The sequence below is a fragment of the Leopardus geoffroyi genome, chromosome C1 (assembly GCF_018350155.1).
Source record: "Leopardus geoffroyi isolate Oge1 chromosome C1, O.geoffroyi_Oge1_pat1.0, whole genome shotgun sequence".
Lineage (NCBI taxonomy): Eukaryota > Metazoa > Chordata > Mammalia > Carnivora > Felidae > Leopardus > Leopardus geoffroyi.
In genome coordinates this window covers 208,890,466-209,467,181 of record NC_059328.1, presented here as the reverse complement: position 1 = coordinate 209,467,181, position 576,716 = coordinate 208,890,466, and the positions used below count along the sequence as shown (strand labels likewise).

Below are 576,716 nucleotides of genomic sequence, written 5' to 3'. Positions count from 1 at the left end.
AATCATAATCGTGCTGGGCCACTCTACTGAGAACTGGAGCCACAGCGAAAGCACAGCAGCTTCCAGAAACCCTGCCCTGGGAAAACATCAGAAACTCTTACCTGGAGAAAACTCTTTGGTCATACACATCCATGAACTAGATGAAAGAGGGAGAAAATAATTCTGGCCTGCAAGGAAATGTGGGGAAAGAATATAAAAACAAAGAAATCCGTGCGTATGTGTATGCATGCATGTGGTCAAGTACAAATACATATATATATATATATATACACATATATATATATATATATATATATGCACACACAAATATATCATGCAACCAAATGGAATCAACATGCACACGTTTCGTAATTTAGTTTAATTCTTAAAATGACATGGCTATTCTCCCATGACACTAAACAGAAACATAAAGCCACATATCTAGTTTCATGGCTGCATTATGAGCCTATTACTTATAGCCACAAATTTATTTATATGGTCCCATGTTGCTCTTTGACGTTGTTTTAAGGTTTTTTTTTTTTTCTATTGAGGAAAATAGAATGCACAAAATACTTTTAAATTCTTCCGAGCTTGGGTGTTGGAAAGTGTGTATAATATGCTTGCAAATGTGGCCTTATAAAAATTGAAACCTTATTGCTACATTGCTTTTTTTCATCAAAATCTCTGAAAAAACAGATTGTGTAATGTGTGTCAATAGCTTCTAAACAAATAATTAACATCAGAGTGGGGATTTCATCACTTAGCATCCATCATAGGCATCCAGTACCCTGATTTCTTTGAAGTTTTCTGTTGACAATGATATATGTCATCATGTTAAGTCGGGGCTGGTTAGTAAGCAGAGCATGGCCAAGGTCACTTGAAGGTTTCTTTGATGCAGACATTCCTCAATTTAGAGCTGAAATAATCATGACCTTCCTAAGTGTGCTTTACCTTTCTGACAAGTGGAGGAAGCTGCATAATTGACTTCGTTAGGTTCACAGAATCTTTTGCATATATAGAACATTTAGACACTAAATACACTTGCCAAATGCAAGCGTAGCATATCAAAGTGTGATATCGGCCTTTGCATAACAGTTTTAAGTTGTATCTCTTTATTTCTCTTTTTTCTTTGTATTTTGTTTGGTTTCATTTAAAAAAAAATCAATATTTATTTACTTTCAAGACACAGAGACAGAGTACAGGAGGGGGAGGGGCAGAGAGAGAGGGAGACACAGAATCCAAAGCAGGCTCCAGGCTCCAAGCTGTCGGCACAGAGCCCGACGCGGGGCTTGAACTCACGAACTGTGAGATCATGACCTGAGCTGAAGTCAGACGCTTAACCAACTGAGCCACCCAGGCGCCCATGTGTGGTTTCATTTTTAAATTATTTTCTTAAAAATTAAAAGGACAGAAGAAGATTGAATTATTTATTATTATTATTATTATTATTGTTATTATTAGCGACAGAGTGCACAAGCAGGGGAGGGGAGTAGAGGGAGTGAGAGAATCTTAAGTAGGTTCCATGCTCCGCACAGAGCCTAATGCTGGGCTCGATGTCACAACCTGAGGATCATGACCTGAGCAGAAATCAAGAGTCAGATGCTCAACTACTGAGCACCCAAGTGCCCCAAAATGGACAGATTTTTATAATCTTTTCATACTCTTGATTTCAAAGATATAGAACTGCAAGGCATTTAGAGGAGCTAAGGTTCAGGCATGACAAACCAAGGGGCCCATTTTACAAATGGATATTATCTCTTGGAGTTGAACTTAACTAACTCATTTAGATATTCAGTATCCCACACTAGCGTATACATTGCTACTATTGATAAAGCTTGACCCATCTCAATTACCCAAAGTCTACAGATTACAGTAGCACTTACTCTTGGCGTTATATATTATATGGGTTTGCACAAAAGTATAATGACAGGTACCCATAATTATAATATGGTGTAAAATACAGTGTATTTTCACTGTCCTAAAAATTCTCTGTGCTCTGCCCATTCATCCTTCCCCCTGACTCCAGCCCCAGGCAATGACTGACTTTTTTATTGTCTCCATAGTTTGCATTTTCCAGAAATTCACATAGTTGGAATCATGCAGTATTTATTGCATTTTCAGATTGGTTTCCTTCACTTACTAATATGCATTTAAGTTTTCTTCTTGTCTTTTCATGCCTTGATAGCTCATTTATTTTTAGCACCAAACAATATTACATTGTCTGAATATACAAGTTTATTTAACCATTCACCCACTGAAGAAAATCTTGTTGTTTTCAATTTTGGCAATTGTAAATAAAGCTGCTGTATATATCCATATGCACAGTTCTATGTGTAGAACTTGGTCTATGTGTAGATCAAGATTTTGAACTCTTTTGGGTGAATACAAAGGAGCAGGATTGCTGGATCATAAGTTAAGACTGGTTTGTAGAAACTGTGAAACTGTCCCCAGCAGCAATGAATGAGAGTTCCCGTTGCTTCATATTCTCACTGCCATTTCGTGTTGTCAGTGTTTTAGATTTTGGCCATTCTAATAGGTATGCAGTGGTATCTCATTTTTGTTGGCATTTCCCTGATGACATACGTTGTGGAGTTTCTTTTCATATGCTTATTTGTCATTTGTGTATCTCCTCTGTGAAATGTCTGTTCAGGTCTTTGGCCCATTTTTTCATTGGGTTGTTTGTTTCCTTTTTGTTGAGTTTCAAGAATTCTTTGTATATTTTGGATACTAGTCCTTTATCTGATGTGTTTTTTGCAAGCAATTTCTCCCAGTCTGTGGCCTGTTTTCTCATTTTCTTGATATTGTTTTTCTTAGAGCAGATTTCTTTTTTTTAATTTTAGTAAAGTCCACCTTATCAATCCTTTCTAGCATGGATCATGGCTATGATATTGTATCTAAAAAGTGACTGACATATCAAAGGTCATCTAGGTTTTGTTTTATTTTTTAGGCATTTTATAGTTTGCTCTTTTGCATTTAGATCTATAAATAGATTTTGTGAATGGTATAAGGTATATAGATTAATTTTTAGCATGTCTAGTTGTTCTAGAACCACCTATAAAAGAGATAATCTTTGGGGAGCCTGGGTGGCTCAGTTGATTGAGTGTCTGACTCTTAATTTTGGCTCAGGTCATGATCCCAGGGTTGTGGGATCAAGCCCTACATTGGGCATTGGGCTGAGCATCGAGCCTGCTTATTGTCTCTCTCTCTGCCCTTCTCCCTGGCTTGTGCTCTCATTCTCTCTCTCTCTTTCTAAAATAAAATATACTAAAAGAGGTTATCTTTCCTCCATTGTATTGTCCTTGCCCTGTGTCAAATATCAGTTGACCATATCTATGTGGTCTATTTCTGGGCTCTCTATTCTGTTCCATTGATCTATTAATCCATTTTTTTTTTTTTTTTTTGCCAACACTACACTGTCCTGATTACTGTAGTTATGTAATATAATCTCCAGATTTTTGACAAATTTCTGTGTATAATAATATGTAAGATTGATAAAATTGATACATAATGTTCATTACCAAATGGCACACTGTGTTGACCAGTTTGGGCTGCTATAACACAAATATCATAGAATGGGTGGCTTAAGCAATAATCATTTATTTCCCACAGTTCTAGAGGCTGAAGTCCAAGGTCAAGGGATCAACAGATTCAAAGTCCAATGAAAGCCCTCTTCCTGGTTTGCAGATGGCTACCTTCTTGCCATCCTCACATGGCTAAAAGAGAGATTGTTTTGCTAGCGTCTCTTATATGGACACTAATAACATTCATGAGAGCTTCATTTTCATGACTTAATTACCTCCTAAGGCCTCTCCTCCAAATATCACCACCCTGGGAATTAGGGTTTCAATAAATGCATTGGGGAGGGGGTACAAAACATTCAGTCCATAGCATTTACTTAAAAAGTATTTCTAAGGGGCGCCTGGGTGGCTCAGTCGGTTAAGCGTCTGACTTCGGCTCAGGTCATGATCTCCCAGTCCGTGGGTTCGAGCCCCATGTCGGGCTCTGTGCTGACAGCTCAGAGCCTGGAGCCTGTTTCAGATCCTGCATCTCCCTCTTTCTCTGACCCTCCCCTGTTCATGCTCTCTCTCTCTCTCTCTCTCTCTCTCTCTCTCTCTTTCTGTCTCAAAAATAAATAAATGTTAAAAAAAATTAAAAAAAAAAAAGTATTTCTAAGACATAATTTCCCCAAGACATAACATGGGTACATTTGAAATCTAGCACTAAGAAAAATGTCTAGGAAACTTTCTCTTTCTTTCTTTTTCTCTTTCCTTTGTCTTTCTTCTTTTCTTTCTTCCTCCCTCCTTTCTTTCTTTCTTTCTTTCTTTCTTTCTTTCTTTCTTTCTTTTTTTTTCCTTCTTATTAAAGAGAAGGGACTAAGGAAGTGAATTCTACAATTAGCTTTATAGATTCTATAAATTTTCACCTATCATCTCATAACAGAACCTCTTTAGTAAGAAAATCTAGCTACCTTTTTCTTACTTTAAGGAAGATAAGTAGTTGCTCATGATGGTCTAGGGAAAAGTTATGAAAACATACATACCGGAAATATAACATTGATTAATTTAGGGGTGTGAGTAATAAAAGAAAAATAATTGGATTTTCTTTTTTTTTCTTTCTTGTTTTTTTTGTTTGTTTCTTTTTCTTTCTTTTTTTTTTTTTTTTTTTTTGGTGTCTGTGCACTATTTCATTTGTTAAAAAACACATATTGATTTAGCAAATTTAAAAACATCACATCTAGAGAGTTTGAAACAAATGAAACAGCTCAACTAAAATATTGTGGACAAAATTATGAGAAAAATTCATGTGAGCAGGTATCACAGGTAATGTACATGTATTGAAACTTTGGTTTAATTGGCTTTATTGAACACTTTTCAGTATGAACTTTTAGAAAACAGGGCATTAACAAAAAATACAGGTATGCACAACTCTCTCCTAGAATGAGATATGCTATAGAAAATTTTTTTAAATATAATTTTGTAGAAATATCGATCTTTGTCCCCAATAGATTCTTATTCCTAAGAGAAAGAGATTTTTGCAAATATCCATGAGTATTACAAAAATTGGCCAAGGTCTTAGGCTACAAAGAAAATTTTAAGCAATTCCTTAAATTACACATTCTACAGAGTACATTATAAGGAGAGTTAAAAATATACTGTTACATAACTTTTGGGTTAAAGCAAAAGTTAAAACCAAAATTAGAGATTATTTATAAATAAACGACAATGAAAACATAATGCTATGAAACCAATGGAATGTGGATAGGATGATACTAAGTGGAACATTTATAGCCTTAAATACATTTGCTTTTATAAATTGATAAAATATAAAATGCAGAAATGAAGCCAAAGAATAAGTAACAAAGTAAACTTCAAGTTAGTAGAAGAACTAATAAAGATGGAAGAAGAAATTAATCAATACAAATATGAACATAAGAACTTATTAATGAATCCAAAAGTAGTTCTTTGAAAAGTTCAGTGACTTAGGCAAATCTTTGAAAAGTCTGATCAAATAATAAAGGGAAAAAAATAACATTATGAATGAGAAAGGAGTCTTAACTAAAGCAATGGAAAAGATGCACAAAAATTACAAGACATCAATTCTACAATGTTATGTAGACCCGTTTGGACATCTAAGGTTAAACTGAAAATTCCAGGTAAATATAAATTATCAATTAAAAACAATTTTAATGTTTATTTATTTCTTAGGGAGAAAGAGAGAGAGAGAGAGAGAGAGAGAACATGAGCAGGGGAGGGTCAGAGAGAGAGAGGGAGACACAGAATCCAAAGCAGACTCCAGGCTTTGCACTGTCAGCACAGAGCCCAATGCAGAGCTTGAACCCATGAACTGTGAGACATGACCTGAGCTAAAGTCAGACACTTAATCAATTGAGTCACCAAGGCACCCATAAATTATCAAAATTTTGATCAAAAGATATTTAAACAAAAAAGAAGAAATTAAAAAGCTGGTTTAAGTCAACCTTCATCAAAGAGGCCCTGGATACAATGAAAGATAATTAAAGGAAGGACACACTAAATATAGAGATTTGTAGAAATGTTTTGAAGAAGGTATAGGCTTATAGCTTTGAGGCAGGTGGAAGTCTCCAAAGTGAGTGTATTACATGTGTGTTTATGGATATGTGTGTGTTTTATTGATGTTTATGCACATGTAAAGGAGGCACTAATAATTAAGTAGTGCATGGTGTCTGAAAAGGTGAGAGAAGCAACCCAAAGCACAGTTATTGGATTGACCTTAAAAGGGAGGTGGTTCTATTCCTCATTCTAATAGCAGGGGAGAAAGAAACGATTTGTATGAATGTAGGTAAAATTGTATGCATTCCAGTGGAAAGAAGAGGCATTCCCTCTGGATTTCCTTCATGTTCTCTACAGAAAGCAAGAGATGGGGAGTCCGAGATCTGACTGCAATAGAGAAAATTAGAAAAAATCACGGTGGAGTTTTGGAAACTGAGTGGAATGAAAAAAAATCCAATGTTTTGTAGGCAGTGTGGAGGGCCTGTTTGAGGTTAGTAATCCTAAATTCAGCAAACATCTGGGGACATCGTCCACCAGAATTCAGCAGCATGGGTGCAAACACAGAAATGTAGTTAAAGTTCATCTAGAGCTGTGATTTCATCATGCAAAGAAGAAGAAGAAAAAACAGAGAAACAAGGGACTTTAGAACATTGGTAAATGGCAAGCCAAAATTCTGGAATAATTCATGAATTCCATGTTGGCTGAGGAGCAAAGCAATGAAAAGAAAAGATTGAGGGATTGGAAGAACTGGAAGTTCCAGTGAAGTCAAAGCATAGGGCTGTAGTGGCACTGTTGGCCCAAGCAGCACATTCCCTCTTTGCAGGCAAATCTCCATTGGAAGCCAAACTTTAATCAGATAATTGTTCTGTAAGTGGAGAGTCAGACTCAGAGGAGATAATTGAATGACTCAAAAAGCATAATCCTCCCCAAAGACCAGTGTTCAGAGGTTGAGTGCCAGGACATCCTTTCCTTAGACTGTGTTTGAATGGGCTCTACTGATTTCTTGTTCTGGAGATTTCTTTTTCCTGTGTTCTAGATTATCCTCTGCCTAAGTATATTCCACATCATATTAGTCTCCTTAAATGCTCCGTAGAAAAGGATTTCTATAGGGGCACCTGAGTAGTTCAGTTGGTTAAGCATCCAGCTCTTGATCTCGGCTCAGATCATGATCTCCTGGTTTGTGAGATCAAGCACCACGTTGGGCTCTGCACTGCCAGCACAGAGCCTGCTTGGGATTCTCTTTCTCTCTCTCTCTCTCTTTCTCTGCCTCTCTCTCTCTCCCTCTCTCTCTCAAAATAAATAAATAAAACATTAAAAAAGAAAAAGATTTCTATAAAATAATTTTTGGAAAGACTACACACTATCCTTCTCTAACAGTACATTTTTTGGATTTTTCTTCAAGCATAATATAGTTGTAATTGAGGGGTGGGTGGCTGGAGGCAAGAGTTTGTCCTCTAAAGGGCATATTTTTATTGAGCTATTATATGATCATGGTAACACAAGCAAGCAAATCAATTTGTCTTTAGGTGAATTATTCACCTGACAAAATAATTCTTAAAATTTGAACGTTTATTTATTTTTAAGACAGAGAGAGACACAGCATGAATGGGGGAGGGTCCGAGAGAGAGGGAGACACAAAATCTGAAACAGGCTCCAGGCTCCAAGCTGTCAGCACAGAGCCCGACGCGGGGCTTGAACTCACGGAGTGTGAGATCATGACCTGAGCCGAAGTCGGACACTTAACCGACTGAGCCACTCAGGCGCCCCGACAAAATAATTTTTGAGTTGACTTTCATCATATTGGTCTGATTTTGACAGAGGTTCGAGGCAGGCCTGTGATTCTCCAAAGAACTGGCTGGAAGGTGAATAAATCAATTTTTCAGAATCAGCTCTCCTCACAGTTTTAAAGTTTTGGGAAGAGAAGTCTACTCGAAGATACATTCTCACCTCAGGCTTTATAAATGAGACACATACTTCAGGGTCTTATGGTCCATTGTCTGATCCACTCTGTAAGCTGTAAACTGGCCTCCGGCTGTCTGAAACTCCCTTCCACAGTTTAGAGCCCTGATATGGAGAACAAGCATGTGGTTGTTATCACAAATCTCAGTAGAACCATGTTATCATATAACCTGGCCCATAACTGATTTTTAAGTCACACATTTACAAGCAACTCCTTGAATTACTTCCACACATGGCTAATGATACATTATATCAAATGACAAAAGATATGTTCATTAATTTGAAGGTTTCTGGGCAGGAGTGTTTCACCTACGAACGAAAAAGAAAGAAAAAGTCGAATTTCAATAGTAGACTCTCATGTCTATTTTATTCTGTATCCAAGAATATAAGTTTTTTTTTTTTTTTTTTTTTTTAAAGCTCACACTACTACTTTTCTCCAAATATTCTACTCAGAAGTCCCTCTGGTGACTCAGATTACAACACATTTTTCTGAGGAACTCGTCCTGAAATTCTGTGTTGTACAAATTTTGCAAGCATTTTAACATTCTCTTGTCTGGCCTTTAGATAAGGGGAAAGATGACCAAACTGTATCCCTAATTATTACCAAAATACCTATTTGTCAAGATTAAAATAAAGTAAAACAATAATTATATCTATAATGACATTTATCTTAAATAAAATTAAGGGATAAATAAATAAAATGCAATGTAGCAAATACTATAAAGTCATTATAATATATGTATATGTGTCCATGTATATATATACATATATACATAATATATATGTAGACACATTTTTTTTTAATTTTGTTAAAGCTGCAATTCTAAGCATAGGAGTTCCATTTGAAATGTAGAAACATATTGTTTCCAAATGATATTTCTATAGGCAACCTTTTAGCTCGTGTTCTTCCTAAAATTCACACATTTAGTGACTTATGTGGCAAATGTAGAAATGATCCCACAAAACCAGTTTGTGGGCAAAGTGTTGATGCAGAGCACAATAGGCCCCTAAGTAATTTACTTAGCCAAAGAGCCTTTGTTCTCTGAGACTTCATCCATCTGGTTTCTGGAAGTCAAACTGCTTATAGTAACTTCTGACATGACTGAAGGAACCAGAAATGGGAAACTACAGAGAACATCCGGGAAGCCTCTAGAGGCCATTAAGTCCCAGAAATTGTGGTGATAGTGTGGCCGAGATGACTGATGCTCTTTGGAATATTTCATAAGGGGTCCTAGATATCCGGAATGTATTTTACTGAAAGAGGAGAAAAAAAGAAATGGAGAAGCTTTTGCTCTGGCCTACAATGGGAAATGTTATTTTCCATTTAGGGATCAGTAAAGAGAAGTAAATATTTCGTGCGTTCTTTTCAACCAGCAAATCTAAACGCAACCCTCCTCAATTATTTTAATGCCCAGATACTCTTTCCCTGATTATCAGGAGAATGTCCTATGTGGAGTCATGAAACCCACCATCAGTTTTAGCCCTCTGTCTCTGTCCCATGGCTGTGCTCAGCATTACTGCCCGGTGCATGTACTCTGTCCAAGAAGGCTCACCTGTGTCGATAGGGTCCTCCATGGAAACACCAGGTCTGGTAATATGACAAGGAATGATTCTCCAAAATGAGCTGATTCATTCCCAATAATAATTTAATATGATTTCTTACTTCTACAACATTTGCTTTTTCATGCACTGTCTCTAGTCAAAGATGTGAGGAGCTTGAGGATTTTAAGAGGAAATCATCAAGACAGCTGAGCTTATGCCCTCCTTTCTGGCCCGGACTAATTCTTTTCCGTTCAGCTCAGGCTCTTGCCCACTACTCTGGACCAAGGGTTTCCCTCCCTACGTCTATGTTACCACCAACACTTGGTTTCAATCGCTTTGATGACAGGGAGCCCATTTTATGCTTCTTTGGAATCCTTTATGATTCCACAAACATTTGTCAAGAAAGGGTTGGGAACTGAGAGCGATTTGGGCAAGAATGCTACCCTGACTGGAGCACCACACCCAACAGGACACCTTCAAAGCTGCCTGTCATGTTGGTGTTGCTTTTGTTGTTGTCTTTCCTCTCAACAGTAATGCAGCAGTAATGTAGCAAATGACTCAGTGTCTGAATTCCAGAGCCAGATTGTTTTTATTCGAAAGCCATTTTGTGCCTCTTATCGACTGTACGATCATGAGAAAAGTTACTGAACCTCTCTTCCTCAGTTCTATCATCTATAAGATATGGAAAACAATAGTATCTTTCTCAAAGTTGTGTTGTGAGCATTAAATGAATTAAATGAGTTAAGTCATTTGAAGTCCTTAGAACAGGAACAGCCCTTACCAGAAGGGCTACGTATTGTTAGCTCTAATTACTGTTGTCATTTATTTATTATGGTTTTTGAGGTCTATGGTATTTTTAGACTATGCCCTTGTCCTAGTGTTTTAAAACACACTCTCTTGATGAAACCTCAGTATTATAATTCAAAATTAGATTTGGATCCTGGATAAACTGGACACTTATTTGGCTAACTGGTTTTTGCTTATTCTAGCCAAGTCGAAGGTACTCAAATTGAAAATTAAGTCCATGGAAAGCCTTTTTTTTTCAAGCGCTATGCTTAGGTTTAGGGATGATGACAGTCATATGTGGTGGAGTTAGAATTACTGGTGGATTTATTGCTTTCTTCATTCTTTGGTAGAAGTCTATACTTAGATGCCTGTTAAAAGTAAAGCCAGGGGGCACCTGGGTGTCTCAGTCGGTTGAGCTTCTAGACTAGAAAGGCCCAGAAGCTGTTTGTGAAAGTTTATGCCTTTCATTTAGTGGGAGAACCAGGTCCAGAGTGGAGTTGGCTGACTACCTAGTCAATATCGATTCTATTATTTTATACTATCCTTCAAATTATCACCAAAGAGAGTCTCACTGTTGTAAATATTTGTACATAATTTGCATAATTATGCATTAATTAAAATGCATTAGAAATTTATGATCTCAGAATCAATCATCAGATAATCCATATATAAATGGCTGGAAATTACTTAGGACTTCTATTAAGGTGCAATGCCTTCAAATTGAGCTACATATATACATACATATATGTATTATATACATATATATGTATATATGTGTATATATATAAGTATATATATAATATATATATGTATGTATGTACGTATATATATAATACATATATATAATATATAAGTCACTAGCATATATGAATTCAGTGACAGCATTAAGCAAAGTGTTTTCTCATACAAAGTCCTCAATAAATTTTTATAGAGGAATAATTAAAATTTGAATGTTATCTTAGTGTCCTAATATAAAATAAGATAAAGTTAGTATAACTCAACAACATATAGATTGTTAATTATGTTAATCTTCTCTCTTTATTATAATAGTTCAAATTTTAAAGAGATTTTGAAAATGTTTCAGAGAGCATAAAATGGCATATTACACTAGCTTTAAACACACTAATTAAATATTTTACTTTGCCTTGAAATATTTTCTGAATCTCCAGATAAATTTAATTATCATACTCTGATTCATGATTGTTGAAAAGTCTCAGATTCTCTGAACCTTGCTATTAAAAAAAATTTATTACTGACACCCTTGTGTCCACCAGCTTTGTGTTCTTGCTTCCAATTAATATCTTGTTTATGACTGCAAACTCTTGGCCTCTGCTTATCTGATACTCTCCCCTTTAAGTTGCTTACCAACGCTTACCTTGACTGACTTATTCCTGGAGGTGCCCTGGATTATTAATTATTGGTTAATGTATCCATATCTTTACCTCCACCTAGATTGCTGGGCTTTTATTTTGCACTTAATTGCCTTGTTCAATGCATGGCCAAATGAGATACAACTTAGCTATTGTGAAATTTGCCAAGGTTTTTACGTCCTTGGTTTATTTTATAACTAACGCATTTTGGCTTGAAAACATCAAGTCCCACTCTTTTAACATATCAACCTGGTGTATATTTGAATGTCTTTATTTCCTGCTACCAGGATGCTGGTTTCTGTCAATTAGGTCTCGCTAGGGAGTCCAGTGATCAATATTGACTCTGTAGCATAAATCAAAGATATTGTTTATAAGAACATTGTCTTCTCTGGAGGTGATTTTGCCTGTTAAGGAAAACAGTCTGACTGCAGGCCAGGCTTTGTTTATTGTGTAAAAAGTAACCATAGTCCACAGCTTTTGCAGTTCAGCAGGCTGAGGAAATATCTCCTGTAAGTTATCTGCTGTTATATTGCATCATGCCCACTTTTGCTCTGAGGCTACTCTAAAAATTTTTCAGTTATAACCCGATGCTAAAACAGGAGGGGGCATATTTCACTATAAGAGGGCTTTAAAAGTCAACAAATTAATTTGCTTTTCCCTTCCAGCTGTGCAATTCACCCCCCCCCACTCCAGCTCTGAGCTGTAATTAAGTACATGCTTTTATAATAAAACTAATCTTTTCCTGGTGCTTCCCCAGCTGCAAATTCTGACCCAGATTCCTATTATGAATCATGACTGTCACATGGGCTTGAAATAGGCTTCCTTTCCCTCTGCCCTCCCCCAGCTGCTGGAGATTCTCACCCCTGGATTTAGCGCCAACCTTATTACACAACTGGAGAGAGGATTTAACTTATATGAGCTCTTTGAAATCCTTGGGTTGTTTTTGTTTACATAAGGGGACATCATCTAAGCATCCGGTAATGACAACTAGGGAAAAAGCCGCACTCATTTAACATTATAGAATAAGACTAACACCAGCCACCGAGGTTACCTGGGTACAGAACTGATTAAATATTTTTTTTGATTAAATATTTTTGAAGTGCAAGTAGATATCTCTGATAAGAAATAAGCTAAGGAGAAGAAACATCTAAGAAGAAATGTGGAGAAGACCTATATTCATGAATTGTGCCTAATTTTGAAGAGTTTCAAGCTCATCCTGAATGTATCCGCGTTATCCCTCCATCCCCATTAGAATTGTCCCTTACTTTCAAGTCATCATGAAGTCCCCATCATCTCACTGTAACAGCCTTCTAACTGGCCTCTATGCTCCCAATCCTGACCTTCTCTGAGCCATTATTCATAGTCCGAGGGCTCTTTGAAGCATGCAAATCAAATCAAATCAAATCAAATCAAATCAAATACAATCCTAATTCTATCCCTAAGGCTCTCTGCTGGTTTCTCATCATAGTCTATGTGATCTCACAATTTGTAAGAGGACTATAGCTCTCCATCAAAAATCTGGTTTTCTGGGGCACCTGGGTAGCTCAGTCAGTTGAACGTCCTACTTCAGCTCAGATCATGATCTCATGATTTGTGAGTTTGAACCCCACATGGGGCTCTATTTTGACAGCTCGTAGCCTGGAGCCTGCTTCGGTTTCTGTGCCTCCCGCTGTCTCTGCCCTTCCCCTGCTCACACTCTCTCTGTCTGTCTGTCTCCAAAATAAATCAACATTAAAAAAATTTTTTTAAATTGGTTTTCCATTCTTCATGGCAAATACATAGGCTAGTTTCCAGTCTCTCTTCTGGTCATGGAGACTGAGGGTAACCGTGCGACAGAGTATGAACCAATAGCATACCAGAAGAAGTGATGTATGTGACTCCCAGGCCAGGAATGCAAAAGATCTAGTCTGCCATTCTCCGTGTTCTTTTCCTTCTGCAGAGCAGAAGGATCATGCAGAGCAAGCTTGGAAGCCAAGTGTTGAATATGGCAGAATTGGCATCAGTCCATGTCTCTGAATGACTTCATGGAGACCTTTCTCTATACTATAACCCCGCTGGATTGTTACATAACTGCAAAGCCACTAAATCTGTGTTTATTTTTAACAATCATTAGCACTACCCTAACCAACTAACTCTTCATGTAATGTATCCACCTACTTACTCTCATAGCACAAATTCTATTCCTCTGCATAGTAGTCATCACTCTGATGTGTGCCCTACTTACTTAACCCATCTGTTTCCTTTTTGTACTCCCCCAAACAAAATGTGAGCTCCACGACAAGAGCATCATTTTTTTGTATCCTTTTAACAGATATGTCTATTTGTGTTTTTTACTATTTTTTTTATTTGGGTCATTTGTCTTTTTATTGTTGGGTTTTAAGAGTTCTTTATATATTCTGGACACTAGACCATTACAAGACTTAAGGCTTGCAAATATTTTCTCACCTTCCATGATTTGTCTCCCTACTTATGCGATAATGTCCTCTGATTCACAAAGGGTTTTAATGAGGTGAAGCCCGATTCGTTTTTCCTTGTTTGCGTGATTTTGGTGTCATATTTAAGAAACCGTTGTCTAATCCATGTCATGAAGATATGCACCTATGTTTTCTTCTCAGAACTTGGAGTTTTAAATCTTACACTTAAGCATTGGATCAATTTTGGGTTGATTTTGTTTATAGGTGAGGTAGTGGACGCAAATTCATTCTTAAGCTTGTAGACAGCTAGTTGCCCTAGTCCTATTTGTTGAAAAAAACTATTCTTTTTCCATAGAATTGTCTTCGTATCTGTTATAGGTTGACTTGTGTCTCCTTCATAAAGGATGTATTGAAATCCCGATCCCAGTACCTCAGCATGTGATCTTATGTAAATATAGGGTTGCATATGTAATTAACATGAGGTCAGATTGGGATAGGGTGGGTCCTGAATCCTACCTAATGGATGTCCTTATAAGAGGATGGCCCTCTGTGTGAAGACAGAGACACACAGGGAAAATGTCATGTGATGATGAAAGCAGAGATTGGAGTCAGGAAACTGCAACCCAAGGAACACCAAAGATGGCAAGAAAAACCAACAAAAGCTAAGAAGAAGAGGCAGAGAAGCTTTCAGAAAGATCATGGCCCTGCTGATACCTTGATTTCAGACTTCTAGCCCCTAAACCTGAGACAATGAGCTTAATTGTTTTGAGCCACCCAGTTTGTGGTACTTTGTAATGGAAGCTCTAAAAAACTGATACAGCACCCTTACAAAAGTTAATTGACTATAAATGAAGGGATTCGTTTCTGAAGTTTCAATTCTGCTGTATTGACCTATATGTCAGTCCTTTTGTAAGTGTCACATTGTTTTGATTACTGTAGTTTTGTAATAGGTTCTGAAATCAGGAAGCATGTGTTCTCTAAATTTGTTCATCTTTTTCAAGATTATTTTTTTATTTTTTTTATTTTTTTTATTTTTTTATTATTTTTATTTTTTTTTTTAACGTTTATTTATTTTTGAGACAGAGAGAGACAGAACATGAACGGGGGAGGGGCAGAGAGAGAGGGAGGCACAGAATCGGAAGCAGGCTCCAGGCTCTGAGCCATCAGCCCAGAGCCCGATGCGGGGCTCGAACTCGCGGACCGCGAGATCATGACCTGAGCTGAAGTCGGACACTTAACCCACTGAGCCACCCAGGCGCCCCTTTCAAGATTATTTTGACCATTCTTTGTCTGTTGCTATTTCAGTAAAATTTAGGATAAGCTTGTTTATTTCTTTTAAAAAGGCAGTTAGAATTTTATTTCATTTTATTTTATTTTATTTTATTTTATTTTATTTATTTTTAAGGCACTGAGGATTTTATTGAATCTGCAGATCAATTTGAAGAGTATTGCCATTATAACAATTATGCCTTCCAATCCATGAAGATTAATGTCTTCTCTCTTATTTCCTTTCATTTAATTTTTTTAATTACTTTCCACAATATTTTGTAGTTTGCAGTGTACAAGTCCTGTACTTCCTGGTTAAATTTATTCCTAAGTGGTTTATTTTGCTTGATGCTGTTATAAATGGAATTAATTTGATTTTACATTTAGATTGTTCAATGGTAATGTGTAGAAATACAACTGATTTTTACATATTGATCTTGTATTCTGCAACACTGCTGAACTCATTTACTAATTCTAACATCTTTGAGTGTGGATTCTTTAGGATACACACACACACACACACACACACACACACACACAATATGATTTTCAAATGTTAAGCCAGTCATGCATACCTGAGATAAATGCCATTTGGTCATGATACAAAATCCTTTTTTCTTTTTTTTTATAATTCTTTTTATATGTCGCTGGATTTAATTTGCTGATATTTCACTGAGGTTTTTTGCATTTATATTCAAAGATGTTGGTCAGCAGTTTTCTTCTTTTGTTATGTGTTTGGATTTGGTATCAAGGTAATACTGACCTCATAAAATCACTTAGGAAAATTTCACTTCTTTTCCAGTTTTTAAAAGAATTTTTAAAAATTTTAGAAATTCCTTATGAGGGATTCACATTAATTCTCCTTTCAACATTTGATATAATACGTCTGTAAAGCCAACCTGGTTTTGAGTGTTTCTTTGTGAGAGGTTGATTGTTATCATCATTATCATCATTTCAATTTCTTTGTTATAAGCTTATTTATTCAGTTTTAATTTTTTTTTTTGCTTTTAGAAATCAGTTTTGATCATTTGAGTCTCCTAAGAATTTGTGCAATACATCTAGGTTATCTAGATTCTTAACCTATTATTACTCATAATATTCCCTTAAAGCCTTTCTTATCTGTATAATGTCAGCTGTAACATCTCCTATCGCATTTCTGATTTTAGCAATTTGAGTCTTCTTCCTTTCTTTCCTTGGCAAATATCAGTAAAAGATTGTCAATTTTGTTGATCTTTTCATAGAGCCAACTTTTGGTTGTATTGATTTTTTTTATTGTTTTTCTATTTCTAATTTCTTTATTTTCACTATAATCTCTAGCATTTTCTTCCTTCTGCTTGTTTTGGTGTTGTTTTCTTCTCCTTTTTTTAGTTTTTTTAAGGTGGAAGTTTTAAGTTATTGATTTGAGACTTTCTCCCTTTTTAGTGTACACGTTTAGAGCTATTAATATCTTTTTGAGCACCATTTGGCTGTACCCCATTAAGTTTTGGTATGTTTTATTTTTAGTTTTACTTATTGCAAAATACTTTCTCATTTCTCTTGTGTTTTCTTCATTGATCAATTAGTTATTTAGCAATGTGTTATTTAATTTCTACATTTTTACACATTTCCTAAATACCCTTCTGTTATTGATTTCTAATTGCATTTCATTATGGTTGGAGAACATGCTCTGTATAATTTCAATTCTTTCAAATTTGTCTAACTGATTTTACAGTCTAACCTAAGATCTATCCCAGAGAATGTTCCATGTGCAATTGAAATGTATAAAAATTATGGTTTTATTGGGTAAAGTGTCCTGTAGATATCTGTTATGTCTACTGTTGTATAGTATTGTTCAAGTTTTCTACTTCTTTGTTGATCTTCTGTCTTGTTCTATCCATTACTGAAGTCAACTGATACTGTTGAAAATCTATTTTTCCCTTTAATTCATTCAATTTTGCTTCAAATATTTTTGGGTTTTGTTGTCATGTGCATATGTTTATAATAGTTATATCTTCTTGATAGATTCGCCTTTCATCATTATAAAATGTCCTTCTTTGTCTCTGGTAACAATTTATGTCTTAAAGTCCATTTTTGTATAATATTGCTATATCCATCCCAGCTCTTTTGGTTATTATTTACATGGTGTATCTATTAATATTTTTACATTCAACCTATCTGTGTACTTGAATCTAAAGTGCATCTCTTGTATATAACACATAATTGAATATTTTTTATCCATTCTGCCTTTTACTTTAATAATTAATTTAATAACTTCTACCTTTTAATTGAAGAAATTAAGCCATTTACATTTAATGTAATTATTGATAAAATGTAATTTACTTCAAACATTTTGTTATTTTCTATGTGTTTCGGGTCACAATTACTCCATTACTACCTTACTTTGTGTTAAATATATATTTTCTAGGGTGCCATTTTATTTTTCTTATAGTTTCTTTTACTATATATTTTTGAGTTATTAGTGGTTGTCCTGGGGATTATCATTAACATCTGGATTAATACCAATTTACTTTTAATAGCATACAAGAATTTTGGTCCTGTATAGCTCTATCCCCCCACCTTTATGCTATGATTATCACAACTAAATCCTTACATGTTGTGTGCCCAGTAACTTAGATTTACAATTATTGCATTATGCAACTGTCATTTAAATCAAATAGTGGACAAAAAACACAATAGTAGAGCTACAAACACAAGTACATTTTATACTGCCTTTATATTTACTTGTATTTACCAGCACTTCTGATTTCTTTATGTGTACTTGTGTTACTGTCTAGTGTCCTTTTATTTGAACCTCAAGGTCAGTCAGAGGTGACATCTTGGGGCCTCTCCTGTCTTTTGTGAGCATGCACACAACAGCATGCAGCCTGTGAAAGTGGACTGCTTTCTAGGTTTCCAGACACAAGCATTTTAAATCCCCTATGGACATCTCGTTTGACAGCTTTTTATTTTAAGCTTTTTGGCTAATCTATTATTTGCCCCAACTTTTATCCATAGTCTCAGACAACTTTGATGTTAAAGCATTAGACAAATGCCTTGTCCATCAAGGCACTTAGAGCTGGGAGAGATCAAGTGAATTTGAATTAAGACAAGCCTTTTGAGTGAGGGTTTCCAGGGAACCACCAGACAGGTCCAATAATGACAACTGTTTAGGAATGAGGTCCATTCTATCTCAAGTACCAGGAGTATGGGATGTTATTTTTCAAGGCTTCGGCTGAGCTGGTGAGAAGGGGATGGGACTAAGGTAGATTAAAATACTATAGGTCTTGCTGTTCTGACTGAGATTCAGCAGTTTATCTTGACTAAATGCTTCCCTGGTTGCTAGAAGTCTTTGGTTAATTCCCAGAGCTCTGGGGGGAGAAAAACAATGTAGCAAATTTTGTCAGGTATTTGCTTTTATGTAGAGATGAATTCTTGGAAGTCCTTACTTCCCCACTTCTGATGACATTCTATGTTTTATGGCACATAATCATATTATATTGGTTGTAATCACTAATAATGTAAGGGATCATCAACGTGATAAAAATAGGTGTTTTCATTATATGTATAAAGGTAGCTGTCCCAAATTATTGTATTTGATCAAAAGTTATATATGTATATATATATATATATATATATATATATATACACATATATCTATATCTATATCTATATCTATATCTATCGGTTTCTAAGGCTCAACTTCAGTGTTTATATGCAACCAGTTTTTTTTGTTTGCAAACAATTTTTTTACATAAATATTGAAAATTGTTTAGCACTGCTTACTAGTTTATGAGTTAAGATACAAATTAGGGATATCTATTTGAAAATATTTTGAAAATATCAAAAGGACATTAGGAAGGCTTTAGCTACAAGTAATTTGGACCTCAAAGCTCATGTTATGACAATGATTGAAAAGTTTTAGGATTTTAATCACAATTAAGCACTTTTCCTTTAAACCAAACTCACATTGTCAAGAAAGCATCATAGAATAGAAACTATCGCTAATACTTTATTTAGGGACAAAATAAGGTTAGAAGTAACTGGGGAATGAGGAGGAAAAGAACATAAACCTAAAATTATATGCAACTATGTTACTTATCTTTACCTAATCTTTTAATTTTGTTATTTGAGTAGTAAATTGTATCTTTCAGCAGCTCTTAATTTTTCTCAGAGAAGAGTGTTCTGAATGGCTAACCACAAAACAGATTGCTTGCTCTGAGAAAGACATAATATGAGCTGAGCTGCTAATGGAAAGCAATGTTTAGATATGTGGACACAAAAGGGAACTAACGGGTCTACATGCAGAGGTTATAACCTATCATGATTTTCTCTCATCTCCATTGTCCTAGTATCCCCTATGACTTCATGGTCTTAGGACAATGCATCAGGTCCATTTCTTCTCTATGTAAATATCCATTTGCAAAATAATATATCTTTTTGGGTGCCTGGGTGGCTCAGTCGATTGAGTGTCCAGCTTCGGCTCATGTCACGATATGCAGTTTGTGAGTTCAAGCCCTGCGTCCAGCTCTGTGCTGACAGCTCAGAGCCTGCTTCGGATTCTGTGTCTCCCTCTCTCTCTGCCCCTCCCCTGCTCATGCTGTCTCTCTCTGTCTCTCAATAATAAATAAACATTAAAAAATTAAAAGAAAAATAATATATCTTTTATCTGATGATAAAGGAGAATAATGGCTCTCTGTTCCAGAGGGAAGAAGAGGCTTGCAATTTTCAAGTGACATTTTTTTTTTCAAATATCAAAATCTCTCTCTCAGATGGATTCAGTCACTCAGCAACTAAACTGTCATACTGTGAGGCTTCTCCTTCCCATCCCACTAAAAGCTAAATTAATATATCCTGTCCCTGTCTTGTCATGGAACTGTGGAAATACCACTATTAAAGCTTTGTCTACATTGTATTCTGGCGCATGTATGTGTATCTCCTCAGTTAAATATTAAGTTCCTACAAAGTAGGAATAAACCATTATTTATCTCTTGTTTCTAACTCTAAGTGAATTTTCATGAATACCATGAAATGAATGGAATTTGGTTAAAGAAAGTACTATAGATACTTATATAAAACTATGTAGTAGAAGAAGGTCCTTCTAAGGAAAATATATTCGAGCTGATTCCAGAAGCATACGATTAAATCAGACAGATAAAGCTTAAGTAAGAAAGCAGGGTCTGGATAAGAAATTGCAGGATGAAGAAACTGCCTATAGAGTAGACTTGAAAGGAGGTAAATGAGTTAGTTGCATGACCAATGTGAGTGTGGCTTTGCTCACAAAAAGAGTAGGAAAAATTGTACAGGTTCAGCAGTGTAACCATGCAGGACTCTAAAACCATGATAAGTCGTTTTATTCCAGGTACTTGATTCAAAGTGGTGATTGAAGGCTGTAAGCAAGGGGTGCAATAGTCTGATTTTCCCTTTAAAACAATCATCAGGATGTGAAGTGAAAAGATATTAGAAAGTTTTACATCCCTCACAATCAAGGAGACCTGTCAGGAGGCTCAGGCAGAAGTCCTAGTATGGATGTATGAATGTTCAGACTAGGAAGGGCAATGGACTTGGAGGAAGGTGGATATACGTGGGATGGATTCATAGGTAGACTGAGTAAGCTAAACCTGTTAATCAGTGAATGGATGTTTCAGGTAAGAGAATGGATGTGTTAAAGTTGACTCTTGGATGTTGGGTTTGAACACCTGAGCAGCAATACATAATGAGATGAGGAAGGACAGGCAAGGAACAAAAATTGAGAAATAGAGCAATTCTTCGCTCTAGACAACGTGAAGTCTGAGATGGAAAGGAAATGTACAACATTCAAATTTGGATGTTCAGAAAGGAGGATTACATTTGGGAAGCATCAGAATATGGATGTTATTAAAATCTATGCAGCTGGAATGAGATTAAAGTGAGACTAGAAGAAGGCCCATTTGCAAGACCTGAGGCACTTCAACATTTAGAAAGTAGGTTAGAGGAAAAGGCCAATGAGGTGGAGAAAACCTCAAAGGAGGATAATGTTATAGCAGCCAAAAGAAGAGAGGTTTTCAAGACACCATTTTATTTATTCACTAATTCACAGTGTAGAACTAAGCTTTGGGTCTGGTGCCAGCCTGCCTAGGTTCGCTCCACTTGTCATCTCTTTGTGCCTCAATACCTTTCCCACAGAGTTTTGTCAAGGTGAAATTAATCAATGCACTGGGAGTACCTAGGACAACATTAAATGAATGTTTGTTGCCATTTTTACTGTTTTTCTTTCACTGAAAAAGTCTACTGTAATAGAGGTTTGGAAAATAGAAATTGAGACCATTAGGTGATGGGAATTATCCAGTAAATTTGAGAAGAGAAGTAGCTGTAGAAGACAAAAGTGACTGGCTAATAAGCCATTGCCAACCATTATCTCCCCCACTATTTTTTTCTACTGAGTCTGGGAAGCTCTGTTTTTAGTTACCAAGCCTCTATTGCAACCAGAGATATCTACAGGTGACATTTTGGTATGGTTGAATTTAGGTGTTACCTAATGTAAAGTCTGGCTCATGCCCAATCATTGTAAAGTAAAGCATGTCAGACAACAATCCTGCTTATACATATACTAGTCTTAAGTAATATTTTTATGGCCATATCTTTACATAGTAAAAGACAGTCAATGACTACCAGACTGTCAAAGGATACCAACAATATGAAAAAGAAGGACAAAATAAATGGCAAAGTAAATAGTGATACATCAAGGAACAGAAAATAAATTACAAAAATTTCTCACTTGTGTTGCCAGATTCAAGGAGATATTGTATTGATTGATAACACAGGAAGGGTGAACTATGAAAAATAAGCAAAGAACAAAAATAAGTTCTTTGAAGTGATACTGACATTTTCATTAAAAAAAAAATCAAAGAAGCAGAAAATAATGCCAAAAGTATCTCCCAGAGTACAGAACAAAAACATAAAGGATTAAAACGTATATTTCTGAGATATACAACATCTCAAAAATTTTGTTCTTTCTTTCTGCCTTCTTTAGGCAGAAAGGATATAAGGATATACTCTAAAAGCAAGAGGATATTAAGAAAGAAGACATGAGAGCCATGAAATAGTGCTTCAGGGAAGCAGCGAAGTGCCCTCCATATGAAAATGGAATAGGAAATTTGGAAAGCAACAAGTCAACATAGGAGTGTGAGAGTAGAACATTCTAGGAGGGAGAAATTGGGGAAATATGGGAAGTCGATGGCAGATGGATTATGGAGCTCTTAGGAGAAATCTGAGAGTATTATCAAAATGATTGACGGTGTATAAAAATTATGAATCCATTCTGTCGACTCTAATAATGCACTGTTTTAAATAGCATGAGGTTGTGACCTTGGATCTTCTTGGCTCTACAATAAACACTATGAATAATCTCAATAATTATGGAATGGTTCTCAACTTTTAGAATCAACTTACAGATATATCACATAAAATCTAATTATGTTTACTGAACATAATGTAATAATGTAAACATTATCAGCCTTATAAGAGTAAAGATGTTGTTGCAGCAATTAAAAGATGGAGGATGAGAAGAAATGGAAGATATGTTAAAGGCTTCATCTTATAAAAAAACTGAATAATTCTGGTTCAACAAGAAAGAGAGAATTAATTTTACGCTTTAGTAAGAGAAGTGACAAATGGAAAAACCAACAATAATGTTTATACCTATACCAGAAAGGAAAGAGAGTCTAGTGGTATAAATTTCTAAATCTTAATCTATCATATGAGAAAGCAAGAGAGTACGTACTCACTTTAACAAAAAATAAATGGAGCTCTAATTTTGTCATTTATAGCTCTAAAAAGGAAGGAAATGATAATAACCATTGAAAGTGTTTCCAGCCTCCTCTCCTCAGCACCCTAGAATAGCTGAGATAGATACAATGTTTCTTTTTATTGTATGTTCTACTACCTTTTGAATTTTAATTATAAGCTTGCAGTCATGTAATATTTTTTTTAAATCCAAAAAGGTACTATTTTGTACTTATAGGTAATTATGAGCGGGGGACATTTCATCGTACATACGTTCCCTGGATGGTCAGCCTGTCCTCATCATTTGAGAACTTGTTTTTATATTTACTAAAATTATCTCTAAAATAGTGAAGTCAATAGTTAATCTTATATTAATTTAAATGTCATAGGTGAATGTTATGCCCCTGTATATCCAGAAAGTTGACATTTTTCTTTTCCGTATTTTCAAGCTTGAAATATATATTGTTATTATTAAGTATAATGGTAATGTTTTTAACAATTTCATCCTTTTTAGCATGAACTCAACTTGACATTTGTATAACATGGTGAAAATTTTCTGCTATCATTTAAAACTCATCCTGGGTGTATTACACTGTTTGGGGGAATGCAAGCTGATGTAGCCACTCTGGAAAACCATATGGAGGTTCTTCAAAAAGTTAACAATAGGGCTATCCTATGATCCAACAATTAGATATTTACCCAAAGATATAAAAATACTGATTCAAAGGGACACATCCATTCCAATGTTTACAGCAGCATTATCAACAACAGCCAAATTATGGAAAGAACCCAGATATCCAACAACTGATGAATGGATAAAGACATTGTGGTATATACATATGATGGAATATTACTCAGCCACAAAAAGAGAATGAATCCTTTCTATTGTAATGATGTGGATGGAGTTAAGGTGTATTATGCTAAGTGAAATAAGTCAGTGAAAGACAAATACCATATAATTTCACTTATATGTGGAACTTAAGAAATGAAATTGATGAACATGGGGGAAAGAGAGAGAGAGAGAGAGAGAGAGAGAAAATATTTTTGTCCATTCACAAAAACTATTTTTCTATTACACATTTCTATACACATGGTTGATGCTCCTATATTTTTACTTCTAGTTTCTTCTTTATGAACAGCAATGAACTATTGCTTAAATCCTGTTGTCTGTACTTCATTGTTATCTTTTTGTTCATTATTTTTATTTCTTTGTTCTTTCCTCTGAATGTGGAGAAATATTAAGTCTTCCTCTGTTAACTCAATTCACTGACTGCATTGTTTTATTCTACTTACTGTTTCTTATGCTCATTGTAAGAACCTTTGTTTATTTTTTCTTTATAGTTTTTCTTTGATGAAAGTTTCACTTTTTAAATTTCCCTCCCTATATCCTTTTCATTTTAGAAAAGAGACAAACTAAGGCTCCTTGTACATAAAGTGTAACATTTAGCATTTATCTCGCTTAATGCGAATTTTGTTGTATTCTTTAAAATTGAAATATCCAATTCCTTTAAGCAGGTTACACTATTTTGTGTGTGCGTGTGTGTGTGTGACTCCACCAATAACGATTTGTTCATGAAACACTGGAATCACTGATTCTGCTTGTATAAATTGGGCAATTGCCAATGAGAACTTCACCTCCACACAAGTACCCAAACAAAGACTCATGGATTAATTGATTATAATCAGGCAACCATATTACAATGGAAAGATTGAGGGTGTTAGTAGGAAGAACTGACCACCCACTTTGTGTTTATATTTTCAATATAACATTCCATTTTTAGAGTTATATCAAAATTTAAATGGTGACATTAAAAGGGTGGATACCATGTATCTATACCATGTAAACAATACAAGAAGAACCCGCCAAATGAATGTCTGACAAATACTTTAAGGCAAGAATAATTAATAGAAATAAAAGGTATATTTTATAATAGTAAACGGTTATCCAGCAAAATGTTTAGCGATTAAATGTATACACACATATAATCTAGACCAAAATACAGAAAGAAAAAAATTGACAAGCCTAAAAGTATAGAATCATCAAATTTTTAAAAATTGAGAGATTTTAATAATCTTTCTTTAGTAATTGCTAGAATAAGCAGATGGAAAAGGTAGTAAGCGTGTAGATGATATGAACAACAGAGTTCCAGACTTGGCTTAATTAACATATAAAAGTACTGAACCCAATAGTTGCAAAATAATTTTTAAAAGAGGTGAAAATTAAATATTTAGCAGAATTGAACACTCCTAGCAACACAGCTGGTCTCAACATGACATAGGATTTAAATAATGCATCGTCAATTCCTATATCAGAGCAGAATTAATCTGAAAATCAAAACAAAAAAATAACTTAAAAATCTCCATATCTTGGGAAATTAAGGAGCATATTTCTAAACAGAGAAATGTACTTCATAAAATCAATTCCACCAAAAATTAGAAAATACATTAAACTTAATATGAATAAAACTATTATATATGTCAACAGGTGAGATGCAGCACAGTTGTGCTTATAGAGAAATTTTTGCCTTAAATTGGCTTATTAGATAAAAAGGAAGGCAAAAAATAATTGTCTAAAAATCCTTTTCAAGAAATTATACTATTAACATTAAATTAAGTCCAAATAAAGTAGAAGGGAATGTAATATAAAGTGGAAAATAATGAAATAGAGAATAGGTACAATATAGTGAATCAACAAAACTAAAACTTAGCACTTCAGGAAGACTAATATTGAACATCAGAGAGAGAAGAGAGACACCTTAAGTAACCAAGACTAAAAAGAATAACATCACTACTAACACCACAGGCATTTAAAAGATATACAAAGTTATCATGATCAACTTTAAAGCAATAAAAATTAAAATCTAGACAAAATGGCCGATTTCTAGAAAAACACAAATTACCAAGATTGGAAAGAATTCACCAGAATATTCTTCCAAACGCACCAAACAGAAAAAACAACAAACACATACAAATTCTTCCAAAGAATAGAAATAGATGGAATACTTTTTAATTCATTTTGTAAAGTCAGTACAAACTTGATAACAGTATTTAACATCTGAAGAATTTTCAAAAAAAATTTTTTTTCAACGTTTATTTATTTTTGGGACAGAGAGAGACAGAGCATGAACAGGGGAGGGGCAGAGAGAGAGGGAGACACAGAATCGGAAACAGGCTCCAGGCTCTGAGCCATCAGCCCAGAGCCTGACGCGGGGCTCGAACTCACGGACCGCGAGATCGTGACCTGGCTGAAGTCGGACGCTTAACCGACTGCGCCACCCAGGCGCCCCAAGAATTTTCAAAACAGAAAATTACAGGAAAATCTCACTCAAAAGTATAGGTATAGTATTCCATAATACAACATTATCAAAACAAATTCAACAAAAATTACAGTATAGCACGACCACAGTGAGTTTATAATTCATTACAATGATAGACAATTTTTTATTTTTTTTTAATAATATATGAAATTTATTGTCAAATTGGTTTCCATAAAACACTCAGTGCTCATCCCAAAAGGTGCCCTCCTCAATACCCATCACCCACCCTCTCCTCCCTCCCACCCCCCATCAACCCTCAGTTTGTTCTCAGTTTTTAACAGTCTCTTATGCTTTGGCTCTCTCCCACTCTAACCTCTTTTTTTTTCTTTTTTCCTCCCCCTCCCCCATGGGTTCCTGTTAAGTTTCTCAGGATCCACATAAGAGTGAAACCATATGGTATCTGTCTTTCTCTGTATGGCTTATTTCACTTAGCATCACACTCTCCAGTTCCATCCACGTTGCTACAAAAGGCCATATTTCATTTTTTCTCATTGCCACGTAGTATTCCATTGTGTATATAAACCACAATTTCTTTATCCATTCATCAGTTGATGGACATTTAGGCTCTTTCCATAATTTGGCTATTGTTGAGAGTGCTGCTATGAACATTGGGGTACAAGTGCCCCTATGCATCAGTACTCCTGTATCCCTTGGATAAATTCCTAGCAGTGCTATTGCTGGGTCATAGGGTAGGTCTATTTTTAATTTTCTGAGGAACCTCCACACTGCTTTCCAGAGCGGCTGCACCAATTTGCATTCCCACCAACAGTGCAAGAGGGTTCCCGTTTCTCCACATCCTCGCCAGCATCTATAGTCTCCTGATTTGTTCATTTTGGCCACTCTGACTGGCGTGAGGTGATATCTGAGTGTGGTTTTGATTTGTATTTCCCTGATAAGGAGCGACGCTGAACATCTTTTCATGTGCCTGTTGGCCATCCGGATGTCTTCTTTAGAGAAGTGTCTATTCATGTTTTCTGCCCATTTCTTCACTGGGTTATTTGTTTTTCGGGTGTGGAGTTTGGTGAGCTCTTTATAGATTCTGGATACTAGCCCTTTGGATAGACAATTTTTTAAATGATATCACCACAGTAGATAGTTTATCCCAAATCTTGTTCAATATTAATAAAGCAACCAGTAATTAACTAATAAACTACTAATAGGCTCTGAAGAAGACAAATCACATGATCATATCAGCTGATGCATAAAAAACAATTGAGAAATTTCAAAAGTCCATAAATGATTAAAAACACTTGGAAATCTAGGAATAGATAGGAACTTACTCAATTTGATAAAAGAGAACCCATAAGAATCTATAGCTATCAATGTAACGGTGATAGACTAAATTCTTTTCCCTTCAGACTGGGAAAAAGGCAAGAATGATTACTTTTGTTATTCTTATTTGACATATTGCTAGAAGTTCTATCCAACACATTAAGGTAGAAAAGGAAATAAAATGCATACAGAACATAAAAGAAGAAAAAAAAATTCATATTTTAAATGACATAATTGTCTAATAATTTGCAAAACAAATAGGCAAATAGAAAATATTCTTAGAATAAGTGACTTCAGCAACAGTACAAGATACAAAAGAAACATACAAAAATCAAATTGTATTTCCAAAGCAATGAACACATTGACACCAAAACTGAAAATTCCATACCATTTATAGTTGCATAAAAATGTGATAATGTAAACCTATACAACTGCAAAACACTGATAATAATATCAAAGGAGATATAAATTAGTGGAGAGTCATATTGTGCCCACATATTGGAGGACTCCACATTGTACGGATGTCAATTCTCACCTGATATTTTGCTTCATCTTTCTCTGTTTTCCCTTTATTCGAATGCTACAATTACACATATGTTAGAATATTTTATACTGATCCACAGGTCCCTGACTGTATGTAAATTTTGCTTCATTATTTTTCTTTTTTTTATGGGATAGTTTTTGTTGATATTTCTACAAGTTTGCTGATTATTTCCTTCATTATCTCCTTCTGTGATTGTAAAAGTTCAGTGATTTAATTTTTTTTTAATATTATATCCTTTTCCTGGGGAATCCATTTGATTTTAAAATTGCTTTCACCTTGCTGATGAAATTTTATATGTGTTTATTTATTGTGAGAACGCTTTTCTTTATGATCTTTTATAGAATTAGAAGGATTTAAAATTTTTTTTCTACATCCGACATCTACATCATCTCAGTAGTCTTTTATTTTTTAATTGGTCACATTTTCTGGTTCTTCATACATCTAGTAGCATTAGATTTTATCATGGACATTGTGAACGTTATATTAGGTATGTTCTGGATGCAATTATATACATGTGATTTGTTTGTTTTCTTTTCTTTTTTTTTTTAATTTTTTTTTCAACGTTTATTTATTTTGGGGACAGAGAGAGACAGAGCATGAACGGGGGAGGGGCAGAGAGAGAGGGAGACACAGAATCGGAAACAGGCTCCAGGCTCTGAGCCATCAGCCCAGAGCCCGACGCAGGGCTCGAACTCACGGACCGCGAGATCGTGACCTGGCTGAAGTCGGACGCTTAACCGACTGTGCCACCCAGGCGCCCCTGTTTTCTTTTCTTTAACATGCAATTAACCTGGTTGGATTCAAACTGTAAATTCTTTTCTTGGCTGGCAACTCAGCCTCCGTGTTATTGTACATTTTAGAATATGTCCCATATCTGAGGGTTTAGAGGTCAGCCTGAAATTGGGAATAGTTTATATACAACATTTGGAGTTCTTCTTTTCTTCAGTCCTTTCCGGACCTCTTCCTAACAGCTTACCAATGGCTATAGTTTGCCAAATCTTTTTCTACAGTTCTTCAGACTAGAAAGTCTGGGTTTTCTATCAGTGTTTTAGATGACCCATGTGTAGGTTTTACCTGCCCCTGGGTTAAAAGCCATAAAACTAGTAATTCAATTATGCCGCTTGCTTCTTTCAAATGTCAACTTCCATCCAGAAATAGTGTGCTTCGTTTCACTCTCCAATGCCTTTGGGTCATTGTTTATGTTTGTTCATAATTTTTCAAAATTTGTAGTCATTATATGCATCATGGGTAGGATCTCGAAGATATGTCACCCCAGAGGCAAAAATCTTTTGTCAGACTATTCTACCCAGCTCTTTTTAAAAAACAAAAAAAAAAACAACTCCAAAAAAACAAAAACCACAAAAAAACTTGAAATAGCAATGGTGCCCATATGACCCACTAACCTCAATACAATATATAAAATACTTTAAAATCAATTTCTATCATTTTATCTTTAAGTAAATTATTCGTTAGAATAAAGGTTAAATCAAATTGGCCGGTGCTAATAACTGAATCCTTTCTGGTGTGTTACCTCTAATTTTTTCATTCACTAAGAGTATGTGTCCAGTTATGATTTCTCCACCACTGTTTATAAGTACAAATAGTTTTGCTACTTACTCAAAATCAGTCGTTGGAGATCTTGCAATTAAATCGAATGCTATAAGCTTTTCTTTGTTTGCTTTCTTTTGTTTCATTTTGTTTAATGAACTGTACATTAATATGTGGCCAGTAGATTGTTTACCAAAAAAAAAAAAAAAAAAAAAAAAGGAAGAGAAAAAGAAAAAAAAGTCATGCACAGTATTTTTAGGAAATCTCTATTAAGAAATTGTAAATGTATATTTATTGGCTTAATATGTCATAAACAGCATGGGCTCTGCAATTAGAGAGTCCTCCCACTCCTTACTTCCCTTTATCTTCCTCTTTATACCTATCACCTCACCAGCTAACACAGGACATATCTTATCATCTGCTCCCCCAACACCAACTAAAATGTTTGACAGGAATTATGATCTGTTCTGTTTATTGCTATTTCTATTGCTTCTACAAGAAGTTCTGGCACATATTAGCGATTTTATTTGTTGAATCATAAATCCCGCCTCCCTTACTGATGAGCTATGTCACCTTGGGCAAGTAACTGAACCTTCCCAAACCTCAATTCCTACAGCTCAAGGATGGGTAAAATAATAGTAACTATCACATCCTGTTTTATTGAATATGACATGAAATCATTCATCTAAAGAATTTCACACAAAGCCCAGTGCCTTGTCCAATTCTCCCTCTCTCTCTATATATAAATATAAATATAAATATAAATATAAATATAAATATAAATATACATATACATATACATATATTTATTTATATATATATATAATTTTTCATTTGATAGCAATTGGCTTATAGCAATATTGTTTGTAATAGCCCAAAATGGGAAATCAACTCAAATGCCCATCTACGGTAGATGAATAAATACATTTTACTATATTAATACATTCATTTAATATGATATCATTACTTAAATGACTATAATTCACACAACATAAATAAAAAAGTAGAATTATTTCAATGAACATTTAATCACAACTTATAAAATAAGCATATGTTGTTAATGATTTCAGAAATGAGTAGAGTGTGTATCCTTCAGAAAAGCAGAAGTGCCATGGAGGCTATTAGGGGACTTTATGGGGTGCTAGCAATATTCTGCTTTTTGATCTGGGTTTTGACTTCACAGTTGGGTTGAATTTCTAAAAATTTATGGAACTCTACACTTATGATTTATGTACTTTCTGTAAGCATGTTGTATTTGAATGAGAAGTTTACCTGGAAAAAAAAAAAAGTACAAACTGAAATGGCCTGATTATTCTCTCACCTAAAGATGACCTCTCATGTGGGCATAAATCCCACATGTTATTTGGTTCAGTTTTCTCAAGAATATCATATAGTTTACTTTCACGTAGATCAAATAATCTCTATTTCATTGTCACGTTGCTATTGATTATTTTTCCATGTGGTTTTTATTATATTTAAATAATAATATATTCATTTTTTATAGACTGTCAAGATAGCTTCTAGTAACAAAACAAAGCAAATAGGTATGGCAAACAATAAAATTGCAAACAGGAAATAAGGAAGAAAGAAAAGTGACTGCCTTACAAAAAGTCTCTCAAATATTTTTATTTTATTTTAATATGTAAATAGATAGGCTTTCTACATAAAATCAATCTTCCATTAAATATTGACACAGTTAAATCACTCTTATTATTTAATGCTACACATTAAGAGTATCTCCATCATATAATGACTCTTCACTTACCCTTTTATGTGACTAATTGTGCATTTTTATTTTTTTAAAGCCAGTCAGGTTGTGAAATTCATTAGGGTAGAGATAATGTGTATAAGTGCATGTTTAATTTATTTTTAATTTACTCAGAACTTAACACTATGTTGTTAACAACAACAAAAAAATAGTGGGCTGATTCTTAGATACAGTGATTTTTATTTATCTCACTTCTGCCCTAGATTTATGAAGCTTAATTTTATATACTTCAGTGATCAAATAGTATGTCAGTAGGTTGAACGATAGGAAACATGAGCATTTGGAATTCATTTTCATGATTGTCCTTCTTTCTGCAAATACTGCTCTTGGCATGTGACACTGTATACTTCTAATAGCCACTTTTCCCTATAGATTTCTAGCTCTTCCAGCTACAGATGGACAACAGGTGCACGTACGGACAGATGGAGAGTAGTGGAACACAGAATGGATAGAGAATTCCTAGTTCAGTTACTCCATAGTGGACTAGAAGAAATGATAGCTCAATCAATCATTTGTAGTGACAGTCCTACAGATCTGGCATTCTGAGCACAGCTTGGTTACCTGTGACTTTCTGAGCGACCTGTTCTTGTCTCTGGGTGTCTTCTATGCCTCCTGCTCTCCCTCTAGTCTGTGTTCACATGTCTTCACATGTGGATTAGAGCTGACCTCTATGGCAGCAGTTGTTCTCTCTATATTCCAAGGTACAGACGTCCTCTCAAATCACTTTCCGTAAACATTGTTTTCAGCACGCCACTTCTGACTTTAAAATCCTCCAGAGATTCCTGACGCCTCGTAAGGCACACTATGCCCATTTATTTCTCACTCAAAAAATGTTTTTTTGACTATTTTATCACAGGCACGATTTTAGGCACTTTGAAAAGAGAGCATTAAGGCAGAATCTTATGCTGCTATCAAATATCTAATAAGCCTAGTGAAAAAGTCTGTATTCTAGCTCCCTTGACATTTTTTCTACATCCATCTAATTAAACATACTTCAATCCTCCTATTTTAATCTTATTTATGCTTTTCTCAATGATTCTTAGATACTCAGTATTCTCTTGTTCATGCTTTAGCCCATGTTATTCTGTCACTTTACATGACCCTACTCTCTGTGGTCACCTCTTATGTCTATCCCACTCCTACCTGTCTTTCAAAGTCCGTACTCTTCAGAAGACATTCCAGGGACACAGTATCCCTTTGAGTATGTCTTACTAATGGTGGTGACTGTATAAGTTATCTCTTGCTGCATCAGAATTGACCTGAAAATCTAATGGCTTAAAACAAAAGACGTTTATTATATCATAGTTTCTGTGGATCAGAAATGCAGGCACGGTTCGCAACCAAACTGTCAGCCGAGCTTGCATTCTCTTCTAAAGGCTTGACTGGGGAGAACTTTGCTTCCAAGCTCACCCACGTAGTTATTGCTAGAATTTGCTTCCTCACAGGCTGCAGTCAGAGGCTGCATTTGTCCCTTGCTGCCTCTCTACCTCTCTACCTTATCTTAACACCTGGTCGCTGTTTTCTTCATAGCAAGCAAGTGGGAGGGAAGAAAGTAGCAGCAGCAAAAGAGAGAAAACGCTAGCCAGATAGAAGCCATGGTCTTGTGTATCCCATCATATTCTATCACTTTTTTCTGTTTTCTATTTATTGGAAGCAAGCCACTAGATACAGTCAATACTCAAGAGGAGGAAGTTATACAAAGACAGGAATATCAAGATGGGGGAATCATTAGAAGCCATGTCACAAGCTGCCTACCACAGGGATAATGGTAATAATGACAACAACAGCTGCAACAACAACAATGACAATTGTAGTTTCAACCTTATTGAACACTAATTATTTGCCAGCATGGTGTCATAAGCTTTATATATTATTCAGTTAAACTGTGAGCGATTCTGTAAGATAGATGCTGTCATATCTCTCATTTCATTGGTAAGAAAACTGAAAAACAGGAGATTATGTAACATATCAAAGGCACTACTTATAAGAGCATGTAAGAGGTTGTTTTTAATGGGCTACTGCATATATTACTGGGCACAAAACACATGTTATAAGCCATCAGTTTGGTCATTAATTACATGCTGCCCCATCATCTTGTTTATTTTTCATGGAAATTAGTTATGTTTTCCTGAGTGTACTGCAATCTTTTGGAAAGAAGTAAATTGCACATGTTTATTCTCTATCTATTGCATATAGGCACCATCCTGTGTTAATCAGGTCATATTTGTTTGCCAGTAACAAAAATAAGATTCAAAATGACTCAAGTAAGAAGAGAATTTAAGGACTCATGTAACATACTCTTTCCACACTCTGAATCACTCTTTTTTTCAATATTTGCTTTATTCTCAGACACTCTCTCTCTCCATATTGGGGCCTTTGGAATTTCTAAGGTTCTGTCTCCCTAGTTCAGCAACTCTAAAGGAAAGAGAGCTCAGTTCAAATAACTATCCTGGAGTTGAGTCTTTTTTTTTTTTTTTGCATGGCTTGGGTATAGTGCCCATCTCTGAATCAACCACTGTCATTTGGAGGGCATGATAATCTGATTGATCCTATACCCGTAAGTGCCATGCCCATCTCTGAGGCTGTGAGATGGAGTTGAGTTGCATTTTGTACTTATTCAAAGTAGGTATACTTAGAATTTTGTTTATTTGCTTGTTTTGTTTTTTTGTTTGTTTGTTTTTCTTAAATACCAACAAGATGCCATTTCTAAAAGTTGGAGGGAAGGTTTTCTAGGCCTGCAAAAAAATAAATATCCATTGAGGAATCCATGCCATCTCTGGCCAACATGGTACTTCCTCAGTTTGAAATAAAATCTGTCTCCCAGGTACACTTACAAACTCTTAAACCCATAAAAAATTCTGGAGATCTCATCAGTATTTAAAAACTATTTAATTTTTGTTAATGCTTCATATTCTCTTGGCCAAAGAGTTAGGTTTCCTTCAGTGGTTCCTCTGGTGGATGATTTCAACTTCTGTGTCATTCTATCTGCCCTTTTGTTTAAAAAAATTTTATTGTTTATTATTTCTGAGAGAGAGAGAGAGAGAGAGACTGAGAGCAAGCAGGGAAGGGGCAGAGAGAGAGGGAGACACAGAATCAGAAGCAGAGTCCAGGCTCTGAGTGCTCAGGACAGAGCCCAATGTAGGACTTGAACTCACAGACCACAAAATCATGACCTGAGCTGTAGTCAGCTGCCCAACCGATTGAGCCACCTAGGCACCCCTCTATCTACTCTTTTCTGATTATTCTTTCATGTATCTGTATCCCAATAAAAATTAACTTTAACACTAACAGGAATGGAATATTTGATGAGAAGTGAGACAGATACATATTGTAGCAGAATAATTACCTTTGTGAGTCTAGGTACTCTGCTGCTCTTGATAGAGGAACATCACATAAACAGATGTGACATACCAGGAGCTCTGCCTTTGGGACAGTAACTATGCAGAGGAATTTGGAATTATTGGTTACATGTTGGTGAACTGACTCAACTGAAGATTTTTCAGAATACATTATGGCCATAAATTCTATTCTATGCTTCCCAATAGACAAGAATCTATATGGTATATTTTCAGTTGACACGGGTGGAGGAATAGGGTATTAAGAGTCATAACAATCTCCATCCTTTAATCTAAGCCCGAACATTGGGTTCTGATGGACCTTAAAGTTTAGATGAGAATCCCAAACATTAGCTGATGGAAACAGGAGGCTGGAATCCACTTTGGAATGAAGGAGAGCTCACAGTAACAAAGCAGTTTGAAGGTTTCCCTTACTGACAAATTGTGTCCGCAATCTTTTATCTGGACTACTGCAACATCTCTCCGCTAGTTACCTTGCTTTTGCCTCTGTCCATTTCTCTTAGAGTTCATTCTCTACAATGCAAGCTAAGTCATCTTGTAAAATGCAAATAAGATCGTGTGCATACCATAAAAATGTTTAAAATTCTCTAATGCTTGCATTTTATGTCAACAATCTTTATCTTGGCCTCTGAAGCCCTCCAGAATCTGCGACCCGCCCCCCCTCCATCTACTTCTCTAGTTTTATTCCCACCTCTGTCATTTCATGCTCTTTGGCTTCTTTTTGTCCTTTGATCATGCCAACCTCATGTCTAAATAAGAAATTGTCACTTGCTATACACTCTGCCTAAAATGTTCTTCTCTTGTATTTCTATATGGCTGGGTATTTATCACCTTGAAGTATCAACTAAAATGTTGCTTCATCTTTTTGGATCACCTTATCTAAAGTATATTATCCCACTCACTAACTATCACTCTTTGCTTCGTTATTTTATTCAACTTAACTTCAATTTTTTAATGTTTGTTTTTGAGAGACAGTGTGAGTGGGGGATGAGCAGAGAGAGAGAGGACAGAATCTGAAGCAGGCTCCAGGCTCTGAGCTGTCAGCACAAAGCCCAACATCGGGCTTGAACCCACGAACCATGAGATCATGACCTGATCTGAAATGGACACTCAATTGACTGAGCCACCCAGGTGGCCCTCAACTTAACTTCATCAAACCAGAGTTGGTTCTTTGGAAAAAATCAATACATTTGATAAACATCTAGATAGATTTATCAAGGAAAAAAGAGAAAGGAGTGAAATAAATAAATCACAAGTGAGAGAGGAAAAATAACAACGAGCTCCACAGAAATACAAACTTAACAGAAAATTATGAAAAACTATATGCCAAAAAATTGGACAAACTGGAAGAAATGTGTAAATTCCTAGAACTATCAACAAATTAGGTTTAGAGAGAATACACCTCAACATAACAAAAGCCTTATATGGGGGTGCCTGGGTGACTCATTTGGTTAAGTGTCCAACTCTTGATTTAGGCTCAGGTCATGATCTCATAGTTCATGGGTTCTAGCCCTCATTGGGCTCTACACTGACAGTGCATAGTCTGCTTGAGATTCTCTCTCTCCCTCTCTCTCTGCCCTTCCCTCCCCCCCTCTCTCTTTCTCTCAAAAATATTATAATTGATAGAGAAAATACTTGTACCTTAAAGTCAGGAACAAGAAAAGGATGTCCACTCTCACCACTTTTATTCAAAATACTACTGTAAGTTCTAACCACAGTAATTCAACAACAAAAAGAGATAAGAGGCATCCAAAGTAGTAAGAAAGAAATAAACCTTTCTCTATTTGCAAATGACATGATACTATATATAGAAAACCCAAAGATCCCACCAAAAAGTCGCTAAAACAGATAAACAATTTCAGTAAATTCAGAGGATAAAATCATTGTACAGAAATCTGTTGCATTTCTATACACCAATAATGAAGCACCAGAGGGGGAAATTTAAAAATCAATCCCATTTATAATTGTACCCAAAATAATAAGGTACCTAGCAATAAACCTAGTCAAAGAGGTGAAAGACTTGTATGTACTCTGAAAACTATAAAACAGTGATGAAAAAAATTGAACATGACACAAATAAATGGAAAAAAAACATTCCATGCTCATGGATAAGAAGAACAAATATTATTAAAATGTCTAAACGACCCCAAAGTTATATACACATTTAACGCAATCCCTATCAAAATACGAACAGCATTTTTCACAGAACTGAATAAACAATCCTGAAATTTGAATGGGATCACAAAAGACCCCCAAAATCCAAATAAATCTTGAAAAAGGAAAAACAAAACTAAAATCATCACATTCCAGACTTAAAGTTATATTACGAAGCTGTAGTAACTAAAACAGTATGGTACTGGCACCAAAACAGGCATATAGATCAACAGTACACAATAGAAAATCCAGAAACAAATCCAAAATTATGTGGTCAATTAATCTTCAACAAAGCAGGAAAGAATATCAATGGGAAAAAGACAGTTTCTTCAACAAATGGTGTTGGGAAAACTGGACAGCAACATGCAAAAGAATGAAACTGGACCACTTTCTTACATCATACACAAAAATAAATTCAAAATTGGCTCAGTCAGTAAAGCGTCCGACTTTGGTTCAAATCATAATCTCACGGCTTGTGAGTTCGAGCCCCGCATCAGGCTGTGTACTGACAACTCAGAGCCTGGAGCCTGCTTCCAATTCTGTGTACCTGTCTCACTCTGCCCCTCTGCTCCTCATGCTCTCTCTCTCTCTCTCTTTCTCAAGAATAAAAAAAAAAATTTAAAAATAAATAAATAAATTCAAAATTATTTAAAGATGTAAATGTTAGACCTGAAACCATAAAAATCCTAGAACAAACGCGGGCAGTAATTTCTTTGACATTGGACATAGCAACCTCTTTCTAGATATATCTCCTGGGGTAAGGGAAACAAAAGCAAAAATAAATTACTGGGATTACAAGAAAATAAAAACTTCTGTACAGCAAAGGAAATAATCAACAAAACTAAAAGGCAACCTACAGAGTGGGAGAAGATATTTGCAAATGACATCCAATAAAAGGTTAGTATCCAAAATATATAAAGAACATATACAACTCAACACCCAAAAAACAAATAATCCAATTAAAAAATGGGCAGAAGATGTGAACAGACATTTCTCCAGAGAGGACATACAGATGGTCAACAGATCTATGAAAAGGTGTTCATCATCATTTATCATCAGGGAAATGCAAGTCAAAAATACAAAGAGATAGCATCTCACACCTATCAGAATGACTAAAATCAACAACACAAGAAACACCTGGTGTTAGTGAGGATGTGGAGAAAAAGGAACACTCATGCACTGTTGGTGGGAATGAAGACTGGTGCAGCCACTGTGGAAAAAAGTATGGAGGTCCCTCAAAAAGTTAAAAATAGAACTACCATATGATCCAGCAATCACACTAAGAGGTATTCACCCCAAAAATACAAGAACACTAATTCAAAGGGATACATGCACCCCTACGTTTATAGCAACATTATTTGCAATAACCAAGATACAGAAGCAGTCCCAAGTGTCCATCAATTGACGAATAAAGAAGATAGATAGATAGATAGATAGATAGATAGATAGATATAGATGTAGATATAGAATAAATAAGATGTTATACACATACACACACACACACACACACACACACACACATATATATATATATATAAATCAGCCATAAAAAAGAATGAAATCTTGTCATTTGCAATGATATTGATGGAGCTTGAGAGTATAGTGCTTAATGAAATAAGTCAATCAAAGAAAGACAAATACCATATGATTTCACTCATATGTGGAATTTAAGAAACAAAACATACAAGCAAAGAGAAAAAAACAAGAGAGCTAAGGATAGGGAGAGAGAGAGAGAGAGAGAGAGAAACCAAGACACAGACTCTTAACTACAGAGAACAAATGGTTACACATTTGTATGGTTACACAGAGTGGAGTGGGGGATGGGTAAATAGGTGATGGGGATTAAGGAGTGCACCCACATCACTGGGTGATGTATGGAACTGTTGAATTACTATATTGTAAATTTGAAGCTGATAACGCTGTCTGTTAGCTAACTGGAATTGAAATAAAAACTTAATTTTTTAAATAATTTAACAAAATAACTTTGAGACTGAAAACGTATCTTTTTTTTTTTAATGTCTCCCTGTCCTTAGTAGTAAGACTGTGAGGGTCTGACTCATCTGTGGATTTTATTGTTGTTTATAGCTGCATATTGGTTCCACAACAGTTATCTGGACATATCAGAGGCTCAACATATGTTTGGTAATTGAATAAACAATAATTTCAAGTGCAAATAGTAATTTCTAATCATATTAAAACCATTTAGTAAATCTAACAATTCTATAGAGCTCTGTGACTCATGACCTTGAACTGTTTTTCTGTACCTCAGTTTCCCTAAATGTAAAGCATAGGTGATTATTGTACCTGCCTCGGAGAACTATTATGGGCATTAAAAACTTGATATATTTAAGATCTGACAATAAGATATTATGTGACCTCCCTAAGGATGATCTTAGAACCTATAAAGATTCTACAACCATGCTTGAAATAAAACAATACATGGAACGCTCGCTCCCATTTTTTGATATCTTTCTAAATGATAATTTGTAAATGAATTAGCTGAGATGCTAGTTTGTGCTCTAGCCTCATGTATGCTGCGTTAGTAATTTACAGCCTGTATTTCGAGGTACTGTTTTGGGCCTGTGATATAATCACACAGCTGAAGGATCGCATAAATAGACACTAAGGGGAAAGGCTAGATCACATTTTAAACGTTGAACCGAATTAACCAGGATGAGTAAGTCAAACCTTATCTCTGTTATGATTGGATGCTATTATTGACGCTTAGGTCAGTCTTTAACAGTAGTCATGCCACTGATTTCCTGGTATTAATCTTGACCTTTCACATTAGGTATTTGCATTCACTTGTATTAGGTTGTGTTGATTGAATATAGTTGGAGGTTTTACAATTGTTGCACCATTCGGAATGTGAGACAAGATCAATTTAAGGGCTGCACCTGCTATGAAATATTTAGTCACCACTGACCGCTAATTTGGTTTCAGTTTCACAGCTACATTTCTATTTGTGAATATGTAAATACTAAAATTCAGCTAAGTTTTTGACAAGGCTTACGTGAGATGAACCACGTAGGGACTTTTAATTTACTACCTGGATTATTACATTTCCCTGATATTAGTGTGCTAATCTGTAAAATAATTGGGTATGACTTGATTCTTCCGTCTTTCCCATCTGAAATTCTCTGCTCTATTGAGATGGGGGAAGGCTTTTGCTACAAGCATAAGTGACAGATTGGTGACAGTAATGTTGTATACAGAGGACATTCGAATTTTCTCTTCTTTTTAAAATTAGACACACATATATTGCAAAATTATTACCACAGGAGGGTTAGTTAACACTTTCATCACCTCAAATAATTACCATTTCTTTTTGTGGTCAAAACATTTCAGTTTACTCTCTTAGAAACATTCCAGTATAGGAGCATTTTTAGCAATAATCATCATGTTGTACATTAGATCCCCAAAACTTACTCATCTCATAACTGGAAATTTGTACTCTTTGACTAATAGCTCCACACTCTCCCACACCTCTACTGCCTGTAACCATGATTCTATCCCATTTGTATGAATTCTGCTTTTCTAGATCCCATATATAAGTTCTGTCATACAGTATTCATGTTTCTCCATTGACATTCCTTTTAGCATCGTGCCCTCTAGTTTCCCTCATATTGTCACAAAAGGCCCGATTTCTTCTTTCTCCTGGCTGAATTATATTCTATTGTCTATATATACCATATCTTCTTTATCCATTCATCCATAAACTGACGCTAAGGCAGTTTCCTTATCTCTGGTCTAGGTGATGGTGGCCATTCTAGCAGGTGTGAGGTGATAGATCATTGTGGATTTATTTGCATTTACCTGATGATTAGCGATATTGAGCACCTTTTTGTGTCTCAGTTCATGATTTGTACGTCTTCTTGGGGAAAATGTCTAATCAGTTCCTCTATTTTTTTAATCAGATTGTTTTTTGCAATGGAGTTGTGTTTCTTATGTATTTGGGATATTAACCCCTTATCAGATGTGTGGTTTGCAAATATTTCCTCCTTATTTCATAGGCTGACTTTTTATGTTGTTGGTGGTTTCTTTTTCTGTGCAAAAGCTTGTTAGTTTCTACATGTAATCTCACTTGTTAATTTTTACTTGTGTTGCTTGTGCTTTTGTCATATCCCAAAACTTATTGTCCAGATGATATCGAGGAGCTTTGTCCTTGCTTTGTTTCAGGAGTTTTAGAGTTTGAGATCTTATGATTAAGTGTTTAATCTATTTTAAAGTTAACTTTTGTGGTAGTGTAGTATAGGGGTTCAATTTCATTCTTCTACAAATGTTTGTCTATTTTTCTCAGTTCCATTTATGGAGGAAACTATCTTTTCCACCCTGAGTACTCTTAACTCCCTTGCCAAATATTAACCAATCATATTTATGAGAGTTCATTTCTGGGCTCTTGATTCTCTGCCATTGGTATGTATGGGGTTTTTTGTTTGTGTGTGTGTTTGTTTTTAATACCAGTACTATATTGATTGATTACTATAGCTTTTTAATATACTTTATTTGATAGGGATTACATGACATTTATAGATGTGTTTGGGTAGTATGGGCATTTCAATAATATTAATTTTCCAATCCATGAACAAGGGCATCTTTCCATTCACTGTATCTTCTTCAATTTCTTTCATCAAAATCTGATAGCTTTAAGTGTAAAGATCTCTCACCTCTTTGGTTAAATTTATTCCTATGCGTTTTATTGGTTTTGATGCTATTGTGAATGGGATTTGCTTTCTTTATTTTTCTGATATTCTGTTCTTAGTGTATATAAATGCAAATAATTTCTCTATGTTGATGTTCTTTACTGAAACTTAATTTGTTGATGAGTTCCAACAATTTTTTGGTGAAGTTTTAGGATTTTCTATATCTGCAAACAGAGACCATTTTACTTCTTCCTTTCTGATCAAGATGCCTTTTCTTTTTTTTTCCTTCTTTTCATTTCTCCTTCCCACCCCCACCCCCCCCCCCCCCCGCCTTCTTGGCATAATTGCTCTGGCTACAACTTCCAGTACTAAGTTGAACAGAAGTGATGAGAGTGGGTACCATTGTCTTCTTCCTGATCTTAAAGGAAAAGTTTCAACCTTTCACTGTTGAGTATGATGTTTGCTATAGGCTTGTCCTATTTGGTCTTTATTATGTTGAGGTATGTTCTTCTATACTCAATTTGTTGAGAATTTTCAATCATGAATAGGTATTTTGTTTTGTCAAATGCTTTTCATCTATTGAGATGATCATACTAGTTTTATCCTTCATTCTATTAATGTGGTGTATCATATTTGCGTGTTTGTGTATGTTGAACCGCTCTTGCATCCAAAGAATAAATCTTACTTGATCTTGGTGTGTGAGCCTCTTAGTGTACTGTTGAACTTAGTTTACAAATGTATTTGGTTGAACAACTTTCGCATCTATATTTATCAGGAATACTGGCCAGTATTTTCCTTTGCTTATAGTGTCCTTATCTGACTTTACTAATAAGGCAATGCTGGCCTTATAAAATGAGTTTAGAAGTGTTTACCCCTCCTCAATCTTTTGGAAAACTTTAAGAAAGGTTAGTATTAGTTCTTTTTTTTCTATTTTTATTTAAATCCAAGTTAGTTAGTATATAGTATAATAACGACTTCAGGAATAGAATTTAGTGGTCTATCACATATAATACCCAGCGCTCATCCCAACAATGCCCTCCTTAATGCCCATAACCCATTTAACTCACACACCCGAACGCTCCTACAGCAAACCTCAATTTCTTCTCTGTATTTAAGAGTTTCTTATGGTTTGCCTCCCTCTGTGTTTTTATTTTCCTCCCTTCCCCTATGTTCATCTGTTTAGTTTCTTAAATTCCACATATGAGTGAAATCATATGATATTTATCTTTCTCTGATGACTTATTTTGCTTAGAGTAACACACTCTAGTTCCATCTACATTGTTGCAAATGGCAAGAATTCATTCTTTTTGATCACCGAGCAATATTCCATTATACACACACACACACACACACACACACACACACACACGCCACATCTTTTTATCCATTTGGGCTCTTTCCATAATTTGGCCGTTGTTGACAGTGCAGCTGTTGGGGTGCATGTGCCCCTTCGAATTAGCATTTTTGTATCCTTTGGATAAATACTTGGTAGTGCAATTGCTGAATCATAGGTTAGGTAGTTCTATTTTTGATTTTTTGTCGGCTCTGTTTTTCAGAGCCTTCAACTTGGAAGCACCCAAATATATAAACCACATAAATTAAATACAAACACGAAGAAACACACCAATAATAATATCATAAAAGTACGGGACTCAAAACCCCCCTTTCAGCAATGGACAGATAATCTAAGTGAAAATCAACAAGGAAACAATGGCTTTGAATGACACACTGGACCAGATGGACTTAACAGATATATTCATCCTAAAGCAGCAGAATACACATTCTTCTCGAGTGCACATGGAACATTCTCCAGAATAGATCACATACTGGGTCACAAATCAGCCCTCAGCAAGTACAAAAAGATCTAGGTCATACCATGAATATTTTCATACCACAACGCTCTGAAACTTGAAATCAACCACAAGAAAAAAAAATTGGAAAGACTGTGAATACTTGGAGATTAAAGTATTAGTTCTTATTTAAAAGTTTGGTAGAATTTACCAGTGAAACCATTTGGCTTTTCTATGTTGGGAGGCTTTTGATTACTGATTCATTTTCTTGCCTGTTTTTGCTCTGTTTAAATTTTCTAATTCTTCATAATTCAGTCTTAGTGGGTTGCATTTTACAGGAATTCATCCATTCCTTCTAGCTTATTCCATTTGTTGGTGTACAATTGTTCATAATAGATTCTTACAATCCTTTGCATAAGTTGTAATATTTCCTTTTCATTTCTGATTTTATTTATTTGAATCATCTCTTTTATTCTTAGTCCAGCTAAAAGTTTGTTAATTTTGTTTATCTTTTTGAAAAAAAAATGGCTCTTAGTTTTGTTGATTTGTTCTGTTTTTTCCACTCTCTATTTCATTAATTTCTGTTTTGTTTTTTGTTATTTCCTTCTTTCTGCTAACTTTGGGTTGAGTTTGTTCTTTTTCTAGTTTTTGGAGAGGTAGGGTTAGGTTGTTTATCTGAGATCCTTCTTTTTTCTTACCGTAAGGTGTTTATCACTATAAACTTGCCTCTTACGTCTGCTTTTGTTGCATCCCATAAGTTTTGATATGGGTTCCCATTTTCATTTGTTTCCTGATGTTATTTTTCATTTCTTTGGCTTCTTCTTTGCCCCATTGATTGTTCAGGAGTGTGTTGTTTAATTTCCATGAAATAGTCAATTTTCCATTATTCCTCCTGTTATTAATTTCTAGTTTCATACCACTGTGGTTGGAAAACACACTTGGTGTGATCTCAATCTTCTTAAATTTGTTAGATTTGTTTTATGACTTAACATCTGATCTATTCTGGAGAATATTCCATGTGGGCTTGAAAAGAATGTGTGTTCTCTTGCTGATGCGTGGAATGTTCTGTACATGTCAGTTAGGTCCATTTGGCCTAAAGCTATTAAAAGTCCAACAGTTTTCTTGATTTTATGTTTGGATGATATATCTATTGCTGTAAGTAGGGTATTGAAGTACCCTACTATTATTGTATCCTTGTCTATCTCTCCCTGTAGATGTGTTAGTATTTGCTTGATACATTTAGCTATACCAATGCTGAGGGTATATATATTTACTACTGTTTTTTTCTTGCTCATGAATTGGCCCTTGTATCCTTATATAATGACCTTGCCTCTTGTGACCGGTTTTGAGTTAAAGTATATTTTGTTTGATAGAAGGACACCTTCTCCTGCTCTCTTTTGATTTATACTTTCTTTTTTGGCGTCCCTTCACTTTAAGCCTATGTTTGTCCTTAGAGCTGAAGTGAACCTCTTGTAAGCTAGCATGTAGCTGGGTCTTGTTTCTTATCCATGTAGCCATTCTATGTCTTTTGATTAGAGAATGCAATTCATTTTCATGGAGAGTAATTATTGATAGGTAAGGACTTACAAATGCCATCTTATCAATGGCTTTCCAGTTGTTTTCTAGTTTCCTTGTTCCTTTCTTCTTCTCTTACTGCATTTCATTTTTTTTAATTTTGTTTGTTTGTTTACTTATTTATTTATTTTTGAGAGAGAGAGTGCGAACTGGGGAGGGGCAGAGAGAGAGGGAGCCACAGAATCGGAAGTTGGCTGCAGGATCCGAGCTGTCAGCACAGAGCCCGGCATGGGGCTTGAACCCAGAAACCAGGGGATCATGATGTGAACCAAAGTCAGACACTTAACCGACTGAGCCACCCAGGTGCCCCATGCATTCCTTTTTAAAAGTAATGATTTTCCATGAGGCTATGATTTGATTCCCTTCTCTTTATTTTTTTGTGTATCTACTGTAGATTTTTGCTTTATAGTAACTCTTAAGACTTACATCAAATATCTTACAGATATTACAATCTATTTTATGCTAATAATGGCTTAATTTTGATCACATATAAGAACTGCTCTTTTATTTTCCCTCCTTTTAAGTTTTTGATGTCACAAAAACTTTGATGCCTATTTTCGTGGATCTGTTAACAAATTATTGTTGTTATAGTTATTTTTGACGATTTTTATTTTTAACCTTTATACTAGAGTTAAGTGGTTCATACCCCACCATAGTACAATGTTGGAGTATTCTGAATTTGACTATATACTTATTTCCACCAGTGTGCTGTATATTTTAATGTTACTAACTAGCATTCTCTCCTTTCAGCTTGAAGAACTCATTTCACCATTTCTTATAAGTCAGATCAAGGAGTGATGAACTCCTTCAGGTTTTCTCGGGGTAGGCAAGTCTTTATCTCTCCTTCATTCCTGAAGAACAGCTTTTCTGGATAGGGTATGCTTGTTTGGCAGGTTTGGTTTGGGTTTCCTTTCAGCAACTAGAATATATCATCTCACTCTCTCCTGGGCTGTCAGGTGTCTGCTGAGGACTCTGTTCAGACCCATATGGAGGTTCCCTTATAAGTTACAAACTTGTTTTCTCTTGTTGCTTTTAAGATTCTCTCTCTGTCTTGATTTGTGACAGTTGTATTATATGTCTTGGAGAGGATCTCTTTACGTTGACTTTGTTTGGTGCCCTATGAGTTTCATGAACTTGCATATCTAAATTCTTTCCCAGATTTGGGAAGTTCCTAGACATTAATTTTTTAAACAAGATTTCTGCATCTTTTCCCCCTCTCTTCTTCTGGGACCTCAATACTTTTCAGGTTGTTTCTTTTGATGGTGTCTCATAGATCATGTAGGCTTTCATTGCTCTTTTTCATTTATTTTTCTGAATGGATTATTTCAAAGGTCCTGTCTTCTGATTCACAAATCCTTTGTTCTGCTTGATCCATTCTCTTATTGATGCCATATGTTGCATTTTTCATTTCATTTATTGTATTCTTCAGCTCTGGAATTTCCAGTTGATTCTCTTATGATTTCTATCTCCCTTTTTTTAAGCTCATTTTTTTGTTCATGTACTGTTTTCTCGATTTCACTTAAATATCTTTCTGTGTTTTCTTGTAACTCATTGAAGTTTTTAAAAATAACTATTTTTGAACTTTTATTGGGTAAATCATAGATCCTCATGTCTTTGGCATTGATCACTGGATGATTATTGTTATCCCATAGCGGTGTCATTTTTTTCTAGGTTTTTCATGCTTTTTCAAGTCTTACATTGCTGTCTTCACATTTCAAGTAGCAGTTACATAAAGCAGTCTTTATTGACTTTGGAAGACAGATACCTTCCATTAGCCCTGCTAGGGATTCTGAGGCCTTCTCAGACCTCCTATGGTTATGCCTGCTCCATGCTGCTTGCTCCCTCTTGTGGTCAAATTCTTAAGTTTTTATGCCTTTTCTTTTTTTTTTTTTTTTTTTTTTTATAAATTTTTTTTTCCAACCTTTATTTATTTTTGGGACAGAGAGAGACAGAGCATGAACGGGGGAGGGGCAGAGAGAGAGGGAGACACAGAATCGGAAACAGGCTCCAGGCTCCCAGCCATCAGCCCAGAGCCCGACACGGGGCTCGAACTCACGGACCGTGAGATCGTGACCTGGCTGAAGTCGGACGCTTAACCGACTGCGCCACCCAGGCGCCCCTTATGCCTTTTCTTCATCCTGCAACGTACTGGGAAGGGTGCTGACAGCCTCCCTTTTGCTTTCCCAAGGGAGGGGTAATGCTCTAGTGTGGTCTTTCCCTGACCCACAGAATCAGGCTACTTTTCTGTGTATTCTTACTGGTTGTCTGCCAAAAATCACCCTCACCACCATGGAGAGTGCACACTGAGAGACAGCCACAGGAAGGACAGGGTGTATGGGTGAGGTGTGCAGAGCCCTGAGAGTGCCTGTGGTCCAGTTGGTGAATCTGTATGCGAGGCATTCTTAGTGGTTCATAAGTGGGCTTTTTTAAAATTATTGAAGTATAGTTGTAATGTTGACATGTAATGTTACATTAATTTCAGGTCTACAACTAATAATTGGATAAGTCTATTTGTTATGCCATGCTCACCACAAGGGTAGCTACCATCTGTCACCATACAGTCCTATTACAATACCATTGAATATATTTTTTCCCTGTATTTCCTACTCCCCTTCACCCATTTTCCCCAACCCTCTATTCTCTTGCCCTCTGATAATTATCAGTTTGTTCTGTTTTCATGGTTCTGTTTCTGTCTTTTATTTCTTTGTTTATTTATTTATTTGTTTTGTTGTTTAGATTTCACATATAAATGAAATCATTTGGTACTTGTCTTTCTGACTTACTTCATGTCAAGTTTCTTAATTGTGTCCGTAACACAGCTAGTAGGATCCTTGTCTCTTTCACCCTCCATGAGTCCTATCTGCCATTCCCCACCCTCCCTCTTCTTGATCCTCATTCATGCAGCTCATGACTCAGCACTCTGGAGAAATTGAGACACAAAATGGACCGCCTTGATGGTATCCCACAGAGCTGGGAAAGCTGGGCACTCACTCACACACTCTCACTTTTACCCTTAGGAGAAATCATAGGCTGAGAAAGTCTCACCACCCTGAGCTGTGCCACTTTGTGGGAAGGGTGTTGTGAGTAAGGTTCCTCTTACTCTTCTGTGCATACAAACTCATGTTCTTTACTCCCAACATTGTGTCAAAACCTCTCCACTAGAAATCTGGATTTCCATAAAGGCTCTCATCTGTGGTTGCTTGTCTAAGATAGCGTTTTCCAGAGGCTCTCATATTGTGGCCAAGAGGGGATAGAGCTGGTTCATGGGCCACTGCTGCCATAGTCAGGAATGAGGTCTGTATGCATATTACCGGATGTGTGAGTGAGAAATTCTCCTCCTAGGTCCATTGGCAAGTAGTGCTGGATCCCACAACTCCCAGAAAGATACCTTTGTCCATAGATGGCTGCTAAATTGTTGATGAGAGGGGGACATGAGTGAGGGCATCTTATTTGGTCATGTTGTGATGTCACCTCAAATTTTCAAGTCATTACTAATGATTCAGTTGATCCATCATTAAATGATACTATAATTCACATACACTAAAACAGCAATATGGTATCATATTCTAAATTAGCAAAATGTATAAAATTTGTAAAAAATTGTAGTAACAAAACATCAACATACTTATCAATTTCTGATTGCACTGCAGGCCCTAAATCTCTTTTGGAAAGAAATATCAGGGAACTTCCAAATTATTTCAACTTCAGAAAAAAAGAAAACCAGCTCCAACTGCTATAAAGGTTACTAAAGTCAACATGCCGCTCATCATATCTATGTTGGATTATTGCTCAGGCTGACCTCTTCATGGGTCTCGTTTTGATCTGTGTTATTTTTCCTGTAGTGACATAGATTTACTGTGAATATGTATCATTCATTTGATATAAGTCTCATGGCCACTCCTGAAGAATAACGCTGGCCAGGAGATAAAATATTCTGACCAGATAAACCTAGGTCATGAACTTACATTTGTATCTGACCTATGGGACCATTTAGTCATTCTTTCTCCCTTCAGGAATTTACTTAGCAAATATTAATCGTGTACCAACAATGTGTCAGGTCACTGTCCTGGGTCCTGAAATATAGCAAAGAACAAATCAACCTGTCTTGTCAAGTAACTCACATATCAGTAGGTAAAGAGGAAATAAACAAACAGAAATATAATGTGTAGATACAATATGCAACGTTGGTGTACAAATAATATGTTTGGTAAAAAGTACTATGAAAAAAATTGAAGACACTAATGGGAGAGGGCTTTTCTATTTGCTTTAGGTAGACCGCTCACTGCAGTAGTCCCTGAGATGGAGATATCTGAAAAAAGATATTCATTATGTGAGGAAGAAGTGAGCCGTGTGATTATGGGGAGGATAGTGTTCAGAAACAAAGACACAGTAGGTGTAAAGGGCCTCAGGTGGGTGTGTGTTTAATGTGCATGAGGAACTGCAAGGGGGGCCAGTTTGTAGTACAGCGTGTGGATTAGTGTGAGAGAACAGAAGATTAGAGAGCACTGAGGCAAGAGTCAGTAAGTCTTGTAGGTTATTCTTAAGGGTTTTGAATGTTATTGGGGCAGGGACTGCTACAACTTAAGGTTTTAGGCTGCAAACAATAAAAAATAGTATTTTAAGTGGGAATTCAAGTACTAGAAGAGGAAGAATGAAGGTTGGGAAGGAAAACGAAAACAAAAACATAAAACTCCTAACTTTGGATCCATTAATACATGTGAACCTATTCTTGTTCACATGTGACATAAAAACAATGTAACAATTTCAGTCTAAGGATTTAACAGAGCCACTTGAATCCAGACATATCCCAAATGTATTAAATTAATTGTGCAATCTAGAACTACCTTTGCTATTTGTTGAAATTTAACTGGTCCTCTGGAATCTTCTGATATCTGCATATCTTACTTGTTCCGGAGTTTATAAGGTTATTCCCCAGAATTGTATTATTTTGGAAGAGTCCCTGTAGATTGGACTAGGCTAAATATAGTTTTTGTCCACTTCAAGTTATTTCTCATCTTTCTTTGGGAATACTTCCTCCATTTTCAGGTAGTTTTGATAGTAATTTTAATCAAGGAGCCATGCCATAATCTCCATCCCTCCCACTTTTACCACTAAAGGGGTATTAGTATTATTTGAACTGGGCCACACAGAGTACCATTGTTTCCATGATCTTTTAGAAGAATGGCATAAGCCTGAGGGAGGCTTTCTGTCTTCCAATTTCTGTTGAAGCTGGAAAAGACTAACTTTTGGAGTTTAAGTTTGTAGAATATTGTCTTGGAATTATGACCCTACAGAAATCTATTCTATGTAACGAGGGGCAGGTAATTAGACCAACACATAAAAGATACAGAACTGTATCTTTTAAGGAGAAAAGAGAGAGAGGAAACATGATTACGTCATCGATGCTTTAGCTCAAACTGAACCTGAAGATAATATTGCTGTGAACTGCTGACTATTTGAGGCAACAGTTTTCCTTCCTTATGGTTTAACTTGTCTGAGTCTGGATTTCTCACTTTTCATGGAAAAGTCTTCAGTAAAACAGAACAACAGAATACAAACTGAAGAATTTATGAGAGACAATTTCCAAAGCTGGGGGAAATATGTTGTTTGTTACTTACAGAAAGGGCCAAAGAGTAAAAGTGTATTTCTCAACCAGTTTCTATTGGTGGTTTGGAAATAGTCAAAACTATACTCACGTCAACTCTAGAGACATTAACAAGGAAGACCCAACATTCTGAGTTGGGACAAGACACTTTGGAAATGTGACATGGGACTGATGGATTATTCCTTTCAAGTGTAAGCAATTAAGATCTGATGATGGCTTTAAATAAAAGAAAATAGTGACAATTTGAAGGTGAAAGAAGATGACTGACAACTTAACAGTCAAGAAGAGAGTAGGAGGAACCATGAGCATCTCATCAAGATTCTTGTGACTGTTATCCAGGAGGAGCAGAATGGAATATTCTCTTTTGTGGCTGGGGCTATGTGGAGTCTTAAGACAGAAAAAAATGACTAAATAACTAAGAAAAGTGGCAGTATAGGGTGATGGGATAGAGAATGAGTGAGAGAAGGGGCCATACAAAAGGAAAGAGGCTTTGAAGGGAGAATATGGAGTAGAAAAAAATACAAAATAATATGTATAGAAAAAAGGGTAAGGAAACAGCTAAAAGATGAAGTGGTGGGTGAGAGGAGAAGAGAAAGAGAAAGAGGATGAGAACGAAACAAAAGTTGTTCTGACAAACCAAAATTTACACATTTTTTGACAAATTCTTGACTCCAAACACCTGGGGAACTTGCAAAACTACTGTCTCTGCTCAGCTGTCATCCAGCTGTTAGTACAGTTTGCTATATACCAGCAGTTACGCCAGAGAAAACCACAACAAAACATTTCAGATCAATCAACACTTTTCAAAATGAGTCTCCTTTTGCTTCAAACCTTGTCTCAGAAACTCGAAGTTCCATGCAAATAGCTAGACTCCACTATAAAAAGTGGCTTGGCAGTCCTGTTCACAAGCCATTAACTTAAGAAGTCAATTGTACATCATTATTTTTGCAACACTGGATGTTTTTTATGATTTATGTGGACTTAGTTTTAATTTTTTTAAAACCTTTCTCACAGTTTACACACAATGTTACATTAGTTTCAGGTGTCGATCTGCTAAAGAGATTTTTGATATTTTCACATTACAACGGCTTCTTAAAACTTGTAATCAGCTGTATGTTGTTTTAAAAATGAGTTCAGATTTTTTTTTTTATCATAGTAACTTTAATGGTGAAATCTGAAAAACCCTGTATTTGTAGGAACAGGGCACATGATTGCCAATATCAAACTGACTTAACTTTCGGTTGTAATGATTTGCAGCTGACAGATTAATGCTACTAATGCAGGAAGGAAAATCAGATTATAAATTCTGTGCATTTACTCTGATTGAGCATGTATCCCAGTTTCCTATCCTAGGGGCCGCAGAAGACTTTTCCCACCTTCAGTTAGAAAATTCTTACTACTCCACAAAATAACGTTTTTAAATGTGCACGTCCTCTCTGTGACTGCTTGTCATACTTGGAAATGTTGAAGGCCCCATAAGCCTCAGTGACTGAGACTGTTATTCTTAACACAGAGTTAGAATGTTGTAAACATGAAATTTTATACAATAATGGGGTTAAAATTGGAACCAAGTGATGGTGGAGGCTTACAGATTGGCTAGATTAATATGTTACTTAAGCAGCATGCAGAAGAACCAATTTTAAGAATTATGTAAGTAGGAAGAAAGGAAAATATATGTGAAATAAACATAAACTGCCATAAAAGAGAGCTTACAAAGCAAAAGCATGACATCAACGTAGAGTCTGATTGGACTGGCGAGTTTACAATCTGCCTCAGTATTAAATAACATTCACAGCTTGTGACCCAGTCCAACTCAGTGGCAAACTTTAGCCTGACCTTTCAAGATGCTGGCTTGTGATTTATTCTTCATAGACTTGTGGGTGTAGAAGGACTTCACAGGAGAATCTAGTTTATGTCTCTGTCTCCCTGGAAAACTGCATCAGATCAGGGCCCAAGAACAGAGAGCATTGAGCCTCTTCTATTTCTTTTAGGAATTAGATCCTGTTTCCCCCAAACCCTTCCATTCTAGAGAATGAAGGTCATTTTCAATAAAACTCCAACTTGCTTTGATCCAAATTTGTCTGTAGCCTTTGTGTGTCTGTTTTGAGTCGTTGGTTGAAATCAAGAACGGTTGATTATGGTGCTTCTTGTAGTGCTTTCTCATAGACGTAAAACGCAGCGCTTTTCAGAGTTTTTATTTCTAACACAGCATTACAGATACATTAACTAGTTTCCTCTGCTGGCTGTAGGAAATGACCACTAACACACTAGCTTAAAACACAAATTTGTTATAGTCTCTACGTGAGAAGCCTGACTTGGGTGTCACTATACAAAATCTTGGGACAAGACTGTAATCTGCCCTGGAGCCTCCAACAGTGAAATCCATTGCCTTCCCTTTTTCAGCTTCTAGAGATCACTCTCATTCCTTGGCTTATGGTCTCTGTCTTCTATCTTCAAAGTCATCAGGGTCCAGTCTTTCTCACATTGTTGCACTCTGGCACTATCTCCTGGACCCCTTCTCTACATTTAAGGCCCTTTGTGAATGCCTTTGGGTCATCTGGAAAATCCGGGATGAACTTGCCTATTTTAAGGTCACTGGATTAGCAACCTCAAATCCATGAACAACCTTCATTCCCCTTTGCCATGCAACTTAATATTTCCATGGTTCCTAAGGTTTAGGATGTGGACTCGTTTGAAAGGAGCATTATTCTGCTTACTACAACAAACGACTTTAAAAAAATATTTTTTTTTTCCATTTTGTTGATTTGCAACCTCCTTGGGAGTTTCTCTGGTATAATCTGATACTGGCTCCCGTACACAAAGGGTAGGGAGGGATTGAAGAAAGAGATTACCACGGATCAGTAGCTGGCAAGTTTAATGAACAAGGGAACTTACATACAAGGCTTGTCTTGGATGGTCTCAGATGAGTAGATCTCTGCACCCATCCCCCAAATCTTAAAAGTTTATAGACAGGCCTTAACTGGACAACATATACCATCCAGATGGTCTCAGTACCACGTCACCATCTCAAGGCTACGTCCTTGTGGCAGCCTCTGAGAGTAAGTGAAATACATGTTCCAAGGTCAGGGGAGAAAGTGAGGAGCCTCTAATTGCCAGTGTCCAGCTCATGGGTGGTCACATCCTCTCAATGACCTCCCCCGAAACTCTGTTTTTATCCTTGAAGTTCTAGAGATAAACACACACACACACACACACATACACACACACACACCCATAATTGTAAGGAAAAAATAGATAAAATAAGGTCCTAACTATTCCCCATGCTTGTATTTAGTAAATTTCAGAATGTCAGTATCCTCACTTAACAAGAGTTGATGAAGGGACATAAGACCAAGATGAGAAGGTAGTGAGAATACATATATGATGTTCTACAGGGATATTAAATTATGTCATCACCACAGAATTTTCCAACACATAAGTTTTCACAAGATATTATGAGGACCATACAAATTTTTTCTTCTTCAGGTGAAATATCCCAAAGCAACAAGCACGTTTAGTGTTCAAAATTTGTCTCTTACGGCTTCTGTAACTTTCCAAATTTCCCTATAGTTCTCAATAAGTATAAATGCTCCCAAATGAAGAAAAACCACAACAACTCTTGTCTGAAAAATACATCATTCTCAGGAAAGAAAAAATAGTTTCCAAAATCTGTTATTTTCAATGCACTAAAAAAGTAACATTAATTAAAAAAAATTGAATTTCATTAAAGCACCCAGGGATAGCTGGCATGGGGTGGGTTTCCCTTGGCTGTATTTGTCACTTCCTGCCTTCCAGAAATAAGATAACCAAACATTACCCTCCGGGTTTCTCTTTATATCTCTCTGCCAACTATAATATCCTGTAAATCAGAGATGCTGGCTGCTATAGAATATTGACTTAGTAAAGTGTAATGCTCACAAAAGTTCTGTTTATATGGGTAAGAGATGCTTTTCTAAGAGAAAGACAGTTGCCAACACAATATTTGACATATTACCTCCATGGAACCATCCTTTTAATTCTAAATTATGGCATGAAGGTGAGTTTCTTATATTTGACTAACTTGGTCATGTTGTTCGTCTTTAGTATTTAGTTTTGTTTCAGCTTCTAATAAGCTCTGGTGAATCAAATCTGAAACCATATCACACCATGAACACTTTTACGTTAGGCTCTACACGGAAATAGCATGAAGCAAAACATGTGTAAAGCTGTATTTGCTACAACTTGTACCCCTAACGCATCCAAGTAACTCTGTTAAGTAACTTTTCTCCAACTAGGAATTTGTTGCTCCGTGATGCTTCAAACTGTGGTTCTACCATTAGAATACGAGTCTTCCGCCATGATTGTCAGAGGAGAGGGATAGAGTGCTGGGGAAGTCATACCAGCAATTAAATGCTTTAGTCTCGAAGTGATCCGGGTAACTTCTGCTCACCACTCTCTGACCAGAACCAGTTGCATAGTGATGCATAGTGCAAAGGCAACAAATGCTAACCTTTCCGGAGACCTGAAAAGAAAGACAAAATACACATGTGTGAGCACTGGACATCTCTACCTCAGCTGTCAGAGGACAAATAAAAATAATTTATCTGTGTTTTAGTTTCTTTAAATTTTATCTTTTTTCACCTATAATAGAATTACTGTATTGAAGACAAATTTTCAGTAGGCCCATTGAATATAATATTTTTTTCCTAAAAAAGGCGTGAACTGCCCTTATGCCTTGCAGAAGTGTAGCTCAATGTCATTTATAACCAATAAAAAAAGTCTTTTGATTTACTGAGACAAAAATTGTCTATTCATCTCCCATTTAATCTGTCAAAATAAGAGCTGGCAGTGATAAGGAGATATATATATATATATATATATATATATATATATATAATGATTCCTCCAAATTCATGACTCTAGTAGCCAGTATAGGCAAACAAGCATAACCTTCTGCTGAATACGATCTTTGATAAAAGCTCTAAAGGATTTGAACTTCCCAGAGAAGGTTCATGTTAAAATCAAAACCTGTGTATGTGTCACGAAAATAATTTGTAGCAAAACATTTGGTATGAGACATCTCTTAAATTTACGTTTAAAATCGCACATATAAAGAAGAAAAAAATCCTGGATGGAGGAACTCAAAACCATCGTTATTTTATAATGCAAGTACATTTTTTCTACTATTAAACTTAAATACCTCATACAAGAAGCTTAGTGAAATTAATTTATTTGGTTTTGCTTTCAGAGATTGCGATGCATTGCTTATCGACCACTGCTCTAAACTGCCACCCACAGAGGGCACGTCACACACGCTGTATTGCTCAAGTGCACGGGTCATTTACAACCTGAGTTCTGAGTTTAAAATATTCTAGGCAATTTATTCTTCTTTCTCTTGAGATGTTTTCTCCAAAAACTTAAAAAAAAATTTTTACTGTTTATTTTTGAGAGAGGGAGAGAGAGAGAGAGGGGCAAAGAGAGAGGGAGACACAGAATCCGAAGTAGGCTCCAGGCTCTGAGCTGTCAGCACAGAGCCCGACGCGGGTCTCGAATCCACAGACTGGGAAACCATCACCTGAGCCATCATCTGATGCTCAACGCACTGAGCCACCCAGGCATCCCAATAGAAATTGTTTTAAAGCTTATTTCCTGGATTCTAGCTTGTGGGCCCTTTTTCAGTTTATCAACTAATTGAGCTTATTCCTTCTGTCTCTGTTTTCATCTACTGTAGAGGAGCTGATGGGCACCAGGGAGCATCTTCCTAGCGAACAGAAAGGGAGACCCTGACGGAGACTGTATTGTAGTATTTCTTCAGCTTATCCCCTCCGGTGTCCCTTCCTGGCTCACCCCAGGCCCCACACCCATGTCTGTAGAGTAACAAGGTTACACTCACACTCTCTGGCTGGTGTTCGTTATTCGTCTCCTCATCTCACTGAATATTAGCTCTCCTGAGTTACATGAAAGCACTTTTTTCCTAATACCAGGTAGAGACTGGGGCTTAGAAAAACACTATGAGTTCTGCCTCCTCCCTCTGTTATACCCTCTTGTCTAGTTAAAACAACCATAGCAACTAAGGTGTACCCATTAAGGCACCACCACAGAAGCCTTGGTAGTGGTGCTACACATGTTCTGTAAACATTTTCAATCATCCACACCATAAAAAAAAAAAAAAAAAGAAGAGGACTTATGGTAACAAAATACTTATTCGTCTCCTTAAGTGCTTGTCTGTAATTTAGTTTAATGATGCTACACTTTCTTGTGGTCTCGCTGGGCCTCAAGGGCCATTTATATTGATTTCGCCATTTGGTTTGTCTCAGTAACAAACAGCCACATAAAACACAGACTGGAAAAAAAGGAACTTTCCTGAAGTGGAAAGTCACATTTATCAGCGTAATAGAACTTTTGACTCTGGGCTGCATTTAGTAAAGCAGTCTGATTCTTGAAATATAAACCCAGATCGTGCCCATGAAAGGCCACCCTAACATTTATGATTGCTAATTTTCTGTTGTTGAAGTCACCAAAAAAAATGTTCATAAAGCTTTTTGAGTTATTTTCTCCTAGCAATCCAGATTTGTCCAAAGGATTATATTATTATTATTATTATTATTATTATTATTTTGGTTAATAGGTAAAGGAGTAGATGAAAAGCTAAATGAACACCAAGCAAAGCAAGGAGGCTGAGAAAAGGAAATGAGATGTCTAATGGACTTCAGATTATACCTCACGGTGTCTGGTGTGAAAGTTTTGTAAAATTATTTTCATATTTTTACAGAAAACAGAGTGATGTCTTTTGTTGTTGACGCCAACTGTGATCTCTCTGAAGATTATTACATTGTTCTTAACACACACCCCCCCCTAGCTTAGTTAACTACACATAACTCAAATCCAGGGCAACTGGAGTCTGAAATCACAGAGAGCCTGTCACTTAATAAGGTGCTCAGACACTTCATTGCAACTTATTACCCATGACAGGTTTTTCATTACATTTTTAAGGGGTTGAAATATTAAAGCATTCATTTGGATCCAGGTATCTAGTTGGAAAATGAATCCATCTATCAATCGTGAACAATCCTCACCAGACTATCGCACTGCAGGAGAGGATGGGGTCAGAGGACAGTATTCTGTCAAAATTTATAGCACATTATGCAAATATATTATATATGGAAACGGCACGCACACATGAGGGGGAAAAAAAGTCACCTCATGCTTGTTTGCAAATGGCCAGAGAACCATTTTGGATCCTTTCATATCATTAGGACCATTAACCATGACTTTAATTAACCATGACTCTTGCCCACGTGGGAACTGCCAGAGCTCACCTTTAGTTGACCAGATCAAGGTCCTGAATGTCTCACCAACACAGCCAGCTGCTGTCACTTGCCATCGTCAAGACTCCTTCAAGGAGCATGTTGTGGATTCTGGACATCTTTCCAAAAATGAGTTCCAAAAGTTTCTTCACATTAGCAGCAAAATTGGATACACAGACAAACAAGATTGCTTACAGCAAATATAGTTCATTTTGATGCGTACATTCTGTTTTTATTTTTGTTTTGTTTTGTTTTTTAATGACCAGTCCTATTGCTAGAAGTAGCCTGCTTAGGGGCGCCTGGGTGGCTCAGTCGGTTAAGCGTCCGACTTCGGCTCAGGTCATGATCTCACGGTTCGTGGGTTCGAGCCCCATGTCAGGCTCTGTGCTGACGGCTCAGAGCCTGGAGCCTGTTTCGGATTCTGTGTCTCCCTCTCTCTCTGCCCGTCCCCGACTCACACTCTGTCTCTCTCTGTCTCAAAATAAATAAACATTAAAAAAAAAAAGAAGTAGCCTGCTTAAAAAAAATTGTTAAAATCCAATAAGTAGATCTGGGTCACATTTTTACTCTAATAATGGCTGTCTGTGTAATACGGAATATACTTAATATTTTCCCTTTTCATAGCCAAGAGATAGTGCTTTATCTCTCTCTATTTTTTAAGGTTAATCTAAATATAGCAAGTTCACTGAAATAAATGTTTTAAAAAGTTAGTAATATTCTTCAAGTTGGACCCCGGAAAGAAATACAGTAGAGTCTCATGTAACCCGAAGTTAGGTTCTAAAGACAGAGTATAACGCAAACGTTGAGTGTTGGTCACATCACTATTGAAAATTATTCATGATTGTTCTTTGTTTCAGACAATCACAAAGTCTCTACAAGTTTGCAGTTCTTTTCTTTTCTTTTTTTTTTGAACCCAGAAATAGAATACATAGGTATTTTATTAGATGAGAAGAGATTAAGCAGTTGGTTTGCAGTTCTGGATGTTGGTGTATAAAAATATATATCTTTAAACATTCATATTGCACTAATGGTGGTGACTTTGAGAACGCCTTGTCCAAAACAAAGCAAAACAAAACATTTCCACTAATTTGTATTATCCCATTTTACCTGCCTACACATACAGGTAGGTTGTGCACCCGGCTAAATTTAGTGAGACGAGCTGACAGTTAACATTAAATATCTATGCATTTCCCCTGGTTTATATTGAGCTGTGAGAACAATTCTGAGGGCATTCAAAACACTACCAGTGTGGACCAGCTACTCTCCTCTTGCCTTTTCTTTTCCATAAATTGGTTTCATGCTGTCTTCCTTCGAACTCAAAGCTGCATGATGGAAGGCATCATATTTTCTCTTGTTCCCTGCTGCATTTTAAGTATCTCGCATGGAGTCTGGTATCTCAGAAACACTGAATAGTTGAAAAAATAAAGGTATGTCCTTTGAAACTGTTATCACTATGCCTTCAACAAGAAATATAGTGCTTGGGGTGCCTGGGTGGCGCAGTCGGTTAAGCGTCCGACTTCAGCCAGGTCACGATCTTGCGGTCCGTGAGTTCGAGCCCCGCGTCGGGCTCTGGGCTGATGGCTCAGAGCCTGGAGCCTGTTTCCGATTCTGTGTCTCCCTCTCTCTCTGCCCCTCCCCTGTTCATGCTCTGTCTCTCTCTGTCCCAAAAATAAATAAACGTTGGAAAAAAATTAAAAAAAGAAATATAGTGCTTTGGAGGTTGGGATAGTGGTTAGAGAAAGTCAAAGTTCAATAGTGACTTTTAAGATACTAACCATGTATTACTTAAACTGTTTGCTGTCGATGAACTCAGAAATCACAGACCATTTTCAGGAGTTTAGCTCATATCTTGGGAGAAAAGAAATACAGTGATACCAAACTAATATGATTAAAGTCATGGGTTCAAGTTCACAACTGACTGTAGTGGACATTGTTCAGTTCACCAGTTTTATGGGCTGTGGCCACAGAATTATTATAGCCTGTGTTTCGTAAGTTTGTATTGCTGAAGATTTCTCTGACTATGCATTTAATAACAGATAGCTTGATAAAAACGTCTATAAAAACATAAGTAACGGGGAAAAACATTTTCTTCCCAAAGAGATATAATATTGAAGGGATGTAAAAGCAAGTTGCCTTGGACATGTTAGCCTTTTCCTAAAACGTGCAACTAGACAACTGCGTAAGTCAAACACATACATACACATAAGCAAAAAGACAAAACAGAACTGAACAAAAAAACTAAACATGAAATGATCTTAGACTAATGTATTGAAAGCAGAGTTAACGAATGATTTATTGCACCTGGGATCTATATTTCAGGGATAAAACCCCACGTTCTATAACAAAGTGTCCACTTTCTACAGACATGCACTTCGTTACCTGTATCAGGTAACATCTCTTACACCAAACATCTCTTATATCAAGTCGAGGCAACTTTTAAAAAGTGGAGATAAAATGTTTGATAGCACTATAACATACTTACAGAGAGTATAACAGTTTATGGGGACTGCAATGTTGCTTACAGAAATTTACCTCTATTGAATAGGGACTTCTATCAAACAGAAAATGATTCATAGAGAACTGAACTGCACAAATCTTCCCAAAATCAAAGGTAACAGAACCCAAATAAGAAAATATTTCTTAAGAATAAAATATGAGAGCATAATATAAACATTAATGTAAATAGAATATAAGGATAAAATTTAAATTCCACTTTTCTGACACTCAAAGTGCATCACTTCTTTGCCACGTTTTCTATTTCACATCATCAAACATGCTGTGGAACAATGACCAAACCCTACAGGCCGCAGGTAAGTTCTTACACCTGGAAAATAAAGTAGATCATGTTGGGTAAGAAAAAACTATCGTGGGTCTTAATTTTACACACAATTTACACACAAAATTTTTTAATGAAATGTACAATATTATGGGCACCTGGGGGGCTTAGGAGGTTAAGCATTCAACTTATGATTTCGGCTCAGGTCATGATCTCATGGTCGTGAGAATGAACCCTTCTTTGGGTTCTGTGCTAGGTGTGGAGCCTGCTTGGGATTCTCTCTCTCTCTCTCTCTCTCTCTCTCTCTCTCTCTCCCTGCCTTGATCTCTTTCCCCCATGGTCTCTATCTCTTCTTCAATAAATAAATACATAAATGGATTAAAATTAAAAAAATATATATTAGTATTTTGTTGTTAGAAATAGGTAAGTTTTTAGAGCTACTGAGAAAAAGAAATGCCTTTTGTTTGCTTTTCAAGCCTCTAAAAGCAGGTTTTTTTGTGTGGTCCACTGGATCTAAGAAATTTGCCTTTATAGGACTTCATCGTCAGACTGCAATGACCTTGGAAGGAAGGGACATGATCTTAGTTTGGCTGTTGTTAAATCTCTCAAAATGTTTTTTGATAAAAATAAGTCCTCAGTATACATGTGTAGATTGAATGGAATTGTATTTTAAATGCGTTTTATTTACTCATATGATTAATAAGAACTTAATTCACATGACCTTGTATGTTATTATATGTATGACTAGAACAAATATTAATAGTAACTCCAAGTTATATGGGAGACACGCTCCAGTCCTTAACAAGTTATGTAGTAACAGCGTTCATTTTTTAAATGAGGCAATCATCTTTCCCATAAGAACGTTCTCAGAATGGCACTGATAACTCAGAGCTTCAGTGCTGGATTTCTTTCCCTTGTACTCGTGGCCTATAGCACCGAATGGAAAAGACACCAGATAATAATTTCCTGTGAGATTTACAAGTAACAATTTCTAGAAGAATTTTATGAATGAATTTTCTGGAGTAGGTAAATAAATATGCCAAAATCTGCACAATCAAGATGCTGAGATTTAATTTCAAGGTCATTTTGTTTCCTGACTAGTTCATGTTCACACACATAAACAACTCAACTGCTTTGACTCACTTAACTGTCAACAACTCCTTTTCCTGGAACTTCGCTTTGACCAGTTCAGCTATTTAACTGAACAAACCTCTTCAGTCAGCCCAGCTGGCTGAACCATATCTGCATGTTGCCCGAGACACAATTCTACGATTCTGTATTTAACGAGACTTCCATACATGATAATATGGCTCTTATGGAGGGGGTATACTTAAAATTTGGAAGAACTATGCATTTGGTTTTTGAAAGCATCCAAAATCATTTATTTGAATACACAATCTGTGTACAGATCGACCTTAGTAACTGTGCTTTTTTTCCCCTCAAATAAAATTATAAAACCTCTTTCAGAATTATATGTAGAAAAGTTGTGCCGAGTAGTGTAGGTAAACTCCACCCAGAGATTGCGGCCTCGCTTGGAATCAGAGGTGGGGTTAAGAGACTGCTGGAAGAGAAAAGGATCATTTATTTGCCTGCATAAACATATATTCATTTGGTGTATTTGTGTGTAGACTCCCTCTCCCACCCCCGCCCCCCAAAGAGGAGATCAAACACAACAGATTGCACGTTGTACAAAAACCGCACACATCCAACTCCATTTTTACCAGCGGTAGGTTAAATTTACTTTGCCTTAATGTGTAACGCATTATCTGATTCATTCCAGTGACTGATCCATTCAAACAGTCTCCGTATCAGATTTATAGGAATAGAGAGGAAATTCTTAGAATGAATCAATTTAAATGCAACGTTTAAGAAAAAGCGACCTTTGTGCAAAATCCGAATTTTATGAATGTGCCTTGTTTTGTGGGAGCAGAAACACCAGTGATCAATATAACGTTAGCATAAGGAGTCACATTGAACATTAAAAGCTTTAACAGGAAGAACGCTTGAAATAATTTAGTGCTGATAAACAGCACTGCAGGCAAGTTTTTGGCAATTTGTGATAAACCACACATTTTCAAAGACTCACAGAAATCCCTCTAAATGTGCATTATACTGGAGTCGTGGTGAGTTCATGGGGGTTCTCAGAAGAGTATTTTCAGAGCCGGACATTTTGCCATGGTTAACAAGAAAGTTGTTTCAGTAAACAGTGGGAAGTCCTACACACTTCAGCAGTGTTCGGATCCTGCATGGTGGCAAACCAAGGCAGGTATCCACTGCTCGGCCAAACAACGTTCCGATTCTTGATCATGGCAAACTATCACGAGAAGCAATGCCACTTAAAAATAAAAAGTGGGAAGGTAAATTTTAGTTATAAATAAATAAATAAATAAATAAATAAATAAATACAGAATCTTAAATGCTAGCTGTAATTAAGTTGATGGTGTTGATTAAGTTTTTGCTCACCATTCTTGTTCTCTTGTATTCATGTACTGCAGACACATTTGGAATGCATGGTGGTTTATAAGTAAAATCATTCTTTTTTTTTTTTGAGAGAGAGAGAGAGCATGACTGGGGGAGAGAGGTGAGGGGGAGGGAGAGAGAGAGAGAGAGAGGGAGAATCCCAAGCAACTCAATCTTATGACCCTGGGACCATGACCCCATCCAAAACCAAGAGTCAGACATTCAACTGATTGGGCCACACTAGGCACCCCAAGAGAAGGAAGAGAAGGAGGAAACGCTTCCAGCTCCACACATGCTAAAACTACTTTTCCTCCTTCTCTTCACACACATTTCCAGCACTGGATCCCATGAGGCTCATTCATAATGCATTGCAACCTTGGATAGATACACCTTTATGTTATGTCAACAGGCGTGCGAGTATTGTGAACAGCAGGAGCATTCCTGTAAGGTGTTCCCAGCTAGTGCCCAAAAGTGACTGGGTACCATATAAAAATACCACCTTATGCAGAAATTGAGAGAATCCCTAACCCATCTTCCCCTTAGCCAGGTCCCCAAAATACCATGATGCAACCAAAGACAGAGGGACTTCAGAGTGGATTAGGTTAGAGTTGCATTACCGCAACATGAATTGCATTACGTTCGCAAAGAATATAAACATATGACCATGTGAACACATTGCTAGGGCCTTCCCTAGAGACTTGGAAAAGGTTATGCAAATGAGGGACCCCAAAACTTACTCTTTACTCATTTCACTCTAAACCTGACCAGGGGGCAGAATTCTAAGATGGTCCCTCCAAGAATTCCTGTGGCTCCATGTACACACCTTCTTACAGTTAATTAGCCCACTAACCCAGCTACCACAGTGAAGGGATTTTAGAGATGTAGTTAAAATCCTCAATCAGGGGGCGCCTGGGTGGCTCAGTCGGTTAAGCATCCGACTTCAGCTCAGGTCACGATCTCACGGTCCGTGAGTTCGAGCCCCACGTCAGGCTCTGGGCTGATGGCTCAGAGCCTGGAGCCTGCTTCCGATTCTGTGTCTCCCTCTCTCTCTGCCCCTCCCCCATTCACACTCTGTCTCTCTCTGTCTCAAAAATAAATAAAAATGTTAAAAAAAAAAATCCTCAATCAGTAGAGCCTGAGATAGGGAAACTATCTGGATGGGCCTGACCTCATGACATGTGTTCTTTAAAAGCGGAGAGTTTTCTCCGGCAGATCATACAAGAGAAAGTCGGAGAGATTCGCACTAACCGTCCTGGAAGAAAGTGACGTACGTTGCAAACTACCAATGGAAGCCATGTGGCAAGGAACCTCAGGCAGCCTCTAGTTGCTGGGAGCTGTCTCTGGCCATCAACTAGAAGGAGAATGGGGTCTCCAACCTGCCACTTCAGTGAAATAAATTCTACTCTGGTCAACATCAGTGATCCTGGAACAGGACCATGAAGCCAGATAAGACTGAAGCCTCCACTTATACCTTAATTTCATCCCAGTCAGACTCTGAATGGAGAATCCAGTCACACCGTGCCCAAATTTATAGAAACAGTGAGGTAATAAATTTGTATTATTTTGTGGTGCCAGATTTGTGGCAATTTGTCATGCAACAATAGAAAGCTATTAACATGCATTTCTTGGTAGGAGTTACATAGGAGGTAGATTATAAATTGGAGGTGCCCCAAGTCATAGACGCAAAACTAGAGAGACAGAACACATAGCGAAATAAGACAAAGGGGGGTTTATTCACTACAAGGACATTTGGTCTATGGAACACTGACCTGATGGGCCCGAAAGGAGACGCAGGGGAAGCAGAGGACTGGAATCACCTTCCCAGAGACGTGAGAGCAGCTGAAGTGGACATCTGAGGGGTGCGAGAATAATGAACAAGTCAAAAGGAAGTGTTCTTTCTAAGGGACGTTTCATGGCAACAGGGAAGAATACTGACTGTGCTTCCAGGGTTGAGATGGGACCAGCACAGAGAGATGTGAGGAGCCATTTGAACCAGGAAAGAACTGTTCTTAGACAAGGATGCTCTAGGAGTCAGCTAACTTTAATCACATCCCCGAACTGAGAGTGTAAAAGAACTATGAGTGGGGCGCCTGGGTGGCTCAGTCGGTTAGGCGATCAACTTGGGCTCAGGTCATGACCTTGCGGTTCGTGGGTTCGAGCCCCGCGTCACGCTCTGTGCTGCCGGCTTGGAACCTAGAGGCTGCTTCAGATTCTGTGTCTCCCTCTGTCTCTGCCCCTCCCCTGCTCCTGCTCTGTCTCTCTCTGTCCCAAAAATAAATAAACAAAAAAAAAATAAATAAACAAGCATTAAAAAAAACCGTGAGTAAAATATTAATGATGATCACATGTAACCATAAATATCTGAAAGAGAAGGACGTGCTGAGGGACCAGAGGTGTCATCAGGGAAACAAAGTGGTCTTGGCTTTGATGATTTCTCCAAGGTTCGGGCCCTGAAACTCTTTCATCTTGGAAGCTTAATTTGTTGATCACATGAAGATGAAGTGTACCTTCCGGAAGGAGCAGAAGAGGGATATACCAGCAATCAAACTCTCTGGAAACACATTACGCAAGAAAGCAAATTTTATAACGAGAAATATAATGCCAGGATCCCTGGGATATATCTGTTGTGCAGCCAGCACCCTTCTCTTCCTCTTCTCTTCTGCTTACAAACTGTAAAGGAAAGGTGCCTTGTTAGCTTGGAAATAGTGCAAAGGAGGCGGGTTTAATAGCATCAGACCGTAAGGGCTACGTAGGACCATCTTCCCATCCAGGGTACACCTGAAACCCCACCTGGAGTCATACATTTGTGTCTCAAATAGCTCTCATGCTATATTTTCTGGCAAGACAGATAATATGCTGGCATTGAGTATCCCTCCAATATGATGTACTTCTTCATAGAGGACATAGGAACCCCCCCCCCCGTAGCCTCCTTTATGCTGTATTGAGTGCTGGCCATGTCATGTCTTATATATTTTTTATTTTTATTTTTTATTTATTTTTCAAGGGAGGGGCAGAGAAGGAGGGAGAGAGAGAATCCTGCTCTGCGCTGTCAGCACAAGGGGCTTGAACCCACGAACTATGAGATCATGACCTGAACTGAAGGCAAGAGTCAGACATTTAACCGACTGAGCCAGCCAGGGGCCCCTGTGATGTCTTGCTGATTGGATTCGTGGAGTTGTCCCTTGAGAGCTTGCTTTTGGCCTTGTGGCTGAGTCAGAGTGAAAAGTAGCCAGGCAAGTAAGATCCATGTTGGCTTTTGCGGTAGATGTGTGGCCGAGAATGTCATACGTTGCATCAACACGGTCTACGTAAAACCTCTCCTGAGTTATCTCTTTTAGATTTAGGAAAGTTCTCTCCATGGAAGAACTGGCAGGACTCCTTGTTTCTAATAATGAGAGTTGTGCCATTTATCATGTTCTTTTTTTTAACCTGGGTGCCAGGAATTTCGAAGCTCATTCTGAAACTTAACCACAGTGACAATGTTATCATTCACTAAGGTTAGCTTACTAGGCCTTTCTATTTTTCAATACTCACAATTTTGTATTTCTGTTTTCTTAGCGTTGCTGTCTAACAGTATAAGCCACATCAAAGCCTTTAGGTGTATAGATAAGTTCAGTATGCAAATAAGCCTAGATGGGAACATTACTCAGCAATAAAAAAGAAGAAACCTACAACAACGTGGATGAATCCGAAGGGCATTATGTTGAGTCAGAAAAATCGGTCTCAAAAGGTCACGTTCTGTCTGCTTCCATTTATGGAACATTCTGGAAATGACAAAACTACGGAGGAAAACAACAGATGAGTGATTGTCAGGGATTAGGGTGGTTGAAGGAAAGTAACGATTGTAACTGCAAAGGGGTAACTTGGGCGAAATCTTTGTGGTGATGGAGTAGTTTTGTATCTTGACTATAGTGGTGCCTACACCAATCTACACGTGATAAAATGACATACACTTTATGCTAACATCACTTTGTTGGTCTTAGAATTATACTGGAACTCTGTTAAGATGTAAGTATTGAACAAATCTGGGTGGAAGGTATAGGGGACCCTCTGTACTATCTTTGCAACTTCCTGTGTATCTACAATTATTTCAAAATAAAAGAAAGGTTTAAAAAAGTCTCCAACTTGTGCATTTTACATGGGGATTTTATCGTATATAAATTATACCCCAAATAATGTTGATTACAAAAAGTAAGCATCAGCGTCATAAACTAAGTAATGAATTGTTTACACTGACAAGCTTATTGGAGTGATCCCAAGTTGGGTTTCCTAAAAAGAAAAATAACAGGTTCCTGGGGCGCTGGAGTGGCTCAGTCAGTTAAGCATCTGACTTCAGCTCAGGTCACGTTCTCACAGTTTGTGAGTTCGAGCCCCACTTTGGGTGAGCCCTGCTTCTCTCTCTCTCTCTCTCTCTGCCTCTCTCTTTCTCACTCTCCCTTTCTCCACCCACCCCTGCCCCTCGTGGGATTCTCTCTCTCTCTCTCTCTCCATCTTTCCCTTGCTCGCTTGCACACCCCCCAAAAAAAGAAGAAGAAAAAGAAGAAGAAAAAAAGAAGGATGCCTGGGTGGCTCAGTCGGCTGAGCATCTGACTTCAGCTCAGGTCATGATCTCACATTCGTGGGTTTGAGCCCCACATCGGGCTTTGTGCTGACAGCACAGATCCCCTCCTTGGATCCTGTGTCTCCCTCTCTCTCTGCCCCTTCCCTGCTCGTGCTCTGTCTCTCTGTGCCTCTCAAAAAATAAAATAAAATGTTTTTAAAAAAATTTAAAAAGAAGAAAAAAGGAAATAACAGACTCCCGGAAATATCGCGCAATTTGGTTGGTCAAACAACCTCACAAAAACACCTAAGAATATTTACACTCAGCCCTAGTGCTGACCGAGTAGAGCGTAAGCGGTTAGTCTGAATCAGATGGGGTTTATCACCAGAATACAGAATGACAGAAGTGCAAATAGAGCAGAAAGGAAAGCTCTCAGAGGGAAAACAAATGTTTTATCTGCCCAGCCAGCAACATCAAGGCCGAGAGCCAAGCAGAAATGCGGGGGGACGCAGGTCATGGGAGACCCACAGACCACGCGGGCATGCATACACCTCTGAACTAAGAGAGGGGCTGTGGGAACCCGGTCCCAGTTCTCACCCCCCTCCAAATACCTACTGTTCCAAAGGCATGAGACCATAGCACGAAGTCTGTGACTTACCCAGGTCCCAGGGTGGGGGCAGGGGATGCTGCTAATCAGGATTTCATCTACACTGGAGCCATGAAGCCAGCTGAATGAGGAGGCAATACTGATATGTCACGTTTAAGCTACCCCCAACCACCCTCTTCAGATCACTACTGGCTAATGCGTTTTTAGAGAGAGTGTCTGGAATTTTTGAGGGCCAGGACTATCCCTGCCACTTTAATGGGTCTAAATCACCAGCTTCTGAGAAGCAGGGAAATGATTCTTGCAGAAATTGCTCAGCGTACATGAAAATCTATTGGCCTGATTTGATTTCTAAAAATCAGTCTTCTGACCCAAAACCATGTAGTGCTCAGGGCCCAGAAATTCCCAATAAAAAAATACAGACTCCAGGACTACCACCGCTGGATCTCAGGAGGTGGGGCCTAGGAATCTACATTTTAACAGGCACCACGGTGCTGTGTAAGCTTCAGCTCACTGGTAGAGTGTAGTTGAAAGCAGCGGATGGGTTCAAAAACCTTTTCACCTGTCGTGTCCTATCACCCCCTGTACAAAGCTGTAGATGTCGGGTAGAACAGACCAGACGGGATGGTTGCTCCCCAGCCCCCACATTGCAGCATCCAAACATCGTGAAATTACGAGAAGGTACAGGGATGTCCAGAGAGCAAGGACAGAACCTGGAGCTTCCACCCACAGCATGGAGCTCAGCATTACTAATTTTTGAAAAATCTTTGAAGCGCACATGGCTCGAAAGAAATTAATAATGTAATTCTAGACGTCCGCATTTGTTTCCGTAGATACATAACACTGCACAAACAATTTGGTTGCAATTTCAAGGCAGTGGGTTCATGGTCACTTGATCAAACTACGGTGGTTTTCGTAAGAAGGGGACGGGCAGATCGCCCTTCGACGTTTTTGCAAGTGTGACAACTTACAATTGTAAATTAGCCTGCTTGTCATGATATTTTTAGCTGATTCCTTCTACGTATAAACACATCTCTAGATATTATTCCCATTACGTTCTCCTCACGATCACAGAGGCTTCTTTTTCAACCAACACAATAGCACAGCTCTGAGACAGCTCTGAGACCAAAAAAAAAAAAAAAAAAAAAAAAAAAAAGTAAAGAAACAAGTGTAACATTTAGCTCTTGAGAAAAGTCTGTCGTCAGCAAAGACAGTGCCTCTAAATTACTGACACCAAATATACTTCCACAAACCCTGGGCTTCTTGGAAGTTTCACCCTCCTTCTCAAACCCCCAGCACCTTCAATTCAGTTATCTAACCTTGGGGGCGAAAGGGAAAGGGGCGGAGTTGTAAATTCAAAGCAAGCAGGGCAAGAAAGCTGGAAAATGCTGATGAATCACAGTGTATTCTGAAAGAGTGAGGTCATGCATTTTTTCCCATGAATAGTTAACTCCCTTTTTACTAAGGGCTACATCATCCATTTTATTTGGGATTATTTTGTTTGGGTGTCAGGGATATTTGCTCCTATGACCACCCTCCCCCCCCCATAGAAACCAACATTTAATCTATAAACACAAGACACTGTATCCTTTGAAGCAGGTAGCCGCAGAGCTGCTCAGCTGTTGCCCTTGACCTTAAGAGAACTTTTATTTTTCTCTCCACTTCTCAGCCCAGATTCTATTTTCATGCCAACGTGACATTGCGGCCTTTCTTATGAAGGGTTTGCTAGCTGTGCTGCACTGGCCAAGCTGTAGCAAAATATTTGATATATATTTAAAATATATGATGTGGGAACTGCAAGGAATTAATTGCTTTGCTAAAATACGCTGCTCCTGATAGAGCCAGCAGTTTGATCGAAACCAGATTATGTATGAAGTATGTATTGTCAATTACGAAACATGAATCGAAGCAAAGTAAAACAAAGTGATTTATTCCACAAAAAATAGGAGGTAGTCATCAGCTTGTATATCCTAAAAATAGGATACCTTAAAGTATCTGTTTATTTCTAGGACTTAAAATGAACCAGTTCAAAATACTTCTGATGACTGGTGCATGTGAATATACCTTTTTGCTTCTTTCATGCTTTTTACTCAATTACTTATTTTTTTTTTAATTTTTTTTTTCAATGTTTATTTATTTTTGGGACAGAGAGAGACAGAGCATGAACAGGGGAGGGTCAGAGAGAGAGGGAGACACAGAATCGGAAACAGGCTCCAGGCTCTGAGCCATCAACCCAGAGCCTGACGCGGGGCTCGAACTCACGGACCGCGAGATCGTGACCTGGCTGAAGTCGGACGCTTAACCGACTGCGCCACCCAGGCGCCCCTCAATTACTTATTTTTGAGAGAGAAGGAGACAGACTGTGAGCTGGGCAGGGACAGACAAAGAGAGGGAGACGCAGAAGCTGAAGCAGGCTCCAGGCTCTGAGCTGTCAGCACAGAGCCCGATGTGGGGCTCAAACCCACGAACTGTGAGATCATGACCTGAGCCTAAGTCAGATGCCTAACCCACTGAGCCACCCGGGCTCCCCTATTCAATTAATTTTGAAGGGCCAACTGTATGCCAGACAGCAATACAAAAATTGAGAAATACTTCCATTATTATTAAATAATCTAAAGATGAACTTTTTCACTAATATTTGAGAAAATACTGTCCTCCCTGTGATATATAAATAACATCTAGAAATATGGGTTCAGATGTTTTCGTAGTCTACTGAAGTGAACGATGAAAAGATAACAATTTGAATTTTGAAAATCATTTTCAAAATAAAATAGAAATTCAGGGGCGCCTGGGTGGCTCAGTAGGTTAAGCCTCCGACTCCTGGTTTCGGCTCAGGTCATGATCGCACTATTCATGAGTTCAAGCCCTGCATCCGACTCGGTGCTCACAGCACAGCGAAGCCTGCTTCAGAGCCTCTCTTTCCCTCTCTCTGCCTCTCCCCTTTCCCCAAAAATAATTAAAGGTTACACATTTTTTAATAAAAAAAATAAAACAAAAGAGAAATTCATATACTTTTCTGTCATGAAAGCCATTTTTTCAATGTTAAACTAAAAACATCAAGACATAATTTTACTGACTTCTAATTAATACTGTTCTGATGTTCTCCATACTCTTTTTTTTTTTTTTTTTTTATTATTTATTTTTGGGACAGAGAGAGACAGAGCATGAACGGGGGAGGGGCAGAGAGAGAGGGAGACACAGAATCGGAAACAGGCTCCAGGCTCTGAGCCATCAGCCCAGAGCCTGACGCGGGGCTCGAACTCCCGGACCGGGAGATCGTGACCTGGCTGAAGTCGGACGCTTAACCGACTGCGCCACCCAGGCGCCCCATGTTCTCCATACTCTTATCCAGATTCCCTACACCAGCCTTTTCCATTCTCGTCTAAGCTGTAGAAGCTTGACTGTTATGAATCTCATCGGTGAGCTACCTTGCTCTCTGGCTTCCTGTGGGTTGGGCCGATGGGAAGGACTGACGGTAGACTGAGTTGGAGGAGGAGAATGTGGCCAGAGTATCTATTTTACCATGACTCCCCTTGCCAAGTGGCCACAGGTTGGCTGCATCACTCTGCCAAAGGCCATAGTGTCCCCAGGCAGTCCTGTCCATACACATTCCCCATGTTCTCCTAACCCATTTCTCTACTCAGGGGAAGAGGTGATAACAACTCCTCAGAGCTCTTTGCCCCTGTGTGATGACCCATCCTTTGTTTCTTTAAATCCTGTCCACACCACTTGAAAAAAAAAAAGGGAATATCTTTATTAAAAACTCATCAATTACATCGTTTGAAAGAACCATCTGTTTTTGTCAACATCCTAACACGGCACCTGCATGGACTATTAGAATTAAATTCAAGCAGGCTCCCTACACAGTTCTAAAAATACGTCATAAACTTTGCATCAGCTCAACTTATGTTTTCTGTATTCTCAACGAGCCACCTATATTTCGCAAAACTTAGCTGCATTTATAAGTGAAATGGTTAATGTGCTAAGGAAAATATATTTGTCATTGTTAACATCCTTATAAGGGTCTTAAAAACAGATTGTTTTGCTGTAATTAAAGAAAAAGTTGGGGCTCCTGGGTGGTTCAGTCCGTTGAGCATCCGACTTCGACACAGTTCATGATCTCGCGGTTCGTGAGTTCGAGCCCCGCATCGGGCTCTGTGCTGACAGCTCGGAGCCTGGAGCCTGCTTCGGATTCAGTGTCTCCCTCTCTCTCTGCCCCTCCCCCACTCCTGCTCTGTCTCTCTCTGTCTCTCAAAAATAAATAAATGTTAGAAAAAATATTTTTAAATGCTGAATGGTTGTGGATCAGATTTATACGAGCACTGGTGTCCCAACTCTTTCCAAAATACATGATTTAATTAGACCTGCTAGCCTTTAGGTCCATTCAAGCATCTGCTTCAGGTGGCGGGCAAAGAATGTCGGCTTCATTGCTCCAATTCAAGCACCTAGCAAGGGTTGGCTCCTGGTAGATTTGCAGTAAATTTTTACTTGTTGAATTCATGAAGAAATCAAAGCTTACTTCCTTTTCTGATATTACTGAAAAGAAGAATCTAAAAGTTTAAAGTCTGGTAACTACTTCAAATACTTTAAAGTTTCTTTTAAAATTAAATTATACCTGGAAGATATAAATAAATAAATAAATAAATAAATAAATATAGAAAAAATATAAACATATTATATTATATATATAATAGAAACATATATAAACATTATATTAGATGTAAACATTATATTATATATATTATTTATGTAAACATATATACACACATGTAAATTATATATGTGTAAATTATATATAAACATATATATACATATTATATACACATATACACATTATATACACACATATAAATTATATATGTGTACATTATATATATAAGCATATATATACACATAACTAATTATTATTACATTAGTAACAGACAAAAATTTAATTGAGCTGTTATGATTAGGGGATTGGATTTCACACCCCTAATTTAATTTCCAGAATAGAATAATAGAATCTCATACCTGGAAGAGTTCTGTGAGAATTCTAGCCTAAGAGGCATCCTTTAGAATTTGAAATTTGCCACCAAGGCAATCTAAGTGAATCATCCACAACTGATATACAACTGTTTTGAAATTTAAATACTTCCCAGTTTTATAGGCAAGCGTAGGTCTCCCAGAAAATTCCAGCTGCTCCACAGACAAAGCACTCAGAATATGCTCTGGAAAGTAGGTACTACTCTGGTCAAAAGAAACTGAGGCTATTCGAATATGATCTTCTGCAGAGAAAGGGAGAAGGGAGCAGGGAGTTGGGTTGACATTCACACTTCTCAGACCCTGGTGGATTGTTGTCTGATCCCTAGCTTGATTCCCAAATTTTAAAGGCTGGTCAAATCCCAGTGAACTGCTATCAAATAAGTTGGGGTTTCTTTTTCTTTTTCGTTTTTTTTTAATTAATGTATTTATTTTGAGAGATAGCAAGATTATGGGAGGGGCCTAGAGAGAGGGAGAGAGAGAACCCCAAATGGGTTCGACCTGAGCCAAAACCAGGAGTGGGGCGCTTAACCCACTGAGCCACCCAGTTGCCCCTAAGTTGGGGTTTCAAGATAAGGTGGAGCTAAGACAGAAGATCCCAGAAATAATGTCATTCAGAGGAAAAAAAAAAAAGCTTACCTTTCTTGCTGCTCATTATATTTAACTTCTACTTCTTCCTCCTCATTTTTATTTATATTCTTCAGTCTCTGTCTTTTTTTACTAACTTCTCTCAGTCTTTCTCTTATCTTCTTCTTACTGGTGTCTTACGTCCCACTAGTAACTCACCAGAGCTATACCAATCTTCCTCCCGTGGATAATGTTGTCTGCATCAATTCCTTTAGCTGGTAAATTAACAAGTATAATTCAACTTTTTTCAACCAACTTTTGTTGAAGGTCAAGCAACTCTCTTAGTAATAGGCTACAGTTGTTGACCTCACTGACTCAAAATCTGGCTTATGTTGGAGGAGGTCATCAGGAGAATGTGACTGCCAGTTGACTTGAGAGGTAGACTCAGGTAACAGAAGGCTCCTTGCCATCTTCCTTGTCTTTGAAATGAATGTCCCGCCTACAGTTCTTACACTAGCAGGACAGTGTACCTGTCTCAATGACGTAGTCTGGGGAGAGAAAGGTGTTGTTAGGGCCATCTGGACTGTGTACAAGACTGAACCCATTAAGGCTCTTACATAAATTTTTAAGATTCGGATGGGCAGGTAAAGAAATTTACTTGTCTTACAGTTTCCCAAGGCAAGCCTCAGATGTCAATTCCCTTGTATGTGGAAACTGCCACTTACCAATCTGGAGTGGTCTGCCTATTTCTTCAGTCTCTCCCTGCCCTCCATGTAAAGGGACCAGATTCAGATTTCATCAGGAACTCCTGAGGTTGTGAGCCAACAGCTTGAGACAAGGAAGCAAATAATTGTTCTTCTATTTTTGAGAGTGGGTTTGGATTTGATCACAACTACCTGAGTAAACCAGAATAGACATCATGAAGTAGGCAATATTTGAGTTAAATAACAATTTATCACAATAAGTAAATATAGGAGGAGATCTTAGATTGTTTTGGAATTATTAGAGGAAGAAGAAGCTGGAAAAGGAGGATGGGACTAGCCTGGGGAGAGCCCTATAAAAGTTTACAGACGATCATGTAGTTTGTGATGATTCTTCGAAAATACTTATACATTTATTTTTTTATATATAGAGAGAGAGCACACGTGTGCAAGCGGGGGAGGGGTGGAGAGAGAGAAAGGATCTTAAGCAGAGTCCATGCTCAGAGCAGAGCCTGATGTGAGGCTCGATCCTGCGACTGTGAGGCCATGACCAGAGCCAAAATCAAGAGTCAGACGCTTACCCATCTGAGCCACCTAGGCACCCCTGAAGATACTTTCAACTATGGAAGTGAAATATTGTACATATGACTTACATGATCCAAACTGAGCTGAACTGACTAAAAAGAAATGTTGATTTATCAAAATGAAACAGAAGCACAGGGAACATAGGGCACACTGGGATTATTACTATTTTCGGTTTTGTCAAAATAGTTGTGCCGGAAATCTAGAGAATCATACATTGGCTAGTTTCATTGGTGTCTGATTTGAACCCAAGTCAAAATGATTGGAAAAGTCAATGTAAACTTTTCTTTAGACCTGCAAGGCCCCAAATAAAACAAGAAAAAAAAAACAAATTTAAGCCACAGAAATTTAAGCCTAGTACAATGAAAGGCTACGAGAGAGAGAGAGAGAGAGAGAGAGAAAGAGAGACAGAGAGAACAAAACATTTCTTAAGTAAATAATGAAGAAAATAATCAGATTGTACTGATCTTTTATTAGTTCACTTTTTTGTAACAAACAAATGTTGATTATCTGCTTTTGCCAGGCAGTTGCAGGGACAAAAAGACTGTCCCTCTCTCACTTTGGGGAAATCTCGATTTTGTGGTAGAAACTCAGTGTAGATAAATATACCCAAGTGATTAGCTTCGATTACTACTTTGCTAAACTACTTGGAGGTAGTCTGAATATCATCTTAAATGGAATATTATTTCTAAAGCATTTAATGTCGTCTGTCTTTTCACATTTCCCTTACCAAATGTTATCATAGGATTTGCAAATATAGTATACATTGATCTGTGTAACATATGGTCCTGGGAAAGCTCTTTTACTAATAGGAATATTTGCAGGAGAACTATTTCTCATTAGTTATGTTCAAAAATCCTAACAAATAAACTCTTTTGGCCTATTACAAAAATGTTTCTTATCCTCTCAAGGAGTAAAACTGTTACTTTTGCTTCCGGTTTAACTTGTAGACTCAATTTTCTTATGCTACAGTCATCATTATTTTTCTATAAGTCATATCCTAAAGACATATATTAATACTTTGAATTCCATACCTCGCCTACGGAGATGTAAGCGGCATGAATTATTTTTGAAGTAGGAAAAAAGCTGCTAAGATGGGCTGATGACCATTGTCTTAAATATCACTTTCTCAACATCAAGGGTTACACCTGGAAACTGTTCATCATAGCCAAAAAGGCAAGGCCTCCTTGGGATGTGGCTCATCAGAATGACTAATACAAAGTCATTTTTCTCATAAATCTGCCTATTCTCCCACCATCTGTTATTTGCATTTTTCCAGAAAGTTAAAAAAAAAGTACTGATGGAATGTTTTGACCCAACTGCAGTTAACTTCACATGGTTTACTGTTTTACTTCCCAAGATGACATTTCAGCCAAGTGTGTAGTGGAATATTGCATCAGAATATCTTCTATCATCAGAATTCCAGGTGAGACATCTAGAGGCAAAAGGGGGAATTGCTTAAAAATTTAACCATCATTAGTATTTTGCTTCAAATCAACGTTGAGTTAAAAAGAAGAGAGAAGAAGAAGAAGAAGAAGAAGAAGAAGAAGAAGAAGAAGAAGAAGGAGAAGGAGAAGAGGAAGGAGAAGAGGAAGGAATGAAGGAAGGAAGGAAGGAAGGAAGGAAGGAAGGAAGGAAAATAAATCTAACAGTCTGTGTACCTATCACTGAATATTAACCCATAAACTCTCACATGCTTTAATTTCCAACAGGCCAAGCCTATGAGGTTAACAGTTTTCTTTGATTTGCAATGATTTATAGTTTTTTTGTTATTTTTTACTGTCAACACCAAAGAAGATGTATATTTCTGATTTCATGAAGATGCATATTTATAGAATAAATGCTGTGTATTATGTCTGGACATAAGATATTTATAACATTTGGCATAGACAAATATGAGATAATGCCCACTCAAAGCTATTCACCTAAAGAATGTTCTATTTAAGCCAAAAGATCCATATAACACTTGTAACAACAAATAACAACATGATTCATTCTGCTATATATGAGTCACTCTGCTAGGCACTGGGTGTGCAATGGTAAAAAGGGCAGAAATAGTCCCTGGCCTCCTGGAGCTTATAGTCTAGTGTGGAGAAATCAAGAGTTTAAAAATCAACAAGAGGATGCATAATTACGAACTGTATTAAGTGTTATAAAGGAATGAAAAATATGAACTCATGGCACCATAGATACTCATTGACAGAGGTGGCTTTGGACCTCATCTAGTGATTGAACACAGTATTTCAGAGCTAAAGAATATAATGTCTAATGGATAAAAAAAATGGGCCCAAGGTCATACAGTCATGTGTGATATTTCAGATTAGACACAGAGAAAACTTAAAATGGTGAATTTCACCAAACCCCCAAAATTATGACAAATTAAAATAATTTCCCTAGCTCTTCTGGGGGGCAATACGATTAGAAAAGAGCAGTAGAATAGAAGATTCTTCTTGGTCTACACATGCCAAACAGGAAGCGACTCTGGTGATTGTTTCTCAGATGTTGTATCAGTCAGGCTAAGTTATGTTCTGATGTCCTAAGTGCTAGTATATTACAAGGAAAACCCATTTCTTTCTCACGTTCTATGTACTTTATATGTTGCCAATGAACCTGCACCAATTCATCTTCACTTCTGGGACCAGGCTCATGGAGAAGACTTCCAGCCAAAGTACCACAGGTTGTAATGGCAGAAGGAAGACCAAATTTGTTAACGAGGTGCTGGCTCTGGAAGCTTCCACTCAGAAATGTTGCATGTTGTCTCTGCTCACAGGAGAATCCAGGTTTCATTGGAGTACAGTCTTCCCACAAGAAGGAGCACCAAATGCAAATGAATAATAATTACAACCTACCACATACATGGACTATATGCTTTTTATATAAAGACGCTGAGAGATGCAATATTTTAGTGACAGTCCTGACCGTTCCTCTGAATTAAATCTTGATTTAACACTTGCTTCCCCCCTCAGCTTGTATCTGCTTTCTCTTGGAAATGTCTCATTTCTTTTGTCGTGGGGGACCCTCCTCTTCTAGTTTCAGTCCATGGCATCTGAGTCCCACGTCCATCTTTAAGGATGAAATGCCCACCCCATGTCAGATTTAAGCCAATCATTGCTTCATATCTTCCTGGCCACAATGATTAAGTCACAATAGGGACTAATTCTATAGTTGGTCTAATTAAAGCAAAGTACCATGCTTCTGTGGGGGCCACAGGTGGATGGCCACGTGGAAGGAAAATTTATTTCCTGCTAGACTCAGCCTTCAAAGGAGTGAGGCAGACCTGTTATCGCCTTGTTCATACTTAGAGCCTCTTCATGCTTGGAGCCTCAACCCTGGAGAGGAGGAGTTGACTGATCTGAGATAGGCAAGGCAGTCAAGTCCCCTGTGACAACGATTGAGCTCCTGAACAAAGCTGCTCATGAAGACAGCCCTCCTCTGGGTTTTCAAACGTAGAGATAATTTTAATTGTTACAATTAAATTGTTTTGGGGTTCTCAATACTTGCGACTTGAAATACGTAATAAATATTTTGAGCAACTTACTCCGTCTGAATTTATGCTTCCTCCTCTGTTTAAAGAAAATAATTTAAAAAAAAATAAAGGAGGGGCGCCTGGATGCCTCAGTCGGTTAAGTGTCCGACTTCCGCTCGGGTCATGATCTCGTGGTCCGGGAGTTCGAACCCCACGTCAGGCTCTGTGCTGACAGCTCAGAGCCTGGAGCCTGCTTCGGATTCTATGTCTCGCTCTCTCTCTGACCCTCCCCCGTTCATGCTCTGTCTCTCTCTGTCTCAAAAATAAATAACAAAAACATTAAAAAATTCTTAAAAAAAGGAGGTAGTTGGATTAGATGGTATCCAGATTTGCATTCTCTGATTCCATAATCTAAGCTACTGGGTGCCATGGTTAAGACCCTAGCACAAGAACAATAATGTTCGTATCTAATTGAGATTACACACTTGGCACTTCTCTTAGTGTTTTAACCAGAACAGCTTTCTTTCTGGGGCAGCTAGGTGGCTGTCACTTAAGCATCAGACTCTTGGTGTCAGCTCATGTCATGATCTCGTGGTTTGTGGGTTCAAGCATCTGGCTCTGTGCTGATGGTGCAGAGCCTAGTTGGGATTCTCTCTCGGCTCTCTGCTTCTGTCCCATTCACACGTGCACACGAGCTCCCTCTCCCTCTCCCTCTCTCTCTCTCAAAATACACTTAAAAAAAAAAAGAAAAAAAAACTGCTCTCTTTTCATGTCATTGCAGCTTTATCCTATGACATAGACACTCTACAGATGCCCCTTTAGGACTCACAAAATAAGTTTGCCGGTATAGTTTTAACTGTCTTTGAAGCATGATTTTAAAAGGTCCCAGGATCCAGACCTTTCAGAGTTTGTCTCTTCCCCTAGTAGGAACCATGTGGCTCTCTGTCCTCTGTCAACAATTGTGCTTGGATTATTCTCTAGTTTCCCACTTCCTGGTTTCAATCAACAAATGCTCAGAACTCTTTCTGATATTCTCAACATTGATTTTGCTTTAAGTATCCAAGGGGTCATCTACTTGAGTCTTTCATTTTCCATCAAATTCATTTTTTTTTTTCAACTGTTTGGCCTAATTCTGGAAAACTTCAGAACATGTGGTAAAAATAAAGAATTAACTTACCAATTTTCATTCCAAATTGGAAATCAAAATCAATCCAGATGGGTCCCACAGGTCATGATTGAACCTTGAGAGTTGCTTGATTCTTTGTGAAGTCATGTCAAGACCCTCCAAATCCTTGAAAACAGGATCATGAACAAAGAAACAAAGGTTCCTAGCGCCTCCATCATTCAGAGTATCAAATAGATTCCTGTGTTATCAGAGGTTGGCCCAATAGAAGCATTTATTTTTGCTCATAGAATGTCTAAAAAATTGCCCTGTGATGTCTCTCCAAGCATATTTTATCAAGAACGTATTTTCAACTTCATAATAACCTAATTCGCAACTTGCAGAGGAAAGTTCTCAGTTTTCTAGGAGAAAAGCTAGATTTAGGGATTCTGAGATTCCACAAGGCAGAAGCTTGGTCATCTTGATTCAAAAAAAATCTAAGTCATAATGACACATTTATGGGTCCATAAACAATATTATAAAGTTGTAATGAAAGATTCAAATTTCAAGTAGTGGTTTTGCAACTACATGAGGGAACACTAAAGTTCTATAACAGATTATGCAGAAATCTGGTACCAATCCAATTCCACAAGCAATACTGAGCTCTTAATACATATAAAGTACTATGCTATATATGATAGGGACACGTAAACAGATGAAGACTGATTTTTTTTTTAAGTTTATGTATTTATTTTGAGAAAGAGGGAGTATGAGCAGGGGAGGGGCAGAGAAGGGAAGGAGAGAATCCCAAGCAGGCTCCGTGCTGACAGGCAGAACCCAACGTGGGGCTTAATCTCAAGAACCATCAGATCGTGACCTGAGCTGAAATCAAGAGTCCGAGGCTTAACTGGCTGAGCCAGCAGGCACCTGGAAATCTCATCTATACACTCCTGAGTTGGTGCTGTCTCAGGTAAGGCAAGCATAGGTACATATGGAAGGGCTTTAGGGTAGAATCGATCTCACATGATACAGGAAAGAGATGAGAAACTATTTCCTAGAGGAAATAAAAGTTGAAGCAGATTTTGTGGAGTTTAAAGCCATAAAATTAAAAATAATAATAGTTACGATGGTGATCAATAGGACACAAGCAGGAACAACCAAAACAATAAGAAATGTTTATTAAGGTATTACAAATTCTGCTCGCAATCCTCTAAAGATCATGTGATTTAAACCTCAGTTATATTAAGAGAAGGAAGGGTCTCCTCTGTTCAGCGACAAACACTTCTGCAGCTTAGAGTGTTCAAATGATGTGTCTATAACCATACAGCTGGTAGTGAAGTCAGCATTCAAACGCAGATTTATCTTACTCCAGGACTTGAGCATTAAATGGTGTCCTGTATCCTCCTCTTGGTCTCATGCTTCTTCTTTCTCTGTGTGCCCCACACTCCTCCTGTTCTGCGTTCTAGGATCGCTAAAGGAAGGAACCCAGCCTGGCTTACTCTGTTCAACGCTACCACCCCAATAGTCAAAGCAGAGTTGTATTAATGCCACCAGTGCTAACAAAGTGGTAGTGCCCCAACAAGTGAATTAAGAGCCCAAGAGTGGTGAGCATCCCACCCAATGGTGCTGAGGCCATTGGTTTCAAAACTCAAGTTACAAGAGAAGATTTAGGGATGGCGCACCTGGGTGGCTCAGTCAGTTAAGCGTCTGACTCTTGATTTCAGCTCAAGTCATGATCTCATGGCTTGTGGGATTGAGCCCCACCTCAGGCTCTGCGCTGCTCTCTCTGCCCCTCCCCCTCCCCTCTCTCAGAATGAATGAATGAATTAATTAATTAATTAATTAATTAAAATAAAGGGAAGAATCTGGAAATAGTCACCATATTCTCTGAGGTGATACGACTCATATTAGAACATGAATTCCATGGAAACTGTGATGTCTTGAAGTTCTGCCCAGAGTTTTGATGTGTTAACACTAAAGCCCTTAAAGAATAGAGATTACACTTTGTGGCTATGATTTAGGTATTTCTTTGGAGAAATTTCATTTTAAGGAATATCCTTGCAATAATCCTGTTGCAATATGGCATTCTGATTGGAATTTTAAAAGAACACTATATCTATTAGCTTGAGAATTTCGTCGAAATAGAATCTAGAGGCCATCATGAAGAATCACAGAGTTTGATTTTTGTTCTTTGAAGGTACTAAGGGTAAATAAATCTCCATTTCTCCTTTGATGGATGCTTCCCCGTGGGGACTCACCTTGTTTATTGATTGCTGAAACTTGAATGTCTTTTGGTATTTGGTGTTATTTTTATGTGATTCTATTTCTTTATCATTTAATTGTTTCAGCATAGAATTTGCCCGCGGGCCCTTTGAGTTGTGACAAAACAGCTGGTACATGACAAGTTGCCAGAGTTAACAGCCGCCTGTCACACTTCATTTCCAACTGTGACACCAATGATGAACACAACCCCAGTTTTAAATGGGCCCATTTTTTTTTTTAGCCTCGGAAAATTGTCTTCATGCCTTTGAGCTTTTAAGAGGCAAAGAACATATCCACACTAGCCTATACCTAATTCGTCATCTCGTTAATGCTTGTCTTGTACTGCCATTTAGCAATTATCAAAAGGTCATATAAATTAAAAATACTGAGGAGCATATAAAGGAGGTCTGAGGAGCATATAAAGAATAAAACACATTTGTAAAGAACTGCATGAAAAGTAAGGCCGATTTTAAGGGTAAAAAGATGGACACTTCATCTAAGAATTCCCAGCACAATAAAAAGTTGTAATAAATAGAGAATAATATGTGTGCGTTATAAAGGACAGAGTGCATAAGGAGCTATAGAAGAAGCTGCAACATTTTAATGGGAATTTATATCATCATATTCATTTTCATATTTAAATCCAAGATTATCACACCTGACGTCCTAAAAGTAACCAAATACATAATATACCTCACTCATCTTTAAAGATGAAAGTTCAAAATTTCTAATATTATACTTCGATTTTCTGGGACTAAAACAACATCTAAACATATTCTGCGTGTGTGCGCGCGTGTGTGTGTGTTTAGTATGAAGTAAAGCTTCCACAAGAATGCAACCGGAAAATAATGTATTTCATATAAAAAATTATATGACCTTCACTACATAAAGATAAAAATATGGGGGCACCTGGGTAGCTCAGTTGGTTGGGCATTCGACTCTTGATTTTAACTCAAGTCGTGACCTCTGAGTTGGAACCCCACATTGGAACTCCCCTGCTTGCTCTCTTTCTCTGAAAAAAATAAAAAATAAACCTTTTTTTTTTAAAAAAGGATAAAAAGATAGATTACATTGGAGCATCAGAATAATGAAGCAAATTTAGAAATTGAGTGATCCAGAAACAGACATAGAGGTAAGGAAAATAGACAAATCACAAGAGAACAAAAGAAAAATTGAGATGAAAACATGTGAATAAGCATATCAGTGATTTTATTTTTATTTATTTGTTTTTAATTTTTTTAATGTTTATGTATTTTTTGAGAGAGAGAGAGAGAGAGAGAGAGAGAGCAAGCTGGGGAGGAGCAGAAAAGGAGGGAGACACAGAATCCAAAGCAGGCTCCAGGCTCTGAGCTGTCAGCACAGAGCGGGATACGGGGCTCGAATTCACAAACCACGAGATCATGACCCGAGCCAAAGTGGGTCGCTTAACCGACTGAGCCACCCAGGTGCCCCAGCATAGCAGTGATCTTAAAAAATTGCAACAATTTGGCTTGAACTTCATATTAAAAGTTTAGGACACACAAATTCAAACATAAAGCAAAATCCCCTAATTCTCTTTGTAAGAAATATGGCTAATCCAAAGTGGCCCCCCCAAAAAAACAATGATGAAATAAATAAAACCTAACAGGCACAGAAAGGCAGGCAAAAATAAAGGAGCCACGACAGAAATTAGAGAAAATGTTCAATCACCAAGAGCGTTGGTCTTTTCTCACGAAAAAGTGCATAGCCAAGAACTTTTAATTCTGGTAATATAAAATCGAAATGAGAGGCTGATGTGACTGGTCCTAGATCACAGAGTGCATAAGCTATGGGGCAAGAAATGAAACCATATTTGCTGTAGGTAAAACTTAGTGCTGTTTTCCATGCTAACAGTGTGTGCCCGCGTGTGCACCTAGAAGTGAGAAACATATCGTGCCCGTGAATTCACAGATGCACCATGCTAAGGCTTCGTGTTAGTGGGTCCAGCCACCCGTGATAATTTTCAGATGTTGGAAAGACTATCGTCACTGGTGGGCCCCAGTGCCAAGTATGAAAAGCTGGCTTTTTGGGGTCTTTCACCTTTCTTTCCTGAGCCTTCCCATGACCTCTCCAAATGTCCTCCCCTCCTCTCCCTGTCACCAGGCACTCCTGCGGCTCTCATGGGGCACCTGCATCCTCCCCCTCTGCCTTTATTCCACAAAGACACTCCTAACGGTTTGCTCTGCTCCCGAACATCCAGTCCCCCAGGGACCATTAGTACTACGTTGACAGATGGCACTGCTCTGCTTTCGGTCCTCTACAGATTGGAGACTTCTTACCCTCATGAGAAGGTGCAAAGGAAAACCTGAAAAGCCGGGATTAGCAAAGACAACAGCCCTGGTGTAGCCCAGAGACGGACCTTACCTCTCCTAGTTCAGTATAATAGAAAACAAAACAAAACAAAACAAAACGGAAGTGCCCTTCACTTTGCTCCCCGAGATGTGCCAATGGGTCATGTTTTTGGTATCTAAAAAAGCAACCCCCACCATCCCCAAGCCCTCAACTCCTTAAGTTCATATTATTTATTTACAACTTTATATTATATATTTATTGTTTTCAATTGTCCATCTTTCTCCCATAGAGTAAACTCTACATAAGTGCAGGGATTATGTCTGTTTTGTTCACTATTTCCCCAGTGCACCAGCAGAGTAGAAGCTCAATAAGTACTTGGAACCAGGAAGGAAGGAAGGAAGGAAGGGAGGAAGGAAGGAAGGAAGGAAGGGAGAAAGGGAGGAAGAGGGGAAGCGGGGAATGGAGGAAGGGAAGAAGGAGGGAAGGAGGGAGGGAGGGAGGAAAATGAAATGAAATAAAATAAAAGAATATGATAATTCTTATTTTTACATGTCTTTCTGGAATAAGAGAAAATTCCATGCTTCCATACAAAATGATCCCTATATGTATTTCCATAGTATTTTACCATGCCTTTTTAATTTTTACAGTTAAATTTGTTTTGCCTTTGAATATCTTTCTGAATACTCACCTAAAAAGAAATCGAAAGTAAATTACTTCCATAGTTGAGGTACATCTGCCCTTACTAGCCAATCGGTTTCTGTTTATGTAGTTCATATATAATGCCAAAGAATATTCAAAAAGTAAATTAACTTGAAACATTATAATCAATGGTATGTTTCTCTCCGATGTGTAAGCAGGCACTAAGACATCCTTTTCTCACAGATTCCTTTGTCCTCATATACTCCAGGTTAGCTATGTTCATGGCATATGAGTTTATATTAAAACACATTGCGTCTGTATAGAAGACCAATGAAGCATGACATTAGGTAGGTAGCCTTTAATTTAGTTTTTCGGCTATCTGTAAAAATATGGTAAATTTGAATTTTTATCTAGAGAGAAATTAAATTATTGAGACACAATTATGTGTCAGAATGTCTTCCAGATAATACTAAATATATTTAGCTAGTTCTTTTTACCAAGAGAAATTCAGATACTTTCAGAAATGATCCAATTAGCTTTCTCAAAGTCTTTTTTAAACACCCAATGTCAATAAATAACAAATAACTAATTTCTAAAGGAACACTTCTTTTTTTTTTTTTTTAAATTTTTTTTTTTTTTCAACGTTTATTCACTTTTGGGACAGAGAGAGACAGAGCATGAACGGGGGAGGGGCAGAGAGAGAGGGAGACACAGAATCGGAAACAGGCTCCAGGCTCTGAGCCATCAGCCCAGAGCCCGACGCGGGGCTCGAACTCACGGACCGCGAGATCGTGACCTGGCTGAAGTCAGACGCTTAACCGACTGCGCCACCCAGGCGCCCCATAAAGGAACACTTCTTAAGGCATCTTTCACTAAGGGATGCTATTTACTTTGCCTATGTAGGCTAAATAATATATCACCTATTATAATCAGATAAAGTCCTCTCAATTCACGCATCTGGTTCTTTAAGCTAACATGTAATGAAGAAAGTAAAGTGGTAGAAATCTCTGGGATGGTAATCATATATAGATTCAGGGGAGACAGAAGACAGCCCTGAGCGCCAGGTAAAGAACGCAGGTCCCTTAATATCCGGACGTCAGCCTGTAGGACTCTGAGCACAGAACCCATGTAGGCTGTTCCTTGACTTCCGACCTATGCAAACTCAGAGATTGAAAACGGGTGCCTAAGCCACTTCATGGTAATCTGTTATGCAGCAACAAATAACTAATACAGAGCACCAACCATATAATTTACAATGCATTGTGTATACAAGGTGAACCCTATAAAATGTCTGATGCTCGACCATTTTTGACACATATGTCTTCCCAGAGGTGGTTCACGTGGTAGTTTGTGTCTGTAGAACTAACAGGAGAATCTCTGACTTCTTCCATGCCCAACCCCAAGTCCTCTCTTATTTATTTATTTATTTATTTATGTATTTATGTATTTATGTATTTATAATTTTTTTAATTTATTTACAGAGAGAGAGAGAGAGAGAGAGTTTATGAGCAGGATAGGGATAGAGAGAGAGAGAGAGAGAGAGAGAGAGAGAGAGAATCCCAAGCAGGGCCCATGCTCAGCACGGAGTCCGACATGAGGCTTTATCTCATGACCATAAGATCATGACCTGAGCTGAAATCAAGAGTGGGACACTTAACTGGCTGAGCCACCCAGGTGTCCCTCAAAATCCTCTTTGAAAAGAATTACATGATCGGATCAGGGCTACCTAAGGGAATCTCCCTTTGGATAAACTAAAAGTTAACTAGCTAGAGACCTGAATTAAATCTGCAAAATCTCTTCACTTTTGCTATGTTGTATTGGTTACAGGCAAATTACAGGTCCACACTCAAGGAGAGGGAATTAAGGAGTGTGTGTCATGATTTTAAATTATTTTCACATATGAACTGGTGAATCTGTGAATAAGATGTGCCTAAGAAAATGGTCTGTAATCCATTCTCCAGAAAGTCAATTTCTCTCTATCTCTGTTTCTATTTCTGTCTCTTTCAGTCTAGCTACTATTTATCTTGGTTTGTAAGCTCCAAGCAGCAGATTTTTCTTTAAGCAATTTTGTTAATTGTAAATAATTTTCAATCTTTACCTATTCACTATTCACCGTCATAAAGTCTGCATCAGTTTTATTGCTGAGATATGTTACTTTTGCTGATATACCTTCTGCTAAATATCTAGGGCTACTTACTTATGCCCAAAGAGTTTTTGCCTATTTATATATCTACAGAGCTTTTCATTTGGTTCAAATTGCTTTGGTATTCTATTTTTCTTGATTCATTTATTTATTCAATAATATTTCTTTTTTTTTTTTAAAGTAATCTCTGATGTGGGGCTTGAACTTGAGTTCGGGCTCTGTGCTGACAGTGTGGAGTGGGCTTGGAATTCTCTCTCTCTCTCTCTCTCTCTCTCTCACACACACACACAGATACACAGGCACACACACACACACACACACACACACACAGTAAATAACTACACTTAAAAAAAAAAAGGGAAATGAAGGATTATTATATCAGCTTCTCAGTGAGTCTATCCATTTTGGTAGAGGGAATAATCCCCTTGGGGGAGAGAATGGACAATTGGGTGATTTCCTGAGTTAAACTGATAAACATCTTCTAAGCTTATAACTTCTCATGATTCTAAGCTTATAACTTCTCATGATTTTCCTCTTCAACTATTTAGTATTCTTTTATATGGGAACAACCATCCATTCATTTATTTCATCAGTATTTTTTTTATTTTTTCATATTTTTAAGCGTATTTATTTTGAGAGAGAGAGAGAGTGCAAGCGGGACAGGAGAAGAGAGAAGGGGAGGGAGAGAGAATCACAAGCACGCTCCATCCTACCAACTCAGAGCCCAACATGGGCCTTGACTGTGAGATCATGACTCAAGCGGAAATAAAGAGTCAGACGCTCAATAGACTGAGACACCCGGTTGCCACGCCTCATTATTTCAGGGATCATCTACTGAATGACATTTTAGTTGGAGTTGAGAAGACGGTATAGGCCTATAGATAAGTAGTATGTCAGATTGCAATAAGAATTATGGGAAACTACTTCCCATGATGAGGATTTCCAAAAGTGATAATGGTTGGAAGTGCCCTGTGATTTAGCAGGTTCAGGAAAAGCCTAGCTGGGAAGAGAGCGTTTAAGCAAGGACCTGAAGCAGGTGAGGGACTATATTGGTTTTACCACATGGGGACGGGGGTTCAGTTAGGGAGAAGAAAGCAATGTAAATTCCTGAGCCAAGCATCTGTCTGGAAAGTCTGAGGAGCTGGGAGGAAGACCCAGAGTGTGGCTAGACCAAGGGAGCGAAGGAAGATTCCCCGGACCTGACCAGGGCGATGGAGGTGGTGTATGTTGAGTCTGAGTACTTAATTCCTGATGAACTGTCTTGATGGAGGGCAACAGCAGTACAAATTAATCTAGATAGTTCTCTTTGTATCAGTGCCATCACTGCCTGTCTAAATTTGTTCTACACCTGTTTCTCGAGGATATGGTGATTTACTTCTGCTTTTGCAGTTTTGTTCCCAAAACATATTTAACTTGTAAGATCATTCTTTTCTTCCTCTCCTCTTCCTCCTCCTCCTTCCTCTCTCTCTCTCTCTGTCTCTCCGAGTGTGGGTGTTTGTGTTTAAGATGACAGAAAGGAGATACATTTTTACTGAGGACTTCCACAGGCAAGACACCTTACTAGGTATTTTCAAGAATTAAGATAATTAACTAGAAAACGAGACAAAAACGAGAAAAGAAGTTTCTCTTTGCAACACCGGCAGGCCGTCTGAAATACAGGCAGCTCCCTAACTGTGGAGGAGGGGGGTGAAGCGAATGGGGGTGGAGAGCGTGGAACCGGGTTACCTCTGGAAGACAGAAGTGTCCTTTCGGGACTCAGCAGGGCAGCCGAGGTGCTTAAGGTGGATGTGGGGAAAGAAAGGGACAAGGACACAGAGCTGTTTAGACGCCACGAAACCAGTCACCAAAACAGGCTCCACGCAGCCTCCAGAGAACCTTCCCCGCAGAGGGAAGCCACGGAAGTCTGCTCGGACTGTGTCTGTTGGCATATTGGGAACATTGCGGCCTTGCTAAGCCAAGGGCAGGGGCAGGTGACATTTCTTCCAGCCCAGCACCACATCTGGATTTGAGCATTAACAGGCCATTGTCGGTCAGGCTCTGGAGCGGTGGGTACTACCTGGTCTTTGTCACTTGTAGCCTTCGCTTGGGGTTTTAAAATACCACGGGGTGTGGGGGGGGGTATGGATTTTTGTCTTCAGCTTGACACATAGCACGTCGAGGCAGAGAGAGTTTATCTCTCGTCTGTCTGTTCGCTTAGGAATCTGACAGGCCAACCAAAATGGAAGGGGCCCGGCATCGCGGGGGCAGGGGACATGTTCACGGAGTGTACTTTCCTGGCTTGTTCAAGGAGAATGAAGCTGTCTGCCTTTGGTGATCCTGAGATTGCGGTGGCGACTGGGGCTTCAGACAACCGAGATCACGCGGTCACCACGATGCGGGAACCAGCAAGCCTGAGAAGAAAGGGCTACCATGCCGTGAGGAAAAGGAAAAAAAAAATAAAAAAAAGATCCTGGCAATGAAAGTTGTTAACGCTGGAACCAGATTTGATCTGATTTGATTTGTAAATGTTGAATTTTTGAGGGCGGGGAGAGGGGCAGAGAGAGAGAGAGAGAGAGGATCCGAAGCAGGCTCTGTGCTGACAGCAGAGAGCCCAAGGCGGGGCTCGAACTCACAGACCAAACCAGGAGATCATGGCCTGAGCCGAAGTCAGAGGCTTAACTGATTGAGCCACCCAGGCGCCCTCGGAACCAGATTTTAGAGGACATGGTATAATACGTGTCACTGGAGGCCTTTATAAACAAATCAGGGTTTACTATGCCTGGGAGACGAGAGGCGTGATTCTGCAGAACATAAACTATAAATAAGTTGACTATCGTAGGTTTTTCCCATGGCCAATTTATATTTAATTACCGATTCATAAAAACGCAAATTAACGTATACGAGGAGTCCCTTTGGCTCACTGCATTCATGGTGCGTATGGCTCCCACGCGTTTCCGATGTACATGTCCTCAGCATGGACTCACACCCTAACCCATTTTTTGCAAAACCCCGCTACACCCTTCCAGTCTATACTAGTGTTCCTAGTTACTTATGAGCCATTCTTTATGTTTGTATATTCCTATGGGAGTGTTGGTAGCATCAGCTGCTTGCTTTAGACTTCACAATATTGTGGCAGCTTCTGTCCTCCCTCCTTCGTATTTCAAGTCCCAGATTCCAGGTGACCTCCCTGGGGTAATTCCCAATTCCACAAAGTCTGTAGGGTTTCATAATCCTTCGCTGCATCACTTAGATTCATTGTGTATTTGCAGATATCTGTGCACCACTCCTGACAGTGAATCGCACGAAGGCAAAGATTATTTTACTCATCTCCCAACCACTGTGATAGTCACAATGCATAAACAAAAGCATGTAACGTCATGAGTATTTCGAAATTAGGTACTTAATCATATATGTGCATTCGATACGTTTACTGCAAAATCCTTTCGGACCTACCCCTGGATGACCTGCGTCAATTGGCTGCTGAGTCACGGATCCCACCGTGGAAGTGTCTCCCAACTTTTATTTCTCTGATCTCAATGTCTAGGCCAAGATTACCGTCATTTTACCTACATTTTTGAAATAGCCTCCTAACTCCTTTCCATGCCTTCAGAGCTTCAGCTTTCCAGCATATCTTTCTCAAGGTAACCACAGCTATTTTTAATGATCTAGATATATCGCTCTGTTGCTCAAAAACAACACCGGTGAACAATAACGGCAGCGGGTGACAACTTGACGTGTCCTCGGCAGGTATTTAACCAAGAATGAAGAACACGAGTGGCCGGGGACACCATGAAAACCAGCCGTGCGGACAATCAGCGAGAATAAGGATGGGCCTCCTGACGACCAGACTGCACCATTCCCATCAGAGCACCAACAACACTCGATCCAGAACACTGATGAGGCCATGCCGGCGCCACAGGCATGACGAAACCTTCCCCTCCACTGATCAACAGGAATGGCTACGGCTTCTTTCCCATCACAACTCTGACCCCGCTTCAAGCCTCCCACCTCAGGGATACGCTTAGTAAGGTACCAAGTCACAAACTGGCCCCTGCTACTTAGAGCGCCCAGTGCGGGGCTGACTCCGGCTACCCTAATTCCTCCTTAAACTCACCAGACACAAGTCCACGTCCCGTAAATGTCCACCCTTAACCCCCATCATAGTCACCCCCAAGTTTCCTCTCTGAAGTGCTCCGCACTTCTGCAGCACAATTAATAAATCCCACCTTGTTTGGATCTAGGATGGCTCCCGGTGGACATCGTTCATTGAACTGTAATGGGATGCACTAAGAACCTTTCGGTGACAGGTTATAATCCCAGTACGCTTTTCTTTCCCGCAATGAAGATCACCGTCAATAATGAGAGACAGATAATATTGATGAGAGAATGTGACTCATGGCTTTTATTTGGAGGGAAAAGGGTGGTAGATGAGTAGATTTACAGAAATAGTAAGCAAGGTATTTACACCACTTCTTCCTCTATCTAAAAATCAGCTGCCGGGGCCCCAGGGTGGCTCAGCCGGTCGGGCATCCGACTCAGCTCTTGATTTCAGCTCAGGTCATGTTCTCACAGTTCATGAGATTGAGCCCCGCTTTGGGCTCTGCATTAACAGTGCGGTATCTGCTTGGGATCTTCTCTCTCCCTCTCTCTCTGCCTCTCCCCTGCTCACACATGCTCTCTCTTGCGCGCTCTCTCTCTCATGCTGATAAATAAACTTCCAAAAATAAAATATATATATAAAAAATACAAAAATAAAAGTCAGCTTCCTATCCTCTAGTCATAGGTCCCGGGACATCCTCACACCAAAAATATTTCCTCCCCTAAACACGTCATGTACTTTCTGGTTATATGATCCTGCTATGTCCATTCTCTAGTTTACCAATTACATTAGCAACTCTCTACGTGGTAAATCTCTGTGTGTTTCAAGTGTAGCCCAGCTCTCATTTCTTCTGGGAAATGGTCTCCAGTTCCAACATTTTGAATTAATCACCTTCTCTTCTAGGCTCCCATAATGCTTGAACTTGGATTAAACCTGATTGTGTACATATTTATCTCCCTCTCTGGCTTACGAGCCCTTTGAATTTTATGAGTCAACATTTTTTTTTTTTTTTTATTCTTCATGCCCAACACAGTTCCTTGAAAACAGGGCAGCTCAATACATAGACAATTGATTAGTTTTAGATGCATCGACTCATGTGAACAAAGTCTCAAGAAACTTGTTAATAATCCTGGATCCCAAATTAACATTTTAACATGGCAGTCACATCTGGTTTGAAAACTAGAGGTGGTAACTTCTCATGTCATTTTTAAAGGGCACGTTTCCTGAGGAGGCCAAGTTATAGATCCAAATATTACCACTGAGCGCCAGAGATGGAATTTTCTAGAAGAATAGTTCCAAGAGGTTGTATGGCATCCTAATTCACAGTCTTCTCTCATTCGGGACTATTGCTACAGAAATACCTGCTAGAGTCAGCAAAAACCAGAGTATCTGTTTTCCTAAGAAAATTAGTTATAATGTTCTTACTCTTTGGTCCCCCCACCACTCTTGAAGTCTGAATACTTTCGGTTACACTACCTAAATATTCCTTTTATTTTTGCCAAAAATTGACAAATATCATCAATACCACATGGTCCAAAAAAGTTCATACCTTCTAACTCCACACTGCACTGTGACAGGTGAGTGGACTAGGTTGTACCTCCCTCCCGTTTCATTCTACTGTGCGTGACATGCTATCATCATGAAAATCAGAGCTGGTTGTCCCCACTCTCCTTAGCAACAGATAATACACATCACTGCTTGAGGAGAACTCTTCCTGCAGATGGTGAATCCCAACCATGTGCTATTTATTTTTACTGGTTTCAAACACAGAGGGATGTTTTCTTGACCTTGGCCTTCACGGCATTAAGAACAGTAAAACAACCAGACTGACCAGAGGGCAGTTACCATGTTTAGAGACTTGTCGTAGAGCTTCTGATATGAATATATCATTAAAGCTTAGGAATTGGATCACACTAGGATACACACTGAACTTTGTTGCAGTGAATCCATCTTCAAGCTGCCAGCATAAAATAGTCTTTTTCTAAAATACCAAATGAGGGTTGTTCTGATTAATAATCACTTTACAAGTTCCGCACTCACAGCATGGGTGCTGAAACAGACTTGAAGACAGCTTTCATTGTATTAATCTAACGTGGTTGATAGCATCCATATTTTAAAAATCCTTTAGACTAATATTTTTATCATTAAGCAGTAAAATTTAACTGTTTTCTGCTTTATTTCCAAGTTTTACCACCTGGGAAATATTACTACCTCAGGAATCAATTACCATTAAGGAAATTGATTACAGTCTGGTATCCTAACATTTACAGTGTTTTTTTCCTCTTTCCTTTCCTCCTAGAAATTTTTGGCTCAAGCATTTCAGTTTATGTTTCCATTAGTTATTACTACAAGTTGAAGGTAACAGTACAAGTTTGCTTAAGCCAGTGAGCTGGTTGAAAGAAGAGTGAGTTCTAGTGAAGTGTTGGTGGAAAATATATGAATATATAATGCAAAGATAAAAGGTGAGGTTGTTGGGGTGTCTGGGTGGCTCATTTGGTTGAGCATCCAACTCTTGATTTTTGCTCAGGTCATGATCTCCCAGTTGTGAGATCGAGCCTGACCTTGGGCTCTGCATTGTCAGCACAGAGCCTGATTAGGATTCTTTCTTTCTCTCTCTCTCTCTCTCTCTCTCTCTCTCTCTCCCTCACTCTCTCAAAGTAACTAAATAAATAAACTTTTAAAGAAAAGGTGAGATTCTTAATCATTGTGTCTTAAATAATATATCAGCTGCCTGTAAGATATATAAGTACTTTTTTAGCCTCCTATATTTATGATTTTTGGAAGAGAATGCTGGTTTTTTTAATAACATTTTTTAAATAATAGTTTTAGATTTACATGAAGCTTGCAAAGATAGTAGAGTTCCTATATACTTCACACCCAGTTTTCCCATACTTAACACATTACATTAGTGGTAGACATTGGCTATAAGTTACAAATACTGATGCATTGCTACTCACGAAAATCTATGCTTTATTCAGATTTACCTAGTATTTGTGTCTTCTTCTGTTATGTAGTATCATCCAGGGTACCACAATACATTTACTCATCATGATCATGTTTCCTCATGATTTCCTTCACTATATCAGCTTCCAGGACTTACCTTTTTTTTAAAAATTTAACTTACATTAATTTTTATTTTTTTCAACGTATATTTGATACACAATGTTACATTAGTTTCGGGTGCACAACATAGTGATTCAACTTCTCTACACATTATGCCCTGCTCCCCACAGTTACTGTCTGTCATTATACAATGCTAGGCTTTTTCTTATTTTTGATAACCTTGGCAGTTTTGAAAAACACTGGTAGGATATTTTATAGAAAGTCCTGCCAATGAGATTTGTCTGTTGTTGTTCTCATGATCAGGCTGCTGTGTTTTGGGGGGATAAGACCGCAAAGGTAAAGTGCCATGCCCATCATGTCATATCAAAGGTATGTACTATCAACTTGACTTATCCTTGTTGAGTAAACCTTGATCTCCTGACTGAGGTACAGTTTGTCAGATCTCTCTGCAGTAAAGTTACTCTTGTGTCCCTTTCTATACTGTACTCTTTAGGGAAAAGTCACTATGTGCAGTCTACACTTAAGGATTAGGGAGTGAGTGCAGGAGTCTCCTTCAGGGTGAGTATCTACATAAATTATTGAAAATTCTCCTCCACTGGGGGTTTATTTTCTCCCCTTTATTTATTTCTCCCATATAAGTAATTGGCCTAGACTCATGGCTATTTATTTTTACATTGGCTATAATCCAACACTAATTTGTTCATTTCCTTGCTAAAATTGTTCCAGCTTTCCATTACCTCCTACATCCCTTTGACATACCCCCATTCAAGTACTTTTAAGCACCTCACTTTTTGGCCCTGCAACATAATCCAGGCTCCTCTTGTAGATTCTCTGACTTAGCCCTCGAATCAGCCATTTCTCAAAATTCTTAGGTTCCTTTTGTTGAGAATGGCAGTAGAGACAAAGACATGGGCACCAGGTAAACTCATTGCTACTGGGATAGAGTTGTTTCAAGGCCCTTTTAGCTGAAAAGAGCAAGAAAATATATGCATTTATACTATTTCATGTACTTTGCAAATCTATATCTGCATATGTATGTATTTATATTAAGCTAAACATATTTATGCTGGAATCTCCACTCTAACTCATTATTACATGGTTTATTCTAGCTTTCTTTCCTTGCTTAGCTGTAGTTTCCACACCAGCATGAGAAAATTAACTCCCACCGTTCAACTTCCATTTAATTGTTCACTTCTAAAATATACGTATAGTGGTTTCAAAAATGTTAACTGATACCCCCATCGGAAACAACTTTACCAAATCAAGTACAGTGCTTATATGTATTTTCTTTAGTCTTTGTGTTATAGTCTCTATTCATTTCCAAAATTACTTAGTATCTTTCCCTCTAATCTCTTGAGAGAAGTTATTTGATGCATTTGTAACATAGTCCCATATTTTTGTCACAGTGAGTGACTCCCATCCTGGAATCTCCCAATCTGTCAAGAGGTATTTTAAATATGCACACATTAAGGTTCATTTTTTTTTTCTGTAAAGTTCTGTGGGTTTTGACAAATGCTTAGTTTCATGCGCCTGGTGGTATGTTATCACACAGAATAGTTTCACTACCTGAGAAAATCCCCTATTTCACCCGTTCAACTCTTTCTCCTTCCCAAACCCCTGGCAACAACTGGCATGTTTATGGTTTCTATAATTTTATTTTTCTCAGAATGTCACATAAATAGAATTGTACAGTACATGGTATGTATTACATACTATATTATATACAGTATATATTGTTCATCCTTTCTTTCTGATTTATTTAGATTAGCAATATGCTTTTATGATTCAACCATGTTTGCGTATGGCTTGGTATCTCATTTCTTTTTCTTGCTAAAATGTGTTCTATAGCATGGATGTATCCAAGTGTGTTTATCCGTTCACTTACTGAAAACTGTTTTGAATAAAATTGCTATAAACATTTGTGTGTAGGATTTTGTATGAGTGTAAATTAGGTAGATACCTAGGATCATAACTATGCTTCATCATGTAAGAAAGTGTCACAGTGTCTTCCAAAGTGGCTGTGACACTTGGCATTTTACCAGAAATGAGAGTTCTTGCTGTTCTATATCTTTGACAGCAATTATTGTCAAGTTTGGGATTTAAGCCATCCCAATAGGTATGTTATGGTGTATCGTTGTTCTTTTAATGCGAATTTCCCTAACGACAAATAATATTGAGCATTTTTCACATGTTTGGCGTCTGTATATCGCCTTTAGAGAAGTGTCTGTTCAGATATTTTGCCCATTTCTTAAAATGGATTGTGTGTTTTCCTATTGTTGGGTTTAAGAGGTCTTTATATATTTTAGTTATTGTTCCAAGAACATATTTTGCTAATATTGTGTCCTGTGTTGTGACTTACCTTATTCTCATAACAGCATCTTGCATGAATGTGAATCTTTAAGTCTAATAAAGTCTAAATTACCTGTTCCTTATTTAATGAATGGGGATTTTTGGTTGTATCTAACAACTCATTACCACGACCATCTAGATTATGTCCTATTTTGTTTTCTAAAAAGTTATTTGTACATTTACATCTGTGATCTGTTTTCAGTAATTTTTGTATAATGTGCAAAAGCTGTGTCTGACTTCTTTTCTTCTCCTCCTCCTCCTCTTCCTCCTCCTCCTCTTCTTCCTCCTCCTCTTCCTCCTCCTCCTCTTCCTCCTCCTTCTCTTCCTCCCCATTCTCCTCCTTCTCCTCTTCCCCCTCTTCCTCCTCCTCCTCCCACTTCTCCTTCTCCTTCTCCTTCTTCTTCTCCTCCTCCTCCTCCTCCTCTTCCTCCTCCTCCTTTTCCTCCTCCTCCTCTTCCTCCTCCTCCTTTTCCTCCTCCTTCTCTTCCTCCCCATTCTCCTCCTTCTCCTCTTCCCCCTCTTCCTTCTCCTCCTCCCACTTCTTCTTCTTCTTCTTCTTCTTCTCCTCCTCCTCCTTCTCCTTCTTTTATGGCATGTGAACCACCAGTAGTTCTATCACCATTTGAAAATAACTATCCTTTTTCCAGTAAATTGCTTTTGCTGCCTTTGTAAAAAATCATTTGAATATAATTGTTTGGGTCTATTTGTTGGGTTTCATTGATTTAAGTGTGTATTGTGTCAATAATATTACTCTGTCTTGATTACTGTAGTTGTATAGTATGTCTTGAAATTGAGCACTGTAAGTTCTCTAACTTTGTTCTTTCTTTTCTCCAATATTGTGTTTGTTATTTCAGTTATTTACCTTTCCATATAAATTTCAGAATCAGTTTGTTTATATCCACAAAATAACTTGCAAGGGTTTTGTTTGAGACTCCACTTATTTTATGGATCATGGTGGGAAGAATTAACATTTTAACAATATTGAGTCTACTGATCCATGAACATGGAATATTTCTCCATGTATAGAGATTATCTATGATTGCTTTCATCAGTGTTTTGTATTTTTATGCAAACATATTATATGCAAATTTTGATATATTTATACCTAATTATTTCATATATGGTATTACTCTAAATGGTATTTGTTTTTCAATTCAAATTTCATTTGCTCAATACCTGTATACAGGTAAGCAATGCACTTTTATATAATGTCCTTTATCTTAATCACTTATTAATTGAAGGAATATTTTTGTATATTCTTTAGAGTTTTTTACATATCCATTTTTTTTCCCTTGGTGAATAAAAGCAATTTTATTTCTTCCTTTCAAACTGTTTGTTTTCTTTTCAATTCAGTACAGATTTTTAACCCAGGGCTTCCAGTATTATACTGAGTAGTGTAATAACTCAACTTGATAAAAACACCTCCAAAAATACCCACAGATTATACCATACTTAATTTCTAATTACTGAATGCTCTCCCCATAAAATCAGGAACAGGGGAAGTATATCTGCTCTCACCAGTGCCATCACTATTATACCAGAAGTTCTAGCCAGCAAACTAAAAGACCAAAATGACAACAACACAGCATGCAAAACAGGCAAGTTGGAAATAAATAAATAAATAAATAAATAAATAAATAAGGTTCTCTCTCGGGATGCCTCAGTGGCTCAGTCAATTAGGTGTCGGACTTCAGTTCAGGTCATGATCTCACAGTTCATGGGTTTGAGCCCCATATCGGGCTCTGTGCTGACAGCTCGGAGCCTGGAACCTGCTTCAGATTCTGGGTCTCTCTCTCTCTCTCTCTCTGCCCCTCAGCTGCTCACACTCTGTCTCTCTCTCTCTCTCTCTCTCTCTCAAAAATAAATAAACATTAACAAATTAAAAAAAAATAAAGTTCTCTCTCTCTCTATGCAAATAATTTGATAGTCTATGTAGAAAACCCTAAGGGATCTATAAAAAATTTCCAGGACTAAGTCCAGAAACAGAAAGTTCACAAGAAACAATGTAAACAGAAAAGTCAACTACATTTCTATATTATAGCAACAAGTATATAGAAACACAAATTAAAAACCCAATACACTTTACAATAGCTCTAAAACTGAAACACTTAGGTGTAAACCTAACAAAAACAGAAAATTTTTCTGCTACAAACAACAAAATACTGATGGAAAAAATCAAATAAAATCCAAATAAATGAGAGACATTTCATTTCCTTGGTTTAGAAGACTGATCAGAGCCAATTCTCCCCAAATTGATATGCATGTTTGATGCAATCTTATCAAATCTCCACAAGAGTTTTTGGAAATATAAATGAGATTATTCTAAAACTGTATGGAAAGGCAAAGTAACTACAAGAGCTAAAATAATTCTGTTAAAAGAAGAATAAAGTGGGAGGAAATATTCTATTTGAATTCAAGACATAATATATAGCTATAATTATCATGACTATGTGGTATTTGTGGAGGGAAGGACATATAGATCAATAGAACAGAAGGACGAATCCAGGAATAGATTCATAAAATCATGCCCATTAAATTTTTCATGATGGAGCAAAGGCAGTTCATCAGAGGACGTATAGCCTTTCCAACAAGTGGTGCTGGAGAAACTGAGCTTCTATAAACAAACAAACAAGGGGCACCTGGGTGGCTCAATCATCCAACTTGGGTTCAGGTCATTATCTTGCTGCTGTCAGGACAGAGCCTGCTTCAGACTCTCTTTCCCCCTCTCTCTCTACTCCTCCCCAGCTCATTCTCTCTCTCTCTCTCTCTCTCTCAAAATAAATAAATAAACTAATTTTACAAATGTTTATAAAAAGGAAAGAAGAAAATGGACCTCACACCTTAAAAAGCCCAACTTCACATCTCATAGAAAATTAACTTAGAATGTATAATAGATTTAAATGGAAAATATGAAACTATAAAACTTTAAGAAGATAACATAAAAGGAAATTTTCAGGCCTCAGGGCATGATAAAATGTTCTTAGAACTGTCACCAAAAACACAATCCATAAAAGAAAAAAATATATATCAATTAATTAGATGTTATCATAACTGTGAATGACCCTGTTATGTCAATTAAAAGACAAGCTGGGAAGAAAGCCTTTGTCAACCACATAGCTGGCAAAGGACTCAGATCTAAAATATGTAAAGAACTCCCCAAATTCAACTGTTAGATAGAAAACAATAACAAAAGGAATCCAATTAGAAAATGGGTAACTAGCACAATAACAAATAATTGTATGAAAATATGTGTAATATCACTAATCACTAGGGAAAAGAAATATTACTACACACTTATTAAAAGACAATGTATTCTGGTGACAACACACAATTTTTCACCAGACAAATTCTGATGACAATACAGAAAAACTGGATCTATATTCATTCATTGCCAGTGAGAATGTAAAATGGCATAGTCACTCTAGAAGATATTTTGATATTTTTTTTAAATGAAAATACAATTACAATAAACCCAGCAATTACACTCCTGGATATTTATCCAAAAAAACCAAAAGCTTATGTCCACACAAATACCTGTACTCTCTTTTACAAAAATAACTTTTTTTGGTAATCGCCCAAACCTGAAACAGCCAAAATGTCCCTTAATAGGTGAATGGTTTAACTGTGGTGCGTCCATATCATGGACTATTACTCAGCAAAAAAAAAAAAAAAAAAAAAATGAACTATTGATACAACAATTGGATGGATCTCATGGACATTATGCCGAATGAAAAAGACCAATCTCAAAGGTCACATGATCTCTGATTTTATATCCATAATAGTCTCTAAATTATTTTTAAAAATATGGAGATGCCAAGCAGATTAGTGATTGTCAGGGGTTAGGAATAAAGACACATGGGGGGATGTGTGTAACTACTAAGGGGTAGCACAAGGAAGTTCTTGGTGATGATGGAATAACCTCATGTATTGATTACAATGATCGGATGAATACACGCATTTGATAAAATGTTTCAGAACTATGCACACATATTATATCAATGTCAATACCCTCGTTTTTCATCTTGTTCTATAATCAATTAAGATGCAGTGTTTGATAGGGACAGAATGAGCGAGAGAGCATCTGTGATCTCTCTGTACTACCTTTGCCACTTTTGTATAAAATAATTTTTAAATGAGAATTTTAAGGGGCGCCTGGATGGTGCAGTCGTTAAGCGTCTGACTTCAGCCAGGTCACGATCTCGCGGTCCGTGAGTTCGAGCCCCGCGTCCGGGCTCTGGGCTGATGGCTCAGAGCCTGGAGCCTGTTCCCGATTCTGTGTCTCCCTCTCTCTCTGCCCCTCCCCCGTTCATGCTCTGTCTCTCTGTGTCCCAAAAATAAATAAACGTTGAAAAAAAAATTTAAATGAGAAGTTTAAGAAGTTGTAAAATATTTTCATATGGCTTAAACTTTATCAAAGTATTTATTCACTAATTCAACAAATATTATCAAATGCTTCATCTGCCAGTACTATTTTAAGTGATAAAAATTCACCAGAATAAAGCAGTTTCCGATTCTGTGGGGCTTCCTTTCTCGTTGGGTGGGGGGAGGATACATAAAATAAGCAATTCAACCTGCATGTGATGTGTCAGGTGGTGACAGCAGGGCAAGGGTTCGTGAATGATGAGGAATGGGAAGCAGTGTTTCTATCCAATGTGATAAGGGAAAGATTCTAATGGGGTGCCAGGACCTGAAATATACGAGGGCATGGAGACGATCTGGAGAGAGAGTGTTCTAGGCAGAGAGGACAGCAAGACCCTGAGATTAGACAGGGATTGGCATGTTCAGCAAAGAGCAAGGAGTTTATATGACTGAACTATGAGCAGGACTAGGTTGGAAGGAACTGGAATCAGAATAATGAGTAGCCAGATTGTATATAACTGGTAAGAACTTTGGGTTTTATGCTAACTTAGAAACCCCTTGAAAATGTTCGAGAAACGTGAAATAAAGATTAAGATTAAAGAAAATTAAGACAATTAAAGAATATTACTATGATTTTATTTACTATATTTTAAAAGCTTGGATGGATGGCATAACCCAAGGATAAAAACCTGCCTCCCACAAATATACCTCATTTTTTTATGATGAAAATACAGAAATTTGATTTTTCAGAGTCTTCAAAACACCAGTATTATTAAAGTTGTTTATCTCTTGTCAAATGTCAAGATATACCTGTATTTAAGATATTTGGTAGAAAGTTTCTTCACAAAGATATTACAGTGCATAAATAGTTGTAATCTCTATAGATTCATCCATTCGCACAACATCTTCCATTTATATTGCATCTATCTCCCTTTCACTAAATCCTTTTATTTATTCATTCATTATTTATTTTATTTTGCAGAAACTGATTTTTATCTGTAAATACAGGTAAATAAGGTAAGATTTCAGTCTTCTGCTGCCTCACTATGTTGTATAGGTGACTGATGTATAGACTGTCACAGTGCAAGCATGTGGGAGGAGACTCTATAATAGAAATAGATGTGTGTTACGCTGGAAGGAAAAAAGATCATATCCCTCATGAGTTCAAAGGTGGCACCTGACGAATGTTGAAGGGTAAGTAGGTATCTGCCCAGTGGCCAAAGAAGAACATTCCAGAGGCACACCTAAATAACAGCCAGTAGCCAGGCAAGAAAGTGTGAAAGATGATCAGTGGTTGTAGTATCGGATGCTTGATTTGCACGATGCATAGTTGTGCAAATAAGAGCTCAGAACTATAGCTCCATGTTACACTTCTTGTGGGTATTTTAATCTTAATATGTCTATATTCTTGGAACAAAAAGTCACTGAGCGTGGTTTGGGGTCAGGACACTGAAATCTCCAAATGAGGCTTCGGAGATGAACAGAAAACTGATCATTGCCTCATAAAAAGCATGCACTTCATTTCGTAAGAGATGAGGAATTGAGATAACTTTACTGGAAAATATCATGATCATATTTACTTCGGAAGTTCTGTTTTAGGAGCAGAATGGAAAACTGTTTGGAGGGTATGGACTCTAAGTCCGAGAAAACCACCTTGCAAGCTATTTCAATACTTTTGTCTAGAAATGTTCATTGGTGGACCCAAAAGATTATTAAAGAAGGAAGGGTGTACATGGGGAGTGGATAAAGAACGCAACTGGATAGAAATTGAGGGAAAAGGAGTTGAGGATATAGAACGGTTTAGCTGTAGCAGGAGAATGAAGGGACAGAAGTGTCTAGGCAGCTGCAAGATGGCAGACGTGACATTATCTTTGATGAAGACAACAAAAGAAAACTTGAGGAGAAGGCAGTGATTGTGGGAAAAGCCCAGTGCAAACTCAGTTTGAACATCTTGGGTATGGAATACCCATCAACGAGTTAGGGACTGGAAACATAGAAATGAAAAAAATCACCCTTATGTAACAAAATACATATTAGCAGTTTCCAACTCCACTTTTTTTTAGTCACTGTTGATCTTTAGGGTCCTGGGTTAGGTTAAGTTGTTATGGAGTTCGGTCTGTCCATAACAAAGTTGGTTTTTATTTTGCCACGTTGGGCCTCGTGGGAGGTAGGCTCTAGAACTGCCTTTGATAATTACTTACAAGAGGAAGGAGGAGAAAGAAAAAGAAAAGGAGAAGGACAGGAAATGGGAGAAGAGGGAGGAGAAGGATGAGGTGGAGGAGGGAGAGGGAAGCAGCATTAGCAGCTTCCATACAAAGAAATCAGATTCTTTTCTCCATGACATTTTTTGGTGCCTTCCGGATATCAGCTCACATCTCCGGAGAAGAGGAGTTTTGTCCTTTGTCTTTTGAGATGCCTTCGTGTCTTGACTAGATTTTGACATCTAGGTGCTGGGGTCCCAACCCCATGTCTTTTCTCAAGGGCAGCAGATAACTATCATGGATTGGAATGATCCTCTACACCAGTGACAGGAACGATGGCATGTGCAAAGCAAAAGTCGCACATGTTGTCACCAGCTAGCTCTATTGAGACACTATGGAAATATGAGAGAGAGCCTGTAGCATTGTTAAATTATGGATCAGTGCTTATGTCAAACGATGTCAACTCCAGGACAGGTTCTCCAATTCCAATTACAGCCTTTCTGAACAGAGACTGTAATTCTTTAATAAATGAACAAACTCAAGCATTTCATTTGATTTCAACATGTAGGTGAGCTCTAGTGATCTCTGATCTATATATCAGAATGAAGTATGTATATGTGCTGAAAATATAGCTCAAATATGACAGCGGTACAACTGATGACGGCAAAGAGATAATGGTAATAATATCCCAAAAGGTGAAAACGTAAAGGTTATCATCAGTGGCAGCATAGGGTCTTGGTTTACAGACACGTCATTAAGTGCCCTCAGGAGAATATGCTAATATGCTAGGACTTCTCAATGCCATAGGATAAGCAATACACTTGTCCTAGAGCAGAAACATTTTCCAAAGTCATGTAGAAATGGTAAGAACAATGACAACAAAAAACAAACATGGATATTTTCGAGAGATGAATGCAAAAATCTATATTAATTTAAAAATTAGAATACAAGGCCCAGAGGTTTTATGCTAACAAAAAAATCTGCTTAGATTTGGCCCCCAAGACCTGCTGAGAATGTATGTGCCTTTCCTGTCTTCCTTAGCTCAGAATATTTATATTATGAACAAGATTGAACAAGATTGCCTTGTGAACTTTAAGAGTCTGAAAGCTCAATGAAGTTTGGAATGAATTTTGCCTCCAGAAAGAGTTTAATTCATTAGTTAGATGACAGACAGACAGCAAGTGATGGACAACAAGTCATTAACTATATGCACTTCTCTTTGGCGACTGGGTCACTGGGGCTGATAAAAAAGTCACTTTGAACAACAACCAGATGTTGTAGTAACTGGGCATATGTCAAAAAATCATGCTGTATTATCCTTAATTAAATACAAAGACCTTCCCAATCATTTCACTCACTCTTGTCTCTCTCTTCAACAATGGTGAGATGGATATCTTTTCCTTGGGGAAGAGAAACCCATAATTTGTTGCATTCGCCAAAAGTGAAAATGTTGGAGGGCTGGGTTGCAAAGCTGGTGCCATCCTATCTTTCACATTAACATATCCAAAGAACCAGAATGTCTCTCTCTGTTGATAACCACACCAGTTCTTCCTCAGTTAGCCCCTCCAGTCCCCATACACACAGATTACCAGTGTCAAACGTGATGAAATTGGCAATCCGGCCAATCTCAAAATCAATCCGAATAGTGAATCAGTCACCAGTTAAGGGATTCCGTGTGTGCCCACAAAGATCTTCCTCACCTTACACATCTCGTGCTTAGCTTTCTCGGGTGTAAAATGATGAACAACAAAGTAAAACTTGGTGTCCTCGGTCAGATGGAACTTTTCTCCAGTCTTGTCAATGTTGATGGCATCCATTAAGCCGGCAGGGTAGGTAGCATCATTTCAGACCGTGACATCAATCTTGAGGAACCACAGCACTCAGGTCTTCTTTACATCAGTTCCTGACAAGGCACACTCGACTCTGTTCCTTGGGAGAATGTTGAGGGGGAGACGTTCTCTCGGTTTGGAGACTGGCAGATAAGCGAGGAGCAAACACGCTGTTCACTTGATCCAGCATCTGGTGCTTTAGAGCTGCTACACATTTCAGCTGCTTCTTGGGCTCACAAGCCAGGGCTGTGCTAGGCACGGAAAAGCCAAACTTGATTGTTTTTTTTTTTTCAACGTTTATTTTTTTTGGGGGGGGGGGACAGAGAGAGACAGAGCATGAACAGGGGAGGGGCAGAGAGAGAGGGAGACACAGAATCGGAAACAGGCTCCAGGCTCTGAGCCATCAGCCCAGAGCCTGACGCGGGGCTCGAACTCACGGACCGCGAGATCGTGACCTGGCTGAAGTCGGACGCTTAACCGACTGCGCCACCCAGGCGCCCCTGATTGGTTTTTGATAAAAGAACAGTTTTAGCTCTCTTACACTTTATTCCCTGGGTGACCAAACTGACTTAAAATTCTATTTTTTAGGTTTATTTATTTTGAGAGAGAGAGAGAGAGAATGAGAATGAGCCGGGGAGGGGCAGAGATAGAAGGAGAGAGAGAATCCCAAGAAGGCTCTGGGCTGTCAGCGCCAAAGCCCAACACAGGGCTCCCTCCATCTCACAAACTGTGAGATCATGACCCGAGCCAAAATCGAGAGTCAGAGGCTTAACCAACTGAGCCAATGAGGCACCCCTTAAAATTCATAAACGGTTTACTTTCTAATTGCTGTTGAGGCTAGCGATACAATAAAATAATACCCTGGTGATACATATGATATTTTTTGCTACTGTTCTAACTTGAACACAACAAAAATGGTAGCAAAATTATTCAAAAGAGAAACTTGTTGAAAATATGGCTCACAAAGTCAAAGGAATAGCTCAAAGTCAACTTGGCCTCAGAGAGGACAAGAGCTTGGATCTTACCCAGATCCAGGTAGCACAAATTAATGGATAATCTCTTAAGGACTTCAGTTTTTACAAGAATCCATTTTACCCATCTTTTCTTCATCCCTGAATTGCTTAGGTAAAGATTCAGACGCTCAGAGAAGAGACTGTGGTGAGCTGGGCTATTCACAGCGTGTTGGACTCTCGGGTGCCTTTCCTGGTGGTCCGTCAAGCCTGCCTACAGTTCAGGAAAGGCACTGTGTGTAGGTCTGGATATATGCCGCCTTTCATTCAGCTACACCAGGTTGTCATTTCATTGCCTTTGATTGTCAGTCAGTTTAGACTTGCCAAATACAGCCATTATCCAACCAAGACTCCTTTGACTATTTAGTTTCATCATGTGCTTAATTTTTATGTATCTGGCTACTGAAAACCTACAAGGATTTAACCAGCTGCCAAATAAAATGAAAGTTTACTTGGAGGCGCGCCTGGGTGGCTTGGTCATTAAGTGTCTGACTCTTGGTTTCAGCTCAGGCCATGATCTCACAGTTCATGAGTTCAAGCCCTGCGTCTGGCTCTGTGCTGGCAGTGTGGAGCCTGCTTGGGATTCGCTCTGCCTCTCTCTCTGCCCCTCCCCTATTCATGCTCACTCTCTCTCTCTTAATAAATAAGTAAAGTCAAAAAATAAAAATAAATACAAGTCTCAAAGTGTTTTTTTTTTTTTTGAGTTTACTTGAAAAATGTTTAATCAAACTTTTTTTTTTTTTTTAAGAGAGAGGGCACGAGTGAGCCAGGGGCAGAGGGAGAGAGAGAGAGAATCACACAAGGGGCAGAGACAGAGAGAGAGGGAGAGAAAAGTGGGGCTCACCCAAGGCAGGGCTCGTGCTCACCCAGAGCAGAGATCAAGCTCATCTAATGTGGGACTCGAACTCATGAACTGTGAGATCATGACCTGAGCTGAAGTCAGATGTTTAACCAATTTTATCAAACTATTTATTGAACATCTATTACATACAAACTGGGTGTTATATCAAGAAGCATAGACTTTTTAAAATATATACATCTTTTTAATTTAAATTCAAGTTAGTTAATATACAGTGTAGTATTGGTTTCAGGGGTAGAACACAGTGATTCATCGCTTACACGTAACACCCAGTGCTCATCACAGCAAGTGCCCTCCTTAATACCCGTCTCCCATTTAGCCCATCCTCCCACCTGCTTCCCTCCAGCAACACTCAGTTTGTTCTCTGTATTTAAGAGTTATCTTATGGGGCGCCTGGGTGGCTCAGTTGGTTGAGCGACCAGCTTCGGCTCAGGTCATGATCTCACAGTCTGTGAGTTGGAGCCTCGAGTCAGGCTCTGTGCTGACAGCTCAGAGCCTGGAGCCTGCTTCTGATTCTGTGTCTCCCTCTCTCTCTGTTCCCTGCCCCACACCCCGGCTTGTACCCTGTCTCTCTCTCTCTCTCTCTGTCAAAAATAAATAAACACTAAAACAAATTTTAAAAAAGAGTTATCTTATGGTTTGCCTTCCTCTCTTTTTCTTATTTTATTTTTCATTTCCTTTCCCTATGTTCATCTGTTCACATATGAGTGAAATCATATTTGTCTCTGACTGACTTCTTTTGTTAGCATAATACACTCTAGTTCCATCCACATTGTTGTTGCAAATGGCAAGATTTCATTTTTTGATCACCAAGTAACATTTCATTGTATGCATATATATATATATATATATATATATGCCACATCTTCTTTATCAATTCATCAGTCAATGGACATTGGAGCTCTTTCCATAACAGACTTTGTCCAGCACATAAATACAGAATATAAAAGATTTATTCAGGTAATAAACTAAGCTATTCACAAATCAAGACCATGAAAAAGACATGCCTTATTGTCCCTCATATGCTAGAGCTGAAACTTAACAAAGCCTTAGTTTCCTTAGCAGAACAGTAGAATCCATACTTGTTCTGTGGTTGAGACTGACTAGCTACTCACCAAATCTGCTAGTTCCCCATTCCTCTTGGGCACAGAGCTAGTCAACATTTCCCAGCCTTCTTTAAAGTAACATGGGACCATATGGTGGAATTCTTTGTATGCTACTTCCAAACCTGGCCAATAAAATTATCCCATGTTATCTTCCAACCATTCCTTTCCTCCATGTGATTGGTGGATTTTGTTGTCCATAGTGATTATTGGAAATCATGTGTTTTGTATATGGTATTGCCTCCTTCAGTCTGAGTCCTTGAATGGCTGTGTGAAAAAGGTACCTTCCCCTGCTCCAAACTATGATTAATTGGATGTTATGAGTGAGAAAAAAATGGATTTTAATAAAGAGACAAATTACGGGGTTTTATTGTTATAGCAGTCGGCTTTCTTATAATTAATACAAACGCACACTACGTAGGGTTGTTGAGGAGCTTAAATAAAATAATGCATATAAAGAGCTTACCAGAGTTCCCAACACAAACTAAGACCTGCAGTAAATGTTCATCATTATGACTAGGTGAACTAGGTTTAGCTGAATAGGAAGGAAATGAATCCTATTCAGTTATTTTCCAAAACACCATTAGAATTTGTTTGTCTAATTAAATTTGTGTCTAATTTTCTTTTTAATTTTGCATTTATGGTCAGTGCTTGAGTTTATAGGTTGGTTATCTTCTCCATGTTGAAAAGTTGAAAGGTTCTTCTGCAAGTTGAAAAGTATCAAACTCAACTCAAAAGTATGCTTTTTTTTCTCAAATATATCCAAGAATTACATGTCATCTATAAAATTTAATGTTTCCAAAAGCTCTTTTAGACCTAGATTATTTTTTCTATATCTCTATCTAATTTTAAACACTCAGATAGAGATTAATAATGTAGCTATTAAGGGACACGGATGTGAAAATTAAACATAAGTTATATTGCCTTTGGTTCTTTAAACTCATGCCATGAGTGTTGAATTAAAAAAAAAAAACAAAAAGATGAAACAAAAATAAACTAAATGGGTCTCAAGTCAACAACTGTAATAATTTCTTGAGAAGCTTGCTAAGAAAATCTACAAGCCAAAATTCTTTGTCAAGTAGTCCTTGCAAGACTCAGGCTATTTGCTTACAATCTGAGGAAATATTTAATTGCCTTTATTTTTTGCCATCGAATTTCAGAATGTTCCATAAAAAGGTGCCCGATCAGAATTTTGGCTTGGGGTGAATGATCCATTTTCATACATGGACCAGGAATTAGACTCCAAAGTGACACGTACTATGCCGAGGTGAACAGATCCAAATTCTTAATCCAGCTTCCACGTCTGCAAAATAGAAGTTTATTTCTTTCTAAAAATAATACAGGCCCTGATACAATTCTATTTGAGGTGTAGAAATTTGAATAACAACATGACCCAGTCTTGCTGCACTCATATGAGTTTGGCAGCTCAAAAATCTCAAAGACCTTGGAAGTGGTCTTATGACATGGACTTTAAGTATTTAATTAAAGCAATGTGTGGCAAAACCCTATTGCAGAGATTGAAAATGAAGCTCTTCATTTTTTTTAACTTTTTAAAAAAGTTTGTTTGTTTATTTATTTATTTAGTTTTGAGAGTGAGAGAGAGGGAGGGGCAGAGAGAGGGAGGGGCAGAGAGAGAAGGCAAGAGAGAACCCCAAGCGGGCTCCATGCTGTCAGCACAGAGCCCCACGCAGAGCTCGAACTCACGCACCATGAGATCATGAGCCAAAATCAGGAGTTGGATGCTTAAATGACTGAACCTCCCAGGCGCCCTGAAAATGAAGCTCTTTATAGAAATCAATTTTTGTTTTTCTTTGTTAGAAAGAATTCAGCACTACCCATTCACTAAGGTAGACATGGAATTGAAAGGTTGTATTTGCCAAACATCCTTTTTGATTTGCTATATTGTCTCTCTGCCTAAAATTAAAAGACTCAACTCAAAAATATTTAACCCTTCCTATTTATTTGTAGTAAGTTGCTGATGTTACGAATCCAGTAATGTAGATGCAAGCAATAGACTCCCTAAATCCCAACATGTCTCTTAATCCAGAAAACAAAGCAAAACAAAACAAGACGCTTTTTCTTTTGTTAGGAAATTCACAATATTTTACACGGGTAGGATTATAGCTTTCATGTACTTTATGAGGTTCACCTAGAACATGATTTTAGAGTCTCCAAGGATACTGTGTTCTCTGAAAGGTCACAGTGACATGAACAAAGCAGCCGGAATGACTAATGGAGAAATCTATTGTGCCTCCGTGCAGATTCCTCAATGCAGACTGCTGGCTTTGACATTGGAATTCAAAACAAAATCTGTTTCTGATTAGATATAATTAAAATGTTTGCTTTGTGTCAGGTACAAACTATCACCCCCAACCTCGCCCCAGCTCTGCTTTCTTCGAACTAGTAGAGGCTTAGCTTTTGTGTTTATAAAGCTTACAGTCAAAATCTAAGTCATTTGTGTGAGAATTTCCTGGATAACTAAACACATAAGCAAACAAACCGGGAAATGAGGAAGTCAAAATGATTGGAACTCTCTGTTAACCATTTGATTATGTTCATTCTAAAGAAAATGAGGTTGAAAATTTGTCTTCATTCTGAATACTAATTTGCACTGCAGTGGTGTGTAAGTATCCTGGATATGCATTCATATTGCACTAAATGAATCTGTTTTCTCCACTTGCTAGGTAAGCAGGTGGTGGGATCCCCCTGATGAAGGGAACCTTGGATTTTAGGGGCACGTATGAGTTCATCAGCTCTCTTCCTACCCTGGTCTGTCAGTGCAGCCTTTCACATTGGATTTCAGATCCTTAAATCTTCACACGGTATGGAGCTCCAAAATCCGGATTCCAAAATTTCAGCTTAAAAGTACAGAAATTTGGGGAGGGGGGTACCCAGGTGGGTCAGTCGGCTAAGCGTCCAAATTCAGCTCAGGTCATGATCTCATGGTCTGTGGGTTTGAGCCCCGCCTTGGGCTCTGCACTGACAGCTCAGAGCCTCTTTGGATTCTCTGTCTCCCTCTCTGTCTCTCTCTTCCCCTCCTCTGCTTGCAATCTCTGTCTCTTAAAAATAAATAAATATTAAAACAAATTCTTTTTACATTTATTTACTTTTAAGAGACAGAGAGAGACAAAGCACAAGTGGAGGAGGGGCAGAGAGAGAGGGAGACACAGAATCCGAGGCAGGCTCCAGGCTCTGAGCTGTCAGCACAGAGCCCCGCGCCGGGTTCAAACCCACAAGCCGTGAGATCATGACCTGAGCCCAAGTAGGACGCCCAATCGACTGAGCCACCCAGGTGCCCCATAAATAAATATTTAAAAAAAATTTTTTTTAAGTGTGAAACATTAGGGCGCCTGGGTGGTTCAGTCAGTTGAGTGTCCGATTCTTGGTTTCAGCTCTCCCATCATGATTTAAACGTCCTGGGATCAAGCCCCACATGGGGTCTGCTTGGAATTCTCTCATGCACGCTGTTTTTGCCCCTCCGCCCTCTTACTCTCTTGCTCTCTCTCCTCTCTCGAAATAGAAAACTAAGCATAAAAAGAAGGCATGACGATTTGTTATTTTCTGCTTGTTTTTTTTTTTCATTTTATTTTTTAACATTTATTCATTTTTGAGAGACAGAGAGAGACAGTGTGAGCGTGGGAGGGGCAGAGAGTGAGGGCGACACAGAACCTGAAGCAGGCTCCAGGCTCTGAGCTGTCAGCACAGAGCCTGACGTGGGGCTCAAATCCACAAACCGCGGGATCATGACCTGAGCCGAAGTCAGATGCTTAACCGACTGAGCCACCTAGGTGCCCCCCTATATACATTTTTAATGCAGCAGTTGAAACTTTAGTTTTTGCTTATCCTGCCTTCTCTTTTCCTTCCTCTCCACTGCTGTCTCCCAGTCCCCCGGAGCCCATGTTCACGGTCTAGTAGGTGGCCTTCAATCTTTCTTCTAATGCTCAGATAATCCTTTTAATCATGTATGAATATCTCTGCAATGCATTACATGTGTGATGTATCCTCACATACATTTGGGTATAGGTACAGGATTTTTGACCTTTATTTAAAAAAAAATAGCATACATGATATACAAATTTTGCATTTTTCTTTTGCCACTCAACACAGAACTTTATGGAAAGGTTCCCAAGTTAACTGGAACATAATGGGATACCAAGAGCAAGGCAGTGGGATACCAAGAACACAATGGGATACCAGTCAATAGGAGAAGGATATTGACTGGTGGAGAGGAATGTACCACTAATGTTATTGGAATCACCAGCATACAAAAGTACTAAACAGCCAGGTGACTTCTAATTGAGCGTATGGATGACAGACAATGAACCACCTTCTTGCTTTTATCCAGGTAATTTCTCCCCACCATCTCCTCCCACACCTGTTTCGTACACCACAGTGGGCATACAGCTCTAATTCATTATCTTCAATAACTGTAACATATTCCAGGATATGTGTACATGTCTCATAATCGATCAAATCATTTTCTTACTGAAGAACATTCCCTTTTCTTTTCTTTCTTCTTTTTTTTTGGCCATAGTTGCTTTACTACTCTAGATTCTTATGTTCCAAGGTTCTGGTACCTTTTATCTGTCAAGAAAAGTTTCAAGATAAAATTTCTTGTTCCAAACGTATGTGTATTTTTAATTCTAGACATGTTATGAGAGTATTCTTGGAAAAACTCTAACAGTTCCAAGTTTTCACCAGCAATAGATGTATTTTTTTCTCTTTTTTTTATTTCTTTGTTTAAATTACCGTAATGGATGTAAAAATATAATTTCATTAGGAATTACATTTCCTTGAATTTTATTGAGCTTTAACATTTTTTCCCCGTATGTCTGTGATATGTCTACATTTGCTTCTTTGCTTTCCCACATTTACACATTTTTCTGTCGGGTTGTTTCCTTTTAGTCAAAATTGAGGAGCTATTGAATATTATAAATTGAGGTCTGAATCAAAAATACTTTTTTTTTCTAAAATCAAATGTTTATCTTTAGAATTTATTTTGCTATTTTTTTGCTATTTATTCATTAATGCAACACATATTTATCAAGTACTTAAAAATATATGATGTGGCAAAATCCCATTTGGAACAGATTTTTAAAAGAATGAAAGGAAGAAAAGGAGTAACCAAAAATATCTGTCATACAGAAGAATTTTAATCGTATTAATATATGTCCATCTTTTTTTTTTAATGCCTTGGGTTTCTAGTCCTGATTAAGAAAGTTTCTCCCGTAGGTAAACATAGTCTTCTAGATTTTCTGACCATATTTTTATTTGTATTGTTTATTTAATTTTACATACGGAATTGATAAATTCAGATTAAGACTGGAGTCTGACACAGGTTGGTTCCCTGGGACACTGACTCTAAAATGAAGATTTACTGAGCACACAGTGTATCATGGCATGCTCTTGGGATTATAACCTGTGGAAGTAAGATTAGGCTGAGGGAGTAGCTGGATGGCCATAACATCTCAGTGAGGGCTCTAGTCAAGTCCGTGAAGCCTCCGAAACTGGAATAGAGTGAGGAGGCTGGTCCAATTATTGGTCACGGCTGCCCTTGGGTAGGTGCTATAACTTGGGTTAAGCAGTTTTTTTTCAGCTGGGCAATTCCAAAGAAGATTGACAAGACTGTCTATAAGGAACCCTCTCAGCCGCTGGGAGAGAGGAGGAATCTGGAAGCACATCATAGCATCCGCTATAGGATCCAATCTTATATTTTTACCAGATAGGCAGCCCATCTTACCTGCACCATTATGAAATAATATCACCAAATAAAAGACCTCGTTTATGATATATTAAATTATATTGACACATCTATTAAATTATGTAGGCACCCAGTCATATCTGCAACCCTATAGAATAATTTCACCAAGTAAACTATCACATTTATAATATATTAAATTATATTGACATGTGTAACAGGTATTCCGGGACCTACTTCCATATTCTCTACTCTTTACTCATTATCTATTTGCCATATAAACAGAAAGGTAGATTTTTAGATAAAGGAAGAGGTGTCTTAAGTACATGGCTTACTATTTTTATAAATCTACTTATCTACTAACTCTTAAGGATTTGTGGATCAGGCATCTTCCTTTCACTGTAGATCTCTCCCCACCTCCCCACCCCCGATTTTAAGGAAATATGAGTTGCTTTTTCTATTTCTTTGAACTTTGAAAACATTAGGATGTATAGAACTTTAAATGTAATTAGACACTATGAAGAACTAAGCCTGGGGGGAAAATAATTCTCTTTTGTTACTTGCCTCTGAGTCAATAATCTTGAAAGTTGATACCGTATAACTAAACGTGTTGATGTTTCCTGGTCTGTAACAGAGGCTGGGCAGGAATGATACACCAGAAAATGTGAATTAGAAAATATAAAGAAGTAAAATATCTTTTTTTATTATTTTTGGTTGTTTGTTTGTTTGAGAAACAGTGTGTGTGTGTGTGTGTGTGTGTGTGTGTGTGTGTGTGCATGGGCACCAGCAGGGGAGGGGCAGAAGGAGGGGGAGCCCGACACAGGGCTTGATCTCAGGAACCATGTGATCATGACCTGAGCCAAAATCAAGAGTTGGACACTTAATTGGCAGAGCTCCCCAGGCACCCCAAAGAAGTAAAATTTCTATATTGTCTAGCAAATGTAATCCTTGACATTGGTAGGGAAAAAAGTAGTCAAAATGACTGAAAATTCTGTTCTCATAAAAATGAACTTTTGTTTTACTGTCTTTGTCTTTACAAAAAAAAAAACAACTAAGTTCAGCTGTCACTGGATGCTTCTGAATATACATTTTTAGAAAAATAGCAGGCATAGTTATTCTGATCTGCTTTATGATTTTAGAAAATTATGCAATATTGAACAGACTACACAAGTTTGGAGGCTTGGTTTCTTCATATTTGTAATTAAATATAAACAGAGGGATTTTAACCTGAGGTTAGCGAACTCAGCTTAGAGAGCTTGGAGGCAGCTTGTATTTTTCTAGGGAGGGAGAACTGATAGCTTTCGACAAGTGTTCTCATACACCCAGGGCTGGAAAATGTTTCAGAAATACTCTCAGGATATTTGAAACAGTATGTCAGATTTTCCCACCACTGGGCTTGGTATGTTTCAACTAGCTTTAATGGAGAAAACATATTGAATCTGTGCTATTGTCTTCGAAGGGTTAATATTTATTGGGGATGTGCCATGTTCTAAGCATTCCACAGAACTCTCTACCTGCATTATCTCATTCAGTCTTCACAGTAGGATAATGTAGGAGTTAATACCATCCTTTTTTAATGAATGAGAAATTCAAGGGTTAGAGAATTCATATCAGTTTCCATAGCCTTAAGGTTTAGACGCTGTGGCATCAGAATCTGAGGCCAGGTCTTCCGCCAAATGAGCGCTCTTAATGATCCTTGTGCCTTATGTGTTTGAGGAGGAGATGTTGCAACAATAATGCTTTCCTGAACCAGAGGGTCTGCACAAAATCACAAGTAATCATGGATTTATAAATAATTTATCGAAAAGATAAAATACTAGATTAGATTCTAACATCCTGGGAGGCCAGGGAAACCTAGTTGGCTCAACAAATACTGAGTGTCACTGATTCTGTCTTAATCCATTATTCTTCCCTCTGCAAAGTCTTTTCAAAAATTTCTCTCAATGAGGCAGAAGTCCCAATTATCCTCTGCCTATCGTAAGGAAAATCCTAGATGATAGTGATTCTGCAGGGGGCCATAAATGGGAACAGGAGATTCCTCACGGTATTAAAGCAACAGAAGAAGACATGATTATCTTTGGGAGAATAGAGATGAAATAAGAATAATCCACCTGATCCTCAGCTTGGATACTCATAGACGATGCTGTAATGGATAGCATGGGATAGTAAGTGAGTGAAAATACACGCATTATTATCAGGAGAGGCACCTGGGGTATTATAAATTGATGTAGTAAAATCCTTTCGGAAAGCAATTTGGCAACCTGTCTGAAAAGCTATAAAAACCTTTATACCTTTGACCCAGTAATATCTCTCCCGAGAGTGTATCCTAAAGAAATAATTCGAAAAAGGAACACGACTGGATGCATACAATTATTAATTACAGCATTAACTCTACTGGTAAAATAAAAAAGAGGAAACCACCTAAGTATCCAACAATGGAAAGACAGTAAATTATAAGACATTAAGTCAAAAAAAATCAGATAACCGTTACAACTGTAATGATAATTACCGAAGCAACAAGATAAATATATGCAATGGAGTTGGTGAAAATAAAGACTGCAAAATTGCAGGTATTTAATGACGAAGACTTTTTGAAAAGAGCTTTTCACAGGGTAAAGACTAAGGGAAATGGAAAAAATAAAAACAGTTGCATATTATAATAGTAAGACTTGGGGCAAAATCAGTGCCTTATTGACATATTGTCTTAATACTATTAGCGAACTGTATGTAGAGAAGTAAAAATCCGAACCTAAGGACGGGTGCTCCCAGGTCTTAGGTGCTCCTCCTTCCACGGTACTCACCTGAGATCTGAGACAAAGGACCAGTGGTTACCTGATTTCAATTCACTGAGGCTTTGAAACCTGTCCTCTGTAACTTTGCCATTTTAAATTACTGCAGTCTATTAGAATAAAGCTACTGAGTATGACTTTTTCAACTCTGTACACAGGAAGTACTTTTAGTTGTCTCTTGCTGGTTTATTAGCTCAATCCCTAACTGGGTCTCTAGTTTAGCACCTCCTGTTTTCAAAATGCACTTTGTGAGGGCACGAATACAAGCAGGTTCACATTCTTTTATTTTGAATTATTTATTAATTACCTAATATGTAGAGGGGACTATAACCCTCTCCTATTCCTCCAAGAGATGATTGCCTTACATTGTAATCAAGGAACCTCAGAATCCACGGGCTGTCTCTTGAATCTCCCACAAAGCTTTCGTGTAGCCAAAAAGCAGCACCGGCCAGCCCAGGGCTTTCCACTTGCATTTTTTCGTATCGGTACCTGGGCGAGCCTAAAAACTTGACACAAGCCTAGAAAGATCTCCTTTCTATAGTCTCTAGGTACTTCAGTCCTATCTATATACCAAAAACCAGTTAAAGCCCTTTCTTCCACCAGACAGCCTTTTTTGAAGAAAATTCGACCCTGATTGACTTCTCCCTCCTTCGAGGTGGTTTGTCGCTGCAATTTGACGTTACTTATATTGCTGATTTGTATTATTACTACACTCTCGACACTATATACTTTTACTATTTGATTATGTTGTGAGAACTACAAAGGCAAGGAACAAAAATCCCAATCTTTATATGAGTAGATGTAAGTAAGCAACCAATACTCAGATATTGGTAACGTGCTTAACAAACATTGGTCATTAGCTTTAAAACTTAGTAAGTTCTGGGTTCTACCAAACTTCTCTAACACTCCCATTATAACACTTTACCCACGAATGGCAAAATTGTAAAAACCATTTTGCACCTTATCTCCCTTTCAGTGGTGAGGTGCTTGGACTAAGAGGTATAGTGCATTCATTATCCTTTTTGTTTATTCTGAACATGAGTATAGTCTGTCACAGAGAGGTTCACTGGTATATTTGCTGAATGTATGTATCAATTAATCAACTTCATTTCCTTTAAAGGTCTTACATTTATGTGTTGAAAATTTTTTTAACAAAAACATGATACCCTCTTGGAAATAGAGATTAAAAATTTTTTAAAAATTACTTTATCTTACCTAGTAATAATAATAATAATGGAAAGGAAGAGAAAACATTTCTCAAAGTCTCACTTTGTGCCTGGGCAGGCGCATGAATGTACATTTTTAATTTTATATTAACAGTAGTGTCTTTTTATTGAGTGCTTAATATTTGCCAAGTACTTTTTCCAAGAGCTTTCCATGTAGAAGTTTAGTTAATTCTCACAAGACCATAAAAGAGGTAAAATTATTCTCCACTGCAGAGAGGATTAAACTGCGATTCAAAGAGTTGCAGTTGTTGGATTTGGTATTCTCAGCCAGAAGTTGGACAGTGTAAGGGCTAGAGAAATTAAGCTTTTCCAGAAGATGACAAATAAAAGAAAAATAATGAAACTTAAAATCGATTTAGCTCATTTATAAAGGTGAAGCCAGACACCCGAGTTGTTCCCTGAGAAGCACATGCTGGTGTATCTTTCAAAATTTTTCATTAAACTTGTTATGGATTTATTGAGGCCGGCACGTGGATAAATTTTAGAAAACAATTTAATACAAAACTCAAATTATTGGATTTACAGTGGTAACTCTACCTTAATAAGGTGTTACACTCTTAAAAGGCTTCCAATAGAATGCACACAGTCTAAGTTACTTTTCCAGTTCTTAAATATTTAGCATCATTTGATAAAACATCAACCTGTTATGGCAGAGCAGACATTTTTACAGTTTGATTTACTCTGCGCCCGGGGAATGTTATGAATCAGACTATTTGTGGAGAATTAATCATAAGATTTATTTGTTCTATGGAGTGTTGATAGGTAACTTTTTTTAAAATCTAGAAAACAACATTTCTGGACTTCAAGGAGATACTGGCTAACCTGATTTATCTATTTTATTAGAGGTTATAAATAACTAAGCAGATCAAAGTGATATTTATTTCAAGTCCCTTTGTCTCGTTGATAAAACGAGACTATTTTCCACCAGAATTTTTGTAACCAAATATATAACTGCGCCCTATGGTGTAAAATAATCCTAGATACATCCAAAGCTATCACAGCAACATTACTTTGCCCTCAATGGCTAGAAATTTTGTACCAGTTAAAAATAAATAAATAGTTTTATTTTAAATTAAATACATATTTTAAAATAAAATAAATAGCCATTCGTTTATTCATTTCTTGTCTAAAAGTTGCTAGATGATGGGGCGCCTGGGTGGCTCAGTCGATTAAGCATCCGACTTCTACTCAGGTCATGATCTCGCGGTTCATGAGTTCGAGCCCCGCGTTGGGCTCTGTGCTGACAGGTCAGAGCCTGGAACCTGCTTCAGATTCTGTGTCTCCCTCTCCCTCTGTCCCTCCCCTTCTCTCTCTCTCTCTCTCTCTCTGTCAATAATAAATAACATTAAAATTTTTTTTAAGTTGCTAGATGATTCAACTTCTACCCAGCTACAATACCTAGGTTAATACACCCTCTGGGAGGAGGCATGGAATTGTTTATATGAACTTAACTGTTTTGTCTAAAAACATCAATTGGAGGATGGAAGAAATCTTCCCTCCAAATGAAATGTCATGCATGAAAACAAAGGAAAGGTTTTTGTTCCTTCTTGGTTTTATTTTCTTTCCATGAAGGCCCTAGAGAAACAATAAGTTTGTTTAACCTGTCCTGCCAAACAAACCCAATTTAGTCCTTTTTTTGAAAAACTAAGCGTGATGGTCATAATGCCAGAATGGAGAATTCATGTTTCCTTACTTCCACCCTATCTCTGAGTCTCTTCTTCTGACCTCACAAGGCTGCAGCTGGTGGGAAAGAGAAGGAAAGAGGGATAAACTTAGTACCAGTAGCTGCGCCCCAAGAGATAGCACAGGGCAGAGTATAAAAGCAACAGGTTCTGGAGTCAGACAGACCTGGTACGCATATTTTAAATTAATTTTATTTAGCAAATGTTTAGGTTGATCTAGTTGTATGCCAGTCCCGTTCTAAACTCTTGGCTAATATTACCTATTTAATCTTCGCAGTAATTTAAATGAGGGAGGGATTCTTCATACACCCATCCTCTAGATAAAGAAACTGAGTCACACAGAGGTTAAGCAACATGCCAAGGTCACAAAGCCGGCAAATGGCAGAGGTTCCACTTACGTGCGTGTTCACCAACATGTGCACGAGGCTGTCTCTCCAAATCCTGGCCAGAGCACTCAGTGCCAAACCCTCCTGGGCACTTCACCTCTCTGAACTTCAACTTCTTCAGTTGAAAAACTGGGACGGTACCCCAGTTCATAACTGAGCTGGGTATTCATAAAACATTTTCTGATGGTCCTATTCCTTATCAGTATCTACTCAGCCCAGATCTACCCATCAACTTTTCCTTCTCCAGGTACTGCCACACTCAGTCACCTATGTATTTGGGGAGGGCAGGACACTGAGCACTATTAGAGTTGGTATTTAATGACATTTTCACACACCACATTATATTCTAAAACATAACCCAATATTACTTATTTTGTACCTCCCTTATTAGATCGGTGACTGCATCAGGTTTGGGAAATGTGTTTGACCTATTTTAAACTGTATCCTCAGCATCCACAGAGGGTTTAACGTGTGGGAGAAATTCAGTCAGTATAATGTCGTAAAAGGATGAGTGGTTGGTTTTCCTACTGTCTGTAACATTTCCATCAACATGTGTTAGTAAATGCTTCTTTGTTGATAGACATGCTAGAACAATGATAACATTTCTTAGGAATAATAGCAACATAAGAAACTCAGTAGAAATGCATCAAACGAAATAAAAATTTTGCAAAGAGGAAAACAAAATAAAGGCCCAAGACATTTGACAAGTTCTTAAGTTGTTAATGTGCCAAACTTGTGCCTTTATTCTTTGAGATTAAAAAAAAATGTGAATTACATTTAGTGGGGTAATGCTGAGGTTATGAAATGAGAGCGACCAAGCAACAAAACAAAAAGAAACTAAAAAATAACGATAGCAAACAGCAAACAAGATCACAAAGCAAGGTATTTAAATAACATTCTTCCAACAGTCTTGATCCTGTCCAGATGGACATGAGAACTAACTCCCAGGGCCACATGATTTGGATATTGACCCCTGAAAGAAATCTCCAGACATTCTAAGTGCCTAAACTTTACCTTAAATTGCATTCAGGAGACCAAGGCTTGCCCAGTACAGTCATAGCTCACAAGTACTCATAAATGGCTCCTTATGGCTGTGTCTAGAAGTCAGTGGGTTCCTACAACGGAAATTCAGAACTGAATTACAATGAAATATTAAAGGCAGAATTATCTACCTTATACTTTTAATAAGAGATTTTATAGGATTCAGTCTTTTTCTCCCCCCTTAGTTTGAAGACCTGGGTGTGTGTGTGTGTGTGTGTGTGTGTGTAATGTAAAACAGCTCACTAAGCTGAGTATTTGACAATATATTGACTTTCCACGTTAAAAAAAAGAAAAAAATATGAAACCTTTCTAAAATGAAGAGTGAACCTACAGAAGGAAACTGAAATGCTTTTACAAAAATGGACTTGAAGGCAAAACCAGAAGATAAATGTGTGTGTTTAAAATTATTTGTGGGCAAGCTTCCCATCTTAAATATTTGAAGAATTCAGGCCTCCAGGCACCTGTTCAACATTGTACTGATTCTCCCCCAGGCAGCTGCCTCACTTGCCGCTGCCTCAGGCTGGTCCTGAACTTGGTCCAGGATGAATCACTGATGAGCAAATCCAACTGGTGCTAAATGACAGGTGTCGGTTCCTGATTGCCTTTGGTGGCCTGGGATAATTCTTAAAGGGGGAAGAAAAGAGCTACCAAACACTTGTCCTAAAATGTATCTTTTTAATGTTTGTGTTAAAAGAAACATACGTTAGAAAAATTAACAGGCATTATCAGGCTAAAGAATATGTTTTCTTAATGAATGCAAAATTATAAACAATGGTAGCACAGCAAAGAGGTGACAGATACCGTTGGCCGGATTTGAGGCAGGCATTCTATGATGTCGTCACAGAACATACCCTGGTGACAACTGAAGACTTGAATCCACGTAAATGGGTTGACCCAATGGTCCAAGAGTCATTAAGAGCCGAAAAAGTCCTGGAGAACCTCTAGACTGTGCATCCCTGACAACGTGGTTATCGAGAGCACTTTCCATAGGGTATGAAGCTAAGAGTGGTGCCTTCACAACCAGTTGGTTGTGAAGAAATTCCCCTACTTCCATCCTAGAATCCAGTGAGACTTTTCTGGGTGGCAATATGGTGTACTTCAGGAATCAGCAAAGTATGATCCACAGGCCAAACCCAGCGTACTGCCTCTTTTAATGTCATGATCGAAGAATCTTTCAATCTCATGATCGAAGAATGGTTTTGGCACTTTTATGTGGTTAAAAAGAATCAAAAGAAAAAGCGTATTTCATGACACGTGAAAATTATATGATATTCAAATCGTAGTGGGTATGAATAGTTTTATTGGAGCAAGCCACATGCCCATTTGTTTACATATAGTTCATGGCTGCTTTTGTGACAGAGTAGTTGTGACAGACGCTATCCTAGAACCTAGAATATTAACTATCTGTCCCTTCACAGAAAAACATTTGCTGACTCCTGACATAGCCTCCTACCAGCTGTGTCAACACGAAATTTACTAACACATTATGAGCTTCAGTTTCCTTATCTGAGGGGGGATGTTAACAATGACTGCAGAATTATTAGGAATATTACATGAGATAAAGTGCCTAATGTAATGGCGATAAATGATTGCCATTTTTTTTTCTTAATGGAATTGGAGGAAGAGAAGTATTTCTTGGTCTCTGTGTTGTGATTCTACATAACGGAAGTGGCCACCAGTCTCGCTGAGGTTTCTGGCTGCCTGACAATGTATTGGATGCTGTCTTAGTCATGTCTGGCCACCATAACAAAATACGATAGACTGGGTGGCTTAAACAACAGAAACTTATTTCTCACACGTCTAGAGGCTGGAAGTCCCATGATTTGAGTGAATGGCCAGGTTCTGGGGAAAGCTCCCTTCCTGGTTTGCAGATGTCCTCCTTTTCATTATATTCTCACATGGTAGAGCGAGAGTGAGAGTGAGAGAGAGGGAGAGAGAGAAATGATGCAAGAGTGCATGCGCTATGGTGTTTCTTTCTTCCTCCTCCTTCCCCTCTCCCTTCTCCCCCACCTTAATCCTCCTCCTCCCCCACCTCTCTCTCCTTCCCTTCTCCTTCTTCTTCTTCTTCTTCTTCTTCTTCTTCTTCTTCTTCTTTTCTTCATCTAAGGGCACTTACCCATCATGGCACTCCACCCTCATGACTTCATCTAACTCTAATACCTCCCAAAGTTCTCACCTCAAAGCACCATCACTTTGGAGATTAGGATATCAATATATGACTTTGGGCAGAAGTGGGGCTGAGGGACATTCAGTGCATTACAGACATTCTAGTTGAATCCCCGACAGATATTCCACAATTTCTTCAATGCGCAGCAGCATTGATTCCACGCCAGCTTTAGGAAAGAACTCTCATTAGTTTTAACCAATGAGGCACCCCAAGTGAAGTCAGTCAGAGGGGGACATTTTCAGTTATCTCAGTTCCTACAAGGTGCCACTACACTGAGTGGCAGCAAGAAAAAATATGCATGTGTCCACATAAAAAAGAAATGTTACACCCGAAAAAGTCAATAACACCCCTTATGAGTATGAGTATCATCCAAAGTCACGCAGCCCATCTTGTCATATTTCCAGGTAACCTACTCCTTCGCGAAACCCTATGTGTCCAATGAACATGGATACCAGGATATTCGCTAGGAGTTCTGGGACACAAATGCCGTCCCTTCTATATAGTGTTGTGAGCAGATATGAAACCTAAAATTGCTACAGCATTTTATGCCTGTGATTTCACAACTAGGCAATCCAGTTTCAAGTAAAACAAGAAATACAGAGAAAAAGCCAAGGCATAAGAATCAGAGAAGAACAAATAGTACTCAATCAAGCCACATCTGGACCATTTCCAACCTGTGAGCTTCTCAGTCTTTCAGAGCTTCAGTCACTTTGAGTTGGATTTCTTGAAATTTGCCAACACGATCAACTCACGGCTACAGTCAGGCTCTGCCTGTAGATTCGGGTTGACGGTGGACCTCCCCATATCGCTCAGGTGATCCCATTACAGGCCGGTAGTCAGAGAAGCAAGATGTGGATTCAGGAACGTGCTAAACTTTTATATGTTTGGATCCGCTCACAGTTTATAAAACATCTCCTATACACTGCTTACCAAACTTAAATTGTTACTTAGCATCACTGTGTTTGAAGCTCTCTGCTCAACAAGGAGAGATGCAAAGATGCATCGAGCGCATTACTAGTCCTCAAGGACTTAGTGACCTCGTGGTCACGAACTACGTACAAACTACATGAGGAATTAAAATGGGAGGCAGAATAAAGTGAGAGGCAGACTCTGCATGGTACGAAAGCCAGAGAAGGAGAGTTATTGCCCCCATTAGATCCTCACAGCAGCTCTGTGGGGAGGTGGAACAGATGTTTCTATCCTCACTGTTACCGATTAGGAGATTCTGAAAGGTCCAGTGTAACTGGAGTAATTAGTGACACATTAATTGTGCTCCGAGATTTTGGCTCAAAGCCCGATATTCTTTCCATTCTTCCACGAAACCTCTTAACAATAATAACGGCATCATAGAAAAAAAGAGTATTGTTTATTAAACACTCAATAAAAGGCTGACATAGAGGAACCAGACGTGTATTGTCAAGGAAGAAAATGGGAAATGTATAAGATAATAAGGACCAATGGAGACTGGGAAAAACCACAGGCCACCTGTTCCAATTAAGGGGAAGCAACTACTCAGCTCATCATTGACCAATATTGTCAGAACCTTACATTTTTCAAGATTCAGAAATCTAAAAATGGATATTTAAAAAGTATTTTAACATTTTAGCAAGGCCTACTAATTCTTTCCAAACACCAGAGTGATCCATTTAAAGCACAGGTTATTGTTCCTCCATCCACCCCACATATTATGAGTCAAAAGTTAACCTGGAATCCCACCCATCCTAGGTATTATAAGAATCATTAGGGGCGCCTGGGTGGCTCAGTCGGGTGAGCGTCTGACTTTGGCTCAGGTCATGATCTCATGTCTTGTGAGTTCGAGCCCCGCGTCGGGCTCTGTGCTGACAGCTCAGAGCCTAGAGCCTGCTTCCGATTCTGTGTCTCCTCCTCTCTCTGCCCCTCCCATGCTCGTTCTCTCTCTCTCTCTCTCTCTCAAAAATAAATAAACTTATTTTTTTAAATCATTAACTTATTATAAGGGTTAGATTTTAATTATGTGGGAGGAGGTGTTGGAGTCTAAAAACTGAAGTCAAAAAACACAGGATAAGAGTCACTGATCCATCACTTAATGCAATGGTCTGGGAGAATACCTAAATCCCAGTGTAAATACACACAGACACACAGACAAACACACACACACACACACACACACACACACTTTTTTTTTCTTTTCTTTTAAAAAAATTTTTTTTTTAATTTTTTTTTCAACGTTTATTTATTTTTGGGACAGAGAGAGACACAGCATGAACGGGGGAGAGGCAGAGAGAGAGGGAGACACAGAATCGGAAACAGGCTCCAGGCTCTGAGCCATCAGCCCAGAGCCCGATGCGGGGCTCGAACTCACGGACCGCGAGATCGTGACCTGGCTGAAGTCGGACGCTTAACCGACTGCGCCACCCAGGCGCCCCCTTTTTTTTTTTTTTTTAATTTTTTTTTTCAACGTTTATTTATTTTTGGGACAGAGAGAGACAGAGCATGAACGGGGGAGGGGCAGAGAGAGAGGGAGACACAGAATCGGAAACATTAAAAATTTTTTAACATTTATTTATGTTTGAGAGATACAGAGAGACAGGGAGTGAGTAGGGGAGGGGCAGAAAAGGGGTGGGGAGGACTCAGAATCGAAAGCAGGCTCCAGGCTCTGAGCTGTCAGTACTGAGCCTGACGCGGGGCTCAAAGCCACAAACCCCGAGATCATGACCTGAGCCAAAGTCAGACGCTTAACCGACTGAGCCACCCGAGTGCCTCCCCCCACACACATTTTTTTAATACGTGCTTTTTAAAAAAATGTTTATTTATTTGTTTTGAAAGAGAGAGAGCCAGGGAGGGGCTGAAAGAGAAGAATCCCAAGTAGGCTTTGGCTGTCAGCACAGAGCCCAAAGCAGGGCTCGATCCCATGAACCATGAGATCATGACCTGAGCTGAAATCAAGAGTCAGACACTTAACTGACTGAGCCACCCAGGGGCCTCTAAATAAACACTTTTTATATGAAGTCCAAAGTTTATAATTCATCCCACGGGGCATATATGTACAGTTACGAAACTGATAAATAGACATAGCTGTAGTTATGGGCATATCACTATTCACGCGAGAAAGTTCAACTCTGAATATCAGATGAAATTCTGACTCTGGTACATTAGGTAGATAGCATCTCCTATAGAGGCTTGTCTCTAAGCAGCTCATTTCTAGATGTAAATCCTGCATGTTTTACACTTAAAAACAAGTGGCCAGACCACCCATTATTTTCTGAGGCATATTCACAGATTCCTTATTCAAAGACTGTTCTTTCCAACTAGGAAATCCACATCAAACAGCGAACAAATCAAAATTGTCCTATGGACCAAAGCACCTTGTCAGGAACGTGCCCAGGCTTTTCTACTTATTCAGTGCCTAAAGTTTTCTTGTTCACAAACTAGAGACAGGCACAGCATCTAACTGCAGGTATTCAGGCTTCATAGATGATTTGGTCTCATGAGCTTTTGGACATTTTATTTCCTGATATTATGAGAAGTGAGGAATCCCACTCAGCCCTCCCATGAGATCGCTACGATATGATGCCATTAAAGATCTGAAATAACACTGGGGCAGCCGCTGGAACAGGCTGATTTGATGTAGCACCATACTGCACAGAGGGGCTCTTAGGGAATTCGACATTCCATTCCCTCTCACATTGCCTGGTACAAAACATGTGCATAATAAATCTTCGTCGAATAAGCAATTGAATGGAAGGGATGAAAAAGAAATGGGTGCTAACGCAGACATGAGACTCTCGTGGATTTGGAGCTTCACTTTCTAGGGTAGCCAAGCAATAGTAGAATTTAACACCAAGTGCTTTCCATTGTTAAGTCAACATGAAGTGCTCCTTCCAGAAGGCAGTCTGGTTGCTGGCGATGACCATGGGAGAGCACCAGGTATGTACGAGGCACGGGGATACATTAGCCCTTCTGTTCATACAAATGGCATCCATGAGGGCAAGCAGTCCTGTCCTAATTCTTTACATGCTGGACACTTGATCTAAGATGTTAAACTCTTTTTAAGCAGCCCAGCCATTGACAAGCCCAGTGACTCTTGGCCAGATGTATTTCGTATGTGTTCTTATGCCCATTGTGCTGGGTGCTGCTTCCGTCTGATATTCCGTCTGCTAAACCAAACACGAAACACACAACGAAGTCGTAGGCCAGATTTTTTCATATCTCTCCACATAGAAATTTAAGAAAGAAGAACAAAGGTTGCACCTTTCATCTGGGTGAGAAGTAGCAAATTAAATCCTCATCTTGTCCCTATCACCACCACAAATAGAAAACATATCCGGGAGCTCTAATGTCTTTGGACATTACATTACATGCATGTCAAATTTTATAACTGATTATAACTCATTTCAAAACAACACAGGAATTTCTCCACAACTGAATAATTGGTACTGTACATTGTGAATGCCAAGTGGAAAGACAAAAAGAATGACAATCTTACAGAATATGTGGGTAGCAGAGCAAAACCTGTTTGTGCCTGTCAAGCTGTATAACTGCTTCAATTTTTTTCTTTTGCACACGTTTGAAATTAAGTCAACACAAGAACATGGGAAATCTGTCTCCTGGGATTACTAAAGTATAAGTAAAATATAGTACAGGAGACTGGAATTTTTTTAACAGATTTTGTAGGACTGTCTGTCCATACTTGTCTCCATAAGGACGACTGAATAAGCGTGGCTTTCAAATCCCAGTAAAGCAGAATACATGCACGTAGGTGGTTCAGTCAGTAAAGTGTTAGACTCTTGATCTCGGCTCAGGTCATGATCTCACAGCTCCTGGGACTGAGTCCTGTGTAGGGCTCTGCACTGATAGCACAGAGCCTGCTTGGACTCTCTCTGCCCCTCCCGACTTATTTTCTCTCTCTAAATAAACATGAGAAAAACAAATAAACAAACATGAGAAAACATTTAAAAGCTCAGTAAATCAGAATAAACACCTCCTACCTCTTCATCAGTTTCCCTTCCAGATTAAAGTTCTTTACGTATCTGAAAGTATATTTATTATACCTTCTAAGGTTTTTAGGGTATTCCCTTCTCAACGTTTATTTACTTTTGGGACAGAGAGAGACAGAGCATGAACGGGGGAGGTGCAGAGAGAGAGGGAGACACAGAATCGGAAACAGGCTCCAGGCTCTGAGCCATCAGCCCAGAGCCTGACGCGGGGCTCGAACTCACGGACCGCGAGATCGTGACCTGAGTCCGACGCTTAACCAACTGCGCCACCCAGGCGCCCCTAGGGTATTCCCTTCTCTAAGATAGCGATGAGTTCTACCATTTTTGTTTTCTGCATCTTGATCATTTCTCCTAAATCACTGGGCTCTTCGATTTTATCCCTCAACGGTATTACCACTCTTTGGTTCTTTGGTTCTATCTGGTTTAATTTTCTCCTCCTTTTCTATTTCCTCCTCTTCTTCTTTCTCGCCATCTTTTTCTTATTTCCTTTTTTTCTCTTTTCCCATCTTCTTCATACCCCCCTTCTCATGGTCAACAAGATTCTGTATAATCGACTCTTGTCTGTTTCTTTTAACCACTTTCTCCCTATTTTTTCCCGCACATATTCATCTCCAAAATTAAACTTGTAATTTCCCAACTAAGAGCATTTATGTTTGCTCTTTGTTTGGCCTAGAAAGCTCCTTTCCAAATCTTCTTTCCCATCAATGCTATCACATATGACTATGCATTGTGCACAACACAACTCCAAGGACAACACTCATTTGTTAAGAGCATGAGCAGGGGAGGGGCAGAGAGAGAGGCAGACACAAAATCTGAAGCAGGCTCCAGGGTCTGAGCTGTCAGCACAGAGCCCGACGCGAGGCTCAAACTCACAAACCGCGAGATCATGACTTGAGCCAAAGTCGGACACTTAACCGACTAAGCCACCCAGGCGCCCCGTCTGACAGCATTCATTTGGACTGTGATAGGACTGGTTTTCCGGGTGTTTTTGAAAATGGTGGACTGTTTTTCCACTCTAAGGAAATTCGCGTATATATGGTCAAAGAGGGCTTTACTCCCAACCATATGTAAAGCTCTTCTACCCATTATTTCCTATTCAGTAATTCTTTATTTTATCACTGTGTTGGTTTCCTTCATAACACTTACTGGAATAAGCAATTGTCCCATTAATTTATTTGTTACATATTCATCATATCTCTTCTCTAAGCCAAAGTCACTTGAGTTTTGTGACCTGTGACTTTTTCCACCTTGTTCTAAGCTGTATTTTGTAGTGTCTGTAATATCCCACACCATGTCTGTGACATATGAGGCCCTTTATAAAGCAGTGTTGAATAATTACAAACACAAATGAGTGAATTGGTGAACACATTTTCCCTGAACATATTTATTTTTCTTTCTCATTTCCAGCGTCCCTGTTTTAATTAGGTAGAATAAAACCCAGCCTTAAAATGATGGTCTCACGATCCAGCTGTCGTGTAATACATTTCTTTGTTCCATGAATCTTCCCCTTCTTTGAAGGCAGGTGATTAAAATTTAATTGTGACTGTGAAATATAGCTTATCAATTAACACCACTTTAGTATTTTTGTTGATGCACATAATGTGTTTCATGATGGCAAGATGCAAGTAGGGCTTGTGTGAAGGTTGGTGTAGGATGGTGGATGGGGAAGAATAAGAAGAGAGTTTATCAATGAAGAGATGGACAGGCCAACAGAGATTTTTTTCCATCTAGTGTAAAACCAGGGCCTGCCTATTCACTGCTTAACAGAATAAGACTGGAGCTGATATTTGTGGTGCCCTATACCATATTCTTTCCGCCCATTTGATTTCAGCACAGTGGTGGTGGATAGTTCCCTGCACTTTGTGGCTTTCTGCTAAGGCATTCTCTGTTTTGCTCTCTGCCTTGAAAGACCATGTAGCCAAAAACAGACACAACCTGGAATTGGAGGACTAAACAGAGGAATTAACACCCCCCTGCGACAATTTCCAACTGTAGGGGTATAGGACTTGGTGGCTATATATTTTAGACTCTCTCCATCTTTGGTAGGATGCTTGTGAAGCAGTTTCTACGTTATTACTCAAAGGTTCAACTGAAGGATAGAGCCACAGTTATGCAGAAACCATTGATGCACTGGATATTGGGTTCATTTTTTCTTGGTTTCACCTTCCACACTTCCTTACCAGTGCCTTTTGGAATTACTTCCCCAGTAACTACCGGGCTCCAATTATTTGCTTTAGCACCTACCTCTGGGCAAAACACAAAAGATGAACACTCTAACTCTTCTCCCCTCTTGTTTCATTTGTACCCACCCAGCCTCTTTGCAATAACCTCTGTCACATTTCTGTATTGCTCAATAATAAATTCATAACTTTTTCTAGTAAAAAATACCAGAAAAAAACCCAAGTTGATCCAAATAAGGCTGTTTAAAAGCTATACACCCCAAATTTGAGCATTCTTATTTAAGCAATATTATTTATTTTTACCAAGTCCACCTCGTCTTACAAATGCACAAATTATCTTTATATCTTCTGACTTTATAAATGAGATATTGAATAAAATTTAAGAAGCAAAAAAAAAAATAAAGCAAGGTACAAAAAGATTTAAATTCATATACAGACCTCAGTAATTACTGCTTTCAGAGATGGGGAATTGTTCTTCATCTTTTAGCTTTATTTCCTCTTTTACAAATTGGTGATTAAGACATCCATCTTATAGGTGAATACTAAGGATTAGCTTTAAAACACACCTCCCTGCATTAGTCTCCCATGCTTCAATTAAAAAAAGAAAGTACCAAAAACAAAAAAGAAACCACAGTTGATTCTGGAATAATATGGGTTTAAACAGCATGGATCCACTTATACAGGGATTTTTTTTGTTTTTTGATACATACAATACAGTACTATAAATGTATTTCTCTTCTGGGTATTATGTTAAAGTCAGACTGAGAAAGACAAATATCATATGATTTAACTCTTATATGGAAAGTAAAAAACAAAGATGAATAAACAAAAAGAGGAAACTTCTTTACTATTTTCTTAATAAAATTTTTCTTTCTCATTTTCTTTATTGTAAGTAGACAGTATATAATACATATGACATGCAATATATGTGTTAATCAACTATTTATCCTATTGGGAGGGTTTATACACATGAACCAGAATGAGACCCTAGACAAAACTCATGATTATATAGTCAATTAATCTATGCCAAAGAAAGCAAGAATATGCAATGGGGAAAAGACAGTCTTTTCAAGAAATAGTGCTGGGAAAACTGGACAGCTACATGCAAAAGAATGAAACTGGACCACTTTGTCACACGATATACAAAAATATACTCAGAATGGATAAAAACCTGAATGTGAGATCTATAGCCATAAAAATCCTGGAAAAGAGCATAGGCAATAATTCCTCTGATATCAGCCATAACAACATGTTTCTAGATATGTCTTCTAAGGCAGGTAAACAAAAGCAAAACAATGTTGGGACTGCATCAGCATAAAAAGTTTCTGCATAGCAAAGGAAACTAACAACAAAACTAAAAGACAATCTACTGAATGGAAAAAGATATTTGCAAATGATGGACCCAATAAAGAGTTAGTATCCACAATATATAAAGAACGTATACAGCTCAACACCAACAAAGCAAAACAAACAAACAAACAAAACCAACTGATTAAAAACTGGGAAGAGTACCTGAATAGACGTCCTTCCAAAAAACATATACAGATGGCCATCAAACACATGAAAAGATGCTCAACATTACTCATCATCAAGGAAATTCAAATCAAAAGCACAATGGGATATCATCTTATGTCTGTTACAATGGCTAAGGTTGAGAAGGCAAGAAACAAAATGTTGTCAAGGATGTGGAGAGAAAAAAGAATCTGCATGCACTGTTGGTGGGAATGAAAATTGGTACTGCAATTGTGGAAAACAGTACAGAGTTTCCTCAAAAAATTAAAAATAGAACTATCATATAATTCCACTATTGGGCATTGACCCAGGTAAATGAAAACACTAACTTGAAAATATATATGCACCTCATGTTTATTGCAGCACTAATCACAATAACCAAGACATGGAAAAAACTTAAGTATCCATCAATACACGAATGAATAAGGAAAATGCTATATACACACACGCACACACACGTGTGTGCATACACATATGTACACACACACACACACACACACACTGGAATATTACACAGCTATAAAAATGGATGAAATCGTTCCATTTGGGACAACATGGATGGATCTAAAGAGTATTATGCTAAATCAGACTGAGAAAATCAGACTGAGAAAGACAAAGACCTTATGATTCTGCTCATAAGTGGCATCTTAAAAAATGAATCAATAAAGAAAATGCAGAATCAGAGAACAAATTGATGGTGACCAGAGGAGAGGGAGGTGAGGCTTTGGACAAAATGGATGAAGGGGAAAGGAAGATATAAGCTTCCAGTTATGGAATGGGTAAGTCATGAGAATAAAACACTGACCATAAACAATACAATCAATGATATTTTAATAGCAGTGTAATGGGACAGATGGTAGCTATTTAGTGGTGACCATGGCATCATGTAGAAGCTTGTCAAATCACTAAGTTGTACACCTGAAACTAATTAACATTTTGTGTCAACTATACTCAAAAAATACAAATAAATAAAATAAAAAAATTGTGCACAGATTTTGACTGTGTAGGGGCTAGTGCCCCTAATCCCACATTTTTCAACAGTCAACTGTACAGCTAAATATACCAATACGGGAAAATCTCCAAAATATAGATATAAAGAAAACAAATTTTAGAATTCTAGCACAAACTGATTTATGTTTAAAACAAACCTATAATCCTTTAAAACAACATATATATATATATATATATATATATATATATTAAAACAACACATATATATATCTTATATTTTATTTGGGAATATAATGGGAATTTTATATGGGAATATATACATATATATGCTTATATTTTATATGGGAATGTGAGAGTACATGTAAATATACCACAAAAATCTGAAGTATGTATATCAATTGTAGATGGAACATTGATGGAAGGTGTCATTGAAAAGGTATATATATTTCCCCAACTTTTGTATTTTGTGGTAGGTTCTAAGAACATCTACTCACATATTTCTTGTATAAGTATTCCCCATTTCTGTTTTATACATAGAACTCATGCAAAATTTTCCAGTCTAGACTTGCTGCACAAAGAGCTTTATTTTACTGTGGAAACAAACAAAAAGCAGAATCTGTTTGTTTGTTTGCTTGCTTGCTTGCTTTCACAGACATAATGTGGTGCCTTGGCCATATAACAATTCAATAAATGTTAAGTGATTAAATCAATGATCAAATAAACAAGCGACTGATCAAGTAGAGATAGGAAAGCTCCAATTTCTGTAAGATGAGCCTATCATTCTTATAGTTGTCCAGCAGCATGACATCTAGTATAACCTGAAAGCTGCAGGTAAGTGGCCCAAATGAGGTTCCTCAAAACTCACTTTTGCTTTCTATTTAATTTCCAACAGTATTTTTTCAGGATCACTGCTATGGCAGGAGATGGTGGTGGTATGGGACATATTCAGTCAAAGTTGGAAAGATGAATTTGTTTTCCAAAATCATCTTAAAGAAAAGTTAAATGTCAATATCATTTTCATTGATACTCTCATGAAAAATATTTGGAATAACAAATCTGTTTCAGGTTTTATGAAGCCTTTGTAATCTGTATCACTCTAAGGTGATGGTTGTGATTGGAAACTCTGCTCAAGCATGTCTAGTTCAATAAGACTTGGCTTTATACATCCAAGCATTCAGATTCCTGGCTCAATGTTACATTAACAATACTGTTTGTCTATCATTCCTTCTTGTCTCATTTTTGCATACCTAATCTTTCTGGGAAAGAGAAATGGCAAATTTTGATATACATTGGCAAGAAAATCTTGTAAGGCTTTTTAGAAATTCCTGAGAGAAACCTATCATCAGATATCTCTCTGGAGTCATCTATCTTTTGAATAAAATTCTCAGAATTATGAAATATCGATTTGTAGAGCCAAGATCTGAATCCAGGCTACCTGACTGCAGATCCAGTAAATAACAAGTAATATTTAAGCAGATATTATTCAAATCAGATAGAGCTTAAAATAGTAAGATAAAAGTAACTGGTCTCGGTATACCTTTCTTGTATAATGGATGGTGTGGATAGCAGTGATGCTATCACCACTGATACCATAGGATGTTACAGAAATCTGAAAAAGCTGGTTTCAGACAAGGAAGTACCACCCTCTGAAATAGTATGCTTAACATCTCTTTTCACATGATAAAACTAAGATTTAGGGAAGTGACATAAAGTGCCCAAATTCACACACCTGTTAGGTAATGGAGCCATAATTTGAACGTAGGCGATCTATCCATTCTTCCAATCAAATTGATTGTATCTCTCCTATATCCAAATTACGGTGCTAGAAATAACTGATATGGGTTAATCTTATCCTCTTTTTATTTTTTTAGCCACTTACTAAATCTCTAACTAGACTAATGAACATGAAATTGCATTTGATCAAATAAGCATTTAATTTGAGGGCCAGAACTATGCTTTGTAGGAATTATAAGATTGGATTTAAACAGGATTGCAAAATGGGAGTGGACCTGGGGAAGCGGAAAGTCACTGGAGATATTTCTAGGCAAAGAGAACTATACACCCAGCCTTAAATATGGAGGAAGCGTGCTTGGCAGCTAAATAACAATAATGCCATTATCATGATAATAGGTAAACATTACTAGATGCTTACTCCGTGCTAGGCATATACTTATCATATGTTACCTAATGTTCATTTACACGTGAACAATCAATAGTGTAGATAAGTTATCCAAGTAACACAGCTAGTAAATTCATAGGGGGTGAACCAAAGTATGTCTAATTCCAAACCTTATTTTGTCAAGCTTTTGTAAAACTGTCAACAGTTAGGAACAAAAGAAGATTTTATTTTTAAGGGTTTTTTTTTTTCTCCCAATTCTGAAAAGATGGCAGTCAGTGGAAGTTGCAGACCACAGACTTATGGGCTCAGGTAACACAAGAGGGCTCACCTTTCAGGATGTGAACTGACTCACCCAAAGGAGCCTGTAACAGGACCAGCCTGCTTGTCACCTAACAACCTTGTAACTGTGTTAAGGTGATTTCATGATGGCATCTTAATTGAGGACAGCCTGTTCCCATTAAGGACCTGGTGATGACTCTTTGTGGAAAGAACTTAACAGGACGTATTCCCAATGTCTCTGAAGAAAATGGAGCTGGACACTTTTCCTTGGCAGTTTGACCTTGCTGTTTGGATGAACTTCTTGGCAAAACTCACCCTGAAGCCCTAAACTCAGGTCATATTTCCAGATTCCATATTTTTCTTAGATTTCTGCTACGGTTCATAATACAGTCTACCTTATGTTATTAATTCCTATTCACTTGGTATCTTTCTACTCCTGAACTATCAATACTCACAGGCAAATACCTAATGTTCATTATCTGTGTGATTTTACTCTCCATGAGCAGCACCTTGGATCATCATCATGTCTTGCAGATAGAAGTTCAGGTCCAGGATTATTTATTGAATGAATCAGCTAATTAGTTACCAATGAAAGGTAAAGAACTGTCACCATGACTAGCCCCTTCACTTGTGTCAATAATCTTATGATTTTTATCTACTTTCAAAATGTCCAGAAATGGCATCAATATATGACTGGGCCAGGTTAATGCTTGTGAATCTTCATGGTAACAAGACCCAAAGGATGACACTGACAGTCTTTTTATAGTTTCTGTATTGTTCATGTTATTTGGCCTCTCAGACTGTAGCATTCAGGAAAAATATGCTCAAATGTCTGAAAATATTCATAACAGGAAAAGTTGATTAATAAGCATTGGGGTTTATCTTTGAAAAGTGTCATCCCCAGCCATGTATAGTTGACCTCATGTGGCACACATATGACTAGGCTATCAGACTTAAACAAAAGAAACAGCCATGCTCATATCTCACCACACTGGAGTCCTTTGATCCTTTATTTGGATGGATGTATTTTCCCCAAGGAATTAAGGGAAAAAAATTTACAAGAGCTTAAAACATTTAATGGAAACCACTTCCTTTTAACCTGAATAAATAAAATCAATGGCAAAACAACCTTAAGAATAATCATATATCATATGTATTGTGTTTGTGCATATGTACGTGTGTGTGTGCGTACTGTGTTGACATAACAGGGTGGGTGCACACACAGGAGCAAAGGACTTATTAAATGCATTAAGACTAATTTTATCATGAAAATTATTAATATTTTTTTTTAATTTTTTTTTTCAACGTTTATTTATTTTTGGGACAGAGAGAGACAGAGCATGAACGGGGGAGGGGCAGAGAGAGAGGGAGACACAGAATCAGAAACAGGCTCCAGGCTCTGAGCCATCAGCCCAGAGCCTGATGCGGGGCTCGAACTCACGGACAGCGAGATCGTGACCTGGCTGAAGTCGGACGCTTAACCGACTGCGCCACCCAGGCGCCCCTGAAAATTATTAATATTTTAAATGGAGTTTGAAGAGCATCTATATTTTTACTAAAAGCTATCTAGACCTTTATACCTCCATTATTCTATTCAATTCTAGTTTTATTTTTTTTAATGTTTTTTAAATTTATTTTTAAGGGGGAGAGAGGCAGAAGAGGGGAGGGGCAGAGAGAGAGGGAGACAGAGAATCCCAAGCAGGCTCCACGCTATCAACATAGAGCCCGACACGGGGCTCCATCTCACAACCTCAAGTCATGAGGTCATGACTTGAGCTGAAATCAAGAGTTGGAGGCTTAATTGACTGAACTATGCAGACGCCCCCCAAATTCTAGTTTTAATATTAATGAATCAACTTGAGTAAATGATAGATGCACAGAATTAAAAAAAGAAAAGCTAAAGGGTATAAAAGGTTAAGAGTGAAAAGAACTGTTATCAACAGTAATTAAACATCTCCCTTCTCCTTTTTATTTAGTCTCCATTCTTGGAAGGAAACCATTGCCACCAATTCTGGACTTGGGTGTAGGAGATTTTCCATGCTGTACCATTGGCTTCTGTCAGTACAATAGAGACCCAACTCTTTTACATATGTAAGAGGTCCATAATGTACCATGGTATTGAGGTTATATTTTACTTTAACTATTTGTTTGCTTGATGGATTCTCTACTGGAATGAAATTCAGAACCTGTGTATTACTGGTTTATGTCTCACTCACCAGTGCTGCCTTCAATGTGGACTGAGTCTTTGAATTTCCATAATTACTAATCTGCAACAACATTATGGAAATTGAGCATCAGCATTTATAAACCTTACCAGCATATTGATAATGGTGCAATACCTAAGCATATATTCATACATTCAGCTATTTTACACAAGCATAAGTCTACAAAAGATTTTAGGGAAAAATACTCCACTGGCTACAGTTTGAGAAATACAGTGCTTGGTTCTGACCCAATGTCAGATAATAACAATGATAATACAGTGTAGACACTAAATAAATATCTGGGGAAGGAATAAATAATGAGTTTGTATTCTTTTTTCCAGCTTTATTGAGGTATGATGGAAAAAGGTTTTAAAATGTTTAGACATTTATTTCCAGCTAAGTAATACCAGTTTCGGCTTTATGTGTAGTAAAAGCTACTGAAGAAAGAATCTAGTGCATCATGGGAGAGTCTATGAATTAAATCGTGTTCCCTACTCCCAAATTCATATGTTGAAGCCCTAACCCTGCAATGTGACTATTAAAAGGAGGGTCTCTAAAGAGGTCAATGCAATTAAATGAGGGCATGAGATTGAGGTCCTCATCCAATAGGATTGGTTTCCTCATAAGAAGACAGAGATAGCAGAAATGTGTTGCACACAGAAGAAAGGTCATATGAGGACACAGCAAGAAGGAAGCCATCTACATGCCAAGGAGAGAGGCCTCAGGAGAAACCAAACTATCCAACACCCTGATTTTGGGTTTCCAGCTTCCAAAACGATGATAAAATCAATTTGTATTATTTAGGCCCACCCAGTCTGTGGTACTCTGCTATGGCAGCCCTAGCAAAGCAACGTACAGAGATGGGATGTTAACTGAGGCTTGGATGTTAGAAGGCTAGACAGGCAGGGGGAGACACCCTTCACTCCAGAAATGATGGCCCTCCATTATTTCTTCTATTAGGAAATTATATCTTCTACCTAGATGCTCAGCCAAGATCCTCCCCATGTCCTCCATTTTTCTTACTCAGGAATCTACCAGTATATCTTTGTATTTTACCTCCTAAATGCCTTTAGAATTCTTTTACTTCTCCCCATCCTCACCATCACAGGCCAGTTAACACCACTGTGTCCCCAGCCTGGGCCACTGCCTTCATTCTGACTCCCTCCTATCTATCCATTTTGCACTCCTACCTCCTGACGGAAACTCTCTTAAATGTAACTGTGTGAAACATCTCTATAGTAAAATTTACAGTCTTTAAATGGCCTGATGAAAATCGGGCCCCCTCCTCTTTTTTAAGAGCCATTTTTATCACCTTTACCCTTGTTCATTTCACCAATCATGCGATTCTTCTCTTCTGTAAAGATACCACAATCTCTCTCCTTCAGACGTCTAAGCTCGCTGTTCTCTCTGCCCCTCTAAAGCTCTCATGTCTTCACTTTCAAGTCTGTCATACATCCCTTTCCTCCTCCACCATGAGGCCCCCTCACCTGCCCCTAGTTTCTTACTTACTCAGAAAAAATGAAGTTTCCAGTTATTAATCAGAAGGCACCTTCTAATTTCTCTTCCTTAGCACTTATTTCATGTAAAAAAATAATTTTAAGAGTACATCCTCTACCTCACTGAAAATTCTATAGGGGTGCACAACTACTCTGTACGCTCACTGCTTTACTCCTGCTTCTCTGGTAAACTGCATAGCACAGTAAATGTTAATTAAGTAAATGAACAGTGACTTTAAAAAGAAAAAAAAAAAAGGACGCCTGTGTGGTTCAGTTGGTTAAGTGTCCAACTTCACCTCAGGTCGTGATATCACAGCTTGTGAGTTCAAGCCCCGCAATGGGCTCTCTGCTCTCAGCCCACAGCCCACTTCGGATCCTGTCTCCTTCTCTCTCTGCCCATCCCCCATGTGTGCACACACTTGTTCTCTCTCCCTCTCTCTCCCTCTCCCTCTCTCTCAAAAATAAAATAATTTTCTTTTTTAGGGGCGCCTGCGTGGTTCAGTTGGTTGGGCATCCAAATTCAGCTCAGGTCATGATCTCATGGTTCCTGAGTTCAAGCCCCTGTGTCGGGCTCTATGCTGACAGCTAGGAGCCTGCTTTGGATTCTCTGTCTCCCTCTCTCTATGTACCTTCCCCTCTTTGGCTCTGTCTCTCAAAATAAATAAATAAATATATATATAGATATAGGTGTATATCTATATATATCCATATCTATATCTATATCTACATTATATCTACATCTGTATCTAATCTGCCTCCCAATATTAGATCACACAAACTGATACAGCATTTTTTTGAGTAGAGTTAAATTATTATAACTCATTCCATATATTTCCCAGGAAGGCAATCCACTTTTTCCTTTTTATTTACTTTAATATATATATACACACATATATAATATATTATATGTTATATTATATGTTATATATAATATAATATCATATTATGTTGTATTATATTATATGGTATATATATTATATATTTTATATAATATATATTATTATAATCATATTATATATTATATATTACATATCATATATATCATATATCATATATATCATAAGTATAATTATATTATATTATATATCATATATTATATGGTATATATATTATATATTATATTATATATTATATAAAATAAAATTATATATTATATTAATTATATACATATAATATTATATACATATATTATATATATGGTATATATATAATATTATATACATATATTATATATATGGTATATATATTATAATATATATGGTATATATATTAATTATATATTAATTATGTATATAATATATATAATTATATATATTAATTATATACATATAATTAATATTATATATAAATATATATTAATATTATATATTATATTATATATTATATAAAATATATATAATATATATACCATATAATATGATATGATATGATATAATATATAAAATATAATATGTTATATATTATACATATAATATTAGCATATAATATATAATATAATATAATATAATATAATATATTTAACATATAATATATATATATTATATGTATATATTATATATATGTATTGTATTATATTATATATTATATACTTGTATATAATTATAATATAATTATAAATATATTATATATTTATAATATTTATAAATATAAATATTATATATATTTATATATTTAATTTAAATATATATAATTTAATATATACATAATTTAAATTTAATTTAAATATAAAATATATATTTATAGTATTATATATGATATACAAATAATATATATAATTATATAATATAATATAATATACATAATATGTAATAATATAATATAATATATTATATGTTATATTATATGTTATATGTATTATATATTATATTATATTATATTATATTATATTATATATATTATATTATCTATTATATAAAACATATAATACATATAATATATATAATATAATACATGTAATACATATAATATATAATATAATACATATATATTATATGATATATATTTTATATTTTATTATATGTTATATGAAAATATAACATATATATTTAAAGTAAATAAAAAGGAAAAAATTGGATTTCCTTCCTATGAAATATATGCAATGAGCTCTAATAATTTAACTCTACTCAAAAGCATGCTATATCAGTTCGTGTGAACTATAATATTGGGAAGCAGGTTAGATACAGACGTAGATATAAATTTAGATATAGATACAGATATAGATATAGATATGGATACAGATACAAATATAGATATAGATACAGATAGACACAAATATAGATAGATATAGATATAGATATAGATATAGATATAGATATAGATGATATAGATAGACATGGATATGGATACAGATATAGATGATATAGATATAGATAGATATAGATAAATAGATACAGATATGGATACTGATATAGATATGGAAATGGATATTATAGATACTGATAAAGATATGGATATGGATACATATATGGACATGGAGAGATACAGATTCAGATATGGAAACGCATATAGATAAGGATATGGATATGGATATGGATATAGAGACATATAAATACAGATTTAGATGTAGATACCGGCACAGATATAGACTTTCATGACCATGACAGCTCCTGCCTGAAGCCTGGTGTTGAAGCGTGACCGCGTGGACTCCTGATTTCCTGAACAAGCACCTGGTTCAGAGTCATGTTCATCGTGTTAGCCTGTCAGTGTTCTTCTCACATCACCTAAAATGTGATGCTGCCTCCATTATTTCTACTTCTCCTCTTCATTTGTTAAGCAATTTACCTATTAAAATTTAGTCTGCTGATCTCTGCTCTTGGAGGTAAAAGTGGCTCCTGATTTCCAGATCCAGAGATTTTTCTCAAGTATGCTTAAAAACATATTCAACTTGTCATTCTCATATTTTTACTTTCTCTTTCTCATCTTTGTTTCTCCTCCTCCCTTACTTGCTGCCACTTTATTTCCACTTTCCCTCACATCTTGAAAAATCAGTCTACACTCTATCTCTACAGGATCATAAGATAAATGGAAAAGTAAAAATTATATCTCAGGAGAAGAAAATAAATTTGGGGTCTGATTTTGAAGGTCTTGTAACACACCAAAGAAGCTCTTATCTAGCATATTTTAACCAACTTACTGGTAAGCCCGTAAACATAAGCATTCTCTCTAGGTACATGGAGCTCAACAATTGAAAAATGTATGAATCGTGGTGTATTGGATGGGCTTGAGTGAGGTTTTGATGTGAGACTAAATTGGGGGCTTTCAGTTACCTCCCAAAGAGTTCTAGACATTGGGACATGCTTATGTTCCAAACACCTTGCCAGCCACAAGAGGGGTTGCAATGTGGTGCACAAAGCCAGCTATAAACAAAGAACATTATAGAGCATGGCTTCCCTGACTGCTGGTGAAAACCAGGTTCTCAGCCTTGACTCATGTAGGTCATTGGAGATGAGGGAGCCAAAGGGCCTTCCAACCTGGCTGTGAGACAAGCAGCTCCAGAAAAAGTAATAGAGGTTGACCCAGTGTTGCCTTGCAGACCGTCACGAATAAGCCAATCTACCTCTTCTGGGTGAGTAAGGATGAAAGGTTTTCTCCAGAATTTCTGCAAAAGCTGAGGTGGTGACAAAATGATTTTCTTTTATAGGCTGACACTGGAATATGAGGAGAATAGGAAAGAGTTTCCGCTTGTATAGGAGAAAAGCAAGTTCAGTTCTGGATCTTACAATGAGTGGAAAAGGATATTAACTTAAATGGTTGTAGAGGGGTGCCTGGGTGGCTCAGTCGGTTAAGCGTCCGACTTCAGCTCAGGTCATGATCTCGCGGTCTGTGAGTTCCAGCCGGCGTCGGGCTCTGTGCTGACCACTCTGAGCCCAGAGCCTGTTTCAGATTCTATGTCTCCCTCTCTCTCTGACCCTCCCCCGTTCATGTTCTGACTCTCTCTGTCTCAAAAATAAATAAACGTTAAAAAAATTAAAAATTAAAAAAATAAAAATAAAAAATGGAATTAAAAAATGGTGATATAGAGGGAGGTAGGAAGGTGACTGCAGTCACAATCTGGAAAAAAGCCAACACTTAAAGGTTGGGGTGGGAAAGACACCTTAGTAAAGGGGTGAAAACTGATCATGTCTAATCTTATCTCTCCAGTTAGATTTTTATTAAAATTAAATACTTCAGTATAAAAGATTGATATTGGTAAGAATGGCATGATAAAAAAAATTATTACTTAAGAAAAGAAAAAATTAGATCAAGTGCTGTTTTTAGAGAATGTGAAAATATGTTTATTGAGAGTTAAAAGCTACTGATCTTGCTAAGTGCAGTGCATGATGTTATTAAATAAAACAAACAGGTGTTAAACACACAGTTGTCCCTGTGGCCTCAGGAAATCTCACACCCACCATTGAAAATGTCAAACTCAAGTTTGAGCCTATAATTCATATTTGCAAAATTATTATTTGAACTTCTTTGGTTTTCTGTTAGCCTTGCTTAAGAAAAATAATTACTAGGTGCCTGAATAAACACAGAGATATTAAGGAATCATTAAGCAGTATGCTGGAAAATAATGGGACAAATATTCTATTTTTTTTAAACAGACAATTATGCAGGCAAATCAATCTCTCAGTGTGACTGGAATCCCAAGTAATGCTGTTGTTTTCAAACTCCGTTTGCCAGACAGTTGAGAGTTTCTAAATGTGGAACACCTGAGATTCTTAGGCTGCTATAGTATTTAGGGTATAGTTGTGGCTACTATAATTGAGTCCCCAAATAATGGTTTAAACAAGACAGTGTATTTCTCTCCCACAGGAATCTGGAGCTCATCTGGGGACATTATCACATCGAGAAACAACTCTTTGCCATGTAGTTGCTTTGCAGTCCTTGGGTATTGCCCACATCCTCATGGTCCAAAGTGACTCACAAACATCCCAGCCAGAGTGTAGGGGAGGGAGGAAGAGGTGGGAAGTAAGAAGTGGTGGTAGGTCAGAGGAGGCCATGCACCTTTTTTTCAAGGCATGACTTCATTCTGCTCACATTCCATATAACAGAGTTGAATAACATGGACATCCCAGACCATAAGGACGTTGGTCAAGTGCACTTTGTCTGGGAAGCCATCGACACAACAGTCCAGGGGTTCAATTAGTAAAAGAAAGAAGCATGGCAGGGGTATTGAAGCTAGTCACATTGTCCACAACGACTGCTTTAAGGAATGAAGGGATCAGCTGCTCCTGGAGAAAGTGTCGCGACAAAAATGGTCAACCCAGAACTCCTAAAAGGAAAGAGAGTTCATACCTGACTGGATAAGATGATAAAATCTTGCATGGCAAATCAATTAGCAAATGACAGACTTTGTGAAAGATACTATTGTGTGAAGAAAGGAAGACGCAGAAACTACTTGTGTATGGATGTATACACATGCTGTAAACGTGTGGTGGGTTGAATTGTGTCCCACAAAAAGATACATTGAAGTCCTAACCCCCAGTACCTTTATACATAATATTACTTGAAAATAGGGCCTTTAATGTAATCAAGTTAAGATGAGGCCATACTAGATTAGGGTGAACCCTTAATCCAATATGGCTGATGTCCTTAGAAGAAGAGGAGAAGAGACACAGACATGCAAAGGGAAGAATGTTACATGAAGACAGAAACTGAGGTTGCCGTGATGTGTCTGCAAACCAACAAAACTAAGGATTGCCAGCAATCACCATAAGCTAGGGGAGGTGCATAGAACAAATGCTCTCTCATAGCTTTCAAAAGGAAGCAATCCTGCCAACATTTGGATTAAGATCTTTTAGCTTCCATAACTATGAGAGAATAAATTTCTTATGGTCACCCTAAGAAACCAACACGTACCTAAACATTCAACCCTTTGCTTCTCTGAATGAACATGAAAGAGAGCACACAGGGAAGAACAAAGGACAAATTTGGCCAAAACCAAAATGAATTTAAAGAGAATTTTAGAAAATGAATACCAAGTCATTTTATATAAATGTGTATAGGCATAAACATTTTAAGTTAGTAACTTAAAAACACAAACACATACAAACACATACTCCTTCACCTCAACCACAAAATTTTGATTAGGATGACACTGTCTTTGAGGGAGAAGGCTGATCTTTTTTTCTCCCATCCATTTTTCTTTAAAGTTTGCTTACTTATTTGGAGAGGGATAGGGAGAGCACGAGCCGGGGAGGGGCAGAGAGGGAAGGAGAGAGGGAGAATCCTAAGCAGGCTCCCTCAGTGTGCAGACAGATCCCCATGCAGGTCTCAAACTCATGAAACTGTGAGATCATGATCTGAGCCAAAATCAAGAGTCAGACCCTCAACTAACTGAGCCACCCAGGCATCCTTCCCATCCATTTTGAGTAATACAAAGATGAACTTTCTTTCTCATAGAAAGAAGATACAGAACCAGTTCATCTGTTGTCTGTTCATATTAACTTCATCTTTTTATTACACAATATACCTAGGGGATACAACGTTTTTGGTAAGATTTTGGTCTGATTTGAGATAATATTGACTTAGGAAAGATCAAAAGTTCTCCATAAACATTAAGCCTCTTAATTTTTTTTTTACATTTTTAATGTTTATTTATTCTTTAGAGAGAGGGGGTGGGAGAGAGGCAGACACACACACACACACACACACACACACACACGCACACACACACAGAATCCGAAGCAGGCTCTAGGCTCCAGGTTGTAAGCACAGAGCCCAACATGGGGCTCGAACTCATGAACTGTGAGATCATGGCCTGAGCCAAAGTTAGATGTTTAACCGACTGAGCCACCCAGGAGCTCCACCTCTTGTTAATTTTTAATGCAATATTGGTTAAAAGGCTTCAGAAATTGTTTAAATTAAACGAACATTTAATAACCTACATCAAGCTGAAGATATACAGAAAAACAAATTGTTATGAATTCAAATACTAAATTTTTATTAAAAAATATGACGATGCTGGTACATCAAGTTGAATAATTCTTCTTCAGGCATTATTTAGTTTTTTTAGTGATTAGTAATGGTGGTTAGCTTGGGTTGAAACCTATATTTCCCCTCTTTTGATTTTACCCTTAGAATGTCATGAATATCTTTTTTTTTTTTTTCAACGTTTATTTATTTTTGGGACAGAGAGAGACAGAGCATGAACGGGGAGGGGCAGAGAGAGAGGGAGACACAGAATCGGAAACAGGCTCCAGGCTCTGAGCCATCAGCCCAGAGCCCGACGCGGGGCTCAAACTCACGGACCGTGAGATCGTGACCTGGCTGAAGTCGGACGCTTAACCGACTGCGCCACCCAGGCGCCCCTAGAATGTCATGAATATCTAATCTCTTATCACTACCATTCTCCTCAATTATGTAACATTTTTATTATAGTTACTGTCTATTGAGTATATTTGATGCTATTAAAAAATGGAATGCAAGTATACATAAAATTTGACTCCTGTGACTGACTGACCAAATCTATACCAACTAACTGCACAGTGATTGACTCATAAAATTTTTCTCCAAGAATGGGATGTTAGTACGTTGCTAACTTTCAAGACAAAGATATTAGCCTGATATTTATATATTAGGGTGCACTTCACTAACGACTTCTGAGCAAATGAATAAAAATTGACAGGAATCCAAAGTTGTTTCAAGAATTGAATATCAAAGCCTATATAGAATGCTACCAAAAAATTTAAAAAAGAGCTAGAAATTAGAAATAAAGGTGAATACACAGAGTAACAGTAAGAACTTTCATTTAATAATCACTAAATGTACTACTATTAAAGTAATACTACATATATAATATATGTTTTATATATATATATATATAATCTATATAGTTAAGGTATAGTAATGCTACATATATATATGTATATATATATATACATATATATATATATATATATATCAGATTTCAGGAGATCAAAATACTTCAAAATTTTCTAATTAATTCATAATTTTCCTTTAATGCAGATAAGGAGCAAGCATTCATTTCATTGCATGATGTAACTTTTTAATAACTGGTCCAGTAAATACTTGAAGAAAAGATATTTGCCACCTACAGTTAACTTGCTTTTTTTTGTTTCTTTTTTTTTTTTTTTTTGGTAGTCATTAGCCATTATTCAAGCAGACAATTCACTTTAAAATAGAAATACAAAGAGTACAAAGTCACTATACACAATATACTATTACAACATATATTAAGCACCTCTATTATTATAAAAGGTTGTCAATGTGGCTGAGCCATCAAAGCTACTATTGATGTTGCTCTATCAGCCAAATTGTTAAGAGGACTGTCCGTGAATTCCACTAGGGTGTTTTATGATAAAACATCTTTCACTACTAGGCAAAGTCAATTCCTAGTTCAGCAGGGAAGATTTAATCAGTTCCATGTTGGACCCCTTAAACATTGGACTCATTTACAGAGAGGAGTGATAACCTTTAAAAGTAAAAGACTTAGATGATCTGACAGCTGTAGCAAGATGCAGAGTGATCAAGATGCCCCCACAGTGAAGTTAAAATTTTTAATGGAAGTACAATAATTGATCAAAGAGACACTCAGGCCTCCTGGGTCTGGAGTGAGGCTATTCCAAGTCCTTAAATCTGCCATAAAGCTCTAATGGACACCCAAGAGGACACTTCCAACAATTTATTTTAGTTTAAGTGAATTCCAGGACGTTAAATTACCAAAGAGAGCCTAGTCACTTGCTGCATTTGCTTGCATTCTCTGTTTCTGATTACTTTCTGAATTAAATTAGACTTTCTCATTATTACTAATCTCATGATAAGACAAATGGCTAAAATTATATCATTAAATAGCTCCACCTGTAAGTAAAGTTCATTTGCTATAATTTTTATTATCTACACACATGTATAATCTTTGGTTCAAATTCTTAAAATACTCTCTCATTGCTTGCTTGCACAAGTTTCATCTCTTTTTAAAAAAAATTATATTACTTATATGATAGTGATACTAACACGCAATATTAACCAACCACAGATGGAGACTAACATTACCAGGATCAGAATAGAATCTGATGATTATGAGAAATCTTTGTGAAATTTCTCTAGCAATAGCCAAAACGACTGTGGAAAGAAAGAAGTTTATTGCCTTGTATAATATAGAGGGTCCTTTCCTTTTCCAAATAGCCTGTTCAAGTATGCAATGGTTTTGAATCTCACTGTGGCCAGTTTCTAGAATGGAACTGCCATTGGTTTTATTCTGACAGCTAAACAGGAGGGAATATAATTTTGAAAAAATAAAATTGGGATTCTAAAGGCCAAATGTGAAAACATTTTATGTTTAAAGATACATCTTGATACTGACTAACCACCTACCTTAAATTTGCCTTTTTTGAGTACCCAACTTATTAAGAATAATTTAATGAATACATGCATAACGTAGATACTTTGATAATTCCCTCCTCCTCTGCAAAACCCATTACTAAATATAAAATCCAAAAACCAAAAGAATCTAACAGAAATAAAGGTTCCTTGAAAACCACTTCTGATTTCCAAATATAAATGCTCATAAAAGTTGTAAAATTCATTTTTATTTAGCTATAAATTTTATATAATAAAAGTTGCCCATTTTAAATGCTCAGTTTGTAAATTTTAACAAACAGAAGTAGCTTTGTAATCACTCCCACAATCAAGATTTACATCAAGCCCAAAATCCCCCCAAACCCACTGGAAATTAATTTTCTCCCCTCACTAAAATTTTGCCATTTTATAACTTCATGTAAGTTAAATCATAGGTTATGTAGTATTTTGCATCTAGCTTCTTTCATTTAACATAAAATTTTGTATCTTGATACTTTATCCAATGTGAACAACCTCTGCCTTTTCATTGGGGTATTTAAGCTATTTACATTTATTGTACTTATCAATATGATATCTATGTTTTCTATTTGTTCCATTCATTCCTTGTTATTTTTCCCTCTACCTTTTATATGAATTGATTGTGATTTTATCTTTACTTTAGCTTGATCATCAGTACTTTTTTATTTTATTATTTTGTAGTTGCTCTAGGTTTACCATATGTGTTTAACTTATAAGTTTATAATTAAATAATACAATGTCACTTAATGTATAACACCTTATGACAATATCTCCATTTCCTCCTTCCCATCAACATGTTACAAAATTCATAACACATTTCTATTATATTTGCTTTAAGCATTTATCTTTTCAAAAGATGAAAAAAATGACAAGCAAACATGAATGGATCTAGAGAGTACTATGCTAAGTGAAATAAGTCAAATTAAAAAAGACAAATATATTATTTCACTCATCTGTGGAACCTAAAAACAAAACAAAACAATGAATAAACAAACAAAAAACAGAATCAGACCTATAAATAAAGAGAATAAACTGATGGTTTGCCAGAAGGGAGGTAAGTCAGATAGATGGGCAAAGTGGGTGAAGGGGAATGAGATACAGGCTTCGAGTTATGGAATGAGTAACTCATAGGAATAAAAGGCACAGAATAAGGAATAGAGTCAATGATATTGTAAGTGTGGTATGGTGACAAACGGTAGCTAGCTACATTTGTGGTGGAGCATAGAATAACGTACAGAAATGTTGAATCACTATGTTGCACACCTTAAACAAATATAACATGGTGTGTCAACTATACTCAAATGAAAAAATAATAAATAATTTAAAAGTAATAAAGCTACAATGAGTACAAAGAAAAATATAACACTGGTATACTCATTGCCCCAAATTGGCTACTATTACCTCATCATACTTTTCTCAAAAATATTTTCAATAAAAAAATCAGAAATAAAAACCTGTTATTTTTATCCATGCCATTACTGCCATTCTTTATTCTCTTTGTAGATCTAAAGAACCTAGGGAATCTTAAATATTTCCTGTAGTACAGATCTGCTGGCGATGAATTATCTCAGCTGTTTGTGTTCTGCAATGATTTTTCTCCTTTATTTTTGTGATACGTATTTTTCTAGGTATAGATTCCAGTTGATAGTTTTTTAATGCCCTTTATAAACTTTGTTAATTTGTCCTAGCCTCTGTAATGTCTGATTAAAGATCAGCCATCATTCTTATCTTTTTTTTCTTAATATAATGTGTCTTATTTCTCTGACAGTCGTTAATGGTTTTTTACAATTCAATTATTATAGACCTTGCTATAATTTTCTTTGTGTTTATTTTGCTTGGTGTTTATTGAGCTTATTGTTATCACAGGTATTTTAACTTTTTGTAAAATGGAAAACTTTCAGCCATTCTATTTTCAATTTTTTTTCCTGACAAATCCTTCTTACCCCTGTTTTGGGAACTCAAATTACATGTGTTTGACTACTTGATATTTTCCTACAGATTTTGGAGGCTCTATCCGTTTTGTTTCTATTGTCGTTTCTGTGTTTTTAAGTACTTTTTCTTTTTGTGCTTCATCTGTAAGTTTTTATTTCTGTATTTTTTAAGTTCACTGAGTTTTTTACTATGCAATGCCTAATCTTCAATCAATGATATTCAGTGTATTTTTAATTTCAGATATGATATCATTCATCTTTAGGTATTCCATTTGGATCTTTTGAAAATATATTCCATTTATCCTCATCAAATTCATTTTTCTTTATATTCCAATGCATACTTATAACATTTAAAATAACTTTTAAAATTCCTTAGCTACTAAGTCTCAGTCACTTTAGTATCTATTTCTTTTAACCGAATTTCCCCTACCTGTGGACCATGTTGCTTCTTGGATGTCATTTAATTTCATTGTTGATTGCTGAGGGTTTTTTAAATTATTCTTTTGAAGGATGTTGGATTTTGTTGTAGGGCTTCATTAAATAACTATGAATCAGTTTGATTCTTTTGAGATTAGTTTTTATTGGAGTCCTAGAGAAAACTTTGTTTTGGGACTAATTGAGCTCCACTGCTAGGGCAAGGTGCTTCTGAGCACTCTGCCCAATATCCTGTATATTCTGAGTAGTTTCCACTTTGTCTGGAAGGAACACCAAATACTCCCAGGTCTGTGTGAGCTGTGGGAGAGTTTGGGGGCTACGTCTCTTTACTATTTCTTTCCCTAGACTATAGCGGTTCTCTTCTCCCATGGGCACAGATTACTTCCCAAAGAGCCAGAGCTGTCTTTTTCTGCGGACAGTTCCTTGTTACATATTCTGCCTCATACCGTCTAGCCACTTTTTCCCTTGAAAACTCTGTTCTCTCTCTTCTCAGCACATCAAGACTACTAGGGCCTGTTTGGTTAGCCCATCCTGCACTGTGGCCTGGAAACTGTCTTCGGTTGTAAACTGAGACAATTACAGGCTATTTTTTATCCATTTTTCTTCTCTTAGTTATTACAATTCTACACCACCTTTCTTTTTTCTTTTTTTTGGGGGGGGGGGTTCAAGTTTTTATTTAAATTCTAGTTAGTTAACATATATTGTAAAATGGTAACATTGGTATCAGGTATAGAATTTAATGATTCATCACTCACATGTAACACCCAGTGCTCATCACACTAAGTGCCCTCCTTAGTGCCCATCACGCATTTAGCCCATCCCTTACCTACCTCCTCCCATCAACTCTCAACTTGTTCTCTACAGTTAAGAGTGTTTTATGGTTTGCTTCCCTCTCTCTCTCTTTTTTTGTCCCTTCCCGTATATTCATTTGTTTTGTTTCTTAAATTCCACATATGTACACTACACTTTTTATAATGTCTGAAACTTTTCTTGTATTTTGTTTAGTTTTATATCTGTGTAGAAGGTCAATTCCCCTCAGTTATTCCTTCATGAGAAAAAGTGGAAGTGCTATGTCAGCCTTTAAAATACAGATTCCTGGGGCGCCTGGGTGGCTTAGTCGGTTAAGCGTCTGACTTCAGTTCATGTCATGATCTCTCAGTCTGTGGGTTCGAGCCCCGCATCGGGCTCTGTGCTGGCAGATCAGAGCCTGGAGCCTGCTTCAGATTCTGTGTCTCCCCCTCTCTCTGCCCCAATCCTGCTCATGCTCTGTCTCTCTCTGTCTCTCAATAGTAAATGAATGTTAAAAAAAATTAAAATACAGATTCCTGAGATCTCGAGGTGGAGAGCATAATAAATGAAAATAAACAAAAATAGAAAATGTGACCTAGACCCAGAGACAGGGCACGTTTGGAAGTCACATCTCTATGCCGTTGTCACCACCGCAAATGCTTAGTTCCATCTCAACATTTACTACAAAATAGCTCACCTACAGGAAAGTCAGATGCCTGACAAACAGCTTGTTACAGAACTTGGTCAAGAAGCAAAATGTTTTTTACAAGTCTCCAAATACCAGGTCATACATAGCAGGAGACACACAATTCCCATGGAATAGTCCATGTATTTGGCTTAGAGTTTTTCAGTTTTGTGTCTTTTGTGTTTTTTTGTGTTTATTTTTGTGGGTTTTTTTTTTACTAATTTATAACATGTTTAGTTTTGTACTGAAATGTACTTGACATACAATATTATATCAGTTTCAGGTGCACAACATAGCGATTCAATTATATGTAATATGAAATGTTCGCCATGATAAATGTAGTCACCATCAGTCATCACACAAAGTTATTAAAATACGATTAACTATATTCCCTATACTGTACTTTTTATCTCTATGACATTTACTTAATAGCTGGAGACTTGTACCTCATAACCCCTTTTACCTGTTTTTACCCATCCCTCAGCTCTCGTTCCCTCTGGCAACCACCAATTTTCTATCTGTATTTATGAGTCCATTTCTGCTCTGTTGTTGTTTGTTCATTTGTTTTATTTATTTATTTATTTATTTATTTATTTATTTATCTCACACATAAGCAAAATCATATGGTATTTGTCTTTTCTCGTCTGACTTATTTCAGTTAGCATAACACCATCCAGGTCTCTCCATGTTGTCACAAATGGCAAGATTTCATCTCCTTTCATGACTGAGTAATATTCCCTTATATTATACTATTCATCTATCAGTGGACACTGGTATTTCATTTTCTAGCTCATGGCAAGTCAAAGAATAGGATTTCCAGAGAGATGTTAGTGAGAGAGAACTTAAATGTAAAGAAAGAAACAGAAAAATATAAAAGGCCAAGATAACCTCAAAAAGCATATTAACCCTGATCATTTCTAATTCGAGAATTAAGAATAACTTTTATGATTTATTTAGGAACTATAATGTGTTAAGCACCTTTTAGGCACCTTCTATTTAAATTTTATTAATAAATGTAGCATAAAATTTGTTTAATTTTCAAAAAAACATCACTGTAACTAAATTATAATTTAACAGATGAGAAAATAGACTCAGTGAAATTAACTGAACCTATTTTACATAGTTAATAAATGGTAAAGTATGGTCAAGAAACTACTTCCAAGTCTATAGTTTATGTTTTTGAGTCCTATATTAGTTGAACTGATATTTGCAATTCAAAGAGTTTACATAATGTACCCATAGTCCTATAGCTGGTATTTAGCACAGTAAGAATTTGAAACTTGGCCCTCTTGATTACAAACCTGTTGCTAATACTCATTAAATTATACTAACATCTGATCAGTTATAAAGATATCTGATCATCTGCAGTAGGAAACAATTAATGAAATTATGCACTCTAGTTAAATTTCTAATACAGCGTCAGAAGAAGTATTTCAATAAATTCTTTTAATTTGATGTCAGCTAGAAGCGGTTACAATTCTGATTTTACCCCTAAGTATCCTTGGAATCACATTAAAAACTAATTGTAAGAAATCAAATACTATGTAAAGAATTAAAATGAACATCAGGCAATATAAATTTGAATTATAAAAGATCAAAGGGTCTTTAAGCACTTAAAATATATTCTAATAACCAAAGTAATTCTTTTCTGATGTTTGACTACAATGACTCTTCATTAAGTATTATTTTAGAAGGTGAAAATTGGTATTAGTTTAAATGTTGCTAAACTGTTTTAAAATTTATTTATGTATTTTTTAATGTTCTTATTTAGTTTTGAGAGAGCATGAATAGGGGAGAGGCAGAAAGTGAGGGGGACAGAGGATCTAAAGTGGGCTCCGTGCTGATAGCAGTAAGCCCATATGGGGCTTGAACTCAGGAACCATGAGATCATGACTTGAGCCAAAGTCAGAAATTCAACGCACTGAGCCACCCAGGTGCCCCAATTGTTTAAAAATTTTAAAAATTCTCTGAAAATTAATTAACAAGACACAATATGTTCTTACTAATAAACCCATTCTAATTATAAAGATTCAGATAGGCTAAAAGTAAAAGAATAGAGATATAGCATGATAAACTAATGAAAACAAAGCTGGAATTGTTATGTTAACTTTAAACAAAGGAAACTTCTGAAAGAGAAATTATCAGGAATAAAGAGATACCTAACATAATAATAAAGGGCTCAATTCTCCAATAAGATATATAATCCTAAATGTGTATGTACTCAACCAAAGAGGATCAAAATACATGGGGTAAAACCTGAAAAAAAAATCTATCATATCATAACCAAATAAATTATAAGAAATGAACACTAAAGACCTTTATATCTTATGAATGCAGATGCAAAATCCTCAGTACAATTTTAACAAATAAAGCAAAAATAATTGTTATACACCACAAATAAGTGGTGTAGAGGTATGCAAGCCTGGTTTAACATTCAAAAACTTTTCCATGTCATCCATTACATCAACATGCTAAAAAATAAAAATGACATGATCATACTAGTAGATGCAGAGAAAGGATTTTATAAAATCCAATCCTCACTCATGGCAATCAACAACAGCAAAAACCATCTTAGCAAACTAGGAATAGAGGAGAATTTTCTCAGATGATAAAGAACATCTACAAAAAGGTAAAACTGACATCATACTATAGATGACATCATACTTAATGATATGACTGGCCACTTTGTCCCCAAGATGGGGGACAAAACAAAGATATTCTCTCACACATGTATTCATCATTGTGTTGAGAAGTTCTGATAGTACAATAAGATAGGAAAAGGAAGTAATTTCATGTGTTAACTTTACTGAGCCAGAGAGGGTCCAGATATTTGATCAAACATTATTTTTGCTTGTTTCTGGGTGTTTATGATTAGGTTAAGATTTAAATTGGTAGACTAAGTTAAACAGAACCCTTCTATGATGTGAATGGGCTTTATACAAGGGGTTGAAATCCTGAATAGAAGAAAAATGCTGACCTTCCCCTGAGTGTATTCTTGCCTGATAGCTTTCAAATGGGGACACTGGCTTTTTCCTGCTTTCATATTTGAACTGGAACATCTGTCCTTCCTGTGTCTTGATCCTACCAGGTTTCAAATGGGAGCTGAATCTTTGGCTTTTTGATTCTCAAGTCTTGAGACTCAAATTGGAACCAGACCATTGGGGGAGGTTCTAGCTTGCCTACTCACCGTATAGATCTTGGGACTTGACAACTGCTTCTCTCTCTCTCTCTCTCTCTCTCTCTCTCTCTCTTTCTCATAAGACTATTAAGCTCTCTCAAGAGGTTTAGTACAGGTGATAAAATAGAAACATATTTCAATGAAACACAATAGAGAGCCCAGAAATAGACTTATACTGTCAAATGATCTTGACAAAGATTCAAAGTCAATTTGAGAAAGGATGCTCTTTTCAACAAACTGTGCTGGAAATTTTGGACATCCATTGATAAAAAGAAAAAAGAAGAAGGTGGAAGGAAGAAGGGATGAAACCATCATAGGCAGAGTCCTTACATAAAAATTAATTCAAAATGGACCATGGATCTAAATGTAAAATGCAAAACTACAAAACTTTTGAAAAAATACTTATGAAAAACTATATGTCACCTTGATTTTGGTCATTAAAACAAGAAATGGTGAATGCACCTGGGTGGCTCATTTGGTTAAATGTCCAACTTGGGCTCAGGTCATGATCATGAGGTTCATAGGTTTTGAGCCCCACATCGGGCTCTGCTGACAGCTCAGAGCTTGGATCCCGCTTCGGATTCTGTGTTTCCCTCTCTCTCTGTTCCTCCCCCCACTGTGTCTCGCTGTCTCTCTCTCAAAAATAAATAAAGAATAAGGGCACCTGGGTGGCTCGGTCGGTTAAGCATCTGACTTCAGCTCAGGTCACGATCTCGCGGTCGGTGAGTTCGAGCCCCGCGTCAGGCTCTGGGCTGATGGCTCAGAGCCTGGAGCCTGCTTCCGGTTCTGTGTCTCTGTCTCTCTCTATCCCTCCCCCGTTCATGCTCTGTCTCTGTCTCAAAAATAAATAAGCATTAAAAAAATTTTTTTAAAAGAATAAAAAATATTTTCAAACAAGAAATGGTCACAGCCAAAAAGAGTTTAAGGAGCCATGACTACTGTAAGTAATGTGGTATCCTAGATGGACTCCTGAAACAGAAAAAGATATTAGATGGAAAGCAAAGAAATTCGAATAAACTGGATTAGTTAATAATAATATAGTAAGGTGCCTCATGGCTCAGTTGGTTAAGCATCTGACTATGGATCAGGTCATGATCTCATGGCTTGTGAGTTTCAGCCCCACATCAGGCTCTGCTGATATCTCAGAGTCTGGAGCCTGCTTCATTCAGATTTTGTGTCTCTGTCTCTGTCTCTGTCTCTGTCTCTCTCTCTCTCTCTTTCTGCTCTTCCCCTGCTTGGGCTATGTCTCTCTCTCAAAAATAAACATTAAAAAATTTTAATAAAAATAATATATTAATATTTGTTCAGTTCTTGTGATGCCTGTATATGATACAGTAAAATGTTGATAGAAGGTACTGGAAGTCAGGGGTACAGGAGCTCTCTATATCTTCACAATTCTCCTGTGAATCTAAAACTGATATAAAATTAAAAGTTTAGTTTTTAAAAAGTCAAAAATGGAGCTTTCAAGGAAATGATCACATCCATTTTACTAGATACAGAAACAGTACTAAAGGGTACTTGTCCCCTTGTAAGAAAGAGAAAGCCCTGAGGATCTGCTTCCCATGGAGACAAATCTTGGAGCTTGTTTTCTGTCCAAGCCAATGTTGATGAGTGTTTACGCTTCTCTTCACAGCACTTTCATTTATGAATCCTTCAGGAGAAAGACATAATCGCATGTTATTTTGACTTTAACTGGATATTTTGGCATCTACTAATTTCTGTTTAAGGAAATGTGCTAAGTTCAGGGACAACTGCAGAAGGGGAAAATGGACTGGTTTTGCTCTGATGAAGAAAGGAACCAACTCTTTATAGGCTGTCTAAATAAAAAATTCCATATTCAAATCACACACACACACACACACACACACACACACACACACAAATTCTATGTTTACAAACCCGGGAGATGCCTGTGATCCATATAAAGCCTGTGCCTATTTCATTTAAAATTTCACCTTTTGGGGGTGCCTGGGTGACTCAGTCAGTTAAGCATCTGACTTCAGGCAGGTCACGAACTCACATTTCTTTAGTTCGAGCCCCACATCAGGATCTATGCTGACAACTAAGAGACTGAAGCCTGCTTCAGATTCTGTCTCCCTCTCTCTCTGCCCCTCCCCCACTCATGCTCTGTTTTTCTCCCTCTCTCAAAAAAAATGAATAAACATTAAAAAATAAAATAAAATAAAATAAAATAAAATAAATTAAAATAAAATAAAATTTTACTTATTTAGGGGTGCCTGGGTGGCTCAGTTGGTCAAGCATCTGACTTTGGCTCCAGTCCATATCTCACAGTTTGTGAGTTTATTTCCCTCTCAGGCTCTGTACTGGCAGCTAGGAGCCTGGACCCTGCTTTTGATTCTGTGTCTGACTCTCTCTCTCTCTCTGCCCCTCCCCTCCTTGCACTCTGTCTCTGTCTGTCTCTCTCAAAAGTAAATAAACATTAAAATTTCACTTATTTAAAGCTTAGAGATTTTAAAGGAAAAATTATAAATTGAGTCCTAAAGCAACAAATGTGGGTGTATTTTTTTTTCTGTTTTCTTTTTTTATTTTGAGGTGTATTTCTTTATGGATGAATAAGTCATGGGAATAAAAGGTACAGCACAGGGAATATAGTCAATGATATCGTAATAGTGTTGTATGGTAACAAATAGTAGCTACACTTGAGGTGAGAATTAACTATAGAGTTGTTGAATCACTATGTTGTACACCTGAAACTAATGTAACCTTGTGTGTCGGGGTGCTTGGATGGCTCAGTCCGTTAAGTGTCCTCTTGATTTTGACTTAGTGAATAGAAGCCTGCATCAGGCTCTGCAGTGACATTGTAGAGTCTGCTTTGTATTATTTCTCTCTCCCTCTCTCTCTGTTCCTCCCCCACTTGTGCTCTCTCTCTCTCTCTCTCAAGATAAACTTAAAAACATAAAGAATGTAACATTGTGTGTCAATTATACTCAAATAAAAATAATGACGGGAAGGAAGGAAGGAAGGAAGGAAGAAAGAATACTACAAGAGTGCTCTTTTAAAAAATGGACCTTAGATTCACATATGAAAAGAATTTGTATCTTAAAAACTTACCCACATTTTGAAACACATCCAATTGCTAAAAAAGACTCACACCTATAATTTCAACATGATAGATATTACTATTAAGACTCTTTCACCTATAGGGGCGCCTGGGTGGCGCAGTCGGTTAAGCATCTGACTTCAGCCAGGTCACAATCTCGCGGTCCGTGAGTTCGAGCCCCGCGTCAGGCTCTGGGCTGATGGCTCAGAGCCTGGAGCCTGTTTCCGATTCTGTGTCTCCCTCTCTCTCTGCCCCTCCCCCGTTCATGCTCTGTCTCTCTCTGTCCCAAAAATAAATAAACGTTGAAAAAAAAATTAAAAAAAAAAGACTCTTTCACCTATAAAGAGAATCCATTCCTACTAAACTTTCATAAATTATATTATTATGGGCCATAGAGATTTATGGCCAAGCCCAAAGATTCAGAACATACATATGTGTATCTGTCTAGTTTGGCTTCATCCATTCCTTTTCAAAGAGAGAGAAAAAGAAGAGAAAGAAATCATACACAAAGCTGAATATTTGTATATTGTAGAATACATGTAGTGTCTTTTGTCTCAAAGTGCTAACTGGTATTATGCTAATAAGAAAGTATGTACCTCAGAATAGCCACAATAGCTGCTTAAAATGAGTCATTGTAAACTGTTCACATTAGGAGCATTTAAAGTACTTTTTTCAGCTGCCATTAAAAACAAAAAAAAATCATTTTATATTATTTGGAAAAAAGATAAGGAGGTACTAAAATAGCTCCACAAGCGAAAAAATGTATATATTGTGGGAGATTCAAATAAAACTTTCTTTCCTGTTTTTTAAGGAAAACAATTTTTTTCTGGGAATCACTAAGAATGGAAAGAGAGGGTCCAATAATTTTGATGGATATATTTCAGAAATGGGTAGGAAACTGCTGATCTCACTTAAGGGAGTACATTCTAGAATTCAGCTCTGCTATAAGGAAATGTCATTTCTATTGTCAGAAGAGTTGAGTAAGAAAAACATCATAAATTAGAAGTGGCTGACAGTGCTCTTTTTAGATCATAATGGACGAATTATAAACATTAATTTGAAAATCAAACTGGGTCCTCCACTGCTTTTTTCTTAGCAGGGTTTCCCCTCTGTGTTACCTGGTATCTTTTTCTTTTTGAACCCAGGAAATCCCTCATATCTTCCTTGTCTTTTATATTAAAAGTATCACCTTTGTTCATGTTCTATGTACTTTGATGTTCCACCTAAGCAGAGTACTTAGTTCTTTGTCTTTTCGATGAGACAATGTGTCTGTGGTAAAAGAATTAGGAAGGTAACTTTTGGATAGGCTAATGAATTTCCTAGTCAAACTTACTCGAGTATATTACCTATATATCATCATCAATATAAATATACCCTTTTAATGCTGCTCTAGACAAACATTGCTTTGTAATGTCTTTGAAAGTTTTTCTTAAAAATGTTTATATTCCATCATACTATATACTTTCATATATACATGTATATGTACGTATGTATGTTTTTCTTTATGTGTGGATATATAAGAACATATATGTGGATATGTGTTTCCCATCTTAAGCTTTCAGCCATTGAAAGCTGTCAGAGCCATGCATATTATATATCCTATGTGACTTCTTATATCTGAATATAGCACTTTAATATTTGAATAGAGCACATGCTCTCAGCTGATGAGTTCTCAACTACTATCTCAACTGAATTGTGGTGATTATTTATTTATTAATTTTGACATATATTCTAAAACATAACCAATTACATGCTTTAAGTATAGTAGCTTAATGTATGTTGACTGAACCTTGATAAGTTTAAACACAAGTGATTGTGGATGGATTTAGAAGGATGGTTAGCAGAAAAAGAAAAAGTATCTGCTATTTTGCTTTGAGTGACAGTTATAAAACTCCTTTCCCAATACATTTAAGATCTGAGTATAAAAGAAATAACAAATAAAAACAAAAGAATGTAGAGATCATTGGGAAATTCAAGATTTACAGAATTGGGCATTATTAAGGGTTCCATAAGTATCATGGTAGCCTGGGGTTATTAAAGAAAAATTGAAGGGAAATTAATTGAACGAAACTATGGACAAGGCCTATTAGTACCATTGAGAATCTGAACAGAATGAAAGAGCAATGATTGATGGAAAAATGACTGGGAATACACTTATATAAAAAATATGTAATATGTTCTACATGGCCAGGAGCCCACCAAACAATCATCTAAAGACATTATGGTTTCCTGAGGTTTGATTTGGCAGTCAGTTTATATAACCCAGTAATAAAGTACTCGGTGATGTCAGGTTAAGGCTCTAGATATTCTTTGAGGTTTCACAGTGAATATTCACTAATGTTAGAGTCAGTGAGCTTACAAAGGAACAATTCCACTGGATGTATGGGATAAACAACCAGAAAATGGACACCATAGTTTAAGTTATAAATTATGCTCTAAGTACTACGAAGGAAAATCAAAGAAGACCACTGATTATGAGATCAGTTTTGGTTTTCAACAATCCAACATTCTTGCTTGGTTAATGATGATGGTAAGTTGGTCGACTGTACCAAGTACTGGGCAAAGAAATTTCTGCCTTGTTCTTTCTTATAGCTAAGTACAAATGATCCATTTATAATGGGAACAGAGTTTTCTTTCTGTAAGAAATTGTTACCTATGATTGCATATTATAAGTGCCTTAGAAAAAACACCAGCAATTAAAATATATGTCATTGCATATATCATTGATTAGCAAAGTGACCATGACTAAGATCTTATACCTATGTGGCATGAGTGTCACAGACTACAGTCAAATTTGGAGAAGAGAGACAATTTTAGCCATGTCGGAATGTAGGCTGAGTACTCCCTTCTCTAATATTTTCAAAAGGAGCTGAGGGGCCCCTGGGTGGCTCAGGTCATGATCTCACACTTCATGGATTCAAGCTCCCCATTGAGCTCTGTGCTGACAGCTTGGAGCCTGGAGTCTGCTTCAGATTCTGTGTCTCCCTTTCTCTGCCCCTCTCCTGCTTATACTCTCTCTCTCTCTCTCTCTCTCTCTCTCTCTCTCTCTCTCTCAGAAATAAATACACATTAAAGAAAAAAAAGGAGTTGTGGGAAGAATTCTCCTCAAAAGAAATTCTAGGAAGAAATGACAGCCAGAGAATTGTTCAAAACAGATATAAACAAAATATATAAACAAGAATTTAGAATAACAGTCATAAGACTCATAGTTGGGCTTGAAAAAAGCATAGAAGATAGCATCAAATCTATTGATGCAGATATCAAGGACCTAATACATAGTCACAATGAATTAAGACATGTTGTAAATGAGAAGCAAAATTAACTAGGTGTAGTGACAGCAAGGATGGGAGAAGCAGAGGAGAGAATAGGTGAAACAGAAGATAAAATTATGGAAAATGATGAACCTGAGAAAAAGAGGGAAAGGAAATTACTAAACCACAAGGGGAGAATTAGAGACCTAAGTGATTCAATGAAATGAAATATTTATATCATAGGAGTTCCAGAAGAAGAAGAAGACAAAAGGGCAGAAGGTTTATTTGAAAAAAGTTATTGCTGAGAACTTCCCTAATCTGCAGAAGGAAGCAGACATCCAAATCCAAGAGGCACAGAGAATTCCCTTCAAAATCAACAAGAACATGTCAACACCATGACATATCATAGTCAAACTGGAAAAAATATGAAGATAAAGAGAGAATTCTGAAAGCAGCTAGGGACAAATGGGCCTTAAACTACAAGGGTAGACACATAAGAGTAGTAGCAGATCTGTCCATTGAAACATGGCAGGCCAGAAAGGAGTGGCAGGAAATATTCAATGTGATGAATAGGAAAATATGCAGCCAAGTATCCTTTATCCAGCAAGGCTGTAAGTCAGAATAGAAGGAGAGATAAAGTCTTTCCCAGACAAACAAAAACTAAAGGATCTCATGACCACTAAACCAGCCCTGTAGGAGATCCTAAGCCGGACTCTGTGAGTGGAAAGCAGCAAAAGCTACAAAGGACCAGAGACATCAGTACAAGCCTGAAACCTACAACACAATGACACTAAATCCCCATCTTTCAATAATCATTCTCAATGTAAAAGGACTAAATTCCCCAATCAAAAGACGCAGGGTATCAGAATGGATAAAAACAAAAACAAAAACAAAAACAAGATCCATCCATATGCTGCCCACAAGAGACTCGTTTTAGACCTGAGGACACCTTCAGATTGAAAGTGAGGGGATGGAGAACCATCTATCTTGCTACCAGATGTCAAAGAAAGCTGGAGTAGCCATACTTATATCAGACAAACTAGATTTGAAAATAAAGCCTGTAACAAGAGATGAAGAAAGGCATTATATCATAATTAAGGGGTCTATCCATCAAGAAGAGGTAACAACTGTAAATGTTTATACCTCCAACATGGAACACCCAAACATATAAATCAATTAATCACAAACATGTACAGATAACAATACTGTGATTGTAGGGGGCTTTAATCCTCCACTTACAGTAATGGACAGATCATCTAGGTAGAAAATCAATAAGGAAGCAATGGCTCTGAATGACACATTGGACCAGATGGACTTAACGGATATTTTCAGAACTTTTCATCCCAAGGAAACAGAATACACATTTTTCTTGAGTGCACATGGAACATTCTCCAAAATAGATCACATACTGTGTCAAAAAACAGCCCTTTAATAAATATAAAAGGATTGAGGTCCTACCATGCATGTTTTTCGATCACAATGCTATGAAATTTGAAATCAACCACGAGAAAAAATTGGAAAACCCGCAAATACATAGTAGTTAAAGAACATCTTACTAAAGAATGAATAGGTCAACCAGAAAATTAAAGAAGAAATTAAAAAATATATGGAAATAAAAAATATATGGAAACAAATGAAAATGAAAACATGACAGCTGAAACCCTTTGGGATGCAGCGAGGCAGTCCAAAGAGGAAAATACATTGCAATCCAGGCCTATCTCAAGAAGCAAGAAAGGTCCCAAGTACACAAAAACAACCTCACACCTAAAGGAACTAAAAACATAAGAGCAAAGAAAGCCCAAATCCAGCAGAAGAAGAGAAATAATAAAGATTAGAGCAGATATAAACAATATAGAATAAAAAAAATAGTAGAACAGATCAATGACTCTAAAAGCTGGTTTTTGAAAGAATAAACAAGATTGATAAACCCCTAGCCAGACTTCTCAAAAAGATAGAGAACCCAAATAGATAAAATCACAAATGAAAAAGGAGACATCACAACCAACACCACAAAAAAAACCCAAAAATTATTAGAGAATACTATGAAAACTTATATGCCAACAAACTGGACAATCTGGAAGAAATGGACAATATCGTAGACATTCACACACTACCAAAATTCAAAAGGGAAGAAATAGAAAATTTGAACAGACCCATAACCAGCAAAGAAATTTAATCAGTTATTAAAAATCTCCCAACAAATAAAATTCCTGGGCCAGATGGTTTCCCAGGGGAATTCTACGAGACATTTAAAGTAGAGTTAATACCTATTCTTCTCAAGCTATTCCAAAAAATAGACACAGAGGGAAAGCTTCCAGACTCATTCTACGAAGCCATCATTACCTTGATTCCCAAGCCAGACAGAGACCCCTACTAAAAAGGAGGATTACAAGCCAATCTCCCTGATGAACATAGATGCAAAAATTCTCAACAAGATACTAGCAAATCAAGTTCAATGGTATATTAAAAGAATTATTCACCATAATCAAGTGGGATTTATTCCTGGGCTGCAGGGCTTGTTCAGTATTCACAAATCAATCAACATGATATATCACATTAATAGAATAAAGGTTAAGAACAATATGATCCTGTCAATGGATGCAGAAAAAGCACTTGACAAAATACAGCGATGTTTCTTAATAAAAACCCTCAAGAAAGTCAGGATAGAAGGAACATACCTTAGCATCATAAAAGCCATATATGAAAGGCCCACAGCTAATATTGTCCCCAATGGGGAAAAACTGAGAGCTTCCCCCTGAGATTAGGAACACGACAGGGATGTCCACTCTCACCGCTATTGTTTAACATAATGTTGGAAGTCCTAGCATCAGCGATCAGAGAACAAAATTAAATAAAAAGCATACAAATTGGTAAAGAAGAAGTCAAACTTTCACTTTTCACAGATGATATGATACTCTATATGTAAATCCGAAAGATTCCACCAAAAAGCTGCTAGAGTTGATACATGAATTCAGCAAAGTCACAGGATAGAAAGTCAGTATACAGAAATCGGTTGTGTTTCTATACACCAGTAATAAAATAACAGAAAGAGATATCAAGTAATTGATCCCATTTACAATTGCATCAAGAACCAAAAAATACCTAGGAATAAAACTAACTAAAGAGGTAAAATGTCTGTATGCTGAAAATTATAGAAAGCTAATGAAAGAAATTGAAGAAGACACAAAGAAATGGAAAAACATTCCATGCTCATGGATTGGAAGAAGATATATTGTTAAAATATCAATGCTACGCAAAGCAATCTAGACATTCAATGCAACACCAATCAAGATACCACCACCATTCTTCACAGAGCTAGAACAAACAATCCTAAAATTTGCATGGAACCAGAAAAGACCCCAAATAGCCAAAGTAATGTTGAAAAAGAAAACCAAAGCTGGAGGCATCACGATCCCAGACTTTAGCCGGTACTACAAAGCTGTAATCATGAAGACAGTATGGTATTGGCACAAAAACAGACACATAGACCAATGGAATAGAATAGAGAACCCAGAAATGGACCCACAAATGTATGGCCAAATAATCTTTGACAAAGCAGGAAAGAGTCTCCAATGGAAAAAAGACAGTCTCTTTAGCACATGGTTCTGGGAGAACTGGATAGCACATGCAACAGAATTAAATTGGACCACTTTCTTACACCATACACAAAAAATAAATTCAAAATGGATGAAAGACCTAAATATATGACAGGAAACCATCAAAATCCTAGAGGAGAAAACTGGCAACCACCTCTTTGCTTCGGCCACAGCAACTTCTTGCTTGACATGTCTCTGAATACAAGGGGAATAAAAGCAAAAATGAACTACTGGGACCTCATCAAGTTAAAAAGCTTCTGCACAGCAAAGGAAACAATCAACAAAACTAAAAAAGCAACCAACAGAATGGGAGAAGATATTTGCAAATGACGTATCTGATAAAGGGTTAGTATCCAAAATCTATAAAGAACTTATCAAACTCAACAGCCAAAAAACAAATAATCCAGTGAAGAAATGGGCAGAAGACATGAATAGACACTTTTCCAAAAAAAAAGACATGCAGATGGCCAACTGACACATGAAAAGATCCTCAACATCACTCATCATCAGGGAAATACAAATCAAAACCACATTGAGATACCACCTCAGACTGGTCTGAGTGGCTAAAAGGAACAACTCAGGAAATAACTGATGTTGGCAAGGATATGGAGAAAGGGGAACCCTCTTGCACTGTCTGTGGGAATGAAAACTGGTGCAGCTGCTCTGGAAAACAGTGTGAAGCTTCCTCAAAAAGTTAAAAATAGAATTGCCCTACAACCCAGCAATAGCAGTACTAGGAATTTATCCAAAGGACCCAGGAGTGCTGATTCATAGGGGCGCACGCACCCCAATGTTTATAGCAGTACTATCAACAATAGCCAAATTATGGAAAGAGCCCAAATGTCCATCGACTGATAGATGAATAGAGAAGATGTGTTATATACACACAATGGAATGCTACTTGGTGATGAAAAATAACAAAATCTTCCTATTTGAAATAATGTGGATGGAACTGGAGGATATTATGTTAAGTGAAATAAGGTGGTCAGAGAAAGACAGATATCATATGTTTTCACTCATATGTGGAATCTGAAAAACTTAACAGACGACCATATGGGAAGGGATGGAAAAATAAGTTACAGAGAGGGAGGGAAACCACAAAAGATTTTTTTATTTAAAAAAAATTTAATGTTTATTCATTTCTGAGAGACAGAGAGAGACAGAGCATGAGTGGGGAAGGGGCAGAGAGAGAGGGAGACACAGAATCTGAAGCAGGCTCCAGGCTCTGAGCTGTCAGCACAGAGCCCGACGCAGGGCTCGAACTCATGAACTGCGAGATCATGACCTGAGCCGAAGTCGGATGCTCAACTGACTGAGCCACCCAGGCGCCTTGAACCACAAAAGACTCTTAAATACAGAGAACAAACTGAAGACTAATGGGGGTGGAGGGGTTGGAGTGATGGGCATTGAGTGCACTGGGTGTTGTATGTAAGTGATGTATGACAGGAATCTGCTGAAACAAAGACTACACTGTATGTCAGCTAACTTGACAATAAATTAAAATAAAAAGGAGCTGAAATATTTTATTTGAACATTTAACCTCTAAATTTTGAAGTTGTACTTCAAATTTATAAAACCCCATAAAGCACAAATTGAAGTATGTCTTCTGCTCAAATTTGCTCCTGAATCTGTCATTTTTCAGACTCCACTATAATATTGGCATTGACTGAATTCACACAATTATTTACGATGTTGTTTTTTATTGTGCACAATCCATCCCCCAGAAAAATCCTTCTGCTGTCATATAAGTAAAATTGCTTTCTTGCATAGGAATTTATTTTTGTCATTTAAGAAAATTAAGAATATAAGTCCTGGTTATCCTAAACAGAGTAGAAATACTAGACAGTGAGCATAGTGTGTGTCACTTATTCTTCTGGGATGAAGGAAGGAAGGAAGGAAGGAAGGAAGGAAGGAAGGAAGGAGAAGAGGGAAGGAAGGAAGAAACGGGAGGAGGGAAGGAGGAAAGGAGGACAGGAAGAAGGGTCACTGTGACAGAGAATCTTAATATTCCGAAACCTCTCAAAGATACTCAAAAGCAGGAAGGCCCTTGGTGTGTTGTATACAACAAATTTCTCTGAAAGACTGAGCAGTGGGTATCCTGGGATTGCAGATTACTTAGCCCTGGGACACAAGCCAAGGGTGATCCTATTTTTCCCAGTAAGAGTGACCTTTGTGATCGTTAATTTCCGCCACACATGGGCAGGTAATCACATTCACAAGATTACTTTTATTCCTTTTCATTTTTTTCAGAATGGCCTTAAATTTAACAAGCCTCAGGGTACAAACACAATAAAGTCATTCATTAAAACATTTAGTCAAACTGATGGCAACATAATACAGTATATTTCATACAGCCTTTTCATCTTGGCATGGCAATTAATAAGGCAGGTTTTGTTTTATGTCCCAAAGATTAATAAGCTGGAGCTATAACAGCCTCATACTCAGACATGGTTCACATTAGAAATTATTTTGCTTTGATTTCCCCGAAAGTATATATTAGCGACCTCAAATCCATTTCCAAGAAGTAGGTAGAGTAAAAAAAAAAAACACAAATAGACAATCAAAGTAGGTAGAGTATAGAAATATCCAAACTAAACAGCAAATATTTGTAAACAGCATCAACACAGCATGACTGTGAGGATACAAGTCAACTGTCTTGAAAAAGCAAAGGGAATGAATGTCTGTTTTGGAAGCCACGTATGAAACCACACTGGAGCCTTCGTGATATCTTCCCTTCAAGAGCAATTATGGGTACGCGGGGACTAAGTGATGAAAGGTGGAAGTAAAAGGCACAGAACAATATAGAAGCCTAGTACCATCGTCTGGTACGTTAATCTGGTTTGGATTCTTGTACCATGGCTGATGGAAGTCTGCATTACTTGAAGAGATACAAGCCGTCCTCACGTACAGATGGCTCATCAGCCTGTCAAAGCAGACTCTGCTCCAACACAAAATTATGATCAAAGACAGAATTTATTAACCCAAAGTGGTGCTTGGAATACAGAGAGAAATGGCTGACACTTCTCTGCCACCTTACAATATTTTAATGTTTTTCACGCCCGCGGTCTCAAAGCTGCATGTGTTGCTAGTATTATTATTCTAGAAATGAGAGGTCAAGCATCTGAGAGTCAAAGGGGCTTGTCCACAAAAGCAGAGACAGCAGGGAAGAGAGTTAGATCTGGAATTTGAGTTTTCTCACTTTACGTTCTATGGGCTTACACCTGCCCAAATAGGTCTGTCCCCAGAAGGAGACAGCACAAACAACACTGTTCCTCAAACCGTGGTTCTCCAGCTCTTCAGGGACTCCAATGCCCTGCCCTTACTTTATCACTCAGGGTCGTTGCCCTGCAACACACAGGAGAATGTCGCTGTGTGAGCAGAGCAGCTGCCTCGATCAGAAAGAAAGTATTCTCTGAGAAAAAGGAATGCAAATTGCCCAAAGTAAAAATACATGAAGGGAAGGTGCAAAAGAAAGGAACATGGAAATGGCTGGGGCGGTAGATGACCAGAAAATAAGATGGCGTCTGGGGCTCAGAAGGGAAGTAAAGAAATCTCCGTGCCTGTAACGATGGAGGAAGGAAGACCTTGTGGTACATACCAGAGTTGATGTGGAGGACCCCGAGAGGGTGAGGGTATAAATGGTGAATACAGGAGGATGGGTCTTGAACCACATCCCCTGAGTTAGAATCCCTCTCAACCATTCCCCAGCTGTGTGGCTTCAGGCAAATCGCTTACCTTCCCTGACCCTCAGCTTCCCCATCTATATAACGGAGGTAATGACATTTGATTCACTTAACACATGACTCCTGTGAGAATCAAATACAAAATGATTTTCATCAAGCACAGTCTGTTTGACAAATGTGAGCTGCCATTACTGATGGATATGTATGACGTTAGTGACCTAACATTATTTCAGATGAAAGCAATACACTTTTGTTACCAAAGGGCAGCCAGAATATACTTTTCAGGGTCCCCCTGCCAAACTTTAATAGGAGCTTATTAAGGAATCAGACACACAGATAAGTAAATAAAACTTTTTATACAAATGCTCCACTCATGAAGCAACCAAATCCTTAGAGAACATATGCCGAGTATAAATCCTCATTCTAATCATTTTCTGTTAAACGTACATGTTTTTGTATTACTCTCCAGGTGCCCATTTGTAATTTTCTTTCTTAAACTTAAATCAGAATTATTATAATTCCATGCACACATGGAATAACTAGAATACTAGAATTCTAGAATACTTCTAGAGTAACTAGAAGATGTACAAATGGCTACCAAGTACGAGAAAAAATGCTCAACATCACTAACCTTCAGGATAATCCAAATCAAAACCACCATGAGATATAATCACACTTCCCAGAATAGCTGTTAGGAGAAGGACAACAAGTAACACGTGGTGAAGATGTGGAGAAAAGGGAACCTTTGTACCTTATTGGCAGGAATGTAACTGGATGCAGTCATTATGTACAGTCATTAGAGTAGGGTGGTTTCTCAAAAAATTAAAGATAGAATTACCATAGCTTTTACCACCAATACCACATCTGGGCACATATCCAGAGGCAATGAAAACAAGATATCAGAGAGATACCTTCACTCTCATGTTCATTGGAGCATGATTTACAATAACCAAGATGTGAAAAAAACTTAAACGCCCATCTTCAAATTAATGGATAAAGATGTGATAAATGATATATATGATATACATATGGTGTATGCTATATATAAAAGATGTATGTGATATATATAATATGTATAGAAAATGTCATTCAGTTTTGAGAAAGAAGGAAATCCTACTGTTTGTGACAATACGGATGGACCCCAAGAACATTACGCTAAGTGAAATACATCAGAAAAAGATACTGCGTGGTATCACTTACATGTATAATCTTTAAAGGAAAAAAAAAGTCAAAATCATAATATAGAGAGTAGAAAAGTGGTTACCACGGGCTGGGAGGTGGGGAAAATCAGGAGAGGTGAGTGAAAGGGTACAATTTTTCAGCTATAAGATAAATAAGGTCTGAGGCACTAACACGGTAACTGTAGTTGATACTACTGTAGTATATAATTGATATTTGCTAAGAGACTAGAAGTCCAATGGCCCTCTCTACACACACACACACACACACATTTATACACATATAGTGACAGATTTGTTAATTAACTAGATGAAGATAAGCCTTTCACTAAATATACGTATATTAAATCATCACAATGTACATTTTCAATATCTTAAAACTTTATTTGTCAATTAGACCTCAATAAAGTTAAAAAAAGAATTCCCTATCTAACCTGAAGAGGAAAAGAAACAACTAGGAATTAATAGAAGTTGGGGAGCTTGCCTAGTCGTGGGCAATTAGGCAGATAAGAACACTCAAGTATAGCATCTAATGTAGATGTTGAGAGACCGGTCTTCAATTAAATTAAATCTTTTATTCTGAGTTGTTGTCTAAGTTGATGGATTCGCCACTACTGATTCCAGGTAGAAGGACACTGCTATGGCCAACATTCTTTCATTCACACCACGAACCTGCCTTTAAATGCACAACACCGAATACTTCCAGGTCTGTGATAGACACTGACGATAGAGAACTGACAAAGACAAGGAATTCACAATATGAAGAACAAGAAACATTTTCACAGACAGGAATATCAAATGTTTTAGAATGTCAAACTTCCAGTGCATTCACCCTGTACAATTGAATGCCCCATTCCTCAAGGGCAGAAGCCATATTTAATGTATCTTTATTCATCAACACCTAGCATGGGATTACTGTCAGACAAAACAGGGGAAGTTAATCTAACTATAATTCACATTATGTTGCAATCTAAGGACTTACTGACTCCTGCAAATCAGGTATGCTCAGTATGATGCTATGTGCATACATTCAGATCTAACTGACATTCCTTCACAATTAACACTTTTCCTGGGTTTGGGGTTAAGGTGAAGGAGAGGTTTGTAATGCCAGCACCTTCACCAGGAGAACTTCCCCAGAGATGATACCCCTTGGCTGATCTTGGTTTGTTTTTGGTTTTGGTTTTTAATGTTTATTCATTTATCTTGAGAGAGAGAGTGAATGGAGGAGGGGCAGAGAGAGAGAGAGAGGTAGAGACAGAGAATCCCAGGCGGGCTCCCCACTGTCAGTGCTGTCAGGGAAGAACTTGACACAGGGCTCAGTCCCACAAACTGTGAGGTTATGACTTGCGCTGAAATCAAGAGTCAGGCACTTAACCAGCGGGGCCACCCAGGCCTCCCTGGCTGCTTTTGTTTTCACTTGGGTGCAGTGGATTGAATGGTGGTCCCCCAAAAGAGCTGCCCACATCCTAATTCCAGGAACCTGTCAATATGATCCTATTAGGAGAAAAAGGATTTTGCAGGTATATTTGAGTTAAGGATCTTGAGATGAAGAGATAATCCTAGATTATCCGGGGAGTCTTAAAACAAATTATAAGTGTCCTTAAAAGAGAAAGACAGAGGGAGATTTGAGTCAGACACAAAAGAGAAGATATAGGCAGAGGGAAGGAGGCAATGTGACCACAGAGAGAGAACAGAGTGATTCAGCTGCAAGTCAAGGAGTGCCAATAACCACCAAAAACTGGAAGAGGCAAAGGATGGATTCCCCCCTAGAGACTCCAGAGGGAACGTGGCCTTGCCAACACCATGAATGTGGCCTCTGGCCTCCAGAACTGTGAGAACAAATTTCTCTTGTTCTCAGCCACCCAGTTTGTGGTCATTGGTTAGAGCAGCCACAAGAAACTAATACACTTGGTTTTGTTCTCTGGTTTCACCTCATGGTGATGCCAATGTGCTTCTGTCCTTACAGAGCAAGGACTCTAGGGTCCATGAGTTCTGTCTTTGTCTGTTCGGGTTGCCATAACCAAGCACCATAGACTGGGTGGCATAAACAATAGACATTTCTTTCACACAGTTTTGGAGACTGGGAAGTCCAAGATCCAAGTGCTGGTCAATTAGATTCCCAGTGAGGGTCCTCCTCCTGGTTTGGGGACGGCCACCTTGTCAGAATCCTCACACAGCAGACAGTGGAAGCTCTGTTGTCTCTTTCTCTTTTTATAAAGGCACTAACAGCATGGAGACCACTCTCCTGATCTCCTCAAAACCTAATTACTTTTCAATGGCTGTATCTTAATACCATCACATTGGGGGTTAGGATTTCAATATATGCAACTGGAGTGGGGGGCAGGGAGGCACAGACAGTCTATAATGGGTCCTCTATTCCAGCTCAACACACATGGGAACTATATTCACCAAAGCTTTTCATTCTTAGAGTGTTCCAAATTGGCATTGCTTTTTTCTTTAGGAAACATGTGTTTAGCTTACAAGAACCTTGCAAAATGCTTGGGAGACTGCCACTGTGGAAAAAAAAAGAGCTTGCTTTTTGCTGATTTGGGGGCTACTCTAGTACTTCCTATTTGACACCCACATCCATGTGGACAATTATGAGCAATCATGTACGTTTTCACTTGAACGGATCTTTGCCATAGTTTTTGTTTGTTTCTTTTATTTAAGGGGCATATATTGTAGAAATATTCATAGAAATATTTCATATTCAGTTTATTATGAACAGAACAAATGGCGTGATATAATACATGAATGAAAATTTATACACAAGTAATGTCTAGTCCATGGAGAGCATACTTTTTCAACACTTCCCTATGAAACGTAACTTTGCTGAGATGCTAAGAGAGTAATCGCCAAAGCCCAGGTAGCAGGATTGAAGCCCTGCTCCACCACCCACCCTCTTCAAGAAAATGGGGATCCTAATAAGAGTCTCTATAATAAGAGTAGCAACACTGGGAGGATTAAATGTGTTAGCAAATGTTAAGAGCTTAGAAACGTATCTGGCACAAAAAAAATACAACACATGAGAATGGGTTGCAATTATCATTATGGACATTTTATTTCACCCAGTCTCTGATTTTAGATGACTACCTCTATGGGCTCCCTATACTAGATGTGGAATCATATGGCATTGCATCCCCCAAGAACGGAAACACTTCCTTTTGCCATCTGTACAAAGAGTTCTCACTCTCAGGTTCTGGTTTCCTTGACTCTCACACTACTTTGAGAAGTTGAAGAGTCGGAGAAAGGTCACCTCTTCTTCATTTGCATCTCCCTTTCAAGTATAGGACAACGTCACCAACTGCTTTTTAAAGACAGATATCAAAACAAATGGATTGATTAGATTCATTCTTCTTAGAAGACGTTTTTAGTCATTGTTCAGAGGACTTGCTGGAGCGTCCTGGGCTTTTTTTAAAAAGCGTAACCAGGGTGGTGAGTGGTAATGATGGCTGCTTTTGACAGGCACATTCCTTGTCTGTGCACCAAAAATGTGACTTGGGGGCGGCGCAAAAGGACTTTGAAGTGAGACAGAATAGCTTAGAAAGCTGTGATTAAAGAGGGCTTGTTTACAAAATAAACTTCAAGATTATAGGAAAACTTCCTCCGTGACTTTTTTAGGTCTTTGATTCAATGAACCAGATCCTGCTTTTCTCCCATGGGGTGAAGCTGACCTAGACCACAATAGAGAAAGTCTGCAGATAATCTTGCCAACTCCACGCCAGAGACAATTAGTGGGAAACAAACTGGCCTTTAAAGAGCAGGTGGAGGAATGATAAACTAAAGCAACATCAGCCTCTGGCTCTATCTCCTTTCTCACTGACCATTCACAATTTTTGCAAGCATCTAATTAAAGAGAAGACTTTCTGTTTTTCATCCTGGAGCTATAAATATGACACTATCAATCATAGAGATTGTTGGGGCAGGTGATGAAACAGAAATTTCTAACCAAAAGGGTAAAGCCTTTGAGTGTCATATAATTTTAAGACTTCTCCTCTGTCACTTTTGTTATTTTTGTGTTTGTTTGTTTTTAACCTCTGACCTTTTTTTTTTTTTTTTTTTTTTTTTTTTTTTTGCAAAGATGGTACTCATCATTGAACCATGCTCTCCATTCCTGAGGGCCAGTAATCCACAAAGCCTGGTCTGAGGTACCATCGAAGGCTGTTTTGCTTAGAATTGTGTTTCCAGCGACTAGCCCACAGCATGAAATATCATAAGCATTTGACAAATAATTGTGGAATAAACGAAATAAAAGACATTAGGATCTTGTCCTCAGTTGTGACCTATTTTCTTTAATAGGTTACTTTTCATCTGCCAGATAGAGTGACATTTGGATAAAGCTATGAATAGGCATACTTTAAAATCAGTACGGGTAACATGCTTTCTGAAGGTGTCTTACGCTAGCTTCTTCCATCTGAAATCTCGTCAATCAACAGAAAGTTCTCTGACTACTCTGGATTCTGCCATCTCCATTTGCTCCATGTACTTTCTATTGTATTATTTCCTTGCCTTCATCCCACTTATTAATTGATTTACATATTTATTGCCTGTTTACCCCCTTAGAGAATGAGTCACAAAGTCTGTGTGGGCAGGGACCTGGCCTCCCTCATTCATGGCCCTGCCCATTGATAGCTAGCATAGAGCCAAGACCATCTAAGAACTTAATAAATATTTATTTAAAATGAATTACTAAGCTAAAAAACAACATAAGTGTTTATAGTGAATAGAATTCAGAATTCATTTTTTCAAAAAATTTGGACAAGGTTTTAAAGAGTTTTCAGTCGTCTTATATCCACATGATATCAATCATGATATTTAAGCTATATGGGTTATTACAGAACAGGAAAAAGACATTGTGATTTCATCACAGCCAATATATTTGATTTTGAATTTAGGTTTGCTTCATTTAATAAAACTTTGCTCTGTTACATGCATTATGTTCATATTGCTACCTAAGTTAATACATTTTGGTGTATTAACAGAGACTATTATCCTTAGCTATTATTTATTACTTAAATGTAATAAGGCCTATATAAATGAAAGCTTTCCCAAGTCATCCAGATTTAGCATTGTGTAAGTTCAAATTTTTCTAGGATTGAATTGAAAATGTACTAATTTAGGTACATTTGTTCCATAATGTTCCATACGAACATTTACATTAGTTCTACATGAATATACCTATTTGGGATAAACTGTCAGTCACATTTGCCTTAGTACTCATTCTGACAAAATTCCTCAAATACGTGTTATTAGAAGTTTTGGTGTGGTGAAAATGAACTGAGGAAAGATAAATTCCTAGAAGTTACACATAAAATAATAAATGGAGATAGGAATCATATCTGTGTACTTTTGGCTTTTTTGGGGAAGTCTTGTGCATTTTGTAATGAGACTATTATCCTTAACTATTATTGACCATTTAAATATAATAACGCTTATACAAATGAATGCTTTTCTAAGTCATCCAGAGTTAGCATTCTGTAATTTTAAAGCTTTCTAGAATTGAATTGAAAATGTATGATTTTTCATTAATCTTGGGACAAAAGATATGTCAAAGTCATAGCAAGAAGTGAGTTAAAGTCGTCTTAGCATAAACCGAGATGGTAGTCATAAGAAAACTTTCTTTTCTTTCCATAGAGTTCCACAGTTCTTTTTCCCACCCAAAATTTCCTTTTCCCAAATTACTACCCCATTAGCCACACCCCTTCATTGTATCCTCTTTGCCAAGTAAACATGTTATAGCCACGCTGAATATAATGTTAATCTTATGACACATTTTAATCGGCGATCGTAAAGGTTGGTGTTATCCACAGAACTTTCTGCAATAATAAAAATGTTTTGCTTCAAATTCTTTCGTGCCCAGTGTGGTCACCAATATCCACGTGTGCTTACTGAACACTTGAAATGTGGCTGTTTTGACTTAATTTTATTGATTTATATTTAAATAGACACACATGGGTAGTGGTGGGCATATTGGGCAGCACAGGTACAGATTATGCATTTGAAACACTCTACCTGCTTTCCTTTCTCAAACACACAGAAGGGTAAGTTTCAGAAGGGACAAATCTGGTGGCAGTTCTCAGTATTTCTGCAGTTCATCTGGCTTGAGGAATAAGTGATCTACCACCCAGTTACAAACCAAATGATATTTCCCACTAAAGGTTGTCCAAGCTCTTCTCTTTATTTTTCACTCTAAAGGCTGGTTTCTCAGGATTCCCAGCTGAGAGAGGGAAATGATGGTGTGAGTGCCAGATAGCTCACGGAGTAGCCATCTCCCATGAGACCACAGCCAAATTTACCCGATGAGAAAGGAGAGAGAATGACAAAGAGTATCAGACAAAATAATACTAATAAATGTTTTCTTTAGCTGGCTCTGAGAGTTATTTTTTTCTATATTGATCTGAGGTTCAAACTGGGTAGTAATCTCACTCTATAGCAAATAGATATTCTTGGAGTTTGGGAGTTGGGAATTTATATGAATAAGAAATAGGATGAGAAAGTCAAAGATTTTCAAAGATCTGGAATTTTTTTTTTCTTTCCAGAAGACATAAATGTTATTTTAGTTTCCTGTAAGTCATAAGGCTTGGAACGTAACACATTATATTCCACATAAATTTTAAATCGCTTATTTTCTTAAGTATCATTACCTACTTATTGTGCCCCTGAAACAAAAACAGAGATTAAACGTGTGGATTTCCCATAACTGTAAAACCTGTATGTTTCGAAAAAGGTTTAACTCATCAAAGGGGTATGAAATACCTACCCTTAGGAACCATTAGCATTTATTAATCCTGATCCATCATGTTTTAGCAGATACACAGATATACAGCTGTGAGCTATGAACAGCAGGTTTGTTTTGCCACAAAGAAACCTATTTTCCAATAAAGAAACATCTTCTGAAGCCACTTTCACTTTTTTTCTAATGAACACCGTTTTCTTCAAGCATATTTTTGGAGTTTGGGACTCCAAGTAATGGAAATGGAGCTGTTTGCTGTCATGTAATATAACGAATCCATAGGGGAAAATAGAGTGAAATCAGAACCACAGAAACCAGCTTCCTCCGCTATATCTCCCTCCAAAGGAAACAGGTTATATATAATGCATGTAATGGAGTCTTGTGGGCCAGAGACAAACAGCATGTGCTATTCGATTTTCACTCCAAAAGTTATATTAGAAATGCCACGACATGAGCAAACTTTTAAAATGCCTGAAACAGAAACCAAGAAAAGGTAGGCATCTTCGAATAGAGACATATTAATAGAGCTCTCTAGTAGATGTATTAATGGCATGTTCATTGAAAGGGATTATAGAGAAGTCCCTCAAAAGTCAGTGACCACCTAATTTCTCATCCAAACAGAGGCACATTGGAGAGCAAAAGTTGGTACTATTAATAATTAAGTCACAACTTCCAGACCAACCAAGGCATGTGGCTGTCCTAACAGGAGTCTTTTTCTTAGCCCGTTATTCACCCCTTCGGATACCCCTCGGCTACTGAAATACAACCCATATTTTAAGACGTTACTTCATTCCCATTGTCTCCACAATACTTTCACAACCTCTCCAGTCCCCTTCTATTTCCCTTTCCCTCTACACTTCTGCATCATTTGTAATCTGTGCCCCACATTTATATCACATCTACCATCCACTAATGTTTCTCATGTGTTAGTTCTATTTCTATAATTACATTGTCAGTTCCTGAAATCAAGGACTTTGTTCTATTTTTTATTTATTTTATTTTTTTTTTTAATTTTTTTTTTTCAACGTTTATTTATTTTTGGGACAGAGAGAGACAGAGCATGAACGGGGGAGGGGCAGAGAGAGAGGGAGACACAGAATCGGAAACAGGCTCCAGGCTCTGAGCCATCAGCCCAGAGCCCGACGCGGGGCTCGAACTCACGCACCGCGAGATCGTGACCGGGCTGAAATCGGACGCCCAACCGACTGCGCCACCCAGGCGCCCCTGTTCTATTTTTTAAATCTCCCCAAAGCCCAAACTATCCCCTGGAAGCCACTGCTCAAAAATAGTCCTGTCACATGGAGCTCACTGTTTGTTTTCTACGCTTTCAAGGCCAAATTCAGGGTTTTCCTATAGGGAAAACAGGGGAGTGTGAACCCTTTCCCACAGGGGAGAGTGAACCCTTCTTCTGATTGCGGATGTTATTGGCTACGATATTCAACCTCATAATAATGCTTTCTTCTATCAACACAGATCACTGTATGTAATGAACTACCTTTCCAGCTAGATCAAAAGGCTACTGAGGATAGGCACGGACTTCCTCCTCTTTGTATTTTTAGCGTCCTGCACTCTGCTTACAAGCAGCAATGGTAGCAAAATGTCCAGTGCTGGATCCCCCACCGATATCAGAGTGTCTTACTACTTGCCACCTCTTTAGACATCATGATGCAGCTGTACTAGCAAGTCCAGATTAGATAAAAATGGCTCAGGGGGTGCCTGGGTGGCTCAGTCCGTTGAGCGTCCGACGTCGACTCAGGTCATGGTCCTGCGCTTTGTGGATTCGAGCCCCACGTCGGGCTCTGTGCTGACAGTTCGGAGCCTGGAGCCTGCTTCAGATTCCGTGTCTCCCTCTCTCTCTGCCCCTCCCCTGCTTGCACTCTGTCTCTCTGTCTCCCCAAAATAAATAAACATTTAAAAAATAAATAAATAAATGGCTCAGGTGTCATAAAAATGACCTCATCTCGAATCATACATCTAGCTCCTGTAGTAAGGGGAAGAAGCCCCAGTCTGAGGCATGCTGGGACAAACAGAAAGTAGTGCTGAAAGGGACAAAAGGAAGCTGGAAGTGATTCTAGCTAAAGGTACAGTTCCTTTAGATGCACTGATCCTGTTTTGGCAGAAGGTTACTGGAAATCCATACGGTTGTCTAATCTGCTCCTAAAGAGGGGATCTAGGTGCTCCAGAGTAAGTCAAACACGGCTCAAGGAAGTGCAATACAATGTGGTCTTGTAGCGTGATCAAGGTAAGGCTCCACGAGGGACCAGAAGGAAAACAACTGTAGGGACTGAACTACAGGAGAGAAGTTGGTCCATATAAGCTGCTGGTTCTGGTTTCCCAAAGGAGACAGGAAGGGGATAGGTGAGCAGTCATGGAAGTAAGTAAGCAAAGTTAGGTTTCAGGGAGGGCAGTGGAATAGGTATGTGGGCATCATAGGGCCCAAGGATCAAAGAAGAATTCCAGAACTCTGAGATGACACCATGAGAGACTGAGAGACGGGAAGGAGTGAGCAAAGATGCCATCAACATCACCGAACGGGCTCTTCATGGCACATCAGATCATGAGGAGGGTTTAGCATGCTACATGAGTCCAGGCTGTCATATACCTGTAGCTGCTGGGTTCTTCTGAAACTGTAATGATAGATGGTAGAAACTAGAATGGGCCTGGACACAGAGATGGAACCTGTCACTATCCCCCACCAGGAGACACTAAGAGACAAAACAAAACAGGAATGGAGAAGGGCCCACGTAGAAGGTGAGCAGAGAGTAGAATTTCCCTGCATGCATTCTTTAGGATGTTGATCTAAGAAACCATGAAATGGTAATTAAGTCCCAGAAAACTTGGGTTAAATGAAATTAGCAAGATTCTTTATCAAATACTGTGAGGTTCAGTGTCAATCTCCAAACTTGACTCTCTTATGCAATGCGATACTCAAGTTTTTGATCCCTAGAGCCTGTGCAGAAGTGCTTCCTCAGGCACAGTGGGGCTATAGGAACAACAGAAGACAATGCGGTGACACACACACAGGTTCCTAGTCCCTGGCTCAGTGCTGTCCATCCCCGTACATCACCTCTAAGAACTTACTTGCTGAAATCTTTGGTGATACATAGGTAAACACTAATGGTTTATTTACCTTAGACTTGACTTATGGTACAGATAATCAAGAGTTGACTTGGAAAAGAATAAAACATGATGGAGTGTCTGGACGGTTCAGTCAGTTAAGGGTCTGGCTGTTGATTTCCTCTCAGGTCATGATCTCACAGTTTGTGAGTTCAAGCTCCGTGTCAGATCCTGCACTGACAATATGGAACCTGCTTGGAATTCTCTCTCCCTCTCTCTCTGCCCCTACCCCACTCATGCTTTCTCGCTCTCTCTAAAAATAAATAAATGAACTTTAAAACAATTTTTTAAAAAACATGAAACATCTATCAGGAGTTACACAATTAATTAATTAATTGTCCCATTCATTTCCATAGCTCTTCTTATACGTCTTCCTTTATTCCTCTACATCTCCAGAGAACACAGTCTAACATTGAAGCTCCATCCAGAAGAGAGGAGAAAGAAGTCAAATAATGCCAACGATGACCTAAGTTGTATTAATTTTTTCTGCTACATTCTAGGGGAGCTGTTTCATGTGGGTTCCCTCCAATGTCAATCCGTGGTTACTTCTCGACATTAAGTTGTTCTTCCCTAAGATGTATGAAAGGGTTTACAACACAGCCCAAAGAGGCAGCAGGCAGGCTGTACAGATGTGGCTTTGCATGCACCTCCTTCATTTATGACGTGGAGACTTTGTGTGGATGCACTGGGCACAGTTTGGTGCTGTGCAGATGCAACCCCCCAGGACGAACTCAAGACTGATGGGCTGCTAGAGGCTGTCCCATGAGATCTCCCTGGGAAATCACCCTCCAGCAGAGGGCACTGCCTCACCCTGTGCTCTGCCTTGTTACTGGAGCCCTTCCCATCCCGACGGGTCAAAGGGCAGGTACAGATACCTAAACCCATCTCAATTACAGACAGTTCTAAAGGGTTTTAGAACTAAACTCAGTTCTAAAACCAGTTCTAGAACCAGCCAGTTCTGGGACATCAGCAGAGGAAAATGGTAGGACTGTATTTGCATCACAGATTAACATTTCTCTCTGCTCACACCTGCCCTCCTCACTCTCCTCCGTCTCCAGGTGTTACTATTGACAGAACTGTCTGATATAATTTCTTCAACTAACCTCTGTCTGTTTCCAAGACAGCTGGTCCACAAGAGCTGGTTCACCATCTTATCTGGGTCTCAGGTCTCTCATCTGTAATAAGAGAGGCATATTAATGAATAGCTCAATTGCATGGAGTGATTACTATGCACCAGGCTCTTTTCTAAGCACTTTTTAGGAGTTAACTATTTTAAGTCCTAAAAATCTTATAATGCAATCACTATTATCCTCCCCCTTCATACAGATGAGGAAACTGAGGTACAGAAAATATCTAATTTGTAAAACGTCACAAACCTAGTAAGTAGGAGTCCTGGGGTCAGTGACTATGTCTGTAAAAATTATACTTTTAACTCTTATGCTTTATATGTTTCCCCACAGAACAACGGTTCAAATTGAATGAGAATATCGATCATACGTTTATCACAGTTCTGGGAAATAGCAATTAATCAATAAGCGTTTATTTTATCTGGTCTGCATGTATATTTAAGCGTCACGGGTGTTGTGAAGACGGCAGGAGACTATGGGGTGACGTGATGTGCGTGGGCAGTCTGACCACAACTAGAAAGTGACCAGTACTGACATTTCAAGGGTAACATATAGCCCAGGGGTAGGAAGCAATGCTCTAGAGTCAGATTACCTACTTTGGAGCCTGGATTCTCTGCCTGCCACTTCAATCCTCAATTTCTCATCTATTCAAAAGGAAATAATAATTATCTATCTTATAAGGTTGTTGTGGAGATCAAATTAATTAATACGAGGTATTTAGCATAGTGTCTGACATAGTAAAAACTGAATAAATGTTAGCTATTCCCATAACTACCATTACTCATTGTAGAGAGATGATTTTTTTTCCCAGTCAGAATTAGGTTTGTGTTCATACAACTTTAAAAAGAGAAATTACTATCTTAAATGAGATGAACTTTATTTCCCTCTCTTATAAAAGAAGTCCAGAGGTTGGTTACCTAATGTTAGTATAGCCTGGGCACCTTCCAACATGGCAGACAACCAGCTTGTTCTTGCTTCACCATCCAAAACACCTATTAGAGCTCCAGCTATCACATTTGCATTCCAAACCATAGGATGGAAGAAAAGGAACAAAGAAGAGGATTGTACCTCTGTTTGAAAAAAGTCCCACCGAAAAGTTACCTTTGTATCTTATGGCCATAAATTAGTCACATGTCACATCTAGCACGTATGGAAAGCTGAGATATGTGGACACTCATTTCAGGCAGCGATGGTTCAACCAATATCAGGACTCTGTTAAGGACGATATAAAATAGGCCTAGATTCTAGAAGGCATCAAACCGTCTCCACCACAGAGATGAGCCCCCCAGACACCCATTTAATAATAAGTTATGACATTGTCTAGGTGCAGTCATCGAGAAAGACAAATTGTTATTGCAACATCCAATATCAATTAATTTAAAGGTTGAGAGCTTTAATTATAGACTTAGGCGTTTTAACCCATGTTTTGTAAGTAGTTCTATTTCTGACATTTCTAATTTGTACAGCAAAACCTTCAGTAAGAAATATATTATCAGATCATGAAGTAGAGAACAGTAACCCACGCTAATTCTTGCAAGTGTCTCATAAATAAAACGCAAAGCAAAAGGAAGTTAAATATTGATTAAAGAAATCCAAAGTATAAGATGTTTACGTTTGTTATATACATTGTCATGAAGTTCTTTGGAAGCTGACCATATGGAAAATAGATAAGTAGGACCTTTGCACGTCAGAACTAGGCCTTATGGCATCCAATAGTAGGAGATCAAGGCATGAGAGATTGCCAGCAACATTCTCATTACATACAATGGATAAGAGATAACGACCTTGAAATCACTTAGAAAATTTACAGTTAAAAAAAAAATCCCTCCTCTACTCGTTCAATTTACTCTCTCTCTCCTAAATTCACATATTATAAAACACAGAAGATTTCAACCAATACAAAAGCAATGTGCAAAGGCCCTCAAATCAAACTCTGGATTTGTAATAGGAAGAAATCACCACATGAAAAGGAGCATGTCCCTGTCATGGGAGGAACTGAACAGTTTCTCCAATTCTAAGAAAGTGTTAGAGACAAACCACCCACAGTTTTCCATAGTTTTTTTAACCTGACTTCACCATGAAGCCAGCCAGTCAAAATAGAAAATTACGGGAACGTGATTTTCAGTTACACCACAAACCTGGAGAAGTCCATGGTGTTCGAAAAGTATTATCTCACTAGAGGCAAGGATTAGCTACCAGGAAACAGCCCCATTATCTGGTCTGTTGTCGAAGAGGCTCTAATACTGACAGGGATGCTGTTTACTAACTAAACATTCAGCGAAGTATCCAAATGTGTTCTGGGTCACTCCGTTGGAATCCAAAGAAAACAGTTTGAGCAGAGAAATCCCTCTGATTCACAGTTGCAGACTTTTCAAATTAAAAAAATAATAATAACAATAATAATAAAAACTAGGAAGAACAAATGGGAGCATTTGATTTACTGAGGAACTGTAGGCCTTAAATCTAGGGTAAAATGAAAATGACAAGAGCTGATCATCTGAACTTTGGGTTAAGAGACCAAACAACTAGACACAGTGTGGTGCCCCTGATTCCTTTATGTGTTTCGCAAGTAGTTTGGGGCGGGGTTGGTTGTGAGTCTACAAGCCTTACCTTGGTTCACAAGGTAATCAGCTGAAGAAAAGGCAATTTGTTTTTCTGACATCCTCAGGTATGTGTAACTTTTAATCGCTTTAGCTTCAGTTAAGACTTGATGGGTAGAAAAAGCAGAATAATATTCTAGTAACTCTTCCAACTAAAAAAAAATGTTATAAAAAATTCTAAACCAGAAAGATGCCAAGACGCAAATGTTCCCTTCTTTTCTTCTGTCTCTGTCTCTCTCTCACACACGTACACATGTATCCTAGACTGAAGTAAAAGTGAATGTAGGGTACAGACCAATTTGGGGAATATTGGAATATAAAAAGGAAACTCCAGGTTGAAAATCGGGCACCCACCGTTAGATTCTTCAACTGATAAGTGGGCATAATCACACCTATTTATTTGTTTTTTTTTTTTTTTTTTTATGTTTATTTCTGAGAGAGACAGAGAGAGCGAGGGAGCTGGGGAGCCGAAAGAGGGAGACAGAATCCAAAGCAGGCACCAGGCTCTGAGCTGTCAGCACAGAGCTTGACATGGGGCTTGAACCCAAGAACCGTGAGATGATGACCTGAACCGAGGATGCACGCTCAACCGACTGAGGCACCCTGGCGCCCCTAATCACACCTCTTTCAAAATGATCTTGGAAAATAAAGAACACAAGCTTTGCAATCAGGAAGGCTCTACTGAATCCTGGTGCTGGCCTCTTTTGGCCTTATTCTCCCAAGGACTTCCTAGGGTCGTGATGAGATAAACTAAAGCATCTAGCACGAGGTCTGGCATGCAAAGATTACCCCTCACCTCCACGTGGTCTGTTGACGCAATGTTGACATTACTAATGTCTCAGCAATACCAACAGGCCTCCTGAAACGGTATTCTTGTTGAAATCTAGCATTAGCAGACTTAGATGCTGGGCACCCCACAATCTTCATGACATTTCCGCAATCTGCTTGGTTACAGAGCTCTCCACCCACGTGACTGTACCAAAGCTTCTGATCCCTTGCCCTGGTTTGCCTTCTCAGGGCCTCGGCTTGCAGATTGAACACCCTGGGTAGTAGTCCTATGTTTCTGTATAAAAAGATGCTTGGGGATGGCAATCTCATTCAAAGAAAGGATTTACATTGAAGTTTGAGTTGTCACTTAGTTGTATAAGACTTTTTTTTCCATTGCTCTGCACTGTCTTAGGTCTTGTACTTAGCACTTCTGGTCTCTAAATTTAGAGACCGTGAAAATGCTCACCCACTCCCACTCCCAAATGTATACAGTGCATGGAGTAAAGTCCACCCCAAGTTAAGATTGTAACTCAAATTCTTAGCCCTTGCAAGACAGTGCTATTTTGGAGTCTACTTCAGAAAAAGCAACCCTAGGACCCATGATCAGCAGAAACTGAAACTTGTCAAATTTTCTTAGGCAACCCCTTTTCTTATTAGTCCTCAATACTGCCCTCTAGGTTGAAAAAGTATTTCATAACTACTGTCAGAACACATATAAATAATGTGCATATTAGTTCTGATTTATACATTCTGTATCGTATTTAGTAAATCTTTTTCCACATTGTGTGGAAAGGTAAAGGGCAGCACCTTAAAATCTTCAAGAATTTCTTTGAGGAGACATCAATTTGAACAGGGCAGTGCCATACCAAAGGTAGTTAGAAGTGATCCTCCAAAGGAGCTTCACTCCTCTGGGGAGAGTTTTTTGTAAAGACATGAGAGCAAACTAGGAAATCATTTGATTGGCTATACCTTCAGCAGTTGCCTTATTTGGGAAAGACTAGTCGGCGTTTGGGATTCGTTGTTCATAAGTCTCATTTTCTCAGATTCAAGTCCATTGATTCTGGCCCAGGTTTTGGTCTGCCTGTATCAGCTTCTGAGGATTTAGAGCCCCTCAGTCTGATGGCTTTATTTAATTACTTCAGTCGTTATCTTAAAAGAATATTATCTACATTTTCTATCATTTAAACATTCTACTTTTAATACTTAGGCCATTAATCCATCTTGAATGTATGTATCCATATGGGGTGGCAATCACATTTTGTTTCCAATGGAAACAGTTGATGGGTGCTATACACTGGAGGTTTGTGTCCCCACAAAATTCATGGGTTAAAACCTAATGACCAAGATGAGAGTGTTTGGAGGTGGAGTCTTTGGGAGGTGATTAGGTCATGAGGCTGGAGCCCTCATGAAGGAGATTAGTGCCCTCATAAAAGAAGCCCATGTGAGGACACAGCAAGAAGATAGCTGGCCACGAACCAGAAAGGGGATCCTCATCAGACGTCGAATCCGCTGACGCCTTGATCTTGGATTTCCCAGCTTCCAGCACTGTCAGAAATAAATTTCTGTTGTTTAAAAACCATCCAGTCTATAGTATTTTTGTTTATGTGGACTAAGAAAAGGGGTTCTTTGAAGTTTTCTATGTAATTTTTTTAGTTACTTACAGTAAAAGTATTTTTCTGTCAAATTTCTTCATGTTAGTTAAAGTTTCAAATTTATTATACAAGTCCATAGTGTTCCATATTTATGTATCACTATCCCCACTTGTTTCTGTGCCTTCTCTATGGTGCTGAACCAATACGGGCAAAAGAGTGCCTCGTTTATTAGTCTTTAATACCTATTAGGTTCCTTTGTTTTCTGTTCCACTGGTTAGTTTTTTTTATTATTATTATTATTGTTTCTCCTACTTTCTTTGGATTAGTCTGTGTTCTTTTCCCAACTTTTTAAAGGTAATTTTAAATCTTTTTTTCAATCATATAGATTTAATTGGTCTTATTTCCCCATAAGCCCCACTCTTTGCTATGTCTTATATTCTGAAAAGGTAGTTCAATGTCACTCAGCTCTGATTACTTTATTATTATTATTTTTTCTTTTCTGATTCACATTAATTATTTTACATTTCTTAAAAGGTTTTTTTTTAATTTTTAATTTTTTTTGGTTGTTTTCTTATTAGTGTCTAATCTTACTACATTTTTTTAGAGATCATGGTCATTATATTCAGTACTTCTTTTTTTCAATTTAATTTTTAAGGTTTAATTATTTTTGAGAGACAGAGAGAAATAGAGCATGAGTGGGGAAGGAGCAGAGAGAGAAGGAGACACAGAATCTGAAGCAGGCTCCAGGCTCTGAGCTGTTAGCACAGAGCCCGACGCTGGGCTCGAACCCATGAAATGTAAGATCATGACCTGGGCCAAAGTCAGACACTTAACCGACTAAACTACCCAGGCGTTCCTAGTACTTCTTTTGAAGTACAGAATAATACAGTTAATTTCTTAAAATGTGCCATGTTTCTTTGAAAGTAATACGTATTACCTAATTATCCCTAATTTTCTATATATTACCTAATTTCCCTTATTACATGTGTGTGTGTATGTGTGTGCACTAGATCAAGCATATTAAGATTTTTGTTCAAGTCTTCTTAATTCTTTGTCTAATAGGTCTCTCAGTTCCTGAAACAAATATCTTTAAATCCCTTAATATTATCTAATACATTTATAAATCTGCCAATTTCATATCCCAGTGAATTACTGTTTTATAAATTTTGCTACGTATCAGTGAAAGAGTGAAGCTTAGGGTTGCTGTCACTTCCTGGAAAATCGTTCCTTTTATTTCATACATTGATCCTCTTTGTCCCTCATAGGACTTTTGGCCTTGAAGGATGCCTTTTCTGACAGCAACATTTCCGTGACAACTTGCTTTTTGTTAGGACATGGTGTAGCTTGCTTTTTCCTTACAGGCTCCCCTACTGTTTTGCTTTTTAATTTTATAATTAAGTTACTCTCTGGCCCCACCTAAGGTGATGAAAATCATTATCTGTCTACTTGTCAGTTTTTTACACTTAAGTCAGTCTTTTCCTTTGGTAACCTTAAAGAATCTTTTCCTGTGGATTTAGGGCTTTGCTGTGACACTGTGACGTAGCCTTATTTTACTATGTTCAAGAATCACCGTGGTTCTGCGTTCTAAGCAAACAAGTCTCCCGTTGATTCGATTCTAAACGTTCTTGTTCCATATATTTCCAAATTTAGCTTTCTCTTCATGCTCTTTCTTCCTCTAGATATCCCTGGATGCTAGGTTCAAGTCTTTTTAATCATCTTTTTTTTTCTCCGTCCTGCATCTGTTTACAAGGTCACAGATACGCACATAAACCAAGCCTTGAACGGTCAAACTTGTCCTCTGAAATTTTAAGTTAATTACTTTCTTTTTCATTTGCTTAAGGTCTATTTGGTTCTTTTCTCTTTTTTCAAGATTTTATTTTTAAGTAGTCTCTACACCCAACGTGGGGCTCAAATTTATAACCCCAAGATCAAGAGTTGCTTGTACCACCGACTGAGCCAGCTAGGTGTCCTAATTTTGTTCTTTTTAAGTGTCCTTTCGTTTTATCATAGAATGTTGATAAAATTTCTATTCCTTTATTTTTTACATCTTTAATAGCTGTAAACATTTTATTTTATAAATTTTCATGTGATTTTTTTATCTTTACACTTTGTAGTTGTTCTATATATTTTGTGTGCTAGCTTTTTCTCACGGTGGATAGTTGCCTTGTCATTTGTGTTAGTGAAATTATTTTAGGAGTAACTGATTTATCTATGGCAGTCCCACAGAATCTGGATTGTGCAATTATCCCTAACAAATGGTATTGTGTTTGTGAGGAACATCCATGGATTTCAGCAGCCCAACACATATTTGACAATTCCTAAGACGAAGAATTAAAACAGGCCCTTCATGTAAATTTAATCTCCATGGCAACTCATGGTGCAGGCTTAGCTGCTCAGTAGGAGCTGTCCTTCTAAGATTCTATTTCAAGAAGAGTTCTTAGTTCTGGTTCCTCACCTTCCTCAAGCTCAAGGTTATATCTTTTCTCCTTTCATACAGGTAAAAATTTCAGGTCCCAGCAGTAAGAGAGTCTAACATTTCAATTCCTCGATAAGTCACCTCGGTATCTACCAACTCATGAAATTATACTATCTTCTCCATATGTGTGCATTTGGAATTGTCAACACCATCTTTCCTGTCTTTTTCCAACACTTTCATGTGCTTTTTAGTAGAATTAGGGGTTTGTCTTTGCCAATACCACCATTTTGTCCAACCTGGATCTCTTTATTCAATCCTTACGGCAGAATTCTTATTGCTGTCTACGAAGCATGGCACACTAAATAAAAGTTGGATGCTGTCCTCCTAATCTGCAGGAGAGAGATAGATGTGCCCCGAATTGTGATATATTGGTGAAGCTTTGTGGAAAGGACCAAGACCACACAGAGAAAGAAGCCATTAGTCGGGCTTGAGAGGGTGAGTGAGAGCCTCACCAGAGGCAGTTTTGAGATGACCTCTTCTGGGTGATAGGGACCCCTGAGGGTAGGATAAAACAAGAAGAGAAGATTCTCTAAGGGAATCAAATTTGTAGGCTCAGGATGCAGCGTCAGCCTAGAGATGAGAGTCGAAGCCATAGGAACGGTGACCATGAGGATACAGAACTTATGGAACAAAAATAAGGCTTGAGAACTGTGAGTTCTCTCAATCAAGAGCCTGGAGTGTAGGCAGAACTGTGAGCAAAGATTTCAAGTGGTAGAATAACTAACAATGGCATGAAATGTGGGAGAAGCACAGTTGAGCAAAAACCATCAAAAAGCCTCATGTTCTGTGGTGGGAAAGAAAACAAAGACAAAAACAAAAACAGGTGGTTTCTCTGTTGAAATTCAAGCTTCATTTATGAATGAAGTTACAAGGAGAAAAGATCTTTGCGGGCCCTAACCGTGAAATGAACTTTCCTTTAAGGAAAACCACTTTTCATCTTCTATTTGCCATATGTTTTGTTTTGACCCTCTTACGCCACTAGTTGTGATGTTTCACTAAGTTAATGCCTCTTGAGATCTTCTGGCTAAAGAAATAAACAAATCATAATGAAAACATGAAAACTATTTACTACAAGTCTCATTACTGGATGAAGATTCGTAAATTGTGCCTTTTACTATTCTGCTCTTTAGAAACATACTTACCTTTATTTCATGGCATACAAACCCCTTCATGACATTCCATGATCATCCAAAATGTCACTGTGGGCAGTTGACCCTGAAAGGAAGAAACTAAATATTTATTTACTAAAACAAGAAAATGTCTACAAGGTCCCTGAAAATCCTAATGTACAATCTTCTACCTTACCTTCAGAATTCCACAGGCTTCTATTATAATATATTTTCTTTGATTCCCTGAAGGTTTACTATCTGTCCAAACGTTTGTCATTCTATGTCCCAAAAGGGAATTTTGCTTTTTAACCACCTGCGCTATACTAAAAATTAATTCAAGGAATTGACCGCTTGTGCCCTCAAGAATTGAGTAATAAACCCTCTTGTATCCATTAAGACTCTTGCAGAGTAAGAGTTCCCCCAAAGCACCAAAGGGCAATTATTGTAAATCTGCCTAGACAGAGCTTTCAGCATAGAGAAAATTTAATTCTCAAAGCTTACTCAGGGAAGAAAAATAGCCTCATTGAGAAGAATAGTCTTTCTGAGAGTTGCAGCCCAATATAGAGCACCCACGTTATAGTACCTTTCATCTGATAACTGAGCACAGTGTTTGAAGCAAGATTCTCCCAGAAAATGTTTTGTTTACGGTCCTCATATAGCAGTGCTTAACACACAGAAGGTACTAGAGAAATATGTATTGTCTGGATGAAAACATGGATAATCGAGTGATTTAAAAGCCATCGAGTTCAGTGGTTAAGGAATAGATTTGAAGAAAATAACCTGGAGGTCCAGAGACGTTTAGTGGTAATGCTAAGACCCCTATATCAGGCTTATCTTTACCTTAGTCTGTTTCAAAGGAAAGGCAAAGCTTCCAAAGGTGAAGTAGCATTGAATTCATCATGCCTAAAATTCATCTCATTCCATTGCAAACGTTAACAGGCAAGAGAACCATCTGGAAAGATGCTTAAAGTTCAGATGCACTGTTCTTATGCCCAGGGGTTCTGATGCCGTGAATCTTGTTAGTGGCCTAGGGAATCGGTTTGTATTTAAATGTGCTAGGTGATGCTGATGCTGACGTACATGATCGTGGTCTTGGACTGCACTCTGAGTAACTGTCAGAGACGTATATGCTGAGCCAAACAAGTCACTGCACTATACGTCCACGTTGAAAAGTTTCACCCCATCATGCTATTAGAGAAATCGTGTGTGGTTATCTTCATTCCTGGGTTATCTTCATTCCTAGGGACTCATTTGCCATCAGTCATTGCCTATAGAATCTTCTTGCTGAACTAGCTGCCTCTTTTTAAAAAAAAAATTTTAATGTTTATTTATTTTTGAAAGAGAGAGACAGAGTGTGAGCAGGGGAGGGGCAGGGAGAGAGAGGGAGACACAGAATCCGAAGCAGGGTCCAGGCTCTGAGCTGTCAGCACAGAGCCCGACGCGGGGCTCGAACTCACGAGCGGTGAGATCATGACCTGAGGTGAAGTCGGACGCTTAAAGGGCTGAGCCACCCAGGCGCCCCTGAACTAGCTGACCGTTAAAGCTTAAGCAGTTCATCCAGGTAGCAATGGTAGATTTGTACTAAGCAGTGATTCTTCTGTCTCCCATGCTCCTGAAGGACATAATGTTCTTCCACCCCTTGAGATCACTCTTTTTTGTAACGAATCTTGAACAGGGATTGTCAGGCCTAAAATAATCTTGGAGTGATGAGCGATGAGGAAGAGGGGTAAATGCCATTTGAAACAATCTCATAGAGGATTCTAATGTCCATTAAAATTTTACTTGGATTATTTTTCTAAATTAAGAATTAGCCTGTGCCCATAGTATTTATAAGGATTCTCTTCCTTTTAAGTTTGTCTAATCTTCCTTCAATGCCCTACACAAATTACGTCTCCTCTGTAAAGTTACTTCTAATTCTTACCTCTAAAATTATTCTATCCTGGGGAGCCTGGGTGGATCAGTCGTTTAAGCATCTGACTTGATTTCGGCTTAGGTCATGATCTCACAGTTCTGTGCTGACAGCATGGGGCCCGCTTGGGATATTCTCTCCCTCTCTCTCTCTCTCTGCCACTCCCCTGCTCTCTCTCTCTCTTTCTCAAAATAAATAAACATTAAAAAACTAAAAATAAAAACTAAAATTAGTCTATTAATGTTCTGCTGCACTTTGATTAAAACTCTGCATCACATAACCTATACTGGAATTTTTTGTTTACATATTGCTATAGACTGAGTGTATGTATCCTCTCTAAAATTCATATGTGAAGACCTAATTCCCAATGTGATGGTATTTGGAGATGGGACTTTTAGGGGGTTATTAGGTCATGAGGACTCTGCTCTTACAAAAGAGGCCCAGAGAGTTCCTTCACCCCTTCCTGTATGTAGTAAGGGCACAGTGAGAAGAAGCTGTCTATGAACCAGGAAACAAGACCTCACGAGACACTGAATCCCACCAGTTTCTTGACCTTTGCTTCCCTAAGAATTGTGAGAAATACATTGTGTTGTTTATAAGCAGCCTGAACGAAGACAAATGCACGGTGTCTCACCTTTATATCAACAGCTTTTAGCAAATTGTCTGAAGTAGGATAGACTGTCAATAAATATATAATAGGAGAAAGACAAGCAGGTAGGTAGGCATATACAAACGTCCTGGTATTGATGTTAAACCTTCTTGCACATGTTCTATGGTCAGTAGACCTAGGTAAGGATAACTGGAAGAAAGATTATTCATCATCTAGTTGTCAAGAACATTGTATTCTGCTAAACCTAAATACTTGCACGTCTTTTTATGTTTTGTTTTATTTTAGTCTTTGTATGTTTTAATTTAAAACACTACATTTTATAAAAGTAAGGCAACTTTGGATTACAGTAATGAAAAACACTTTGGATATATTATATGTGTGTATATATATATATAAATTATATGTATATATATACATATAATGCTTTTGATCATATATATATATATATATATATATATATATGATCAAAAGCATCCAGCATGTAATGTTATTTGGTAAAGGAATGTAGTCTCGCAGAGTTTTACTTTAAAAATTCAAGATCTGGGAACGTTTTAAAATGGTATTTCAGAACAACAAAAAGTCTTCACAAACTCATGTACTCTTCTCCCCACCATGTAAGAACTCTGCAAATTTGTTTGTATTGATTCAAGACTGCAAAGCAAACACATTTATTTAGACTGATTCGTGAAACCGGCTGTAGTAATGGAATACTGAACTATTTACTCCAGTATTGGGCCCTGAAAATCAATTACAGGACACCGAGGCCATTATTTGCCTCTTGTAAACAAAGGTTGTTTGTATTCCAGAACATGTCTGCCATGTTAGAGATGAGGAACCAAGCATTTCATTTCAAGAGGGTATAACACATTTGCCTGTATAGATGAGCTGAATGCCATGAAATTAATATTGGCTCATTCTGAGTTTTCCAGTTATGCTCAAATGGATACATCATTTTTGGAGAAAAAACAACACCAGTCCTATGTTTATAATGGCACTAACTTGCATGCCAATTCTTAAAATAAGAGTTTTGCTAAAATCATTTAAAAGAAAACCAAAATTCTATGAAATATCTTAGTCCAAATGGTTTAGAACTAGAAAGGATTCTTCCCTTGGTGCACACTGCTTGGCTACAATTAAAGAATGTTATGGTCTTGGGGAATTTCCGGTTTTAGCCATTTAGAGTCTGACCAACCTTCCATCACATAGGTTTCAGTAGTACTTACTAGGTTCTTTCAAAACAGAGTTGTTCTTTTTCTGGAAAGATCACTTGCAATTAGATCCAAGAAACAATGCTTAGAGTTTATTTTTAAAAAGCAGAGGAAGTTTAGGTCAAGATTAAAGCTACAACCACCACAGAGTCTCCACCCAAAAAGGCCCTTAAATCCAACTAAGTTCTAGGGTTTTTTGTTTTTTTTTTTTAAATATGCTTCCACGGAGGATGATTTGGAGTCCTTGGTTTCTTCCTCTAAAAAGGCTGGAGGGAACTTCATGGCAAATTTAGGCTGAAAACCCAAACATTAACTCCTCAAAGTCATTGGGGAAGTAAACCATGGAAATGGTTAATTTCTAATTTGACTTGAACATTCTCAAAAATTCTCACCAATTAAATGTTTGGAAAAAGAGTTATCAGTAAGGAGTTGTGCCTTTACATATTAAAGTTAACTCCAAAAGCAGTGATATTGGTAATGAGAGTTACAGTTTTAAACAGTACCTGAGCTATTTTTTTTTGAGAAGTCTTTGTGAGTGTACCATACAACATTCATATGAACAAAGCCTACAATTTTACAAAATACCCTCACAATGTTGTTCCATTTAATGTTGACACTGACCTTACAACATAGGCAGGCAGGATTTACACCCCTCAGAGAAGTCTCTGAATCTGCTTTTGTCATTTGTAAGATGGCAATAACAAATAACACTTGACATGTCTAACCCTTTGCATTGTGGAGAATGAAATGATCTTATGTCTGTCTCTTATGACAGACACCAGAAAGAATTAAATTAGAAACTAATGCATATTTTATTGCACTAAAGGTAAAGAGAGAGTTGGGGATATCAATTAAAAAAAAACAGAAGCAATATATTCAGAACTATTAAGGAAATTGAGTCAAATTATTCATGAAATATATATGCATATACATACAAATACAGCACAAATATATCAAATTATTTGTGAGATACACACACACACACACACACACACACACACACACACATGGCCTCATCCTGCTTATCCTCATGTTTCACACTCTGGGGAACTTTAAAATGATATTTGCTTTATGCTTAACATTGCATTGTTAGTCCCTGGAGAAATTGTTGAATAATTGAATGAGGAAATGAATGTAACAATCTATCTTGAATGAAGATCGAGCAGATCTAGGAAAAGGCAATATACTGAACCATAAAGTAAGTCAACAAAATTGAAAGGATTGAAATCATGCAGAGTACATTCTCTGATCCCAATAGACATTAGCTTAGAAATAAAACAAAATAGTTATCAAGTAATCAAATGTTTGGAAATTAAGTAATGTGTTTTTAATTAATCCATGAGGAAAAAAGAGAACTTAAAATAGAAATCAGAAATATTTGAACTAAGTTGCAGTGAAAACACAACTTATCAAAACTTGTGAGACATAGCTAACGGTTTAACAAAAGCTTCTAGCCTTAAGTGTACATTTAAAAACAAGAAAGGTTGAAAATGAATTATCTGGAACTCCTTATCAAGAAATAAGGAAAAAAAGAGCAGGGAGATGCTTGTATCTGAAATATATAAAGAACATTTAAAGTCAATTAGAACAAGAGAGACATACCAATAAATAATATTTTTTAAAGATAAATAAGCACTTAGCCAAAGAAGATAGCCACATCACCCAGATGTATGTGAAAAGGTTTCGAACTGATCGTAAGTGTAGGAAATGAAAATGGAGACCATGATGGATACTGACACATGAGCACCAGAAAAAAACTGATTAAAAGACTGATAACAACAAGTGTTCACGAGGGTAGGGAAGAACTGAAACCCTCGCAGATTGCTGGTAAGAAAAAAAATTCACACAACCACTTTAGAAAGGTATTTTTGGTAGTAACTGCTACTGGAGAACCTTTGCATACACTTTTCAGGGCCCCGTATTGTTTCATAATTATTTTATTTATTGTATTTATATAATTTTATTTTATTTATTTATTTTTATTTTTTAATGCAGGCAGGTATTCCCAAACATTTACATATCATAGCATACAGAAACTAATGTTTGTTTAACACACAAAGGTAAACCAAGGAGGCTTTTGTGACATGAGGTCATCAAATTCACGACCAATGAACCACCCAGTGACACCGAGCACTGATGTGTTCAATACATGGGACGTTTTTACCTACACATACCAGTGTGTTAGATTCGCATGTTTTGGGAAGCTCAGTTCTTGGTAATTAACTTATGAGAGGAAACAGAAAATTCCTAGAAATATATCTATTGTTATATATTTTAAATTATTCATGCAATAACAAATACTAAATTCCCCAAGTGATGTGTTCTGTTAAAATAGGGAATATTCCCTAAGGGTAGGAACAGAGGAAAAGAGGTCATGGAAGTAGTGAGACTTGAGTTATCTTCTCTTTTTATTTTTAACTTTATTTAAATCCAAATTAGTTAACATATAGTGTGATAATGGTTTCAGGAATAGAACCCAGTGATTCATCACTTACATACATACAACAGCCAGCGCTCATCCCAACAAGTGGCCTCCTTAATACCCATCCCCCATTTAACCCATCCCCCCCACAAACACACCTCCAGCAACCCTAAGTTTGTTCTCTGTATTTCAGAGTCTCTTATGGTTTGCCTCCCTTTCTCTTTTTCTTGTCTTTCTTTCCCTTTCCCTATGTTCATCTGTTTTGTTTCTTAAATTCCACAAATGAGTGAAATTATATGATATTTATCGTTCTCTGACTGACTTCTTTTGCTTAGCTATCATACATTCTAGTTCCATCCTTGTTGTTGAAAATGGCAAGATTTCATTGTTTTGATCACCAGCGAACATTCCATTGTATATGTATACCACATCTTCTTTATCCATTCATCTGGTGATGGACATTTGGTCTCTTTCCATAATTTGGATATTTTTGATAGTGGTGCTATAAACATTGGGGTGCATGTGCCCCTTCGAATCAGCACTTCTATGTCCTTTAGATAAATATGTAGTAGTGCAATTGCTGGGTCATAAGGAAGCTTTATTTTTAATTTTTTGAGGAACCTCCATACTGTTTTCCAGAATGGCTGCACCAGTTTGCATTCTCACCAGCAGTGAAGAAGTGTTCTCCTTTCTCTGCAACCTTGTCAACATCTGTTGTTTCCTGAGTTGTTCATTTTAGCCATTCTGAGAGGTGTGAGGTGGTATCTCATTATGGTTTTGTTTTGTATTTCCCTGATGATGAGTGATTTGAGCATCTTTTCATGTCTCTGTTAGCCTTCTGGGTGTCTTCTTTGGAAAAGTGTCTGTTCATGTCTTTTGCCCATTTCTTCACTGGATTTCTTTATAGATTTTGGACACTAACCATTTATCAGTTATGTAATTTGCAAATATCTTCTCCCATTCCATCGGTTGCCTTTTAGTTTTGTTGATTTTTTCCTTTGCTGTGCAAAAGCTTTTTATCTTGATGAGGTCCCAATAGCTTATTTTTGCTTTTGTTTCCCTTGCCTCTGGAAACGTCTAGTAAGAAGTTCCTGCAGCCATGGTCAAAGAGGTTGCTGCCTGTGTTCTCCTTTAGGATTTTGATGGTTTACTGTCTTACATTTAGGTCTTTCATCCATTTTGAGTTTGTTTTTGTGTATAGTGTGAGAAATTGGTCTAGTTCATTCTTTTGCGTGTCACTGTTAATTTTTCCCAACACCATTTGCTGAAGAGACTGTCTTTTTTCCATTGGATATTCTTTCCTGCTTTGTCAAAGGTTAGTTAGCCATACATTTGTGAGTCCGTTTCTGGGTTCTCTATTCTGTTCCATTGATCTGAGTGTCTTTTCTTGTGCCAGTACCATACTGTCTTTATGATTACAACTTTGTAATACAACTTGAAGTCTGGAATTGTGATGCGTCATGTTTTGGTTTTCTTTTTCAACATCACTTTGGCTATTCGGGGTCTTTTGTGGTTCCATACATATTTTAGAATTGTTTGTTCTAGCTCTGTGAAGAATGCTAGTGTGATTTTGATGGGTATTGCATTAAATGTGTAGATCGCTTTGGGTTGTATCGATATTTTGATGATAGTTGTTCTTCCAATCCATGAGCATGGAATGTTTTTCCATTTCTTTATGTCTTCTTCAATTTCTTTCATAAGCTTTCTATAGTTTTCAACATAGATATCTTTTACCCCTTTGGTGGGGTTTATCCCTAGGTATTTTATGGTTTTTCAGTGCAATTATATCTACTTACATCTATGCTGTCAAAAATGTCAGTCTGGCTATCAGTATTCTGTAATGTGTCTCAAATTCTTGGACATAAATTCCTATTTTAAAAAGATACTTCCAGGAAAATGGAGTAGATCTAATTTTCTACTAAGTACAGCTATAAACCCTGTGTATTACATATAGAATAAGCATAAGGAAACTCAAAAAGGCAGAGAGAAGGCAGACTACCTAGAGACCTTTGAACCAGAGAAATAACGTGGTGGCAAAAGTCCCTGGATTTTCTTTTAGTCTAATCCAAGTGGAACATGAGCAAAAAACATGAAGAGCTATTTCACTGAGGAGCATATAAGATGGCAAATAAGCTCATAAAGTTATTCAACATCTTAGTCATTGGAGAAATACACATGAAAACTAAGCCATCTCTCAGAATCACTAAAAAAAAAAAAGAAAGAAATTAGGTCTTAAATCAAATGCTGGTGAGAATGTGAAGAAACTGTACTGCTTTTACACTGAAGGTAAGAATGTGAGGTCGCTCAGCCACTATAGAAAAAAAAAAAAGGCAGTTTCTTAAAACCTAAACATACAGACACCAAAAAACTCATGAATTGCTCTCCTATGCAGTTTCCCAAAGAGATGAAGATTTAGAGGCCCCAGGGTGGCTCAGTCGGTTAAGCTTCTGACTTGGGCTCAGATCACGATCTTGAGGTTCATGAGTTCGAGCCCTGCATCAGGCTCTCTGCTGTCAGTGCAGAGCCAGTTTCGGGTCTTCTGTCCCCTTCTCTCTCTGCCCCTCCCCCATCTGTGCTCGCTCACCCTCTCTCTCTGTCTCTCTCTCTCTTAAAATAAATAAACTTCAAAAAAATAAAGATTTATATTCACACAAAAACCTTTATGCAAATGATTGTAACAGCTTCATTAAAAATACCCCCAAATTCAGAGTTCCTTCAGTGAGTGAATGAAGACATTCACTGGAGACACATGGTAGATGAACACCATGGAATACTACTCAGAAATAAAAAGGAAAAACTACAGATAAATGTTGCAACATAAACAAATAGCCCAAGAATTCTGCTAGTGATAAAAGCCCAAACAGCTACATACCTATATGATTCCATTCCTATTAACCTTCTCGAAATGACCAAATTATAAAAATGGACAACACATTAGTGGTTGCCGGAAGTTAAGGAGCAAGTGGTGGCAGGAAGGAAGTGGGTGTGGTTTTAAAGGGACAATTTCCAGAATCTTTGTGATAATGGAAACGTTCTGTATCTTGACCGTATCAATGTCAAATATCCTGGTCGTGACATTGTAGTACAGTTTTGCAAGATATCATCATAGGGAGAAACTGAATAAAGTGTGTATAAGCTCTCTCTGTATTCTCATGCTTACAAGTACATGGGTATCTGCAAGTGTATAAAAGTAAGAAGTTCAATTAAAAATAAAAATAGGGGCGCCTGGGTGGCGCAGTCGGTTAAGCGTCCGACTTCAGCCAGGTCACGATCTCGCGGTCCGTGAGTTCGAGCCCCGCGTCGGGCTCTGGGCTGATGGCTCAGAGCCTGGAGCCTGTTTCCGATTCTGTGTCTCCCTCTCTCTCTGCCCCTCCCCCGTTCATGCTCTGTCTCTCTCTGTCCCAAAAATAAACTTTAAAAAAATAAATAAATAAATAATAAAAAAATAAAAAAATAAAAATAAAATCATCTGATGGCACCTTAAAGTTATGCAGATGACCTGTCTCCTCTCTTAGTGAATTCTAAGCCATTTCGGCATAAGCTTCACCTTAATTCCGAGGTTCTGCTTCCTTTGACTTGGTGTTATTTTCTTTCCCCTCCCCCTTCTTTTCCTCACTCCATCAGACCCTTGTGTGCTTGATGGGTTTCGCCCACCCTCCTAGTCTAACTCCACCTCATGCTTAAAAGATCTTCCTTTATAAAATATTTGTTATTTTCACAATTGTATTTAGGTTACTACCTATTCAATATTTGATTGATTTGTATTTAAAAGAGATTTATGAGATTTTTTAAGTTTATTTATTTTGAGAGAGAGGGAGTACACACAAGCAGGGGCAGAGCACACAGAGGGAGAGAGAGAATCCCAAGCAGGCTCTGCACTGTTAGTATGGATCCAGATACAAGGCTCAATCTCATGGACCATGAGGTCATGACCTAAGCTGAAATCCAGAGTTGGATACATAACCGATGGAGCCACCCAGGTGTCCCAAAGAGATTTTGTACTCCAACTTTACCAAAATTCAAATTAAAAAAACTGAGGCTCAGAATGCCTAGGCCACTCCATAAATTGCTCAAAGGAAAATAAGAAATCAGAGCTTAGATTCTCAAACTCTTTGCAAAATGGGTTTTTTGTTTTGCAAAAGTCATTACTTCTGCTTTAGGTTTCCAAATAGCCATAAAACACCATAAATTTAAACAATTAACTCTTTTGGAGCACCTGGGTAGCTTAGTTGGTTAAGTATCTGACTCTTGATCAGGTTCACGATCCCAGGGTTGTGGCATTAAGCCCTGTCTCAGGCTCTCTGCTGGGCATGTCACCTGCTTAAGATTCTCTCTCTCTCTCTCTCTCTCGCTCTCGCTCTCGCTCTCGCTCTCTGTATCTCCACTCCTCACCCACTCTCTTCCTTTCTGAAAAGAAAAAAAAAAGTAAAGCAAAGCAAAGAAAAAACTCTTTTATTAACACAGTATATATACATATATATATACATATATATGTATATATATACACATATATATGCACATATATATGTATATATGTATATATACTGTGTTATATACATATATATATGTATATACTGCATGCAAATTGCAACATTAAAAAAAAAAAGACAGAAATTGACTTGTTAATCCTCTTTCCACTCTAAATAGTTTTCCCCCATTGTTTGTCTTCAGAGGCAAAAACAAGTACCTGCCTATGTGTGCACACATACATAGGTATACAATATAAATAACTTTTTTTCCTTCTCAGTAACACATATTAGAAATCATCCCCTATCAGCACATAGACTTCCTGGTAGACAGACCTTAGGGTGGTCCCTCCTTGCACCCTACTTCCTGATGTTTACATCTGTATATAATCCTCTCACTCTGAGTATGGGCCAGACCCATGACTTGCTTCTTATCAATAGTGACAAAGGCGATGGAACATAACTCCCGTGATTATTTTACGCTAGTAACACATAAGATTTTGTCTTCCTAGCAGGTGTTTTTCAGAGACTCTCCTTAGCAACTTGATGAAGTAAGCAACCTTGTGGAAAGAAACTGCGGCAGCCTCTAGGAATTATGGCCTCTGGGAACAGAGGGTGACCCTCAGCCAACAACCAGAGCAAGCCAGACCCCTCAATCCTACAACCACAAGGAAATGAATCTTCCGACAACCCGTGTAACTGTGGATGCAGATTCTTCCCCACATGAGATTCAATATGAGAACACAGCCCAGAAACAACTTTAGCCTTATGAAACCCTCAGTAGAAGCCCTAAATAAGCAGCACCTAACTCCCAACTCACAGGAACTGAGATAACAAATCTCTATTCTTATAAACTACTGAGTTTGTGGTAATCCATTATACAACACAGAAAACTAATATAAAGATCTACCTTATTTTTTCCTACTACATAGCATTGCCTTCTATATATATACCATATAGAATTTTATAATTTTTCTATTAATAGATGTCAATTATCCATGCCTCCTTGCCCATAGATAGAAATGTATTTTTAGGGTTAATTCTCAATATTAAGATTCTATATTAAATATATATCATTAATATTTTCATTGGTATTGTCAATGAACTATATACAAAAAGTATTTCATTTTTGCCTTCTCCAGGAATCTGTGAAAGTTCCAATCCCCTAAATTGTATTTTATTGCTATTGTTTCTATTTTCCAAAATACTAATAATGTATTTGACAATTTTACTCCTTTTTACAATAGTAATATTTAATGTATCTTAAAGTTACACTTAGGTGGAGGATTATCTTACACACAACATATCAATAAACAGATGTTCCAAATCATCTGCCTAAGGCAATGGTTACATCTAATCAAAAGCTCTAAAACTTAGCAAAATTCCTTGACTCATGTAAGTGTTCTGTTCTTTTAAGATATGGTTAAATCTATCTGGTATTGAACTACACTGGCTTCAGAGAAAGAGTCATATTATTTTATTAAACTATTGTCATCTTCCATAATACTGTAAGTAGAAATATACAACAGTGATGAGACATATAACTCAAGACCACAATTTCATAGAGCATTTTTACCAAAGAGTACAAAAACCGAATATTTTCAATGATCCTGTCTTTTATTGTTTTTATCCAACCTTCCAGAGCAAGAGAGGGCAAAAAAGTGTTGGATAAGTGCCCAGAATCATTAAGATGAAGAGTCATGAGTGTCAGAATAACACGACGCAATATACCAATGTGCACAAAGAATTTATCCCTCTTTACAGGGTGTGAGCCATAGATCTTTGCATAGAGATATCCAGGTCCCTAGAAATTATGAAGACTTGTCTCTCAATGAGAACTACAAAACTTCACTCTCAGGAAATGGCATATATCAGACACTTGATAGTCTGCTTTCCTCAAACATAGGCGTTCCTGTCCCTTCTCCTACTGTCCATTGGGTGTGAGAAGAGACAGAACCTATGGGATCTCTTGGGCACGGAGGCACTTTAGGTCATCTCCTTTGGGTGAGTAGGTGAGCGCTGGTATGGGAACAAGAGGCATATGGATTTTTGTGTACTTTTGTAGGAGCTGTTACTATTCTCCTCTCCTCCATATCATTCCCCCCTCCTCCATATTATTTTGACAATAGTATTTGCATACCTCTAGGTTTTAGTGATGCACATAATTTCAAGCTAGAGACACATTTTGCAGCTGTACTTGTAGCTACGTGTAGCTACTGCCCATGTGACTCCATTTCAGACAAGGAATTGAAGTTTTATCCTCTCCGTGCTATGGTTCTCTTTTCATTTGGGCTGAAATGCTGGTCAGAGAAATATTTGGAAACCTCTAGTGAACCTGAAGATGCCATATGCTCTGTGATTTATAAAGTAAGTTGTTTTCTGTTTTGTTTTTTTTATCTTCTAGAAAATCTCTCACAGCATATGTAAGGAGACATACACTAAAATGTTTGCAGAAGCATCACTTATAATAGAAATCGTTTTCAAAAATCTAAGTGTTCCTCAAAAAAAGAAATGGATACATTGTGTTACATCAACGCTATTGAATGGCATGCAGCTGTGGATTTTGGAAAAGAATATATGTGTATTAAAAACTTAACAGATGATCATTGAGAACGGGAAGAGAAAATAAGATAAAAACAGAGAGGGAAGCAAACCACAAGAGACTCTTAAATCCAGAGAACAAACTGAAGGTTGATACTGAAGGGGGTAAAGGGGTGAGGGGTGAGGGGTGAGGGGTGATGGGTTGGGGAAAATGGATGACGGACATTAAGGAAGGCCCTTGTTGGGATGAACACTGGGTGTTATATGTTAACAGTAAACCACTGGGTTCTACTTCTGAAGCCAAGACTACACTGTATGTTAACTAACTTAAGAATAAAAAAAATTTTTTAAAAGAAAGAAAGGCAAATGAGCAAAGGGAGAAAATAGGTGGAGGAAAACCAAGAAATGGACTCTTAACTCTAGAACACAAACTGATGGTCACCAGAGGGGAGGTGGGTAAGGCTACGGATGAAACAGGTGATGGGGATTAAGGAAGGCACTTGTGATGAGCAGTAGGTGATGTATGGACATGTTGAATCACTATATTGTACACCTGAGACTAACATTACAGTGTATGTTAACTAGAATTTAAATAAACACTTAAAAAAGATTAAAAAAAACTATTTTGCTGTATTTAAAAGTAATTAAAAAATAAAGTATAATAAACACAGGAGATTGACAAATATCAAAGTTAGCATAGCAATTATTTTATTGGTTGTGGGGTCAGGAGAAAAAGGGAACTATAAATATGTGGTAGGTAAGGTGCCTATTTTTAAAATATTTCATATGTATAAATAAAAAAGAATGAAAATATCACATATTAAAACTTGTGAGATATACTTAAGTATGGCTAAAAGTGGAAAAATATATGATAGCCTTAAAAAAAACTTAAAAGACTGAAAATAAATTGGATAAATTAATCACTTCATAAAAGAAATTAAGAAAAGATCAGCATATAACAAAATCCGTGGAAAGTAAAATAATGAAAAGAAATAAGACGGGGAGGGGCCAAGATGGCAGAACAGCATGGAAGCTTTTTCTGTGCCTCGCGTCCATGAAGTACAGCCAGACCAACACTAAACCATCCTACACACCTAGAAAACTGATGGGAGGATTAACACAACAATCTGCGCAACCTGAACCACAGAATTCGGCAGGTACGTGGCACGGAGAGGTGACCTTGGGGAGAGAGAAGCTGGTAGTGGGCAGGGAGCCACTTTTGCTGGTGGAGAGAGGATGGAGACTGGGGGAGGGGAGAATACAGGAAAAGCACCCCTTCCCCAAAAGCAGCTGGAGAGAAAGTGGAAAATTGGAAACAGCCGCAGGGACTAAATTAAAAAGGGAGAAAGGGAAAGGAGAGGTTTAAATTCCATTAAGACTATAAACAAGGGGAGTGCAAAGGCTGCAACTCCGCAGCTCCATACCTGGCGGTGCTCTGGTGGGAAGGGCGAATCCCCAGGAGCAGAGTGGGGTCCGGGAGGTTCTCGGGCCACACAGGGAAAAGCGGTTCCACTGCTGGAAGGACCTTTGGTGGAGACGGTTGAAGCCACCTGGTCCCAGCAGAACCCAGAAGGCGGCCACACTCGCTGGTGCTGGAACAAGGTCGTTAAGGGTGAAGCCTGGTGCCAGATGTGTGTGGTGATTTTCCATAATCCCTGAAAGTGTAGCTGCTACACTATCTCACAAACTTTTTCCGGGGCAGGCTGGCATCTGGTGGCATTCTTGGGGCACCGGCAGAAGGGTCCCACAAGCATTCCTGGGTGCAGCCAACATTTGGCCACTGCTCGGTGAGACCTTCCCGCAGAGGGGAGGAACAGGTCAAAGCCACAGTCCTTCGGAAGGGGCTGGGGAAAACAAAAACAAAACTCGGGAGAGAGGTACTGCCTGGGGCTTGGTCACAGACAGTGAAGAAGCAGGGAGTGGATGAAAGCTGAAGACAGGACGGGTGCAAGATTGCTGATGGGGGAGAACAGACTGGGTAGCTGGGTGGCGCCATTTTCACCGCTCCCGCGCCTGTGCATACGCACCAACGAGTGCTGCAACAATCCACCCCAGTAGTCTAGCAGCGCCATCTAGTGGAGAACAGAGCCAATACACTGAGCCCTGCCGAACTGAGCCAACCTCGCTCTTCAAGAACACAAGTCTCACCGCCAACTTAGTTTATGGACTGTAAAGCATACATGTGTGACTTCTAGGGGAAAACGAAGTAATTTCAGTCCTATTTCAATCTGTTAGTAGGTCCATCTATTCAATTTTCTTTCTTTCTTTTTTTTTCTCTTTTACACTACTTTTCTTTTTCTTGAATACAGAAAGAGAAAAAAATTCATTTTTATTTTCAATTGTTATTAAAACTATTTTTCTTTAAATTTTTAATATATTTTTTACTTTTGTGTAAATTTATTCAAATTCTTTCTTACTTCCATCATTGTAATTTAGTCTACTTCAGTGTATTCACTTTTTCAAATTTCAAACGATTTCCTTTTTTTCTTTTTCTTTTTTCTCATTTGCATTTCTTTTCTTTCTCTTGAATGCAGAAAGAGAAAAACTTCATTTTTACTTTCAATTTCTATTAAAAATATTTTTCTTTAATTTTTTACTATATTTTTTGCTTGTATGTAAATTTTTTCAAATTCTATTTTACTTCCATCATTTTATTTTAGTCCACTACAGTGTATTCACTTTTTCAAATTTTCAAACTATTTCTTTCTTTTTTCTATGTTTTGTTTCTTTTTCTTGAATTCAGAAAGAGAAAAAATTCATTTTTATTTTGAATTTTTATTAAAAATACTTTAATTTTTTTCCACTATATTCTTTACTTTTGTGTAAATTTTTTCAAATTCAATTTTACTCCCATCATCTCATTTTAGTCTACTTCAGTGTATTTATTCAAATTCCCAAACGATTTCCTGTTTTTCCCCTTTTTTATCCCCTTTTTTTTCTCTAATCTGTCAAACGACTTTCAACACCCAGACCAAAACACCCCTAGGATCTAACATCATTTATTAGATTTGTGTGTGTGTGTGTGTGTGTGTGTGTTTAATTTTAATTTTTAATTTTAATTTTTTAAATTTTAATTTTTCTACCTAATTAATTCCTTTTCTGCCTTCAAAATGACGAAACAAAGGAATTCACCCCAAAAGAAAGAGCACAAAGAAACGACAGCCAGGGATTTAACCAACACAGATACAAGCAAGATGTCTGAACCAGAATTTAGAATCACGATAATAAGAATACTAGCTGGAGATTAGAATCCCTTTCTGCAGAGATAAAAGAAGTAAAAAATAGAATGAAATTAAAAATGCTATAACTGAGCTGCAATCACGGATGGATGCAGTGGCAGCAAGGATGGAAAAGGCAGAACAGAAAATCAGCGACATAGAGGACAAACTTACAGAGAATAATGAAGCAGAAAAAAATGGAGATTAAGGCAAAAGAGCATGATTTAAGAATTAGAGAAATCAGTGACTCATTAAAAAGGAACAACATCAGAATCATAGGGGTCCCAAAAAAGGAAGAGAGAGAAATTGGGGTAGAAGGGTTATGTGAGCAAGTCATAGCAGAAAACTTTCCTAACCTGGGGAAAGACACAGACATCAAAATCCAGGAAGCACAGAGGACTCCATTCAGATTCAACCAAAACCAACCATCAACAAAACATATCGTAGTCAAATTCACAAAATACTCAGGCAAGGAGAGAATCATAAAAGCAGCAAGGGAAAAAAAGTCCTTCACCTACCAAGGAAGACAGATCAGGTTTGCAACAGACCTATCCACAGAAACTTGGTAGGCCAGAAAGGAGTGGCAGGATATATTCAATGTGCTGAATCAGAAAAATATGCATCCAAGAATTCTTTATCCAGCAAGACTGTCATTCAAAATAGAAGGATAGATAAAAAGTTTCCCAGACAAACAAAAATTAAAGGAGTTTGTGACCACTAAACCAGCCCTGCAAGAAATTTTAAGGGGCACTCTCTGAGGGGAGAAAAGATGAATATATATATATACCAAAAGCAACAAAGATTAGAAAGGAGAGAACACCACCAGAAACTCCAACTCTCAATACTCTAAACGTCAATGGACTCAATGCTCCTATCAAAACACATAGGGTAACAGAATGGATAAGAAAACAAGATCCATCTATATGCTGTTTACAAGAGACCCACTTTAGACCTAAAGACACCTTCAGATTGAAAATAAGGAAATGGAGAACCATCTATCATGTTAATGGTCGACAAAAGAAAGCCTGGGTAGCCATACTTATATCAGACAATTTAGACTTTAAAATAAAGACTGTATCAAGAGATGCAGAAGGGCATTATATCATAATCAAGGGGTCTATAGCCCAAGAAGACCTAACAATTGTAAACATTTATATGCCAAATGTGGAGTACCCAAATATATAAATCAATTAATCACAAACAAAGAAACTCATCAATAGTAATACCATAATAGTAGGAGACTTCAACACCCCACTCACAGCAATGGACAGATAATCTAATTAAAAAATCAACAAGGAAACAATGGCTTTGAATGACACACTGGACCAGATGGACTTAACAGATATATTCAGAACATTCCATCCTAAAGCAGCAGAATATACATTCTTCTCCAGTGTACGTGGAACGTTCTCCAGAATAGACCATATACTGGTACACAAATCAGCCCTAAGTAAGTACAAAAAGATCAAGATCATACCGTGCATATTTTCAGACCACAACACTATGAAACTCAAAATCAACCACAAGAAAAAATTTGGAAATGTAACAAATACTTGGAGACTGAGGAACATCCTACTAAAGAATGAGTGGGCTAACCAAGCAGTTAAAGAGGAAATTAAAAAGTATATGGAAGGGGCGCCTGGGTGGCTCAGTCGGTTTGGCGTCTGACTTCAGCTCAGGATACGATCTCGCGGTTCATGAGTTCGAGCCCCGCGTCAGGCTCTGGGCTGTTGGCTCGGAGCCTGGAGCCTGCTTCCGATTCTGTGTCTCCCTCTCTCTCTGCCCCTCCCCCATTCATGCTCTGTCTCTCTCTGTCCCAAAAATAAATAAACGTTTAAAAAAAATCATTAAAAAGTATATGGAAGTCAATGAAAATGATAACACCACAACCCAAAACCTCTGGGATGCAGCAAAGGTGGTCATAAGAGGAAAGTATATAGTAATCCAGGCTTTCCTAAAGAAGGAAGAAAGATCTCAGATGCACAACCTAACCTTATGCCTTAAGGAGCTGGAAAAAGAACAGCAAATAAAACCCCAAACCAACAGAAGACAGGAAATAATAAATATTAGAGTGAAAATTAATGCTATCAAAACCAAAAAAACAGAAGAGATCAATGAAACCAGAAGCTGGTTCTTTGAAAGAATTAACAAAATTGATAAACCACCAGCCAGTTTGATCAAAAAGAAAAAGGAAAGGACCCAAATAAATAAAATCAAGAATGAAAGATGAGAGATCACAACCAACACAGCAGAAATAAAAACAATAATAAGAGAATATGATGAGCAATTATATGCCAATAAAATGGGCAATCTGGAAGAAATGGACAAATTCCTAGAAACATAGACACTACCAAAACTGAAACAGGAAGAAATAGAAAATTTTAACAGACCCATAACCAGTAAGGAAATCGAATTAGTAATCAAAATTCTGCCAAAAAACAAGAGTCCAGGGCCAGATGGCTTTCCAGGGGAATTCTACCAAACATTTAAGGAAGAGTTAACACCTATTCTCTTGAAACTGTTCCAAAAAATAGAAATGGAAGGAAAACTTCTAAAGTCTTTCAATGAAGTGAGCATTACCTTGATTCCAAAACCAGACAGAGACCCCACTAAAAAGGAGAACTATAGACCAATTTCCCTGATGAACATGGACACAAAAATCCTCAACAAGATATTAGCCAACCGGATCCAACAATACATTAAAAAATTATTCACCACGACCAAGTGGGATTTATACCTGGGATGCAGGGCTGGTTCAATATCTGCAAAACAATTAACATGATTCATCACATCAATAAAAGAATGGACAAGAACCATATGATCCTCTCAATAGATGCAGAGAAAGCATTTGACAAAATACAGCATCCTTTCTTGATAAAAACCCTCAAGAAAGTAGGGATAGAAGGAGCATACCTCGAGATCATAAAAGCCATATATGAATGACCCAACGCTAATATCATCCTCAATGGGGAAAAACTGAGAGCTTTCTCCCTAAGGTCAGGAACAAGACAGGGATGTCCACAATCGCCACTGTTATTCAACACAGTATTGGAAGTCTCAGCCTCTGCAATCAGACAACACAAAGAAATAAAAGTCATCCAAATCAGCCAGGAGGAGGCCAAACTTTCACTCTTCACAGATGACATGATAGTGTATAGGGAAAACCCAAAAGATTCCACCAAAAAACTGCTAGAACTGATTCATGAATTCAGCAAAGTTGCAGGATATAAAATCAATGCACAGAGGGGCGCCTGGGTGGCTCCGTCGGTTAAGTGTCTGACTTCAGTTCAGGTCATGATCTCGCGGTCCGTGAGTTTGAGCCCCGCATCGGGCTCTGTGCTGACAGCTCAGAGCCTGGAGCCTGCTTCCAATTCTGTGTCTCCCTCTCTCTCTGCCCCTCCCCGTTCATGCTCTATTAATTGTTATTTAATGTTATTAATAAATACATTAATACATTAATAAAAACATTAATAAATAAATGTTATTTAATGTTATTAATAAATAAACATTAAAAAAATAAAAAAAATCGATGCACAGAAATCGGTTGCATTCCTATACACCAACAATGAAGTGACAGAGAAATCAAGGAATTGATCCAATTTACAGTTGCACAAAAACCCATAAAATACCTAGGAATAAATCTAACCAAAGAAGTAAAAAATCTATACACCAAAAACTATAGAAAGCTTATGAAAGAAATTGAAGACGATACAAAAAAATGAAAAAAGATTCCATGTCCTGAATAGGAAGAACAAATATTGTTCAAATGTCGATACTGCCCAAAGCAATCTACATATTCAATGCAATCCCCATCAAAATAACACCAGCATTCTTCACCAAGCTAGAACAAATAATCCTAAAATTTGCATGGAACCAGAAAAGACCCCAAATAGCCAAAGCGATCTTGAAAAAGAAAACCAAAGCAGGAGGCACCACAATCCCAGACTTAAAGCTATACTACAAAGCTGTAATCATCAAGACAGTATGGTACTGGCACAAGAACAGACACTCAGATCAATGGAACAGAATAGAGAACCCAGAAATGGACCCAAAAACGTATGGCCAATTAATCTTTGACAAAGCAGAAAAGAATGTCCAATGGAATAAAGACAGTCTCTTCAGCAAGTGGTGCTGGGACACCTGGACAGCGACATGTAAAAGAACGAACCTGGACCACTTTCTTATACCATACACAAAAATAAACTCAAAATGGACGAAAGACCTCAATGTAAGACAGGAAGCCACCAAAATCCTAGAGAAGAAAGCAAGCAAAAACCTCTTTGTTCTTGGCCACAGCAACTTCTTAACACATCTCCGGAGGCAAGGGAAACAAAAGCAAAAATGGACTACTGGGACTTCATCAAAATAAAAAAGCTTCTGCACAGCGGAGGAAGCAATCAGCAAAACTAAAAGGCAACCAATGGAATGGAAGAACATATTTGCAAATGACATATCAGATAAAGGGCTAGTATCCAAAGTCTACAAAGAACTTATCAAATTCACTAACCAAAAAACAAATAATCCAGGGAAGAAATGGGCAAAAGATATGAATAGACATTTCTCCAAAGAAGACATCCAGATGGCCAGCTGACACATGAAAAAATGCTCAACATCACTCATCATCAGGGTAATATATATCAAAACCACGATGAGATACCACCTCACACCTGTCAGAATGGCTAACATTAGCAACTTAGGCAACAACAGATGTTGGCGAGGATGCGGAGAAAGAGGATCTCTTTTGCATTGCTGGTGGGAATGCAAACTGGTGCAGCTACTCTGGAAAACAGTATGGAGGTTTCTCAAAAAACTAAAAATAGAACTACCCTACGACCCAGCAATTGCACTACTAGGCATTTATCCATGGAAGACAGATGTGCTGTTTTGAAGGGACACATGCACCCCCATGTTTATAACTGCACTATCAGCAATAGCCAAACTATAGAAAGAGCCCAAATGTCCATCGATGGATGAATGGATCAAGAAGATGTGGTATATATATACAATGGAGTATTACTCAGCAATCAAAAAGAATGGAACCTTGCCATTTACAACCATGTGTATGGAACTTGAGGGTATTGTGCTAAGTGAAATTAGTCAGATAAAGACAAAAATCATATGACTTCACTCCTATGAGGACTTTAAGAGACAAAACAGATGAACATAAGGGAAGGGAAACAAAAATAATAAAAACATGGAGGGGGACAAAACATAAGAGACTCATAAATATGGAGAACAAACTGAGGCTTACTGGAGGGCTTGTGGGAGGGGGGGATGGGCTAAATGGGTCAGGGGCACTAAGGAATCTACTCCTGAAATCATTGTTTCACTATATGCTAACTAATTTGGATGTAAATTTAAAAAAATAAATAAAACAAGTTAAAAATAAATAAATAAATAAAAACGAAACAAATGGTATAGAAATAATAAAATCAAGAACTGGCTATTTGAAAAGTGTTAAAAATATAAATCTTTTGTCATATTTTTCAAAAAATAATAAAGAGAACAAGCACAAATAAAAGCATCTTGGCGGGGGGGGTGGTGTGACTGGATGCCTTGGTTGAGCATCTGACTCTTAATCTTGGCTCAGATCATGATCCTACAGTAATGGGACTGAGTCCTGTATTGAGCTCTGAACTGAGTGTGGAGCCTGCTTAAGATTCTCTCTCTCTCTCTGCCCCTCCACTTCCAGCTTGCACACTCTCCCTCTCTTAAAAAAAAAAAGGAAGAAGAAGAAGAAAAAGAAGCAGCAGCAGCATACTTGGAGCCAAAAAAAAAAAATCAAGTGACAAATAAAAGATTTAAGTAAGATTAATGGATTCAGTCAACATGGGCACCTGGGTGGCTCAGTTGGTTAAGTGTCCAACTCTTGATTTCTGCTTAGGTCATGATCTCACTGTTCATGAGTTCGAGCCCCACATTGGGGTCTGTGCTGACAGTGTTGAGCCTACTTGGGATTCTCTCTCTTCTTCTCTGCCTGCCCCTGCCCTGCTCATGGTCTCGCTCTCTCTCTCTCTCTCTCTCTCTCTCTCTCAAAACAAATAAATGAACTTTAAAAAAAATAGATTCAGTCAACAAACTTATCAACCCATTTTAAAACATTAAAGAAATATTGGAGAAAATAGAGATTTCAAAGCAAATTCATGAAAAATAGATAGTAAATACTAAAATAAAAGAGAAATGAATCAACTACTGATACCTGCTACAATAGAGGAAACTCAAAAACAATATGTTCAGTGGAAGAAAAGACAAGTGCTAAAGATTACATTTGTATGATTCCTTTTACATGAAATGCCCAGAATATGCAAATCTGTCAGAAAATAAATCAGTGGTTGCTAAAGTCAGGAATGGGATTAGGAGATGGCCACACACAGGCACCACGGAGTTTCTGGTGGCATAAAGATGTTTTAAAGGTGGATTGTGATAATGGCTAAACAAGTCTGCCAATTTACTAAAAGTCATTGAATTTTACAGGGAACTTTACAGTATGGAAATTGTACTTTAACAAAGCTGTTAGAAATAAGAAATGGAATGCTCTAATGGACTCATAACAATTAAAGTGAATGAATTGCTTATTAAAGAAATAAACCTACCTCCCAAACTATCTCATCACAACCCCAAAAGAAAATAGGCTTAGAGGATTTTATAGGCAAACTTACGTTAAAACTTTAAGAAGTAGATAATCTTTGTCCTCTAAAATCATGTCAAGGAAAACAAAAGACAGAAGTCCACCCATTTCGATGTACATGTGGTAATGTCCTTTGATGGTAACACTTTGTAAGGATTATTATAAGAAAAATAATAAAATAATCAGGGATGCCTGGGTGGCTCAGTTGGTTGAGCATCCGACTTCAGCTCAGGTAATGATCTCACAATTTGTTGGTTCAAGCCCCGCGTCGGGCTCTGTGCTGACAGCTCAGAGCCTGGAGTCTGCTTCGAATTCTGTGTCTCCCTCTCTCTCTGCCCCTTCCCTGCTCACTCTCTGTCTCTCTCTGTCTCAAAAATAAATAAACCTTAAAAAAAATTTAAAAAGGATAATAATAAAATAATCACACTGTGACTGTAAGTGAAAACATTCTATATGAATTCCCAATATATAAATGAATATTATAATTAAGTAAAACTTATTATACAGAAGTACAGGAATGTTCAAGGTCAGGATTTGAGCAACTTTGTAGGTTGTGGTACAAAAATTGTGTGATGATCTCAACAGATGCAGGAAACGTATTATAAATACCCATTTATGATAAAACTCTAGCATGCCAGAAATAAAGGGAAATATGTGTAACCTGATAAAATCTTTTTATGAAAATGTTATGTTTAACTTTTTAATGCTCAAAAACAAAAGCTATGTTTTTATACATTACTAAAACATGCTATGTTGTTTTACCATTTTTCCCCTGTGTTTGGAAAAGACAAATACTGTAATTTGAAAGTATTCATTAATTCCTTTTTTCTTTTTCATACAGTAAAGTTTATTTCATGTTTTAATTACTTTTACTTGCATGGTTATTACAGGAAATTCAGAAAAAGAAAACACTATGTTTCTTTTGTTGCCATAGTTATTATACATTTAATTTTATCATTATCAGATGAATTATTCATTTTGTATATTGCAAAAAATGATTTCTGTGTGTCAATTATGTCCAGAGTCCACTGTCTGAAGAGATAGTTCAGGTCATTGACAAGGATATGTTATGACCAATATTTCTATATAAAGAATAGCTGTGAGTTATAACTTTCTCTCCCGTAAAGTGTTGGCTTTTTTTTTCCTATCAAGCTTTTCGAAGCTCTGTCAATATCGTTCTCCTATTGGCTTCGCTCTGAAGATATGTATAACAGCAATTTACTAGAAGAATGGCTCATTTCTAATCATCACTATGCTTACTTTTATAGCATCAGAAATATTCCTATTAATGTCAGGAACAGTATACCTCTACCATATCCTGACATCATAACTCTTTCCCAGAGATCCCCAAGTCATTCAATAGGCGATACAAATAAAAGATAAGGAAAACTTTTTTTTTTAATGTTTATTTATTTATCTTGAGAGAGAGTGAGTGAGCGAGCAGGGGAAGTGCAGAGAGAGGGAAAGAGAATTCCAAGTGGTTTCCATGCTGTCAGTGCAGAGCTCTACATGGGGCTCAAACCTACAAAGAGATCATGACCTGAGCTGAAACCAAGCCAACTAGGCACCGTGATTTTTTTTTTTTTTTAATAAGCTTCGCACTCAGGGTAGAGCCCAGTGCAAGGCTTGAACGCTTGACCCTGAAATCAAGACTTGAGCTGAGGTCAAGAGTTGGATGCTTCACTGACTAAACCATCAAGATGCCCCAAGAAAGAACATTTTTATATGCAGGTGATATGATTACTTAAATAAAAAGTCTTTCAAAAAACAAACAAACAAACACAATTAACACTAGTAAGAGCAAGGTTACATACAATCAAGAAGACTACCATCTGAAAATCAGTAATGTCCTTATACCAACGATGCCAGTTATAAAATATAAAAAAAAAACCAGATATCATTTGTGATATTTAAAAAATTATGATACCTCAATATCGTGAATACTTAGGAAGAAATAATCCATGATTTGGGAAATATCTAAAAGAAACTGTTTTGTATCCAAATAATAGAGTATACTGTTTACCAGTTGAGTTGAATAAAACCAAATATATTTACATATGCATATATACAACCATGGAGATATAAGTGGCAGGGAGAGAGAAGGCCGACCATAGGGAGATGAGACAGCACTTCCTTCTATAGAAGTGAAAGAATGGTCCCAAGAAGCAGATAAAGAAGTGTAGCAGTAAATCACACACAAAGAGTTGGGACCGAGGTTTTTCTTTCCAGGAAGCAGCTTTCTTCGTGTCAGCACGGGCTCAGTGGGCTAAGACCCAAAAGACTGAGCCCTGAGCGCAGTGGGGGGAAGGGAGGAAGAGGTTGTCTTTTTTGCAATTTTTGCTCCTTTGTCTCCCATATATTGTAACATACAGTCTGAATGGGCGGCCTGTGTTACAGAGTTGTGAGAAAATGTCACGCGCACACACACAGAGCCAGGTTGCCTTCCCTTGTCTTGAGGTTTTCACCACATTCCTTAGGGAGAAGCTCTATCCCAGACGGTCTACAGTTTGGTCTATAATTCCCTATGTATCTTGTTCATAATCACATTACAGAGAAATATTATAAAGTTTGTTAAAATTGGGGAGTAGCTGCGTAAGTAATCGTTACATTATTCTCTTGTCTTTTCCACACTTTTAAAACTTTTCAAAATCCAACGTTTGTAAAAGGAAATCAGAGAAAAGCTTGTCATTACAATCACAAATGTCTATATTTAAAGGAAGCAAACATGAGTTATCTCACTTGTATAATTCATACACGTACTGCACAAATATAAGGATCCTGATAGTCTCAAATAAAAAAGGAGAGATTTAGAATTTCAATTTCAAATCCTTTAGCCAATTATTTGCCTCATTTACTTCATATAAATGTAATTTCAGATTTATGTTCTTCAAAAGCTCTTGTGAAGTGGAATTTCCCTTCCAGAAGAGTTTTTTTTTTTTCTTTGTAAATTTCGTCTTAGTAGTGTAGTTCTCACTAGTAGGGTAGTGATTTTTAATTTATCTTGAAGGCATGTGATTTTTACTTTTATCAAAACGTTAAAGAAGAAAACCATACAGGTAGCAAGTTCTACATTTGGTGGTTTCCATATTTCTCCTTCATCCTTTCCAAGTTCCAGCTGCCATGGTTTTGGCATAAAGTAAGACGGCCAAGTACTTGTCCCATTATTTGCTATAGAAATTGGGCGAGTGGGAAGAAAATGAAGAGTTACCTGCTCATGTGCTGTTGGGAAGTTCCTTGTCCTCTTAAGACACTGTGTGGAACTTGTTGGGTCCCTGATTCTGTCCAGTGTTTGGATTTCACATGGTCCCATGTACAGTTTTGAGGACAAGACTGAGCCTTTGTTGACCTTAACGGATCAGTGGGTGTTTGTCTAATTATCTCTCAAAGGTGGTGATAGATTAAGACTCTGTATGGAAATAATTCAAAATTCTAGCATTCGTGAGAAAGATATAAAGAACTTAGTAAAATGCAGATCCCTTGGCTCTAACCAAAAATACTTCCAGCCAACAGGCTTGTTGAGAACCTCAGGTGATCCTGATACTGTTAGCTCAGAGATTACAACATATGGCATGGTGAGGAAGTCATAGATGAGCAGAAGTGAAGAGATGCTCTCTTTGTTTCTTTGTTTGTTTTCCTAAAGTTTCCTGACTCCTCCTAGACCACAAGTCTTTGGAATGGTAAGCCTCAAACTCTCACTTTGGGCAAAATTCCAGTGGCAAGTTGTATTAGTTGCCTAGGACTCCCATCACAAGGTACCAGAAAATGAGTGGCTTAGAACAACAGAAATGTATTCTCTGACAGTTCTGGAGGGTTGAAGTCCAAAATCTAGGTGTTGCCAGAACCACATTCCCTCCTAAGCCCCAAGGGGAAAATTCTTCCCTGGATCCCAGCTTCGGGGAGCCCCAGGCGGTGCTTGGCCTATGGTTGCATCCTGTCATATATGGTCAGTATTCACAAGGCTGTCTTCCTTCTGTGTCTGTGTCTCTGTGCCCCTTCTCCTCTTATAAGGACACAAATCATGTTGGATTACAGACCCACCTATTCCATTGTGACCTTATCTTAACTAATGATGTTGGCAATGACTCTATTTCCAAATAAGGTCACGTTCTGAAGTCCTAGGAAGGACATGAATTTTGGGGAGGACACTATTCAACCCACCACACAGTCTTCAAACTACTTAATTAGATATTACCTTGAAATAATGTTAAGTTCTTTGTAAGCAAATGAGAAAATACATACTCTCTCCCAATTTTATTTCACTTCGTTAAGATTCTTGCTTGATTCCTGGGGTGATTCTCTTTTGAGCATTTCCCCCTGTTTGTCAGAGGCCACAAGTATCACTGACTTTAGAATTACCTCATTGCTATCTTTGCAAGATTTGGCACATTCTCAGAAACCAGGAATTCCTTCAAAAATATATCTGTGTGTGCATGTATGTAGGAGAACAGAATAAGAGTCTCTCAGGAAATCAATGCTGCATTTTCCTTTGGTTGCCAAAAGAAAGAATTTTTCAGTGAATTGAATAAAATATGCCAAACAAAATGAAGAATAAATCTCCTTAACTTTTGTTAGCCATTCCAGCGTAATGAGTATCACCCCATCAACTTCTAAAAAGTACAGGAGTTGATGCATAACAATTCTGAAAGGGGATTATTATTATTATTAATATTATTAGTATTATTTCTTAAATAGGCAGACAAAAGAGACATCAGAAATTCTAGGTAATACTTTTATTTCCTGAGGCCAAGAGATTGCAATCATCATGGAGCGTGTCAGACCCAAAGAGCTCAGTTCTCAACGGTAGCATTTTCAGGGTGGAGAGAGGTCATAATATTTAAGAACATCAGTTAAATTTACTCAAATTCAGGTTGTGCTTGATCTTACCTCATCAGCACAGGACCTTGTGCACTTCATTCTTTTTAAAAAGTATAAAGTTCAAGTTTGATTTAACTCAGAAATACTCCCTCAAATGGTGTTTTACTCTCTGGAAGCCAAATTCAACCCTTTGTTCTCAAGCAGCTGATCTTTTGTGAAAGTCTCTGTGGAGGCTTCAGGGCCCCCAGCCATCTCATTATGATTCAGTTGCATGATGTATCCAACATCAAACAGTCTATTAAATCACAGCAATTTAAAAACTACCCTAGAAATCCATTTAAAAAAAAATGCACTGACAAATATACTTTTTCATTGCGATGTTGAAGTTTCCAGAATATTCCTGATCACGTTGCTTCGAAGTGTTGCCTTTAAAGGCGGAGAGGCCCAGACTAACTGTCACAACCAAGCATTTAGGAAGGAAATGGCTGTGTCCTTATAAATTGTTCTTCATCATAATTTGTAGACTTGGATACTGAAATACTCTCATAATGCTTTCCAAGTGGTCAGAAATATGTACAGGCTAGTTTAATAATCTTGCATCCTAAAACCAGTCTTTCTCTACAGAGGCAAGAATTTTCCATTTATGGGTAAGAGAAAATGATTTGAAATGTGAATGATTTGTTTCTCTTCAACCTGCCACCAGCGTATCAGACTTTATCGATAACGGATAGTTGGATGTGCGGGGTACTCATTCACTATGTCTTTGAAAAGCACATATATTTTTAGGTAATTATTTTTAGGTAATGCAAAGGAGGAAGTAATTATTAGGCAGACATGACCCAGAGTTTCCATGTGCATCAGACAGTGTGGCCTGCAAAACAGCTGTGGCAATTCTAACTTCTTCCACATATATCAAGTTAAATCAATGAGCACAAGTATGATAACTGAGACACGGTGAGAGCGTTTTGGTCACATAAAATAATATGCATATTTAAGGTTCTCTATACTCGTGGTTCTCAACCTTTGTTACGCTTTACAGATCAACTGGGAGGCTTTTAAAAAGATCAGGTGTCCCCATGAACTAATGGATGGAGAAATAAATTGTGGTATAGCCATACTCTGGAATACCCCTCAGTATTCTCTCTACAGCATAAAGGAATGCTCTACCATCACACTTAACACTAGGATGAGTCTCAAACATAGCATGCTGTGTGAAAGACACCAGGTACAAAAGACTAAATACTTTGACTACATTTACATGACATTCTGGAAAAGACCCAACTATAGGTGATGTTGGAAACAAAGGCAGAAGGAAATGTAGATAAAATTAAATTTCCTTATGACCTGCAGCCCCAAATGACAAGTCTTTAGGCAGGCAAATGTAACATTCCTTCAGGAACTCCCTAATCTCTTAATGTTAATGCTTTGCTAGAGGGAAAAACAGCCTTAGCTTGACAATAGCTAGGCCTCCACCTAAGTCTTTAGTATGTGAAAGTCTCTTTGGAAACTCCTTCGCCCCCAACTCCATAAAGTGGTCACCCCCCCCACACACACACAGTGCAGTTGCCCCTACCCATGGGTCCTGCCCGTGTTTTAATAAAATCACCTTTTTGCACCAAAGATATCTTCAAGAACTCCTTCTTGGTCATCGGCTCTGGGCCCCACGAACCCCACCATCACCCCCAGAACTTCATCAATACCACCTTTGTGCACCAAAGACTTCTCAAGAATTCTTTCTTCGCCTTCAGCTCCGGACCTACCACCATTCCAAAACCGCATCGTAGGGATGGAAATCCCTTTAAATGGGTGCATTTTAGTGCGTGTAAATTGTAACTCAACAAAAATCAGACACCCAAGTTTCACTCCCAGAGATTCTAAATCAGTTGTGGTGGAAGGCAGGCAAGGGTAATTTTTAAAAAGCTCCAGGTCGGGTCTAAAGGAAGGGTTGAAATCTGCTCCACTGGTCCATTCATATTAAGAGTTCCAATCCCTTTTGACTGTGATATCGAAATCCTAGGCAATAAAGGAGAGCTGCCTAAAGTATCACCTCTTCTCTGCAAATAGAACTATAATTTCCCTTATCAACGAATATCAGTTGATTGATCTGTGACTTTAAGACAATACAGTGGTGCATTTATATTTTTCTCCGGGAAGATGACTCTCACTCGGGTATTTAACTTCATTCAAGAGCATTGGTGAACACTGCTATATACAGCTGTGCTTCAAAAATCCATTTGCCTACGCTCGGGTATTTTTCAGGTAAAATTTTTCAGGTAAAATTGAGACTAAGATCTCTATGTGAGTCACGATTTTGATGTGATTCCTCAGATAGCTAGGAAAGCCTCAGGCAATATATATTAAGCATCTACTACGGACAAGGCACCCCCCAATCCCGAGGAATTTTCTCCCTAGTGGGAGAAATTAGGGCAGGCACACTCAGAACTAGATCATTCCCCAGGTATCCCCTGGTGCCTTAATCTCTACAGGCAGGGGAGGTCAACGATTCCCCCCACCTGTAACGCTCAGATCTGGTTCCCTACCTCCTGTTTCTCCACATCAAATCCATCTGCCTCTTTAACACCAAACTGAATTTCTTAGTCTACAAATCTGATGTGTAGTATCTGAAATCATTCAGCAGCCAACGTGCTGTGAAAGGTTTGCAGGATCTGGGCCCTGCCTCTGGCCCCAGCTTCAAGCCACTGTTGCTGGCTTCCCCCTCCAGACTTCCCCAAAGTGTTTGAGTTCCAAGCCCAGGTAACACTAAATCTGAGAGAAAATAGAAAGGAAACAATGTTTGTTGACCATACCCTATGTTACCCGGGGATGAGAATTGAGCTAAGCCTGAGCTGGCTTCTTAGCCTGAAATCTGCAGGATAGCAAAGGGCCCCCACTGAGGGCTCAGAGAGGCTCCAAGCTTGGTTTAATGTTCTGTTCTTGCCATCCTGAAATTCCTGTTAATACTAATTTTATCTTTGACCTAGTGATTTGGAAAGGATATGCCACAAAACAATGGAGCGTGCAGGAGGGTACAAGTTTGGAACCTGGGGGCAGTGTGCATCCGCAGGGGGAGCAAGTGTCCCTGAGCCTGTGTGCCCCCCAGGCCTCCTGGCAGTCATGGGGAGCTCTCATCATTTTTGCAATGATGTTTTCTTCGCCTGGAGCACACATTTGTAACTCCCTTTGATGTGGAAAATATTGGGGTCCAGGGCTGATGACCAAGAAAGAACTCTTGGGACACCTTTGGTGCAAAAAGGTGGTTTTTTTTTTTGTTTTTTTTTTTTTTTTAATTTTTTTTTTTTTCAACGTTTATTTATTTTTGGGACAGAGAGAGACAGAGCATGAACGGGGGAGGGTCAGAGAGAGAGGGAGACACAGAATCGGAAACAGGCTCCAGGCTCTGAGCCATCAGCCCAGAGCCTGACGCGGGGCTCGAACTCACGGACCGCGAGATCGTGACCTGGCTGAAGTCGGACGCTTAACCGACTGCGCCACCCAGGAGCCCCCAAAAAGGTGGTTTTATTGAAGTACAGAGACAGGACCCATGGGCAGAAAGAGCTGCCCAGGGATTATGAGGAGTGACTGATTATGTACTTGGGAGTTGGGGGAGGTAAAAGCAAGGAGAAGTTTCCAAAGGACTTTCATATGCTAAAGGGGATCCACAGAACCCTAGAGGTTTAGCTATTGTCAAGCTAAGGCTGTTTTTCCCTCTAGCAAAGCATTAACATTAAGAGATTAGGGAGTTCCTGAAGGAATGTTACCTCTGCCTGCCCAAAGATTTGTCAATGGGCTGCAGGTCATAAGGAAATTTAATTTTATCTACATTTCCTTCTGCCTTTGTTTCCAACATCACCTTCACACTTGCCAACTCATCTTCCATTACCTAAATTTTGGAGAAACTCCTACACATACTCCAAGACTCAAATGAACCATCATTTCTCCTATGGAGGCTTCCCTGAGCCTTGCAAGACTTCATTATTTCCTCCTCGGAGAGACCACTGGTTCAGCCCTAACCTCCATTCCAGCACGAATCACGAATATTACACAATGATTCACGGGTATTTCAGACCTCACGGAATTGTAGATCCCTAAAGGAAAGAAGTCCTTTTATTCATCTCTGTGTTCCTGACACTTAGTACAGTGCTCAGCACGTCATTGGCTCTGAGTAAGTGTTTAACTGAATTAAGCTCCTGGCACAGACTTAGCAAATGGGCTTCCTGCTGATGGAAAATGAATGTGTCGTCAAATTATCCTCTTTATAGGCTGTAAAGGGTGTAGGCAGAGGAGGAGCTCAGTATATTTGGGGTGCTCTGAACTTTCCAACAATCCATCAAAATCCACTCTGATGAGACACAGCTGCCCCCCACCACCACCACAGCGAGCCTCCCGTTTTGTCTGCTCTCTTCTCTCTGCTTGCCACTCACTCTCTTTTATGTAAAATTAAACAATATCTCAGATACGCTTGGGAGTAGATTTCCCCCCCCCCAGATGAATGAGTTTAATATTGTGGTGTTTACTTTCCGGCTTTTGGTTGAGGATTGAAATGCAGGTGTTTACAATATGGGGGTTCTTCTGTAATTTTGCAGTTTTTTCCAAGTGGATTTTCTGAAGCAGCTGGTGGCACATATGTAAACAAAATCAAAATATTTGTTTATGTTTCCAGGGTTTTGCATCTAGTGGACCCAGTGACGGAAGATGTTTATTTTATAGTTGAAGGTGAATGATGTCATTGAGATTGTATTGTAGGGAAATGTAAAACCATTAAGTGGGGGATTCATACACTATTTTGGCGTATTGATGTAAAACAGAGGATGATTATTGGTGAACATAGCTGAAGAAAGGCATATACAGAGACTGATAGATGGTACGTTATACTGAGAACCTATCATGAATCAGATGCTAAGTTCAAGCCCAGACAATAGAATATGTGTTTTGAGCGGTTAGGAAAGCAGACATACATACCCTGGGGGCCAGACTGTTAATTTATCAATGGATTTGCTCAGCTAGTATATCCCCTAACTAATTGATCTTAAATAATACTTTGTCATCATAATCGATTTTCTTAAAAATGTAAAAAAAAAATCCTCCTCTAAGAGAGAAGTTGTGGCTTAGGAGAAAGAAACGGGAGCAGCCAAAGACACAGGAAAAGGGTATGTGGAGGCAGGGGCCTTTGGCTGATCAGACCCGGTCAAGTCGATCCGGCTGCAAAGGGGGGAAAGATTGAAGAAAGGGAGTGAGAGAAGCCTCTCCACCATCCCTTGCTCTTCTCCGTGGCCCTCCCCTGAACTCAGAGTCCAAACATAATCGATAGCTAAAGTGTCACAAAATGGATGCTGTCCCACACATGCACTATTATTATCATCATTGTTGTTATTGATCATGCAGCCTTCCCTTCTCAACATCCACAATCATTCGCCGGTGGTGAAAAATAGCCACCCCTCGGATCTTACAGCGACTCCAGGGACAGCAGGGCCAGGGCTTGGCGATGGCACACAGCTGCTCAGAGGAATGGCTCCATCCTCTAGGCCGAGCCCCCCACCCCCCGCCGGTGTAAGAAACAAAAACAACTCTGAGCATTCCTCAGTTAGCCTCGCAGAGTCTGGAGGCCGAGCACAACGAGAGGCCAGCCAGGTTCAGGATACATCTGCGTGTGTCCAGGAACGTACGGGAATGGAAGCCAGCTGGGCAACGGGTTAGCTTCTGTGGGCTCTGATTGGGGGGGGAGAGGGGGGTGTCTGTGGGACTGAATAGTTGTGATTCTCACTAATCAAAGGCACCTGAGCAGGAGAAACACAGAAGTCATTTCCTAATTGAAAACAGTTTGAGAATCGAAACACGGGACTTGGTTCCCCCTCACCCTCCCTAGTGAACTACTTTGGCCAACACCCTGAAAGAATGATCCTTCTTTAGGGATACATTTTCAGCATACCAACACATACATTTCACACAGCACACCTGAAGGAGGGGGTAAAGAGGAACCCATCTGACTCTTTTACAGGGTGAGAATTAAGGGGAATGCCGCACGCGTCCACTTGAGTGTGTGAGTTTGCACGTATACATAGGAAAAGGTGGCATGAGGGGTGGGGCTCAGAAGTGGGCTAGTTCTCTTAACCAGCCTTCTTCTCCATCCACAGGCCATCCGCTGTCCTAGTAGAGATTAGTTGACCTCTATGGGAGGTGGGTGACCACTGTCTTTCGAATCAAGCGAACAGTAAGGTGGCTAATGCCTCGGTGATGTTGATGCTTGAAACAACAAAGCAAAAAGACGTAGGGAAGGTACAACTTGAATTTGCCAACTGCCATTTAACTTGCATTTACTTTAAATCTGGCTTGCTCCCAGCCATGGAGGAAAACATTTTCCTAAGAGCAGAGGATTGATTAAAAATAACTCATTGCCACTGCCTCTGTGATGCAATCCTGGATTCCAGTTCATAATTGATTTCTAGGAATCGTAAAATAACATTCATGGCACACTTTCTACTGTGTCACATATATTGTTTCCTGTTTGACTTTTCAGTGCTACGTGATATTTTGAAATTTAAAAACTAAGGCCAAAAGGCCAAGGGATGTCAAAAGAAGTGTCCAGGGTCACATTACTAGGAAAGGAAAGACTTAACGTGAGTTTTCTAACACCAAAGGCTAAAAGTCATCTAACGCAAGGTGGAGAATAATTAAGAAAGAGTTGACTTTCTCTAAAATATTGTATATTCAAATAAGACCATCAGCAATCCACTGATAATGAAAGTAGCAAGAAATTTCTTTCTAGGAAAAGAGATAATTCATTCAGCAAATATTTATTGAGCCCTTATCATGTGCCCCATTTTTTTTTCTGCTGCCCAATAAACCTCGAACTGACAACGTTGACAGCTTTTTTTGTACAGTTTGCAGCACTTGTCCAGAAATACCTTTAGAGCATGTGAAAAATGCCTGTTGAGTCAGAATTCATGGGGGTGGGTGGGGAATATGCATTTTCTTTTTAATTTTTTTAATGTTTATTTATTTTCGAAAGAGAGAGAGAGTGCGAGCAGAGGAGGGACAGAGAGACAGGGAGACACAGAATCTGAAGCAGGTTCCAGGCTCTCAGTTGTGAGCACAGATCCGGAGGCGGGGCTCAACCCCATGAACCGTGAGATCAGGACCTGAGCCAGTCAGACACTTAACTGACTGAGCCACCTAGGCACCCCAGGAATATGCACTTTTAACATGTATTTTGGGCAACTCTTATGGATGGCAAAGCTTGCCATCCTGGCTCACAATCTTGACTCAGATTTCCAAATAGCTTGAATTTATCTTTTTTTTTTTTTTTTTTTTTAATTTCCAGGAACACAAGGTAAATACTGCCAGACAAATGAGTGCCACTTTCTTTCTCTTTCCATTATTAGCTTTGAAATGACATTTTCTCTCAAATGATCATTCTCTGAAGCAGTGAAGTGACAGATGCTGATAACGCAAGACTGCAGAATCAAGTCACCAAGTACAGGACTATTCCAAGGTGTTTGTTGAGGAAATCTATGAGGGTGGCCCAACCGCGAAGGTTTTTTGTTTTGTTTCGTTTCGTTTTATGTTTTGTTTTCATTCTTGATTCGGCAGCAATCTCATCAGTTTGTCTGACTAACGTTTCTGCCTGTATTTTAATGATTTATTCTGCCCTGTCCTATGAATTACTTGGCAGAGTTTCTGTTACCTTGGAACATCCCATGTCCAGGGGCAGGTATTGGATTACGTGTACGTATATTTCAAGATGAACAGATGCAAACATCTGAAATATTTGCTCTTTTATGGATCTCTCAGGATGACCTAATTTCCCTAACATCTTAAATTTAAAATCATAACTCAGATTTCACATTCTTTTTTTAAAGTTTATTTATTTATTTTGAGAGAGAGAGAGAGAAAGAGAGAGGAGAGGGACACAGAGAGAGGGAAGGAGAGAATCCCAAGCAGGCTTCGTGCTGTCAGCGCAGAGCCGGAAGCGGGGCTTGAACTCACAAACCGCGAGCTCATGACCTGAGCTGAAATCAAGAGTCAGATGTTCAACCGACTAAGCCACCCAGGAGCTCACAGACTTTGCATTCTTTAATATCAACTTTAATCCTTAAGACCTCTGAAGAATTAAATGGTATATAACAAATATTGACAGAGAGTCAGAGTGACAAAATTCTGTGTACATCAAGAAGGAAAGACAGGGCCTACTTACAAAAAAGGCCTTAACTGTTTAGTTTGCAGCCACTGCCAGTATCTGATCTGTGAGTTCTGCCTTCTAGGCATCCTTTTTCTCCTGGGGTGTAAATCCTTCTTCAAGGTCCATGAAGGGAAAGCAAGGCAACAAGAACCTGGATCAAGAAGTCGGGAAGTATGCAAAAAGGCCAAACTTTTACAATCAATATGAGACAGAACTACCAGACTATTTAACAGTGGTTCATTACTGTCAATAATCCTCAAGTGTCTTTTTTTGCAGTCTGAAATATGGCTTCTTTTCCACGTCACAGTATTACTTATACATCAACCAGTCTCATCGGTATTTGAGGCGGGAGGCAAAGTTTAGAAGGAAAGACTGGGCGAGAGAAATACCTAAGAATTTCTCAGACCACAGAACCCAGGATATTTTCGGGTATGGAGAAGGAACATTCCTTTCTTTCTTTTTTTAAATTAAAGTTTATTTATGTTGAGACAGAGAGCGAGAGAGCGAGCGTGCACGTGCCCAGGGAGGGGCAGAGAAAGGGACAGAATCCCAAGCAGGCTCCACACTGTCCGTGCACAGCCTGATGCATGGCTCTATTCCACAAACCATGAGATCATGACCTCAACTGAAACCAAGAGTCGATGTTCAACCAACTGACCCACCCAGGCACCCCAAAGATGAAACCTCTCTAAAGTTCGACATTAAATGCCAGAAACTTGCACTCTATCCTGCTGTAATTGAAACGGAGTATGTCTAATCTGGGTCTTTTAACCACAGCACTATTGACATTGGAACCAAGTAATTCTCTGTTGTAGGGGCTGTCCTGTGTAGGATGCTTTGCAGCAGTTTTGGTCTCTACCCACTAGAAGTCAATGCACCTCTTCCCCATTATGACAATCAAAATCGCTCTGCATGTCTCACGGAGGAGAAGTTCCCCCGTGTTAAGGACCACTGAGCTAACTAGACTAAGCCTGCTATGTGGGCCACCCTCTGTGTGTGAGGCAGTTCCCAGCCTCCACCTAGGCCCCAACCCTACTGCAAAGGTAACCATTGGATTTGTCACTGTTGGTTCAGTTTTCATTGCTGTTGGGTTCCAGCTGGCATCCTCTTTCCACCGTCTTAGAGGTGAAAACTTTCTACTGAAAGGTTGAAGTGTCTGCCTTTGTGTGAAATGTCCCATGTTTCCCCGCCCTGCACGGTACTGGGAAACCCAACTCCTCTTTGAACCCAGCTGACAGGAATACTCATTTCATATTTTCTCTCAGGTTGCGTTCTGTGTTCTACAGTAACCATGTCTCAGTAAGGGCACGTGTGGTAATATATTATAATTGCAGATAGATATATTTATCCCATCCCCTAAGTTATGAGTTGCTCCAACAACTGTATCCAGTTGACCCTCCTCAAGTTTCCTAAGTTTGACTTTTATGGTGTCTTAGCAGGGAAAGTTTTTCTAGCACTGCCAAAATTCCACCATGACACAAATCCATCGATGATTAGGCTAGCTCAGAAACTTCGAGTCCGCTTCCCGTGACACCAGTTCTTTATCTGAGGCCAGGGAATCCTGACATGCTCGTGTGCCTGTTGGATATCTGCCAGAATGACACCCCAAACTGGATTTTTGCCATACCTGCTTCATCTGGCTTCTGGGGTATGACTTAAATCTTCTGATTTACCAGAAGTCGAGTATAAATGACATTATAAACTGTGCATCTGGGTGACTTCAAGGAAGCCTTTCTTGCCAAACATCTATAGGCAATATCTTTGCTCTGACAACTACAAATCACAGGACAACCAAATTATTACTTATGGGAAAAGTTAAATTTCCAGTCTTTAGGAATAGTGATTATTACCTCGGTCTCTTTATAGAAAAAGATGTATCTTTCAACTTTCTTAAAACTGAGTCCTGAAACTCAAAATGGTTCTAATTTATATCATGAGCCCACGCCTAGTTATTAAATATCTATCTAAATAGCAAATATATTTGATTATGGTTTTTTGCACATCTTTGGTGAACATTGTCTATGATATTAAAGTTACTCAATCCAATCCTATGATAAACCATCAGTTGCCCAATTGTAGGATGAAGAATGAGATAGTGAATCCATGACCAGAGCCAAGTACCCATATAATCTGTATTCGTGTAATTTGCATATTTATAAATTGAGAAATAGATACCCAGTTTAAAACAGCAGAAAGGAACCTAAAGGGAGAATTCCCCGAATGAAATTCAGCAGTGGTAACAGGGTAAAAGGAAAACAAAGTTGATCACCCACTCAGCACTGATTCTCGAATGCCAGCTTTGATAGTTGTTCTGAAAGGCCTCGGTGGCATTAGGATTTACGCCTGACCCACTTATTCATCAAGCCTACGGCGCAGGCACTTTCGGAGGAACTGTGAATGTAGCAATGAACGAGACAGACCAGGTCCGTCCTCCCATGACGTTTGAATTCTAACATGGGGAGTCAGAGAAATCAATGAAGAATGTTGCTGACGAGTGCATTTAAGAAAACAAACGCAGTGATAACATAGGGTGTTACTTGGAGCACAAGGGAAGAACCACCTATCAGATGAGATTCTCAGAGAAGGCCATGAGGGTGACTTCTGGGCTCAGACCCGAAAGACGAAAGCAAACAATATTTGCTCAAAAGCAGTTGCAGGGGAGGAAACAGTAAGTAGAAATCCAGTGAAGGAGACATAAATGGGACAGAAACAGGGTCAGGGAGACTTGAATCTCAGTGATCAGGAACAGACAGGCAAAAGGGCCAGGACACATGGGGATTTAGAGATTAAGAAAGGAAATCAGAGGGGCGCCTGGGTGGCTCAGTCGGTTAAGCGTCCGACTTCAGCTCAGGTCACGCTCTCACACTCCGTGAGTTTGAGCCCCGCGTCAGGCTCTGGGCTGATGGCTCAGAGCCTGGAGCCTGCTTTCAGTTCTGTGTCTCCCTCTCTCTCTGCCCCTCCCCCGTTCATGCTCTGTCTCTCTCTGTCTCAAAAATAAATAAACGTTAAAAAAAAAAAAATTAAAAAAAAAAAAAGAAAGGAAATCAGATGTTATGCCAAAGGCCAGAAGCCGTTGGTAACTTTTAAGCCATAGAACGACATGATCTTACGAATTTTGAGCCCTGTCTCTTCCTGCCAGTGTTCCCAAACAGAACACCCATAGCAATAATAGTGTCTACTTCTGGCTGGCTAATCCGCTAACCTGTGGCACATTAAGTGTAATTAGCGGCTTCAACTGGGGCTTCATTTTTAACGACTATCTTTGCATTTTAGTTTTATTTTCAGTCATCACCATGATCATTAATGTCATCTATAATAATTAGGATATTCCTCTGTGCTGCCAAAACGCAGCTTCTAAATAACTGAGGCTTTAATGTAGTTTTGTCTCCCAGAACATAGGCCTTAATATCCTTAACGTTTTAATTCTGTATGTGTCACTTTTTTCCCTATCAATGGACGTTGATGTTTTGTACAAACGCAGCTGTATTCAAGCTAATATAAAACATTTGCAGTTTTACAAACTCTTTTAATAAGGGCCGACCACTGAAGATACAGGGTCAACTTCACAAATCTCCAAAGCTCGTACAAGCAATAAATTCAGGTCAATAAAAAGTAATTGGCCAGACAATAGGTTATATACTGATATGAAAAATGTTATTAAATATTGGTTCTTTTTTGTTGAAAAATGCACGTAAAGTTCAGAAGTAAAAGATACTCTTCTTTCTCTGCAGTTGTCTGTTTTTAATTTAAAAAAAATACTTCAAACTTGTTATTAAAAGTCAGGTCGAGCTAGAAAATGATACAGGTATGGAAAGGAAAGGAAAATACCACGAAGAAATCAAAGATGTTTATCTTAAGACCTCAGTCACCCAGATGACTGTATCTTATAATACAAAAGAAAATATCAGAAGACGTCGAAAGTTAAAGAGAAAAATGTTCTAGGTTATTTTGTTTTGACTAACAAGTAATACATTAATCAGCATTCTCCAAAGGGATAAAACCAATAAGATATACAAATATATAAACAGAGATTTATTGGAAGGAATCAGATCACATGATTATAGAAGGTGACAAGTTCCAAGATACACAGTTAGTAAGCTAAAGACCCAGAAGAGCCAAGGTTTCAGCTCAAGTCCGAAGACAGAAAAAAAACTGATGTCCCAATGCAAAGGCAGACAGGAAGGATTCTCTCTTACCTGAAAGAGGGTCAGCCCTTTTGTCCCATTCAGGCCTTCAACTGATTGGATGAGGTCCACCCATACTAGGGAAGATAATCTGCTTTACTCAGTCTATCCAATTTGAATGTTCATTCATCTCCTCCAAAAATACCCTCACAGAAACACCCAGAATAACGTTTGCCCAAATCTCTGGGCAACCCAGTGGTCCAGTTAAGTTGAGGAATAAAACTAACCATTGCAAGTAGTAGGGTAATTTTTAAAGCTTAAGCCGGGATTAATTTATCCATTCATCCTACTAACATTTATTGATCCATTCTGGGTGCTAGGGATCCAGTGAGTGTAAGAAATAATCTCTGACTTCAGTGACTCTTGTGAAACAGCATACATACATAATCCAAATGCTGTGAGACAGTGACAAAAGGGAATGCATTGGACAGATGAGTAGTAAGAGTCTTAACTCTAAAATTTAGAGAATGGTGGGGTCCCTGGGCGGCTTAGTCAGTTAAGCGTCTGACTCTTGATTTCAGCTCAGGTCATGATCTCACCGTTTGTGAGATCGAGCCCTCAGTCCGGCTCTGTGCTGACAGCTCTGTCCCTGCTTGGGATTCTCTCTCTTCTTCTCTCTCTGCCCCTCCCCCACTCATGTGTGTGCATGTTCTCCCTCCCTCCCTCTCTTTCTCATCTCTCAAAATAAATAAATAAACATTTAAAAAAATCTTTAAAATTCAGAGAATGGTAATGAAATGACCTGTGAAGAAGAGATAACCTTCCCATGGAGAAGGAGTGCCCTGTCCAAAGAAATGCCTTGTATCAGAAAGGGAAGTGGGGAAGGCAAGTGGACTGAGGAACCAGCAGAACCCTGGGCGGTGGAGAGAAGCGCGAGTGCCAGTGGAAGATTATGTCACAAAAGGCTTTGTAGACACTGAGCATTGCTGTTTGATCGTTACCATGATCCAAGTGCGCAGTTTTTACTGGATGAAAGAGTACTCAACAGTTCACAAGGAATTATATTCCATTTTTGAAACATCGTAGCTCGTTTCTGCTCGAATTTATCCAAAATATTTTCTTGGCAGATACTGACCACGAATACTTGTTCTGCCCTCTAATGACTTGTTCTGTCAAATGTTTAGCCTTCAAAATTACATCCTGACTCTTTTATTCAATGCCCATTAATCAGGACAGGAACTGTGCTGTGAACCGGTGCACAGGACCCATGTGGCCCTTTCCTCATAAAGCTGAAAGTCTCCTAGAGAGGGAAGTGAATAGACAACCATAAACAGAAATAAACGTGATTACCGCAGCAAATGTAATATATAACCATGACTTGGTTGTCAACGCTAAACACAGGATCATCCCCAAACAAAAGAATCCCAGAGAGATGTATGGAATCCTTAGGCCGTTTCGTCTTGGAGAATCAGTGACACAATTGCCAAAGTCTCTAAACCAACTTGTAGGATGGCTCTAAAGTCCACATAAACCCTTGGTCTTGCTCAGGCATAGACCCATTATTTTAACTGTCATCTCCACGTGGGAACAAGAAATAATTTTTTTTTCAACGTTTATTTATTTTTGGGACAGAGAGAGACAGAGCATGAACGGTGGAGGGGCAGAGAGAGAGGGAGACACAGAATCGGAAACAGGCTCCAGGCTCTGAGCCATCAGCCCAGAGCCCGACGCGGGGCTCGAACTCACGGACCACGAGATCGTGACCTGGCTGACGTCGGACGCTTAACCGACTGCGCCACCCAGGCGCCCCAAGAAATAAATTTTAACTTCTTTCTTACTTCATGGTCTGATTCAGCCATACATTGTTTCTATTGGTTATCACTGATGAGTTTAACCACTGCCTTTTCAACATCGTCGTTCATTTGACAGAAAATTATACTTTGAGCATCTGCCGTCAAAATCCAAGAAATGACATAGAGGATAAGAATCAAGTTTGTCACAGTTTTCTGCCTCTAGGCAATTAGAGTTTTATGGCATCTTCTTATAACTAAATGGGAAACATAAATCCTATAATTGAAATGAGATGAACTCATTTGCTTACCTGAGGACCAAGCTGTTTTTCATCATGCCGGCTCCCAATACCCTGAGCCTCAAACGGAAAGCAAAGGATGTGCACCTCTGGTCTTTGGTGAATTATCACCAAAACGGTTTTGATATTGAGAGGCAGAGGGGGAATAAGGGAAACCCAGAAGCTGAGAACTGGTTCATACCCACCAAGCTCTGGTCTGATTCTCCTGGTTGCTATGAAAAATATTTGCAAGCTGCAATAATTACAGCCTAAACAATTTATTGAGGTCTTTCTTTATCTGCCTTGTACACACGTTCAGGTCTTCCCACTGAGTTCCACTACTCAGCTTGCTGTTGCCCTTGGATGGCAGCCATTACCATTCACCATCCTGCATTAATCACATACCTGCCTCAAACTGCCTGGACCCAGCCCACTCTTCTTTGGAAAGATCTTCCCCTCACAGCATCCACGCTCACAGGGGATGAGACTAAGGTGATTTTCAACTCCTGGGGGGCTGGGATCCTCTGTATCATTACTGTAGCAAGAACAAATAGAGACTGACAAGGAGACTAATGCTGGGGCGGGTGGGGGATACTTTTAATAGAGAAGAAGCTTTTACAGTGAATTAGCATAGACAAATATTGAATAGCCCAGTTTTGGATCTAGTTTTGCATTTACATATCCCCTATTTTAAGAATACCTAGACATTTAACTATATTAGGGATTGAACTTTTTAATTCTAAAATGAGGAAACTCAAATACAGCCAGTAGTAAAATTCAATTAACTGTGTTAAATAGGAGTTCTTGAACTTGGAATGAATGCATATTAATGCATTCATCCATTTAGCCATTCATGTATTAACTCCTTCAACAAATATGTATTCAGAATCAACTGTCAGTAAGACTCTATTCTAATCAGAGCCCTAAACATGGAGGAAAAGATTGGGTTGTGTTTTTATCATATTGGATTTATATGGCACAGAAAAAGATCGCATAGTGGTTTTTGTTTTGTTCTTTTTTCCTGAGCTCTTTAGAAGTAGAATAAATATAATCTATTTCTGGAATCAAACAACAGGGTTATTATGGTTTTATAATCTCATTTATTCATTTATTTATTAATTCATTCATTCATTTATTCATTCGGTAAACATGTGTTAAAATCCTACTATCTATATTGGATGAAGCTCCTTTCCTACAGAGAGGAATAATTATCTCAATAGATTATTTCAGGAAATATAAGTGTTCAGCATGGCCTGCTCACAAGATGTTTAACAGGGAAATGGAATAGGTTTGTTTCTTTGTCTAAAAGTAGAAACTGTCTCCTTAGGCAGTTGGAAAACACTGAAGACTTTTTTTTTAAGATATATATTTTTTTAAGTTTATTTATTTATTTTGAGAGAGAGAGAGAGAGAGCAGTCAGGAGGGGCAGAGAGAGAGAGAGGGAGAGAGAGAATCCCAAGCAGGCTCCATGATGTCAGTGCAGAGCCCTACTTGGGGCTCTGTCTCATGATGGCAAGATCATGACCTGAGCCAAAATCAAGAGTTGGATGTTCAACCAACTGAGGCATTCAGAGAAACACTGAAGACTTTTAAGGAGGACAGCGATTTGGCCAGGTTAAAAATATCTTCCTGAAGGAGTGTGGATGGTAAATAGAGGGCTAGAAATCTGGGATGAGGGGGAGAAGTCCACGAAGGCTACCACAAAGGGCCATATGACAGAAGATGGAAACTCAACCAGCCACCCTGAGGCTGGGGGATGAAAAGGAAGTAATGCATTCAGAAGAGGTCTTATCCCCCTAGCAACATGTAAATGAAAAGCGTAAATAACACTTAGTCATATAGATTTTAGAGTCACCATTTTATAGGCAAATATAAATCTGCTAAGGGTCAGAAGTGCTAAATCGTTAAATCCAACATTCATAATGTACTTCCCACGTGTCTGAATACACAGATTAATACTTAGAGATTAAATTCACAGATTAGGTCCTTGCAATAATCCTATAACTCTCTCCCATTTTACAGATGAAGAAACTAAGACAGGAAAGGTTAAAGAAAATTTCTCAAGCCTCCAGCCACTAAGTAGTAAATGATAGGCTTAAAATCCGGGTATTTAACCATGACCGCCAGTGGCATTATCATGACAGTCATGGAATCTTTATTGTAATAATTCTTGCTCACAATAACATCAAATTGTACAGAAGAATTGTACACTTCTGGAATTCTTTCTTTCCTAATCCCATACTCTGCAGTTCCCTTTTAATTTGTTTTTGTTTTTGTTTTTTTTTTAATTTTTTAACGTTTATTTATTTTTGAGACAGAGAGAGACAGAGCATGAGCAGGGGAGGGTCAGAGAGAGAGGGAGACATAGAATCAGAAGCAGGCTCCAGGCTCCGAGCTGTCAGCACAGAGCCCGACACGGGGCTCAAACTCACGGACCGCGAGATCATGACCTGAGCCGAAGTCGGACGCTTAACCGACTGAGCCACCCAGGCGCCCCAAATTTGTTTTTTTTTTATATCTTAAGGTTTCTCTTAATCGAAGTTGTCACTACCCTTACGAGCCCCACAAGAATTCCTTCCCTCTGTCATCTCCCACCAGTGAATGTTTTCCTTTTGTAAGTGATTAGCTTGGTGAACTTTCACAGGCTGTTCTGCACCTATACCCAAGCTGGCCTTGCTTCTTTTCCATATCCTCACTCCCAAGCTCTCTAGAGCACACACACGGCCACATGATTAGGACAGTGCAGGTGATTTTATGGCCACTGTGTTAGAATCCTGTCTTTATCTCCGATTTAATGTTAGGACCTTTGTGAAAGCTGAAAGAGATGTCCCAAGTATCAAGATCAAGTTGGGTTTATTTCATTTTACTGAATCACACCGCAGTGTGAGTTGCTTCTACGTGGGCTGTGACTTGTTCGTGCATTTCAGTTTTATCATTTCCCATTGCCTATTTATTTCGTTTCCTTTTCCATTTCTATTCCGTTCCTTCTCCTTCCTTCCATTTGTTCCTTTTATTCCTCTTTCTTCTTTCTTTTCCCTTCCTCCCTCTTTTCCCCCTCCCCCACCCTGTCTCCTCAAACTATGTGTTTTGCCACCATCCTGTGTTTTTCCAAACGTCTCCTTCAGAGAAATAGCGGTCCCTTCAGGACTTTCCTGGGAAGTTTGGGTTTCCCCCGCCCCTCCTTTTCTGAGAAAGCGTCAACAATCTGGGAGCTTCAGGATGGTGAAAGCATAAGAAGGAGGAGGTGTGCTGGTCCTCGACCCACATCTGCCCACGCTGACCTCTGCTGAGATGACACAGAGCTGTCCAGTTTTCTTCCCAGTCTCTCCTCGGCTGGTCTTCATCCTGAGGAGCATCAACAGTCAGCCCCTCCCCTGCTCCACTCTGTGGTCAGGAAAACTTGGCAGTGCGATTGAAGTCTGTCTTGAAATATCTTCACAACTCCATCATACTCTTCTATTTCTGGGTCATGCATGAGGGACTCTGTGAGGCTTGCCAGATTCCAGGGATTTAGATAGAAATACTATAAAAATCTCTCCTGCTTCTGAGTTCACCAAACTATGGAAAATCTATTCTAACCCCTGTCCCCATTACCAGGCAGGCATTGACTTTTAGGGGAGAGTAGAGGGCACAAGTCTTTCATCGGAGACCAGGATCAGTGACTTATTGTATGCTGCTGCTGCTGCTTTTTTTTTTTTTTTAATGTTTATTTATTTTAGGATAGAGAGCATGCGAACGTGGATGTGAGCAGGAGGGGGGCAGAGAGAGAGGGAGAGAGAGAATCCCAAGCAGGCTCCATGATGTCAGTGCAGAGCCTGACATGGAGCTCAATCCCATGAACGCTGAGATCATGACCTAAGCGGAAATCAAGAGTTGGATGCTTAACCAACTGAACCACTCAGGCACTCCCCCTGCTTTTTTTTTTTTTTTTTAATAAACAAATGAACTTTCAGACTTTTCACCCAGTCCAAAGCATTTCGATGCCCCCCACAACTGGAAAGCCCCATTCTCAGGGCTTCTTCTCAATCTCTTTTGGGCCGGTACTTGAATAAATAACTCCTTTTGTTTCCTCTTGCTTTGCTCTTTTAATCCTACCCTGTGTGCAAAATATCCTTTAAATTGTTGTGTTTTGTTTGTTTGTTTGTTTGTTTGTTTTGGAGACAGAGAGAGTGGCAGAGGGACAGTGAGAGAGACATAGAATCTGAAGCAGACTCTGGGCTCTGAGCTGTCAGCACAGAGCCTGATGAAGAGCTCCACCCCAGGAACGGCAAGATCATGACCTGAGCTGAAGTCAGCCACTTAACCCACTGATCCACCCAGGCGCCCCTTCTGGCAGCTGATTCTTCCAGTGACTTCCTGATGATCTATGTACTACACTCTAAGAATCGCAATTCAGACTCAAGCTGGAAAGTAGTTATATGGATCAGCCTTCACCAGTAAGTGAGTTTTACCAAACAGTAAACGTACACAACTTCCTAAAACAAAAGTGGTCAATTAAAACCATTTTCAATATTGAACCTGACCCAAACTGCTAAATCCTCCTGGTTCAGTCCCAGAAATAAAATTGTTTTGAATTTCAGCCTCAGGTCAAGATCATTACTAATTCTAAATTCAGGTCTCCAGCACACCCACTCTGGGTACCCAGAGGCCTGCTGTGTGCCTGCCTCTGGGATCTGCTAGAGAAAAAAAGCTCCTAGCAGATGACAAAGGATCAGTTTCTGCCACCTGGATGGGTGGGTTCCTGTGACCTGCTCACCCCATCGTCCAGTGGCTCTTAAAAACCATTCAGATTGGGGCGCCTGGGTGGCGCAGTCGGTTAAGCGTCCGACTTCAGCCAGGTCACGATCTCGCGGTCCGTGAGTTCGAGCCCCGCGTCGGGCTCTGGGCTGATGGCTCAGAGCCTGGAGCCTGTTTCCGATTCTGTGTCTCCCTCTCTCTCTGCCCCTCCCCCGTTCATGCTCTGTCTCTCTCTGTCCCAAAAATAAATAAACATTGAAAAAAAAAATTAAAAAAAAAAAAAAAACATTCAGATTAACGCTGAACCTTCAGGGGCCTGTAAACATCAGGCATTGTTTTGTTTTCTCCCATTTGCCCTCTTCTGTCATTGGAAGACCATTTAAAAGGGTTGAGTGGGAGCTGTGGTTGTATTTAAACTGATGTTCTAACAGTTCTCGTTAAAGTTTAAAGAATTTTCTCAAAATAAGAAAGTATGAGGGGCGCCCGGGTGGCTCAGTCGGCTAAGCGTCCGACTTCGGCTCAGGTCGTGATCTTGCAGTTTGTGAGTTCAAGCCCTGCACTGGTCAGGTCAGACAGCTCAGAGCCTGGAGTTTGCTTTGGATTCTGTGTCTCCCTCTCTATCTGCCCTTTGCCTGCTCACACTCTCTCAAAAATAAAATAAAACATTAAAAAAATGTTTTAAATACCAAATGTGAAGAAAAGAAAGGATGCATTATCAGGTATTATCTAAGTTTTGTAAGTGAAGAGAAAGATGAATCTTCAAAGCACCTCAGTTTTATGCTTAAAAACATCAAGAACATATTTTATTACTGCTACACATTGCCACACAATAACCCTTTTCATGATAAATCCTTAGGGAATCCTGAGGGATTTTAAAATAGAATACATTCTTACAACCTGGAATCATTAAGATCTAAATACAGGAAGGGTGCTGGCTACATAATCTTGCAAAAGCCTCTAACCTTTTAAAGCTTTGATTGATGAGTCTGATATCACTTTGCTTCAAGCTTCATGGGTCCATTGACTACTAATCAGGTTTAATAAATGTAATTCCATTTGAAAATATTAAGTACCATAAAATTATTACCTTGATGATTTTTAACTAAGTGCACTCATAAAAAATTCTGACAGTTTTCATGAGCAGTGATCATCGAACAAAAGTGTTTTCTGCACATAATATACCACATCCAATATACTTAGAATTATATTTTTAGAGGTTTCTCCATTTAATCTGTAATATAGGATAAAAAATTAACTAGGGAATGAGCCGTTTCTTAGTATGACTTATAAAATAGAAACTTACAAAGAAAAATCAATAGAGATCATTTATCCTCTAAAAAATGAGAATAAAGTTTAAAAGGTAAGAGGACAGATCTATTTTGATAAATAGACATTTGATAACTAGATAGCCTGTGGGTAAAAATAACCTGACTTAAATGAAAATTTAAGGATTCAATTAACATCCTTAGTGCTTAATGCCACCCAAAGGAATTTCAAAAAAAGCTTCTTGAAGATTTTCACAATTTATTTAAGAATCAGGTTAATCACTGCACAGAGAACAAGATAAATGAAATTCAGCACAAACAGATTTGTCATAATGTAAAGAAATATAGTTCCTGAAAAATACACATATAATACGTTCCTGAGAAGACGAGAAAGGTGGTTTATTATGTTATTCCACAATCTAATTTTTAGAAAGTTAATATCTAGGAAAGCTCACAGTCCCAGAAGCAAGCTTGTTATACTATGAGGTTTCTATGATGATGAATTTTATGTATCAACTTGACTGGGCCACAGGGTGCCTGGAAATTTGATCAAACATTGTTCTGGATATTCCTGTGAACATGTTTTTAGGTAAGATTAACATTTGAATCAGTAGACCGACTAAAGGAGGCCGACCTCTCTAATGTGGGTGGGCCTCATCAATCAGTTGAAGGCCTAAATGTAACAAAAAGACTGACAAGAATACCCCTCCCCCCCTCCCCCCACCACACACACACACACACACACACACACACACACACACACATCTGCCCTGCACGGGTAAGAGAGAATACCTCTTGCCTGATAGCTTTCAGACTGGGACATCAGCTTTATTCCTGCCTTTGGACTTACGTTAAAACATCAACTTGGTGCACCTAGGTGGCTCAGCTGGTTGAGCATCTGACTCTTGAGTTTGGCTCAGGTCATATTCTCACAGTTGTGAGATCAAGTCCCATGTCAGGCTCTGCATTGGGTGTGCTTAAGATTCTCTGTCTCCCCTCTGCCCCTCCCCACTCAAACTCTCTCTCTCTTTCTGTCTCTCTCTGTCTCTCTGTCTCTCTCTGTCTCTCTGTCTCTCTCTCTCTCTCTCAAAAACTAAAAACAAAACAAAACAAAAACACCGTGGGTCTCAAGCTTCCTAGCTTTAGGACTGGAACTACACCATCCATTGGCTCTCCTGGTTCTCAGGTCCTTCAACTTGAACTAGAACTACCACATTGGCTTTCCTGGGTCTCCAGTAGAACAATTCTCCCTGCAGATCTCAGGACTTGTCAGCCTCCATGATCACGTGAGCTAAATCCTTATAATGAATCCTTACTGGGGAACCCTGGCTAATATTGTCTCAATTCCTGAGTATTTATCCTGTGAAAATTTATTTTCTCATGATTTTAAAATAATGTTCACTGCTCTTCAGCATTTGCTAAATTAATATCCACTATGGATAAGAGCAAAGTGGTAGAAAGCGAGTGGGTTTTAAAAACCAGATTTAAAGTCAAATCCTTGGTCTGCCACTAAGCAGATGACTGGTCCTGGGCAGATTATTATAGCACTCTGAAAAGTGTGCTTCCTTATTTATGAAATAGACATACAAAATTAAATTAAAAAAAAAAAAAAAAGACACCCCCCCCCCCCAGGGTTGTGTGGCTTACGTGGACAGTATACATATACGGGGCAGCAAAAGTCACTTTCATGCTGCATCAGAAGAGGAAAAGTATGATAGCTCCCTGAGTCCTGCTCATGCCTAGCACCTGACCAAAAGTCCAGCTTCAGCCACCAACAGGAAGAGATGGCAAAGATTTCTGGTATTTCATTTGGCCCCAAATATACTGCCTTTCTACATTTGTTACTACCGTAATGCTGAGGAACCCCAAGTTGGAGGCAGATTAGACAATATCAAAGGGCTCTGTTTAAGAGCATATCCTTATAGGGTTCTGTATGTTCTTTTCTTGGTGAAAACGGAAAGACTGAACTAAAGAAAAGATAAAGTTTTCCATATCTGTCACACGGGAGAACCCCATGGGCTTACTTGTCTTCTGTCCCCTTTTCTCTGCAGGCTGGTCCCTCAGATAAGGGGAGAATGTTTAAAGGAAGTCTTGGGAAAGGTCCCAGGAGCAGTGGGCTGTATGCTATTGAGCTCCTTTGTTGGCAGTTAAGCTTGAAGGGCAGAGAAATATCCAGAATGCTAAATGAGTTGGATGTGTGTGTTATAACCAGTACCTAATGTATTTTTTTTGTCTCTGTGGTAAATCGCTTTTTAATCCCCCCTCCTCTATAGGAAAAAATTGCTTTTAGTAGTAATTATGAAACCAAACGAATTAAAAATAATAGCCAGAAAAGAGGAGCAGACAGTAAAAAGTTTCTCTGGTTGAATTTTGCATACATAATTAAATTAGTAAAAGTGAAGTAAAACAAAATAAAATAATTGTTCAGTATAAAAATAAAAAAGCTGGGGGTGGGGGTGAAGGTCTGGGAAAAACGTGTGAAGGGAAGGAGAAGGTACAGAATTCCCCTTATAGAATGAATAAGTCACGGGGATGAAAGGTATAACATAGGGCATATAGTCAATGATGTTGTGTGGCAACACATGGTAACTATACTTATAGTGAGCATAGCATAATGTATAGAGTTGTGGAACCACTACGTGTATACCTAAAACCATTGTAACATTGTGGGTCAACTCCACCGCAATATTAAAAGGAAAAACACCATTTTTAATCAGTTTTTACATCCCACTAAGCAGTTTGAACTTTGATCTTTAGGGGACAGTTCTATACAAGCTATATAAATAATTGCCTATTAACTTTAGTAGATATGATAGCGAAAAATACACACTGATGTACATTTGGTGACATGTACACCTACTTAATTACCCAAATGTAATGTTAACGAAATGTACTCTAACTTTTTTGGCAATGTTAGCAAAACAAATACAGTTCAGGCGATTACCAAGCCGTGCCGCTGTCGTGACATTTTATTTCAGTTTTGGAAAAAAAAAATAATAATAATCAAGAAAGAAGAACAAAGTTTTGATTTTATTTTTATGTACCTAAAATTCATACACATTTCGCCGTACAAATGTAACGAATCATCTTCATTCAGTAAAACATTTCGCGTGCAAATTAAAACTTGCTGTGCCATACAAAAATATTACACCTTACAATTCACGCTGTTTCACTGTTTTACATTTGAAACACAGCATAAACCAACTGCAATAACTCAACTTCTCTTTATGTGTCTTCACAATCACTGTGCAAGAATTATTTATTTTGGGTCGACTGTTGAAACTCAAGACTGAGTGGTACCATAGGAGTTCAAGATACAAGTATCCCCCAAATGAACTCCGATGACTCCGAACCGCCATGAACGTATTCTCCAAAAATACATTGGTAGCTTTGTCTCTGTATGTTGCGAGCTGTATAATTGGGGGGAGGGTCCTCTAAATGAACTTGCATGTAAAATAAAACATGTATTGAAAGTAAGAATAACAATGACTAATTTGATGTTTACCCACATATTACTTATAACCAAAAATAGCCGTAAGGGTGGTTTCGAATTTAAGCCAACAAAAGATATTTTCAGGAAAGAAGTGGTTTTTCACTCGTGTTTATTAGCCCCCACATCCCACCCCGGAGCACATGGTTCTCAAAAGTAGGGCGATTTGTTGGTTATGTTATTATTCAGAAGGCAGTTTCAGGTAGGATACACCTCCTCGTTGCTTGCTTCGGTCATCTCTGCCACTGTACCTTCGACACGCCAAAGGTGATAGTGTATGTAATTTACTTGCAAATACTTTGGCATAGGAAGTGGTATCTGTGTTCGTGCTGGTTTAAACGCATATTCCAGAAGTGATGCCACAAGCGTATCTGGCAGCTTTATCTCTAATTAGCAACCGAGGGCTGTTCGTGTGGCAGAATGGTTTCTAGAAACGTGTTTCACTGGAGAAGGGAGTAATGTGCAAATTGTGAGCATCTCCCAGCAGCCCCACCCTTGCATGAACTCAATTTCAGGATCCACACTTCTCAGCGTGAGCCCTCGGCTTCGGATGACTTAAGCCCTGCCCCGAGCCATCTTCACTGGATTGTGTCACCTGAGCCGACTGGGAGTAGCCGACACTTGTCCTTTAACATTGTCTCACCTCCCTCTAGCAGACCTGTGTGTAAGCAGCTCTTCAGAGAGCCGACCTTCAGTGAGCTGGTCGGACTGCATGCGTGACCATATTTGAGTCCCCCTGCTAAGAGCGGTTTCCAAGTGTGGCCGAATTCTACACTTGCTTTATCACTAGCAGATCGCTTTGTAGCAAGGTGAGGGCAAGGGGCTCCCATCTGCCTCTAACTGCAGGAAGGTACTGACGCCTGTGAAAACAACCTAATAATTGAGAGAGGCCACGGTTAACAGCACTGTGTGGACGCGTGTTTGTATGTTTAGAAAGTGATGACCACTGAGGAAAATGGGCCAGAACTTTTCCCTTCAATAACCCTTTCTTGAGAAACAGCGAGCCACAGGGAAGAGACTAGGGGCTGATATTCCCTAGTGACATGCATTGCCGTCTGATGAAACCAAAAGTTAACGACTCCTGCATCTGGGAACAGCTAACAGAACCTTGACGTCTTCACCAATTCTCACAGATATTGCTTGGGACATACAAGATGCAGTTGCTAAATCCACACAAATATTTCTTGGGATATTCAAGATACAGATAACAACTCCGCACACAAGCTGTAGAGAGTCGTTATTTATTGTTCCCGTCACCTCTTGGCATTTTTCCCCCTTCTGGAGAAGCGGAAGAAGTCTCAAGACCACGCGGGGCCTTTCTTTTCACCTGTTTTTAGATCAAACAAATAATGTATCGATGCATGACTACAATTACCTTTGGAAAAGTAGATTGCAATATATAAAGCAAAGATACAAGTACCCCCTCACTGCTCTTGACCGAGGACGTACCACTTCCTCTTGTTAATGGTTTATGACTTCAAAACTGTCTATCCATTTACATAAATACATATGTACGTATGCAAATATATGTGGTTTCCAAATGGCAATGGAATTTAAATATCCCCTAGAGCTGGATGACTTTGCAACTAAAATATGAACATGCTTATCCGCCTCATGAGAGTTGCAATATCTTTCACTCCACAGTGCCGTAGTACCTTAGTTCCTAGTATCCCTCATAGGCATAAGTATAATTTGTGGCACCCGTGGGGTTAGGTGTGGCCCTGTGAATAAAATGTAAGCGGCAGAGACTTGAATCACTTTCAGGCGGAAGCTTTACATGCTGTCTGTAAGGCACCATGACCTCTCCTCAGCTACGGGGTCTGGTGAAATACCCCAGACTGATGACGGCTCCATCTGCCCGGACCCTGGGTGAGAAGATACAGGACAGAGTCCCCAGTTGACCTGAGAGGGCCATGTCTGAGCAAGAAATAACCTCGTATTTTAGGCCAATGAGATTCTGGAGGGGTACTCCCGCATCAGGGAGATATAGAGCATCAGCAGAGATAGAGAGAGAGCGCAAGTAGGGGAGGCGCAGAGAGAGGGGTCCTAGAAGATCGGAAGCAGGCTCTGGGCTGAAAGCAGAGTCCGATGGATACAGGTCTAGAACTCATGAACCATGAATACGTGACCTGAGTCAAAGTCTGACGCTTAACCGACTGAGCCACCCAGGCGACCCCGTATGTACGATTTTTAAACGCAGTTGTTTTCCTAATAACAGAACTGGTATCACTTGCAATTGTTAACGTATATAAAATAGTGGCAATAGACAATCTTAAATTTATCTCTTATATTGTTGTACTCAAGGCAGATTTTCCATAGAGTCAGTCAGATATTATCATCCTCTAAACTGTTGTAACTGTTTACACTATTAGAATTAGTCATGAGGATACATATTGACTTACGCTATAGTCAATATTGGTTCATTAATATTGATCTATCAACCATGAAATATTTGTAGGATCTGAAGATCTAGAAATATGGACCAATGTCATTTAATTTGTAGTTTCTGTTTATTAATTTGACTATGTTTTTGTGTGTGTGAGTTCTTTCTATCTACTCTGACTTGCCTACCCATATCTTTTGTCTGTATTTCTACTATTTTGTTGTGCCGTTTAGATTTTTAGGAACACTTTTTTTTTCTAAAATTTGATTTTTAAGTAATTTCTATATGCAATGTGGAGTGTAAACCCAAGGTCAAGAGTCACATGCTCCACAGACTAAGCCAGCCAGGTGCCCCTAGATTTTTAGGGAATCTTATATGTTAGGCTTCCTTATACTGGATACATTGTACATGTTGCAAATACTCTCTCCTAGTCTATCTTTTGCTTTTAAATTTCATTTCTCATGTGTTTTATGACACAGAGCTCTGACTTTCATATAGTAAAATCTCTGCCTTGATAGACATGGAATCTAGAATATGTTGGGCTTAGGAAGTTTTTCCCCAGTCAGCAAAGCACTATAAAATGAATTATATTTTTATTACAACTTAAATTATTTATAAAATTCCATTATAGCTTTAAGGGTTGTTTTATGTTTAACTCTTAAATCCAACTAGAATTTATTTCAGTGAATGGTGCAAGGTAGTGACTGCAATGTATTACGTTTTGTTCAAATGAATAATTGTGCCCACATGATTTGTTGAATAATCTGCTTTTTTTGGTGGATTTATAACAAACATCTTGCATCAGCATCTGCTTCTAGTGGGGCTGAACCTGTGAACATTTGGAAAGAACTGATATGTAGACCCTATTGGCCCTGCTGATTGCTGGTGAATGAATGCTGTTCTTGAGGATGGTGGACCATTATTGTCATAAACACAAGTCCCACAAGATGACTTGGTGGTCACAGTGTTTCTTCATTTGAAGAATGCACATCATCCGGGGCACCTGGCTGGCTCAGTTAGTTAAGTTTTTGACTTTGGCTCAGGTCGTGACCTCAAGGCTCGTGAGTTGAAGTCCCGTGTCAGGCTCTGTGCTGACAGCTCAGAGCCTGGAGCCTGCTTCGGATTCTGCATCTCCCTCTCTCTCTCTCTCTCTCTCTCTGCTCTCCCCGGCTCACACTCTGCCTCTCTCTGTCTCTCAAAAATAAATAAAAACATTACAAATTTGTTTTTTAAAAGAATGCACATCATCATAAAGAAAGACCACCCAAGTATCTGAAGTAGAGAGTTCAAATAGGCGTCACTCTATCAACACGAATGGGAAGAAATGGGGCTGGGGCAGGTGACAGGGAGAGGAAAAGAGTAGATCAGATGGGAGGTGATCTGCCTTATGTATCGATGGCTGCTCGGCTCCAGCCCATCCCAGCCATGGGGACACATGGGGCCAGGTTTTTTCCCCAACAGAACTTTTGGTTCCATTTATATACGTATAATTTCCTGCTGCCTGATTGAGCAGGTGCACGAGTATGTTTCCAACCATTTTTTTTCTCTAGAAGGAAAAAGGTTTCTGAAGCAGAGAAGAAAAGATTTCCTGATTTTAATATGTATTAAAACCTTAATTTACCTTTAGCCATATGCCTGGTTTTATAGTCATGAGACATGAGATGGCAGTATATTAAAGCCAAAGGTCTGCTGTTAGGTTCGTGAAGTTTCAAATGGTAACAGGTCAGAATGCACATCTTGACATGGAGAGCAGTTATGCCAGGTTTTCACCCCAAACTAAAACCGTGTCATTCTCCCTTCCTGGGGGAATGGGTGAGTGAGGTAAATGAGAGAGAGGCCAAAGAGAGAGGCCCAGATGCTCTCAAGGGTCCCACACCCAGAGGGAGACATTACAATCAGGGATAAGTTGTATGCATCACATTAGTGTCATTATATGATCTGATGTTTTAGAAAATCATGATATATCCTCAAATCTACAAGGTATCAGAACAGGAAATTTTCACGTTCTGTATTTAAGAATTGGGAAAATAAAATATTTACCTTCACTCATTTTATAAGAATGAGTGATAATCTTGTAGTTCTTGGTGTCCTCATAAAGTTTTGTTTTCTCCAGAAGGATACAAGCTCTATTAGATTTTTTACTACCTATTTATCGATGAATTTTCATCTTCCAATATACATACCATGTACAATAAAAGATAGCAACTTTATTTTCCTGTAGAATGGTAGATTACATAGGTAATCCCTTTATCATTTCACTCATCATTTCACTGTCCCTCAGGAAGGCCTTTAACTCCTAAACCAATTATATGCATTAGAGCAAGTTAGAATTTAGAATTTTTGCTTTGTACTGAACATTTGAAAGTCATTCTTTTTTTTTTTTTTTTTTTTTTTTTGCAAGAGAGAGAGAGAGAGAGAGAGAGAGGGAGAGAGAGATCAAGGGAGGGGCAGAGAGAGAGAGAGAGAGAGAGAGAGGGAGAATCCAAAGCAGACTCCACACACAGCGCAGAGCCTGACTCAGGGTTCAATCCTACTACCCTGGAATCATGACCTGAGCTGAAATCAAGAGCTCAACCAACTGAGCCACCCAGGTACCCCTGAAAGTCATTCTTCTACTTCAAGACCAAGCCTTCCACCCGCATCCAATTTTTGTTTTCAAACATCAAATGTGCTACGTTTAATTTCAGTTAACATTAGCAAAAGAATAACAAACCTGGAAGGAATGAAATCAGAGGGCATGCTAAATTTCAAATGAGTGTCTTCTTTTAGCAACAAAAGATTAAGAGTATGAGAATAAACTATAGAAAGAATGTATTGGGATGCCTGGGTGGCTCAGTGGGTTAAGCGTCCAACTCTGGATTTTGGCTCAGGTCATGATCTCACGCTGTGTGAGATCAAGCCCCACATTGGGTTCTGTGCTGAGCATGGAGACTGCTTGGGATATTCTCTATTCCTCTGTCTCTGGCCTCCCCCTTCCCAAAAAATAAATAAGTAAACTTTAAAAAAAAAGAATTTTTTTAAACTTTCTAAAACAAGTAAGTAGGACCAAAACTGACTAATAATGCATTTGGCTCCAAAAGTCAATCACCAGTTTGACTGTGTCGCCGTCAGTGTTAAGTGTTGCTATACGGTATAAGAAGCCCGCATTTATCTTAATGAACTGGGGAATAGTTCAGAGAAGTATCTGTGAAAAGGACAAACATCATAATATTAGTGAACCTGAATAAAAAGCTGTTCCGAAATGTGACATCAGTCAAAATCCAATCGGAAGATGGAAACCACATAATAATTTGAACAATGAAAGTTTGATGTCGAGAATTGTCGACTACGGCGGGGAAACCTCTATACAGCAGGAAAGAGGATTCTAAAAACTACCCTCGGGCTGAGGGAGATGACTCAAGGAAGGAACAAATATGGAAGATGGGAATCCCTTCCTCAAGAAATTCAGACCTTGTTAGAGTATGGTTGTGGCTCCTTGGATGTCGAAGAAGCTTGCCGAGTTGCCTTGGGCGAGAACTGCAGCATGGTCCCCAGGTAAGCCAGAAACATCCCTCTGGGGTACCATTCCAACTGGATTGGGGGAAGCATCACTTGGGTAGCCCTTGGCACACCCTGTGGGCAGCAGCAAATTAGGAGCAGGAAGTAGATGAGAAAAAAAGGACTTGGAGAGAAGTCTTTTCCTCCGGTAGTGTCTCTCTATCGCCTCCTGTTGACAAATCTTTACATGATGCAAGTTGCAAAGCAAAACTCTACAGGACCCAAACGCATCCTCATAGAGCAGGTAATGAGAGGGTAGATTTGGAGCTTAAAGGATATAAATGGGTTACTTTTACAGTTATATTTAACTTTCTACTATCTAGTCATTTCTATGTGGATACAAGTGCTTAAGTTGCCAAAAAGCTTAATATTCAATTCATAATATCATTCAGTATCTATGAAAATCTGTGAAAGTCAGCGCAGCTCCAAATTCTGTGAGGACCGACGCTTATACAAATTGGGGAAAAAAGAAACAAAATTATGAATTCCGTAATTCATGTGAAAAGGTACTAAGTCTAAAGTAAATGTATATCCAACCTAACTTCTTAGCCAGATCCCCAAATTCCCACAGCCACTCCAGTCATCCCAAATTAAGGCCAAATAGGATGGAAAATAAATTAAAATAGAAAAAAGTGGGTCCCACTTTTTCAAATTTCACAAAATCATATGACCATGCAAACATATTACTAAGGTCTGTCCTGGCATCCTAGAGTAGCTTTTACACGTGTGTAGCACAAAATTCAAGCTTCATTAGTTTCACATCAAACCTACCTCTGATGCTCAATCTAACCATAATTTATTACGATCTTAATAAATTCTATTGGATTTCCATTCCTTTGTGTTGTTAGTTTTCATTAAATGTTTGGTGCTTTTTGTTTTTTTCGCACACATTTTTTGAGAGGTAGGTTAATTCGTTTAGGGAAGTGTCCAGGATATCCTTTTTAGTAGATCTATATACTCTTAAACTCTACCCATGCCTCTGGGTTTTAGATACTGCAGGTGATATCCTTTGCACAGCTTGGCAGATAAATTCCACCGTGCCTGTGTAACCTGGCCCCTGCCTCTCTCCCTGACTTCATCTTTACTATATCTGTGGCCAGTGGGGTTCCTCAACACATCAGACCCATTCTATCTCAGAGTTTTTACAGTCCCTCAAATATCTGAAAACCTCCTCCAGGTCTTTGCATAGTAACCATTCATTGCTTCCATCTCTACTCACCTCTTCGGATTTAGTGAATAATACATTTTACAAACCAGAAAGAGAAAGCTCTGAGGAGTCATCAGAAAATATCGAGGCCAATGATTTTTGCCTCACTTGCTTCTCTGTAATGACCTTATTCATTTTTATGCCGCGAGTTGCTGTCTTGCTTGGCTTTCTAAATTGCTCTGATCAAGTTCCCCACTGGGTTCTTCTGCAGAATCCTGATATTAATTTGAAACAAGGCCACACATTTAAATAAAAATGAGGTCAACTTCTTTCAAAGTTTCCACCCAGCAGCCTTTGAAATGAATGGTCCCTCTCCCAAAACTACATAGTCCGGAACTTATTTTTTAGCTTTATAATATCCTTACCCTTGTGTCTTTACCAGCAAACTTCTTACCTCCGTCCAAGTTTACGTTGTGATCTATCATCCCCTTCATCCTCCATTTGTTTCCATCTTTACCTTGTTTATTGCCTTTTTCAATATTTGAAGGGAGGGACTTGTCTCTCTCTTTTTGTTTTTAAGTTCATTTATTTATTTTGTCAGAGAGAGAGAGAGAGAGCACACATAAGCAGGGAGAGGCAGAGAGAGAGGGGGAGAGAGAATCCCCAGCAAGCTCCGCACGGTCAGCACAGAGCCTGACACGGGGCTCAAAATCACAAACCGTGAGATCATGACCTGAGCCGGAACCGAATTGGATGTTTCACCAGCTGAGCCACCCAGGAGCCCCTAGTGACTCTTTTCTCTTATCCAATGCATATAGTCATTTGAGTTTGAGATCTCTGATCTATGACAGGAGAAGGCAGGGACTTGTAGTCCGATACTGAGTCAGTGGGTTACTGGAACCACGTGGAACTGTTTGGAACTTGGACAATGTAGTTGATACTGTAAACTATGTGAAGTTTCTAGAACAGGATAAGCAGTTAGTCTCAGATAAAATCTAGAGAATCCTCAGGCACGTAGATTATTTTGATACTATCAGGGATGTCTAAATATTTACCAAGTGGTTTCAGTGGTTTGCATGACTTTTTTCAGAAATTTTCCATTATAAAAGGAGAAGCGTATCCATATTAATTACTAGCAAATCAATATGTCCATATACGTGATCTCTGACATGAAGATGTCAAATCCCAAGGGAATGAATAAGGTGGACATATGAATAAAGCTTCTTCTGGCAGAGGCAATGAATAATCTTTCTGGTCTCAGATCAAGCTCCCTTTAGCCATTCGAATACTTCTCAATTTTGCCACATTTGAGAATTACCTGAACGCCAGGTGATACATCCTTGAGGTTTGTATGGGGGGGTTAACTTGGTGATACTATCTTCAACCTCGACATGATTGATCGTACCAGTTGTGTGAACTCTAAAAGGAGTAAGGTCGTCATCATTTCATTTATTCACAGCCATATCCCTGTCATGGATAATAATGGCTGACATATAAGCACTCAAGAAATATTTATTCAGTGAATCAAATCAAGTACTTTAACACGCTAACTTTATATTTTAAATACACAAAAAATTCTTAGCTATTTAGCTAAGCTAAAATAATATTAGCTATAAATAATATTATAAATATAATAATAAATATAATAATAAATACACATATAATAAAAATAATAATATAAATAATAAAATAATATTAGCTATAAAATAATAACAAATGCTTTTTTTTTTTCCTACCCCAGTGTCATGAGTAATACCTTTCAAGGACCGTTGTGAAGAAATATTGCTGAGGAAGATAGTATTGAGGTGTTAATGCCCTGTGGAATGGTACACTTTTACTTAATAACAGATATTGTTCTATTATCTCTCTTTCTAGTTCTCTCTCATTCTCTCTCTCTCCCTCTCTCTCTCCTTGTCTCTTCTCTTCCCTTCTCTTTCCTTTATAAATATGATATCATTCAGTATGTTCCCTAAAGAAAGACTAACAAAAGTTGGATAGATGTACTGCCTAAAACAAAGTACCTCCTTAAGCCAATATGTCTTTTTTTTTTTAATTTTTTAACATTTATTCATTTTTGAGAGACAGAGGGAGCATGAGCGGAGATGGGGCAGAGAGAGGGAGACACAGAATCCAAAACAGGCTCCAGGCTCTGAGCTGTCAGCACAGAGCCCGCCGTGGGGCTTGAACTCCTGAACCATGAGATCATGACCTGAGCCGAAGTCCGACGCTCAACCGACTGAGCCACCCAGGCGCCCCAATATGTCTTTTTTTTTTTAATGCAGCTGAGAAGGTACTTTGAAACATATCAAGAAACTGAATACAACATAGTGTGGCAATGATAGTTGCTCTAAGGAAAATGTACCAGAAAAATCAATTCGAAAGCCAATTTACCCTTTGACTTTAGTGAATTCATTTGACCTTAGTGAATTCATTTGATCTTCTATGCAACCAGTTAGAAGATTAATAAGAAATGATCAATAAAGACAAATATTTCTGAAAAACTAAAATCCCTTACACTGAGCTGTAGTTGTAAAATTTTTCTCTTGTTGAGAACATACTGTCTCTTTGGTCTTAAGTCTCTAAATGGATTAATTCCATTTGTGGTATGTGAATACAGCATAGTGTTTGCATAGTGTCAAAATGTCTTTGAATTTCTGTATACAGCAAATACCAAATTGACAAAAAGTAATTTAAATAAGAGGCTGTGTTGCATTGGTTTTTGTTTTAGAACCAGGTAATCCTCGTTTGAGTTTCCAGGATCTGTAACTACTATTTGTAGAAGTTTGGACAACGTCTGTAAACTTCAATTACTTTATGTAGAAAATGAAGATAATCATAGAGTTGAGGTAAGAATTAAGTGGAACATATTAAAAACAGATCAGTATCTGGCATGGAGTAAGCAATAAATCATAGCAGTCATTTTATTATCATTATCGGTGGTATTCCTCTGATGATAAATTCTAAACTTATAGTTAGTAATTACATAGGTATCACGGTGTGCATTTTTGTGAGCTAACCTCATTCCTGGATGCTTTTATTTCATGCTTTAATCTTTTTTTTTTTTTAATTTCCTTCTTCTAGTTCTCACACATTGCTAACACATGTTACCTTGCTATATTTTATGCATCAATAAATGTAGTTTTAATTTATTTTACAACGGAGTGGAGTTTAAATAAATATGTAGATGGATAGATATAAACCATAACGATATAAATAATATATGTATTTACAGTAATCTTGGGCTATGAATTAATATATGTCACAAGACCTCAGACAATTCTTGTTTCATGGTGATGAAACAGAGAAAGGAAAAGAATGTGTCGATAAAGTGCGAGGACTTTGCATGACCTGTCACTGTCCAGAACAGTACTGGGTGTAGGAGGACTTTGATAAATATTTGTTGAATAAATCCACAAAGGAAGTCCATGAATATTATTTAAGATTTTCATGTGCAGAGCAATGGGCCAGACACCTTGGAGAATAAAAGATTTACAACTAGTAAGCCCAGTTAGCCCCTTTCTGAAAATTACTATATAGTATTAGATGACCAACTAATAATAACTATTATGAACAGGTGGCATTGCAATGGAGATCCAAACACCACACCATGTGTTTTTATGTGCTTGGGGTACAAATCGGTCTTTGACTGGTGGACATCAGTTCCAACCTGGGGGACATTGGTAGACTCCTAATACTATTACCAACAACAAAGATTTCTTAGTAACACCTGGACACCAATTTCTAAGCAATACCCAGAATAATTTTTAAAGGGTACCTTAAAAAAGGGGGTTGGCTCAGTTGGTTGAGCATCCAACTCTTGGTTTCAGCTCAGACTTCCATCTCCTATTTTGTGGAATTGAGCCCCTCGTTGGACTCCGTGCCGATAGCTTGGAGACTGCTTGGGATTCTCTCTCTCTTTTCTCTCTCTCTGCCTCCCCCGCCCCCCAGCTGCATGCTCGCTCTCTCTCAAAATAAATGAACAAACATTAAAAATAACATCCCTGTCCTCATAGAATATTGACTTCTTCAGAGGGCAGATGGGCACCTAATCACAAAGAATTGATTTAACCGAAAGCTGGAAGTTTCTCCCCACAGCAGTACTGTTTGCCATGAGGTGCCTCTAATTAACAGTAGGGCTATGAATGGACACATTTTTTGCATTTGGTGCTGTGGACAAAATATTGTTTCTGGTGAACGTGACACAATTTCCAATATACGGAACAGAGGTGATTCTTTAACATAGCTTTCTCAGTAACAGCTTCATATTCTAATCATCTGGGAGGTTGTGGGGAAGAAAGCAGAAAGGATACGAAGGAAGAGATGGGGGGGGGTGTGTGAAGGAAAAGAAGGAAAAATTGTCTAGCCCTGAAACCTAGCCTGATAAACCCAGAATCAATAGAAGTGGGCCCAGCCATCAGTAATAAATAAAATATCCCGAGAGGAATGTAATGAGCTGCCGTGGTCGAAAACCACACCTGGGCAATGATCCAGGGCACTGTTTCTCAAGCCTTACTGGGAATAAGAATCATCTGGATAGCTTGCTAAAACAGATCAATGAAGCCCAGCCCCGAAGATTCATGCATCTCAGCTCCAGAGATCCATCTAGGATGGAGCTTAAGATTTTGCATTTTTTTTTTTTAATTTATTTTTGAGACAGAGAGAGACCGAGCATGAGCAGGGGAGGGACAGAGAGAGGGGGAGACACAGAATCCGAAGCGGGCTCCAGGCTCTGAGCTGTCAGCACAGAGCCGGACGCAGGGCACGAACTCAGGAAGTGTGAGATCGTGACCTGAGCTGAAGTCGGATGCTCAACCGACTGAGCCACCCAGGCACCCCAAGATTTTGCATTTCTAACCCGTCCCAAGACAATTCTGTGGTGTCCATCCGTGAAGTACACTTTGAGTACCAGTGCTCTAGAGTGTGGTACCAAAGGCTACCTGATAATTGGCAGAGAAGTGAGTCATCTGGGAGTCGTTGCTTAGTAAATAGTCTATGGACGGACAGCATCAGCATCTCCTGGGATCTTCTAGAAATGCCAAATCTCAGACTCTGATGAATCAGAACGTGTATGTTAATACAATCGGCAGGCGATAGGCATGTTTGTTAAAGTTGGAGAAGTACTGATCTAATCCTCAATTTTGGCCACACACTGGAGTCTCTTGAGTACTTTCAAAATTTAACAAGGTTGGGACTCCCCGCAGGATGCTTTGTGGACAATAGATTTTAGAAATTGCCAGCATGACTCTTCTATGTAGCAAAGTATGAGAAGCACAATTCTAGGGGACATGATTTGAGGTGATGTTGTGCAAATTTATCCATAAACCTTTTTTTAATGTTTATTTTTGAGAGAGAGAGAGAGAGAGAGAAAGCATGAGTGGGGATAGGCAGAGAGAGAAGGAGACACAGAATCCAAAGCAGACTTCGGACTCTGAGCTGTCAGCACAGAGACCGATGCGGGGCTCGAACTCACAGGCCGTGAGATCATGACCTGAGCCGACGTCAGATGCTCAACAGACTGAGCCACCCAGGTGCCCCCTGCATAAACTTCCTCCTCTTCCAATTTCCTAGTCTGCCACATTGCCTGACATTCTACTAATAGGTATTCACTTACACATGTTAATAAGAATCCTCTCCTATGCAAATGGCCAGAGGAGAATGGACATTGTTTTATCATGCATTCTACTATCAACATAATTAATCAGACTCTGAGATCATAAAGTTGGAAACAAATAAGTCTAGTGGCAGTTGGGAAAATAGAAGAGACGATATAGAATATGGGGGTACTTCTTGTTGTGAGCTGAGATGGATGGAAACTTGCAGCATTGACGATGTGGAGCATGATTATTTCTGGTTCAACCCTCAAGTACAGTGCCCACAGAACACGGAGTGGCTGGACGAGGGGCTAAATGGTGGGGATAGACTTGATTTCTTTTAAGAAATGAACATGAAAAGAATTTGAGGAATTATAAAATTGTAATAAATCACACTGCAATTGGACCTGTGGCAGAAGATGTAAGTGATTGATGAAGCAGCCATGAGAAACTATTACAGGAGACTATATTATCACAAGTACACTTTTTTGGTGTAAGCTTGCCGAGTTCCAGTACCTTGTTTTACATATGTCAAGTGCCCAATGACATTTTAGCTATTGGTAACCCCAGTAAGTGTTAACCACAAACACTTGTTCCCTATTTAAACTAGATTAATTTCAGAGGTATGATTGAATGCATGAACGCGGCAAACACCCATGCCATAAACGTTTTATATACGCAGGTCTAAGACAGCTGGATTTTTTCTTAATGCCTCCAGCATATTTCAGACCCATGCTGAGTCATTTAATTGGAATTAGGTGCATATTGAAGGAAGAAAAGTGTCGTTTCTTCTTATTTAGTGACTCATCTGTATGAGGCAGAAGCCAAGTGGTGATTGAGGACCACTGGGGGTCACATAGCTAAACTGAAGAGTCTAGGGTCTCACTTTTCACCCCTGCCGCTCGTCCACGATACATACAATGTCAGGGATCACTCCTGAAGTTGAAAACTGTATGGGCTTTTCTTCGAAAGATTCTCACAAATCGTGTTTCTTGGTGAATGAATACCAACAGCAACAAAGTCAACTAATTTAAACTATTGCTTTTATTATAATTACACGGGAGCACAAATAAATAAGCACAAAAGTATTGTAAAATATTGCCAATGCACTAAAGAAAACAAATTGTTTCCCAACAACATCTGGTTACTTCAGTAGTATCAAAGTACATTTATAATTACATGTTACCTAAAAAAATCAAGTACAAAAATTAAGAGAAATTAAAACATCAGTGTTTATATTAATATGCATATAGAAATGGCTAACAACACATGAATAGAGAAATCTGTTAGCTAATGCTTATTTGCACAATTTTTCAGGCACATACCTGACATTTTTAATGAGTTATGAAAATGTAATATGACATTCAGCTTCTTCGATACGGTAAACACGTTATGTCGAAATGGATGTTTAATGGTTTCTTTTAAAAACCCTGTCTTTTAAAAATGTCGTGCCATTATCCACTAAAAAACAATATTTTATATCATCTCTCAATAGCTATTTGTTTTAGTTTCTTGAAAAGAGCAAAAAAGGAAACATACAAGTGCTAAATACGTAAACACATTTTTAGTGCAAGATAACAAGACCTGTGACTTTACTGTGCTTTGCTTTTTATAATCACAGTGCACTTTATGCCAATTGCTACACTATCAATGTTAACTCAAGGAGTTCCAAACAAAAGAAGTGCATACTAAACATTTTCATATATATTATATACAGTATGTATACTGTATGTGGGTGTATACATGTGTAAATGTAGATGTTTTTAGGGTGGGTGAACCCAGTCACATTTGGGGACAATTGAACACTTCGAAAAGATCTTCATACGTACTTGGTTGCGATAAATCCAGCAATGTTTCTGTAAAGGTGTTTCCCCTTAAATTTGAAACTGTGTAATATTTAAAGGGAAATGTAATCAGATGGTTTTTTTTCTTCCAGATTACACACACTTTGCTGCAATGTAATTGACCCAAATATCAAAGGGTTTTAAATCAATCCAAACAACAAGCCACAATGTTCAAGTCCAACATGGCAAACGTGTTATCCTTTTACTGAGATACACAGACAGCAGTACATATCCTATGTGTACATATAGAGTTTTATACATAAACATTTTATACTTAGACATTAACTTTAATATGTTTTAGTATTTTTTTCGACTGTACACTTGATCTGGAAAAAAAGAGAGAATACCATATATAAACACAAAGGAGATGTCAAACATGTGATATTGTATACCTTCTTAGAAATAATTGGCTTTGTTTTGAAACTTTAAGGATTGCATAATTAAGTTCCTTGAAGGCAGGGATCATATCTTTTTGAATATTTAATTCCAAGTGCTTCACAGAATTTTTTAAAATAACTAATACGTTTCTCAACCATGAACTGCTAATAATAAATTAATAAATTGTCCACATTCTACAATTAGCTATCAATGTTCCCATGGAGGGAAGATGTAGTAAGTTAATCTTACATATTATAGGTACCATTTTTCTTCAGTTCCATTTAAGTTTGGGATACAATGCCCTATGAATTGTTATTCCATCCTACTTGTATTCCTTTAAAAGGGTAAATTGTATCTTGTCTCAGATCACCTACTGCTTAAATCAGAGGAAAGTTTTTTTTTTTTTTTAATTTTATAGGTAGCCATAATGAACTTACAATCTCTTTTCTGCTTTAGTGAAGTGATTCACTTTAACATATAGGTGATATTTAAATTGTATCGTTAATGTGCATTGTTTTGATGCCTTCTATATAGTTCATTAAAACAATAACCCAAAAAGGTTGCTTAGTTCTTTTCTTTTTCTTTCTTTCTTTACTTGATTACTAAACGTGCCCAAAGAGTCAAACCAAATGATATGTGAGGATGAGGCCAAAGCCAGAGTGTAGTAAGAAAAATGTTTCTCTGTTCTCTGGAAGCATTCAACAAAACTATATGGAACCTCCGTGTCCCAAGTCCCAACATCCTGTTTTGAAAAGGGAAGTTGTATCTTCTGGTATCCAGACCATTTCTGGATATTTGAATGTGTATATTCTTTAAAACTACAAACGTTAACCTCTTAATTTTTGCTTTCTTTCACTTTCCCGAATATTTTGTATGGGTGGACATTAACCTTCACTTAACGCAAATCAATCACCTTCATCTGAACTTAATGTCTGCAGCATAAATATGGGGGAAAGGGTAGTAGTGTTCCTGTGAGGAACTGCCATAAAACCTCAGAAGATGCTAGTTTCTGGCATTGCACAGAAATGCAGAATTTGATTTTTCCCTTACATCGACTCTAAAGAAATTGGTCTCTTGTGTGCTAACAAGTTCTTCCTATAGAAAAGCATCTTGCTGACAGCCAATAAAGTTCTGTTTCTGTAAAATTTGCTGTGAAAAGACCATTTCTCATAGGTATGAGCTCTTCCCACCCGATAACCATGCCAGGATACCGTTTGCTCTTTGGCACTGCTAAAAAGATGAGCTATACCTTCCCATTGTGTTCTGTATGTGGAATGTTGATCATCTGACCAAGTTCACAGACTGAAGCATCCTGGTTGCCTGCCACGAGAGAATACACTGATTTTTCTTTGTATCCTAATGACTTCTTTTTCTCCATACAAAGAAACGCTACACAAAGAGAAAATTAATTATAGAATGGTTATGGCCCTATCAGCTAAGCTGCAATGGACAGTGGTTTGGGCACTGAATAAAAGTTACGGAGTCAAATATCAGCGAAGCCACTTTTCCAGATCGTTCAGTTACTTCCCATGGAAAGGAAGATTTGGAGATATTAAATAGAAATAGTTGCCCAAGGTCAGATTTTCAAACAAGCTGCCTTCTCAGAAAATAACTTGCTTGAAAAAAGGGTCCATGAAACCTGGCAACATCATGAGTTTGGCAGAACAAATGGGAATGTCTGAATCCAACACACATCATTTCAGTACCTCTGTTTCCTTCTTGACAAGTGGCCAGCAGTGAGAAATATCTTCTCCCTTATTCAGAAAGATAGGGGGAAAGATTGGCATCTGAAAAACACACTTGGATATGTTACCGAAATATAAATTTCAAAGGAATTATCCAGCCATTACCATACTGAGCCTGAATATACATATACATACACCAAAATCATCATTAAGATGCTGAGAATTGATGTCTTATGCCTCATTGATTGGCTTGAGTACCTGTGGTCAGAATGACCTGAATCAGGCTAACCTGGGTCCTCAGCACATTTTATGTCTATGCTGATTTTATCTTAACACATTTCCATCCCTCTTAGATTGGTACTCCATTGATTGTTGGGTTTGAAATATAATCTCTAACTGGTGAAACACAGCAGTAGGATTTATTGAAGCCACTTAAGATCTCTCCATGATTTCCTGTACTTGTGATCCTGCTTTCTTGTTTGTTTTTTAACCACTTCAGTGATACAAGCAAAACCTAAAACCTCAGTAAGCACTGTACGTATACAGTTCTCCTGCTGAGAACTCATTCACGCAAAAACAACAGATACACATGCTCCCACTTACCCTTTTCCCTTATTCTTTCAGAATTCTAGTTGGACATCAAAATATCCATTACTTATAAAATATTAAAAAATTATCTTATAGCATTTCAAAGGCTTGAAAGGAACGATTACTGGTAAAGCATCACTAGGTTGTTAGCAATATAGATTACAAAAATTCCCTAACTCCTGTTATTTGGTTTCATTGAACAGCAGTGACTCTTGCTGTCAACACCCTTACGAGGAAAACCACTATGACAATAACTTCAAACACGTACCTTTTTCTCTCAGAAATATAATACTAAATTGATTGTTAAAGAAGAATCACATACTGTCAATTTTAGGAAGCATAAATAGTAATTTGAATATTACAAAATATACGCGATAGTTTCCTTTTTATTCATCCGTGGCAATATTTATATTCAACTAACAAGTTATTCTTAAAAGATATATATGATTTGTTTAACTTAAATTTTACCACCACATAAAATTGAATCCACCCCCTTCCACCCCCTCTCCCCTGCATTTCCCGCTTCTTCCTTGAAACAAAATAAAAGAAACAAGGGGTCAAAACTCTTTGGTCATGGTGTCCTAAGCAGTAAGAACGGGTGTGATGGTCATGCACAGAAGATTGCGACCCCAAAATGTGGTGAGAACTCGTTTGAAAAAACTTAAGAAACACTAGTTTGTTAATGGGCCTTAATTTTGAGACAGATTGGCATTTAATGTGCTAAAATATGTAAATGCGTCCGTCTGAATGTTTATTTCTCATTTTCTAGGGGAAACAAACATACACGTGAAAAGTTACTTAAAAATAGTGATTGCAGTGGCTGTGAGGCCCCTGGTCCTGCTTTCTTGAAAGCAGTCTTGCTATTTAGCTATTGATTCCTTATTCCTTCCATTGTCACAGTGAACCCTGGTCTCCTCCAATCAGATCAATGATGCAAGGACACATGTCCCTAAAGTCATTTCTGAAGGAAATGTTTTCTGCTGGGAAATCCAAATATATCCTAATAACTTTCTCTGGAGTCTAATGATTGCTTAGTACAAACAAGACAATATCGAAGAGAAATTCTTATAAAGCCAATGTAGCAAAAATATTGGTATTGATGTAATGTGGACGTCCAAATTAAGCATCGTATTTGCATTCATTTCCTGTCAAATCCTTAGAAACTTACAAAGCAACAGATGTTCTTGACGAATATGATACTCGATTTCTACATTACTAGCACCAGATCTTATATTATGTGATTGAACATGATTTTTATAGCTGTGAGCTCTCATACAGAAGCCAAATGTGGACAGAAAAAAAATAATAACGTCTTAAATGCAAAAATTAATAATAAAAGGCATCAAGGGATTACATATAAAAGAGATAACAAACCAGTTAATACCGAAATTATATCATATAGTAAAACTCTCGATATTTCTGTAATTTATATCCGTATAATGTGTATTATTTCAGGTGTCACCCATAAACTAGTAAAATATTTACATCTTAATATCTTTTGGATTCAAAATAATCCGGGATAAATAAGTGTCTTAATTGCAAGGATACAATTAATATACATTTTATGTTGAAGTTGCCTGTGAGTAGACACAGCTTCCCATGGTTTTTCCGGGGAAGCACTGGCATTCCATCCCGACAGAGAAGACACGTAACAGTTCTTTATCTCAAGACTGAGTCGACCTCCCTCTCTGTGTGGACCTCACGCCATCCTGCGCACAGTCATATGGCGGTGTCCCAGAACACCGTCTGCTGCTTAGAGTAGGGTGGAGGGCTGTACGTCTTTGCCCCCGCATTCTTCTTCCAGCTGGGTAGGATAGGCATGCTATCCTGTTTGCAAAGGCCTTTTTCCGTTTTCTGTCTAGCTTTTATTTCCTTGCACAAGCAACGCTTTTTCTCAATCATCTCAAGCATTGTATGGTCTCCATGAAACCACTGCATGCATGCCACCTAGCAAAAAAGAAAGAGTGAATACAGAAGCAACAAAAAATGGAACGAAAGCAATCGTGTTGTTGTCGTCATTTTTTTTTTTTTTTTTTTTTTTTTTGCACCGTGCTAGTCGTGGTTTTGAAAAAAATGTCAGCTGTTTCTTTACCTTTGTAATTCTTACAAAGCAAAATTGAGGTATGGGGACTATAGATAAGTTTTGTGCTTGACTTTGTGATATAATTAAACAACTATTTGGGTGAGAAGATTTTTCTGATAAGTTTCAGGAGCTCACAGTGTAGAGATAACCCTTTCTTTTTTAAAGCTATTTGCCTTGTATTTACCCATGATTTTTATGTTGACTCCATTGTCTTCTAGGTGTCTAAGTTCAATTATTGGAACTGCTTTTCAGTGAGATCTAATATGAATATGAGATGTTTTGAAGATTTTAAAGAACATTTTTGTTCTTGAAATAAAACTTTTTTTTTTATAAAAAACAAACAGAATTAAGATTTTTCATAATTCTACCAAAACGACTTTGCTTATGCATCAAATGCTTGGAATTTAAATGCCCAAATAATTTTTTGCAAAGAATTTTTTCCATGCTTTTGATGCTTCAGCAAATGTCCAATTAGAATCATTGACCTCTGCCTTCACGCTGACCCAGGCAATTTAGAGAAACAGATTCCTGGGGTCAGTTATGTGCCAGGAGATGGTTCAGAGCTGACTGTGTACTGATAGACATCACATGTTTCTTGAAAGATGAACATTGCACCCTGGTAGGTATATGTGGCCATGTCCTCTGGTAAATCTTCTTTAGAACAGAACTACCGAGTTGCATCTGCCATACAAGGAGAGGAATGTGATCGGGCCACCAATCCAGCATAAGGAAGCTGTGTCGAAGCACGTCTACTCTTTGACTTTAAGGGCTAAAATAGCTCCGCTGGAGTCACTGTATTAGATGTTACAATTTTAGCATAAATATCAGCACCAATACTTATATAACGCTTACTCTGTGCCAGGTCCCATTCTACATACTCTGCGTAATTTCATTCATTCATTCCTCACAATGATGATGCTTTGAAGTAAGTGCTATTCATTAATCCATAAAGATGGCTAAAATGAGACTTAGAGAGATCTAATGACGTGCCGAAGCTTACAGAGCCAGCAGATGTCAGAGTCGGGATTGGATCCCAGGAGTTCATTCCTAACACCTTGCCTTTAACAACTACACTATACTGACTTTCAGCATACATGTCCAACTGGGAAGGATGGGGAAGATAAATGAGCACAATGTCCAGGTGAGGAAGCCACGGCTTCAAGAAACTGCACACGTTGCCCAAAGCCAGGCAGGTAAGTTTCTGGTGCGAACAAGGCAAGACTGAATTCTCATGATTCGCAATCCTTCGCAGAGACAGCAGGATCTAGAGCTAGAAGACAAGAAATCAAAGCCTGGATGTCTCAAACTCCTCCCTGCAATTGTACTTCCTGGTGTCTTTATCTGAATAGCTGAATTGATCCTATTTCAATTCCAGAAGTCGATATAAGGGTTAACTTGGATAATGAAGGTGAAGTCATTTTTCAAAACACTAAACCATTGCCTAAGTACTGTCACTGCCGCACTGACAAACACATGGGAGTTTTTCATGCCTGCTCTCTGCCAAGCGTGTGTGAAGAGCTCTGTGTATGTTACCCTGAATCCTCCCAGCTACCCCGAAAGCTAGGATTTATCTACTCAGTACAAGTGAAAAAACAGAGTCTCAGAAAGTAGATCGAGAAAGTAGGTCTAGGTCTCAGATTACTACATGGGAGACAGACCTCTACCAAACTTAGATCTGTCTGACTCCACAGTGAGTAGTCTTTCTACTACAGCAGGCTCAATCTACTGAATATTATCTAGAAATTATAATAATAGTTACTGGCATAGGTACTGCCATATCCGGGTGCTACTCAAAAAAATACAAACATATTTATGGCTTTAAGGAGGGAATAAAAAATGTTTATCAAATAAATCCAAATCAACGGCTTGGATTTGGAGTCCGGAAGATGGTACTCGTAGATAAATACGTCGTATATTTGTACCTAATTCGATACAAAGTTCCTTGAAAGAATGAGCCATGTTTCACAGCCACGGGTATTTTCCTTTTAAATGAAATTCTAGATGCTTATTAAATAGGTTTAACCAGATAATAGGTTTTAATCTAACCAATAGGTTTTTGCACCAACAGAACATTGCCCAAAATGGCTTGGAATTTTTTCAAAAGATTTCTAATATTTTAGAACTTGATAACCCATGCAATAAAAATACAGTAACTCTATTTGGGTGGAAATACAAGCAAAATTTATTGAGTGACTATAAACTCTTAAAATGGAATTTATAACATAGAATTCCCAGAGGGGAAGCCCCAAATTTTATCCATTAGCAGACCCAACATGCAGAACAGAGTCATTAAGCTCTCGATAAAAGTTTTATGAACGAATAGAAGCCACCATCATTGAACAGTGTTTGTTCACCCTTGGAAAGCTCTCCAGATAATTTTCTTCTCAGTAAAATCTCACTGGGTCTTACACATTCCAATAAAACCGCAAAACCTCCAACTTCTTTGAGGTAGGATATTTACATCACTTCAACATTTGCATTGTATTTACTTCTCCCCACAAATTGGATAATATCTAATCTCCTTTAATATTTAAGAGTGTGAATCAGTACATGTCACTGAAAAATAATATTTTTCCTAAATTGCTCTAACAACAGTATCTCTAATATATTTCAGAGTTATCGTTACATTTTACGCATGTATAACTGCATTACATTACCTATAAGTGTGTGTTTTCTGCCAATTAGAAGTTTATACTATATAAGTGTGTCAATTTAAGAATAATCCATTCTTTAAAAATCTAAAAAATAAGTTTAAGAGTAAAGGGTTACAAAGCATGATTTTCATGTTCTTTACATTTTTATTTTAAAATAGTTAAGTGTCCACTTGACTGATCTAATGGTTTCAAATATTAATAGAAGAAAATCAACTCCTTTTTTTCAGACTGGCTTTTTAATATTAAACTATTTTCTTTTGGTGGCCAGATGTATAGTCAATACAAATTCTGTGAGAAAGCACTTGTCAGTACAGGAATGAAGGCTAGATATTTTAAAGAGAATTTAAATACACGGTATTAGAAAATAGCCAATTCAAAATTTTTTAATTTCAATATTTTAATAAGTCTGGCAAAGAATGCTATAGAATCATCTCATATTAAGTTGTTGTCAAATATTTTTTTTCTCATTTAAAATACCCAAGAAAATTATTACTATGTTAAGATGAAATAAATATTTGTTAAATGTGATTCATTTGGTGGAAGACAAATCTATTTTCCGTGTTTATGTTTAAATAGCATCTGTTTTTTCAATATTTCTTTCTGGAGGGTGCACATTCTTTTTAATTCCCGACATTAAACTCCAATGTTACCACTAGGGCAATTTACATGGCAGAAAACATGTCTAAAAATTACATTTCACTCTGATAGTAAGATGCTTCAATTTATTAGTTTGTACATAGCAAATAACATGTTAAGTATTTATAGGAGGTGTGTTAAGAATACTACCCATAAAATATTTCATGATTTGTCACAAAATTCTTCAAGACCGGTTTCAATTTAGCTTTAAAATTCCATTTCACTTCAACCTGGAGTTAAAAGAACTCTTGGGTTTGATTTACAACAAGCATACATTAGGAGACAATTGTAAGACAATTGCTCAATTAATACGAATCTCGTTACATCTCTCGGACAACATGATCCGGCAGAGGTAATATTCTTGGCTAATAAGTTGAGGCAGATAAAATCCAGTGAAGTCCCTCCTCAAGGAAGGGAAACATAAATCCTCATCCCTTAAGAGCAGGCTACATACAGTGACTTCTTTCCCAAGGATACGGTATGGAAAGAAAGAGGAGGGTAACTTAACCATGGGAAGCTCTGGCAAACATTATACACAGCACACCAGTCATCTACAATGGGAAGTCATGTGGTCTGTATGGACCCTTGGTATGATGTGATGAGAAAGGCACATTGCCTCTGAGCTCCTCCTCTCCGAAACCCATTAATCCCAACCTAACCATAAGAAAAACATCAAACACAAAATGAGAAATACCCTATAAAATGCCAGTCCAGAAATCCTGAAAACTGTTAAGATCAGCCAAAATAAGGGAAGTCTGAGAAACTGTCGCAATCTAGAGAAGGCAAAGAGACATGATAACTGAAATTGACTAGTGCGGTATCCTGGAAAGGATCCTGAAACAGATACGTAAAAACTAAGAAAATCCAAGTAATGTGTGGGCTTTAAAAATATGGTTTCAATACTGATACACAGCAGCAATATAAGATATTTTAAAAAGGGGGAAACTCGGTGTGGGGCATACAGGAACCCTCTGTGCCCTCTTTGCAGCTTCTCTGTAAATGTAAAACTATTATGAAGTTCAAAAGATATATTTTTTTAAAAATCACCTGAAGAAACCACATTCATTCCAAATGCTAACTGCAGCTTACCTTGCAATGTTTTTAGACGGAAGCAACACGGTATAATGGAAAAAGTTAACTAACTTGATTGGGATCTTGATTGTTTTATCATACTGAAAAGTCATGTATTTCTCTGAAGTTGTATGCCCTTCCTATATACATTGTATGTATATTGGTACATAATTCATATACACATAGTATATATATTTGTATATGCTTTATATATATTATGTATATTGGACATACTTTATATACACATTTCATGTATTGCCACATACATCATACTTCACATGGTTATAGGAGGCAATGAACAGAGGCAATTGGATTGGGAAATTGTAAAGCCCCAGACACTGTTAATGATCTTATCTACTGATCCTTCAACGCATGCAGAATAACATAAATGTCAAGGAATCTTTAATTTACTTCAATCATTACTTTCTCTAGGAAATAAACTAAGCACTTCCTGATATTGAGTATATTTTATCCAAAGACCAGAAGAATGATAATATGTTCAATAATAAATCTCCATATATTTATTTAAAATTATTCAATTTCCAAAATATGAAAACCATGAAGAGATTTAAAAAAATCTGAAATAAGCATTTCAACGTTAGCACTTCAACACTAAAATGGATACTGGAATCAAATTGATACAGGTAGGCATAGCTCCATTGACTTGATTTTTTTGTGCCTCATGAGTTAACATGTAAAACAAGCAGTAATTTACCAAAGACTTAAAGGACCAAGCAGTGTCGAGCAAGTGTCTCGTTGGCCTTGGAATTAAATGTAACCGTGACTTGTGAATAAAATTTAATTTCTTTTTTTTTAAATTTTTTTTTCAACATTTATTTATTTTTGGGACAGAGAGAGAGCATGAATGGGGGATGGGCAGAGAGAGAGGGAGACACAGAATCGGAAACAGGCTCCAGGCTCTGAGCCGTCAGCCCAGAGCCTGACGCGGGGCTCGAACTCACGGACCGCGAGATCGTGACCTGGCTGAAGTCGGACGCTTAACCGACTGCGCCACCCAGGCGCCCCTAAAGTTTAATTTCTTAAAACAATAGACCCCACACCAGCACTAATTTTCAGATGCTCTCAGGAAAATAAAAAATCAGTTCCATGTTACTCTCTCTGTGCCAATTTCTCCACCTCCCGTAACCCCTCTTATGGAAAATCACCATTTCCAACACGGGGGCTGTGAACTTTAATCTGACTGAAAAAGAAGCTTAGAGTCACAAAATTTCTTTGCATGTTCTCTTTACCCTGCAGAAAATTTCCCTAGGAGAGCATGGATGGCATTGGCGGGGCAACAAGGAAGGGAAAGTGTGACTGGAGAAAGGAAAGCTAATTTTTCAGGAATTATGGGAGGTAGTGAGTCTGCTGCCTCCATGCATTCCCTTATCCATAGGTGTCCTGAGGTCAGCCAGAGCTGTTAGTGCTGTCATTGAAAGTGTTCTTCCTATCCTTTGGAGTGAGCAAAGAGATGGAAACTCTATTAACAAAACATACATAAAAAAATAAACATGTAAGTAACTGTGGCTTTCTTACATCTAACTTCGAGGTAACCGTCAGTGGTTGGCAAAATACAACCCACTTCCCAAATACAGCCCACTGCCTATTTTTGTACAGTTTGTACAGCTCATAAGCAAGAATTTCTGTTTTGTGTGTTTAAACAGTTGAACAAAACCAAACAAAACCAAAAAAAAAAAAAAAAAAAGAATGTTTTTTGACACATGAAAATTATATCAAATTCAAGTGGCAGTGTCTATGAACTTCTAATGGGCACCCGGAATGTCCATTTGTGGACGTATCATCCGTGGCTGTGTTCACATTATAAAGCAGAATTACACAGTGGTGACAGAGACCATTCGTGAGGCTCCACAAGGAAGTTATATTGCTTTCTTTCTGATATTACGAGAATTAAACATATGTATAAAATTCTCCTAACTTTAGATTTTGATGACATTATTTGTAACAATAGTATCTTTGGCCTATCTTAAGCTTTTTTAATAGTTTTTTTGCTTCTATTTTTTTTCCCCATCTTTAATTCTGATCTATTGATTGGGTGCTTCTTAAATTATTCCCTTGTCCTCCTCTCTCATTTATCAACAACTTTGACTCAGAACCTCTGCTTTATGAAAGAATTATTAGACAAGTGTATACCTAAGGCTTCTATGGGAACTGCAGATTTCACTTCGGATGCCAAAATTTCACTTAATTTTTTTTTTTAATCTTTATTTTTGAAAGAGAGAGACAGAGTGTGAGTGGGGGAGGGGCACAGAGAGAGGGAGACACAGAGTTCGAAGTAGGCTCCAGGCTCTGAGCTGTCAGCACAGAGCCCCACGCGGGGCTCGAACTCACAAACCGTCAGATCATGACCTGAGCTAGAGTCGGATGCCCAACCGACTGCACCACTCAGGCGCCCCACCAAATTTCACTTTAAAATGCAGATATATTGATAAAATGAGAGCCACATCTTGGTTTTAGACCTGCTTTTGAATGCAACATCATGGGCATACACCAACCCCACCTTCTTTTTCTAGATCTGCAGATCCCCTTTATGTATAATCTCTGATCAACTACTAGGCATATGAGAAACATCACATGTTGTTATTTCAAGCCATGTAAGCTATTTGGTTTTACGTATTTGTGCTTGCTTACATGATCAATTATGTAAAACTCACTAATCAAAAAACAGCCTTACGATTCCATGGCTTTAAAGACAAAATAGAGGGGTGCCTGGGTGGCTCAGTCCGCTGGGAGTCCAGCTTTGGCTCAGGTCGTGATCTCACGGTTCGTGGGATCAATCCCTGCATCAGGCTCTGTACTGACAGCTTGCTCAGAGCCTGCAGCCTGCTTCAGACTCTGTGTCTCCCTCTCTCTCTGCCCCTCCCCTGCTCATGCTCTGTCTCTCAAAAATAAATGCTAAAAATTTTTTTTTAAATAAATAAATGATTTTATTCCACTTCGGTTCAGCTGAACTCAGCAATATGCCAAGTGTACAAGGTTAAAAAAAAATATTTCCTACAGTTTTGAACCTTAAGAGCCCTCCGACCTTAAACTCAGCCCTTGATTCCATGGGAGTCACATCCTGGATATTCTGCAGTTGAGAGCATCTTTCTCAGACTCTAAGGTCTTTGAATCCTTGGGGTCTCAAGGATTCATATCCTTTGAATGGTGAGGTCTCAGCATCCTTGGCCCTTTGGCTCAGGTTAGGTGACCAACCCATGCCCCCCAAACATCGGTACGCATTTGGCATCCCCTGAGAGCTTGTTAAAATGCACATTCTTAGTTAACATCCACAGAGTCTGACTCTAGGTTCTGCGTGAAGCGGGGCTCAGGTAACGGCACTCAAATGATCCAAAAAGTGTTTAATTCTACTTCAGAAATGCTTCTTGAATCTGTCACCTATATTCACATTTCCAGTGTCAGTTTCTTGATTCAGTTCCTGAACTATCGATATGGCCTCTACTGTTGCACGTACAGGCCACTTGTAATCCCACAGCCACACTTCTGCCCAAGTACTCTCGGTGAGGCCCCCACAAAATCATATTACGGCTCCCCACTTCCTCCAGAAAACAGTCAATGCCCCAGACACACCACAGTGAACTTCAACATTGTCTTTCCTGGCTAATTATTTCATTCCATTGTTTACTTTATACTCCCGTCATACAGGCTATCATAACTCACCCAACACCACAGGCACAAGATTTGCTTCCATTCTTTAAATCAAGGTATTTCCCCATTCCGGAATTCTCTGCCTCTTTGAACCTTTATCTTTCATGTGAAATCTGATTTATGCTTTTAAAGTCCAGCTAAATGCAGCAAGAATCCAATCCATTCTGAGATCCACTATGAACTCTGATAGCCATGCTTGCTTACTGCTGGCACAGCATTCATTCACTCATTCATTCATTCATTCTTGAAGTCAGTAGATCTCCTAATGCTATGAATATCGTATTACTTACGAGTTTTGCACAGGATTCCGAAATTCTGGAAAACAGAAATCCTGTTTATGTTATTTTGGTAGCCCTAGAATCTTAAGTCAGTACTCTCAAAGAAGTATCATAATAAATAGTTAAAGTTTCTTTGAAATAAATTTTAAAGCGACTAACCTGAGAAGTAGATTTTCCACTTGTTTTTTCTGGTTATAAAAGTAATTTATGCCTATTTTACCAAATATGGATTATAGTAATTTAAGGGAAAAATCAATTGTGATACCACCACACAAAATGTTAAATATATTTCCTTACATATAAATCATATATACATAATTATAATCATGTATATATGTAACCACTGTGTATGAACCTAAACATACAAATTATTTTTAACTTATGATTACACTATATATAAAACTTCATATCCTTGTGTTTTCCTCATTATTATAGTTAGAGTTTTAGATGCTTTTTTCAAGACATGATAACAAAAACAAATTATTCATTATGAATACCTTTACTTTGGTTGGATTTCATTTTTTAAATGCTGTAAGTCACGTTTCAATACTTTATGACATTTTCTTACAGAAATCCTCTCAAAAAGTAACTCCCAAGTCAAGCATCAGACCATTTTAAGGCTTTTGATGCAGATATAGCCTCCTGGTCTTCCAGAAAAAATTAAACCATTTTCCATTCCCATAAGCAGTGTGGGATTCATACCCTACTAGCACGGGCTGTGTTACCAAAGACACAAGCAAGCAACAACCCAAAAACCCTATAAATGTTCTGTGTCAAGAAGAACCCTTTGATTTCAACATTTGCTATTATTAATAGTGAGTTCAATGAGATTGCATATTTCCAAAACTTTTAATAACAGAAAAGTTGATTCATACCCTTAGTTTACTTTTTTTTTTTTTTTTGGTCTCTAATGAGGTGGTATTTTTACTTTATATTATATATATATTATATTATATATTTACTTACTTTATATTTTTTAACCATTTTTAAACAGGTATTTGCATTTTATCATAATTATTTCCACTGTCCGACACTTTATAGTCATTTCTGTTATTACAGACAGATGTTTCTAATTTTTCCATAGTCAAATCAATTGATATGTTTCAAAATGCCTCCATTTGTTATTCTTTAACCCCCCTGCCTTTTCAATAATCTATAAATATAATGATTTATATTTTTCAAGTTTATGGCTTCAGCAAACTCTTTAATTCATATTTTACTTAATTTATTTATACTTTTCCTCGTCACTGAAAAATATGTTGCTTAGGAAGGGAAAAATATATTTAAGGTGGAAAATGAGACAAAAGTTAAAACAATGAAGAGACAAATTTTACTTTTTAATTCTTCATGCGCTAAGAACCTACGTTTATTTATTACAAGTATTTAATCAACTGTTCAAGCATATATTTGTTAATCATAATGGTTTAGTCACATTTTAAATTCTGCACTTCTGTCTTATAATGTCATTTTACAAGGTAGTAGCTGGAGTGAAACACTCAATCGTTAAAATATATATATCAATTCTACCTTAAGGAAAATAATGTCTAAGGGAAAAAATTGTTCTTCCCCTTTTCAAATTGCCCTGGTGTAACCATTATCTTCTTGAAACATAAATCTACATGCATACTCACATATACACCTAATCAGTCTTTTCCAAGGAAAAAAATTTTCATTTTTCTGCTTCAGATGATGCATATTTTGGACAAATGTACTCTTCCAGGTTGCAATTTATTACAATGGTCTTCTTAAGTGTTTCACTTAGGAAAATATTTAACAAGTATGTCTAAAAGAATCATTATATTCCCTTAAAAGAAAATAAAAATCTGTTTTGAAGCCTGTCTAGAAGTCTATCACAAGGACATACACATCCACACAAAACACATATACATATGTACATTTCATATATATTCCTGAAGATATATACACACACATTTTATATATGTGTGTATAAAATTATGTATCATACTTTTGTGTATATATGTACTTGCATGTTTTTGCATATACATATATATATATACATATATATATATATATATATATATATATATATCATACATCTATTATTAAATAGTTGAAAATTTCTAGGGATCTCCAGGCTATCATGTTGTTCAAAAAATATAATAATAAAAGTTTTGCTGAAGGAATATATGTGTCGATAATATCACTGAAGAGAAAAAATGGTGGCTACAGCTGGTAAAATCTCATATCTTAAGATTATTGATTGAACTCAATGAATGATTCAAAACACTCTTGAATGATTTTCAAAAGTTCTAAAATAAGTTAGCAAGTTGTATTCACCTTTGGTCATGTGGCTGTGGAGCAAAGGACTGTCCCAGTCTCAGGAACAATCATAATATCAACAACGTAATAAGCAGCAACCGTGATTTCTTGTGCATAAACCCTGTTCCAGACTCTCAGCAGGCACTTAGCATATATTAATTCTTTTAAAGCTTAATCATTCTATAAGCATGTCTTATTGCTATTCTTTCAATGATAAACTGAGGCTTGAAGAGGTTGAACAGTATCTACAGCATCATATTCCTAATAGAAGGCAGAACAAGAATTGGGATTCAAGACCTAAATACACTAATATCAAAGTCTATGCCCTTCTCATTACACCAGATCATACCGCAGCTAATTGTGATTAAAGTGGCCCAAACTGGAAACAACATACGCGCGCACACACACACACACACACACACACACACACACACAGAGTTATTATGGTATTTTCACTTCACATAGTTAATGACATGGGAAAATGTACTAGATTAAATAAAGGTGATAAAGTTTGTTGCTGAAAGATTAAAAGGTTAGAAGATTTATAAACTATGAAAACTTTAGCGGAGAAGTGAAACTTTGACTTTATTATTTGTCATATTTGCCATTTCAGTCATCACCACCACCCTCTCATCATGTTATTGAAATCATGCACACAGTAACCAAAGTGTTTCCTCTCAGTAGGCAAGGCATCATGTGAACATTCACTTGCTTCATTTCACGCTAGCCTCACAATAACCCTGTGATCACCATTTCCAGATGAGAAACTCAAGTTCGCAAGAGGTTAAAGATCACTTAGCAGCCCCCGGAGACAGACTCCATACTGGGTTCGAAAAGGAATTAACAAGGGAGCAGAACACGATAATCTCCCTCCCTGGGTCAGACCTTCTGTCCACCGTGCATGTTCCTTGCATCTAACCCACAAGAATACACTCATAAGGCCTTGGAAAATTGTCATTTGATTATCTTTAACATCCCAGAGTTGAACGGCAAACCTAGTTCCTCTCTTCTCTTTGCTTTATCTCCCTTTTGGCTTCCTTCTTAAAGATACGATTACTGAAACATTTAATGTAAATGGATGGGGCGTCCTGATTGGAGATGTGTCCAAGTGGACACAATTTCCGTAACAATTTCAATAACAATAAGAATGACGATTTGTTACTCGCTGTATAAACATCCATCTCATCTCCCTTCCAAACCTCTTACTCACTGGTAGGACTTCCACACAAGTACGTGCTGAGCATGTATTATTACCTGCTACGGACACTGCCTCAAGCCAAGTCCCTCCCTCTGGAGATAGTTTTCTGGTTGTTTCATCAACCACACTGCAATTCATTTCAATAAACATCTTTTTTCTCCCTTTCATGGTAGCAGACAAGGTAGTAATCCTTCTGCACACACGTCTGCTTCTCTAGGTATATTCACAAGTATGGTGAGTTACTGGTATCTCTTGAATGAGCGGCAGGCATGTTAGCTCATTCAATGAGTTGCATTTGGAGAAAAAGCCCAAGGAAAAAAGTTGCATCATGGAAAAAGGCCAGGGATGCTAATTGCATCAAGCCATCATTTTACAAATTCTTTGCTGTAGCCAAATTTTAGAGAAGAATAACATTTCAACATGCAGAAAACGGAAGGTTTGAAACATTGTAAATGCATCACGTTCCCATATTACAAGATGACAACTAAAAGCAAAAAGCAAGTTGTCAGAATTGGGTGTTAACTTTGTATCTCTTATGAAGACACGCAAAATGCAAATTGGCAATTGTACGTAATTTAGTGCCTGTTTCCTGGCGAAAGGCTTGTCAAACATATAATGGAAACCTCTCTATCTAATTCATCTAGATGTGAATGACGTGGTATTTGCATCTTTATACAGGTATACAGAGCATATCTACACGTGTAATAAGTGGATTCTTCTGTGCAAGGATACAGAAAAATGGCTGAGACACGATGACAGTATTGTATGAGAAATAATTGATTTTTGATATAATTCTCAAGCGTCTGAAATTTCCTTAAAGTTGCTGTATTAAAATGTATATAAAGTAGTGAAGGACATCTAACATAAGCCTAAATGCTATATAATGTAATATATGACATTCGTATATCAAAATGCAAGACGAGGCTTTTCAGAGAAAAGCTGATTCATGTCACATATAGAAAGTATCATGTCAGGGCACGTGGGTGGCTCACTCGGTTAAGCATCCAACTTCGGCTCAGGTCATGATCTCACGGTTTGTGGGTTCAAGTCCCATATCGAGTTCTGTGCTGACAGCTCAGAGCCTGGAGCCTGCTTCCGATTCTGTGTCTCCCTCTCTCTGCCCCTCCCCTGCTCACACTCTGTCTCTGTCTCTTAAAAATAATGAAACATTAAAAAAACTTATGTAAAAAGTTATGTTTATGTCCATAGGCAGAACCATGCATACTCTTAAAAATATATAATATGATGTAATGTAATAGAATAATTAATAACATACTTATATTAGATAATATATAATTAATACGCCAACCACAATAGAATATGTAAAATATTATATAATAATAAAATAATTTAAAATAACATAAAATATATAAATATTATATTATACAAAAATACATATATTATTTTTGATTCGGCTTTGTATTATTTTATGATCATAAAGTCTTTGCCCTTGGAAAGTAAAAAGGCTATTAAAAATTGTGATACATTTTTCCCAATTAAAAAGACACAACATCTTTCTCAGCAATTAAACCTAATAATGACTACAGATACAATTTCAGCTGTTAATTGATTAAACTAATTGTTTGTAATAAAGGAAAAAAAACCCTCTGAGCAGGTTTCAGAATTAATTTATGTTTTTAAATGAGCAAGAAGTTTATAAGTAGAATGCCTTAAAGAGACATTCCCTTAAGGAGAAAACAGTATTAGAAGATAAAATTCAATTACGAGAAGTGTATTGATGTTTTTCACTAAGTATATTCTCTTAATCACTTACATTAGCATTAATGTAATTTCAAGTTTAATTTCATTACAAAATATTGGCTTTTAATAGTGCATATGGACTTGACCACAGATAAATTAAGGAGAGTCACATCTCAGTAAACATTTGTTTTATCTAGAAAAAGAGAGGGAGTTTCACAGGCAAGCAGAATATCCTAGCCTTCAAGGAACAGACTTTAATAATAATCTCTGGAATAGCTTACGATCATTTTCAGTTCTTATAACTTTGAATAAAGCTGGGAAAGTACATAAAATATATTTTTTTCTGCACCAGAAAGCATTGCCCAATATGAGCACCCCTCTGCTATAAAGGAGAAACACACTTCTGATCCCAACAATTCTGAAGCCAGCCTTGTTACTGACTATCTCCGGGCAAGTCAGTTCACGCGTATTGGCCTCAGGTTAGAAAGAACCAGAGGGCACACAGTAAAATGCAGGGCCGCATGGGGCTCATAGCTGTATTCCATATAAAGTGCACGATATTTTACATTTTTGAGCCGATGTGAAAAAAGAAAAATCAGTAGATTGCATGTTAAAAGAGAGAAAGAGAAGGGAAGGGGGAGACCGGCGCCTCTAGATTTTGGGGTTCTCCTGAAAAATCAGAGAAGCCTGGCAACAGTTGGTGGAGGTGAGTTTTCTCCCCTCTCTTTACGTAGGCTTATCTCTTTCACTTCAACCCGGTCCCCGTTTTTATTCCATGCTGAAGCAAAGTGCCAGTTGCCACTTTACATTTTACTGGTAATGAAATTTTTAACAGGAGAAAAATATTTGCTGTACCACTGATTCTATCAAAGTGAGCAAGCACTGTGAATTCCTGCCAGGCAGCTGCAGGCATCGGGGTCTGTGTCTCCCTAACTGTGCCATGTAAATAAATCTCCTTTCATTCTGTGATTCCATGTCTGGGCCACACGGACCTAAAGCTCGAGGCCTTTCATCCCACCTCCTGGCTAGCCCCGACTCCTCAAGTAATCAAAGTCAGCCTTGTAATTTTGACCATAAGTGCATTGGACTCTTATATTTGCATTTTCTCAGAAGAGGTCGGCCAATACCTTTTAGCCAAATTCATTCAACTCTTCACGTGGTCGGTACGGAAAGGCAGGAAAAACCCATCGCCTCATATGAGAAACCCAAAATCAACCCAACAGCGAAAGGTCTCCTTGTAGCGTATGATCTACCAAGCTCAAGAGACAGGTGCTTTCCCTGCTGCCTTTGTATCTTCCACTGGCTTCTTCCTTCTCTTCTGTTTACTCACTGCCCAGAAAGACCTCCTTCAGAAGGGCTACGAATGCAACAGAGGCTCAGCTAACTGCTGTTTGGGACAGGTATGTCCTGTGGAAGATGTGCTTGACAGAGAAACACACAAGGGTTTCCATGCAAGGCTCAAATTGAACGTCTTGACATCTAATTTCCAGGATTAACGGCTCTTATTTGCTGGTAATACACTTCTCATGAGGGCAGTTGGATGCAATTGGCTAACGTTTGAAAACGGGAAGGAATTTCTTATGAAATGGTAATTAAAGTGTTAACCATTGAGAAGGCCACTTAGTTTAAAAACCAAATCCATATGCACAAACTCTCTTCTAAATCAATACTTGCAAAGCTTCTAGTGTTCATCCTGTTCATACGCTCTTTCATCCTGGAAGTGACTTGAGTTGTTACCCAGAAAAAGACTGTTCCATCCCCCAGCATTCCCAGCACCCACCTTCCAGAGAATCATATGTGGGCCACAGTATCATTCCCTGCTGTACATAAGGACTGTTTATGTTCAAAAGTGGAATCAAATCAAAGATTTAAAGCAGTAAAGTCCTTGCTGGAATTTATTCCAGGATTGTCCTGTGCCTCTACCCTGGTTGACAAGTCACTAAGAAAGAGGGGTGACGACTGCTATTGTACACCCGTGTCCCTAGAGAATGGGTTTCATCACGCCATTTATCTGCCTAGAAACGTCAAAGGGCTCCCATTGTCAGAGCATTATGGCTACGTAAGTTAGGTTGTTATTGAAATGTGTGGACCTGATGGTCATGTCTGTTTTCATGATCTCATTGCTTTCAACTCCTTCCTAAGAACTCTGGGCCCCCCCATCACTCCCAAGGCAAATCAAATGATGATTTCTCTCAGTCGAGGACATCTATAGATGTACGAAGATGTGATACGCCTATTACTTTTGAAAATATGAGGAATCCTTCTTGACATGCTGCTCTGAGAGCCTGAAGAAATAACCAATAACTTCAGAAACCCATGATTTCATAACAGCTAAAATGACAACTTTTCCTCTCCCCAGGTCAGATGCATAGACCACTCAGAAATAAAATACAAGTGGGGGAAGAAATGAAAATCGCAAAGACTAGGGGGGAGAAGGAGGATATGGGTGTTTTGTAATAGTTTGTAGCTGCTAGAGGGTTCAAATGGAATTGAGGTGGCCTAAAAATCCTACTACTGTTTTCATTTCTTCTTTCCCACTTTTTAAAAATGTTTATTTAGTATTTTTTAAAAATTGATGTTTATTTTTTTGAGAGAGAGACAGTTCTAGTGGGGTAGGGGCAGAGAGAGAGGGAGACACAGAATCCAAAGGAGGCTCCAGGCTCTGAGCTGTCAGCACAGAGCCCGACATGGAGCTCAAACCCACTAACTCCCAGGTGCCCCTAAAGTGTTTACTTACTATTTTTGAGAAAGAGAGAGAGAGGGAGGGAGATAGAGAGAGCACAAGTGGGGGAGAGCAGAGAGAGGGACACAGAGGATCCAAAGAGGGTTTTGTGCTGACAGCAGAGCGCCTGATGTGGCGCTCGAACTCACAAACCACAAGGTCATGAGCTGAGCTGAAGTTGGACGCTTAACCGACTGAGCCACTCGGACGCCCCTCTTCTTTCCCATTGAAACTGTTCTTCCTATGGTTCTCCACACCTGCTAACATAGAGATAATTCTAAATGCATTGGCTATCTTCTAGTAGAATAATCATGTATTATTCATGAAAGACCTTATAATTTCTCATGGCTGCACACAGGACCACAACAGCAAATAGTAGAGTCTGTTTTATTTTTCTTGAAATACAACTCTCAAGCAGTTTTGTGACTACGGTGGGACTCTAAACCTTTTCTATTACTTATCTATCACCGTTTCTGGAAAAGAGCATGTGGCCAATAAGTGTTCATTTTCTTTCTCTTCCTGTCTCGCAGGTTAAGTATGTGAGGCTCACCGGAGTTACAGTGCTGTCCAAAGAGGTACCACCAGGCAACAGAATAGCCAAATCTAACTCTAGAATCTTCCGTGCCCCACGGCTTCTCTCTGAATTCAGTAACCCCTCAGCAATTCCGAAGACTTTAGACCCCGCTGTTTTCAACCCATGCCTGCTACCATGATTTGTGCATTTAGATCTACAATAATTACTTACTGAAGACCTCCATACTCCCTTCTAGTTACAAAGGACCTTGTAACTAAATTCTGTGTCTCTCTCAAGACAGACAGATACAAATCTTTCATGCATGATCTCTCTTTTCCCTCCATCTCTCACCTACCAGCCGGAGGCAGCAGATTCAGTTGAAGGTACAGATGTTCTCAGGAATGACAGAGCTCTACCTTGGGAGAAGCCCAGGTTTGTCCCCAAATCAGAAATAGCCATCGACCAGGAACATCCGTGTTGAATTTGTGTGACGGAGAAACGCTATTTCAAGGGAAAAATACTAAAATTTTGGGCTATGCCTGTTATGACCGCTTAGCTCCTCAATCCATAATCACAAATGTAAAAAAGCATACAAAGTGTGAAGAAATGTATTGTTATTTTACAACTTGTATTCTAGCTAGTTTTTTCATGTGGCTATATCCAGATCTAGGGTGCAATGTCTCAGAATGATATTTTCCAATACTTTACATCTTACTTTTAAAAAGACTTCTATGGATGGGGGTGCCTGGATGGCTCAGTCAGTTAAGTTTCCAACTTCGGCTCAGGTCATGATACCACGGTTAGTGGGTTCGAGCTCCGCATTGGGCTCTTTGCTGACAGCTTGGAGCCTGGAGCCTGCTTCAGATTCTGTGTCTCCTTCTCTCTCTGCCCCTCCCCCACCCATGCTGGCCCTCCCTCTCTCTCTCTCTCTCCTCTCTCTCTGTCCTTCCCCACTCACGCTTTCTCTCTATCTCTCTTTCAAAAATAAGTAAACATTAAAAAAATTTAAAAAAAGGACTTCTATGGATGGATACATATCTAATTATGGAAATGATATGCAACATACTAATGAGATGCTCTCTTTATATACTTTTTTTTAATGAACGTGTGGGTTCAGAATTACAAAACAAACCATAGCTAATATCCATTAGTAGTTTTCAGGGAATAAAATTGCATTGGAAAGGACATTAGGGAAGTTATAAACAGTCTCAACTTTCCACTTTTAAAAATAAGAATGCTAGTCTCTATTACAATTTGATTATGTATAGAGGCCAATAAAATATATCATATCTTTATAAAAAGTTATATAAGTAAAAGGTGTTATCTCTGTCATTTACAGATTTATGTTCATAAAACTAAAAATAGTCTTGAATTAAAAATTATCTTTGGACACTTGGATGGTTCAGTCGGTTGAGTGTCTGACTCTTGATTTGGCCTCAGGTCATGATCCCAGGATCATGGGATCGAACCCCTCCTCGGGTGCTGAGCTGGGTGTGGAGCCTGCTTAAAATTCTCTCTCTCTCTCTCTCTCTCTCTCTCTCTCCCTCCTTCCCTCCCCCATGCTCACATGTTTTTTCTCCCCAAAATAAAAATTAAAATAGTAATACTAATCTTGAGAAAATTGAGCCCTACAGCTCTAGAAAAATGCAAATTATTGCCAGTAGAGTAATTTAGGAGCGGTGCCATAATTGGGACTCATGGTAAGACAGTCTGTGAATGAATAGCAACCCCTTGCCAATGTAAGAAAACCCCACACCTTATAAGGCAGGGCCTTTTCGACTAGAGCTTTTCCATACTTTTAAATCTGAGCAACCTTTTAATCTCTGTCAAAGATATATTTGGTTAATGAGGGAGAGACGTATTTTGTCAAGCTTCACAAGAGCTTTTAGAGGCTTCCATTGACCTTCTGACTAGAGGTATTGGAGCTCCTGAGAAGCTGTCCTGCTGTAGCCAAACACTCACTCGTGACTTCTAAGACAAGGGGAAATGTTACGAGGTAGACCGGACATCAGAGTATGTCAAAAACAACGCTACCGCTCGATACATCGTCGCATCTCATGTCTCCATTTGTATTCACTAAAAGCACTGTGACCATTTCTATGTTACAGGTGAGGAAACTAAGGTTCCAGAGCAGGGTGGTGACAGGCAGAGAGTTTTCAGGGTTGATGGACTTCACACTGTCTTTCTACACGCAGGAGCATTCTTGAGAAGTAGAAAGATGAGTCAATTATAAAACTGATTTGAAAAAATTTAAAACCATTAGAAATTACACTCTGAAGTAAACATGTGTTACCAATGTGTTTCCAGTTTGTAAACCTTGTTTTGAGGGGCGCCTGGGTGGCTCAGTCGGTTAAGCATCTGACTTTGGCTCAGGTCATGATCTCATGGTTTAGGGGTTCGAGCCTCGTCTCGGGATCTCTGCAGTCGGTGTGGTGCCTGCTTGGGATTCTCTGTCTCCTTCTCTCTGCCCCTACCCCACTCTTTTTTTTTTCTTTCTCTCTCAAAAATAAATGAACATTTAAATAAATAAATAAATAAGTTTTGAGTTACATTAGATAATCAACAGAATTACATAATTCAATATAATTATTATGTGCTTTAATGAACATTATAGGCAAAATTTTTCAAAAGTATCCAAATACTCACTGTATCATATATAGTACAACTTCTTACTTAGTACACTCACTTTTTTTTTCCTAGTATCATGATTTCAAATTATACAGTATTACTAATGTTTTCTTTTCTGTTTTTTTTTCTGAAATAAGTATTTGCTTTTTTAAAACATTCTTCTAAAATGAGAACATGCCTCCAAAAACAATTGTAATGATGTCCATACTTGTCAAGCTACATTTTTCCCTGAACACAACTTGCCAAGTTTCTCATATAATATATTTAGTATCTTTCTCTTAGCTGGGACAGAAATGAAATCATTTATTCATTGTCCTTTGAGGACTGAGCAATGATAACAAAACCGATGATGTTGTCAAATCTATTTTGTCATAAATTACCATTATCCTATACTCTTTAGAACTGTAATTACAACTCATCTTAATTACCACAATTTTTCAGACAAGACACCTGAGTCAGAGAGGTTAAGTAATTTGTCCATGGAATTTAGCAAGGGGATAATTGAGCTAGGACTAGACTCAAAGACCCTGCACATCTGCACATTTACAACCAATCACACCATGTTCATGAGCAATGAGTTTCATAAATAATATTCTGGGAGGATGCCTCTGGGTCCCCAAAGCTTATATGTCATATCTCATCACGCAATTCAAAAACACATAGGATTCTGGAAAGAAACAAATGGTCATTATGTTTACTTTTACTCAGTTAAGAAAATGCTACAAATTAAATGAAAAGTTGCCTTCCTCCCATGAAATTTTAGAAAAAACTCTGAAAGAACTTGACCTTTGAAAATGGAAGCCATTAATTTGTTCCAAGTTTTGAGAAGAGCCATGGACACTCTTTCACCATTAGTAAACAATGATGAAAATCATTAATGCAACCTATGCAGCTTGTGAAAAAAACATATCTTGCCAAATGATATGAGAAGGCAGTCATGGATAACCATTCATTTTACTCTAGAAATTAAGTGCCGTATCGTTTCTCTTCTGTCAGCATGTAAGCCTGGAGTTTTGCTCCTCACTGCTCTAAATACAATCTACTCTAAAATCAGAATGTTATGAAAAATATAACTCCCAGATTGTATTCCCACTTGAGTTCTCTGAATCCTGGTGACCCCCGTACCCTTGGCAAACATCCACAAATCTTCACCCCCACTGGAACCGAATAGAACCTCTGTTTCTTTCTCCACATATCACTCCCAAGAGACCCTACAAAGAGATCGGACTCGGGATATGGGATGTAACATATGTCCCACTTGTCGATTGACTAGTAGCAAATATAGACAGCTTCCTGGTCTCAAGTAGCAAAAGGAGAAAAATACACAAAGCAATGACAGGTCAGGAGTTGTGGTCATAGGACAAAGCTTCTGGACTGAGGGTAACTTTCCATCCCACACCCTGTGCTGACTCACTTTGCCCGTCTGTAGCTTCTCCAAAAATGACATACTTCACTGCTGCCCTCTGCACACTCACCAGTAACAGCCCCAAGGGGCAAGTGTGAACACAAATATTTCTTCTCAAGTACTCCAGGTGTGCGAACCTTTCCCACTCCCCACCAAAGATTCCAGAGAAAAGATTAATTAATAATCTCTAAGACTATTTTTAGGTGAAGTTCACAAAGCATTTTATTTGCAAACACCAGAAAATATAGTCCTTCTACACAGGTCATGTCAGGATGCCTTTTAAACCTCCAAACCCATACAACCTAATAGACATCCAAAGCCTCAAATTCTCTGCAAGTTACCCTCTCTTGAAGACACTGGTGTCCTCATCCAAGTCTTCCTAGGAGAAATGGGAGGTTTTCATTCACCTTCGCTTCTTCTCTCTACCCAGCAGCTCTCAGAGCAGGAAGCCAGTTACTAAAACTGTAATGGATCCAACTTAGGAAAATTAAGACCCTGAGCTTTGTGACTTCACCATGCTTCCTCAGCCTTCAATGGGTCCGCTGCTCACCACACAGCAAATCCGTGAGCTTCAGTTCAGCTCAGTGACAGAACAGCTGCTTTGTTATTATGCCCAATATTAAGGGGGGAACAGAGAACTATGGGTGACGAGTACAGAAATGGTTGAAGAGCCCTTTGGCATTTCCCTTCCCTGCCAAGGAAGAACGGTTGGAAATCCAACGGCTGGGGTCCCCACTGTTTTTGTTTTGCCACACTCGCTCCTCAAAGAAGACTGAGCTTTCTAACTATCCCCTTTTTCTAAGAACTGCTCATCAGTCCTACAATTCTAGTACCAAAAGGGTTGCCTGATCACAGCCTAAGATGGTGATTTGATTTACAAGTGTCTATAACTCCTATTACTGCCTGGAAGGAGTGTAGTTTGTTATTGATCCATAGTGATAATCCAGGAATGGTGTTTATTTTTCGAAAGAGATTGTTACAAGCAGTCCAAATGCCTTTTAGGAAAATTGACTTTAATCCAGATCTCTGTCATTCCGAAATGTATTTTAAAATTCCAAAATATATTTTAAAATTGCGACTTGTTCTCTGATTCTGCCAACGTGATTGCCAAAAGCCTCCGGTAAGATTTTTGGAGAAAATACTAAAATCATTTTCTGAGGAAGAGATACACTAAGTCAATAGCACCCCTGTGTGGCAGTTCAAGGGCATACAAATGATAATTAAGGCCATCATTTTATAAGGGCCTTTACAACATTTTCTTCCCATAAAATTATATTTATAAAGGCCTAAAGACCCATCGACAAATCCTTTCGCTTGCCTGTGGGCAGAGCCAGACTAGTATCGGCTCATCAATTTGGGAATCTGCTATGGTTTTAAAGGTCTCCAAAGGGAAGATTTCACGACCTCTCCCGGTAAAACATTCCACGATTTTCCTCTCCGGTCTCATAAAAATACTTTATACAACAGCATCCACCCATTTCCTCTAGTTAAACCTGCCTCTTGGGTTGAGATGAGAAACAGATGATCTCCATCCTTTATTCCTTGGCGGCCATGTATCTCGTTAAAGCCGTGGAGAGGGAACCATAGCAAAGTTGTTTGAAACGGATTTGGTCAGAGGAACTCATCATGGTTTATCTACAAATCCTTCCAAGGTAGGACCCACAATTACCAGGTCCACCGTTCAGAGCAGAGGGTGTGTCTTAGAGGGCCAGAATGTGCCAGGCAAAGCTCTTCATCTGAAGAGTGTTTCAGCTTTCCCTTATACAAGGTGAATCCCTGGGCCCTCCAACTCTGCGTAGTTCCTGACTCTTCAGAGGAGGTCCTCAAACTGGCTTTAAACAAAAGATCTTTTTTTTTTTTTTAATATGTACTTATCTTTGAGAGAGAGAGACAGAGAGAGACAGAGTGCAAGCAGGGGAGGGGCAGAGAGAAGAGACACAGAATCTGAAGCAGGCTCGGAGCTGTCAGCACAGAGCCCGACATGGGGATCGAACTCACAGACTGTGAGATGATGACTTCAGCCAAAGTTGGATGTTCAACCGACTGAGCCACCCAGGTGCCCCTAAACAAGAGATTTTTGAATCATAGCACTTACTAAGTTGACCTTTTTGACCACACATCATCTGACAGTGGGACAGAACTACAATATGTCATGTTTCTTTCTTTCAATCTTCCTTTTTTCCTCTTTAAAGTGTAGCATTATTATACATTTTCTATTACTGAACTGAAGGCTACTTTACATTTTCTTCATTTAGCACTTTAAATATTAATGAGGTTTTGATTTATTTTCTGTTATTCACTTTAGCACTTCCCTATGATTTTCAAAGTCTATCCAGTATGTGTGGGACATCTGTTTTCATAGGGCTGACATGAGAGGACCAGGCTTCTATTTTTTGTTTTCTTATTCCTTTCTTTCTTTCTCTCTCTCTTTCTTTCTTTCTTTCTTTCTTTCTTTCTTTCTTTCTTTCTTTGTTTTTTTCCCCCATTGATTACTATTTTGTTATTGCTGTTACTTTGGGAATAAAAAAATGTAGGTTTCTATTTATATCACAAGATAAGGTCTGTTTTAATAATGGAGTCAGTGTAAAGATTAGCTTTGCCTTGTATTTTTCCACGGTAGTGAATTTTTAAAGATGAATTAAACATCATGATATCTTACTGTGGTAGGTAAAGATGTAATATACAGATATTTAATTGGGGTCCTTTAATTTTAAAACAACACAGTATAACAAATGCGAAGTTCATACTCCATAATGACTTTCTGTCTTTTCTCTAAAAAGGAAAAAAGATAGATTCATGGAAGAAGAGAGATTCAATGCCTGTTCTATAAGTGCATGTACTATGTTTTATGTTTGCAGATAGATAATACATATTGGAAAAAAACAACCAACTGCTTCTCTTATATAAACCTTAGTATAAATTAAATACGGGTCATTATTCATTTCATAGTTGGCTAGTGTTTATACTTGTCTTTAATCTTATTCTATAATGTCTGTATTAATGTATATTCGATCTATCTTAACCTAAATGAGAAAAAAAAAGGTGGGGCGGCAGTGGGGATACAGCATCTTTTTTTATTATTATTCATTCATGTTTAAGCAGTCCCCAGCACGGAACTCTGTACTCTCAAGATTTCCAATCCAAATAAAGGCTGTATATTAACTTTGAAATTCCTCTTCCCCCCTCTAGTGGTGATGAACGGTACGAAACATTTGTGCTCGGTATTTGAGGCTGATCCATACAAGAAAAAACATGGCATGGGGAGTGACTGGAAAGGGTTAAAAAATCCCAGATTTGCCATTGCTAGCTATGTAAACTTGAGACTTGACCTTTTGTTTTTCAGTTTTCTCATCAGACGTACAGCGTAACAATGCAATTTGCAGACTCATTGTGATGGTCACAAAGGAAAATGTAAAGTCAAATCTATTTAGAAATTGATCAATGTTTTTTTTTTCCCCTTTTTTAAAAATAAAATGCAAGAGGCAAAATGTATTTAATCAGTGGATTTGGTCTTGTGGTGAACAGACTCCAACAGAGCCTCCCCGATCCCTCCCTCCTGCTACCGAGTATTTAATGTTTTTTTTATTTTATTTTATTTTTGAGACAGCGAGAGGCAGAGCATGAGCAGGGGAGGGGCAGAGACAGAGGGAAACACAGAATCTGAAGCAGGCTCCAGGCTCTGATCTGTCAGCACAGAGCCCGACGCGGGGCTCAAACTCACGGAGCATGAGATCATGACCTGAGCCGAAGCCGGACGCTTAACGACTGAGCCACCCAGGCGCCCCACCGAGTATTTAGAATAGAAAAACAGCCTTCATCAAGTGATCCAACATCATGTTGCCAGTCATGGAACATTGTGTGCCATGTGATTCTCTGAGAAGACCTTCACAAGTGGTCTTCTGGCTCATAATGTTTAACTAACTCTAGTCACAAAGGAACAATCAGATCGAAACTAAGGGTCATTCTGAAAAACAAAACAAAACAAAACAAAACTGTTCTAGACTGAAAATTTCAGCACAGTGAAAAATCATCGCAGCTCAGAAATACTCATAATGAAAAGTAATTTTTAAAAAGACTATGAAAACTGAATATAATATGCGATGCCAGGTTGGACCCTGGATTGGGGAAGGGCATAGTATTGGGACACTCGTAGAGATTTGAAAGTCGGCTTTATATGAGGCCATAGTATTAAGTCATTAGAGTTGACTTGACTGCTTTTTGGAGTGTGACTGTTTAGAAAATATGTCCTTGGTCTTAGAGATACAGTTTAAATATTTAGAGATGAAATGTCACGATTAAAATGTGTGGGGTGTGCGTGCGTGTGCACGTGCGTGTATCGTTTATGAGGCTGAAGTTCCTTTAAACGCAAAAAGTTTTATCAACCACTGAGCATCTATCAGAACACCTGGTGCTTTTCAGATGGAGAATGAGCGTTTGTTGAGTGAATGCATGAAAGCAGCTTGCAAACTCTAAAGGGCTGATGCTAATTACTGCCAAGCGTCAATGACAGATCTACGTGGTAGTAACTAGCAATGACAGTTACTCTTATTAGTTATTAGTATTTGGTTAGTTATACAAAAGGTGGTAGGTTAGCCAGTGGGTATGAGACACAGGCTGGAAAATGTTGTGTGAGGTAGGTGATTTTAGAGCAGGGAGGCTTTAGAAGGAAGAGGAGAAGGTAAGATGGCCCCAAATTAATTTGATCCACACTGTCTTTTTGCCCAGACCTCAAATGACTGTTTGCAGAGCTGTAGCATGTAACAGTATCAGAAAGTTTGCACCTAGCAATATCCTGCAGTGAATCCTATTTCCTAGGGTCTAGTCGCTGTACCGGGAGCATCGAAGAGGAAGAGGAAAGAAAGATAAGAGGCAGGAAGAGAAGGGAGGAAAAAACATGACATGCTCTATTCCAGATCATTCTTTCGGCCTCACCCCTCCACATAATTTCTCTTCATCTCCATGGCGAGTATTGACATGTAGCACTTCCTTAAGGACCCGGAAAATCTGTCCTGAATTTTAAAGGAAACAGGGAAAGACAAAATGCTGCCCTCTTCTGGCAGCTTTAGCAAATCTTCGCGCCCACAACTCATTACACAGTTAATAGTTGAATTAAAAGTCTCCCTTCCATGACTCTTTTTGAGAAGACAGACAGGATAGCAGGAGGGTAGACTTTCTTTTAAGTCAGCATCCTATAATAGCAAATAGCTCTTTGTCACTGATAGTTCTCACACCTTTTCAAAAAACACTTTTTGAACTCTTGACTTTGTATTTAAAGTTGGCTGCAGGAATAGTTTTAGAAATTCCGCGGGCATGTAACATGTGCTCAATCACCCAAGAGACAAGTTGTCATGTGTTGAGGTCACCTGCCCTCAAAATCGGGGGCAAAACAACAGAAAAAAAAAGACTGGATGCAAGACAGAAGGGGTTCAGCTTCAATAACCTTATACAAAATTTTGTAAAAAGAAAATTTAAATGAAGTAGAATATATAAAGACTGTGATAGTGGGATTCATAATAAGGAATCTGTCCTTGGTCTTCACCCCTCTTCCTGGCACACTGCTCCTCAAACCCTTGGAATTACCTGCCAAGAGAACAGTAAAGGTGTCTTTTGTTATGCTAATGAGATGACTTTTGGAAAGCAGGCAGGATGGGGGGCTGCTTGCCAATGGAGCCAACCACATGCGTCATTGGAGGGTTGGCACTTTTAGCCCCACCCACCGCCGGGGAGGGGAGAGGCCCTGGAGAATGAGTTCAATCATCAATAGTCAATGAATTAATCAATCCGACCCGTGGCATGAAGCCTTTGTGAAAACCCAAAAGGAAGAAGTTCTGGAGCTTTCTTCCACAGGTTGGTAAGTGTGTAGAGATTCAAAGAGAGAAGGGGGTTCTCAGAGAGCATTGGAAGCAGTACCTCGCTTCCCCAGAACTTGTCCTGGGGGACAAGGCACCTCTTGTCAAGAGGAAGGCACCTCTTCCATCCACTCATCCTGATTTATATTCTTTCGTAATGACCCAGTGATCTAGTAAGTAAAAGGTTCCTCTAAGTTCTGTGAGCCGCTTCAGCCAAATGCCTGAACCCAAGGAGGGGGTGGTAGGAACCTCAGATTTAGAGCCAGTTGGTCAGAAGCAGAGTGACAACCTGGACTTTCCATTATGGCATCTGAGGTGGGGCCAGTCTTGTAGAGCCAAGCCCTAGACCTGTGGGATCTGGTGCCATCCACAGGCAGATAATTGAGTTATCCGCAGTCAGAATTGAGTTAAGTCATAGGCTACCCAGCTGGTGTTGAAGAATTGCTCGGTGGTGTGGGGGAAAACCTTCCACACATCAGAATGTGAATAGATGAACACGCAATGTGGCAGGTGTCAGAAGTGTAAACGTTGTGTAAGCTTTGTGTTATTTTAAAAAAATAAAATTTCAGAGTGAACTACTTGTGGGGAGAGAGCTTCATAATCACTTCCATGAGGGACCATAAAGGTCTTAATTTCCTCCAATCCCAGTTTCTGTTCTGTCCTCAATATATTCTTGCATCATTAAAGTTTACTACTTTTCTAAAATGGGCCCCATGGCATACTATCCCTCCTTGTATTAATAAAGCTGCTTTAAAGAAAGAAAGAAAGAAAGAAAGAAAGAAAGAAAGAAAGAAAGAAAGAAAGAAAGAAAGAAAGAAAGAAAGAAAGAAAAGTTTTAGGAATGAATTGAATAGGTATTTCCCTTTTCCTGTGAATTACAGTCGTTGTTTTATCTCCCTCGGTGGCCCTTGAATTTTAAATCTCTTCTCTAACATTTAGTTGTCTCTCATCCTCCACCAGCAGGTAAAAACAGTAAACTGATGGAGGTGGGCATATGTGAGGACTATGCGCAGAGCCACCTGTCAGGAGCCCGAATGCTTCTGCAAATTATTATAACAGCTTTACAATGAGATGCTTATCTGTTTCCACCTGTAGCATTAATTTATTCATTCAGTATGTACAAGACGACTAGAGATTTCTAAGATGAAAATATGCACCCCAGCCCTTAAAGAGCCAGACACTTATAATCTGCATCTTTGGAATTAAAAAAGAGGCTCTTTGGAAAAATGAAAAAAAAAAAAAAAAAAAAAAGGAGTGGGCGGGAGGGTTCCATGGTCAAATATATTTGAGAAACATGACATGGTACAGCCTCCTCTTTGTAATTTCCAATGCACAACTGCCAATTGAAAACTCTGATAGCAAAGGAATCTTTCTAACCTGACCTTTCCCCAGATTGCTTTTTCTGGGTATCAGAACAGAGGCTAACATCCTCAGACAATGTTCTCCTTTAGGATGTGGGAAACAAAGGCAGAAGAAAAAAAAATTAAATTTCCATACAACTCACAGCCTGCTGACAAGTCCTTGAGACAGGCAGACAGACCTTCCTCTAGGAACTCAGCTGCTTGGATGATGACACTTTGCTAGGGGCAAAAGCAATCTTAGCTTAACATTATCTCAACCCTCCAGGATCCCCTGAGTCTATTTTAACATATAAAAACCTCCTTTGGAAACTTCCTTTATCTCTACCCCCTAAGTTATAGATTGGCAATCAGCAATCATTCTCCAAGCTTATGGCCCCCTGATATACATCTGAAGGGTCTCATGACTGAGTTTTTACTCAACAGTAATAAATGACCTTTTCCTAACAGCAGCTAGCCCCTCAAGGTCCTGGAAACCTTGTTTCCAAAATACCTTAAAGACTTATTCTATCCCTAACCCCCTCCCAACCTGCAAGTGTATAATCAGTCACTCCTCATAATCCCTGGGCAGCTCTTTCTGCCCATGGGTCCTGTCTCTGTGCTTTAATAAAACCACCTTTTTGCACCAAAGATGTCTCAAGAATTCTTTCTCGGCCGTCGGCTCTGAACCCGAACACTCTCCCCTTTACTTTATATAAAAATAAGGCGTAGTAAGTACAAAGTACAGGGAGATATGGGGATGGGAGATATGCCCGGGAGGGTTGTGGCCGGAGAACACAACCATTCAAACTCTCACCCTATGTCTAGGAGCCATCACAACCCTATTTACAGCTATCTGTGCTCTCACACCGATTCCAGGTTTGATGTACAGATAAGCACTGGTTTCCAGGACCCCAAGATTAGGGAGGGTATTCCAAGAAGACGTAAATGTTAGGCAAATCTTGAAGGCATCCCTGGGACATTTGAAAGTGGGAAAGAACCGTGCAGGGTATGTGGTTAGGCATGAGATGCACCAGATAGGGTGCTGGATAATGAAGGTGGACAGAAAGACCAGGGCCGATCATACAGGTCTTGAAATCCAGGCAAAGCCCTTTATCATCCATCTTGTAAGCAATGGGCACACTTTACAGAATTTTACACTGAGGAGTCAACACATAGTCTCTTGTGGTGTGGAGGCTAGATATGGGGACAAGTCGAGAGAATGGTCACCCATTGGGGAAAAGGATGAACCTGTCATAAAACCTCATGATCACTCTCCAAGACACCTTTGGGTCTGAGAGAAGCCAGAACCTAGAGCTGTTGGCGTGGGTCCAGTCTTGCCGTCTTCTGCTCTCCTGTCCTGTGGCCTGTCCTGTTCCCCCCCAAGGCTTCCGGACAGTGCCTTGCACTTCTTTGCTCAAAGTTAAATGTTAAAAAAAAGGGGGGTGGGGAACTACGTGTTAAATAATAAATGATTGAAAATAAGCATTTACATTTAAATATTCTAGCTTAAAATGTCATTTTACATTCATTATCTCATTTCATATGGATGTAGAAATCAAAAGACCTGGAAACTCCACGAGGTCTGGGAAAAGCAACCATGGATGTTAAGTGCTTCCAATGCAAGACTTCTCCAAAGGTTCCTTGTTTCATTATTTGTTAGCATCGGTCAAACGACAGCACAGTTTGGGTTCCTCTCTAGATTGCATCCTGGAGGATAAGTGACTGACTGCAAAGGCTACTCCTGAAGAGCCTCAGCCTTTTCATGGGCAAAGATGACTGGGCTGGGTATGATTCCTTTTGACACCTTGTGGCCCTTCTGGTAACTCCCGCGTTTCCTGGGAACTAAGTCATTAAATGCAGTATTCCAAATACGATCCCTGTCAAAATAGCTGACAACTAGGGATTATTAACTACCTCTAATGCAGCATTTATTTTAGGAAACAAAGGCTTTGAAGTGACAGTCTGGTTGCTTCCTCCCCCTTTAAAGTGTCTGTTCGCAGATTCCCCGTGGAAGCCCAGAAGCTGGATAAATCATGGTGAATACATTATTTGTCTTTTGTGTGCTGTTGGTTAAATCTACATCAGTGCTCTAGAAGCTGTGTGTACGTGTGCATGTGTGTGAGGGGGTGCGTTTTCTTTTCAGTGTGTGCAAAGAATACACAGGTGTCCGCGTTCCTACTTGTGCACGTGCACACACTCACGCACACGCACCCACGCCTCCACGGCTGGTTTCTCTCAACAGCAGTCCACGGTCCATAAGAGAATGAGACAGTCAATGTCATTGAGCCTCCTTCCAGGGGCTACATTCCCAGCCTTGCTTCACTCTTGGAGATCCTGCTCCGAGGTGGTACCTTGTTCAGTTGAAGTCTTAGTTGAATTTGACCCTCTGTTATGCTAGCTCTTAATCTAGAGAAGTTCAAAGGCAAGACCCAGGAAAATCAAAGAATGATTAAATAAATCAATGAATGACATTAATAGAAATGAAGGAAGGTGGGTTTTACAAAGAGAGCACATTCGGAAAGGCAGCTATTTCTGGTAGAAAAGAAAACAAACATGTAGTAGACAGAACCACCAGGGTTCATACCTCCTGTCCACGTAGCCACTACTAGCAATGAGACCTTCAACAGGTAACATACTCTCTAGCCTTGGTTTTCCCATCAGTGAAATGGGGATAATGTTATCTACTGCATATGTAGGTTGTGAGAATAAAATTAGGTAATAAAACATCTTGAACATTATGCCAAGCATATAGTAGGCACTCAACAAAAGCCGTTTTATTTATTTATTAAAAAAATTTTTAATGTTTATTTTTGAGAGACATCCAGAGAGACAGAGCATGAGTGGGGGAGGGGCAGAGAGAGACAGAGACACAAAATCCGAAGCAGGCTCTAGGCTCCGAGCTGTCAGCACAGAGCCCAATGTGGGACCAGAACTCACGAGCTGTGAGATCATGACCTGAGCTGAAGTCAGACAGTTAACTGACTGAGCCACCCAGATGCTCTTCAACAAAAGCCATTTTACAAATTGACTTTCTTTGGAGAAGATGCTTTCGACCGGAAAGATAATGTTTATTTGCAGTACAGAACAGAGAACAACAATTTGCCCATAGATGAAGAACAGACAGTGGTGGGAAAAGGAAAGACTTCTAGTGCTTCTTGACTAAGGCACTCATAATGTGGGTGTATTTATTATTTTGAGTCTAGGGTAGTATAACCCAACCCGACATTAATGTAGCATAAAGGTTTCCTCCTAATCTGCATGCAACTTAAGTTGGAGGTAATTTTACCCACTAGTTAGGGAGGCTTCTCTTTTCAGAAAAGAATCCTAAGTGATATGTTTCAAATATGTTCATGATAAACAAAAGCAATCAACAGGAATTCTTTCATTCAGCCAGTCGAGTTTTCTCTGCTAGCTTTCTTCTCAGAATGCAATATAGGAAAAATGATCTCCTTTCCAAGAGGCTCAGGTTGGATTCAGAAAATTACAACGCACAGAAGAGGTCATAAGTCCTAATGAAAATGCCTGCATCTCATCATAAATGATGCACAACATTCAGAGATCGCTGGCCGTGGTTCGTCATGCCTCTCCCCACAAAAGTACAGAAAGGTATATTTAAAAGTTAGATAACCTAGGGGCGCCTGGCTGGCGGTAGGTTAAGCGTCTGACTTTGGCTCAGGTCATGATCTCATGGTTCATGGGTTCAAGTCCCGTGTCGGGCTCTGTGAGAACAGCTCAGAGCCTGGAGCCTGATTCAGATTCTGAGTCTCCCTCATTCTCTCTGGCCCTCCTCCACTCGTGCTCTGTCTCTGTCTCTCTCTCTCAAAAATAAATAAGCATTAGAAAAAAAATTTTTTTAAGTTAGATAACCTAAAATACAAGACTAAAGTCATGAACATTATCCAAAACAAATATCAAAAGTATTCATTGTGGGTTCTTATAAGCATTATGGTTATTATCGCAAACAGCATATTTTCTCTGTCATAAAGCAGTTTTGTTGGATTCATTTAGTTTTAGAACCCAAATACAGATTGCAAAGCACACTCTGGACGCTAGGTGGCGCTATGGGTCCGCCTAACGTTACAGTACTTTCGCCACGTTAGATGGGCCAGCCCCATCTAAAGCCTGCTACTCGTAGTTAAAGTCCATGATGAAGGTTTCTGTGGACTTCCGCTAACAACCGGCAGCAAAACACCACCATAGCATTTAGCTCTCAAATGGAGCTATCAATCTGTAAAGCTTTAATGGTCCTTCAAAGGCTATCTATTTGTATACGACTCCCACAAGCTCTACCATGATAAATTGATCATTTCTTCTCTAGACTGAGCCAAAGCCTCACTTTTAAGTATACCGGACATTTGGAATAAGTCTAGCAGTGAAATATTTTCGACAGCGCCCCCACCCCCGACTTTCTATTTTTCAATTGTTGAATAAAAATTGACACGAAATTGGGGACTTGAAAGATCAGCTTGAAAACACCTGGAATAAACTGAAGGGACCGATGTGATTTAAAATCGTCGGCTTAACCAATTTGACAATAAATTTCATATAATAAAATTAAAAAAAAAAGAAAAAAAAAAAGAAAAGAAAATCGTCGGCTTTCCTTTCCTGGACACATCCATGTTATCGTTAGTTTAGTAAAGAAGGACACTCTGGGCGTTTAAAGAGGAATAAAGGAAGCTAGAAAGGACTAAACAATATTGATTCCACTGTCTGTGACTTGGCTGAAGAAATACAACATGGTGGGGCGCCTGGGTGGCTCAGTGGGTTAAGCGTCCGACTTCAGCTCAGGTCATGATCTCACGGTTTGTGAGTTCGAGCCCCCCGTCGGGCTCTGCGCTGACGGCTCGGAGCCCGGAGCCTGCTTCGGATTCTGTGTCTCCCCCTCTCTCTGCCCCTCCCCCGCTTGCGCTCTGTCTCTCTCCACCTCAAATATAAATAAGCATAAAAAAAAAAAAAAAAGAAATACAAAATGGTGCCATCTGACCCCATGTATCTGGACTAGTCTTGGCACACGTTCCCTCCGCAAGACGCGGGTTAGAAGTCAGGTGTTTAAAACCATGGTCTGGGAAAGCTTTAAGTGTGGAAGTGGGTAACAAGCTTAACCTGTTTCTCTATACCCGTCGTCCTGGCCCCAGCAAGTAATGGCTTCCTTCCTCAGCGGTCGGAACATTTTCCTCACGTTCATTCATACTTGAACTCAAATAGGAGAGCAAAGTGGTACTGGGGGCAGGTGGAATTCTGAAACCATAGCCTTAGTTGGTTTCTACTCACTTGGCTTCCAAGGCACACATGAGACGGATAAGGTAGGAAGAAATGCCCAATGCGGACTCCTGTTGTGTAGTGAATCACCGAGTACCTAATTTCCTATTTGGAAAAGGAACAATGAATCCAGTCATATCAAGTACACCAAGGAGGGGGTGGGAAAAACCAATTCAGCTCAGAAGCTTGGCAAGAGGGAGATAGATGCACTGTCCAGAGAATTTAAAATCAGTAATAAAACTGACTAAAGGTCTGTCTGCCTTTTCTTATCACCACGCACTAGCAGTTCTGTGCAAGGTCCGTAACACAGGGTGGATGCAACCATTCCCCCCGTGCCCATCCTTTTCGGAATCCCACGGATTAGAATGACTCTCCCACTTAGGATTTTCTAGCAAGCAGGAAAGTTGACTATTCAGAAGAAGGAAAAGCTATCCGGGAAAAGAGAAAGAATGAGTATTTTTCTAGCAGTTTGTGTCTGTCTATCCAAGACTTTCCCTACATATGCTATCTCATTAATCCTCAACAACAACAACAACATCAGCTATACCAGGCAGGTAACACCGCGCCCGTTTTACGGATAAGAAAACAGACTCCAAAAAGTTGAACAATGTATTCAAGGTCACAAGCCACTAATTGGTGGATTCAAGAGTCTAACAGTCATAATCTAATCGAATCCACCTCAAAAGCTCAGGTTTTCATTCAGCTGAGTAGCTAAGATCACAGACTGACATCCAACAGGTCCAAAACTTGGACAAGGTTCTTGAGTACCTCGGTTGTAATGTGGGATGGCAATGGTACCCACTGGTTGAACTGTTGAGAGCTTGCCTGCGGTGATGTGGGGAAGCTCTCAGAACAGTCCTGGAATATAATAAACACATCAGAGATGGCAATAAGCGACACATGGCTTTCGTCATGCTAAACCTCATTGAAGAAATCCGAACAATGAATGTTTGGTCTTTTCCACGAGTTCAAGGATGCTGGCTATAGACTTTAGCTACTTCACACTTTTGCCTACAGCTCTGGTGGGTGGGGTTATCAACTCTGATGCTGAGGATACACACGCACACATATCAGGGACTGCGGCAGTCAGAGGATGTACAGTCTCAGAGTCCCTTTGTCCCCATCCCCACCTCTCTGTGTCAGTTGGTTCATGACTTCTTCTAGAACGTCCTCATTTGGTACACTCTGCCTCCTATTCTAAAGGGATAAATGGCAAGATTATATGTGTGGGGGGCGGGGGTTGGCAGAAGGGCATGGGGGTACGTTTGTTTCAGTTCATCCTATTCAATAATGGAGTGACTGCGAGACCGCTCATGAGAATACTGCTCTTTAAAAGATGATTTCTAAATATTTCGCCACCTGAAATATACAAAAGTTAACACAGGATGAGGCCTGAATAACAGGTCAGATTTCTTAGCTATACTGTAGTGTGTTGTGAAAAGCAATCGGAGTCCCTGCTACTTGAATTCTTTGTATAAAAGTGGAAACCAAAGAATGCCAATATCTCATTAAACATATTACTGGGTTTGTGTATTATTTAAAAGTAACAACACAATTTTGGGGTTTTTTTCTTTAAACATGAAAACAATTGTAGAGAGTCTTATAGGGTACTAAAGGCTAATATTTATATAAAGCAATCAGACAGGATTATTGAGAGCACACATAAGATAATGCTTTCTGTTTGTTTGTTTTTGCTTTTGGACACCTGCATTATTGTAATGCACTTTTGCCATAATGCATGGCAATAGATCAATATAAACACTGACATTTTTCATTATAATATGAATTTATTCCACATTTCACAGGGCTAGGTCCAATCTCTTCAGTAAATATCATTATTATAACAAATAACTATAATTTCTTTGTAACATAATCTTTGTTAACATAACACTTTCTTTTACAATTTTAACTTAGTACAGGTAAACCCTTCTCCAGCGAGCGTGACGATGGTTGCCTTGTAAAGGTAGCAGGGTTTTTCAAGTATCCTTGTTGAGTTTTTACATATTTGGAAATACATGTCAGTCAACTTGTATGCAGAATGAAGCAAACAATAGGAGTCATTGTAAAATCTATCCCATGGCCTGAAGGAAACTCTGTGGTGGGAAGCTATGTGTTAATGAAGTGAGTTCCACATTTGCTGCTTGGTTGTGTGTTCTGTTTCTGCCTTTCCCCCATTCCCATCATGCACTGTAATGATGAGCATACAATCGAATCAGCTGTGTAAAGTACAAAGACAATGCAGAACATTCTCTCGGATCAGGTCTCATAAGAGTAACTGGAATAGTCACAGGGTCTTAACAACAACAACAACAAAAGTTTGTTCAACATTTGAAAAAGAGATGCCGGAAAAGGACCCCTTTCTTGTGTTAAGTTGGGGTGGCACATGCCATATTCTGTTCCCTCCTTGCCTAACACTGTTCCCTCCCATCCACCACAAGACTTCAGCTTCTAGATAGCAAACATTTGAAAATATATATACAACTGATCAGATGAAACCTCTTAATACATATGTTCTAGGTCTGCAAGGCTTAACGCCAGAATAAAGGATGTATAGTCTTGGCAAAACAAGCCACATCCATGCTAATGGTGGCATGGAAATTCTAAGGAGAAAGCATCATTAAGGCTTCTTTATTCTTAGCGTTTGTTTCTTTTATTTTTCTACTTGCTCCCATGTATTGAAGGTGAAGTTAAATTGGAACATACCCTTTAAGGTTACATTATTCAGAGATGTAGGTAGGCATTGAGTGGATGGAATCAGAATTCCCACGTCCTAGTTTGAGTATTTATGTTAAAATACTCGGTCTCCCTTTGTCTTTCACCTTCCTTATGTTTTCCAGGCTCCGACAAGTTCTATGTACAAATGTTTTGACTATCTGGAAAATTAAATGAAAGCCCAGAACTGACAGAGACCCTGAGACAGAGCGGTGATCTTCTCAAAGCTTTAAGACAAAGCATTACTGAGACTGTGGGACCAATCAACACATCCCACTGCATCAGAGGTAGAAAATTAAGGAAAGGGTCAGTGTTAGATTGTGTGAGAAAAACATTTTTTCAAGGACATATATAGAATGACATTTATCAAGGGAGAAACTTTGTGAGTCAGCAAAGATCACTGATTCTCACACAGTGTGCTGGCCATTAGAGGTATGCCCCTGAATTGGGCACAGAATCATATATACTGATCCCTAATCCGTATCTTTGAATGATTTAATTTCCTTTTTTTATAAGGGTATCTCAAAAATAACTTTGACATCCAGGCATGGCCAGAACACATGCTGGACATGTGCCAAGCTTTGGCCACCCCAACATGCTCTTTCTAGAAGAGAAAAGCTGGCCTGATGCTGGCTTGCAGACGTAGCTATGGCATCCATGAGGAAAGAGAACATGTTCTGCTCTGCAGTCAGCCCAGGCTGGCTCTCATTACGCCCCAGCAGGATCATCAAATATCGAAAGAGGATGTTAGGAGCTTGGAAAGGGTCCAGAGGACTGGCACTGAAAGGAATAAATGTTTGAGAAATCATACTGAAGGGGCAGGCTGAAGGGACCTGGGGTGCTTGCCCGGCTAAGAGCTTGTGAGGACACAGAAAAGACGCCGGGGTGAGGCCTGTCCTAGGTAGTGAAGAGGCATCTGTCATGGCACAGAGGGCCCACAGAACAAGAGATAATGGCTTCAGAGGCGACTGTGAGATTTCCAAAGAGATTTGGGTCTGTCAGCCTTTGAAATGTATGTCCAAAGGACAGTACAGACAGCCTTTTCCCAACCCCTCCCCAAGATCAAGGATCATCAGAGATAATCCAGGTTAGAAAGATCAACTAGCCAGCCTCAGGGAGAAGGTGAAGTTTCATTTCAACACTTAGATCACTGTTATGGCGATGTGATGCTGTGATGTGATGTGATGTGATCACTACTCTGGGATTCTCTGATTTGACACGGGGATGTGTTACCTAACAAATGGGAAGTGGGTACATTCACAAGTGATTGAGTGTGCAAGTGTGAGCAAGTATGTATATGTATACGTGAGTGTGTGAGAGTCTGTGTGTATCATGGAGCGTAAGTGTATGTAAATGTCAGTGTCTACGTGTGTGTGTATGTGCGTGTGCGAGCGCGTCCGCATGTGTATTGTGTGAGTGTGTGGACGGTGGAGGGTGTGGTGCTCGTCTCCTTCCTTCCTTGAAACACAAATGCAAACGTTCTTTGGGAACATTTTTCCAAGGAAAACTGGCACTTCTGTTTAGAGACACAGCCTCGCGGCACCCTTCTTGAAAGAAAGCATGGCTCTCACGTGGCCAAGAGCATTAGCGGCTGTCCTATCACCTGCTGCAGCAAGACCACAGATGGTATGATTGCCAATGGAATGGGGGTCCCATTCCCAGAGGTAGGCTTGTTCTCGGCCGAATCGGGGGCATGACATGAACTCCCCTTTCTACTGTCTACAAAGGTGGCCGCCCCCTTTCTTCTGAACACAATGGCTTTCCACTTTATTATATAAGGAAAAAAGAGAAAGTTACATGTGCTCCAAGTTCAATGTGACCACTAGACAGTTTCGCTTTTATAACTAAGGAAAAGAAAAGGTTTTATTTTTTCACAGGAGGCACAGAAGTTCGGTTTAATTTCCAAAGATCTACATTCAGACAAATGCCAAAATATGCGGCTTCATGGCAATTAAATTCCTGCCCCTTGTCTAGTCTACTTACTCTGGAGTGAATTCACAAAGAAAGTAATGTGTTTTCATCTCTCTGAATTTCAAAGAATATTGGACTCTACATGCTTTACAACTCACTTCTTTCCTGAGCTTTACATTTTAACTTACGTCTTTTGAACTTCCAGTCAGATAAGATTATGTATTTCTACAAATCTTGCCTCTGCTGTAGTTACCTGAGACCAAAAGATTGCAAAATCCAGCAATGTTACCTTGACCTTTGTTGATACACAAATGCAGATGGTAGGCAGTCACTGTTGGCCCTAGGCTCCTCTGTAGCTCAGTCAGTTAAGGACTGTCTCTAGATTCTTTGGGGGTGGACAGTCATTATTGGCCTAGGCCTGGAGGGCCACTGTGGGCACCTCTGTATTTTTCTGCTGGAGCAGTATCAGGCACTTGTATATACCCTTCTTGCAGTACTTCTGAGAAAGCTCCTACCATGACACGTAACGGCAAGTCAAAAGCTTCTACTGAAGAAATGGAAAAGGGATCAGATATGAACAATCTGAAAGAAAGCACAGTGCCTTCTCTATGAACGGTAATGCCCCTTAATATGGCTGAAATGGCACAGGCATCCTAAAGCCAACTTTCTCAGCTCATAAGCACCCATTGGAATTATTTTAGGGATCGGTGATTGCTTTTGTTTGTTTGAAAGAGATCACGTGGTTTTCCATGATTTTCTAACGAGAGGTGGATTCATCTCTTATTACACATTCTGTTATTAAATAATTACTGGGAATCCTGGTATCCAAAGTGAGGGGGGGGTATATTTATTTGATAATGGTAGGTGTTCCATAGCCTACTTGGTGTACGAATATTCACTCTTACAGTCAACAAGTCAACACCGCCTTGGGTTACTGAACAAAGGGCAGTGTCATCAACACAACAAAGGGTTGTTACTTAGACATCTCAGTCAAGGGTCTGAGAACTGGGTGAGAAGAGATCCTCAACAGGTAACCATTGACTTTAGTCCTAAGTCATAGGAATGCAAAGCAAGGATCTTCTGAGCCGTATTTACTTCTTTAGTACAAGAACAGGCAAATACTACAACCAGTCACAAGCCACAGAAGAGAGTCTCAGAGGCTAGCCTTCTAGTTCAGAACCCTGACAGCCTATCTACCATATGGATGTGGGCCAGAATTTCTGCTGGTTGGGGCTTTCTCATGTTGCTATATTTTGAAGAATAAAGAGTATGCCATCAGGTGAATAAAGAGTTGGTAATGCGAAAGCACAAAAATCCTGTCTTGTTTTTATTTCAGAAGTTTATCCCAGGAAACTGCTATCATTTTAACCCAGGGACCCTTACAATTAAAGGGGTCTAGGATGAAGCAACTATAAAGATAATTAGGAAAAAAGCAAAACAAAACAAAGAACACAAAACCTCCCCGTGATACTGAGGGTAATGTAATAGCAAGGTACGTGTCCTTGGAAAATCATTTATATTAATGCAATCTCCTGACAGCTAAATTTCTCCCCTTTCTGGATTCAATTTTTAAATTTTTAAATATCAGTAAATGTAATTTTTTGAAATAGCTCTGAATCAACTAAGAAACTAATTTTATCTCAGTGAGGTTAATTACATTATTTATTTATTAATTCCTTGTCCTGTTGTTTCTTCTTTTTTTTTACCCCCAAAGTGTTTGAGCTGGATACATTTAGTTATGAAAGCATTTAACACTTTAAATTAAGACACAAGGAAATCTAAATGACACTTGAGATGCCCTTGAGAGAAGCCTCTCATCTCTCGTGTTTATAGATAACTCATATATTCATAAATCAAATCCTGTGCACATTTAAGCCAGACCAAAAACTAAACAGCACCATGTCTCCCACTAGAAAAAAAATGCAATTATTCTGCTTAGTTATGTTTTTAAAATCGCTTGACATTTTAAATAATTGATGAATATGTAATTTGCTAATCAGTAACGGACAGTTCCCATGGAGGTACCCTCACTATATTTTATAATTTCCTATTTCAGAAGAGTTTTATGAATGCAAAGATTAAAGCTGGAGAGTGGAGAGAAATCACTCCAGGACGACATTATCCTATTTAACACCCGTAATACTTAACACTAACAACAATTAAGTTTCACAAATTAAGTCAACGTACTGAATTTCTATTGGGTGAGTTATACACAGACATTTATGTGTCGTGATTATTCCCCAGAGACAACCACGTACCCAAATGAACATCAGAGCAACATACTCTTACTGTAAAGGATTAAATGATATTTTAGTTTATGCCTTTATTTCTTGTCTCTTTTCTCCAAGCGATAATAGAGATCTTATTTACCATGCATGAACACTTACATTCTCTTTCTGAGAACATTTCTGATGTTGTTGGTGTAAGAGAGGAAAATCATTTATTTAAAGATCGCCTTATTAATCTACAGTTTTTGGTAAATATCTGGATTATCTGGTCGGTCAATTTGTCTTTATAGCCTAAGAAAGAAGACTGGCTGCCATGTTCAATCCAGATGAGTTGGTATATGAATATTTATAAGGACATCGATATCCACAGTGTCTTACAATCATGCTCCAAGCTAAATAGAAATAAAAGCAAAACGGCCACAACTATTACAGTCTAATAGGATAAGAGCTGAAAGATATGTACAAATTCATTGACAACATCTGTGCAAGTGTTATAGACAAAACATTTAAAAAGAAATCTACATGAAACAAAGTAGATAAATTTATCAAATGTTGATAAATTTTCAGAGACAGTATAAAAGTACACAAAACATGGAAGAGAGGAAGAGCTTTTCAAAAAAAAAAAAATAACCACTAAGCCAATACATAGAGTACAAATTTACTACATTAATATTACAGAATGATGGGAACCAGAGACAAAAAAACGATTTGGTAACAAACAGCAAAGGAAGTTTCAGCAGTCACAGAGAAGAAAGACTTTCCCTTCCGGATGAGAACACAGACCGCCACAACTCACCCCCTCCACCCGTACACACATAGAAAAATAAAAGCAAACGCAAGAGTTGTCTACGGCAACACAGGACAGACAGACGTGGAAGCGCCTGGCATGTTGCATCACACGAAGTCAATCACGATTGGCTAACGGTGATGGTACCTGGCTCTGTTGCGGGTCACTGGCTTGCCTGAGAGGCGTCACTGATGGAGGGGGCACACCTGATGTGGACGCAGACCGGCCTAATTTGCAGCTTACTTTCGCTTCTGTGAAAAGGGGGGGAAAAGGCAAAGTATTAGCTGAGCAGGGTCTGCAGCGACCAACGGCGTTCAGGCTCCCGTCTTGTTTTGCAGCGCGCTCTTTCAGTGCATCGAATACTGCACATGCTTGCTAGTACCTGGCAGGTCGTGACAGTCTCACGACAACCGACTCGAAAACGAGCTTTATTTGCACTCAGCTCCCGGAAATAAAGAACGAGCCAAGGGAACAAGCAGAGGCCTTGTTCCCTCAGGCATTTTACCTCATTTGGGGTTAGTTTTTATAGAGCGAGTGCCAGAGCAAGAGCCCCATTCAGGGAAAAAAAGCAAGTGACATGAACATTTCCTCCAGCGCTGGTCCAGAGGTCTTGAAATGTCTTTTCTACCTGCTCCAAAATATTTCCTCTTTCCCTCCCTTCCTTTCTCTCTCTCTCTCTTTTTTTCCTTCTTCTAATCTTGAAATCTAGAACCTGGGGCTTGGGCTGAAAGGTAGCCCTTCTCTAATTTATCTGTATTCACTTTCAAGTTGACAACCATCTTCTAAGACGTTTGGTATTTTTCATAATGATAGTATTTTCCAAGTTATAAAAACATTCCCCTAACTCTTCTTCGATTTCAGAAGCTCAAATGAGTTTCCCAGGCCATTGATGGGATACTTTGGAGATTAGCATTTGGGAATGGAAGAGTTCCCTTCATCCAAGAGGGTACAGATCGGATCTTAATTTCAATGTTGATATAGATGAAGACGCTTGAGAAGAAAATACTTTTGTCACAGACTTTTATATTGGCTGTAACTTTCTGAGTGCCAGGTATATTCCAGCTTCTGTCTGGGCTATATTTGAATTATCTCTAATCCGAAAGATATTCCATAGAGTTACACAGTTAGCCAGAAAAGCTGCCAATTTCCACACATACTTACATACACGTGTATATATTGGAAACCTCCTTGCTGACTGACCCCCATAATCTCTCTGCTCAAAACCAATTTAGACACCATTTTCCTAGACTGAGCTTCCTAAATTACTTTGAAGCCACCCACCTTATTCCAAGTTTTCTAATTATTCCATATTTCATATGAGAAAAACTTCAAACCCCCTTGACTAATTTTCACAGGCCTCCTGTGATCTGCTCAGATCCACTCTGTTTCCACTGTTCTCCCCAAAGCACATGCAACTGTCTTCCCCTCTCAGTTTCCGCACTTGATCCTGCTTCTGTCCTTCACCTCAGGGTGTGCCCTTGTGTGGACTTCCGTCAGACTAAGTCTTGCCCACTTCCAAAGACCAACTTCAGCAAGTCCTTCCTACTGCGAAGCATCCTGAGTCTCTCTTCTGAAACTGCCTTAGCACTTATACAGTGTTTGCAATGCCTGCTGCGGCTTTGGGCATTTATGTCGGTGTGGGCCACGCAGTAAGTGTTCAATTAATACGCATTTTTCTTTCACTGAAGACACTCAGTTTAACCTAGGAAAGGTCAAGGCAACTCCTAAAAACAAATGGAGGCAATGCAAGTAATGTAGAATATGCTTATTTAAGGCCTGAGTTCAAGGCCTAGCTCCCCACTTACAAAGGCAGTGATTCTCATTCAAAGGCTTTGTGATGTTCTAGGGTCCATTTCAGAGGAGGCATGAGGTTGGAAACTCTCCCTGCCTTACTTTTTAAATTTTTTTTTTCAACGATTATTTATTTTTGGGACAGAGAGAGACAGAGCATGAACGGGGGAGGGGCAGAGAGAGAGGGAGACACAGAATCGGAAACAGGCTCCAGGCTCTGAGCCATCAGCCCAGAGCCCGACGCGGGGCTCGAACTCACGGGCCGCGAGATCGTGACCTGGCTGAAGTCGGACGCTTAACCGACTGCGCCACCCAGGCGCCCCCCCCGCCTTACTTTTTATGCAGATGATTCTAGTCTACTCAACCACTTTTGAAAGGTGTTTAAATATAACAGTATCATACGATGGCATAAACTATCACTGTAACTTAGAAGTTAATCTCATTTCCCAGGAGGCATAAATCCTTGCATACCTCAGCAAATCATCTTTTATTACATAAAATAATGGGTAAAGCATCTATCACAATCCTGGTTGACGTGTATTTAGAACGGGGCCAATGTTTCCATGCATCCCTTTGCTGTGGTAGCACATTTAGTCACATGGAGTCAGAAAATTCACTATTTTTTCCTAGGAAAGGACGGCAAATAATATTTCTTTACTTAAGGTCCTTTTCCAGTTTATATTAAAGAGATTATCTGATGAGTGACACAATTCGAGGCCTTTTACATTATCTAGTGTACCTATGGATTAATTTCTCCTGCTAGGTTTCCACTCAGATTCTGACTTAACCAGCCTCTTTCAAACATAGACAAAGATATCTCTAAGGAACAGACTGAGCTGTACCAAACTCCAGACAGACTCCCCATTTCATTATGACCTGCAAAGGCTTCGTCTTACCACCATTGGACATCAGTCCAGAGCATGTCTGAGCTCACGAAGCCCCCTTAGGTACTGCAGTATAAACCACTCAATCCACATTACACACAGCAGTTTAGGCTACTAGCCGACTACCCTGTGGGCTAGCGCTAAGGTGAGGTCACACTGGAGTCAACCATTGGATCCCAACATGGCTCATATGGGTCATGATTCTACCTGCAGCAGCAGACTAACATTGTGACCATAAAGCCATTATGTCCACATGCTTACAGAGACAAATACACACACATACACGCTACATAACATTACTGCTTAATGGTGTCATGTTGTAGGGATATTATTACAATTGTAAAGTTTTGGTTTATCTTTATCTTACTCATTTTGGCTCTTTGCCCTTCTTTCGGTTTTACATGGCCCTTACATGCATTTCAAGTTTATTATATAATGGAGTTTAAAGGACCATGTTGGGGGTCTTTATGATGTAGCATCCACCAAGGTTCCTTGACCAAAAGAATTGTTTGAAGAAGCCCCAAAAATCAAAAAATCCCAGAAAAGATTCTGATTAAAACCAAGCCTCACAAAGATTCTTTAGGGCTATGACATTGAAGTTAAATTGTCCATCTTACCTGCCCTTGGAAATACACTGTGCTTTGAGCCTTAAACAGGGAAGCTTAGGAGCCATGACACTAAAAACAGTACATTTTCATCCTGAATTTTGTTCATGTAAAAATTGCCAAGGTTTTTGGGGGGCTCAAGAACAATGGCCATGTTCCTCAAAAGAGATCTAAGGTAGAACTCTCCTCCCTCAAGAAAAACTCATTCCATTTCGTTAAGAGATTAATGATGAACTAAAAGGCACCTGTTATTCCCACATCCAAAGAAAAGATTTTCTTTGTAAGCTCTATTATTAATCATCATCCTAGAAGTAACAGTTGATATCGTATATGAAATTTCAATGCAGATCAAGTGCAAAGAGAAGAAAGAATAAGAAAAAGGTAGTAGATTAAGGAAGAAAGAGAATCAGAGGGGAAAAGAAAGAATAGAAAAAGAAGCCGAGAAGGCAGGAAGGAAGGGAGGGAGTAAAGAGAGGAAGGAAGGAAGGAAGGAAGGAAGGAAGGAAGGAAGGAAGGAAGGAAAGAAGGAAGGAAGGAAAGAAGAAACAAAAGAAAAAGGAAAGAACAAAGAAAAGGAAAGGAAAGAAAAGGAAAAGAAAAGAAAGACCAATTTTAACTTTTTGGAATAAACCATTATCAAGATGTTATCATGCAATGTTTCCCAGGTAATGACTCATGATCATCTTAAAATTTTTATTATGTAAGTACCCACCAAACTGTGTGACTTAGTATTTCTTTGTTTTTATTCTTAGTGGATTCAATTTATCACTGTTTTGTTTCGTTTCGTTTTGTTTTGTTTTGTTGTAGAGATAGTCATTTCTCAATCATTTCTCATCTTCCCTTCAAGGTGAATTGTATTTCTCTTCAAAATCATGTCCTTAGTTGTGTTACCAAATAATCTCTAAGGCATTCACTGCTATTATTGTGAGTACTGGAGTTCTCTTTGCTTTCAGAAAGCAAAGACAAATGACTCTTCTCAACCTCTGTATCTACACAGCAACAGGAGAGTAGGGCATTTTCACCAAAGAAAACACTTTCATCTAGCATCAAAGAAATAAAATCAGTCAAATTCTGAGACATATCTTTCCTCTATCTTAGTTTTTTTTTCCTAATACACAATATTTTTCTCTAGTAGCAGAAACATATCATGATTTCCCCAAGTCATGTTGCTGAAAGTTTCTAATCAATGGCTCAAGGCTATACGGAAGTCACGGAGAGGTCTCTTTACAATACAACAAAGTATGCTTATTACAAACTCTACTTTCATTTCTAAGGAAGGCATTTGTTGGAAATAACACATATGCTATTTGAGATAAACTGGTGTTTAAGTAATAAGTGGTAGTTGTACCAGGACTATAGTAAAACCTTCATGGTTCCCACCACTTTGTTTAAAGGCTTCTATCACCCATCACAAGTAAACACATAAGATGCCCTCAAGTCCCACGCTAAATGTCATGTGTCCTGTACATAATTTTCATGCATTTTTATAATTTTGCTTCAGGAATGATTGGACTGTGAATAATCCAATTCATTCATGACTGGCTATGATTTCTAGGCAATAATCAAGTAGACTCAAGAATTCTTGCAGTATGACACAATCAAATCTAGAAATTGTTCCCAAACATAATATAATTGTTTTATTTATTTATTTTTAAATTTTCTTTAAATCCAAGTTACTTGCCACATAGTGTAATAATGGTTTCAGGAGTAGAATTTTGTGATTCATCACTTACATATAACACCCAGTGCTCATCCCAACAAGTGCCCTCCTTAATGCCCATCACCTATTTAGCCCACCCTGCTACCCAACACCCCTCCAGCAGCCCTCAATTTGTTCTCTGTATTTAAGTGTCTCTTATGGTTTCCTTCCCTCTCTGTTTTTGTCTTATTTTTCCTTCCCTTACCCTATGTTCATCTGTTTTTTTTTTTTTAATTCCACATATGTGTGAAATCATATGATGTTGGTCTTTTTCTGACTGACTTATTTTGCTTAGCAGAATACACTCTAGCTCCATCCAGAATGATAAGATTTCATCCTTTTTGATCACCAAGTAACTGTAATAGAATTGTTTTAATACTGAATTTAACAATTGATTCCGTGAACCTGATGCTGTACTTTGTATAATTTCATTAAACATTCATTAATGTTAACCTGGAAGTTTCTTCTGGAATTTTAGTGCTACCATTTTATTTTTAATACCCAATATTTGTGTAGGTCCCTGAGAAACTCATAGGCCCCAGTATTGTCAGTATGGCGCTGAAAAGAGAAAACGGGCCTAATCATAGTTGTGATCATTTTGTGACCAGAGAAAGAAAACCAGCTGGATGCAAACATCTACCCGGGGAGAAGATATTCGTCTCTCCAGCATTCCGTGGAGCTTTCCTCTGAATGAGACTTACATAGCTTTGGATGAGTCCCAAGTACCCATAGTCACAGACCAAGGTCCTAGTGTTATCTGCAGGGCCAGAGAGTAAAACTATAGATACTGGACGAACTGGTAATTCTCCTTGGGAATACTGGAATTCTGGTGAAGATCTAAAACCCAAAGAAAAGTGAGGTGGAGACATGACAGGTAGAGTTTATGGGCCAAGGATGGCTTCTAGAAGTACTTGTGGAAGTACAAGATCCATTGTAGAGAGAAGGAGAATCACACGCATATAGAGTCAGGAATGCCCACTTGTGTTCCTTCTAAATGTCTGAAGAGCTGAGATGCCCCTTACCACTTTCCACTTTCTTATGTGGACATAATATAAATCATACTACTGCCTACCACACAGGGATGCCCTACATACTGCAATGCATGCTTGGTTTCTTACCTAGCAGGATAGCATGGTGTGGCATTGACAGTTTTTTGTTTTTGTTTTTGTTTTTTTGACAGCCTCTTTTATTGTAATATATAATTTCTTTTTCTTTTTAAGTTTATTTATTTATTTTGAAAGAGAGAGAGAGAGAGAGAGAGAGCATGCACATGAGCAAGGGAGGGAGAGGGAGACGGGGTGGGGGGAGACTATCTCAAGCAGGCTCTGCTCAGCTTGGAGCCTGACACGAGGCTGGATCCCAGGACTGTGCGATTATGACCTGAGCCGATATCAAGAGTCCGACTCTCAACCGACTGAGCCACCCAGGTACCCCATGTAATATATAATTTCTGAAATACCCCTTAGGGTATTTATCACTTTAGCTGCATATAAAAGGTGCTCTTGTCTTCAAGAATACTTTATTTCACATTAAAATAAAATTATAGTATATGTGTATAAAGGAATATATTTTACCTTTTTAATAAGTAATATATGCTACTGGGGTACCTGGGCGGTTCAGTTGGTTAAGTGTCCGACCTTAGGTCACAATTTTGCTGTTCGTGAGGTCGAGCCCTGCATTGGGCACCATGTTGACAGTGTGGAGCCTGCTTGGGATTCTCTGTCTCTCTCGCTCTCGCTCTCTGCCCCTCCCCACTTGCATGCCTTCTCTCTTTCTCTCTCTCTCTCTCTTTCTCTCAAAATAAATAAATAAACTTTTAAAAATTAAGTAATATATGCTGTTTAATTATACTTACTACCATAACATAAAGAAAATCCATTTGCCAAGATACAAATTTAAAAAGACATATCATGATTTGTATCAGGATCAAATGCATATTACCATGGGGATAGGCATTTTACCTTGTATTATGGCATCAGAAACAGAATAAACAAACAAACAAAAGTTTAATAAAACCCTTCATCACCCGTATTAGAAATGAAAACATGACAAAAATAATTTAACCTATTTTTTAAAACTTTTTAATAAAAAATTTTAATGTTTATTTTTGAGAGAGAGAGAGAGACAGAGCGTGAGCAGGGGAGGGGCAGAGAGAGAGGGAGACACAGAATCTGAAGCGGGCTCCAGGCTCTGAGCTGGCAGCACAGAGCCCAATGTGGGGCTTGAACCCACAGACTGTGAGATCATGACCTGAGTGACTCAACAGACTGAGCCACCCAGGGGTCCCATTTTAACTTATTTTTAAAATGTGTTATATTTCACTTCTAAATGACAAAAGAAAAAGAAGGAAATCCAAGTTTCAATTTTATGTATCACCCACCTTATTAATGTAAAAACTCTTTATTCCTAATAAATGAAAATCAAAACTGGATGTAATACTAATGATGTCTTTTTTTATACCATTGACATTTGTGGTTTACTTCAACATTTTTTTAATGTTTATTCATTTTTGAGAGAGACACAGAGAGACAGTGTGTGAGCAGGGGAGGGGCAGAGAGAGAGGGAGACACAGAATCTGAAGCAGGCTCCAGGCTCTGAGCTGTCAGCACAGAGCCCAACGTGCAGCTCGAACCCACAGACTGTGAGATCATGACCTGGGCCGAAGTTGGATGCTTAACCGACTGAGCCCCCAGGAGCCCTGTGGTTTATTTAAAAACAAACATCTTGAAACAAAATTTGGTCCAAAATAATTTATATGGTCCTTATGGTAGGTTTTATTTCCATGGCCATGGTCCTTATGCTTTTGCCTTGAACCACTGTCCATTATGAACGTAAGTTCAGCATTGTGTGCCTAGGAACAAGACTTATCCAAAAGCATATGTGGTCAAGTCCACGATGGAAGGAAACTTCAATCTGATTTCCAATAATGCCCATGTCTGTTCACTCTGTAGCAGAACTTCTGGAGGTCTCTAAGATCCTATAAGGAGGTAGTGACATAAGGTCAAAGCTATTTTCAAAGAAGTATTAAGTAAGAGGTAATTTGCTTTTCCCACTGGGTTGACAAATGCACTCAAAGTCCAAAAACCATGCTGCATAAATCAGCCGTGACCTTAGCACATCAAAGCAACAGCACCAAACTGTAGTGGTAATTATGTATTTTTCATTGCCACACAGACTTGAGTAATTGACAGATATTTTGTCAAAAATGAATAAAGTAAGCCTATTGCTTTAAGGAAGACAACTGACAGAATTTGCTGACAATGATAAATTTGAGCTTTCAAGCAGGAATTCAAATTTTGAAAAACTTGTCTGCACCACTGTGAGCTAGACAGCATCCTAATGCTGAAAGACTTTTCTTATGAGATCAGTGGTGATATTAATTAATGTGCTGTATTGATTTTTATAATGAAATGTGTCAACATATGGAAGATTTGCATGACTTTGTGAACCGATACTTTCTAAAAGCATGATCTTATAAATCATGCATGGATAAAAGATCCATTTAAAGTGCAAGATAGACCAATGAGTTTAATGCAACAGAGTATGATGAGTTTATTGATAGGTAACTAACCCTTACAAAACTGCTATTCATTGAGTTTGGGTAGGATATTGAAAAAGCATATACACAATTATATGAAAAGGCTATCAAAATATTCCTTTTTTCCCCCAGTTACACATCTGTACAAAGCCAGATTCCCTTCATATATTTTAACCAAAGCAACGTATTACAACAGATTGAGTCCAAAGCAGCTACGAGAATCTATGTTCTATTAAGTCAGATAGTAAAGAGATTTACAAACACATAAAACAATTTCAATCTCTTCACCATTTGTTATAGTTGAGGAATATAGTTTTTTTTTCATAAAAAAATGTTTATGCTAACATATGATGGATTTATTTTTAATGAATAATTTTCTTAATTTTCAATTTTAATTTCTCATATGATAAATATTATCATACTTAACCCATATGTTAGACTTAACTTCCAGATCCAGGAGAACCCTTCGGGATTCTCAATAAGTTTTATGAACATATGGAGTCCTGAGACTGAAGATTTTGAGAATAGTCACTTTATATAGACTCTGAGTCCCCAAAGAGTTCCCTTAAAAAGGTAACTTTTTTATATAATTAATATGTCATTGGAGTACTTAAAAAACACAGATTGAAACAAAGGAAAATACCATGTTGAAGCACAAAGGAAAACCTTTGAAAACTTTAGGGGATTGGGAAACAACCAGTTTTGAAATGCTACCCTAGGAAATTCTCTGTGACAATGTCCAAGAAAAGGTGTTGCCTGCCTCCGAGACCTGAGGGAAGCCATCCAAATTCTCAGGGCACTTTTATCATTTATAATAAAAAGCAACCTCCAAGGTTCATTCACTGATTCTTTGACGTTCATAAATGAAATCTGTTGGAATAACTGAAATGCCCTCAAAAGTGCTCTTGATGGATCCTAAGCTTCGTTTACTCAGGTCACGGCTTTTACTCCTCCTTTCTGATCTGCTCTTTGTGCTTTCTTTTCGTAATGTCGTTAGGATTATGTCTAACTCAAGTTTGCTATTTGCTAAAATTCTTCTAAAGCTGTTGGTAACAGTTTTGGTAGCAAATGGTTAAACGTGATTAAAAAAAATGCTTTAAAATTAAATTTAAGCGAGGTAAGGGTAGTCTGTCATTCATTTTCACCTGTCCAGAATCCACCTGCTCTTATTTTTCTGGAAGAACAGTTTGAATTTCCTTTGGAGAACAACATAACCAACACATTCAGACTTTACAGCTCTGTGCAAGGAGGCGCCACGACTCCAGCCCCAGAAGTGACCACGTGACGCAGGTCCGTCCAATCAATTATTCCATCCCCTCAGACTCACTGATTGGCTCAGGGGAGGACATGTGACACAAGTCAGTCAATGAGGGCTGCCTTCTGATTTTTGCCGGAGCTCTTGAGTCAGGGCCGCTAAGCTCTCGTCACTTAGCAGCGGACCATCGTGGGCCATTTGCTTGACTTCTTTAAGCTTCAGTTTGTCCGCAGGTAAGATGGGAAGAAATAAATGTATCCACTTTATGAAGTTCTTGTAAGAAATAAGAGAATAATCGGAGATTTCACCCAAGCAACCCGCATAGGATGTCAAGAAATGTTGGCTATTTGTATTCTTTCAAGGCCAATCTGACCATTCGCCTCCTCTGCTTATACTATAAGGAGATCTAAACCGCCTCCTCACAACGGTACACGTGACTCAGTTTACATAACCAGTCTCATCTGCAGCCTCACCCCTGCCACGCCCCGTCAGGGTCTCCTAAAGCCCCACGTCTTCTCTGCCTCTATGATTTTAATCACCCCTTTCCCCTCTGCTTGGCGCATTTGTCCCCCCCCTCCCCCTTCTTTCCCTTCCCTCATATGCTAGATCATGTGCTCTGTGAAGACAGGAGCCACGTCTGTCTCATTCCCCCATACATTTCCCCTGAGTAACATAACTGACCCTTGATCAGGACTCATGAATTATTTATCGAATGAATTATTTTAAACCATATTTTAAAGAATGAGGCCAGGGTAAAAGACGAGTTGTTTGCACATGCCTCATTAGTACGTTAAAAGCATAGTCTTCCTTTCTTTCACTTTCCCCAAGTTGCCAGCAAAAAGGCAAAAAATACATTGACCAGACTTCGACTGAATTTTAACATTTAAAAAAAATTGAGGGGAAAATGCAGTGCCTGTTTTGGACAGTAGGTGGGAGTGCCACTATTATTTGATACATACTCTGGTAGGCTTACAAAGCTTCCAGAACTAGTCTCTGTAAACGCCCTGCATAAGTCAGAAGGAACCTTCTTCTTTGTCGTGTCTACTATGGCTTTTCACAGAAACGGAGATTCTTTGTGAATACTGCTGGTGCAGCATACCCACAGGGCTTTTGCAAAGCAAGCCAACTATAGGCAACTGGGGAGTAATGTCAGGAGGAGTCCTCGGAGAGAGGGCACAGGGTGGAACCATGCTCCCTGCAGGGAAGGGCAGAAGGAGCTGGCACTCAGGTCAACACTCAAGCCAGTGTATTGTCATTGTGGTCCTCAAACAGGATTCATCTACTGAGAGGCAAGGAGGTGGAGCCACCTTGTGTGTTATCTGAATTGTATCTGCCTGGTTAACTATTTTTTTTTCCCAAGGGACTCACACAGAGAGTACCTGGAAATTCAGAATTTCTCTGACAAGAATGAAATCATTATCAAATTGTATTTTTTCCCACCAGTTTCAGGGTATCTGTATAGTATATAATGCCATGGTCTAGGTACATGTTTAGTAGAAATCAAGTTTAAGGGATTGTGTGTGTGTGTGTGTGTGTGTCTGTGTGTACTCACGCATATACTTATGTATTGTATATGATAGTAGTTAGCTGACTTTGCACATTGAATCACATAAGACCCAAGCTTAAAATTATACACACACCTACGCATACCAGTTAGCATCATCAAATTTCTTGAATTCCAAATGGCTCCCATAACTTTAGCCAACCATCTTGATAGAAAAAAAAAATAGGAAAAAGAATATAAATGGTTTAGAGAAAACACAGCAAACTAGTGCAAAACAAAGTCCAGCATCCTGTCTTATTGAATGGGGCAATAATGCCCCCTTGCTATATAAAATCAACCCCATCATATATGCTCCTTGGAGGCAAAGGTCATCTGTCATTACCCCATACCGTGCTGTTCAAACAGGTGTTCTCACTGGGAGAAATTTGCTGAATGAGTAAACGATGAAACCAAAGAAAAACAAGCACACATAATGTTGTTGTTTTTTTGGGGGGAAAAAACCCACGTGTGGCATGCTTGTTCAGGTGCTCAAGAATTAATTTTTAGATGGATCAAAACAATCCATTGTAAGCACCCCTCACTTAGTTATAGGGACAGAGGAACTTCAGAGGTGAGACAATGGAGAAAATGTTTCTTCTTTGGATTTACAAGGCAAGTTATTTAGGGCAGCACATTTATCTTCATAATTCTGTTTCCTTTGGTTTAGGATGCTGATGCATTAGCTGACTTTGTAAATCTGATCACACAAACCCCAAGTTTAAAATCCATAAGCGACTTCCTGGCATCTTTAGGTAAGACCTAAAGACCTGAAGATCAGGAATCACTCATATAGGCAGCTGGGCCTAGCCCTTGTCAGGCCCTCAGCTTCCTCTCACCATACCCTCATGCTCTTCCCCCTAATTCACCTGAGATCTCAGTTCCCATGTCTCCTGGATGCCGTGTAACACACTCAAGAAAAAGTGAGGCGTCATTTTCCTTGGTTGGTGGCTTTGGTTACAGATTAATTATATTCTTAACTTTTGTTATTAATGGCAATTTCTCCCACTGGCATATGTTCAATGCTTGATAGCTTTATATTGAAAGAAATTAGCTAAATAAATGAATGGATGAATAAATTAATGGATTTATGAGCCTGCAGGTGGAAATAGGGAAACCCAGTCTAATTAAACCATGGAAAGAGAGCTGTACTAAGGGTCAGGAACCTGAAATATGTTTCTTTCTCTTTTTTTTTAATGTTTATTTTTGAGGAAGAGAAGGAGACAGAGTATGAGCAGGGGAAGGGCAGAGAGAAGGAGACACAGAATCCAAAGCAGGCTCTGAGCTGTCAGAAGGGAGCTCAACTCATGAACTGCGAGATCATGACCTGAGCTGAAGTCAGATGCTTAACCATCTGAGGCACCCAGGTAACCCTGAAAGCCATCTTTTTATTTGAATCTGCTACATACCAATGGGCAATTTACTTGATTTCTCTTGAGCGTCAGTTTGGTCACCTAAATAATCAGATCACAACACCACGTCAGAGATGTACAGGTTTTTGTGAAGATCAAATGAGACAGCACTTATAAAAGTATTGGAAAAGCTAACACATTGCAAATAAATATAAGGCATTATTTTAAATGGGTCACAGATGATCCATAAAAGTGATCAACTTAAATTCCAGAATTTGGATTAAATATGATGTGCAATAATCTTAGAGTACACTTTGTAATTATATCAAGTTCTGTTTTCTTTAAACTTGTATATTTCACTGTTCAGTTGAACACAGAGGACCTCCAATGCCATCAGAAAACAAAGTTATTCTTTTTCCCCACAAACCAGTTCTAACCCGCGGTGGGGTAGTAGGCAGTCCTTTCTCGTCCTTTGGATAAAGTCTAGGCCAACTCCCAGAACTTTCGTTTTCATTTTGATAATTAATTTTGTCCATATCACCTCACACCTGTCAGAGTGGCTAAAATTAACAACACAAGAAACAACAGGTGTTAGTGAGGATGTGGAGAAAGGGGAACCCTCTTGCACTCTTGGTGGGAATGCAAACTGGTGCAGCCACTGTGGGGAATAGTACAGAGGTTCCTCAAAAAGCCAAAAACAGTCCTCTACAATCTAGCAATTGCACTACTAGGTATTTGCCCAAAGGATACAAAAAATACAGATTTGAAGGGGTACATGCAAAGTTTATAGCAGCATTATCAACAATAGCCAAACTACGGAGAGAACCAAAATGTCCACCGACTGATGAATTGGTAAAGATGTGGTACACACACACACACACACACACACACACAATTGAATATTACTCAGCCATCAAAAAGAATGAAATCTTGCCATTTGCAATGACATGGATGGAGCTAGAGTGTATTATGCTAAGTGACATAAGTCAGAGAAAGACAAATGCCATATTATTTCACTCACATGTGGAATTTAAAAAACAAAACAGATGAGTATTTAGGAGGGAGGAAAAAAAAGAGAGAGGGAAAAAGCCATCAGAGACTCTTAAAGACAGAGAACAAACTGAGGGTTGATGGAGGGAGGTGGGTGGGGGATGGGCTAGATGGGTGATGGGCATTAAACAGGGCACTTGTGATGAGCCCTGGGTGTTATAAGGAATCACTGAATTCTACTCCCGAAACCAATATTGCAATATATGTTAACTAACTAGAATTTAAATAAAAACTTGAAAAGACAAAAAAAAAATCAGTTTCTTCAAGTAAAAAAAAAAAAGTCGTACTGGAGTAATAATTTAAATGTCTAGTGGTTTTTTTTTTTTTTACATTAATTACAATTTTGAAATTTGTTTCAAGGAAACATTCTCTCCTAGCCCATTTAGCCCTGTTCCTGGCACACAAGTAGACGATCTTTCTCTCTGCCTCATCTCCAGGCTGCCCCTCTGCCCCTAACTTGGTCCCCACCATATCTGCCTTCACAAGGGCCAAGAGAGGAGGGAGGGGTTGAGGAGAGGGGGTAGGGAAGGTCTTCTTCACTGACACCAGAGATGAAAGAAGAAGGGAATAGCTCTCTTCTTGGGGTGCTTTCAAGTGTACCCTAAAGGCCTCCCTTGAATGGCCATCTCCCACCTGGCGATCTCCTTCTGGCTGCCCACTGAACATCCTGTAGTACCCCTTGAGCCACGTCCTGCAGAGTCCTCGCCACTCCTGGCAATCACATGACCTAATCCAACCCCAGGGTTTCTCTCTCTGGCCTAATCTGGTCCATGGAAAACCCACTTTATGCACACTTTTAACCCACCATCAGTGGCTGGACAGTTATTTGCCCGGCAGCTTTCTGCTCTGCCTGCACAGCTAACCTCTCGCACTTTTATTTTACTGTGTCTGCTCAATGACTAGAGGCCAATGGCAAGATTTACAGGTAGTCCCATTAGTTTCCCTCCCTTGATTCTCCACTGGGAAGTTTTCTTTCAAAGATGCAGAGTCATCACACAAATACCCAGTGTCTATCTCCAAGTCTAATACCTAGAGTCTAGTCTCTCAGCCTGCAACCATTTTCCTAGGCTAGAGATGAGAGTTCACTTAAGGACAACAAAATTCATTTTGATCACTTCCTTTGCAAGTTATGCTTCTATGGTCTAGCTTTTTGCCTTGCTATGTGAGAGTAATTACCTTCTATCATTTTTAAATTACCTTTCCACAGGTTATACCCTGCTTATTTACATTCAATTCCGATAAAGACACACTCTGGCTGTTTTAAAATGGTTAACTCACCCCACGTTCCCCTTTTCTGTTTGTTTCTCAAAGCCATCTGGCCAGCATTGGGAGAAATACAAACCAAACTATTTCTCTGGTGATCACAAATTCTAGCGGGCCGAAGTCACAGTTTTCCACAGAGAAATGAAAGTGGGCTATTGGGGATCTGACTTACATTTCCCTCTGAAGGCTCTCCAAATGAGAATTCTGTTATGTGTTTACTACTAGAATTAGGGAAGAGAGTGTTAAACGCCAGAGTGTGAAAACACTGAGCAGAACCTAGCAACGAGATCTGGCCAGTGTTCCCCGAGGAAATAACCATGCACCCAATTATAACTGAGAGAGGGAGCAGATGTGGAGAACTATGTTCTGGTGCCTAAGCCGACTGTACAGAATGACAGCCTGGAGGGTCGTAGACACTAAAGCCCACAGCTGCTGAGGGCTGCTGGGGAGCCAAGCAGGAAGTTAGTCAACATCCTGCAGAAAAGCCCAAATTACAGTGGAGGCCTGAAATCTACCAGATTGGTGTTTTGTTCCTGTTGCATGATCAAAATGAGAGAGAACTCATGGTTCCTCTCAATCCATAACTCCTAGACAGTGACACCATGACAGTTAAAAGTTATGCTTTGAAACATGGGATGGCAAAGCAAAAGATAGGAGAGTGGGTTTTCACTTTTTACTTTGACTTTCTGTTTTTCTTTTTTTTTATGTTTATTTATTTTTGAGAGAGAGAGAGAGAGAGAGAGAGAGAGAGCGAGCCCGCGCCTGAGTGGGAGAGGGGCAGAGAGGGAGACACAGAATCCGAAGTGGGCTCCCGGCTCTGAGCCATCAGCACAGAGCCCAATGCAGGGCTTGAACTTGTGAACCATGAAATCATGAACTGAGCTGAAGTCGGAGGCTTCAGGCAAGTACCCCTGACTTTGGCACCCCTGACTTTGTTTTGCAATGAGCATGCTCTTCTAATCATCACAATAAAGCATTTCCATTTGAGGGAAAATCAGCAAAATTCAAACAGACTGTGACATCTTTGTCAGTTAACTATTTTCTGCTATACCCAAACTCAGTGACTCAAAACAACAGTCATTTGGTTCTGTTCCTGAGTCCACGAATCAGTTGAGTGGTTCTTCTGGTCCCAGCTGGGCTCAATAATGTACCTGTGGTCAAGGAGGTATTTCTGCAATCTCATGTTGTGTTTTCTCACATATTTGGGGGTTGGCTACATGAAGGCAGAAGACTCTTGGCTCTCCTCCATGTATCCCCTTCTCCAAAAGGCTAGCTCCAGTTCGTTTACATGGTGGTGGTAGGGTTAGAAAAGGGCAGGTAGAAGTATTCTTGAAGCTGAAGCTCAGAAAAGAACCCACAGTCCCTTCCATTTCATTCAACTGGTCAACAGAAGACACGAGGCCAACCCAGATTCAAGGGGGTAAGAAATGGACCTTGCTTCCTGATAAGAAACTACAAAAGTGCATTGCGAGAGCATGGATACAAGGGAAGGAGAGTATTGGGACCATAACTGCATCCCAAATGTGCCAGATCATGTGAAGAAATGGAAGAAGGAGAAAAGGATATGGTTTGGGAATTATGTCACCATATTAAATGCTTAATACCAGTTGGGTTCTAAAAGTAAATCTTTTTCATCCACACTTCAGTGAGTGAGCTGTAGGCATACTCTATCCCTTCTTACTTCCTAACTCGTATTTGTCATGCCAGTATCAAATTTAATATCACTTTCTCTAGGAAGTCTGTCTGAATTACCAGAGAATAAATCATGTCACTGTCTTTAGTACCCCCCCCATAACATTTATAAGAAACTTTTATTTTAGGGGCGCCTGGGTGGCTCAGTTGGTTAAGCATCTCACATCAGCTTAGGTCATTATCTCACAGTTCGTGGGTTCAAGCCCGGCGTTGGGTTTTGTGCTGACAGCTCAGAACGTGAAGCTTACTTCGGATTCTGTGTCTCCCTCTCTCTGCCCCTCCCCCACTTGTATGCACACGCTCTGTCTCATTCATTCTCTCAAAAAAAAATAAAACTTAAAAAAAAGAGAATGTTTTATTTTATTTCTGTCTCCCCTGTTAGACTATACTCTTTGGGAATGTGGGTCTGGTCTACCATATTTGCCTTGCACACTTTGCACCTCTGCACCTCGCCCCTGCAATGGTATAGGGTAGGTGCTGAAGAAATATTTGTTAGAAAATAAATATAAAGGGAATGAATGAATGAATGAATGAATGAATGAAAGTCAGGTGTTTATTAAAAGATATGTTTACATTTGGAGATATCAATATTTTCTTGTGATTTGCACATCCTTGACAGCATGATTTTAAATCCCGTTCATTGCTATTAAGCAGAACAGAAACACTGCAAGAGATTAAGATTTTTATGATGATTCTGTATAATGCAGCAACCAAGTCTTAAAGCCTGCACCTGATCCTTTCCCCAAATTTTATAAATGTAGCCTCAGGGGAACCCGAAAATGGCTATGACACTGACCTAAAATCTTTGTTGGAAAACCCACAAACAAAAGCACGGACTGTCAGTGGTCCTGTAGCCAGTTATGTCATGTGTATCTAGAGAAAATCCTGTATCACACTTGCAACGAGCTCTGCTTTCCCAAGGAAACATTCAGTCTTGGTCCTAGAAAAAACCTGAAAGTTTTCAGATTTTTTAAGTAAAATTGAAGAGGGTAGCAGCATAAACTGTGGGCCTACTAGCTATTATAAGCCAGCTTTATACCAGGCATTTCTATGCATTTTGAAAATTAATCCTTACAATGACCTACACAGTGAGATTTCCTTTATCTTTTCTATGAAGATAGAAAAACTGGGGCACAGCAGTGTAATGTAATTTCCTCAAGTCATCCCCACCAAAATATTAACTTATTAACATTTTTGCAAAGCATGGTTCACCTGAACTAAAAAAGAGAGAGAAGAAAACCATATAGGTTTGGTATGTTTTGCCACGAATTACTGTTATAAATACTATTCCACAGTTGCCAGTCCTGCTGCCCAATTTGACACTGGTCAACTTCTCTCAGTTTGTGTACTTAGGACTCTTCTTGGATATAAAGGGCTGGATCATGAATGTTTTTGAGCTGTAGCTGCCAGGAGGTTTATTAGCAAAGTTCGCCGGTGATTCCAGCATCATCAGTAAAAAGGTTTTGGAATTTTCAAGAGGAAAGCATCTTTCTTAAAAATCAACTGGTAAAGGGGCTCCTGGGTGGCTCAGTTAGTCAAGTGTCAGGCTCTTGGTTTCAGCTCATGTCACGATCTCATGGTTCTTGAGTTCTAGCCTCATGAACAGTGTGGAGCCCGCTTGGGATTCTCTCTCTCCCTCTCTGCCCCGCCCCTGCTCGTGTGTGCGCTTGTGCGTGTGCATGCTCGCTGTCTCTCTCTCTCAAAATAGATAAATAAGCTTAAAAAATTCAACTGGTAACAATTCGGTATTCAAAGACTACACTCTGGAATTCAATCATCATTCCCTTTGCTGAACCCTGGTTTTCTGTTGCTTGTATTAAATGGCTCCCATTCAGCTAGGTCTCCTTGGTGGATATCCAATCTTGGGCCTTTGGCTAACACCCTAACATCTTTGTAATCTTCCTATTCTTCAAAGACATGATTAGAATATGAATTAGAGTGGCTAATGTCTTAGAAACCATAGTCTGGGGAATGGGTATGTTCAGTGGTCAGGTTGGAACTGGAGCTCTCACTGTCCCCAACAAAACAACCCAAGATCCCTTTGGCTGTACTTCTCTTGCTTCTGTCTCTGTTTAAATTTGTCTCAGTTCAAGGCCCAGCTCAAATGCCACCACTTATAGAAACTTTCTTGCATTACCCCGTACCAGTGTTTCTCTGTGCTCTCTCGTAAAGATATCTGGAAAGGTATCTGGAGTCATAGTGATAACTAGTATTTACTTAATGTCTATAGTGCTCCAGATACCATACTAAGTGTGTTAACACATTATCTCACTCAATTCTCACCTTTAATTCTCAACAGCATCTCTGAGTTAGATGCTATTATTATCTCTCCCTTATGATGAAGCTCAGTGAGATGATGGGCTATACCCCATGCTATCACTAATACAAAAAAAAAACAAAGAAAAAACAGATTTAAAATTCAAATCCAGATCTACTGGATGGCCAAATCACAGTGCTCAACCACTATCTTATATTTTATGCATAAATTTTACTCTACAAATGTGGCGTGCGAGAATTGGCACATTTCTTTGTTTTCTTTCAATGAAACCAAAACTATGTGTGTTCTTGCTTCCCCGAACTTGTGTGCACAGGACTCTTCTTGGATGTGAAGGACTGACTCATGAATGGTGGTGGAAAATGTTTCCCTGCAATGGGTCATGAAAAGGCCCAGAACTGTTCTCTAGAGCAGAATCTACAAGATGGCTTTTTAAGTCTTCAGGCCATACTGGTCATCATGAGGGAGTCTCTTTTTCCCTTGAAGGACAGAGTTCCATATTTGGGGATTTCGAACCATAAAGTATGAAGTCTGGCCTCACTGGAAACCTCATGTGAACTCTGCCCACCTGTGGGGAACAAGCTTAGGCATTCCCTGAGCCTACACCGATGGGTTAACAAAGCATAAATAATTAGAAAGCCATAGAATGTACACATCCAAGTTTGGGTAAACAAGATTAGGTAAATAAAATAGGTAAACAGGGCAAAGTTCCCCAGTATAGGACAAAGGTCCCCAGTACAGGACAAAGGTACAGGAATAGGGAATCTCAAGATGAAAATATTCAAGATGAGGTAAACAAGATTAGGTATTCCCCCCAACTTAGTACAATAGCAGAAAGCAGCTTTCACGGGAAGGAAGGACCAAATTAGGTAAACAGGTAAATAGGGCTATGGACCTCAGTGGACAAAGTTGCCCAGAGTTGAGCTCATTAGCCAAAGAAAGGTGCCTTGTTGACCCTGAGGTAGCATGCTCTGTCTTTCTTGTCCCCTAGGCCAGTTTAGGTAAACAGATGTGGTGCCTCATGTCTGCTGAAAACAACCTTCGCCCAGCACCAGAATCTTGTTTTGTATTGACGCAAACCCCTAACACCACATATCTCCAAAACCCCCTTTCCCCCACGCCCGTGAGTTAATGTTCATGGTTTCATTGTTTCCTTGTGCACGTCCATCATGCTTTTAAGTCTTCTGATGCTAATAAAAACGGAGCAAAGGCCCTTACTCGGGGCTCTTGCCTCCTCCCGGACATTAGCTTCTCTCGCATTTTTAATCCTGCATCCTGCTTTCTTGCTGAACAAGAGAGAACTCCAGATCCGGACTCCAGATCCGGACTCTCTGACAGCCACCTGTCCACCTGTCCCAGTCAGAGGCCAGGCCAGTGTTCCAGGATGGTGTGAAGGGATAAGCTGCTAGTCCTTACTATTCACAGAATGCCATACCTCAGTTCCTCTTCTTCTAAAGTTATGAAACCCCCCCTCCCTTCTTGCTCATCAAAAGCCATGTGCCATTCTCTGATCCCCACTCAGACCCTCAGCACATCCTTCTCAGGGAGGTACAGCTTCTGAAAAATGAAAGCCAAGAGGGCAGGATGTCTACAGGCACCTGCTGCCTCTACTATGACCCAACCTCTCTGCTGCAGGGTCAATTCTATGCCTCATGCAATGGTCACTGCTTGATTTACAAGCCAGAAAATGCAAACTGGCAGCTTTAGGTCTTACCCAGCCAGAGGAAGTGAATTATTCGCTTCAATTTCTCCTGAAATTTGAGCCCTATTTAAAACTTGGGAGAGTCCACATAATAGCAATTAAATCTTGAAATTTGGGGTCAACGGTTCTCATGGTGAGCATCAGCTGGCATCGAATAGCTTCTGTCCCCTGGAGAGGCCCCTGTGCTTTCCAGGTCACCTACATGTCCATCATTCAGTCCTGATGCTCATCAGTACACAGTAGATTTTCTTTGCGATGGGGGAATTTTTTTTTTTCATGTCTAAGATTCTAGCCAATGTGGAAATATATAACTTATAAGAAAAAAACTTCAAGTTTCCGGAAGGATGGGGAAAACGCTTTGTGGGAGTCAGGAACATCCCCACGTATGGAATGTATAAGCAAAGCACGTCTGTTTTGAAGGAGGCACGTCTTCTCATTTACTTGCTAATGTTACAGCTGGTCCTCCTGGCACTTCAGTTTGCATCCCGTGGTGGATCTCCTCAAAATGGCAGAAACACACATCGTTGAACACATAGAAGCTGAGGTCTTCTTTCAACGTTTATGTATTTTTGAGGGAGAGAGACGGAATGCACGAGTGGGGGAGGAACAGAGAGAGCAGGAGACCCAGAGTCTGAAGCAGGCTCCAGGCTCTGAGCCATCAGCACAGAGCCTGACACGGGGCTCGAACCCACGAGCCGTGAGATCACGACCTGAGCCAAAGTTGGATGCTTAACCGGTCGAGCCACCTCGGTGACCCTAGAAACTGAGGCCTTTTCAAGATTGTTCCATACAGAGTTGAGCCAAGGCCTTCTGTATTTACTTCCAAAAATGCTTCTTCAGTCAGTCTGGCTTGGCAGGGATAAGCCATGACAGGTGTGCCTGCACCTTCACTCAGCCTCTTTGCCCCATGTGGAAACTTCTCTCTACATCTCTACTCAATTAATAATAATTATCATTATTTCAAAAAGGCTTGATTACAAAAAATACCTGACATAATCTTGGTCTAAGACTCCACGTCTCCATTAAGCCCTCCATCGTTTTCAAGCCTGTCCTAGTTTTCTCTTCTTTGGATAATATTAATGTACAGTAAACAGTAGGTGACCATAAAAATACACTTAGTTATACTAATTAATTTATGTTCCATCATTTTGTGCCATAAGGAAGCATAGCAAGATCTTTGAGTGGCAGAGACCATGTTTCGTATAACCTGTGTGTGTGTGAATGTGTGTGTACGTGTGTGAATGTGTGTGTGCGTGTGTGTGCATGCATGTTAGTGCACATGCACCGGCACAGACATGATTATCTGTCCCGCAGAAACCATTACAGAGCTGGATACAAGCTGTTTAGAGACTATTTGTTGATTGATTCAGTGATTGAAATTTGAATTTTTGTGGTTATATTCACTTGTATAACTTCCACTTTTTCCCGTTATTTTCATGAGCATTTGGGTCCCCATCCTCCACTGCCTTCAGGAATCACCCTCTGGGGAATCTCTGATTTACTAAACAGCAGTGACTTTAATAGAGTAGCACAGCAACCAGTGGCAATGTTAATTAGAATTGAGATCTCCTGACACGTTCCTTTGCTTTATGTCGGTAATTCTTCCATTCCTCAAAAGAGTTGTTAAAAGCAACCATTCCAAGTGGCTAAACTACTTTCGGTAAAGCGATAGTCTGTGACGGGTAGCAGTCCATCCGTGTGTGCGTGCGCGCGCGCGTGTGTGTGTGTGTGTGTGCTTGTGTGAAAGAGAGAGAGAAAACCAGAGGCAGACAGTTGGCAGAGGTGGGTATTGATAGGTGGAACAGGTGAAGTATTCTTTCCTCTCTAGCGTTAGGTGTGGACCTGAGTATCTCTGTTGTTTAGGGAGAAAGATTATTGGTCGCAGTTCTGGTGTTTCTGGTAGAGGGATTCGTTTTTCAGTGGCCCAGTGGCGAGGAGAAAATAATGAAGAGGTAGTGTGACGAAAAGAGAAGAGTAAATACCAACTTCTGTTCCAAACAAAATGCTCCCTTCACTGGTTATTTGTCTATGATGGACAAAGGCCATCTCACTGTTCAAGTAATCGTAATGCTCTTTTGAGTGTTCATGGTGATAGTTTCTCTGGTACATAAGAAACCCTAACTTGCACTGACGTTGTTGTCTACGGGACTCTACATTTGCTCCTGCATTTCACATTTATTTATTCATTAAGTTTTTATTTATTTATTTATTTATTTATTTATTTATTTATTTATAGAGAGAGAGTGGGAAACACAGAGAGAGAGAGGGGAGAGAGAGAGAGAGAGAGAGAGAGGGTAAGTGGGGGAGGGGCAGAGAGAGGAGAGAGAGAGAATCCCAAGAAGGCTCTGTGCAGTCAGCAAGAGCCCAACTTGGGACTTGATCTCATGGACCATGAGATCATGACCCAGCTGAAACCAAGAGTTGGACAATTAACCCACTGAACCCCCCCCAGGCGCCCCTCATATTTCTTTTAACATAGGCACAAAAGCGTCTTTATCAAAATGTTCCAAAACCTTTATCTACTTCTTTCGTCACGTAAGATGGAGAGGGTGCGGGACTGAAGATATTTATGTCATTTCTTCTGATCAGCGGAAGGTTTGCTGCCCTACAAACAGAGCTGAAAGACCCAGGAAGGCAGATTTGAGATGTCAACAAGCAGAAGAGACGCTTCAGGAATTTGCAGTTGAAGAAAGTGAAAGTGTGTTATAAATCCTGTTTACACTCTAAATTTCTCGAAGGAGTCACGTCAAAGTGTCAAAAACATATCACAGTTGTACTCATTTTTATGCACCCTACCGAAGGTTCAGTTAAAGTTTAATTGTGGACCATCTAATTGTTTCACCTCCATTTATAGCACAAATTCTTCTTCTTCTGCCCGCACTTAAAAATGTTTGGTTGCCACGGGTCCACACTCCTTTTCCTTGCCGTCTCCATGGCCTTTTCCTATAGTTTACAATCATCTGGTCTCAGGGTTCTAAACCCTCCAAACGTCTCTAACTTCAGTCTGTCATACTGCTGAGTCTCTTTAGCTCCAGACCTGTAACTCCAAGTGTCTACTAGCTTCTTAACTAGATGTCCCAGATCGCTCTCAACTTAGCATAGTCAGAAATGAAGTCCTGACTTCCTCACCTAAACTATGGTGCGCAACTCATACGGACAATTTCTATTTTAATAAATGGCCACGCAGTCACCACTTCCGGAAGCCTTGGAGTCATCATGAACCTTCATGATGAAAATGGAATTGCATTATATCTATCTTAAAAATATTTAAGTGACTACAAAATAGCTACGCATAATGTTCAAACCCTAACCATGACGTGGCAGATACCGTCCATTGCTTACGTAACGCTGTTCTCCCCTTATCCCTGAGAACAGACTGTTGCTTTCATTTCTGAGAGATTTAAGAGAAAGAAGGGCCCTCTGTAAACTCATGGAGATCCCATTCCCCTTCACTGAGTGATGATGGGTCCAGAGGACATGTTTCCCACTTTAAGCCGACCAGATGAAAGGGACCGTTTGCTGGGGCACGATGCCCAGAAATGTCAGCTCATGATCATGAAAAAATCGTCAAGGGTAGCAGAAGGGCAGAGTTAAGAAAAAATAGAAAGTCCCCGTGTCCTCAATGATAACACTGAACAGTTGGAAAATACCTGGAGCTGGCAGTGCAATGGGGGTTAGCAGAAGCCATTATTACTTAAGCCACGTAATTGGCATGTTGTTGCCGAAAGCATTTCTAGGTAATATACAAGGCCCTTCAGGATTCTTGCTCTCCGGAACCAACCAACTCTGTAGTTTCTTCTGTCAGTCTTCCCCCGCGTTTCACTCCAAACACACTCTGTTCCATCCTACAGCATTTTAGGTGTTCATCCAGACGGCTGACTTCTTCTCCAGCATCCTCCTGGTGAGCAGCTCTTGATGACTCAAGCTCTACTAGGTCAAATGTTACATCTTCAAGCTGTTATGTTACCCACTAAAATCCCCTGATTGTTCTTGCCCAAATCATACACTCCCAGGAGAAATGAATTGATTTCTCTTTTGTTTCATGCATTATTTGTATCTAACACATTATATTGTAATGGTTGTATTTGTCTGTCTTGCACTTGACTTTGAGCACCTAAATGCAAGGATGCCTTATTCATCATTGTGCTCTCAGACACTAGGACAGTGGCTGTTATGTAATAAACATTCAGGTAATGTTTTTGCTTTTAGACCTCTAGTCCCAGTAAGAGTACATATCATTCATGTTTTTTTTTTTAAACAGAACTGGTATAAATTTAAATTTTTTTAACATTTATTTATTTTTGAGACAGAGAGAGACAGAGCATGAGCGGGGGGTGGGGGGGCAGAGAGAGAGGGAGACCCAGAATCCGAAGCAGGCTCCAGGCTCAGAGCTGTCAGCACAGAGCCCGACGTGGGGCTCAAACTCACAGACTGTGAGATCATGACCTGAGCCGAAGTCGGTCGTTCAACCGACTGAGCCACCCAGGCGCCCCTAGAACTGATACAAATTTAAATAATTAAAAAATACTACTAATAAGCCTAAAATTAATCATAAGTCCCAACTGGATAGTTATGTCAACCTTCTTTGGGAGAGGTGTTGTTTTTTCTACAAAATCTAATTTGTTCCCTACATTTCTTTTCTTTTTGACAAAATACATGCATCTTCTCAAACACCTATAGCTATTTATACTCTACTCACAAAAATACATTTTTACTTTCTGCTAAATTCACTTGTTTCTTCCCCGAGATTTTTGTGGCTCCATCACCAACACTGTGAGTTACATTTTAAGTCTGGGGAAGCTACTGCTCTGTCTCTGTCTGGGTCCTGTTCTAGAAACATCCCTTCCCAAATACAGAGATCATTCATACTGTTCCAATTTTAACTTGTGCATGACTACTAGACAGACCACAGGCTGAGCACATGTAAACTGGTTTCCAGGATGAGTATCAGAGTTGAAAAGAACACTAAAGGATTGGTCTTTTCTTCAGAACTCTAACATTCTTAACAGGTAGAAACCTGAAAACTACGGGAGGTCACTTGATTATTTGTGACTCCTACACCGACAGCTCTAGGTGAGTCCCTCATGAAGACTAATCACTTCAAAGCAAACATATGCTGCTTCTAAAAACTTGATGTTTAATAATATTTATCTGTCAACAATTCAAAATTACACTGCAGATCTGAATTGCAGCTTGGGAAACTTAAAGGTGAATTCCATTAAAATGTTCTAACTCGGTTGACTTAGATCTGGAAACTTAGTGGCATGCCCAAGGTCCAGCTACAGAGTTCAGCTCATCACTGCACATACTTCATGATCTAGACTGTCTCCACTGCCTTCAGATAGTTTTTGTTACCTATGAATCCTCACTTTCACTTTCTGTTCAATTCTTCCCAGTTGCCTAAGATCTATTTTGAAACAAAGGAGACATAAAGTCTAAATCACTTAAACTTTATTTTTTTTTTATTTATTATTTTTTTATTTAAAAAAATTTTTTTTCAACGTTTATTTATTTTTGGGACAGAGAGAGACAGAGCATGAACGGGGGAGGGGCAGAGAGAGAGGGAGACACAGAATCGGAAACAGGCTCCAGGCTCTGAGCCATCAGCCCAGAGCCTGACGCGGGGCTCGAACTCACGGACCGCGAGATCGTGACCTGGCTGAAGTCGGACGCCTAACCGACTGCGCCACCCAGGCGCCCCCAAATCACTTAAACTTTATAAATTAAAACTGCTTTAGGGGCACCTGGTGGCTCAGTCGGTTGAGCATCTGACTCTTGATTTCAGCTCAGGTCATGATCTCAAGATCGTGAGATCGAGCCCCGCATCAGGCTCTGCAATGAGCATAGACCCTGCTTGAGATTCTCTCTCCATCCCTCTCCCTCTGCCCCTCCTCCGCTTGCTTGCTCTTTCTCTAAAAAACAAAACAAAACAAAACTGCTTTAGATGAGGCCTCCACATGCCTTTAAAGAAACATAATACAAGATGTTTCAAGCTGTCAGAGCTGCCTCGTTATACAGCTCCAAGAAGCGCTATTCACTTCTCTATGTCCCTGTGACTAATGCCCCCCCCCCCAACCTAGACAATATATTGTCTCAACCCTTTGTGTGAAGGGCTACTTATGCTGTCTCTATGGGTCGAGACAGTGATATCTGTGGTTATGGTTCTCTAAGCGACAGTTGTGTAAAAGTAGTTTCTGGAGAAACAAGGAATCACCAGGTGAGAGATCATGATCTTACCTGAGCTATGGTTTCCTGCTAACAAGGTGGGGCTTACGGAGCATCTTCCCAGTCTGCTGGTGACTACAGGCGGTCCTGGTGTTCCATCCCATTCCTGAGCTTTGATAGGCTCTCTGGAAGATGCCCCGTGATGCCCTCTCTCTTTGCTCTCCAACTTTGGTAATGGCTCCGTGCTGTGACTTCGGACTTTCAGTTCCTCTGTCGATTCTGTGTGTTAACCAGAATTACATTCTGTTAAACATAAGTCAAATTCTTCCCATATTCTTTTAAAACATTAAAGAATGATTTTCTTTTTTCTTTTCTTTTTTTTTTTTTCAACGTTTATTTATTTTTGGGACAGAGAGAGACAGAGCATGAACGGGGGAGGGGCAGAGAGAGAGGGAGACACAGAATCGGAAACAGGCTCCAGGCTCTGAGCCATCAGCCCAGAGCCTGACGCGGGGCTCGAACTCACGGGCCGTGAGATCGTGACCTGGCTGAAGTCGGACGCTTAACCGACTGCGCCACCCAGGCGCCCCAAAGAATGATTTTCTAATATGCTTTCAATCTATTTTTGTGAACTTGGAAATGTGTTGGAGATTACACTGTTTAAATATAACAGGGATGGAGATCACCGTGTGCAGGTTAATATCACTGGGAAATAGTTTTCTCATTGGAAGAGAAAACCTCAATGAATCGTCCGTCTCTTAGTAACTCTTGCATTCACTGTCAAGGAAACTTCTTTTTTTTTTTAATTTTTTTAATGCTTATTTATTTTTGAGAGAGAGAGAGAGAGAGGGCATGAGCAGAGGAGAGAGAGAGAGAGGAAGACACAGAATCCGAAGCAGGCTCCAGGCTCTGAGCTGTCAGCACAGAGCTGGACGTGGGGCTTGAACTCACAGACTGTGAGATCATGACCTGAGCCGAAGTTGGAGGCTTAACCGACTGAGCCACCCCGAGACCCCAGAAACTTCTTTTTTTTTAATGTTTATTTACTTTTGAGAGGGGGGAGGGGCAGAGAGAGACAGATAGAGAGAGAGAGAGAGAGAGAGAGAGAGAGAGAGAGAACGAGATCTCAAGCAGCTTCAGCGCTGACAGTGCAGAGCTTGATGCAGGCTTGATCCCATGAACTGTGAGATCATGACCTGAGCTGAAACCAAGAGTCGGACGCTTAACCGACTGAGCCTCCCAGGTTCCCCTCAACTTCAAGGAAACTTCTTAAAGAGCATATAACACTCACTGTCTTTACTGTCATATCTTCCATTCATTCTGCTACCCCCTGTGAATTCCTGAATTCAGCCCACCGCTCTAGTAAAACTGCTTGTGCTAAGAGCTCCTATTCTAATTGGCAAATTCAGAAAACACTTCTAAGACATTTGACAACTCCTTTATTACTCTCATTTATATCTTCGATTCTCTTGGCTTCCCGAATGGCCCATCTTCCTGGGTTGTGTTCTACAAACAACACCATTTCCCTGTCATTCATATGTTCTCTTCCTTCACCCGTCCTCTATATGTTGTCCCCAAGATGCTAGGTTAGCTGCTATTCTTCTCATTCTATTAGATATACTTTTCCTGTGATTTTACCTTCCAGGATTGTTAGCGATTTTTAAATAGTTTACTACAATCCTGGATCATTGCCCTCAGCTTGCTTGTTTGCTTGCTTGCTTTATTTATTATTTGAGAGAGAGAGAAAATGCATACACAGAGAGGAGGGGCAGAGGGAAAGGGAAAGGGAAAGAGAACCCCAAGCAGGCTTCATGCCCAGGGCAGACCGTAGCACTGGGCTGGATGATCCCAGTACTGTGAGATCATGACCTGAGCTGAAATCAAGAGTCAGACATTTAACCAACTGAGTCATCCAAGTGCCCCTCTCCTGAACTTTGCACCTCTTTATCCAACAGCCAGCTGGGTCTCTCTGGATGCCCCATGGGTATTACAAATTTAACATTTCAGATATTGGACTGACACTATTTCTTACTAAGCCAGTAGCTCCTCCTGTCCTGTCCAGCCAACCACCCAAACTACAAGCTTGTCTCTCCCTTTCTTTAACTGCTACTCCCCAAATCTATCAGTAGCATATTCTACCGGTTTTATTTATAAAAATCTTCCTTTCTCTTCTGCCGCCCTTTGTATCATATCTACCTCAATTACTTTGGTTCCAACTCTAATCCTTACTGCAGCTTCTCTCTTAGTCTCTCTCTATCCTTCCCTCTCCAAAGCATGAACTCCATATACTGCCCAAATGAGCTGTTTAAAATGCAAATCTAACCAAGTGTATTTTATAGGGAATGGATATAATTGGCATTCTGGTACCCATGTACAGAAGTGTTCAAGAACACACGTAGCAAGGGGCACCTGGGTGGCTCTGTTGGTTAGGTGTCCCACTCTTGATTTCAGCTCAGGTCGTGATCTCAAGGTTGGTGGGTTTGAGCCCCGAATCCGGCTCTGTGCCGACAGCTCCCAGCCTGCCTGGGATTCTCTCTGCCCCTCTGCCCGGCTCTGTGCCAACAGCTCCCAGCCTGCCTGGGATTCTCTCTCTCTCTGCCCCTCTGCAGCACACACGCACATACACGCTCTCTCAAAATAAATAAGCTTAAAAAAATAAACACACAGGTCATAATATGAGTGACAACCGCTTGTTACTTTCAGAACAGTGTTGTTTCAGGGAATGAATGCCACAGCCCTTCCATAGTGCCTATAGAGAAGTGTTTAAAACCAAAAACAAACAAAACAACACAACCTGTTTACAGTGTACTCTTGACTCACATCTTTCCAGAAGCCTCCTGTGACCCACAGAAGTACGTCTGATCTCTTTCCTATGACCCACAAGACTCCCAACCCTGCCACTCCTCTTCCACACCATCACTTCCCACCTGAACGTTGCGTTCAAGAAACACCGCGAAACTGGTCGTACCTTCTTCCTCCCCCCTCCACCTGCCCCCAAAGCAAGGCTGTCTTGAGCGCCACCGTCCTCGACCTCACCTGCTTCGAATACCTCTGTATCTTGTCTTTCCTTGGGGAAGGCCCCTCGGACCGGGTTATTCGACTTAAGTATCCTCCGAAGCTTCCTCCACCCATATCCCCACCCCAGGCTGGGATTCGGTCATCTCCGCACTGATACTGTCATATATCATCTTTCGATGGATCCGTTCTCAAAAGGCCCTGAGTCCTTGGAAGCAGGAACTGAGTTTTGTTTTTTGCTTTTTTTTTTTTTTTCCATGTGGTGTCCTTAGCACCTAGCATGCTGCTCAATAAGTATTTAATTGATTTATTTGTTTAATAGGTTTCTCAACTCCTCGGGCATCTTTCTGATGTGTGTGGACATTCAGTGTTCCTAATAGAATAAGAGGATCAGGCAAGTGTTATAAATATATCAAAGTGGCACAGAGCTAATAGTGTTCTGCAAAAATCTGATTCTCTAACAATCACAGTTGTAGAATTCACCATTTTTTTGTTACTTTTTTAAATATGTCTTTATTTTTGAGCAACAGAGAGAGAGCGAGTGGGAGAGGGGCAGAGAGAGAGGGAGACACAGAACCAGAAGCAAGCTCCAGATTCCGAGCTGTCAGCACAGAGCCCGATGTGGAGCTGGAACTCAGGAACCGTGTGAGTTCATGAGCCAAAGTCTGATGCTTAACCGACTGAGCCACCCAGGTGTCCCTAAAAGTCACCACGTTGAAAGTCTCACTCACATGAGGAATCTTTGGGAAAGACTGCAGAAAAAAAAAAAAAAAAAAAAAAAAAAAAAAAAAAAAAAAAAAAAATCACAGAAATGGTTCAGGGAATCTGTATTTTGGTTTCTTTACGTTTAGGCTCAAATACTCATCAACTTTCAGCAATGTGGGACAAATGTCCCACTTTGATTCCATATTACCAGAATCTGTGGGGCAGAGGTAGAAGAGGTTTATAATAGAGTAAGAGGTCCTAGGTGAGGTCATCTGAGTGGCCCAGTTTTGCAGCCCTGGTCATGGTCATGGGCTAGTAATCCATGCCACTGAGCACTCGGGTTCTCCTCTTGGAGCCTCATTTTTCTTTTTTTTTTCTTTTTTTTTTTTTCATTTTTCTTAACTACAATGTAAAGATAATATCAGCCCTGCCTAACCTCTCCAATGTAATTTGAAGGATCTAATGGTATTCTACATTAAAAATTTTTTTTAATGTTTCTTTATTTTTGAGAGAGAAAGACAGAGCATGAGCGGGGTGCAGGGGCAGAGAAAGAGAGAGAGACACAGAATCTGAAACAGGCTCCAGGCTCCAAGCTGGCAGCAAAGAGCCCGTGGGGCTCGAAACTCAGGAACAGCGAGATCATGACCTGAACTGAAGTCGGACGCTTAGCCAACTAAGCCGCCCAGGCACCTCTATTTTAAAATATTTTTAAAACTAAGCAGTGTCATACATGTAAAAGATACTATTAATTTAAATGAACTGTAGGTGCACCTGAGCGGCTCGGTCGGTTAAGCGTCTGCCTTCTGCTCAGGTCATGATCTTGCAGTTTGTGAGTTTGAGCCCCACGTCGGGCTCTGTGCTGACAGCTCAGAGCCTGGAGCCTGCTTCAGATTCTGTGTGTGTGTCTCTCTCTGAACCTCCCCTGCTTGCACTCTGTTTCTCTTTCTCATTCTCAAAAATAAATAGACATTCAAACAAATTTTAAAAAATTAACCATAGCCATTTGTCCTTTATGAATTTACGTACCCTTTCTACATTTGGACTAGATAATCACTGAGAGATTGAAAACACAAGTGGACAATTGCCAGACCACTTATTGAAATAGAATTCCAACCCATCATCTACAGTAATGAGCCCAGAAAGCCAATGTACCCTCCCTAAGTCAGACTTACAGGAAGTCAGACTACTATCTCTAACAACCAATCCAGGCAACCAAACAACAGTCTGTTTGGCCCCACACAACCAGGGTTGATTGTTAATTAACTTGATTAATAACTGATAGCTTCCTGGATTTTTGCCCCTGCTTCTAATGTAAGACCAGCAGAGAAAATCAAATATGCATCTCTATCCAATCACATAGGACGCCCTCCTTCTGGCTGGTCTGCGGGCAACTACCCCATGCCAACAGCCTCCACTTGGGGCAAATCTGAAGTCTTGCCTGTTTGCCGTTAAGTTTCTCCCACCAACTTTTCTCGTTCTTCGCCCTGCCTTCGAATCTCTGCGATTAGAAGTGATGGTGGGTAACTGCTTGCTGTAGCAAGCTCTGAATAGGCTTTGCCTGCTCTCATTTGTTTGGTCTTCATTTGTATGCACATCGCTATAGTTCCTTCCAGCTCCAACAAGCTAGGCCGTTGTGTAAACATATGTCATGAGTATTACTCTATGAGATAAAACTTCAACCAGGAGGGTCATCTTATAATAAAAACCTCAGAAAGATTCCTGGCCTTTAAGTGGGGCTCATATAAGCCTAAGTCTCAGTTACACTAAAATCAAATATAGGAAGTAAAAGTATTGAAAAAGTAATACATTCCAGCATCATAGTTACAGCAAGACAATTTAACACTTGCTTTTTGGTGCCCTGCGTCCCGTGGAATAAAACCAGTATCAGAAAAAAACATCATAGACTATTCCCAAGCTGTTTATTCACAGTTTCAAGGAAAATGGAACTCTGGCTTCCAAATGTCACAGCCTCAAAGCCTAATGACCCATCTGTTTCTCTTTACCTCCTCTTCCAGATTTCAAACAAAACACTGAGATGCTTGCTTTTATTATCAACTTCTGTGTTTTTTTTTTCCAATAGCAACATTAAGAATTTACTATTTCTCTCTCTCTCTCTCTCCCTCTTTCTCACTCTCTCGCTCTTTCTCTCTCTCTTTCTCACACATACACATATGCACACGTACATGCACATACACACACACACAGCATCTACTAACACTGGAACTGAAACTAACCAAACTAAAAAATGCTTACACAGAACATTGGATCCAGCATCTATCCTTCCTGTAGGTTTGGATAACATTCTAAATATGAAAGGCTGAGGATGTGTGTCAAAGCACCTCCACCTACATCAGTTTCTTTGTTCTCATTCAAATTAGTCACACACACATCCTGGGGAAGTGTCATTTGGGTCTCAAACCTCAACTAAATAAAAGCCCAATACAGCTTTGGAAACAAAAAGGAGTCTTTTTTTCCCCTTTCGTTCTTCCTTCGTTTTCAAGTCCCAGAGGTTAGTCTTCAGTGAATTTTGGCAGATGTATTTAGAGAAACTTGAACAAAAGGATTGAAGAAATCATGCTACTCAGACTTGTGCCCGTGTACCTTCACATCTGCCTCCTAAACAGAAGGCGAAGCTGAAAAACCTGGAAGAAAATCATCAATGTACTTTGGAGCATTTTATTTGGGAATAAATCTAGTTTCTTGCATGTAGTCATAAAAAAACGTCCTATAAAATGCATTTTTCTAATTAAAATATGTATGGAAATCTTCCAAATAGCTGTTGCAAATAAATAGAAGGCAGACAATTACACTAAGAAATATACACAATAAGACACATTGAAACCTCAAAGAAATCTTTTCAGAGGAATAAAGAGGCATTTATCACTATCCATATATTTCAAGGTTTTCTTAAAGCCTGAAAAACAAAATTGATTTTAGTACCATAAACATTCCTGAACAAAATCAATCTTTGGTGCTGTGGTAAATTTCTAGGTGGGATCTTGCGGCATAGGGCCAACTACCTGGAAGGACTGAGTGTCAACTACCTACCTAAAATCTGATTCTCACACTGAAATCTGATCTTGAGTTGAAATCTTGCTGTGAGAAATACACATTATGTTTCACATTTGTCTTTCAGACTGTGCATTTTGCACTTTCTCGTCCTAAACTTCTTATGGTTTTCAAGTTAAACAAGGACAGAGGAGGATAAGAGACTAGAAGCAACCTTTTCATGACCAGAATATTTTCTCCAGGATTCCAATCTTATCACAGTTCACGCTGCTAATTCTGAGGCTCCTTCTCAGAATTTTCCCTGACAAGTGGGTCTGCACTTGTCTCTCAGTTCTACCTCCCTCTTCTCCCTCTGTGTCCCTGCCCAGGGGCTCTAGGTCACCTAGAAAGACTTCAGTTTCCAGGTCTGATGGCTTTCCCCACCAAGTCTGTCCCCTTCCAGATACTGACTTTTCCCAAGATCTCTGACCCACTCTTCCTCATCAGCACTTACTCTCTCAACAGAAGTGGTACAGAGGATTCTTGTCAGTCTCCAGACCCCCCAAATCCCTCTTAAACTCTCGAAACAAAGACAACGTCATTGCATTGATGAACCTTTCCACATGGCCGTCTGGGGACCACACACATGAAAACTGACAGACAGCATTATCCTTTTTCCAGACTTGCTTCTTTTCTGGTCAGGAAGATCATGTACTTATTGATTTATATGTCTAGTTCCCTCACCAGACTATACACAGCATCTTAAGACCAAAGACTACGTTTCATGTTGGTCCTTAGTGTCTAATAGAGTCCTCAGTGAGAACAGACAGGGTGAATGAATGCACGCACACTTCTCCCAGGTCAGTTAATTAATTAGCCTTCATTCTTGGATATTACTCCACCTAGGCCATGACCCATGGCTTCTCCCTCCCTCCTTTCCAATGTCACCCAGCACATGGGCCCTGGCATGAACTAACAACCCTCAATGACAAACACAAGTTAGCTAAAGTTATTTTTGTTAATTCATACATGTTTCTAACTGACTTGCTTACTGGCCAGAAAATAAGTTACTTGCCTGGAAAATTAGTATTACTTGTAAATGTGACCAGTCATACCATTTTCCCGGAGGAACATTAAGATCCCATTTCTTTCTCTTTATTTTCTCTTTCTTTCTTTCTTTCTTTCTTCCTTCCTTCCTTTCTTTCTTTCTTTCTTTCTTTCTTTCTTTCTTTCTTTCTTTCTCTTTTTCCTTTCCTTTCTTTGTTCCTTCCTTCCTCTTTCTTTCTGTTGGTCTTTTTTTTTCTCTTTCTGTCCTTTCTGTCTTTCTTATTTCAATATATAAGGATTAACTTGCATATCCCGTGTTTCTATTAACATCTAGATGATTCAAATGATTTACACAAGAGGCTTTTTTATCTCTGGGGTTTGTGACTGCCATTATTCCTGAAATTTCACCCTCTCACATAGGGATCCCTTGGTTACAAAATACAGACACTACATCTGGTGACAAAGAGACCAAGGCTCCAGTTGATGAGCCCTTGAGGTTCCTATGGACAAAAAAACAAACAAACAAACAAAAAAAAAACCACGCTACTGAATTGTCCCTTCCTATTGGCATAATCAGCAGGATCAAAGTCCCTCCATTCTATTCCAACTGCTGAACAGTGGAAATAATGAAAGGTGATCAAGGCAGATTAATTAGGCAGAAAAGGCAGCACATTGGAAGTGCTGAAGGAGGCACTGAACTAAATTGCATTATCAGATGGGTATTAGATTCAATCATCAGACTTAAAGCTGAAAAAGACCTTGCAATCACAGTTGTAACAGCTCAGGAAAAGCAAGGTGTGCATAGTCATTACTGAGCTGGCCATCCTGCCTTTGGGAGAAGAGCTCCAGGGAGGGGGAGTTTCCACCTCACAGGACAGTTTGGCTCCCTTTGGAACATCTTTAATTGCTAGAAAGCTCTCATTCTGAGCCCAAGTGGGCCTCCCTCCAAGCACCATCATTTGTTGGTTGTAGGTAGTCCTGTTTCTGAAGCAACTCAGAATGAGTTTATTTCTGTTTTAAAGCAGACACCCTTTAGAATCCAGAGTGAGGCAGTCTGTCTCACTCTGGTCACATCTTCCTCACAGTACAAGTCTAGAATGCTCACTCTTCCGGGCACCCTGGCCTGGACACTAATTGCATGTCTTGGTGTCCTTTAAAACTGCCATCCGGAGCTGGTCAGAGCCAGATAGCTTGACATGGTTTTCTTGTGAGTTTAAGGGAGCACTGGGGTCCTCTCTCTGCTCTTCTCTTATTCCATCTCCGGAGTCTCCAGGGAAAAGAGAGCACAGGCTCCCATGTTTCCACAGCAAAAGGGCACCAGGGAGCAGGGCCATTTATTTATTTATTTATTATTATTGCTCCTGTCTCATGTGAATTCTGTCATTAGGTGTCAGTTATGTCAATTCCAACATCTCAGGGATGTCAGCTCCTCAAATATAAATAGAGAAAGAACAATAGCTCAGGCTTCTGCAGATTACATGGTTTCAAATAAAGTTGGAAAGAAAGTCCAGGTTGTGTGAAGAAGGCACAGAAAGTAAAACCTCCATTGTAATAAGATAGACGAAGCGTGTTACTTAACAGAATAACAAAATAGAGGAGGCACATTGACGTAGGATTGAAGACGCAAATAATCCGGATCATTTGACAGGTGTAAAAACAGCTCAGAGCTTTTACACATCTTGCTCAAGGTCACACAGATGGCAATTAGCAAAGGCCTGCTAAAGAGACAGGTTTCCTAGCCACTACCCAGCATGCACCTCTCACCAGAAGACAGGGGGACTCACATGCTGATTCATATTCTACAGTTGTTGTTTATGGTTGCAAGGAATAGCACTTATCAGAGTGTGATAATAAATAGAATTTCAAAGACCATGTTTGGCCTTTTAAAACTCTCAATTAGGGGTGCCTGTGTGGCTCAGTAGGTTGAGTGTCTGACGTTGGCTCAGGTCATGATCTCCTAGTTCATGAGTTTGAGCCCCACGTCGGGCTGTGTGCTGACAGCTTGGAGCCTGGGGCCTGCTTAGGATTCTGTGTCTCCCTCTCTCTATGCCCCTCCCTCACTCGTACTGTGTGTGTGTGTGTGTGTGTGTGTGTGTGTGTGTGTCTCTTTCAAAAATAATTAAAACATTAAAAAAATTTTAACTCTCAATTAAACATCCAGATGATTTACTTATTCACTTTTTTTTTTAACAAGGTGGATGAGGATTGTAGAAATACTGACAAATTAGCTCTTCTTAAAAAAAAAACAGGGGCGCCTGGGTGGCTCAGTCGGTTAAGCGGCTCGTGAGTTCGAGCCCCACGTCGGGCTCTGTGCTGACAGCTCTGAGCCTGGAGCCTGTTTCAGATTCTGTGTCTCCCTCTCTCTGACCCTCCCCCGTTCATGCTCTGTCTCTCTCTGTCTCAAAAATAAACAAATGTTAAAAAAAAATATATTAAAAAAAAAAACAAAAAAAAACAAAAAAAAACAAAACACCTTCACAGAAGTCATCAGGCATAGCTCAAATGTTGACACATTTTAGTAATACTTTAAGAAATTCTAGTATTGTAGGGCAATAAGAGAAAACTTACTCAGAGAATTCAATTTATATTTTTGTTTGCTCTGGGAATGCGGCAGCCACGAGGACCCGTGGACAGAGTCCAGCCAGACGACCAAGTCTGTTCTCTCCGGGCATGCAGTTAAACTATACTTCCCAGCATTCCTTGCAGTGAGGGAGAGCCACATAACTGAGGTCTGGCCATTAGAATGTGGGTGGATACGATGTAGGTCACCGCCAGGTCGGGTCATCAAACTTCCCACAAAATCCCTCCTCCTCTTGAAGATTCCCCTCCTGCTGGCTGGCAGTTTTTTGAAGTCCCAGATGCTGGTGCCGGTGAGACCACCAGATGGAAACTTCCCAGTAACTGCGGGGAGACCTTCCCATCTTTCACGGGAACACCCACTAACTGAGAATCACATGCCCGTGACATATGTCATGTCCTATGACGTGAACAGGAGGTAAGTTGTATTGTACAAAGCCACTGAGGTTTTACATTTATCGGATTAGAGCGATTGGACTACCTTCATGCAGATTTCAACTGATACTACTTTTTACTTTCCTTCCTGTGGAATATAGTTTAACATGAAAGCCTTGACTTTCTAATGAGGACAATAGTTTTATTGGCACACCGACAGAAAAATGAGAGGCAAAGAGATTAGTTAAATTGCCAAATACGGTGTAAGAATCTGGCAAACACACCTTCTCCCTCAGTTCTAGTTGGAATAAAAAAGCTTGATAGAACTAACAAACACATTTTTATCGAGTATTTAATAAATATTTTAAATGCTATGGCTTCAATAAGTATTTGCTGAATATACAAGTGGGTGGGCCTCTAAAATGATCATCCAAGCAGCAGTATATTTCATTTATATTCATTTGAATGAAGATAATGCCACCCCAATTTTTTTTTCCCAAATAGTTTTTCATCCAAAATAGTAGCAAAGAACAAAATCTCTAAGAAAGAATTTTTAAAACAAGGTCTTTCTACTATATTCACAAACAAAATAGCAACTATTTCTTTAGCATAATAATAATTTAGCTGTAAATTAGATATGTTCAGGAAACATGTACAATAAATTTAAAAAATATTTCTCAGAACCATTCTGGATGGGGTTGAAATGAGCTACAGTCCATGGTCAGGTTGGTTCAATAAAACATCTTTCCAGAGCCTTAGTTTCCTCAGATAAAATTATATAATAATAAAATAAATTATTTCTAAGCATCCTCCTGGGTCTAAAATCGTATATCTTTTTTTATTAAACTTTTTTAATGTTTATTTAGTTTTGAGAGAGAGAGAGAGAGAGAGAGAGCACAAGTGGGGGAGGGGCAGAGAGAGAGGGAGACACAGAATCCAAAGCAGGCTCCAGGCTCTGAGCTGTCCACACAGAACCCGATGCGGGGCTCAAACCCACCAACTGGGAGATCATGAGCTGAACTGATCATGATCATGAACTGAAGTCCAGCACTTAACCGAATGAGCCACCCAGGTGCCCCAAGTCATCTACTTTTATAATGCCAAAGTTTATACAAAAAGCAAAATACTTCATGAAGATTCAACAGTATTATTATTTCTATTCCAAAATATACTTCTATTTATACTTCAGAATGTTTTATATTTGTCAAGGTGACTTTTTTGTAGTTTAGTTTAATTCCCCTTCCAATCAAATCCCAGTGAACTAGAAAAGAAATTAAGAAAGTGGGCTCTTAAAAAACATTAATGAGTCGTGTAGCATCACTGGCAAACCTAACATCCAACTTCTTTTCCTGCCACCTGATTAGGAGACTTGAAATAAACAGGGGTCCTGGTTTTAGAAAATAGAGAGAGAATACCTACAATGTTTTTTTTCCCTGTTTGTCTCCTAGTTATTACCGGAAAGCAGAATGCCAGCTCTAAACAATGTCTTTTTTTTTTTAATTTTTTTTTAATGTTTATTTATTATTGAGAGACAGAGAGAGGTAGACTGAGAATGGGAGGGGCAGACAGAGGAGGAGACACAGAATTGGAAACAGGCTGCAGGCTCTGAGCTGTCAGCACAGAGCCCGACGAGGGGCTTGAACTCACGAACCGCGAGACCATGACCTGAGCTGAAGTCAGACGTTTAACCAACTGAGCCACCCAGGAGCCCTTCTAAACGATGTTGTATAACACCAGCAGCAGCATTGTGATGACAATTTCATGAAATCAGTGGCGACCATGTATCTTATGTTGAACTACACTCTTTACAAATAATATTTCTAATCTTTGCATAGCTTTTGGAGGCATGTAGAGTGATAACCTTCACTGTTAGGGAAAGCTTAGGGTCCTGCTGGTGAATATGGGTCAGAGATGGGTAATTGGAGGAATCAGGATTTGAACTCAGGTCTCTCTGAACAAATAGCCACACCAGTGAGGCATTGTTTGGCTTTCTTTTCTTCTGTTGGGGTTCTTTTCAGGAGGATTATTTACCTTGTTTTAAAAAGTAAAAAACATTTTTTAAACCCACCTTTATTTTAAAGATATCTGAAGACTATACATACAGGAAAATTAATGCAATGAGATTTAGGAGAAATTAGTTGTCAGTCTAGATAGCATAAATTATGCACAACTCAGCTCCTAAGACACTTTACTATGCAAGTTATATAGAAGTCCATAGTAGTTTTCAGATGGGATGCAGACTGGATTAAATTCCTGCAGCACACTATGTAATCCAAAGCGCAGCTATTAACTGATATTTGTCAGTAACAGTGAAGCAAGTCAGAAAACAAAGAACATGCATTTTCTAGGACTGCTTTTAGTAGTTTACTCTGACACACTTTGGAGGGGGGGATTGCTTTGATTAAAAAAAGCAAAATGAAGATATATATACATATATATATATACACATATATATGTACATATATACACATATATATGTACATATATACACATATATATGTACATATATATATATATCCTTCTTCTTATGTTCAATCAATAGTAAAATGCATACGCCTTGCTCCATATGTATAGACATTTTGCATGTCAGGAACTATGACAGTGAGAGACTAAGACAGTGAACCAAAACACCATGACCTCTACCCGCATGGGGCTCCTTTTCTAAGAGAGAGGATAATTTTTTTTTTACATGAGCTAATACAGTATTAGAGCTCTGATAAGAGGAGTAAAAAGAGATGGCAGAGTACAATGAAAGTATAATAGATGATTTTTCCTAGTTGAGAGGTCAAGAAATCTTGATTAAATAGTGATTCAAAGAATGGCGGGGGGAGGAGGGTTAGATGAGTTTTGCAGCCAGGGGAAACTGATTGTTGAACACAATCAGTCTTTCCTTGGGTCTGTCCTCCTAAAAGCTGATCCCACCTAACAGCAAACTTCCAGCTTGGCAAAAAAAGCACAGGCAAATCCAACACTTGAAAAGAGAAGGGTGGAGGGGAACACTGAATGGTTCAGACTTCTTAATAAGTTCAGCCTGCCTGGAAGAAAGCCTTTATATTAGGAAAGAATGGGACCCGAATTTACATGGAAAAGAAACAAATTAAGGAGTGTTTTGAATGACAGGGTAAAGTTTGTATTTGTGACAGCAGGGTATGGTGACACCATCAGCATTGAAGGAAGATTCTCCCTGGGGAAGTATGCAAGAAGGACCAAGGGGAAGATGTGTGAGCAGTGATCCCAGGTCAGAGACGCATTGTTAGTATCATTTAATCTCTGGGCACATGAAATCCACAGAACTTCAGATATCACCGTCTTAACATTATGATGCCATCAACTTCTTAGGCGTCCTTTTCAATGGGGGTGTACAAACATAGATGCAATGATGCAGAAATATATAATATTTTGTAGTATATCTTTTTGTAAACACTTTTCATTGTTTACCTTTAAAGTAGATTAAACTTGTGACTATTTACCAGATGAAGATCACTTTTTGAACTGCAAAAACCCATCATATGTTTGATGACAAGATAATCATTTTTTTACTAGCCAACCTCATTGTCTGGTCTTAATCTGATGTCAAAATTTAGAGAGCAAAATACAAGACAAGGTTATACTGAGAATTCATCAAATAACTACCCTGAACTCAGAGTCAATTCTCTGCATATTAAAAATGGAACATAATTATGGAAAGTGCCCTTATTGTTCAACAATTCTTTTTACTTTAAAATAGTGCATAAAAATGCAAATGCATCCTTATAATTTACCACATGAAATATTTATGCCCACAGCTCCTGGCACCCCCTATAATACCAATGGTGGGCTTTTAGTCCCCCCCCCCCATTTAAGACCTGACATTTGGAAGCATTCCGAAGCTCATCTCCCTCCCTCTACATCTAGTGCCTTCAAATATTTGATAGAGAAACTACTGATAAAAATCTCTTTAGAGGGACAAATGGAATTCTAAGATACTTGGCAAACATAGTTTTAAGGTTCTAAAATCTTTGTAACCTAGATCAGGCCCACATTTTGACTTAGGATGTTTTAAGACATCTACATCTTTTGACAAATTCCAAAATTAGATGCCAACGGTTATAGAAGACCTGACACGGAGTCATTCTTAAGTAGGACACAAGGCAGCAAATTAACATAAAGCAGACAATCTAAAAAAGAATCATGTTGAAGAAAGGAGGCCACCGGGACTCAAACATATGTGATTTTTACATTCTCCTCCTTTCTATTGCCCCAGTCACAGCAATGCTGGATACAGACTGTCATAGCACAAAGAACTCTGGATTTCATTGTTTGGGAAACTTGACCCTGGGAACGGTTCTGCCATTATCTGGGTGACACTGGGCATGTTTTTCTGACTTTCTGTGCTTCTGTGTACTCATCTTTCAAATAAGGGATTTAGACCATAGCATCTTTAAGATGTTTTCTGGGTCTGAAACTCTATGGGAAAAAAATAAAAAAAGAAGGGGCCCAAACTTGAAATCATACACTTGTTTCCTCAGTTTAAAATGAAATGAAATTGGGGCGCCTCGGTGGCTAAGTCGGTTGAGCATCTGACTTTGGCTCAGGTCATGATCTCACAGTTCGTGGGTTCGAGCCCCGCATCGGGCTCTGTGCTGACAGCTCAGAGCCTGGAGCCTGCTTCGGATTCTGTGTCTCCCTCTCTCTCTCTCTCTCTCTGCCCCTCCCCAGCTCGTGCTCTGTCTCTCTCTGCTTCTGTCTCTGTCTCAAAAAAAGTAATCAACATTAAAAAAAATTAAACTTCTGAAGTGAAATGGGATTTATGTGTATCTAAATCCATTACAGAACTGGTATTTGATGAAAGAGCCACCAACTGAAGACCAATGTTCTTAAAATTACAGTTCTGGCTTGCTTTAAGGAGTTTTCAAACTAATTAATGATACCTTACCATAGGACAAAAGAGAGGTGGTTTTACATACAAGATATCCGTAGATGCTGCCAATATCATGAGCAATTCCACAGCCAAAATGCAGAAGAAACGATGCCAAGCCCAAGGAGAAGTAACAATAGTATGAAGCAAATTAAACAAAACAAAACAAAACAAAACATGGCTATAACTTGAGTTGCCCTTATATGGGATATTCAGGAGGATTTGGCTTTGTGAGCAAAATCACTGCTTACTAAGACCATTGGGAGAAAATAGACCAATTATCTATCGAATGCAAGGAATCCAAATTCACTTTTTCTGCTACAGGGGAAAAAAAAATGTGGAATTCTACCAATGCCTCTACAGCATTTCTGTTTTCGTCTATTTCTTAGGCAGAAGTCAGAATAACGTGTTGAACAATGGAAGAGAAAGGGAATACCTAGAAAGATCAAAACAATATTCTGCTAGTTGACATTTTATAGATTGGAAAGACTTTGGTAATGCAGGACATTTTTATGTATCCTCAAGACTGAGTTAATGTGCACAGGAAATTACTATTAGGCATTTGGGATCAAAACTGATGTTCCTCTTGCATGGGTTATTACCACATTTTTATAGAAATGGCTTCGATGTTGTTGGAAGATATAAAATTGTTGCTAATAACACAGTGCATGGATTCCTACAGCAATTTAGAAACCAAGGGCAGAAGGTTCATACCTCTGAACACCAAGATCTGGGAAGTCCCAACCCCAACAGGGTACAGTGTAAACAGAGTTGTTTGGGGGGTTATGAGACTCTGGGTACCAGTTCAAACTTAGCCCCTAATTAACTGTGAGGCCTTGAGCAAATCGCCTTCGCCTTCTGAACCTTCATTTGCTTTTCTTTAAATGAGGCATCTGGACTCAAGGGTCTTCAAGTTTAGGATTCTACTGATAAGTACCAGAATACATTTTATATTAACGATTCCCAGTCCTAACTGCATAGTAGAAACTTCTGGGGAGCCTTCAAAAAATAGCCAGGCCTGGGCCACCAGTAGGTTAGATTGCTGAGGCTGGAGCCTTGACATTGGTAATTTTTAAAAAGCTTCCCAAGACTTTCTGAAGTAAAGCCACGGTTCACAATCACTCTTGTACGCTTAATGGAACATTTTTAGCAATATTTAATATACTGTTCATTACTCTTTTGTAGACTGGGTGGGTTATTTCCCTGGTTTTTTCTCTTTTAGCTGAAAGCATTTTAATTATCCTTCCTTACCCAAGAGAAAGGAAAAAAAAAAGCAGAAGCTGATCAATTTAAATTTATTAAAATTCCATGAAAAAATGTTATAGGTGGAGAAGAAAAATGTTCGACCACATCAAATTTTAAAATGGTCTCCATTATTTATTTATTTATTTATTTATTTATTTATTTATTTATTGCCTATCTTCACAAATAAGGGGAAATGGAGCTGTTAAAGCTAAGAACACACACAATCAGTGAGTGGCCGGGCAAGAATTTGTTGTTGCATTTTGATTCTTTTGCATAGCTTCCTCAGCTAGGCTGCCTTATAATTGATAAAGAAACGAGCACTTTTAGGAAAATAACTGGCTGATTTACATCACCTGCCTAATAATCATTAGGAGACACAAAGTCATGATGTAAGGTAGCCAGAAAACATCATACTTCCTTCTCAGTGTTGTCTGTTCTCGATGGCCTATTTTTTTTTAAAGGTCATAGTGCTCTCTTTTGATTTTCGAAGGAAAGACAAGCTTTTCCACTAGTAGGTGGGAGGTGTGTGGGTAGTCGAATATATGCACAGGTGCAATCAACTTTAATTAAGACTCAAATCATTTGAACAGGCAGATGGAAAAATGCTTCAATCTTCTTTAAAAGAAACAGAGGCATTAAGGCACTAAAAATATTAATGCATGGGAAGGAAAATATCATTTACATTCTTCCTGAAAGATGCAATTCTGAAAATACATTCATAAATGTTCCTGAAGCAAACACTAAATGCTAAGAACAATCCCTTCATCACAAAGGGTAAAAAGAATTAAATTCTATCAAAGCAAATGCAAAACTTAGATTGTCGGAATCACAGTTACTAATGGCCATATTTGGGGGCTTAAAAAAGTCAGATCTATTAAAATTTCATAAGCAAAGCAAGGTGGGATTTTTAATCCTTTTAGGGGCAATATAACTGATGACTGCACACCTGAATGTATAAGGCATTACATTTCTCGCTAACTGTAACTGACCAATTCTCTCGATAAATATAGCTAGAGTAGAGAAGTTGGCCAATCATTATCGGCCAATCTGGAATTCTTCATAGTGTTCTTGTGGAAAAACTACACATATAAATTTGAAGACGGAGGGGAAAGAAAACCCAAACCTTGTTTAGGAAAAGTCTCCAATTAACTAGGTTTGTTTTCCCCCAAAAAATGGCATTTTAAATGCAGTCAGCCAAGAAGTTCATGTTAAGCTATGGGCAAAACCAATGGAAATGTATCTAAATGCTGTTTTAATTTTTAGAAGCCATTCAGGAGAGCTGCAAGTCTTTATAGGTTGTGCTTTAAATTTTTTTTAATGGTTATTATTTTTTTTTTCAACGTTTATGTATTTTTGGGACAGAGAGAGACAGAGCATGAACGGGGGAGGGGCAGAGAGAGAGGGAGACACAGAATCGGAAACAGGCTCCAGGCTCTGAGCCATCAGGCCAGAGCCTGACGCGGGGCTCGAACTCACGGACCGCGAGATCGTGACCTGGCTGAAGTCGGACGCTTAACCGACTGCGCCACCCAGGCGCCCCTAATGGTTATTATTTTTGAGAGAGAGAGAGAGAGAGAGAGAGAGACAGAGAGAGAGACAGAGAACAAGCAGGGAAGGGGCAGAGAGAGAGGGAGACACAGAATTGGAAGCAGGCTCCAGGCTCTGAGCTGTCAGCACAGAGGCCCATGTGGGGCTCGAACCCACAGACCACGAGATCATGACCTGAGCTGTAGTTGCCCACCCAACTGACTGAGCCACCCAGGCGCCCCTATAGCTTGTGCTTCTATATAACATCCTATTTTTTGCTCTGATATTTGAACCTCATTGGATTTCAGTTTGTCTATAACACAATTCCCTGTCTATAACAGGGAATTAAATAAGACTATTTCCAAGGTCCGGCAAATATTTTTTTTAAGTGCCCACTGTGTGACTCATGGTCTAAGGACGGAGAGCAGGAAGTTAAGGATCTTATCCGCCATTTGTTCTCTTTGGAGTTAAGGAAGGTAGGGTATAAGAGTTTCCTGGAAATCATATATAAAAATATTATTCTACCTATTTTTCCTTCCTTCCTTCCTTCCTTCCTTCCTTCCTTCCTTCCTTCCTTTTCCTTTCCCATCTTTCCTTCCTTCCATCCTCCCTTCTTTCCTTTCTCCCTCCCTCTCTTCCTTCCATCCTCTTTCTTCTCTCTCTCTCTCTCTCCCTCTCTCTCTCTCTCTCTCTCTCTCCCCCCCTCTTCCCCTCTCTCTTTCCTTCTGTCTCTGTCTCTCTTTCTCAGCTTACTTTTAGGTTGGGTACATGCCACCTGCTCCCTTCTTTCACCTTGCCATCATCACTTTTTTTTCACGCACACACACATACACACAAAAAATGCACATATGAATTGCATTAATCACAAAGTTCCTCAGGAATAAGGGGTTTATTTCTCACCTGTTTATTAATTAAATGCAAATAAGACAGGACCTGGATTACATGTTATTCCTTATTTCTGATGTTCCCAATACCCTTTATTACTGTGATGCCTTGTTTCGTAAGTTATCTGCTGGCAGACTTCTTTGTGGCCAGATCATCTGAATGATGAATAAGGCCTTAGAGAATTTCAATGGCTATTGCATGGGGTTAGGCTTAGGGGTTAAAAAAGAGGAAGAGAGAGAGAAACCAAAGGAATAGAAGGAAAAGAACAAGAGATTAGTATTTGCAGTGCAAGATTCTTCAACTGAGGCTATGATTAAGCTTCAAACAAAACCACTCGTCAGCTGAGGGTCACCAGATCCAGTGGATCAAGGATGCCCAGGCCATTGCGAACTTCAGAACCTAAGGAAATGCGTCATGGACCAGGGGTGTCAGAAGCACGACGTAGAGGCAAGGGGGAAAGAGAAGCCCAGTGCCTTTCTCGAATGCTCTGTTCCACATCCTTTTGTCTTTTTCACTCTTTATACCTTTGTAACAATGTGTTTGACTGCCACGTCTTCCCTCATAAGGCACCCTCCCCACTAATAAATGTACCTTTCCTCTTCATTTGAATTCTTAGGTTTTACTGTCTGACATTTCAAAATAGAGATTCAAGCGCCCGGAATAGTGTCTGGCATACAGCATGTATTTTATAAACATGCGCTGAATGAATGAAACACTGAATGAACACATAGATGTGGTTAAAACACTTATGAATTAATGGCATCAAAAACTCCCCAAATTCTTAGGAATAAACTTAACCAAGGGAGTAAAAATTACTTACACTAAACACTATTTCTTCCATCAACTTTGCCGGCTCCCTCTCCTCTAGCCTTTATTCTGGAATTTAGCATGAGGCCGACTCTCCCGTTTTTGTCAGGTTTCACACGACCCCTTATGTGGCTGCACATTAACTTTTGAAGGGAATTTACTGGATCTTCTGTAGGACCCCCTCACCAGAAAGAGCCCCGGCGTGCTTGTCCTCATGACGACTGCCCCGCTGTCTAGCTGGGTATGATTCTTGTTCCTATTCCATGCCCTTCAATTCAGATATCTAACATACAAACCTTCAAAAAAGTTTGCTATATCTCATATGTCTTAAAAAAACCCTGGAACACAGGTGTCTGAAGACCTTACTCTGGTAGATTGGATTTGACTCCTTTGTAGATCATATCTGAATGTGAGCGGGTGCCTTTTAAGGGCCTTCTTTCCCTGCCTCAGTCCCAGACCCAGGGGTTTCTGTTGAGTCCCCAGGGGCACAAAACGCAGGTCTGGCTTCACTTATATGGCTCAATAGCTTCTAGGGTCTTCTCTATTGTTAGAAGAACTTTTTTTTTTTTTTAAGCGTTTATTTTTGAGAGAGAGAGAGAGAGAGCGTGAGCAGGGGAGGGGCAGAGAGAGAGTTGAGACAAGAGATAATCCCAAGCAAACACCACCCTCTCAGGGCAGAGCTGGACACCAGGGTTCGAACCCACGAACTGTGAGATCCTGACCTGAGCCAAAATCAAGTTAGACGCTCAACCAACTGAGCCACCCAGATGCCCCAGAAAAACTTTGAAAATTAGTAAAGACAGAGAATGCTGGAGCCCAGGGAAACACACGGTTTACACCGATACGAATAAGCAGCTGGGCTCCTTAAACGCCAGCTACTTGTGAGGTTCCTGAGTCCTCCATTGATTTCCCGTGGAAGTAGGTCAGGACTGCTTTTAACTGGAGAAGCTGTCCACTGCAGGTTTCATTTAACCACGAGGAGCGAATATTAAAAATTGATGCGCAAAGCAAACCTCTGCTTAATTAGCATCTAGATAAAGACTTTACCAGGAAAGCCATGGAAGTTAATAAAAAAAATAAGGAAATCGACAAGGAAGCATTTCAACAGCTATCGTTGTGTCAACCTTCCATTTATGAGACATTCTAGGGATGGTCACTTCATTCATTGCCTACTAACGTTCGTTAATCTGTATTTAGGAGGTTAGCATTCCTTCTGTGTCTGTGGTTACGTTCAGATTTCTAGACAAGATTTAAGTGTTGTTTTCTGGCACAGTTTTTCAAATGCTAACCTTAAAATTTTGTTGCCTATGAACTAACCACTTTAAAAGGAAAAGCGATATGGGGCGCCTAGGTGGCTCGCACGGTTAAATGACCAACTCTCGTTTCAGCTCCCGTCCTGATCTTACGGTTTCGTGGGTTCGAGCCCTGCCTCTGGCTCTGTGCTGACAGTGTAGAGCCTGCTTGGAATTCTCTCTCTCCCCCTCTCCTTCTCTGAGGTTCTGCTGCCTCTGTCTCTCTCAAAATAAACAAATAAACTTAAAAAAAATTTTTTTTAAAGGGGCGCCGGGGTGGCTCGGGCAGTGAAGCATCCGACTTTGGCTCACATCATGATCTTGCAGTTCATCGGCTAGAGCCCCGTGTCAGGCTCTGTGTTGGCAGCTCAGAGCCCGGAGCCTGCTTCGGATTCTGTGTCTCTGCCCCTCCCCTGCTTGCACTCTGTTTCTCTGTCAAAAAATAAAATAAAACCTTAAAAAAAAAAAAAAAGGAAAAGCAATTCTACTGAAGCTGCTTAGAGAAACACTTTGAGAGCCCCCATCTACATACTAAATATTTTTTATATGAAGCATTTTGGGCCTTCTTGGCTTCCAACTAATTCATTGGTTAATACCTATACCTTTGTGGAAGCAAGGCTTTTCTTTTGAAAGATAAACCATGTTCAACCAGAAAAAAAATGATTATATTTGAAAACTGTGTCAGCCCCTCAGTTAGAGTGACTTTTTTCTTTCGCTGATGAAACACCTTTCACAATCACGTCAGGTTGCCTGACCCTTTGTACAATGAAGATGGCCTCTTTGTTCTCAGGGCTGTTCTTTATAGGATAGGGGTAAGTGCACTGCATCGGGTATGATGCCCCTCCACCTTCAAGGCTCAGATATCCTCCAGCAACCAGAAAACAGCCTGCCCCCTGTGGGAACAGAGAACCGCTTACATGCTCCCCAATGCTTTATGCTTCTCACATCAGCTACCGGATGAGCCACTTAAGATGTCAGATCCTTTACCCAAACAATATGGAATCTCTGAAAATTTAATTCATTTTTGACCTTGCTTCATTTTTTTAATAAAATATTTATTCTTTCCACAGATAGCTAAAAGTCAATTGCCCCTCAGAGTTGCACGCAATTTACATTTTACAGGGTCTTTCCTTGAGCCCAATTTTCCTTTTTTCACAATCCTCTGAGGTAAATATGAAAAAACGGATACATGGAGAGTTGGACATGCCCTAAAAGCACAGTTGTTCAGTGATAAATCCATCTTTCAACCGCAGGACATTTGACTCCTGTGTCTTTGCCCATATGTGTATCTTAAGGAACTCCCCACACTACTTTCCATTATAATGAGATTGTTTTTTAAGCTGGTCAAGCAAAGGAGTTTTTTTAAATCCAAGAAACGTATAGAAACGGGGATACATGTTTTACTTCCCTGAAATGCTGGAATTTAAATAGTAAATGGACCATATGTATACCACATACAATCCAGGTGATAATTTTCTATCTACAACATAATATCTTAATACTGCTTCCCGAATCATTCAGTGAAACTCTATGCGATGCTATTTGTAATGGACCCTACTTTATTTCCTACATAAACAAACTACTTCGATCAGATTATGGGTACTTGCTGTCATTTTCCCTGCTGAGTACTGCCTAGTTTTCCTAATCAGTAACAGGCCTGATCCCCTTCTGACCATTCCATATAAAAATGATCTAAACCTGGGTTCTCCATTGATATTCTTTGGAGCAGTTGATTCTGAAATATATTAACTAGTCTCGATCTGTGCATCCTGTGCAAAATCAGATTATTATCAATGCTTGGTAATCAGCGTAATCCCATTGGGCTTTGCTATTCAAAACATGTTAGCTTTGGAAAAATAAGCCATAAGTATAAACTGAGCATGCAAAACATAGTCATAGAAACCATGGGCACTTAAACAAAATATATAGTCTTTGCTCTCAAAAATTTACCATTTAATTGTGGAGCTTGGATACACATTCATTCACTCTAGTCAAACAGCCATTTGATGATTCAAGGAACACATATTGAAGATGTACTTTGGGCCAGAAAATGTGCTAGTTGCTGCAATGAAAAAGTCTCGCAGTATTGTGCCCTGACAATTTAGCTGGGGAAGCAAACACTTCAATGCTAATCACAACACTGTGTCAGGCATGTGTCAAAAGAGTTTTTTTTTTTTTTTTTTTTTTTCTTTTATAAATGGAGGAGCAGACCTCCCAGGCCCTTGCCAAAAAAGCAGAAGGCACAGTCCAAAAAGGATTGCTAATGAGTATGTAACTTTGCGTGAAAATCAAGAGAAATGTCTTCAGATGGAATACATAACAGTGTCAGACGTTCTGTGAAGTCGAAGAGAACCAAAAGAAGGCAGAGGCCAGAGCGAGAGACCAATTAGGCATCAGCCCCGTGTGACTTGGGAGTGAGCAGAAGAGGAAGCTGGACTGGAGGAAATGGGGTGAGGAGGTCAAGAATTGGAGGCAGCAAACACACAGCATTCACTGGAGTGGTTCGGCCGTGAAAGGGAAATGGAGAATCATGGCTGGATAGACAATCAAGCTGTTTTTCTCTGAAACATCAATGGACAGTTTTATTATACTTCATATTCAGAACTCATAAACCTAGCTTGGCTTAGAGGCCAAAGTGAATTCTTCACAGGCTTCAGGTAACATTATCAATCAACCAAACAAGGACCAACCTGAGGCAATTTAATTTCGTAGGTTTGAAATTTCTCTTGGGCCCACATTGACAAAAAGCCTTCATCGTTTTGGCATACCTCTCTTGTCATTAATCATTAGTAAGTAGTTAATAACTAATCAATCAAAGAATGAAACTAGTTTGTGAATCTAGGGGCAACTTTGATACTCAGAATGGGATAGCTTTGAGAGAGCAATACCTCACCTGAGTTCTGATCATTCTGTTGGGGGCTAACACCGAAACCGACTAAATCTTCTAGTTCCTGGGAATCTAGATTTCATTTTTTTTTAAGTTTATGTATTCATTTTGAGAAAGAGAGAGCGCACGAGCAGGGGAGGGGCAGAGAGAGGGAGACAGGGAATCCCAAGCAGGCTCTGGGCTGGACAGGGCAGAGTCCGATGCAGGGCTCGATCCCACAAATCATGAGACCATAACCTGAGCTAAAATTAAGAGTCAGATGCTTAACCGACTGAGCCACACGCACAGCCCGGGGAATCCAGATTTACTTGAGTCATGGGAATAAAACCTACCTCAGGGTTGCCCACCCATAACAATACATGGATTCCACCAATATTTATTTGCTGACCCTTTCTACCTTTTGTCTTTCTTCCTTTTTTCTTTCCCCACTTAATTGCATAGGTTTCATCTACAACAAGGAAATACATGAAAACAATAGGAAAAAAAATATTTGATATCCTTTAAGTTCAGCTGCTCTGGACACACCTAGTGAGACAGGAAAGGCTGCTTCAAAAATTCATGTTACTAACACTCCCTCCTCCCTGTTCGATTCTATTTAGTATCTTCACTTCTTTCATTTGGGAAGAGCAAATGCCCAGATTCTCCAGTTGATTGGTTATCCCACTAGAAGTAGAACACGTAATTAACCTAGCTCCCATCAACTAACGACAATAATGAGCTCCCTTCAACCAAGAAGCACCGTCCACCACTACAGAAACTTCGTTAAATTTGGAATTGCCATCCATTTACTGAATCCCGAAAAACAGAGTTTTTGGAAAATTTAAAAAAAAAAAAAAGCTTTTCAAAGATTTTACAACTTGAACCCCTTTTCACCTGGCAGCACATATGGGCAAGACTTCCAGTCACACGATAAGAGCTACCTGGATTTAGGCAGCACCTTTCTGCCAAAGAGGTTAAATGACCTGGTTGAATGTGCTTCCATCCTCCTTACCATCTAAGTTCAATAATGCATAACGTTAAGCGGATTAGAAGTCCTTCTTTAAAATGTTGATCTCTATGATTCTCTTAAAAAATGCATCTCTCTCTCTCTCTCTCCAAATGCTGAGACGTGATCCATTTTCACAGCTATTCATTTATACAGAAACTGATGACGGTCTGACATCTACAAAATGGTCCACATTTAAATGCTTTATGGCTATATTCTTTACATCTTTCTCCTAATAAATCTGCCTAGAATGGAATAGACATTCTTTTAAACAGGACACTTAAGAACAAAAGCGACAAACGCAGCATTCAACATAGGTCATTTTGGGCTGAATGACTATATTGATTTCAGTGTGGAGTTTTCTAAGTCATAGGATCTGATTTTTCTTTTTCTTTCTACTTAATGGTCAAACATTTCTCATATGTCTTTTGTTTCCTCGAGTATAACCGCCCTCTTAAGTCACTATGTCTATTAATTCAACAAGTTCAATAAATACTTATTGTGTACCAACGTTGAGAAAAAATTGTATTGGGCTGAGGGCTGCCTTAAGTAAAATGATGGAAAGGTATGACCCTTGACCCCCTTGGCCAAATGTCTTAATAGGAAGAAGAAAAAAAAAACTTCACAATTTGTCAGAATAAGACCCATACTGTTATAGAAGTACAAAGTGCTCTTGGAGTTTGAACGAGATTATTATTTGTAGACAATAGCATAAGAAAAACTCTGTGAAGAAGTAAGTAGGCTCTGAGCAGAGATTCAAGGATTAGACTTTGTTTTATGGACTTATGAGGAAGCCCTTCCAGAAAGAGAGAACAACATCAGACAGACCGTCTCACAGGGAGGAAGAGAATCATGTTTTGAGGGATGTACACATCATCCAGTAATCCACAGATGCATCAAACAACAGAGCCAGAAAAGACACACAGTTTCAGCACCTAACATTTTCATTTCAAAAGTGAGAAAACTAAGGCATTAAGAGATGAACTGACTTACCCAAAATCTCAAAGCTTTTTAATGGTTGAGCCAAGATGGAAACCATCTCTTGTGACATCCAGCCCCTGCCTGAGCCTTCTAGATCATATATAATTAGGAGCTAAGACAAATGTAGGGCCGACAGGCACGCCTTTACTTATAACTAATATTTTATTACTTATAGATGTCAAAGTGTTGAAAACCTAGGACATTAAATAAAAATCAGAAATTGGATTTTTTCTTTGAGGTAATTCAATAGGAGGGAAAGAAATCAGTCCTCCTGCTATATTAAATACAAGCTAAGGGAATCTTATGTTGTTGTTGTTGTTGTTGTTGTTTTAATAGACTGGTGTAGCTTTATTTCTGAATTGAAATGTTTTTGCATTTTATAAATGTAAAGCAGGGAGGGTTCTTCTTAATGGAGAAAATCGTTGATTAAATTGCCAACGAGAAAGTGCACTTAAAGATCCAGCAGCTGGAGAATATAAACACAGGGGATAAACACGTCTGCCTGCATCAATCAAAGACAGTTGCCGGCTACCCCCAGAAAGGTGAGCAATTATTTATGAAATTATGTCTTCTTCAGTGATTCTATGTTGCAATCCAAGAAGAAACTGAATGAGGAAAACAGACAATGTCATGGTCCCAATTAACCAAGAAGTCACACGCATTTGCAGAATCAAGGGATTTTACTTATACTCTTTTAACCTCATCATCTCGAAAAGAAATTTCTTGAGCTTTAAAAAATAGTAATAATTAAGTAGGTCAGTATGTTCTTGAAGAACTATGTTTTTTTTCATTTTAATTTCAAAGATACGTGTCTGATTCTGTCATCCGCACATTAACACAAATCTAAAGAGAAAAGAGGTGATTCAAAGCTTACATGTTGCATAGGGCTCTTTCGGAGCGTTTGCTTTCCTAGATCAGTTTCTAGACTAGTGAGGCCAGGGCCCTCAGCGCCTTTGAGCATTGGCTGGGGTTTTTGATCCAGAGGCTACTTTTTCCCTTGGGCTAGCTACAGGCAATCAAACTATGACCTAATTATGGACAAGAAGCAAGCAGCCGAGGACAAAAGCCCTGATAACCTGGAAGTAGAATCATCTGGCTGGTAGCTCAGTGTTGAAAATCTCATGGACCAAAGAAATATACATGTACACTCTTTAGTTATACTTAGAGGTATGGAGGTGAGCACTCACATCTTTTTGCCCAGGTCATTTAGGTCCACTCGGCACATGAGGCCCACTGGGCAGACCACATGTCCTCCCTGAGGGGCAGTGCAGAAGCCTGCTGTACAGAAAAGCCCATCACAGTGACTACGATCTTCCAAAGTGAATTTGGGAGGGTGCCGAAAAGGTTTTCTAACCCCTTCCTAAATTGATGACAACCGTTAAGTTGTACATGCCATTGAGGAACACGTTCGGCTTTCTCTTAGTAAGCTGATACCCCTGGGAGTGATAACACTCTAAGTCATTAGAGCTTTGATAACAACTGCTATAATTTAATGGCAATAGGGAGGGGAAAGACATCGGGGGTGTTGGTCAGGAGTACATAAAGTATCATTAAAACCAGAAACTCTGGAGCCAAAAAAAAAAAAAAAAAAAAAAAAAAAAGAACAAAATTGGATTCAAGTCCCAGATTTACTCCGTGTGTGACTCTGGGCAGGCTGTGCCTCAGTTTCTCCCATCTTTAGAATGGCCATGTTAATATCACCTGCCTCAGAGTATTTCAGCGAGGATGGAATACATGGAAAACGCTTAGACTAGCGTCTGGCATAGAGGAAACATGTAAAAATATCTGCTACCATTATCACAGAAGCATTCTCAAGGGAAAGGTTGGGCACCACACACTTTTCCCAGGTCCCCACCGCTCGCTTCTTTGATGCATCCCGCTGTGGCCATAGTTCTTGAAATCTGGTCTTGAAATGGTTCCTAAGCCAAACCTGTGTGACGTAGAAGCATTTTCCTAGAACTTCGCCACCTCATTCTCCATTACCGCCGTCAGCTCTGATGCCTGGGATCCTCGCTCCGTCATGACAGCTAGACCTCCTCATTGCCCTCATAATGCCTTCTTTCCCTGTCTTTCCAGGGAAGACCTCTATTCTGTCATATTACTGTCCTACATCAACTAGATCATGTGATTAGGTGCCCTTTCTGGGAAGCACACCCTCGTTCTGAGTCAAGGCTCCATCGGAGGGCCCCCTCTGCTCTGGCTAGCCCTCCCCCTTGGGTGGCCTGGAACCATCTCGGCAGACCTCTGGGGTAGGGACCTCTACGGGCCTGAGTTCTCCTGCCTCCCTGACCAACAGCACCAGCTCCTGCCTGAAGTAGCTCTTATTGGTGGTTCTCAAACTGAAGTGCTGAGGAATTCTGATAAAGAGAATGGCAAAGGCCTGGCATGACTAAGATGGATGGGCTAATGAACCAGAATAGACGTTCTTCACAGATCACCTGCCACATACCCTACTATGAAACTCCCAACGTCTCTGGGAGAATCCAGACAGAGCAAAAATGGATTTCCCTACTGATCCATCCAGATGACCCTGACTTGTCTTCTTTGAAACTGCCAACCAATCCATAGCTTACTCAACGAAAGGAAAACAACATTCACTCATTTTAAGCTCTCCTCTCTCCCTGCCTTCTCTTACAAAAATTATGTTTTTGACATTGTTAGAGGAAAACAGTGCTTTATAGGTTTCCCTTGCATACAAGTAAAGGGCATTGCTAATTATAGCCATATATCCTTGAGTTAGAGCAGGATTACTGGGGATTTCATTAAAAAATCAACATCTCAGGCCCAGCCTCCAGAGTTTCTCATTGAATGAATCTCTAATAAGGCCCAGGAATCTGTGTTCTTTTTTAAAGTTCATTTATTTATTTTTTGAGAGAGAGAGAGAGAGAGAGAAAGAGCACATGTGTACACATGGGGAGGGGCAGAGAGAGAAGGGAGAAAAAAAAATCTCAAGCAGACTCCTCGCTGTCAGCATGGAGCCCAACACAGGGCTCGATCTCATGAACCATGGTATCATGACCTGAACTGAAACTAAGAGTCGGACGCTTCATCGGCTGAGCCACCCAGGTGCCCCAGGAATCTGTGTTTTTGAAAACACTCAGGTGAATATGCCGCAAGACGTTCTTGGACCACTCGCCTAGGCTTTCTATGTCTTTACCTACATACTTCGAACCACCCAAGTACCTTCTCTGAAGCCTTGGTAGGTCATCACCGTCTTGGCTCAAGTGCATCATTATAACTTGGGTCCTGGCTCAACTTCCCCTCTAAGTAGCTGGAAGGAGACTTGCTGAGGCAGAAAATAGCCTGAGGCCACAGCACGGGACTCGGAGCAGAGGGAGGGGTGCAACCAACAAACGGCAGGAGAGGGACCTGCCAAGGGTCGTGTCTTTATTTAAGATGTTTAATGAAAACTATAGGCTTTGGTCTTTCCAGTCCTTCTGGAATAGTCTGAGATAATCTTCAGGTGTTCTGAGTGTAGCTCGAGTCCCAAATGGCTTTGAAGAATTCAAGAATTCTACAAGTTCCAGATACAGCCCCCAACTCTGGTCAGGAGGCTCCAAGTCACTGGGCATCCAGAAGATCTGGCCAAAGTCACAGGCTGAGGGCTCACCCACTCTCACAGCGAGTGAGAGACCCAGACTCATAGATTCTCTTCTGTGCCATCCCCTTTGGCTTCTCAATACTTGCTTTTGCCCTAGCCACTCTTTTCAGCCCCTGCTTTCACAGGAATGAAAAGGAGGAGATATAAAGTCCTGAATTATTTTGCATTCTGAATTTTACAGAAGAAAGTATTGTTAACACACCAAACCAAATGTGTAGGTTCTCCTAAAATAACTAACTTTCATGTCAGGTTTCCTAGGACAGCCTAGTTCTTGGGAAGTCGATATTCTTACCAGCTCAGATAGGAATCCAAGAACCGTCATTCAAGACAGTAAACTGGTTAAAGTGGCCTTTGAAAGTAAAGGTCACAGAGTCCCTACACTGAAGGTCACACACTTACATTGGATGAGAGGCTTCTAAGACAAAGTTGTGTATCTGTTCTTTGGCCTACAACTGATTAATGGTGTGATAGGACAATGAAGGAAAGAGTTGAAGGATAATAGAAGAGGTGGAGGGAGGGAAAGAGAGCCTATCTACATCAATAAAACTACCCGAAAGAAAGGTAGGAAGCCAGAAAACCACAAGAAACAGACATAAGAATTGAAATAACTTGAAATGATATAGCAGTAAAGGGTTAGAGCTACAAACTCAAATAGCCCCTGAAGACATCCCAGTAATGATTAAGCTATCAACACTGTGCCACTGTTATTACAAATGGCCGGGGACAATAATAGTCACCACTGCGTGAGGTGTCTCCTGTTCAGGTCACCTTGCTAGACACTTTAAGTGCATTATCACACAGTTAAGCACACAATGATGATCACAACAGTGACCCTGAATCATAAAGATGGCTACATTATGTTAGTATACCCTCCCTTTTTTCTGAAAAGTGGTATAATATAGAAATACAGAAATATATTTAAATTTTTAATTACTTTTATTTTCTACATTTATTTATTTTTGAGAGACAGAGACAGAGCACAAGAGGGTCAGAGAGAGAGGGAGACACAGAATCCAAAGCAGGCTCCAGGCTCTGAGCTGTCAGCACAGAGCCTAATGCGGGGCTTGAACTCACAAACTGTGAGATCATGACCTGGGCCAAAGTCGGATGCTTAACCAACTGAGCCACCCAGGCGCCCCCAGAAATATATTTTAAAAGATTGTCTTCCAGGGGCGCCTGGGTGGCACAGTCGGTTAAGCGTCCGATTTCAGCCAGGTCACGATCTCGCGGTCCGTGAGTTCGAGCCCCGCGTCGGGCTCTGGGCTGATGGCTCAGAGCCTGGAGCCTGTTTCCGATTCTGTGTCTCCCTCTCTCTCTGCCCCTCCCCCTTTCATGCTCTGTCTCTCTCTGTCCCCCCAAAAAAATAAATAAACGTTGAAAAAAAAAATTAAAAAAAAAATTAAAAAAAAAAAAAAAAGATTGTCTTCCAAAATCATTCTTTGTTTAATTCAAAATTCTTTTTAAAATTAAATTAGTAAGTTGGAAACGTTGCTTCACTAGCAATGCCCAAAATTTTAGTGTTACTGTACCTCAAACAACTTACAAAAGGATAGAGGTGTGTGTGTGTGTGTGTGTGTGTGTGTGTGTGTGTGTGTGTGTGTGTTAAGACAGTGAATGGAAAGGCAAAGGTTGCATCTGATTCCTAAGTTTATTTCATCAAACCCATAAGATCCATTTATATTTACAATTGTAAAAATATAACATAGCATGTAAAAGTCTTAAATGGGAATATTTTCAAGAGGCTGAAAGATGAGATGTAACAGTACAAAACTGTACATCTCCGTTAATGTGGCATATTGTTGTGGATAATGAAACTCTTCACCAACGCCAACTCAACATCTTGGGTTTCTTTTGATTTTCTAATATTGATACCGGATAAGTGGGCCTACATCTTTGTTTTTCTTTGCTCTATCTTTAGGCCCACCATGTCTCTGTGTCCTTCCATGGTCTCTATGTGTGCCTTTCCATGCGCTTCATATATTGGTGGCCATATTGGCTTATATGTCTATTTCATCCTGTATTTGCATTTCTTTTGTATCTTTCTTGGTGCCTTAGTCTCTGAATTAGTCACACTGCTTTTTTATGTTTCTAATTTTTCCTTAAATTTTCTATTAACATCTCTCCACTTATACCTTTCCTATCTCATGCTCTCCCTCGGGGGTATTATAGAATTTAATTATATTCTTCATTGTGACTTGAATGTTTTTATAGGAACATATATTCATGCATTTATATTAAACATAGGCAAAATCTTTCTTTTAAAAATATTTATTGGTTTTTTTTAAATGTTTATTTATTTATTTTGGGGAGAGAGAGGGCCGGGGAGGGGCTGAGACAGAATCCCAAGCAGGCTCCCAGTTCTCGGGGCACAGCTCGACGCAGGGTTTGATCCCACCAACCATGAGATTATGACCTGAGCCGAAATCAAGGGTCAGATGCTTAACTGACTGAGCCATCCAGGCACCACCTCCCCCAAGAAAATATTTTTTATTTGAAGAGAAAAATATTCTAAATACTATTATGGTGAATACTCCAAATTCACTGTCAACATATATCTGTACTTCGCCTACTTCTCACAAAGACAAAAATTTACAGCAATAAAATACAAATGAATCACCTCTTACGTGCCTCATAGATTCCATCTCTCCACACAAAATTAAGAAATAGTGATCATAACCAATTGAGATAAAATTTATTATCATGAGAGAGACTATTAAGTGTCCTCACATAGAACAAAGCAACATTACAATGTCCCATCAACCAGGGGAAAAAACTTCCTAGAACAATTAATACAAAGGCCTTATTTAGAAAATCATGCAGTGAAATGGAATTTATTTCTTTCCTATTGTTCAATCCGTATCAACAGCTGTAAAGCTTTTAAGATATGAAAGTAATGTTACGTGTATCATTACAGATTATTTAAAAATTTTTTTCAATGTTTTATTTATTTATTTTTTTTAAAATTTTTTTTTTCAACGTTTATTTATTTTTTTGGGACAGAGAGAGACAGAGCGTGAACGGGCGAGGGGCAGAGAGAGAGGGAGACACAGAATCGGAAACAGGCTCCAGGCTCTGAGCCATCAGCCCAGAGCCTGACGCGGGGCTCGAACTCACAGACCGCGAGATCGTGACCTGGCTGAAGTCGGATGCTTAACCGACTGCGCCACCCAGGCGCCCCTCAATGTTTTATTTTTATTTTTGAGAGAGAGAGAGAGAGAGAGAGGGAGCGGGAGAGAGAGAGAGAGAGAGAGAGGGAAATGCAGAATCCAAAGCCGGCTCCAGGCTCTGAGCTGTCAGCGCAGAGCCCTACACGGGGCTTGAACCCATGCACCGCGAGATCATGACCTTCACAGAAGTCAGAAGCTCAACCGACTGAGTCACCCAGGCGGCCCACGTTATAGATTATTAAGATAAGAGTTGAAGGCACATGTTTTATGTAACATAGATTTTTCAAGTTAAAACAGAAATATTAAATTTTCTTTGAATTGAGTATTAGTAAATTATCGTAATCGGCACTTCCGGGAAAGCCAGAGGGTATGGAGGATAGAAATACCAGCCTTAACTTTGTTCTTTAAATGTAAAAAACAAAAAATACTTGAGATTTAGGAGTCATGAATGTCTACTACCTCATACCATTTATTCTGTTCCTATGGTATCAGTAGGTGTCTATAAATCCTATCTGACAAGACTAAAGGGGAGCGTTGCCTCACTGAATATACTAACAACAGTGATTATAGGTTTACTCTCAAATATCAACAACTTTGGATCTACTTTTCGAATTACAGAAAGATCCTGAGAGCCACAATGCTTTTTTTAGCCTCTGATAGTGTCTATTTTCTTCTGGAGTCCAAAGTAAATAATATGAAATTATTCTTTGCACTATCTGCATTTTTCTTCCCGTCCCTTCACATAAAGTAAGATATCGAAGTCAACGTAACACAAGACATGCCCTTTCTCGGAAGGGTTGATACACGGTTAATAGCACACGAAAGGAAGAAATTCAATCTTCAGATCCCTAAAAGCTATAAAGAGCCTGGATCACTTTTCCATGTATAAGCTTTGTTTCACAAGTACACAAAGCTCGTTTTGGACTCGAATGGAGAAGTCTGTGACATATAGCACATAGCCGAATTCTAACAGATGGATTTTTCTTGAAATAACTTCATTAGTTAATCATTTCTTTTACATATACTTTTTCTAGCTAATTGGTATAGCTGCCAGCTGGAGCTGTTAAGGATCCTCCAAAGAAACTGGTAGGTAGGGAGAAAATCCAATAATTTCACCAATTCTAGAATGAAACGTCCATTAATTTCACACTAACCATCACATATTTTGAAAGTAAAATCTTTTTCGTTCATTTTTTCCCTCCAACTTATTCCAAAAATCTTAACCGATCTGTGCTTAAACCAAATCAATCATCTAGAAGAAACTTTAAACTTTGATAAATTATTTAGGTCAGGGTTTACCAAACTTGCCTCTCCTGACATGGTGGCCCAGACCATCTTTTTGTGTCAGCTTTTAAGCAGCATCTCTGCCTCAATCTTGATATCAGTGGTGTCCCTAGTTGTGACAACTGAAAATGTCTCCAGGCATTTCTGAAAGTCCTTGGGGCCCGAATTGTTTTTTACTGAGAACCATTATTTTATTTTATTTTTTGTTTTATTTGAGAGAGAGAGAGAGAGAGAGAGCGTGAGTGGGGGAGAGGGGAAGAAGGATAAAATCTTAAGCAGGCTCCACACGCTCTCACACTGATCCCGATGCAGGGTTAGATTCCACAACCCTGGGATCATGACCTGAGCTGAAATCAAGAGTCAGATGCTCAACCAACTGAGCCACCTAGGTGCCCCAAGGACCCCTATTTTAGAAATAAATTGCTCCTTATTTTTAATTCAGTTTAACACTAATTTTAGGGGCGTCAAGGTGGCTCAGTCAGGTTAAGTATCTGACTTTATTTTAGCTCAGGTCATGAAATTGAGATTTGTGAGTTTGAACCCCATGTCAGGCTCTGCACTGACAATGTGGAGCCTACTTGGGATTCTCTCTCTCTCTCTCTCTCTCTCTGTCTACCCTTCCCCTGCTCGTTCTCTCTCTCTCTCTCTCTCTCTCAAAATAAATAAACTTCAGAAAATTTAAAAGAAATCATTTTAAAAATGCATGTATGTATTTAACTTCAGACATGTCTAATAGATTAGAAATTTTTTTCCCTGTAGTCAGGTAAATGAAATGATTTGGGGGGCAGGGGATTACTTAAGCAGTAATACTTACATAAATCTCTCTGGGTAAACAAGCAGAAAAGGCAGGATAAGTGGCTTCTAACTACCAATACATATTAATTATTCTAAGAAATGCCGTCATCATCTCCATCGTCAGAAGTATTGATTTTTTGTTTTTCCTTTAAGGAAGGAACTCAGTGTGACTGTGGGAGAGGATATATAAAATCCTGCATTGGGATGATCTGAGATGAAAATGATTAATTACCAGTTTAGGTACCTAAGGCATTTTTAAGCCAGGGAAAGCAGTGAAATTTCATGAAACGGACACTGAGAAAACTGGGATTTGTTTGGACTTTACTGTAAACTTATGAAGTGATTTGGGGCTCACAAAAGGATTAGTCATTCATATAGAGACATTTCCCCATCTTCGGAGTTCAGTGGCCACCCATTCACCACTTAGTGGTCTTTCTGTAATTTATATATCAGCGTCTCTAGGAAGAGAACATAGGCATAAGATTCTAATTACCAGAGTTGTTAAAAGGGAAGCAATGAGCCTTTTCCAGTTTAGGGTGAATGTAAGAATATCACAGCACGAAGTGTGCAAGGAGAATTGTTCATTACATTAAGAGAAATACTAAGTTCCATTCTAATTTCTATGCTTCCAGCAAAAGCGTCAGACTAGCATTTGCTCAAGTGGGTTTTTAATGTAAAGAGAAAGATACATGTTAGCATTTATCAATATGTTTGAATGTCTACCTTTTTCTCAAAAAATCAAGATATTTACCCCAAAATTCCATAGTGACCTGTTTACTTTGTTCGACTTTCCCAGAGCCACTGTGACCGTTTAGATTCTACACTTCGTCCCGCAAAAAAGTCATTCTTCTTTTTCATAACATCTCTTCCCTAGGCCCGCTGTCCCTTGGAGTGCTTCCAGAACGCCCTGTGCCCTTCAGCACGGCAAAAGTGAAATAACCCACTTTGAAATTTCTCTCTCTCTCTTTTTTTTTTCCTAATGTTTTTTTGTGTGTGTTTTGTTGTTGTTGTTGTTGTTGTTGTTTTGAGAGCAGCGGAGACAGGGTGCAAAGCAGGGGAGGGGCAGGGAGAAAAAGAGACACAATCTGAAGCGGGCACCGGGCTCTGAGCTTGACACGGAGCCCCAGGAGGGGCTGAACTCCACATGAACCCTGAGGTCACGACCTGAGCCAAAGTCAGCCGCGGGAACCGACTGGGCCACCCAGGCGCGCCCCCACTTTGGAATTTCAACTGGAAGGACCCAAGGCCCTGCCCTCGGGGCTTCACCTGCACCCCCGGGGCTTCGCCTTACTTCTAAGGGAACGTGGACTCTGCACACTTACTCTCTGCGGGGTCCTTGGACCTGCGGCCGCTCGACGACGACTTGCGCAGCAGGCTCCGCCCGGAGGTGAAGAGGCTGGTCAGTTCTTCCAAGGGGCTCGTGGGGGTCCTGGAGCGGGAGGCGCCCGGCGCGGGGCCGTAGGTGTTCACCGCCGCGTTGACCATCTTGGCCCCGTCCTGCGACACGGGCCTGGCGCTCGGATGCGGCCCCGCCGGGGAGCCCCTGGACAGGCTGCCGGGGTGCACCGCGTCGTAGGGCGGCGGCCGCTTGAGGCTGAGCGGGGTCAGGGACCGCCCCATGCTGACCGGCGACGGCGAGGCCGAGTGGCTCTTCGGGTAGCCGTGCGGGGACTGCGTCCGGTACAGCGTGGACGGCGGGGGCGGGGACGAGGACAGCGCGGTGGCCGCGGAGGCCGCGGGGCCCGGGCCCAGGGCCGCCGCCTGCTCTTTGTCCAGCTTGGGATGGCCGGAGGCGTGGGAGGGCAGTGCGGACGGCGACGCGCCTGGCTGCTGCTTCATGTAAGACACGTTTTCCAGCACGGGCAGCTTGGTGACCTCCAGCGGGGTGAGCGGAGACTCGTCGGAATTGGGGGAGCACTGCACGGGCGCGGGGGGGAACACCAGCAGCGGGGGTCTGTGGGAGAGCAGGTTGGGGAAGGGCGGGGGGATGTCACAGAGCAAACCCTTTGGAGTACATGGCACGGAGGACTTGGCGAAGTCCGAGTCAGGCACCGTGGGAGTAGCACACTGCGAAGAGCAACTGTGATGGTCAAGGTCACATTTGGAATCTTGGCCCAAGTCGTCGAAGATGGGGTATTTCATCTCCTCGTAGACGGCCTCGCTCTGGTCGTCGTCCTCCTTCCTGAAGTCTCTGAGGATGTTGCCCACCATCTCGATGTACACGGGCTCCTCCTCCTCGGGGTCGCCCGCAGGGCTGCTGACATGGGACAGGGAGGGGTCGCGCGGGAGCGACGTCCTCCGCGGCCCGTGCTTCTTGATGTACGTTTCATCGAAAGAGGTGCTCAGCTGAGTGTTCGGGTTGCGTTTGGGTTTGGGAGGAGGGATCTTCTTGGAATATTCGTCACTGTGGGGTCTCGGTTTGGCGGACACTGCAAAAAAGAAAATTAAAAAAAAAAAAGGTAAAATAGATTAGTACAATAGGAAAGCCTTCGAAAATGACTTGTACTCGAGTTGGCTCCTAGGAACTTTTTTTTTTAAGTTTTTATTTATTTTTGAGACAGAGAGAGACAGAGCATGCACGGGGGAGTGGCAGAGAGAGAGGGAGACACAGAATCCGAAGCAGGCTCCAGGCTCTGAGCTGTCAGCACAGAGCCAGACGTGGGGCTCGAACTCACAAGCTGTGAGATCATGACCTGAGCTGAAGTCAGATGCTTAACCGACTGAGCCATCCAGGCGCCCCCCCCCCCACTTATTTTTTAATTAATGTTTATTTGTATTTGAGACAGATAGTGTGAGAGCTGGGGACAGGGAGAGAGAGAGAGAGAGAGGGAGACACAGAATCCAAAGCAGGCTCCAGGCTCTCAGCTGTCAGCACAGAGCCCCGTGTGGGGCTCAAACTCAGGGACCTCGAGATTATGACCTGAGCCTAAATCATAAGCATAACTGACTAAGCCACCCAGGCCTCCCTACTGCTATGAATTTTTGATCGGCGTGGGAGGTGGTAATCTGCTTCATTTCTAGTTTGAGGCTTAGACTAAAACTCAAAAAAAGTCAAGCACTTTCCATACGTAGGAAAACCTGATAAAACAGTACTAATATTTGTCTTCAAACTAATATTATTAATCCGACACTGACAAATGCATTAACCAGGGCAATTCGTCCCTCTGCCTTAGAATTTCTAAAGAGAAACCTTCCGATGAAACATGTTCCATAAAAACGATCATAAACTTAATAAAGATTAACCTCCAAGAATTAAGTGAGAAACTCAGGAGGACAAAATCAAGTTTCTTTGAGCACAAATGGTCACACAAATACCATAGGATTTGAGCCCTTTTAATGTTGTGGCTATTGCACATGATCGCATCTCACTTTCATTTAGGATAAAAATGTCCTAGCCTGCTAGACTTAATCTCTGCCTTGGTTCAGATAAATAACTTCTATACAGATGGGTCTGATATTTCAAGGGAAATTGATGTGAAAATCTTATGAGGCTAGACAAGTTAATCTCTGAATCTCCAGGTATTGTTGATTAGGGTGTATTTGTCTGTTTTTGTTCATGAGATCTCTTTTGATGTCCCAAATGCTATCTTGGAATGAATTTATTAGGTATGTTGCACTGAGACATCAGAACCCCCTCGAGCGCCTTACAAGGAAATAAACCAGAGAATGTTGTCTAAGCTTCAAGAATAACTTTTGGAAACTCACAACAGATATACGTACGAGTGCATTCAACAGCCTACTGCGGGCACCCCTTGTAGTGAAACGTAAACTCTGACACTATACAGTGGGGTGGAACAGGCTGGCAACTTGTCTGTGACTGAAATCAATTATTTAGCATGCAGGGAAGGTACTGGCATCTTGTTATTATCTCATTAGCTCATTGTGCTGATATATGATTACAACGATTATCATTATTATGCGGTGTGGTGGAATGCAGTTACTTACGGTAAATAGTAGCATATAATGTAAGGTGACAGTATAGCTTATAGGTGTAAAACGATTGAGAAAATAACAGGCTTCCCGACAATTTGCAGCCTTAAGGGAGGGGGCGGGGGCGGGGGGTCTCAAGGCACAAATCAGGAAACACCTGAGATTATTTTGCTTTTTTCAATTAGCATACTATGACACAGGAGTTTTTCTAAAGCTTACTAAAGGAGAAGCGAGCGCTTAAAGATTAGTTAGCAGGCTGCTCTGCACATCAAACATGGCTTCAGAGGGAGGAAGCTCATCAAACATTCTAGAAGTGGGTATGTCTCTCACTTTTCTGGGTCATTCTTTCAAATATTCTACTCTTCTGTGCCCCTAATGAGTGAGTTTTTACTCACTACAATCAAACACCTCTTTGAAGGGAAGTTTCTTAATGTATCTGGGCTTCTCCTTTAACTCATATCGGGAAAAACTAGATGCTGAGTTCCAGGGGGTTATAGCAATAGAGTCTGTTAGTGTCCAAAGGGAAAAGCCTAGAGACACAATTGGGTGAAAAATACCTAGAGAATTCTTTACGAGGGACTCAAAGTGGACCAGTAGCTCCTCTCTGTATCTCTCACTGGTCTTAAAGTTTCCTGGTTTTAAAGACTACTGTGTATGTTAATTTTCATGAATTAAAAAACCCATCAGATGATATATAAAAATGTGAGCCCGATGCATAAAGTAAAATTATACATAATTGAATAAAGTTGACTTAGTACTTGAGGGCCAGGGAGTTAATACGCAGAGGAACAAAAGCCTATCCAGACTATTCTTCTGAAGTTTGTTTCCTGCCTTCTTCCACCTCAGAGTCTTATTTAGGCTAAGTAACTCACACTCTGGGAAAATATTTGCCACTGATTATTGGGTTCTAGAGATTGAGTGGGTTGGGCTAAAGGGGAAACCTTAGAGGAGAGAAGTCTGATTGGCGAGGTGCTCTGTGAATAGAGGGTAAACCTAAAACTAGGAATTAATGTGTCCATGAGATGATAATTCATTATATGGGAGTGGTCACATGTAGAATAAGATTAGCCTTTTTATACCTTCTAAATTATAATCTGTTTTTGTTTTCTTTAACCTTTCATAAAGTCTGATATCCCCACCTAGACTTGGGTAGTTATATGGAAAGAAATAACAGGACAGGCAGAATTCAAGCATCTGAGCCCAAGACTAGGAAGCAGACTACACTAAGGGAAGACTATAACCCAGGATTCCCAGGCAGAGAGGGGTCAGTGGTAGGGCTGGTAATGACTTGATACTTAGGGAGGCAGTAGCCTCACGAACAACCTTGGAACCAACATCCCTCTTCCCACATAGATTAGAAGATGGCCTTTGGAATGGGCACGACCAATGCTTGGGTTATACTCAAAATGTGAGCAGATGACACTCATTCTGCGTGCCAAAAGGAAGAGAAAAAAAATAAGTAAAAATACTTCATATCTATGAAATGATTGAAGAAAGAAAAGGTTTTGTTCGAGAACACAGCATAGAATTAAAGGAGAGCAACTATTCATTAGGAAGGAATATAGGCAATCCATTTGTACTATGAGACCACTTCAGTGCCAAACTAAACACAGATATTGTCTTACCAGGGGAATAAAATATAGTATGTGACTCTTACGGTGACTCTTAGATAATCAAAATTCACTTTTACTATGGACTGAATTGCATCCCTCCCACAGTAACGTGTTGAGGCACTAATCCCCAATATAATGGTATTTAGAGATGGTGCCTTTGGGAGATAATTGGGTTTGGATGAGATCATGAGGATTGGGCCCTCATGGCCGGGGGCGGGGGGGGAGGGGGGGAGGGGGGGGGAGGGGTCCCCCATGTGAGTATGTAGTGAGAAGGCAGCCATCTACAAGTCAGGAAGAGTTTTCACCAGAAACCAACTAACTATCCTAGCACGTTGATCTTGGACCTCTGGCCTCAAGAAACGAGAGGAAATAAATGTCTATTGTTTAAGCTATTGTTTAAGCTGGTCTATGGTATTTTGTTATGGAAACCCAAAATGACTTGGATAATAGTGTATTCATTAGGCATAAAGACCCTGTACAGTTGAATGTTAAGCACTCACTTTAATTCCATCTTCTGGCACTAAAATACTTGAAATAGCTTTGTTATTTTCAAAATTAATACGACTCTCTCCCAGCCTTTTTAAATGTACGTTTCACCTGCCTCTGCCCTGTATCCTCTTATCCCCTGGAGTCATGTCACAAAGAGCAATTACACCTAAACACAGAAATATTCCTCCCAGCTATCCATCCCGGTACCCACAGCTTGTAATTCTGGTTGCTTTTCTCAGTCTGACTCGCCGATCTCTAGTTTGTGCCAGGGCACGTGCTTCTGATCCCAACCCATTTTCTGGATGCTTTTTGGTTGTTGTGGTCTGCTTCGGCACATTCTGTCCTGTTCCACGTTGTTCTACTGCCCACCAGCTGAAGTAATTCCCCAGCTGGCCTTGCCCAAGGAATACTTCATTATCTGGGCAACCTTATTCCTCTGCGTTACCCTGTGTGATAAAAAGAGCCTAATGCAGGCAGATTCATATAATGCAAGCACATTTTGTTTCCTGGTCCTCTTTCTTTGTATTGATCCAAATTTGAAATGAGCATATTGAGGTTTATTTAGATACTAAAGTGTTAAGTAAATTTCAGATGATAAGGATGAATAAACAGATTCACTCCTTTGATATCTGGAGACTTTTTTTTTTTTTCCCAGGGAATAGTTGCTTCCCATTCCATATCCCCCTTGCAATTGAGTAAATAATTCATGGAGAAATAAAAATTTGTTTTAACTGTCATATATGCTTTTTTAAAAGTTTGCCCATATAAGGCAAAGTCTGAAATTTTAAACAACATTGTCACATAATTTATTCTACCTTAACCTCACTCTAGGCCATTAAAAATTAAAGAAAAAAAATCATGTTTAAAAAGTCATTTCTTTAGAGAATACTTCAAAACAGTCTTGATCTATATACATAGATGCTGAAATACTGCTAATAAAAGACAATGAAAATTGCTTGCAAATTTCCACATTAAACCAAATTCAGCCATAATAAAAAAGGTGAGTTTTATTGCTATTGAATGAATTTTAAATTATTTCTAATAAACCCAAAGATAGAGGCAATAATTCCTGTTCAGCTCCAGAACACAAATTTTAATGCTTAAAATAGTATAATGACAGTAGCATTGAATAAGCAGAAAGTGACATTTTTGAAATGAAATATCGGAGCACAAAGGTTATGCACGGCTTTCAGTCATGCCCAGATGATCCGTCTTTCACAGTTAATTTTGGAAATTCACCGTGTCCTTTGTCAACCTATCCTTCTGAAATAATTTTCCCTTATTAAAAAAATATAATGTAAAACCATGCTTTAGTATCTGTGGATGTTCCTGTCCCAAGAAGACACAACACAGGTCATGTCAGTATTTCCCTGACTGGCCACAGAATCTCAGAATTTGAAGGGCTCTTAGAAATTATGCAGCCCAAGGGCTGTACATTACTGAAGAAGAGACAAAAATTCCTTACCAACGACTTAAAAAAAAATGAAATCTCATCATTTCAATTCAATCTTTTATACGATTTATTTATTTATTTATTTTGAGAGAGACAGAGACAGAGAGAGCAGGGGAGGGGCAGAGAGAGAGAGAGAGAGAGAGAGAGAATCCCAAGCAGGCTCTGCTCTGTCGATACAGAGCCCGATGCAGGGCTCGAACTCAAGAACCGTGAGATTAAGACCAGAGCTGAAACCCAGAGTTGGACACTTAACCAAATGAGCCACCGAGGCACCTCAATCTCATATACATTTTCAAACAAAAGGAAACAACAGGGGTGGATAGTTCTGTAATTTGTTATTTGGTATTTGGCATAGAATATCATTTTAAAAGGTCTCCTCAGAAATAAAAATAAAAGCATAAAAAAAATAAATAAATAAAAGGTCTTCCCAGCCTACGCTATAATGGTAGCACCTTAACTGTGTAGCTCCAGTTATAGAGATATATTACGCAGGCAATTCAATTGGGAAAAGAGAGTCCAGTGATGAGAAGTAGTGTCCACACTGTGCGATCCTGAAACTGGCTGATTCTGGAAGGTGACAGACACATTTCCCACTTTCAGCAGAACTGTGCTCATGATAACTCTCTTTTCACAACTCTAAATTCCAAGGGTTTGAGGGATATTTTTATTTCCGCAGTCACAAGCTTTACAATACCATCCACAAAATTGGTCCTTTTTACTTTATTTATTTATGTATTTATTTTTTTTTCAACGTTTTTTTTTATTTTTATTTATTTATTTTGGGACAGAGAGAGACAGAGCATGAACAGGGGAGGGGCAGGGAGAGAGGGAGACACAGAATCGGAAACAGGCTCCAGGCTCTGAGCCATCAGCCCAGAGCCTGATGCGGGGCTCGAACTCACGGACCGCGAGATCGTGACCTGGCTGAAGTCGGACGCTTAACCCACTGCGCCACCCAGGCGCCCCTATTTATTTATTTTAAATTAAGGTGCTGTTTATAAAGGAATGAGCGTTGCAAGTGCCCTTGATCTGTTTACTGTAAGACCAGGAAAGTATGATTAATGTGCGAGAAGGCTCGGAATTGGAGTTGTAGGACTTATTGTTCTGGAAAACAGAGAACTCGGATCAACGTTTGGATGGAGACAAACGATGTAAGACATGGAACTGGTCCAAAGCATGGTTTTCAAGTTGAATGGGATTTAGTGTCTTGGCTTAAGCTAGAAGACATGATTCTAATCACTTCTTTGCTTCAGTTAGGCTGCATAACTTTGGGCAAATTACTTTGAAGTGTGTTATTATATGTACTCATTTTTGTCATAGATAATAAGAGACTTTAATCAGAACCACTGTTTTTTTTTTTAATTACTCATCTCAACGCAGTAATTATAAAATAAAATTGGAGTTTTTCACCAATATTTTAAACGAAATGAATTAAATCAGATTAGAAAATATGAGTACATCTCGTGATAAGAGTAGAGGTTATTGGTTGAAACAATATTTAAGTATATAGATATTTCCTAGGACTCACATATCTTTCATAAGTTATGATAAGGGATGTTTGAACAGTCCTAAAGCAGACAATCGCTGGTTGATGGCCTTCAGGGAGGGCTCCATCAACTCTTTCCTTTCTAGTAACTGTGCATACTTCTTTGTCCCTTGTGAGGTACTTTCCTCCCGTTGAATATGGCAGTTTTCACTTTCCTCCAAAGGAAGTCAGACACCATGAAGGAAGTCTAACTACTCTGAGATGACCATGCAGTGAAGAAGCCCAAGCCAGCCTAGGGGAAAAGAACTAAGAAAAACAATCAATAATGAAAATGAAATCCTGGCCATATGACCCCAGTCAAGCAGTTCTGGTGACCGTTGTACTATCTGAACCATCTGAGGTGAGAGAGCAGACACTTTGAATCAGTGACAATTCATCCTCACTGCACCCCACTGAATTCCCAACCCACAGAATTATAAGCAAATATGATCATTACTTTTATGTCTCTAAATTTGGGGAGATATATGTACACATATATCTAAAACTGGTACCAGAAGTATGGAACTGCCTTAACAGAAAATCTAAAACTTATCCACTGGCCTTGGGATGGTGACAGAGGCCTGAAGGACAGTGAGGAAGCCATTGGAAGACTAAAAATTTGGTTAGAAAATTGCTATTAGAGGCCATAATAAAAGAACACGGTGTTATAGGTTGGTGGAAAGTTGGCAAGACGGTTGCCTGTGGTGATGTAGAAAACATAAAGTGTACCTAATGAATGGGTGAGCCTGAGTAAGGAGAATTGTGGAAGGATGTGGAAATGTCAGCTGGCTTGTTTGGCCTTGTATGGTAGAGGGCTGTGTGAGAAAGAAAGAGACAAAGGAAGGAAGTGTTCCATTCTCAAGCAAAGTGAAAGGAAATCATTGCACGCAGGACTTGCCACGAAGACTTGTCAGATCAGCAAAGCGTTTTCAAAGTGAAAAATGGCCGTCAGGGCAAAGGTCAATCCAGAGCTCTTCCAGTAAAAGGTGGTCTTGAGGTAAAAATCATATTAAGGGTGGACCCTTAATTTGGACCCCTTACTGAAATCTACAAATAGGACCCCTTACTGAAATCTCTGAAAGATTAAGGTAGAGAACTGAAATAATCTTTTAAGAATCTTCCAAGTGTTGTTCCACAACACTCTGACCACAACCCTGAGAAGACAGGTCTGTCTCAAAACAATTGGTGTTTGTCTTTTGTCTAATGGAATAGCCTATAACTTGATTCTTACGAAGACCACAAACACTGTAAAGGCACTTCGTTAACTTTGACTAAAAGGGACGCTGTTCAAATTTAAATTAAAAAAAAAAAAGTCTTTGGGCCCCCAAACTTTCAGGGCAGGAAGAGAGCTGAGAAGTCTCTTGAGGGACAGGTCACTTCTGGACAGGAAAAGAGGACTTGGAAAACAGATGTGAGGACTCAGAGAGTAAGACAAAGAGCCACAGAGAACCAAAACCAGAGAAAGCAGGGACCTAATCGTTACATATTTTCTGCCATCAGATTAGGGGCAACCGGGTGCAAGTTGTGGAAGTGGACTTCAGAATCACTATGAGCCAGTGACTTCTATGTGCCCTTCCAACCTCCAGCCCCCCCTTTTTTGAACAGCATTGCAGTTTTCCTGCTCCTGAGCTGCCAGTCTCTGTCAGGTTTTGCAAGACAGATAAATGGCACTTTTAGCTTAAAGACCTTTGCGTATGAGGAAATGCACTCAAAGAGCCTCATGGCACAGGGGCATGATTGAAATGATGAAATCCGAGATTTCAAGCTGCTGTTGTCATGTAAGGAAATGTTTGGGCAAGAGGGTGAGAATATTTTTCCTACTGGGAATATTGTAGCTGAAAGGCAAATTGTGGTAGACAGTCTTCATAGATACCTACCTTCAACTCCTTCCCACTTTGTGTGCTTTCTACCTATTAATGGTTGGAGTCTGTCAAACCCTTTTCAAATCAGGGCTGGCCTTGTGACTTACCTTGACCCCTGGAATGTGGCAGAAGTGATATTCTGAATCTTGGACTTAGGAAGACTGGCAGTTTTCACTTCCTCTATCTTAAAAGCCAACTCCCATGTAAGAACTCTCAGACTAACACACTACGAAGAAAGTCAACCAGGTGATGTGAGGAGGCCACGTGGAGGGGAAGTAAGCCCAGACATGTGAGTGACATGTTCTTGGACCTTCCAACCCATCCCAAATACCAGATGAATGCAGCCGAATGAGAGACCCCAACCAATGTTATATAGGGTAGAAGAATCACTCAAAGAAGCCAAGTCAACTCACAGAATAATAGGAAGTAATAAACTGTTGGTGTTTTTTAAGCCATAGCATTTGGGGTTGGTTTATTGCATGGCAATAGATAACGGAAAGAAATCCCAGAATTAATTTCCTGTTTGTGTAGATATCTCATAGAAAATGCTATTGTTATTTTCATAGAACTAGAGTACAGTGTGCACCCTGAGGAAACAGAAAGCATCTTTCCAGAATAGAAAAATTAAGGAAGTAAGATTGCATTCTGAGTATTATAAAATCACCACAGGATGATTCAAAGAAGAGATATAAAAAGAGATTACATATTTTCTGGTGAAAAAGACTGGATTGAAATCAGAATGAAGGCATTAATATATTAAAGGAAGAACAACCAGAGGGGATCTTGCCACCCACAGGGAACATAAAACCAGGAAGCTTAGAGAGCAAAACATGGCGGCACCCCACAGCAGTGCCCTGGGTATCTGGTCCTCCATTATATCTCTGTTGTGGGGATGGACTCAGCATGCTCGTAGAACCTAAAGCCACTATATATATGATTCTCATGAGTCTTTCTTTTCCTAACTTCAGACTTGTCAAGAAACTTTGTAAGAATTTTGAGTTCCGAAATACTATGCATCTGTTTCTCATTAAAAACAAGTTTCATGCACTGCTATGGTCAGAATGTTTGCCGCCCCCCCTCCCACCACTCCAAATTCACATGTTGGGATCTTAACACCCAGTGTTATGGTGTTAGAAAGTAGGGTCTTGGGAGAGGATGAGCTCACCAGTGTGGAGCCCTTGTGAATGGCATTAATTCTCTTATGAAAGAGACCCCACAAACCCCCCAGCCTCTTCTACCATGTAGAGACCTGGAACCCGACCAGAACATGACCATGCTGGCCCCTTGATCTTGGACTGCCAGCCTCCAAAACTGTGAAAGTGCATTTCTGTTGTTTACAAGCTACTCAATCTATGGTATTTTATATAACAGCCCAAACAGACTGCGACATATACCCATCTCTTTTGAGCTTGGTTACTATGACATCTTGGGTATTCTAGATAACTGATGGTGGAGTTTCTGAGATTATAGATTGAAGGCCAGTACTGCACCAGAAAAAATTCACCACAGTATCACCATTTCATGGGAATCTGTCCAGGAAGGCAGCCAGCATTTCCAAGGAGACACAACCCTGTGTTCACAATACTTATCCCAACTGTGTAGTTGATATTTCCACCCCCGGGCAGTATCTTTTTTCCTAATCACTGTTATCTTGGTCCAGTCCTTGGGTGCCTTTTAGACACAGCCCACTTATAAAGAACAGAAATGGTGCAGAGCTATGGGCGCTTCCTTGGCTTCACAACTGCAGTCTTTCAGATTCCACCTGACATCCCATACTTTACACAAATCTAGAAAAAAAATTAAAAAAGAACTGGAGGCAATGCATCCATCAGGGAGAAGGACTGTTCTGCAGGGATCATCCCAGTTGGGGATGATTAGCAGGTTTCATAGCTGACAAAATTTCTTGTGTGACCAAACAGTAGCCAGGTTCCTGAACCTTTCTCTAGGCTTACCTGTGCACTTACTTATAAAATCCAATTTTACATAACCCTGCTAAAATCATTTTAATCCCAACCCCCCACCCTCAATATCTGATCATCTTCGATATCTGATTGGGTTCTTCATTCTCTGCCACCCCCCCCAGGGAATATCTGATCACCCCAGCCTGTCTTCAGCAAAAATATTATTAAGTCTGTTCAACCAGAAACCCCTTTACCCCTGATGTCTTCTGTTATAATTTTCCATCCACCGAACCCCACCTTGCTCTTTGGCTATAAACTCCCACTTGCCCATGCTGTGTTTGGATGGAAAGGAACCTCTGTATGAGGTCTCTTTTCCCCTCTCATTATAGTCCTAAATAAAATTTATATTTGCCACTTTAACTACTGTTCAGCTCTGGTTTTTGTTTGACATCCACAAACTATACATGTCTGGCTTCCTTGTGGCATTCAGATCTCAGCATGAAGTCATGTCTTCAGAGAAGTCTTCATGACCACTCAATCAGCACACATCACATTGGATATTTCTCTTGTTTATTTCTCAACTGGTTTATGTAAGCTTCTAAGCTTATGTATATATTTTCCTCTCTCCCACTTGAGTACAAACTCCATGAGAGATGGAGGTGGGTCCCCATTTGTCATGATCTTTGTTAAATCATCTGACTGGAACATCAGACGTTCTTAGTAAATATCTCCTCACTAGTCAGGGAGCAGTAGACTTTTGACACTCTTAGACAGCATTCAGGATTTCTGGTATTCTCCAGTGGCTCTAAAGAGCCATGAACAACCCTCGGTTTTGCCATTTCTTAGGCATTATTTGAATTATGAGGCAGGAAGATGATGATGCGTGTGGAGAATAATAACAGTGACAAAACAGATGAACATACAGGTGATGGAAGGATCGATCAAAGGAGGAATATTCCACCATGCCCATGTATAGAAACTGAGGCAGGTTAAATATTTTTCCCTGCCAAAAAGGAAGAACAGAAGAACATAAAAATTAGCTGAGGGATTAAGACAGTCCTTTTTCCATTGCCTTATGCTAAGGAAAGGTCAGAGGGGTAGACCGAATTCACAAGTTAGATCCTGCAATGTAAAGTAGAGACACGTAAGGTCTCATGACTTTGTAAACACTATCTTAGACCATGAATTTGGGGGTTATAGCAGTCATTCCCTGAAAAAAAAAACAAAAACTTTCTTCGTGGATTCAAAACTTAATATAGCAAGGCCATTTGAAACAGGGTCACAGATGTGGGAAATAGGAAACAAAAGTGCCCAGAAACCCCCTTACAGGTTAACCATCTTGCACGTAGCAGGATCTTTCCGTAGTAGCAAGAGAACGACTCCCACCAAGGCCACAAATATGCTTTCACTTCGTAGCACACCAGACCTCCCATGAGAACCAAACGTAATGGCCATCCTTGCTTTTTTTGGCCTTCTTCACATACTCTGCACTGTGGCCAAAGAAAATGTCCACTATTGCCCACAGTTCTCAGATGTGTGTGTGTTCAGATGCCGCCCCCACACTCTCCTCTGCTCCTCTCCCACTATCTCCCTGAAACACAAATCCTCCCATCCTTCAAGCCCTAATTCAAGCGTCAATACTTCCTTTCTTTTCTCTTAGGTTTTTTTTTTTTGTTTTTTGTTTTTTGTTTTTTGTTTTTTTGTTTTTGTTTTTGTTTTTTACTTGTGCTTCACGTATTTCTTCCTTGTTACCTCCTTCGCTTCCTACCTTGCACCTGGTTATCGGCTTCTCTCTCCTAAAGATTATGAGCTTTCCAAAGACAGAAACAACTCATCTTTTTTTAAAAAAAAAACCCAACAAACTTAACAGAGGGACTTACCCCCCCATAGGCATTTGGTCAACCATTCCTATAGATACTTGTGTACTGGACAATAAACTACCAATGCATAATGTTTCAAAATTTTCAATTTTCTTTCTCATCCTTTCCTTCAGATTTTCTTCCTTCTTCCATCCATTTTCATTTTTTTTTTTTTTTTTTTTAGTGAAAATTGATCTCCTTAGAGTTTTGAGGACTACTTTATCTTAAAGATTTGTTTCATTTAGGAAAAGAACCTAATTAAAGCTATGTGTCTACATCGCTACAGGTTTCCCCAAATAAGAACTCCCTGGGTGGTTTTATCTACGCATGCCATCACCTCCACCCGGTAGTAAATCAAATAATTCATGGAGATCTGTCAAAACAGTACACATATTTAAAACTTGGGGATAGTTGTGTTATTAAACCACTGGTTTAATAGTGGCTTTTTATCTCTTTGCCTCAATATTTTGAAGCCATCAGCTTTACAAGTTCGTGGCTATCGGTTATCTCTTGCAGCATCTCTACCTGCAGAGAAAAGAAGTTACTAAATAAGTTAATTTCCTGAGTCTTGAGGGGAAAAAGAAAAATATGACAACAAAAAAGTAGCCATGGAAAATACACAGTGGTGAGCACCCAATAGAAACTCAATTAATTTGGATTCAACCCAGGAGGATATTATGTTAGGGGAAAGTAAGTTGGGAGGAAAATCCGATTAACGATTGGAACATTCCCCCTCTCCCTCGGGCAAGTCAACTCTATAGAAGCTGAATCCCGGCAGTTCCATAGATACAGTCTACTGGGGCTTATCCTTTGTAAATCTGTCCTGGTTGAGATATAAAGATAGAAATGTTTGTGAGCTTTTTAAGTATCTGAGATCACAAAGGAAGCAGCATGGAATTAGAGAACCATAAAACATTTCATTCAGCTTCACCGAAGTTGTGTTGATGTATGCTGACACCTCTAATGATGAAAGATAGTAGTAGTAATGATGATGATAATAATAACAACAAGTGTAGTAATAATAGCTACCATATGTCACATGCATTATTTGTATCAGGCAATATGCTTTTGAAAGATTACTTCATTTAATCTTCCCCCAACATCCCTATATGGTGATACTATTACAAATCTCATTTTACAGACATTGAAACTTAGTTATACAGAAATTCAGTTACTTGCCCAAGTAAAAGAAACCGACTTTGAACCCAGGTGATGTGACTCAAGTTGCCATACCGTCCAAGAATAATTCACCTTTAGAGATGATGGTGCTTATTTGCTTTACAAATATATAGGTAAATATGTTTTCAACATCACCAATACTCATCTATGAGTCAGGGGCGCCTGAACTCCAATTCCAACTTAGTCATTGGGTAACGTTGGGATAGTTAAACTCTAGCCTCTTTAAGCCTTCTTGAGCTCAACTCTTAAATGGATATAATAATGATGCTTATTTACAGGATATTGTGAGGGTTTAAAAAGACACTATATTAGAAGTTGTTAGCATACTGCCCTAGGACGGCTTAAAACGTATAAGCAATTGGGTCGCCTGCGTGGCTCAGTCAGTTAAGAGTCTGACCCTTGATTTCAGCTCAGGTCATGCTCCCACGGTTATGAGATTGAGCCCCGCTTCAGGCTCCGTGGACATGGAGGCTGCTTACGATTCTCTCTCTCTCTCTCTCTCTGTCTCTCCCTCTGCCCCCCTCCACCATTTATGCTCGCTCGCTCGCTCTCTCTCTCTGTCTCAAAAAAAAGTATAAGCAATATCCTTATCAATTATTATCAGCATTCATTAAAAAATCAGAGTCTCTGACTACATTGGAAGATATGTAATGAGAGCATATGCTTTCACACATACTTCCCACTTATTTAGCATGGAGCTATAAAAATTAATGGCGCCAATGCCAGAGAGCCTACCAGTTCTGGGAAATTGTAAAATGAATGATTGCCTAAATAAATATAGATTTTATGTTCACTGAAGTATGAGATCAATATTTCAGTTTCCTTCTGTATTAGGTTTATAGCCTATGTATATCCACTAATAGAAGTGAATTTATTTTGAAAGCTGTAATCTTTCCTTTAAAATTATGTGGGCATTGGAATTTGGGGGACAATTGCCATTTCAGTGTTGGCATATTTAGCTTCTTAGCTTAAGCTGAAAAAAAAAAAAGAAAGTTCACTTTCGGTAAGTTTTAATTTAATAATGCAATTAAAATCAAAACAAAAGGAAAAATGAAGAATGTAAATCACAGCATATGCCTGGCAAAGCCAAACCTTCAGCAGATTAACACCTCTTATTGAAACACTCTTTTTTTCTGAACCATAGATATACCCCTTAGGTTTTGCAAAATGACATTTGGGGGTTGTTTTCCATGCTTCGAAAATTTAGGAAAAGTGTGACTAGATTCTAATAAAAGAGAAGGAGAATATTTCCAAAAATTGAGGTGGCTCATCTCAAGGACATCCTAAAGTTTTATGCCAAATGCATGTAATAAACATGTAGGCTTTCTTATATTCGTGTGATTCCATTTTGGATTTTATGGATATCCCATTATCCCTGTGTAGTGTGCCCCTTCATTCTTACAGAGTGGGGTTGGAAAGGGAAAAGATTTCCTTTTTTGCGTGTGCACAGTTTTTCTTTAATGACCCTATAATTCTTCTTTCGTAGGCTTTGTATATAATTCCCATTTACCGTTCTTTAAATTAAGATGAAGACAATGGTCCCATCCATCTATCCCAGAGTGATTTGACTCAAGCCAGAAGCTCACTGACCAAAGAAGCAGACACTGGTCTTTTCTGGTTCTAAGTTCTTGGGCTCTGTTCAAACAATGCAAACACCAGCAGTGCCATACGATGGGAGAGCAGAAGCCTTCACTGTCGAGCCCAGGGCCTCCGACCAGCTGTGCTGTTTTCTTTCTCATATTATTTGGCAATTCTGTTCAATCCACAGAAAGCTCAGACGTGGGGCCAATGGTGGGCCACACAAAGCAACATCCCAAGGATGCTGCAGCCCTTCCTTACCCTGGATGAAGTCACGGGGCTATTTGTGACTCTCGGCTTTCCATTATTCAAATGGAACCACAGAGGTTATTATTTGGTTTCATTTTTAGATTTAGGCTAGTTTTAGTTATAATAAAAGTCATCTGGATAACATGAATTCTGAGCCTAAAATATAAGGAAAGAGAGGGCCATTACGGTTTACCCAACCTGTATTATTTTCAGATTATTCCCTGTGATTCTTTCTCTACTTCCAAGTCATACCTTCAACATCTAACTCAAAATCAGCTTGGACTCGGGGCGCCTGGGTGGCGCAGTCGGTTAAGCGTCCCGACTTCAGCCAGGTCACGATCTCGCGGTCCGTGAGTTCGAGCCCCGCGTCGGGCTCTGGGCTGATGGCTCAGAGCCTGGAGCCTGTTTCCGATTCTGTGTCTCCCTCTCTCTCTGCCCCTCCCCCGTTCATGCTCTGTCTCTCTCTGTCCCAAAAATAAATAAACGTTGGAAAAAAAATTAAAAAAAAAAAAAATCAGCTTGGACTCTTAACCCAAAAGATAAACTTGAACTCATAGATGTTTGAGTCATAGTAATAGTAATAGTAATGGGAATTTAGAGAAACCCCTCTAAACCAAATCTCAAAGTATATTTTCAAACTCAAATTTGAATTTGTATGTACATAAACACCTATGTCTGTGTGTACACACACACACACACACACACACACACACACACACAGGCACATGTGTGGGTATGTGTGTGTGTGTGTGTGTGTGTGTGTGTATATATATATATGCGTGTGTGTGTACAAACATGTATGTTTAACATGTTTATGTATATGTTCATTTATCTGTTTATCCATCTCTTTTCTTGTTTTTAAGTTTATTTATTTATTTTTGAGAAAGAGAGAGTAGGGGAGAGGCAGAGAGAGAGAGAGAGAGAGAGACAGAATCCCAAGCAGGCTCCACCTTGTCAGCATAGAGCCTGATGAGGGGCTCTAACCCATGAACCATGAGATCACCACCTGAGCCAAAATCAAGAGTTGGATGCTTAACTGACTGAGCCACCCAGGGACGCCATCTATCTTCTATATACCTAGAAATGCCCTGCTTTGTGACAATGAAAATGGTCAGAATGTTTGATCAGATCCTTTATAAATACAATTGTAATTATTATAATCATAATTAGCTCTGACCATGTCATGAGCCTACTCTCCCACTCCTACTCAAAGCCTGGCAACACCTCCTCATAATTATTAGGATAAATAAGGTGTTCCATGTCATGGCTTCCAGATCTTTCTCCACATCTTCTTACAGTGCTCCTCCTTGTGATAACTCCCAGCAGGCACAGGCTTCTCTTCCAGTGATTCAGACCAAAGAAGTGATCCTGCCATTCAAGTTTCTCCTGCCAAGTGCTCCCGATACATCAAATTCCTCAAATTCTTCCTAGAATTCTTCACTCCCCTTGTCCCCTCTTACTTAACTTTTAGATCTTGGTTTAATTTTCACTCAGGGACCTCTTCTTCAGAAATTCAATCTACAAAGAATCTCCCCTGAAAACCTCTTCTTTTTTTTGTACCTCCATTTCTAGGTGCATGTTTATTCATGTTACTGGTTGTTGAATATCTTTCTTCCTCCCTAGATAGGAATATCATGTTTGTCTTCATCACCTTGTAGGCCTCAGCTCCTAGACCGGTGCCTGTGTTGGAATAAAATTAGAATTTTTGCAAAGTTACGAATAAAAATGTGTAAGCTTTCATGTTGCTCGTTCATTCCAAACAGCCCTTACTAATTTCATCGGAAATATTTTGCAATGAAGACCATGTCTGAAGACCTCGTCTCAGCATTAGATGTCTTATCTGATCCATGTATAAAGAACACATCATAGTATGAGAAGCATCAAAAGCTCACCACAATTAAAATAGGAGAAAAGATGCAGCCCAAGTTTATCCATGTCAAACTGGTAGTTTAGGTAGAGACAAAACAACTACAAAAGAGCGTGGTGCTGAAAATGTACAAGTCGGGACAGCACAGGACAGGAAGTTGACAGGGGCTAGTTTTAGGGTGCTGTCCTCGGTTGTTCAGCAGGAACAAACTATGCAGGACAAGCACAGAAGGTAACTGGGAACAGGACTGCCTCTTTCATTTCCAAGACTCTGAACGTTCTCAAGCAAATTTGCCCCTACAATGCTTTTCAAATAGCACAAAGACCCAAACAGGGGAGACAAACTGTTCTCAGCCAATAGGAATGTTGGTGTTACCTTGGAGATAAGGATCTTTTGCGATCAAACCCATGTCCTAAAAACCTGTGACAATCACCCTCCAGTGCACAGCACTTAGACCGGAGCATAAGAGCTTTCCAATGGGCTATGCCAGCAAGCTGCTTGAAACAATAACAGAAATTCCTGAGTCAGGGAGATAATTGACACATTGGACACATGTGGTAAATGCCCTTAGAATGAGCAGGAAGCCACATGCCCCGGATTTCTCGAATTTTTCTGTGTATTTCTCTGTACAGATTCCAATGAGAAGAATTGTTTCCCTCATTTGTGTATCATTTGTCATACACCCACACAAAGCCAGAGCAGAACCTGTTCTTTCCCCTGGTGCATTTACCATTTAAAGGGGAAACAAAACACATATAATTTCTAACTATTTACCAGCAAGTGAGACTCACAACTGACAAAACACGTAGGAAAAGCACCAGTAATCCAAATCGCTGCCCCCACTCCTTCCTGCCCTGCCCTGTCTCCTGGGTTTCTAGTGAGCTTTTCGGAAACATTCTAATCCTTTCAGTGGGGTCCTGAACTTTTCAAAACACAGGAAGCCAGACCTTCACTAAATTATTTCTGTTACATCCTTATGTTCACTGCCATGAATTTGGTGAAAGCCAGCCCCAGACACAGCTGGATTGAAGAAAACAGATGAAAAGATATGGCCCCTAGTTCTGGAACCCCATCCATGGGGGTCAGCAGATGATTTGATATTTAATTGCAAAACAACATAATGCAAGTCATGATAGAATGATATATGTGAGCTGCTGAAAGAAAACTATCATTTTATTAAAAATAAACTGATTTTTGGATTGCAGCTATCCAGGGGAATTGTTGCTGTGTTCCAGCTAATGGCCTCCACGTCCGCCGTGATAGTACTATGGAAGATAAACCCTGGCCTCTGTGCTTCCGGTGTCCTCCCCAGAGTGCTGGCTCCATGAGAGCCCGGACTGTCTTCATCTCCTTCTTTACTCAGTGTCTAGCCGAGGCTCTGGGTCCTGGGGCATACCAGGAGCTTTAAGATACACGCTGAATGACTGAACACAATGATGCAAAACTGGAGATGCTGTGGGGTCCTTACTGCGTCTTATAATGCCACGCGTTGACTGGTTATCTGTCTTCCCAATTTCTTTTCCTCTCCCTCTCCCCCTCGCTGAGTCTGCTCTGGCCTCCTTCTCATTCCTGACTGCCAAGCACGGTCCAGTCTCAGGGCCTGCTTGCTTACTCTTCCCTCTGTCTGGAATGTTCTGCCACCAGGATCAGCTTGGCTCGCTCCGTCACTTCATTTCAGTTCTGCTCCAAGGGTTTTTCTCTGACATAGTCATTCCCTTGCCTCTCCTCCTCCCTACCATCCACTCTCTCCTTTACCCTTATAGCATTCATCACTAACTGCCATCACCTTGCACGTTTATTTATGTCTGCTTGCTTGTTGTTTGCCTCCCCGGACGGGAACCTTCATTCTATGGTGGTCCGGACTTGCTTCTACATCCCCCCGGGCCTGCAGCAGTGCCTGCCATCTAGTAATTGCTCAATAAACATTTGCTGCATTGTGAAATTCACAAGAAGCCATAAGAACAGTATTTGGAAGGTGCTTCCTTGTGGCCTGCCTCTCTGCCATCTCAGACCTCTACGGCAAATCCATGCAGAGGCTAGAATGGAATGTGCGGATGGTTTTCAGAAAATAAAAAGTAAGAAAGGAAACGAGAATGAGTCAAACCAAAAGCCACTTGGCTGATACCCATGTTTCCTGCCCCCTTTTCCACAAAAACCCATATAAGTTCTGTTAAGCCAAGTGACACGTGTCAAATTCGGAACACATCACAAATCTCCTGGTTCCTGCTTGCTCCCGAGCATTTCTACTCCAATTGAACAATGACAGCCTCTAAAAACATGCCCGATCATCTAGACGCAAATGCAATATTTTATTGGTAGGAAAGAAATCACTCAGTTACCCAGATCCTATCCAAATTTTGCTATGATGATGGCTTTTTGAAAGGAATCATGCTGGTTTGGTGAGCAATTTAGCATCATGGATCAAAGGACCCTGAAAAGTACATTTGGAAGATTGCACTTGTAGGTGTGGATCTCAAGGAAATACTCGGTCATGTAGGAAAAGATACATAAAAGGCTCTATATCCCAGTGTTGTTTCTCTCGAAATAAGGAATAGGAATGTTGGTGTTACCTTGGAGATAAGGTATCATAACATAAATATCAGAGAAAAGTGTTTTGTACCTGAATTATGAGACATTATAACTATATGATGAAGTACTCTGAAAACATATCAATGGTGTTGTGATAATATGCCTATTGACATAGAGAGATGGCTAGGATTTACAAAATTATATTTTTATATATTGTATATTATATATTTATTTTCTATGACTGGCAGGAGAATCTCTGTTCTTTATCATTTTTGTGTGTATGTTTATTTTATGAGTTTCATATCATAATTCAGTTTCACATTTAAAATAAGTAACTTTAAAGACAGAGAAGATAAAATACGCCCCTTCAATTTATAGCATGCTTTCCCGGTGGGTTGATATCTTCCATAACGGGGTGGAAATTGACTCTTGGATCAGGGGCAAACTATTGTCCTCCTGTAAGTGAAAGATATATATCCAGCACATCAACAGATACACAGGATAGCAGTGGTACTGTTTCACAGGAGGGCAATTAGGAAAAAATAAATCTTAAGGGGCTCCTTATAAGTGTAATAATAAAAAAAAATGGCTGAGAAAGCCCATTTCATTCCAGTCCAAACATTTTAATCTTATGTTTATGTATCTTTTTGGAGATTTTTAAGTTCCTTCCATTAATTTTGCACAAAATGACTTCTCACTTCCAGTAAATGCTGGTTTAAATCCAACCATTGGCACCGAGGGGAGGGCATTACATAAATCTATGAGGAGTTTCTGAAAAGAAGTAAAGAAATGAGGTTACTAGATCACTAATGGCAAAGAACTTCAGCTTAGGAGATTGTTAACTCCAACATCCGGTAAGACACTTCAGGCATCTTGAAAGCAATCCTTAGAAATATTTCTGCTTTTCCTAATTGAGGTCAGACAATGGGAAGTTTTTACTAATCCCTAGACATAGTGGTTTTACTTTTCTTTTCTTTTCTTTTCTTTTCTTTTCTTTTCTTTTCTTTTTTTGGCATTTGTACAATGCCTTCATTTAAGACGTTCCTTAAAAGCATCCTCTCAGTGATAAATGAGTAACAGACTTGGCAAGCCTTTTCTCTACTGACACTCGTATTTCAAAAAATCAGGGTAATGATTAGAAAAGTGAAATATCAAAGACAAGGCCCAAATCAGTCCCCAGAGCAAAAGTAGCTAAAATCAGAATTATCAGCACAGTTTCCTCCCAGGAACACTTTGGAATCCATCAAAAGGACAGAACATGATGCTAAAACATCAACAATGAGGGGGGAAAGGAGGCCTCCACCTCCCAGTATAATAAAAACAACCCTTCCAGGTTATCATAGAACATCCTCAAAAAGTGACTCAAATTCCAGTTGCAAAAACCAAACAGGCTGGGGTATTCCAGTAACACATTACAAACAGTACTCAGCCCCCAGATGAGCTGAGTTCTCAGTCAGAAGCTGAGTGGTGTCACAGGGCTACGATGACATTTTTGTTCTCCTTCCCCATTCCCAGGAATCAGGGTAGTCTCATTAGGGAATGACTCTATCTCCAGAGGCTTCCCACATTCATAGAGGTCACAGGTATGTATGTATGTATGTATGTATGTATATATGTATGTATGTATGTAAAAGATTTTAGTGTTTATTTTGATAGAAAGAGAGGGCATGTGCTTGTGCATGCAAGTGGGAAATTGGCAGAGAGAGAAAGTGAGAGAGAGAGAGAGAGAGAGAGAGAGAGAGAATCCTCAGCAGGCTCCATGCTATCAGTGCAGAGTCCAATATGGGACTTGATCTCACAAACGGTGAGATCAGGACCTGAGCCAAAATCAAGGGTTGAGCACTTAACTGACTGAGCCACCCAAATGCTCCCTCAGTCATAAATTTAAAGAGAAGCTATGGTAGGAGGAATCATGGCAGACCCCAAGATGCCCATGTGCTAAAGCCTGGAACCTATGAATATCTGACCTTACAAGGCAAAGGGGACTTTGCATATGTGATTAAGGTTAAGGACTTTGAGATGATGAGATTAGACTGAATTATCCAGATGAGTCTAATCCAATCTCATGGATCTTTACAACAGAGGACCTGTCCCCAGGTGGTGGTCAGAGGAAGGGAGGTGAGGATAGAGGCAGGGTCAGAGAGATGTCATGGGAGGACCTGACCAGCTATTTCTGGCATTGGAGATGGAAGAAGGGGGTAATAAACCAAGGAGTGTATGTGGTCTATAAAAGCTGGAAAAGTCGAAGAAAGGGATTCTTCCTTACAGGCCTCAGAAAGGAATACAACCCTGCTGATATGTTGATCTCAGACCAGTGACACTCTTATCAACAGAATTATCAGAAAATAAATTTGTGTTTTGACCACCACATCTATGGCATGTTGTTACATCACGACAGGAAATGAATATGACACCAAGGGTAGAAATCTCAAGCCTCACTTTTTTACCTCTATTGCTAGTTCTTAATATAAACCAAAATATCTTAAATGTCAATGTGACAAAGTCAGTGTTTCCTCCACAGTCAGACCACTCCCCTACGGAGGGTCACATCGTGAGATCAAACCAGTCAGTACCCAAAGTAGTATAGGCAGGGCAGAAAAACCAGAGTAAGGAAGTCATATTTCCAAGAACCCTTGTTCATTTTTCCCTGAATCTTTTAATCTAGTACTATAATGCATTAGGCAATATTATTCCACCATTTTGCTCAATTGTGGCTTTGTTAGAAAAATAAAGACCCTTCTAACAATGTAATTTCACCTCATCTTAAAAGAATTGAGCAAATTATAGGCCCTGGCAATCAGCCTGGCCTATTGTACTTAGTCTTTTTTGTATTTACCCAAAAACATAAATATGATAAATGAATAACAGGGGAAAAAAGGATAAGCTTTACAGGTTCTTTTGGTATGGTGACTCTGATTTGAATTATACATTTGACTAAAGATTCATGGGCTATTTTGTTTTCGTCATTTTGTTCTCAGCTCAAATACTGAGAAGGCCATCCATGACTACATATTTAACATAGTTCATCAGCATCCATCGTATTTCCCTGTTTTTATTTTTTCACAATATCTGCAATCGTTTTTATATTTTGGTTCATATATCTATGTTCTACACTAAAATATAAAGCTCTATTTAATTGCAGATTTTATCTATCTTATTCATGCTAAACATCCATTTTGTAAAATGCTTGATATTTACTAGGCAGCCATTAAATAATTGTTGAAATGACGGGCAGATAGATAAATGGAATAATGGATGGATGGATGATTGGATGGATGGATGAAAGAAAAAGACAGCGAATGCCCAGAAGATCGAGAAATCTTCACAAAAGAGTGACATTTCATAAATCTTCAATGGAGAGAAGGAAGGATTACAGATGACATTCTACATGCAGATAACAACACTATCCAAGACCCAGAAAGGGGCATAACTTTGGTGGTATGGAAAGCACAGAAACTAGTCAACAAGATTGGGGCACTAAGGCAGGGTTTGACGGAAGAAAAGTTGGGATTGCTGCATGTTGGCGATCAAACAGCTTTGCCCAGGAAATGGGCATAAAATAAAGAAAGGAAAATAGGAAGTTGAGTCCGGAGACTGGTATTTCAAAATGGGCTCTCTTTCACTGCGGCCTCTTAATATCTGAGCCTCTCTCGTTTCAGCGGCTCCTATATTCTCAGGTGGAACCATTTGAGATGCCATATTGAATTGCAGTTCTATGTCTGAATCTGTTCAGTGTAAGCCTGTGGGAGATTTTACATATCATCAGATATTCATGCTCTCATAACCCCATAGATGCCATGGGGGGAACTGTCTTCCTCATTTTGTTGAGCTTGACCATGTAACTTGCATTGGCCAATGAAACTAGTGTGGATCTCATATATTTTATGTGTATGAAGAGGATTTAGACATGCGTGGTTGACTTGGCCTCTGTCAATCATGCTTAAGAGAAAAGCACGTCCCAAGTTCTGCTGGTGCTGCTCATGCTAGGTCTCAGCATGAGAAAGATTTGAAATAGACCTGAATGTGATTTATAGTCTAAAGCTGAACACTGCCAGTGATAATGATGTCAAACGTTATATTCTAGTTAGTAGGCATTTTTATAACAGTAAAACCTGATGAGAATGCTTGCTACAGGAGAGCTTGGTCACGAAATGTAGCAAAGATAGTTAACAACTCATCACCATTTATCCTTCCCCTGGCAGAGTAGAGAACCGTGCCTAGAAAGTGGCTGTCCAACTAAAGACTGCATAACGATGGGCAGAAGCCATATGACAGTTCTGATCAAGGGAATGGAATCAATAGAAGTGATGTGTGTCTCTTCAAGGCCAACATGATTAGGAAGCCATATCTTTCCCCTTCAGCCAGCTGGATGCTGATGGCTGAGGAAACCCACAAAAGAGAAAGTCATAACATTGAAGAAGTTTGATAAATCACATAGGGAGAGGCCACGGCAGACCATAAACACTCCCACCTGGACCGTTACATGAGCAAGAGCAGAATTTCTATTTTCTTAACTACTAAAATTTAGTTTGAAGCTACACCCGTTAGCCTATGCAATATGTTTGACATGTAACAAAATTGTATATATTACAAAGTTATGAAATTATCTCCACAGGATTATTTAAGGATCACAAAGGGTTTATGTTTGCTTAAGAGAATGCTCTTCAGGGCGCCTGGTTGGCTCAGTCAGTTAAGTATCCGACTCTTGATTTCGGTTCAGGTCATGATCTCGTGGTTTGTGAGATCGAACTCTGTGTCAGGCTCTATGCTGACAGCTGGGAGCCTGCCTGGGATTCATTCTCTCTCTCTCTCTCTCTCTCTCTCTCTCACTCTCTCTCCCCCTCTCAATCTCTCTGTCTTTATACTCCTCCCCTGCTTGTACATTCTCTCTTTCTCTCAAAATAAATAAATAAACTTAAAAAAAGAGAATGTTCCCCCAAAAAAGAATGTTCATTTAAAAAAAAAAAAAGCTAGCTTTCAATGTGGTAGCATTTTAAATTCTTATGAATAAATTTAAGAAATCTTCATGTGTTCTAGTTGATAAGAAAAAGATCAGTGAAAATATCCCCACTCTCACGGAGTTTATATAGTGGCAGGAGTAAGACAATATAATAAGTTATATAATATTTTTTAATGTAATAACTGCTGATAGAAACAAAGAACTGGGTAAGGAATATCAGGCTGTGGTGTCAGGATTTGGGAGGGGCGATGAGGAAGCACAAGTTCATTGTATGTAGTTGACTCTTGCCTGAGATGAGTGGAAATGGAGGAAGGAAGGAGCCCCCTCAACCAATCTCTTCCATTCATACACGTCACCACCGCTCAAGTGATTCTAGAAATTCTAGAGTTCCCATTGTCCTCATATTATCACCACATGATTTTGGCTGATGTTATTACTGGGCAGAGGAAGAGGAGGGGACTACTCAGGCTCAACTGGTTTGTGTGGCAATGGTCCCATGTGGATGGGATGAGGCGTGCTTCCATATTGTGGAAAGCCTACGGTGGGATCCATTGGCACACAACACCAGACCTGTTGGTCACATCAGTCACTATTGCTAACCAGATGGATAAATCTTAAGTCTGGGGACTCTAACAACCCCTAAAGATCAAAGATGTTATTAACCTAAGACTGTGATGAAAAGATTTTAACAACATAGAATCTTCGGTTATGATGGTGACACTAAAAGACCATGCCCAAGGAAGGGAAGAGAAGTTTCCTCATTGAATAGCTAAAATTTGACTCTACATATCATTTAGATAAAGGAAGAAAAAGGACATAAAATATATGTCCTACATATAATTTGGAAAAGAGAAGAAAACAGAAATAAAATAAAAACTCAACTCAGGTGCAGGAAATATATTTATAAAACGAATGAAACAAAATGCTTGTTTTTCCCCTCCCACCTATCCTATATTTATTTTGGCTGCTCCCACCTCCTTCCAAATGGCTGGTCAAAACACAAATCCTTCTGGGAGGAAGCTTGAACATGCTTATTTCAGTCTACGAATTATCCTCTAAAAATCATTCCAAAAGCATTAACATACTTTGTATAGAAAATAAAGATAAAAAATTGTGAAGAGAAACTGGAAAATACTTGCAGTTTCTGTAAGCTGCTATAATAACTACATTGAGAAAGCTGTGATTATCTCACAAATGCTGCTCAAAATTCCCGTGATCTGTGCATTAGCTGTTATCAAGATAAATGTTTTCTGAATGACAGTTCTAGAGATGTTTATGGAATGGGGAATTTTTCTGTAATACAAATAGTTTACAGTAAGCCCATAAGAGGACACAAGAAAAAAAAAAAACAAAACAAAACAACAATATGTATTGCATAGCTCACTGTTTTTCTTGCCACTGAAAAATGAAAATTCTGGTACCAAAAAGGATCAGCAATGGACACCAAGGGGCCAGACTGTTACAGGTTCATTAAATGCCTAATTTTGTTCTTTTTCAGGTTTAGGAGACACTTTTTTGCTTTTTTAATCTTTGCTAAAATTTGATCGAGTGTTCACCTCGTTATTAAGCCATAAATGGAAGGCATACACACATTTTTGCTACTGGAACCTTTTAAATAAGGGTTAGGTTCACAAAAATGTCCAAGTATTCTTTGAAGCCAATGTAATAAAGTACTTCCAAGGCCAAGGATCAAGGTATAATAAGTCGCCATCCACTGGGCTATGCTTACCGTTTTCCCTCCCAGTCATGGTACTGAAGAGATGATGGCCAAAATGGTGGAGGGCAACTGTGCTGGTCATTAAGATATCATCAATCAGCTCAAATCCCACCCTTCCCTGGTCAGCTCTGTGGTGCTGGGGTAATGTCTCCGCAAGCCTTGCTCACATTTTGCCAGGTGCTCCCTGTTACAATCTTCCAAAAGGAGGCAAGACAGGAAGACTGAACAACTGAAGGAAGGAGAAGGGATTTATTTCTTCCTGTTTTGCATCTTGTTGTTCACTATTGGGATGGCATTTGATTGCAGTCTCCAGATTTTTCTAACAATTCTACAACTAGCTTCATCTTGTCTCAAAGGCAGTTGTTTCTCCTCAGAACTTTAGATGACTTGTACTTAGGGCTCTTCCTCCAGGCTTCTGGGGTTTAAAAACCTCTTCCGTTGGCTCCCAAAAGACAGTCGCCACTTCCTGCAATTTCTATTTCTGGGTTATTATCTGCATCCTCTTTTTGCTTTTTCAGTGCTTCCATATCTGTTGAATCGGTTCCTTATATGAAATACTCTGTGTTTAAATAGCAACTGTAATTTCTATATCTGTGACTGGACAGTGACTAATACAAGAGCCAAGGAAAAAAGTTTGAACATGTGAGGGAATTTTGGACAACCTATCCTTCATTGAAAAGGGCAAATGGAGCAAAACTGTACGTGTAATGAATGAAAAGTAGGAAAGGAACAAAGGCCTATGTGATGGAAAAAAGGGCTTCAACTATTTCATAAAATTTTCAACTATTAAAATAAATGTGTCGATGCCAACGATAGCATCTGATAGCTTTTATTTTTGAACTTCTGAGAGCTTAACATATTGACTTGAATATAGCAAATATCTAAATTGATTGTAATGCACCAGTAATTCCTAAAGGAAAAGAACAAGAAAGTCCATAAAAGACAAGAGGATAGGTATTATATACACTGACACTTTTCTGCTATCTACGTACTTTCTCCCAGAGTCAAACATTTGTAAATGATCTTGCCAATCTGTCTGCTGCCTTTGTGCCTGGGAGAGCTGCTGAAGAATATCACAGAAATCCACAATAACAGATTGATGTTATTTGCTATTACATTCATAAACACAGCTCATACAGGCATTCAACCCTACCCAAAATACTATTATGTATATCCAATTCCCATAATGATAGTCTTGCTTTCTGTATGTCCTTTCCGACTAACATTTAAGGCATAGCAAAGCACTGAGACAACAGAAGCTGGTGCCTGGGTAACTCAGTCGGTTAAGTGTCCGACTTCGGCTCAGGTCAGAATCTCACGGGTCACGAGTTTGAGCCCCGTGTCAGCCTCTGAGCTGACAGCTCAGAAGCTGGAGCCTGCTTCAGATTTTGTGTCCCCACCTCTCTCTCTCTCTGCCCTTCTCCCCACTCATGCTCTGTCTCTCTCTTTCTCTCAAAAATAAACATTAAAGAAGCGCCTCGGTGGCTCAGTAGGTTAAGCGTCCGACTTCAGCTCAGGTCATGATCTCACGGTTCGTGGGTTCGAGCCCCGCGTCGGGCGCTGGGCTGACAGCTCAGAGCCTGGAGCCTGCTTCCGAATTCTGTGTCTCCTCCTCTCTCCGCCCCTCCCATGCTCATGCTCTGTCTCTCTCTGTCTTTCAATAATAAATACACATTAAAAAAAATTTTTTTAATAAAAAATAATAAACATTAAAAAAAATTTATAAAGAAAACAGAAAACAGAAGCAACCTGTGATGGTTACTTTAGTGGCCCCCCAATGAACTTTAACTCTAGCATGCAAAACCTTGAATAGTCTCTCCCACATCAACTCTGGCTTTGACCATGTGACTTGCTTGGCCAACAGGAATATAAACAAGAATGATGGATGCAAATGTTTGATAAATACTTGAATATCAGGTGTGTTCTCTTAGAAATGGTTGCTCTTGGAAAGTGGTTGCCATGAATAAATGGACACTACCGAATGGTGAGAACCCATATGAAGAGAGCTGCTAGAGGTTGAAAGACCACCTTCTAGCCAAGCTTCCAGCCGGAAACAATAGCGTAAGTGGCCTCAGCTACACTGTATGGAACAGAGCTACTTACTGTGTTCAGTCAAACACGGAAGAAGAAACCTTCATCCTGTCAGAGGCCTTTGTCATTTGATGGGGACTTTCCTCCATTGGTCATCTCCTCTCCCTCCCTCTCTTTTGAATCTTTCTCATCACCATCCTTACTTGTTCTTGTTCCTCCCATAGTTTATACAAGTATGGATGTAGCTATCTTACTCTGACCCCTTATCTCTTCTGGCTATAACCCCATTTGGCTGCTTCTTTCCATGGCCAGCCTTTCAAAAATTACATCTGCCCTCTCTCCACTTCCTCATAGTCCATTTTCTTTTCAGTCCCCTTCAAATCTGCCTCCTGTTTCCACCATTCCCCAATTGTGTGTGTGTGTGTGTGTGTGTGTGTGTGTGTGTGTGTGTGTTTGTCCTGATCACAAATGGCCTCTATATTGCCAGATCTAACAGACTGACTTCCACCCACTACCTACGTTAAGTTCTCAAAGACTTGTCACCATTTATCACTATATCACATGGTACCTTCTTTTCTCTTGGCTTTTAAAGTACCTCCTGTCTTCCCCTTAGCTTACTGGTTACTTTGTCCGGTTTCTTTCTTGGCTTCTCATCTCACACCTGACTGAATCTGAGTTGCACGTGGGTTGTTTCTAGACCTTATGATTTTCTTCTGCTTTCTCTCCCAATGTGATTCTAGCTAATTCAGTGGCTAAATGATATCTATTACAATGACAGCCAAATTTATAGCTCTAGCCCAATTCTCTAGAGAACTATATCCGCCTGTATACTGTTTACCTCCACTTAAATATCTGACAAGAACCTTAAGCACAGTCATCTGAAACTCAGCTCTTTCCTAATCTTCCCCATCTCAGTGATAACTCCATCATAAATCACTTGCTCAATCTAAAATCATAGGAGTTATGCTTAATTCTATTACTTATTCTTTCAACAGACATTTAATTGAACACTTACTACCACCAAACATACACTAGATTAACATGATTCTTGTCACTGCTTAGAGTTGACAACAGATGTGAATGGATAATTACAATACAACTGGAAAAAATGTAGTAATAGAGAATAGATAAAATATGTCTACACGCAAAGGGATAGTATTCAAGTGCCATTCTGGGAAACAGAGGAAAACATTTCAGATAGCCAAGTTCTGAGAACTTTTGCTCTCGTTACAGGAACTGCTCAGTTTCTTGTTTGGCTTATTACTTGAAGTTAACCATACAAGTTAGATCACAAATTATGTATCCCTTAGGATAAAGGGTTCTCAGGTTTGAGATAAATGTTTTCCTAATGTAGAACTTCTGTCAAGCTGTGGTCCTGAGTGGTGATTTGGATTTGGATTGGTCCCTCTCTCATCAAATACCTTTGAATTATTCTCCCCTCAGTGTTTCATTTATGTGGCTATAAATCCCACTTCATTTCTTTTTCTCTGCCTTCTTGTTTTGCTCCAATCTAGCATAATTTTAGAGTGGTAGGAAACTTGACAACCCCAGTAAACCTCCTACTCTCAAAGACACATGAGCATTATGTAATTAAACAGTGAGGTGCATTGCTTAATACACAGATCTTTTTTTTTTTATTTTAAGCACTTATATTTGGTGACGACATGAATCTTAATAAAAGTATATGCATAGTTCATATATCATACTTCACCCAGAACATGCTACAAGATTAAGAATCATGAGTAGTTGTCCTCTGTCTAACGTGATAGTCTCAGGAAGTGCAAGGTTTAAAAGAAAATTATCGTGCTTCATATGAAAACATTTTGAAGTATTTTAAAGTATTAATACGGTGTGGATTTCATTGTACCTGTAGGGGTAGGAAATGCCACAGGTAAGATTGACTATCGCAAAGAATTTCTCCCCAGTTCAATAAATACTCCACTGGAGTAAGAAATTCACGGTAATAGACACAAGTTGGTACATACGGGTGAAAAATAATTGGCAAGAATGATCTCAACGATTATTAGATAATGTTTTTCTAATTAGTATATCTAACATTAATCTCTGTAACTTCATTTCCAAATACATAAAGGTCAGCTTTGATATATATTTATTAAACATAGCATATTTCGGGAAATTCGGTAGGGAGATTAGAAAGACTAAGACCTTCAAGAATTGAAGCTTAAAGGAGCTTAAAGGAGAAGACAGTCTTGTAGGGAAAAAAAAAAAAAACCCAGCAATGCCAAGCGTGGCAATAAGAGTACAGAAGGGAGCACATAGAAAAGAATACTTTGTTCTGGAAAAATACAGTCCTGGGAGGAGCTGGGTAAGTTCACTCATGAAGGTTTGAAGCAAGAATGTGAAGAATGTATAGATGTGTTGAATCACTATATGGTACACCTGAAACTAATATAACTCTGGACTGGGATTAAAATGGAAACTTAAAGAATATGAAGAATGTGATAAATTTTCCAGGGGCCAGGGGGGAAGTAGGCCAGCATTTGAACATAGCTAAGTCTTCGAGAATGCCAAGGGGCAGGGAGCGAATGCATTTGGAGGGCAGGAGGGAACACTGAGCTCCAAGCTGTGGGCAGAGCCTGGGCTGAGCAGAAGAAGGGAGGCTGAGTAAGCCAACAGGGCCAGCTGGAGACGGCCTGGGGTCTGCATAGAAAGCGTCTCTGCTTTCAGATAACGTTCTAAACTAGATTTGTGTTTGGTAAACATGAAAAGTTAAATACAACCTTTTGCATTTATTTAATGATGAAAAGCTGTGACTGCTATGTTTATAATTTAAACACCTATAGATCTTTTGCTGCAACTCATTCTTGACTCACAACCTTCCAGATTGCAAGAAAAATATGTAAATGTAATCAACAGCATACATTTAATGAGCTTTCATCTACACAGAGCTCTGGGATTCTTTTCTTACAGATAGGACCTGTATATCCTAAACACGTCTATATATCTACACCTAAGTATCTGTACCTATGTCAATGCCAATGTCTATGCCTCTATCTGGAGCTAGAGCTATATCCCTGGTAAGGAAGGAATGGGGCGGGACTATGAGTAACTGCTCCAAATAAAAAGGTAACACTTTTCAACTTCTCATCAATTCCACAGCTCCCACCTTGCTCTGAGCCACCGTCACGTCTCGCATGGATTACTGCAAACGTCTCCTAACTGATCTGATTCTATATCTGACCCCTATGAGTCTGTCCTCACTGCAGCCACTACAATGATTCTTTTCAGACATCATGCCACTCTTCCACTCCACCCTTTGACTGGCTCCCTTGGGTGCCAAGTCCTAGGATGGCCCAGGTCCTGAAGGGTCTCACCTTCTTTTTCCTCTCTGACCTCTTTCTTGGTCCTGCCTTTTTTTTTTTTTTTTTAAGTAAGCTCTACACCCAATGTGGGGCTTGAACTCATCACCCCAAGATCAAGAACTGCATGCTTTACCTACTGAGTCATCCAAGTGCCCCTTGGCCTTGTCTTTTTCATCCACAATGTTCCCCCCACACTGACCTCCTACCTATGTATTTCCTGCCTTTGGGTCTTTGCAGCAACTGTCTTCTCTATTTGGAACATTCTCCCTGAAGACATCCACCGAGCGCACATCCCCATCTCCTTACTGTCTGTGCAAGTTATCAATTGATTGTCTCTCACTTCTAAACTCATCCTCTTCCTGCTTCTGACAGGAGATCTAGGCTCTTTAAATATCTTCTCCTGGGCCAGCTGGCACAATGTTAAGCTTTGTCAGTAGAAGATGCTGGAAAAACACTGCAGCAAAGTGAGATCTTGCTTCCTGGTTCCAACAGCTCACCAGCCAAGTTCCTGCCGTGCAAGTGGCTTCCCTATGTCCAGCTCCTATAGAGCCCACAGCTTCTCTAGCCTGGGCTCCGGAAACACCCAAAAGCCATCAGCTGCCTACAGCAACTCTCCCCACCCCAGAGGCTCTTGTGATGGAGTAGTTCTGATGAGAGACTTCTCTGCACGGTTTTTCCCACACCCTAGAGGGAGGTTCTCTGGCAAGTTCCAGAAGGTGGATTTCCAGCAAGAGCACTGTTCCACAGGAATGTTTCTGCCATCCAGTAATTCACAACTGCAGCTCCCAGCAAGGCCTGGAACTCAGCTCTGGCTGGAGGGCAGTATCTCAATCCTAGGAGTAGGGGCTGTTCTTCATATGTTCTATTCCTGCTTTCTCTGCAGTTTGCTTTCCCTCTTACTAGTTGATCTCCTATTAATTTAATATTCTGTTAAATAATTCTTTACAGTATATGCTCCTTATTCAAATTACCACATGGTTTCTCCTGATTGGGTCTAGACTGAATCACTATCTTAACTCAAAAATCAGGATAAAGTCTTTTCTTCTCTCTCTACTTAAGTGTTCCTGCCTTTTGGATCCCTTGGCCTTGCTCCGGATTTTTCTTTCTTCCATAACATTTATAACCTTCCAGCATCCTTGCCAGTTTATGGGTTTATTATGTCTATAGTTTATGAACTGCTTACTCTTACTAGAATAGAAATACCTCAAAGGTTTGCACCTTTTTCCAAAGGTTGTTCATGGATGTATCTCAAACTCCTAGAACAGTAAGTGGCACATAGTAGATGGTCAGTAAATATTTGTTGAAGGAATAATCAACAGATCACAAGCAGCTGCCTTTCTGAATATACCGTCCCATATGAGGGGAACTTAACATGTCAGAATTTCTGTATCCTCTGGGGACTGAGAGAGGTGCCAATCCTTCCATTTGTCCTAGATTACAGATTATAGAAGTTGTTTATTGCTATAGGTATCGCCCTTAAGATACCACAGAAGAATGTGGTCCCAGCATCTCAAATGCATCTAACCATGTTAACTAAACCAATAACTCCTTCTTCTGTTATTTTTTGAATGTGGCAATTGGTTTTATATTTAATTTGCTTGTGTTCACTGTCAAGCTGTGTGCACATGTTGTTAAAACGAAGATATTCACTGTCACTGACACCTGACTTCTGATTAAGGATATAAGAGACAGCAAAGCATCTGAAGAATAGATCTATATAGTCTTGAGTTAATCACACATAGATAGAAATAGTATGTATATATATATATACCTTTTCTTTTCCAAAGTTTATATATCCAGTAAATAATCATGGCCAATATACCCAGACATAGTTAGGGGAAAAAATACAATTGAAATAGGTAACAACAGGCAACATCTAATTTTAATTTCTCATTGCTGTTTAACATATGGATACAAGGTTGATTTCCTCTATGGAAGTGAGTATCCCCAGTTCATCTCTGTGAAGTTCATCTCTGTATACTCTTAGCTTTCTTTGAAAGATAACCCAGTCCTTTGTATCTCATAAAAATGAAAGGCTCCATGAGATACAATAAACATCTAAACTCCTCAAATAAAGATTATACGTGGAGAGAAGAACTTTGGTTATTTGGAACTACAGGAAAATAAATCAGCTTGGTTAGCCACATTTTCCAGAGATATAAGAGCATTCTCAGAAGCAGTACATTTTTTTTCATTTTAAGCATTTCTACATGGAATATTTCTAAAATGCATTGCATCTCCAGGCACCTGGCTGGCTCGGTTGATAGAATATGTGACTCTTGATCTCTGGGTCATGAGTTCAAGCCCCACGTTGGATGCAGTGTTTACTTAAAAATTAAATTAAATTAAATTAAAATATACTGCATCTTTATTTTCAGCAGTTGAAGATACTTTCTCTGAAAAGCCATGTCTACCTCTTCTAGTTTGAAGTGTGTGCCCTTGATCTATGCTCACAACAGACCCCGTACTTCACCGACTAGAACACTGATCCCATTGCATTATGACTACCTGTTTAAATGTCAGTGGCCCTCCCTGGGTTGTTATGTCCTTTAGGGGACATTTCATATGTGCCAAGCACATAGCAGATACTTAATAAATATTTGTTGACTGGGATGCTTGGGTGGCTCAGTCAGTTAAGCGTCCGACTTCGGCTCAGGTCACGATCTCACGGTCCGTGAGTTCGAGCCCCGCGTCAGGCTCTGTGCTGTCAGTTCAGAGCCTGGAGCTTGCTTTGGATTCTGTGTTTCCCTCTCTCTCTGCCTCTCCCCCCTCACGCTCTGTCTCTCTCTATCAAAAAATGAATAAACGTTAAAAAATTTTAAAAAATTTGTTGACTGATGACAACCTCAGGGGCATCACTACTAACACTGAAAGTAATACAGGGGGAGAGTAGTCAAGGCATTTTGAGCAGGTGATGCTCTCAGACTTGACATAAACTCTACAAATTCTTTGAATTTTGTTTCTCTCCTCTTAGTATTATGTAAAACGATCCTTGTTGTTCTTTTCCCCCTGATTATTCATCGTTTCTAACATGCTATGGGGGTGTGAAAAGAAGACCTACAAACAAATGTATACTAAGTTAAAAACAAACAAATAAATGTGCAACTGCCATTCTGTACAATTCACAAGCCTCAGTGCTAGAAGGAGTTTAGCTCCAGTAAGCTCTCTCTCTTTTAATTCTTCTTAGTTTTTAGCTGTTCTCATTCGATGAAGTTGTCAGAAAGCTGAGGTTTCCAAAGGGTGATGTGTTCCTATGTTCTGCTCCATATAATCAACTTAATTTAATACATATTGTAGCAAAAAAGAAATTTGAAAAGCTTGTCTTAAATCACTGCCCTCCCACTTATCAAGAAAAATCACAGAAAGCAATACATAATATAGAAACTCTCAGTACAGACACACAGCCATAAAACCAAAGCACTCTTTCTTCAATAAGTGGATGTTTCACTGAGGTCAATTAAAGGCAAGATTTATGCACACTTGAAGTCACTCTGCCTTAAAAAATGGCTTTACACACTCTTCTTGAAGGTAGAGTGAGGAACCACTCGGAAGCTGAATGCCTTTATAATGGAAAAACAGAAATAATTTGTAAGATAAGCCTGGTCTTTAAGACTACAACAGAAATGATGAGGGGAAACCCCAAAATATATGAGAATAGGGAAGACTAAAACTGACTTCCAAAGTCACTGAAAAGGAAGAAATCTCATGTCTCTATTTAGAGCATCTCAACTGAGAAACTTGTTTTTTATACCTTATCTGAATGGCACAGGTTGAACTTTCTTTGACTTGTAAAGTGAGGATAAACTTAAAAGGTTTACAGTGCCAATAACACATTACAGCCTGTAAACAGTATTCTGTGATTCTATCCATAATTAATTTCTGTGCCTACCAAGATTTAGAAATGTAAAACAGCGGAGAAAATATAAGGCCTCACAAACCTAATGAAACCTCATTGTATTGCATTGTATTGCATTCAGAATGGTGACTCTATTGTAAACCAAGCTGTGATTGAGTGATGGGTGGACGGTGTGGGTAGCAGTTGCTCTGGGGTCTTGGATGAGTGGAAACTTGCTATGGAGACTGACTTGGAAAAGGCATTCCAGACAGAAGAAATTTCACATGCACAGAAGGGCCCAGGATCAGGAACAAGTTTGGCTTGTTCAGAGAAAATCATGTAGTTTGGAACCTCTACGAGGGGCATGCATGGTAGGAGATGTGGCTCTGGAGGCGGGCAGGAGTAAGATGATGAAGACCATACTCACATTTTGTGCGTTCATCGGGTAAATGAGTAAGTAGGTAACAAATGGCCCAGAGAAGTCAGGAGCTGGATAATGATATGACTGGATATGCAAATGAGAAAAGTCCTCTCTGGCAGTAGTAAAGAGGGTAGGTTTGAGAAGAAGAAACTGCAGGCCAGGCAGCTGTCCAGGTGAGAAATGACGATGGTCTGAGATGGGAGAGTAAAAGCATAAATGATGGAGAGAGCCAGACGTGGGACATCTGAGGGACACAACCTGGCCACACTTGATAATGGGTTAGATGTCCAGGGTAAGGTAAGGAAAGAAATCTGATAAGGCTCTTACATTCTGACCTCAACATCGAGAGAGGCAACATGGAGGAATTGGCTGGTTCGTTGTGGGCATGATGAGTTTGAAGAATCTGTGATGTCTATAGATAGAAGTGGGTCCAGAGATTCAGTCAGACATTTGGAGAGTATGTGGATTCATCACTTATTGATTCAACAACTATCTATCGTGGTAGAAGATAAGAGCCAAGGGCAAAATCTGGAGACATCATCATTTAAGAATCAGGCAGAACAAGAGACACCATCAAAGGAGATTCAGAGAGAAGTCAGGAAGAAAACCAGTAGAGGGTGGTGCATGAACAATGGAGCAGCAGGGTTACCAACATGGGAGTTACCAATGTCTAAAATGCTGAAGAGAAATAACAAAGGATAGGCACAGAAGGAAGCCATTGAGATGGGAACCAAGACTGGATTCAGTGGCACAGCGAGGGTGGAGACGGTTAATGAGTTATGCATCTGGAACAAATAAGAGTTGGCTCAGTGGAGCAGGCACTTGCAGAAGGCCTTTGAGAAACCAACTGAACAAGGAGACATACAAGATGGTGGCTTGAAGAGGCCATAGGGTCAAGGTTGGAAGTGGGTTAGATTAGTAGTCAAGGTTAGATTAGTCTGAAATGAGCTAATCCCATTTCCACCATGCTTTGGAGGAAGCCCACCCACTACTGGACTAAAGATTCCTTCCCATTTTTGTTTTATCCATGAGATGGAGAATGTTGAGATAAATAACACACCATTTTCCTAAAATTATATATATATCTATACATATACGTAGATATGTATAGATATAGATATATATACATATCTGTCTATACATATACATATGTACACAATTACTATAAATTTATAATTATTTTAATATTAAATTTAATATTAGGGGCGCCTGGGTGGCGCAGTCGGTTAAGCGTCCGACTTCAGCCAGGTCACGATCTCGCGGTCCGTGAGTTCGAGCCCCGCGTCGGGCTCTGGGCTGATGGCCCAGGGCCTGGAGCCTGTTTCCGATTCTGTGTCTCCCTCTCTGCCCCTCCCCCGTTCATGCTCTGTCTCTCTCTGTCCCAAAAATAAATAAACGGTGAAAAAAAAAATTAAAAAAAAAAAAAATTTAATATTAAACATTAAATTTAGTTATATATATAATAGCTGTTTGGTAAAATATCAAATGCTGTAGGTAATCAAATGGAAGGAAATGTTTTTATCGGAAACGCTCTCCAAAAGACACTGACTGGGGTAATGAGCTGGGTTAATGTCCAGGGAATATGCTTGTGTAAGTGCAAGGAGACTCTGAAGTGATGGTACTCTCAGGCCTTAGGGGCCAGGCTGAAGTCTAAAGAAATACAGAAGAACTGAGAACATTGCAGAACAGGGAGGAAATAAAAGAGGCAGATGTTATTTAAGGAAAGCAATCTATAAACCCCTTTCTTCCATTTGTCTGACAAAATCTTAGTAATTAGTAATTTAATAACTGACTACATTGCTCCTTAATGCTTTCGTACATTGCAAAGAAGAGACAAATACCTACCCAAGCTCAAGACTAGACAAAAACAGAGACCATGGGGCAAGTTGCAATGTGGGTTATGTCTAGTTCTCTCTACTTCCTTGGTGGATGCATGATGTTGTATGTCCATGTACCCATAAATGGAAATTGATGAAACTGGTTTAATTCAGAAGTTGCATAACTTGGGAACACGCAGTCTCATCTTTATTTGTCATCAAAATGCTATTCAACAGGTAGGCAGAAGACAAGAAGGTAAATAGCTTAAATTAACACCACTAATCCCTACAGTCCTGAGGTTCTAGGGAAAACTACAGTCGAAAATGTTGGAGAGCACCACTGGCATATCAAGGATACTGTGTATTACCTGGCCTACCTCCATATGGTGTTTTAGGGGACAGTGACTCGCGCCGGGTGAAACTAGCCCAGTGGGTCAACAAGAGAGTTCGCCAACGAGGAAAATCAGCAGCAAAGATCAAATAGACTGACATTTATACACACCACAATTTTAAATATTTGCACCATTTTGGTGTCATTATTTTACTTGGATCATTAGGTGCTAGAAGTCCTTTAGCATGGAGACTATGGGACTGAGGAGTGTATTTTATCATGCCTTTCAAGGAAGACTGAAGCCAAAAGAAATGAGATTTTTCCACTTTCAACTCAGCAAAACAACCCAGGCATTTTGCAGCAGGAGTGGCTTCCCTGATATGGGATAAAGGAAAGACAAAGAGAGAAATGAAGAGGGGAATTATGTCTTATTTATTTACCAATTATTTAGATTATGTTATGATATTTGTACTATTCTGGTGAATTATTGTTTACTGCTCGCATTGCTAATTAATCTTCCACACACTGACTTCTGAAGTATTCAACCAGATGGCTGGATGGTTTCTAACAAGGCTATGTGTACATATTCTCTTTTGTATCTTTCTGAGTAGGCAACCAGAATTCTAGGCTGTTCCAAAGACCCCTTCCCTCTGTGACTTACATCCTACATAATTCTCTCTCCTTGAGTGCAAGCAGGAGTGTGAATACAATATTTTTTTTGTTTGTTTGTTTCGTTTTCTTTTGTTTTTTAACTCCATTGATTAAGTTAACAGTATATGGGAAAAGGTGAAGGGATTTTCCATTGTAATTAAGGTTCCTAATCAGTGGATGCCATTCATCAAAAGGGAGATTATCCTAGATGAGCTATTCAAAAGAAGATCTAGGCCTTCCCTGAAGGGAAAGAATAGAAGTGAGAGAGTCACCCTCTTCCTCCCTCTCTTCCCCCCCCCCACTCCTGTCCTAGAAGAAGTAAGCGATTGTGTGCCCTTCAACCTGAAGAAAATCAATTCTGCCAACAACTACGTGACCATGGAAAGGACTCTGAGCCACAGATGAGACCCCAGCTCCAGCTGGCACCTGGACTGCAGCCTTGGGAGACCCTGAGGAGACTCCTGACTCATACAAACTGTAAGAGAATAAAGGTATGTTGTTTTAAGTCAGTAAGTTTGTGTCAATTTGTTGCAAGTGAACACCCTCAAAATGAATGTCCTGATCACCACACTCAGGAACTTTGAGCTTATCGGTCTCTCAGGGAAAAATCCATCTGTGTCGACAACATGGACAAAAATCCTCTTATGAATCTGAGACACTGAGGTAATTGAGGCCAAATCCAGATTCTTAATAGAAGGATGTTGGGTGAGACCACTGGAGGCGAGGTAGCTCTTTGGAGCAAAGTCAACAAACCTGGCAAAGACTGAGAGAGAGAGAGAGATGCGTTACGTGATGATTGATTTGCAAACTGCTTCATTCATGGGCCTCGGGGCACGTTTGGAGAAAGATCACACACGCCGTGGATGTATAACCCTGTCTCCATCTGAGCAGCGCCTGGCTCGACAGATGGCTTTAACACTAGGAAACCTAGCAGTTTCTGATTCCGTCAACCTGGAAAGAGGAATCCAGGAATGTGGGACTCTGATGACAGTCTCCCACATCGCATCCCATAAAACAAACAAGAATTCACACCAGAACACTCGCCAATGCCGGAACTATGAAGATTTTGAGAGCTCGCTTTCCCCCTTTCGTTGTGTTTTATTAGTGCCGGGCTACATGGGGTCTTGAGCGCTCGTTAGGCACACACTGTGAAGCACCAAGTGCCACTTGTCATGTGGAAAAGGCCCTAAGCGGGCAAGCTGCAGCCATCAAAATGAGTGGTTCAAAGAAGCCACCCAAAAAGGCGCTGCTGAGCCCTTTGAAAGAACAAAACCTGTGGTTGAGAAAGGAAGGACCCTCTCAGGAAAAGATCCAAGCAAATTCAGAAAAAGCTGAGCAGATACTCAAGAGCCCTACCTGGTATGTCAGTGTTTCCTGAGGTTCTGTCATCTCGTTTACTTTCAAGGTCTGGCCTGGGAAGTCTGGAAAGCCACTGGCACTGTCTGAACCACTCATCACTCCCTGAGAAAACAGCCCAGTGCTGAGAGGAAGGGCCACATCCTCTATTTTGCTAATGTATCTTACCTCAGGTTTTCTGCCTAGCAACTCGGTAAGATGGATTACTCACCACCGTGACAACAAGTGATCACAAACACAGCAGCTTCAGAATCAGTAGCTTCATCCTAGCTCACACAGTTCCTTAGCTCAGAAGTCTGGGCACAGCCAGGACCCGGGAGGCTGGGCTCCCTCCTCAGGGTCCCACAGGACCCTGAAATCAACATGGAGCTGAAATCAACATGGAGCCCAACTGTATCCTTGTCTGGGGATGCCGGGGACAAATCCACTTCCAAGATCACTTTTGGTGTTGGCAGAATTCAGTCCCTTGCAGTGACAGAACCAAGGTCCTTGTTTCCTTGCTGGCTTTTAGCTGGAGACTACCTTCAATTCTTAGAGGCCACTGATATTCCTTGCCACATGACCCCGTCTATCTTCAAGCCACCAATGGTATGTTAGTTCCAGGGAATACACAGGGTGAGTATGCCAGGGAGTGTGGACCCTTGGACACCCTCTTGGATACCACTCTGCCTACCACACAAGATCACTATTGTTATTCCCATTTTACAGGTGAGGAAACCAAGGCTGAGAGAGAGGGTTAAATGCTGCCAGCACTTATGTGAAACCAATGCCTGTTTGCCTTTAAAGACCCTATTTCTTTAACATGTCAGGCTGAGTTGTAAAAGGAATAGTCTTCAAATTTTTGTCAGAGTACCTTATAAACGTCTGAGGTCTATAACTGAGCAAAAACAAGTATATGGCTGGCCCTGAGTGGTGCTGATTTATGTCCCTAAACCAGAATTCTGAAACCCGAAAGTTCTCCCAAGATAATAAGCACTCAACCTTCTCCTCCTCTCTCCTTAAATGCCCTCGGGTCGTTTTTGAAGCTTTCTCGGTGGAAAATCAGATTTGGGCACCTTTCCATTGTCAGCCTTGAACAAGGAAAGAGCAGCAAATATTCTTTGTAGGAACAAGCACTTTATTAAAATGTGTTAAACTGCTCCTTTCGGAGCTAAACAACTAATTACATAGAGGAAGCCCCCATGGCTCTCATGCCGGATTTTCTGGTTTCTAGAAAGGAGTTTAAGTCAGTGCTTGCTCTGTGATGTGACAGCAGAAGGCTGAGTTGCCAAGCTGGGAACAAAACTGGTTACAAGGGGACATGAGGGAACAGACCACTTATTCCATTCGCCTCTGGATCCCCACTCCAACAGGGAGGTGCTCGCAGCACTGGCTGAATAAATGGAAGCACGAAAACCAGCATCGTGAAATGTAACTTTCTTCATTTGGTAACTTGAAAAAGGAATTCGGTTTTTTTGTTTGTTTTGTTTTTAAGGCAGTGACTTTACAGTGAATTTAGCCTTTGGTGCTGGCTTGACTACACATGTTGATTTTTTTTTTTTTTTTTTTTAAGTTTTCTTTTTTTTTTTTAACTTATTTGAGAGAGAGAGAGAGACACAGAGAGAGAGAGAACGAGCAGGGGAGGAGCAGAGAGAGAGGGAGACACAGAATCTGAAGCAGGTCAGACTCTGAGCTGTCAGCACAGGGCCCCATGCAGGGCTCCAACTCACTAACCGGGAGATCATGACCTGAGCTGAATGAAGTCAGGTGCTTAACCGACTGAGCCATCCAGGCACTCCCACATTTCAAGTTTTTAAGGACAGTCATGATTCAAGTATCTCTGCAGATACTCTAATTTTTGACTCACAGATATGACTCCACTAAACATCTCTATAAGAGGTAAAATCAGAAGCCAGGAAAACGACCCCAATTCCAAAAAAATATCTTCTCATTGTTTTGTAAAGGGACAATCACAAACGAGTATTATAAATTAAGAATGAAAAATAACCCAAAAACCCCAAGGGTGCCTGGGTGGCTGAGCCGGTTGAGTGTCTGACTTTGGCTCAGGTCACAATCTCTGGGTCTGAGTGTGAGCCCTGCGGGCTCTGTGCTAACCGCTCAGAGCCCGGAGCCTGCTTCGGATGCTGTGTCTCCCTCTCTCTCTCTGCGCCTCCCCTGCTCAGACCCTGTGTCTCACTCTCTCTCTCTCTCTCTCTCTCTCTCAAAAAATAAATAAACATTTCACAAAATGTTTTTTTTACCATTCTCAACGTAAGAGAAAAAACCGTAACTCTTTGTGGTGACAGATGTTAACTAGACTTATTGCATGGGTCATTTTGCAATATACACAAATATTGAATCGTCGTGTTATACACCTGAAACTGCTATGTTATATGTCAATTATCCCTCAATTAAAAAAAAAAAAAAGCATTCTTTGTTTTTTTAAAGGACTCCAACATGTAGAAGTATTTCAAGTTTAAAGAAACGTTTCCCCCATTATACTAAATATTATACTAATGTCATGATACCATGAAAAGATGATTACACCTGGCTACTACTCCCCTGTTATTTGGGTTGTATCCCCTGTTGGATACAAAATGTTCAGCCCAACGTGTAGAGTGGGGGCAGGGAGGGGGCTTCCTTTTCCTCTCCTATTTGTCTTTAATACAGGTGTTGAACCAAACTCAAATTTTATGTTATTCAGGCCTATTGATAGTCAGTAAGTATGTCTTAAAACAGTATTAACTTCTAGCTGTGTAGCAATTTCTTCCTACGATGCACCATCATGGGCATTAGCCCAGTGGGTTGTCATAAGGCTGGGAGGGAGACAGTCACCATCAATGTTCAGCTCTTTTTTTTTTTAATTTTTTTTTTTAATGGTTGTTTATTTTTGAGACAGGGAGAGACAGCATGAACGGGGGAGGGTCAGAGAGAGGGAGACACAGAATCTGAAACAGGCTCCAGGCTCTGAACTGTCAGCACAGAGCCCGACGCGGGGCTCGAACTCACGGACCGTGAGATCATGACCTGAGCCGAAGTCGGATGCCTAACCGACTGAGCCACCCAGGTGCCCCAATGTTCAGTTCTTTATACTCATTTTAAAGGTAACGAAACAGGTTCATTGGATCACTTGCCCAAAGTCAATGTTTGCCTGTTGGTCCTAGGTATAGTCTCTGCCTGCCCCACGTAGTGTCTCAAATTATGATGCTATGCAGGAACTGGACGAATGTGTACCTGAGCAGCAGGGGGCAAAGAATGTGAGCTTATACATGCTTCTTCTGGATCATACATGAGACACAGCTGGTAGGGCCTCTCCTCCTTTCCAATTAACTCCCTTAATGTAATCTAATCTATCCCTAAAACCCAGTAGATACCGCACCGAAGCAACAACAACAACAACAACAAAAAAAAAAAAAAAAAAAAAAAAAGAGCAATTAAAATATTTATCGCATACTTGTGGCCAGTATTTCTTCTCCACTGCGTATTTTTTTAAAGGTGTTACTATCGTAGAAGACCCTAACATACAGTCACAAATATTTATTCTCAGCGTGATAGAATTACAAGTTTAAAAAAATTAAATTGTACTTTCTCGGTATGTAATTTTTGTGTGTGCTCATCGTTAAGCTGTTTTTTCCCACTCTGAAAAGCTGTTTCGCCACAAAGTCCACTTCTTTTTTACGTTTATCCACAGGGAAGTCATAATCCCCTACTTAAATAGAAGCCGGTTACCATGGAAATCATTCTAATGCCACTGAATCAATATTTTGATTTTGCTGACATTTAATGTAAAAAGAAAAGACAGATGAAGATTCACAGAAGTCACTTTTCATCTTCGTTGTAATTGTGATAGCTAGAAAAATTTGTAAAGAAAACATATGCTCTGTAACGAGCTCCAGTTAACTCCCGGTTATAAAGAACTGCGAATTCATAAAAGAACAATCTACATATTTATATGATTTTGGCTTTGTGTGTACACATACTCATGCGTGCTTTCGGACTCGAGATTTTCTTTTTCCCCATCTCTGAACCGAGCCCCGATTCTCTCTTGTTAACGAAGTCAAAACTTGCGAGAGGAGATTCGAATGCATCCAGTTTTGCGACTGCCTTTTATGAAGTGTTCTGAAGAGGTGAAATTGGCATTGAGAATCACTCTTCTGGAGAAGCTGACCTTTCCCGCGCTGGATCCTAGTAACCCATCTGGTCCACCGAGCATCCACAAAGAAGTGCTACAGCTGAAGATTCCTCAATCCGCCCTTATTATTCCTTTTGAGGAGAGGTGTGGAACTTGGACCTCCAGTTTAAGAAGCTCATGCCGATCAATGCTCATCAAGTCTTGATGCCGATCAAGTCTCATGCTAGATGTAGTTTTCCACATCTAACTTAAATCTTCGTGCTGCTGTAACTTAGCTACTCTCTCTTCTACCCTCAGAAAAACACATAATACAGCTACTCTCTTCTGTTTGATACGTAGCTATTTGAAACCCTACATCTTTAGATGGTGAGGGGATCTGAAAGAGTTAAGAGCGGCTCTACCTCAGGAATTAGGTACCTAAAGCATCTTAAAGGACTGGCAATCGGTTGTACTTCTAAGACAACTGAATCACCGAATCACCACCACTCAAATGTTTCTTCTGTGGGACAACCATCATGTATTTCTACATGCGTTCGCTCTCAAGACCCAAGGTCACCCTCTCCTGAGCTGGGGGGGGGGGGGGGTGGCTATGCTGAGGCATGCATTTCACACTGCTTCCAGGGATGTTACCAGCAACATTTCACGGCTTGATCATGCCCTCCTGACTGACTACTTTCTTCCTCTGTTTCATCTTTCCCCTCCCCTTCAGGGGGTTCTTTTTTTATTCCCTTTGATTCCTCAATATTTCTAGTTGAGCCTCAACACTCAGATATCACCGCTCTAAATCAGTAAACTACTTTTATAAACAATCTAGCATCGTTGACTACGTAGCGTTTTGGCATGAGAGGTGGGAGACGGGCGAGTTATGGAAATAAGATCACGGAAAATAAAGAGAAATGAAAGACACTGCGTATCAACATCGGAGAAAACCTAAGCACAAGATTTAAAACTTACCAAAGCAGATCTCCAAGGCCCTTCAGTGTATTAATTAACAAGTAAATGAAACACCTGACTAGTTTCTATAAGCATCAGTGTGTTACAAGCTGAAGGACATACCGATGCCCTTGGATCAGGAGAAAAAGGGGTCTACTTTCTCATCTCCTCTTAAGGCAGCAGAGGAACAAGGAAGAGAGTTGCACGAACAGACCGACACCAGCGCGTGCAGTCACATGTCAGTGGCATTCATTACAGCAAAACAAGCTGGACCAGCCTAAGCATTTCTCAAGGGGAATGATTAAATAAAGTACTGTGATGTACACCTCTCGTCTTCGAAATGGTGTTTCTTAAACTGAACGCCATGGAAAATAGTCACAGGAGAATAAGTGAAAAATCAAGCACAAAACCGTACACATCATGATTTCAACTTCGTAAATCTGCATTCACGTACATGTCATTCACCCAGGTTCTCTCAGACACATGCACATAGTCATGCTTTTGCACATACGTGTAGTAGGAAACACCGAGCCCAAAGGCGGATTTTCCTTGTAGAGTGCGGGGATGAGCTCCACCTCTGGGCATTGATTTGTACTCTTCAGTATGCACTGAAGCTTTTGTTTTTGGCCAAATAGGCACTTGGACACCAATGGGAGGGAAAGGAGAAGAGGGGGACGGAGGGGGTGTGACGTGCCTCACGGACGCCCCATCTCGTGGGCTAAACTTGAGCGTCTGTGGAAGGAGGTAGACCAGAAGGTGAAGGAACGTTCGTGAAGGACTGGGGAGCCCATGTGACAAAAGATACCTTCCCAGTTGAGGAGAGGGCCACCCAGCTTTTATCGGCAGCTGCAAACCACTGCAGAACTTGGTACCCTGGGGGCCGGGGAAGCCTGCTGTGGAGAATGTCAAGGACAAACCAGGCGAGAGAAACACTGAGGGGCCCGGCAGAGCCATGCTCTCAAGCTGGTCATGGGCGGCCCTGGGAACCTGGAAGCCTTTTCCAGAACTACCCACAACACTCTGGATGGGCTTGTATCCACGCGCACTGGAGACTGCTCCGCCTCCAGCCGACTCTCAGGAAAAACTCAGGAAGGCGGAAACTTACTAAAGATCTGGTGAGATCTATGGTTAACCTGACCTAATTCATACTCACAGACCAACAAGGAGGCGGAGGGAGATTTGTGCATTTCACAGCCGAGGAAAAACAGAGGCTCAGGTAGACTTTAGAGGTAAAGATCGAAGCAGACACTGAACTATATACACAGCATGTGTGTGTGTGTGTTTCCTACAAACACATGTGCGTGCATAAATTCATATTCACTGGAAGGCAGTACGTCAAAATGTACAAAATCATTATTTCGTCTTCTTTGTCTTAAGTTATTTGAGCGCGTGAGAGAGGGTGCTCAAGCGGGGAAGGGAAGCAGAGGAAAAAAGAGAATCTTGAGCGGGCCCCATGCGGGCTGCGTCCTGGGATCGGGACCTGAGCCGAAATCGAGAGGCAGAAGCTCAACAGATTGAGCCACCCAAGAGCCTCCAAAATCATTATTTCTAAGAAGGGTTACAATTTGCCCTCTGTGTATTTTTCTGCCTTACAATGTTCCCCTAATAATCACATCATACTTCTATAATTATACGAGGAATACTAATCAAAGCAAGAACATACAAACTTTAGGTATCTTCCAGGCAAAACAAGTTCCTAATGATGCGAGGCTTTAGGGGACGACAAAACATACACGCACACCCCTTCCCTTTGGGATAACATGAATACATCTTGCCGGGTGTCACTTGTCAACACCTTACTAAGTGGCCTCCTGGTCTCCATGCCTCCTTTCTGGGACTTCAGGGACACGGGAGCAGGACTGGGAGACCCGGGGTGGGGGGGATGGGGGGGGGGAATGGGCAGGCACATGCTCGTCTGCATGCTGCCTGGACGCGTCCTGGCCTGTCCCCAGGGGAGTGGGCCCAGGTGTTACCTTCGGGCCGCTCGGCGGCCTTGCCGCTCTTGCCGGGCGCCGTGCTGTTGACCGTCTCGGACGACGTGCTCAGCTTGGTGCTGGGGTCCCGCTTGGGCTTGGGGGGCGGCTGCCTGCGGGAGCCACAGCTGCTGTCGTCCTCGGTGCCCCCGACCGAGTGCAGGGACTGGGACCTCACGGAAAAGCCGCTGGAGCAGGGATGGGGAAGTCTGTCCTGAGGAGCGGGCATCGTCATGAATCCCATGCGGAAATGTTTGCCCGCGTAAGTGCCTTCGTGGCCCCGCCCCACTTCGCCACCTATGCTGTAAAAGAAAGCAGAGCCAAATCCGTGAAGGTGAAGGGAGCCGGGAGGGCAAGGTCACGGACGCGCGCGCGTCTATCGAGCGGCCGAGCGCACATTGAAACGCTAGACTGCGGAAGACACGTGTCCATTGGCACAAACGTCACGCTTTGGCCTGAAGTGTGACGGGAAAGCAGGTATAACGTGTTTATAACCAGAAACCCTGACATTTATTGCGAGCCATCCTAGCACCCCGGCCTCCTGATGTTCGCAAAATAGCATTCTAGAGGAAAAGAAAATGCCGCATAGTGCATTTAAGGGGCAATTGTTTTTCTTGAAGGAAATCTTGGTGGTGGACGAAAAAGCCAACAACAAGTCCCTGACAGTGACTCACAGACTGTCTTTTGACACATGACTGAGGTCAGATGGACAGCACCCAAGATCTCTGCTTCACCAAAATCATCTCTACTTTGACCTGATTGGCATCGTGGGGAAAACAAAGCAAACAGCAACAAAAGGGGTACCATTACCAAATATAGGATGGAGAGAGAGAGAGAGAGAGAGAGAAAGGAGAAAGGGAGACAGGAAGGGAGCAGGAGGTGAAGGAAGGAAGGAAGGAAAAGAGGGAGGGAGGCAGGGATGGAGAAAAGAATTGCCAACCTCTGTTCGTTCTCCAGAAACCTTCAGTTGTACTAGAAACTTAGTTCTACTGACAAGCTTGCCTCACAGAATAAAATAGGGTAATGATAATTAAAGAGATTCAGTTAAAATATCATGTGATATTGGGATAGTTCTAAATACCTCACTAAGAGACAAAGTTTTTAATTCTTTATTTTTTTTAATTTTTTAAATCTTTATTATTGAGAGACAGAGAGACAGAGCATGAGCAGGGGAGGGGCAGAGAAAGAGGGAGACACAGCATCCAAAGCAGGCTCCAGGCTCTGAGCTGTCAGCACAGAGCCCAACGCGGGGCTCGAACCCGCAAACTGCGAGATCATGACCTGAGCCGAAGTTGGACGCTTCACTGACTGAGCCACCCAGGCACCCCATGTTTATTTATTTATTTTTGAGAGAGAGAGCATGAGCAGGGGAGGGGCAGAAGGAAGGGGAGAGAGAGAATCCCAAGCAGACTCCCTGCTGTCAGCACAGAGCATGGTCCAGGGCTCGATGTCACCAACCATGAGTTCATGACCTGAGCTGAAATCATGACCTGAGCCGAAATCAAGAGTCAGAGGCTTTACCACCTGAGCCACTCAGGCACCCCAGAATATGTAAAATTCTCAAATGTAAGGTTCTTAAGTTTTATGTAGGAAAGTTTGAACAGATGTTTTAAAATAGAAGAAATCTCAGTTTTGAAACTCAATGGATCATATAGGAAATGACTCTGGGGCCTTTTTCTATGTTGTTAATGGTGACTCTTTTCTGAAGAAAAAGGACATGTCAATGAGAATTTTTAAAAGATATTTTTCTAGAGTTTTCCCCATTTATGTTCATTCATCAATAGAAGAAACATTGTTAGAAATATCCCACTGGTTTTCTTTGATATGAATGATAAAAATGTATCTTTCAGTATATGAATTTTGGGAGACTGTCTAATCTACCTTTCCAGACATGTTTATTTAAACTTTTTTTTAACCTTAATTTTGGCTGGCTTGCCTTTATAACAATGAAATTCGAGGTAAGGTTTCGTAATTCTCTGTGCCATATCTTTTATAGCATTATAATGCTTGTCACAAATTTGACATTCCAGCAGGAACAATAAGGAATGTTTTTTTTTCTTTCCCTCTTCAGTTGAGGACTTAGGACAATTATGTGACCACAGTGGATAGAGCCAGAAAGCATTCAACAAGAACATGAGACTCTGATTCTGGCATTAATTCCATCGACAACTTGTCATTCAGTCAAAAGTATTTTTTTTACATTTATTACTTTTTTTCTGAATATTTTGAGTTGACATTCAGACACTGCATATCCCATCTTTGCGAAACAAAATAAAGATACCTGGAAACTCAGGGCACTAACCAGAGCAGAGATATCCAGAAACATGAATGAAAGCAAAGGCTTGCCTGGGTGGAGCTTTTCACATCACAGTAGTAAGCATCCTAAGCCTGTGCAGTGTTTCTAAGCATTTTACTTTCTGTGTTTTCTTCAAGCACATCAATCAAAAAAATATATAAATAAATAAACGAAGCTTACTCAAATGGCATGGTTTATGAAAAATCATTAAGAATTTAAGACAGATGAAGAGTGGTGGAGGTGGGGGGATGGGTGTGATGGAATAGGAAGGTATATCTTTGATTTGTGATGACGGTGGCCCTCATTTTTGTCACCGGTGTTTGATTTCATGTAACTTTGCCTTCAATCATTTTCCTTATTTCTGTTGTCATATCACTGAACAAAGAGTGCTTTAAGGATTTATTTAGACAGTCATCTCATTCCAAGTAACATAGTCACGTGAGGGGATTTATGCATGTGTTAATGCGAGTAGGCATTTATGAGAGAGTTACTAGGAATAATTGTATCAGCAATTTCTCTGTTACTTTTGACCTAAATCGAGCCTGCGCCTTTTTCCAGACAGATAATTAGCTCTACTGTTTCATTTCAAAATTACATTTTTTTTTCAGCAGAAAACAATTTCCTTTAACTCTGAATGCTTCTGTTCATCTATGTCCATGTATGGACACACACACACACACACACACACACACACACACACACACTTCTTTCAAAGAGAAATTCAATGCATACTTCAAACAATAGTAGGTCTGAGTTGCTGGTTTAATTTGACCAGGCTGCAAATGAAGGATAAAGGAATGGCACTAAAATAATCTGGATACAAAGGCCATTGTCCACCGCAAGGTTAAGGGTAAGAAATAAAGGTTATCATATATCTAAGTTCAAGAGACCAATAAAGATGATTAGCTTACAGCAAATTGAAAAGTTTGGACCATAGCATACAACTAATTCCTGAATTTATTGAAACATGCGGACATTTAAAAATATGCAGATTCTAGAACCCATACTAAATAAAGACAACTACTGAATCACATCTTTTGAGTCACAACCTCTGTACGTGCAGCCAATGAGTCGTGTGTTTTTAAAGACTATATCCAGATGCTTCTGATGTAGCCAATCCAGACTTCTCAGAAACATGAAGAACAACAGTTAGAGGCGTTAATGAGCAGACATCTGTTAGTTAGAAACAGCCAGGGAGACACAAAACTCAGAAAGTGGGACAAAGGAAACTTGCCAGAGACCAGCACAGTATCACAGATTAAAAAAATGTACAATTTATTAGTCATATCTTGTTAGGTTATCCTGCAGTAACAAATAACCTCTGATTCTTAGTGGTTTACAACAAAAAAGGTTAGTTTCTTGCATGCATTAATTGGGTTGGTTGTGTATGAGCTGTGTAGAGCTCTGCTCTATGGATCTTCTCCATTCTAAGATCTAGCCCCTACTGGGATATGTTCTTGTGGCAGAGAGAAAAGGACTCACTGAACCATGTGGTGTCTCTTAAAGCTTCTGCTCAGACATGACATAAAATTTTTCATTCACATTCCATTGGCTAAAACCAGTCTCATGACCAAGCTTGATGTCAAAGGGGTGGGGATAGATTCTCCTTCAATAGGAAAACACTGCAAGTTACATAACAATATGTGGGGATACATAATTGTCTGAAGGTAGGAGACCAAATACTGGTACAGCAGCTGTAGTATGGGCCACTGAGATCTCCCTTAAAGAGAGAACTTGCCATGAGAAATGAAGACATCCAACAACCAATGGCCCAGTGGTTATTATGGGGAATTTGTATTTTCTGTTCCTGTGATTCTGGGCTCTACAGGGTTAGAGATTCTGCTCTCCAAAGGAGGCACACTCTTTCTAGAAGACACAGGAAGGGTTCCATTGAGCAACAAGCCATAACTGCTTCCTGGGTAATTTGAACTCCCTTTGTAGTAGCCAGTAGGCCAGAAGACACGTCTCCATTGTGGAACAGGTCTTACACCTGGATCGGCAGGAGGTGGCAGGGCTGCTGCCACATTATGGGGCAGAACGAAAAATGTGTGGAACCCCTTTTGGTATTCCCTTGCCCAATCATGATTTTGAAATGCAGTCCCATGCAGCAACCCTGGCCCAAGAAGGGTTTGGTTACCAGGGGTTCAGATGTCTCATGGGAAGGACTAGGCTCACCAAGTAAGCCACTGAGCCCAGGAGAGGTGTTAGCTGAGGGTGATAATGAGGTGAATTCAGAATAAATGGTGGAGGGAACAGAAAATGAGTATCACTTGCAGCCCACGTATGAACTGCAATGGTGAGGGCTATAGTTTATTGCTCTAACTGTTCCTTTGTAAGTTTCCCCTCAGGAGAAGGAAGAGTCCTAAGGAAGAAGTCCTAAGGAAGCCATGAAACAGCTGTTTTCCAAACCTGTAGGAGAACTTTTGCTGAGGGCAAAGGGTGAATATGGCTTAGATCTTCCTCAAGAGAAACTTCTCCAAGGACAGCAGCTGTAGGCCACCAGCTTTGTACAAGGTCATCAAATCTGGGGCAGTATTTTAGTCAAGGTCACTCTGTCCCTGGAAAGCTCCTGGCCAAGAGCTGAGCATGATGTGACTTGGGGCCTGGCTGTTTCTACCCCATGTGGGAGTCCTCTCTGGGTGGTCTTGGGGTCTGAGCTCCCCTATTGGCTGGCTGAGAATTTCCCACTGTGGTGGGAGGTTTTTCCCCTCCCACTCCTCCTCCTTTAGCAGATGTTATACTGCATTGTGACCCAGGGGCCAGCCCTGCCTATTCCTGCTCCCTTCCCATCATCCCAGGCATCTTTCTCAATACATCTCTCACACTTCTAGCCCCATCTAGCTTGGTGCCTGCTTTGGAGAGGGCATTAACTGACTTATGTGGGAATACTCATGCAACCAATGAAATTCAGAAACCAAAGAAGAGGGAAGGGAAAGCCTAAAAATGAATGTGAGACCCCAGAAATAATAAATGCTTGTGAAAATAGGGCAATCTCTTGCTTCATTTAAATGGTGGTTGGGGAGGTAGGACCATCTCCACTGTAGGAATACTTGGCTGGAAGTGAAAGTAATGTGAGCTAAAGAAAGCAGAGTCTTTTTGCAATAAGACTGTAACACTCAAGATAGATGAAGCCTGACACATCTCATGTTACAAAAATAAAAATAAGTTTCATAATCCTGAATTTAAACAAGTATGCTTTTTCTTACACAATGAAGACAATGCTGCAAGATCTAGTTGTAGGTTACTTTTTTTCCAATAGAAAACAAAGCAAAGCAAAAGTATTGCTTGAATCAAGGGAGGTCATTTTCCCGGAAGTAATTGATAAAATATTTACAAACTTTTCCCCCAACCAAGTTATTGGCTAATGCATAGGCCTGGACATGTGTGCTCTGGAGTCACTGAGTTGTGGGCTCCCTCCCCGGTGCCATCATTTACAAACCAAACAATAGTAGCTATTGATCCCTAACCCCGTTTCCCTATCTGTTAAATAATAATCCTGTCCTCACGGATCGTTACCAAGTTTACCTGAGATACTGTACATGAAGCTCTTAGGCCAGAGTCTGACTTAAAATATGCACTTAATTATTTTGGCTTTAGAAGTCTTACTTTTAAATCCTGTCCTCCTGAATTTTGTTTGTAGAATCATCATGCACCTGGTAAGACTGTTTTTAAAGAATACTATAAGGCACCATGTAGCTTCAAGAAACTGCACGCAAAGTCAAAGCAAAATCTTGCATTCAACTCAAGGTATCAGGATAATCTAGACACATATAGTCCTCATGTTCTCTTAACTTCCTTCAATAGTTGCTTCTGTTTTTCAAAGCACCTGTTGATTGCGACAGACAAACAAAGGTACAAAACAAGAACTTCAAAACTGCTTTGACAATGCTATTCAACAGAGATTGTTACTTGTCTTGCTGTCTTCTTGAAAATCCATCAGCATTAATGTTTTGTGTCTCCTTCTGAGAACTGTCACCTTTCAGAGATGAAAACACAACCCTAGAAAAGGGTGAGCTAGCAAGGTGAGATGTCAGCTCTCAAAGTGACAGAGGTATTTGCTTCTCTGTGTGATGTTGAAGCCAACATGCCAATATTTCATAGCAGAGCCTTCCTTGAGAGCCAATGGGAAAAAACAGTATCGCATTCCATCCATCCATCCGTCTATGTCCTCTTTCAAGCAAACTGAAGGATCACCCAAGAGTTTGTTGCTTGGATTTTTTTTTTCCTGGAACCATTCTGTAGAGTTGAGCTCAAAAATTCATCTTTGACACAGATGCATCATCTAGTATTTCTCTACCTTCACAAACTTCTGAACCACCTGGAATTTTTTATGTTGATTCTTCAAGATATATTTATCTGGTACCAGAAAAGGGGCACATTCAGCCATGAAGGAAATGGGGGGAAACCTGAAAGGAGAATGGAGGCCACTGCTTCAAAGGAGATAATAAAATTTGCCAGTGGGCAAGTTGACTGCCATCATCTGCTAATTACTCAAATCTTTCTTGTCAGGCATTGTAGAAGAAAATTAATATTTGGACTTCATTCATTAATATTATGACTTTAAAAGTTTGCATTTGATGTCGCTTCCCTTTTGCCTTCTCTTCAGATACACAAGGCTAAATGCCAATAACCCTGTGCTGCTCGCCCTACCAAAGGGACTCCTGTCTCAGAACTTGATCCTTTTCCCCTTCAACATTGGCCTCTTCTGAGTATCATTTCCAGCTAATCTATGTGCAAGAAAAGTTGGCCATAAAATAGACCAAGAGGTTAGTGTGTTACACCTTTTTCTATTTTGACAGGTAATATGCCTCAACCAAATGTCAGACTTTGGAAGGCATCATTAATTATATTTGCCTCCATTTTTGGCAGATGGAACTCATCTCAACCCCCTTGGGCCTTTAGGACTACAAGGGACTGTTCGCATTCACTCACCCTGAGCTTCGTGAGGGCAGGTATCCTGTCTTCGTGCTCCTTGCTGTAGTCACTAGCACATCACATCGTAAGTGCTCAAACACGTGTTTTATGAAGGAACAATGAACCAAGGAAGTAAGTCCTCTGTGAGGATAGTCAGATTGAGGGCTTAGTTAGGGAGCTTGGTAGAGTTTTGTCATCTGTGCTTCCCAGGGAACCATTCTCCCTACTCCTGACGATGGAAATTCCTGGGTGGGGACCAGTCCTCTTTACTCAGACCCAGCCAATCCACCACCAGATCCCTGTGGCCACGAAGATTGTTGTCGGGACTGACAAATGCCTCAGGTAGGTCCAACCAGAGGAAATCCTGGGCACTGTGTGCAAGCTCAGACGCCCCTCGTCCCTCTTGCCACCATGAAGGGAGATTAGTTGGACCAGGTCCGTGGCATTGTAGAAGACCTGGACCTGGTTATGCCTGCAGCTAGGTCAACCCTAAAACCCTTCAGTTATAAGGTCCACTAAATTCCATTGTGTCAAAGGCAGTAATAGTTGGATTTGCTGACACATGCTTTGGAAAAAGTCCAAAGTGAACCAGTTACTAAATAAATGCTACTGACTAACTTATGTCAGAAATTGCAGTCGATGCCATCGGGAGCAGGAAATGAATGCATTGTACTTATTTCTTGCTTGTAAATATTCTTCCTACTTAACACTACAAGTGGGAGTAATAAACTATCTTGTATGTTTGTCCCATATGTATATATATTTTTTTCAATCACGCAGTATACTTTGATGCGGAAACTTGGCTCCAGTAAAATTCAACTGTGTTCATATTTTCTTTCAAATTGTTCACTCACCATCGCCCTTAATGTCTTCTCTGAGTCTCAGTTGCTCATTCGAAGCTGTAAGCTATGCATTTCTTGCCTTAAGCTCTAACATTTATTCTCAGCACTTCATGTCCTCAGCGATACCTAATTTCTACTTTTGTGCCCCTAATATCTTAACTCTCTTAGATTTTTTTTTTTCAGACATTAACTTCTTGTGTCTGGCTATTTATTGACACTTCTTGGATCTTAAGGCCAAGTGTTAAAAATGGAATCTTTACACACTTGTTTTGTCAACTGCTGGTTGACGGTTACGGAAAAGCAAAACAAAACAGAATAAAACAGAAAAGAAAAGAAAAAAAAAAAACTGCCCCAAAGAGATAACATGCAATTTCCATTAGCTCCAGATGTTATACTTAAAGTTGGTATTCTTAAGCATCTAATCTGTTATTTCTCCTTGCCAGAATATTTCAGCACTGCCCCAAATTTGATACTTCAGAAAGAGTATGACATATCTAATCAACCAGTGACTAATTTTCTCATTTTAGGTAGGAGGCACATGTTTTCTGAGCCTCAATTACCTTTATCTTCATAATGATGGAAGTACTTTCCAGGGTTGTTGTAAGAAATTAAAAGAAGATTAAAAATTTCAAAGTCACCTAGCAATGTGGCCAGTACAAATGGAAGTTGGACAAACATTAATTTACCAGGCAACTACATATCACTTTTTGTCTCTCGGTACCCAACTATAAAATAAACATCTTAATGATCAGTTTCCAGCCCACAGCACCATAAAGGAATATCAATACAATTTGCTTATTTCCATAAGTGGACTTTGACAGTGATTGACATACGACATACCTCCAAATCCAGAAAAAAAAAAATTGCTCCAAAGTAAAGAAAAAAGAGCAAAAATAATTCATTTTTTTCTGTCATAATTATTGGTTGAGTACAATATAGAGTTTGGCAAATCTACTGAATACATTTACGGTTATTATGTCAAACTTCATAATATTTAAAATTTTTATGAAAGTTAGGGTTCAGGGCAATCATGGCTAGGGAGTTATGCTTGAAAAAAAATGTAACTTTTTTGAAAATCTTTTTAATTTGAGAGAGAGAGAGAGAGAGAGAGCACAAGTGGCAGAAGAGCAGAGAGGCAGACACAGAATCTGAAGCAAGCTCCAGGCTCTGAGCGGTCAGCACAAAACCCAACATGGAACTTGAAATCATGAACCCTGAGATCATGACCTGAGCCAAAGTCAGATGCTCAACCAACTGAGCCACCCAGGTGCCCCACAAATGTAACATTTTTTTTTAATTTTTTTTTCAACGTTTATTTATTTTTGGGACAGAGAGAGACAGAGCATGAACGGGGGAGGGGCAGAGAGAGAGGGAGACACAGAATCAGAAACCGGCTCCAGGCTCTGAGCCATCAGCCCAGAGCCTGACGCGGGTCTCGAACTCACGGACCGCGAGATCGTGACCTGGCTGAAGTCGGACGCTTAACCGACTGCGCCACCCAGGCACCCCCAAATGTAACATTTTTAATCACAAAGTACTTATTGTCAATAGTTTGAGGTTGATCATGCTATGATTCACTTGATGCTTATTCATAACAATAAAATCCAAGATATAATAATAAATTAATAATTAATAATTAAAAATAATAAAAGTAAAGGAAGTGTGAGCAGGGAATAGAGATTGTTAACCTTTATCAAAGTTATATGCTTATTAAAGACTAGGCATAGAACATTCTACAGAACATCTTTCAGAGACTTATTTTTACTAAGACATGACAACTGCTTTTAAGATTAACATATGTTATTATCTATGGCACTATGGAATTTAAAATTAAAATATTTCCTATGTCTGTACATAAATAAGATTTCTCTGCTTCTTAAAGTGTCATGGCTTGAAGAAAAGAGGGTATAGGGAAAATTCAAATCAAATCATGATATTCAGATTCAACTTAGAACATAGTTTACAGAACTTCACATCGTGGGAGATCTTTTCCAAAAATTCAACCAAAGACGGGGAGGTTCTAGAAAATATATTTTATTTGTGTCTTCAAAACTGACATAAGCTTTGAATGCGGTTTGAGAACATGCCAACTTTTTACAAATGAGTTTAGCTAACCATATGTGGCTCATTTTTTCCAACCTAGAAGTGGAAACTAGAAATACAGAATGTTAACATTTAATGGCCTTGAACCTCCTCAGCAGACAGGGCTAACTTCAGGCCAGTTTAAAGTATAATATGGGTTTGGCTTTCTCAAAGGTATAATTTTTACAGAGGAAGAAACAACTCTACGTTGAGGCACTTAATTCATTTACTCACTATTTATTCAAAAAGTATCCGAGGACTTACTTTCTGGCCGTGACCAAAGCCCAGGGGTCAGTATCCTCAGGGAACCACAGGCTATTGAACCAGCATGATTTCAGCACCATGTGGTTGGATGTGCCCTTAGAGGAAGTACAGAGCAGGTGGAATGGAAGAACGAGTCGTGAGGTCCTGACCACGACCGAGGGGCTGGGAAGTCCCATGGAGGAAGTGGCTTTTCAGCTGATACAGAGCACGAGTAAAACTTAATCAGAAAAGGGAGAGAAGTGGGGAGAAGAGAATTTGTGTGTTGACCGTGAGGATCTAGGGAAACCAAAAAATTATAGAGGTATTTGGGCAGAACTTGATCGAACCTGTTTGTTTTGTATTCCCAAAGGCTAGAATGATGCCTGGCTCAAAGAGGTCACCCAATAAACATTTATTAAATGAATGAATGCAGAAATATATGATTGGAAAAGTTCAAGAGTAACTCCTGGGTTTCTTAACCACCCGGATGGATGATAATGTTTTTCTTTTCTTTTTTTTAACGTTTATTCATTTTTTGAAAGACAGAGAGAGACAGAGTGTGAGTGAGGGAGGAGCAGAGAGAGGGGGAGACAAAGAATCCAAAGCAGGCTCCAGGCTCGGAACTGAGAGCACAGAGCCCGATGCGGGGCTCGAACTCACAAACCGTGAGATCATGACCTGAGCCGAAGTCGGGTGCTCAACCTACTGAGCCATCCAGGCGCCCAGGATGATAATGTTTTTCAATGGCTGTCTGCACTATTTCCCAGATAGTCTCCATTTTCTTAATTTATGATAAAGGAGGAAGGAAAAATCTGTGAGTCCTCAAACATTATTAATTCCCGTCCTTGTTAGAAGAGTTAATAATTTGAATTCAAGGATCAACTTAATCCCCTCTTCTCCGTCTCCACTGTCCTGCTTTGGTTTAGATGCTCATCATTTCTGGGCTCAATTAATGCAATGGCTTCTTAGCTGATCTTTTTTTTTCCACATTGCTGCCAGATTATCCTTGTAAATGCAGATTTGTTCATGTCACTCCCTAAATTAAAACTCCCTGATGGCTTTTCCATTTCTTCGGACTAAAAATGCGCGATTTCATATAACACTCAAGGTCTTTCAAATATTCAGATCTTATGCTAAGTCTCAACTGCAACATTGTCCCTCCTTGATTTTAAGATTATCCTGATATAACATGTTCCCACCTTCACTTTGTTCCAGATTGTTGACTCAAAGGTAAAGTTCAAGACCAACCACATGTCAAGTGTGGCAATGAGTCTTGAGAAGACAGACAGGTTACATCATGACCCCAGGCAGCAGTCACGCTGCTCTGTCTTCCTGAACTTCTTCCTTTGGCTAAATCATGTTTTAAGATCTAATTCAGATATAGTAGTTTCTTCGAAGGAGGCTCCCATTATCAGCCAGGCTTTATCAAAGTTGAACTCAATACCTCCCGTCTGGGCTGTCAAGGGGTTCTGTGCTTCTCCATATCAGAGCCCTTCCTTTATGGCACTCTACAGTTGTCATCTGTGAGTGGACCTCCTCTATTGGTCTGTGAGCCCCTTGAGGGACAGACCATCAACTATTTCCAAAAAGAAGAAAGTAGGTAGGGATAATGGAAGGGAGGGAAAGATATGACTCATGAAGTACTGTTTGATACTTTCGGGAACCTTCTCTTCTTCAATTTTTTTGGCTTAGGATTCCCCAACCATTATTGGAAGGATAAAAGCTGAAATGACACTATGAGACTCAGGTAAGGTTATCCAAAAAGTATTTTCACTGTTAAAACAAAATGGAGGCGGGGCGCCTGGGTGGCTTTGTCGGTTAAGCGTCCGACTTCGGCTCAGGTCATGATCTCACGGTCCCTGAGTTCGAGCCCCGCGTCGGACTCTGTGCTGACAGCTCAGAGCCTGGAGCCTGTTTCAGATTCTGTGTCTCCCTCTCTATCTGCCCCTCCCCTGTTCAGGCTCTGTCTCTCTCTGTCTCAAAAATAAACAAACGTTAAAAAAAATTTTTTTTTAAAATGGAGGCTCTTAATAGCTACCTGTCATATTGTTTGTAGATAATTTTTACTTTATTTAACAGATCCATGGGTTAGATTGGATTCTTCTTTAACTTTGTAAAACATATTGATTAACAGCCATAGCATTCTAAATACCCATAGTCAATAGGCCAAGCTCTCTGGCACGTCCACACACGTATGTTCTGGAGACTAAATTGTAACTGTGTGCTTCTGAGAATTAGTTATGTTTGCTGTCAATCCTGCTTATGTCTACTGTGCTTTGGGCCATAGTTATATAGTTTTAAATATTATATAAACCAAAGAATATGAGTGTGAATAATTAGTGAGAATTTCCCTAGGAACTCTGTTGAAAAACTCTGTTGACTGCTTCGAAGGTTCTCAATAAAAGGAGACTTACTAAAAAAAAAAAAAAGGTCTACATGGATGAGATCAGATTAAGGTAAATCTGTGAAATCTAAAAGAACTCTGAATTGTGCTTGTTTTCCCAAATGTCTTGAAATTCTGGCACTGCTTTTAAGAAACTGAAGCCACATTAAAAAGGGAAAACTAATGAGCACATATTAAGCACAAAGTTTTTATAGAAGCGGAATTGGGGAAAACGTACACAAGCAAATGACTGTTGCAAAATTTGGTGAACGATGTGTATTTACAACCTTGAATTTTAAAAAGTTTTGTATGTGCAGGGCACCTGGGCGGCTCAGTTGGTTACGCGTCCGACTTCGGCTCAGGTCATGTGCTCGAGGTTCGTGGGTTCAAGCCCCATGTCAGGCTCTGTGGTGACAGCTCAGAGCCTGGAACCTGTTTCAGATTCTGTGTCACCCTCTTTCTCTGCCCCTCCCCCACTGGGACTCTGTCTCTCTGTCTGTCTGTCTCTCTCTCTCAAAAATAGATAAACATTAAAAAAGGTTTTTAAGTGTTTTATGTGCTTATGTGTTTCTCTTCTTGATATTTCTCTATTTTTTTTACTTTTGTTCAATCAAGTCTCAATTATATTAGATCTTCTATATTCATATTCTACAAATAAACCCACTAGCAAAGAACCTGGCATATAGTAGATAGTAGAGGCACAGTAAGTCTCAAAAAATGTTGGTTTCATCGCTCCGTCCTTCCCCTAATATTATGCAAGACTTAAAGATAATTGATTCAAAGGAAGTTACTTTAGAAATAACCATTCTAAAAAATCAAATTTTCCTTAATATATACTATTGCATACAGCCCAAAAAAATAATGCAGAATATTAATTCATTCCTGGAAAATTATTTAAGCCATTACATTTTTAAGTCACTTTGGAAATGGACCCTGGAAGAAGAGCACATTTTCTTAGTGGTGATAGTGTGCAAAACGATGTTCTCAATTCAGGAAAGAGCCAGACAACTCAGGAAAAGCAGCAGATGCCATGCTCTTCAGTACTATTTCAATATATTTTCTCTTCTGAGAAGTTACATACCAGTAGCTGGGAAACTACGGAATTTCCCAGACTAGATCATTACCTATGTCGCTACATTAGAATCTGACATCATCATTGAAAGCTGCTGATAATGTATGCAAAAATAGGAAAATTTATACGCCATTTTGTAGAGCCTATATTATCCATGATATTGGCATAAAGGGATTGATATAGCCCAAATTTACTAGACATGCATTTCACAGCCAGAAGAATGAGTTTTCCTTGAATCTGTAAAACTTCCAAGTCCATAGTCACTCATTCATTTACCTTCTAGAAGAGAGATGATAAGATTTGCCAAGCCAAAGGAGAAGACTGTAATAAGAAAGCTTTAATGTCAGTTCTATCTCAAATGTAAGGCATTCACCCCTCACAAAGATTTGTAATATGCGCCTCTCTTGAAAATGGCATCTTAAAATTCAATGGAATGATGCTCTAAATTTCTTGAATAAAAGATCTCAAAACCTTTGTGGAAAGTACTACAGATGCAGAGTATTTGAGCACAGTGAAATGCCACTTGCAACATATTCTGCTCCGTTCCCAGAAAAAGTTTGTAGTTTCAACAGAGTTATGGGGTGACAGAGGAAAATGTACTTTGGAAAGATCAGGAAACTCTAGACATGCCTGTACAGAACAGTGGTGGAAATGATTTCTCAATGCATAAAAATACAGAGTTCTTGTATCTTCTGTATCAGGCCAACAATCACCCAATGTCTTTCTAGATAGTATTTTCAGATTATCTGAATTCAACTTAAAGTCACCCTTTTTAAGAGTGAGGGTGGCACTACATTTACCCATGGTGTACACTTCATCGTGACTCTTTCAAAGTTTTAAGACCCCCTGGTTTTGGTAAATCGCATCCCAGGCCCTCAGCAGAGCACCCGCAGGTCTGTTTCACCGAGAAGAGTTTGCCCCCTAACGGGAGACTTCTTTGTCTTTCTCTCCAACGTTGAAGTTCTCCACATCGTGAACTGTGCCCTTTCTCTGGTTTCTTGACTCAATCTCCCTCAGTAGAATTTTTCAACATAATATTCTAATTCCGTAACCTCAGAGATTTTCCTTTTTGGGTGTTCAGATACTTCTTTATCCCTTTACAGCTGTTTTCACTCTTATTGAGCACAACTTCTTTCTGGAACGTCCTGTTGTTGTTGTTATTTGGCTTCCCTGCAATCATCCTTTTTTACTTTTCATCATTTTCATTGCTCCTACTTAGTATCTTCACTGACTTACTACCCCTCATGCTTCAGTACAAGTCAAGGTCCTGTTTTCCTTATTTCTCCTTTTTCCGACAAAGGAAATAGCATTTTTAAAGACTTGAACGCTCTTTATTTATATGATTTCTAATCTAATATTCCACTGTCTCTTGTAGCCTGAGACATATATTTGCTCTCCCTCTACAATGCTGGATATTTCCAAATGGATATTTGACACTCAAGGTCAATGTGAGCTCAGCATCATTTCCCTGTTCCCTCTATTGATACTTAGTCCTCTATAGGATCATCAGTCTATCAGTCACAGAGAACTAAACCTTCCAAACAATTTGACACCTAGTTTCTTCTTATATGCTTACATTCAACTGGTCAACAAAGCCTTCCTCTTCTCCTTGGATTTCCTATTTTCCAAATCATCTGCAAGGTTCATATTAACTTTCAGCATTGACCACTAAGTGATACTCTTAGTTGGATTCTCTATCTCAGTTTTCCTGAATACTAATCATTAACCTGAAAAAATAGTTATAAAAAAGAAATAGGATCACCTCACTTTGTTTCTCTAGAAATATGCAAAATAGAGTCTATTTCCTCTGTAAGGCAATTCAGGCTTTGCATGATCTGGCCCGACCTCCTTTCCAATTTTCTATCCTCGGCTCACATAGTTCTCTCTTCTGGGAGCCTTTCCTTTCCAAACTACATTTCCATTTGAAAAAAGTCATAATAGGGGTGCCTGGGTGTCTCAGTCAGTTAAGCAACTGACTTCGGCTCAGGTCATGATCTCGCAGTTCATGAGTTCGAGCCCCGCGTGGGGCTCTGTGCTGACATTCAGAGCCTAGAGCCCATTTTGGATTCTGTGTCTCCCTCTCTCTCTGCCCCTTCCCCGCTCACGCTCTGTCTCTCTTTCCTTCAAAAATAAATAAACATTAAAAAATTATAAGAAAAAAGTCATAATAAATTTCAAGTCCATCAGGGTCTAATCTGAATGTTGTGTCTTCCCTGAATATCATCCTTTCATCAACATGCTCTCTCTCCTTAGCTTGAATTTCTTTGGTATTACTTGTCACTTTCTGCCTTACATTATAGCCATTATATACAAACATGAGACTCTGGAATTTTTGAGGATGGGGATCAAACTTTGTTCATTCCTTTATATCCTATGGCATGTGGTATGCTTTTTTGAGCATAAAAGTGTAATGGGTTAATATTGAAGGATTTAAATTAAATTCACTCATTAATTAAAAGAAAAATGTTGTTAATTATATCCATGCATTATTTACAGGTGTATTAAAGTGTTACAACTATCTAGAAACTTTGCTTCACTAAAATAAGTCTGGCAGACCAATTTTTTTTTTTTTTTTAGTGGAAGTTTGGTTTGGAAAGAAGTGAGTAGATAAAGTGAAACAGAGAGAATAAGAACATTATGTTGTCCAGAAATTCCCAACTCCTAAAGAGAACTGAACTCAAGATACATAACTGAATAGTCAAACCACTTTTCGTAGGAAGTACCTACGAAGTGGGGAAAAAATTTTATAAGCTATGCATCTGCAGAGAAGGACACTATAGATTACACACGCATTTGCACACACACACACACACACACTGACATACTCGGATACACACACACATAGGGCACACACATGCTTTTCCCAATCTTTTTTGGAAATTTTGTTTTTGGCTCTACTCTTAAATCATCATGTGACCACTAGGGAATTCATTTCCAAATAGAGTCAGTCACTTTTCAAACGGGGTAGTAATACCTTAACCCAACAATCCCTCAGTATATTTGTGGCATTCCAATGAGAATGTAAAACAAGGTCAGGTTATATTCATAAAGTGTTTTTCCTGTTTAACAACAAAAATCATTTCACAAACCTTTCTATTGAATATACCACCTCTGCAAACTGGTAAAGCTGAGAACTGCACTCCTTGGTATTTTTAAAGTCCATTAAAAAAAAATGCCTGCAGTTCTAAAAACCAACCTTCCATCCCTCATTCATAGAATCAATGTGACATGTAAATGTGAATCACTAGAGATGCTACTTAAGAACCAAATACTCATTCATGGATGCATTAGTTGCTCTAAATGGAGTAGCCAACGTGCGGTCTTTATCCCCAACAGGTTGTACATCCACTTAATGCACCCAAATGTAATAAGGTGATAGACTGAAATACAGATGCTACGGATGGCCTACACAGAGGCCAGAAGCTTGGCTCCCTATTTTCTAGAATGACTTTCCGGGAACAAGTCACTTTCCCTGATTGGTTTCCTTCAGACAAAATAATTGAATCTAATTCTCCGTGTCAACGCAAGCACTTGGATTATTTGCTTTATGGTGCACCCCTTAGGGGCTTCAGGGTCCGGTGTTAAAATTCGCCTTTGATCAGGCCTCATCCTCTCTTACACATCTTTATTCATAACAAATTGGAAGCTATTATCACAACATATTAGCAACAGTTTTTATGCCCACGGTGCATCTTCAAATAAAAAGAAACAATTTCCTCATGATAATGGATGCAGTATCTTAGTTGGCCTCATTATAATATTTATCATCTGTTATTTGTCGCATGTGAGAGCACAATGAGCCGGTGCCTTACCCTAGTGAAAGATACCCACCCCCTCAGGGCTTACAGTTTATTGGAGAGCACATTTAAATTCAAGCTCTACCTTATTAAAATAAACCCTTCTATGCACATCCAAGAAGACCAGGGAGATGTGACTTCATGGCTGCCTTATTGAAAAAGGAGTTTCTTATTTACTGAGGAATGGTTCAACTTAAGGAACATAATTAACTTAATGATTCCTTGGCAGAGTTCCCTGCCCCCCACCCTCCATTTGTAACTGTCATTTGCGGGCACCTGTTTCAGTTTTCTCTTAAAGAGTTTGCCTTGAAAAATATTAGGATTTGAATCCAGACTGAAATCACCAAAAGAGATTTCACTGGACTCATTTCTTATTTAAAAAATGGGAGATGAAATATTGTAAGTTTTAGATTAAATTGGGAATACATAAGACACAGTGTTAAATGTTCACACATTCCCCGACCACTCAATTTCTTGATATCTTCTCTCAAAGATACCTTGTTTCTTCTTATCTCAGCCGCCACTCCTGAGGTCAGACCTGGACCTTTTGATTTCCAATACCTTCGCCCTCTCCATAAAGTCAATGTAAACATCTGCATTATTGACTACCAACATCTATCTTTCTGGCTCACTACCTCTGCTTGGCTAAGCTCAAGTCCTCTTTGTCATTTATTTGGCAACTCCTATCCACCGGGTTTTGCAATTTTCTCTGTATTCCTCCTCAATTGCTGAAAAGATCGCCTTGCTGTATACAGCTTAAGTTCATTATTATCACTCCCCAGCACATACCCTCAACGCCCTCATCCCTGTACTTCAGTGTTAATGTGAAAAGCGCGGGTCGGTCAAATGTGGCGTCATGGTCAGTTGGTTCAGGGGCATGGCAGACAAGGTTGTCATCATCACATGCACAAGCGACCCCATGCAACCACCAGGTTTGGTGTGTAGCCTCCTCCCATCTCTTCACCATAACATTACTAGGTCAGCCTATGCCCACAGCTGCATTCGATTTAAAAATATGTTATAATGTGACAACGCCAAACATATCCAACCTTATTTTCTGCTTCTATACTCACCAATATCCATTCTCACCCGATGCTCTCCACCAAAATACAGACACCTGATTAATGAATCTATATCCAGTTAATTCATTAAACCCATTAATTCTTGAAGACCTGTTTGACACAGGCAGAGTCCTAGGTCCTAGTCGTTCAACAGAGAACATGATATTTATCTTTCCCAAAGTGGGAGCTGGATGATCGGGATGGATACCATGAAGAGAGCAGCGATGTGAAAGAGAAAAAGAAAAGAAGACCTCCTTCAGATGGCATGGAGTGACTAATTCATTCTTCTGGTAAAAGCTACCCTTCCCATTTCTTCTAATCCTACCTGTTCTTTAAAACCCAGCTCCGATTCATTCCCCAGTACCATTCAATCCGATCCCCCTGATAGCTGATTTCTCTAAGCTTCTCTACTTCTTATACCAGCAGAAGTGCAGATAAGATAGACTTTATTTTTCTAATTCATTTCATAGTTTCAATGTTTTGTTCTCCAATAAGGTAAAGGTTCCTAAAGTGAGGTGGGGTCCAGTGCTGTTTCATAGGTTTGTTTTTAACAGTCTTCATGAAGTCTTGAACATGTGGGAGACTCTCTTTTCAGAAAAACTGTCCTATTAATGTTTCCTTCTAAATTATCGAAATAAGCACAGGTAAACATTTTACAATGGAGAGTTACATAAGCACCATTAATTGAATTCTGAGTGAGGAGCAAAGGCAGTGCTTTGAATTTTTCGGGCCCCATTTAGTGAGTTTAGATAAAGCTAATGCATTGTTTTTGGTGGGTATTATACGTTTTTCCTAACAATGGTAGAAGAAACGCAGTCATAACAAGTTCCATAGTTTTCTCTTGTGTTACATTTAAACTTTGGTAAAATCCAGGCAAACAAGACTCTTCCATAAGGATGGAAGTACAAATGCAATTGCATTGTGCACACCAGCTCTCTAAACAGAAATCGGTGCTTTCCACCACATCTTCCCACCCCACCTCAACCCCGAAAGCATCATTAGCAGGAATGGTAAATAATAGTAAACAACATCCCCTTAGACAGTACCACCAAGTTCAGAACACAAAACAAAACAAGACCGCACAACCGTACCTTGACAAATACATGTGGAAAGCCTGTTTGCAAATCATTTCTTCCAAACCTCTTTTACCCTCCGTAGGACCCAGTTTTCTGGAAGGAATGGAATGTCGTATCTTGATATCTGATATCTTCCTTCATAAGACACAAGCAGGCTCTGGAGCAGAAACGAATGGCTAATTGGGGGCAAGAAGGTGAATCCAGAGGAACTGGCCACCTCAAAGTAAAGCATTAGTGACTGAATTTGCACAACGGGCAGGATTTGATGTGACTGAATGCATGATGGCGACTGAGTCATTCTTGCCTTTTGAAGTCATCCTTAAAATCAAGCGAACTAACACTTCCCATTTCCCTTCAGAGATACAGAGACTATTCACAGTAAATCAGGTGACAGAAACTTTGGTTCACATCCAGTTTTGTGGGGAGACACAGTCATTGAGTAATTTGTCTAGCTCAATGAAAGTCGGTGATCTATGTGTCACATTCCCTCACATGAGGGGAACTGCCAGTGTTCCCACCAACTTGGCTTTATAAATCATTTGTTTTTTGTTTTTTTTTTCCCTTAGGAGCACTGAGTGTAGTCATACATGCCTTATGATGTGTTTCTACACACATACCCCCATTTTACAAATTAAATAACTGAATAACAAGGAAGAAAAACTAAAGAGAAGAGTCAGAGGTAAGATCACAGAGGCAACTGGAAGCATGGGCTCGATTCTCGGCCATTGTTAAGGGCTTGCTCTGAGTGGCTTGAGAAATGATAGGGAGTTTTCTCCTTACGTGCGGTGCTGGTGTGAGATAAACGTGACTATAAGCAGATGTCACTCTGCAGCTCCAAGTTCATGGCTCTACAACAACCCGAGCTTTTTCCTGAAACTGGGAATAGTGTCCTCACTCTACCAATATATTTTTGGGGAATGCATCTTAAACACACTTTTTAAAAAACAGAAAAGTTGTTATAAATGCGCACCTATTTCAGCAGTCCCTACTTTACTCTGCACCAAGCAAACTGACAGGATACCTCGTGGAAGTAACATCTAAATTATCAGTCTTTTATATTTATGCAAAATACCTGTATTCCTCAAATGATATGTGTAGCACAATGTCCTTGTGAATACACAGTATTGTGTGATTGGACCCATTTTATCAATGAAAGAACACATTCTGATTGGTAAATTGCCTGGCAGACTCAATTCCGGAATATTCCACGTCTATGACAATCTGCCTGTTTGTATCATGCCACATGACTTACATTTGAATGGAGGATTAATGACACCAGATAACTACATTTAATGAATTGGCACAGTGTATGGACTAAATTACTCATAATAATAATAATGATCGCAATAATAAAATTATAACCATCTATGTTTAAGACACTACCTTGTATATGAACTATCTCCATACAGCCATATGAATTAGGAACTATAATAGTCCCCATTTTGCAGATGGAAAGATGAACTTCAAGAAGCCTAAGTAACTTGTCCAAGGTCTCACAGCTTGAAATTAAGTTGGTTTTGAACCAGGCCTGCCTATCCCCAGAGCTTTTGCATAGTCTTAAAATGTATGGGACATGGGGAATTTTTTAAAGAAAAAAATTCCAAAAATAGTGTCTTAGAATATAGATATGCTGGACAAGATGGCCTCGTTCAAACAGGCTTGCCTCTCATGGCCCTGACATAGACGCTTCTTACAATCAACAAGCAGAGAGATAGTCACTGTGAGCTGTGGGCACCATAGGGACTTTGTTCTCCTATGACCCACCAGTCCCAGGTACCATGGACCAGCCAACACATGATAGGCACATGGACCTTCTCCTGGCCTTAACTACTCAGGGACACACTCTGACATTTACCTGCTCCATACAGGCTCCAGAATCAACCCACATCCTTTTGGTCCACACCAATACCTTCTCCACTGTTTCTGTCTATTCCTGTTCCACAGCCAGATGGGACACACCTTTCCCAATTTTTACTACCCGAGAATGTGCAGACAATGTATACTAAAAATAAAGAAAGTAAGTGATTAAATCATGAGCTCTTAGAGCCTGGAAAACTCTTTTGTTGCTTTAGAGGAAGTGATATAGAATCTATGACTTTTATAGAGAAGAAAAGCCTTTCTGAGACCATACTCAACTGGAAATGTCACCTGCCCAAAGTTGAGACTTTAAGCATCTCTCATGACTTGAAACATCACTAACGGCAGAGTAAAGAACCCCAGCCCAACCCACTGGAGAGGAGCCATCTGGAGCAGACAGCTTTGCAGTATCCGCATTGGAGGAGGAGGAAATGTACACAGTCCCTACCAAAGATAAATAATTGTAATAAAAACTGTAGAAATACACGGGATGAAGTTGCTATAGTTAAGTCTGAATTTCAAGAAATTGCTGAGAGATTGCACACTCAGACACTTAAACAACTCTGATGTAAAATCCATAACAAAAGAAATAAAACACTTCAACACAGATGGGCGTGGTGGCGTTCAACACAAAATAAGATTGGTAGGTTGTAGGACCCAGATACCTAAGGAAGCAAATTTGAGTTTAATCAGCAATGGCACATTTCCTTTGACCACTGCCAGCTAGGGAATTCTCTAGCTTTTTAGAGAACAGTTGATTGAAATTTGATTCTTGCATTGTATGTTATAGAATATGTTACTTCTTGCTTATATAATTATGCTACAGGTAACAAGTTATATGCAATAATCCTTCTGTAGTGTGGCAATTTTATTTAAACTTTTTTTTCTTAAGTCCTGTGTTAAGAACTCTTCAGGCATCTTTAGGAAGGGGTGTTGGATAGACTGGATCGCACTCAAAGACTCTAAGACTCTCATCTTGATTCTCATTCTGTCCCGATCATCTTGTGCATTAACTTGGAACAAGAATAATGTCAAGAAGTACTGATTAAATAGTGGACCAAATAAATAATCTCATAAAAGTAGTCAAGAGAGTGATGCTCCAGGTAGGCAAACTTGAGATTCAACATCTCTTAACACTAGTCATGTGACTCATTAGGCAAGTATCCAGATGTATTTAAGGTTGTCTAATAATAAACTTTAGGACCAAGTTTGCCAAGTCCACATTTATGAAAAGACAAAGATACAACAAGATTTCAATCCACATCTTTGTCTTTTCAGTTATCTTTGTCTTTTCAGGGCTCCTGACAGAGTTAACCCTGTGTGAACTTCCCTTTCAGTCTCTGGATTGATAATCTTCGTCTTGGGTTACCTAATCCTCTCAAGCAACAAGGGTTCCTTGGTCTACTGGACATTACTGTTACCCAGAGGGTTCTACTTATAATATTTAATTTACAAAGAAAGTCAGGGAAATGTCCTTACATCTACAAGGAAAATCCCCAATGTTCTGCAAAACTAGTCTTTCCCTTCATTTAGCCACAAGCATCCTAGATCACTGCTCCAAAGCATTATTCATGGAGATGCTTTGAAAATTTCTCTTCAAAGGATTATGATTGTGGGTTTCGTGTGCTGCTGCTAAGGGAGCTGAACAAGAGTCTTTATGTTGTAAGTAATCAAAGGGATACCTTTGGGACAACACCGCATGTTGAATGGTATAGAACGGAACAGAATAGAATGGAAATTGAACCTCAGAGCTAGAAGCTGCCCCAACCCCCAGAGTACTTAGTTCTGTGTTTTGTGAAGTGCTCTGACAGATAGAAGCCCCTCTAATGGGCAGTATGTGAATTAAGAGTTTCATAGTCAAGTCATGAAGAACAGACAAGTTAAAGACAGTTCAGCAGGTTTCTTAACTGCAGGTCACGAAGATAAACACCATGCAAATGTGTATTGTGACCGTCCAAGAAGATTTCACAGTTTATAGTTTCCCAAGCTATTTTGCTGGGAATTTCACAGAGCTATGAGCATCCTCTCGGGAATGGACTTGTAGTTAGTGATTTTCAAACCCGACTGCACATTGGATCCACCTGAAGACCTGTAAAAAATGGTAGTTTAAGGATTCATCCCCAGAGAGATCTATTATTTGGTCTGGGTCAAGGTCCTGGGCACTGGTATTTAAATAGCCTTCCAGGGTCTCACGATGGGCAGCAGGATTGAACCTCCCAATGCTTTCATGACCCCCACAAAAGTTAGGGATTTGGGAACATACCCATTTCATCTCTAAAAGGGGCAATACATTATTTATCACACTTTAATAAGAGAGTCGATTAGAAATTAGAAATCCATTGTCTTATTTTATGATTCATTACCAGCTACTGGCAGATGGGACAGCTCATGTTTGAAAGAAAAAGAGGAAGCTCTAATCTGTGAGGAAAACTCCTGCAAAAAAACAAAAACAAAAACAAAAACATAGGTATGATGTGGACTTTGGAGTACGTGTGCAGCCAAGTGAGGGAAACTTCTTATTTCAGCCGAGAGTTGGTGTCACTAGTCATTAAATAGTTTTGTAGGTGGGGTTGGGACTGGTCTTGCCCCTGGATTCTTAGCAAAGCTATGCCGGAAACTATTCGTTTCCTTACCTGGATGGTGTACTTCCCTATTTACTGTGTGGTCTTGAGTTGCCTGTTAAGGGAAGTCCTTGTTTCAATACTACTGATAAACTCACTCTCAGCAAGCATCATGGTGGAAGTCATTTCATGACAATACAGCTCTATAGGCCGTTGTAGAAATTGGCTGAAATATGCCCCAGAAGAGTGTCCCTTAGGAGGGGCACAAAGGGGTCACTCACCTGCCCAGAAAAGTTTGGAAATAAAAGTCCTATCCAAAGGATGAAATAAGAACTCCATTAAGTTTCCCTGATGGACTTACAAAGTGGACAGTCCAATTTTTTTTTCTCAAATTAAATAAACAAAATCTGTTATCTTTTTAAAGGCCACGGATTATCATTCTCCTCCTGGCACTTGTGACTTCGTTTTGCCTATGCTGCCAAACGTGTTCCTTTTTTCCTATGTAGCAGCAGGATTATGGGATGGAAATCCACAAATTTTGATGTGAACTCTCTGATGGTCAATCGGTATGGGTCAAAAGAAAATTTTCAAGAGAAAAAAGACAGCTTTGCGAATGCTGAGACCAAATCCCTTTTCCCATCCCGGCGGGCCCTTTCCTCTCCTCTTATACCAAGCATCCTGGGAATGAATGTCAGCTACGCTTCTGCCAATGCTACGAACAGATGTGCCACTGTGCATAAAGGTAGCAGAAGATCTGTTTAAAACACCGCCTATGGAATTGTTCCTGTGGGTGTGATTACAAGGGGGAGATGTCTGGGAGGGTGATGGAGACTAACAGAAAATGACAGCTATAAAAACCTTTCGATGCCTGTGAATAGACAGTACCACCAGAAATACCATAGGTTACCTTAGAAAGTGGGATGAAACCGGTCTATCCAAGCTAACTAAAATTTGTATAAAGATCTGTATTCGATCAAGTTGAAAGTTACCTAGGAGAAAGCAGAAAAGAGGCTCTCGGCTCAAGCAGGGGTCAAGGGAAGCTGTGAGGGCCCACTGTGGGTCTCTGTGGATTGTCCTCTCCCATCATGCCTGGCACCGATATGCGTTAGTGGCCAGGGGCAGGCCACGGTTTACTGACTCCCGGTGCAAAGCAGGGAGTGTGCCAAGATTGTCCTTCCCAGAGAGAGAGGGAAGGTGACCCAGGCAAAGCCCACTCAGTACCCAGAGGGTGTCCAAGAGGATAGGAAGCAGCACAGGCAGAAGTGAGAGGCTGGCCTTAGTTACCAGATGGCACTCCATGATTTTTGTCTATGTGTGGTTTCAGAGGTGCTGGTGACCCCAGCATTGTCTTTCTCCCATAGTACTAACTAACCCGTAGCTGCTAAGGCCCTTCCCACCACAAATTTATAAATGTGGGGATTTCTGGGGAACAGCTGGAACTCAGAGGAGGTAATAGCTATTATCCCGTAATGTTCTTAAAAGGGAGGGCCCAGAGACACCCAACTGTGAAGGGAAAGAGAGGAAGCGAGACAAGTAAATGTCATCCCAGAGCCTGAAGGAGGGTATTGTCTCCATCCAGCTTAGCCCGAAGTGGGTTCTGATGGCTTTTTCTTTCTTCTATATTTTAATACAGCCCCAATTGCTTTCAATGAGGATGATGAATTTAGATGAGCGGGGGCTGGAAATAAATCCAGAGGTTGTTTCAAAGGTTATTTATGAGAAGCAGATGTCTCCATGGAGGAAATCGGTGGCATTTGGAAGCAAGGATCATGTCTACCTAATACGATAAGCCCAGCTCAGCAGTGGGCAAGGCTCAGTGCCTGTGCCTGCTTGCTCTCCGGGCTCCTGCACAGCGTCATTTGCACGGGTCTTCAGAGAATTCTCCGTCGCATCAAAGCTCAGAACATTTACCTCCTACAGAACCGCTAATAGCTGGCAGTTTTCTTCTCAGCTCATCTACCACCATAGCTCCCATCCTTGGCTATTCTTTCAAAGTGGGCTGTTGCGGGGAGCATAAAAACTTTCAATGCTTTCTTGGCTTCACTAACTAACTCTCACTCCTGATGGATTTTTCACGCATGGCAACAAAGTTTCTCAAGAATCTGGGTCTCCTCGTTTTACCTGGGTCCTGAAATCACAGCCAGGAGAAGGACGCCTCGCTCAGAAGATGATGGCTCTTCTGGCCAGGGAAGAGTAGGCAGGGAACAGGTGCTCCAAGTAGGCACCATGAGATGGAAAAAGTGAGAGCAAACCCTACGAGGCATAGGTTCCCAACGGAAGCAGGCACAGTTTTGCTCCCCAAGGGGCATTTGTCAATGTCTGCAGACATTTTTGACTGTCATGACTCCAGCAGGGATGGCTCCTGGCATCTAGCAAGTGGAGGCCAGGGATGCTGGTAAACATTCTGCAAGACATAGGACAGCTGGCTCTGCAGAGTTATGCCGTCCAACATGTCCCCCGTGCCATTGCCAGGCACCTACCCTTGGGGCTCCCGAAATTTTGTGAGATGACGACACATCACTCTCCTTTTGTGCCCATTCTTCCATCACTTCAGCAGTTGGGAAGATATTCATCTTTTCCTTCCCAGTGTTGCTCTGAGTGTGGGGCCATGGGGTTCAGTTAGAGGGAGCTAAGTCGAAATGTACTCTCTGTACACTTCCCGACCCAAAGGACACCCCGTGTTCCGACACATACCGCTTTCCCATCGCTGTGTTGCTTTTAAACAGTCCTGCAGAAAACATCATAAAGCCAGAGCTAAAGGGAGTAAGTTAATCTTGGACACATCTTCCCCTGCTTCCTTCTGCAGTAACTTTTCCCAAAAAGCTATTGGGTTGGGGTGCCTGGGTGGCTCAGTCGGTTGAGGTTATATAGTTCAGGTCATGATCGGGCAGTTCATGGGATAGAGCCCCCTGCGTCAGGATCTGCGCTGACAGCCGGAGCCTGCTTGGAATTCTCCTTCTTTCTGCCCCTTCCCAGCTTGTGCGTGTGCTCATTCTCACTCTCTTTCTCTCAAAATAAATAATTAAACATTAAAAAAAAAAAAAGCTGTTGGGTTAAAGGAGGTACAGACCCAAGGGTTCCTGTCTGCAACTCATTGTCCTAAGTATGTCAGCCCAAGTCCACATAGGCCAGGCGGGTGAACCTAAACTTTAGAAGGTCTCAAAATCACCTGGAGGCCTTTTTAAAACCCAAATTAATGGGCCTTCCACTTAGTGTTTCTGGCTTGATAGATCTGGCATGAGCCCCAAGAGTTTTCATTTCTAGCCAGCTCCCAGGTGATACTAAAGCCACTGGTTGTCCCAACCCCACACTGAGAACCACTGGACCAGGCTGACCAAGTTTGATTCCAAAGTTCATGTTCAAACAGTAACATTCAGGGGCACCTGGGTGGCTCAGTCAGTTAAGCATCCGACTTCGGCTCAGGTCGTGATCTCACAGTCTGTGAGTCTCAAGCCCCGCATAGGGCTCTGTGCTGACAGCTCGGAGCCTGGAGCCTGCTTCGAATTCTTTGTCTCCCTCTCTCTCTGCCCCTCCCCTGCTCACACTCTGCCTCTGTCTCTCTCTCAAAAATAGATAAACATTACAAAAAAAAAAAAAGACAGTAACATTTACAAATTGCGTTTTAAAGCAGAGATTAACCTTAACCATAACTCTGAGGAAATTGAACATTCAGCTTATCGACATTAAGCAGGAGCATAAGGTCAAGTGGACAGAGTAAAGGGTGTCTGCGTCTAAACACCTGAATTCTAGGCATGAGGGCTCCTTATCTGACACGCTATTTGAGCTAAGTAGTGTTTAATGAATCATTTAATTTCTGATCTTCAGCCCCTCATCTGCAACAGAGAGAAAATACTTGTCCTACCTACTTCACGGTGTCATGGAGATAATTAAATAAGATTTTACAAAATGATCAATGATATCTCAACACTAGGTGCAAATGGACATAAGAATTCTTATTATTCACAAACTAGCCTGAAGCCACAGAAGCAAGTGGCAGAGCCCTGGAGAATGGTTTTGCTCTTAGCTCAGTACCATTGCTCACTGGAGACTGATGGCCTGGAAAAATACACACTGGAACACCATCCTTTCTGGAAATCTCCAGGATGTGCCCGCTTCCAGAGCTAAGAAAAAAGAACAGTGTAAACAAATCGATATAACTGTTGTTCGCTTACACACTACAACCGAGCTTCTTAGAATACCTGGGCACCCAATGTTTCCCATGGCAACGTGGAATACCCAGGTCCATCAAGCACCCTGCTAAAGAGCTAATTTCTCTAAACACTTGGTGATCATTTATTAAAATGGTGGAGGAAACATCACTGCTTCTTAAGTCAGAGATCCCAAGACTCTCACGTTTTCCTCGCAAATCACAACCCCCAAACGCATCTTAGCATATGTGAGTCTTTTGATTTTAAAAATGACATTCATGGGGTGCCTGGGTGGCTCAGTCAGTGGAGCATCCAACTTTGGCTCAGGTCATGATCTCACGGTTTGTGAGTTCGAGCCCCGCGTCGGGCTCTGTGCAGACAGCTCAGAGCCTGGAGCCTGTTTCGGATTCTGCGTCTCCCCCTATCTCAGCCCCTCCGCCGCTCATGTGCTCGCTCTCTCTCTCTCTCTCTTTCTCTCTCTGTCTCTCAAAAATAAATAAATGTAAAAAATATTTTTAAAAATAACATTCATTTAAAAATATATTTATTTATACATTTAAAACCAAATTAAACCTCAGTGCCCTCCATGTATTGATAATTTCTCTAGTTCCTTAAGTGAAAGAGTCTAATACTTGATAGCATTTAAAATAATTTAAGATACACTTTTCAAGATACTTGTTTTCCCGGGCCTGAAACAGAGAAATGGCTAGAACGTTTTTCCTCATTTAGCAATTACGTTATCAAATTATTTCTGCATGAAACTTTTAGTGACTCAAACCTAAATAAAACCATTTCAGTTCTCCATATAAAACTTAAAATTAACAAAGATTTGGAGCACTGAGTTCAATAAATATTTATTTAGAGGCAATTTTCTTCTTAGGTATACCATTACTCATATATTATTATGTAAAATAGGGTGTGTTTGTGTCTGTATACCCTTCATACCTTTTCTGTGCATGGCTCTTGTCAAATTTACAAATGATTATAAAAGGAAGTTATTTTGACCAGTATTTTTGCCCAGTGTTTATGGGTTCCACAAATAGCTCTAAAACTAAGCATGAAAACCACACTTTTCCTTTTTAAAGTTTCTGCTCAGATCAGGGCAGACATTATGAGTAATGCTGAATTAATTTCATTTTTAAACAATTAAAAATAAATGACGGATTTTCGCATCACTCATCACCTGCATATAAATTAGCAACGCAGAAAATTCACACAGGTGCACTCTAGCAACACAGCATTAGGAAAACATAAGCTAGTTTCTTCTTGATAAGAAGATGAGATATTTACCAGCTATCTGAAGAAGTCCTGAACAGTCCACGGGATCCCTGAAATAATGCGTCCACGGGCTTCATCCTGCCTCTATACAACATTTCATCCATTTCTCTCTCCCATTCCAGCCCTATTGTCCTTCCTTTTTGCAGCAATACTGCATATTTGTTTACCTAAGTCATTTGCTCAGGTGGGGCCGGCTGGGGAAAAGAGCCACCTTAGGGATTCCAGCTCAGAGACCAGGAGGCGGGAGCTTGAGTTCTAAAGAAGCAACTATCCTAGGAAGGGAGGGACGGGTGGCAACAGGGAGAATGGGCATGTGAAGCATACAAAACAACATTCTGGAAGGTTCAATTTTCTGTGGCAACTGAGGAAAGAGGGATGAGGAAGGTGGGTAAGGGGTGCATCCTGGAACCATCAGGGAAATTTCACTGCATCTTTCTATTGAAACAGCTCATTTATCCATGATTATGAGGCCCACCTTCCTTTCAGATCCCTTAACTTATGGCTGACAGAGTGGAGCAGGAGGAAAGATATTAAGTAGCCTCATAGTTGACATGATACATAATGACAGCAACAAAGGCCAAGACCACGGGACAGTGCAGAAGAGTCAGGGCGCACAGGCCAAGAGCAAGTGTGCCCAGTGCGGGTGTGGAACACGGTTTTCAGCCCCTTTCCCTCTCAGACTGGTCACCACGTCCACACAATTAACGACTCTAGAGGCAGCACAACAAAACTTTTATAGGCGAAAGCTGATGGAAAGATGTTTTGTCATAAAAAAAAATCCTTAGTAACACTTCTGTCAAATTGCAGGTATTAGCGAAGCTAAAGGGTTTTGAAATCCATTTAGTAGGTCACTATCAGAATTTCATTTGGAAGGGATAGAATACAATAGAATAGGAATTGGCATCAGGCTTCCCGTATAAGGGTAAGAGATTTTTGTGTACTGTTGCTTTATTTAATTTTACTCTCATTACACTCCCTCATAATGCTGTGCCAGCTTTTTTGATCGATTACTACCATTGCCATTGCATCTTTGTGTGTGTGTGTGTGTGCGTGCGTGTGTGTGTGCGTGTGCGCACGCACCCGTGCGATTGTGGCTGTCCTTTTGATGTCTCACTCCTGCAACTAAATCACACACTGCAGGGTTTCAGTGTTTGCCTCATTCTTATCTCCAGCATTTAGCACGATGCAGGGTCAAACCGGGAATGAAAAATATTTATTGAAGACATAAATAAATGTCTGAGAGGCCTTGCTTCCTAAAGGCTCACTCTGAACCAGAACATCACAAACCTTTTCTAGTTTATATATTTGGTTTTCAATACAAGTCATATCTAGTGATCTTTAAAATGTTCAGAAATCCTCCTTTACATCATTGCTTAAGGGAGAGAGGTAGCTCACAAGTTAACACTATTAATTTAAATCCCAACCTCGGCCGAGGTTGAAAAATGGAAAAATTATAACAGGCCCCCCAGCTGTGTTCTCTCTGTTCCTGTTCTTAATCCATTCAGTTCTTTATTAGGACATCACAAGGTTCAGACTTCAAAAACTAGCAACAAAATTTAGAACAAAAACATAAATACAACGAACTGCATTAAATCACTAGGCTTACCGCAGTAATTTCCTTCCAAAGCATTTGCTAATGAAAATAGTGATCATTGGATGAATTGACAATAACTAATTAGAGAACAAAAAGTAATAATCATGACTTACCAACTTAATGGTGAGATTTGGTGGTTGATAAACAACAGAGTCATAAGAGGTACATGGATAACCTGATTGCTTCTTGAGAGAAGATTAATTATGTAAGGCAAGACTTTTAATTGATACACATTTCTGATTAAAGGGCATTGTTAAAGGAAAACTGGAGATCAATAGTCATCTTCCAATTTTTCTGTTAGTTCTCCCTTGGATTTCATGGCACTTAAATTAAGAATCATTCTGAGATTTCAAAGAGATGTCAATTTAAGGAGGACAGGAAGGTCTCTTGTTGAATTATAACAGTCCTTACATTACATCAGACAAGGAAGTTGTAAATAAACAAGAGAGTTGTTTACTCTAAATTCAAGATAGTTAACACTTGGATCTTATACTTATTATAAGTATAATAAGTATATTATTATATATACTTATATATATAGTATATAATATTATAAGAAACGTGTTACTTGGATCATGATATTGAGTTACTTTACAGCAACTTTTGGGGCACCTGGGTGGCTCAGTCAGTTAAGCGTCCAACTTCTGCTCAGGCCATGATTTCAGGGCCAGAGGGTTCGAGCCCCGCGACGGCTCTGTGCTGACAGCTCAGAACCTGGAGCCTGCTTCGGATTCTGTGTCTCCATCTCTTTCTCTGCCCCTCCCCTGTTCATACTTTGTCTCTCTCTGTCTCTCTCTCAAAAAATAATAAACATTAAAAAATTCTAGCAAATTCTTAAAAACATTTTTTTCTAACTTAAAAAACAAATTATGCCAAAAAATTATCTTCGCGTCGTTCTGGTCATACCAAATAAGTTTTAAGTCATCTCAAAGACAACCCTAGAGATGGAATTCTCCTGCTTCAACATCTTTAGTGGACCTACCTTGCCATATTTTTCGGTTTTGCATTCAACATCCTCCTTGATATTCCCTCAGCCTACTTTGCCACACATGGCCTCATGATATATCCTGTATCAATCATACAAACCACTTCTCCTTTTACAAAACCTGCTTTCTTGTTCCTCAATTATCACTTCAAACTCTCCCCTGCCAGTCTCCCTTGAACAAAGTACACCCGTCCTACTGAAAACATACATTTCTTCAAAGGCTAGCTCAAATGCCCTTTTACTTAAGAAGTATTCCTTAAGGCCGTCTGGTTGACCTCCATCTTTCTCCGTGTTCTTACTATGCCTTTAATTTTTGCCAGTACAATTGGTTGTATTTTAGAATTTTCCTCTACTTATCCATCTTTCCTATTATAAATTTATGTATCTTAGAACAAAGATATCATAGTTACTTAATTTCTAGCATTTATCTGTACCCACTCTTCCCAATAACAACTGTAATTGTTACGACACAGTTACTCAATAATGCCTGTTGAAGAAAAATAGCCTTAACAAGGATAAATCTTTCAGAAAATAATTTTCTGAAATTTAAAAATGTCTCAGACTATCAGAAATGATTGTCCAAGTTAGGAATTTACATCTTTAGAGCAGTCTGGAGCTCCTTAGGAAGTAATGCAAATTTTGATTGCATTTACTTTTCATCAAGATGGTATGGCTGGTGAAGTTCACCACTGTCCGTAGACAGGTAAAGAACTAGAATTTCTTAATGTAGGTTTACCTTTGGGATTGGTTACAAATTGAAGAGAGGAACGTGGAGATAGAATAATGTTTTTACATTAAGAAAGCTACTTTGTAGAAAACAGGACTGGGGGAAGGAAATCACTTTGGGGAAAATCTCATGAAATTCAATTATGTATCCTATAAAATTGAGATGCTTTTCGTATCCTAACAACCCGGCTAAATTTAACCTCTGGATCTTCTCAAGTCTGCCCTTAAGGAAATGCTGATCACGCTATAAGATATACAAGGTGACTGTATGAGCAAATAACCTTTGGTCATTGCTGGTAGATTAAAAAAGGAAGTGAAAATAATGGCGTTTTGGAATTCTAAGTGTTTTAATAATGCATTGTCACAAATCCAAAAAAGCTATTAGAGGTTATTATTTTGGCTGGACTACCAGAACCCATAGAAAGTTGAACCTCTGGCATGCCATGCTGTTTTATTAAGGGACTTTTGATATGCATATGCAACAGTGCCTTTTAACTATCCCAATGGGTCATTTAGGGTCGCTCAAATTTTCTGGATTTTTTTCATTAAGTATTCTCTCTGAGACTCACTTAATAAGTAGAGCACATTGGTATCTCTAATGCACTAAGGTAGAGTATTAATTTAGGACAACTTGTATTTTAAATCAAGAATAACTGACCTGATTTTGCAAGAATTAGAAATTCCCATACAAATTAGACTGAATTCAAAGGAATGGATTTGACGACAGTGGATTTATTTAACCGAATTCCTTCTTCTGGCCAGAGGGTACAAAGAAGCTCTGATCTAAAACCTTACTCTTCAACGGACTTCCCATTAATTGTTCTATCATTTCTTACGTTCTCTTCTTTGGCTCCCCCTCATCGACTGTTCGCTGAATCACCTATGAATACACTGACTCCCTCGATATTCCATCAGATCTGCTATCATAATTTTAAAACATATTAACACCCTAAGGCCAGATCTCTAATGTGTTTACAATGATTGGATTCCCTGATGGCATCTCAAATTTGGCGAGTCAAAGTTCTTACTCTTTTCTTTCACAATTCAAACACGTTTCTTGTGAACTGTCCATGAAGAGTCATCTTCCACGCCTTCCACTATTTACAGAACGCTTTCTATATGAGGGTTTAAACTATACTTTTCTCCTCCACCTTCCAGTAAGTTTCTGCAGTGCCCTTTCCTGGATTACTCTGGCCGCGTCTTCCTGAACCTCACTCTTAGGACCACTATTTTTTATGGCAGGTTATTGTCATCTGTTTTTATCCCCAGATCATTCCTGGAAGCGTCTTAAATTAACATCTGATCACTAAGAATAAAAACAATAGAAACAATGGAATGATTAGAAATAAATGTCCCCAGCTCCAGGCTGAAGCTGCAACTGATTGTTGGATTTACTTCTAGCCAATGTGTCTTGTGGTCAATGGCAAAAAGCCAGCATAGAGAAGATTTCTCAAGAGTTTAGAAGCTTATGAGCTTCCTGGTGATCATGTTACTAATCCTATCATGAGTTATGCCTCTGAATCACTTCACCTTTGAGAAAAATAATAATAAGCACAGTGAATATCTTGCATCTTATTCTCAACATTAAAGATAGAGAGAGAGGGAGAGAGCCTGGCTTCTGTTCCCAGGACTGTTACTTAAATGGCTGCACCATCATGTTCCTCATCGCTGTAGGGATTCCCCATCTCAGAATCTTCATACCCCATCCCCAGGACATAGGTTCTTCCCAGACTCTTGCACCCCATGGCACAGGCATTTAACACTTACTCTTTCCTGGCTTATGATAAACAACCTCTCTGTACCAGCCTTGCTTTGGCTCCAATTTGGAAAGCACCAGATTAAACTTCCTAGAGCATACGATTTTTTTATTAATGACTTATGTTCCCATAAATGCCTACGGGATTAATTTCAAATGTCCCTGGCTGAAATTCAAGGTTTACATATTCCCCCTACGACCTAAAATTTCAAAGAGTTTGAACTGCTTTGGGATTCTTTAAACATTTTTCTTTTTATAAATACCAGGATGGATAAGCCTTGACTTCAAGGCTTTAAATTTGATTTTCTAATTTGTTCCCGAATTTGTGGATCCTACTTCTCCTCAGAGACAGTTTGTCCTCCTCCACGAGACCATCTACAATTCTTCTAACTCTGATTTTCTTCCTGTTTTCATTATAGAATTACATACTCTTCTGTTTTGAGCAGATGGAGGTGCCTCCTTCATATTACACACACACACACACACACACACACACACACACGCACGCACTCACACATTATGTATGTATACCTCTCTTTTTATACTTAGGCCATAGATTGATTCTTTGATATACTAAGACTCTAAGCAAATTCATGCGGGGTTTTGTTATTCAAAGGATGGTCCAGGGACCAACAGCACCAGTAACATCTGGGAGCCTGTTAGAAATAAAGAATCTCAGAACTACTAAATCAGAATCTGCATTTGAACAAGATCCCCCAGTAATTTACATTAAATTTTGAGAATTATTGCTTTGGAGGTAAGCTTCTAAAAGCACACTTATAATATAGGTACTTCACAAATGCTGAATATGACATATACAACATATGAAACATAATGCATGGTGCAGTTTTGTGTTTTTTGTTTTGTTCTGGTTTGTTTTCACAGACTCTTCCCTCCAAAGACATAGGCAGTGGTGGTTAAAATTGGTTCATACAGGCAAGCAACACTCAACTGTGAAAAGCTTAGAAAGTTTCTAAAATAGGTGTTAAACACAGGCACTTCTATTTATTTTTTTAAATTTTTTTAAGGGAAGACATTTTCTTTTCTTTTTTTTTAATGTTTATTAATTTTTGAGAAAGAGACAGACAGAGCATGAGTGGGGAGGGACAGAGAGAGAGGGAGACCCAGAATCCAAAGCAGGTTCCAGGCTCCATGCTATCAGCACAGAGTTCAACGTGGGGCTTGAACCCAGGAACAGCAGGATCACGACCTGAGTGGAAGTCAGACGCTTGACCGACTGAGCCACTCAGGCACCACAAACACAGGCACTTCTAAACATTAAATATACAAACTCACAAATAAATCATATTAAGAATAAAAGTAACATACTCAAAACTCATCACTGCCCAATTATTTTACTTATGTTACTATTATTTATATCTTGGATTCCCCGGCCCTATCTGTATGGTATGATACTATAAGGATGTGTATAATACCTCTTTTCAACTGTGCAATGAGTGACCTGTGGTTGGTAGCTTGAAATCAGTCACGATGGTAATATTTACACCATGGAAATCCAGAAATATTACAGTTCAGGTCTTGATTGAGTGTTTTGATTTTCTGGATTTAGGAAAGTGATGGAGAAAACGATAATAATATACATTATTATTAAAAGCGTGTCATAAAATATACATTTGCATACATTTTCTTTTCCTAAGGATCCTGTTCAACATTTACCAACATATTGCTGGGTAAAGTCACAAGAAATAGAACGTTCCTACCATCAACAGAAACGTGGCACATTTTTTTATGTAAAATCATTTTCGGACATCTATGGAAAGTAGAGTAACCCACCCTATAGGTTCTTATTAACTTATTTAGACTCAACTCAAAATTTTCTCTGAACATATATGGAGCTTCTCTAGTATCACGCAATTATGAATTATTCCATAAACCTGTTCTGACCTCACATATTTATTAGAAAATCACGTAACCTCTCCAGGTTTCTTTTTCCCTCACTATAAAATGAGGAGTTTATATTCCATAAAGTGTCATGTTCTCCAAGACCATTTAATTCCCAGAGGACATTCTAAGCATGTAGGTTTATTAGCAACTGGGGCAAATGTCTTTTTCAGTTTCTCCTTGGGAAGTCAGTTCAGTATTGTGAAAGATACATCCAAAAACCTGGACCAGGAGATTTTAATTATAAACAAAATATGGGATTTACTCTCTAGCTCTGTCTACACAACGGCAAAAGAGCTGAAGGAAATCCGTAAATGTTGACTCTTTAGGTACGTAACTTAATCATTCAAACGGTAACCCTCACACATGACCAACTAAATGATTTCTCAATCTAGATTTGTGGAAGTAACATAAATACATACAAAAAACCAAAATGCCATTTTTACTTTCAGATTCAAGTAGAATATTGTTTCCCTACCCCATGTGGAATTTATACTCGTAACGTGTAAGTCAAACAAAAGTTAGTTGCACTTCCTTCCTTCAGTCTTGTTTATGTTTTCAATATCAGCATTACCGTTGATTAACGTGACAAAGAGAAATTTAAGTTCCATTAGAGGAGGAACAGAGAGAAGACGGTATCATGTGAGGAAGTAGAATGAAGCTCATTAGTGCACCATACTGTGAAGTGGTTACTTTGGTTTAGTTTCGCAACCGTCCAAGATTTGGCCAATAAAACAATTGTTAATTTGGGTAAACTTACACTCTTCACAGTGACATATTCCAAAATGCAAATAGTGAATACATTTGTTTGGTTCATTTATAATTGTTTGCTATGGTTTTCTATACATTCACAAATTTCTACCAGAGGTATGTATAAATTTAATATTCATGAAAAAATAGGAAAAAAAAAAGATTTATTCTAGACAACGAGTCTTAATGGACCCAGAACTGGAGTATCTGACAAAGATTATAAGTACTTTGTGGGGAAAAATTTTCCAGTTGTCCTGACCCTCACTCTTGGGTATATATTCAGAAAATAACAAATCTCTGAAATGGGTGATGTTTTGAAAAACAAAGGAGTAATACCATATTTATCTATTGTTAGCAAGGAGAGAGGTAGTTCATCTGCTTTCTTTCTGGAGAACTTATACTGAAATATTTAGGAGACAAAATTTAAATGAAAAAAATAATTACTATTTAGATATAAATGTTTCAGAAAATGACAAACTTCCTGGATTTTTAAACAGCACCCACTGAACATATGTTGATAATTTGTCCCCTTCTTTTCTACCCAAAGTCAAAATTAAGAGCATCAGTCTTGTATCATATTTGAAAATAGACTGATGGGTTTAGGGAACGATTTCATTTTAAAGGCCTCTTGCCTCTGTACCAAATGCTTTCTCACCTCAGGGCACTTACGTGCCTTCCCCCCAATCAGTAACTGTCTTCTAGAGTCAGTGGGTTCACCACTGTAGATTACTCTGACATCACCCTTCCCCTGTCCACTCTTCTAATTGTCTACTTCTATTTTTTAATTTTTAATGTTTATTTGTGAGCGAGAGGGGGGAGCAAGGGCAGAGAGAGAGGGAGACACAGAACGTGAAGCAGGCTCCAGGCTCTGAGCTGTCAGCACAGAGCCTGACGTGGGGCTCGAACCCACGCACCGTGAAATCATGACCTGAGCCAAAGCTGGAATGCTCAACCGAGTGAGCCACCCGGGCGCCCCTCAAATTGTCTACTTATTTGCTGCCTGTTGAAAATGCATAGCCAAACATGCGACTCTTATCTCCAAATGAAAGTGAAGGAGAGCCAAGCGAGCATCCCAACAGACTAGTAGACCTGTGTGATTCTCAGAGGTGTGATGTCAAAGGTGGCTGATTTTCAACAGTTTCCTTCTCCTTGGGAGGCAGTATGATTCTTAGAAGCCAGGTTCTCAAGTTTCAAATCCAGGCTCTACCTCTTACTAGACATGTGATTTTAGGCAAATCACTTGACCCCCTAACCTTTACCTACTCCATACAGAAGACAAGGTCAATATGGTAGCTCCCTCAAAGAATGGTGGGAAGATTAAATATCCAGTAGAGAATACAATAAACCCTTGTTAAATGGTATTTCTTGCCATTATTTTTGACCTCTTGGATACATTCTGTAAGTGAAAATTAGCAGCTAAGTGATGTCGGGGTGCGTTTGGTATGTTTATACTGCATTTTAATGGATTCCTTGGAGCATTTTCACTGCCATGGAGAGACAGTGGAGTCTGGCATTGAAAGCAAACAGAGCCAGGTTCAATCCCGGCCTTGACATTTGCTGCACACAATTGTGAGCAACTTACCCTCTCTCAGCTTGTTTTTCTCCTGTGGCAAATGAGGCAACATATTCACAGGGGTGGTTTGGAGAATAAGATAATGGCTTTATAGTGATGCCCCCACCTAGAACCCAGAACCTTGTGAAAAGTGGTTACTAACATTCACCAAAATCAACTATAGACAAGCAAGTGTTTCAATGGGGAGGTTGCCCGGGATATTTCTATGAATGTGTTACTATAAGTCTAGTTCAGAGACCTACTCCCAATGAAAATAAGCTAAATTACTTCAAAATATGTTTAAATACAACCGTGCCTTGGTATTTTCTTGAACTCAGAGAGTGAAAAAAGCTATTTGAGACATAATATTGCTTTTAAAAAGTCTCAGCTATATTCTTTTTAATCTATCATCACAGCGATATCCAAAGATCAAGGTCACAAAGGCAGGTTTTCTAAGCAACCAAAAAATTAAAATTCATCCAGACTGCACTGCTTCCCACACATTCATTCACACACACGAATATATAAACACCAGTACATAAACAGCTTCAGGTAAGGTTTTTAAACGGCAATGGCGTTGTTTGGGGACAACCAAGTTTATAGCATGTTCAATAATACAGACACGGTTTCTGGCAGACATTTTCTGCAGAGTGGCTGGAGTCTGATTAATTTCCATGAACAGTGGAGGTTTGTTGAAATCCCTCCGTATTGAATGGAAGGTTGATCCTGAATAACGTTCTAACACATATTGTTGGCAAAGGTATGCATGCGTGTTAGTTAGATTTAGCAACATTTTGGGCATTGTCATCTGAAAAGAAAGCATACTTTACGTAAGACTCAGGTGAGATTGTATGTAAACATATGTATGCACATATATAAATATATACGCAAAGTCTTATGTAAAAGTTTTTCTAGTCTTTACAGTCCAGTGCTAACATTATGTGCCAGGTTTTTGCTTTTGTTTTTTCACTACAGTCCTGGTAAGGCGTTGGCTATTAACATTTCAAAATGTAAGTGAGAAAGAACACACAATGCCCCGTATTTTGTGGGAAAGGAGAATTTCTCAGCAAGCATCCCCCCATGAGATGTTTTCCTTAGAATTGCTTTTTACCCACCAGAAATGCTGAGCGTGCTTTTCCTCAAGTATGGCACAAATAGCAAGATCCAACGGAAATTAAAAAGAACCTGTACTGTGTATGCCAGACTTCAAGAAGGCACTTACGTCCTGCAATTTGGAGTTTCAAATTATCCTAATGAATAGGCTAAAGTGAAACCTAATGGGATTTTACTTTTATTTCTAGTAATTGGGGGAATGGATATACCTATGTTCACATCTAACATAGGGATAAGCAGACATGGAGAAAATAAGGAAGGACAGAGCTTTTCTATAGTAATATTTTAAAAAGTAGAATCTTACCAGATCTATTAAGTTAGGCACAAAAAATTACATCACAAGTAACTTAAGGAAAATATACCAAGTTTTAAAACTGTATGTGCGTTCTAAGACAGAAACACACAATGCAATCGCTTACCGTTTCTGTAATGCCTAATAGATAAGAAAGCTGCAATATATTTCATTGTGAAATCTTCAAAATGGCCTATTAGTTGTTAATTAACACTTTTCTCCTTACTTTAGTCGACTGAAATCAGAGTTTTGAAGTACCACCTGCCTGATTGATAGAAGAATTCTCAATATCAAAGTTAGAATTCGAGTATACATACAAACTGTTAAATTCATGGGTCACAGGAAATCGTTCCTTATCACAATCAGAGGAAGCTTTTCTTCGTGTCCTTCATGTCCTCAGAGCTTCTCCTCTTTCTCATTAGGATGGTGGATGTTGCTAGAATGACTAGATTACTTAAGTGATCATGGGTTTGTGTATTGCTGATGAATTAATTTCCTAAAATGTCCCTTTGTCATGCCTCTTTTTCTCAATGATTTTCTATTTGCTGGATCTGAGTTTCTCCATTTATCATTCAATCACATCCTTAATGTGAATGTCAATACTTTGTCCGCTTGAACTGAACCTGTGACTCAAACTATCTTATTTCTGGATTTATTTCTGTGTTTCTTCTCCTCTTCTGACCAGAGATACCAGTCATATTGGATTCAGAGCTCACCCGAATTTAGTATGGCCTCATCTTAACTTGATTATATCTACAAAGACCCTATTTTCAAAAGTCACATTCACAGGTACCAGGGGTTTAAGACTTCAACACGTCTTTTGGAGGGACACAATTCAACGCATAAAAAATACTCTTCTCTCAATGCTCAACATACGCCCCAACTCCATCAAGAAGGTACTTATCATCTGTGTAGCTCATACTTCTCTAAATTTTCATAGACTGACTCACTGTAGGCATTAACTATGAAGGGTTTGTTCATCCCTCTATTCCAGGAACCTGGAATAGTGACTGATATGTAGTAAGAACTCGATAAGTATTCATTAAATGAATGCCTGTACTCAACAAATGAATCCATTTATACCATATAATTCAGTTTTTTTTTTGTATGCAATGACACAGTGGTACTTGCTTTATTTAAATTAATTGCTTTCCTAAAAGAATCTGAAGGACACTATTTTATCAATCTTCTATCCCAAGAGGGTCACAGAGTCCAGCCTGGGATTCCCATGTGGCTGATAATCTGATAAATGCTTTACTAATTGATCGGTCTAGAAAAATCTGATTGAAAGGGAGTAAGACATCAGTAGCCTATTTGGAAGCATTAAGAAAAAAGTGGAAGTCTATTTCAGGCAGAAAAAGAGGCCACTGAGGTGAAAGCAAAGATGATCAGATTGATGATTAATGTTTTATTTAGACCAACTATAACCTCTCCCAACATTATAAAAGGTAGCTGAGGAGGTATCTGGCTGATTAGAATTGTTGAGATACCATCTGGTATCTAAAGACTTCAACTTTTGATATTTTGGTAATACGTCTCTCTCTCCATTTGTATGTTTTATTAGAACAATGATATATGCCTGTTTATATACCTACCCAGTTTACTGCAAAACAGCATGTTAAAGTAGAAAATCATAAGAACAGCTCCCGCAGCCCTGCCTGTTAACTTTTCATAACTCCTAATCAGTTTCCCAACGGGGAGCAGGGCAAGGCTCACACCTGGGGTCTTAAATATGACAAAGAATACTTGAAATAAGAGAATTAAAGCAATTTTCCCTCTTTGTGTTAATGTTTTGACTTAAGTAGTCTCTTTATCCCCCAAAGAAAGCCCAAATGCTCATTTTCTGAACCCTGAAGATATCTGCAAGATGTTACAGACATCCATGCCACCCACAGAAAATAAGCAAGATAAAAGAAACTGCACAAATTTCCCTAAGTCACAGATGGGGTAAAGGAAAACATGGTTTGGCAAGAGGGCATAAATCTTTTGCAAACGTTTGAAGGAAAAACGTTTTGAAGAAGTGGTATATTCAGAAAACATTGTGTATGTGTTATTTTTGTTCCCTTCTGTGTCGTGGGATGGCACACAAAGGGGGCAGGCTCCTCCCCACGTTATCAAAGCTCTCTCTCCATTAAAGTGGCTGGTTAAGGCCACCAGCTCCATATTTGCAATGTAAATTAACAAACAACATGGTGCCTTCAATTGTAGGTGAACCTTAATAAGCCTGCTGATTGCTTCTTTAGAGCGCAGTTATTTTTGTGCTTAAGGAATTGCTGAATGGTTGGGGAACCGCGTATTTCACAAGAACCCCCATGATCGACAGAAGTTATTGAGTGTGAAAAAGCACAGTGATTTTTGGTTGAGGAAGGAGCCCAGATTTTTGTCCCATTGAAATGCACTCATGGGATGTCAGATGCGTTTTTCAACAAAGCCCTCAAGGTCACGGCAAGTAGTGTTGGCATGTGTAGGGGTCTAGGAAACACCCAACAGTAAAAATTCCTTCATGAGTCTGATCCAGAGGTGTAATAGGTAGACAGGTAGGTGCCCAGAGGATGACAGAATATACAAATGGGCCTACTGGCCCCGGAGCCAGGTTCATGAATATGTAGAAACCTACTTTTAGATAACAATCCTGGAGTTCAGGCAAAGGAGACGCCTTTGTTCCCACTATTGCAGAAAATCCACTCCCCATTTCTCATCCTTTTGCTCTTGATTTTATGGGAAAACTAAGTGAATTCCCCATTCCCCTAAAAACAGTTCTTTTATGTACTCAAAATTGTATATTTCATTGCCTTCCACATATTGGATTCCCAAGTTCGTACCCTATCCAAGGGCGAGATGGAAATACTCACAACTTTTGCCAGTAATCGGATTAAAATCCTCTAAATAGCTCATCTCATGCCGAGTTTGCTGCACAAACACTATCCCAAAATGAGCTAAAGCATCTCAGAGAGCAAGCAGCAAAGAGAAAGAGAAGTGTGCATTACAGGCAAATCAGACTGTGTTGCTCCTGGTACACAATCACTGATCATCTCTTCCCCTTTGCAAGATGAGCGCACATTTGTGCCTCACTGCCATGCTCTGACCATCCCCCAACCCACCCACCCATGGGATGGAAAAACATTAGCAAGGAAGACAAAAATTGATCACTTTCTCTTAACCCGCACACTTACAAGAATCAGAAAATTTCACATTAATAAGGCTTTGGCTTCTCCTTATTCCAGAAGATCTGGAAACAACGGGATCAGTGGTCCTTGATGGACAAGCTGGGGGCAAAGCACAAGCTAGCACATCCCCCTCCCCACCCACCCCTGGGATATATGTGATATTCCCCAGGCTCTCCTGGCTGCCCAAGAACAAAGGAAAGGACAGAAAACAGATGGTAAACTGATAGAGATTACAGTCATACAGGACACGAGTCTCCATCAGTTTACAAATATCTTAGTAAATTATAAGAAAAAGGCAATCTTATCAATAACCTAATCTCCTGAAACCTATAGACTCAGTTTCGTGGAGCCCCTAATATCACCCTTCCCTCCATAGGGATGTGGGGGAACAAAAGCAAGAAGGAAATGACAGGTAAAATTAAATTTCCTTATAACCCGCAGCCCATTGACAGACACTTGAGGCAAACACATACTAGAACATTTCTCTAGGAACCCCCTGCCACCCTCATGTTAATGCCTTACTAGAGGGAAATCAACCTTAGCTGACAATAGCAAAGCCTCAGGTATCTTTGGATATCCTCTTTAGCATATCAACGTCCCTCTGGAGGCCTCCCTCCTGTCTTTACCTCCTCCAATTCCGTAGTATATAACCAGTCGGTCTTCACAACCCCAGCCCAGCTCCTCCTGCCCACAGGTCCTATCCCGGTGCTTTAATAAACTCACCATTTTTGCACCCAAGACTTCCTCAAGAACTCTTTTTCTGGCTGTCCGCTCCAAACTCCACAAACCTCACCATCACCAGGAGACCTCATCAGTCCTGATGCAGAAATAGGCTGGAGATGAGTTTGGTGCTGCCCCTTTATGGTGCATGTGCCCTCCAGGCAAGTGCAAACAGTGTCCCTTGCTGTTGGGTTAGAAGCAGAGTGCCTTCATCATTTACGCCCCCCCCCCTCCTGGCTTCTCAAGGTTTTTGTTTTGTGTTGTTTTGTGTTGTATTGTTTCTGATGCAACAAATGTCTACATGCATCTTCTCCGCAGACCTGACCCTCTGCTTCTCTCCCAAGTATCATGGCATCAGGTCATGAAGCTGATTTTGAAGTAGTGTTACAGGATGCAGCACAGGAGGTTTCTCAGGCCAACACCTGGCCAACACCAGGGGAAGAGACGTGGAGGAGAAGGGCTGAGATGGGCAGGGGGAAAGGTCCAGCTGAGATGTGGTCTGGAGCTCAGAGGGCTGTGAGAAGTGTCCTGAGCTTGGCTTTTAAACCCCTGCAGCTAGTAGTCACTGGCTGTGGGCTGCCCCCTACGGATGCACTCCCTATCGGGAAGGACCAGTTTAGAAGCCACTTTGCTCTCCCCTCCTCCCCCAGGCCCTGCCATCCAATCTAGCATTGGAGGTGTCATTGACAGGTCTTTGCTGTATTAGGACATCTGCTATGAGCACTCAAGCTTCTATAGCTCTGAAGTCACCAGGATGGCCTATGTCAGCTGTCTCCGGCTACAAGCAGAGTCCTCCATGATTCCTGAAATGTGCACCTGCTTATAATCCACAGGCAAACTGCTCTGCTTACCCGGCATCTGCCTGCTGCCCTAGCAACCGAATGCTTTCTGAGTCTCCTGGGAAAGACCCAAAGAGGGGTGTTCCGGGGGGGAGGAGGGAAAGGACAGAGTGATATGGGAAATAATGACTCCATATGATTTCATTGAAAACAATTTGTCCAAATGGCATAATTAAGTATTGGTTTCATCTCTTGCTGGTGACTCTAGGGTACCCTGGGGGCAGGCCCCCCTGCCCTCAAGTGTTCACTATTACAAATAAAGCTCAGTAACACATTTTTTTAAGTAGGAAGATTTCTGAAGAATGGACCAAATTATTTGCACATAACCTGCTCATCAAAGAGATACTGAAGTTAAAAATATGTTTAAAAAAAAAGGTATGATTGATTGACTGATGACCTATTCCATTTGACAAAATTATTTCTGCAAATTTGCCATTCAGTAATCTGCTGCCAATCATTCCAAATGCCACAGGTGCAACTGGACTTTATCCCACTCCCCGGCACAAGTAGTCAAATTCATGTCCAGAGTTGGTGAGGTGTAGGCTTAAGCCTGTCCTTAACAATGATTCCTTGGAATTTAGAGTGGTGAGCCATCTTACATACAGGTAGGGCTGAGAGGCGAATTTCTAGATCACCAGTCTCTACCTACTCATTTCTCACCTGGCCTGCTTACTTCACTATGTACGTTACACATCCAGTCCCAGTAGGGTATCTGAGTTTGCATCTTCTGCTATAGGTCATTAGTCTATAGGGACCAGTTGATTACAAACACTTAATGGGGTGCCTGGGTGGCTCAGTTGGTTGGGCCACCGATTTAGGCTCGGGTCATGATCTGGCAGTTTGTGAGTTCGAGCCCCGCATCGGGCTCTGTGCTGACAGCTCAGAGCCTGGAGCCTACTTCGGATTCTGTGTCTCCCCCTCTCTCTACCCCTCCCCTGCTCACGCTCTGTGTCTCTCTGTCTCTCAATAATAAATAGAAGTTAAATTTTTTTTTTAAATATAATCACTGAGATTGAATGGATTAAACAATCTAAGTCAACATTTTAAAATGCTCTTGACATGTACAGACACATGCTACTGAAACATAAAACGGGTCATTTTTTATTTTTTTCATGCACCAACTGAAGCTACTGGAAGGGGTTTTAAATAGTATTCTGATTTGAATAGAACTCAGAATTACTAAAATCACTTGTATTGTCTTACATTCTGTTTCAGGTCATCCAGTTTTACAAAGCCAGGGATTTCAGATGGTTTAGGGAGAATCACATTTCTTTGGAGCTGGCCTGGAAATATATGATCTAATAAGATCAAGAAGATGAATAGCAGACATATTTCTTCCCTGACCCAAGTATAACATCATCAAAGTTATAAAGCCATTCATTGGGATGGAAGAGTTGGGAACTGGAGTCTTCTAGTCTGGGTGGATGCATTTGGTCGGGAAAAGAGGTTAAACTTATCAAGACACACAAAAAAAGGTGAAGTCAGATCTCAATGGAATGATGATGGGGGCAATGGAGAGGACATGGCAAGAGAGTGAAAAATGAAAAGAAAGGAAGCATAGATATCCTTCATTTCATTCTTTAAATCAAAATGTTAGTCGTTTTTATGACTACAGACTTTTTAATTCAAGCTTGGTAACAATGACTGCCATGCATTTATTGAGAAATCTCTGGAGAAATACGCGTAGAATAGCAAATCTCATTAATTAAATCTTCATATTAATTAAGTAAACCTAGGCAAATGTACAGCCTACCTATACACAATATGCGTTTATATGTTCAACTTTATTTAATTAGATATTATATTTTTACAGGACGCACACGTAGACTTCAGGGGAGAAATCGCTTTCTAATTAGGACCCAGCATTTTAGAAATTTACATTGCTAACTAATTAGTGTTGATGTTGAGACACCCACATTTAATTATACTGCAATCTGTGGCAGAAGAAGATACATGTATTGACTCAAACAAATAATACAACAAAAGTACATATATTATTGTATTTCCTGAGTCCACAGTGACACTAGCTTAAAATTTGTGTAAAGTCTGTGATAATTGCTATTGCCACCAATGATTCGGAACCTTGTCCGTCTTCGGTAGCGATCTACGCACTATTAGCTATCAACGAAAAACACGATGACATGGTCTTTGTCAATGGACGTCTCCCATCTCCAATCCATGTGGAGTGATGGAATTTTGGACGTATCAATGGTAGGTAAAGGATCCTTGGATCCCTTTTTTTGTCCTATGCTGGCTCTCAATATAAAAATATGGTAGGAGATACAAAGCACAGAGCAGGGCGAAGACATCTGGGGCCGCATGAGGAAAAGTGCAAGGCGGAAGTTGTGAAGACTACATCTCCGTAAGTACAGAAAGAGACCAATTTCTCTTTCAAATCCACTCTGCCTTCTACTCTCTGTGGTTTATTCCAGGAACAGATTTTTGTTTTCTACTGGCCCATTCCTAGCATATCCTGAAGTTCATTCTTTCTTCTCTAAAGTGTATCTTATTTTCAGCGAAGTGTTCAAATACCACTTTACCAGGACCATGAGAAAAGATGGATGGAGGACCGTGCACCACAGGCTGGGTGGCAATTGTAGTGCCACGCCCATATGGAAAGAAACCCCGATATGTTCCCAAGTCCCTGGCAAAGTTTGGCACAGACTTGTGTGGACCGGAACCTAACATAACTTAGCAAGACACCTCCTCACATAGGACAAATGGTTAAGGCGCATCTGGCATTTATTTAGGGGAATTCATCATCAGTTTTAAGAAGTCTTTGCGTGGGGAAAAACAATTTTGATGGAGCATATGAACAAGCCGCACGGTGCCAGTGGGCAAATGATCACTGATGATTTCTTTGAAAAGAAATTTGGTTCACTTGATGGAGAAGCTCGTTTCTCTTTGAGTCACCAGAAGAGGCGTGTTCATTTACTGCTTGGCACAATGAACCCATCTATGAATTCTAAATGCTAATTTTAAATTCTGAGGAGAAGGTCTAGCATGGAGTCCACCCTCTCTTCTGGCCATCTTACTCTAGAAAGAAAATAAGGAAGAGCTGAGATGGACACACTCAGACTCTTCCTTCCAAATGGATCAATTGGAGAGTGGACGCACCCCTTCTGTGTTCAGAGACAGCCTAGAAATATTACACTCATGGGTCTCGCTCCACAGGAAGAGAATATCAGGATTAGAGAATCATTACCACCTCCCAACATGAAACTATAAATATATGACCAAATGTGGCTTCGTAACTTAGGAAACCCTCTAATGAAGTAGAAAGATTTTAAAAATCAGATGTTGAGGGCTTTTTGATAATAATTTTGGCAAAGTAAATCATCAATGAAAATAATGTCCCATGAGCAATATTAGCAAAAACTGTCATCTGAAATGTATCTGATTAATAGAACATTGGTACCTTATTAATTGTAAATTATCTGTAAGGGAGGTTGGTATCCTCTTGGAATCTCTTAAAGGCTAATAGTAATGAATGCTAAATAATGTCTATACAAAAAATATCGTCAATTGATTGCTTAGCATCAATTTCACAACTTAAGGGCAACTAAGACAGTGCCATCCTGAATCTTTTCACCCACCTCGATTGTTTATACCCTCTAAAGGTAATCACACCCCTCAGAGTAAGCGTCCAGGGCACCAAAATACAAACTTGAAAGAATTTACCCCAATCCATGCTTAATTAAAGCATGTGTTTCTCACTTTCAAATGTACATGTGCCTAGTTTTTCCAATTAAATTTCAATGTACTAAAATAGTTCAACGGAGGCTTACATTAGTCCGCAGACACAGTTCATCCACTGATAGAAAGAGACAGTTTAGCTCAATGGACATTTAGTGTGCCTAAAAAATAGTACTATGTGAGCATCCGGTGTGGGGGGGGGGGTGGGTGCCACGTTAGTCACTGTGGGATACAATGATGAACAGGACACTCTAACTCTACCTTAACCCACATCCTAATCTGAATACTATGTGGCACCCATATTCTGGTGAGGAAGAAAACGCAGGCAAATAACAAGAGCACAATGTAAAATTTAAGTTAAAAAAAGACATATTAAAAAAATATACACACAGTTTAAAATCATTTCTATTAATAAGTAAAATCGTTCCGCTTTATTAGATGTACTTTCTTTTTAAGGGGGTGGGGGTGATACAATAGAGTAGGAGGTAACTATAAATATCTCTCACCCTTCATTTACCCTACTCCTTGAAAAGGGGAAAGAAGATGGATCTTTCTGTTTCCAAAAGGATACAAAGAAACTCAGACTAAGTATGAGGTTAGGAAACTGGAAGAAGAGATCACCGATGCAAACTCTAATAGTGCCTTTCAAGGGAAGTGTGTTATTTTTATCGAAGAAAGGGACTGTTATTCATCATCTCCCTACAGGTCTGCAGAGAAATTCATCAAGAATTAGTTTAGAACTAGATTGTATCTTCTTAACTGATTGATAAGAAGGAATGAAACATTTATATTTCCAATAAACCAAAATATTTGTAAGTTGAAATTTGCAGTTGCTAAAGGTAGGACACCCAAGCATTTTTTAAAAGAGATACTTTTTTCATGTTTTTATTTATTTTTGAGACAGAGAGAGACAGCGCATGAGCAGGGGAGGGGCAGAGAGAGAGGGAGACACAGAATCTGAAGCAGGCTCCAGGCTCCAGGCTCTGAGCTGTCAGCACAGAACCCGATGCGGGGCTCAAACCAATGAACTGTGAGATCATAACCTGAGCCAAAGTCAGACGCTTAACTGACTGAGCCACCTAGGCACCTGAGTTTTCTTCTTTAGTGTGAATCAAAGCTCAGAGATATGTTTCTCCGGTACAAAGCAGCATTACTTTGTCTGGCATTCAGATAAATCTAAGCCTTTGCTATGTTCTATTAAAAGAAAACATTTTAAACGATCTCCTTTTCTAAATGAAAGGATTAAAGCTATACAGACATTCATTTCATGAAAACATTTGCAATCCAATCTTACCTATAGACTCTGACTTATATTTTGAAATCTTTAACAAAGCTGCAAAGAATGCTTTAACCTATGTACATTTTCTCAAATGATCCCTTAAGTGAATCTCCTTTGTGCTTTGTATATTGCTTATTTTTTTCTCAATCATCAGTGGAAATTAGTTCAGTTGTAACATTTAATCAGGTAACTAGAGAAAAAGGAGGGAGAACTAAAGCTCAGCACATCGCTTGCCAGAAAAACACCCTGGAAATGATTCCACATTATTTCTGCTCGATCAAACACTTGTTCTAGAAAACATCACATGTGGGTACTGTGGTCCTTGTAGACTCGTTTGGGTATTAAGACTGCTCTTTTCTTCTCATGATGTTTAATACAGAAAAGCAAATGTTTCATTAGGCACTATCCTTATTCCTACCTGTCTGCCATATGACCTTTGGTCGTGGTTAACATAATAACGAATTACATTCATTTCTGTGTATTCACAAATACACTCTTGAGGCCAATAAAATGGTGCATATGGCATAATCGAATCATCTGTTCAATCATAATTATTATTATCTAAATGCATTCAGGCTGGTGGAAGTTGACAAGAGTCTGTGTTGTTCTTTGGACTCAGACTCAGGGGTTAATATGTTGTTCTGTTCCTTGGTTTAGGTTTAATGACATTTTCTTCTTTTCCTTATAGTTTATACATCAGCAGTTTCTGTAGTTCAGTGTTAGAGTTTTTGTCTGTTTATTTGATATTCAAAGATAACCACAATAAGAATTAAAGTGGGATAAATTCAGAGTGATTTTTTTCTTTTATCAGTGGAGGAGTGTGTTATTGAAAGATCGGTGGTCTCTTCTATACTCTACTTACAAGCATTAGCGTATCTTTAGCAACAAACCGGGGATCCTCTTTAAAAGAAAATTAGCAATTGACATTAAATCTATATAATAATATACTGTTCTGCATTAATTTGAGGGCTGAGTAGAGAGCAACAGTAGGTACATGACAGTGATTGGTAGAGGAAAAGCAAAGAAAGTACACTGCATTCACTCTGGAACAGTGTTGGACCGGTGCCAGGCACATACCAGGGTCTTGATCAATATATAATGAATCAATGAAGAAAGGAGGAATGGAAGCCAGGGGCAGACACAGAAAATCAAGCCAAAATTGTGTTCTCGGTCTCCGAGGAGAAGATGCCAGGATGCAAGTCAGACAAGTATCAGATCTTGGGCTATGAATCAGAGCCAACAGGAGAAACTATCAGTGACAAATGGGGCATCAGGAGATGTGATCTCATGAACAAAGTCTGGGCAGGACTTCCACTGGGCCACATCTGGTGGTTTTTTGTTTTGTTTTGTTTTGTTCTGTTTTGTTTAAAGGAGCAGTGTAAGCCCATTCATCATTAAGCAGAGCACAGTCATGAAAATGTAATGTGTGGCAAATGTCTTCCAACTGAAAACTCCACCAACAAAGCAATTAAGGTGGTTGTTTCTGTATGCTTGGATTCTAGGAGGTCAACCTTCCTGGGAAATAAATATGTTCATTTTCATATGGACCAGGGCCTCTGAAAACCCAAGAGATTCTCACATGATTCATGATTAAGAGAGCAGACCCATCACAAGACTGTTTCAGCGTTATTTTCTAACGATAGGTTTATGCCTTACTTAATCCATATTGAAATCTTAAGACTTGTTGATAATCTTAAATCAGTTTAGTGAATGCAGAGCCTCTAACCTAAGTGTAGAAGAGGAAAACGGTTTTCCCCACTGCTCTCGGTGTCCATGACTGTCTATGAAAACTAAACTGACAGATTAGTGGCAAAGAAGCACCCAAATTTATGGACTATAAGTTTAACATGATATGGGAGCCTTCCTGAGGAAATTCAGACCTAAAGAAATGTCAAGACCCACTTGCTTTTATATGAGTTTGAGAAAAGTAAGGCAGTTGAGGAACCACGCCTAACTATGTGGGAGAGGGGTAAAAGAAAATAAGAATTATTTAACCAGGTCTGTTTGTATAGAATTCTTTCAGACTCAAGGTCTCATCCTTGAAGATGAGTGTCTTTTAATCTTCCCAATACAGAAGGTCCAAGGTGCCCATGAACATGAGAGTTGTGTCTCCTGCTTTCCGGTAGGTCAAAATGCCCTGGTTGTACCTGCTGGTTCACAAGTGCCTTTAACTCAAAATGGCCAATATGTCAAAATGGAAGATCTGGAACTAAGATGCTCTGAACTCCTTCAGAAGCAACGCGCTTCTCAAACATGTCCCCCAAGTAATCTGAAGACCGGAGGAGGGTGCAAGTCTGATCCCAGAGGAGGGAAGAAATGTGTGAGAAGACCCTAACACCCACCGGTGTTTAATTTAGTTCCCCTGGAGATCTATGGCAATGTTTCATCTCTTTCAGCACACATCATCTCGAAAATACACAAATAATAAAAGGCTTGAGGAAAGACATCATGTTTATTCTCATCTTATGTAGCATAATCACACTTGTGCACCAAATCAAGCACATTTATACCTCAGTTTCAGAGACAGCCGTTCCCTATCTGGCCCATAACTGATAAAATGATGTGATCAATTATGAGGAAATCATAGTTGGAATATTTACGGAAGGGGGCATGCTACTCATCATTTCTCGGGCTTTTTGGCATGAAATCGTGTCTTGCACAGATTATATACAGCTGAGAATGTGAATCCGGATATGGACCTAGGTCAGAGTTTCATGATTTGAATGTGTACTGTGAAGTGTTAAAATAATTACTCAACAAAGTCAAGGGTATCAGTTTCCTATCGCCCCTGTGATAAATGGCCATCAACACAGTGGCGAAGACCACCCGAATTTATTTTCTTACACTTCTGGAGTTCAGAATTCTGAAATGGGTCTTGCCGGTTAAAATTCAGATGGCTGCGTGTCTTTTCAGAGACTTTGGGAGAAAATCTGTTTTCTTGTCTTTTCCAACTCTACAGGCCGCCCCTACTCCTTCATTTAAGGCCCCTTCCTCTATCTTTTTTTTTTTTTTTCAACGTTTATTTATTTTTGGGACAGAGAGAGACAGAGCATGAACGGGGGAGGGGCAGAGAGAGAGGGAGACACAGAATTGGAAACAGGCTCCAGGCTCTGAGCCATCAGCCCCAGAGCCCAACGCGGGGCTCGAACTCACGGACCGCGAGATCGTGACCTGGCTGAAGTCGGACGCTTAACCGACTGTGCCACCCAGGCGCCCCCCCTTCCTCTATCTTTGAAGCCAGCAATGGATGGTTAGAGCCTTGCCCAGGCCCCACCCCTCTGACTCTTCCTCCTCTTCCTTCTGCATTTAAGGACCCTTGTGATTACACTGCGTGCATCTAGGTAATACAGAAACCTTCTTATTTTAAAGCCACCTCTTAGCAACCCTAATTCCACCTGTAACCTCGATTCCACTTTGCTATATAATATAACATATTCAGAGTTTCCATGATTAGGACATGGACATCTTTGGGAGGCCATTGTTCTGACGACCATGCTAAAGTTCAAGTCAATATCACCACCAAAACTGAAATCCTGGGTAGTAGAAAATACCTGCAATCTTATGAAAAAATTATGATTGAGTTTTATTTCTATAAGTATATTTGTGAAAATTTTAAAGTTTTACCTTGGAACACAAAAGCATTAATTTCTTTATTTAAAAAAATTAACAGATTGGCACTTTTCCTGGAATCTGTCTTCTGTGATCTTAAAGAAATTACACACCGGAAGTTCTAAAACAGTAATTAAAAGCTGTTTTATTGGCTGAAATGTTAAAATAATTGCCTTAGAATTATGCTACCTCATTCTGGTTTTTTTTTTCTACTCTGTACATGTATTTATTCTTCTAAGCATGAATTATCACAAGACGGATTTCATATTCTTCAACGGAATTCTTCCATATCATGTGCAAGCTTGCAAGAAGGAACAGAGTCTTAGGTCCTACTCAACTGAATCAGAATCCATATTTTTACAAGATCCTTGGCTGGTTTGTGAGCAATTAATGTATGAGAAGCACTGATATAGCAGAGTCTCTTACTTAATGTAAACATTTATCTTAGCTGTCAGTATGTTTCCCTGTTAACTGTTTCAAAGGCCTTCATTAATATTTTATGCATAAAATTAACAGCTTTCCTATCATATTTTAATTTGTACAATAATAAATAAACATTCATACTTCCCATCGCTGATCCACTTTTCAGTCTCTAAAGACAGAGAAGAACTTACACCCTGACTTACATCTAGCCTGCTCATCTATATTTGAAAGTGAATATACCAGAGTGTTGAATGCTGTGCCTCATTTGATCACTGAGCTGGGTACACGATTTGGGTTTGAAAGTATCCTAAAATGTCTCAAGGGCTGATTACACACAGATTTTAAAATTCTGGGAATTGCACTGAAACAGGCATTTGGTTACCCGGCCTTCCAAAGGCCAACGACAAAGCCAAAGCTGAAGTAGATTTTAATGTAACACTAAGGTTGCAACTGAATTGTGGTGTGTGTGCATGTATGTGTTTTAGCAGATTTTATTGTCCCTTTTAACGCCGATTTGGAAAGGAAACAAATCAAAATAAACAATAAGAGAAAATTAATCAACTTAACACCCTAGGCAATCTTTGGCTGCTTCCCTGAGAACAAATCAGATTCAGTGAGAAACTCTAAAGTTGTCCTTACATATCTGAGAGGCTGTCAAATAAAAGAGGAAGGAAAAAACTATACAATATAGCCCTCAGGAGTAAAACTTGAGACAATGTGAAGAAGTTACAGGAAGAAGGATTTCATTCGTCTTAAGAAATAACTTTCCAACCATCTAAGAGAGCTAGCTATCCAAGGATAAGATGACTGCCTTGGGACCTAATGAATTATCTTCTGCCTGAGGTGCTTCGCTTTAGGCAGAATGACCCTTCGAAATGAGATCTGCAGAGGGGACTCAAGTTTCATTTGGATGATTAATAATAATGGCTAACATTTATTGAGCCTTTCCTAAGAGTCTGGCGCAATGCGGATGTAACTTACAACCCTAATTTGCTTACTCACAATTCCATTAGATGGGTGCTCCTGGTTTCTCCATTTTAAACAGAGGCTCAGAGAAGTTAAAAGACTTCATCTAAATTGTGCCCGTAGTGAATGGCAGGGACAGAATTTGAATCCAAGTCCCTTGGATTATAGATACTTGGAATGAAGCAGAATAGACTTGGACCCTCATTGTCCCTCAACCAGAACAATGCTTCTTGGTAATTTGGGCCAAAAGGCCTAGGACGACTCCAACTTTTAAGAGGATGTTTTACATTTTACTGCTTCCAAGTTATTTGACGTGAGTAAATCATTCAATATTTCCCAGTACTATTTACAGATATGTGTGTGTATACTTGCAACTATAGCTATAGATAATAGAGAATAGAGACAAGAAAGTGGTGGTTGGTTTCCCTACTGCACAGTGATTAAGAGGATTAAACAAGTGAATGGGAAGCAACTTAAGAGCACGTGGTTTCGAAGGAGTTCATGAAATGTTTGTTGAATGAATGTATGAATGAATAAACTTTCCTTTCTTAACATATCATATAACAGAGTTTTGAAGCCAAGGAAAAAAAAACACATGATTTTGCCCATTATTTTATGTTCTATTTATTTAATGCCACAGAAATTTGTAGCTGAGTAAAATGAGCAACGTGGGCTGTGTGAGCTTTTGTGATCAATTTGAACTGGAATTAGCCAGCCGTTCCTATCAGCTATAAAGTGTTCCACCTGTTACTTTAAATTACAGTGTTGGTAATGGGTTCTATAAAGTATACATCATCTGTTCAGTCTGGTAAATGCATTCATCCTGTATTATATATATATATATATTTAATATATAATATATATATATATATATATATTTAAAGGCAAAGCAATAATTTCCAGCCTCTAAATGACTCTTACAGATAGTGATGGAGTTTCGCCAGATCTAAATCTTCATAGTATAATAATAATAATAAAGAAAAAAACCTCAGTTTTGTTTCAGTGCAATGAAGTAATTCTCTGTATAAAAACAGGTGCATTTTGTGTTCCTGCATATGTAATTATGAACACAAGTTAAGTGATAATATTGTAAGATCAAGGGCATTTAAAATAAAATAAAGGCTTTTGTCAGTCACCATGGACAAGAACACACAGTGAGGAGAGTTCTAAATGGATTCCAATGACTTCTTATGTTTCTGGTGACTGGTGGTTGGATTTTTTTGTCCCTAATGTTTCCTCATCGTGCTCACCCATTCTTGCCAATACCAAAAAATTAAACCCTTCCGTAACCTGGGTCCAACCTTTCTTTTTAATTTAATTGATTAATTTTATTATTCCTTTTAGCATTTGCATAAGTGACTTACTGTTTTTGCTATCTCATATGTAGTCATCCTTTATGTGGTCCTGGCACACTTATATTGATTTTTGGACCTCCCCTTCCCTCTTCTGCATGGTATTTTCTCACCTGCTGCAAGGGTATTCATTCAGGCTTGGCCAAAACCAAAGTCTTCTGAAGTCTCCTGGCCATAGATGGTTTAAGGATGATCAGTTAAAACCACTACCTGGAAGAAGACATGCTCTTTCTACTGGTCTTCAACTGGGAGGTTTTAGATACCCCATGATACCCCATGCCTGAGAGATGGCAGAAATCCAGAGAGACAGAGTCCTAACAGTTACAAGATGAATACTTGTGGAGCATTCGCAGAGTGACAGGCAGTGTTGCAAGCACTACATGTGTAAATACGCTGTTTTGTTGGTTGCGACAATCACATGCTTGTGTTACAGTTGAGGAAACTGAGGTACACAGTCTTTAGGGGTGCCAAAGGACACACCGTTATCGAGGGACAGAACTGGGGTTTGAACCCGAGGAGGTGGCTCGTCTTAACCATTCCTTTCTCTGGCCTCTTCAAGTGCCATCATTTGAGCTGAAGCCAGGTGGGTCACTGTAGATTTTATCCCATTGAGCTAAATAATCCCACTGAGACATTTCGACTTGGGTTTGCCATCAGTGCCAAAAACCAGACCAGACTCCTCAGAAACAAAATGTGTCTCATGGGTTTCACTCTTCGTATTTACTGACTTTAGAAATACTCCACCAAACCTATTCTTTCTAGCTGAACATTTTCTACCAAGTCCGGTTTCCAACATGAAGCCTTTGCTTGCCCCCTCTAGCCTACAGGATTGCGCCCTACTTAGCACCTATACACCTACATCAAGGTACAGCTGGTCGTTATCTCCTTCACATATTGAATTTTGCGTTACTTCTAATGCCCACATCATTTTGCCCCCAAATAAAATACATGTCTTGAAGGTAAAGGCCAAGACCGTGTATTGTGTTTTCACTGATTCTTCAGGGTGAATCCTACAAAATCCTTACACTTCCTTTTTATACTGATAAGTAAAGAATAGGCACGTTAACCTGAGTATTTTATGAAAAGAGAGGTATCCCCTTGAATAATCTAACACATGTGTTAGGTGTCAGATTATCAGAAGTAATTATGGTGGCTAGAAAAAATAGGAGTTTGGCCTTGGGGCTATGTATTGTGCATTTCAAAATGGAAGTGGACTTTACTACGTGTTGTTTCATCTGATTCTCACAACTGCCTGGTGAGGTCAGTGCTTATCACTTCCCCAAGATGGTCAAAGAAAATCAGATTCAAGGATAAAAGACTGCCAGTGTGTGAACAGCTACCATTACAATGTAAACTTTTACATGTGCACCCTAACTCATTCTACTCTTCCATTTGTTTATTTTATGGCCAGCAGAATATTCGTCACATAGTCAGTGCTCAATAAATATGTATTTGTTTGACTGGCTCTTATCCCCCTTCATCACTAAAAATATGTTCAGTGTGTTGTGTTGGATACTCCAAGAGACAATGAGGGGGTATAACAGACATTTCCACTGTCCCCTAGGAATTCAGTATTGCAGTTTGTGCAGAAATGATCTACTATAAACACATACGTGTCCTTTTCACGCTCCAGAGTTGGTGCGGATCTGAATGTATACCAACCACAAGGGCAACACATAGAAACAAAGCCCACAGTGTGCAAACCAACTTGAAAATTAACAGCCTAAAAACTTAGACATTGTTCATGGAATCCCTGCTGGCTAATTTTGATTCTGGAGCATGACAAAGACGAGGGCTTGCCACCATTCAGTGCTTCTGAATAGCAATGATCATTTCGAAGCTTGGAAGGTGTAACTTAAAGTTAGAGCCCTTTTGGAGGAGAGGAGAACCAGCATACATGGGGATGTAGAACTGGGTGCGTCCACAAGAACTGTAAACACGCATATTAACTGAGTTCTAGAAATAAATAATTCAGAAGCATTCACGACCCATAACTTTAGTAAAAGAGGCTTATTTACAGGTTAATTCATTCTTTCAGTTCCTTTTTATTTTTTTTAATGTTTATTTTTGAGAGAGAAGGAGAGAGAGAGAGGCAGAGAGAGAGGGAGACAGAGAATCTGAAGCAGGTTCTGCCCTATCAGCACAAAACCCGATGTGGGGCTGGGGCTAGAACCCACGAACTGCGAGATCATAACCTGAAGGGAAGTCAGATGCTCAACCAAATGAGCCACCCAGGGGGCTTACACTTCCTTTTTCTACTGATAAGTAAAGAATAGGCACATGAATTCGAGTATTTTATGAAAAGAGAGGTATCCCTTTGAATAACCTAAGATCCTGCTCCTCCTCCCCCCAGCCCCTAAATATTTCAATTTAAATACATCTCCCTCTGTTTCCTACAATTCCTCTGCTCTCTGTTAAGTGTGACCCGCCACCATCAGAGCCATGTCGCTTTCTCCTGATCTTTAACGATTATTGATGACTGTCCCTGGATTACAGCTTGTGTCCTCAAAAGCAGGGGGCGGTGTGTTAATTGCCTGGAAAGATTCCAACTCCTCCACTTGGCCTGCTGTCTCTCTCTCTCCCTATTTTTTTTTTTTTTTGTTTGCTTTTCTACCAGAATGCCTTCTTTCCTCTGCTTCCACGGCACTGAATCTCTTAGTAACCGACTGCCACCGTGCACTTGTATTTTGCCAGTAAAGCTGAAAAGGCCAACCTCAGGTGGCCACAAACTGGGACAGCTTCGGGTTCATTTGCTTTTCTATCACAAGTTCAGTCTTGGTAAATTCCACTTCACATGGAATCCTCTCCCGAGTTCTTTTTAAACTAAAGATCACACCCAAGAACATCAAGAACATTCACAGAAATTACATTTGTTTGAACAGCTGTTTGGAACTGCGCTCACTGTATCCAGAATCTTCTTTTATAATCTCTTGGTCAGGGGGCTACAAGTTCAAACTGCTGATATTGAATTAGGCATAAATGAGGCAGTCGAATGTAGAAGACATCGATTTTACCATTCCCCAGCCATTTCCGAGTTCCTTCTAGGTTAGTGCTCTGAGTATCATAGATTTCTTGTATTTGATCTTTCAACCTCATTTTTAATCTAGTCATTTGTCTGATTCTTTCATCCATTCTATATTAGTTTAAAGAATTGATAGTAGATTTGAGGTCCTAACCTTCCAGTGTGGAAGGTACTCAACATTCTTCTTCTTTTTTAATGTTTATTTATTTTTGAGAGACAGAGAGAGAGCATGAGCAGGGGAGGGGCAGAGAGAGAAGGAGACGCAGTACCCAAAGCAGGCTCCAGGCTCCGAGCTGTCAGCACAGAGCCTAATGCAGGGCTCAAATCCACAAACCACGAGATGATGACCTGAGCTGAAATCAGACCCCTAACGGACTAGGCCACCCAATTGCCCCATTCACATTATTCTTATTTATATTTTCTTATTTGTAGTGGCTCTTCAGTGTTAGCATCCTTCAGCAGGTTTGGGGGTTATGACGCAAATGACTTTATTCATAGATAACGCATATTGTTTTTTCTAAACATTGATTATTTATTTATTTGAATCATGTGCATGCAAGGATGGAAGGGGCAGAGAGAGAGAAGGAGAGAGAGAATCCCAAGCCAGCTCTGCACTCTCAGCCCAGAGCCTAGAGTGGGGTTCAATCTCAAGAATAGTGAGACCATGACCTGAGCCTAAACCACTCCTGTAAATTGTTTTAATATCAAAGTCTCAAGGTTTATGTAATAGAGTTGGTCTTTTTTGGATATTAGTATCAAATATGTTAGGATACTTTAAGATCCACAGGTTTAATATATAAACAGCTTTACAAATACAAATTATGGTAGAAAACAAACATGTTTTTAAGCAAACCTGAGGGAGGTTAAGTGCTCTCTTTTGGAAATGACAGAACAATGGGGTCCAAAGCTGGGTGAAAGGGAACAGTTTCAGCAAGAAGTACCCTGATACCCTTCCATGTCGCCCTCTCTAGGCCGCACGGGGCAAGGCTGGACCACAGTCTTACTGGAGTCCTAGCACAACTCCCTGCCATGTCTGTGTGGTGAGGACCTGCCTTGAACCCCACTTCAGGCTGGAGATGTGGAGTTGCATGGAAGTCTGCAAAACTGCTTGGCTATAGTTTCGTGTTGGCTTCTCAGTGGAAAACACACTGCTCTCACCGTCTTGCAAATGGTGTCTCTGGTTCAGTCGTACTGTGGGACCAGAAACATGGAGAGCAAACACCGCACCGATCTTGACTTTGCTGTCTGTATAAGTGATAAACTGTCTCAATCCATTTGGACTCATTGTCTCCTTAGCAGCCAAACGTAACGGCTGCAGTGGTAATCCTGGTGGACCTGTTAATCACCCTGCTGCTGTGTATGAACGGCTTTACCACTTAACACGAACATTTCCATCGCCTTGAAGTATATGCTGTTTTTACTAAATCAGTGTGACATAATTGGATCTTACAATGAATTGCTAAGCACTAAAACTTGTTCACATTTGTAGGCACCGCAGTATTGGGTCTTCTCATTTCTATCCCCTCTTTAGTTACTATTTCCTTCCTCTCTGTGTTGTAAGTTCGTATTTTGTCTCTCTTAACTTAGTTGGTAATGTAATTATTTTTTCACATCTCCATCTACCCAGTGTAATAAGTTATTCAAGAGAATTATTTGTTTCTGTATCCCAGATTCAGCAGAGTATATTCGATGGAATGAATGGGTAGATGAATGAACGAATGAACGAATGAACAACAATGGCAACTAATCTTCATTAATGCTTCCTAAGGCCCATTTACTTTCTAAGTCACTTAATTATGTAATTATCACAAAAACTCCAGAAGTTTGGTACTAGTTTTATAGATGAGGAAATTTAGACAAAGAAAGTTTATTAGCCTAAGATAAGATTGGATGTCAGTACTAATAAGTAAATAACAAATTTTTCAAAACATACTAAGAAAAATTATTTTACTTGCATTTATATTTCATATATTTCTTTAATTAAGACACTTTAGCCTTAATATCTTGTTTCCAATATTTTATATAACACTTTAATACGTTTTTATTTTATTTTATTTACTTATTTATTTTAAAATGTTTATTTATATATTTTGAGAGACAGAGAGAGAGCAGGAGAAGGGCAGAGAGAGAAAGGGAGAGAGAGAATCCCAAGCAGGGTCCGAATTGTGAGATCATGACCCAAGTTTCCTGATGTATAACCAACTGAGCCACCCAGGAGCCTCTAATTCATTTTTATTTTAGTGCAATACCAAATTGGGCTGCTCAGATTTTAAGTCTTGTATGTATGAATGTATGTATACATATACATGTATATATACATATATTTTTAATACCATCTTAAAAGCTATCACAGGTCACATAAATCACATTTTGGCCATTCACATGAGAATTCAGTTAATGCAAACCCAATATACATATCACTCAGTAGATTAAAATATATACATTGTACACCCAGTGTGAAAAAGTGGTCAAGTGAGAGAGAAGCGCTATTTTTTTTCCAGATGGTCCTCTGAAAACTTTGTTATTCTATCATTATAAGATCTGCTTCCTGGCTTCACAGAAATCCAAGCTCTAGTTAAGCACTGGAACTGTCAGTGAATCGGGGTGATTTTTATGTTCAATTGATACAGTTCTTGTTATTCTTTAAAATATTAAAAGAACAAAATTTTGATGTGTTTTAGCAATCTGGGGAAGGTAGAACTTTGGCAAAATTGTGCACAGAAAAATAAGTCAACATTTTCTAGCTGAAACATCTGACGATGTTATGAGTAACCCAAACATTTGTAATGTTTTGCCACAGAAAATGTCAGTGATATATGTCTATAATATTTGTTTTGCAAAATACAAAAGTTTTTATAAATTAGGTTATATGAACATCATTAAAGTACCCAGTGACATAGCTCTTGGCTAGGTCAATAACAAAAAATGTGGACCAACTTTTTTTTATTCCACATGTTTTATGCTGGTAAAGGGAGAGAAGAAGAAAATATCCCAGATTTTCATCATTTCCTTCCTCAACTTTACGGGAGAAGCAGATGAATGACATAAGTAAGTACATTTGAACATGTTTTTCTGTGTATTATTAGCATTTCCAAACTAGTTTGGAAAAACATTAGTGTTTCTAAAACTCCCCGTGATTGTAGGATAAGTTGGCAACAAAACGATGTGAAGGTAATATTTTTCCAACAACTGGCCAATGACCGGAGCCAACTCAGACATCCGCTTTCCCTCCCTCACCATCATGTAAATTCTACAGATCTTTTATTACAAGATCACTAATCATATCCCTCAAAAAGTTTACTCTAAGTAAATTAATTGAAAACATAATATTCCCTTAAATTTGATTCCTACATCTTGTGCTACCATGTCCCAGGTGTGTGTGTGTGTGTGTGTGTGTGTGTGTGTGTGTGTGTGTATAAAATCAATAAATCAAATAACTCAGGTATGTATAGGTTTCTATACAAATCTATTTGGGAAGATTTCACTTTTTAGAAGCACTTCTGTCTGTATTACAATTTTATATTCATATATGTTCACATCACTTTAAAATACCACAGATGGCATGTGCGCTAAGAGAAAGAAATAGTGAACTCAAGGAAGACGTAGTTGCCAGTGCGCATAATTTAATTCATACTGATTCTGGTTAAGTTGGTATAGAATTAGACTCCACATGTTGAATTTCTATAGGCAGTGTTGATGCCATAATGAAGGCAGGAAACAAATCTCTCTGGGAATCAGTGGCTTGCACGGTAATTTTTCCTGAGTGGTTGGTGGCCATTTGAATATATATAGTTTCAACCTTTCAAACTAATTCCAAGGTTATTTGAAAAAATTACAACCTGAGCAGATGATTGCCATTCGGTGTTTCACCCATTCAATATGGAACTACCCACTGAGATCATCTGAATCCAGCTAGCAGCTGCCATCTTGGCTTGACACAAGACCGTACAAAGGAATGTGTAAAACTTCCTGGGAACTGACAGATCACACGAGGCCAATAATGTGATCTCTGTAAACGTTTGTTAATTCAGTTGGATAGATGGCCCGTGACTATTGCTTTTCAGTCTGAGCTCACATCTCATAAAGGGACTTCACCAGCCCAAAGGGAAAGGGATCAAACCCGTATGCGACCATTACTCTACAGCTGTTTCTCAAAAGAAAACTCAAAACTCTCGAGTAGTATTTATATAAAATTACCAGAAAAAAAAAAATAGTTGGTCTAGTGATTAATGGGCCTTGTCATTATTTTACAGGTAGTTTCTTGTAAGTGTGGTTCTATTTTTAACAGGAATATGCCATATCCCTCCTTTTTTTTTTTTTTTTTTTTTTTTGCCATGGAGCCATATATGCATCAGAACCATCATTTTATACCACATTCAGAGATTGGCTCTGCTCAAACAAAAGCACCGATGTGTAAAGAAATCAGTTTGCATGAACATCAGAGTAGCCTTGACTTGGCACTTATGTCTACTCCCAGAGCTGCGGGTCGGGGGCCTTAAAATTCTGCCTGAGAACGCGTTAGAAAAGACAGGAAGGGAAGGAGCTAATATTTAAGTATGCTCGGTAGATATTTTCATTTGGTTATCTCATGGAAGCCTACTACAACTCTGTCAGGTTGGTAGTTACCTCTATTTCCTAAGTGAAGAAACTAAGTCCCAAAAAAACCATGATTGGCTCAGGTTTAGTAGCAGATGTGTGATTTGAGCCCAGAATTTTCTGACACCAAAGACTTTCAAGGAGGCAACAATGTGGGTTGGGGCCAACATGGGCTCTCTCAGTTAAGTTTGAAGAATGCTAGCACGGTGGAGCAAAAATGATTTATTTCTTGTGCACCCTCGGTGTATACAGCCCTTGGGTCAGTATGAACTACAGTATCACTCTGAGCACCTGTAACGCAGTCACCGGCCTAGGTTCTCCTGCCCGGATGCTCATTTGCCTTTGCTGCGTAAGCTCGCTCTTTTCCTTCTGGGGTTCTGAGTTCCCGCAAGTTAACTTTTGACCTTAGCCAGGCTTTATACAATAAACCCTTGGTTTGCAAACATAATTCATTCCAGGAACCTGCCTCTAATCCAAAGCACTTGTATATTAAAGCGAATTTCAAGTTCCATCGGCTCCGTGGTGATCGTGTGACATTTGGTGCCACGTACTACTTGTAATGCAAGAAGATATCACTCATCTATCAAGTTAAAATTCATCAGAGATATTTGTTCGTCCTACGGATTCCTCACAGAACAAGTTACTCGCAATCCAAGGTTTTACTGTAATTTGTTCCTTGATGCGTAGAATTCCCGTAGGTGTGTGAAACTACTCCTCTTTCTCATCAAGATCTCAGCCCCGGTCTAATGTAACTTATTGACACTCGTGTCCTGTTGTTTCAAACCTACCCTTTGATTCCTGTTACTTCCTGGCTCCTGACTATTTTTCTAAAATTTATTCTGATGCTTCTCAATATTTGTGCCTTTTGGATTCTTACCTAATTACCTCAATCAATCATCTTGCTTTGACCCAGCATATCTAGGGCTCCATTTCTCCAATCTCTAGGTCCCAGACGACCTTGGACATATTCTGCTGGGATTTCTGAGCAGGTCTGCTAATCCCCTTGCTCTCTGTTCATTCCCTACTCTTTGTTTTAGCCTTAGCTTTATTTTCTGATCCTAGACCCCTACCTTGTGTTCCTAATCCATTATGTCACATAATCCTTACACAGACATCATGCATATGCTCTTTATATCTTTCACTAGTTGAGATATTTTTGTTAGAATTCAGTATTTTATCAGTAAATGGAATATTTAAATTATTTTTATATATTTTTAAAAATTAATATGTATTATAAAAACTATAGGTGCTTTTAAATTACCATGTCTGAGAAAAGGCAATTATTCATCGGTGTGATCATTAGGATGTAACATAATTCATCTGTGGAAGCTGCTGGAAGGTACACTTCTGGTCTTAAGGAAGAATTAAGTAACTTCTTTCTGCAAGGATTGCCTTTAAAAATTTTTTTTAATGTTTTCATTTATTTTTGAGAGAGAGAGAGAGACAGAGTGTGAACAGGGGAGGAGCAGAGAGATAGGGAGACAGAATCCGAAGCAGGCTCCAGGCTCTGAGCTGTCAGCACAGAGCCCGACGCGGGGCTTGAACTCACAAACCGCGACATCATGACCTAAGCTGAAGCCAGATGCCTAACTGACTGAGCCACCCGGGCGCCCCAAGGATTGCCTTTTAAATACAAGCCCAGCCCCTCTGCATAATGCTAAGCATCCGTGTGGCATAACATCACCTTTTCCAGAATGACACTGACTTCAGTCTACTAAAATAAATTACTGTTCCTCTTGTAACTGCTTCACTGGGCAGGAACAACCCATTCATATACCAATTTGAACAGAAATAGGAAGTAGGTCGTGAGCAAAGGGGACATTGGGAAGAGGCATCTTACAGTATATCAAGCCGTGAGCATCAGCTACTTATATTTTTAATCTCAACATCACTGAACAGACCTGGTACAATTATACGTTCATATAGATTACATCTGTAGGTATTTCAAAGCTGAAAATTCCTAATGAACACACAGCAATTTAGACAGGTTTCATCCCAGAAAAACCTGCCGGTTGCCCAGGCAAGTCCTCCCAAGACAGCATGGTGATGTCTTGTGAATTCCCCACTGTCATGTGCAAGAATCCTCTGTGATCTGTGGGTTCGAGCCCCACGTCAGGCTCTGTGCTGACAGCTCAGAGCCTGGAGCCTACTTGGGATTCTGTGTCTCCCTCTCTCTCTTTGTCCCTCCCTAGCTCGTGCTCTCTATCTCTCTCTCTCTCTCTCTCAAAAATAAACATTAAAAATAATAATAATAAAAGAATCCTCTGTATTCAGCTCTTTCAAATAAGCCAATCCAGATTTTCAGCTTGAAGTTTAGTGACACTCAAATACTGGTATTGTAGTTACAGTTCAAACCTTTTGGGGGCTATTCCCTATGTATCCACATACCCGTGGTGAGAGGTCTTACTCCCAGCCTTTCAGGCTCAGAACCTGATCTATTTGTACACCAGGGGTGGATCTGTTCCTCAGTGATGGACTCCAGTTACCTAAATCCCCATAGACGGCTGTAGAAAACAATGGAAAATGGGAATCTCCCATTATTTTACACAGGAGTCTCTCATCTATCGGAAGTACAATTCACCCAAACTGAGCAGGATTCTTAGAATTCTAGGCAAACTCGCCTCCATCCACTAGAAGAACTCAATGTTTTGGCAAATTGAGATCAGATTAATTCAATCCAGCATATCTCACAGAGGTTACCCTTGGACACTCCCCCAAATGTGACACTGCCCTCCACAATAATCTCCCCCCCCCACCTCTTTTCCAAGCTTTTTGTCTCTTATTATGCTTGTATCTTATATCATGTACCCTGGCCTATTCCTCTCTCCCCTTGTCCTTTTCCTAACTGCTCATCATTCTTACCAATTGTGAGTCATTCTACCCTAGACCCTGTAACCCATGTTCCACGTTGATAAAATTCTCTTTGCATTAAGACATCTTTCCTGAGTATTTCCTATTGCTCCTTAGCTGAAAAGAACCAGAACTCTTCTTGGAGGAAGCTGGGTGTTTTGTTTTGTTTTATTTTGTTTCTTGTTTTTTTTGTTTGTTTGTTTTTACGCTGATATTTGAACCCAAACTTTCATAACCATGAGTCCACCTGATTAACCCTACATCATGTGGTCAAAACTGCATTTTGTAGCATTGTCTGAAATTGTCAGCTAAGAATCTCATTGTCTCCATGTCTCATTAATTGCTAATACAAAATGAAATCTTTTCATATTTTCCACCTGCGGGACCCCAGGAACTGAAGGCAAAATCGATAGCCCTCCCTCTGTATGGTGCTACTTCTAAGCACTTAGCCTGTTTTCCTCATGTACAAAATCAGTGGTTCCTTGAGTTTCATGGTATTTTCTTATGCTTTCCTTCTGTTCACTCTTCCTCATTCACTGACGGGGAACATGGGTCATCATGCCCTCATCCACTCCACGTGTTGCGATCATTCTGGGTATCTTCGGTGCCAGACAGAAACTGACTCATTCTTATCTTTCATTTCCTTGGTGTTCTCATTTCCAGTAACTTTTATTTCTATTGTACTTCAGTGACCCACCTCCATGGCTGCAGCCCGCAATTTGCAGTGACCTGGAACTCTCCACCACTGAAATCATAAATCCAGTCACCCTATTCTGTAGCCACACTTTCCATCATTTCAGCTCTCTCTTCTACTCTTTCTCTAACTCATGTTCTACTCCTTGGTGCTTTAACCTCAAAGAAAGTCCAAATGTGAGCCTTTCTACTTTCTCTCTAATTATAAAGGGCATTCTTGTTTTAATGTGTTTCCCTATTTGGCTCAGATTCCACATCTATCTCTTTAAAAAAAAGGTTTATTTATTTTTGAGAGAGAGAGAGAGAGAGAGAGAGAGAGAGAGAGCACACATGCATGAGTGGGGCAGAAGCAGACAGAGAGGGAGAGAGAGAATCCCAGGCAGGTTCTGTGCCCATGAGCACAGAGCCTGATATGGGGGTCGGACCCATAAACCATGAGATCATGACCTGAGCTGAAATCCAGAGTCAGATGCTCAACCAATTGAGCCACCCAGGTGCCACCTCCATGATCTATCTCTTTAATTATACTCTTTTCCTGTATCTTCAACTTCCTTGCCCCAAGTATATCCTTTAGATCTGACGTTCAAAAACACAGCTTGTATAGATTTGCCCTGTCCTTAGCCTAATCCAAGATTCTGGGCACTGCTAGAAAACCCATCACCAGTGGGAAATTCATTGACATTATGTATCCATGATCTCCAACCTGATCTCAGCCTTTAACTCTCTCCTCCCTATCCTTCAAACACATGGACTCACTCAGACTCACTCACATATCATCTGCCCCTGCTTTCTTCTCCAGCATATCCCACTCACCCAGTACATTTCCTGTCAGTCACATCAAACTACTTTGCGTTTCTTAAACCCATTATGCTTAGAAGCCTCTTAGCTTGTTTCTCCCTTTGCCCTAAAATAGTCTTTTCCCTAATCTTATCCTGGTTAACTTCTACTCATCACAGAAGTCTTACCTCACCTCTACCTTCACCTAGGAAGCCTTACCTGATGCTTTAATGCTGGTTTGGGTGCAAAGCCTACATACTTCCAAAGCGTGTGCATCCTCTATCATAATTCTTAGTGCCGAAAAACAAATGGTCAGTGTTACATAAATATGTGTTGAATGAATGAGCAAATGGATGAACGTATCATTCAGATTGTCTTCCTGTTTTACCCTTGGACTTATAATGATATTGTTTGAAAGATATCCACCACCTTTAATTCTTAATTCCTTAATTTGGAAAGAGAGAAAGATATGTGAAGTTATTATCTACCAAAACATCTTGATACTTTCATCTCTAGATATTAAATCAACGCAAAGCCCTATATAAAAGCATCAGGCGTTTGTCAGTGATTTTACAGTACTTGCTAAATAGGGTCTTGAATTCCCAGGGCAGAGCTTAGTAGATGAACCTGTCACTTGTAGCTCCATAGCAGAGGCAGTGCACTGTGAAGAATGGGAGCCATGTGTCTATCTCTGATAAAACCAGAATCTTTTGTTCTGTTAAAACCATTGCGGGCTCTTAAAACCATTGCAATAGCACTGCATATATACTCAAGCTTATCCAACGCATGATTTAATGTGGTAGTTGTCAAATGAAACTCATCTATACCCAATGAAACTCACTTATCCCCAGGAAAGCTGAAGGTTCAGAACCAGCCAATAGAGTCCGGACACGATAGGTCCTCAGCACTGAACTTGGCATAGCAAAGGGGCCAGAATGCAGACGCTTAGAAGTGATTTGAGACTTGCTATTAGGAACACACTCGAGATCTAACGAGCAAGAAATAGCAAGAAAACAATCATGTGCTCAGCCGCTTATTTCAACCGTATGTATGACCCATATTAATCCAGAGAGAGGAAGAACGAGAAAGAATCACCAACTATTTCATCTCGGACTATTTGAATTGAAAACCTCATCCATTAATTAGTTACGGAGACACAGCAGAGGCAACCCAACGGTTAGAAAGCAGGCTTCGGTGTAAGACGGGTCTAGATGTGATGTAATTTCCGAACTTATTATCTCTTTGGCATTGGGCCCCTTACTTGACCTTGCTAAGACTCCTCTGAAAGGTTGATTAAATCTGATAATGTGCATGAAGCACACAGCCCAGTGTCTATGTCAGGTGAAGAAGGCCTCATTTAGACTTGCAGACATGTTGATTTGAGTTTATTTAGCAAGGTGGAGAAGTGCCCTTCTTTTCTGAGAGCGACCCCCCCCAGATTTACCAAAGAGCATTATTCTATTTAGCGAGCCGAAGGAGAAAAAACCAAAGCAGTCGTGATCTCCTAGTAATGTGCTCTAAGAGCAGAGACCAAGCATCCCCAGGTGTTGGAGCCAGCTTTGATTGCTCTTACGAGCAGACAGGGACAACTTGTCTGCCTTTTAGCTCATGCTGACACAAACCTACCCCCAAATACGGTGATACTGGTGTTTTATACCAGCTCTCATCTTCAGATGCTGAGAACACGAAGGAGAAGGAAATTTCCTTTACACCTGCCATATACTGACCTCTGTAAACATAAGCAACTTTTGGGTCACCATTAAGCCAATCCAAGGAGCTTTGGAGGAAGACACGTGGCGTGCTCATGTCCCAGACCAGCATAGCACCTTTGCAGAAGTCACAGATGCTCGGCTTTGGAAGCGAGACACCAAATAACAAGATTATTCTAATTTATATTCCTTGGGTGCAACCTAGCTTGCTGAATTCTATTTTCCATTTCATAGCTCAGCTCGTCTTTTCCTCTGCAGAGCCATTTTGATCATTCATTAGGGTAGCTTCTGTGGTTACTCAAGCCATCTGTTGCCCCTGTGGGTATCCGCTCCCTAAGTCCCAGCACCAGACCCCAGCTGAGGGAGCGAGGTGTCTGATAGGGCAGAAGCTCAGAGAAGGAGAGTCTGTTAAGCAGGAAGAAAATGGAGTGGAGAAAGGGCAATGAATGCACATGAAGCTAGCAGAATTTGACCTGAGAACAAAAAAAAAGGGAAAAGGGCACTCTGACATCTTTCATGTTTATGAAGGCAAACATGCCGGGAAGTGTGGTTGGTGTAGAGGCCAGAAAGTGTTTTTTTTTTTTCTCCCCCACCTTTTTTCTCTGTCTCATCTTCCCTTCCTTCTCTCCTTCCTTATTCCTTTCCTCTCCCTTCCTCCTTCCTTCCTTCCTTCCTTCCTTCTTTCCTTCTTTCCTTCTTTCCTTCCTTCCTGCCTCTATATGGAAGGAAATGATAAGAGTTAGGTTAGAGAGTTGGGTTTGGGGCCAGGTTATGGCATGTTTTATGTTGAAAATTAAATCATTTTGTCCCTCTCCCTCTCACAAATTCATGTTATAAGGTCTTAGCTGATATAATTACTTAAGATGAGGCAATATTGGAGTAGGATGGTCCCCTAATCCAGCATGACTGGGGTCCTTACACAAAGGGGAAAACTGGCACACACACGGGGAGAACACCATGTGAAAATGTAGGAGGAGATCGGGATGATGCTTCTATGCACCAAAGAACTCCAGAGATGGCCAGTAAAGCAGCAGAAGCAGGGGAGAGGCTGGGACAGATTGCCCCCTCACAGGATCAGAAGGAACCATCCAAGGCAACACCTTGATTTTGGACTTCTGGCCTCCAGAACTGAGGCAATGCATTTCTGTTTTTGAAGCCACCCAGTTCGTGGTGCTTTGTGAGAGCAGCCGAGGAAACTAATGTATTTTGAATGTGGGACGAATGATTGCTCAGTCTTAATTTTTGAGCCAAAAGGAAAGCATAGAAAACATCAGGAAAGAAACGACCTGACCAATCAACTTGGTTGTCACATGTTAAGCGGACTAAATGTGGGGGTGCAGGAGGTAAAGACAGGGAGTCCAGGGAGAAGTCCACAGCACATTTGCAAATCACAGTGACTGGCACCTAGTAAGTGATCAATGAATAATGACATCTTACGTTTATTAGTACTTAATATCTGGTACAGATATACAGTACTTAATATCACCTCACTGAACTCTTACACCTCTCCCATGAGAGAGGGAGTATTAGTATCTCCCTTTTACAAATGACCAACCTGATACTCAAAGAGAGCGAGCGGTAGAGGCAAAGACTAAATACGGATCTGTCTGCTTCCAGAGTGCAAGTTCACTATGGTATATGGCCCTGTAATAACGTTAAGTTTAATAACCAAATGAGTACGTGTGTATCTACTTTTGTTTGTATGCGTGTGCATAAGAATGACTAAGAAACAAAGCTATGAAGGGGAACTGCGGTAATATACACTCATCCCTTTAACTTCCTGAAGTGAATACTTGACAAGGAAATTAATTAGTAAAAGCAATACCAACATGTAGAAATTTCTCAGCATTTTAATAATGGGGAATGATATGCAATTTATCCTGCCGGCAGAAGACTGAATCAATAGGCGGACTGCAGCTACGGGCATGAGGAAATTTGAGATTTGAGTATTTGACCAGTCAAGTCAAATTAAAAAATTAAGCTCGCTTAACTTCCATTTTGACTGCTGGTGTTGGTGCCTTGGACTGATGTATAACGCATCATTTGGCACTCAAGCCTCTCCATTTCTTTTTTTTTTTTTTTAATTTTTTTTTCAACGTTTATTTATTTTTGGGACAGAGAGAGACAGAGTATGAACGGGGAGGGGCAGAGAGAGAGGGAGACACAGAATCGGAAGCAGGCTCCAGGCTCTGAGCCATCAGCCCAGAGCCTGACGCGGGGCTCGAACTCACGGACCACGAGATCGTGACCTGGCTGAAGTCGAACGCTTAACCGACTGCGCCACCCAGGCCCCCAAGCCTCTCCATTTCAATTCACCCTCATTTGTGTTTATAATACAAGTACAGTTGAGTTTCAGCAGACGTCTTTTCTTTTTTTACATCTTTACATAGGCCACTTTCCCTTTCTTAACTAATCCTTCACTGCCATATATTTGGAACGAGGTAAAACGACACCCTCATTTAGTTGTGTCTCTGCTTAGTTTACTTTCAATGTTTACTTGATTACTGAACATCTCTGAGGGCACATAAGAAGAAAGAAAGAAGGAGAGAAAGAGAGAGAGAAAAAGAAAAAGAAACATATCATACATCTAAAAGGCTAGTAAAAAAGTCACATGCCATGTGTCAGGATGCAACAAAAGCAATATCACAAGGTAAAATGCCTTTTCATATCCCAGGACACTTTTCAGGCTTGCCTCAGAGAGCACTCAGTCAGTGGTACAAAGGCTCGCGAGAACAATGGCGTTCTGCCCAAAGAAGAATCATTCAGCATCAGAGTCTGGCATAGATAGTCAAGTCTTGTCATATCTGGAGGGTCTCAAGTTGCTTAGTCAGGCCAGTATCAGTTTTCCACATATATGTGGGCACACATACACACGCATGCAAAACAGGGTTTTCATTTAAAGCACATAGCAAATATGTGAAGTTATAACACATAGCCGGTACCCATCTGTAACCATGGAACCGTCCATTTATCTCCCTGTTAGGAAATGACATGATGTGCAGTCTTCAGAGGAGAAAGTTCACAAAGAAAATTCATTACCAGAAGCTACCAACTAGTTTAAAAGAGCACCTCCACGTTCATGTTGTACCTGCCAATGCCTATTAGTAATGCAGGCACAAAGCGAACAATCAATCAGTATCGGTCAAATGCACGAACGTTTTCCGAATAAAGAACTTGCTTCTCCTATCACAGGAAGCTAAAGCATTATTTTTCTTTTCAGATGTTTTCTTGTAATTGCGCCAAAGATCACATCGGCTAGCTCAAAGAACAGCCCCTGCTTGCCCACAAATATTCCAAAACTCTGCTAGAATTCTAAGAAAGAAATAGATACAGTCCCCTAATTTTTGTGCAGAAAGACGAGTGGTCCTGTAGCTGTTGGATGACAGAAATTCCTAAGCAGCTTTCAAGCCCCCCAGGAAGATGCAGAATGGCAGCTGTCCCTCAGGTCCCTCAACCTGCTCCCCCGCCCCCCTTACAGCATCCCGACTGGGAACCCGGTTATCTTCATAGCCTCCGTTGTATCACACAATCTTCTCCCCAACTCTTCTGAGGGTAGCATAAAGAGGGCTTCTCTTCAGCATTCACACAAAACCCTCTCCTTTGTGGGAACAGGAGAAACTCACGGGCACTTGGGATCAGAGTCGTTCTTTTATTAAAATATACTGGGTCAGGGCTTGATAATTATGGAGGGACATATTATTCTCACCCATTCTATTTGCGGTCAGTTCTACATCCCATAAATACTGATTTTGTAAAATACAGTTTAATGAAACAGCTGACATTTTATGACTTGTACAACTTGACTGTAGCAGTTTTTAAAAATCATGTATTCAGGACTCTTTGACAGGCTATTTGAAGACCATTGAATCACTTAGTTTGGGGACGTTCTCACTCAACTTTTAGGGGACAAACTAAGATGTATACACATAACCACATTTAATATGGGCTTCGCTGTGACACTTTTTAAGTAGTTTGAAATTTGCTCTTTGAAAATATTTGACCATACATTTCCTGTTTCATTTATGACGGACTATAATTCATCAGCGAACGTGCATATTCTAAAGGAAGGAAATCGAATGTGAATATTATTTTTAAAAGAAGTGACTTTTTCTGAATACTGAATTAAACAATTAATGAATTTTGTCTAATTACAGATCATAGATATGTTATTAGATTTTCATTAAGTTATATTTTGTGGGGTGTTGTGTTTTTGTTTTTGTTTTTGTTTTTTTTTGGGGGGGGGGTCCTTTTGGTATTTGGGACCAGTAAGCTTTTTAAAATTTCAAATATTCATTAGACCTTAAGTGCATGTCCTAAGCACTCTGTATAAAATGTCTACCCTAGAAAACGGCTGTGGTTGAGACTTTGATATGCTCAATCGATGTGTGTTTTCTTGTTCAGCTAAAAACTACATTTCCCAGCATCCCATGTAGCTAAGTGGCATCATGTGACTAGGTCATGGGTAATAAGTGAAAAAAAAGTGTGCAATTTTGGGTCATGCTTTAAAATAAAGGAGCCTGACTACCTTTCTGCCTTTCTGGTGACTAAAATGCAGGCATGACAGGGGGCGCCTGGGTGGCTCAGTTGGTTAAGCATCTGACTTCAACTCAGGTCATGATCTCACAGTTTATGGGTTCAAGCCCCGCATCGGGGTCTGTGCTGACAGCTCAGAGCACGGAGCCTGTTTTGGATTCTGTGTCTCCCTGTCTCTCTCTGCCCCTCCCCTGCTCATGCTCTGTCTCTTTCTATCTCTCAAAAATAAATAAATGGTATTACTTTTTTTAATGCAAGTATGACAGGACTCGATGGAGCAGATATGGATCTTAGATCACAAGAAAGAATGTGCAAGAAGATAGATGAGCAGCATCACAAAAACATGAAGGAGTTTAGATGCAAAAAGTGATGCAGATGTCATGTCAGCCCTGGACTATTTATGCTTGGAATGTCACAGAGACAATATGATAGTGAAAGGGTCTTTTACTTTACTTAAATCAAGGTTATTTGGTTCTTTGTTACAAAACTTGAACTAGTAAGGTAGGATTTTGGAAGATGCAGGAGTGAATCAGAGCTGGCACAGCTCTTAAGAAGATGGCAGAAAAGAGATACAAATGGATAAATATACAGATATAGGAAGATATCTTAGCATAGGTAACAGGATGATGTTATGTTGCCTTTTTCCTATTAACCAAACCTGAATATGCACGCATTAACACAATACAAATGTGTTTACAACATGATCAGCCTCTGCAGACAAGACCTCTAAACACTGTTATTATGAATTATATGGCTTCACATGCATATTTGCAGTATATTTTTAGCTGGAAACTTTGTTTACTATTTTCTTACACTAAATTCTTTTTTTCTTTTCTTTTCTTCTTTTTTTTTTTTTTTTTTTTTTTTTTTAGTGAACATCAGATTTTTCTCACTGATGGAAACTTTTGGTCAACCCTTCCTATGTTCAGTTCCTCAGCCCCTTTCGGTTTTCACAGTAGAGGCAACACGGCCCTGCTTCTTAATGCATAAATGCATTTGCAAATGAGTTCCTGGAACATGCTAATGATATTTTGTTCTGGATCATTTCCAAAATGGTCACAAGCAAACAAGCTCATTTTTAAGAGAGAGAAAGAGAGAGCTAGAAGAGAGAGAGCTTAAAGGCAGGCAATTATTCAATGGCTGTTAACTAAAAACATTTGTGCATAAACGTGATTACTTAGGAAATAGCACTGGAGTCTGATTGACTGGCATTGGAAATTGAAAATGGACTCCCTTGAAGTTCAAAAGCTTTACCACAAATCACAAGATTCATTAATTACCGTACGTAGGATCTTGGGAGTTGTCTGTTTGCAAAATCTGCTGCCTTTATGTTCTTGAAGCTAAACTAGAGAGGCAGTCTCAGCAAGGAATGGAGACATAGACTTTTGTTAATTAAACCAATATGTAAACTGAAACTCTGAAAGAATGTCAAGAGTATATTATTTGTTGGTGGTTTGATTTTTCTATAGCAGTAACATATGAAAAGCATGTAACTATGATGTGTTTAACCCAAATGGATTAAAACACTAGCCTGGGATTTGGAACAATTTTTGAAAAAGATTGAGCCGTTGTATTTTCATCACTGTTTCCAAGAGATAGAAGCGATATGCATCACCTGGTCTAAGATTTTATTTTGTTTACTTTTTTGTTTTTTTTTAACTTAAGCCTCTATTTATCTTTGGTTTTGGTTTTAACCAAATGAGTCACATTTTTACTTAATAAATAACTTTGATGCTATTAAAATAATGGCTAAGCAAATAATATCCCCTCATTCAACTGAAGAAGAGATTTAAATAGTTTGCGCGAATTTCCCTCATCTCTGCTATGGACATTTCGACGTTTTTGTCGGTCTTCAGAAAGGTTGCATATCATTCACATGCTGAGACACTGACAGGAAAACGAATAAGATCATGCACACTGCAAAATATTTTTCCAGTCACAAAAATTTCAATACAAAGAATTATTTTGAGCCGGTCTAAGATGGTAAATAAATCTTTAACTATTGCATTCTATATGGAAAAGAAGCAAAAGTAAGGAAGAGAAAGAGGGAGTGAGGGAGAAAAGGAGAGAAAATGAGTGAGCAGATCTAAAGAAGGCAGGGAACTGCAGGAGTCAGAATAACCCAGAGTTTATCAGTTTATGCTGACACATTTTCTTGGCCAAGGCTGCTGACTGTAGGCGAAGTCACGTGGCCAGGAGGCTGGTGTGTGTGTCTGTTTAAGAGCCCGTGAAGCTCTTTGCCTCCAGACTAGCATGTGCACCATGTGATGCTGGGGTTGCCATGGTAAGTACATAGTGTGCAAGTGAGTTTTTTTTTTCTTTCTTTCTGATATGCTGCTCTAGCAAGGATACACCAGAATTCAAATTAATACTATAAGAAAATCATTGAACGAGGACGTTTTAAGAGGCTTTGGTTAAACATTCAGCACTTAGACTAGAGTCTGTAAGCAAATGTGTTATGCCATTTATTCGAGAGTTTATCTCAAAATGGTCAATGGATTATCAGCACACAATTGAAAAATATATTAACCGTAGTTCATTGTTTCCTCTTGTGCTATGTTGAAGCTTTTATTATAGAGGAATTTGTAGCTGCTTGATTATGTTCTATTTCGAAAGAAAATGATTCTTTTTGTGGTTCTTTGAAATGCCACAGACATTTTGCAGGCAAGAAATTCCGGGTGTGCTGAAATTTGTGAAAATCTGAAGACATCATTGTGAATGTTCCGTAAAAGTGCCCCGAGAACTGGATCGTGGGTTTGGAGACTTTGTGGTCCCTCGTGAGCACTCAGAGGTCCTCTTGAGTATCACCATGTAAAAGGCAAGAGGTCCTCTCCACAGTATCACCATGTAAAAGGCAAGCACAGCATTTGGATGATGAATTTGGAATTGCCCAGGGGACTTGCCAGATTGGCTCAAGGAGAAGCAACTGATGGGAGCACCATGTCTCATCTCTAAATCCCACTCCTAGAATTATGCATTATTTCTGACCCTCCTGATTCTCTCTCTGTCTCTCTTAGTTTTCAGAACTGTTCTTTGAAGTCAGACATACCTGAGCTCTACCCCTATTATGCCACTCATCTTGTGATCTTGGCAAACTTCCTAGTCTCTAAGACTCAGCCTCTCCATCTGTAAAATGGAACAAATGATAAGCTCCAACTAATGGGAATATCATCTGGATTAAACAGACATAGCATGTTAAAAATACAGAGCATCTGGTCGGAGATAAGCACTAAAGCAATGTCAGCTGCTATCGTCATGCCTTTATAATTATGCACACCTTTATTACTTACATTAAGCACATCTTGAAAACTAGCTATCCTAGAATTTCAAAAATTCTCTCATAGTTCTATTGAAATTTTGTTTTGCATCTGGATCAATAATCCAGCTAGAGAACTCCACAGAAAGTACAGTTCTTCTTCTTCTTCTTCTTCTTCTCCTTCCCCTCTTCCTCCTCCCCCTCTTCCTCCCCCCTCCTCCTTGTCCTTGTCCTTGTCCTTCTCTTTCTTCTTCTTCTTCTCCTTCTTCTTCTTCTTCTTCGAGTATAGTTCTAATTTCTTGATGCTTTCAACTCACATGTTTGGGAAGTGTAGAATACCAGTGAAATTCCCTTTAGAAGAATTGGCCTGGATGGTGACAATTAGGTCAACAAAACCAATGGACAGAATAGTAGGATTTGGAAAACTGGCCCACAAGCTAAATCTGGCACTCTATCTATTTCTGTAAATAAAGTTTTACTGGAACACTATAATGCTCATGGTTTAAGTACTATCAAGGTACTTTTATGCTACAATAGCAAAGTTGACTAGTTGCCACAGTGGGTTTATGGTCCACAAAACCTAAAATAACCACTATCTAAAAATGTTTGCTGACTCATAGACTAAAGGGTACCTGAGGGAAAGTACAGGTAGAGAGAGGAGGATCTTAAGAAACACAGCTGCCAGGGCGCCTGGGTGGCTCGGTTGGTTAAGTGTCCAAGTCCTGTTTTTGGCTCAGGTCATGATCTCATGGTTCATGAGTTCAAGTCCTGCATTGGGCTCTGCACTGACAGCATGGAGCCTGCTTGGGATTCTCTCTCTCTGACTCTCTCTCTTCCCCTCCTCCCCCCTCATGCTCGCTCTCTCTCTCTCTCTCTCTCTCTCTCTCTCAAAATAAATAAATACACTTAAAAACAAAAAGAAACACAGTTGCCAAATTATATTCAGAACTCCAATATATTGCTTTTCTGAGCTCTATCCTGATACCTATACTGAGAAGAAACTCAATCTAACAGGGAAGAGAGAAGAAGGGGCAACTATGGCTGGGACAAAAGTGATGATTTGAAACTATGCATTGTTATGAACTTTGCTTTTTGTCACTTCCCAAGGAAGAAGGATGCTACATCCCAGTCCAGGGACCTGACCTTTTGTGCAGAATTCAGGTGCTGCACAAAGGTTGAAGAAGGAAAAATCAACCTCTCTTGTTTCTCCACAAGATGCTCCAAAGCCAGAGAGTTAGTTGATCTAAGCAATTAAGAGTTTAAAGTCAGAGAAGGGAGTGGAGAGAGGAAAGCCTGAGTTGTACAGTATGGGGCCAATTAGGAGTTTATAGGTGAGAAGGAGAGTCATTGGTTTCCTGAACGAAAAAACCCCTTGGCTATTCTTTTAGACACTCCAGCAAAGGTCCAGATTAAAGGTTAGACTCTACTTTTTAAAAATTTTTTTAAATCTATTTTGAAAGAGAAAGAGTGAGAGCAGGAAGAAGGGCAGAAAGAGAGGGAGAAAGAAAAATCCCAAATTGTCAGCAAAGAACCCAGTGTGGGCCTCAAACTCATGAACCCTGAGATCATGACCTGAGCTGAAATGAAGAGGTGGATGCTCCACTGACTGAGCCACTCAGGTGCCCCGCAAGTTGTTAGACTCTTATTTGTTGTAATGCCATTCTGTGCCAGGGTATGGCCATTATTTGGCTCAGTTTTAGCTTTACATATGGAAATCATCATAGAGGATGCATTAAATGTTAGAATAGAATTAGAGAGAGGGCTTTAGAGCAAGTAAGAGTGAACAACCAATGTCACAACCAATGTGAAGACCGGAGAAGGTTTCAAAGAGATGAAACTTGAGATTAGTCTTGAAACAACATAGGGACCCACCCAAGACATAGGGTCATGAATGGTGTGAAATACACAAGTGTGAGCAGAGGCAGAACTTGAGGCGGAAACACTCATCCTTCTCCAATTGTAGAGTAGTGGCCCCTCTAAGAATATTGACATTCCCTTTAACCCTCACTACAGTCTGGCAAAGTGGGCATTATGATTATGAATTTCATGGATGAGGAAACTAAGAACTTTCAGGATAAATAAATTTGACTAACATTACACAGTTTGATGGAGTGCCATTATTGGTATCTCACTTAATATTGTATAAGAAATAATCGCTTTGTTGCCAGTTTCCTAGATGTTAATTACTGAATGATGAATATCTGGGCAACACTAAAAATTTAGTCTGTCCTTAGCACTCATTCTCCTTTTTTTGGAGTTTGGTGAAAAGAATCTTAGGGACGAGAGGCAATTTTTTTTCCCTTCAAAGATCTCTAGCAGGTTTTTGGGCGCCTGGGTGGCTCAGTCAGTTGAGCGTCCGACTTCGGCTTAGGTCATGATCTCGTGGTCTGTGAGTTCAAGCCCCGCGTCGGGCTCTGTGCTGACAGCTCAGAGCCTGGACCCTGCTTCGGATTCTGTGTCTCCCTCTCTCTCTGCCTCTCCCCCGCTCGCACTCTGCCTGGCTGTCTCTTTCTCTCACAAATAAACATTAAAAAAAAATTAAAAAAAGATCTCTAGAAGGTTTTTAAGCTTTTTAATCCCAAGATTCCACGTTTTATCGCCCAACTGTTTTTTATGTACAATAAGAATCTAAACTAAATGAGACAATTTAGGTCAGTTATAACAGGAAACTAGTCTTGCTTCTCTTTTAAATTCAGCAACAATTCACTATATGACTTCGGGAAACCCACTTTCCTACTGGATGACATTACATATTAATTTAAATCTGAGAAAAACTGTAAAATAGGGGTTTAATAGCAGTCTATTGCCCTATTCAATTCACGTCTCTTTGCCACTCGGGTATCCCCTTGAAAGGGGGATCACTAACCTTTTATTGGGAATGGATATAATAAATCATTCAAAGTAAGGCAAAGTTAACTACTGGTCATATGATTATACTAATATGTTGTCTCTTCATTTGCCTTATAAAAAGTGACCCAACATGGAAGCCAAAAGAATAATTTTATAATTTTGAGATTTATGGTATTGCTTATATCAAAGGAGATATTTTCACAGGGTAAGGTTTAAATTAGCATCCCTTCCTGGAGCACCTGGGTTGCTCAGTTGGTTAATCGTCCAAGTCTTGGTTTCAGCTCAGGTCATGATATCATAGTTCGTGAGTTCAAGCCCCATGTCAGGTTCCCTGCTGCCAGTGCAGAGCCTGCTTGGGATTCTCTCTCTCCCTCTCTCTCTGACCCTTCCCCACTCACCTCTCTCTCTCTCTCTCTCTCTCAATAAATAAATAAGTAAAAACTTTAAAAAATTAGCATCCTCTCAAATTACATTATACTATTAACTTTCTAGTAATTCATGAGTGGGGTTTCATAATATCAATTGATCATTCAATAAATCATTCAAATATACCTACTGAACAACTACAGTTCTAGGTTCTAAGAATGCAGTAATGAGCCAGGCCAAGCCCCTGCCCTTGTGTTGTGTATAATTTCGTGCATAAAAGTTAACACTTACTTAGTGCTTCCTGTGATTTCTCTTTTAAGCCCTCCACATGGCTGATGTCACTGAGCTTTTTTTAGTAACATCCTAAGCTATAGGTACTATTCTTATCACCACCCCTCTATCCTGGAGACACTTACAGCCCATAAAGTTCCAGTAATTTGTCCACAATCACACAGCCAGAAGAAGTTAGGGACAAGGCGTCCCTTCCAGATGTCCTGGAAGGAAGTCTGATACTGTGGATTATACTGTTAACTGCTACATTGTACTATGGGTTCAGATGAAAATACTAAATAAGTAGAAACAAGAAAAAAAAAAAACCTCCAAGAGGTAAGTATAATACGAAACTAATTTTCCAGAGGACATTAGAATTTTCTTTTGATTTCAGATATCAAGAATTTTTTCTTGACAAACTACCTCTCTTTTTATTTGTCTCTGTATTTCCCACTGTAATGAATATAAACTCGAGTTTATACTTCAATATTCTTCTGTCTCTCACACACACACATGTGTGCATACACACACATGCATGCACACACAAATAATTCCACTTTCTCCTGATTTAGTCATCAAAATGAAAATTAGACATTAGTATAACATGTATATTGAATTAGTCCAATTTTATTACCAAAAAGTTGCCTATGAAACATTCTTCATTAAAGCGTCTGCTAAAATCTATTATAATGCAATTCCTATTGTTAGTATAAAATCTAAAGAAATCTCTAAAACCCAAAAATTTAGTTCTGCTTGGATTATTCTCTAAACAACAGGTAGTTTCCATCCCACAACAGGGCAGAAGATGCAATTCTTTTTTTTTTCTTTAATTATTTTTTAAATATAATTTATAGTCAAGTTGGCTAACATACAGTGTATACAGTGTGCTCTTGGTTTTGAGGGACAGATTCTCGTGATCCATCATTTACATACAACACCCAGTGCTCATCCCAACAAGTGCCCTCCTCATTGCCCATCACCCATTTCCCTCTCTCCCCCACTCCCCTATCAATGTGAATTCTTAAATGTGTTGGAAAGAACTCTGTTTAAAAGTCCCTTTTCAAACAGAAACTTGACAATAGAACCCCTCTTCGATTTTCCCCGTCGCGTTAAGTTTGCCATCCCAACTGTGTGTCAAGATTTTAATTGCAGCATGAAATTAACCAGTTATAAAATACTGTTCTTGTGCCCTTGCCTTCTAAAGCAGAAGGCACTAAATAATTTGCTTAATGGCCTCTAACATGAGACCTCAATTTAATAACCAAAGTGCCCTTACTTGTTGGATAAATTCCTGATGAGAAATGCTCTGTGTATAATCCATCAAAACATCAGTGGATGAAGTGCACACACACACACACACACACACACACACACACACATATTCACAGATAAAAAAAAACCACCCAAATTGGAGTCAAAGTTCTGATGTGCCAAATTGACTAGTTTGAAATACACCGTCTGGTAGACATGAGTTAGGACGAACGCACCATGTTCCCTGATCCTGTAGCTGAGTTCTGGTGGCTTCATTGACTCCATAGCAAGAAGGACATGGCCACTCCATTGACATCAACTTGCCAGGCACCTGATATGTTTCTGTCTCTTTTTTTTTTTTAAGTTTATTTATTTATTTTGAGAGAGAGAGAGAGAGAAAGAGAGACAGAAACAGAGAGAGAGAGAGAGAGAGAGAGAGAGAGAGAGAAGAGTGCACAATCAGGGGAGGGACTGAGAAAGAGAATCCCAAGCAAGCTCCACACCATCAGCACAGAGCCCTGTGTGGGGCTGAAACCCATGAACCATGAGATCATGACCTCAGCCAAAACCAAGAGCCCAAAGCTTTAACCAACTGAGCCACCCAGGTGCCTCCTGTTTTTGTCTCCTTTTTATGAAAACTTTCTCCCTTAATAATAACCTGATACTTAGGGGGCGCCTGGGTGGCTCAGTCTGTTAAGCCTCTGACTTCAGCTCAGGTGGTGATCTCACAGTTTGTGAGTTCAAGCCCCACCTCAGGCTCTCTGCTGTCAGCACAGAGCCCACTTCAAACACTCTGTTCCCCTCTATTTCTGCCCCTGTCTCCCCCGCTCATGCACTCTCTCTCTCTCAAAAATAAACATTAAAAAATCAAAAACAAACCAACACCCTGATTTCTATTGTTGAAGTTGCCATGCCAAAAGTTTGGTTTTATAAAAGCGATGTTATTGTAGTAATTAAGTGCCAGTTCAAACATGCAACTTTTAGTGTGATAGATATAGCTTTAAATTATTTTTGGTTTACTTTATTAAAAACTGCAAGGATTCTTTTAATGATTACTTCTAACAACCATTTTTGCAAACATAGAAATTCAGAGACTAGAGAAGAAGGAAACAAAGTCTGGCATTTTAATGACCTGGCTAAAATTTCCTTAACCACTACTCTCTTCTTTCATTTTAATCCTTACTTTATGTCTAATTTACTTCCATTTAATGCTTTGGTTTTAAGAAGACCATGTCCTGGCCACATCTAAATATATGCAATATAAATATCATAATTGCATTGCTGATCAATGCAATTATTTATATTTACCTGTCTATAAAAGTCAAACCTAAGGGCTCTAGAATTCCCTCAGATTGTATGGGCACCTGGGGGGGCAGTCAGTTAAGTTTCTGGCTCCAGCTTATAACCTTGCGGTTTGTGAGTTCAAGCCCCGCGTCGGGCTCTGTGCTGACGGCCCGGAGCCGCTTTGGACTCTGTGTCTCCCTCTCTCTCTGCCCCTCCCCAACTAACCCTCTGCCTCTCTCTCAAAAAATAAATAAACATTAATTTTTTTTTTCAAATTAGCATTCCCTCAAATTATAATTTCCTCTTTTTTGCCTGATTTTATATTTGTTTTATGTTTTAAGTAAAATAAGAGGATAGCATCACTCTAGTTCTCAAAGGTCATTGTTCAAAAATTAAAAAAAAAAAAAAACTTCTCCACTAATTTATAAACCGTGTACAACAGAACATAGATACTGCCTACAGTATATATAAGTGTGGTTATTTGCTTTGCCCAGAAATGATGATTAAGGTTTACAATAATACAAATTGAGGCTGGGAACGTTTGGAGAAAGTGTACAAATGGGATGTTTGATTAATCTGAAGTACTGATACTTGAGAAGAAAAACAATTTGATGAAAACTTTAATTAATCTGTTGTCTCATTCTCATTTGTAATACAAAACAACATTTCCTTCGTTCGCTTCTTCGGTCTATCCGAATGGATTTGAAAGGGGTGAGGGAAACTCTTTCTCTCCAAAGTTCGGATGTGAATGCCAAGGAAAGCGGAGCTAAGTATTGTTTTGAGATGTATCACGTCTGATCTGCCATGCGTGGATTTGATCGCTCAAGGTATTGAAAGTTGCGGTGTGTCTGCTACATACGATTTCTTGCATGAACAGGTCCCAGAATACGCTGCATTCTTATCAGGAACTCACAAGTCCCCCTAGTTGGCAGGGGAAGACCGCTCTGTCGCATCAGGTGGCTCGTTTGGGGTGTGTTCATCGCAGTGGGGTTTCGTTCCATGTCAATGAGGTAATACAACACGCATGCATTATCGAAGCACACCATTAAAAAACAAACATGCATCCATTTGTCTAGGAGAAGATCAGGCCACGAAAGGAAGGATTTTTTCTGGTCCTCCGCACGGTCACCGAGCCCCGTCCCCACCCCAGCCCCAAATCACCTTCCAAGAGAGTTCATACATGTCCTCAAAACTGAGCGGAGTTTCTCATTCAACTCTGGGGTGACAGAGGTCGTTCTTTTTCGTGTTAACTAAATCACAGTGTGTCTCAAACCAAGATTGCCAATTGTGTTAAATTAAAGAGAGAGGTACTTTGCTGAAGGCAACTTACACAGGGAACTGTGTAAAGCTGGCTTCCCTTTAGAATTCTAAGTCACATTGAAATGGAAAGGCTTGGGCAGATAGGGTCACTGCATTAATGACAAATCCACATGCGACACTCCTTCCTAAAACCCAATACCATGCTAATCTTTCATTCTTCTGCTTTAATGCAATCATACAACAGCTCAGGCTTAGTATTTCCACCTCGTTTCAAAATGCTCTCTTACATGCACGCCATCTCCTCGGAGACTTTTAATCTTGTAAGAGATGCTGGAATACTCTCCCTTCCACTACAAGTTCAAAAACAGGTGCTTTCGTTTTCAGGCTGTCTATGAAGCCAATGGAATAATCATGTGGTGTTGACCCCAACCAAAGAATCTCACAAGGACACCTTATATTGTGCCTTTAAAAAGTATGTCTTTATAATAATGAATGCTTCTGATAGCGAGCCATGGGGAAAGATATTAGTCATGGTAGCTATCATTGAGTAGAATTGTTCATGGGTGGACACCAGACTAAGATGCTGTAATTAAAATCTTCACGGAAGTATTTAGTGACTCTGTTTTCCCTTCCCTTTTATCCTCCTTGTCTTGAGCCTGTTCTCCCGTGATGGATATCTCTGTACACCATTAATGCTCTCATCTGACTTTGCGAACGCTGTATTGACTATACTTTTCCGGTTGTATTTTTAGCTGACACTTTGGGCAATGGGGTTTAGTTGGATTACTCCCCGTCAGTTTATTTTTGGTAGATTGGTTTGTCGTGTTGCTGTCTATTGCTGACCTCTCTTCCTATCTATCCTTTTTCACTACAGATGGTGGTGTTCATTCAGACAGACATCATCCTTCTCCTTCACCTGTTTGGTCTAGTCTAACCCTGTGAAGGAAATTTCATCATGAGTCAGGAGAAATTCAGCACGGCATGTATTACTGGTATTGTGATTTGAGTGGCAACCGACCAACACTTAGGGAACAATTTATCTACCTGAATTGGACTAGACATCACTAATGCACATGGCAGATTGATTGTACAGCTTTAGTGGATGTATTCTTTATTAATGAGATTCAGCATGATTTGCTAAAAAGGCTTTTACTGGGCAGTCGTTTTGTGTCCCCTCCCCCATCTCTCTTTAGCCTATTTAATCTTGTTGAACCTTGCACTATGTTTTGAGACTGTGTTTTTCCTCTCTACTTTTATTTGAAATACCAAGGCTTTTAAATAATTGTGCACAAACTGAACACAGTGCACACACACACACACACACACACACACGCCAGGTTGTAATCAAAATGTATTATAAAACATACACACTAAGGAAATAAATCAAAATCCTAAGAAGTTACTAAGAAGAAATAAAAGTAAAATTATATGAAAAAAAAATTGTCTGTAAATAAAGTTTGATATTTCGAAGAACTCATTTCTACAGATGAATGTGTCTGTACTAACATGGGCTTTAAAGCACATGGAATTTCTTTCTAAATAAAATATATTTGTATTGATCTGCTAAGAGTTGGGAGCTGCTGAGATCTTAGGACTTCAAATAGGGCTTGGTAACAATCCAGAGAAAAGTCACAAACTACACATCTCTTAACTTTTTGTTTCAGCATCCAGAGGCCAGTAGGCCTAAGAGAATAATTTACATTAATTGCAATGAGTTTTCTCTAAAACACTTTAGAGGCAACCTAAGGGTAAATTATTTCAGATTCTGGCGTTACCATGATCAAACTTCCCTTGCTATACAATTTCAGACCTGGTATGGAAGGAGGGAAAAAGAAGAAACTACCCCCTTTCTCCTGAGAGCTGAGTCTACGTGTACTCGGAGCACGACAGAAATATCTCCCCATTATTTTTTTTATTTCTCCATTACTGTTTATTTTTTTTTATCACAAAATGACATCTCTCCCCAAAATAAAATAAACTACCAGCTGCTGAAAAAAAAATCTCCTTAAAAATGATCTATAAAATAACTTGACAAGTCATTTCCAGTCCTGTGTGTCATTTCTCCCCCAAACAAATACTATTTCAGTTGTGTACTAGAAAGGGCATTTTAAAAATTATACGTGACAATGTAACAGCAAGCATCCTAGGGGGTTGGGAATCCCTCCAGGAAAATTCTTAAAGGCTAAAGTTTCTCCATGTAATTCTGGTCCTCTTCAAAAAGAGCTGGAGAGATCAGAGTTACAATTACTACAACAAGTAGCTTGAAAGAATTTTTCTCTGAAAAGGGCAGTTAAGCGCTATTGTTGAGCTAACCTTCCCGAATCCTCAAACCAAAGTGAAGTTGAAACCTTTTAGCAGCATTTACATGCTATGTTGAAAGTCACCTTGCTCTCCAGCAAAGAAATCAAACCACTGAGCATGTCGCTTTAAGCAAAACAAAACAAAACAACAACAAAAAAGCAAAAAGCAAAAAACCACAACAACAAGCAAAAAACAAGCAAAAAAACCTACCACATTTAAGATTGTAACTCTTGCAGATATCAAGTAGTTGTCGTTTTATCTTCATGATTCATTATTTCCTTCTCTATTTGCCTTTAACCTAAAAGTTATGGCAGTTTCACAGAAAGTATACATTTCCATGGAAAGAGTAAAAATGTAGCAGCTCATATGCCAAGAGGAAAAACTTTGAGGGCACTGCCCTGAAAATACCTGGAAATTCAAGAGCGAATTACATTTTAAAAAATTACATGCAAGACCAGTTTATTTACTATTCCTTTGGGAAATCCACTGTCAGCACACCAAGTGAGTTCGATGTGATTTGATTTACAAATGTTTCAAAACCTACTATGCACAAGGGACAGTTTCTCTGCTCTTAGAAGCCAATTTAATAATTAAAACTAAAACTACCAATTAGTGCAACCTTTGGAATCTATTTGTATGCCCAAATTCTTCCAGCGCTCATGTAACTTTAACGATTTTAGAAGAAACAACAAAAATGTGTGCACATCAAGAAGAGGAAACAGAATGATCAAGTAAGAAATTCACATTAGAGGGGGGGATACACGTGTCGTGTACAAATGCTCAAAGCAAACAGCCCTGTTTCTTTCCCTGTGTTGGTTTCCACCCTAAATGGAGGCAACACCTTTTTGGAGGTGGGCCATTTGTCATTTTTAACGTAACCACAATATGGGATGGAGATAAAGGTGATAATGATGACAGTAAAAGCAGTAATGGTGGCAATAGTACCAATTCTACCAATAATAGCGGTTACCAATTCTAAGCGGCAGCAATGTGTTCTCTATTCCACCGGTTGCTTCCTGTATGTTGTTCTCTTTATTTCTGTTAACGATGCAACAGAATGAATATTGTTACTTCTAATTACCAAACGAGTCGACTTAACTTTAAAGATTAAAGGACTTTTTGGAGCACTTGGGTGGCTCCGGCAGTTAGGTGTCCGACTTCGGCTCAGGTCGTGATCTCCTGGTTTATGAGTTCGAGCCCCGCGTCGGACTCTGTGCTGACAAGTCAGAACCTGGAGCCTGCTTCGGATTCTGTCTCCCTCTCTCTCAGCCCCTCCCCCACTCGCACTCTGTCTGTCTCTCTCCCATTCTCTCTCTCTCTCAAAAATACATAAAACTTTTAAAAAAATAATCAAGAGAAGTTTTAATGGGTCTCGCTAAAGCTAGAAAACAAGTTACTCATCTCACCTTTGTCTAGGTGCTAGGATTTTCCCACTACTTGATTGTGTTTCCTTACACCCACGCACACTATTAGTCCAAATCTTCTGTTTACAATGGGTTAATCATCTACTGGTTTATTGTCATACCTAAGAACAGAAAAGGTGCCCAATGATCATCAATTAACAATCTGATTATCTACGTCTCCATCATTGTAAAAAGGTCGGAAATGAACATGACCAGCACTAATAACTGAATCAACCCATCGTCGAAGCATTTTTTTTCTTTTCAGAAATGTCAGGTTTTTGGCGGGTCTACACCTACCTGCCTTTTATCTCACATCTCAGATTACAGGACCAGGCTTTTATTTCTGCCCTAAACTGGAGGGGTGTGAGAATATGGATCATGTAGTTCTCAGAATCAAGATTACTAACTCCACTAACTCTGCACAATGGAGAGACCTCCAGGCAATTGTTCATTCGCTGTGATTAACCTACAAAGCTCGCTGTCCTCTGAATAAACACTTAAAAAAAAAATCTGTCCTCAGACTTAAATGTGCATGTGTCTGTGTAACTTTGAGAGTTTTATAAAAGTATTTCAAATTTCTCTAAAATGATTCAGTCTCCCGCCTACAAACGATCAAAACTGAGACATCAATTCTTACCAAAATTAACAGTTGGAGGAGCGTGGGTGGCTCAGTAGGTTAAGAGTCCAACTCTTGGTTTCTGCACAGGTCATGATCTCATGGTCTGTGGGATTGAGCCCCATGTCAGGCTCTGTGCTAGGATTCTCTCTCTCCCTCTCTCTCTCTCCCCCTCCCCTGTGCATATGCTCTCAGCTGGCTCTCTCTCTCTCAAAATACATAAACATTTCCAAAAACAAAAACAAAAAAGCAAAAAACCCCACAAACATCAACAAATCATTGGAAGGCTAATAAACATATCAAACTTCATATATTCAAAATCTTTCTCACCAAAACCCTCTGCCTGCTGTCCTTCCATCCTAGTTAATGAAAATGCCAGGATTTTACCTTGGTCTCAACTCCATATTGAATCTGTCACCAACTTCCATCAACTCTACCTTCAAAAATGTATCTCGACTTCCCCCACACCTCCCCCTGTCCGCGGACTCAGGTCCGCACCAGCATTTTCCCTCCTCACAATTGTTTTTATAGCCTCCCAACTGATGTTGCCGCTTCTAGCCCTGCTTCTCCACAGAGCAGGCGGCATGACCTTCCATTTAATCATAGCAGTCTGCATCTCAAAACTCTACGATCTGCATATTCTGCAGATCTCAAAACTCTACGATTTCCCATCTCATCTCGTCTGAGTCAAAGCCAAAGTCCCGACAGTGTCCTGTCATGATCCAACCCCATTCCTCATTTGCCCCATTCTGGTCACACTGATCTCTGGTAGGTTCCTCAAACGTACCAGACAGGCGCCCACCTAGGATAGCTTCTCTGGAGGTTTCTTAATCCCAAAAACGTGTCACCCTGGAGATCGGTGCAGCTTTTTCCGCTCAAATGTGACATGCTCAGTGAGCTTTTCCCTGACCGATCTATGTAAGATTGCCTTCTCCCCATACCTCTGAGCTCCGATGCTCTGATTTAGTTTTCTTCATACAACTCATCCCATTTTAACTTACTCTATACTTTACTTGCTTATTGTCTGTCTCCCTCATCCCACTCCCCTGAGATTGTAAATCCCACAAAGGCAAACAGTTTTACTATTTTGTTTGCTGCTTTATGCCAAGCCCCTAGAACAGCCCCTGCCGTGAAATAGATGTTCACTAAATGCTCACTGAAACATTTCATAGAGAAACAAAATAGCGAGGAAACACACATAAACATCAGCCTAATAGGATGTTAAAACGTCTCCTTAGTAACGTTCTTCATTGCTGAACAACTTCATTTCTTATTCAAACATCAGGTTAGGCTGAGTGGTATACTTAGCCTTGAATCAAAGACTAAAATGCATTTTGCTAATTAAAATAATGGAGTTTAAATGCTGGTCTTTTTATTTTTAAAGCATCTTCCTTGTATAAATTACTGAAAGTGCTTTCCTTAAAAAAAAAAAAAAAGTTTGTATCTTTTTTTTCCTCTGCTTCCTGGCAAGCTAGTAATATTCACATTGTAGTATGGACATGAATATTGTCATGCATCTCCAAATATGAGTGTTATTGAAAACACTTTTTAACTAGTGGCATGTGGCTTGAGCAAAGATTCATCTTGGGAGGGGGCTTGATTTTCCTTCCATCAATTCATGAGTAAACTTAACTTCAAGGTGATCTATAAATTTATAATGATGACGTTTCTTTCAGGCTAAGTCCACGTTGGACAGAGCCTTGGAGCTATTTTATTAGCATGTGCAGTCTCTAGCAGTTTCATTTGCTACATTAGACAGGTTCTCTATGCCATATTGCATTTTTAGTAGCTAAAAAATCCTCTGACTCATAATTCCTTTCCCTTATCTGGGTTTTTGAACATTTTACAAAGGCCATGTTTAGTTAAAGATTGAGAATATCCTCCGAGAGCCTGAAGAGTATAAAAAACAGCCCTGGGCTGAAAGCTGTTGCCTAATTAATCTATAACCATCTCTAAATATTTAACACTACTTCTAAAAGAAAAATTACCTTACGTTTTCCAATGGGTTTCTTTTCAATCACTCAGGATGCCATAATTTTGGAGGTTTGGGAGGTCTACTCTTTGCTGCAATTTCCTCAGCATTAGAAGAGCTTAATCCTCATGCTGACCGACTGGTCCAGATGGGGTTATATTCTGAAAGCCCCTCCTCTTGCCAACATCTGTGTATTTATTTCAGATATGGAACAGACACTGAGATCTCTAAAAGGTAAAGTCAGTGCTTGGTCCAGAATATAATGAAAGTCGAAATAACCACAAGTAAAAATAGCTCCCAAGAAGGTATGTGAGAAAGAGAAGGAAGTTTATCTTAAATGAGCCATAAAGGGCCCCCTCTCCATATGGCTTCTAATCTGTCTTGGCAGGTGACTGGAGAAAAACCTAAAATCACCCTTATTACCAATATCGATGCAGTGTATGTTGTAAATAGATGAATGCTAGCATTTGCCTTAATCATCTCAGGACTGTGGTGACCCTTCCTGACAATGGAAGACACCACTTTGACTTGCAAAATGAATAGGCACGATGGCCAGAATGGACCAATGTGATGTCCTTAGGCTAAGCAGGGAAAGCTAATATTCATGAGCATAAGTGGTGTCCCTGGATATATGCTCATTAATATTAACTTTCTCCCCAGCACTGAGAAAAAAAAGTGGAACACTTTCAATAAATCAATTTATTTAGGATCAGCCCTTGTAGATTTGGCTTCTGGCTCAATAAAAAGCAATCAGTGAGGGAAGGACAAGGTGAATTATTGAATTCTGTCTTCTAATTGTATGACTCTCCGAATAGAAACTTCCCCATACATTTGGCGTCGTAACCAAAATGACTTCCAGACCTGGATATCTTGTTTATCTTCGGAAAAAGAGAAAAGAGAATCTGGCTGCATAATTTTAACCTAAAAGCAAGCAAAGCAGCTTGAGGTCCCCTGAAATGATTAATAGAAAAGTGATTGGAATTAATCACAAACACAAGAGGAAGCTGAAATTAGAGAGAGGGTTATTAAGACACTGTCTGCCTGTTTAATCTCACCCCCTTATCAACACATTAACCTTGTTTTCTCTGCCTGAGCACTGAGTCCTACAGCAAAATTAGGTCAGAAATTCACATCAGATCAGATCAGCTGATTCATTCCAGCAAAACCCTGACATGCTGCAGATTTGAGTTTCATTCTAGATAGGATTTTGGCTGAGGGCTTTTTGAGTTTGCTTCCTAGGCTCCAAGCATAGCAGCTTTAGCTAATTGTAGACTATTTCTCTACCAGCTATAGAGGATATCTAAAGATTTTAAGACTAGCTGTGGAGTATTTTTGAAAGTTGACACAGTTATGTTTCCGAAGCCTGGTTCATTTCACTGTCCTCCCTCACCTGAGCAAAGGTGTTTCCACATCTGTTTTGATACACAAATAGGGCATTTCGTTTTTCTCCATGCCCCCAATTAAAGCAAACCCGATGAGATTCTCTATTCGTGACCAAAGTGGGTATTCATAAGGCACTGGATGGATGGATCGCTGGCTAAAACGCACGTCAGTAAATGCTCTCTCTTTCCATAAAGTCTTCAGCCACAAATCATGAGTACGATTTCAGAGAAGCCATAACTGTCGAAAGAGGATTTATGTAGCTGTTAACATTCCTCTCTTAAGAGTTCTCTGTGTAATTGTGTCTTTGGGTCATTATTTAAAATATTTACCAATTCAAAACTTTGGTATTAGAACAATTTGCTTTTTAGGGAACAATGTTTTTGAAAAAGAAAAGCCGATCTTTTCTTCATTTTTATTTTTACTTTTTTTTCCCCTCTATGGTCTAAAGGATCTTTAGCTGTTCTTTGTTTCTCTCTGGCCAACAGAAATGCTGAAACCTTCAAATATAAATAGCTTCCAAGTATACATACTAATGTAGAATCGCATGTATTTTTTTAAGGAGCCATAAGTAATCTAATTCCATTTCTGACTGTCACTTTTAAAGAGGAAATATAACCTCATATAGATCCCTTGAGGGCATCCACAGGGAACAGAGATGTTCCTAATCAGCCTAAGTAGTCCTTTGTGACAGAACCACTTTCCTCTAGTTGAACGCTGTCTTCCAGACTTGCAATGTTTGGGAGAATTTCACTAATGTAACATTTGTTTCATTAGGAAAAAAAAATCCAACCCCTTCCTATAGTAGAAAACATACTCAGAAAAACACGTAGTGGTAACATTTTTTTTTAACTGAAGGGATATTTCCGATATTGTTTTCAAAAGACTGTGGCTAATAGTCAAATGAGACAGTGTAGGGACAAGTTCCATAATCCAGAAGGAAAAATCCACTTAAAAGGAAGCTTCAAATCTCAATGTACTTTTGGGACACCAGATACTCATTTTGACTGTCCCTCCTCCTCAACGGATAGCCTTACCTGATGTCCGAAACAAGGTGTTACTTATACACAGCGAACCTCTAAAACAGGTCTTATGTTCACAGGTGCACACAGGTACAGCCTCACAAGTCGTCTGTGGCCACATTCTGTTCTTGGTCAGTTGCCTCCTTTTTTTTATTTTTAATTTTTTTAATGTTTATGTATTTTTGAGAGGGAGAGAGAGAGTGAGCGCAAGTGGGGGTGGGGCAGAGAGAGGGGGAGACACAGAATCCGAAGCAGGCTCCAGGCTCTGAGCTGGCACCACAGAGCCCATGAGGCTCGAACTCACGGACTGTGAGATCATGACCTGAGCCGAAGTTGGACGCTTAACCGACTGAGCCACCCAGGCGCCCCTAAGTTGCTTCCTTCTTAATGTCTGTATCCTGTGCTGCATCAGTGGTCCAACATACCTTCATCCCTGTCTCTTAAACATCCCTTTTCGCCCCCACCTATGACAAACTGGAGTTTTATAACCCACCTCAAGTGAGCTCACTCGTCTGAAGCTACAGGTTTTGAGTGTTTGTTTCCTTCCAGGCTTTTTAATAAAAAGTAAGTCTCATTTAACAGTGCCTGAACAAGACCATTAGGATTTAAAATAGCAGAAATGATGAGCCACTGAAATCATTTTTTTTCATTCTCCATGCACTTTTCTCCTTTAAGTCATTCTCTCCCTTTCTTTCTCATCAAATGTTATTCGGGGCTGTTAAAGGAAGCACTGAAAATATCACTTTTTATTTATTTAGAAGTTTTCACCCAAAAGCCTTGACAGTAAAAGCCCATGTGAGAAATGGCAGTGAAGGTACAAGAAAGTTAGTAGTGACAAGGGGCTCGAGTTAGTTTAAAAATATGGAATCGGGGGCACCTGGGTGTCTCAGTCGGTTAAGCATCTGACTCGTGATTTCAGCTCAGGTCATGATCTCAGAGTTTGTGAGATCGAGCCCTGCATCGGGCTCTGTGCTGACAATGCAGAACCTGCCTGGGATTCTCTCTCTTCCTCTCTCTCTCTCTGCCCCTCCCTTGTTCATATTCACATACTCTCTCTCTTTCAAAATAAATAAATAAATAAAACTAAAAATATATATATGGCATTGGGCTCAGAGAGCCTAAATGATGTGCAACACCGAGAAAGGGGTGAGGAGATTCTTTTTCTAAGAGCTGAGTGTTTTAAGCCTCTCAGCTTCAACACAAAAGGCATTTCGGCACATATGTGATCCAGAAGGTCAATCATATGAAATCCTATTTCCATTTTTTAAGCAATCCTTGGCAGTCTGCACATTTCTGAAATTGCAACTGGCATATTTCACAGAGAATTATCATCAATGCCTTTTCAAGGTCAAACATGCCCCATCTTTCGATTTTCAGCCTTTCGATCTCATGTATTAAACCATTGCATATATTTAAGAAGGCATTCAGCAGACATGTTAAAGAATTTTAATTGATTAAACTGTGTTCATTAATGTCATGTAGAATTTTCTTTACAGTTGGGCTAAATTACATGTTAAAAATATTAAAATGCGTGTTAAAGATAGATGTGAGTATTCTGCCTCCGTTGCCAACGCTGAAACCCCAGCATGCTTGTGTGACCAGAATCTTGCCACGGAGTTTTCAAAAATATGAAACATGTATTTTCTCTTAAGAAAGTTGAAGTAATTCCAAAAATGTATTATAAGAAGAAAATAAAAGATTATTATATTTTAAATTGTCAGAATCTCAGAGCACCTGGGTGGCTCAGGGGGTTGAGTGTTGGACTTCGGTTCAGGTCATGATCTCACGGTTTGTGAATTCAAGCCCCACATCAGGTCCTGCACTGACAGCTCAGAACCTGGAGCCTTCTTCCGGTTCTGTGTCTCCCTCTCTCTCTGCCCCCTCCCCGCTTGTGCTCTCTCTCAAAACTAAATAAACCTTAAAAAAATTGTTTAAATAAAAAAAATTGTCAGGATTTCAAAATACTGGTTGCTATATAAGCAAAATCAAGTTGCATTTGGATATTATAATGGATACTGAGATGGGCTAACGTAAGATACCCACAGCCAGCCCTGGCACAGTCACATGGAGGCCTTTGGTCTCCTCCTTTTGTCCAGTCACCATGTGTTTGACTGCTTTGACATTTCTCTCTCAGACCCCATCCCCCAACAACATCCAGAGACTTCTGTGTCCCCCTGTTGTACATGGGCCATGCTTTGGGAAAAGAAAGACATCAAAAGTCTCAGTGATTTAGGAGGCTTTGCTAGTGTTTTCTTCTTCCCAAAGATATTCATACTTTAAATCAGGATTCCAGAACCTCTTCAAATCGTACCACGCGAACAGCTGTGGAAATTGTGGAAGTAACACAATGGTGTTGGGATAGGATGAACCGGGTCCAGGGCCTTGTGTTGCAGAATTAGTCATTCATTCAGGCTCATTCAGCCATCTGTACCCTGGGCCATCCCTTCTCCTACGATGGCTGAGCAGTCTGTGCTTTTTCCCAAGATGACTTACATCCCAACCCTTCCCACCTACTCAAGGACATAATCACAGTCATTTTTCCTTCCTGTGTCTAAGCCATTAACATTTCCCTTTCTACTGTAATCGTTCATATCAGCATTTTAAATAAGCTAGTTTTCTCTCTTCTTAAAGGAAAAGAAAAAGAAACACGAAGTACCATAGACCCCCACCTCCCACTACAATTACTCACTGTATTTTGTAATTTCTTTAGCCTCAAAACCCTCAAAAGAGTTCTCTATATTCTGCTTTTGTTCCATTCTTCCTATCTCTCATGAGGTTTTGTCCCCAGCCCTTCACCAAAACTGTTCTTGTCAACAACACCAGTGTGGTAAGGGGCTTCAATTCTCAGGTTTCAACATAGTTGATCCATCAGTAAAATCTCCTCCTTCTCCTTCTTTTTCTCTTGCTGTTTCTTCTTCTTCTTCTTCTTCTTCTTCTTCTTCTTCTTCTTCTTCTTAAGTAGGCCCTATGCCCAGCACACAGCCCAATACAGGGCTTGAGCTCATCACCCTGAGATCAAGACCTGAGCTGATTTCAAGAGTCGAATGTTTAACCAACTGAGCCACCCAGGCACCCAAAAGTCTCTCTTCTTTGATCACTTCTGTCACTTCACTCCAAGACATCACCCTCCTACATGGTTCTCCCCCTCTCTCACGGCTGTTCTTCCTGGATTCATCTACTGTCCCTACCATGGAGGCAGACAGGCATACCAGGGAACAGTCCTGGGTGTTTCTCCCATCTCTCTCTATTCTTATTTTTATTTAAAAAAAAATTTAAGTTTATTTATTTATCTTGATAGGGAGAGAGAGAGAGCAGGGGAGGGGCTCAGAGAGGGAGAGAGAGAGAGAGAGAGAGAGAGAGAGAGAGAGAGAGAATCCCAGGCAGGCTCCACGCTGTCAACGCAGAGCCCAATATGGGGCTCAGACCCATGAACCATGAGATCATGACCTGAGCTGAAACCAAGAGTTGGACACTTAACCAACTGAGCCACCCAGGCACCCCTCCCTCTCTAATTTTAGATTCTAGGTATACTCAACCAGGCTCATGCTTTCAACTCTATAGACTATGAGGACCCTCATATTTGTGTCTCTAGCTTTGATCTTCCCATAAATCCTGGATCAACTGCCTATCCAACATTCTCCACTTGGACATCCAAAAAGGCTCACAAAGCTGATCTTTTATTCCTCTAACAGTTAACTCAAACTTCTTCTCTAGTCTTTGCCATTTTGTTAAATGAAAACATCATTTTTCTCGTGTTTCAGGCAAAAGACAAAGAAAAACACACACACACAAGCACACGCACACACACAAAACAATAGCAAAACAAATGGAAAGCCATCTTCGGTGTTTTTTCTCTTACTCAACTACTACATCACACCAATTAGAAAATTTTGATGGTGCCATAATTTGATAATTTTATGCCACCGTTAAATTTAAAAAAGTTTTTTTTAACGTTTATTCATTGTTGAGAGACAGAGACAGAGCGCAAGCAGGAGAGGGGTAGAGAGAGAAGGAGACACAGAATCTGAAGCAGGCTCCAGGCTCTGAGCTGTCAGCACAGAGCCCGATGCAGGGCTCAAACTCACCAACCATGAGATCATGACCTGAGCGGAAGTCGGATGTTTTACCGAATGAGCCACCCAGGCGCCCCAATGCCACCTTTACTATTACCATCCTAGTCCAAACCACCATCATCTCTCACCTGAATTACTGCAAAGGCTTTCTATCTGAACGTCTTACATTTGGTTATGCCCCATCAGTCTATTTAACACAGGAGCAAGAGTAATCCTGGTAAAATGTTCAGTGAACACAAGTCACACCTCTGCTCAAAAATCTCCAACAAATTTTGTTTTCTCCTTCAGAATAAAACACACGAGTTTATAAGGCTCTACATTACCTGATGGCTCACTACCAGTCTAGACTTACATGCCCTAAATCCTTGCCTTGGTCACTGTGTGACTTCTTGTCCTTTTCTTAGAACACATCATACTTCTTATTCCCCCTGCTTAGAATTCTCTTCCTGCCAATAGCCGTATACTTCACATCTCTGCCATCATCTCAGGGGCCTTCCCTTGGCTCTGTTTTTTTATCTCCTTTGCCTAGCTTTGTTTCACCACCGCTTATAAATATTCATATATATACTTTTTTTTTTATTTTTTATTTTACTTTTGAGAGAGAGAGACAGAGCGTGACAGGGGAGGAGCAGAGAGAGTGGGAGACACAGAATCCGAAGCAGGTTCCAGGCTCTGAGCTGTCAGCCCAGAGCCCGATGCGGGGCTCCAACTCACGGAGTGTGAGATCGTGACCTGAGCTGAAGTTGGACGCTTAACCGACTGAGCCACCCAGGCGCCCCTATTTATATACACTTATATGTTTAGTGCTGTCTCCTATTCACACTTTCCTCAGAATGTAGCTTCCTTATAATCAGAAACTTTGTTCTGTTCATTGCCATCTCATCAAAGTCTTGAACATTGCCTGACAATTAGTAAAATTTCAACACATATTTCTCCAATCAACTAATACATTTAGCAGTAAAGGTTTATTGAACAATGCATTTACATTAGATCCTGTTGTAAGACCTGTATAGAAAAATAGAATGATTCTTCTCATGAAACTTACATTGTAGCTTGGACATCAGCAACCGTGTTGCATATTGCATTCATTGTTTGCCCTTTGCCTTCAATCACCTAGACCTCAGGTGTGAGAGGCCCTGAATCAGTGTTATTCCTTATGACGAGGAATATGCCTTATTTCAGGGGGTGGTCAGAATTCAACTTGAACATAAACCCGTTTTGTTAGCGCCTGTATGTTTGTTTACCTCCAGTTGGCCATTCTCATGCCTACAAAGTTGGTTTATTCTCCCGCTCTATCTGCCCACATCTAGGGAGAAATTCTAACTGGAGTGATATCCAAAATCCCACCTCATTGGGTCAAACTGACAAATCACAAATCTTTGTAATTCTCCTGTGAATAACACCAACTAAACACAACATGATTGATAACTTACTCCTGTTCTTTGCTCTATTCGCAAACAGAACTAGGCTAAGGTTTTATCTTATCCTGAGAGCATTATGTGGAAATAAAGGTGTCCAGATCATTGGGGACTTCTTTTTTCCAATTCAATGTATGACCTAAACTCTCTATACTTATGTGCTTTCTAACTCGATACTAGAAAATATTGACTTATTAATCTAGCAGAGACCAACTCAAATTGCAAATAACTGAATTTCCTCAGCCTCACTTATTATGCAATGACAGAATTTTGCTATGTTGCCACCTACCAAAACCCTGTTCCCATCCCTTTGGCTTCAGAGTTCTCTGGAGTCGTTGGTTACGTCTCTTTGAACACTTACCAGTAAGCTACTTAAAAATTAAACATCTTCTGTCTTAATATCTTTAGCTAGAACTCTTCTAAAGGTTGTTGATGAAACACAGATACAGTGATAAGCACACTTCAGTACCGTAAAATCTAATGAAACTATTCTGCAAATAATTCCATTTATATGGTTATAAAAAAAGAATGCACAATTGAGTTTTAATATCAAGATCAGGAAACTTTTCACTTTAGAGGTGAAATTGTTTTAGAAGTCTAGTGGGCCACCCTTTTTTGTTATGAATTTTAGAAAGCTCATTCTCATAAAAGTAAAATGCTCACAAACATACAGAAATCCATCAGAAGTAATTCCCAGGAGAAAAAAAATTGTCCTATATAAAGGACATTTAATATATCATAGAAGGAAATCTGTGATACCAACTAAAATGGGTAGAAATAAAAAATAACATAGTCCCCAACAAGTACTGACTTAAATATAAAAATTGCAACTGTGGCAATATTTATCAAGTATGTCATTTTGCAAACATTTATATACACGGTAGTAGCATAGATGTCCATTTTCAAAATGGAAAGATTACATTCTTTCAAAATAATCCTCCATAACATTTATTGTTTTTTCTTTCCACTTCTCTCTCTCTCTCTCTCAAACCTCTTGCATAAAAGTATTTGCCACTAAATGATTAGAGTAGAGCATCCTTACCTGGCTTCATAAATAGTTCATCTCTTTTTTTTTATGTTTACTTATTTTTGAAGGAAAGAGAAACAGAGAGTGAGCGGGGAAGGGGCAGAGAGAGAGGGAGAGACAGAATCTGAAGAAGGCTCCAGGCTCCGAGGTGTTAGCACAGAGCCTGACACGAAGCTCAAACTCACGAACCATGAGATCATGACCCGAGCTGAAGTCGGACTCAACCGACTGAGCCACCCAGGTGCCCCCATAAATAGTTCATCTTAAAATAATAATTTCTTTTCCCTAATGTGATAACGTTCACAGAGAGTTTAAGTACAACTATTAATACCAGATTAGATGAAACATCCACCAACTATTAAAATAGCTTAACTATTATTTTTTAGTATCCAGCTAATTGACATGGATTAGTTTTCTAAATTCTGAATCTTTGTACTTAGTAAATAGAACTTATTGAAGAAAGAAGACTTTGTATAACACAATATGCCTTTACCTGCACCCCTGGTACACACACACACACACACACAAACACACACACATGCTGGAAACACTATAACATTCTTTGGGAAATCAAAGGATGTGTATCCTTCTTTGGGTTTCTGCCCCAGGACATTTAGCCTCAATGTGGAAGCCATAATCTGGCACTTATTTGCTTGTAGGGGGTAGGTTTTGCAACATAAAAGTCATTTTATATCAACGAACCTGGGGCACCTGGCAATCATCATAAAACTCTGCACTGAGAGCACATAGTGAGGGTTCCTCCTGCCTTCAGAGGCTCATATAATTCTAATTATTGATAAGTCTTTTTATAATCTAAGAAGATGAACTATTATAAGGTATTAAACATAAACAAAGACCATTAAAGGTGGAGATTTTCATCAAACATTGACTACGAAGTGTTTAAGTGTTTCCTTGGGCTTTTATCAAGGGCTATTTAGTATGAATTTTTTTTTAAAAGAAAACTGAATTCTTTCCCCATCCCAGCTATACCTCCACATGCACAACACAAAAGCAAATAATTTTTCTTAGCTACGGTGAAAGAACTGAGAGCCGGATGAATTGTGTTTATGTTATAGTTGAGGTGTCAATTTCACTTGCTCTCATCAAGTCTAACTTGAGTAAACCCCTTCTTGACAACATCACAGCCTTGACCAGGTGACAACATCACAGACAGGTGAGAATTCATGGATCTCCTTGTGTATGCAAGACTCAGAAAACTTGTATTTATATTTACCGTTTTATTGCTTCTTCTTGTCTTCGGCGTTTTTCGTTCTTCTCCTTCAAGTAGGCCAGGTTGGTTTCATTTCTCAAGCGGTCATTCTCTCGAGCAATGTCTGATGCATTCTGAATAACCAAGCCATCGTAGGCCTTCATCCCCATGTCCTCAATATATTGGAGAAATGTGTCCAAAGGGTCTACCTCGGGATTAGAACTCATCATCTTGGAGGGGATCATGTAAAAAGGAACACTTCCTGTAGGATAAGAACACATTTTACCTTTATCAAAGGTGAGGAGAAAAAGCAAAGTGCTGTTTGGTCACCCTAATATCTCCTCAGCCCCAGATTCCAAAGATTATGGTAGAATCTATTCGGAGACAATGTCTCATTAGAAACTACGAATCACCAAGACTATTAGAAGTAAATATTCAATGAATGTTGCCTGAGTAGCAAACATTCCCTGAAACAAAATTAGAACATCAAAGGCCAAATCTCTCACACTTAAAGGTAACGGGAAGGTACAAATACAGGGTGCCAAGTTCAATGTTTGGTTTATGTATTTAAAGTCACGATTTTGTTTTTCAAAAATGTGTTCTTATATCATTAAGATCTATCAGATCCAAGCTTCATTTCTATCTAATTGCTATAAAAACTTCTCGATTTCAAATAAGATGATAACATTATTTGGAAACGACTTTCTTATTGTGTGTGTTCTCCTTCTAGTTTTAAATTAAGATCTACGAATCTATACTATTTGTGCATAACATAACAGTAAACAAGGAAATACACATTTCTAATATAATTTATTTTGGAAATAAACCCTTTTTGACCCATCATTACTTTCCAAAATGGTGCTTCCTGATGGCTGCCTGCTAGAACTCAAATATTGTAGGTCACCAGGACCACATCCATCCTTACCAATCTGGTAACTCAAGCAGTGACAACTATAATTATCATTGCTACGTCAAGGTTTAAAAACCCAAACCATAGAGTGGATTACTGTAAAACCAAGATCCAATTAAAACAACAACAAAACACAGGACTTTCAACAGATCAATATATACCGTCCACCTCCAAAATGATGGAAGTAATAGCTTCTACCTCTTGCTGATGTAACGATTTAGAGAGGTGATGTTATAAAGAATTTAACATAAAGTTTAACAATAATAGGCATACAGTCATGTTAGCTAATATCTTCATAACAAAAGTACAGGTGAAAGATTGCCAATGTCATATGTGGGTATGTGTATGGACGGGTGATAGATAACCAGCAGGCTATGAAAATCAGGATGCTTTGAAGCAGATGTATTCCAATGAATTATAGAAATCAATGAAGCCGGGGGATAGAGCAATGGTGCTCTAATCAATCAAAAATAGAACTGAAGTTTAATTAATTGCATGCAAGATAAGTATTTTAGCCTTCTAGCTTAATAAGGCTTACTGTCCTCAATTGCATATTCACCGTTGTATAGGAAACTGGTATCATTGCATCAAATTGAAAAAGCAAAAGCAAAATCTATTAATAAGAAAAAACTTTGGCCATTTAAAATTATAAATGACGTTTACATCTTTTATTTTCTTTTAAAGCCCCAGGAAGATATGTTTTTTTAAATCTCAGCCAAACTATCTAATGTAGAAGTCCTAGGCTTTCACCGTTGCCCTTATGAATCATATTCATTTTGAGTTTTTTACAAGTATAATCATGTTCCATACCTGGATGGTAGCTATGGAAACTTTACTTCTTATCAGAGTTTATTAGCGTTTCAGCTGCCAGTCAATTCTTCTGTTATTTGACTCCTACTCTGAATTTAAAGATTTATTCTCCAGCCAGTAAGAGATTGTTGGAACTAGGGGATATGAGTTGTTTGTTGACTCATGATTTTGTTGTTGTTGTTGTTGTTGTTGTTATGTGGAGTTTTATTACATTTGGTTTGGTTTTGAGCCATAATGGGTTGGCAAATAAAATGGTCTTTTAATTTCAACTGTCTAGCATAATTGAATTGTATTGTACTATAAGTCCATGAGCTTAGATGCTCAAGGGGTAGACATGCATAAGAATAAGAAATTACTGCTACCAATGATTGCAATTTTCAGGAAAAAATACAGGAACAGGATTCTCGGAAAGCTGAAGAATTACCGTTATTGGGAACTCACTTCTCCCAAGGACTTCAACACTAGGTGTGCCTGGATAAAAAAAAAAGCTCTGTCTAACTTTATGGCAATTAATGCTACCATAGTTAAGCAGGCCAAGTCAGGACAAGGATTCCAGAGACAATGCCTCAGGGTGGAAGAACCCTCCCACTTTGCCCTTGAGCAAAACTTTATATGCCCCCCTGTGAAAAGCATTACCCCCCCAATTTTTGTTTCTTCCCTTAAATTTTCCTCCCATCCAAAGGACACCAGAGATTCTCCATACAGTTTATATATTCCAGATATGAACCAGGTTAATTGGGTACTTCTGAAACTTAATTTTCTCTTTATGTGGTCTTTCAAATTGACTGGAGTTGAAATTATGTTTGTTCCGAGACAACATTAAATAACAATGCCATCAAGTATGTATACTAGGGAAAGTTGTGCTATAAGTAGTAAGAGTATAATCTGAAAAGTTAAGATGAAAATTTGAAGGATAAAAACCATAAAATCTAGTAAAATTTCTGGACAATGATAATTGGATGCATGAAATCATGCTTGTCACCTAGTTCTAGGGAGGGATTTGATTCTACGCTCGTTCATGTCTTCAAGTATTTCTTGAGCACCTGTTATGAATGAGGCACTGATAAAGGCAAACCTGTGTCCTTCTAAACATTCACACTGCAGGGTAAGAGGACAATTAATTAAAAAATTGCAACACGGTGTCAGTGGGACAAGCACAGGTGGTAGCTTTCACAAGTTTGTCATGGTGTGTGGTCACCATTTTTGAGGATGAACACAGAACATTATCCAATAACAATAACTAGGCTTCAAAAATAACCATAAGAAATGGACGTGGACCCTACCAATGTTTAAGCATCACACTCTCCTGCTCTCTTGTCCACATGTAAAATGTAGATTGTAATGTGGGGTAGGGGCAGAGGGCGGTTAGGCAGTCCTGAAGAGTGTAACTGAGGACTTGGGCGGTATGGCCTGAAATCACAATGCAAGCACCCCTAGGTCTCTGACTTTATGCCATTTAATGAAGCTTTAGCTTCCTCTAAGCTTTAGTTTCCATGTGGTTAAAATGGTGGTTGGAATATACTTAACTCCCTTATGTTGCTGTAAGCGTTCAGTTAGAAAGCACATGTGAGTGTTCAGGAAATGTGAGCAAAATTATTAGTCACTAACATTACTACTTACATCCTTTTCCTAATTCTCAATTGTGGCCAAGATGGTGTTTAGTAATAACTCCTCAATAAACACATGTTTACTTTGAAACATACACGAATAGAATGTTTAATGCAGTTCAAGTTCTTAGTCACAGGTGTGCAAAGGGAGGCATGGAAGGCTTTCATAGACTTGCTTCCTAACCAAGGGCATGCAGACAGACCATTTATCCATTCCGCCCCAGTTCCTACCACAAGAAGATAAGGGCTTTGTCACAGAGGAACCATGAAGCTCAAACACTTGGGCTCCACCCTTCCAAGCCGGTGTTTCTCAGCCAGCTGAAGTCTGAATGCAGAGACCCATTCATTCACTCCTCCTTAAACAAATGTGAGGCCTCTCTAGAGAAAAATGAACCGTACGTGAAGTGCCTGACTCACTACAACCGCTACCATTTCTATGTAGTGAGAACCCAGTCAGGTATGGTCATAAATCTGTTTGTCTTTCAGAAATGTGTAGTTATGGCTAAGATAGATGTTGAACAAGGCATGGCCCAGGCCACTAAACACTTGGCTTCATTTTGGCTGCTGGATATTAAATCAAGTTTATCTCTGGCCCTTTAACAACAATCCTGTGTACAAGTAGTTCATAAAGGCTTGTTGTGAGCACTTAACTCTTCATGTTGGCGTCTTAGGAACACGATAGTTAAGAAGCAAAAGGGCCCCTCTCCTTTAGATAGCGCCTTTAGCTCCATTGCAATATGCAAGAGACTCTTATTAGATCTCAAACGATTGCATGGTATATTTGTGACAACAAAGTGAGTGAGGTTGAAGGGCTCTTCTGCATTTCTCCAGTCATCCCTTGCCTTTGGATCAGTGTGTGTTTGCGGCCATTTTTGCTTGCAACAAATTAGACATTTTAGCTCCCCCTAGAGCATTGGTTGAAAGTTGACATTCTTGGTCTGCAAGGTAGATGGGTTTTATCAGGAATGCATGGCGTGGACTCAAATAGTGCAAGAGTTGTATATGTGTTCTTTTTCTTGGAAGTTGTGGCGAACATTGAGAATTTGTGTTAGGAGTCTCCCGGGAAAGCACCCAAAATGACTGAGATCAGAAACTCCACACAAATCATAGGTAGCTTCACAACTTCACCTTACGCCTTTCTTCCACTGCTGTGTGGTGCATTCAGAAATCCCTCCTTTTGTTTCATTTTTGAATTACTGTATTTAAAATCGTTGCCATTCTAATAAAAGCCAAAAGCTGTTGGCTTTTATTAGATGTTAGCTTAAATACAGCTGGATGTTTTAATTGCTCTGCTTTATTGTATTCTTTCACTCTTATTTCTTATTTCCTGTAGACCACACCCTTCACAAAGATTACTTTGTATGGTATCGTGATACCTCCTAAAATTTGAAATTTCACTCTCTTCAGCTTAGATGCACCGATTTAAACTGGTGAGATTGAGGTCATATTTAAAACATTAAGCATTTAACTTTGTCTTGTATTAGCCATTTCTTTATTTTCTTTTGTGTAAAACCATCACTGTACCTCACCCATGCTGAGCCTAGAGCTGAAAGTAGCAATTCATTTCTTTACCATGTTTCCACTGAAATAAAACTATCTAGTACATATACATGTGGAGCATAAAATATACATAAAGGTATCCAAATTGAATCCATAGAAACATAAAAAAATTCATTTCCTTTTTTTTTTCTCATTCTATAGCCACTACTTGCATCCAAGGAACTCAAGAAGCTGAGACATTACGTGACTTTCAATGTTAAAACAAAAAAAGGGGGGGGAGCATATTTTTGAGAATTAAGTATATACAAAACTTTAACTAAGCACATACATGTATGTAGATTCCCTTGTAAACTAAGGAATAAATTTTTTGTAGCCTCAATTTACCAGAGGATATTTAATGTGTCACTAACTGATGTCAAGATTGGGGTCTCCATCGTATAGAAAGCATTTGATTCATTGCAGGCTGCTGTTGAAGAAAAGACATACAGAAAGGGTCAGATAAAAATGAAGCCTGCCATCTTATACTTGTTAAAGTATTTCTCTTTTCTTAAAATGCAGAACAAATTCCCTCTTTAGTGTGATTTCATGCACTGTGACATCAGTCACTCTGGTTCTGCAAGAACTGACTCAGGTGGGTGTGTAAACCGACTTCTCAGGCAGAACCTTCTGACGGATCCTTTGCCACCCCCTACCAGAAAAGCAGGACCCTTGCATATAAGCATCACTGAAATGAATTAGCCCACTGGCCTTTGTGGGGGCTGGTTCTTTCTTCTCTTCTGAAAGTATGTACTCAGAATTTCTGAGGTGAAGCTGCTCTCCATCTAAAACTTTGGTTTTCCAAGATTTAAAATCGTGAATAGTCCATCAATCCAGACATTTTCCATATCTGCTGAGTGACAGAGGAAGAAAAAGCAACTGTTTGGGAGAGAAGTGCTCCCCAGTTCTTGAAGTTAAGAAGCTTCTTCAATTTCAGGTTACAGTTAGCCCTATAAGATAATGTTACAGCTAGAATAATGTAAACTTTACCCTGTGTTATTCTTATAATGCTGTTTGTGTTGACTGGGAAGGACAAAATGCATGCTAGGGAATACATTTCCTCGTGGAAAGCCTCGTCATGTTGCCCTCATTTCACATTTGTGCATTTCATTTCATTTGCTTATGGGAAAGTTTTCTAGTCCCTACTTCTCAGTTATTTATGAGGTTCTCAAACCACACCTGCCCCAGTGCTGTGAGGAAGTTATTAGAATCTGACCTATTAAAATTTGATTTTCCCTCCTATTCCAATCATCGAATCTTCTCTGATATAGAGAATCCTATTTTGTCCAGCAGTATTGACTCAGCCAAATAAAAGTTTCCCAAGGCAATTTTGACTATTTCTTTTTTATTCAGCAGGAAGAAACAGATCTTTCACATTTGTTGCATGTACTCAGACCAATTTGAAAACACATTGTCAAAATATAAGTATTTAAATAATCAGGCTTCATATACATATGTAAAATCTGTATGCAAATTAATTTCTAGAATTCGCTGACTTCACACAGGACCAAATCAACAGACCAGATTGCCTGGTTATAATTCGTAACCTGTGTAAACCATGTCAAAATTGTTTTTCTGATAATCTGTCAACAACAAATCTTATCATTTCACTTTGATTGTGCTTAAAATCCTACCCTCAACCCCACAAATGGTCATGCTCATTTTCTTATTCTCACTTTCATCAAAATGCAGCTGTTCTGCTCAACATGGGAAATGTTAGAGTTAAAACCACGGGCGCCTGTTGAAGTGACTACAAAAATGCTGATTGCTTTTTTCTCAGAAAGCAGATTACTTTGAAGCGAATTTTTTCTCCACTCTCTCCCTTCCCAAAGTGGGTAAAATGGGCATAGATCATGTTAATGAGTGGTATCATAACTCAGATACCCGCCCCCAACTTCTAGGTTGTCATGGTGCTCTTTGCCCATGGTCTAAAGGGAGAGCACATCTCTGATAATATTAGGGACTCACACAAAATGTCAATGGCTGAGGTACTTTTCTGAGCCTTTGGCCAAGTGTTTCCAGACGCTTACAAGGCAGTATTGGCAAAGTAGATACAGTCAGTATGATAAATTGCTGACTGGCGCTACAATGAAAAACCATCTAATTGAATGACTTTTTTTTTTTTAAACAATAGACAACCTTCTTGTCTCTAGCATTTTTACACTTGTTTTTCTAAACTTTGCAGATGCCTCAAGTCCTTGGGCTTCTCTACAGTTCTTTGTGAAGTTGTCGGGTTTTTTTCTCAGGTCTGTTTTCACTGATTTCCTCAACTGTCAGTGTCCTTCACAGAGTCCTCTTTGCTGAGTTGGCAAAGGTGTGTTGTGATTTCCACAGAAAAATAAAACAATTTTGGCATTTGTAGCTCACATACTCTCATATTAATCTGTTTACCAACTGACAATATAGAAAAATGAGTTGGAGCATTGTTTAACATGTGAAGAATTAGGAGAAGAGTTGATGTTCAGTCTTGCTCTATCGTCATTATTTCATACTATTTGATGATAAAGTCTTGCATATTAAATGGACTAAAACTACATTGTGTAACTTCTTAGATCGGATTCCCTTATTTGGGGGTATGTGTAGAAAAAAAAAATACAGTTCTACAGTACCAAGCCAACTTTAGGAATTCTTAATGAGAAGGAACAGTATTATTTCCTGTAATAGTCCTTCCAGCTGGGGAAGACCTACATTTCTTGTATTTAAAATGTTCCTGGTTTTTAGAAAAATTAAAATGGAGACACCCCAACAAATTAAGTGTGTGTCCCAGGTAAAACAAATCTCCCTAAAGTTCTATAGGAAATATTTGTTGTGATAAGACTAATGAGATCTTCCTGATACTGAGTGTTAAAATTCATGTTTCTCAAAGAGGTTTATGTCTACTCTGTTAGGAAGGAGCAGTTTCAGCTTTGGTGTATGTCTGATAGTTTTATTTATTTATTTCTTGGTAGGTTTTTTTTTGAGAATACAAAATTAGGCTGACACAAATGTGCTGAGAGACTGTTGTAAAATATTTATGGTATGGAATAGCCGATAAATAGCTAGCATGCACAATGTGAATGCCAATTAATACCCTGGAAAATATTTTCAATGCTTTTAATAATTCAACATGGCTCATTTTACCAATGAAAATCTAGTTTAGCCATTTCCGTGGTAATGTAACTAAGTGGGTAAGAGGGCACAAAATAGCCGGAGGCTTATTAAAGCCTTGGATGCCTTCGCTGTGGCTTTATTTCTGTTGCACCTAATAAGACATGCAAACTTCAGCATTAAGTATCCCCAGATAAAATCCCATTCCATTTCATAACCAGATTGCTTGATCTATTTAGTGCTGGATTCAATTAGCATGCTTAGAGAATCTGAAAAATGAGATACATACCAAAATTTACGTCTCCAGGGAGAGCTAAGTGCAACAATCAGAAGGTGACTAGTGTCTGTCAGAGCCCTCTCTCGCGGTTGATCTCTGGGCAGTTCTGTAGGAGTAATCCAGCACCATAAGAAATAGACTTGTAGTTCAGCTCAGTTTTTCTTCAATTAAAGTGCATTGCATCTGGATGGGGAAAGTGTCCATTCCCAGATTCTTCATCACTAGAGATCAGAGCATCCTTGATGTTCTTCCTATCAGATAAAATGGCCTTTAAAGTTTGCTAGGAAGATGCGGTGGCAGAAGACAGGTGCCTGCTTCCTTAAATCGACATTCAGAGAAAAGAGGGCATAGCTAATGGGTGGGGATGAACACACAGCCCCTCTCTTTCCAGGTCCAGCCGGGAAGAAATTGAATGATTTTACCCACTTTGCTACACAGATGATTACAAGACTCGAAGCAATCACCCAGGCTGGCTAAGGTGCCTCATTTGATTATATTCTGTGAAGACAACAATAAATGAAAACAAAAAATCAGAAACATCCTCTCTAAATGTCTCCTCTCAGCCCAAAAGATGCTCTTTCTCATTGCCACTTACATACAGAAGGTTTAGAGCAGCCTAGCTTGTGGTATCGTCCCTCCCCCGTGACAACCAGCTCTCTCTCTCCCATTCTCTCTCTTTCCCCTCCCTCCCTCCCTGCCCCTGACTCCCTCCCTTCCTGCTTCTCTCTCTCTCCTCTCCAGCTGCCTTAGTCTGTTGATGCTGCTGCTGATTAATCAGGGATTCTGAAACAAAGAACCTACCTTCTGAAATAAGCAGTAATCTTTCTTCTCTGTTTCTGCAGTCCGTCTGCATTGAACGGCAAAGATGCCAGCATTCTAGCACCTTGGATAGTTCCTGCTCACTAGGCCCCTTGGAAAAGGGAGGCGAAGAAGCAACTGAAGAAATGACAAGAAACCCGAGAGCAGCATCGTTCTACTTCGGATTTCGCCTCCCTGGGGCCTCCCATCCTCATTAAAGACCTCACATTTAGGCAACAGAATCTCTCCCTTTTATCTGTCTGAACTGAAGTCTGATTAGTAAGTGATAAAATGAAAAGAGGATAAAGAAACCCCTTCATTTATATCCACTACAACCCTCATTCCAGCTTTATGGAGAAGAAAAACATAAATCCATCAAAAATAAATGTTGTTACTACAGAGGGTGTTTAAGTTATAAGCTTTTCACCCCTGGCATGGCTAATGAAAATGAGCAACAACTTAAATGGAACATCGAGATCTCAGTTTGATACCCTTATTTGATACCAATTTTGCCTCCACCCTCCCTGCCGAGCCAGGCACACAATTACTGCTGACGTACTTCAGGCTGCTGCTTGGGGAAAGAGGGGAGGAGCCTTTTAACCTTATCAAAACAGCCTCGTGCCACCTGCTCCCATGGCATGAGAACAAAACTAGCCCACTTAGAAGGAACATGTACAGCACACATGTATGTTGAATAAAGATCTCACTCAGAGAGCGCACTGTTGTTTTTTTTTTTTTTAACAAAAATAAGATGTGAATTAACCACGGTGTGCCACTAACTCCTATAGATTCACTGTTGAAATTTTTGAAAGTCAACCTATTCCCTACATTTCCTGAGGATTCTCCTCATTCCGTTCTTAAAAGCCTGCTGAATATATGCAGATCTATCGTGTTATATAATACAACTTCTATAGACATATGCATATATGTATACAAAAATACGTGCGTATATGCATACACATACAAGCCCATAAGTTTGTATCTAACTTGTTTTCCTTCAAAGTAAGAAGTATAGTGAAGTAAAATATAGGTGTTTTATTGTGTTAGTTGGTTTTATGGTAAATATAACAATAAGCAATGAGTTTCTGCTTAGTTGAGACTGAAATACCAAATTTGAGAGGGAAAATTATTCAATAGTGACCAGGAGATTTCTTTTCATCACATTTTCCCAGTAACTCTTTTTGTAAATTACTTTCACTCACAAACTGATTTTCCTAAAGGTTATCCCCAAAATCTAAATTCATAACTAATTTCTTAGAAAAATGTGATCTGAATGTAATTTTTCATGCATCAACAGACCATAAAAAATAACAAACAGGTTTACCTTCCTGATTCGTAAATGCCATCTGAAACTGTACCACGATGTTGCAAATGTTATTTTTTTTGACTTGTATGTATCTGAGGAAAAATAAAATCAACATGTTACACTGCTACAAGAGTTTCAGTTTTCACATGTCCTAATGTGCATTCCTAAAACAAATCACATATGTCACTTATTTCCTAGTCTTTGTGCCTCCACTCTTTGGACAGAACAGAACATCTGTGGAAGATCAGATAGATGAAAGAAGGAAGGGAAATTTAATTGTGAAAGAGAAGAGGCCACATCTCTCTCACTCCTTCTCTCTCTCTCTTTTTCTCTCTCCCTCTCTTTACCGCCCTGCCCCCACTCTCTCTCTCTCTCTCTCTCTCCTCTGTCTTATGAAGATTCTAATAACTTAGCACCATGTAGGGAGAAAAATTGTCTCAAGTACCACTTACAAACTAGTAACAGCCACCACACTGTCATTGAGAGGTTTAGGAGCGTATCGTTATTTTTGGTGGTCAAGTGTTGTCATAGGAGTCGTCTTTCAGCATGTGACCCAAAGCAGAAAAGATTCTTTACAAAGAAATTATGTGGCAGATATTTTAGGAAGTGTAAATACTTAATCATGACTGGTAACTCCGTAAAGATTGGTGGAACACATTTTTATCTACAGAGAGCTTGAATAGACACTAGTGTAAAGCCCATTTCTACCTTGGAGAAAATTAAAACCCAAATAAGCATACTGCCTTGTTTCAGGCCTCATACTCCTTGGCTCATTGGGATTAGGATCAGAGGTCACTGGGCTGCTGTGCTTCTCATCATCTTTGGCCAACAGGGAATTTTCAGTCACTTTAATATCATGCACCAGGATAATTTCAAATAAAATGCAGAGACACTGGTTTATGGTTGCTAACTATAAAAAAAAAATTTCCCCCCAAAATATCTCAAGAGTAAAGGGACTTTTACCCCAAGAAAATAATGTGTAGCCCTTTAAACTTAACATTTTCAGCTTTAGAAAAATTTATGATTATTGTGTTTCTGTCCTGTTTCATTTCTTTTATTTTTTTCTCTCCTTTGCACAGAATAGAGTTTGGGAGCCATCATGTTATATCAACCCTATCTTCTCAATCCCATGCCTTCCTCATTCCAGGCCACAGTATATATTGATCAGGCAATTTCTTCTCTGGAGATATAGTAGAGTATAGGAATTAATGGCATCTTTGGGGGTTGGTGTCTAGAAGGTCCCCACAACTAGTTCCTTAGGTCTCACTGATTGAAATAGAAAAGGATTTCTACTTTCAAGTAACCTTAGATTCAAATGTGGAATTCATCTCTACTCATTTCAGTAGTATTTAGAGAAGAACGTCACAGCACAAAAATTAAAGTTGAAATTTTTTATATTAAGAACAAAGGTACAGAAAGACCAACAAAGCTCAAATTATGTGTTGGTTTACTTCTTAAACATCTCTGTAAAATACATAGGTGTTCCTGATCTCATAGAAACCAGTCATTTAAATGCCTCATGACTTATTTCTTTTAAAGTTCTTATGTCAGGGTAAAGTTGGGCTCTTTCTGTTATGCTCTACTGGCTGACAGAGTTGGTGTCATTGGGGTTAAGTAGGTCCTTTCCATGAACTCAGATAGACAAGGAGCGTTGGCACCTTGAAAGTGCTTCTTAGTCTGTAAATCAGCCAGATGGTGGGTAATGCTTTTTGTATAAAAGTGAGGCACACGAGAACATGAAAATTGAAAGTGAGCAATCTAGTTACCTAAACTTAAGGGGTTTATTCAAATATATCAAAATATACTCTCCGAAGTCATGTCATAATTTATAATAAAGTCTCTAGTTTCTTTTTTCATGATCTGTAATCTTTCCATTATTCTTTCCACATTTAGCTTAGGGAGATGACACCTCCATTATAATGAAATTATTCCACTAGGGAAAAGCTAATCTTCCCATCCAATCAGGATTTCTGAGCATTCTGGTAACAGCATGAAATGAAAGTCTAGGTAGAATGAGAACCATATGCTCCTCATGATTTTTGCCTATGCAATGATATAGATGTCAACAGAAGTTGTGCATGACTTAGAGACTGTCAAGCAGTGGATAATGATACATTGCTCCAGGATCCAGAACACTGAGTAACTTGGTGTGTAAGGGTGGGGGAGAGATTTATTACCTAATAATATATACAAAAGCTAAATTTATACTGCCAAGGGGGGGAACTGACAATAAATGGAATATTCCATGACTGGAAACACATGAATTGATCCAAACATATGAATCTATCCCTCTTCTTTTATCAAGCTGATATTTCCTAGTGCAGATTTCAAAAGGTTTTACGTTTATAATAAATTATATTTGTCTCTATCCTCAAGAATCATAAAAAAAATATTATTTAAAAGCCATCATATGTTCTAGTGAAACCGATACTCTCACTCTAACAAATCTTCTCCCTCTTTTGAAAGGCTATTGCTTACTCAAGTTTCAAAAATCAAGAATACCTTACCTAGGTTGCCTCTCCTGAGTTACCACAGCCAAACCTCTTTTCTGTATTATGAACTACTCCATCAATAAATACATCACTAGTAAAGAATAAAGTCACAAGATTTTTTTTTGAGGGGGTTAGGGGTAGAGAGACAGGGAAAGAACCTCAAGCAGGTTCCACACTCAGTGCAGAACTTGATGCTGAGCTCGATCCCATGACCCTGGGATCAACCTGAGCTGAAGTCAAGAGTCAGGCACTCAACTGGATAAGCCACCCAGGTGCCCCGGAGATTTTTTTCATGTTCTTCCAAACATATTCACTCCATCCTCCAAGTGTGCTCGTCAAATACTCCTGAAAAAGTGGTATCTTTCCTTTATATTCCCTGGGCCCCAGCACATAGGTTGCATCTAGCCAGTGGCAGTGATTTGTTCAAGGAATGTGTGACTCTGGATCTCAACTAATGACATGGCTTGCCAAAGTAGAAAACTCAAAAAGGCTCATATATTGAACATGAAGTTCTCTTTTTAAGAATGAAATTCTAAACCAAAATTAAAAGAAAAAAATGGCCCTCCTAAATCTCAAACATTCGAAGAGGGAAAACCTTTCCAAAGGAACTCCATTTTCTCGCTGAAAAATCCAAAATGGATATTAGATCCAAAAAAATCCGAATTTTCCTGAAAAATCCAAAATAATCATACTGACTAGAAATAATTAGGGTACCATAGGAATACCATAGAAATAATTAGGGTACCATAGGAATAATCAATAATACTGACTAGAAATAATTAGGGTACCATAGGAAAGCCAATTGAATACACAAACATAGGGATTGTAATTAGAGAAAATAATGCAATTTTTTTATGAGGCACTGTCTTGGAGCTCACACTGCTATAACAAAATACCATGAACTGGGGGGCTTAAAAAACAGACATTTATTTCCCACAGTCTCAGAGTCTGGGAAGTCCAAGATCAAGGTGCTGGCAGATTCAGTCTCCAGTGAAGTTCCTCTGGTCTGGTTTGCAGCCTTCTTGCTGAGTCCTCACAGCGGGGAGAAAGGAATATTTGGTCTCTCTTTCTCTTCTTAAAAGGACCCTGATCTCATCATGGAGATTAAGACTCTCCTGACCTCATTTAAACCTAAGTACCTCCCAAGACCCCGCCTCCAAATACATTGGGGGTAGAGTTTCAATATATAAATTTGGGGAGACACAGACATTCAGTCGACAGCAGAGACATAAAATGAGATAGAGGAAAACAGATAAATGCTTTCTTCCGGAAAAGAAAGAATTTGGTAAATAATTCCGTCTTATTAAATTGGCTTCAAAGTGAATGTATTTTTAATTTAAATAAAATTTGATGTTTGGTGGAACTTGCAAAGCTATTGATAGATATTTTCTTGACTAAACATGAAAGCATGCTGCAAACCTATATTGATTTTCTTGTAGCATCGGACAGTTGACTGTGAATCAATAGAAGAGTTCAGAGAGTCCAGGGCAAACATATACGGGTGTTTAGCACATGATAGATATGCTATTGCATATCAGTAAGTAATACAGTTAAACAAACAGAAATGCGAATATATACACATAAAGGATTTTTATAAAAATAAGTCTCAGTGTTTGCTATTCAAAGTATGACACAAGTTACAGCATCAACATCATCTGGGGGCTTGTTTCACGTGGAAGCCCAGTCTCCCCCAGACCATCTGAGTCAGGAGCTGCCTTTTAACACATGCCTCAGCGATTGGTATGCGTATTAACATTAAAGAAACACTGTCCAGTGAAAATTCATACGATGATACCTTCACTGCTGAGTATGATAGCCACTAGCCGCATGTGGCTCTTGAGCGCTTGAATTGCGGTCGGTGAAAATGAGGAACTAAATTTTAAATTTTATTTTATCTTAATTAATTTTCACTTAAATTTACATATCGATAGTGCTACCATATTGGACAATGCAGCTCCACATCTTCCTCTCAAATGCTTGCATATGAAAAACAATCTATAGGGGCGCCTGGGTGGCTCAGTCGGTTAAGCGGCCAACTTCGGCTCAGGTCATGATCTCGCGGTCCATGAGTTCGAGACCCGCGTCGGGCTCTGTGCTGACGGCTCAGAGCCTGGAGCCTGTTTCAGATTCTGTGTCTCCCTCTCTCTCTGACCCTCCCCCGTTCATGCTCTGTCTCTCTCTGTCTCAAAAATGAATAAATGTTAAAAAAAAAATTTAAAAACAATCTATGCAAAGAAACTTTAATACGATCTTGGGCTGTATTTGGCCCAACTAAAGAGATCATGAAACCTAGAAACAAGTGACAACCCATGAATATATAAAAATGCCAATTTTTTTTTTAATGTTTTTTTTTTCTAAGGAGAGGGAGAGACAGAGCATGAGCAGGAGAGGGGCAGAGAGAGAGGGAGACGCGGAATCCAAAGTGGGCTCCAGGCTCTGAACTATCAGCACAGAACCTCACATGGGGCTCGAACTCCAAAACTGTGAGATCAAGATCTGAGCCAAAGTCAGACACTTCACTGACTGAGCCACCCAGGCGCCCTCCAAAACGCAAATGCAAAATATTTAAATGGAAAAAGATTGTAAATAAAGTTATCATTTAAATGCAAAATTGGGATATTATTTGCAACATAGATGAGAGCTAAGCAGTTACGTAGTCCTCCTATATGATTAATATTAACACGCTAGCATTATTAATAAAAAGGAAAACTTATAAATAAGCAAGAGTGAAACACCACAGTGCTAAACAAGAACAAAAGATAGGTATGAGTTATTCATAAAATAAGAATTTGAAATGGCAAGTAAATACAGAAAAAAATGTTTAACCTCGAGAGTAATAAAATGCAAATTAAATCACAAGTGGCTCATTTTTAAAAGAATTGCCCGCGTTGGCAAGTATGTGGAGAAATGGATAGTTATATAAATGTACACAACCAAAAAGAAGGGACATCTGATGGTGTTTTAATTTACTTTAAGGAGCACAGTCTTGGAAATCATAGTTGCACGTTAAAGGCATGGTAAGCGTACAAAACTATATGTTTGTGGCCGCTTATGGTTTATAATAACAGAAATTTGAACATTCCTACACATTCAACAATAGGAGATTGAAAAATATTACGCAAGTATTAAAATGACAATATAGATCTATATTCATTTATGTGAAGGTGACCCCTGTCAAGAGGAAGAGAACACTATTTCTACGAAGGAATTGTCAGGCTGGTGTGCCCCTCAACCTGTATCTTGACTGCCTGACAATGGGCAAGCTGCGAAACCTCTCCCTGCCTCAGTTTAGTGATCTGAAAAGAGACAATAATATTGGGGGAGGTCAGAAATTTATTGTGAAGATTAAATCAGTTAATCCATGTAAAAGTCCATGTAAAAACAAAACAAAACAACAACAACAAAACAAACCCGTGTCTAGTGCTTAATGTGCACCAATAAATGTGGACCTTCGTGATAGACGCAATCAGAGAAAAGTGAGCAGTACTCGGAAAGATACCCAATACTATACCTAAAACCAATTCGTTCATCTTTTCAAATCCAGGGACCATGTCTTCCTTTATCTTCCCACTTGTAGTACTGTTTTATCTCATCCTCCGTGACACTGTATTCTTTTATTTTCCCTCTTATTTCAGGGACTTCTCCCTCCTCGTCTCCTTTGCTGGCTTCCTCCTCTGCTTGGTTTCTAAATGTAGTCATGCCCCAGATTTCATATTTTTTCCTGCTCCCCCAATCTGTAAAAGAAAACCAACCCCGTCACTGATCATCCCATCAATCAGACCACTTTCTCTGCAAATACTTATCACTATGTGATATTATCTTGTTTATGCACCCATGCATACACACATACATACACGCGTGTATTGAATATATTTTTAACGCGGTTTTAATTTTACCAGTTTTTTTCTTACGAGGATACAAGCATTGTGAGAACAGGTACCTTCCAGGTACTTCTTTGCTGGATCCAAGCAAATAGAGTGGTTGTTCATCTATAGGATATATTGAACTCAAACTTATTGAATAGCTATATTACATAGGAAATAACAGAATATTGCATAAAACATGCATACATATAAAATACTCATGCATAAACATAATATAATAACAACAATAAACATGATGTTTATTGTGTGCTCAACCTAAATTAACTCATTCAGTCACCACAAGGATCTTATGAGCAAGCAAATTTTCCTCATTTGAAATTAGAATATCGAGGGGGAGTTAAAGGGATTTGTCTGAGGTTACACAATTATTATATGCAGAGAGAACTTTCTAGTACAGAAAAAATAGTATAATTGTTTTTATATCTGGGTAATGATTTTTTTTTTACTCTTTAAAAAGTAGATGTATGTGTTGCTTAGTTTTCTCGAATAAGCATATGCTATTTTTATAATAATTTTGTATGGTAATTTGGGAGAAAACGTAAAATTCCGTCTTCACAAAATTCCCCCTGAAAGAGAAGCCTTTGGAATCTGTGAGTTTCCATTTATTTTCAAAATGAGAAGCCTGGGTCAGGAGGATTTGTGAAATGGAAATGTGGCCAATGCATTACCGAGTTGGCAATATCTGCAACCAGGAGATAAAAATTCAAAAGTAGGTATGAGTAGTGTATTGGCCAGATAGGATTTGGGGAAAAGTCATGTTATAAAGAAAGAAAGAATTGCAGGTGGAAACAACCTGTCTAATGAAAACATTTAAAACGGGGCTTGGAAGATTGTGTCCTTCAGGATTGGGGACCACTTGGTCGTCTGTGACTGCCTTAGTTGACGCTGAGCCAAGTCTCGCCCTTCTTTTTCAGCTTCTGCCACTTAAAATGCTATAGTATTTCCTGAATGGAGACATTGTAGTCTTATGTAAGCTCACACAGAGTTAATAAGTATTTGAAAATACCCATCAGTAATTAGAGAGAACAGTGGAAGAAGCAAATGAAAGCTGTAGCCTACAACGTATTCTCCTCCAAGCCTATTTCCTCACTTCATTTAGTTGATCCAAATAAAGTTATTTGGGGGCATTTTAAGGCTGATGAAGGAGGCCGGGGAAATTGATCACTAAAGTAAGGCATGAGGTACCAACACTCCTTCAAAACATGATAACCATGGAAATAATAAATCCCATCTTATCATTCCTAAACATTCCATTTTCTAACTCCAGGCTGACTACGAATTAAATTTCAGGTGCTTGTGGATAAAGTTCGGATTTGATCGTGCCCTAGCTCACTCTCTTGGTGACTGGCCATTACTCTGAGGTCAAATTTAAATACAGCAACAGGACCTTGTTGATAATCCAGTGCAATCCCTTCATTAAACAGATTGGGAAATTGGAGACAGAATGTTAAAAAGCTTGCCTAAGAAAAGACAGCCTCTTCTTTGGTTGTCTAGAACTTCGTTCTCTTTCTAGTCTCTAACGCTTTATTCTCATTCACGGATTTTTTTCGGCCCTTGCCCAGAAGGTTAGGAAGAATAAAGTCACATATTTCAAATGTAGTCCAAAAGTAAACCAGACTTCGTAGGGTGGAGACATAAGACACGAAATACTCACTGGGCTCTGAGAAATTTCAGATACGAATGTGAGGGGGTTTCTCGGTGATCATCGTGAGCAATACTTAACTTCTCTGTGATTCAACTTCCTCATTGGAAAACTGGCAATCGGACCTATGTCATAGACTTGAGATAATTACATGAGTTACTGTTTGCAAAATGCAAAACGTTATTTCTGATTGCCCTATTTGACTTCCTTTCATGCGTTTTTATTGCACGTTACTATCGTAATAATATATTCACTTATTAACTCATTTATTATTTGTCTCTACCGTGGTAATAAAATTCTAGGAGAGCAGGAAACTTGACTTTCTTTTTCCTCTCACCTCTCAAGTATTCAGAAAGTTTCTTGGAAAACAGAAGGCTCTGGATAAATATTTTGTTAGGTAGCTGGTGGTTGTTCGCGTTTGGGGGCACTTCAGTCTCAGGCTTATTTCTAACCACCGAATGAAGCTCTGTTCTGACTGAAGGTGTTTCAGGCCTCAGTAAAGAGGGCGGTAAAGGGCAGAGTGGACGCATATGGACAGGTGGCCCCAATTCTGTGTCTACATCAGTGCCCTGTGAGCATGGAGAAAAGTCCTTTTCCCAAATGATTTTCCCCAAGTGAACCACAATTGTTTCTGCAATTCTTCTCTTTTCTTCACTTAAGCTCTGCCTTTATCTGAAGGTTACCAAATACCCACTCAGGCATCTGTGTTCACCTACACCTAACTTTGGGGGATATCAACTGGCTTAATAATTTTTTCTCATCTTAAATAGACCTCTGACCACAAAAGCAAAGTGTGTGTTTATAATCCTGTGACTCTTTTGGCCAATGCCTATGTAGGTAGGCAGGCGGCAGGACTGACAATGATAGAAATGAAACATGGGGGCGACTTAGCCTATCAGTTTGTAGTTATGAAAATTTCGTATTTTTATGAATTTCTTCACATTTTAGTTTTCTCCTTTCTTGGGTCTGAGAGAAACGGATGTGGAATAGAATTTCAAATAAAAGAACATATAGGAAAATATGCATGAAATACACATTTCACTGGGAAATGAAATGTACTAGCTTTAGGAAAAGAGTCAAGAATTAAAGTCAGTCACTTTCCGAGTTTAAATCATATTTAACCTGAAGTTCAAAAGATTAACAAAACATTAAAAGCAAGTACAGAGAACCAGGCCAACCACACAAAATGACCAGAGTTAAGGAAATGTAGATAGTGGATTTTGGGACATGAAAAAAACCTTTGATGACTTAGATACCCATCTGCTCCCTAGCCCAGGGGCTGCATTCACCTGGCACCCAAATAAATACTACTTATTGAAAAATGATTATACGGAATAGGAACGATGGAGTTCTAACTTTTTTCCTCTTCTTCCTCCTCCTCCTCCTCCCCTCCTTTTCCTCCTCCTCTTCCTCCTCTCCCCTCCTCCCCCTCTTGCTTCTTCTTCTTCTTCTTCTTCTTCTTCTTCTTCTTCTTCTTCATTACTGTTGTTGTTATTATTATATTCCCCATGGCTATCAAGCATGGTTGTAAGTACAAATCTTACAATTAATAAGTAAACAAAGAAAATTTTTGTGAGTGAGCTCTACTTGGGCATCTAGTGAAGACGTTTTGAGATAAGGAGGGGAAAGAATGTAAAAGTCAGAAGAGTATAACCTCACGGTTCACTTATTTTTACAGTTTAAATTAGAGCCTAGTATAGTCTAGATATCTCTATTAAATTCTCACTTATATGCTTATGTATAGATGAAGCATTTCAATAAACTGCCTTTTTATTCCTTGATAATAAAATAAGATTTATAACTACCCTGTCTAAAAACAAAGCACAACCATATCAAAATTACAGCAATGTTATCATAAGAAAACAGTATTAAATCCAACCACATAACATAAAATACATCAAATTAGTTTTTTCCAATGACTTTATTTTAAAATTAAGAACTTGTAGCCAGAAGAAGTGTATGATTTGTGAAAAGCCCATCAATGATAAATCTGTGGTAAAATCTAATGTTCTGGTATAGTCATTATGGAAAATATCAAATTTCCTCATAAATTAAAAATAGATCCACCATATGATTCAACAGTCCCACTTCTGGGTATATATCTAAAGGAAATGAAATCAGATTCTCAAAGATATATTTGCACCTCCATGGTCACTGAAGTATTATTCACAATAGCCAAGAAATATATGGAAACCCCCTACGTGTCCATCAGTGAATGAATGGATAAAGACCATGTTGTATGTATGTATGTATGTATGTGTATAATATATATATTTAATTACACTTATATATGAAATTTTAAAGAGTCAGATTCATAGAAATAGAGGGTATAATAGCGGTTGTCAGGGGCTGAGGGGAGGGAGAAATGGGGAGATTTTGGTCAAAGGATACAAACTTTCAGCTAGAAGATAAACAAATTCTGGAGATCTAATGCACAGCATAATGGCTACAGGTAACAATGCAGTTTCGTATACTTCAAATTTTCTGAGAGTAGATCTTAGGTATTCTCACTACAGGAAAAAATATGTGAGGTGATGGATGTGTTAATTAACTTTATTGCGGTAATCATTTCACATATTATATGCACATTAAATCATTACACTGTATACCTTAAAAAAATCACAACCTAAATGTAGACAATTTTTGTTGTTCATACCTCAATAAAGCTGCAAAAATTAGTAAAAAAGCATTCATGAAAATAATCTAGTATTTTGTCTCCCAGTTTGGTGCTCTTTCCCCCAGAGAGACAGTCTGGAGTTAATGTGACCAGACTTGTAATTCTTCACCTAGGAAATAATATTTTGTGTTTAGGTGGGTTCCCAGGTGCATTCACCTGGGAAATCATGTAGTGCGATGTGTATGTAGCTGGTATGAGAGAAAACAAATTTTGTGAAACTTTTGTTCTCTTGAATTTCTGCTTTTTTTCAACTCTTTTTGACCCTGTTAAAAACAATAGAAGACAGGGTTTCCCTGGTGGCTCAGTCAGTTAAGTGCTGCCTTTGGCTTGGGTCATGATCTCATGGTTCCTGAGTTCAAGACCCACGCTGGGCAGTGTGCTGACAGCTCAGAGCCTGGAGCCTGCTTCAGATTCTGTGTCTCCCACTCTCTCTGCTTCTCCCCTGCTCGTGCTCTCTCTCTCTCTCTCAAAAATAAAATAAAGATAAAAAAAATAGAATACAAACAAAAGTCAGAAGAATGTCAAACTGTATCTTGAAAAGATCCAATTTTAATAAACTCTTAAATGCCATGTGTAGATGTTTATGTACAAACACACACATATATATGGAGATATATATATATATATATATATATATATATATATATATATATATCCTTCTCAAAGTCACTGCACTGCCATAATTTTAAATTCAACTTATTTGAAATAAACTCACAATAATTACAACAAGATAAATGATTTGACATAAATTAGTTTTTAGTAGATGCTCTAAATTTCATTTAATTAAATAAAATTAGAGTAAGGGAAATAGTTGATTCTGGCTGCACCATTAACAGGTAGTAAAAGTCCATCCAAGGTAATTACCGGTGATTTTTAGCAGCATGTTTATCTGAATGGAGACTCTTATCTCAATTAAAATATTCAGAACATTGTCCATAATGATTAAATTTTCTATTCATGTTAAGATAAAATGCATAAGTGGAGGGATGCTATAGTAAAGCAAAACCAAAACCTGAGGCATTGAATACGCACAACCCATTTTAATTTCACTGCTTTGTGAAATAGTAAATGATCCTTAGCATTTATTTTATTTTTAAACACATACATGTCGAGTCATCTAAACTCATCTTAAAAAATCATTTTAAAGCTGCCTAGACTACCTGCAGGTTGCTTGTTTCCCAACCACTTAAATTAGGTGTGTATTTAAAATTAATTGCATGTTTTTAACGGAAATATTGCCCTGTGAGGAATCCTGTATTTTAAACCTAGTATAAGCTATGGCTGTTCTCTTTATACTCAGGTCCTAAAATGAAATTGGTCATTGTATGCAGTAAACAATTGACACAGCCTAAATGAGTACTTAACCGATTGGGAGATTTTTGTGTATACAAAAGGTTATAGGTCTTAAACTCATTGAAGTCTATCTATATAGGCCAACTTAGAGAACAATGCAGGAGACTCTATCTTGCTTGATAAATCATTGTTTTTACTTGTAACAGAAGCGAGACTTAAATTAACTTGAAAAAAAGAAGACAGCTATTGGAAAGATACTATGCTGTATCCTATCACCATCGAGGGTCTGAGCAACCTAGAGACAACCCCAGAGCCAGCTAGACACAGGGCTCAAATGCCTACAAGAATTTCTCTCTCTCTCTCTCTCTCTCTTTCTTTCTTTCTTCTCCTGCATCTTGGCTCGGGTTTTCCCATTATCGACTAGACTGGTCTCCATAGAAGACCTGGCTGCCAACACCTCCCAAGACTCAGTTCCCAGTCCTTAACACCCATAAGAATTACCCACTTTTGAAATGCCAAGGAAAAAAGGCAGGGGTGGGGGAGAGGAGAGGACTCACCTGTTTCCCTTGAGGGCATGACCAGAAAGATACACAAGTCACTTCTACTCACATCCTACAAGTCGGAATTTATATTCATGGCCGGACTTAGCTGTAAGGAAGACGGGAAAACATGTCTTAACCGAGGCAGCCATGTGTCCCTCTAAATCTTAAGGAATCTATTAAGGGAAAAGAATGGTATAAATATTGGAAGACACCTCATACTGAACGATCATGGCAGTGGAGATGAAATAAGAATAATCCAAATATTGTTTGCTTGATGTAACTGGGGTAGAAACAGAGAAGGACCAGAATGGGTGGTTTCCCAAAAAAGACGGGATTTTTGAAGGCATCTTTTAAAAAATTACTTTGTTACTGCAAATAAAGCTTTTCCTTTCAAATGATTTTTCATAACACATTTAGCCAGCTAATTCAAGTTAAGACTGAGCCGGTTTAGTTCTGGTTTCCTCTATCGTGTTATGTGGTAGTTTCCTTTAAAAGGTTGACGGGTGGGGCGCCTGGGTGGCGCAGTCGGTTAAGCGTCGGACTTCAGCCAGGTCACGATCTCGCGGTCCGTGAGTTCGAGCCCCGCGTCGGGCTCTGGGCTGATGGCTCAGAGCCTGGAGCCTGTTTCCGATTCTGTGTCTCCCTCTCTCTCTGCCCCTCCCCCGTTCATGCTCTGTCTCTCTCTGTCCCAAAAATAAATAAACGCTGAAAAAAAAAATAAAAAAAATAAAAAAAGGTTGACGGGTATGTTTGCGGACTCGATGACCTGCTTGTTTTCAGAGAGAATGTTGTTTCCTCGATGATAATAACTGGCTTTTTGAAAGTTTCTTGTGAAGGGATTAAAAATAATGTGCCGGACCCTGCCAGGTGAGTGACTACTCGCTCGGTGAAAAGTAGGACATCAGAAACACGGAGTAATTTTCTGTAACAAATGAAAAACGGCACTCCAGTGGGGTCACCCTCAATGCTTGTTCTAAGTGGCCATTTCAGACCTGGGAGCGGCTGAGTCACTCAGGAGTGTCTGACCCCGTGCACTTTTCCATGGGTTCTCTCATTCCGTGCAAAAAGCCCAGGCGATCAAACGTTTTCCAGGTCCCCAAATCGGAGACACCCTCAACATAGCTGTCGGCAGAGGAGCATCCCCGACGAGGTGCCCAAGGCCTTCTCTGCGGAGATGTTTCCATTACGGCCACCTAGATATCTTTCGCATTTGAAATCTGATGTGTAATCCTCCGTATCACCTCCTGCCAACATAGCTATTGTGTATTTTAACTGGAAGAGGATGGCTGCCACGTAGCTAAATTGGAAGCGCGGGTATTTTTAGTGCTTGGTGAAAGGACTTACATAAAGAGCCCCTCTATTCACCCTATCGGGATCCTCTTATGTAAAAGGCCTGGCACAAGTGTAAGGTATTATTATGACTATAAAAGCTGCTCACGCTGTAATCATAGGAAAGGCAGTATTATGGAGAAATACCGTGCAGTTGCATGGCAACTGAAACCTAGTGGTGTTTGCGACCACGCAGAGGAGTTACCACGAGGGCTGCAAAGCAGCCTGGCCAAGCCAGCACCTAGACCACAAGCCGGTGAGCCCCCACCTGTTGCCCGAGGACATGTTCCTGGTCCTTCCTGATAACTGAATGGAATTTGAGATGCAGATGTGGTTTTTGCCTCCCCGCACGGAGCCTCAAGACCCGGGAAGGGTGTTTCCCATTGACAGATTCCTACCGTCTTTTCTCATCGGGCAAGAACGAAAAAGCATGCCCGTTGCAAGGTGTCAGCAACAAGGGGAAACCCACAGCAGCAGCTGGTGCCAAATCCAGAGGATTCTAGAAGTGCAAATAGACTTGACTCACCTCTGAAGTGGGCATAAGCGCTCAAAGCCCTCTCTTGCCAGAAAATACAGATGTAGATCCTTTTTATAGGGGAGATGTTTGCTTAGCCTGCCAGAACCCCTTCTGTCTTTTGCAGTCAAGACGAGTTGATCTTCTTTGGAGGAACTGTTTTGTTCTCACTCTAATCCATACGGTTCCGATGGGGCTAAATCCAACCTGATGCTAAGATGCGCGAGTGACTCAGAACTACCCAATCAGCGTGTTTCATTTCCCTGAGCCGGGCCCTGCTTTAGGCATATGACGAAGCCAGGGCAATGAGACTCGTTCTGGGGCTTCTTTCGAAATGTCCGGGAAAGAGGGGCTCTCTTTCTGCTGGGCTGTCCTAGTCTGCCGGAGGTCTACCAGAGGTGGTCCGTGGCCACTTTGCCCCCTGTGGACGTAAGTTCCTCAGAATGAAGCCAGCACAGAGGAGAGCCAGGGCCAAGAGACGCGAGCCAGATGGCGAACTGCATCATTCGAACAACTGGGTCCAGTTGGCACGGATACACTCTCTCTAAACTTTGGACAATTTTTTTTGTGTGTATTTTACATTTAAATTAGTTTGGATTCGGTTTCTGCCATTTGGAATGAGAAGCTTCCCCACCAACATTCAGCAGGGGCAAGGGTTCTGGAATTTGCATCTGCTCTCTGCCACTAATTGGCTGTGTGGCCTGGGGCAAGTTCCACGCCTTCTCTGAGCTTCAGTTTCTTTGCTTTCAAAAGGAGCGTAATAATGGTACCTGAACTCACAGTTTTGTTAGCACCGTGCGAGAAGATGCAAGTCTTTTCCAAGTGCCTGGAATAAAAAAAAAAAAAAAGAAAAGAAAAAGAAAAAGAAATGAGCCCAATACACGGTATTTATTATTTGTTAAAGATTTGGAGAGATCTCTCTCTCAAATGCATGGAGTATTGAAGTATACAGAGGATAGGGCTAGGTCAGTCACTCAAGTTCACATCTCCTGGACCACTAGTCCTTGAGTTTCACTTAACCCGACAACCACTAGCTGGCTTTTAATAGGTTCAGAAAGATTGCTCTCATACTGATCTCCCTGGAGATCCCACAAGGGAGGTGTAGACCATTCTATTCACAGGACCTGAAGATTTCCATCTTTGTTCTATGACTGGGGCAATCCTCTCCACACCTTGTTCCCTCAAAGCACACATCGCTCTCTTCTCTCTGAGAAAACCGACATAATAAGCTTGGGCCTTCAAAGCCATGCAGGGAAGCCCTCTGCATAAAAGCTTTCCCTTCTGCCATGTGGTTTCCCCAGAGTAATAACCTGCCAGGTGTGGGATACATTCACGGGAAGGAAATGACATAAGAGGAAAAAATTCATGAGGGACGAAACCCAAATTAATATCGCAATACACTGTCCCGACGACAAAGCTAATACTCACTGAGTTGCCTGTCAGAACATTCACCATGCTAAGTAAAAGTCCCCACACTTTCTCAGTCATGGAGCCCTCAGGAACTTTTTCATGGCACCTGCAGGCAAAGAAAAAAATAAATCCTAAAAGTTCCATTTATTAAATGATTAGGTCTGAACATCTGAGTAACTATGTATATTGCAAATAGGTCACATTGTAACAACTTAGCAGTGATTCGAAAAATTGCTACACAGATATTGAGCGGAAAAATAATGTATATTTTTTCTTTTAATTTTTTAAAGTTTAGTTATGCATTTGAGAAACAGAGGGAGAGCACGCATGCGTGCACGAGCAGGGGAGGGGTAGCGAGAAGGAGAGACAGAATCCCATTAGGCCCCGCAGCATCAGTGCAGAGTCCAATGCAGGGCTTGAACTTTCAAACTGTGAGATCACAACCGGGAGTCGGACGCTTAACCGACTGCACTACCCAGGGGACCTCCCCGAAGATAATATTTGTATTCCATTCCAAAGTATCCATAGTTATTCACCAATGTGTCACATTGATGCAATTGTTAGGCGTCACATAATTTCTCCAGGTTTAAAACCCATCTCAGCACATCTCCCCTCCTTCTCTGTTCCATGTGGGTTTTTGCATGAGAGTTGCTTTTGGGGGGCGCCTGGCTGGCTCATTCCCAGGAGCATGCAACTCTTGATCACAGGGTCGTGAGTTCGAGCCCTGCCTTGGGTGCAGAGATTACCTAGATAAGTTTAAAAAATGGATAAAGAGTTGCTTTTTGTCACAACCACCATCAAAAGTATTGTAGTGCAGTCTGATGTGGAAACTATGAGCCAGGAATTTGTGTGATGTCTGTTTTCCTTTGAAAACTCAAAAATCTCTCTTTGGAGTTCGGGACAGCACACAGGGCACCTCACTGCACAGTTCGGAGAGCCATGACCCCTGAGCTATTTCCAAGTATTTACTCATGTTATCCATGCAATAGTTCAATGTGGATAGTGGCTTCAATTAACCCAGTTTTGAAGGTGAAGAAAGCAAATTTTTACGTTTTATAGCTTGCTTAGAGTTTTGGCTAGAGCAAGGAGAGACAGGGATTTGAATCAGGCATTCCTCAGGCCCTGCTGTCCATCTCTGCTCCCCAAGGAGAAGACTAGGAAAACAAAACAAAACAAAACAAAACAAAAATTTTGTAGCTTACATTATTTTGTTAATTCCATTTCTTAATTTATTCAGTGATACATGGGATGTTTAATGGACACTAGCCATGTGCCTACTGCTGAGCCTGTGGCTGGGAATCCAGAGTGAGCCTGACCTCAGGAGGCTGATGGGGGCAATAAAGTTTGGAAAGGAGCTGTCACAAAGTTACCTTGGGGGATCCCAGGGGCCAGAAGACCATATGAGATGATCAGACAAACTTCATAGAGGATCTAAAGCTTCAGGAGAAAACTTAGCTGATAAAGAGGTACCGTGGTACCATCGTGTTTAGTGAACCTATAATATCATCTCCAGCAAAGTAGGCATTGAACACAAAGAAGTCAAACTGGGAGAGACTCTAGCCTGCCTGGGGAAAGGGCAGCCCAGGCAGTTAGGGAGGCAAGTAGAGGGAGTCATATCTACATATGTGGTTGAAGACGGAGGGAGGGGTTAGAATATCAGCATTTTCTGGGAATGTACTCAGTCACTCAGTGCTTCCCAAAGAGTGCCAATGATCTTGTAAAGACGGGAGGTGGGTGAGGAATGGGTGAGATAAAGGAGATTAGAAAAAAAAAGATGCTTCTTAATAATGGATCATGGGTACAAACTAGCACAAGCCTTATAAAAGCTTTGAGATTGTCTGCTGAGTAAAAGAACAAGAAAACAAAATAGCTTTCAGTTTAATTGAGTATTTGCATGTTCTCTACGAGCCACTGCTGTGGGCAATAGGGAGCCTTAAATTCTCACTTACTTCTAGTGATAACCTCTTCTGAAACTATTTCAGATCAATCTCATTTTCTTCAGAAGAAAAGGCACGTGCTAATTTTGCTTCCCATTTCTCTCTTCTGGGAAGTTGGGGAGAGGTGATGGGTACAGAAGAGCTATGTTTTTCTTCCAGGTGGCCCGTGTCCATGCCTTCCAAACCAGGGATGCAAGTAGCTTCCAGAAAGTTTAGGTATAACAATGAGTTTGCAGCCTGTGCAGGAGCCCAGTGACTTCTGTTAACACATTTTATCAAAGACACAGGGCCCTGTAGACAGAGTGGAGTTGAAATAAATATGCATGCCAAAATCACCTTCAAGGGGAAAGCAAGGTTGCCTGTACTCGGGGGTAGAATTGGCTCTGTTACAATTCAAACATACCATAAAAATGCTTAATGATGCATTTTCACAAGGCTTGCCCATCAAAATCCCCACGTGCCCAATCTCACAATCGCAATGCTAATGAATCAGAGTTTGGGGAGAGATTTATTACCAAATTAATGGGGGAAATGGCCATCTACCAATAATGGTTATAATAGAGTGAGCATTTATAATGTGCCAAGACCTGTGTGAAATATTTTATGTGCATCTGTTCAAATCTCAGGCAACTCCAAAGAGTAGCTATGAGCCATCCCAGTTGTACAGACACGGAGCACCATTGCAAAGTGTCACATCATTATGTGAAGGGCAGAGTCAGCATGGGAATCCAGACTCCAATAAGCCTACATCCGTGGTCGTAACCACATTTACTTTTTTTTTTGTTTTTAGACAAAAATTGCACAATAAAACCATTTCCAAAAACTTCTGTGCTTTGGCTTGTGACGTGATTCCAAGAGATTTCAGCTTTCGGATTCCTAGGCAACTTTGGGAAGCTACGTTTCAAGCATCTTAGATCCCTACCTCGGCTGCCAGCACACTTAGAGAGAAGGAAGCCAGACTGGTCCTTCCCACATGGTTTTCTGACAACCCCCAGTGTCTGATACAGCAGGTGGATATATTTGGGAGCCCTGCAAATCCATGATTCTTTCATTAGTGGGTTTAGACGCCTGGCGTTACTGAAATGCTCTGCGAACACTGAGTGTGAAAGATCCCTGACCCGTCCTGAGTGGTGGACGTATACTTAGCAAGTAGTTTTGACCTGGATTTTGTTCCTCCGTAAAATTCTTAGTATAAGTGCGCTAACGTATTTTAAAATAAAAAGGGAAATGTGTGTTCTTCACCAAATAAAGAACACAGAATTTTAAGGCTTTGGTCACCACTTTGGGGAGAGCGTTAGAAAAAAAAAATGGTAGATTTTTAAGTCACTTCTGACATTATTTGTAAATCAGTACAATTCTGAAGCTGTCACAATGATGGCAAAGATTTGGAGTAGTGATTTACCTTTAAAATAAAAAGAAAATTTAAAAAATCACTTTAGCATACCACTCATGATCGGGGCTACGGTTAACAGTCTAAGAGTGTTTCATTAGCTTTTTTTTCCCTAGCACCCATTGACAGCAACATTCCTCCTAATTAAGATAAAACAGCATTCCAATGAATCTGTGATGCACAACAATATTCTCCCCAAGAAGCTGAAAACAGAGAGCCACCAAACTATCAGGTGAAGCGTGACATAGTAAATTTGCATATATGGCAAGATAGATGTAAGGCAGGTGAAACAGGTATAAACACAAATAAACATCATTGCATTTAATGATCATATTTAATAATTAAATGTGGGGGGATGGAGCTCTGAGTGGTCTCCACCTGTCATAGACTGGCTTCCTGTTCAGCAAGTGTTCAGTCCCCACACTTCTGTTGAGGTGGAGTACTTCCCTGCTTGGTTTGGCCATGTGACCTTTGGACAGTGAGCAGATGCGATGCCAGCAGAAATTTTAAATATGAACAGGTGGTTTGGCTCGTCTTTGTGCACTCTTAGGAAGGACATGAAAAAAGCAGACCCCAAGTAGCCACGGCCTCTTCTCATATGTGGTAGAACCCAATCCAAAGAAGCCCCCCTCCTGTCATGCAGAGCCTTTCCAGATGACCCACAGGGCCATAGATGGGTGATGTTGCATGGGGTAGGGTTTGTTAGACAGAATTATGGTAGCCTAATTGGCTACGGTACCTCACTTCCAAGTATATCTAATGACAATTTATTCTAGACCGTTCTGGCAAACTCTATACAACTGAAGAGTTTTGGAGATCAAATTATGTTATCGGATCTGTAGGACTTTGTGCTTCCTCTGCACTGGTAAATTCTCTCCCTTTGTTCTTCTGGCCCAGCTTGTAAGCAAACATTACTAGCATGAGACCCTCTTCGAGAAAGACTATCTGCCTGTGTGATTGTTCGTATCTCAGGGTGGAAAGGCTCTGTGTTTGGATCCACATAGCTTGGCTTTGCCTGTGTCCACTATTAGAATTCTCATAATGGTCTCTGACATTGGCTGGTCTAGCTATTCATGTCCTGATAGTGGCTCTCTCATTATCTCTGATGTTTGATACTTCTATATCTTGACAGCTGAAGATGGTCTTGTGTACTCAAGTGGGCTTCTCCATAACAGAAGGCTGATGCTGAGGGAGGTCTGGCCGCTTCCCCTAAGTCTAACTCACAGCCTCTACAGGGAGGGGGTCCCTCTCATCAGCCTCTCTGGGGAGATGACAAAAGACAAAATACTCCTCTGTGACATCTAGATCTATCTGCAAACCCACGGGGAATCTGGGCATACCTCCATCAACTGGAGAGTGGTCTTTACCTTTTCCTGCCTAAACAAGCCACTTATACTCCTCTCTTTGTCCTTCCCTAATACTAGAGCAGAGCCTGTACGAAGTTCTCAACTTCCACCCTCTGCCAGATTTCCCAGACTGACCCAGAGCTGTTTGTTGCTCTCTAACATCACAGGCAGGACATTTAACCAACCTGGTTAATGCAGGAGAGAGTAATTCCTTCCCTGCTGAGGCAAAACTCAAAACATCAAGTTTCTTCCTTTGCAACTTAGTGTGAATCTGGGAGGTCAGATGAGCGGCATCCATTTTGGGGTGAGAAGAGAAGATTTAAAGAGTTTTAGGGAATTGGGTATTTATGTTTTTAGCCATTTTGTTTGTGTGTTTATTTGTTTTTTGTGTCAGGTAATCAAAGAAGCAGAGGAAATGAAACAAATCAGCATCTTCTGTTTCAAGTTATTGCCATGATATTTCATTCACCAAGTCACTGAGGTCATTTTTCTTTTAAATGGATGCATCAAAAGTATAAACTTGATTGACAGTCTGGATGAGCATCTTCACAACATCAATCCCATGAGAACAGGGACTTGCTTGTTTTATTCAATACTGGGAACTAAAGAGAGTCATTTGATTAAAGAAGGAAAAAACTACTGGGGCGCCTGGGTGGCTTAGTAGTTTAAGTGTTGGATTCTGGATTTCAACTCAGGTCATGATCTTAGGGTCATGAGACTGGCCCTACATTGGGCTCTGCACTGGCTATGGACCCTGCTTAGAATTCTCTCTCTCCCTCTCTCTCTGCCCCTCCCCTACTCTATTTCTTAAAAAAGAGTCTTGGGGCACCTGGGTGGCTCAGTCAGTTGAGCATCCAACTTTTGATTTCGGCTCAGGTCATGATCCCAGAATCGTGGGTTGGAGCCCCGTCTCCTGCTCCACACTAACCATGAAGCCTGCTTAAGATTCTCTCTCTCCCTCTGCTTGTTTCCCCCATGCATGCTCTCTCTCTCTCTCTCTTTCAAAATAAATAAACATTTAACAACTGCAAAGAAAGATACTAAAGTTATTTGTAAAAGTTCTTTTAAAAAAAACCTATTAGTTGAGTGAATCAATACAAATCAGCTTAAATTTCCGCCCCCCCCATTTGATTTTTACATAGAAATATGTGACAAAGTTGGGATCAACTAGATATGACTAGATGTAACGTTTCTTTTTCCCATTTCAATTTTTTGTCTAGCCGGGTATGAGCTCTTTTCCTTACTAGACAAATGTAAACCATAACACATCTATGTCCAGCTCTTTGTCATTCAAATGTCCACATTCTTTTTGTTAAACGTAGGTGTCAGCATCATTAAAAATTAGCATGTTCCTCGTATGTCACAGTTTTTTTATCCGTTAAAAGTAAATAATGCATTGCAGTAATGAAACCATTTTCAGGAATGAGACCCACAGGGTCCTTTTTTCTGAACCAAGAAAAACCAGAACTGTTTTGAATTGTGTAGCTGTAGTTCTCATAAAATGTTTTCCCAGGATAATCATATTTATATCGATTCATTGCCACAATCCCTTGACAACTTATTTAGCAACATAACTTTTACAAGGAATTAGGTTGTTCAAAGCTTCAGTTAATTTACTATGGATATATAAGAGGTCCAACTCTAAGGAAAAACGGTTTGAAAAGACAGCTTTCTGGATATAAACACTTACTATTGATTTAGACTCTTTGAGAGACAAAAACTCACTTTAGCAATTAAATTAGAAACGGAGTCCACGCTGTCCTCTGATCTCTTCATTTTGATCTCCATCCCTCAACCTCTGAAGCTCCCATGTAGAAATCAACCCCCTTTCCCTCTTTTTGTATTCTGTTCTCACATATTAGCCTAAGGTCTGATTTGAGAAGGGAAATGCTGGATTTCAACCAGCAGTCAGTGTAAAATCAGTGGGTGAGATGCATTACTGAGACCCGTCGCAAAACAGGAAAACATCTGCCTTCCCTGCTCAAAAGTAAGCTCACATAGATCTCATTTGCACCTGGTACATTCCCCACGATACTGATCTGTGTACCCGTCCTCCATACAGTAGTAAGGATGATTTGGTAGCTATCCTATAACAGAAAATACCAACCCAAGTTGGCCTAAACCATACTAGGTCTTATTATTCCTTATTGAAAGACAATTCTTGATGGACCTCTTTTGTTTCTGCATATTTTGTGAGCAGAGGCACTGCCTGTATTTCTCTCAGCCTATCTTTTCAAGGATGTTTGCATGGTGAATAACCTTGGAAGATAGATATCATCTCGCTCCAAAGTCAACAACAGGCCAGGTTAGTGTATGGTATCATAAGAGTAATGTCTCCTTCATGAGCAGAGAGAAGGCATGCTTATTGCCCATTATGAAGATTCAGATTCCCTAAGCTTAGGGTTTCTCTCCTGTAACACAAACCACTGTGAGCACAGGTACTTCTCAGGGGTATCTGGGTGGCTCACCTGGTTAAGTGTTTGACTCTTGGTTTTGGCCCAGGTCATGATCTCACAGTTGCATGAATTCAAGTCTCACATTGGACTCTATGCGGACAGTGTGGAGCCCGCTTGAGATTCTCCCTCTCTCTGACCCTCTTCCGCTCTCTCTCTCTGTCTCTCTCAAAATAAATAAATAAACTTAAAAAAAAAGAATAGGTATCTCCCAGCCCTCTTCATGCCATCCTGTGAGACTTGGGGCGGTGGGGGGGGGGGGCGGGGGTCAGAGAACCAGCGCCCATGTTCATACCCTGGCTGCCACAATTGTTTTAAGAACTAAATCATCCTTTGTTACTTAGTACTTAGTCTCATGCCGTCTGCCAGCATCCATGGAACTGGCAGCCTAACTCATTGACTTACAAAAAAGAGTAAATTTTTCAGATGCTTCTCAGATATTGACAATCTCATAACCAGGCTGAAGATAGGGTAGACTTTGGCATGTGTCAAGGTTCCGACACTGCTTCTCTGTGATTCGTGTCGCGTTGCCTTCTTCTGTGCTTTGGCTTCAATCTCAGTCCGGTAGAGACGCTTCTGCAGAAGTGTTGTTTTGCAAGCTGGCCCCATACACAGAGGGCAAGGACAGACCAAAGAAAGAGACAGGTCATTGCAAATTAGTAGGTGGAAGTTTTAATAAGCAAGGGAACATTCTTATAAGGCTTGTCTTGGGCATCTGCAAGACTTGTGGAATTCTATACCTGACTGCCAGAATATTAAATGTCCATATTAATGTAGACATCAATAAAAAGTCTATATCAATAAGATTAATAAAGATTAATAAGATTAATATTAATTAATAAATCTATGTTAATAGAGACTTAAATGTCTATATTAATATATAGAGAGAGAGACAGACAGACAGACAGACAGACCTTCCTTAACTGGGTTCAGTGGCATACACCGTCCAGATGGTCTCAACAACACTTTATTCCTTCAAGGCTATGTGTTTGAAAATGGTCCCCACTGTTGGAATGGTGGGCATCTATATATATAACAGCTACCTCTTCCCATGTAGAGACTGGGCTGTATGGAATGTTAGAGGTCATGTTTAATTGATGCTGTGCTGAAATGGGAAAGTAGATTTAAAAAAAAAAAAAACCTTCCAAAAGATTATGTAATTGTGAGCAATAAAATCCCTGGGAAAATATTTTGTTTCCCAGTGGTACCAATGTATAAGTGCTTAGCTAGTTTTTCCAGGTCAACAGAACAGGGAGTGGATGGGTGAAGGGTTAATAAAGGAAGAGATGGAAAGACCAGAAAACCTGAGTGATTAGAAAGCATAATTTGACCTGTGAGTCATTTCTCTACCCTCCTGTCCATTTATAGGACCAGGAAGTTGCAAATATGTTTTAACTTGTTGTCTAGCCTGTTGCCTGAGTTTCCCAAAGTAATCTGTCCCTTAAGGTTAAATTAGAAATCTTCTGTAGTGGAGGGGCACCTGGGTGGCTCAGTCCATTGAATGTCCCACTCTTGATTTTAGCTGAGGTCACGATCCCAGGGTTGTGGAACTGAGCTCCCCCTCAAGCTTCCATGAAGAACATGGAGCCTGCCTGAGATTCTCTCTCCTTCTTCCCCTCCCCCACCTCTCTCTCTCTCTCTCTCTCTCTCTCAAAAAAAAAAAAAAAAAGAAATATTCTATAGTGGATAATTTTATGTGTCAACTTGGCTGGGCTGCAAGTTGTGAACATTATCTTTGTTTGGTCAAACGTTATTCCGTGGATGCGTTTGAGAGGGTGTTCCTGGAGGAGATTTACATTCTAATCAATGAAATGTGTAAAGCAAATTGCCCTTCCTAACGTGAGTGGGCCCCACGTACTCACTTGAAGACCTGAGAAGAACGTAAACACTAAGTCTTTCTGCCTGACTGTTGCGTGAGAACATAGGTCTTTCCCAGTCTTAAGATTCCCCTGCAACATCAGCCCTTCTTGGATCTCCAGCCAGCTGGCCTTTAGACTAGAATTCACACCATCAGCTTTCCTGGTGCTCAGGCCTTTGGACTCAGGTTAGAACAACACAAACGCAGTTCTGACTCTCTAGCTTGCTGACTGCAGATCTCGGGGCCACTCAGCCTCCATAATTGTGTGAGGCTATTCCTTATGATAGTTCTTTTTCATGTACATCTTACTGGTTCCGTTTCTCTGGAGGATCCTAACTAATCCGTACTCCTAAGGCAATTTTATTTGGTGACATCTGCCTAGACACACAGATTCCAGCAATGTCCGTTGGACAGAGGGCTTCTTGAGGCACCTTTTTATTCACCCCCAATAACATCATCAAATTGTATCGTATGGTGGTCACTAACCAGGTGTGGTTTTTAAATTTCTATAGAACCCATTAAAATTAGATTCATGAATGGAAAGTGGAAGTTTAGTCCCTCAATCACATTAGCCACATTTTAAGTGCTCAGTAGACATATATGTCTAGGAGCTATCACGATGGACAACATGAACATAGAACACTGCCTTAATCAAAGAATATTTATTGGATGGTACTGGGCTATACAATAATGGATTCTTATGTCATTGACCCATAACTGCAGACTCTCTTGAATCCCTTAATTTCAAATGAAAGTTCCCTCTATAATAAAAGCAGAAGGAACAGATGGTATGCAGCCAAAAATTACCCTTGAAAATCTATCAGAGAGTGGACATTTTATGCATATAACACTATACAGATATAAAAAGGTATACAGTGCTATTTAAATGCATATATCTGAAAATACACATATATGCAAATATATAGTGTAGTATTTAAACGTTTCAATTTTTCTGTAATACTCTCTGACAAGAAGACAATTTTTGAGTTCCACATCAGCATACGGGTGAAACTCTTCTGCCCCTGTCCAGTTTTCAGGTGTACCAAGGCTCCCTTTTGTTGCGTTAGACTGTCTCCAAGCCTGGTTGTGGAAAGCCCATTCCTGACTGTGCCCATTTCACTGCCAGTCTCAGGGCATCAGGAACAGAGACAGGCTCATGGGTTGTCATTATCACAGCAGGTACCTCCTCCCCGCTGGTAGTGACAGGGTGCCTTGCTCAACCTGCACGGGCTGGTGGATGAGAATCTAGGAAGGAGTTCATCTGGGAGAGAGAACAGTAGAGGACTAGAGAATCATCTTTGGCATCAGCAGGATCAGAGGTGGGCCTGGAATGGAAAGGAGGACTATGGCCATGTGATGAAAAACAAGAAAGAAATTCACTTGGAAAAAAGAAGTGAGCTAAGGCACAAAGTGGAAATTGGCACAGCGATTTTCGAGAGAGGCAAGATCAGACCTGTCCAACTTCTTAGCCGGGCTTTGCCCATCGTACACCCTGTGCTTCCGTTCCTCTGCACTATGCCTAGTCCCCGCCACACCACCCTCATGACCTCCTTTCTCTCGTTCCCAATCTTTTGCATCTGCTGTCTGCTGTCTCTAGAACACCCTGAAAACCCTCCTTCACCAGGGAGGATCTTCTCATTTCTCCATCACGCCCACCTCAACAAAGCCTTGTCTACTCTTCTGGGCACGGACACTCCTTCTTGCACACTCTTAGAGTATCGTGTTTACCCCTCTTCTTTCCTCATCACATGTTTATATTTCTGTTTCCTCACTAAATTTGGAACTGCAGAGGGACAAACTCACGTCTCATTAAACCATGTTTTCAGGGCCCAAAACATAGCATGGGGCTACCTGGCTTCTAAAAAAAGTAAATTGATGGATTAATTAAAAAAAAAAGAAAGAAAGAAAGGAATAAGAAATGCATGAGAAAGAGAGTGACAGCACAACTCAATCCAGTGAATCACTGAAGTCCGTGTGGAGATGACGGTAGTGTTACAAAGTATACCAGAAACTTCTCAACCTTTTGTCAATATTTCTGAATTAGTACTATTTTGCTTTCAAGTGAGAAAAACCAACTCAAAGCAGCATAAGCAAAGGAAGAGAGTTCTGGCTTCTGTGGTCAGTGAAGCCAGTGGTAGAGGCCTCAGCAGGGCAGCGGCTGGAATGAAACGGCAGGAATCCAAGGCTCCAGCTCTCAGCTGTGCTCTCTTCCCTGTTCTGCTTGTTTGTCCTCTCAAGGTGGGGATCGGGCAGGTGCAGACGCCTGGAGCTGGCTGTCCCTGGTTGCTGTCTCACCGATCCTCATGGAGAAAGAGCCCCTTTTCCTGATTGTGCCAGCAGAATTCCAGGCAAGCCAACCTTTGTATCAGTATAGACTATACCAGAGCACGGTGTGTGATGGGAAGTGTCCGTGTGGGATGCTTTGATGGTCCCGGTTTAGATCACATGGTGATTTCTGGAACCAAGACTGGGGTTATCCCTGCCTCTTCCATGTGGACTGAGTGTTGAGCAGTGACACCCCCAAAGGAGACTTGGATGTCCTTATGAGAAGGGGGAGAGCAGACCTTGACTGGGAAGACCAAAAAAAAAAAAAAATATGTCCCTTATGACCGCTTCTCACTGTCATAATCTCCCTGCTATAGTAAGAATTAGCTCCTCATATGTCTCTATTTTCTCTGTGGTGATTTTCTCTGATGCCAATGCTTACTTCTCTGCTATCCTCAAACCTACAAGTGCCTATTTCAAATAAGAGAGGGAAAGCATATGCCACGTGTGGACATGTTCTTTTAATCCTCCTCAGGGGCATTATCATTTATTATAATCAACCTCTCCCCAGTGCTAATCTGCTACTGCTTACGTATTAACCATGTGATCCAGCTTTGTTTGCTCATTTTTTCTCTCTCTCTCTCTCTCTGGCAGAGGAATGTGCCAATCGATCTCTTTTGCTCTTTTCTTTCTGACAACACTTAAAAGATATCACCTAATGGGTGCTTCTCCACGACTGGTAGTGGTCGGTGAGTCCTCGTGGACTTAAACAGCATTCTCTACATGTCCTTCTCTCTTTAAAAAAAAAAAATCAGGGGCGCCTGGGTGGCGCAGGCGGTTAAGCGTCCGACTTCAGCCAGGTCACAATCTCGCGGTCCGGGAGTTCGAGCCCCGCGTCGGGCTCTGGGCTGATGGCTCAGAGCCTGGAGCCTGTTTCCGATTCTGTGTCTCCCTCTCTCTCTGCCCCTCCCCCGTTCATGCTTTCTCTCTGTCCCAAAAATAAATAAACGTTGAAAAAAAAATTAAAAAAAAATCATGTTTATTTATTTTTGAGAGAGAGAGAGCGCAGCGAGACAGGGGCAGAGAGAGAGGGAGACACAGAATCGAAGCAGGCTGCAGGCTCCAGGCTCCGAGCTGTCAGCACAGAGCCCAACGTGGGGCTCAAACCCACAAACCGTGAGATCATGACCTGAGCGGAAGTCGGACACCCGACCAACTGAGCCACCCAGGTGCCCCTACATGTCCTTCTCCTCAAGTGGCCAAGAAAATCTTAATTTGGACCCTAGAAGTCTATGTGTTTTAACATTCATTTTTGCCGAGAAGAGCTGTCTTTACTCAGAGACTTTGGTGGGCACCGGGACCTAGTTCAAAGACCAGAATACTTGTGTGATTTCCTTGTCTTCATCTGTACCATTAATAACTCTATGTGCCAAGTAATGGTAGTTTCAATTTAAAAAGTAAGAAAAGATGCTTTGATATACATTTATATAAATAAACGGGCCAATTTTTGCTAAAATATTCAGCGCATAGAAGTGCAGACGCTAGGGGCACCTGGGTGGCTCAGTCAGTTGTGCGTCTGACCTCGGCCCAGGCCATGATCTCTCGGTTTGTGAGTTCGAGCCCCACGTCGGGCTCTGTGCTGATAGCTCGGAGCTTGGAGCCTGCTTCAGATTCTGTGTCTCCCTCTCTCTCTTCCCCTGTGAACTCTGTCTCTCTCTCTCTCTCTCAAAAATAATAAATATTTTAAAAAAAGAATTGCAGACAGCCTTGCAATGCAAAGGTCAGTAATAGAAGTTAGATGCTTATAGGCTTGAACGTGCTGGCAGGCTAACAAGTGACTGGTGTTTTAACCAGGGCTGCCTTTGTTTATGTCAGTGGGGACCCACTACCGGAAGAATTGTTTCGTTTCAGAATCGTGACAGAATACGCTTCAATACACCAGGGCATAAGAAATTCTGCACGAACAGACACTGTTCGAATGTAACTCTTAATACAGGAGGCATTTGATTCAATAGGCAGACGGTCGTGATCTTCTAAGAGTTGCTGGTTTTTAGGATCAATTTCTACAAGGCAACGAGAAAGCATCGCACCGAGGATCCTTCATGTCAGTGGGGTATGGAGACCAAACACATTTGACGAGTTCCAAAATAATAACTTGATCGAACTCTGTAGGGCCGCAATATTCCCAGCGAATGGTACATCTGCTCTCGGTAAAGTTCAGTCTCAACGGTCACTGATTAGCCACAGTTTAGGGATGAGGGGCATCCTCCTCCTCTCCTCCTCCTGAGCAGAAGGCAAACTGGTAGCAAGGAGTTCCGTCCAATTCAAATGACTTCACAGTAAAAACAGCCTCACTTGGAAACATCGCGAAAGGGAATAACTTAAGAAACGCACATTTTCCTAAACAGAATAAGATGAGGTCAGCAAATGCCGATAGTTACGCATCATGTTCCCTCATGGGATTTCAGTAGCATTTTTGTTCCACCAAGAACAAGGGACAAGTGCAGAGGAACCCAAGAACGACGCATTTGTGCCACAAACTAAACTTGCTCTTCCCTGAGCGCTAGAACATGGCCATTAGCTTCAAATGGGACACAGAAAATAGACTCCATAATGAAAGTTCCCTGCAAATTGACTCGCTCTCATTAAAGAAGACATTTGCTTTCATGTGGCCTGTAATTTCCCCGGCAGCCTAAAGAAGTAAAAGTTAAAGACTAATAACAAAGATAACTGTAGCAATTGTCAAACTGAAGTAGAAAAACAATAGAAAGGAAATAAGAGGAAATCCCATTTCTCCCAGTTTGGGGCATTGTTTTTTAGCCAATATACTCTTTGAAACATTGGCGGAAACAGGCAAATGATTTTTACTGCTTCGTTCTGGATTAAACATCATCTATTTCAGCTTTAGGTACAATATTATAAAGTTTCAAAATTCAGACAATTCTTGTGGAATTAATACATTCTAGCATGCCGAGTGTTTAAACATGAATTGTTCCGTGTAAAATTACTTTAACATGGTGCAGCATATTGTCTACATATTGAAAAAACAAAATATATAGCTTCCATTAAATATGTAAGGTTATAGTAGTAATTCTATAAATAATAGTAACATTTGAAGAAAAAAGCCGGTGTCAAATTTCCATTGGATTGTACAGATTTACAAAACGAAAATAACATTCGTGGTGTAAACTGATTAAAAGCACATCTTGTAAATCTCTGTGAGTTATGGCGGCATCCCAGGAAAAGCCAAATAAATCAGATCCTTCTTAAAATGTACTCAAATACTGTCATTAAAGATGCCCCATGAAAATAAACAAACAAGGAAGAAACAGGGAGAAATAAAGCAGATGTAAAAAATAATGCATTAGGAAAATAAGTGCTGGTTTTTTGCAAGAGAAAAGGGAGCTATTAAACCCACAATACCATCAAAAGACAACCTTATGGCATGCCCAATAAAATTGCAAAGATAAGAAATACATACATATGCAATTTGGGTTAAAAGAGGAGGAAACTATTTTTAAGTCATCAGTAAATAACAGTTACTATCCTATGTAAAATAGACAGTCATCTGGGGAAAAAGTTGAAATTAACAAAATTGACCCCTATACCAAGTAGGGAAAAAATAAAGAGATCTATAAACTTAGACTCATTTTTTCAAGTTATAAAGGATTGCTTTCAATTCAAAGTCAGAATGCAGATGTACTTGCAGTTGAAATTTCATAAGCTATTAAAAGAAACTGTGGTTTCTATATTATATAACCTGGATCAGAACACAATAAAACATTCAAAATTTCCTACTTCGTATGATGAGGACAGCAGAGACCTAATATGTTAACTTGAGAAGTATACAATAAAAATGGCATTAGGATTTTCTTGTCAATGCAGTTTGATGCATACATACTAAAATGAAAAACAAATATCATATATATCATACATATAAGGAAGAGTGTAGGCAGGGGCAGCACTTTGTTAAGGCGCCCTGCAGGTGATTCCAATGCATATTTGAAGTTAGGACTAGATTATACTCCAATAATATTCCAGAGGAGAGGTAGGTTAGGTCTTCACAGACATGTGGTCTGTATCGCAACTATTCAACTCTGCCAATTTAGCACTAAACAGACACATAATTTTTAAACAAATGGGTGTGGCCATATTCCAATAAGACATGTTACAAAAACAGGTTGAACACTGGATTTGGCCTTTGGCAATAGTTTGCCAACTACTTTTTCTAGCGTCCAGAATCTAGACAATAGCAGAAGACAAGAAACCTAAAACTAAATATACTCATCAGAGCAGAGAAGTAAAAATATTCTCTCCAGATGACATAATAGAACAATGTTAACACTCGGAGAACAAATGGAACTACAGTTAGGTAAGAGCAAGCAGTAAGATAGTCAGAAACACATTGAAACGAATGAGTAGATTTTTAGATGAACTCTGATAACATAATAAAGATCCTATGTTAATAGCAATGAAAACATCTAAGAACATAAGGCCAAGTGTCTGTACGAAGATGAATAGATTTCATAAGAGTCAGAAGGAGATCTGAAAAAGTGTACTTTCAGTATTCCAGAGGCTGTACCCCACCACCAACTCTTCCCCATCTCACTCATCACCTCCTGACAACCTAGATATTTAAGCTATTTGCCGGTTTATTTTCAGTATCTCCCAGCAAGAAGGTAAGGTCTGTGATCGATCGCTGGGATTTTTGTCTGTATCGTTCACTGTTGGAGAGAAGGCTCAGAGAGCAGTGCATGACACATAGTAGGAATTCAATCAATATCCAGAGGCTGATTAAAGAAATGTATACTCATTGTTCTCCAGTTAACTGCTAGAGCTAATGCAATTCCCAGTTGGAAATGATTTGAGACTTCACAAAATAAACCTGAAATTCATCTAAATAGCCAAAGGTATTGGAAAAAAAAATAAAAACAGGGAGATAATCTGGCTTTGCTGATATTAAATTGTACTACCAGTAACTATCAAAATATTGACAGATTACAAATCTAGTCACAATGTGCTCTGAATTTAGTATACAAAAAGATGTCAGGGCAAATTTAAAGAGAAAAGAGGTATTCGATGTACAGTATTCTTAATGCGTGAATAGCAAGATTATCATGCCAGTTAAAAAGCAGGCAAAGGACTTGAAAGTATTCAAAAGAGAAATATCCATGTGGTGGCATTATAGCCTGGTTGAGAACACGGACTTTTGATTTTGGATCAAACTCAGATTTCCCCATTTACCAGCAGTATGACCTTGGGCAAGTAACTTATCTTCCGAAATCCCCTTACAACTTCTCTGCACAAGACTTGTATTTACATCATGAATTGTTTCAGTGAGTTAATAAAACTATATACCTCATAGTAAGCGCTTAAAACATGCTGATGTTTATTGTATCAAAATTCACACACAAAAATAATCTGAATGCCCAAAAAAAGAATTGACTGACTTAATTATGATCCTTTCAAGGAGGTCAATTTACCAAAATTAAACTCATATATTTGAATGATATTTGAGGACATCAACAAAAACAAAGGCAAATGTTGGAGTAAAACAACATGAAAATTGTAGAAAGAAGGTGGGTACAGATTTTACTAAGAGAGAGGGAGGGAGACACAGAAATAGATACATGGATAGGTGCAGTGAAATAAATTCTGGATTAAAAGTGCACAAGTAATTAACAGGAGCCGTAACTGGGTGGTAGGTTTATGAAGATTTCCTAATATGACTATGTGTTGCAATTTTAGTAGCAGAATACATAAGATAAGATAAAGGAATTCTTTTTTAATTTTTTATTTATGTTTAAGATTTTTCTTTAAATTCTAGCTAACATACCTTATAATATTTGTTTTGAGTGTTCTTAAAGAATTAGAATAATGATTTTCTGATATAGATATATCTAATAATATATTTCAAAGATCATTAGATTCTTACAAGGTTTGACATTGAAATTTTAAGCAATGGTGCCTGGGTGGCTCAATCGGTTAAGCGTCTGACTTTGGCTCAGCTCACGATCTCACAGTTCAGTTCGTGAGTTCAAGCCCTGCACCGGGCTCTGTGCTGACAGCTTGGAGCCTGGAGACTGCTTCAGATACTGTGTCTCTCTCCCCCTCTCTCTGTTCCTCCCCTGGTTGCCTTCTCTCTCACACACACAAATAAATAAACATTAAAACTATATTTAATAAAAAATTAAAAAAGGAATTTTTAAGGAAAGAATTTTTTTCCTTTGAGATTCGTGTCCATAGTATTTAAAAGTCTCATGTTTTCATATTTATTTTGTCTTCAAAATTTTCCAGATGGCAGACAGAGTTCCAGCCTAATATTTTGGGGGGGAGTGGGTGAGCAGAGGGGAAAAAGAATCTAAAGGTCATAAGGAAAGACAAACCTGGCACTCTTAATATGTCCTTGGAGAATCAACCTCACAGCCTAAATTGGTTTCTTAGGAGACTGGTATTAAATTGTTTAATGAGAAGGTCCACGCTTCCAGAATTCTATTCTCTTCTCGTCTAAAAATACCTTGGAATGTGATAGTCTTGAAACCCCTTTGAGACTTGGCTTTACTGAATGGCATTTCAAAATAAATTCAGTTGCTTTGTTGTGGAAGATTTGGGTAGCCTTTTATTTCACACATTATTTTGGACAGTCAACGAATCCAGATATTCAAAACATAAGCAAATAATTCAAAATTTTCTGTGAAAAGCTACAAATGAGGCAGTTTTTGTAGAGAAAAGAATATTGGACTGGAATAAAACAAGGCTATATTTCTGGATTTTTCACCAATGTCTGGCAATTCATTCTGATTCATTTGGGTTCATCTCTCTGATCTGAAAAGTGAAGAAGCTGGATGTGATGTTTTGAAGTTCCTTTTCAAATTTAAAGAGAAGTGTGTGAAAGGTTAGGTATTAAACAGTCTTGATATTCCTAGGATATATGCATTCATGGACCATTGAAGTATATGAAAATCAGTACAACTATCTGTCAGTGAAGAGAAATAAAATCAAAATATTAAGTTCAACCCTGAAATTCTTATTACAGAGAATTTTATTAATGCAGAAATGACCAAAGCAAAATTTTGAACCTCAGAAAAATCAGACAGCAGATTTACTGAGTTATCTTAGCAAAGTGCCAATGAGCAGAATGGATATCTATATCTATCTATATCTGTATCTATATCTATATCTATATCTATATCTATACCTATATCTATATCTATACCTATATCCATGTCTATATAGGTATATCTATCTATCTATCTATCTATATGGTTAAAAAAGTGGTGAACCATAATTTATTGGTGGCCCACTAAAGGCAAAATAAAAAAATAAAATAAAATAAAAAAACACTAGTATTATAGATCCTCCCATAAGGGCTCACCTATTCCTCAAGGAAGGCCGGTTTTAATCCTTGGTATTTTCTGGGTAATAATTTCAATGTCTTTTCCTTTTCACTGTCTCTGTCTTTGTCTCTCTCTGACATACACCTAATAAAGGAAAACAGTCTTCACCTTTTTTAAAAAATCTTTTTGTTTCTGCCCAAACATCGATAAAATCTTTAACAAAATCTACTTGGAATTTGGAGAAATGGTGCATTCTGGCTTCCTGAAATATCCAATTTCTAAAATCTCTGACAAAGCTCTGCTGACAATTTCCCAGACAAAATACAACGCCTGGGGAACCTAAGTGTAAAAGACAATGGGTGTCCATATATTATTGTTTTAATGCTTATCATGTTGTCCTTAACACATCGCATGATAACTATGTTTACATGACAGCATCTCCCTCTGGATCGCGAGTTCCACTGGTGCAAGTAGCCTGTCTCAGTAGAAGTCCCTGGGGCTCTGGATATGGTGGACGCTCAATGCATGTCTGCACAATTAATGCTGAATGAATGAAGATCTGAGAATACATCCTAGATTTAAAGCCTATTGATTTGAGGCTTGGGGTTTTGTTTCATTTTATTTCAATACAGGATCCTCCCTCAGTGCTTTGATTTGGTAAGTATTTGATAAGTAAAGTCAGGTATTACTATCACACAACTTTTGGATGATGAAAGAACATATTTGAAACTTTTTTTTACGAAAGATTTATTCAAATAGGTCATTACTATAGTTCGCAATACCAATGGTGTAATATTAAAAGTGAAAGAAGCCCTCAAACTTAGCCAAACACTACAGAAAGTCTATGGAAAGATTCAAAGCCTTTTGTTCTCCTCTAAAGACGAGACGGAAACAGGGGTGCCTGGGTGGCTCAGTCGGTTGAGCAGCTGCCTGTTGATTTCAGCTCAAGTCTGATCCCAGGGTTATGGAATCGAGCCCCCTGTCAGGCTCTGTAATCAGCATGGAGCCTGCTTAAGATTCTCTCTCTCTCTCTCTCTCTCTCTCTCTCTCTCTCTCTCCCTCTGCCCTTGTCCCCACCTCATGTGCGTTCTCTCTCAAAAACAAAACAAGAAAAACAAAACAAAACAAAACCCCACTGAAACAGAACTGCTATTGTGACAACGGCAGAGTAACATGAATATACACAATTTACCAACGTCAGGTTTTTTCAGAGCCGGATAGAGGGAAGGAATAACAGAGTAGAATACAGAAGGGGGAACGAGAAGTCCTCCAAGGAAGAGTAATGTTCAGGCTTCCCCAGACTCGCCCTCGGGAGGTCAATGCCCTAAATTCTTTAATCAGGGAAGTTTTTAAAGAACGTTTTCCATGTTCCAATTTTTAAATAAAGTAGTTTGCAAGTTCCTCCTCCCTTTGGAATAAAACTGGCGACAGACCTCCCAGAAGGACTATATTCTGAAGATACAGAATATATCACAATATGTTCTGGCTGACCGCAATCTTGATCCCGGCACTAACTCGCCAAGTGACCTTGGATGAGTCATCTCTCCGAACCTTTTCCCTCAGCTGTAAAGCTTGCTGGGAAATACAGTGTATAGTTGTAATTTAATAGTTAGTTTTCTACCCACCACACCCATCTTACTTGAGTAGGAGAATTACTGGAGCTGGGTGGTTTTGCTATTAACCACGCATGACAGTATGAGTAAAGCTCTAAGTACACGCGAGGAAATAATGGACGCTCTTATTCTCAGGTGGGCACAGTCGAGTACAAAGCTTCAGAAGCACTATCTCCTTAACACGGCTCCTTGTGGAATGTCACTTTGTCAAACATTCAGAGGGATAAGCTCTCTCTTAGGCTGTATTCGGAAGAAAGTAGCTTAGGCACAGAGAAGTTAATATCTTTGCATGACTAAAACGTTCTTTGCTTCTAATGGAATCCTGTTGCTTGCGAATTTCCACCCCACAGGCAGAGGTACATGCGTGTGAGTCCCTACAGAGATCTGAAGAATTAATGTACTCAAGGGTGTTGTTACAACTGTTGGCAAAGCATATAAGAAGGGAGTTTGGTTTGTTGAATTGGCAAAATCTCTTATTTTATTAATAAAGTTTTTATTTCCTTTGAACCCACATTGTGATACTTGTTAATCGTACTCCTGCAAGTAGCTACTATATATATATATATATATATATATATATATATATATATATATATATCATCACACTACTAACAGGAAGTAAAGGGAAGGCTTAATTGAAAAAAGCCTCAGAAAAGACATTGGTAATATTAAAAGCATAAAGTACAGGAACTAAGTAGGCTCTTTAGGTAATTCATCGCAAAACCATGTATGTCTCTAGTAGGCTAAATGCTCTGCATAATATGCCAGATGGGCGTACGATCAACTACCTTTGTATCAGAAATAGGACGAATTGGAACTCGCTCGTCTTTTACCAGCTGTGCTATGAAGTCATGGGTGTCTAAGAAATCTCAATATTGAGCATCTCATACCGCTTCCCCATGAGTATGTGTTCCAACCATGCTTCTTCTTTCTATGCTTTGCACTTCAGTCTACTTTGGACTTTTGCAGAAACAGCCGTTTAGAATGCCCTGCTCAAAGATCTTGACCTGGCCCTCTCTCTTTAGGAAGGCTTCCCACCATTTAGTGGTTCTCGGTTTAACCTGAAATTCTGTTGCATTTTTGCAACATGAGTTTATTGCATCCTCCATGTCTAGAACAGTGCCTGGCACTTAGAGAGCAACATACGTTGAATGAATGAATGAACGAATGAATGAATGAAAAAGTGAATGGCTAAGTTCTCTGATCTTAACCTCAGAGTTGCATTGTCTCGAAACCAATACATGACATAGATGCTCACGACCCGTGTTTTAAAATAGTTGCTTTGGAATTCTGTGTCTCACCTCATAAAAGCAAAACAAGCAAAAAACACTCTTGGGGAAAAGGCAAGAAATAATATAATCAAGAGTGGAGAGATTTCTCCTGCTCCAAATATGCCAGGGTAGGATGGCCATCATTTATGCCGTGACATCTCCCTCGCTGGTGGTGTAAAGGAAGAAAAAGAAGTTGGCCAGGGGAGGAAGATGTGGATGGAACGACCCAGCCATCTCAGGGAGGCTCTCTCAAGCTCTGCCTGCTACCCCTCTGTATAAGGACAGTGGGAGGTTTTACAATATTTTTTGATACAATCGGCAGCCCAAACAAGCACCTGGAATCTCATTATATTCTGCCTCCGATTCTGGCCTTAGCATCATCAATCAAGCTGCCCTAATGTTTTCTTGGAGTCAGAAAATTAAAAAAATATATATATATATGTGGAAATGTAAATACTTCCCCCAGCTATTTAACAATTCTTGCATGTAAAAAAGGATACTGTGAGAAGTGAAACGACAGAAAAGAAAATAGCGCTGATCCATTTTGTGAAATGATTATAGGAAAAATGTCCCCCCCCACCCCACCCCACCTTGGTATCCTACACGTACAGTAGAGGGAAGAATAACACTAGAATTTACATTTCCCCATATGTAAAAATTGAAAAAAAAATACTCACTGCTTCATTCTCGCAATGTATGTGTATATGTGTGTGTGTATACACACATTGAGAAAATGAAGGAGTGATATATTGAGTATTTAGTATGTGCCAGCTCTGTGCTAGTCACTGGGAATACAGTAGTGAACAAAATGGCTGAGCTCTCTGCTTTGGTAGGAATTACATTCTATAGTAACTGAGGAAGGCAAAAACAGTGAATAAATGAACAATGCCATTACAGGTTGTGGTAAGCATTATGAGGAAAATAAAGTATTCTGACAGGTCTAGAGATAACGAGAGGGTGTTGGTGTTCTCTAACTTGTGAGATCAGGAAAGAGTAAGGTAGCAACCCCACCGTCTCTAGAAAGTTCTGGAAATAGACAATAATTGTCCATGACTAAATTGAATCCCTTTCTTCATGATCATATCTAACACGTAGGATATTTTCCTTTTGGAAATTATATTAACTCTGGAAAATTTCACGGGGGGGGGGCACTTTGCTCTCTTCTTTCCATTATACTCTTCCTTCTTTAACACAGTGTGAAGGCCTGTGGACTGAGCCTCCCACGTGGCTCCCTTCATTTGCTTTATTCAGTTCTCAGTCGTTTTTTCTACTTCAAGCATTCTGATTTCAATTCATTACTTGTCCCTTCCACTTAAGGAAGAATCTTGTTCCTTCCTACTTTCCCATTTTAGGTATGCTCACAGCCAACCTCTTTTCTCTTCCTCTTTGGCTTGTTTTGTTCATGGACCAGGATCCATGGGATCACTTGGCTTGACCCAGCCCCTTTGGTAAATTTCCCCTATGCTACTCCCAGAGGCCAGTTGTATACAAGGCAGATGTGTACGTGTGAGGTAACTCAGACCCGCATTTCTTTTCTAAGTATTTTTTTAAGTATTTCTGAATAGTCCAAGGACCTTAAATGGTATGCAGTGGTAGGGTGTCATTCCCTCACCAGGAATGACCAGCACTTTTTTATGAATAAGGACAAAATATATCCTCTAACGCCAAAACCTCAAACCCAGCCTTCTCTCTAATTCTTTTGTCCCCACGTCTATATGAAATGAATTGCCTGTTTAGGAATGTCCCACAAGTTGGAAAGAATAGATTAAGCTGTAGTGATGCTAAATTTCAATTAGATCTTAGAAAAAGATATCTCTAGTATCTAAATAGAATGCAAGGTAAATTGAAGAAGTAAACTAGGCAAATACGCAATTGCAATTAGTGGATATATTTAAACTCAATCTTAGTAATTATCTGTTAAGAATAAGCGTCAATAGCTCTTCCAGTGACCTTGAACAAATTGGATAGTTCTTTAAAAGTTTTCCCGGTCTATAAACCAGGGTTAATACCATTTTCCATTTACTGACCTCAAACAATGATGTCTCAGTATATATTATGTGTTATGAGATCTGCCTATAAAAAAAGCCTGCATTAATAGAAAAACATTTTATTGAAAATTAATGTGTTGGTATTTACACAGAACCTCAAAGAGTTAGAAACTTATACTCCATTTTCCCCCACACAGAGCGACTGAATTTCTGCTTATTTTCCGTCACAGATACTAGTTTTTATGTTTCCATAGTTGTTGTTAATTGTGTTGTTGTTGCTTTCCTGGCCATATTTCTAACCTCCTCAGATAATTTTATTTTATCTTTTCACATTCACTTGTGAATTCAAAACCATCCAATTTAGCATCATTTGCAAATTTAATGAACATATTTCTTTCAGACAGTAATGATACTAAACAAAGACTCTATGTTACTATAATGGCACCAAGGTCAATCTTTTTTTTTTAATTTGCATTTATTTATTTTGAGAAAGGGAGAGTGCATCTCAAGCAGGCTCTTAGCTGTCAGCACAGAGTCTGATGGAAGACTCGATCCCACAACCCTGGGATCATAACCTGAACCGAAATCAAGAATCGAATGCTCAACCAACTGAGCCACCCAGGCATCCTAAAGTCAATCCTCATTTTGAGACACCTGGCCATGCAAGAAAGCAGATGTGGCAATCTCTGCCACAAAAGGTGTAACTGAGAGTAGAATGTAGCAATATTGGGAAAACATGAGATAGGACATTCTTGCTGTTATATTGTAGGTGAATACCAAGGCACTTAGCCAGAATATCAGAAGTAATGCAGACAGCAAACTTTTATTTTTTAATTCCTTGAGGTCAGTATTAGAAACGTGACTTTGCATCAGTTGAGGAAATCTCTCTGAGCTCCTTCCTTCCCCCTTGGAATCACTAGGTGATTAAAAGTTAATAGTTGTCATATCTAGTATGGACTGAAGAACTAGTGGGCACCGTGCTTGGCACTGGAGTGTCTAAAAAGCTTCCAAAGGGGCACCTGGGTGGCTCAGTCCGTTGAGTGTCCGACTTCGGCTCAGGTCACGATCTCATGGTTCGTGGGTTCGAGCCCTGCATCGGGCTCTGTGCTGACAGCTCTCAGAGCCTGGACCCTGCTTCCGATTCTGTGTCTCCCTCCTCTCTGCCCCTCCCCCGCTCATGCTCTGTCTCTCTCTCTCTCTCTCTCTCTCTCTCAAATAAATACACATTAAAAAAAAAATTTAAAAAGCTTCTAAGGCATGAACCTTGGTTTTAGGGAGTCCACATTCTGATAGAGACCCAGAAGTCTAATGTACTCACAAGCAAAGTGAGAAGTGTCAAATGAGCCACACGGCAAAGATGAGAGCATGACCTGGGTGGTATGGAAGGCATTCAAAGAAGGAATGACATTTTGAGTTTTTAATGAGAATTTGAAGCCATGGAGCATGGGAAGAAGTTTGTCAAAGGGACCCACGTATGTGTGCAACAGTATTTGGAATGAGGCACTTTCCAATGCTGGCAATTGGCTAGTGTGGTTGGAATAAAAGATGTCGGCAGTGAGGACAGGTGGAAATGGTGGAAGATAAAACTGAAAAACAGAAGACTGGATTTCGAATGTCTTGTGACGGGTTTGAAGTTCACTCTCTAGACAAACATGGAGAGTTGGGAGCCACCTAGAATTTCAAGTTGGGAATTAACATGATCAATTTATGTCAATATTAATCACTAGGTTGATGTCTAAGGAAATTTCAATCCAGTTTCAATATTTATGGCTTTTAAGCCATTCCGATAGGACTTATTTCCTTCAGTTGTAATAGCAGATTTACAAGCAGAAATTCCACAAAATACAGGTGGCTATCCGAGTTTTGTTACTGATTTCTCCTCCATCCCTGAGAAGACATTTATTGTCATTAAGTAAAGTACACTCTTCTCTAAAATGAGATCATATAAAATGTATTATATGATAAAAACAGCAGTAGCTAAAATGTTGAAGATAACATCTACTTTTCTCCAATTTTCTAGTTACATTATACTTAATTAACAAGACTTTTTTAAAGCCTTGCCACTTAAAACATGTGTAATTATAGATTTATACTGATCAAATATATTTACCCAGTTTTCTAGTGATTTTATAAATAACTAACAGTCTTTGTTAGAATTTTAAGATTTGTTATTAAAAAAAACACATTTCTAACTCATTTCAATATACTTTCCTGCCTTTGTAAATTAGCATGATAATTAACACGATGACACTATTTTGCAATTAATTAAAGTTAAAACCTGAGAAACAATTCCCTTTTTTATATATTAGCAAATATCTGAATGCAGATGGCATAAGAAAAGAGATAGTCACCTCAAGAAATTATACAAAGCTTTAAAACTTTTTTTTTAACAATATGTGAGAACAACGTTTGGTTGCTTTACCCCTGAATAGAAAGTTTAAAAGTTAATAAAGCTTTAAACTGTGAGGCTGAGCATGACGTTATTGATATATTAAATTCTAGAGGTATGTTTGCTCAATGAATGAATGGATCTTCAGTTGAACCACTTGTAATGTAAATTGATTAACTGTATGACCATTATCCATTTTACTGACAGCTGTTCACCATTCCCCTGAGGCTTACAACTTGCTGTTGTCAATTTTTATTGAACATTCACAAAGATTCAGGCACTGAACACACCCAGAGCATTAAGTCTCCCTGCCTCATCATCGTTTACCTTCTGGTAGGACGTCACCTCGTCTCTCTGTACATTAACAGCAAGATAGCAAGTCTGTTCCACTTATGTGTTCATTCAACCCGTATTCTTTGTGTACCCGGCTCTAGGCTAGGTGTTTGATATCTACCAAAGGCCCGATCAATAAGACTAACTTGTTCTCTGCCTTTGTGGAGTTTATAGTCTATCATATTCTATCAGGCAAGGGAGGCACTAAATATGTTATTACAAATGTCATAACGGCTAAGAAAATTGGAAAAATGAAAATGCAGTTGAATTCCACAATTTGGGTACCAGGTTAATTTGGCAAGTAAAAAAAATCTCATTACTTGCAGTTTCTTTAGGTTTGCCCTATATTCATATATATGTGTGTGTGTGTGTGTGTGTGTGTGTGTGTGTGTGTGTGTGAATTAGCTCGTGTTGAGCTACATGCATTCGTTTGTTCATTTCGAAAAAGTTAATCAGCTTTACAGTCAAGTCTATCACTGTGAAACCTCAGAACGTTGATACAAGCAATTTGGAAATATTCCATGTATGTGAGGGCCATTGGATGGGACAGATTTAAGTGAGGAGCTTCCATGCGGCTGCCCTGCAGAAAATCTTATAATTATGACTTATAAATTACCAGCTTTGGTGTGCAGGGAAGGTTACAATGATGGGAGATGGGAGGCTGGTTCAAGAATATCAGAGCTAATAAAATTAGGAATAAAATACATGGGGAAATGAAAGGAGATCTTGCAGGGTAGCATCAGATTCTTCAGCCAGAATTCTAAATTTTTTTTTAATTGGCATTGCTGCTAACATAATCATAAAATAAGGGGTGATGTGGCATTTTTTATTAAGATCCTATAATCAAGAAATTACAGGAAAGCCTTATTTCTAAAAGAAAAGAGATTTAAAAAATCTGAAATCTGAGCCATCTTTTTTATTACATTTTCCAAGTGTAATTTGTGTTAACGTCTCCACATGGAAATTTTTATGCCATATTTTGGCAATCAAACCATTTTAATGAAATGCATGATGTTCCATTATGTTCGTAGAAACCTAAGGAACAGAGTTCATGTGGCTCTTTTATCAATCAGAATTTTGATCACCATTGTAACTCAGAGAGGATATGATATGAGAGGTGAATTTTCTGTCCATGCAAAAATAGTAATAAAAAAAGTGAAGGTGACATTATTACTTCTTATCTGCTAAGCTTCATTATTCATCTGTCTTATGCCATTTCCCAACCACATTATCGGTTCCCCCTTCCTTGGGTATTTCTGATACTTAACAATGGTTTAATTATAGTTACTGAAAATAATATGGAGAACAAAATGATTATACACTATAAAGGATATTTAATTTCCCAGTGTTGGCCACAAAACAAGTTTCCTCTAAATGCCTCTATTAATTATGACTACCAATCTGTCCCAGATCTATCTATACTAATGGATGACAATGTTGTCTGTTAAAGTGGCACTTTCCATTGAGTTAATCTGTTAGATAAACATGACCAAGAAGATAACGACGGCCACAAGTAACATATAGGATCTGTGGACCTTCCCCACTTTCTCACTGCGTCCCAATCTGTTGTCTCTCTTTCCTATTGTGATCCATGACTAATTTATAGCAGCTGAAAGCTGACCTCAAAGAGAAAACTTTCCCTCTGCTACCCTTTGATCACTGTGACAGCTACAAACTGAAACACTTTGCAAATCTCTCAGTCTGGGCATCCAGGGAAAGACTGTCAGTCAGGCGGTAACCTTTATCCAGCCCCCGTGTGTGTGCAGGGCGCTGTGCTGGCAGCTTGGGGATACTGCAAACATTCAGAAGTTCGTGCAGAAGCCCTGACCATCGGGGGCTCTTGCAGTAATAGACGGCAATCAATTCCAAGATGAATCTCTGGCCACCTAAAGGAGATCTTTTCTTGCTGGAAATTTTCCAGTGAACTTTACTCTTCAACCTCTGAGTTTGTGCCAAGGTGCTGTTGGGATTGCCCATGACATAATTTTATAATCCAGCTGCTGGCTCAGTCCTGCCTGGAGAAGTGAATAATTCTCGGGACAGGATAATGAAAACAAGTGCTTTGGGAATGAAAAACTATCACCATATACACAAGAGAAATAGTATAATATTCTTTTGATATGGGCAACTGCATTTCTGTTCGAAACATATTTAAGACTTTTTCTTCTGTTAGCAGTTAACTTTATTGTATAATTTGGAGGGCTTCAGAGGAGAAACATTCATTATTTGTATGTATGGCATTCCCACATGGGACCAGACAGTCATGGGTTAAGGGCGGATGATGACGAAGGAGCATGGATAGGATTTCTTTTTGAGTTGATAAAAATGTTCTGAAATTGATGGTAGTGATATGACTCCATGGATATGGTAAAATCATGCCTTTTAAATGGGTGGATTATATTATGTGTGAATCATATCTTGGTAAAACCGATAAAAATAGTCCCTTGTCTATACCCGCGGGCTTCCTGTCAAATAATAGCCATGACCACCATTCTCAACTCTTCTCTTGATTGATCTTTGATCATTTGACTATTCACAAAACTCAGTGAACTTATCTCCCCTAGCCAACATAAAGGCGGGGAAAAAGGCTTTGAAAGCTGAGCTTTTGCGAATATGAATCAACTATTACCTAACACACATGCTTTAACGATATACAACCTCTTAAAGTACGCAGCTGCATTGAATTATTCAAAATGGAGACATAGAGTTGCTCCCATCAGTCTCTGCCTCTTTGCTCTGCTTCAGCTCTCGTCTGTGTCTGTGGGCTGTGAAAGTTCTGCCTTTCTCCTAGTCTTTCCTCAAAATGGTTGTCAAGTGGGTTATTTGCTACTCACCTGTTAGGCTTGGAGAGAGTGACAGAGTTGCTTTCAAAGAAGCGCTGTTCTACAGTGCCTTTTTCTTTTCGTACATTATAAGTACATAAAAGACTCTTTAAACTGTATTATATTATTCCTAAGTAAGTCATAGAAAATGTATGTGTTTTATGCTTTGCTTGCTTGCATTCTTTCCCAAATGACCAAGAAAAAAAAAAAGGTTGTAAAAGAGGTATATGTAAAACCATAACAAAGCAAAAACAATCCAAATGACTTCAGGATATATGATAATTCTAGAGAAAGAAATAAAGGATCAGATTTGGGAAAAGTAAAATGAGGAACATAAAGTTTCTTGGCTACCACAATTTGAGTTTCTAAAATTAACCCAGATAATACCTGAAGGGCTCAATAAAGAAAATAAGGTGATCCACGGGATATTCCAATTTAGGCCTTCATGCTTGGAACTAATGCCCCCTTAGGTCACGATAGCCTAGTCTATTTTTTTTTTAATTTTTTTAATCTTTATTTACTTTTGAGAGAGGGAGAGAGACAGAGCACGAGTAGGGGAGGGACAGAGAGAGAGGGAGACATAGAATCTCAAGCAGGCTCCAGGCTCTGAGCTGTCAACACAGAGCCTGATGTGGGGCTCGAACTCACGGACCGCAAGACCATGACCTGAGTCGAAGTCGGACGCTCAACGGATTGAGCCACCCAGGCGCCCAGTAGCCTAGTCTTTCATGCTTAGGACTAATCTTTGTCTGAAGCCAGCAGGGAATCTGTGTGTGTGTGTGTGTGTGTGTGTGTGTGTGTGTGTGTTTAATTAAGGTGTAATTTACATATAACATCATATTAATTTCAGGTGTACAACGTGATGATTCAATATTTGCAAATATTGCAAAGTGCACACCACAACCTCTAGTTAGCATCCAGCACCACAAATAGTTACAAATATTTCTCTTGTGATGAGAACTTTTAAGATGTACTCTCTTAGCAACTTTTAAGTATGAAATAAAGTTTAATTAACTGTAGTCAGCAGGGATGGCTAAGAATGTTTTTTAAATTTATTATTTTTGAGAGAGTGAGTGGGGAAGGGGCAGAGAGAGTCTGCTGTGCTGACAGCAGAGAGCCTGACACGGGGCTTGAACTCAGGAACTGTGAGATCATGATCTGGGCCGAAGCCAAATGCTTAACTGAGCCACCCAGGCACCCCAGGGAAGGCTAAGAATTTTAACAACTTCACTCATCATTTATTTCCTGGAAATCGATCATATATTGGCTTATTATGGGTAACTGCCAGAATCATCCAATCTCCTGATTCCTTTTCTACCCCATCTTTCTCCTTATCCCTTCCTCATGTGTTGGTCTAGCACCTTTATGAAGACTACCAAATCCTCATCTCCAGTGTGGTTCTTCTACCCAGGTGTCAAGAATTCAAAATGGTGAGCACCTGGGTGGCTCAGTAGATTAAGCATCTGGCTCCTGATTTCAACTTGGGTCATGATCTCACAGTTCGTGGGATCGAGACCCGCATCAGGCTCTGTGCTGAGAGTGCGGAGCCTGCCTGAGATTCTCTCTCTCCCTCTCTCTGCCCATCCCTGACTCACCCTTTCTCTCTCTCTCTCAAAATAATTAAATAAACATGAAAAACAAATAAAAGAAAAGAACTCAAAATGCCAATCAGGACACTTCATGTCCACAGCTGAACTCTCTACACGTGTCAATCCCCAAAAGAACCCCCCACCTTAACTGCTGTGTTTTGTGAGAAGTTATTACCATGTTCTCAATTTCCTGAGCTACAAATGTCAGTGTCATTTTGAATCGTCATTTTCCTTCATTTCCTGGATCCATCCAGTCACTAAGGCTTATTGATTTTTCCTTTAAATTATTGCATATTCACCTTAGCCTTTATATTTACACTGCCATTTTCAAAGTACAGCACCTTAATGCACTTTTCCCTGGATTACTCTAGGTCTCCTGGCTGTCCTCCCCTTCTCCCCAGTTTTTAGAGTTGGCCTCTTTGAATTAACAACAGGCGTTAACTCTCAGGTAATCTCCCTTAATCATTGCTGATCCATATTAGTCCTGGTTCAAAAGCCTTGCTGGCTCTGTTCGTGATCATTTGTCTGACACCTCTCTGTATTTGTAGATCAAACATTGTATTTGGAGGTCAATTTAAAAACCTCAGTTTCTCCACATTATCTTCTCCGGCTGATTAAAATTTCTACCAGCTTCCATCCCTCTGAATTCTCACAGAACATTGAGTTTACATAACCAAAATTGTCAATTAATTGTATAAGGCTTTGTTTTGTGGGTATTTTTTCTTAAGTGCTAGTTGAGGTTCTTGGGCATGGGGATTAAATCCTTTGCAGCTTAATGGTGGTTTAGACACTGATTTCACAAGTCATTCGCCACAATAGGGTACTGCTATGGTAGAAGGTCAGTTGGATCACTCCCGAAAGGAAAGAGAGAGTGAGTCAAGGCTAGCCAATTTTTTGGGCCATTTTTTCAGGGGGGGAGGAAATGGATTCCCAGGAGAGGACAAGACCCAAACTGTAAAGATAAGTTATACAGCAAATGCAAGGTTAGGAGAGGGGGTGAAGAGCAGAAAAGGGTCTTCTTGGAAAGTGGGTTCTATGCAAATTAAAAGTCAAGGAATTTCCTTCCAGTCAATTTGACACATTCTAGAAGTGGAATGGAGGTTGGAGAAACGGGAAGAGTAATTACACAAGGAAGATAAAGATTTGCAAACCATGAGACTGAAGTTTGGGATTTTGGCTAGTCGACACAGGAGTGGGATTAGGGGGCAGAAGTCAGGAAAAACTATGCTGGCCCTGGTCCTGATGCCTAGGTGTCACAGTCCAGCAGGAGGGACTAAACCATTCCCATTAAAAGGGCAGTTTTCATGGGAATGCTTTCTCCTTCTTGGTCCTTCTTGGTCAAAGCATGAAGCGAGAAAGTCCGATGATGGGCGTTAGCCTCTTGGTCCATGTTTTTCCACTGAGAAAGCTAATATAAAAAAGAAAAAAAATCCATAAATATCTGTAATCTGGCATTCTTTTTTCTTTCTTTTCCTTCTGGGGCCAGTACCAGATAGTTCCCCGGCAAGCAATCAACACTAACGGCACCAATAATGAGAAAAACAGCCATCAAGGACCTCCTAATATGATGCACTGAGAATCATCCCTGTGGAATTGCTGGGGGACAAAATCCATAGTCTGAATCTAATCATGAAGAAACATCAAAGCAACTGAAATTGAGGTACACTCTACCAATTCTCTTCAAAATAGCTGGCCAATTCTCTTCAAAAATATCAAGGCAAGAAAAATATATCAAGGAAATAAAAGAGAAAGTCTGAGAATCGTTCCAGATTTAAAGAAACTGAGGAAATTTGACAACTAAATGCAACCTATGCTACTGGACAGGATTTCGAACCCAGGAGAAAACGTGAGAAAGGATATTACATAAGAGTATGGATCTGAAAAATTCACATCATCAAAAATAATCCCCAACAACAACAACAAAACACAACCACTTAACGTATGTATGGTGACAGATGTTCACTGGAATTATCATGGTGACCATTTTGCAATATATACACATGTGGAATCATTAGGTTGTACACTTGAAACTAAGATAATGTCCTATGTCACTTAAACTTCAATTAAAGAAAGGAAAGCTAAGGAGATAACTGGCGAAATTTGAACATAGACTGCAGTTTCGACGACAGTATGAACCAGTGTTTAATTTTCTGGTTTTGATAAGTATGCTATGGTTTTGCAGGACCAGGCCCTTGTTCACAGGACACAGCCATCAACATATTAGGAGAGAAGGGATATGGGGCCTGCAGTCTACTCCCCGATCATTTTGAAATGTATAGACTAGATCAGAAAGATGTGAGAGATAGGGATGAGTAGACACCAAAGTAATTGATGTCAAAACCCTTGTAAAACTTAGGTAAAGAGCATGCCTTTATGAGCTCTTAAATCACTCCTGCCACTTTTCCCTGTTTGAAATCATATAAAAAGTTATGAACATACCAAATTTCACAGCGAAGAGATGACTTTTAATGAAGGGATGAGAAGAAGTTTGTTCTACTGTGTTGTTTGTTTTCTAAGAGCCAAAGAGTTTAGGAGCAAAGAAATGGAAGTACTTCTTTTCACGTCTACCAAAGGAACCATTAAGAACCATATGCCAGTTACTTTTCAATAGGAAATACTAGATCCAACAATTTTTTGTGTGAACAACTCCTTATCCATTTTAATAGACTAATGTCAAAAATTCTTTTTGTTTTGATCAAAACTGTATCTGAAATTCCTTCAGGACTCCACTATGAAAAAAATTTAGTAAACAAGTGTCACAGGGAAGACTTCCCAGAATAACATCTACTCTCAAGATATAGGTTATTGGAGATTAAATTATTCATTTCCTCATTTTAGCTGTAAAGGAAAAGTGAAAAACATATATAGCACCGACTCATTACTTCATTTAGCTCCCAGTTCTCATTGCTCAATTGACCCTGTCACCTTTTTTTGACCATTGATGCCATAAGTGCTGAAGGTAGGAAAATAGAAATAGATATAGGTAATATTTTTTAATTTCTATACCATTTCATTTCTTTCCTCAAGAAATTTTAAAACAGGTTTCCTCCCATCGCCCAGGTTCTATGTTAAAAATGGTGGTACATTGCTGTTTAATGCAAAATTTGTATCATTTAGAAAAGTATCATCTCCGGGGCACCTGGGTGGCTCAGTTGGTTAAGCTTGATTTCAGCTGAGGTCATGATCTCAAGGTTTATGAGGTCGAGCCCCATGCCAGGCTCTGAACTAGCTGTGTGGAGCCCTCTCTCTGCCCCTCCCCCATTCTCCCTCTCTCTCTCTCTCTCTCTCTCTCTCTCTCTCTCTCTCTCTCTCAAAATAAATAAACATTTAGAGAAAAAGACAAATATAATCTCCAAAACTTCTCGTGAAGTAAAGTCATGAAAGTTTGCATTTTATTATTTCACTTCTTTTTAAAGAAAGTTTAACTTTTACTTGAGTCAGACTACTGCATTCAAGTAACTAAAAGCCAGAACAAAAATTACCCACTGTTCCCTCATTAATGAAATCAATTTCTTTCTTCGTGGTGCCCAGTGAAATTCTCCACATGCAATTTCTATTTTCATAGGTATCTAGCAGTACCCCAGAGACAATGCAATTCTGGGTATAACTCCATGTGTGCTTTGTTATTTTGGCACAGAACTGCTTGGTTTGTTTCCTTTCCGTTCTTTTCTTTTTCACTCTCTAGCCTCCTCTTGCTCCTGGTGCCCAATATTAATAGATTGAAATATATCCATCACATCTTCCTGCTTGGTCAACACGCACAAATATACATGATCAAAGACATCTTATCTCATCAATCAGAATTGGTAGATGGTCGGCAAATGGAGAGCATACAGCTGACGTATACATAACTTGAATATCTTATTAATTTAATCGTATCCTTTTAAACACATTATATATGCTTCTTAAGCATATGGAGCCAGCTGGTTTTAAATTGTCTTGCGTAAAAAACACCCAAGTTTCTAGTCTGGTTTTCTTTAAAGTGGATCAAGCTTTTGAAGACATTCGCTAAGCATCTTCCTATATAGTGTTTTCTCTATTTTTTTTTAATTTTCTTCTCTGCTCTTTTCACAGTGGTCTTGCCCATGCCTAAATTCTCAATATATGGTTTCAATGGCTTTCATTTATGCGGTCTTTACAAAGTTTTTAACTTTGTCTACATGAAGTAACAACTCTTTTTTACGACATACTCATAAGCACTTTGTGTAACGTTTTATTAAATGGCAAAATTGCAGTAGCAATGCCATGAGGCACAAAGGAGTTTAGTAACAAACAGAGCCGACCCTTAGTAAGTGAAAGTTTAAAAGTAGGAACAGAACAGTATGGACAATCACATAGGAATCAATTTTCAGAAAGGGACCCACGTGCCTTTTGCCTAGTTTCTGGAGGGAATGGATAACAGATGAATTAGGCTCATCAGTTAAGCGGAAGATAGTTGAAAGAATTGCTTCATGTATGTTTTTGTCACTCATTTTAGATAAGGGAAATTACCCAGTATGTATTAATCAGCAACTTGCTTTTCTTAATGGCACGTAATTGTTATTTTTTCCACAACAATAACCTAGGTCTAACTCATCGAACTCATTCTTTTCAACAGCTGAATGATATTTTATCACATGGATGTGTTAAAGATCCTGTCAACCTTTCCTTATTGATAAGCATTTAGATTATTTCGAGGTTTGGCCACTCCAAACAATGGTTTCATGGAAATCTTTATACATATATTCTTAGATGCTGCTGCATTGATTCCTGTGGGATAAATTCTTTAGTTTATTCCTCTTGTCTCTCAATTGCTACTTTTAATATCTTTCAGTTTCAAGTATAATTACACAATATCTTAAAGCAAGACTGGGGCTCGAGATGGATGACTGTAATTCATGATTTTACTGGGCGAGATTCTGACTAGTTTGGGAATTTCAACCAAACTGTAGTCCATTGATAATGCTGAATCCACTAGGATTCAGAAGTCTATCATGCATATGTCGGTTTGAATAATTTTGTAAGTAAATTTCTCTAGTCCCTGTGCTTCTTTCTAGGACAGCTCTGGTTTATTCCTGCGCTTTCTTTTCCTACAAATTCTGTCATGGAGTCCAAAGGAAAACTTTGTCTGTATTGAGATGGTGAAGAGAAATATGGAGAATTTAGACACATAAAATGTTAATAGACCGTATAAATCTAAGCACATGGTTTCCATTTCTTGCAAATCAGAACAAAGGTATAATAACATAAAAGTTAAGTCTGTTTTTAGTTTCCCATGATAATGTGGATTGTTTTGGATTTTATAGCTATTACGGGCCAGTGGGCTATAAACTACCAGCATGTGATGTATTTTCCTTAAGCTGTGACCAGCATCAACAAGCTGCTTTAAGCAGATTCAAGGCTCACAAATATCCCAGGAAAGTATTAGGGCCCCCAGGTCACTTGACTCTTCCCTTTAATGTCCGCAATCATATACTGTACCTTCTAAATCAGCTGCTGTGCATGAACATGTAATAACATCCAATTGCTCATTCTGCAAGATGCACTTTTTTGTGCCACAGCATAGAGGTGACCTAATATATTAATATAATAGTTGTCCTCTTGATTATCAGTAACTTTATCTGTGGAAGTTTTGTAATAACCGGAAGTGTGGAAGTTGGGCTTTATTGTGAGTTTTCTTTCATCATTTTAGATATCCCTAGTATATAGAAACCAGAGATGCCAGAGACAATAGGAGCCTAGGGTTATAAAAACGTATTTTGCTATTGCAGACTATGAGTCTGGAGTTCTCTCTCGTCCAGCAAGAGAGTGGACACAGAAGTGAACACGAGAGAGGCTAATGTCTAGGAGGAGGCAAGAGCCCCAGACAGGGATTTTGTCTCCATATTTATTGAGCTCTCAAGACCTTCCACACTTGGTGAACATGAAGAAAAGTATCGAGTAATAATCATTAACTTGTGTGTGTAAGATGCAGAGGGCCTGGGGGGCAAGCGGTGTTTGGAGTTGTGATCATAGCACAATAGTATATTGGCGCCAGATGAAAAGTAGTTCCCTATAACAAATTACTCCTGATCCAGTTATAGTATCTTGCTAACTAACCTCAGGCGCTTTTCGCCCTGTGGCGGCAGCTTTCCATCTTAAGCTT

General features: G+C 39.2%; 1 protein-coding gene and 1 pseudogene across 7 annotated transcripts; both read right to left on the bottom strand.

Moving 5' to 3' along the window:
• Positions 1–90,750: 90,750 nt before the first annotated feature.
• Positions 90,751–105,231, bottom strand: LOC123596945 (annotated as a pseudogene).
• A 149,431-nt stretch (positions 105,232–254,662) lies between these two features.
• On the bottom strand, positions 254,663–523,447 carry NYAP2 (neuronal tyrosine-phosphorylated phosphoinositide-3-kinase adaptor 2). 7 transcript variants are annotated; one of them, XM_045481488.1, is made up of 8 exons: positions 522,916–523,447; positions 522,127–522,612; positions 513,912–514,149; positions 412,418–412,719; positions 364,247–365,353; positions 327,937–328,143; positions 301,201–301,304; positions 254,663–260,078 (listed from the first exon to the last, which is right to left on the bottom strand). In XM_045481488.1, exons 3-8 carry the CDS (start codon positions 514,130–514,132, stop codon positions 259,851–259,853), a joined length of 2,169 nt encoding a protein of 722 aa, XP_045337444.1. In that variant the 5' UTR covers positions 514,133–514,149; positions 522,127–522,612; positions 522,916–523,447; the 3' UTR covers positions 254,663–259,850. The 7 variants fall into 7 exon arrangements, with proteins under 7 accessions (XP_045337444.1, XP_045337445.1, XP_045337450.1 ...); XM_045481489.1 differs by lacking the exon at positions 522,916–523,447 and having other exon boundaries at positions 254,663–257,612; positions 522,127–522,764; XM_045481492.1 differs by lacking the exons at positions 254,663–260,078; positions 522,916–523,447 and adding an exon at positions 265,613–266,055 and having other exon boundaries at positions 522,127–522,764.
• Between the last annotated feature and the right edge of the window lie 53,269 nt (positions 523,448–576,716).

Excerpts from the sequence above, each read along its gene's own strand:
- NYAP2 (XM_045481488.1), bottom strand. The coding sequence starts at position 514,132 with ATGATCCCCTCCAAGATGATGAGTTCTAATCCCGAGGTAGACCCTTTG. Across the intron at positions 412,720-513,911 it reads CAAGAAGAAGCAATAAAACG|CATAGGTGGCGAAGTGGGGC; the intron begins GTAAATATAAAT and ends TTTCTTTTACAG. Across the intron at positions 365,354-412,417 it reads GGCCGCCGAGCGGCCCGAAG|TGTCCGCCAAACCGAGACCC; the intron begins GTAACACCTGGG and ends TCTTTTTTGCAG.